This window comes from Lepus europaeus, chromosome X (genome assembly GCF_033115175.1).
Source record: "Lepus europaeus isolate LE1 chromosome X, mLepTim1.pri, whole genome shotgun sequence".
Lineage (NCBI taxonomy): Eukaryota > Metazoa > Chordata > Mammalia > Lagomorpha > Leporidae > Lepus > Lepus europaeus.
Window position 1 is genome coordinate 15,293,232 of NC_084850.1, and position 576,716 is coordinate 15,869,947.

General features: G+C 39.1%; 4 protein-coding genes and 1 pseudogene across 6 annotated transcripts; 4 read left to right on the plus strand and 1 right to left on the minus strand.

Annotated features, from left to right (window-relative positions):
* The first annotated feature begins 2,823 nt into the window (after positions 1-2,823).
* On the plus strand, positions 2,824-3,420 carry LOC133753611 (josephin-1-like; annotated as a pseudogene).
* A 1,939-nt stretch (positions 3,421-5,359) lies between these two features.
* Positions 5,360-8,830, plus strand: CXHXorf66 (chromosome X CXorf66 homolog). Its single transcript, XM_062184336.1, has 3 exons — positions 5,360-5,447; positions 6,117-6,273; positions 7,936-8,830. Exons 1-3 carry the CDS (start codon positions 5,360-5,362, stop codon positions 8,828-8,830), a joined length of 1,140 nt encoding a protein of 379 aa, XP_062040320.1.
* Positions 8,831-34,597: 25,767 nt separating this feature from the next.
* On the plus strand, positions 34,598-259,253 carry ATP11C (ATPase phospholipid transporting 11C). Of its 3 annotated transcripts, XM_062184317.1 has the most exons (31): positions 34,598-34,851; positions 35,345-35,443; positions 142,742-142,861; positions 157,579-157,668; positions 159,651-159,731; positions 164,217-164,324; positions 174,683-174,811; positions 177,215-177,318; positions 179,210-179,260; positions 180,887-180,951; positions 181,275-181,356; positions 183,441-183,591; positions 184,171-184,368; positions 192,494-192,655; positions 193,315-193,466; positions 194,078-194,149; positions 196,556-196,629; positions 199,189-199,292; positions 200,016-200,197; positions 202,283-202,546; positions 210,561-210,735; positions 216,722-216,824; positions 218,000-218,145; positions 227,825-227,884; positions 235,402-235,529; positions 238,305-238,440; positions 240,445-240,510; positions 243,059-243,162; positions 246,924-247,077; positions 253,917-254,021; positions 256,584-259,253. In XM_062184317.1, the coding sequence occupies exons 2-30, from the start codon at positions 35,417-35,419 to the stop codon at positions 254,016-254,018; spliced, it is 3,390 nt and encodes a 1,129-aa protein (XP_062040301.1). In that variant the 5' UTR covers positions 34,598-34,851; positions 35,345-35,416; the 3' UTR covers positions 254,019-254,021; positions 256,584-259,253. The 3 variants fall into 3 exon arrangements, with proteins under 3 accessions (XP_062040301.1, XP_062040300.1, XP_062040299.1); XM_062184316.1 differs by lacking the exons at positions 34,598-34,851; positions 253,917-254,021 and adding an exon at positions 247,197-247,262 and having other exon boundaries at positions 35,266-35,443; XM_062184315.1 differs by lacking the exons at positions 34,598-34,851; positions 253,917-254,021 and having other exon boundaries at positions 35,266-35,443.
* Positions 259,254-265,375: 6,122 nt separating this feature from the next.
* MCF2 (MCF.2 cell line derived transforming sequence) lies at positions 265,376-445,014 on the plus strand. The gene is made up of 29 exons (XM_062182994.1): positions 265,376-265,444; positions 316,218-316,818; positions 349,175-349,243; positions 360,374-360,488; positions 362,067-362,157; positions 383,514-383,633; positions 384,382-384,498; positions 386,343-386,492; positions 388,828-388,955; positions 389,618-389,732; positions 392,796-392,915; positions 394,895-395,086; positions 396,104-396,295; positions 397,852-398,023; positions 402,505-402,542; positions 406,803-406,891; positions 408,355-408,421; positions 409,463-409,578; positions 409,687-409,756; positions 411,604-411,696; positions 417,431-417,523; positions 419,101-419,226; positions 421,031-421,252; positions 425,087-425,179; positions 426,934-427,012; positions 427,882-427,951; positions 440,226-440,335; positions 442,512-442,621; positions 444,957-445,014. Exons 1-29 carry the CDS (start codon positions 265,376-265,378, stop codon positions 444,987-444,989), a joined length of 3,660 nt encoding a protein of 1,219 aa, XP_062038978.1. The 3' UTR covers positions 444,990-445,014.
* Positions 445,015-473,561: 28,547 nt separating this feature from the next.
* On the minus strand, positions 473,562-523,110 carry F9 (coagulation factor IX). The gene is made up of 8 exons (XM_062183933.1): positions 522,965-523,110; positions 515,814-515,977; positions 515,282-515,306; positions 510,080-510,193; positions 499,853-499,981; positions 497,662-497,867; positions 476,153-476,267; positions 473,562-475,462 (listed from the first exon to the last, which is right to left on the minus strand). The coding sequence occupies exons 1-8, from the start codon at positions 523,050-523,052 to the stop codon at positions 474,915-474,917; spliced, it is 1,389 nt and encodes a 462-aa protein (XP_062039917.1). The 5' UTR covers positions 523,053-523,110; the 3' UTR covers positions 473,562-474,914.
* Between the last annotated feature and the right edge of the window lie 53,606 nt (positions 523,111-576,716).

Below are 576,716 nucleotides of genomic sequence, written 5' to 3' on the forward strand. Positions count from 1 at the left end.
GATGCATTTTCAATTATCTTTATATACAGAAGATTGATTTAGTATATATTAAGTAAATATTTCATCAGTTTGCACCCACACAGAAACACAAAGTGTAAAATACTGTTTCAGTACTAGTTATAGCATTACTTCACATTGGACAACACATTAAGGACAGATCCCACATGAGAAGTAAGTACACAGTGACTCCTGTTGTTGACTTAACAATTTGACACTCTTGTTTATGGCGTCAGTAATCTCCCTAGGCTCTAATCATGAGTTGCCAAAACTATGGAAGCCTTTTGAGTTCGCCGACTTCGATGAGAAACAGTGACTTGATCAGCTCTTGTCCTTACTGTTGATGTACAATGTAATACTTTATCCATTTTAGTATTTTTTTTTTGTTCTAGTACTATTGGTTGAACTCTGTAATTAACACACAATTATTCTTAGGTGTTTAAATTTTAACTGGAAAGAACGGGGCCAGATTCCCATCCTTTAATCTCAACTTGTATCCACCATGAGGAATGATATTTTTACAATAGCATTCTTTCCTGTTCCCTAAGAAGCCTGGCTCCATCACTTAATACAGTTCTTTCCCGTGCCTTCAACATTTTCTTGCATAAGCTTTTCCATAAACTTTCTCTTTTTTAAAAGATTTATTTATTTACTTGAAAGAGTTACACAGAGAGAGAAGGAGAGGCAGAGAGAGAGTCTTTCATCTGCTTGTTCACTCCCAGATGGCTGCAATGGCTGGAGCTGCGCCAATCCGAAGCCAGGAGCCAGGAGTTTCTTTTGGATCTCCCAGGTGGGTGCAGGGGCCCAAGGACTTGGGCCATCTTCTACTGCTTTCCCAGACCATAGCAGGGAGCTGGATTGGAAGTGGAGCAGCCAGGACTTGAACCGGCACCAATATGGGGTGCCGGCACTGCAGGCAGCGGTTTTGCCCGCTACAAAACAGTGCTTTGTTTCTCCCACCCCTATAAGCTTTTAATTGAGCTACTCTTTTCCATCTTATAAAAAATTCCCCCAGGGGGGCTGGCACTGTGGCACAGCAGGTTAAATGCCTGGTCTGCAGTGCCAGCATTCCATATGGGCACTGGTTTGAGCCCCAGCTGCTCCACTTCCCATCCAGCTTCTTGCTAATGAGCCTGGGAATGCAGCTAGAGGATGGTCAAAGTCCTTGGGCCCCTATACCCACATGGGAGACCCGGAAGAAACTCCTGGCCCCTGGCTTCAGATCGGCTCAGCTCCAGCCATTGTGGCCATCTAGGAAGTGAACCAGCAGATGGAAGACCTCTTTTTCTACTTCTCTCTGTAACTCTGTCATTCAAATAAATAATCTTTAAAAAATATCAGAAGTACTTGTTATTGTTGCCTATTCCACTTGCCTTGAGAAACTATCTTCCTTCGGTTTCTAGGATATCACACTTTCCTGATTTTGTTTCCCATCTCTCTGACATTTATTTTTAATTGATATGTAATAACTGTGCCTATTTGTGGGGTACAGTGTGATATTTCAACACATATACTGATCAAATCAGTGTGATTGAAAACCAGGTGATTGTTCTACTTTTGAAACTAAGGAGAAAGCATTGATAATCTCTGAATTACCTACTGGGTCGTTCTTCCCTTGCCTTGAAGAAGGCAGCACTTTCACAAATAGCTCTATGATGCTTTTTTTAAAAAAAAAGATTTATTTATTTGAAAGGCAGAATTAGAGAGAGACAGAGAGAGGGAGAGGCAAAGAGAGAGAGGTCTTCCATCCTCTGGGTCACTTCCCAAATGGCCGCAACCGCTTGAGCTGGGCCTATCCGAAGCTGGGAGCCAAGAGTTTCTTCCAGGTCTCCCACATGGGTACAGGGGCCCAAGTACTTAGGCCATCTTCTGCTGCTTTCCCAAGTGCATAACATGGAGCTACATCAGAAGTGTAGCAGCTGGGACTGAACCTGGGTCCAAATGTGATGCTAGCACTACAGGTAGAGGCTTAACCGTCTACACCACAGTGTCACTCCATGATTCTATTTTAAGAAATCCAACAATCTTGCTTTATTTCATCCTGTGTCATTTCCCTTTGACTCATACTGGCAGTTTTCATGCTGAGGTAGCTAGCTAAACCTGTGGTTCACACTCATATTAATCTCTATTAAAAGACCACTTGCTTTGGAGCATGTGCCAAGCAAGGGCCACTGATGCCTAGCTCAGATGCTCAAGCCCTCCCCACCCCCCGTAGAGGGAAGCTCAGGTGGTGGTCTAAGGTGGCCCGCAAGAAGGTGAGAGTCTGCACTCAAGACATGGAGGGCTGTCCCAAGGCCCCAGTGCAGCCTGTGATCCCATACCACCCAGCCCCTACTAGTTCCTCAAATTGAGCATTGTATTCACCACCCATGCCTTGTTTCCTGACTCAGTGGTGTCCTGGTTGGAAAGAAATGGGAGAAAAGGAACGATGTGACTGACTTCTTTCAGCCCTCCTGTGTTAGTGCCTGGTTGGCATTTGTAGAAAGGAAAATACAGTGAGAAAGCCATGTTTTTTTATACAGGGGTGGGAGGGGAGAATGGGGACAGGGAAATAAGATCTTACATTTTTTATATGATTTTTAAAAATTCTGTATTTTAACAGTGATGGTGAAATAAACTAAGTTATTTTTCTGTCAAGAAAAGAAAAGAAGTGGATTTTTTTTTCTTTGGATTCCAACCTTTTCTCCTAGTAACAGAGCATAAATCATGGATACCAGAGAATAATGTGGACCTCAGGAATCCTGGACAGATTGAGACACTTCCATCTTCCTCAGGAGGAAAAAGTGGGGGTATTGCTAGCTTACTCTGAAATCTAAAATGAAGAATATGAGTTGTGTGCCTTGGAAAGGAGAAAAGGCCAAATTGGAATCTTTGGAGCTGCCCCAGGCAGCACCCCTACATAAGAAACAGTGCAGGGAACTCTGTGCCCTCCATGCTCTCAACAATATCTTCCAGGACAGCAATGCCTTCACCTTGGAAACTCTGCAAGAGATTTTCCAGAAGTTGTCCCCAAACACCATGGTGACACCCCACAAGAAGAGCAAGCTGGGAAATGGGAACCAATGTGAATGTCATCATGGCAGCACTTCAAACCAAAGGCTATGAAGCTTTTGGTGGGACAAGTGCAGAGCTGTCAGTGTTATTGCTCTCACTAACATCATGGGCTTTATCATGAATCTACCCTCCAGCCGGTGCTAGGCTCCACCCAAGTTGCCACTCAAAAGGCAGCACTGGATCTGTGTTCATGAGGCGGGAAGGGCCTATTACAACCTCAACTCCAAACTCAAGATGCCCGAGTAATCTGGAGGTGAGAGCGAGCTCAGGAAATTTCTGAAGCATCATTTGTGAGAAAAGAACTCTGAACTTTTGCTGGTGGTACCCCAAGAGGTGGAGGCCCATCCGAGTTGGAGGGCTGATACGTAACAATTCCACCCAGCCTTGCCCTCACTTCTACTTTCCAGTCCTTTGTGATATTCTGTGGCCTCTACAGTGGGGCTGCCCTTGCCAAACATCTCATCAGGGTGTGTCCCCTTAAGATTTGGCAATACAATGGGATAAATGTGTAAAAGTTATAAGAACCACTCAGCATTGTTTGCTCCTGGAAAGGAAGGTAGGAAGGAGCTCTGCACACTTAGGGGAAGCTGGAACAAGGTAGGTGCGTCCAAGATCACAGACTTGACGCAGGTTCTGTTGGAGTTTTCCACTGCTGTGCCAGACTCACTGCAGACATTGCCTTCACCTTCCCTCTCCTGTTGCACCAGCATGTCTGAGGATACAGGAATGCAAAGCCATATGACTGGCTTGAAGGACCCGGAGCATAAAGGTCTCTCAGGAAACCATCTCTAAAACCCCAGGAGAAGCACCCTATGCTGTCTCCCGGCCTTAACACCACCTTTATCCCCATTTTGAAGGGTAGTGTAGTTAGCCTCAGAGTTTTATAATGAGGAGTTCACTAAAATTCCAAGCCAGTGGGTGAACCCTGAAGTCTTCTAGTATGACAGGTGAGGTAGATACCTCAGAGGATGTGGCTGATTTTCTATACTCCAGTTTTGTCCCTGCTATCTCACCATATTGATTTAGGAGGCTCTGGAGCAAAAGACAGCTTTCCCAAATGGCCCACTCTGGAAAAGTCAGAAAAAAAAAGTCTGCTTTTGACATCAAATCCCACTAGTTTGCGATGGAATTGAGTGAAAAAGGAATGCACAGAGTAAGAGCAGCCAGAATTGGTAGAAGTGCTGGCACTGCAGGAGGCGGCTTTACCCACTACACCACAGCATCAGCTCCTAAGTTTCTAACATGACCTTTTGTCTCTCTTTTAAGATTTATTTATGTATGTGAAAGGCAGAACAATGGTGTTGGAGGGGTAGCAGAATAGAGAGATCTTCCATCTGCTGGTTCACTCCCCAAATGGCCACAATGGCCCTACTTGAGCCAGGCCAAAGCCAAGAACCAGGAACTCCATCCCAGTCTCCCACAAGGGTAGCAGATGCCCAAGTATTTGGGCCATCCTCCGCTGCTTTCCCAGATGTATTAGGAGGGAGCTGGATCAGAAAGGGAGCAACCAGGACTCCAATGGGATTTAGAACCATAAGCAGTGGTTTAACCTGCTGCACTACAATACTAGCCCCTTGGCATGCACTTTAAAAGTCTTCTTCATTCTACCAATCAACCAGTTATGAAGCAGCTTCCACATGTTTAGGTATCACAGTAGCACCCTACTTCTCAGTTCCAATGTCTCTCCTAGTTTGGGCTGCTATAACAAATGACCATTGACAGGGTGACTTATAAACAACAAAAATTTATTTTTCACAGTTCTGGGGGCTAGAGGTCCAAGAACAACATGCCAGCATGGTTACATTCTCGTGTGGCCCCCCATGGTAAAAAGAACAAACCAGCACTCTGGCCTCTATTCTGAGGGCCCTGATTCTATTTTGACCTAATTATCTCTCAAAGGCCCTACCTCTTTATAACACCAAAGTGGGAATTAGACGTCAACATACGAGTTTTGAAGGAATACAAACATTCAATCAATAATAGACTTCAAAGTACCTCCTTACCATTTAATAAGGAGAAATACCTCTTCAATGCTATTTTCCCCTACCTTCTCTAAATAACTTCTCTTTACTTAATAATTTCTCAACTCTCTTGTTTTGAATTTGGTAGCATATTTGATGTGAAGGACAAATATTTTAAATCATTTGATAAAACTTGTTCACAAAAGCTTATGGTTCCCCATGGTGAGATTATGTCATCAGAATGTGATGCAAAATGATAGTGATGTCATAAACCTCTAGAACTGTCTGAACCACATAAAACACAGTAGTTGCCTTAGAAGAAGAAACATTTGAACACAGTCCTGGACATGAATCTTTTTATTTATGTCCTACTTTTGTCCATTTGGACAAATAATGGTTTAAACACAAATGAAAGCAATGGATCTTTTACTACAGGTATGTAAATTATGATCTGTTATAGTAAGTGTTCAAGAGTTTCATTAGAAAATATAGCTGTATTTAAGAAATATTTTGCCACTTCAGTGTTACCATTAGTTAAGTTTTCAAGAATTTCTAGCATAATAGTTGATATTTTTACTTTTCTGTGAAAAATTCATGTAAAATATAGGCATAAAAAGTACAAACTTATGGTCTGCCTTTTTCCTCCTTCACTATCCAATCCACCTCTTCCCAATCTAAATATATAATACTATATGAATGAATCTGGTGTGGAACTTAATATATAGTAAGTTTTTGGCAAGAGTTTACTCTTGTCCCATTCACTTTTCCATCACATACATTCACCTGCACATTAACGTCCAAGTATACTCACACAAACATGACAGACATAGACACACTCAAAAGCCCAGATAATATGGTAAGCAAGCCATGGTGTAGGGGTAATATACAGATAATAGTACAAAGTAGCCAAAGATGCATCCCAGATTTGACTTCTAGACTATGGCTAAAGACTTGATAGAGAAAGGAAAGAAAATGGGCATACTCTATAGTTTTAAAAAAAAGTGATAAATTGATTTGATTGTGACATATAGTGGCAACCCACTACCAAAGCAGAAGAAAACTTGGTTACCAAACACATTGTCTGATAATATAATCTCTTTACAGCAGCAAAACGCCTTGAATTAATGGAAACAAAAATGGACAATTTTAGAAAACATCTACTCATTATCATAATTGGTATTATGATCATATCCTTTGTCTTTACTTGCTTTTGTTTTCTCCATTATAATTGTATGAACGATGAGATCTCCAAAGGAGCAATGTAAGTTTTACACCTTTAAATTAAGAATGTAATTGGAATGTGTGTATACATATACTGAAGATTTTATTGTTGTTCAGATTACTTAACATTAACTTTAGATTTTACAAAAATACCGACCTCCTGTGGGTGGGTATTTTTACTTAAATTATGTCAGCTCTTAAATATTCTCAAGTACATTATCTTTTTTTTTTTTTGACAGGCAGAGTGGACAGTGAGAGAGAGAGAGAGAAAGGTCTTCCTTTGCCGTTGGTTCACCCTCCAATGGCCGCCGCGGTTGGCACGCTGCGACCGGCGCACCGTGCTGATCCGATGGCAGGAGCCAGGTGTTTCTCCTGGTCTCCCATGGGGTGCAGGGCCCAAGGACTTGAGCCATCCTCCACTACACTCCCTGGCCACAGCAGAGAGCTGGCCTGGAAGAGGGGCAACCGGGACAGAATCCGGCGCCCCGACCGGGACTAGAACCCGGTGTGCCGGCGCCGCAAGGTGGAGGATTAGCCTAGTGAGCCGCGGCGCCTGCCGGCTACTCAAGTACATTATCAATTTTAGCCTAAATTGTTTCCTATTCAGGGTTCAGCTTAATCCCAGGTTACTAATTCATTATAAATTTAGTCTAGGAAAAGAGGACATGAATATCTGAGTAAGATGAGAGAATGAAGAGAGTGACAGGGGTTGTGCCTGTTTTCCAGTCAATGAAATATTTTAGATAACATGCCAGTTTAATATTTAATAGATGGAAAATCAGTTGCTGTTGTTACATCATATCCATCCCTGCCTGTCATAATTGAGGATACTTTCATAAGTTTATAGAAAATGGAATTAAAAGACAATTTAATAGTTTATTAAATTTAATATTGATTATTTTTAAAAGATAATCAGTTTATTTTGGTGCATTTTTCAATCCCATGCATATGAGGAGTTTTCAAAAAAGTTCACAAAAATGCATACTGTGAAAAAACGTGCATGAATTTCAAATAGTTTGTTCCAAAATAAACTTATCTTTTATTTTAATTTTTCCACAAACTTTCTGAAATTCCCTTGTAGGAAAATCAGGCTGATCTTTATCAGCATGAATTTTTAGTGAAAACTTCCTAATCCAAGGACTGGCTACTAAAATGTGGTAATATTTTTCTATTTCTCTAGCTTCAGAAGAATATTATGAACAAATATTCATGTATAAATAACTTGATATTGTATATATTATAAGAAAACAACGACTTTGGTCTAAAGAAATTTTTTTTCCTCTGACATGTTATCAGTTTCTGGTTGTGCTATAAAAAGTTTAATTTCTGGAATAAGTAAAATTCTCTGTTTCTCACTCTATCTTAAGAGTAGATTAGGGGACTGGCATTGTGGCATAGTGGGTAAATAAATAAATTTTAAAAAAATAGAGTAGATTTGAAATAACTCTGTGTCACTCCATATATAGACTACATGGCTATCAGATGTGGTTAAAACAGTAAAATATTCCAAAAAAGCATGAGTTCATATCTATAACTTGAGTCACAGCTTTCACCATATTCCAATTCTGTGTTCAGTTTTCTTACTATAGCCAAAAAAAAAAAAAATCAAAGGCCTAAACTGACAGAACACCCTTAGTTTTCTTATAATAGTAATAGGACTCTTCTGTTTAAAATTATTATACTCCAAATTTTCTACTTTCAGGGTCAAGAAAGAAGGTATAGCAGCCAAATCTTCCCTGTCATCCAAAATATCATTCAGCGAATTCAGGCCACTTGGTTCATACAGTCCAGAAAAACAATCCATGCTATCTGGTATTGACAAGCTATCTGGTCCCTTAAGTCCAGGAAAGTCATCTATACCATCTAGTGCAGAAAAGTTAATCAGGTATCCAAGTCCAAGAGAGTCATCTATATCATCTAGTGCTGAACCTTTAATCAAGCCATCAAGTAAAAAAAAGTCACGAAGGCCACCAAGACCCTCAAAATTTCTCAGGTCATCGCACATGGAAAAGTCAAATAGAACACATAATCTAGAAAGGCCATATAAGTTAGATCATGCCCATAAGCTAGTCAATCAAGGCAGTCCTTCCTATCCAGTCAAGCCGGTCAGGCAATCCTCACCAGCTTATCTACACTGTCCAACCTGGTCAGCCAAGACAGTATGTCCATATCACCCACAAAATCAAATCTTGCCATTTAATCCATCCATACAGAAATTTTCTAGGCCATCCAGATGTCTTAAACCGAAAAAATCATTGGGCGTAGGCAAGGCAGCCAGGTTATCCAGATCTCTATTAGCCAAGAGTTGCCGATGTTACAAAGAAAGATGCCTTGTTTGCAAAAGTTCTGAGCCTTTAGTCAATGATATTCCTGAGTCAAAGAAGAAAAACACTCAAAAGCTACCTGTTTCAAGTAAAGTAAAGCCTTTTCCCAGATCCTTTCAGAAAGTAGATTCCTGGTACAATGTATACCATGATAATGTGAGTGACAGTGATGTAAGAACATATGACAGTAATGATGACAGTGATAGGGAGATAACCATTATTTGCAACATCAGGTACAATGAAGTCATCCCTGAAGATACCCTAAATAATTAAGAGCTCAAGAAAAATAAAGTCCAACTGTAATGGAGCAAACTTATACCAACTATTTTATGCTCATCCTCCCTTAAGCTACTGATAGAGGGAAAAATCCACTCATGATCACTATCAAGATTAGTCTTATCCATCACGGAGGCGATTTGTTTTTAAAATAACAATTAAATGCATAACACAAACTATTATTGTTATTGTCATTGCATTTTAGAAGTATAAGGTTCTGTTGAAACATCTTAAAAATTTTTAATTTTTAATAAGTTTTTAACAGATTCAATGTGATTTGTAGATACAATTCTAAGAATATAATGCTATTTCTTTTCTCCCTCTCTCTCTTCCTCCCCCTCTCTCCCTCCTATTCTCTTTCTTTCTCCCTTCCTTTTTTTTAGTTTTTTAGATAATATACTTTAAAATTATGTTACAGTAAAAAGCCTTAATACTTTATCTGGTAATGTGGATGGGAAACACAGACATTCATGTTCACAGACATCTAGCAAGGAATTGCAAGGTGGCTAACCTGATCTCCTCCTTCCCTTGGATTAGCCCTCAATTGAAGTGTCAATCTAATAACTTTTTAATCCTTATGTGCAGTAATCACAGTTTAATAATGTATTTTTTCTGTAGTGTCAGTGCTTTTTGGAAATAGCTTTGTGCTGTGGATTGAACGTTTGTGTTCTTCCAAAATGGGTGTGTTGAAACCTGAACCCCTATGTGATCATATTAGGCAGCTGGGCACTTGGGAGTTAATTTGGTCATGAGGGTGGAGCCCTCATGTATGAGACTGATGACTTTGTAAGCGGTTGAAGAGATCAGAGATCTTCCCTTCCATAATGTGAAGGCACAGCAAAAAAAAAAAAAAAAAAAAAAAAAACAAAAACGAGCCAAAACCAAAACCAAAACCAACAACAAAAACTTCATTTGTGATCATAGAGCCAGCACTTTCCAGATATTGAATCTGCTGGTGATTTGATCCTGGACTTGCCAGACTTCAGAACTGTAAGAAATAAATTTCTGTTGCTCAGAAGCTACCAAGTAAATGGTATTTTGTTATAGCATCCTGGACAGACTAGGACACTTTGCCTACTTGGCTCTTGCTGAGTTGGGGCTATACTTAAAGTAAGGGTTCAGCCTGCAGTACCCACACACCTGAAACTCCATGATTATTAATCTCAGTATTCTAATCTTCATAAGTCTCATCAAGGCGTCTCATTCTTTTTGTTACCTTACAGAATAGTAAAATTCTTAATCCTGGTGTGTATTATCTAAAGATTACAGTCGAACTTCTGTTCATCTAAATATTTTTCCTACATGATACTTCCTCACTCTGAATCAGCAGGGGTGGCAAGCCAGGTGAAAACCTTAGAGTTACATGCTCTAACTTCCCCATTGATGAACTGCTATTCTTGCCTTCTTCCAAAGGCATGGTTGAAAAGAGCAGGCAAAATTCTGGATTCCCAGCCTATATTCAAGTAGAGTACAGTTTGTCCTATGTAGAATCTAGCAGATAGCATGTATTGAATATGTACTTTTTTTTCAGAGACTATACTAGTCTCTAAGTCTCACAGGCCCTAACATTGCCCTCTAGTTTGCTGAACTCAATAAAAGAACTCACAAGACTCAATAACAGATCACACTCATGGCTAAACCTTATTCGAACAAAAATATGTAGACCAAAGAAACAGGAAAATATATACATCAGGAGGAATCCAGAGAGGTCAGGCATAGGGTTTTGAGTAGTTCCCTACCTGAGACACTACAGGACATGTTTTATCTCTAGCAGAAAACTACATGGACATGTGCACAATGTCTCTGCCCAGAAAATCTGTTCAAATATATGGTTCTGAAGCTTTTATTAAGAGCCAGTCTCATAGGGACATCATGCTGCATGACCAGCCATGACAACTGAAACTCAGGATCCCAACAATGAAACTAGATACATACCATGTATGTTGATGTTTCTGCAAAGCAGTACTGACAAGCTGATATGGCATAGTCCATTGCTCCAGGTGTACAAAACATAACCATCAGTGGGCTGGTGTTGTGACACAGTAGGTTAAGCCTCTGCTTGTAATGCAGTATCCCACATCAGATGAAGTGTTGGTTAGAGACCCAGATGCTCTGCTTCTGATCCAGCTCCTTACGGATGTACCTGGGAGAGCAGCAGAAGACAGTCCAAATGCTTGGGCCCCCTGCCACCCATGTGGGAGACCTGGATGGAGTTCCGAGCTCGTGGCTTCAGCCTGGCCCAGACCAGGCCATTGCAGTCATTTCAGGAGTGAACCAATGGATAGACCTCTTTCTATGCCTCTCTCTGTGCTCTCTGTCATTCTGCCTTTCAAACAACTAAAATAAAACCTAAAAAAATCCATCAACATAACATTCCAAGGGCCACATTCCCAATGGTTGGTCACAGGTTAAACATGGCTCTAGGTTCACTTGGAGACATGCAAGGATTAAGCAGCCAGGTCTTTTGTGTTAACACTTTCCTCACACTTCACATAATTTATTTAAACCTTCATAGTCCCTCCATTATGTGGGGGATTATAAAGCAAACTAAAGCTCTGTGAAATGTAGTAAGATGCCATATAGTAATTGGTTGAATTAAGATTTTTAACCTACAACTGGTTTATGCTTAACCATTATGTTGCATTGCTTTCTGACTATTAGCCACTAGGGTGCTAATTATTTGAAGATCATTCAAACTACTGGTGGCAACAAAATCCTTCCTTGACTTTTAAGTAACCTGAGCAATTCTCTCAGCCTGCCAGAGGCATATAAAGATGTCTTATGATCATTCACATTGAACTTCCCCATGGCTTCTACCTCTATAAAAATGGTACTCCCTGGTCTGTGCCCATAAGGGTATAATAAAATTCACAGGTGGCACAAAGAAGTTGCTTATGCGTAAGTGTTTTAAGAGATAGTACACACATTAAAAAAGCATTAGAGGAGCTACCAACTTGATTTCCTACTGGTGTTACCTATTTTAAAAAGATAAACCATAATGGAATGAATTACAGATTGTACTAGGTTACAAAATCTTAGTCTTTTTAAAATTCACAAACAGAAGGAAAGGTTCTGATCAAATTATAAACAGTTAACTATGAAAAAAAGTTCAAACATACAATAGTAGAATACATAGTATAATGATATTCTATATAACCATTACTCAGATTCAACAATTATCACTACCTGGCCAAACCTGTTTCAGTTATAATCCTATCCATTCCACCTCTCATTTGTAAATCTAACAATAATTATTTTTGGGGGGCCTGGCACTATGGTGCAGTGGGTTAAAGCCCCAGGCTACCATGCTGGCTTCCCATATGGGCACCCAATCGAGTTCCAGCTGCTCCACTTCCAACCCTGGGAAATCAGTAGAGGATGAACCAAGCCCTTGGGCTCTTGCACTCTTGTGGAAGGCCCAGAAGAAGCTCCTGGCTCGGGATCTGCAAAGCTCCGGCCATTGCGGCCATTTGGGGAATGAATCAGGAGACGGAAGACCTCTCTCTGTGTGTCTCTGCCTTTCTCTGTAACTCTGTCTTTCAAATAAAATAAAATAAATCTTAAAAAACTACTTTTTAAAATATGTAAACATAATATCATTGCCTCATCTAAAGATTAATAATTCATTAATATAAATTGCCCAGTCTGTGTTAAAATTTCCCTGCCTCCTAAATTTATTATTTGCTCTGTCAAAATGTTGACCAATGTTAGAAAACACATAAACTAAGTTTTTAAAACCAAAAATGCAGTTTTACTGGCTATTCTGACTTCATATTTTGGGATGGTTTTGGAACTAATCTGAGCTTTCTCAGAAAATAGCAACAGTCAAAATTATATGGCTTTCCGTTTAAATTCAATTTATGTCTTGCTAGATAAAGCCAAATATTTTAAGCTCTATTGTCTTTTACATTTTGAACCTGGAGACATGTAATATTTTTAAAGCTGTGACTATTAATATCAAATAAAAATGACTAACTGCCAGTGACATCCAAAGATAATTTCATCTTAAGAACAATTTATCTACATGAGTATGTATGTTACTTTTAAAAAGACACATAATTATAGAGTAGGAGTCTACATAATAATTGGAGCTCATTCAATATGCAAAATTCAAAATGCATTAATGGGGGTTTCACACATGAAACCAGTATAGAATATGTAATAAAAATATATGTACTATGAGTCAGAAAGGAAGGAAAGAAGGGAGAAAGAGAGTGTGTGCGCATTTAACCAATGAAAACTTTCCCAAGCTGATAATTAAATAATTAAGCTCTATAATGCTGATAGTCTCTGTACTTCTTAGAAATGTCCTGATTTAGGGAACCCAAAATTCCTATTTTCTGATCTTCCTGCAACATTGTCTTATCTCTTATGTTCTCTTTCTGCCTTCTTTACTACTCTTTATTTTTTCCCTGTTCTGTAAGAGAGTCATACATTGTCTGCCCACTACTTCCTTAAATTTCCCTTCTACAGAGAATACTATGAAACCAATTCCAAGTGCGGTTCTTCCCTCTGAGACCAGTCTCAGACAAGTCCATTGAATCTAACTCCCTTACACTCATCTACAAAACTCATACTCTGCTCCTAACTTTGAGACTGAATCACATTTGGTTCCTTCTATTCACTACAACTTTTTCTTTCTTTTTTAAAAGACGTGTTTATTCATTAGGAAGCAGTGTTACAAAGAGATCTTCCATCCATTGGTTCACTCCCCAAATGACTGCAATATCCAGAAACTCTATCCAGGTCTTCCACATTGGGAAGCAGGGGTCCAAGCACTTTGACAAACTTCTACATCCTTCCAAGGTGCATTAGCAGGGAGCTGTATAAGAAGTGGAGCAGCTGGGACTCAAACTGGTGCCCATATGGGATACCAATGTAGCAGGCACCAGCTGAATCTCCTATGCTATATACTGGCTCCAGTACAACTTTTCAAAAAAAAGTCTCTTATTTTACAAATACTAGGTCAGGTTCAATATTTCTCTCATATTTTCTACATGAAATTATATAAGCATGAAGACAAATACTAGGTCAGGTTCAATATTTCTCTCATATTTTCTACATGAAATTATATAAGCATGAAGCTTAAATAATGCTTAGAGATCTCCAATTCTACCCTCCTGTGGGACGGGAAGGCTGTGATGAGCTGAACAAATGCTTATTCAGCCAGATCACATCTTACCAGTGGTGGGGCAAGAGCTGACTGTGGCATGGTGCTGGAGATCATAGATCTCATTTTTCCACTTTTTTAATTTGAAAGACACAGAGAAAGACAGACATACATAGGAACAGACACAGATCCTCCATCTGCCAATTCACTTCCTATATGCCCACAATAACCAGGCTGGGCCAGGGACATGGGACCCAAGTTCTTGAGCCATCTTCTGCTGTCTCTCAGAGTGAGGATTAGAAGGAAGCCTGATTGGAAGCAGAGAAGCTGGGACTCCAACCAGTCACATGATATGGGATGTAGGCATCCAAAACAACCTCTTAACCACTGTGCCAAACACCCACCCTGAGATCACAGATCTTTAAGTAGTCACAAAAATGTGATGTAGTAGCTGTGGGATGGTTATGGTGGTGTGCAGGGTCTTAGTCCACCCGTATGAGGATGGACTGGGCCTGAGGAAAGGTAAGCGCACCGCTCGCCCATTTCCCAGCCTTGCAATCCTGGAGACAATCAGACGCAGCGGGGAGTCAAGTCAAGCAGCAACTTGTTTTTTGTGCGCGTAGCAAAGCCTTTTAAAGCACAAAACTGCAGAGTCATTGGGGCAGGGCATAAGGACCAATCAATCACTTAAAGGTCATTTTACAGGGTGATTTTTATAGGACTAGCCATATGTCTATGCACTCATCATCAGTTGTCTTCACTTCTCCTGATGCTGTGCAGCCAATCCGCTTTAGTGGCAAACAACTTTGAGTTCTGCCCACCTTACTTCCTTTGGGCGCCATCTTCTTTGCCCCTCTCGCAGAGCCCACTGGAGAAGAGGCCGCCGGCATCATCGTCAGCATCCTGGTCCCTCTCCATCTGGTTCCCAATGGTTCTCTTGCTGGGGGCTGTGGTGGCCACGCGAGCTGCTCCAGGATCCACTCCCCCTCCTTGCGCAACAGTAGTTTGCTCATGGCCGGCCCTGAGCACAGCTGCATCATGGCGGCAGCTGTGCACACGCTCCAGCTCACAGTCCCGCTCCTCCAGTGCCTTCAGGTTGTAGGTGAAGTCCTCCTGCAGGTGCTGCAGCTGGCCCTGCGCCTCCTAGAGCCAGGCGTGCCCCATGGTGACCCCTGTCATCTGCACCACCAGGGCCCTCACCAGCGGCCCCAGGGGGGCTCTGGAAGTAGACGTGGGGCCCTGGGCCACTGCAGCCCAGTCTGGGGGCCAGAGCCGCTACCCCCGTGCCCCCCGCAGGGCCGCTGTCTCTATGGCGGCGGCCTGGGCCACGTGTGCGTGCATCCGACCCCTCCCTGTGCCGCCATCCCCAGGACACCCACTGGCTGGCTCCGGGCCACTGGCTCATGTTATTTCGTGGCTCAGCTCCATGCAGCTCCACGAGGCTCGGGCAGCGGCAGGGGCACCCAGGGGCAGCTGAGCATGCGGAGCCCCCGGGCCTGGCCTGGCCACACCATAGCCGCACTCGTGCCCTGCAGTGATGTCAAACAGGGACTTATTGAAAGTCTTCAGCTTTGTCAGTTTCTACAATTCTATAGTTCCTGTCACACTGTGAGCAGGCCCTAAGAATTAGAAGCAACAAAGGAAGGGAAATAGAAGTAGGAAAAAAAGAGCTGTGCAAACTTTAGCCAAATATTTCTTCAATTACTACCACGTACAACCCACAATTATTCTGTATTGCTTCAACCTTAGAAAACAACAAGGGTTAAACATGATTAATTAATTTTGTAATTATTTACATAATGCATAGAATGAGTCATGTCTGAAACAAATAAGGGATAATTATAACTTAAATCTATGAATTTTCATAGTCTTACTTATTTAGAATTACCCACTCATGTGCCTGAATGAAAATAACATCTAGAAAAGAATGCTGAAGGAGATGAAGAAGTAAATTGCTATCAATCTTTCATATCTAAGCAATTTACTTAGTTTTTCTTACTATACATTCACAATACAGATTACTTCTCAACCCAGGTGTGTGTGTGGGGGGGGGGGGGTTCTCACCTATGCATTACGCAGTCTATTCTGCAGCAGATACCAACTGAATATCCTCTAATTCAACTCAATTCTGACATTATCCACCTGGAAATAGCATCAGATCCCACAGGTTAAGGGCTCAACCCCATCTGTACCCACTTCAGATCCAGCCACAAGTCCAGGTCTCTAGAAATTCTGAGTTCTGCCTATAAATCGGGATTCCCATGGCCCCCTCCCTGGCTTTGATTAATTTATTAGAGTGGCTCCCAGAACTTAGGGAAACAACTATGTTCAATGCTTTATTACAGAGAATATTGCACAGAATACAGATAAAGAAAAGCATAAAGTGAGGCATGTGGGAAGAAGTATGAAGCTTCCTGGCCTCTCTAGGTTTGTCACCTCTTAGGAATTTCCATAGGTTTGGCTATCTGAAAGATTCCCAGATCTTGTCCTTTTGGTTTTTATAGAGACTTCATTGCATATGCATGTTTGAAGTATGGATAGCCATGTAGACATGTGATTGGACAAAAAGAGTATAATCTAATGCTAATGGACTGAATGGAGAAATGCAGCAAGGCCTGTCCTGATTGTTATTGGCCTCTTTGTGTAGCATTCCTCCCTTGAGGTTATGGGGCAGGATCCCTTCTGAACTGGGAGTTTTATGATCTATTATCAGGGAAGCTGAGTCAGAGAATTTCCTTATTGTCAGAGACTCCGAGGCAGAGAAAAAATAGAGTCTATGATATACACTGGGGAAGAGATATTGTAGTTCCCATGGCCTACCTTGGGGACAAAAATGGAGCAAGTAAAAGGAGGGCAGGAGAAGTTCAGAGAGATGTTCTTTTGGAGGCCTGCTTCTGAGGCCTAAAGCAGCCCAACATTAGTCACTTAGGAAATAATAGGGGCTATGGTAATGGGCCAGGAATCCTGGAGGAAAAAAGAAAAGTATATATCACATCACATTCCATATCACCTATCCTCCATTAGTCACATCTATTCCTAGCAAAATAGAATAGATGGAATATCGTATTGAAACAACCAAAAGGCAGGTAAATGGAAAGGGGAAAAAAAGAAATGAGGACCTATGATAATGCATAGCTGATTCCAGCTATATAGCCTCACAAATATTGAGAGATGACCATATCTGTCATAAATAGATTTTCTCTGTCATTTTGCAAAATGAGAAAATCAATGTGAAATTGTTTGGCTACAAATTGGGACATAAGAATGTTATTGAGATTATTAATTTCCACATGCTCATTTAGATAAATATGAAGCTGCTCACAAGAAAGTTAAATAAAAGTATAAAGTACTACAAAATTAACAACAGATATTATCGAGTATTACAATACAGTCAACTTCTAAAAGTGATATTTGTTCAAAAAGGGAATATATCACTATTGCATAAACTAGTCTCTTTCATGAAGTTTAGTTTTATTAAAGGAACAATGATGACAAAGATTGGAATTGTCACAAATAAAGTTTATGTGGATCTCCTGTGTTTACTATACAAAACAATAAGAACATATTATATATATTCTTTAAAAAATTAAGATGTGCATGTGAAAATTTGCTAGCTTCTAAGCTGGTGGATTGCTATGCTGCTATATACTATTGCTGGTGGAGTACTACACACTCTAATTTAGGCTACTTTTCTTTCTTTTTTATCATTGTTACTATGAACTAAACTATAAAGTCTAAAATAAAGATTTATGGTTCTCTGGAGCCTTAAACCACTTTTATCTTACAACCAATCTCCCAACAAGCACCTTTCCTATTCATTAACTAGGTACTGGATCTTGGACTGAAAAGGGAAAAAATGTGTGACTATGACATCTCATGGGTCTTAGATATATGCCAGCTTTCACTGTTTAGTTTCTTTTTCTAATGCTCACATTTTGTTGTACACCTCTGTTGTACTACAGATAGTATGAATCAAGTTTTATTCAATTATGCAAGGCCTTAGGTGGTCCGCAAAATAAATATTCACACTGACAACACTTCTATAAAAAAGCACTGAAACAGAAGAAACAAATTCAGGAGGGGTATATGGTTTAAAAGTGATAAAGTGAGGGGCCGGCACTGTGGCACAGCAGGTAAATCTGCCACTTGTGGCGCCAGCATCCAATATGGGTGCCAGTTTGAGTCCTAACTGCTCCACTGCTTATCCAATTCTCTGCTAATGCGCCTGAGAAAGCAGCAGAAGATGGTCCAAGTACTTGGGCCCCTGCACTCATGTGAGAGAACCGGAAGAAGCTCCTGGCTTTGGATTGGCCCAGCTCCAGCTATTACTGTCACTTAGAGAGTGAACTAGCAGATAGAAGGTCTTCTCTCTGCTTGTTTCTCTCCCTTTCTTTAACTCTGCCTTAAAATAAATAAATAAATCTTTACAAAAAAGAGTGAAGGAGTGAAACAAAGGAAGGAGGGAGGTTGAGGGAGGGGAAGGGGTAGAAGTTTGGTTACTTTCTTAGAATTGTACCTATGAAATATATTAAATCTGTTCTCTTTATAATAATAATTTTTTTTAAAAAAGAGTGAAGGAATGAGGCCAGCAATGTGGTTCAGCAGTTTAATCCACTTGGGATATCAGTATCCCATATCAGTTTCTCTGCTTCTGATCTAGCTCCCTGCTAATGTGCCTTTCAAATAAACAAAATAAATCTTAAAAGAATTGTACACCATCCAGAATATACCACCCTTAAAGGAAAATTATTTCAGGGAAATAACCAAGAATTCTATACTTTAGGGTATACCAAATTGCTCAGGGACAAAAAATTAACTCAATGTTTTAGTCCCTAAAGAGATAATGAACCCAATCATTCAGTGATAGAAGAGAAATAGAATAATGTTGCCTGACAAACATACACACAATTTGTCCATAGTCTCTTACACATTTTTGTGACTTTTCAATTTCTTTAATCTAATTGAATTTGAATAATAATGCTAGGATGTGGAAGAAGGTGGTTCTGCTAGAAATTCACAGTGATTTTGACCTAGCTAAAACTTTCTGTGGATTCCTGGGGGTCATTGGAAGCATCCCTGCCTCATGGTAAAATACAGTAGTCATTAATGATAGGAGATTGCTCAGCAGTCAAAGATGACAGTTACCAGAGAAATAGCCTAATTATTAATTATGACTTATAGCTGAGCAGGAGTCGAGACATTACCAATCACAGTATTAGTAATGTTCTGCTGGAGAGGAGCTAATTAACTTCTTGTGAAAAATGACAAGACTATTGTTGTCTTTGTAGTCTAATATTCTATATGGTTGCTTGGGTGATTCTGAACAATCGATATGTATGTATATATACATATATATATAGAGAGAGAGTAAAGGAAACAGCTTTACTCTGAATTTTAATAAAATGTAGAGTATAATTACTTAATTTATTTTATGGGTTAGGTGTTTCTTTCATTATTGAATGTTTTCTGTTTACCCCAAGATTGATTAGGAGGATTCTCATAAACCAGTGATGTGGCAGTATGGTGTAGGGAGGGTAGCATAGGTGTTGAATATTCAAAGGTAGGCTGATTGATGCAGAGAGGAAACTTGGCCCTTCCCATAATTATGAAAGAGAAGGTAGCCTATGCTTCTGTAGAAGTCAGCTTGTGAAGAACCCTGGCAGCTCTGCCAAGAGTTGGATCACTGGAAATGGACCTGCTCTGGAGTTGAAGGATGCCCAGGTCAGAGCCACAGATCTTATTGGCTCTAAGCTGAAAAGCCCTTCACTCAGCCCAACTTCCAAAGTGACCACTGCAGCTGAGGGGACAGTCAAGTAGGGTCAGCAACATTGCAGGCAGAACTGTAAATTTCTTGTTAGAGATGCCCCCTGCCTTTACCTGGCCAGCTCTCCTCCCAGGCCAGCCAAGTAATGAAAGTCAACAGAGTGCCTTCCCCTAGGAGGTTCACACCTCCCTTAGGATATACCCCATGTGAAGAGATAGGTAGGTCTGGGCCTCTTAACTTACAAGGCCTAAAGCCCACCAGATTATTATCAAGCCCCTTCTGTCAGGTTCTATTTGCCTCTCAATCAGAAAACTTAATTGTAGCTTAGCACCTTTCTTAGCTCCTCTAATAATGACTCTGTCCTTTGTTCTAGACCCTGTCTAGCGTACTTAGGCCTCATTCCTTCGTAATCATAACCTCTACTCTACCACCAATGGCTCTACTCCCAACATGTGTGTACTGATGGTCCTCTTCCCCACTTAATGCTGTATAATTGTTCAAACCTGGTAAATGCCACTCTTAGGATCATTGGTTACTATCCTCACCCTATCTTTTATGACCTTGTCTAAATATGATCAGAGTCGGTAAACTTGGAAGGCTTCCATAGCCTTGGCAACTCATGATGACAGCCTAGGGTGGTTACTGGCGCCATAAACTAGAGTGTCAAATTGTTGGGTCAACAACAGGAGCCACTGTGCACTTGCTCCTCATGTGGGATCTCTGTCCTTAATGTGCTGTACATTGTGATTTAATGCTATAACTAGTACTCAAACAGGATGTTTCACTTTGTGTTTCTATGTGGGTGCAAACTGTTGAAATCCTTATACTAAACTGATCTTCTGTATATAAAGAGAATTGAAAATGAATCTTGATGCAAATGGAAGGGGAGAGGGAGCGGGAGAGGGGAGGGTTGCGGGTGGGAGGGAAGTTATGGGAGGGGGAAGCCATTGTAATCCATAAGCTGTACACTGGAAATTTATATTTATTAAATAAAAGTTAAAAACAAAACAAAATAATTGGCAGCCACTTATAAGGTGTAAACCAAGGGGCAGTAAATAAGTGAAGAGACCCACAACTTCTCTTACTGATACTTGATATCCCATCACCATAGAGTTGTTACTTTGGTTCGACAGTATTCACTCCCTGTGGCTCTTTATACGCATATAAACTTTTATAAGTCTCAGAATTCTTAAATTGCAGAAGCTCATCAGATCTTATTCCTCCACTCATAAGAGGGGATTGCAGAAGGGCCCTCGCTACTTGAAGCAGAGGCTAAAAAAGGCAGTGCTTAAGGAAGGGAAGAAGGAGTTTGAGAAGGTCTTCTTTAATCCCTTTGATTCCCTGTTTTATTAGAAGCTAATCTACAAAAAGAGTTAAAGATTTTAAAAGCTATTATTAAAATTGCTATATTGGTCTATTATGCTATATTATATGTGTGTACATATTGTATGTCCACATGGGGAAATTTTATTAAGAATTTTATTTTAAATGGCTTATAGATAAGATTGTCCATAAATTTAAGCTGCTAAAATCAATCAAAGATACATTTTAATTTGTGGGACCTGAATCTGTGTATCATATGTTTTAGACTTGTTGGTAGAAAGAAACTAAAAACATTCTAGATGGTTGTGCTTAAGTTTACTGGCTAAACAAACTACACCATGTTAGATATTTAAGAGGTGTTTTCAAATACACGATTCTTAAAATTTATAGAAGGCATTGGACCTTCTGGTAAATGTTTTCTTAAGTTGTTATCTAATGGTTGAAACGGTTTGCTAAGTATTCATGTGATATTGCTATTGTCAGCAAGCGATCTAGGACTTGCTCCCTCATTTCTCTATTCTAAGCCCAACTTGTTCTTTCATTTCTCTATTCTCTTCAAGGTAGGAAACTAATTCTATTATGAAGGAATCTGTAGGATGCACAATTTAATCTTTAGACCTTATAAAAGAGATGGCTAACATTTTTCTTCAATAGCATAGCCAAAATAAGAACTCAAATAATAATCTCATAGCTAGATTCACTTCGCCATCAGCGAAGTATACAGTAAGTAGAAAAAACCTCCCTTTCAGACCAAAGGGAAAGAAAGTTTTAAAGTGAGAATATAATTTTCCTCATGGGCATTGTCTACCTTCGAAAAACTACTACAGAACATGCCTGTGACTATAGACTTGTAGTTCAGGCCACCGAAGATTAGAGATGGGAAACGGGCACTCCCTTGACTTGCATCCTCTGCTCTGCTTTAACACAAACCAGGAGGAAAAGAAAGCTCGGCATCAGAAGCAATGGGTGGCAGGCCTATTAATGGCTGATCTGTACAGTGATCTGCCCTCAAGGAGACCCAACAGGCCAGTCCACTGCAGTGGCTTTCAATGTGGTAAGCCTGGGCTTCAGCAGAAGTCAGCTTGTGAAGAGCCCTGGCAGCTCTGCCAAGAGTTGGATCACTGGAAATGGACCTGCCCTGGAGTCGAAGGATGCCCAGGTCAGAGCCACAGATCTTATTGGCTCTAAGCTGAAAAGCCCTTCACTCAGCCCAACTTCCAAAGTGACCACTGCAGCTGAGGGGATGGTCAAGTAGGGTCAGCAACATTGCAGGCAGAACTGTAAATTTCTTGTTAGAGATGCCCCCTGCCTTTACCTGGCCAGCTCTCCTCCCAGGCCAGCCAAGTAATGAAAGTCAACAGAGTGCCTTCCCCTAGGAGGTTCACACCTCCCTTAGGATATACCCCATGTGAAGAGATAGATAGGCCTGGGCCTCTGAATTTACAAGGCCTAAAGCCCACCAGATTATTATCAAGCCCCTTCTATCAGGTTCTATTTGCCTCCCAATCAGAAAACTTAATTGTAGCTTAGACAGCACCTTTCTTAGCTCCTCTAATAATGACTCTGTCCTTTGTTCTAGGCCCTGTCTAGTGCACTTGGGCCTCATTCCTTTGTAATCATAACCTCTACTCTACCACCAATGGCTCTACTCCCAACCTGTGTGTCCTGATGGTCCTCTTCCCCACTTAATGCTGTATAATTGTTCAAACCTGGTAAATGCCACTCTTAGGATCATTTGTTACTATCCTCACTCTGTCTTTTATGACCTTGTCTAAATATGATCAGAGTCGGCAAACTTGGAAGGCTTCCATAGCCTTGAGAACTCATGACGACAGCCTAGGATGGTTACTGGCGCCATAAACTAGAGTGTCAAATTGTTGGGTCAACAACAGGAGCCACTGTGCACTTGCTCCTCATGTGGGATCTCTGTCCTTAATGTGCTGTACATTGTGATTTAATGCTATAACTAGTACTCAAACAGGATGTTTCACTTTGTGTTTCTATGTGGGTGCAAACTGTTGAAATCCTTATACTAAACTGATCTTCTGTATATAAAGAGAATTGAAAATGAATCTTGATGCAAATGGAAGGGGAGAGGGAGCGGGAGAGGGGAGGGTTGCGGGTGGGAGGGAAGTTATGGGAGGGGGAAGCAATTGTAATCAATAAGGTGTACACTGGAAATTTATATTCATTAAATAAAAGTTTAAAAAGAAAAAAGAAGCTCTGCTTTTGAAAAGAATTTCCTGGTTTGCTGATGGGTTCTAGTGGACACTGGATACCTGGCCAGGTGAGAGGAAGATGCAAGCAACCCATTACAAACTGAGTGTTATCTGATATGCCTGGCTATAAAGTCTAGTGTGCCCAGCAGCATTCCACTGTTTTGTGGAAGCTATACATGTGTGATGAGGTCTGAGCAGGATCTGAAGGCATAAATTCATTTCATGAGCAAAAGGTCCAGTCTCTCATGGCACTTCTTCCTGCCACTGCTGACTCTCCCCTACCTGTGGCTTCACAGTGAGCTTTCCATGACCAAATGATTGAAAACACAAAAGAAAGACATGAGTCTGGTTTACATATAACCTTTCATGATTAAGCTGGTATCATCTGAAAGTAGATGATGACTGCAGCACTACACCCCGCAATGGTAGCATATCTGGTTTCTATCATGCCTAGGAGAGATGAGCGCTAAGGTACAGATCTACTCTGATTCAAAGGTAGTAGCCTATGAATTGTCCAGGGATTTGGAACAAGTTTCTAACAGCAATATAAATGTTACCACTTGGAAAGCTGAAATTGTATGTGCTTTAAAATGGCATAAAAAATTCATAGAATTTCAGTTGGAAGAAATTTTTTTTTGACAGGCAGAGTGGACAGTGAGAGAGACAGAGAGAAAGGTCTTCCTTTACCAATGGCCGCTGCGGCCGGCGCGCTGCGCTGATCTGAAGCCAGGAGCCAGGTGCTTCTCCTGGTCTCCCATGCCGGTGCAGGGCCCAAGCACTTGGGCCATCCTCCACTGCACTCCCTGGCCACAGCAGAGAGCTGGACTGGAAGAGGGGCAACCGGGACAGAATCTGGTGCCCCGATCAGGACTAGAACCCGGGGTGCCGGCACCGCAGGTGGAGGATTAGCCTACTGAGCCATGGTGTCGGCCAGTCGGAAGAAATTTAACAAGTCATTCAATTTCATCATTTTTACATGAGGAAAATAAGATTTACGGTATATAAATGATTTGTTCAAGGAGAAACTAATTAACAGATACAATTGACATCTCCCAGATCTCAGTTTAGGGTTCTCTCCTTAGCAACACATAGATAACTGTTTATTCATTTTGTCAGAATTTCCCATACTTCAATAATGGGCCATGCTCTTCTCTGGGAAATAGGGACAAGGATAAATAATACAATAGTCCCTACCATTAAGAATCTTTTGGGGCCAGTGTCATGGCCTAATGGGTTAATCTGCCACCTGTAATTCCCCATATGGGCATTGGTTGAGTCCTGGGTACTCCAGTTATGATCCAACTCCCTGATAATGTGTCTGGTAAAGTAGCAGAAGATGGCCCAAGTCCTTGGTACCCTGCTCTCACGTGGGATGAAGCTCCTGGCTTCAGCCTAGTCCAGCCCCAGCCATTGTGGCCATTTGGGGAACGAACCAGTAGACAGAAGATCTCTCTCTCTCTCTCTCTCTCTCTCTCTCTCTCTGACTTTGCCTCTCAAATAAAATAAAATATCTTAAAAGTTGGTTGGTCTCAATTCTACTTAAAAACAACCTGAATCTCTCATATTTGCTGTGTTATGTGCATGCTGGTGTAATTGCGCATGATTATATCCTCTATCAAGAAATAATTGAAAACAAAATGGCAAATACTTTCTCAAGTAGGGTAGACTAAATACTTGAAGAGTGCCAAATTGAATTACAAATGCTAGAAACTGAGCCAGTAAGAACTATATGACTTAAAAATAAAACAGACACCAACAGAGATATTAATTAATTCAAGGTTGGATTTGATTGTTAAGGGGACTTTGCATCTCTATCACTGCTGGGAAGAAAGCCATTTTTAATGGCTTTTGATGGCATCCTGCCTGAGTCTTAGTACCTAAATGTTGGCTTGGGTGATATAAAATTTGAATTAATTTATCAGGAATACTGGAGGATGGTGTAATCTGTTACTATTTTGAAGCAGTAGAAAGTGTTTGAAATAGGGCTATGGAGTATCCAAATGGTTTGTTAATTTTCAGATCTGAATTTCAACCTCTATTATTTGATTCTTTGTGAAGCTCCTTCCTCCTCCTCAATTGCCCATTGTCATAAAAACTAAGCTTTAAACAATCACTGAATTTCAAAATGCGAATTTCACTCCTATGCATCACATTTTTGGTACTCTAATAGTTACTATAGATCAGGGAAAACATATGGTATTTATCTTTTTTGGGACTGGGACTGACTTATTTTGTTTACAGCCCTTGTCTCTACTGTTGAGGAATGGTGTTTTTTTCTTCCTTTTTAAAGAATTATTTTATTTATTTGAAAGAGGAGTTGCACAGGGAAGTAGATCCAGAGAGAGAGAGAGGTATTCCATTCCGCTGGTTCACTCCCCAGATGACCACAATGGTCAGAGCTGAGCTGATCTTAAGCTAGGAGTCAGGAGCTTTTCCCAGGTCTCCCACAAGAGTGCAGGGGCCCAAGGAGTTTGGCCATTTTCTACTGCTTTCCCAGGCCATAGCTGAGAGCTGGATCGGAATAGGAGCATCCGAGACTCAACCGGCACCCATATGGGATGCTGGCACTATAGGCTGGGGCTTTAACCTGCTACGCTACAGCGCCGGCCCCAATGTTTTTGTTTTTGTTTTTTTTTTTCTTATTATTTGTTGAACTCCTTACTTAGTGTAGAATTAATCTTATGACTATAAAGTAAACTGAAAGTAGATCATTGTAAAAATTAAGAGAAGGAATAAGAGAGGGAGGAGGAGGAAGGGTGGGAGCATGGGCAGGAGGGAGGGTAGGGTGGGAAGTATTACTATGTTCCTAAATCTGTATATATAAAATACATGAAATTTCTATACCTTAAATAAAATTTTAAAAAGAAAAATGCAACAACACACGAAGCTTTGCTTTAAAAATAGAGACCACTCACTCCCATGCATCCTCTGTACCTAAAACCATTGGTTTCACTTTCTCCTTTCTCAATCTTCTTCCTTAAGGAAGAATGGTCCCTCCTCCCCTCCCAAACCTAGCCCTGTTCTCCACTTCATCCCCTTCTACCACATTGTACACCCAACTTCCTCAAGTAACTTCTCTTTCTAAAATTTTCAACTTCTTCTTTATATAAAATTCTTCCCCATTTTTTTGGATAAGATTTATTTATTTATTTGAAAGGCAGAGTTACAGAGAAATGGGGGAGAGAGAGAGAGAGAGAGAGAGAGAGAGAGAGAGAGAGAGAGAGAGAATCTTTCATCTGCTGGTTCATTCCCCAGTGATGGTTGCAATGACCAGGACTAAGCCAGAATGAAACCAGGAGCCAGGAACTTCATCCAGGTCTCCCACATGGGTGGCAGTGGCCCAAGACTTGGGCCATCTTTTGATGATTTCCCAGGCCATTAGCAGGGAGCTGAATCAGAAGTGAGGCAGCTAGGACTCGAACTGGTGCCCATATGGAATTCTGGTGTCACAGGTGGCTGGTTAACCCACTACACTACAACAATGCACTTGACTCTGTTTTTAAACATGTATGTGTATCCTTTAGTCTGGAGAATAAAAGTTGCTTAATCATGATAGCCCTCTTCACTATTGTATCAGCTTTTGTCCTCCTTCTTTCATCATCAAGCTTTGTAAATAAACAGTTTACACCAATAAACTACAATTTGTCTTCTAGTGTAAATACCATTGCAACTACACTCGTGAAGCTCCTGTACTATCTTTGAAACATTACATGAAATAACTTCTCCCAATTCTGATTTCCCTTCACTAGGAATAGATTTTTGAGGTTTGAAGTATCTTATTCCAAGCTCTAATACAACATTATCCATGCATAATGGACATTTCTATTTAAATATCCTATTGTTACTTCAACATAGTTAAAACTGAACTCACAATTTTCTCTATGATGTTTTCTGAATTGTTTTATACATAAGACACACAGTAAGTTGAATGAGAACAAGGATCACATCTCTAATGTTCATTATTGTATCCCAGTCATACTACTTGAGTATAGACAATATTCAATAGATATTTATTTAAAAGAAAAATATCATTCTGTTACAAAGTGAGCCTTAGCTTCTTAGGGTCAGTTTGGATTAACACCACTCTCCTTTGTCATGAAAATTAAATCAATGATCAAATCTTGTCCTATTTGCCTTAAAAATGATGAAGTTAAATGGATAGATTTGAAGTAAGATGAAACTTTTGACTGTTTGGATGAGTTTCATAAACATTCACTTTTTTGTTTATAAAAAGAAGGACAATAGTAGTACTAACCTTATCAGGTTAGTGAGTATGAGATAATGTCTATAAATTGCTTGTTATAATGACTGGCACATAGCAAGTGCTACATAAATGATAGCTATTAAAACTATCTTTCACTACTCCCATGTGGACTCATGCTCCACTAGGGATGTCAATTTACTACTTATTTTTTTAAAGATTTATTTATTTCTTTATTTGAAAAGCATATATATATATATATATATATATATATATATATATATGAGAGAGAGAGAGAGAGAGAGATTTTCCATCTACTAGCTAACTCCCCAAGTACCCCCAATAGCCAGGCCTGGGACAGGCCAAAACCAGGAGCCAGGACCTCCATCATGTTCTCCCACATGGGTGGCAGGGGCCCAAGTACTTAGGCCATCACCTGCTGCCTTCCTTGGCACATCAGTAGAAAGCTGGATCAGAAGTGGAGTAGCTACAAATTGAGTTGGCACTCTGATGTGGGATGCTGGCATCACAAGCACAGCTAAACTTGCTATGCTACCACGCTGGCCTCACAACTTCTTTTTGTAAAAGACTTGTTGATTTTATTATTTGAATTTTATTATTTGACAGAGGGAGGGATAGGAAGGGAAGAAAGAGAGGAAAGGAATTAGGGAGAGATATCTTCTGTCTGCTGGTTCGTCCCCAAATGCCTGCAACAGCCAGGGCTAGGCCAGTCCAAAGCCAGGAGCCAGGAACTCCATCTTGGTTTCACAAGTGCAAGGCAGGAACCCAAGTACTTGGGCCATCATCTGCTGCCTCCCAACATTAATAGGAAACTGGATGGGAAACACGGAGTAGCTGAGACTCAAACTGGCAATCAGATATGCAATGCAGGCACCCCAAGTGGTGGCGTAACCCATTGCACCACAATGCTACCCCAGCCTATTTCATGTCATTGCTATTTCTCTTGGTTTGAATATCCTCCTTCCTGTCTGCCAAATCACAATGCTATTTACTCTTTGTGTTACTTTTATTCTTAAAAAACATATTTCTAGTAAAATGTTAAATAGATTTAAAAAGCTTATAAAGGAAAAGTACATATGCTTTACTCTCTCCTAACTGCTGCTCTGTACAACTGGAAGAATTGCTTTTAATAATTGTAGCTGTTTTTTCTTGTATTTACTTCTGCATTTCTGTGTATGATACTTATGCTGCTATTTCTTGATCTTTTAATTTTTAGATAAGTGGAATTTCCTTCTTTTTCTGGAAGACAAAGATTTAGATTTCTCACAATACAGTCATCTCCAACTCCTGTTCCCTTCATCCTACAAAGGAGTCCTAACTTAGTAAATCAATGACAATGTTTTAGTTGTTAGGTCTATGTAAATGTCTCTCATTGTGGAGCCAATGAATGTTTTATTATGAATCATTTACTTCATGAACAACCTTGTGGTTTCCTAGATTTAAAAACTATCTTATTAGTTTGTTAGCTTCATTTTCTAAGTGTTTATTAATTAATTTCCTCATATAATTGTAAAACCTTTCTGAACACTATTCTTTGCCTGATCAAACACATTGGTAATTTGTTTTCTTTTTTTATTTTTCCTAGAACCATCTCTCCTTGGCCCCTCTATCTTCCTGCTCCTTTATGGCTTCTCTAGTTATGCCACACAATTGTCTACCTTGAACATTCAGTACCATCCAGAGAATCCCCTTCCCTCTCTTTCATGTGCATCACCAGTTTTCTGGATCCCTTGTCGTCTTCTTTCTTGGTGTAGTCTCTTATTTGATGGAATGCAAATTCCAGTAGCTTTCCAAGAATGGAAAACAAAATCTCATGTCATTTACTTTTTTCAACATGAATCCATTGTTCCTCTAGACAGGTCTACTTACTAATTAATGGAATATTTTCACTTCTATAGCTTTATCATTTCCTTGGTTTGAATACTCTCCTACTTCCTGTGTTTCTACATGCTACTTAGTACTTTCAGATTAATTTTTAAAAGATTTATTTTATTTATTTGAAAAGCAGAATGACAGAGACAGAAGAAGAGACAGAGACAGAAAGAGACCTATCTGCTGGTTCAGTCTCCAAATGGCAGCAACAGCCAGGGACGGGCCAGTCAGAAGCCAGAAACTCACCCTTGTTTTCCACATGGGTGGCAGGGGCCTAAATACTTGGACCATCCTCTGCTTTTTTCCCAGGTACATTAGCAGGAAATTGACTTAGAAGCAGAGCAGTCTGATTGGATCAGGCATTCAGCTATGGGGTGCAGTATCACAAGCAGTGGCTTAAGCCATGACAACACATGCCTGCCCCCAAAACTATTTTTTTTAATTTATTTGACAGGTAGAGTTATAGACAGTGAGAGAGAGAGAGAGACAGAGAGAAAGGTTTTCTTTCCGTTGGTTTACTCCCCAAATGGCTGCTACAGCCGGAGCTGCACCGATCTGAAGCCAGGAGCCAGGTGCCTCTTCCTCTCCCTGCGGGTGCAGGGGCCCAAGGACTTGGGCCACCCTCCACTGCCCTCCCGGGCCACAGCAGAGAGCTGGACTTGAAGAGGAGCAACTGGGACTAGAACCAGGTGCCCATATGGGATGCCAGCGCCACAGGCGGAGGATTAACCAAGTGAGCCACGGTGCCGGCTCTATAATTTTTTTTTAAATTAATGCATGTACATAGTTAAAAATTCAAAATTATAAAGCTTATACAGAAAAAGAGTATACATCCCTTATACTTTTCTTTGGCACTCTTTAATCCTGTTTGCAGAGGCAAATACTTAGCTTTATTTTAAATGTTTCTTCTGCTATTTATCTCCTTATGTCTAAATAAAATAATTATACTGATATATATTGACTTATTGTTATTAAAGATAAAGATTTAGGATTTTTATATCATATCCTTTATAACTCTTCTCTACCTTCCCTTCTACTGTGATTTAAAAAACCCATTCTTTTAATGGTCACTTCTAGAATCTTGCCTGCCTTTAATTTCATAATTACTAGAATACATCTTCCCCGTTTTGAGAACCAAAAAAATATTAGATCATCCTCAGTCCCCTTGGAGTTCTGCCATTCTCCATGATTACTAACCTCATCTGTCAGTACCGTGGGATGTAATTAATATGGGCTATTTGGAGCACAATAACAGGGAGCCCTGATCTCATCTGAGGAAGTGACATTTAAGCTGAGACCCGAAGGATGGATGCATAGGAAAGGCAGGTTCAAGCATTCCAGTAGAGATGGTCGCCTGTGTAAAAGCTGTCTAGAGAGAAGGAACTTTGGAAACTCAAGGACTGAAAGGTGGTGAAGCCAGGTGAGTGCCAGAGAGAAGCTAGAGATGAAGGCAGGCATCAGAGAATTGGGGGCCTTCTAAGTGATATTAAGGCAGGAGTTTGGACTTACCCTAAGAACAATGGGAAACTTTTGAAATGTCATAAACAAGGGCATGATTTTATCTGATTTGTCTTCCAAGATTCCCATGGGTGAAGTGAAGATAGTGACTTGAAGAGGGCCAGTGCTTTGGAAGACACTGGTAAAATTGATCTCAAATAAACATCAATCCTAGCCTTGATAGTTTTGGGAAAAGAAATTTCACATGAGCAAAACATCTTGTAGTCTTACAATATATGTGTTTTTTTAAAAAAGATTTATTTATTTATTTTAAAGGCAGAGTTACAGAGAGGCAAAGGCTGAGAGAGAGAGAGAGAGAGGTCTTTCATCCCCTGGTTCACTCTCCAAATGGCCACAACAGCTGAAGCTGGATTGATCCAAAACCAGGAACCAGGAGCTTCTTCTGGGTCTCCCACGTGGGTGCAGGGGCCCAAGGACTTGGGCCATCTTCCACTGCTTTCCCAGGCCATAGCACAGAGCTGGATTTGAAGTGGAGCAACTGGGACATGAAACGGTGCCCATATGGGATGCCGGCACTGCAGGCAGCACCTTTACCTGATACGCCACAGCGCCGGCCCCATAATATATGTTTGAAAGCTCATCATGGAAAGTTGGAGATCAGTTTGAGGAAGACAGGGTGATTTAGATACTGTTGTACAAGATTCAGTTTTTCTTTGCTCCTTTTTTTTTTTCTTTTGGGTATTGGAAGTGATTCCTTTCCCTCAGTGTTCTACTCCCACTAGATGACTAAACTGCTGACCAACCCAGTGACCTCAGAAGCAGTTTGCTTTCCTCCTTCACAATTGTGGCCCACATCTTGTTTCCTAGTGGCTGTTATGCCCATTTGCCACAGTGAGATTTCTTACAAGTTGAGGTAGATGGTAGGTAGGAAGCACAAGGAGCACTAGTGGCAGCAGGGCAATCTGAGCTCCCAAATATATTGTATAGAAATCAGACAACAGAATTGAAAGGGCCAAGGAACTCTCTCCTTTCCCTCCACAAGGCAGCAAGCATTATCTCTGGTTAGGCTGCTAATAAAGACAGAAGATTAAATTCTTACCTTCTGGAGACTGGCTTCTGCTGCAAATCAGCTGATAATTCAGAAGGTTCTGTTGTGCCACAGGTTCTGCCAGTTTCATCAGGAAGAAGTTCATTTTCACAGATCTGTTTATGGAGTTGGCCAAATGAAAATGATGGTCTGATGGTCTGCTTTTCATACTTATCAGCAACAGTTTTGTTTTTTTTTTTTTTTTAACACCACTTGGGTTTTCTTTGGAAACTGAAGAGGCACTGAAAAGAACAAAAATAATTTCTCCTTGTTTTAGGAATACCTCACAAATGGTGACTTTAAAGGATATGTGTGAGAGTAGCTCTAATTTCAGGTTAAATTTGGATGTGGAAAAAAATCAACTTGCATAAATTTCATGTTTTCCTGAGCAAATTTTGATTTGTATGGAATTGCATTTTTTTAAAATTTTTTTTTTTATTTTTGACAGGCAGAGTGGACAGTGAGAGAGAGACAGAGAGAAAGGTCTTCCTTTGCCGTTGGTTCACCCTCCAATGGCCACCGCGGTAGGCGCGCTGCGACCGGCGCACCGTGCTGATCCGATGGCAGGAGCCAGGTGCTTCTCCTGGTCTCCCATGGGGTGCAGGGCCCAAGGACTTGGGCCATCCTCCACTGCACTCCCTGGCCACAGCAGAGAGCTGGCCTGGAAGAGGGGCAACCGGGACAGAATCCGGCGCCCCGACCGGGACTAGAACCCGGTGTGCCGGCGCCGCAAGGTGGAGGATTAGCCTAGTGAGCAGCGGCGCCAGCTGGAATTGCATTTTTATAGTCAAGCAAATTAGTTTGGACACATGAGTATAGGTGCTGTGCTGAAATAAATTAGGACAAAGAGTAGATTTATAACAGCAAATGAAAATAGGGCCAATAATACTACTGTATCTTGGAAGTTCTAAAACCCCTGCGTTTACTCTGCTGCAATGTGAGAATGGACAAGTCTGAAAAAACATTGACAAAAAAAATCAGTGCACTATTTTTTTATGTTAGTTTGCCTTAAACGTTAAGTCTAGAAAGTGTGACAGTAACCTCTTCCTCCCCCCAATTTCAGTATCTAGAATACTGCGTGCCTCTTACTAGTTTTCCAAAAAAAAGTGAATGAAATTACAGTATCTTGCTGTGTTCAATAAAGCCAGAAAAATATTTTAAAAATCAATATTTGTAGGGAAAACTTTAGATCCATTTTGTCAATAAGATATCCTAATATTTGATTGATAAACATTTGGCATAAATCCTAAAATCATTAAATGCAGAAGGAACCATAATAGGGGAAGAATTAGAACCAATTGGTTTTACTTGTTGGCAGTTAGGGTAGTTTGGGAACAAACCTTAGGTCTCCAGCAGTTGCACTTTTTTGGGGATGGGCTCCTCTTGGTTACAGAATCAAGTTTCAACTTCATAACACATTTCTGAAGATCTCTTTGGGTTCCACTTTTATTTGAACCGCTCCCGCGCAGGTATCCCGGGTTTCTGCTAGGGCTGTGAGGTTTCGAACTTTCTCAATGATCTCTCCCTTCACCTCCGACTTTGCCACCTGGGTTCATCAGTGCCACTAAAGTCTTCCCGTATTTCAAGGCCCTGTTTAATCTCCAGAACGTTTGGAAAAGTTTCCCAGACCCCTTTTCAGATGTTATGCTTGCCCCTATTTTCTGCAGTACTTTGAACTTCCACTCTAGCAGTCATTTGATTTTAAGGCTTCGTTTTCCCGTTTGTAGTCTGTAACTAGATTGTTACCGCCTGCTGGGAAGATCTTTTAAGAAATTTCTGCATTCAGCCTCTACACAGTGCCTGGTACAAAAAAAATACGCAGGAAAAGTTTATTGAAACGACTCTAGACCTCTGAGGGAAAAGGAGAAGCGCCTGTGCCCAGCAGTAAAGACACTTCATGCCCTCAGAGGAGGCCTGTGGTGTATCTGGGCCTTGTCCTCAGCTCCAGACTGGCAGTAAAGGTCTTTGAACTCCCTTCACTTTTTTTTCTTCACTTTAACAGAAGAATCTGCAAGTTTTTCTCCAACAGCCTCAGGCCCTGCCTTAGAGGGCGGCGCAAAAAGAGTGGGGCTGGGGTTGGGCATGCCTAGTCTCAGTGCAATTCTAAACCCAACTTTCATTTTTCAAGTTTCTCAAATTTCAGTTCTACGAAGGGGCCGAGGGCTTAGAAGGTTTCCTGGCGTGCAAAATTCACGTTCTAGGGAAGTCTCCCTGCATTCGGGACTTTGTAGAAGTTATCTTTCTCACATTTCCCACTGGTAGGAATCTTCTGAGCGCTTCTGGCCGCCACATCCAGCCAGTGTAGAAAACCGCATTTCGGCGCCACGGTTTCAGCCGCTTCCTCCTTCGACTCTCTGGGCAAATCCCTGACGGGCGTGTGGGGGAGCTCCCAGCCTGCTTTACGAGGAGTAGGGGAATGGTTGGACTACAACTCCCAGGCTGCTTTGGGAGCAGCGCGAAGGAGTGTTGGGGGGGGTGTTGAGGTAGTGGCGGCGGCGGCGGCGGCGGCAGCGGGGTGGGGGGGGAGTGACTGGGAAATCCCGCCCCGCTGCGCAGCAGCAACGACACAAAGCCTGACTTTACAACCTCACAGAGAAGGTGGAAGTAAGAAGGCTTAGGTGGGGATGCAAAACGAGAGAAAGAACTAGAGGAGGGAAAGCTGCGTAGGTGGGAACGGAAAACTCACCTTTCAGGGATGAGAAGGGGGCCGCTTTCGTAACTACTCCCCCCACGCCCGCCCCGCCCCGCCCCACCCCGCCCTCGCTGGGGTCTCCACGGCGTTCTGCCGGTCCCTACTCCATGCTCTGAGCTCGGCTCCTCCTCTCAGCCGGGAAGCTGAGAGCCCGGCCTTTTCGCGGGCTCAGGGCGGGCGGGCTTCCCTGAGGCTCCCCAGCCCGAGTGCCGGACGAGCGCGGGCTGAGGAGCTGCGAGTGAAGCGGCGCAGCGGACGAGTTAGGGGCCGGGTGAGGGAAGCTGTCGCTTCCGACAGGAGATAGGGCAGTAGTGGCGGGCTGAGGCGAGGTGGGGAGGATTGGTCCCTCGTGTCCTGAGTGGGGTGGCTTCGGAGGCCAGCGGGGGAGGCAGCTGTGGTGGCACTGCGCTGGGGGAAGAGTACGGACTGCGAGCGGGGTGCCGAGCCCGCTCTGGCGGAGAGATCGGGGCGCCCCTCTCCCCGCAGGAGGAACCTAGCGCGGCTCCGCCATACCTCCCCCGCGCGCCGAGCTCTTTCGCGCTGCGGGCTGCTGGGGCTAAATAAGGGGGAGCAACGGGGCCGCCGCCCCCGGGACGGGCGGGTTGTGAGTGAGGCGGGGCGGCGGCCGCGGGCGCTAGGGCGCGGGCGGCACGGGGGCGAGGGGGCGGGGAAGCGCGAAGAGCCAAGGAGGGCCGGCGACGGGCGGGCGGGCGGCCGGGCAGCCCTCCTCGCTACCCGCTTTGAGCCGCTGGCCCACGCCGCAGTGTGTTTTGTGGACGGCGCCTTCCCAGATAGCCCAGGAGAGCCCAGCCCAGCGCCGGACAGCTTTCGACGCTATGTTCCGCCGGACCTTCAGTCGTTTTGTAAGTACTCTCGCTGCGGCTCCCCGCGTGCCGCTCGGCGTGCTCGCCGGGTCCCTCAACACAATTTCCTGAGGGGGGAGTAGCGTCTTTGGCAGACACCAACACCCTTTTTCCTTTTGACCTGAACACTTTGCCCAGGCGGCCGGGGCGGGGAAGCTGGTCGGGGTCTCCCACCGCTACCCCCAGGACAATTTCCCTGGCGCCGGGGGCCGCCCTCGAGCTGGGTGCTGGGGGGACCGACCCGGGCGCTTCTCAATTGGCCAATTAGTCGAAGATGGCGTTTTATGATCCGAGGGAAAGCTTTCTTTTGTTTCCTCTGCCAGGAGCACATGGACATAAAACTAGAACTGTCACTGTGGCCCAAAGGAGAAGCTGGGGGCCGAGGGAGCAGGAGGCTAGGACAGGACTCAGCTTTTACCTGGAGCTCGTCCCAGCGGGTAGCTGGTGACCAGAGGCAGGGCAAACTTTCGAGATACAGCCTACGAAGCTACCTTGAGGGCATCGTAAAAGCGGGCTGGGTGCAGGTGGAGAAGCGGGGTGGCTGCACCGCCGCTGCACTGAGCGCCAGTGTGAAACCCCGGGGACAACTGAACACCCACGACATGGAACCCACGGAGGAAATGCAGGCTGCGGCTGCACTGCTCCGTCCACGTTTCCACCCTGCCAAGTCCCCAGGAGAGGGAATTTCATTGCCCTGGGACTTCGGTCCATGGAAACTCGGTTTGAGGCTGCTGACCTTTTTTTTTTTTTTTTTTTTTTTTTGGAGTAGCCTGTTTACTCCTAAGAGGGTATGTTAAGAATGGAGCAGAAAAGGGGCCATTTACTTCCATGCTGGCATTTGTAGCAACTCCCTTAATTTCGAGAGGAGGTGGTGGGAATAGGATTTTATTTTTGCCAACGACGTGAAAGAAAGGGCTCATCTACAAATTTTGATTTTTCTGTAGTTAAAAAAAAAAAAAGATTGAGTGCCAGACTCTTTCTAGCCCCTTTCCCCCTTAGAACACATGTTGGAGAACTTGCTGATTTCATTCTTTTCGTGCAATTATTCCTGAATCAGAGCGTTACTAATGTACTTTTCATATTTCAGATGAATTTGCTCTCAGTTTTTCCCTATATTTGAAACTTTCATAAATATACCCTAGTTGAAAGTAATAACTTGTTTATCCCTTTTGAGGATATCTTTATCAAAATAGTGGTATGTTAGTGTTTTTCTAAATGTGAACCTTACCTAGAAACATGCCATATGAAATTGGAGCAGATCATTAACCTGTACCACCAAGCATTTGAAGGTGTACCTATAAAGCAGCTTGAAATTAATAAAAAATGGCTTGTACTGGATACTTTGCTAAAGCAAGTCACTAAAATATGTTTCTCAAATTCATCCTGAGACTAAAAGAGCATTGTACTTCATAGGTCTGTTCACATAGATTCTTGTCATCTTAGAGTGTTGTTTGGTGGTGACAGGGAAAAATGACAAGGAGAGCTAAATATAGTATTTAGGAAAAAGGTGATCTTTTCATATGGCATACCCATGTTGGAAAACGACTGAGCTCTGGATCACATAAACATGATTAACTTAAAACTGAGCTATTGAAATCCCATTTTTTAAAAAAGGATGTGGATATTTGAAACTCAACATCCCAGGTACTGGTCTAAAAGCCCCCTTTGCTTGCCTTTTGACTAAGACTGAATGATCTGCATTGTATCAGAGTCTAGTAATTAAGCAGTGCTGGCCCAGAAAGGCTGGGCATGCAGTAGAATTTGCAGCAGTTGTTGAAGTGCCAGCCTGCAGGTTTGAGACTAGTACTTTGCATCCCCAACCAAGATCTCTGCAGAGGATCACTTTCGCTTACACTGAAGGGAGCTTTGACCTCATTGTTTAAGCTGGAATGTCCAACTGCTCACGTTTTTCTGCACAACCATGACTATGGTAAGTCCTGGAAATTTGCAGCAGTACAGTAAGCTGGAAGGTTCTTTGGGGTTGTAGCTGAGCCCTGGGCCTAGGGCAAGAAATTAAACTGCAAACCATTGGACTAAATGCAAAACATTATCAAATATTCATTGCTAAACATGACTTTATATTTTTTGTGGTAGGGGCAAAATTTTAGATTCCTTAGATCAATAAAGCACATGCTGTCCTTATCTTCTGCATGGCAGAGATTGTTTCAGGGGCACTGCCTTTTGAATCAATAGAAGGTTACAATTAAAGACTTAGGTGAGACTTGAGACTGGCACAGCAACATGTAATCAAGTTGTGTGCTATCTTATAATTGTTTTAATGTTTTAGAGATAGATAGGGTTTTGGATTCCTTTCAAAATTATTTTTTATTTTGGTGTACTTAGAGGTTTTTGAAATTGGATTTGAATGGGAAATAAATTACATTGATGTTGATTGTACTTGTTGGTCATTGAAAACTAGAGAGCTGCCTTGTTAGAAAAGGACTTTATATTTTAAACCCATTGTGGCAAATAAAAATCTCTTAGGAGTCTTATCTTTCATTGCTCAGTTATTTTTGCTAGGTCATTTTAAAAATGCTAACATATAATTCCCTAGGTTCTCCACTTTCAAGCTAAAAGAAATAGTGATTCATTGTATTTTTTAAAGATATATCCTTGACATCTTTGCCATTAATAATTGCATTCCTTCCTTTTTGATGAGTTAATGACAGTCTTTAGGTAGAAAGAAATGGATGAATTTGGTATATAGCATTTTAGCATTTAGGCATGTAGGAGGTGTATTAAAAGATTTGAGTTGGATATTTCTGAATGCATTAAAACACCTCATGTTCCCAGTCCACATCTCCATAAATTCAATAAATAAATAATAATAGCTTCATCTGTACAATTTGTTTCCTTCAAAGGCATATTTGATCAGAAGTCTTTACTAGTTGAGACTTAAGTGTCACAAACTTTTAAGTTATTCTGTTGTCTTTTACACTTAATAAAATTTCCAGTGATTATATTTTCACATGGGTTAAAAGATTTATTGAAAGTCTAAACAAGAATCCTCCCTTCTTTTGGGCTTATATTATTTCATGCTAAAGATTTAAATAAGACGTTTCTTCATAAAGTAGAAAAGGGACTTGGCCAACTGGATGCTGTCAGTTTAGCTTGTTGGAGAGTAATATTTACCAGTTATATATTTCTACACAATTGATAATGAAAACTTAATTGTAGCTATGAGAAACTGTAGTAAATTAATATCTCTAATTCTTAAACTGCTTTGGTTCCATAAGCATGCAGCACATGGTAATAATATCATACAAAAAAACATCTTAGCAGTCAAAGACATCCAGTATTGGAAAGAAATTAGACTATATAAGCAAGAATGAAAATTCAAAATGAGATGGGAAGTGCAAAATAAGAGTTGATGAAATAGGTAGGTAATTTATTGCTTTGAAACCAGGGTAAGGCCAATCTCATGAAACAATATGTGGAGACAATTAACAAAGAACTTCAGGTTATTGCTTTTTCTTTTTTTTTCCAGAAACAAGAAGGTGTTTGGTTTCCTCCTTAAATTATCAGATTAATTTAACTTTTCTTTTGTTTTCACTTTTCTGATAACCTTGTCATGACACTGCTGAGTCTGGCAAATATCGACTTTATTACTATAGAGATATATTTGCATGTGTATATCACAGTAATTTTGTATTCACAGAAGCTTCATAAATGGTCTGTGTGTCTTGATTCCTATCAGTTCATATACATCTAGGTTTAACAACTGAACTTGCTCCTACCTAAAAGAAACCTTATTATCATATTGCATTATAATTATCTTTTAACTTCTGTGGTTCTCTAGACCAGTCTTTCTCAACCAGGAGATAATTAAGCTGTAATACCCTAGGGCATGCATTGTGGGCAATAAATTAACTTCTACCCAACTGGAGGAGGAACCCAGTTTGAGAAAAAATTGTCCTAGACTTGAAAGCAGCTGAAGGCAGGGACAGTTTACAGTGTATCCTTAACTCCTAGCACAGTCTTGGTGCCCAGAAGGTGTTCAGTGAATATTTGTTGAATGAATACCTTTTATTTGTTTCATATAAATAATAAGCTTTATTTAGAGAAAGGGATTTATAGTAAACATCTCCATATCTGGAATGATTGAAAAATGAGGAGTTCTAGTTAATTGGGATATACTATATACTGATAATTAGTTTTTTTAAAAGATTTATGTACTTATTTGAAACTGAGAGTTACATAGAGAGAGAAGGAGAGGCAGAGAGAGAGAGAGAGAGAGATTGATTTTCTATCCACTGATTGACTCCCCAGCTGGCTGCAATGGCTGGAGCTGCGCTGATCCAAAGCCAGGAGCCAGAAGCTGCTTCTGGGTCTCCTACACCGGTGCAGGGGCCCAAGGACTTGGGCCATCTGCTGCTGCTTTCTCAGGCCATAGCAGAGAACTAGATCAGAAGCAGAGCAGCCAGGACTCGAACTGGCGCCCATATGGGATACCAGCACTGCTGGCGGCGGCTTTACCCACTACGCCACAGTGCTGACTCCCAATAATTGATTTTGTAAAGAGATTTATTTTATTTATTTTAAAGACAGAGTTACAGAGAGGGAGATCGTCCATCTGATGGTTTACTCCCCAAATGGCCACAATGGCTGGGGCTGGGCCAGGCCGAAGCCAGGAGCTTCTTCCAGGTCTCCCAAGTGAGTGCAGGGACCCAAGTACTTGGGCCATTTTGTGCTGCTTTCCCAGGCACGATAGCAGGGAGCTGGACTGGAAGTGGAGCAGGGAGGACTCTAGCCGATGCTCATATTGGATGCCTGTATTGCAGGTGGCAGCTTTACCTGCTACACCACAGCGCTGACCCCTGATTACTAATTTTTAAAGAATTAGAATGAAAGCTAATACTGAAGCTATGCTGACCAAAGTGTTGTCTTTCTTGAATGATTACTGCATTTTATGGTTTTGCAGAACATTATTCTGTTCAACAAATATTCAGTGAGCATGTACCGTGCACTATGGTAGGTCCTGGGGGCACATGAGTGAGCACGACAGACTAGGTTCTTGTCTTTAGGAGCTTTAATTATTGCATGCATGGCTATAGAGGGGGCACGATGTATTGTATCTCATATATTTGTGAATACCACAGAATCTGATCTTTTTGAATAAGTTACTATTATATACTTGTCATTTGTCTTTCTATCAAAAATAGATTATACAATCTCAATTATTTTCTGTTTGTCTGGATGTTAGATGAAAAGGAGTTGTTTGCATTTGGCACTTTCTGTATGACTTATCCATAGCAGATAGGTGTGGTGCTGACACCATGCAAGGTGAGAAACCTATTTGGAAATGAACTACTAAAGGGCCAGCACCGCGGCTCACTAGGCTAATCCTCCGCCTTGTGGCGCCGGCACACCGGATTCTAGTCCCAATTGGGGCGCCGGATTCTGTCCCAATTGCCCCTCTTCCAGGCCAGCTCTCTGCTGTGGCCCGGGAGTGCAGTGGAGGATGGCCCAAGTGCTTGGGCCCTGCACCCCATGGGAGACCAGGATAAGCACCTGGCTCCTGCCATTGGATCAGTGCGGTGCACCAGCTGCAGTGCACCAGTCGCGGTGGCCATTGGAGGGTGAACCAATGGCAAAAGAAGACCTTTCTCTCTGTCTCTCTCATTGTCCACTCTGCCTGTCAAAAAAAAAAAAAAAAAAGGGAAATGAACCACTAAAAAGTTGAAATAAAACTTCACACAAGTATAAACAGGTTTTGTCCCCCCCCCCCAACTTTTTTTTCCCTTATCTGCCTTTTACTAATTAAGCACCATAAAACTGTGAAGGTCTCCTAAATACATTTCATAAGGATGCTCTGTGTGTTCCTTTTGTTTGTGGTTATTACTAATGATTCAGCTCTTTAGTGATTACTGTGGAGTACCTCTATATCAGGTGGTTTCCAATATTCCTAAGGGACTTTAATAACAGGTGAGACTTGGGCAGGTAAAGCCATTCAAATAAACTTGTTTCCTCACGCAAGTTGCTGGTTGACTACCCAATGGACGGTGGGTCCTGAGAGGTAAAGCATGTCCTGTGCCTCCTGGAAGAACCACGATAACCTTTCTGTGTCTGCATTTTGTGTAAACAGCTAGCGCATTGAGTCAATTCAAATACTGCTTTGTTGAGTGATGGAAAAACATCAAGACTGACTACTTGTCTAGCATGATCAGTTAATTCTCTCAAAGAGGGTGGTGAATGCATAGGATACAAAATTAAAATACTGTTTTTTTCTTCAAGGTGGTAGATTTTTGTATATTAGTAGTGATTTCTTTTTTAAGATTCAGTTTGTTTATTTGAAAGGCAGAGTTACAGAGAGGTACAGACAGATCTCCCATCTGCTGGTTCACTCCTCAAATGGCCGCAACAGCTGGGGCTGCATCAGGCTGAAGCTAGGAGCCAGGAACTTCATTTAGGTTTCCCTCAGGTGTGGCATGGGCCCAACCACCCGGGCCATCTTCCACTGCTTTCCCAGGTGCATTAACAGAGAGCTGGATACAAAGTGGAGTAACTGGAACTTGAAGCATCACTCATACGGTATGCTGGCGTTTTAGGCAGCTGCTTAAATCGCTGGACCACAAAGCCAGCATTAGTGCTTTATACAGATTAATTTTGTATATCTGAAATCCTTGAGATTGGAGGAATTTTTCTGGTTGGGTTTAAAGGATCTGGGATTCCACAAAAAATTTAAGTGCTGCTCTTGAATTTATTTGTGTGCACTTAAGGTTTGTCTTCTTGGCCTGTTAAAAGGGTAGATCAGTGGTGATCATAAAACAAGCATATTAGCATAACTGGAGCATATGTTAACACTACTGCAGCTTAATGATAAATGAGAGCTCAGCACTGCAGATATGGGTGCAGGGTGCCCTGTGCCAGCACATTGGCAGACAGCCCTTCAATTATTGCAGTGTATGGATGGACAGCTGGTTTGGCTGACTTCTTGATTATATACAAGATTTGGTTTACTGATGATATTGGGATCGTGGATATACAGATTTAGGTGGTTAATCTGTATTTATGAAATAGACTGTCATTGATTTCCCACCCCATATTCATTTAATAGAATATGAGAGGACTGATGAGGCCTATCTTTTTCAAGCAAATATTATTTGTTTTTAGGCTCCTTAGCTATATGTTGTCTTTTTTTAACAGTTGGGTTACACCATTTTTTTTCTTTTTTTTATTTAATGAATATAAATTTCCAAAGTACAGCTTATGGATTACAAAGGCTCCCCCCCCTACAATTTCCCCCCCACCCACAACCCTCCCCTTTCCCACTCGCTCTCCCCTTCCATTCCCATCAAGATTCATTTTCAATTCTCTTTATATACAGAAAAATCAGTTTAGTATATATAAAGATTTCAACAGTTTGCCCTCACATAGTAACACAAAGTGAAAAAATACTGTTGGAGTACTAGTTATAGCATTAAATAACAGTGTACATCACATTAATGATAGAGATGCTGCATGATATTTTTTTAAAAAAGATTGATTACTTTTCTATGTAATTTCCAATTTAACACCAAGGGTTTTTTTTTTTCATTTTCAATTATCTTTTTTATACAGAAGATCGCTTCAGTATATACTAAGTAAAGATTTCATCAGTTTGCACCCACACATAACCACAAAGGGGTTACACCATTTTTTAAAAAGATTTATTTATTTGTTTGAAAGGCAGAGTTACAGAGGAGGAGAGAGAGAGATCTTCCATCCACTGGCTCACTTCCCAAACTCCAAAGCTAGGACTTAGAAGCTAGGAGCCAGGAGCTTCTTCCAGGTCTCCCATATGGAAGCATGGGCCCAAGCACTTAGGCCATCTTCTGCTGCTTTCCCAGGTGCATTAGCAGGGAGCTGAATCAGAAGTGGGGCAGCTAGGACTCGAACCAGCACCCATATGGTATGCCAGCACTGTAGGCAGTGGCTTTACCCGCTACACCACAGCGCTGGCCCCTATATGTTGTCTTGAAGTATTAAGATGACAATGCTTTCCTAGTCCTACCTCCTCACCAAGATATTCTTAGAAAAATCAGAAGAGCATTTTTGATAATGATTTACAGCTAGTACAACGTCAGATAAATAGCAGATGTTCAATAAATACTTACTGAATTGTTTTGAACTGAATTGACAACATAGTCGGAGTCAGTAGTAACAGGTGAAAAATGATCAGTTGGTTAAGCAGCCACCATTTCAGACTGCACTATAGAAATGTGTGTAGTGCTGAAAATACTTCTTTTTCATTGTACAGGTAAAGGAGAAAAAAAATAATTGCATGTCAATTTAAAGAAAAAATCAGGAGACATTTTCTGTTTGCTTGCTGTTTTCCCTTTTTACCAGAAAGATAGTTTTTAGCCCCTTCCCCTTTCTTGGAGGTTCATAGAACATTATAATCAGTATAGTGTCCTCAGCTTCTAAAATTGTAAGCAAATTCATATTCTTTTTGTCAAATGTGGTTGATAAGCTTATATTTTCTGTTGCCACTAGCATATCAAATATACTTTGAAAATCAGAGCTGCAATGTTAATTCTCTTAAGAGATGTGTATCATTTGACTTAAACCAAATGTAAGTATGAAATATTTACTTTCAGGATACTACTCAATATTCAGTGCTGGGAATGTAAGATACTTTCCTATGTTTTCATCCAATCAACACCAACAGGGTAGATACACCTATAGCAAGAGACAGAGCAAACCAAAGGAACTGCAGAGTTTGAAGGATTTGGAAGCAGTTGTGTTGTGAAATGTGCCTCAACTATGTTGAAAGGGTTAATGCAAGTCCTATTTCTTCCATTTACTGCCTAGCTCAAGAAATTGTGCACTGCTTGCTGTAGTTCATATACATCAAACTGTTTCTCAAAATGTTGCTTTTGGACTATTTACATAAAAATCCCTTTGGATTCATATAATAAATACAGATTTCTGGATATTAAGCTTACAGAATCCAAATCTCAGGTGATAGTTTCCAGTAAAGTGCACTTCTAGCAAACACTCCAGGTCGTTCTTAGGCTCAGTAAAATTTAAGAACAGCTGTATATCATATGGTAAGCACTAAGGTATTTAATTTCTGATCACGTTCTCCATTCACTGCTCTGTACTTCAATTTCTTCATCTAACGAATGGGGATAATAATATGTATCTCACAGTATTGTTAGATAGACTATTCCCTGCTACCTCAGTTGGATCAGAGGTCCCCCAAACATCCCCAAGTTGGACAGTCAGAACTTAGCACATACACACACTCATGGCTTGATTTATTATAGGAGAAGGATACAACGTGAATCAGCAAAGGAAAAAGGTCCATGGGACTGATCTGGGAGAAACCACATGCAAGCTTCCACCAGTCTTCTCAGCAAAGTCACACAAGGCATACATTATTTTTCCATCAAGTTGTGACAGATTGTATGAAGTGTTGTATACTGGGGGAGCTCATTAGTTAGTGTGTCTTGGTTTTTGTTGGGAGTTATTCACATAAGTACACTCTACCTGGTATATATCAAAATTGCAGATGTCTAAAAGGAAAGCAAGCATTCAACATAAACCATATTGTTTGTACATTATGTCCTACAAGCCACTCTTAACAGAGTGATGGGAATCTTTCCAAAATCCAGGTCCCCAAACATGCCAAAGAACCTACTGTGTAAGTAGGCCTTTTTAAGAATAGTAGTCTCAGGTCTGTTATGCTAACTCTTTCTTACATACTAATGTTATGATTACTCATACTTTTTCAGTGAAGTTACTTGCTCAAGAACCTTTAAGCTAATTGGTAGCAGAGCTTAGACTGAGACATCCATCAATCATAGCTTCTGTTCATTGTTACCCAGAGTCATGCTTCTTAATTATGGATTATGGGTCATTTCTGTTCATATTGTTGAAAACATTCACTGTTTGTCACTTGCAGCAGAAGAGCAGCCTGCCGGTGGTAAATTGATGCACCCAGTGGGGGAGCCAGGAAGTATTGATGTTTCTGCCAGTTTAGCGTCAACACTTGCTGGTTTCCTCTTTGGAGCATCACCAAATTCGTGGATTATCTTTTCCCTGACTTTTGGACTTTTATTACTGCTCCACTCTTCTTTTCCCATTCATGTGCCCATATTTATGATACTCATTTTCATGACTATCTCATCTCATTTTATACTAGCTCATAAGTACATGTTAGCTCATTGGTACCTGATAGAAAAATTCTTGGTAACACAATTCCAAATAGAGGGCATACTAAAGAGCATTTTATCAAGGAGTACTACCTAGGGGAAAATGACAAAAATGTATTGAGCTAATAAATGAATTTTAGGACAATATTTACAAATATTTTATACCAAGATAGCTTTTTGAGTTTTTGTAGTCATGGAAAACCCTGGGCACATCTCTAGTTGTTCACAAGTTTCAGCCCCTTTTATTTTTATCAAAAAGGAAATTTAACCATTTTATGATTTGAGCAAGAAATAAACAAGAAGATAATACTGGAAGATGTGGTATCCTACAGATCCACTGGAAGCAGAAGCCAAAAGGGAACTGTCACAAATAAATAATAGCTGTGTAGAGCAGATTATGTAAGCTACACCTGTTGTGTAAGCAGTGGGGATGTTCTTGAAGCTTCACAATGTAGTTTGCAATAATATGGATTAAGGGGTGTATAATATAGTGCACGATTTATTTTGGCTTCTTTTCTGAAAATATTCATATGAATCACAAGCTCGCTTTTAACATTTATTCCCTACTTGGTGCTATAGAGGTGTGTAAGGAACTGCTCTGCTTTCCAGTAGCTTGATGTCTGGCAGAAGAGACAGAAGACAACACATGCAAATAACTTTTTCACAAAACCAGTAGGTTATCAGTCCCATCTTTTTGAGGGACACATATAGTAACTGTAGTAGGCATTCATAATGATGTGCTGGCACTCACTCTGGTTGAAGTGGCTGGGGAACGCTTCATAAAAGGGATTACATGTGTATTTTACCTTTAAGGATACAAAGGACTGAACATCATGGGATTTTAAGGCTAGGCAACCTCATTAAAGGAAGAGGCAGTTCACCTGAGCAATGCTGCAGGGTTATTGTTTAAGACACTTAACAGAGGGGCGGGCACTGTAGCATAGCAGGTAAAGCGGCTGCCTGCAGTGCCAGCATCCCATATGGGTGCCAGTTCAAGTCCCGGCTGCTCCACTTCCGATCCAGCTCTCTACTATGGCCTAGGAAAGCAGTACAAGATGGCCCAAGCCCTTGGACCCTTGCATCCACATGGGAGGCCTGGAGGAAGCTCTTGGTTCCTGGCTTCAGATTGGCTCAGCTCTGGCTGTTGCAGTCATTTGGGGAGTGAACCAGCGGATGGAAGAACTAACTCACTCACTCTCTCTCTCTCTCTCTCTCTCTCTCTTTCTACCTCTCTCTGTAACTTTGTCTTTCAAATAAATGTCTTTTTTTTTAAAGATTAAACAGCAAGGAAGCCACTCAATTTAGAAGGTATAGATTCCAACTCCCCCATCAGTTCAGGATGGTATGATAAAGTGTCATAGACTGAGTGGTTTATAACCAACAGACCTTATTTGGTGAGGGCCTACTTTCAGGTTGCTGACTGCCATCTTTTTAATATATCCTCACATAGTAGAAAGAGGGGAAAGAAATCTGTGGGTAAGGGTACTAGTCTCATTCATGAGGGCACCACCCACATTGCCTATTCTCCCTAGTGCTGTACCTCCTAATACCATCACATTGAGGGTTAGGATTTCTAGATGTGAATTTGGGTGGTGGGGCACAGATATCTAGTCTGTAATGAACCAGACCAAAACTTTCATTTTACGTCGTCTTATGTTTTCTGTAGTAAAATTAGAGTTTAAAAGAGGGAAGTGGGCACAAAAGTGGATGTCTGGTGGATTTAGGTCTCCACAACAATAGCTATAAGAATCTTCTCATAGATGCTGTTTTCTGAAACCCATGAATCCATGTCCTCAATCTTCTAATTTGTTGCAGGAACAATGGGTAGGGACTGGGATGAAATAAGCACTTGTGGTAATATATGGACACTACTTCATATAAGATTATATGTCTTGTTACTTTAATTGCCTTGCTTAAATGATGGGTGTCCAATTCTGGGAACTTTACACAAGGACACAGTGCTGGTTTATTATATTGAATATTGGCAGCAATTTACTTAAAAAGTTGAGGATCGGGGCTTTGCTTATGAGCATATGCTTTACTGTTACACTTCTATTTCACTGCCATTAGATAACATTACTTGTGATAGACATTCAGGCTTGACTACTTCATTTTGGCTTACTGGAACATGAATTGTATTCCATTGCCTTATGACCAGTGTGTCACCATGCCCACTTGATGCCATGTTTTTATCATCTGCTGCTGCTATCAGCAACTCTCCTTTTTCATATTTATTTCTCCTTCTGTCTTCCCCCTTTCAATAAATGGCACTATTGCTGACGTAGTAGCTCAGGCTAGAATCCTAGCAGTCATCCTTAATACTCCTTTATTCTCCACATATAATGTTAGCAAATCCATTCATTTCTCTTCATGCCCAACTCTACTACCATCCAAATCCAAGCTACTACTATTATGTGGCATTTTCTTTCTTTTTCTTTTTTTTTTTTTTACTTTTGACAGGCAGAGTGGACAGTGAGAGAGAGAGATAGAGAGAAAGGTCTTCCTTTGCCGTTGGTTCACCCTCCAATGGCCACCGCGACTGGTGCACTGCAGCTGGTGCACCGCGCCGATCCAATGGCAGGAGCCAGGTGCTTCTCCTGGTCTCCCATGGGGTGCAGGGCCCAAGGACTTGGGCCATCCTCCACTGCACTCCCTGGCCACAGCAGAGAGCTGGCCTGGAAGAGGGGCAACCGGGACAGGATCGGTGCCCCGACCGGGACTAGAACCCGGTGTGCCGGCGCCGCAAGGCGGAGGATTAGCCTAGTGAGCCACGGCAATGTGGCATTTTCAATAGATGGTCTCATTCACTCCTGCCATCTCCAGTTTGTCCTACATTAGTATTAGAAGAATCTTTTACAGATGACTTTCTACTGCTGTCTTGATATTGAGAACTTGCTGATATCACTTCTACTCTTCCTCACTTTTTTGTTTACTTTTTAAAATAGATAATTCCCATAACATAAAATTCACCATTTTTAAGTATACTCTTAAGTGGTTTTAGTTTATTTACTGTATGGTGCAACCATCAAAACCATCTGTTTCCAGCATATTTGTACTACCTCATAAAGAAACTCTATACTGGCTGTTGATCCCAATCCCTCCTTCTGTGACAACTCCTGGCAACCATCAATCTTTCTTCTTATCTCTGGATTTGCCTGTTCAGGACATTTCACATGAATGGAATCATACAATACGTGGTTCTTTGTGACTCCTTTCATTTTCTATAGTATTTCCAAGACCCATCCATGTTGTAGCATATGTCAGCACTTCATTTATTTTTATGGCTGAATGATATTCCATTGTTTGGATGTAGCACATTTTGATCATCTGGTCTTCAGATTATGCATATTTGGGTTGTTTACATTTTTGGCTTATGAATAATGCTGCTCTGAACATTTTGCACATATTTTTGTATATTTTCTGTTTTCTTGAGTGTATAGGAGTGAAGTTGATGGGTCATATGGTAATTCTATGTTGGACTTTTTTGAGGAACTACCAAACTACTTTCTATAGCTTTTCTTATTTTTTTTTTTTTACTTTTAATTGTCATAAAAAGCAGAAATGTTGAGTTAAATATTGCTAAGTATGTTCACATTGTGTACAACAGATCTCCAGAATTTTTTTTTATCTTGCAAAGTTGAAACTATACCTGCTAAACAACTCCCTGTTTGTCCCTCTCGTTCATGGTAACCACCATTCTATTCTCTATGAGCTAACTACTTAAAGTTTTTAAATTTATTTGCGTGTGTATGTGTGTGTGTGTGTGTGTGTGTGTGAGAGAGAGAGAGAGAGAGGGAGAGAGAGAGAGAAAGAGAGAGAGAATTTCTATCTACTGATTCACTCTCCAAATGGCTATAAAAGGAGCCAGCAGCTCTATCTGGCTCTTCATGTGGGTAGCAGGGGCCCAAGCCCTTGAGCTATTGTCTCTTGTCTCCTGGGATGCATTAACAGGAAGCTGGATTCAAAGCAAAACAGCCAGGACTCAAACTGGCACTCTAGTATGAGATGAGGGCATCACAAGTGAAACCTTAACTGGCTGCACCATAATGCCTTCCCCAGGTCTCCATCTTTTGATCGGTCATTTGACTATAATCTGCCCCAGATTTCAATTTCTCCTATAACAATAGTGAGTTTGAACTGAATTGTCTTCACTTTAGATGGGAACAATGGCAAATTTAAGGAACTTGTGTTCTTGGGCAATTAATAGTGGCTGTACTTTTTAGTTTTATACTGACCTGAATGATTGAGGATCCACGTATGTCCATGCCTTTGTTAGCACTATATTCTAGAATTAATTAAACTTAGCTAACTTAGAGGAGATAATTTTTTTAAAGTTTTGTATTCTTTTTTTTTTAAAGATTTATTTATTTATTTGAAAGTCAGAATTACAGAGAGAGGAGAGGCAGAGAGGTCTTCCATCCGATGGTTCACTCCCCAATTGACTGCAATGGCTGGAGCTGCGCCGATCTGAAGCCAGGGGCTTCCTCAGGGTCTCCCACGTGGGTGCAGGCTTGGGCCATCTTCTGCTATCCCAGGCCATAGCAGAGAGCTGGATCGGAAGAGGAGAAGCCGGGACTAGAACCAGCGCCCTTATGGGATGCTGGCACTTCAGGCTGGTGCATTAACCCACTGTGCCACAGTGCTGGCCCCAGGAGACAATCTTTTGATACTAGAATATTAACAATTAATAATATCATGAGCAAGCTTCCAGGGGAGTACCTTTTATTATTTCTCAAAAGGTACTCTTACTCAGCTCTACTCATTAACACAATTAATTGCAGAACAGTAGATAGAGGCAGTTGGTCGATTGGCTGAGCATTGCTAGGAGACAGGAGGGGGCACTAAGTAGACAATTAAATGTATATAGTTGAGAGCCAATAGTAAATTGGTGGAGTAGAATTGGGGGCCATACTTGTTGTAGCCAGTGTTTTAACCAAAGGATGAAAGCCAGGTAAGGGAGCTATTTCATGAAATGAAATCTATAAGTAAAGTATGTTTGAAAAGACATAATCAGTTTTTAGTTTAGGTTAGACCCTAAACATTGACAAAATGTATCAGTAAAATATATATCTGTTTTGAAATGTAAGATGATGCAATTAAAATATTCTTGTACAAATTCAAACTTATTAAATACATTAATGAAGTCCATATAATGAAAATAAAATCAAGTGTAATCAGATCTGGAGATTTATAGTAGATTTATGGAATCCATGTTTGGAACAATGATTTTAAATATTCATGAAATTCATGTTGCATTAGTAACTGTTAGTTCCTAATGTGTATACTTAGCATTCTGGAAGTTTTGAGGGTATAGGGCTGGAAACTTCTTTGTTATGGTGCTTTCACTAACCAGAAGTATAACCTTGAGAAAATCACTACTTCTTTTGAAACACTGTCTTAGAAATACAACATTTAGTGCATATAGGATAGCTGTAAAATATATGCGTAATAGTAAATGTTTATGTGTCTGCCTCCCAAATTGAAAGTTAGAGCATTAGCAATATAATTTTCCTTATGTTCTTCTTTTCTGTCTAATCCATCGGCCTCCCCACCACTTGTAACCATTAGCCTTAGTTTTGTTATAACTATTCTGTTGCTTTAAAAAAATAGATTTAACGCATATATGTATAAACCTAAATAATACATCATTTAACTTTCTTTGAGCCTTACAAAAATGATTTATATACTTTTTAACTTATGACTATGATTCTTTATAGGATTTTTTTCTTAAGATTTTTATTTATTTGAGAGGCAGAGTTACAGAGAGGGAGAGACAGAGAGAAAGGTATTCCGTCTGTTGTTTCACTCCCCAAATAGCTGCAATGACCATAGCTGGGCTGATCCGAAGCCAGGGGCAAGGAGCTTCCTCTGGGTTTCCCATGTGGGTGCAGGGGCCCAAGCACTTGGGCCATCTTCCACTGCTTTCCCAGGCCACAAGCAGAGAGCTGGGTTGAAAGTGGAGCAGTCGGGACATAAATTTGCGCCCATATGAGATGCCGGCACTGCAGACCAAAGCTTAGCATACTAAGCCACAGTGCCGGGCCCTGTAAGGTTTTATACTGCTATAAATTATTAACTGTCCTTGCTGAATAATATTTCTCTTTGGGAATATACTAGGAATTATCCGTTCTTCTGCTGTTGGACTTTTGGTCATTTGCAGTTTTTTTTTGTTTGTTTATTATCAGTGCTGCTATGAACAGAATGTCTTTTAGTATATGTGTATAAAAAGATATTTCTTCTGTGTGGCGTATGTTTGTATACATATGCGTGCATGCTTGTTGGTATGTTGGGTGTGCATAGACACAGATATATGTAAAGGAAATATCACGGAGACACATAGTGATACATCTTAGAATGTGCAACTTGAGAAGAAGAGATGAAATTGTTCTCCAAAGTGATTGTACTACTACATTTCCCCACTAGCAATGTATGAGTTTTCATTGTTTCATATTTTCTCAACACTTGGTATTTTTTGACTTCTTCCTTTCTGCCAATCTAGTATATGTGAAATTTAATTTTATTCTGATACTTGCATTTCTCTGATTACAAATGAAGGTGTTTTTGCATGTATTTATGGGCCGTTTATGTTTCCCATCTAAAATACTTGTTCATGTCTGTTGACTATTATCTATTGAGTTGTTTTTCTTTTTCATACTGACTTATTAGAGTCCTTTGCATACTCAGGACACTAATCATTCATTGGTTATCTTGGAGTATGTTGCAAATATAAATTGATGCCTTGTCCTCTTACTGATTTTTTGAATTTATTTTTCATAAACAAGTTCTTGATTTTAATATTAAATTTATTGGCTCTATGATCTTCTTTAAGCAGTCCTTCCCTATGCCAAAATTGGAATGCTAGTCTCCTGTTGATTTTTTTCTAAAAGTTTTAAAGTTTAGCAAATTATTTTTTGAGGCTAATATTTCAGGTGTTTAAAATGCAGAAATTGAATTAAATGTTTTGGCATATTTAATTCTTTGACATTCTGATCTGAAATAGATTTAGGCTATACAATTATGTTTTCAGTGATCGCTGTGTTCTTTTAATACTCTTTTCCCATGTTAAGTTTATTTTTTTAAAGAGTTATTTTATTTATTTGAAAGAGCTACAGAGAGAGATAGAGCCAGAAAGAGAGGTCTTCCATTCCGCTGGTTCACTCCCCAAATGACCACAATGGCAGGAGCTAGGCCGATCCAAAGTCAGGAGCCAGTAGCTTCTTCCTGGTATCCATTCGGCTGCAGGGGCCCAAGGGTTTTGGCCATCTGCTACTACTTTCCCAGGCCATAGCAGAGCTGGATCGGAAGTGTAGCAGCTGGGACTCGAACAGACTCCCATATAGGATGCTGGTGCTGCAGGCTGGGGCTTTAACTCACTGTACCACAGCACCGGCCCCCCATATTAAGTTTCATATCCACTTCCACCTCTTTTTCTTTCGTTTTCTCAGGATCTTCCTTCCTGTTTCCTTAACATATAACCAGCTGAATTTTGTAGCATACTAGTATGTCTGTGTGGCAGTAGTATTTTAATGTAATTTTAATTGGGATAATTGTAGATACACATGCAACTGTAAGAAAATGCAGAGATCCAGTGAACCTTTTACTTGGTTTCTCCCAATGGTAACATCTTGCAAAATTGTTGTATAATGTCAAAAACAAGATAGTGACATTGATACCATCCACTGATGGGATCACATTTCCCAATTTGCACTTACTCCTGTGTGTGTGTACATGTGCCTGCCTTTATGTATCTTTAGTTCAGAGAACTTTTATCCCATGTGTAGGCTTGTGTATATGAACCACATCAGACAAGATACCAAAGGAAACATTATTTAAAAACAGCATTGTTTCAAGTTTGTTTCACCAAGTACCTCCAGACTATTCCAGAGTGTGCAGTTTGGCTGTTGCCTACATAGTTCTGTACAGGGCCACTTCAGATTACATAATCCAAAATCAAACTGATGACTTGAAACCTTGACCTTAGAAACCAGAGGTACTTTAGTTCTGGGTTTGAGGTACTGGGAGGCCAGTTGGTATGGCCTCAATGTCTAATAATCATTTATTTTGAATTGTATTTTCCCATGTGAACCTGCAATTTAGACCATCTGATAGAAGCTTCTTGTAGTACATCATACCAATAGGAGTAACTAAAATTGTAAGTGTTTTCAGTCAACTAAAAGTTAGTAGTGGAAAGGAGGAATTATAATACTAAGACAGCAATTAAGAACATGCCAAGGTATGTGTTGGTTTGCATTCTCATTAATAGATACTTACATAGTTGTCAGGATTGTAGTCATGGACATTTGAAGGCTGTATTTATGGAAAGCTAAAATGCTATACCAAAATGCTTAAACATTCATTTTTTTATTAAATAACAGTGTATACAGCACATTAAAGACAGAGATCCTACATAATATTTTTTAAAAAAATTAATTTTCTATGCCATTTCCAATTTAACACCAGTTTTTTTTTCATTTCCAATTATCTTTATATACAGAAGATCGATTCCGTATATAATTAGTAAAGATCTCATCAGTTTGTACCCACACAGAAACACAAAGTGTAAAAATACTCTTTCAGTACTAGTTATAGCATCACTGCACATTAGACAACACATTAAGGACAGATCCCACATGGGATGTAAGTACACAGTGACTCCTGTTGCTGACTTAACAATTTGACACTCCTGTTCATGGCGTCAGTAATCTCCCTAGGCTCTAGTCATGAGTTGCCAGGGCTATGGAAGCCTTTAGAGTTCGCTGACTTTGATCTTATTCCGATACGGTCATAGTCAAAGTGGAGGTTCTCTCCTCCCTTCAGAGAAAGGTACCTCCTCCTTTGATGGCCCCGTTCTTTCCACTGGGATCTCACTCACAGAGATCTTTCATTTAGGTCTTCTTCCTTTTTTTTTTTTTTTTTCTTTTCCATGGTATCTTGGCTTTCCATGCCTACAATACTCTCATGGGCTCTTCAGCAGGATCCGAATGCCTTAAGGGCTGATTCTGAGGCCAGAGTGTTGTTTAGAACATCTGCCATTCTATGAGTCTGCTGTGTATCCCGCTTCCCATGTTGGATCCTTCTCTCCCTTTTTGATTCTATCAGTTAGTGTTAGCAGACACTTGTCTTGTTTGTGTGATCGCTTTGACTCTTAGACCTATCAGAGCCATCAATTGTGAACTGAAATTGATCTGAAATTGATCACTTGGACTAGTGAGATGGCATTGGTACATGCCACCTTGATGGGATTGTATTGGAATCCCCTGGCACATTTTTGTAAACATTCAATTTTTTTAAAAAAATTATTTATTTTATTTGAAAGTCAGAGTTAGAGATATAAAGAGAAAGAGAGAGATATGTATAGAGAATCTTCCATCTGCTGGTTCACTCCCCAGATGGCTGCAATTGCTCATGCTGGGCCAGGCTGAAGCTAGTAGCCAGAAGCTTCTTCCAGGTCTCCCACCTGGGTGGCAGTGGCCCAAACACATGGGCTGTCTTCTGCTGCTTTTCCCACGTCATTAGCAGGGAACTGGATTGGAAGTGGAGCAGCTGGGACAGAAAATGGCAGCCATGTGGGCTGCCAGCATTGGCTTTACCCACAACACCACAGTGCTGGTCCAAAACATTCAACATTTTTAGTACAGTTTGTTTATACACACACACACACATTTATATATATATGTGTATATATATATATATATAAAATTTATTTGAAAGGCAGAGGGACAGAGAGAGATTTTCTATCCCCTGGTTCACTCTCCAAATGTTCGCAAGAGTCAGGACTAGACCAGGCTGAAGTCAGGAGCCAGGAATCCATCTGAGTCTCCTATATGAGTGGCAGGAACACAAGTAATTGGGTCATGATCTGTTGCCTGTTGTGTTAGCAGGAAACTGTATCAGAAGTGCAGACTAACTGGGATTAGAATCAAGTATTAAGATATGGGATGTGGGTATCCAAAGCAGTGACTTAACCTATTGTGGGTGCCACAATGCTGACCCCTAAAAATATTTTTAATTGATACATAATTGTACATATTTATGAAGTAAATTGTGATAATTTAGTAATGAATATAATGTATAATGACCAAATCAGGGTAATCAGCACTTCTATCTGCTTAAACAGTAATCATTTATTTGTGTTTGGAATATTTTAATTCCTCTATTCTAGTTACTAATAAATATATTATCTGTTATAAACTGTAGTCACTGTAGGGGAGAGAGATCTCCACCTGCCTTAGTTCTTATGTAGGCTATTTGGCTGGATCTGGGAACCCAGTTAATATGAGTTGATTAACATGAGAAAAGCACACAAATTTTAGTAATTTTTCATGTGTATGAGGTCTTCAAAAAGTTCACAGAAATGCATATTATGATGAAACTCTGCATAAATTTGAAAGGTTTTTTGCACCAAAATAAACTTGTCTTTTAATTCCAGTTTCCCAGGAATTGTTTGAAGTACCGTTGTCCATGGGAACCTTCAAAGACAGTGAAATCCCCAGGAATGACCAAGGCATAATGCTTTTATAATTTAGACAAAGAACAATAAATTTGTAAAAGAATGACAGGACACATGGATCTCTGAATTAAGATAGTAAATTCTAGAGATCCTATTATGTGAGCAATATAGAATTTAGCGGAAGATAAGATTGCTTCACAGAGTTTGCTTATTCAGGTTCATTGCAGCACCCAATTACCAGTCTCTAGGGATCAGGGCCATTTTTAAGCCCTGGTATATGAAGGACAGCACTCTCAAAAGACTTTCTGGCTTGCTGCATGTAGGAAAAAACAAACCAAATGGCCCTTTCTGAAGTTACAGTTACTCAGGTAATTTCATCTTGAAATAATCAGTATACCAATTCACTTTATTTTGGGATGGCATGTCCCTAACTCTTTCATCACCCTACTGTGCTGTGAAACATGAAAACTTATTCTGCTAATCTACCTTTCTTATGATACTTATTATCCAGCTACCCTCTTTCCTTTGCCCCCCTGCCCCATTGGCTTTTCATAACAGGCACTATATTAGGCAGTGGGAAGCAAATGGTAAATAAAAAGCAAAGTGGTGCATTTATTTCTGGCCCTTATCTTTTTTACAATTTAGAAATCCAACAAATACTATAATTGCTCATTTTCATAAATATTATGGATAAAACAAATAGGATACAGAAATAAAAACAGGATATGTCTGAGGAGATGACATTTGAGCACATAAATGAAGGAATGAGGGATAAGTTCTCTAAAGGATGTGGAAAGTAAACTGGCTTGTTCAAAGACCCAGAGTTGGGTAAGAGCCATCCACATTGGAGAAACTGAAGGAAAGCTAGGCAGGCTGCAAGGCACACTCAATGGGGAAAGGGGAAGATGGCAATGAATAAGATATAGAGACTTCTGAGGCACTGTCTTGGGAGTGGTTTGAATCTTGTAATCTCAACTTCCTGAGGCCAAGACAGTGATCTGGAGATGTCTAGGGGGATGTAGTAACATGGTTGTCTATTTAATCACTTCATACATATTTGTTGAATACCCTGCCATGTGCCAGGTATTATCCTATTTTCTAGGGATACACTGGTGAGTTAAACAGGACTTTACATTCTAATGTGGGAAGGTATTGTTAGATTAAAGCATAAATATATATTACAGTGAACTCCAAAATACAGTGGACAAGAAAACATATCCGTTTGTTTCTCTGGTATATAACAGTCCAAGGAAAGTAGTCAGCCTTCATCTTTTTTTTTTCTCTTAAAGATTTATTTATTTATTTGAAAGGCAGAGTTACAGAGAGGCAGAGAGAGAGAGGTGTACCATCTGCTGTGTCCCTCCCGAAATAGCCACAACAGCTGGAGCTGGGCTGATCCAAAGCCAGGAGCCTGGAGCTTCTTCTGAGTCTTCCCACATGGATACAGGGGCCCAAGGATCTGGACCATCCTCTGCTGCTTTCCCAGGCACATTAGCAAGGAGCTGGATTGGAAGTGGAGCAGCCAGGACTTGAATCAGCACCCATATGGGATGCTGGCACTGCAGGTGGCAGCTTTACCCTCTGTGTCACAGTGCCAGCCCCTCAGCCTCTATCTTACGAGTCCATTCAGGGTTCCCAGGTAAATGAGTGAGTTCTCCTGTCTTCATGGTCACATGAACCTCCCTATTATCAGAGGAGACTGGGAAATGTAGTTTATAGCTGAAAATCCCAGGTGTTCAGGAAGAAGGAAGAACAATTGGTAGACATGGAAACAGACAATGTACAAGGTAAATAATTGTGATATGCTAGTGATAGAGGGAAAAGAAAGCAGAGTAGGAGAGTGTCAGGTGGGGTTGCAGTTTTCTCAGAAAATGTTTAATTAGTGAAAAGGCACCATTATGCCACAGTTTCACTTAGAGCAAGCAGTTCAATAAGTTTTAAACAATTAATGCTAAACTAATGAGTTACAATGCTAGCACCTGGACTGAAGCACAGTGTATGGGATTTTGGACTCAAAAGATTTTGACTTGCTTCTTTGGTAGAGGGTAAGCTTAGCTCCTGAAGAAAGGAATCACTCTGAAACCAGACTATTTTACTTACTTGGTTCGTAGGAGTATTGGGGGTAGGGTAGAATTTTTCCTAAGGGTAGAAATTACTTATTATCTGAATCTGCTATACAACTCTATTTCATTTTAGTGAGCCATGTCAATGTAGTTTTGATAATGTAGTGACATAAAAGAATTGAGATTATTTAAAACTTTTTTAAAGATTTATTTATTTGAAAGGCAGAGTTACAGAGAGGGAGAGAGGGAAGGAGGGAGAAAGGGAGAGAGGGAGGAAGGGAGGGAGAGAGGGAGAGAATCTTCCATCTGCTGGTTCACTCCCCAGATGGCCACAACAGCCAGAGCTGGGCCGATCCAGAGCCAGGAACTTCTGGGTATCCCATGTGGGTGCAGGCCCAAGGATTTGAGCCATCTTCTACTGCTTTCCCAGGCCATAGCAGAGAACTGGATTGAAAGTGGAGTAGCCAGGACCTGAACTGGCGGCCATCTGGGATGCAGGCACTGCAGGTGGCAGCTTTAAGCACTATGCCAAAGCGCCGGCCCTGGTCATTCAAATCTTGCTTGGCAGTGCTTTCAGTTACAGAAGGTAATATTTTCCAGCCATTACTATTTTCTTTAGTTACATTTGAGTGCTGTTTTAAATATGTTTTAACATAAAATATGTAACACCTTTTTTTTTTCTTCTGCGTTGCTTTTTTCTTTTAAGGAAAACTTACTTGTCTGGAACTAAAGAAAATAGTTTTCTGCTTTAAAAAGATTTTTTTTCTAATGCTTTTTTAGCCTCCAGTGTCATGTTTGCGGATACAGATTGTCTTGGAGATTTTGATGTAGTATCATTATCTTTCATTAAGGAACTTATAGTTTAGAAAGCTGAGATAAGATGCATAAGTATATAATGAAAGTACAAGACAGAAAGTGATGAATGCCACCAGAAATGTAAAAATAAGATACTGTTAAGGTTCATAGACTGTGGGATGTGATGAGTAACCTGTCAATGCTTGCTTCCACAATTGTGAAAGGAGACAATAAGGTTAACTTTGAGCTTAATATATAATGCTCTCTAAAGGAATTTTCCATTTTTGGAAAAAGGGCATATTTGATCTGTCATCTGCTGTTTAAGTATTTCATATGCCTAGTCTTTTCCTAGGCATAGATAAAATCTTTTTTTCCTTTCAATCTGTGCCATACAGAAAAATAAAAGGCTGGGCAAGCACTGCTGATCATTTCATAGCATTTTTTAAATGCATGGAATTTAGCCTTGGCTGTTTATATTCTTCTCCCTCATTCCATTTTACCCAGACCATCACTATATTCCAAAGACTGTTTCTCTTTTTGAATCTACTCTCCACTCTAAACCATCTTTCCAAGCAATGTGGCTTATTCTTTTAAAAACACACATTTAAGAGGCCAGCATTGTGACATAGCAAGTAAAACTGTCACCTGCAATGCTGGCATCCCATATGGGTGCTGGTTCATATCCCAGCAGCTCTTCTTCCCATCCAGTTCCCTGATGATGGCCTGGGAAAGGCAGCAGAGGATGGCCCAAGTGTTCCACCTACGTGGGGGACTCAGAAAAAGCTCCTGGATCCTGGGTTGGCCCTGGCCCTGGCCACCATTTGGGGAGTTAACCAATGGCTGGAGCTGTCTCTCTCTGACTTTCAAGTAAATAAATAAATCTTTTTAAAAAAACACACACTGTCATGCTACAAATCCCTAGCAGTTCCCTTTACACTTAGAGTAAGATTCAAACTACCTACTTTGCCTGCCATACCCTGCCTGACTGTGCAACAATATCTCAGACCTGTACTGTAGTCAGTCACTCTGGCCTTCCTTCAAGGCTCTACCATTCTACTGCATGCTACTCCCACTGTGTGGAATATTCTTCCTAAGTACCCTTTTTTTATCCTTTCAGAACCAAGAGCAAGCATTATATCCTTAAAGAAGCCTTTCCTAGCCCCAGCTGAGGTCAGATCATCCAGTCTTACAGGGTCTCATAGCACCTTATACTTCTCTTGTATAGCTCTTCCTGCAATTATAATTAATAATGAATTATGGAACCAGTTGTTTCTGCTGCTTCTTCTAGAACAATATCTAAAAGGACATGCATGCTTTTATTTATTTACTACTCTGCCCAGTGACAGTGTCCATATTTGTTGCAAAATAAAAGGAGCAGAAAATTCCCAAATCAAATAAATTTGGTTTTGGATTTTATTTAGGTACGCATATTAGCTGACTTGCCCCAAGTGGTGGAGTTAGAAATGTGCCAGGGGATTCCAGCACAATCCCATCAAGGTTGCATGTACCAATGCCACCTCACTAGTCCAAGTGATCAATTTCAGGTCACAATAGACCATAATGATAGGTCTGAGAGTCAAAGGGATCACATAAACAAGACTGTCTGCTGTTCATAAGTTTCCTAATGTTGGAATGTTTGAAGATGATAAGAAAGGGGGCATCATCATCACTTAGGAGCTGTTAGAAATGCAGCTCTGAGGCCTCTGATTCAGACCTACTACATCAGACACCCAAGGTAGAGCCAGCAATCTGTGTTCTAACAAGCTTTCCAAGCAATGTGGGTGCATAGTATTGTTTGAGGAGCAGCGTTCTGTAAAAATATTGAATAAAGGTTGACTATGATATCTCAGTTCTAGCTGCTATAACAAGATACAGCAGATTGGGTGGTTTAAAACAATATAAATTTATTTCTCACAGTTCTAGAGGCTGGAAAGTCCAGGATCAAGGCTCTGACAGATCTGGTATCTGGTGAGAGAGCTCTTTCTGGAGCACAAGTATTCTACTTGTCTTCTCACATGGCACAGAACAGAAAGGAAGGGATAACAGACTTTTTTATGACTTATTTTATTTATTTTTATTCAGAGCCGGGGCGGGGGGGAGATAGAGGTCTTGCATCTTCAGGTTTTCTCCTGGGATAGCTACAATGGCCAGGGCTGGGCCAGGCCAAAGCTAGGAGCTAGGAGCCTCTTCCGGATCTCCCATGCCAGTGCAGGGACCCAAGTACTTGAGCCATCCTCCACAGCCTTCCCTAGCCAAAAGCAAGGAGCTGGATTGGAAGTGGAGCAGCTGGGACTCAAATTGGCACCCATATTATGGGATGCCTGTGCTGCAAGTGGAGGCTTTATCCACTGCATTACAGTGCTAGCCCCTCTGGGCTATTCTAAGGGCACTAATTCCATTCAGGAGGGCCCTACTTCCATAATCTAATCAATCCAAAAATTCTCCCCAACTCCTGTTATCATATTGGAGGTTAGGATTTCAGCATATGAATTTCAGAAAGTATGCAGTCCTTCAGTCTCAAAGTGGCTAAGTAAAAACTATGAAATGCAATTTATATCAACTTACCTACTTTTAAAGTTAAGTACACTGCTTCTTTTTTTTTGAAGATTTATTTATTTATTTGAAAGGTAAAGTTATAGAGAAAAGGAGAGGCAGAGAGGGAGAGAGAGAGAGGTCTTCCATCCATTGGTTCACTTTCCAAATGGCCAAAATGGCCAGAGCTGTACCCATCCGAAGCCAGGAGCTAGGAGCTTCTTCCAGGTCTCCCATATGGGTGCAGGAGCCCAAAGACTTGGGCCATCTTTTACTGCTTTCCCAGGCCATAGTAGAGAGCTAGATTGGAAGTGGATGCTAGCACTGGAGGCGGCGGCTTTCCCCACTAAGTCACAGCGCTGGTCCCACACTGCTTCTGATCAACAATGGATAATTAACTATTTTTAGCACTTCTTTGGCTCCCATTTCATTAGTTGATGTCCTGAGATATCAGCCGAAATGTAAATAAGGTCTAATTGATTAACCTAAACCTGGACTGTAAACATAAGTATTTTCTTTTTTTTTTTGTTTGTTTGTATTTTTTTATTAAACTTTTATTTAATGAATATAAATTTCCAAAGTACAGCTTATGGGTTACAATGGCTTCCCGCTCCCAAAACTTCCCTCCCACCCACAACCCTCCCCTTTCCCGCTCCCACTCCCCTTCCAATCACATCATGATTCATTTTCAATTCTCTTTATATACAGAAGATCAGTTTAGTATATATTAGGTAACGATTTCATAAGTATTTTCTAACTTCTTACCACTTCTGAATTCACACTTTTATCTAATGGCTTTCAAATCCAGGAAATGGTTGTGAAAAAATAATGCCTATGATTTTATTATACAGTTTTTTTTCTTTTGCTGAAACTTAGGTTGTTTTTGTTTCTGGTTTTATACCTAAAGCATGTGAAGCAGTAGTAAGATTTAGATGTGGGTATTCTTGGCTGTGTTTATACTCCAGAGCTGTGCTACAATCATCAAATTGTCATTGCTGATAGATTGACTGCATTGTTAAAGGTCACTCATCCCAGTTTTGCCATGGACTAAATTTGTTTCATGTTTGACTTAAGAGCACTATTTTGGCAAAATTCATTCCACCTGGTGATGATTACCGACCAACAGGAAATTAATTGCAGGATTTTTTTCCTCATACAGTAGATATCCAAGAGTCATTCTCTTTTTGATACTTGTTTCAAAGCACAAGATTTCAATGGGGGGAGTCAGATAACCCAAAATATTTTTAAATGTTTTTAAGAACTTTATTTTGAATAGATTTAATTTGCAGAACGCTTACAAAGGGACTACAAAGACTTTCTATATACCTCATGGTTTCCCTATTAACATCTTACACTAGTAATGTATATTTCTCACAATTGAAGCAATATTGATATATTACTTTTTTTAAAGATTTTATTTTATTTGGAAGGCAGAGTTGGAGGAGGAAGAGAGAGAGAGCGATCAATTGATCGATCGATCGATCTTACATCTGCCGATTCACTCCCCAAATGACTGCAATGGCTGGAGCTGGGCCAGACCAAAGCCAGGAGCCAGGAGTTTCTTCTGGGTCTTCTACATGGTGCAGGTGCCCAAGCACTTGGGCCGTTTTCCATTGCTTTCCCAGGTTCATTAGCAGGGAACTGGATGAGAAGTGGAGCAGTTAGGAATCAAACTGCCACCCATATGGGATGCTGGTGCTACATGTGGCAGCTTAAACTTGTTATGCCACAGTACCAGCCCTGATACATTACTTTCTCAAAAAGATTTATTTATTCATTTAAAAGGCATTGTGACACAGAGAGGAGGAGAGATGGAGTGAGAGATCTTGCATCCACTGGTTCACTTAGCCAATGGCTGCAACAGCCATGGATGGGCCAGCCTGAAGCCAGGAGCTGGGAATGCCATCTTGATCTCTTACATGCGTGGCAGGGACCCAAGTACTTGCCTGTGTTTTGCTGCCTTTTCAGATGCATTAACAGAGTCTGTGTTTCTGTACCAGCTGCTCTGCTTCTGATCCAGCTTCCTGTTAATGCATCTGTTATTGGATGCCAGCATCACAAGTGGGGGCTTATCTGGCTGTGCCACGACTGTGGCCTCAGATAACTTACTTTTAACTAAATTTTATACTTTGTTTAGATTTCCTCAGTTTCCCTTTAATTTCATTTTGCTATTCCAAGATTGTATCCAGGATATCACAGTATATTTAGTCATCATGTTTCCTTAGTGTCTTCTTGGATATAACAGTTTCTCAGACTTTCATTTTGGTGATTTTGATAGTTTGGAGGAGTAGTGGTCAGGTATTTTGTACAACATCCCTCTGTTAGTGTTTGTCTGATGTTTTTCTCATAATTAGACTGATTATTCTGTTTAGGGGGAGGATTGGAGAGGTGAAGTGCCATTTTCTTCGACATAAACAAGGGTATATATTATCAGCATGATTTTCCACTGTTGCTGTTGGCCTTAATCACATTTATTTCCCAGGTACCTCCACTGTGAAGGTACTGTTTTTCCTCTTTCTATACTGTACTCCCAAATGATTGTTTTATAAGTAGGAGACTCCCTATACATCTTTCTTGCTGAATGAGACCTTTCCCATGATTTTTTGGTATGTTCTTTTAAGTTTTACCTTAACTAGGAGACAGGAATATGCAGTTAACATGTTTCAAATGTTTAATTATCACACGTATATTAAAATGTTATCTTAAAAAAAATAATAGAGGGGCAAGTGTAGTGGCATAGCAGGTAAAGCTGCCCTCTGTGAAGCCAGTGTCTCATATGGGTACTGTTTCATGTCCCTGTTGCTCCACTTCTGATCCCTGCTGATGGCCTGGGAAAAGCAGCGGGAGGTGACCCAAGTATTTGGGCCACTATGGCCCATGTGGGATACCTGGATGAAGCTCCTGGCTCCTGGCTTTGGCCTGGCCACTGTGGACATTTGGAGAGTGAGCCAACTGATAGAAGATTCCCTCTCTCTGTGTCTCTCCCCCTTTCTTTGTAACTTTTTCAAAATAAATAAAATAAAGCTTTGAAAGAAAGAAGAGGAGAGGAGGAAAGAAAGACAGATGGGGAGAGAGGGAGGAAGGGAATATCATTATATTCTTAGAATTGTATCTATGAAAGATATTGAATTTGTTAAAAATTCAAAGTAGATATGGGGGCCGACGCCGTGGCTCACTTGGTTAATCCTCTGCCTGCGGCGCCGGCATCCCATGTGGGCACCGGTTCTAGTTCTGGCTGCTCCTATTCCAGTCCATCTCTCTGCTGTGGCATGGGAGAGAAGTGGGGGATGGCCCAAGTGCTTGGGCCCCTGCACCCGCATGGGAGACCAGGAGGAAGCACCTGGCTCCTGGCTTCGGATCGGCACAGTTCTGGCTGTGGTAGCCATTTGGGGGGGTGAACCAATGGAGGGAAGATCTTTGTCTCTCTCTCTCTCTAACTCTACCTGTCAAATAAAAATAAAAAAGTAGATATAAAAAATAATCAACAGAATAATAGTGACATGTATTCAGCTGTTGAGGAGAATTGACATTAAAGTGTATATTTTGATGAATATTTGTTCAACGTCACTTAGGGAATATCTATTTTTGTGAATGCTCCTATGTCCAGCTATTGCTCACATCTGCTTTATCTCCCAACCTCCAAGCTTTTCCTATTTGCCTGTACCTCCTAGAATTTAATTGCCTGATCATTAAAACCTCTATGAAAACATTTGAGCAGAGAGAGTGGCCCAGTAATTTTTTTTGACTTGGCAAGAATTCACTTTCTAAAATTATTTTTAGTGTGTTTGTGCCTCTACTATGCTTCTTTTGCCAGAATAGATGCAGTCCTGAAGGTTTGCTTTTCTGCATAATTCCTTTCATATTATCTCATTAACAGTGACTGGACTGTTGATTTGAAGGGATAATAACAATCCGAGATGTGTTTTTTTCAGGTTCCCTTTTCTTAAGAACTGAGAGCTTTGCAAAAGAATATTGCTGTACATTGTATAAACTAAAGGCTGCCTCAAACCAAATGCATAAAGAAGATTGATTCCTAGAAATCATCACATTCAGGTCTGGCGCCGTGGCTTAACAGGCTAATCCTCCGCCTAGCGGCGCTGGCACACCAGGTTCTAGTCCCGGTCGGGGCACCGGATTCTGTCCTGGTTACTCCTCTTCCAGGCCAGCTCTCTGCTATGGCCCGGGAATGCAGTGGAGGATGGTCCAAGTGCTTGGGCCCTGTACCCCATGGGAGACCAGGAGAAGCACCTGGCTCCTGCCTTCGGATCAGCGCGGTGCGCTGGCCGCAGCGTCCATTGGAGGGTGAACCAACGGTGAAGGAAGACCTTTCTCTCTGTCTCTCTCTCTCAGTATCCACTCTGCCTGTCAAAAGAAAAAAAAAATAAAAGACATCATCATATTCAAAGGGAGCAAAGGATAAGGGAGAAGGAATTAAAGTAAGTTTCATTCCAGAGTCGGTCAGCACCATCAGAATGTTGTCACCAGCTGCTCTACTCACTCTACCCACTCCATCTCTAACTCATGTCCTTGTCTTCTAAGAAGGGAGCACACAGAATGTAATCAATGAAAAGTTCGGTAAAGTTAACCTTTAGCATATTATTAGTAATTTTTGATTCTAGCTTCATTCATTAGTAGAGACAATAGTGAACAACATAACTCACTGTGTTTTAGATGTATTTTAAATAATTGAAGATAATACATCTACCATAAAGTCAAATACACAAATGTAGGGGCTTTTTGCTATGTAAATTTATTAATCCAAGTTCTAGCTAATGGAGTCTAAGGGATTCCTTGAATTTAAGAGATATGCTAAAAAAGGAGAGCCCAAGAATATTTTCTCAATGACACTGTCTAGTATGTCTTACATATTTTATGTGCTTGTCACATGGAAAAATGTTGTCTTCATTTAAGAAATTTGTATTTAACTTTTATTAGTAAACTTAGAATAGTTTATAGGAATTTTGCAAAGATGATAGAGTGCCTATTATATGGCCGACACCCATTTTTCTTTGAATTAGCATACTACGTGACATGAGCCTCGTGTGTTACTGACGCTTAAATAAGAGTGTCAATTGTTAAATCAACAACAGGAATCGCTGTGCACTTACTCCCCATGTAGGATCTCTGTACTTAATGTGGTGTACTATGAGAATTAACAGTAAAAATAGTCTTCAAACAGCACTTTATACTTTGTGTGTCTGTGTGGATGCAGACTGTTGAAATCTTTACTTAATATATGCTAAGTTAATCTTCTGTATATAAAGATAATTAAAAATGAATCTTAATGAAGAATGGGATGGGAGAGGGAGTAGGAGGTAGGATGGTTTGTGGGTGGGATGGTGGTTATGGGGGGAAAACCGCTATAATCCAAAAGTTGTACTTTTGAAATTTATATTTACTAAATAAAAGTTTTCTAAATAAAAAATTAGCATATTAATATGTTATATTTGTCATGAGTAATGAACCAATTTTAATATACAAGTGTGCTTCTAAAAGTTAATGGAAATAAAATTTAGGGGCAGCCTTTTTTTTTTTAAGATTTATTTATTTATTTGATAGGTAGAGTTACAGAGAGAGAGGAAGTGACAGAGATCTTCCATCCATTGGTTCACTCCCCAAATAGCTGCAACAGCTGGAGCCGGGCTGATCCAAAGCCAGGAGCCAGGAGCTTCTTGGTCTCCTATGTGGGTTCAGGGACCCAAGCTCTTGGGCCATCTTCCACTGCTTTCCCAGGCCATTAGCAGAGAGCTGGATTGGAAGTGGAGCAGCCGGGATATGATCCAGCACCCATATGGTATGCTGGTTTCGCAGGCAGAGGCTTAGCCTCCTATACCACAGGACTGGCCCCAGGAGCAGCCTTTTGGCATAGTGGTTATGACACCATTTGGGTTGTCCACAATTCATATGAGATTGCCTGGCTTGAGTACCCCTTGCATTCTTGCATTCTTTTAGTTTATTTATTTGACAGGTAGAGTTATAGACAGAGAGACAGACAGAAAGGTCTTCCTTCCATTGGTTCACTCCCCAAATGGCCGCTATGACTGGCGCTGCACCCATCCAAAGTCAGGAGCCAGCTGCTTCCTCCTGGTCTCCTATGTGGGTGCAGGGGCTCAAGCACTTGGGCCATCCTCTACTTCCTTCCTGGGCCACAGCAGAGAGCTGGACTGGAAGAGGAGCTACCAGGACTAGAACCCGGCACCCATATGGGATGCCAGCGCCGCAGGCGGAAGATTAACCAAGTGTGCCATGGCACCAAGTCCTTACATTACCTCTCCTTACATTCTTGATTCCACCTTTCTGATAATGAACAGATAATGAACATTAATGATGCCTAGGAGGCATCAGTAATGGCTCAACTGGTTGGGTTCCCTGTCATCAATTTGGGAGATCTGGATTAATTTTGTGGCTCCCAGCTTTGGCCAGGCCCAGCCTTTTCTGTTGTTAGCATTTAGAGAGTGAACAAGCATATGGAAGATCTCTGTCCATCCATCTCTATCTTTTTGTTTTTCACATAAATAATTAAAAATTTAAAATTAAAGATAAGCTTAATATGGGAAAATTTTCAAAAATCCATGCAGTTTTTTATAATATGCAATTTTCATGAACTATTTGAAGACCCTTTGTATGCATGGATTTAAAAAATTGCATCAAAATAAACTTTAAATTCAGCCAGTGCCATGGCTTAACAGGCTAATCCTCCACCTTGCAGCGCCGGCACCCCGGGTTCTAGTCCCGGTCGGGGCGCTGGATTCTATCCCGGTTGCCCCTCTTCCAGGCCAGCTCTGTGCTATGGCCCGGGAAGGCAGTGGAGGATGGCCCAAGTGGTTGGGCCCTGCACCCCATGGGAGACCAGGAGAAGCACCTGGCTCCTGCCTTCGGATCAGTGAGATGTGCTGGCCGCAGCGGCCATTGGAGGGTGAACCAACGGCAAAAAGGAAGACCTTTCTCTCTCTCTCTCTCTCTCTCTCTCTCTCTCTCTCAGTATCCACTCTGCCTGTCAAAAAAAAAAAGAAAAAAATAAACTTTAAATTCCATATTTTTCATGAATTTTTGAAAGATTTATTTATTTGAAAGGCAAAGTAATAGGCAGACAAAGAGAGAGACAGATTTTCCATTTGCTAGTCATTTCCCAAAATGGCCACAACTACTGGGATTGGGCCAGCCAAAGCCAGGAACTCTATTCAGGTCTCCCACATGGGTGGCAGGGGCCCAAGTACTTGGGTCATCATTTGCTGCTTTCCCAGGTGCATTAGTAGGGGCCTGGATCAGAAGTAGAGCAGCCAGGACTCAAACTGGTGCAACAATATGGGATGCAGGTGTTACAAGTGGTGGCTTAACTTGCTGTATCACAGTGTTGGCCCTCTTTCATGATCTTTTTGAAGTACCCTCATACATGAAAGGTAGGAACTGATACCACGAAATTAACAACAGCTACTAATTTTCCATTTTATTTAAACAAGAGAGACAGAGACAGAGAAAGCAACCCTCCATCTGTTGGTCCACTCTCCACATGGCCACAACAGCTAAGGCTGGATCAGGCTGAAGCCAGCAGACAGGAGGTCATCTGAGTCTCCTACATGGGTGCAGGGGCCCAAACCTTTGGGCCTTTCTCTGTTGCTTTCCCAGGCTGGCTAGCTGGGAGCTGCATTAGAAGTGGAACAACTGGGACACGATCTGGCACCCATAGGAACTGGTGCCCATTTGGGTTGCCAAACTCTTGCAGATAAGTGGCCTAACCCACTACACCACAACGCTGGCCCCTTTATTAAATCTTAAAGTGGTAGATTATCTGAAATGTTTCATTATCTTTGGGAAATAGAGATATGACTCCTTGTCTCTCACCCTCTTCATTCTCTCTTTTTTTTAACTTTTTTTTTGACAGGCAGAGTTAGAGAGAGACAGAGAGATAGGTCTTCCTTTTCCATTGGTTCATCCCCCAAATGACCGCTATGGCCAGCAAACTGCAGCCAGCGTGCTGCGCCTATCCAAAGCCAGGAGCCAGGTGCTTCCTCCTGTTCTCCCACAGGGGTGCAGGGGCCCAAGCACTTGGGCCATCCTCCACTGCCTTCCCGGGCCACAGCAGAGAGCTGGACTGGAAGAGGAGCAACGGGGACTAGAACCCGGAGTGCCGGTGCCGCAGGCAGAGGATTAGCCATGGCACCGGCCCATTCTCTCACTCTTAACTCATATACTCATATCCCTTTTTCCTAGACTGAATTTCTGATGAATTAATGGGTTGGAGTTCAGCTAAATACTGAATAGGAGGTGGCTTAAGCTAAAGTTGATAATGTACTTGAGGATATTTATACCAGCCGATGTAATTTATGTAACAATAGCTACCCACAGGAGGTTGGTGTTTTTGTTAAGTCAATAGATAATGTTAAGTAACCTGAACAACAGTTAATACTCTACTATATGTATACATACCCCCCCCCCCCTTACATTCTTAATTTAAAAGTATAAAACTTACATTGCTCCTTTAGAGGCCTCATTATTCATAGTTACAATGGAGAAAACAAAGGCAAGTAAAAACAAAGGCTATGATCATAATACCAGTTATGATTATGAGTAGATGTCTTCTAAAATTGTCCATTTTTGTGTCCACTGATTCCAGGTGCTTGGCTCCTGCAAAGAGATCATCAGAATTTGATTACCAAATTTTCTTCAACTTTGATAGTGGTTTGCCACTATAGATACCAATTAGATATCTTCATCACTGACTTCATCACGGTTTTTTTTGAAATGGATAACTTTTTTTAAGATTTGTTTTATTAATTTGAAAGAGTTACAGAGAGAGGTAGAGAAATAGAGGTCTTCCATCCACTGGTTCACTCCCCAAATGGCTGCAATGGATGGGGCTGAGCTAATCTGAAGCTAGGAGCTTGGAGCTTCTTCCGGGTCTCCCACGTGGGTGCACGGGCCCAAGGACTTGGACCATCCTCTGCTACTTGCCCAGGCACATTAACAGGGAGCAGGACTGAAAGTGGAGTAGCTGGGACTCAAACTGGTACCCATATGGGATGCTGGCGCTACAGGTGGGGGCCTTAAACTGCTGTGTCACAGCGCTGGCCCCCATCACTGATTTTTTAAAAGCCTGATAGAGTATGCCACTGTCATTTTCTTTCCTTCCTCTATCACTTCTCAGTCACAAGCTTGAAGTCAAATCTGGGAGGCATCTCTGGCCTACTTGTACCACTGCATCATGGCTGGTTTGCCACATTATCTAAGTTTTTGATTGTGTATATCAGTGTTTGTGTCTGTTGTAGTTGTATGAGTGCACTTGGGTGTTAGTCTGCATGTGAATATATGTGGTAGGAAAGGGGATGGGACAGTTTTTCAGAATTTCTTTGCTTGAGCGTCAATGACAGTTTTGTAGAACACTACTGAGTATTTCATATGATATCCTTCAATTGAGGTTTGTCTGATTTTATTCCTTGTGAGTAGATGTGCCATATGGTTTTGGGAGAGGATCACAAAGGAGAAGGGCCACTCATCACATATCCATGGTACATAGTATTCACATGACACATTTCTGATGGTGTTAACTTCATCACCTCTCTGATGTAGTGCTTGTCAGGTCTCTCCACTATAAAACTTAGGGTGATCTAAAATAGAGAATTGTATTGATTTTTCTGAATCAATGTTTCTGGTTTCTGGGGGAAATATATTTTTAAAACATTTATTTATTTATTTGAAAATCACAGAGAGGATGAGACAGAGAGATCTCCCATCAGTTGATTTACTCCCCAGGGGCCTTCAGCAGCTAGGGCTAGGCCAGGCCAAGGCTAGGAGCTTCTTAGGTCTCCCATGTGGTTAGCAGGGGCCAAAACATTTTAGCCATCTTCCACTGCTTTTCTCAGGCCATTAGCAGGGAGCTGTATCAGAAGTATAGCAGCCAAGACACAAACTGGTACTCATACAGGATGACAGCATTGCAGGCAGCAGCTTTACCAGCTATACCACAGTGATGATCCTGGGAGGAAGACATTTCATTTTTTTTATTGAACAGCACTTTTTATGAGCTAAAGAATATGTGGTTGTAGAGTTGTAGGTAAATTTTAAGGATTATTTTTTTCCCTTCAGGGTTTAATTCTGCTGATTAGAGAATTTAACCATATTTAAGAAAGAATGTATACTTTATAGGTAAACAGAAGTGTGGGTCAAGGTCAAGATGCTGGTCTGTGGGGCCGGCGCTGTGGTGCAGCGGGTTAACACCCTGTCCTGAAGTGCTGGCATCCCATATGAGCGCCGGTTCTAGTCCTAGCTGCTCCACTTCCGATCCAGCTCTCTACTATGGCCTGGGAAAGCAGCAGAAGATGGCCCAAGTCCTTGGGCCCCTGTACCCACATGAGAGACCCGGAGGAAGCTCCTGGCTTTGGATTGGCGCAGTTCCGGCTGTTGCAGCCAATTGGGGAGTGAACCATTGGATGGAAGACCTCTCTCCCTCTCTCCCTCTCTCCCTCTCTCCCTCTCTCCCTCTCTCCCTCTCTCCCTCTCTCCCTCTCTCCCTCTCTCCCTCTCTCCCTCTCTCCCTCTCTCCCTCTCTCCCTCCTCTGTGTAACTCTGACTCTCAAGTAAAAAATAAATCTTTAAAAAAAAAGATTCTGCTCTACAATGCTTTTTTTTTTGCTTTCCTAAATATACTGTAGTTTGCAACAAAATTCTATTTGGTTACAGATGAATATCATTAAATAATTAAAATCATATCCTTAAACTGTTATCAAACATTCTCACCTCCTATCTTCCCTTAATTTATATTCAGATATAGTAAGGAAGCCTTTCCCTAAATAATATATCTTCACAGCTTTAATGTACTTTTTTTGTAAGTGTAGAAAGATATTTCTTTCTTTTTTTTATTTAATGCATATAAATTTCCAAAGTACAGCTTATGGATTACAAAATCTTCCCCTCCTACAACTTCCCCCAAACCCGCAACCCTCCCCTTTCCCACTCGCTCTCCCTTTCCATTCCCATCAAGATTCATTTTCAATTCTCTTTATATACAGAAAAATCAGTTTAGTATATATAAAGATTTCAACAGTTTGTCCTCACATAGTAACACAAAGTAAAAAAATACTGTTGGAGTACTAGTTATAGCATTAAATAACAGTGTACATCACATTAATGACAGAGATGCTGCATGATATTTTTTTTTAAAAAGATTGATTACTTTTTTCTATGTAATTTCCAATTTAACACCAAGGGTTTTTTTTTTTTCATTTTCTTTTTTTTTAATTATGAAACTTTTATTTAATGAATATAAATTTCCAAAGTACAGCTTATGGGTTACAGTGGCTTCCCCCCTCCCAAAACTTCCCTCCCACCCACAACCCTCCCCTTTCCCGCTCCCTCTCCCCTTCCAATCACATCAAGATTCATTTTCAATTCTCTTTATATACAGAAGATCAGTTTACAGAAGATCGCTTCAGTATATACTAAGTAAAGATTTCATCAGTTTGCACCCACACATAACCAAAAAGTGTAAAAGTACTGTTTCAGTACTAGCTATATCATTACTTCAGCTTGGACAACCTATTAAGGACAGATCCCACATGGGACGTAAGTACACAGTGACTCCTGATGTTGATTTAACAATTTAACACTCTTGTTTATGGCGTCAGTAATCTCCCTAGGCTCTAGCCTTGAGTTGCCTAGGCTATGGAAGCCTTTAGGGTTTGCCGACTTCGATCCTATTCCGACAGTGCCATAGTCAAAGTGGAAGTTCTCTCCTCCCTTCAGAGAAAGGTACCTCCTACTTTGATGGCCCCATTCTTTCCACTGGGATCACACTCGCTGAGATCCTTCATTTAGGTCTTCTTATTTTTCTTCATCTTTTTTTTTTTGTGGCCAGAGTGTCTTGGCTTTCCATGCCTAAAATACTCTCATAGGTTCTTCAGCCAGATCCAAATGCCTTAAGGGCTGATTCTGAGGCCATATTGCTATTTAGGACATCCGTCATTCTATGAGTCTGCTGTGTCTCCCCCTTCCCATGTTGGATCCTTCTCTCCCTTTTTTTGGTTTTATCAGTTTGTATTAGCAGACACTGGTCTTGTTTGTGTGATCCCTTTGACTCTTAGATCTATCAGTGTGATCAGTTGTGAACTGAAATTCATCACCTGGACTGGTGAGATGGCATTGGTGCATGCCACCTTGATGGGATTGTATTGGAATCCCCTGGCACTTTTCTAACTCCATCATTTGGGGCAAGTCCAATTGAGCATGTCCCCAGTTGTACATCTCCTCCCTCTCTTTTTCTCATTTTTATACTTAACTGGGATCACTTTTCAGTTAAGATTTAGACACCTAAGAATAATTGTGTGTTAATTACAGAGTTCACAAAAAAAATACTAAAATGGTTAAAGTATTACATTGTACATCAACAGCACCATAGCTGATCAAGTCACTATTTCTCATAGTGTCCATTACACTTCCACAGGTTTCCCTTTGGTGCTCAGTTAGTTGTCACCGATCAGGGAAAACAAATGATATTTGTCTCTTTGGGACTGGCTTAATTCACTCAGCATGATGCTTTCCAGATTGCTCCATCTTGTTGCAGATGACTGGGTTTCATTGTTTTTGACTGCTGTATAGTATTCCATAGAGTACATGTCCCATAGTTTCTTTATCCAGTCTACTGTTGATGGGCATTTGGGTTGGTTCCAGGTCTTAGCTATTGTGAATTGAGCTTCAGTAAACATTAATGTGCAGACAGCTTTTTTGTTTGCCAATTTAATTTCCTTTGGGTAAATTCCAAGGAGTGGGATGCCTGGGTTGAATGGTAGGGTTATATTCATGTTTCTGAGGAATCTCCAGACTGACTTCTATAGTGGCTTAACCAGTTTGCATTCCCATCAACAGTGGGTTAGTGTCTCTTTTTCCCCACATCCTCTCCAGCATCTATTGTTGGGAGATTTCTGAATGTGGAGTTAGTTCTTCTCTAAATGTCTGGTAGAACTCAGCAGTGAATCCATCTGGTCCTGGGCTTTTCTTTGTTGGGAGGGCCTTTATTACTGTTTCAGTTTCTGTCTCTGTTATGGGTCTGTTTAGGTTTACTGTGTCTTCCTGGTTCAATGTAGGTAGGTTGCATGTGTCCAGGAATCTATCCATTTCTGATAGATATCCCTTTTTGCTGGCATACAGGTCCTTGAAGTAATTTCTGATGATTCTTTTTATTTCTGTGGTGTCTGTTGTTACGTTTCCTTTTTCATCTCTGATTGTATTGATTTTAGTCTTTTCTTTTTTTAGTTGGGCCAATGGGGTGTCAATTTTGTTTATTTTTTCAAAAAACCAGCTCCTCGTGTGGCTGTTTTTTTGTAATTTTTTTTTTTTGTTTCAGTCTTGTTGATTTCTTCTCTGATTTTAATTATTTCTCTTCTCCTACTAGCTTTGGGTCTGGTTTGCTGCTGTTTTCTAGATCCTTGAGATGACTTGAAAGCTCATCTATTTGGTGCCTTTCCAATTTCTTGATGTAGGCACCTATTGATATAAACTTTCCTCTTAACACTGCTTTTGCTGTATCCCATAGGTTTTGGTATGATGTGCTGTTATCCTCATTTACTTCCAGAAAATTTTTGATTTCTCTTTTAATTTCTTCTATGACCCATTGTTCATTCAGGAGCATGTTATTCAGTCTCCATGTGTTTGTACGTGCTCTACAGATTCCTGAGTTGCTAATTTCCAACTTCATACCTTTATGGTCTGAGAAGCTGCAAGGTATGATTCTAATTCTTTTGAATTTGCTGAGACTTGCTTTATGGCCTAGTATGTGGTCAATCCTAGAGAAGGTTCCATGTACCGCTGAGAAGAATGTAAATTCTTTCTGTGTAGGATGAAAAGGTCTGTAGATATCTGTTAGTTCCATTTGAGCTATAGTGTCATTTAAATCTACTGTCTCCTTGTTGGTCTTCTGTCCTGATGATCTGTCTATCTCTGAGAGTGGAGTATTGAAGTCCCCCAGTACTGTTGTATTGTGGTCTAAGTCTCCCTTTAATTCCCTTAACAAGTCTTTTAAATAAACCGGTGTGCTGTAATTAGGTGCATATACATTGATAATCATTATATCTTCCTGTTGAATGGATCCCTTAATCATAATATAGTACCCCTCTTTGTCTCTCCTAATAGTTTTTGTGGTAAAATTTATTTTCTCTGATATTAAGATGGCTTCGCCCACTCTTTTTTGGTTTCTGTTGGCATAGTATATCTTTTTCCAGCCTTTCACTTTCAGTCTGTGTGCATCTTTGTTAGAAAGATGTGTTTCTTGTAAGCAGCAGATAGATGGGTTTTGTTCCTTAACCCAATGAGCCAATCAGTGTCTTTTAACTGGATTTTTCAGGCCTTTAACGTTTAATGTGACTATCGATAAGTAGTAAGTTTTCCCTATCATTTTTTGGTTTCCTGTATATCTTTTACTGTGAGGTTTCCGTCCTTTACCTTCTTTCATATTGGTGACCGTGTTTCTGTGTTTCTACGTGTATCACATCTTTTTTATTTTTTTAATTTTTTTATTTACTTTTTTTTTAAACTTTTATTTAATGAATATAAATTTCCAAAGTACAGCTTATGGGTTACAATGGCTTCCCCCCTCCCATAACTTCCCTCCCACCTGCAACCCTCCCCTTTCCCGCTCCCTTTCCCCTTCCATTCAGCATCTTTTGCATGGCTGGACGAGTGGCGACAAATTCTTTCAATTTCTGTTTGCTGTGAAAGGTCTTTATTTCCCCTTCATTCACAAATGAGAGCTTTGCAGGATATAATATTCTGGGCTGGCAGTTTTTCTCTCTTAGTACCTGGGCTATATCTCGCCATTCCCTCCTCGCTCGTAGGGTTTCTGATGAGAAGTCTGCTGTGAATCTAATTGGAGATCCTCTGAGAGTAATCTGACGTTTCTCTCTTGCACATTTTAAGATCTTTTCTTTATGTTTCACTGTGGTGAGTTTGATTACGACGTGTCATGGTGAGGATCTCTTTTGGTCATGTTTATTGGGGGTTCTATGAGCTTCCTGTACTAGGATGTCTCTGTCCTTCTCCAAACCTGGGAAATTTTCTGCTATTATCTCACTGAAAAGGCCTTCTAATCCTTTCTCCCTCTCCATGCCTTCAGGAACTCCTAGGACCCGAATGTTAGGTTTTTTAATAGTATCCTGTAGATTCCCGACAATATTTTTTAAATTTCTAATTTCCTCTTCTTTTCTTTGGTTTGACTGTTTCCTTTCCTGTTCTCTGTCTTCGTGAGTCCGATATTCTCTCTTCTGCTTTACCCATTCTGTTTTTAAGGCTCTCTAATGTGTTTGTCATTTGATCCATTGAATTCTTCATTTCTTTATGGTTTCTCGTCACTATCACTGTTTCTTGTTCTAGTAGTTGTTTCATTTCATTTTGATTCCTCCTTAATATTTCATTTTCACGAGAGAGATTTTCTATCTTGTCCATTAAGGATTTCTGTAGTTCAAGAATTTGTTTTTGAGAACTTCTTAATGATCTTACCAGTTTTTTGAGATCTGCTTCTTGCATTTCTTCTATCTAATCATCTTCATAATCTTGAATTGGGGTGTCTTTTTCATTTGGCACCATTATAGTGTCTTCCTTGCTCTTGTTACCTTGGTTTCTACGTTTGTTTGGCATCTTGGAGGTGTGGCCAAAGAGCTCTGGTTGGTTCTTCAGGGTTGCCTAGGCTAAGGAGTTTGTTTTACATGTGTAAAGTGGTCCCTGCTCTTTGTCTTGCTGGGCTTTGTAGGTAGAGTGCAGAGAGAGGCTAGTGTCCCTGCTGGTTCCCCCTTTTTTTTTTCTCTCCTCCAGTCAGCCTGGTGTAGTCCCCCCCCCCCCGCCCGCAGCCTGCGCTCAGACCACGCTCTAACCTTCCGGGCCAATGTCTCGGGTTACCTTTCCTTCCAGCTCCTGGGCTCAAATTCTGCGGCTGGGCTTCTGTGGCTGGGTTCGCTGTTTTCCCCACTCTCGCAGCTTCCGCGTCCGGGTCGTGGCTCGGTGCAGGTCGGCGTGGCTCGGTGCGGCTCGGCGCGGCAGTTGGCCACCTTGCTCTCCCCATAGGTCCTCCGTGTCACATCCACTAGATCCGGAAGAGTTTCCTCTGCAGTTTTTTTTTCTGAGTCTCTTCCTGAGGGTACAGTAACTCCACTTTTGTTAAACTTTCTTTTTCCGAACTCTTGATGCACGTCCTCACTCTTCTGCCATCTTGGCTCCGCCTCCTGTTTTTTTTTTTTAATATACTTTTAATTACAAAGGATCTTGAAGACATTAGTGTTTGAGCAACCTCCCATTCATTTACATTGCTTCAAATGCTATCACAGTAGTAGATGAAGACGTAAAGTACTAGGAAAAGAAGTCACTAGCACAACTTGTGTTGAAATTTGTTAGGGAGTTTTGATATTAAGGAGTAAGTGTGGCAGACCGCAGATGAGCCTCTGTGATGAATTTGATTAATTCTACTCAGTAGCAAAATCTGATAATCAGATGGTGTTGCTTGTGGCCTTCTTTTGCTTTGCAGTTGGATAATCTAACTTGTATAATATCTGTTGGATTTCCATTCTATCATGTATCAAGGACTGTCTGTGCAGATGAAAATAGATTTCCTGTTGGGATGTTTATGGTCTCAGTGGGAGGAGTTAAAAAGTATGAATGAATGCATTTAAATAGATTTTGTTTCTAATTACAGGCATCTCTACCAGATTTGGTGACACGGCAAACATGGCAAGAGCAGAGGCATCTGGGTTTCTTTGCCAGCTCTGCCACTAGATTGATGTGTGTGTGTGTGTGTGTTTTATTTGCTCAGTGAGTCTCAGATTTTGGTTTAAAGCTTTATTTTGAAAGTCAGAGTTACAGAGACAGACGGAGATCTTCCATTGCTAATTTACCTCTCAGATGGTTGCAACAACCAGAGCTGGACCAAACCAGAGCCAGGAGGTTTATTGGGTCTCCCACATTGTGGCAGGGGCCCAGAAACTTGGACCATCTTCTGCTGCTTTCCCCAGGCCATTAGTGGGGAGCTGGATCAGTAGAGCAGCCAGGACATGAACCAGTGCCCATATTGGATGCCAGTGTCTTTACCTGCAATGCCATAACACCAGCCCCAATTCTCAGATTTTATCTGTATAGGGAGGGTTAATAGGTTAGAGCATTGCTTAAACTCCTTAAGACCATCTGAGTCTGTGGCTCAGAATGGGAAAGAAGAGTAACAATATGAGCTATCCTCAAAATTGCATGTTGTTCTCATGATAAGATATAAAAATATGAGGGGTATCTGATTTTCCTACAGATACATACATTTTTGAGAGTATGGTCTTGACCAATTACCTGATACCAAATTATTTTTTTCTAAGGATTGCCACAAATACAAAAATCAACAGATTTCTGGGTAATATCCATGGGCTGCAGAGTTTTCTATGTATTCTTGATTTGGAATGGTGGTAGTGCTTAGAGGAAATGAACAGAGATCTCTGTACACTCGATTTCATATTCCTCTTCCCTGTTTCTTCCGATGTGACAGACTCTGTCTCTTTCCTTGGTAGTTTTTCAGCAGTTCTTGCCTGCTGATGGACTTGCTTCATACTATATGATGTTGGAAGGAATGTAAGGACTTCCTGGTTCCTATGCCTGTCCAGCCTTCAGTGAACAGAGCTGGACAAATCAGCCTTGAGTGAGGCTATGAGCCCCACCCTATCCTGAGTTGGAGAGAATTTGGGGAACCTTAGGCTGCTAGCTCATCAATTCAGTGTATATGCTAGTCTCATGACTCTGTGAGCCCAGGATTTTGTAAGGGTATTCTTGTCTAGTTTCTTGTTTTTTAAGACTGGCCTTGTCTTTCTCTGCCAGACTGGGCCTTCTTTTTTCTCCTCTGGGAAGTCCTTGTCTGGAAATAATGGTGGTTATGCAGAGTTCTCCAACAATAAGAATATGCTTTCTTTTAGCTAGTTATCCCTAGAAATTGAGATCTGTCCAGATCCATACCTGCGGTTGGGTCTTTGCTGCTCAGTTCTGATATTGTTGATGCTCACTGAATAATTGATTTTCATCAGACTCCTCTACTATTTTCTGTCTGCCTTCTTTCTGAGTATTCTGATGCTCACTGCTCACCTGTTTGGTCCTCTGTTGCTGGTCTGTCTGCTTTTCTAATTTTGTGGTTTTGCTACTTGGATTCCCTCTTAGGTCTTTCTTCTGGATCCACTTGTAAGTTCCTACTATACCACCCTCCCAAAATGAAGAATATAAGAAAAGAAGAATGTAAGGTCTGGTCTGCCACGCTAGCTGTCTTCAAAGGCTTAATTGTGACAATTGATGGTTTCCTTTCTCTGGGGCTTTTATAATCTATTAGCTTTTTTTCTGTAATAGCTTATTTCATGATATTATAAATTGACTCTTGGACATTTGTTATTGGCACAGAGAACCTGATGGAATATAGTATACAGGATGAATATAGCTCTAGCTTTCTCCTCCATTTCAGTATGCTATTGGCCTACTGACTGCTTCTGCAACTTACACCCCTTCCCCCAGTCCACCAGAAGATTGTAAGCTACTCAAGACTAGGTTATCTCTATGTCTTAAGCTTAACACAGAACCTGGCTCAGAGTGGGAAGTCAGTAAATATTTGTTGGATGAATTGATGAATATGTGATGATGAGTCTTTCATAGTCTGTTCTTCAGTTTAGATTTTCCCCAGAGCATGAGAATGCTAGTTAAGTGACTCTTACCACATTAGTCCCCTGCAAACCAAGGACTGTGCACACTACCTTGCTCACTGCCAGATTCTTGCTTGCAACTGTCACTGAATAGCTTGCCAAACACAGAGAAAGGCCCCTTGGGTATTTTTATACCTTCCTCTTCCACCCTGCAGTCTCTGCTGCCAAGGTAAGCTTCTCTTGTGTCTCTTCAGAAGTCTGATGAAGAGGGAAGAAATTGCAAAAATGCACATGCATTTTGCCTTCTCTTCTAGATCAGAATGCTAGGGGCTAGCATTGTGGTATAATATGTTGGGTCACCACCTGTGATGTCAGCATCCTATATGGGTGCCAGTTCAAGTCTCGGCTGCTTCACTTGAGATCCAGCTCCCTGCAAATTTGCCTGGGAAAGCAGCGGAAGGTGGCCCAAGTGCTCGGGCCCCTTGCACCCATGTGGTAGACCCAGAGGAGGCTCCTGGCTCCTGGCTTTGGCCTGGCACAGTCCTGACTTTGCAGCCGTTTGGGGAGTGAACCAGCAGGTGGAAGATCAATCTCTGTCTCTTTCTGTAACTTTGCCTTTCAAATAAATAAAGTAAAATATTTTTAAAAAATAAATCAGAATGCTGGTAAGGTGAGAAGAATTAATACTTGAACAGGCTCCTGTCTCATTAGGCAGGCCTTTCTTTGAGTGTCTCATCTCCAAACTCAAGCAGTTGGTAATGGCTGTTACTGGCCATTTATTATCTTAAATTAGTCTGTTTAGATTAAATACCAATTAGGGTAATTTGGTTCTAACTTGTATCCTTGTCACTTTCTTCCCAAAGCCCCATTTTACACAATTATATCAATTAGTGAAATACACACACACATAAAACTTGCAGGAACTTTATCAACCCTCCATGTCATCCTGTTCTTTAATCAGAAATATTAAATTTATAATCAGTAGTCAGACTTTTTAGTTCTGATCAGTTGTAGATCTCTGACTAAACCAGAAGGGTATTTCTGAGGTGGTATGTAACTTTTTTCCAGAATTACTAAGATTTAATTTACATATGTTAAAATTCACCCTTTTTAAAGGTTTGTACAAGTCTGAATTTTTACAATGTTATAGTTTGTAAACACAATCGCAAACAAAGTAGTGGTATTTTCTCTAACCCCTCCTTTGTGGTCAATCCCTTACCTATTCTGGCAATCAATAACCTGATTTCTGTCTTTATAGTATGATCATCTCTAGAATTTTGTATAAATAGGGTCAAAATACACAGCCTTTTTAATCTGGCTTATTTTATTTAGCATAATGCTTTTGAGAGTTATCCATGTTGTTGCTTTGATCCACTTTGCTACCTTTTTGTGACTGAGTGGAATTCCATTATATGGATGCACTACAATTTGTTGATCCACCCAACAGTTGATGGGTTTTTTAATTGTTTGACACTTGGGTGGCTATAAATAAAGTTGCTACAGACATTCGTCTTCAGGTTTTTGTGTAAACGTATATTTTTTGGCTGTGTTTTATGATAAGTATGTGTTTATAAGATATTGCCAAACTGTGTAATATTTTAGTTCTTCTTTATCTTCGCCAACTTTATTACTGCATGTCATTTAAATTTTTGGCCAAGAAAAGTCTTGTTGGTAGAAAATAATATCCCTTTGTAATTTTTATTCTGTGTTTTTCCTAATGAATAATGATTTGTTAACTTTTTTGACTGGGCAGGTTTTAAAAGATTTATTTTCATCTACATGAAAGGTAGAACAACAGAGAGATTCAATTTTCCCAGCACCATTTGTTGAAGAGACTGTCCTTTCTCCAGTGATTGATGTTAGTTCCTTTGTCAAAGATTAATTGGTTGTGGATGTATGGATTGATTCCTGGGGATTCTGTGCTGTTCCATTTGTCTACATATGTGTTTTTGTGCCAGTACAAGGTTGTTTTAATTATAACTGCCTTGTTGTATGTCTTGAAACTTATATTTTGATACAGCTGGCTTTATTTTTGTTAAGTTTGCTTTAGCTATTTGGAGTCTCTTGTGTTTCCAAATGCGGTTTAGCATAGTTTTTTTCTAGATCTGAGAAGAATGTTTTTGGTATTCTGATTGGGATCACATTGAATCTGTCATTTGCTTTCTGTAGTGTAGACATTTTGATATTAATTCTTCCAATCCATGAACATGGGAGATTTTTCCAGTTTTTGTGTCTTCTTCTATTTTTTTAATGTTTTATAATTTTCATCATAGAGATCTTTTACTTCTTGGTTAAATTTATCTCAAACTATTTAAACTTTTTATAGAGGTTGTGAATGGGACTGAATTTAAAAGTTCTTTCTCAAACATGATATTGTCTGTGTATACAAAAGCTATTGATTTTTGTGTTCATTTTATATCCTGCAACTTTACCAAATTCTCTTATGAGTTCTATTAGTCTCTCAGTGGAGTCTTGTGATTACCATATATATAGAATCATGTCATCTGCAAACAGGGATAATTTGACTTCTTCCTTTCCAATCTGTATTCCTTTGAGAAAGTTCATGTACTGAAGAAAAGACTATGTATTCTGCAACTTTGGAATGAAATTTTCTGTATGTATCAGTTAGGTCCATTTGGTCTGTAGTGTTGATTAGCTCTGTTGTTTCTTTGTTCATTTTGTCTAGTTGATGTGTCCATGGATGAAAGTGGGCTGTTGAAGCCCCCTATTAGTATTGTATTGGAGTCTATGTTTCCCTTTAGATCCATTAACATTTGTTTTACATTGCCAATCGCCCTGATATTGGATGCATATACATTTATAGTCATGTCTTCCTGTTGAATTGACCCCTTAATCATATCATAATGCCCTTTTTGTCTCTTTTAACAGTTTTTGTGTTAAATTTTATTCTGTCTAATTTTGGGATGGCTACACCTGCTTGTTTTTGCTTTCCAGTAGCATGGAATATCTTTTTTCATTCTTTCATTGTCAGTCTGGGTGTATCTTTGTTGGTGAGGTGTGTTTCTTTTAGGTAAAAAATAGATAGGTCTTGCTATTTAATCCATTCAGCTGGTCTATATCTTTTTTTTAAAAAAAGATTTATTTATTTGAAAGGCAGAGTTTTAGAGAGGCAGAGGTGGAGGTGGGGGGGAGAGACAAAAAGAAGGAGGGAGGAAGCTACCGAGGGAGGGAGGAAGGTTGGTTGGTCTTCCATCTGCTGGTTCACTCCACAGATGGACACAGAGGCCAGAGCTGCACGAGTCCAAAGCCAGGTGCCAAGAGCTTCCTCTGGGTCTCCCACATGGGTGCAGGGGTCTAAGGATTTGGGCCATATTCTACTGCTTTTGCAGGCCATATCAGAGAGCTGGATCAGAAGTAGAGCAGCCGGGACTTGAACAGCCACATATATGGGATGCCGGCACTGCAGGTGGTGGGTTTATCTGCTATGCAACAGCACTGGCCCCTGGTCTTTATCTTTTAATTGAAGAACTTAGGCCATTTATATTCAAGGTTACTATTGATAAGACTTGGCCCTCCCAGTCTTCTTTTTTTATTATTATTTACCAAAAATATTCCTATCATTTGCTTTGGATTTCCTTTGTGCTTTTACTGGGAGATTTTATGCCTTCACATTCTTCCATAATGACAACTATCTTTCCGTGTTTCTTTGGGTGGCAAAATAATAAGGATCATTTGTAATGCTGGGTGAGTGGTGACAAATTCTTTAAATTTTTGTATGTTACGGAAGGTCTTTATTTCACCTTTATTCATAAATGAGAGTTTTGTAGTATACAGGATTGTGGGTTAACAGTTTTTTTAAGATTGGATTTGTCTCTCCATTCTATCTCTGTGTGTATGGTTACTGATGAGAAATCAACTGTTATCTAATTCGAGATCTTCTGAAAATAATCTGGAATTTCTCTTGTGCACATTTTAGAGTTTTTTCTTTATGCTTTATTGTTGAAAGTTTGACTACAATGTGTTGTGGTGAAGATCTCTTTTGATCATGTCTTTAGGAGTTCTGTGTGCTTCTTGTACTTGGATTTCCCTTTGTTTCTTCGAATTAGGGACGTTTTCTTTTGTTATTTCACTAAATATGTCTTCTGATCCATTCTCTCTTTCTACACCTTCAGGAACTCTTAAGACCCACATATTGGATCCTTTGATAGTATCCTATAAATCCCGAACACTTTTTAATTTTTCTAATTTCTTCTTTTTATTAGTTTGACAGATATTTCTAACGATTTTTCTTCTAGCTTAGATATTCTTTCTTCTGCCTCATCAAGTGTGTTGTTAAGGTTTCCACTGTATTTTTTGTTTTACATATTGAATTCTTAATTTCTTATAATTCAATTTGATTCATCATTGAATCTCTATCTCACAGGAAAATGTTTAGCCATGTAATATATGGATTTCTTTAATAAATGAATTTGCTTTTCATTACTTCAGAGTAATCCTGTGATCATTCTTTTCAATTCCTTTTCAGGCATTTCATCAATATCTTCTTTTTTACATTCTAATATTGAAATGTTGTTGTGTTCCTTTGAGGGAGTCATGTGGTGTTCCTGTTCTTGTTTCTTTTATTTCTGAGTTTATTTTTGGGCATTTATGGATACACTTGTTGGTTTTGTCCACTGATGGTTTTTTATCTTTCAACCATGACTCTGTGGCTCTGTTGAGTGTCTGTTTTCTCAGTGAATACCCAGAAGCATGTGCTGGGTGAGGCAAGAATCCAGGGTGACACCCAAGTTGGGTATGGTGGATCTCCTGTATTGTCAGCATGGTGTAATTACAACTTCACCTCCTCTCTTCCAAGGTGCCTGGGGTTAGCCCACAGTGGGTATAACCCTCAACCATGCTGGTGTAAGAATCTCACAAAGAATCTGTGCAGTGTGAGCACAGAGCCATCTAAATGACCCATTGCAGGCAGTTTGTGAGCTCTGAGCCTCTGAGAACAGACACAGTTATTGCCCTGAGACCCAACTATACCCTACGCCCTATCGTGCAGTCACAGGATTTCCACAGTAACAGCTCGCAAGGCTCCCACAATCACAGGATGCAGAGGACCTCCTTTCTGTTACACAAGTCTACTCTGTCCACAAAGAGAGCAGAATGATTTCCCGAACCAGCTGCCTGTGGGTGCTCCACCTTGGCAGTTTGAGCCCTTGAGACTGTAATAGGTTGAGAGGATGGGGCACCTAATAATCCTACATTGGTGCCCAGCCCCTTTTCAATCCTCCCAGCCAGACTCAGTCAATTTGAAACACAAATATTTTCCTCTGGTAAAATGCCCTGGTTGTGTGCTCAGGAGCTACTGAAGTCTCTGTTGGTGTCAAGATGATGCCTTCTCTCCACTGGTTACTGAGTACCTTTGTAGGGTGATGGAGAGAAAGAAATTGGCTTTTCCATCTCTGGATTAGGTGAGTACCCTTGCCCCCCCACTAGTGTTCCAGGCCAGACTCCAAGTCAGTGTGGTCCACCAGGTTCTCCCTCATGCAGTATCTCAAGCTGCCACAGTCTGTCCTCACCTTGCTCTCAGAATCCGGTATCTCCTCTAGCCCCTGGCTCCGGGATTTGTGTGTAATGTCCCTGCTCATTGTTGAGTGTCTGCACTTTCCATGATGCTCCATAGTGTTCCTCTTCTTTCTGTAGAATTTCCCCTGCAAACTTCTTTCCAACTCTCCCTTGGGAATACATTTCCTCAGCTTTTCTTCTGCTGTCTTCTCCTGGTCAGAATCAGCATACCTTTTCCCTATTCAGCCATCTTGGAATCCTCACAAATTTTCTTTCTTAATTAGGCTATTGATTTGTGAATGTTGTACCAAGCTTGCATTCATAGGCATTCATAGGCCAAATACCACCATTATTCTCTTACATTTTATTGATTACAGTCATCAATAGATGCCATGAAATCTATAGCATTTTTTAAAGATTTATTTACTAAATGACAGGAGAGAGGGGGCGGGGGAGAGCTCTTCCATCCACTGGAAATGGATGGAACAGTCAGGACTGTGCCGGATCAAAGTCAAGAGCCATGAGATCACCATGTGGGTGCCAGGGGCGCAAGCAATTGGGCCATTTTTCACTTTCCCCAGGCCATTCATTATCTGGGAGCTGGATTGGAAGTAGAGTAGCTGGAACATGAACCAGCACCCACATGTGATGCTGGTATCATGGACAGTGGCTTTATTCATTATGCTACAAAGCTGGCCCCTATGACAGTGTTTTAGAAATATGTGAGTTTCAAGGGTCATAGAATCTCTTTCATTCTAGTTAAGAGAAGGGGAAGTGCTAATCTTGCCTAGCGTACAAGTAGCCTGCTTTTGCCTCCTTGTAATTTGGTCTTTAGAGTATCAAAAGAGAGCAGTGTGACAGAGTATGTGCTAGGTAGTGTATACATTTATCTCATTTAATGGGAAAGTGAGGTCAACCAAGCAATTTGTAACTCTTGAGTCTTCAGCTAGTAAATGGCAGTCAGAATTTAAGTGCAGGCTTTTTGAGTACATTCTATTAATAGTGCACTACATAATATTGCCTGTCTTTGGAAGTGATTGAATATATGTTCTTGCATTTGTGTGTGTGTGTGTGTGTCTGTGTGGCTATGCATGTGTGAAAGAAAGATGGAGGAAGGAACAAATACTGGGAGGGTGGGAGATTCATTGATTGAGATTAGGAAAATAAGAAATCCTCTCTTACCTTTCATTACCATCTCTGCTTTTAGTTATCTTGATTTGGTTCTCAGCTCTGCTATTTATTTGATTTGCAGCACATCTCTTTTTGCTCCCTATGTAAAAAATTTGAAGTGTAGACTTGGGTTGTATTAGCAATACAGATGATATATATATAAATGCCTTGTAAGTAGAATGTGCTTAATATGACAGTGTCCATTACTTTCATCATTATTTTCTACCATTAAATATATTTTATAACTGGAAATAATTTGATTTTGGGAAATGCCAAATGAATATTAAATGATTTGTGTTGCTATTTAGTTCTTTGGCCAAAAGAGCTAGAGCAATTTCCATCTTCAAAACTGGAATTAGTTTTCACTACTTTTCGCCCCCTTCATTCCCAACTCAAAACAACTCATTGTATTTTTTTTTAAAGTACAGCTGAGTGCTTTGGGCTTTCCTGCTCATCTGGAAATGGTCATCTTAGCCTAGAGGACTGGAGATGCCATTTTAGTTCCTTAACCCATGTAGATCTGACACTTTATGACTCATAAGACTCTCTCCTCTAACAGACAAAAACCACTTAAGGCTATCTGGAGGTAATGATTGCTTTTTCCTGTAAGGTTATTTTAATCATCACAGGAGGGGCCCAGGAGCTTCCGTGTGTTTCATCAGTCAACTCAGGGAGGTAGGAATAAGGAAAAAAAACTGTCTGAGAAAGTGTAATGGGCTAACACTAGGTAAAAGTGTTGATGGGAATTCATGGCTTACTGGTAATTGATTCCCATGACTTCTAGATTTCGTATCAGTACCCATCCAACCCAAATTGCTACTTGGTACACAAAATTAAAAGAAAGTCTATTGTGTTTAGAGAATTTGGGGGTACTATCTCACTGTCTCTTGATGTTATTGAAAATCAGAATTCTTAATTAACAGTCTTTACTTTGAATTTCTTTTTTTCTAGCCCTGAAGTCATTAAGTACATATGTTAAACTCAGAGTTCAAGCTGTGGTTAGTAATGACTTAGCAAGCCAATGTCACAATGAATATACCAAATAAATTATGCTCATCATATTTGTTCAGAAATCCTAGACTTCTTTGTGTTACAATAATATCTTGGTTTTGATCTCTGATTTTCCTATCTTTTCCAGTTGTAGATTCAATTTTTAAAAAGTTTTGTTTCATTTGAGAGGGATAAACAGGGAGAGAGAGAGTACTTCAATCCACTGGCTTACTTCCCAAATTCTGGGAGCTGGGAACTCACTCCAGCTCCCAGGTGAAAGGGACCCAACTTTTTGAGACATCACCTACTGCCTCTCAGGGTTCATGTTAGCAAGAAACTAAATTTTGGAGCAGAGCTGAGTCTCAAACCCAGACACATCAATTCTGCCATGTGGCATCCCAGACATGTCTAAACCACTGTCCCAAATGCCTTCCCCAATTTTTAAATTATAATTCAATTTGTATTTTTTTACTATTTTTCCAGTTTGTTGTGTATATCTTCTTATAATTTGCACCTTATTTTGTACATCAGTAGGATTTCTTTCCATTTCATGGTGAGAAAAAAGACCCTAGACATGTTTTTTCCAAAGATCACTATCAGACCTTGAGTTAATATCCAGAACCCAATTTGATTTTTGTCTAGTGCTCTTTGGATAAGACTTTTGTCCCTTGAGCCTGTTCTGGCTTTCTACATTTCATTGTTCTGGTAAACAGTCAAAATCTAAATATCTAGTTCCTCTTCACAGTTAGGATCAACAGATGTCGGGGTGAATACTTAGACCAATGGTTAAGACACACCACTTAGGATGTTCACGGCTCACATTAGAGTACCTGAGTTTGATGTCTGGTTCTAACTCCTGACCCCACTTTTCTGCTAATGCACCTGTGGGAGGTTGTGATGATGGCTCAAGTAACTGAGTTCCTTACCCACATTGGAGACCAGGATTAATATTTTTGTTCCTGGCTTTGGCCCAGAAAATCCCTGGGTGTTACAAGCCTTTGAGAATGAATAATGAATAGGAGCATGCTGTTTCTCTTTTGCTCTTACTCTCTCTTTTCTGTCTCTCTGCCTTTAAGCTAAAAAAACTTTTAAAAATGTGAGTGGGGGTAGATGTTGTAGTACAGTCAGTTAAGCTTTCTCTTGGGATGCCCACAACCCACATAAGGGTACCAGTTCAAATCTTGGCTCCTTCACTTCCATTCCAGCTTCTTGCTTGTGTATCTGGGAGGAAATGGATGATGGACCAAGTACTTGGCCTCCTTTCACTCATGTGGAAGACTCGAGTTCCTGGCTCCTGGCTTTGTCCTGGCCTGGCTCTGACTGTTATGCAGACATTTAGGGGGAGTGAACCAGCTGATGGAAGGCCTCTGTCTCCCTGCCTTTCTAACAAAAAGGAAAATAAAATTTTAAAATATTGTTAGATGCTATTCTTCGTAGGAGCTCATGAAGTAACTAGTTGGTGAGAATGCAAGTTTTGGGAGCAACTTCTACTCTTCATACTCTTATATGTAACTGCCCCTTTCCAGATTGGTTGGAGAAAAGATTCAAGTGTCTAAGCAATAATATCTATAGGATTATCATTAAACTTTTGGGTAGCTTTAACTAAAATGCTGGGTACTAAAGTCTGGCCCAGCTTTGCACATTAATGGCATATTTAATGGACCTCTTGAGGGAATTATGTTGTGATAAACACTATTTTAAGCATTATAGAGGAATAGAGATTAAAATGAAACAAATTACAAACATGATTTCATTTTTTTTTGACAGAGTTAGAGAGAGAGAGAGAGAGAAAGGTCTTCCTTCCATTTTGTTCACCCCCAAAATGGCTGCTACGGCCGGTGCACTGCGCTGATCCGAAGCCAGGAGCCAGGTGCTTCCTCCTGGTCTCCCATGTGGGTGCAGGGCCCAAGGACTTGGGCCATCCTCCACTGCCTTCCCGGGCCACAGCAGAGAGCTGGACTGGAAGAGGAGCATCCGGGACAGAACCGACACCCCAACCGGGACTAGAACCTGGGGTATTGGCACCGCAGGCGGAGGATTAGCCTAGTGAGCTGTGGCGCCGGCCAACATGATTTCATTTTCCAGAGCCTTACAAGTGAGGAGACAAGATGGAAATATGCCCCGATCATACAGAAGAACAATATTTTGAAAACACATGCCCTTTTGATACTTAAAACTTACTGTCTCCCTATGTCTCATAAGACCAAGTCCAAATTTTTTGTAAGGGCATAGAAGGCCTTTTCTGATTTGGCCTGGCTTCTCCCTACATTCCCATACCTTCATAGAGTACTACAAGCACATATTGCCCCTTGGTATGTTCATAGCCCATCATTATTTTTTAGTGGGTGCTTACTTGTACTGAGCCTTCTGTCTAGAATACTGTAATATTCTGAGTCCTCCAAAAACAAGCAGTCAACCTGGCAGAGATTTATTAGGGCAAAAATACCTGTGAAAGAGACAGTGGTGAGGGAGCTGGGAAGAATGAGTGTACCATCAGTCACCAGTGCAAGTCTAACTCCTCATGAAAGAGAGAGGGAAAGCTGTTCAGGCAGAATCTTAAACTACTGTGCAGTCTAAGGGAAGTTCACAAAGTCTGCTGGGGAGTCCTAAGTTAGCTGCCAGTAGAGTTCTGTATCTTCCGTTAAGAGTTTGCTTTAGTATCCCTATCAAACTTAGTCATTGGATAGAGTTAGATTTGAGTTATGACTTCAGCACAAACACTAGAATGAATTTCAGAGGGAGATGGTGTCCTTATCAATTGTACTTCTTATAGTTTGAGGCCTTTAAGTGGCTTCCCTTGAGCTACCATAAATGTCTTTCCTCTTCTGTTTAATTCCTCATACTCATCCTTAAAAGGCCAGCTTAATGTTTCTTCTTTGGGGCTGGCACTGTCGCGTAGCAGGCAAAGCCACCACCTGCTGTGCTGGCATTCCATATGGGCACCAGTTCGAGTCTCAGCTGCTCCACTTCCCATCCAGCTCTTCTGCTATGGCCTGGGAAAGCAGTAGAAGATGGCTCAAGTCCTTGGGCCCCTGAACCTGCATGAGAGACCCGGAAGAAAGCTCCTGGCTTTGGAGCACAGCTCTGAAGCACAGCTCCGGCAGTTATGGCCAATTGGGGAGTGAACCAGATGAAAGACCCCTCCCTCCCTCCCTCCCTCCTTCCCTCCCCCCCCCCCGCCCCCGCCTCTCCTTCTCTGCCTCTCCTCTCTGTGTTAACTAACTTTCAAATAAATAACTCTTTAAGTGTTTCTTCTTTTAGGAAACTTTTTCTTAAAGGAAAGTCTCAAAATGTCTAAGATGATTGCACTGTCCTTAGTGATCATCCCCTTAATCATTGCCTGGAAATTTTCCAATATATTTATTTTGTTTGTGCCCTACCACCTATTACGTGACCAAACATCTGGTAGGTTGATTGAATGAATTGGTAGGACATGGACAGACAGATCTAGAGTGAAGATAGTTGAAGCAAAGTGAACTGCTTGAGCAAAGCCAAAGAAGGAGGAAAATGGACAGTTTAGTCAGTAGTTAAGAGTAATCTGTAGTCTTTTTTTTTTTTTAAATAAGCATATCTTGCCCAAAATCTGTCATTTTAGGTAAAGTATATTATGATACAAAACAGTAGAGAAAAGAGTGTCTTCCTGGCAGTTGAACATGATTCATGTTTGAGAACTTTGTTGAGAACAATGTTTTGAATATTTCCTGAGAGACTTCTTTCCTGAGAGGAAACAGAGTTGATGGAAATGGAATTTTACTGCTGCCAGGAAAAGTGTGATAAAGATCAAATCTCATACAACTACTACCAGAATAGAAATTTCCATAGAGCAAAAAGATTTCAAAGTCCTAGCTAATGGCTCTTATGTATTTAGTATTCAGTGTAGCTGAGGTATAATTCTGTAATAGAATTTGACCAATTTTGACAATCCATTTTGTGATATATAAATTAGTGGAGGCTCATTCATCTTGACTTTTGCTGACTCAGCCAGATGTTGGTCATATTTTTGGTGGAAAGAAGCAGAGACCTGACCAGCATCCCAAATTACAGCAATAATTACCAGCTGCCTACCATTGCCATATGTTACCAAAGTAGTTAAAACGTTTTGATGGTAAGCCCGCCCCTCAAAATCACTCTTTATCAGAAATTAGATTATTTAGCCTTGAATTCTTATGCAGTGTTCAACTCTGGTGACCTGGGTTGGACCATGTATTAGGCAGTTGTCTTTTTCTGCCTAGGCTTCAGTTTATCCTATGTCAGCTCCCTCAGGTCTTATTTCTCCACAGTTAACCGTTTGAAGTGTTACATGTTTATTTGTAATGTGGTTAGTAATAATGGCACCTATCTCATAAGTTTGCTGTGAGAATTCAATCAGATAACACATGTTCAGGCCTTAGAGAGTTCCTAGCATAGAGTCAGTGCTCAGTAAAATGGTAGCTAGATTTTATTATTCAGTAGGAGGAGGGGACTGAGGGTGAAATTATTTTTTTAAGATTTATTTATTTATTTGAAATGCAGAGTTAGAGTGAGAGACAGAGAGAGATCTTTCATACGCTGGTTTAATCCCCCAAAAGACCACAACAGCTGGGCCTGAACCAGGCCAAAGACAGGAGTCTGGAATTCCACCTGGTACTGCCATGTGGGTGGCTGGGACCTAAGCACTTGGGCCATCTTTTGCTGCCTTCTCAGGCACATTACCAGGGCGGTAGATTGGAAGTGAAGCAGCAAGGACTTGAACCAGCACTCATATGGAATGCTTGTATCACTGACTGTGGCTTAACCTACTGTGCTACAATTCCAGACCCAAAATCTTTATATTTGTAGTTGAGCACTATCAAATTTCATGAATTGGAAAGCATCTATTCTCTGATAGTACAGCATGGGACAGTAAAGACCTGGACTACTATGGCCCATATCACACAACTGCTAATGTTCATCTGTTCTCTCAGTTGGAGATAGCTCATTTTGACTTATACGAGCAAAATGGCATATTCCTACATTGTACTCTAACCTGATGTGGAATGCCTTTTCTTTCTCATTGATCCATGTATGTCACCTTCAAATTAATGTTATAACTCTTCTTTAGATTATATATGTCTATATATGTGAAAGTAAGATGAGTGCCTGATAACACCCCTTTATTCTTAACTTTTCCTCATCAGGTAGGGAAACTGTTATACCAAGAGGCTCTTGCTTTCTATATGCTTGCTTCTCTTTTAGTGAAGAGTTCACTTAAGTTATTATCTCTTTACCTCTGTCATTCATTACAAACAGGGTTAATAATTTCTCCTTTATGTGTGCTAACACACATCTCTTAATCATCTCCCTGTTTTCTAAGGCCTACTCTCTTACATCAAGAACTGTGCCCTCATCTCTCTATAAATTGAGTTATGACTCATAGGAAATAGGCTGTTGCTATTGATAGGAATAGCAAAGGAAAACTATAAATTAAAATAATAAAAAGGAGAAAATATTAATTGAATTGCCAAAGGCATTGCTTGCTAAGTATGTCCAAATCTGAAATCCCTCTGTTTCATGCTGGAGCCACTTCTGGATGTTTCTTTCAGTGAACTCTAAAGATACTTCCCAAATGGATTTATTTCCTCCTTTCCCATTCTCACTCTCACTGTCCTTGTCCTGGGCCTGGCCCTCATCATCTTGCATCTATAAGTAATAACTTAATTTTCCTCATCTTTCTTCTAGTTTTCTCTCTACTCTAGATTACCTATACAGTGTCACACAAGGGAGTGCTTTTTTCTTAGCTTCTTTATTGTTGCATATGGTAATAATTTTTGAAAAAGACAAATATGTACCTAAATACAGTACTAGAAGACAAACACTTGAAATCACCATCCAGTTCAAGAAATAGAACTTCTGTCAGCTACCCCAGAAGCCCCTCTAGATGCCTTATCCCAATCAAAAATTGTTGCCCTATCCAAAATAACCATTATCTTTACTTTTAAAGTAGTTATTTCCTTGTATATTTTAAATCTAGAGGTCGCTTTTTGAAAACATCAGTTTTGCCACGTCCAGCTGCCTTTATGCTAAAGGCTAGGCTAAAGTTCCCTCACAGATTTTATTTATGAAGTTTTTAATTCACAAATATTGTATATATTTAAGCATATGACATGATTTAATATATGTGTATATTGTGTCATTACACAATTTTATTATCAAATTACTTAACTCCTCCATTACTATTCATGCTATACATTAGAGCTCCAGAATTTGTTCATCTTATAACTAGAAGTTTATATCCTTTGATCAGCATTTCCATATCCTGCCTCCTATTCCCTGGCAACCACCATTCTACTCTGTTTTCTGCAGATTCCACTTTTTTAGATTTCACACAGGGGATCATGTAGTATTTGCTTTTCTGTGTCTAGCTTATTTCACTTAGCATAATGACCTTCAGGTTCATCCATGTTGTGACAAATGACAAGATCTCCTTCTTTTTATGACTGAATAATACCCCATTGTGTTATGTATCACATTATCTATTGATCTGTCCATGGATATTCAGGTTGCTTTATCTAGAATGTTTTGAGTAATGACGCATTGAACATGGGTTTGCAGGTATCTGAGATAAAATTAATTTGATTTCCTTTTCTTACCTGTCCTCACAATATTTTTCAGGCATGCCTTTATGACCTCTTTCCCCTTCACCAATACCCTTAGTATCTGAGCATATCACATTTATTCACAGGCTGCTGGATACCTCAGATGCCACTAGGTGTTTGCCTGATATCTTCCCAACATTGGTGTCTGTTATTCCTCTTTATTGACGTTTTTCCTGTGAACATAGCTCAAATGCTTTTATTATTTTTAATTTTTTGTTAAATTTGTTAATCATTAATATAGTCTTATTTTCATAATGTACTCAAATATATTTTACTATAAAATAAATCTAGGCCGGTGCTGCGGCTCAATAGGCTAATCCTCTGGCTTGCGGCACCGGCACACCGGGTTCTAGTCCCTGTTGGGGCACCGGATTTTGTCCCGGTTGCTCCTCTTCCAGGCCAGCTCTCTGCTGTGGCCAGGGAGTGCAGTGGAGGATGGCCCAAGTCCTTGGGCCCTGCACCCCATGGGAGACCAGGAGAAGCACCTGGCTCCTGCCTTCGGATCAGCGCGGTGTGCCGTCTGCAGTGCGCCGGCCGCAGCACACTGGCCGCGGCGGCCATTGGAGGGTGAACCAACGGAAAAGGAAGACCTTTCTTTTTGTTTCTCTCTCTCTCACACTGTCCCCTCTGCCTGTCCAAAAATAAATAAATATCTAAAATAGAAAATAATAGGAATAATAGAATTATAAAAGTAATAGAATAATAAAAAAGAAAATATCTGTTTAGATTATTAGATGAACTTAATCTAGAATGGGCATTTGGTGTGATGATTAGGTCACCACGTGGGATACCCACATGCTATCTATGCCTGATTGGAGTACTGGTTCTTCCATTTTTCATTCAGCTTCCTGCTAAAATGCATCCTGATAGGTACCAGAGGATGGCTCAAGTACTTGGGTCTGCACAACCATGGGGGAGACCTGGTTTAAATGCCTTTTTTTTTTTAAATTATTTTCTTGCAATGTGCTATCCTGGACGTCCCTTTTCTGACATACCTGGTATAGAATGAAGGCCTCCCATCTCTGTGCTTTGTTTCCATTATGGTATTTTACTCATGCTTTTATTATCAGTATTTTTTATAGTCTCTGATGGTACATAACAAATTACTTAATATATTGTAGGTGTTTTTTAAATGTTTACTGAATAAATTAATCTATATAATCCATATTTTTCAAAATATTTTAAAGGCAAAACAATGGAGATACACACACACACACTACCCCCATCCTTTGGTTCAGTCTGCAGATGCTCAAATGTTCACAATAACTGAGACTGGACCAGCCAAAAGCCAGGAGCCAGGATCTCAATCCAGGTCTCTCACATGGGTGTCAGGTACCTAGCTACTCATCACTTAATGCCTTCCAGAATGTATCATCTAATCCATCTTTAACTCTATTTCAAGATATCAAATTTTATTCAGAATTCACAGGGTAGCTTTATATTTTATATTCAAGCTTGCTTTTCCATAAATATTTCAATTTCATGCAAAGTAAAACAAACGTTACTACTTTTTCTTTGTGAAAATTTGCTATTTTTAATTAAAATAAGCTAGCACACATAATTGGTTACAATCTGATGTTTTGAAAAAATATATATATATATACATATATATGTAATGTCTAATCAGAGTAAACCTCTCTCCTCAAACATTTAATATTACTTTATTGTATAAACATTCAAAATCCCATCTTCTAGTTTTTTTAAATATAGAAGTATATAATACATTAGCATTACAGTCACCCTATTGTGCAATAAAACCCAGACTTCTAGCTTCTTTTTTTTAAAGATTTATTTATTTATTTGAAAGTCAGAGTTATACAGAGAGAAGGAGAGGCCTTCCATACAATGGTTCACTACCTAATTAGCCACAACAGCTGGAGCTGCGCAGATCCGAAGAGAGAAGCCAGGAGCCTCTTCTGGGTCTCCCACGTGGCTGCAGGGGCCCAAGGACTTGGGCCATCTTTCCACTGCTTTCCCAGGCCATTGCAGAGAGCTGGATGGGAAGTGGAACAGCCAGGTCTCGAACTGACGCCCGTATGAGATGCTGGCGCTTCAGGCCAGGGTGTTAACCCACTGCGCCACAGCGCCAGCCCTGACTTCTAGCTTCTAACTATAACTTAGTACCTGTTAATTAATCTTTCCCCATCCCCCCTTATTTCCTTCTGTAGCATCTGATAACCATCATTATACTTTTAATTTCTTGGAGTTCATCGTTTTTTAGACTCTACATATTAGATTATCCAATATTTGTCCTGCCGTGGTTGGCTTATTTCACTTAATAAGATTTCATCATTTTTATGGCTGAGTAGCACTCCACTGTGTATATGCGCCATATTATCATTAATTGTGTTTCAGCAGATGGACCCTTAGCTTGTTCCCATTTCTAAGCTATTGTAAATGGTGCTACAATAAACATTGGAGTGCAGATGTCTCTTCAACACACTGAATTCATTCCTTTGGATATATACCCAATGGTGAGATTGCTGGTTCATACGGTACTTCTATTTTTAGTTTTATGAGGAACATTTATACTGTTTTCCCCAATGGCTTTACTAATTTATATTCCCAACAACAGTGTGTAAGTGTTCTCTTTGCCTTACATCATCACGAACCCTTATTATCTTTTGTGTGTTTGACAATAGCCAATCTAACTTAAGTAGGATTATATCACATTGTGGTTTTTAGTTCCAATTTACTTGATTATTAGTGATGTTGAGCCTTTTTTTTTAATGAATCTGTTGGCTATTTGTCTATCTTTGTAAAATAACCACTGGCCATTTTTAATTGGATTATGGGATTGTTTTTGCTATTGAGTTGGGTTCTTTATACATTGCTTATCAACACCTTGTCAGATTTATAACTTGCAGATATTCTCTCCCATTCTGTAGGTTCTCTGTTCACTTTGTTGATTATTTCTTTTGTTGTGCACAAGCCTTTTAGTGTGACGAAATTTCCTTTTCCTGTTTTTATTTTTGTATCCTGTGCTTTTGTCTTTGCCTTTTCCAGTGCCCTGCAGCTTTTTCCCTTTGTTTCCTTCCAGTAGTTTCAAAGTTCCAGGTCTGATATTTATGCCTTTAATCCATTTCAAAAATATTTATTTGTTTCTGAGGCATTTATTCATTAATTTCTTTTTTTTTCAGGAAGCTTTAATTTAATGATTACAGATTTTGTAGGTACAGCTTTAGGAATAATGTGGTTCTTCCCCCCATACCTGCTCTCCTATTCCCTCTCCCATCCTATTCTTCATTAAGATTCGTTATTTATTAAATTTATATACAAAAGACCAACTCTATACTAAGAAAATATTTCCACAATTTATACTTTGTGTGTCTGTGTGGGTGCAAAGTACTATATGAAAACAGGTTTTACAGTTAATTCTCATAGTACAACTCAATAAGGATAGAGGTCCTACATGGGGAGTAACTGCACAGTGACTCCTGTTGTTGATTTAACAATTGACACTCTTATTTATGACATCAGTGATCACTTAAGGCACCATCTATCCATCTATTTTTGTACTAGTACAAGGCTGTTTTGATTATAGCTACCTTGTGGTATGTCTTGAAATCTGGTATTGTGATGTCTCTGGCTTTGTTTTTGTTGTATAAGATCGCCTTAACTGTTCCTCCATATGAATTTTAGCATTATTTTTTCTAGATCTGAGAAGAATGTCTTTGGTATTTTGATTGGTATCACATTGAATCTGTAAATTGATTTTGGAAGAATGGACATTTTGGTGATATTCTTCCAATCCATGAACACGGAAAATTTTTCCATTTTTTTTGTATCTTCTTCTATTTCTTTGTTTAATGTTTTGTAATTTTCATTGTAGAGATCTTACGACATTCTTGGTTAAATTCATTCCAAGGTATTTGATTTTTTTGGTAGCTGTTGCGAATAGGATTGATCTTAGAAGTTCTTTCTCAGCCATAGCATTGTCTGTGTGTCCAAAGGCTGTTGATTTTTGTGTATTGACTTTATATCCTGCTACTTTACCAAACTTGCCTATGAATTCCAATAGTCTCTTAGTGGAATTTTTTTGGATCCCTTCTCCTTCTCCTTTTTTTGGTAAGTTGGGCCAATGGTGTGTCAATTTTGTTCATTTTTTTTCAAAAAACAGCTCTTCATTTTGCTAATCTTTTGTATTGTTCTTTGGATTCAATTTTGTTGATTTCTTCTCTAATTATTTCTTTTTCTCCTACTAGTTTTGGGTTTGGTTTGCTGTTGTTTTTCTAGATCCTTGAGGTTCATTGATAGCTCACTTATTTGGTGCTTTTCCAATTTCTTGATGTAGGCACCAATTGCTATAAACTTTCCTCTTAACACTGCTTTTGCTGTATCCCATAAGTTTTGATATATTGTGTTGTCGTCTTCATTTGTTTCCACAAATTTTTTGATTTCTCCTATGAGCCACTGTTTATTCAAGAGAATGTTGTTCAGTCTGCATGTATTTGCGTATGCTCTAGAGATTCCTTTATTGCTGATTTCCAGATTCATTAAATTGTGGTCCAAGAAGATGCATGGTATGATTTCTATTTTTTTTTTAATTTCCTGAGACCTGAATTATAGTCTGGCATGTGGTCAATGCTAGAGAAAGTTCCATGCATTGCTGCGAAGAGTGTGTATTCTGCAACTGTAGGATGAAAAGTTCTATAGATATCTGTTAGGTCCATTTGGTTTATGGTGTCAATTAAATCTGCTGTTTCCTTGCTGATTTTCTGTCTGGTTGATCTGTCCATTGCTCAAAGTGGACAATTGAAGTACCCCAATACTATTCATTGTATTGGAGTCTAAGTCTCCCTTGAAATCTCTTAACACTTCTTTTAAATAGCCAGATGCTCTGTAATTAGGTGCATATACATTTATAATAGTGACATCTTCCTGTTGAATTGATCCCTTAATCATTATATAGTGCCCTTCTTTTTCTCCTTTAACAGTTTTTGTATTAAAGTCTAATTTGTCTGATATTAGGATGGCTAAACCAGCTCTTTTTTGGTTTCTGTTGGCATGGAATATCTTTTTCAAACCTTTCACTTTCAGTCTGCATGCATCTTTGTTGGTAAGATGTGTTTCTTGGGGGCCGGTGCCATAGCGCAGTAGGTTAATCCTCCACCTGCGGCACCATGTCCCATATGGGTGCCGGTTCTAGTCCCGGTTGCTCTTCTTCTAATCGAGCTCTCTGCTGTGACCTGGGATGGCGGTAGAAGATGGCCCAAGTGCTTGGGCCCTTGCACCCGCATGGGAGACCAGGAAGAAGCACGTGGCTCCTGGATTCAGATTGGCATTGTTTGGGCTGTTGCAGCCATTTCGGGAATGAACCAACGGAAGGAAGACATTTCTCTGTGTCTCTCCCTCTTACTGTCTGTAACTCTACCTCTCAAATAAATAAATAAAAAAAGAGATGTGTTTCTTGTAGGCAGCAAATGAATAGGCTTTGTGTTTTAGTCCATTCCATCAGTCTGTGTCTCTTAACTAGAGAGTTGACGTAATTTACATCCAAGGTGACTATTGATAAGTATCCACTTTGCCGTGCCATTTTTCCAAAAATATTCCTATTTTTTACTTTGAATTTCCTCTGAACTTTTACTGAGAGATTTTCTTGCTTTATCTTCTTGTGTAGTGATGACCACATTTCTGTGTTTCTGTGTGTAGCACATCCTTCATCATCTTTTGTAGGGCTGGGTGGGTAGTGAGAAATTCTTTCAATTTCTGTTTGTTATGGTAGGTCTTTATTTCACCTTCATTCATAAATGAGAGTTTTGCAGCCAGTGCCCACATAAGGTACCAATATTGCATGCGGCATCTTTAACCCACTCTGCCAGACCTTCCATTTTGTTTTGATATTTGTACTGGTGAGAGATAAGGATATAATTGTATTCTCTGTATGTATGTATGTATGTATGTATATGTGTGTATATATATATATATATATATAATTTTCCAAGCACTATTTATTGAAAAGACTATTTTCCAATGTATGATCTTAGCATCTTTGTCAAAAAATCCATTGGCTATAGATGTATGCATGCATTTACTTCAGTGGTCTCTATTCTGTTCCGTTGGTCTGTGTATCTGTTTTTATGCCAAATTCCATCCTGTTTTAATCACTGTAGCTTTTAATATAGTTCGAAGTCAGGTAATCTTCTGCTTTGTTCGTTTTACTGAAGAGTGCTTTGGCTATTCATGATCTTTTGGAGGTTCCATATACATTTTAGTAGTGCTTTTTCCATTTCTGTGAAAAATGTCATGGATATTTTGATAGAAATTTTATTGAATTTCTTAATTGCTTTGAGTAGAGTGGAGTCCTCTTTGGCCTCTTTCATCAGTGTTTCATAGTTTTCTTTGTGAAGATCTTTCACTTCTTTGATTAAATTTATTAGTAGGGTTTTTTCCATAGCTATTGGAAATGAGACTTTTTTATTTTTAGATAATTTGCTCTTGGTATATAGCAGTACCACTGATGTTTACACATTAACTTTATGTCTTGAAATGCTGCTGAATTTGTTTATTAGTTCTAAAGTCTTTTTGTTCGAGTCTTTGGGATTTTCTTTACATAAGATCATGTCATGTTTGCAATTTTGACCACATTATTGGTAAGATAGGCTTTATGGACTTTTTGGCTGCCTACACATCATTTTTTATATGATAAAAACTAATAATTACTGAATGCCAACTACATGCTAGCAATGTGCTAAGCCCTTTCTGTGAGTCATTTACTGACTACTCACTATAATCCCTTATTTTAACAAACCAGAAAGTAAATCTTAGAGAATTTAAATAAAGTCTATAAAGCTATAAAGTAGTAGATCTGCGAATATGGGTGTTCTGACTATAATTCTAAAGCTCATATTTTTAAACCTCTTTGTGTAGTAAATCTGCATGTACTAGGAAACATGCAGATTTAATGGTCTGCAATGTAATAGTTCTCAATAGTCAACAGCGGATTTTTGCAAGGCATCTGTGGAGCACAATCTATCTGTGGTAATCTGCAACCCATTGTCTCCCTGGGTGCTATTCAGTTTTTTAATGCCTTCATTCCTTTTTAAAATTTCTTCTATGCAAGGCCCTGTTCAGCTCTATTGACATTAGGTGTATGTATCTTGAGGTGAATCAGTGACAACTTGGTTGATGACTCTGAATGAGTCCCAAATAAGAAAGTTACTCTTGTATTGACATGTCTCTTCTTAGCTACATACATTACTTAGCTTAGAGTTCTTGCCTTGAGATTTGTTTTCATCATAAATGATGCACCTTTGTGCCTACTAAAGGTACTAAATTGCGTCTTTTAAAATGGTTTGGTTATTAACGTTAATTGCCCTTTTTAACTTCCCTTTGAGATGCTATGAAGAAATTCAAGTATGAACAATTCAGAAAGCAATTATGTGGAAGAATAGTACAGGAGTGATCCAAATAACTGGTACCACACACGGACCATAGGATTTACAGAAACCCAGAACAGGCCCTGGAGGAGTTGGGTTTAAGGCAGCAGCCATAGAGGCTCAGCCATTCAGGGAATCAATAATGGTCATTGCTAGGTAGGTGGAGAGCATCATTATGATAATGATGTCTGGTCTCTGTGTGTGTGTGTGTGTATGGGACTCTGTCCCTCATCTCACCCCCAAGGATTGAGATTCATTAGATTTGACTTAGGGCACAAAGCTCTGTACTTTGAACAAGTTTTCTGGAGATTCTCCTGTAGACCTTCTCTGAAGTACCGTTTGAGAAAGCTTGGATTCAAACTAGATTCCACATATCCCTATAATTGGTCAATTGCAGAGTAAAGTACTTGAAATCAGCATTTGAATATTGGCATATAGTGATACACATCAACTTGTCCTATAATATCTTTGCTGAAATGGTAACAAATGTATCTCTCTTCAGTTTGGGAAAACCAAATGTTATATTTATGTGGTTGGTGATAATAGCCCAGGTTTATTAAGTGCAGTAATATTCTTTTCCACGCAGTGTGCATTATACAGATAATGTGTCATTGAATCGTTAGAGAACCTTGTTAAAAATATTCTGTTATTTTCCTTATGTACAAGTAAGAAGCCAAAGCTCAGAGAGGTTAATTGACATAGCTAATTAGAACAGGAAGTTTATCCAGGCAGTCTACTCCAATCTGTATTTTGTTCCTAATGGATCTCAGGGGCATGGAATTATAATCATAGGTTCAGTCTCATTGGCTGTAGTCTCTTGTACCATACAGTCTTTGAAGACAACTTAATTTACTATTTCAGAAACCAGCCAATTTGCTTTTAAAAGTTATTTTAAAGTAGACATAAACAAACTTACCATCTTTTAAAAATTTTATTTAAGTTATACAAGTTTCATGTATTTCATATATATAGATTTAGGGACCTAGTTATTCTTCCCACCCTAACCTCCCGCGTGCCCATGCTCCAACCTTTCTTCTTCCTCTCTTTCCCATTCCCGTTCTTAATTTTTACAAAGATCAATTTTGTTTGCTTAATGATTGTAAAGTTAACCCTACACTAAGTAAAAGAGTTCAACAAATAGTATAAAAAAAAGCACTGTTTAAGTACATGGTTGTATGACATTAGTGCAATACAAACTCTACACATTAAACAATAATCCCCTAACGCCATCCTCTGAATCTCTGGCAACCACTGTTTTATTTTCTGTATGCTGGAGCCAATCAACTTTTAATAAGAGTATAATGTTAATTTCCACAGTCACTTGCTACCTAATTTTTTAGATTGAAAAATATTATAGGGGCTGGTGCTATGGCATAGAGGATAAAGCTGCTGCCTGCAGTGCCAGCATCCCATATGGGTGCCAGTTTGAGTCCTGGCTGCTCCACTTCCAATCCAGCTCTCTGCTGTGGCATGGGAAAGCAATAGAAGATGACTCAAGTCTTTGGGCCCCTGCACCCATGTGGGAGAACTGGAGGCTCCTGGCTCCTGGCTTCAGATCGGTACAGCTCTGGCCATTGCGGCCAACTGGGGAGTGAACCAGCTAAATGGAAGACCCCTCTCTCTCACTCTCTCTTTTTTTCTTTCTCCTTCTCTGTGTAACTCTTTCAAGTAAATAAATAAATCTTTTAAAAAAATAAAAATATTATAAATCAAAGATCTGCACTCATGTATTCAGTATTGAAACAAGAACCCGTAGACAAGTTAAATAGAATTTAGCATGCTGTAGAAATGCACAATTGTATCTCTTAAAGCCCTTCAAGGTCTACCCCACTATTTAAAACAACTAGATTTATATTTGGAACTTATATATAAGAAAGCTGCACTGAAAGGAAAAAACAATTCCTATTATTGGGTAATTTCTTTACTCAGAGGAAGGATTTTAGGGAGGGGGAATAAACACATTTCTGGTCACATGAGTTAATGCAAATTGCTGCATCAGGCTAAAAATCCATTATGCTTAGTAGCTATAAATAATGAGATTATATATTTTGAATGCTTTGAATAAAGAAAGCATTATATACTGAAAATACTAATTATAAAAGTTGAAAACTCACTTTTTGCTCCCATAAATTTGATTTTTTTTGTTTATTTTAAAAGAAACATCCTCAGGTTACTAATGCTTCAAACACTGACTTATGTGGTTACACAGGTGTAATTTTTTATTTCAAGCTTTTTTTTAAAAATTTTTAACTTTTATTTAATGAATATAAATTTCCAATGTACAGCTTATGGATTACAACTGCTTCCTCCTCCCATAACTTCCCTCCCACCCGCAACCCTCCCCTCTCCTCCACCATCTCCCCTTCCATTCACATCAAGATTAATTTTCAATTCTCTTTATATACAGAAGATCAATTTAGTGTATATTAAGTAAAGATTTCAACAGTTTGCAGCCACATAGAAACACAAAGTGAAACATACTAGTTATAGCATTAAATCAAAATGTACAGCACATTAAGGACAGAGATCCCGCATGAGGAGCAAGTGCACAGTGGCTCCTGTTGTTGACCCAACAAATTGACACTCTAGTTTATGGCGCCAGTAACCACCCTAGGCTGTCGTCATGAGTTGCCAAGGCTATGGAAGCCTTCCAAGTTTGCCGACTCTGCTCATATTTAGACAAGGTCATAAAAGACAGAGTGAGGATAGTAACCAATGATCCTAAGAGTGGCATTAACCAGCATTAAGTGGGGAAGAGGACCATCAGTACACACAGGTTGGGAGTAGAGCCATTGGTGGTAGAGTAGAGGTTATGATTACGAAGGAATGAGGCCCAAGTGCGCTAGACAGGGTCTAGAACAAAGGACAGAGTCATTAGTAGAGGAGCTAATAAAGGTGCTGTCTAAGCTACAATTAAGTTTTCTGATTGAGAGGCAAATAGAACCTGATAGAAGGGGCTTGATAATAATCTGGTGGGCTTTAGGCCTTGTAAGTTGAGAGGCCCAGACCTATCTATCTCTTCACATGAGGTACATCCTAAGGGAGGTGTGAATCTCCTAGGGGAAGGCACTCTGTTGACTTTCATTACTTGGCTGGCCTGGGAGGAGAGCTGGCCAGGAAAAGGCAGGTGGCATCTCTAACAAGAAATTTACAGTTCTGCCTGCAATGTTGCTGACCCTGATTGGCCACTCAGCTGCAGTGGTCACTTTGGAAGTTGGGCTGAGTGAAGGGCTTTTCAGCTTAGAGCCAATAAGATCTGTGGCTCTGACCTGGGCATCCTTCGACTCCAGGGCAGGTCCATTTCCAGTGGTCCAACTCTTGGCAGAGCTGCCAGGGCTCTTCACAAGCTGACTTCTGCTGAAGCCCAGGCTTACCACATTGAAAGCCACTGCAGTGGACTGGCCTGTTGGGTCTCCTTGAGGGCAGATCACTGTACAGATCAGCCATTAATAGGCCTGCTACCCATTGCTTTTGAAGCCTAGCTTTCTTTTCCTCCTGGTTTGTGTTAAAGCAGACCAGAGGATGCAAGTCAAGGGAGTGCCCAAGTCCCATCTCTAATCTTCAGTGGCCTGAACTTCAAGTCTGTAGTCACAGGCATGTTCTGTAGTAGTTTTTCTAAGGTAGACAATGCCCATGAGGAAAATTATATTCTCAATTTAAAACTTTCTTTCCCTTTGGTCTGAAAGGGAGGTTTTTTCTACTTACTGTTTACTTTGCTGATGGCGAAGTAAATCTAGCTATGAGATTATTATTTAAGCTCTTATTTTGGCTATGCTATTACAGAAAAATGTTAGCCATCTCTTTTATAAGGTCTAAAGATTAAATTGTGCGTCCTACAGATTCCTTCATAATAGAATTAGTTTCCTACCTTGAAGAGAATAGAGAAATGAAAGAACAAGTTGGGCTTAGAATAGAGAAATGAGAGAGCAAGTCCTAGATCGCTTGCTGACAATAGCAATATCACATGAATACTTAGCAAACAGTTTCAACCATTAGATAACGACTTAAGAAAACATTTACCAGAAGGTCCAATGCCTTCTATAAATTTTAAGAATCATGTATTTGAAAACACCTCTTAAATATCTAACATGGTGTAGTTTGTTTAACCAGTAAACTTAAGCACAAACATATAAAATGTTTGTCGTTTCTTTCTACCAACAAGTTTAAAACATATGATACACAGATTCAGGTCACATGAATTAAAATGTATCTTTGATTAAATATAGCAGCTTAAATTTATGGACAATCTTATCTATAAGCCATTTAAAATAAAACTCTTAATAAAATTTCCCCATGTGGACATACAATATGTACACACATATAACATAACATGATAGACCAATACAGCAGTTGTAATAATAGCTTTTAAAATCTTTAACTCTTTTTTAGATTGCCAATTGATTTGAATTGCTTTTTGTTTTTAGTAACCTCAGTTAAACATACTTTCTCTCAGTAGGTACTGTTAATACATTATTGGCTTCATCTGTTTACAGAGCCATCCCAAAGTACTGAATGCAATAGAAGTAGCTGGAAAAAGTCCATAGGAACCTATAGGAGGACAGCTAAACACAGAACCAACAATGCTTTAGTTTTATGAGTAGCAAATCATATATAACTGTGGATGATAAAAGACTTTAAGTTGCCATGTTTAAAATTATAAACTCATCAACCAACAAGAGGCACTTGCTTACTTCACAGTATTTTTGAAAGCACCTGTAGGATTTTACAAGTATTTTTTTTTTATTTTTTTATTTTTTTTAACTTTTATTTAATGAATATAAATTTCCAGTGAACAGCTTATGGATTACAATGGCTTCCCCCCCCCCCCCCCATAACTCCCTCCCACCCGCAACCCTCCCCTCTCCCGCTCCCTCTCCCCTTCCATTTGCATCAAGATTCATTTTCAATTCTCTTTATATACAGAAGATCAATTTACTATAAAGATTTCAACAGTTTGCACCCACATGGAAACACAAAGTGAAAAATACTGTTTGAGTACTAGTTATAGCATTAAATCACAATGTACAGCACATTAAGGACAGAGATCCCACATGAGGAGCAAGTGCACAGTGGCTCCTGTTGTTGACCCAACAAATTGACACTCTAGTTTATGGCGCCAGGAACCATCCTAGGCTGTCGTCATGAGTTCTCAAGGCTATGGAAGCCTTCCAAGTTTGCCGACTCTGATCATATTTAGACAAGGTCATAAAAGACAGAGTGAGGATAGTAACCAATGATCCTAAGAGTGGCATTTACCAGGTTTGAACAATTATACAGCATTAAGTGGGGAAGAGGACCATCAGTACACACAGGTTGGGAGTAGAGCCATTGGTGGTAGAGTAGAGGTTATGATTACAAAGGAATGAGGCCCAAGTGCACTAGACAGGGCCTAGAACAAAGGACAGAGTCATTATTAGAGGAGCTAATAAAGGTGCTGTCTAAGCTACAATTAAGTTTTCTGATTGAGAGGCAAATAGAACCTGATAGAAGGGGCTTGATAATAATCTGGTGGGATTTAGGCCTTGTAAGTTAAGAGGCCCAGACCTATCTATCTCTTCACATGGGGTATATCCTAAGGGAGGTGTGAACCTCCTAGGGGAAGGCACTCTGTTGACTTTCATTACTTGGCTGGCCTGGGAGGAGAGCTGGCCAGGTAAAGGCAGGTGGCATCTCTAACAAGAAATTTACAGTTCTGCCTGCAATGTTGCTGACCCTACTTGACCATCCCCTCAGCTGCAGTGGTCACTTTGGAAGTTGGGCTGAGTGAAGGGCTTTTCAGCTTAGAGCCAATAAGATCTGTGGCTCTGACCTGGGCATCCTTCGACTCCAGGGCAGGTCCATTTCCAGTGATCCAACTCTTGGCAGAGCTGCCAGGGCTCTTCACAAGCTGACTTCTGCTGAAGCCCAGGCTTACCACATTGAAAGCCACTGCAGTGGACTGGCCTGTTGGGTCTCCTTGAGGGCAGATCACTGTACAGATCAGCCATTAATAGGCCTGCCACCCATTGCTTCTGATGCCGAGCTTTCTTTTCCTCCTGGTTTGTGTTAAAGCAGACCAGAGGATGCAAGTCAAGGGAGTGTCCGTTTCCCATCTCTAATCTTCGGTGGCCTGAACTACAAGTCTATAGTCACAGGCATGTTCTGTAGTAGTTTTTCTAAGGTAGACAATGCCCATGAGGAAAATTATATTCTCACTTTAAAACTTTCTTTCCCTTTGGCCTGAAAGGGAGGTTTTTTCTACTTACTGTATACTTCGCTGATGGCGAAGTGAATCTAGCTATGAGATTATTATTTAAGTTCTTATTTTGGCTATGCTATTGCAGAAAAATGTTAGCCATCTCTTTTATAAGGTCTAGAGATTAAATTGTGCATCCTACAGATTCCTTCATAATAGAATTAGTTTCCTACCTTGAAGAGAATACAGAAATGAAAGAACAAGTTGGGCTTAGAATAGAGAAATGAGGGAGCAAGTCCTAGATCGCTTGCTGACAATAGCAATATCACATGAATACTTAGCAAACCGTTTCAACCATTAGATAACAACTTAAGAAAACATTTACCAGAAGGTCCAATGCCTTCTATAAATTTTAAGTATCATGTATTTGAAAACACCTCTTAAATATCTAACATGGTGTAGTTTGTTTAGCCAGTAAACTTAAGCACAACCATCTAGAATGTTTTTAGTTTCTTTCTACCAACAAGTCTAAAACATATGATACACAGATTCAGGTCCCACAAATTAAAATGTATCTTTGATTGATTTTAGCAGCTTAAATTTATGGACAATCTTATCTATAAGCCATTTAAAATAAAACTCTTAATAAAATTTCCCCATGTGGACATACAATATGTACACACATATAATATAGCATAATAGACCAATATAGCAATTTTAATAATAGCTTTTAAAATCTTTAACTCTTTTTGTAGATTGCCAATTGATTTGAATTGCTTTTTGTTTTTAGTAACCTCAGTTAACCATACTTTCTCTCAGTTGGTACTGTTAATACATTATTGGCTTCATCTGTTTACAGAGCCATCCCAAAGTACTGAATACAATAAAAGTGGCTGGAAAAAGTCCATAGGAACCTATAGGAGGACAGCTAAACACAGAACCAACAACGCTTTAGTTTTATGAGCAGCAGATCATATATAACTGTGGATGACAAAAGACTTTAAGTCGCCATGTTTAAAATTATAAACTCATCAACCAACAAGAGGCACTTGCTTACTTCACAGTATTTTTGAAAGCACCTGTAGGATTTTACAAGTATTTAACCCTTTAAGCCTCTGGGGCTTTCTCATTAAGATAACTATCATGTCTAGTAACACAAGATCATTAGACTTTTTAATTCTCAAACATTTGTATTAATAGCATTTTCCATTATAGAAACTTAAAGTCTGGTACCACATCACATCTTGACAGTACTTCTAATATACTCCAAATAGACTGATTAGTTGGTGTCTCTATAAGATGAGAGACATAGGTCCTTCGATTTTTTCAGTTGGGCCCAAACTGGAAAAACCAAAGTCCAGGATTTACTGGAAATTTTAGAGACCAGATTGTTTGAAACTTTGATTTTTTGAATGCCTGTCAAGAATGCCAAGAAGGCTCAAAATCCAAAATATCTGGTTGAAATAAGATTTCTTAAAATCATGACATAACATAGACCAAATTTGATCATTGTTACAAGGTGATTATTCAAATTTTTGAAAAAAGCACATATTTAAATAACCCATAGCTCTTAATAAAAATTCAGCTGTTTTTGAACAATTAGAATTTAACAGACATCAAGAGAACATAATAGATTACTTTAACACATTGCTTTAACAGAGCATCAGAGTTTAATTCTATGTCAAAGAGAAATTGAGCTTCCTGTGATCTTTTGCTGTGAGGTTTCCTTCCTTTACCTTCTTTCATATTGGTGACCATGTTTCTGTGTTTCTGTGTGTAACACATCTTTAAGCATCTTTTGCAGGGCAGGATGAGTGGCAACAAATTCTTTCAGTTTCTGTTTGCTATGAAAAGTCTTAATTTCACCTTCATTCACAAATGAGAGCTTTGCAGGATATAGTATTCTGGGCTGGCAGTTTTTCTCTCTTAGTACCTGGGCTATGTCTGGCCATTCCCTTCTAGCTTGTAGGGTTTCTGATGAGAAGTCTGCTGTGAGTCTAATTGGAGATCCTCTAAGAGTGATCTGATGTTTCTCTCTTGCACCTTTTAGGATCTTTTCTTTATGTTTCACTGTGGTGAGTTTGATTACAACATGTCGTGGTGAGGATCTCTTTTGGTCATGTTTATTAGGGGTTCTATAAGCTTCGTGTACTAAGATGCCTCTGTCCTTCTCCAAACCTGGGAAATTTCTGCTAGTATCTCACTGAAAATGCCTTCTAATCCTTTCTCCCTCTCCATGCCTTCAGGAACTCCTAGAACCCGAATGTTGGGTTTTTTAATAGTATCCTGTAGATTCCTGACAATATTTTTTAGATTTCTAATTTCTTCTTCTTTTCTTTGGTTTGCCTGTTTCCTTTCCTGTTCTCTGTCTTCTAAGTCTGATATTCTCTCTTCTGCTTCGCCCATTCTGTTTTTAAGGCTCTCTAATGTGTTTGTCATTTGATCTATTGAACTCTTCATTTCATTATGATTTCTAGTCACTATCAGAGTTTCTTGTTCCACTAGTTGTTTCATTTCATTTTGATTCCTCCTTAATATTTCACTTTCACGAGAGAGATTTTCTATCTTGTCCATGAAGGATTTCTGTAGTTCAAGAATTTGTTTTTGAGAACTTCTTAATGTTCTTATCAATTTTTTGAGATCCGCTTCTTGCATTTCTTCGATCTCATCATCCTCATAATCTTGAATTGGGGTGTCTTTTTCATTTGGGGGCGTCATAGTTTCTTCCTTGTTCTTGTTAGCTTGGTTTTTGCGTTTGTTGTTTGGCATGTTGGAGATATTTGGTTTCTTCACTGTCGTGTTTTTTCTTGTTACACTATGGCTCTATATTAAGTGGACTGTCTGCTTTCAGTGGAGCCTTAGAGGCTTGAGATGAGTGTGGACTGAGAGCTGTGTTTGGTTCCTCAGGGTTGAGGGTGTGTCAAAGATGACACTCCCAGGTTAGGTGTGGTAAATCTCTCTCTCTTTTTTTGATTTAAAAGGGAAGTAATTCCGCACAGCTGAACGTAATTGGAGGTAGTTAGCAGGCAAATGATATACCCACAGGAGCCAGAGATTGGAAGCTCTTTCCCAAGGACCACACAGGGAATCTCTGCTGCCCTCAGTGTGGGCTCCAACTCTCCTGCAGTCTCCCACTGGGTTGCCAAGTTAGATGCTAATCTCCTGTTATTTCACCCCTCCCCCCAGAGTCAGGTTTTTCTGCTAGGCTCAGGGCTGGTGCAGACCTGAGGTCGCCCTGCTTATGACGTATGTCCAAAATGGCGCCTGCTCTGTCTTGCTCGCCTTTGAGAGGTGAGCGGAGAGAGAGAAACTTGTGTCCGAATCAGTCACTTTTTTTATTTCTCTCTCTTCTAGTTAGCCTGGTGAACTTTTCCCCACGGAGTTTCAAGCCTCATTCCCTCTAGCCTCCTCTTTCCGCTTGCCTGCTGGTATCTCGGGCTATGGAGTTTCGGCTCACCTCGCGTTCCAGCGCTGGTGCGTTGAGTCTGCCGCTGGTGTCCCGAACTTGGGCTCCCACGCTCTCCACGCAGGTCCACTGTGAATCACTAGTTCCGGAAGAGTTTCCTCTGCTGTTTCATCCCCTACTCTTCCTTGACCCTGCAGTATCTCCACTTATATTAAACTTTCTCTCTCCCCGGACTAAGTGTGCTCCCTGCCTATTCCGCCATCTTGCCGCCTCCCCAGGATTTTACAAGTATTTAACCCTTTAGGCCTCTGGGGCTTTCTCATTAAATAACTGTCATGTCTAGTAACACAAGATCATTAGACTTTTTAATTCTCAAACATTTGTATTAATAGCATTTTCCATTATAGAAACTTAAAATTTAGTACCACGTCACATCTTGACAGTACTTCTAATATAATCCAAATCGCCTGATTAGTTGGTGTCTCTATAAGTTGAGAGACATAGGTCCTTCGATTTTTTCAGTTGGGCCCAATCTGGGAAAAACCAAAGTCCAAGATTTACTGGAAATTTTAGAGTCCAGATTGTTTGGAACTTTGATTTTTTTGAATGCCTGTCAAGAATGCCAAGAAGGCTCAAAATCCAAAATATCTGGTTGAAATAAGATTCCTTAAAATCATGACATAACATAGACCAAATTTGATCATTGTTATAAGGTGATTATTCAAATCTTTGAAAATAAGCGCATATTTAAATAACCCATAGCTCTTAATGAAAATTCAGCTGTTTTTGAACAATTAGAATTTAACAGACATCAAGAGAACATAATAGATTACTTTAACACATTGCTTTAACAGAGCATCAGAGTTTAATTCTATGTCAAAGAGAAATTGAGCTTCCTGTGATCTTTTGCTGTGAGGTTTCCTTCCTTTACCTTCTTTCATATTGGTGACCATGTTTCTGTGTTTCTGTGTGTAACACATCTTTAAGCATCTTTTGCAGGGCAGGATGAGTGGCAACAAATTCTTTCAGTTTCTGTTTGCTATGAAAAGTCTTAATTTCACCTTCATTCACAAATGAGAGCTTTGCAGGATATAGTATTCTGGGCTGGCAGTTTTTCTCTCTTAGTACCTGGGCTATGTCTTGCCATTCCCTTCTAGCTTGTAGTGTTTCTGATGAGAAGTCTGCTGTGAGTCTAATTGGAGATCCTCTGAGAGTAATCTGACGTTTCTCTCTTGCACATTTTAGGATCTTTTCTTTATGTTTCACTGAGGTGAGTTTGATTACCACATGTTGTGGTGAGGATCTCTTTTGGTCATGTGTATTAGGGGTTCTATGAGCTTCCTGTACTAAGATGTCTCTGTCCTTCTCCAAACCTGGGAAATTTTCTGCTAGTATCTCACTGAAAATGCCTTCTAATCCTTTCTCCCTCTCCATGCCCTCAGAAACTTCTAGAATCCAAATGTTAGGTTTTTTAATAGTATCCTGTAGATTCCCGACAATATTTTTTAAATTTCTAATTTCCTCTTCTTTTCTTTGATTTGACTGTTTCCTTTCCTGTTCTTTCTTCGTAAGTCCGATATTCTCACTTCTGCTTCGCCCATTCTGTTTTTAAGGCTCTCTAGTGTGTTTGTCTTTGATCTATTGAATTCTTCATTTCATTATGATTTCTCGTCACTATCACAGTTTCTCGTTCTACTAGTTGTTTCATTTCATTTTGATTCCTCCTTAATATTTCACTTTCACGAGAGAGATTTTCTATCTTGTCCATGAAGGATTTCTGTAGTTCAAGAATTTGTTTTTGAGAACTTCTTAATGTTCTTATCAATTTTTTGAGATCTGCTTCTTGCATTTCTTCTATCTCATCATCTTCATAATCTTGAATTGGGGTGTCTTTTTTTCATTTGGGGGTGTCATAGTGTCTTCCTTGTTCTTGTTACCTCGGTTTTTGCATTTGTTGTTTGGCATGTTGGAGATACTTGGTTTCTTCACTGTGGTGTTTTTTTTTGTTATACTATGACTGTGTTAAGTATTTCAAGCTTTTGAAGATATAGGTGCTATTACCCACTTCTGCCTTATTCCCCTTTTCTTGTGTTTCTGGGGAAATTCTTTTCCTAAAAGCATCTTTTATATACTTAATTCACAAAATTTAATGGAAGTACATTAATACCATAGGAGACCCATAAGGGTCATAGGAACTTGCATAGTTTGGAATTCTGCCTAGTATCTTCTTGAATTTTATTAAAAGTAAACTTGTTGTAGATGGTTCCAGATATTGTTGTTATTCTGAAACCGTGGTCAAAACCAGTTTTTTACTTTAAACGGATAGCATTTCTTATCTGAAAATTCAGTTCTGTTTAGATCAGTTTTATTTAATAATAAAAGCAACAGCAGTGATTTCATTCAGTCATTTCTTTCATTTGTATTTTATGTAACTAGGATAAATATAATTTAAAAATTTTGATTGACAGCCAATGATCAGGATTTTTTAAGAGTTGTAAATTATTACCTCTGGTTTAACATTTTTAAAATTGCAGAAGGGGGCCTACATTGTGGCACAGTGGGTTAATCTGCCTCCTCTGATGCCAGCATCTCATATCAGAGTTTCGGTTGAGTCCTGGATGCACAGCTTCTGATCCAGCTCCCTGCTGGTGCCCTTGTGAAATCAGCAGCTGATGGCCCAAGTATTTGGACCGTTTGCTCCCATGTGGGATACCCAAATGGAGCTCCTGGCTCCTGGCTTTGTGGTGGCCATTTGGGAGTGAACCAGTGAACAACTTACTGTCTGTCACTCTGTCTCTCTTTCACTCTGTTACTCTACCTTTCAAGTAAATAAAATAAATCTTTTAAAAGAAAATTCCAGGAGGTAGTTACAAAGTTTGCATCCCCACTTCATTTGTAGTTCTCTGTCCCTGTGGTAACCATTGTTCAGGGGTCTAAACTTTCAATGATTTTAATGTCTATGGAAACATATGTCATGCACACAAACAACACAAACACATATACATCTTTTTATACGCAATGGGAACTATACAATACACAATATTCTTCCATTTAATTTTTATTTTATTTATTTGGGAGGTAGGATGATACAGGGAGAAAGAGAGAAATCTCCTATCCCCTGGTTCACTCTCTGGATGCCCCAAAGCAGCTGTGGTTGTGCCAGCCTGAAAACCAGAGCTGGGAAATCATATATGAGTCTTTCATGTGAATGGCAGGCACCCAACCGTTTGAGCCATTGCTTGTTATCTGTCAGGGTGTGTATTAGCAGGAAGCTATAATCAGGAATAGTGCTTGGACTCAAACACAGGCACTCTGGTATGGGTTGTGGGCATCCCAAGCAGCAGTTTAACCCACTGTGCCACAACACCTGGCCCCTCACCCCCTTTTTTTTTAAATTTTAAGTAGCTTCATTGAAATACCACTAATATACGAGAAACTGCACGTTTATTTAATGTAAACAATTTGATAAGTTTGGACATACGCTTATATTGGTGAAACCATCACTACAATTAAGGTAAGACACATCTGTCACCTTTGAAAGTTTTCTTGTGCCTTTTAGGTTTGTTGATATAAGAACATTTATTCTGAGAGCTGCCCTCTTAACAAATATTTTGGTACATATAATAGTGTTATTAACTATAAGTAGTATGTTACACAGCAGAACTCTAGAACTTATTAATCTTATGTCTGAAACTATACTCAATGAAAAAGAGCTTCCAATTTTTTCCTTCCCCTGGCAGTGGTGCCATGCCGCTCTTCTATGAGTTTGACAATTTTAGATATCTTTAACACTGGAGATCATGCAGCATTTATCCTTCTGTGACTGGCTTATTTCATTTAGCATAATGATTTCCAGGTTCAACTTTGTTGTTGGAAATGGGAGGGTTTCCTTCTTTTCAAAGGCTGAGTACTATTCCGTTGTATGAACATATGACATTTTCTTCATTCATTTGTCAAATGACATTTAGGCTGCTTTCATATCGTGACTTGTGAATAATGCTCCAAATGAATACAGGAGTACAGGTATCTCATCATGATCCTGGTCTGTATTCTTTTGGATATTTACAGAGAAGAGGGATTACTGGATGATATGGTAGTTTTTTCTTTAAAGATTTCTATTCATTTATTTTTATTTATTTAAAAGAGAAATCTGCTATCTACTTGTTCATTCCCTAAACACCCACAACAGCCAAAGGGCTGAGGGGCCTGGACCAGGCCAAAGCCAAGAGCCAGAAACTCATTCCAGATATCTAGTGTGGGTGGCAGGACTTAACCACTTGAGCTGGCACCTACTGCTTCCCAGGGTAAGTGCTAGCAAGAAGTTAGAATAAGTAATAGAACCAGGACTTGAACCCAGGTAATCTGATCTGGGACCCAAATGGCATCTAAAACAAATGCTTTCTTCAGTAGTTCCATTTGTAAGTTTTTGAGGAAGTGCCATAGTGTTTGCCATAGCAACTATACCATTTTACATTCCCATAAATAGTATACAAGAGTTCCAATTTCTCCACATTCCTGCCAAAATTTATTTTTTATAATAGCCATTCTAACAGATATGAGATGATATCTCATTGTGATTTTCATTTGAATTTTTCTGATGATTAGTGATGTTGAACACATTGTAACGTACAGTTGAGTGTTGATTTCATGTAGTGCCATGCTGTAAGTTGATAAATTTAGGCTGATGAAGAAAAAAATCTCTTCTTCTATAGAGTCTCCTCCCATGACCTATAGAATTATATTTGGGGGTACCTACTACAGAGATCTACTTGGTTTTCCTACAATCCATTCAGAAACATCTCATTATCACCTATGCTAATAGTTATACATTCACCGTCAATGTAATATAAAGCGCAAATTTATTTTAGTTGTGTGAAAGATCTGTAATGTGGTTACATATATTTCCATTGTTCTAACATCATATTTTTGCTAATATTTTTTTACTTAAATATAATTTAGGAACTTTTCTTGTGATATCAGCATTTTTTGGAAACATCACACTTCCATGAATAAAATTTTCCTAGATCCTTTTCTAACTCTGTGTGCCATCATTCTTTTAAATTTGCATAAAGTGTCTCAGTAATTGTGTACCACTTGTGCTGCTATTTAGCCCTGGTGAATGCTATTTTTTATAATCTCAGGAATTATGAAAACAAATGTGTTTTTCTAAGTGGAAGAAATAATAAAATCTCTTTGAAATTAATCTCCAAAGGTAAAAGAATAATCCTTCTTGATCAAGTCAAAATGTAACAAAAACTGTAATTACAGTAGATCCAACAGTATTACCAGAAAACTGTAATATCAATCTAGTGTTCTTGTTGTGTCCTCTTCTAGCATTTTTCTGTTCTTATCAGAATAAACCAAAGTGCAGTGTGTATTGCTGATCGTCAAGAATTAGTTTCTGTGGTAACTATTTAATGCAGCCACAGATCCTGTAGCATTTACTCCCCAAGGTACCTTGTGCCACTGGCACTTAAAAAAACTCTAGTAATGTTTTCAGTGATACTGGTACTGTGGAAGAACTGTATACATTGGTGTTTGCTTTGCCGGTGTGATTAGAGCTGACATTCCAAATATATAAAGAGATTTCTAGTATGTACAATTTTAGATTTATATTCTTCTGGCTCTGCTAATTAGGTGAAAAAACAGCAATATAGTAATCCTCTCTGTGTCTCACTTTCCTCCTCTCTCAACCCATGATGACAAAACCTACATTGTAGCATTGTTGTGAAGATTATTATGCAGGGTTATATAAAATTGACTTATGCATTTGTTTAAGACTGGGTAATCTTGTAGATAAGTATTCAGGCTCGAGAACCAATCTGTTGTTGAAGTTCAAATCTTGGTTCTGTTTCTTTCTAGCTACCTGACCTAGGATAACTTCTTTGTGCCTCAGTTTTGTTGTCTCTAAAATGGAAAGATCATCTGTGTACTGCATAAAATTGTAATAAGGATTAAATGAATTAATACATATGAAGTGCTTTGAACAGTACCTGGTGGTTGTTCAGTAGATGCTAACTATTATTGTTATGATCATTAATATTCCTGTTTCTACTTGGCAGTGTGCAGTATTAATAGTCATTTACTATGCTCAATAATCTGATCCCTCCTTGAGTGCCTGGTCAGAATCTTAATATTTTTTATATTTTCTGAGCCTGTCCTATTGGTACTTAATTTAAAATATTTGTAGAATGAATGAATTAGTGAAAGAAGAAATACCTTTATGCTTCTCATATCTACCCTTTTTCTCCTTCCCATTTCTTTTGAAATTAATCTGTTTCTCTCGTGACTCATAGCATTTATAGCAGCTGATCTCACTATATTTTCTAGAACAAAAATTTGGGATAGTTGGTCTGCAAACAAAACAGTCTTGTTAAGTCCAGGCTGTACTACTTAACAGAGGTTAATATTTTTCTTCAATAGATGTATGCCTCCTCTCTTACTTTGAAGAAAAGGATTGTATTGTATCTTCTTGTTTTTTATATCCAACAAAGGATCTAGAGCATACTAGTGTTCAATAAATTATTGTTGACTTGAATAAAGCATCTTTTAAGGGAAATCCAGGGGCAAAATTTACCCTCCTCTTACCTTCATTACAGATGTAAATAAAAGGCTACCCATTTACACTAGTGATAGTTACAAGGATATTAGGAGCTGTGGAATCCAAATAGGACTTATTTTTCAGTAATAGATTGTGGACCTCACATAAAGTGCAGGATATATGAGAGGGAAGAGCCAGAAACAGATATTTTAAAAGATTTTCTTGTGAAATTGGTTATTGATGCTTTTCCTCAATGATAGTTTTTCATCCTATTACTTAAAACATATATGCCTTTTTTTTTCTTTCCTGGTCTCTAAGTCCTCAAAGGCTACATTAGATTGACAGTAACTCATTAGTATTTTGTAGTCACTGGTCAAGGAAAGCTGATGGCAATTGTGTGTTTTTGCTCTTGATTCATTTATCTACCTGAAACATCATGGAAATACTTTCTCTAATTATAATCATTAAACATACAGTGAATTTTGTTTTAAAAAGCCTTTTCCATGTTCTTCTTTTGAACATTTTCTTTTCATTTGTGCCATATATGCTGCTTAAATAATTGATTCTATTTTCCATATAACTAGACATATGCATTTTGCAAAATTGTATTTAGAATAAGAGATCATTCATTATTCAGTCTCATAAAGATACTCTTTTTTTTTTTTTTACTGTTCATATGAAGATTGAATGTGTCTGCCTTCTGGTAACACATTACGACTGCAATATTTGTCTAGTTGTAGGAATATATAGCCTTTTCTTGTTTGAATTTGGCATAACAAATGGGTAAATCTAATTCTGGTGAAAAGCTTCCTTTTTAAACAAATATAAATAATCTTTTTATTATAAAACCATATGTGAACATTGTAAGAAAGAGAAAGGATTTGTCTCAATTGGCTTATCATTTTGAGTTTGTTTTTAAAATGTAATTATCTTTAAGTTTGAAATACACTTATATCAGTGATTACCTATGGGTATGAAATTTCTCTTTGGAGTTATGAAAATTAGATTATGATGATTGTACAATGGTGTGACTATATTGAGAACTTTCACATTATTAAATGAGTGAATCTGGTAGTGTGTAAAATATATATTAATAAACCTATTTTTAAAAAGAGCTCATCTCACTATATACCAGCTCTATCATTTACTCGCTGGTTGTGTAAACTTGGATGGGCAAGTTGCTTTCTTCTATGTGCCTTGGTTTCTTCATCTGAATTATGATATGTTCCTTCACTGGCTGGTAGTGAGGTTTAATTGGGTAAATACATGCAAAGAGCTTAGAATGGTGCTTTGGACCAGAAACCCACAAATGTCAGTGGCTGCCATTATTTTTTAAGTTTATTTGTATTTGAAAGGCAGAGAGATAGGATCTTCTAACCTGTCATTTACTCCGCCAAATACCCGCAACAGCCAAGGGTGGGACAGGAAAAAGCCAGAAACCTCAAACTCCATCTGGTTCTTCCATATAGGTGGCAGGGACCCAAGTACATGAGCTATCATCTGCTTCATCCAAGGGTGCACATTAGCAAGAAGTTGAATAAGAAGCAGAGTGGCCAGGGACTGAAACCATGCACTCCAATGTGGAATGTGGGTGTCCTAAGTTATGGCTTAAAGTGCTGTAACACAACACCAGCTTCAATATTTGTGTTGTATATAGAGCCCAGAAGAGAAATCTGGGATTAGAGATAGACATGTTTGGTGTCATCAGCATGTGAATGGTAGTTAAAACAGTACATATGGATTAAGTTACCCAGGGAAACCATGTTAGAGTGGTGAAGCATAAAGAGCTGAGGGAAATATCAACATTTAATATTTAAAATTTCTGGGGGAAATTCTGGAGTTTAATATGGTGGTAGGGCAAGATCTGCAAAAGGAAACTCAAAAGGGTATCCAGAGAGGTAAGAGAGGTGTTTTGTCATAGAAGCAAAGGAGAAGACAGTTTTCCAAGAAGGAGAATATGGCTCATAGTGTCAGTGACAGAGAAAGGTTAAATAAGGTAAAGTCTATGAACTGTGCATTGGATTGAGCAAGTTGGAGTTGAGAGAGTGGGATTCTAAAGACCAGCTTACAGGGAGAGGCCTGAAAGATTGAAGAAGAGGTGAGGAAGCAGTAAGTAAGTATAGTTTTTCTTAAGGATGCTAGTCATTTCTTCAGCAGTTATTTATTGAGCTTCTATTGTGTACTAGGCATTGTTGTAGATGTTAATGGTATACTAGTGAACAAAGCAAAAAAAGCAAATCTCAGCATTAATGGATATCATAGAGAAAAGTGAGAGAAAATGCTAGAAACAGAGTGCATTATCAAAGAAATTGTGTGTGTGTGTATATGTGTGTGTGTGTACTTAAAGAAAAGAAGTACTTAAACATAGTTAAGGAACCATGGGGAGATAGAGAATACAGATGAAGTGGTTAACAATATGAGTATAAGAGAGATAGAGTGATATTGGTGAAAAATGATGGGAAGATGGTGATCAAGAACAAGGTGGAGTCTCTAAGTCTTGAAGAGGAAAAGAGGCCCTGTCTTCTCATATTAGGGGGAGAGAGCTGATGTGCATAAACAGGGAAGTGTGAGGGAGTGCTCACTACATGGCCTTGATTCTAAGGTATTTAAGAGCCTGGTCATCCCTATTAGAGGGGAGTATGGTTGGGGACTTGAGCAAAACCATAAAGCTTTGAAATAGACAAGTAAGGTAAGTGGAAGGTGAGATGAAGAGGACACGTGGGATGACTGTCAAGCAGGCACTGAGGAATTTGTAATGACATCTATCTTCATATTAGTATGACTTTACAAAAAAAGTCCTCCACTTCCTATGTACAAGAATGACAAAAACAGTTTTCAGATTGGTCATGGATTTAGGGCTTTGTAGGTTATTCAGTTATGGGGGAAAATGCTAGGTTGGGAGAGAATAGGTTCCACAAATGAATATAGTATTCAGATGTCAGAGGGAAAGTATGTAAAGACTTTGAGAAGCTGAGGATAGGATCAAAAGACTAGAGATCTTAAAGAGCTATTGAAATGGGAGTTAAAACTGAAAAAATAAGAGAGAGAAGATAAATGTTGAAGTTTTAGGGATGAAACAGTAAGTGATAACAGATGCTAGTCTCTCACCATACTGTCGTAGGCTAAAGTAGAGCAGAGGTGAAGGTCTTTAGAACAAAAGAGTTCCAGTTCTTGACAATTTAGATTTTTTGATAAGGGGAGATTCCTTGTAGATGATGGAATTTTAAAGTACTATAGCAAGAATTGACATAGAAAACAAGACTGAAAGCCAAGTTTCAAAGTCTTCATCCTGTGTCACTAAGTTAGGAGAGATCTGTGTTTAATAGAGACAATGAAGATGGTAAAGGTCACTAGAGATAAGGAAGTCCAAGAACTACAAAATGGATGTGGAGTGGGATGTCCATATGGATATTAAAATCTCATCAGATGATGACTGGAGATGAGATGGAGAGACCTCTAGTAACCCAGATAAATGAAAGGAAATGTGCAAGATATGGATGGATGACCATGATGAGGAGTACTAAAAGTTGTTATCTCTAGATGATGTTAACCTGAAGCAGGGGTGGAGAACGTCCTATATGGCCCACAAAATCATTTGGTCTGGCCCTGCCTAGGCAGCCACAGCAGGACTTGAAATAAATCTATAGCAGGCTAATTTTTAAGTTGATAATTTTATATGGCCTACGAATGATGTTATAAGTAACCAAATGGCCATTGGCAGAAACAAAGGTTCCCCACCGCTGAAAGGGATGAGGTCATGAAGTTGGATTAATGGACCACATGAACAATGCTGAGGCAAGGGGAACCCAGCCCCTAGTCTCTTAGAATGTAAAGACTTCATAGGGTGAAGAATCTTCAGAAGAAGCTAAGACTCTGGAATATTGGATGATTATAAGTAAAGATTGGCTGCTATATAAGATGCAGAAGGCTTAATTAACAAGGATGATGGTTTATACAAGGCATAGTTCAATCAATGGATTGGTTGAGAGGAAAGATTAAAGAAGTATACAAGCAAGATGATGAGGATGGGTGGTTGGATGAGACTCATAGGTAGACATAATTTGTCTTTGTTATTATTATTTTTTTTGTAAAGGCATCCTTAGTAAATGCCAGGTGAACAGTCCAGCATGCCACAAGGGTACCTGGCAGTTGCTGTCAGCAGTCCATTCTCTCTTCAAATATTGTCTAAATCTGAGCCTCACTAGAGTTCTAGATGATGTGCTGTCTACCCCAAATCATGGTGTTATTCTAACTAATGTGAATCTTTTTGTGTAAGACACAAACTGAAATAATGAATGTGCTGTTTTAGAAATGCAACCATAATCTTTAATTATAATATACTTATTTGTGTTACTTTAAAATTTTAAGTGTGTATTCCTAGGGGTGAATGAAGACATTTGTTCATAGTATTTTATGGTCGCCATTAAAGCCCAAATCCTGCTTTCACTGTAACAACTGGGTGGGAATTTATTCATCTATTTATTTATTTAAAAAGACAAGAAAAAAGAAAAAAGCAAGCCAATGTAAATTTCATGCCTATGCTGCAGACAGTTGCTCACCCTAACCTTAAACATTTACAAAGATGGTTTAGATTAGCTCTTTAATCCTGATTATTAAACCAGATCCAAAGGTGATCATTACTCAGATTTATAGTCACTGACACCAGAGTCTTACAATTTAGCTGTTTAGGAATTATTGTAGAGGAAAACTATTTAAGAAGGAAATCTACAACTCACTAGGTTGGAGACAACTGGACATTAATAAAATTGAAAACCCTTAGCAAATCTTATTCTACTTTGTTATATAACTTACTGGTTAACAGCCAAAGGCTACTAGGGTTTATATAAAAAGCACTATTTCTCAAGGTCAAACAAGGCATAGCTCTTTATTAAAACATTTTAAATATAAATGTATAAGACAAACTTAGTTTTGGAGGCTCAGCATAAAACTAGAAGATCCCCTAATGAAATTTATATGCTAGAGATTCCCACACAACAGTCTGAGCAATCCTTGTTGGGCTACAACTTTTTTCTTGTTAATGGCAGTTTCTTACTTATTCCTGAAGCAAATCCATTCAAATGTAAGAAAAGAATGGAACAGTATTTGGCAAGCATAAGCATGCTTTAAAAGTGATTCCAAGGATTTTTAAAGGTTTTAATTGTGATAATGATGAAAATTTACCAGAGAATTGGCCAGAGTTCTCTTGCCAAGAACAGTTATTTGGTAAAGCCTACTTTGAGCCTTATATAGAGGGAATTATGGGATAAAACAAGTCATTCTTAAAGGTGACTACAGTATGATTCTTAAACTTATATAAACTTGAGTACCTCAGTGTTTCTAAGTTCTAATTTAGTTTGTACTTAGTATGAGTTCTCCTTACTCTCTCTGCTTAAATGAATATGTGAAGTATATTCAAGTTCTTATTTTTTTAAAGATTTATTTATTTATTTGAAAGGCAGAGTTACAGAGAGAGGGGAAAGATAGAGACAGAGGTCTTCCATCTGCTGGTTCACTCCCCAGATGGCTGCAATCACTGAGTCTGGGCCAGGCCTAAGCCAAGACTCAGAGCTGCTTTCAGATCTCCCTAGTGAGTGCAGGGGCCCAGGCACTTAGGCCATCTTCCACTGCTTTCCCAGGCATATTAGCAGGGAGCTGCATCAAAAGTAGAAGAGTTGAGTCTCGAGTCAGTGCCCATATGGTATGCTGGAGTCACAGGTGGCGACTTTACCCACTGTGCCACAACACTGGCCCCAGTACATTCAAATTCTTACCATTACTCTACCTCTTACACCGTTTAAAAACATTTATTTATTTATTGTGAATGACAAAATTAGAAGGAAAGATCTTCTACCCACTGGTTCACTCTCCAAATGACAGCATCAGCCTGGCCTACCCAGGCCTAAGTCAAGGGCCAGGAGCTTTGTCTGGGTCTCCCATGTGGGTAACAGGGGCCCAAGCACATGGGCCATACTCTGCTGCCATCCAAGGCACATTAGCATAGAGCTGGGTCAGAAGTGAGACAGCTGGGACATGAACTGGTACCTATATGCGATGCCAGCATATCAAGCAACAGCTTAACATGCCACACCACAATTGTCTCTTACGTTCTTACACTCATAACTTTTCTCCTGAAAACTCTGAACTCTCCAGATACTAAAAATAAATTGCTTTAAACATTTGCTAATAATAAATACATTAATGAAAACGCTGGAACTTTTATGGTAATTTCTCAGTTTTGTCTTCTGATCATCATAATCAAACATGAGATCATTGCTGCTGTGTAAGCTCAGTGGCATTATAGTACACTTTGATCCTGGGGTACCAGCTTATAGCCAGTTTTGAGCTAACTAGAGACTGGACCCCCAGAGCAGAGAGAAAGACGATCTCTTGAGTCTGAGTTTTATAATCCATGGGAAGCGATGATTTCACCCCTGGAGAGGTGAGGGAAACTGGAGAAACTGAGGGAGAGGCAGACAAGTGTGTCCACTAGGACCTCAGGTTGGTCATGAAACATTAACCACTTACTCACCTAACAGTCTTCTGGTAAATACTTGCTTATGGACATTTTAGTATTTTGACTATTCCTTCTTCAGGTTTCTAGGTTGGCAAATTTTTGGTAAGTCTGGAGAAGATCAGATATCCACAGAAATTTTCTTGTTCAGCTCCCTCATTTATGAATAGAAAAAGACTCAAAGGGGAGGTGAAGTTCAGAATAGGCTTTCTGGTAAAATAAGCTTCCCACTTTGGCTTGGGAATGATACTTATCACTGTGCCTAGTTTACTCTATGTTCTTTAAATATTTGTTTCAGTAAAAAGGGATGGGCCTTTGGTTTAAGGGATTTCACAAATATACACACCCCTATGCACACAGATATTTGATTTGATTTGGAAAGAATGATAGGAGAAGGTGATTGTCTAAGGTCAGTTCTAGACCTGTGACCATCTGTTTGTCCAGAAACATTTGCTACTTTGACCACCTCCTCTCTCTTAGGGCAAGATGGAAAGTTTCTTCCAACTGCCTGCCTATCTACCTGCTTTGCTCTTATTCCTGCACCCAGCCTTCCAGTGGTATCGCAGAGGCATGTTGTATGCCTGCCTGTGTACATTTAACTATACATTCTGTTTATTTCTTCTCCCAGCCTGGTGCCTACTAGAGTCCTCCATTCTTTGCAAGGCTACAGATTAAAACCTAAACTGAGTCATGTATCATAACCTTTGAGAAGGGCTTTTTTTTTTTTTAAAAAAAAAAGATTATTTATTTATTTTAGAGGTAGAGTTACAGAGGGAGAAACAGAAAGGTGTTCCATCCATCAGTTCACTCCCCAAATGGGCTGGAGCTGGGCTAATCCGAAATCGGGAGCCAAGAGCTTGTTCCGGGACCCTCACATGGGTGCACGAGCCCAAGTACTTGGGCCATCTTCCACTGCTTTCCCATGTCATTAACAGAGAGCTGGATTGGAAGAGGAGCAGCTGGGACTTACTTGAACTGGCACCCATATGGGGTGCCTGTGCTGCAGATAGAGGCTTAGCCTACTATACCACAGTGTTGGTCCAGAGAATGGCCTTTTTTAAAAATTTTATTTGACAGGTAGAGATAATATGTGAGTGAGAGAGAGAAAGGTCTTCCTTCCCTTGGTTCACTCCCCAAATGGCCGCTATGGCCAGCGCTGCGCCGATCCGGAGCCAGGAGCCAGGTGTTTCCTCCTGGTCTCCCACGCGGGCACAGGGGCCCATGCACTTGGGCCATCCTCCACTGCCCCCCCAGGCCACAGCAGAGAGCTGGACTGGAAGAGGAGCAACCGGGACTAGAACCCGGCACCCATATGGGATGCCGGCGCTGCAGGTGGAGGATTAACCAAGTGAGCCATGGCACTGGCCCCAGAGAATGGCCTTTTAAAATTGGTTTTCCTACAGCATTTGCAAGCATTTTGAATGTTCCACTGAAGTCTTGAATGAAATCATAACATTATATTCTATCTTTTGTTCATATATGATAGTTTCATAATGTATCTGGTCAGTATTTAATGGTTCATTTACAGAAATATTCATGTTTGTTATACTTTTGTAAGCTTGCTCCTTTTTTTCTGTTTTAATTTCACAAAGATTACGTCTGTTTTTATTTTAGTTAGAAAAATATTTTTATTTCATTTGTGCTCAGAGTTTCAAGTATAATAACCCTGCAGATGTGTTTCTGTTATTTAAACTAGGATTACATTTTTCACATGGGCACTGATTTTGTAAAAGTATATATTTGAGGGGAGAGAGAGAGAGAGAGAAAAAAAAAGATGTTCCCTCTCTGCTGCCGCTTTTTGCTGGTTCACCCCCCAAATGCCTGCAATGGCTGGAGCTGGGCTCAGTTGGGTTGGGTTGAAGCCAGAAACTGGAATGCAATACAGGTGGGTGGCAAGAACCTAATTGCTTGAGCCATTACCACTGCCTCCTAGGATCCACATTTGCCAGACACTAGAACTGATAGCCGGATCTGGGAATTGACCCCATACTCCAGTGTGGGATGCAGGTGTCCTAACCAGTGGTTTAACAGGTAGGCCAAATGCCCACACAAAACATTAATTTTTTTATCTGTGTCAGAAGCAACTAGTTATTGGCAGCAAAGATATTTACGATTCCATTGTGTTACATGACATCAATTACCATGTTTTTGAGTATTGACTGTTTCAAGCTGAGTATGTTTGAGTATTTACTCTTTCATAATTGCTTTATAGGTCATCATCCCTATTAAGACTGGTGGAGAAACTTGTCATAGGTCATATAGCTAGTAAGTGACAGAACCAGCATTTGAACCCAAATATCTGGTTCCAGAATTCACACACTACTATGCTTGTCTTCCACATCCTCCATCACATGGCCACTTTGAAACAGTTTGGTTAGTTGTTATGATTCCTGAAAGGTTGTGAGAATTGCAAATGTCAGAATATCTCTTAATTTTTGATCATCAAAATTACATTCATTAGAAGAAATTGATTTGACAGAAATCGATGAGAAGAAAATTGATTTAATCATTGAACTACAGCTTTTGTCAAACTGTGTTCTCATCTCCAGTCACAGCTTGATGATCCTTGGTGATTTCAAATGACTCTAAGTCATACTGTGATTTTGGGCCCAGGCCAGTAGTGAGTCATATTTGTCCATAGTCCTTCCAGTCACTCTTTCATCTATCCATCTATAGAATTCTTTACCCGCTCATAACTCACACTAAGGTGGTGTTTATGCCAGTTGTGTACTGAGAGACTAAGATACAGAGCTCAGAAATACCTGGCTCTTCACCTCCAGGGGAAGCCAATCTGAAAGGGTTTACAATTTTATGGAACAGTAGCCCTCCATATGTTATAGGAGCTCTTAATTAGGCTACTGAATTTGGCACTAGTTGAACCTTCTATTTACTGTTAAGGAGATGTTCATGCAGGCAGTTCCAGTCCAAGAGAACAGCAGTTGGGAATAAACTGAGATACTTGGGGAGAAAAATGAGTCAGGAAACTAGTTTGGTGAGAACAGAGCCTTCTTCCTGGGGACTCATAGTGGAAAATGCAATTAGAATGACTGGGGAATATCAGGTTTGTTTATAGAATAATCTTGAAACCAAGCATAGTATATGACCAAAAATGAAATTCTCTTGTCATTATTTATAAACTTTAGCTTTGGAGCATGGCATATTTGAAGCATAAAGCAGATTGTAAAACTAATTTGATCATATTCTGGATTAAAAGAGGCCAAAATTATCCAAGGCTCCAACACACATTAATCTCCTTGAAAATTTTAGATTTAAATCCCCCTGGCCCTATTCAGCCTCTGCATTTCAGCAGCCCTTATTCCTTTGTTCCTCTGTATTTACTTAGCAGTGTACTGCAATTATATTTATATGCTTCCTTCACATATAACCTACTTTGGTTTTCTATCAACTCTATGAGATTGTAAACCTGTCCATGGCAGGAACTGGTACAGCCCTAACTCAGAGGTCAGTGAGAGAGAGAGTACAGAGCAAAGTGATTGAGTTTCACCCCACTGTACTGCTTGCTGTCTAATGACCTTCCACAATGGCAGAAGGGGAAAGAGTGAAAGAAGAGGAGGGAGTGTTGGATGGCGGTGTGGCAGGAAAAAGATTGATAACCTTGGAGGGTCTGTAGAAGGTATGGAATTTAAAATTTACTCATATATTCTAGGTAGAGCAAGTCAAGTGGGGTCCCAGAGAGGCATGGGCTTATGTTTATGTTCTTGAGTTATAAATCTGTTTCTATCCTAGTTCCACAAAACAGTTAGCTAGGGGAACTAGAAAGAATGTTCTTAGGGAAATCAGTACTTTAAAAATAGTGTCTGGGTCAGACATTTCACACAGCAGTAGAACCACTGCTTGGGACACCAGCATCCCATTTCCAAGTGCTACTTCCTGCACTTCCAATTGCTTCCAATCCAGTGTCCTGGTGAGACTTAAGTACTTGGGTCCCTACCACCAAATGTGGGAAACCTGATGGGGTTCCAGGTCCTAACTTGGACTTGGCCTAGTCATGGCTATTGCAAGCATTTGGGAAGTGAACCAGCAAATGAAAGAGATCTGATCTCTCCTTTCCTCTGTTCACTTCCCCATTCCCCACTTCCCCTTTCTTCCCTTCCCCTGTTCTACCTCCCCGCCCACACTTCTCACTGTCTGCACCTGGCTTTCAAATAGAAATTAAAAAAACAGAAATCTTACTAGATTCCATAATTTTTCAGGTCCAGAAGAAGATAGTTTGTAGGTATGCATGTACCTGTATGTTCACATATATAATGCTTTAAAAAAACTTATTGCTGGGGCTGGTGCTTTAGTGTAGCTGGTAGAGCTGCTGTATGCAATGCTGGCATCCTGTATGGGTGCTGGTTCAAGTCTCAGCTGTTCCTCTTCTGATCTAGCTCACTGCTGTGGCCTGGGAAAGCAGCAGAACATGGCCCAAGTCCTTGGGCCCCTGCACCCACATGGGAGACCCAGAAGAAGCTCTTGGTTCCTGGCTTTGAATTGGCTCAGCTGTAGCCATTGTGGCCAATTGGGGAGTGAACAAGTAGATGGAAGACATCACTCACTCGCTCGCTCGCTCTCTCTGCTTCTGCTTCTCTGTAACACTGCAACAATGCCTTTCAAATAAAGACATAAATCTTTTAACAAAACCTTATTGTTTATTGCCTTTTGTATTAAAACAAAGTGCCAAAAAGTTAGTAAGTGACAATTTATGTGGTTGAACATTTTTTATGTATATATTCTAGTCGATTTTATACACAGATTTACTATAGTCTCAGCATTGGAATGACAAAAGCTGAAGGGACAAAATTCACTTATTTTTTGAATATCAGTTAAAGGAAAGGTTTTCCTTATAACTATGCCACTGTCCAGTGTTGGATTTTAATATTCTCATTTGTGGTTTCATTTGAACAAATAGTTTTCTTTTACAACCCATTGCATGGAAACCATTTCAACCTAGAACCCTCTTTCCCTACACCACTCCATTCTTTAGGTGGTTCTTCCATAGGAGGAATAATTTGCTCTAACCAAGCAGAAAGAATGCTGTGGTCTTAGTAAAGGGTTTCAACACACCTTTTGCACTAGTATCTGTATATATAAAGTTTCATGAGTGTGGCTGCATACAGACTAACAAATTAATCTTGTTTTCTACTTGGAATAGAATATCAAGATTTTGAGTTGATTTCCCAATATTGTTTTGGAAATCAATCCAAGAAATAGTGGTGTTGATAACATGTTATTACTTTCTCATTTATTAGTAAACCGTTTGTGCAAGTTTCTTTACTAATTGTTATATCACATGTTATATCTAAATATCTGTCAATCATTGAGATATTATTCTTTAAAAATGTTATTTTCAGGTTCTAAAATGTACAAAGATAATGTTGTGTTATACAAATGTCCATTTACATAGCTTTGGTGGAGTCTTTGTGTGGGACTTTCTATAGTGATATTTCTCTGTGCTCTGACTGCAGAGAAATCAATGCTGAGAAAAAAACCTTACCTAAATTTTTGATTATTAAATATGGTAGAGTTAAAAAGAGAAAGGCACATGGTTGGCTGTTTTATATTGTGTTTGCCTTGGTCCCAGTCTCTGCTGCTTGTTGCACATTAGGTCCTAGTGATGGACATTCCTGAAAATCTTTTATAACTTGTCCTTGTGCAATATGGTACATTTGTGTTCATGGAAAATTTCCTATAAGTAAAAATAGTATAACTTCTAATCTGATTTTCTTCACTGAAACAATATTACATTAGGGATTATATTTCTGGCCTACTGCCTGACTTTTTAAAATAGAAGTAACCATAGCCACAATTTTTAATCAACTACTTAATCAGCTGGAAATGATGAATGTGAATTCCACTCAGGATAAAATTGTCTGAAGTATGTATAAATCATTTAACAAGGCACCACAATAACCAGTCACATTATATTTAATGAGCTAAAGTGTCATAGTAGAATATACAAATTTCTAGTTGTCATAATCATTGCCTTGTTTTTCTAGGGAAACTAACCAGAAGATTAAAGAACATCTTGCCAAGTCAGGGCATTCACAAAAAATTTCTTTGGGTAAATGTTGACAGTCATGTTTGAGGAGACTTATAGCTTTTTGACAAACAATTGTTAATTTTCTTCTTGCTTTGTATTGTTCATTGTACATTACCTGTAGCAGACATAGATTTGAAGAACAAGTTCTTGGTCTTTCTTCATTGGAATTGTTATCAGAGAGGGGTTAGTGATAAAGTGATGGTTGATACGATCTAAAGGATAAGCAGGTGAAAAGATTAGTGCGGACTCTTAGTCTATGCTAAGAGAAGCAGTGGAATAGAATCCCTGGGGCTTGACATGGTCTGAGGTTCATCCTGTATGGAAAGAAAGGGAAGAGGAGAATTTTAGGGCAAAATGATGTTGTACAATTAGGAGACCATCATTAATAATGCTAAAAAAAAAAAGCAAGTGTACTTTAATTTCCAGCCTTTGAGGACTGCCTGTATTCCATTGAATTCTACCATTTTTCTACCCTGAACTCATGATGTAATTACTTTTTCTTAATTTTCAGAAAGCTTTACATTGTATATGAGTTTACAAGGAGGAAAAGAATGCATTTAGAAGTGTAATAACACATTTTGATATACACATGCCTTTTATAATATGAAATAAAGTGAGAAGAATTGCATTTAGGAGAATTGAATCTTTATGAATATTTAGTTGTTGAGTACTGGTCATGACTAATCTGCTTGCATTCCACTGAGCAACAGTCACTTAATGAAGAGACCTGCAACTACTGTGGTGTTTCATAATTTAGTTGAAAGCATGTTTCTCATTCAAAGATTGCTGAATATTTTTAATGCTCACTTTAAATTGTTATAATTATTCTAGATACTTCTTCTGTATGCTTTAGAAATAACTCTCTGCTATTTTCAGTCATATACTTGAATAGAACTTCAAACTACTGTTTGTCTTATTTGGTTAAAAAAATGTTTGTTTTTGTTAAAAATTTTTTAGTTTGTGGGCGGTTTGGCCCTTAATGCTAGTGGTATTTGAGACGTCATACATTTTTAATGTAAAAATTCTTTCAAGCAGTTTTTTATCTATGTGTGTATGTTCATTTGTTTTATAGCAAAAAAAATCTGTGGACAAGTAAAATTTATAATTCTGAGTGATTCATTATTTTTTAAAATTGCCCTCATGGTAGTTAATCCTAACCTGTTTCAATTTGCAGTTGTTTGTATCTTGGGTACAAGGACCTGGGTTTCATTTTTGTTTTATCAGAGGACTAAACTGATTTCCTAGGGTAACAAGCGTATTTGAAAAAGCATTCATTTTTTTTCCCACATCTAAAGGTTACTTTTAAATAAATTGCCACTGTGGCACTTTAAATGGTCATCCTTAAAGGCTTAAAGAGCCAATGTACCTTTTACTATACTGAAATTAGCTCCCTGAAGGAGTGCTAATCTACTTAGTTTGTACATAAATATTTTTAAAAGGCATTAGCACACTAGGCTTTCCCTGATATTTGATGTTTTTCTTCCATACTTACACAAAATAAAACATTTTTTTACTTCCAGACCTTTTATAGCTTTTACTATGAGTATGCATTGTGAATAGCCAGGAGGAATGGTGACAGTTATAAGCTTCCTAAAGAAATTCATTATTAACTTGTTCCACATAACGCAGGTTCAGAAGCATTGTTTTATTCTGATAATTTTGCTAGCTTATATTATTATATCATTCTCAGTTGCCAGTGCTCAAAGGCATATTAAAATTTTTAAATCCCAACAATTTTAATTTATGTGACAGCATTTACATATTATTTATTTGATGTGTTCTTCTGTCTGTGCTTCCATATATTGAAAGTTATATGTTATACTTCAAACGTCTTACTGATTTCCATAGTCAATTTTAAGCATGTTTAGGAAATAATTATAGACAAATTAGTGATTAAATTTATAGCAGCACTCAGTCTTTACAGTGCATACCTACTTCAAACCCAGATCTTTCGGAGGAGGGAAGAGAAGTTTACAGATAGTGACAATATTTCTGGTATAGTTCCCCCATAACAATTTACTGTGTTACAAAATGACTATGAATTCCTAATTTTACCACCAGGGATTCAAATTAACTTAACTGTGCTCCATGATGGAAATTTACTTTGTACAATCTTTTTTGTTAGAGATGTTAAAAATTAAATATAGCCTGGATGTGCTATTCAAGTTAATTTTATTTGCAACTTGGACTTTTTGTGTAGCTAGGTTGCTTTCTGTGTGATATTTAACAATTTCTCTAGGAAAATGCATTCATTTGTTTTACTGTACATGCTCTGGTATATATTTAACTGGTAGACCTTTCTAGGAAAATTACTATCACTTTTATAATATAATGCTGTCAGTGAAATGGGAAATAAAACCCTGTTCAGATCATGGGACACCTCTTTTAAAGTATATTGCTTTGCTCTAGCCAGTGTTTCTTATCTCTCTTTACACTAATAAAAAATTGTCTGGTAATCTAGAAAATAATTTTTGGATGAGAATTTCTCTCTTCTAAGTAGTGATTGATAAATATCCAAGGCTCTTTTGCTTGTCAATGTTGGAGACTGAGATGTTGCTGCTGAGATAGAACTTTTACCTACAGGGAAATCTTCCAACCCTAACATAGGGCCTGCATAGGCCTTTATAATTCTTGTACACATTTTAAAGCTTTGATGGATAATATTACAGTCACTGTCTTGCAGTATCACAGTGGATACTACATTATATCCCTTCCTCTTAAACTGTTTACCTGTCTACAACCACAAATTCAATTGAATTTTTCTTATAAGTTCAACATTTAGCCTCACTTCTTATCATGATCTAGTTTTTGTAGGCAAAGTTGAGGAAACAAACCTTTTCAGGATGAGGAGAAAATATTCTGTGCTACAAGATACTGATAATTTTAAATGATGAGAGTTTAAAATACACAAGTTACAGACACAAATCAGGTTTTTTGAGAGGAGTAACAGAATGATATGAGATGGGACAATAATGGAAGCCAGGCCACTAAAGTGCTGCTTTGAACTCTGAAGGAATAAACCAAGCCTTTCTAATGCTTGTTTTGCCACCTCCCATGGAAGTATACAAACTCTGCAAGCCACAGTTGGCCCTCTTCCCATGTTCTGGGAAACTTTGCAAGGATCACAGGGCTTGGTACAAGTTGCTTGATAATCTGCAACATTCTCTCTGTGATTTAGCTGCCATTGTGCTAGCAAATTTCCACATGTCAGTATGCAGATGGTCCCATCTTTCCCTCCAGCCTCTGAGGTTTGTAACCTATACTTTTTTCTGTTCTTTTTTAGCTGGATTGTGCTTTGAAGTCCTGGGGCCTTCTTTATTCTTGCTTTTTATTTACATATGTATTTTTGTCCATTTCCTGAGGGTAATCAGAATTGCTTAGCTGGATTGGCAGTCAGCCTCACCATTGCTCCTATCTATAGAAGTACCTCCCTATTTAGAGTTTTGAAAGTTTAACTGTTTTGAAAGGAATGAAAGTTGATGTGTAGATATGGATAGTGAAAGTGAAAAGTAACTTTTGATGCCTTATAGATCAGTGTGCTTAGTTTACCTCTATGTGTATATTGTTAGGCTCTACATGAGGAAAGATAATTGTTAATGAGGAATGTTCCAAAGAGTAACTTAGCGTCTCAGATTTCTTTCTATACTTGGAATAGCCTCTGAATCATTCAGAACACTTTGTTGTCAAATCCCGAATCACAAAATGTTTATACATTCTTAACCCATCAATTCTATTAACAACCCTGTAGGAAAGCCGCATATCATTCTTTAAAGATAGGTTTCTGTAGCCCAGAGATCCTTAGGGTGAGGATATAATTGGGGAGGAAGATCAGATTTAGAACATTTAGAATCAGTTGTTCCTTCCTAGTAAAATAAACTGCTCAGTGGATCATATTGAGATAATGAAAGTATAACTCCGAGCTTCTAAAGAAGGCATTCTTAATACAAGCCCTTGTTAGTGTTTTGTATTCATTGACTTAGGTGTTTGTGCGGGTCTCAATGTCCATTTCTTTATTTTATTTTATTTTTTAATGAATGTTTTTTAATTTAGTAAATATAAATTTCCAAAGTACAGTTTATGGATTACAGTGGCTTCCCCCCCCCCTATAATTTCCCTCGCACCCCCCCATCTCCCGCTCCTTCTCCCATTCCATTCACATCAAGATTCATTTTCAATTATCTTTATATACAGAATATTGATTTAATATATAGTAAGTAAAGATTTCATCAGTTTTCACCCACACAGAAACACAAAGTGTAAAATACTCTTTCAGTACTAGTTATAGCATTACTTTACATTGGACAACACATTAAGGACAGATCCCACATGAGATGAAAGTACACAGTGACTCCTGTTGTTGACTTAACAATTTGACACTCTTGTTTATGGTGTCAATAATCTCCCTAGGCTCTAGTCAGGAATTGCCGAGGCTATGGGAGCCTTTTGAGTTCGCCAACTTCAATCTTATTCAGACAGGGTCATAGTCAAAGTAGAAGTTCTCTCCTCCCTTCAGAGAAAGGTACCTCCTTCTTTGATGGCCTGTTCTTTCCACTAGGATCTCACTGGCAGAGATCTTTCATTTAGGTCCTTTTTTTTTGACCAGTGTCTTTGCTTTCCATACCTAAAATACTCTCATGGGCTCTTGAGCCAGTTCCGAATGCCTTAAGAGCTGATTCTGAGGCCAGAGTGCTATTTAGGACATCTGCCATTCTATGAATCTGCTGTGTATCCCACTTCCCAAGATGGATCATTCTCTCCCTTTTTGATTCTATCAGTTAGTATTAGCAGACACTTGTCTTGTTTGTGTGATCTCTTTGACTCTTAGACCTATCTGAGCCATCAATTGTGAACTGAAATTGATCACTTTTAATGTCCATTTCTCATCACAGTTTTTCTTCAATTAAATGTACTGCCATCAAATAATACCTAATTAGAGACAGTCTTAGGGATAACCTTTGTATATTCATTTGTCTTGGTAAAATGTTTCAGAATTTCAGTTAATAGGACTTTCATTAAGTTTTAGACAAAACAACACAACACATACTACCTTAAGTTTTGTTTCACTCCCTCTGCCAAAGGTGGGAAAGAGAATTTAAACTTAATATGTTGCAGTAAAAGCAAAATCTGAAAAGTGTAATTTTAAGGATCACTTTAGAGTTATGACTGTAAATTGCATATCAGGATTATTCATCTTCCTTTGTTTTAATGAAGTTGGCTAGGAAACCTCAGCGATTTGACCACAGAATGTATTGTAGCAATTTTAACCAAGAAGTTTAATACATTGGATATATTCCCTGGCACTGTAGTGTTCTCCTCTCTGGCCTCCTCTCCCCCCAACTCTATAAGGAAATGCTGACTTTTGGGAGCATTTTATAAAGTTTTGATGACATTTTCTTTCAATTTTGAGCTCATTTGTTTTTTTGAAGACTACTTATGCTATTCAGAAATACTGTTGCTTCAGAGAAAAATATACCAGTATTAAATAATTGCCAGGTCTTCAGCTTTTAGTAAGGATTTTTAAATTCATTTTTGAGCATCTACTTTTATTTCCTATAGGAACTCACAGAAAGTAGTTGTGATCAATAAAAATAATGAAATTGACATGAATCACATCAGATAAGATTATTTACTGATAACCTGAGTAGCTTTGAATTATATCAGGGCCTGCAACCCTCGTTATCAATTATCTGAATAACCAAATAAAGTATTGAAGGACTATCTCATTTTGTGAATAACTTAAACCCTTTCTGAGAGTATAAGTTGAAATTTTGTTCATTAAAAGGAAAATTGTTTAAATTACTTTAATTACTTAAAAAATGCAGTATTGTGGCTGGCATACTAAAATATTGTAGGATATTTGTTAAGGGCAACCACTGATTGAAAGAGAATTATGGCAGTAGTTTTCATCCTGGGATGTAAGTTAGAATTGTCACCTAGAAAAATTCCAGAAAAATATTAAATTTAAAAATTAAAACCCCCAGGTATCAGTATGGTATTTAAAACCAGTGTATGGGGCTGGCACTGTGGCTCACTTGGTTAATCCTCCATCTGTGGCGCCGGCGTCCCATATGGGTGCCGAGTTTTAGTCCCGGTTGCTCCTCTTCCAGTCCAGCCCTCTCCTGTGGCCCGGGAAGGCAGTGGAGGATGGCCCAGGTGCTTGGGCCCCTGTACCCGCATGGGAGACCAGGAGGAAGCACCTGGTTCCTGGCTTCAGATTGGTGTAGCTTCGGCCGCAGTGGCCATTTGGGGGGTGAACCAACTGAAGGAAGACCTTTCTCTCTGACTCTCACTGTTTAACTCTGTCACATAAATAATATATATATAAAAAAAAACAGTGTATGGCCAGGATTAAGAATCACATATCTATGGTTAAGTGGTATATTTAAGTCTGCCAACATATGGAAAGGAGAGAGAGGTAGACTTTGTGTCCGATCCTATGTCAGCTTTTATACTGACAGTCTTGTATTGAGGTTTCTATTTTTTCCTCAGTTCTTATCTAGTCACTGGTTTGGAGAAAATCAAGAAACAAATTTTGCTCCCAGCTACATGACTAACAAAGACATATGAATTAATATGGTACTAGTTAAAGAAGCATCATTTGCTATTTTGAAATTTTTTTATAAGTTATATTTTTTAACAGTACTCACTTCATTGAATGGTGGTGGTAAATCAAGGGTACAAAAGGGTGAATTTTTTTATCTTGCGAAGGTATTTAGGTTCTTTCTCCATTAATTCATGTATTATAAATGTATTTTAAAATATTTTCCATACATTTTATGTAATATTTGATGTGATATTAAACGAGTCAGTACAAACATTTCTAGTTAAAGCAGCACTGTTCCTAAGGACAATTGGAAGGGAAGCACTTCAACACAAGATAGACTCCTAATGAATTAAAAAGTATATGAGGTGGCAGGAATGATACTCACTCTGCAGACTGTGTTATAACATCCAAATGGGATTTTTGAAATGATCCCTATTTGGAGTTTCTCACTCTTGGCAAATGAAACTACATTATTCAGAATCACACTAAGTAACACCACTGTTTTTTTTTTAACTTTTATTTAATGAATATAAATTTCCAATGTACAGCTTATGGATTACAGTGGCTTCCCCCTCCCATAACTTCCCTCTCACCCGCAACCCTCCCCTTTCCCACTCTCTCTCCCCTTCCATTCACATCAAGATTCATTTTCAATTCTCTTTATATACAGAAGATCAGTTTAGTGTATATTAAGTAAAGATTTCAACAGTTTGCCCTCACATAGTAACACAAAGTGAAAAATACTGTTGGAGTACTAGTTATAGCATTAAATCACAATGCACAGCACATTAAAGACAGAGATCTTACATGATATTGTTAAAAAATTGATTAATTTTCTATGTAATTTCCAATTTAACACCAAGGTTTTTTTTTTTCATTTTCAGTTATCTTTATATACAGAAGATCGATTCAGTATATACTGAGTAAAGATTTCATCAGTTTGCACCCACACAGAAACACAAAGTGTAAAAATACTGTTTCAGTACTAGTTATATCATTACTTCACATTGGACAACCCATTAAGGACAGATCCCACATGAGACGAAAGTACACAGTGACTCCTGTTGTTGATTTAACAATTTGACACTCCTGTTCATGGCGTCAGTAATCTCCCTAGGCTCTAGTCATGAGTTGCCGAGGCTATGGAAGCCTTTAGGGTTCGCTGACTTCGATGTTATTCCAACAGGGTCATAGTCAAAGTGGAAGTTCTCTGCTCCCTTCAGAGAAAGGTACCTCCTTCTTTGATGGCCCGTTCTTTCCACTAGGATCTCACTGGCAGAGATCTTTCATTTAGGTCTTCTTTTTTTTTTTTTTTTTTTTTTTTTTTGCCAGAGTGTCTTGGCTTTCCTTCTTTGCCTCTTCTCGCCACTTGGAGAGACACTCTGGATCATTTAGTTTTAATTTAATCAGTGACCCCTATAATTCAGGGGAAAAGTCTATATTGGCAGCATAGGAATCATTCTGCTTCACTGAGCTTCTACCTTCTTTGCCTCTTCTCTCCACTTGGAGACTGACCCAAGAATTTGCATGAAAGGTAGCTCTTCCTTTTCTTTAGCTTTTATTTTTGTGCTTATGTGAAAAACAAAACAGCCATATCAATATTAGATTAAAGGTTGCGCATTGCAGTGTATATATGACTTGCCAAGTTCTGTTTTTTTAAAGATAATTTCTATATTTGAGAGGCAGAGTTACAAACAGAGGGAAAGAGAGAGAGAGGTCTTCCATCTGCTGATTCACTCACCATATGGTCACAATGGCCTGTGCTGGGCCCATCTGAAGTGAGGAGCTGTGAACTAGGAGCTTTTACCTGGGTCTCCAAAGTGGGTGTGGGGTACAAGCACTTGAGCCATCTTCTTACTGCTTTCCCAGGCCATCAGTAGTGAACTGGATCAGAAGTGGAACAACCCAGACTTGATCTTGTGCCCATATGGGATGCCAGCGCTATAGGCAGACTGAACCTACTAAGCCAGAGCACTGGCCCTTGGACTTGACATGTTCTATAATTCAGATTAGTACCTTGTAAAGGTCAGTTCTGTTGTGGAAACTACAGAGAGGCCTTAAGCTGCAACATAATGCAGGAGTAGTGGTGAAGCCAATAAACTATACATTTGGCAGGTATGTTCAGTTTAAGTTTTGCAAAATTAATATTATGGAAAACTTAATGTTCTTGTCAGTAAGCTTGTCAGACTCTGTATATTACAATTCCAACCAGAGAAGTCAGATCCTGAATCAATGCTACCATTCTGGTAAAGGTGTTGTTTACTGGTTTCAAGGAACTGTTTGCAAATTTATTTGCCACTTTTAGCTTGTGAAGAGCCATAGTTAACCAGATGTTCCAAAACCCTGTCTTTGGGCAGACAAGGCAAATAACTAAACTGTCCAGCACAGAAATTTACCCTTTGCAGATCTCCAGGGATCCTTCAAATTTCCATAGTCCATGGCAGGGCAGTTTTCTATAAGTCTCCCTTTATCTACCACCTGAATCTCTCACCTACTTCAGTTTATCCTACTTACTTTTTGAGTGATTCTCTATGAATTTGGGAAGCAATACTTCACTAAATAAGTATTTCTTTTTTTTAAAGATTTATTTATTTGAAAGAGTTACACAGAGAGGGGAGAGAGAGAGAGAGGTCTTCCATCCGCTGGTTCACTCCCCATTTGGCCACAATGGCCGGAGCTGCACCGATCCAAAGCCAGGAGCCAGGAGCTTCTTCCAGGTCTCCCACAGGGGTTCAGGGGCCCAAGGACTTGGGCCATCTTCTACTGCTATCCCAGGCCATAGCAGAGAGCTGGATTGGAAGTGGAGCAGCCGGATCTCGAACCGGCGCCCATGTGGGATGTCAGCGTTTCAGGCCAGGGCATTAGCCCACTGTGCCACAGCGCCGGCCCCTAAATAATTATTTCATAAACTTATATTAAAATGGTGAGACAAAGAGGTTTTTATCTACATTTTAGAGTGGTTTTGAAAGTAAGAAATAATTTACCATATCTACATAAGTTAGTCTTGTTTTGACAGGTTCAGAATGGAATACATCCAAGCACAGTAGACATGTTGAAAACTTTGCAAACTCTAAGTATCTTGCTTGAAATGGTTATATTGAGAATAAGGATTTACATCTTTGACCTATTTTAAAAGATTTATTTATTTGAAAGAGTTACACAGAGAAAGAAGAGGCAGAGAGAGAGATCTTCCATTTGCTGGTTCACTCCCCAATTAGCTGCAAGGGCTGGAGCTGAGCCGATCCGAAGCCAGGCGCCAGGAGCTTCTTTCAGGTCTCCCATGTGGGTGCAGGGGCCCAAGGAGTTGGGCCATCTTCTACTGCTTTCCCAGGCCATAGCAGAGAGCTGGATTGGAAGTGGAGCAGCCGGGACTCCAACTGGTGCCCACATGGGATGCCGGAACTGAAGGTGACAGCTTTGCTTGCTACGCCACAGTGCTGGCCCCCATCTTTGACCTTTAAATAGATCATTGAAAGAAAGGATCTTGTGGCTACATGTTTTAAACATTTTGTGTTGAGGAATTACCTTTAAAAAATTAATGGACAAATATATATATATAAAATAAACAGGTACTGGTTTAAATCATACTTCCATTGACTTAATTATTTAGTAATATCAATCAATAATATAGTGACATCAAAGGAGATTAACACAGATTCATACAATAAAATGTACTGTTCCTGCTTTAAGAAAATAGTAAAACTTGAGCAAATTTAAAATGTAAAGTAAGTTAGAGTCTAACCTTCAAACTTTTGAGTCAATAGATAAACTTTTTGAAAATGTAAAAGGGGCATTAAAATATATTTTGTGAAATGGGACATTAAGACAATAGGCTCTGAGAGATTTCGAAGAAAATTCTTTTCTATAAAGCCAAAGAATGACAGAATTTCTTTGTAAAGATAATCATTCTAGGGCTGATGTTGTGGCATAGCAGGTAAAGCTGCCACCTGTAACGCCAGCATCCCATAAGGGCACTGGTTTGTGTCCCTGCTGCCCCACTTCTAATTCAGCTCTCTGCTAATGGCCTGGGAAAAAGCAGCAGAAGATGGTCCAAGTGTTTGAGCCCCTGCCACCCACATGGAACACCTGGATGAAGCTCCTGGCTTCAGCGAGGCTCAGCCCTGGCCATTGCTGACAACTGGGAATGAAGCAACAGATGGAAGATCTCTGTCTATCTCTTTCTCTGTAACTCTGACTTTCAAATAAAGAAAGTAAGAAATAAAATCCATAGGGGCCAGTGCTGTGATCTAGAAGGTTAAATTCCACCTGCAGTGTCAGCATCCCATATGAGTGCTGGTTCAAGTCCTGTATATACCACTTCTGTTCTAGCTCTCTGCTAATGGGCATGGGAATGCAGCAGAACATGGTCTAAGTACATGGGCCCCTGCACCCAAATGGGAAACCTGGAAGAAGCTCCTGGCTTTGGCCTTGCCCAACCCCAGCCATGGTGGCAATTTGGCAAGTAAACCAGCTGGTTGAATATATCTCTCCATTAATAAATGTAGCCATTCTGTTTCTTACCTGTATACTTATAAGTAATTATGTGTGTTTGGGAGTAATTTTTACTTGATTTTTGCTGTCTAGTAAGATAGTTGATATTGTCATCCTCAGGACTTGTATAATAATGAAATATTCCCAATATGACCTTTTCTAAATAGTGTGTTGCTGTGAAGGCAATGTTTGAAATTCATTTGAACTGTGAATGAAAAAATTGTTTGGCTATAAGGTGGGCATTGGGTATAGCAGGGCATCTCTATCCCCTATCAGACAGCCTGAGTTCTAGTCTCAGCTCCACTTCCAATTCCAGTTTCCTGCTAATGGGCACTCTGAGAAGCAGCAAATGAAAGGTCAGGTACTTGAGTCCCTGATTGAATTCCAGACTCTTGGCTTTGGCCTGACTCCACCCTGGATCTGTTGGACATTTGGGGAGTAAATCATCCAATGGAAGATTTGTCTCCGTCTTCCTGCCTTCCAAGTACATAAATAAAATTTTAAATGGAAAAATAACCTGAAAAAAAATCCAGTCTTGTTTCTGTAGGATATTGTCCAAAAGGTTCACTGGAGTGAGTTGGCAATAGACTGATTAATAGGCCAAAAGGTACATAATTTTGTTAGCATGCACAAAGGGGAATCACAGTGTGATTATTCAAATAATTTGATAAACTTCAGATGCTTATATATCCTTCACAAGGGAGGGGGAGATGGAGAATTTAACAGTTGATGAGTAATAAATGACTTTATGTGAATGAGTGGGTGGACTAAATGCTTAGAAAGTAGTTAGTAAATGATTCTCTTTGGAAATTGAATGGGAGGAGATGGATAGTAGCTCCTGACAAACTCTTGTCCAGATGTGGTTACCTTGTTCAATTTTATTCCTGCAGATATGAGTTTAGTTAATGAATACACCAAGAAGGTTCCAGACGTAATTGTTTTCTTCTTTGGCAGTCTGGTCTTGGGGTAGATAAGGGAATATCAGAGTAAAACTATGTCTGGCATCTGCTTCTCTGCAAAAACCTTTAATTTAAAATAATCAGCATACCAGTGTAACATATTTTGGAGGTGAATTTCTTGAGGCTCCTGTGGATGTAAAATTGCACTATGCCCTTAGAACAGTTGGTTCAAGTGCCATTTTTACTAATCTTCACTAAGTCAGCCACTAAGAGCTTAGTGGATTTTGGATTTCCTATCTGCTCTCTCTCCCGAGATTATAGTCAAATATGCTTAGACAAGAATTTCTTCCTAGCTTGGTAAAAGTGTGGAGAGATGTGGTGAAAGGCTGACTTTCTCTCTTTCTCTTGTTCAGTGTGCTGGAGAAGAGAAACGAGTTGGTACACGCACAGTGTTTGTTGGCAATCATCCAATTTCAGAAACCGAAGCTTACATTGCACAAAGATTTTGCGATAATAGAATAGTCTCATCTAAGGTAAGTTCTTTTTTTAACTCAGTAGATGTTCATTTACTAAGTCAAATAATGCATTTTTTATGCTTCTGAGGAATTGGTATATGTAGAAAAATACATATGTATTTATACAGGTCATATAATAACTATGGCAATTATTCCCCTGAAAAGTAGTTTATTAAAAGCAGCCAATAAAGGGATGGGGTGGGGTGGCATTGTGGCATAATAGGTTAAGCTACCAACCTGCAATGCTAGCATCCCATATGGGTGCCAGTTCATCTCCCAACTGCTGCACTTCTTATTGAGCTCCCTGGTAATGGCCTGGGAAAAACAGTGGAAGATGACCCAAATAGTTGGGCCCCTGCACCCGGTGGGGGACCTAGATGAAGCTCCTGGATCGTGGCTCCAGTGTGGCCCATCGGTGGCTGTTGCAGCCGTCTGGGGAGTGAACTGGCCAGTAGAAGGTCATTCTCTCTTGCTACCTCTTTCTCCCCACTTCCTCTTAACTCTGCCTTTCAAATAAATACATAAATCTTAAAAAAATTAGAAAAACAGCCTAAGATTCTGCTTAAAGACCATTCACTTGCTTTCCATTTTAATTCACAACACCTGCTAATTATAAATATTAATTTTTTAAGCCTGATGTATGCTCAACCTAGGCATTATTTACCTGTGCAGAGCTTCCTAAGTTTCCCTTGGATGGTTGGGCTAGAATGTAAATGATTTGCATTCTCTTGGAGGGAGCTGTCTGGGTATGATTTTCATTTGCATCTTTCAGTTACCTATCTGGCCCTATTTCTCAAGTACATTCCTGGATTCTGAAGGATACATTCTGCTCTGTAAGTTGCTTGGCCTGTGAACTGTTCTTAAGACATCAGTCAATGCAACTGAATAATCAACTTACTTCAGTGTAATATAGTGCTAAGAGCTGTGGCTTGGAAATCTGAACACCTGCCTTTAAATCCTGGCTTGACCATTTACTCACTGCATCACCTTGGGCAAATAAATAATTCTGAGTCTGAATGTTTTCATAGGTGAAATGGGGCTAATACTACATATGTAAAAACACTTTTTATAGCTCGTAGTACCCTGTAGTTACCATTCTTCACAAATTAATTTGCTAATTTTTGTCCTTCACTGACCAGGCTGAGTGCAGCGTGCTAGATGGCTGGCCCAGTGTCATCTCTTGTATCATGGATCTTAATCATTTTCCTTACCTTCTCCTGCAGCCTAATGAGGCAGAGTTAAAATGTTGGTGACATTTCTTTCACTGCATGCTTGCAATTACTTTGGACCTAAAATACAAAATCATATCCTTCCTTAAAAACATACAACATTTTGGTTTTCAAACATGCATTTAATATCTCCTTTGGGTAGTGACACAGTAGAGATTATGTTTAACTAAGACATTAACTTGTAAAGTATGTATGGTATAAGTGAAAGCTATGTTGTCTAAGTAAGCAGGCTTATGGGCTTATAGAACATTGTGAATATATGTGGATAAAATGCCTGTGTCCTGTTAATGATATACCCTGTGGCAGAAATTTTATCTTCAGCTAGAGGTTTACATTCCTTTGTTCAAGACAGTAAGTAATCCTTTCACTGGAAACTTTTACTTACTCATGGGTATCTGATTAAATAATCAATATACTAGATCTTTGACTCAGAGTCATGGATTTGTTGTGTTGAAAGAAACAAAGATACAAAGTATTCAATTTGCTGACTTTACAGATGGACAAACCAAATCTAGAAAAATTAAGTTAGTGACATAGTCACCAAAAAGTGATGAACCCAAGAGAACTATGTGATAAGATATAATGGCTCTGAATAAAGAACCCTTTTTACATCATTGTGCTATTTACACTCCTTTGTTTTTTCTCTCTCCTTTTGCTTCAATGTGAGATATAAATATTTTACAGAGAATTATTTTCTGTAGTATTTTATATGAAAGATGATAAAATGTCATACAGATGGTGAAATAATGATAATCATTTAGTTGCAATATATTGTGTACTTGATTTTATATTCTTCACTTTTGTTGGTAGGTAAAACAACAGAATGAAGGTTTTTTTTTTTTTTTGTATGGAGTAATTTTTAAAAATAGTAACCCATGATACAAATAAAATTCTATTTGTAAACAGATATAGATTATAGATACAGGTACAAATAGCACACCGGGTTCTAGTCCCGGTCGGGGCACCGATCCTGTCCCGGTTGCCCCTCTTCCAGGCCAGCTCTCTGCTGCGGCCAGGGAGTGCAGTGGAGGATGGCCCAAGTCCTTGGGCCCTGCACTCCATGGGAAAACAGGAAAAGCACCTGGCTCCTGCCATCGGATCAGCGCGGTGCGCCAGCCGCAGCGCGCCTACCGCAGCGTCCATTGGAGGGTGAACCAACGGCAAAAAGGAAGACCTTTCTCTCTGTCTCTGTGCCACTCTACCTGTCAAAAAAAAATAAAAGAAGTTTACATTTGTGGATAGCGCTTTGGGCGTAGCAGGTAAAGCTTCCACCTACAGTAACAGCATTCCATATGGGCTCTGGCTCAAGTCCCAGCTGCTGCACTTCTGATCCACCTCCCTGCTAATATGCCTGGGAAAGCAGAGAAAGATCACCCATGTCCTTGAGCCCCTGTACCCACGTGAGAGAACCAGAAGAAACTCCAGGCTCCTGGCTTTGGATCAGCTTAGCTGTGGGTGTTACAGTCACTTGGGGAGTGAACTTAATGGAAGATAACATGTTCGCTCTCGTGCGCTCCCTCTCCCTCTCTCTCTCCCTCTCCCTCTCCCTCTCCCTTTCTCTTTGCTTTTGCTTCTCTGTAACTCTGCCCTTCAAATAAATAAATTTAAAAAAAGAAGTTTACATTGCTTTTTAATGATTCATTTATTTATTTTGGAAGTCAGAGATAGGTCTTCCTTCGTGTGATTCACTCCTCAGATGACCACAACACCCAGTGCTGGGCCAGGTCGAAGCCAGGAGCTTCATCCGGATCTCCCACATGGGTGGCAGGCACCCAAGCACTTTGGCCATCTTTTGCTGCTTTTCCCCATGCCATTCGCAGGCACCCAGATCAGAAGTAAAGCAGCCAGGAGATGAACTAGCACCCATAAACTAATACATTTTTATTTATTTCTCTGTTATGTGTTTACCATTTCTTTTAATTAGGTGCCATTTAGTGGATTTGCTTTTTCATAAACACCATAGAGCTGAAAAAAAGGGGAATTGGCAGTATAATAGCTTAAGAAACAAAATGCTCAAGGGACTGGGACCATGGCTCACTTGATTAATCATTTGCCTGCAGTGCCGGCATCCCATATGGGCACTGGGTTCTAGTCCTCATTGCTCCTCTTCCAGTCCAGCTCTCTGCTGTGGCGTGGGAGGGCAGTGGAGGATGGCCCAAGTGCTTGGGCCCCTGCACTGCATGGGAAACCAGGAAGAAGCACCAGACTTCGGATCAGCGTAGCACTGGCTGTGGCGGCCATTTGGGGAGTGAACCAATGGAAGGAAGACCTTTCTCTCTGTCTCTTTCTCTCTCTCACTGTCTGTAACTCTACCTGTTAAACAAATTAAAAAAAAAATCTCAGTACTGTGGCTAGCGCTGTGGCTCACTTGGTTAATCCTCCGCCTGTGGTGCCGGCATCCCATATGGGCACCAGGTTCTAGTCCGGGAGTAGGAAGTGGAACAGGAGTTGGGGTGGGAGGTCAGGATTGGGGGGAAGAACTGCTATATTCCTAAAGCTGTACCTTTGAAATTCTTAGTCATTAAAATCATTAAATAAGTCTTCTTCTTTTTTTTCTTTTCCATGGTATCTTGGCTTTCCATGCCTAAAATACTCTCATGGGCTCTTCAGCCAGATCCGAATGCCTTAAGGGCTGATTCTGAGGCCAGAGTGCTATTTAGGACATCTGCCATTCTATGAGTCTGCTGTGTATCCTGCTTCCCATGTTGGATGGTTCTCTCCCTTTTTGATTCTGTCAGTTAGTATTAGCAGACACTAGTCTTGTTTGTGTGATCCCTTTGACTCTTAGACCTATCAGAGCCATCAATTGTGAACTGAAATTGATCACTTGGACTAGTGAGATGGCATTGGTACATGCCACCTTGATGGGATTGTATTGGAATTCCCTGGCACATTTCTAACTCCACCATTTGGGGCAAGTCCGATTGAGCATGTCCCCAATTGTACATCTCCTCCCTCTCTTTTTCCACTTTTATATTTAACAGGGATCACTTTTCAGTTAAAATTTAAATACCTAAGAATAATTGTGTGTTAATTACAGAGTTCAACCACTAGTACTAGAACAACAACAACAACAAATACTAAAAAGGATAAAGTATTACATTGTACATCTAGAGTCAGGACAAGAGCTGATCAGGTCATTGTTTCTTATAAAAAAAGAAGAAGACCTAAATGAAAGATCTCTGTGAGTGAGATCCCAGTGGAAAGAATGGGGCCATCAAAGGAGGAGGTACCTTTCTCTGAAGGGAGGAGAGAACTTCCACTTTGACTATGACCCTAGTGGAATAAGATCAACGTCAGCGAACTCTAAAGGCTTCCATAGCCTTGGCAACTCATGACTAGAGCCTAGGGAGATTACTGACGCCATGAACAAGAGTGTCAAATTGTTAAGTCAGCAACAGGAGTCACTGTGTACTTACATCTCATGTGGGATCTGCCCTTAATGTGTTGTCTAATGTGCAGTGATGCTATAACTAGTACTGAAACAGTGTTTTTACACTTTGTGTTTCTGTGTGGGTGCAAACTGATGAAATCTTTACTAATTATATACTGAATCGATCTTCTGTATATAAAGAGAATTGGAAATAAAAAAAAAAAACCCTGGTGTCAAATTAGAAATGGCATAGAAAATTAATTAATTTTTAAAAAAAATATTATGTAGGATTTCTGTCTTTAATGTGCTGTACACTGTTATTTAATGCTATAACTAGTACTCCAACAGTATTTTTTTCACTTTGTGTTGCTATATGGGGGCAAACTGTTGAAATATTTACTTAATATATACTAAACTGATCTTCTGTATATAAAGAGAATTGAAAATGAATCTTGATATGAATGGAAGGGGAGAGGGAACGGGAAAGAGGAGGGTTACGGGTGGGAGGGAAGTTATGGGAGGGGAGAAGCCATTGTAACCCATAAGCTGTACTTTGGAAATTTATATTCATTAAATAAAAGTTTAATAAATGGAAAAAAATCATTAAATAAATGCTTTCTTAAAAAAAAAAAACACACACCATTCAGTACTCCTGTTCTACTCCTACCAGTATCAGAGTCAGTATCACGAAGAGAAGCCATCTTCTTAAAGAGAAATGATAGGAGAATGTAGCAGCCCATGTCACTGGTGATACTACCTGAGGGAGAACCTTGTGTACCACCTGAACTTTGAGTCCAGCCTGGAGTGCCAATAGAGAGCCGCGTGCCCAACTAACCCCATGAAATGAGAGCACACTGCCTGCTTCCCATCCCCTCCCCCCAGTTCCACCAGGGTTCCTGGAGAGTAGCAGGGAGGAAGTGCCATCTTAACAAAGTGAGTACAGGCTGCCTCAGCTCATGTGCATGTACTAGAATAGAAGGGAGGAAGTGCCATCTTAACAAGACGAGTACAGTCAGTATAGTCTGCCATGGCTCATGTGTGTGTGACTAGGGGATTTTATCTGAGGGATAAATCTGCAGTTCCCACTGATTCTGAGCCTGACCAGGAGTTTTGCAGTGGGCAGTGCCCCCACTTAAGCCTGTGAGGCTCTTTCCTCTCCTCTATATTACTGGTGACTGTACTCAAACTGCCAAGGAAGAACACTAACAGGAAGCCGTATTTGGAAACGCCTCAGCTATCTCTGTGGACAGAACAGCCTCACGGGACTGAGAGTGGATCCCCTGCTCCCTGTGATATGGGATTCATATAAACTAGGACTGTGAGAATTTTGTGACTGAATGATAGAGCATGCAGTGTAGCTGGGACTTTGGGCAATGAGAGTGCCTTGCTTCAGAGGCTTCAGAGTGCCTGGGGTGGGTCATTGCACAGTGTTCTGTGCTCACACTGAGGACTGCACAGATCTTTGTGCAGTTCAGGTGAATGCATGTATGGGGTGTGTAGCCAATGTGGGCTCACCCTGGGCATAGATCACCTTGGAATAGAGATGATGCAGTGATCACACCAGCTAATGTCATCATACCCTCCCTCCTGCTGACAGAGGAGATCTACCACACCCAATGTGGGTGTCAACTTGGACTCTTGAACTATCCTGAGCACTGACCAGAGCTCCCTGGTCCCACCCTGCACATGCCTCTGAATATCCATGGAAGGAGCAGACACACCACTAAGCCACAGAGGCATATTTCAAAGATAACAGCCACCAGAAGAGAAAAGCACCAAGTGGTTCCACAAATGCCTAAAAATAAATGTAAAAACATGAGAAATGTGAACAAGGAAGACAGTATGACTCCCTCAAAGGAGCAAAACAACACTTCTGTTTAGAATGTGAAGACAAAGAGTTTGATGAAATGCCTGAAAAGGAATGCCAAGAATCATAATAAGATTATGCAAAAACAAAGAGAAGGAAATTTATAAGTTAAAGAAATCCATAAATAACATGGATGAAAAATTACCCATGAGATAAAGGTATTGAAGAAAAATCAAACTGAAATATTAGAAATGAAGAATTCAGTATGTCAAATATAATAGAAATTCCCAACAACAGACTTTGTGATGCAGAGGTAAGAATATCCAAGATAGAAGACAAATATTTGGAAATAGCTCAGTCATACAAAAAAATTGAATAAGAAAAATGGAAAATTGTGTTCGAGATATATGGGATACTATCAAATGTCCTAACATACATGTCTTAGGAGTTCCTGAAGGCATAGAAAGAGAGAATGGATTAAAAGGCCTATTTAGTACAATGACCTGATCAGCTCTTGTCCTGACTCTTGATGTACAATGTAATACTTTATCCTTTTTAGTATTTTTTTTTGTTGTTGTTGTTCTAGTACTAGTGGTTGAACTCTATAATTAACACACAATTATTCTTAGGTGTTTAAATTTTAACTGAAAAATGGTTCCTGTTAAATATAAGAGTGAGAAAAAGAGAGGGAGGAGATGTACAATTTGGGACATGCTCAATCGAACTTGCCCCAAATGGTGGAGTTAGAAATGTGCCAGGGGATTCCAATAAGTGGTAGGTCTATATTCAGATTTCTGAGGTGTCTCCATACTGTTTTCCACAGTGATTGCACCAGTGTACTTTCCCACCAACATTTTACCTTTTTCCTCACATCCTTGCCACTATTTGTCCTTTGTTGATTTCTGTATGATTGCCATTCTAAACCCTACACCAGAAAAAGATACAACAGAGAAAGAGAACTATAGATTAATATCTCTGATGAACATAGATGCAAAAATCCTTAACAAAATATTAGCTAATCGAATCCAGCAACATTTCAGAAAGATCATTCACCTGGACTAAGTGGGATTTATTCCTGGTATGTGGGATGGTTCAACATTCATAAATCAATCAATGTGATACATCACATTAACAAACTGAAGAACAAAACACATATGATTATCTCAGTAGATGCAGAGAAAGCACTTGATAAAATGCAGCATCCTTTCATAATGAAAACTTTAAGCATTTTGGTTATAGAACATTCCTCAACACAATCTAGGCAATTTGTGATATACCCATGGACAGCACCTTATTGAATGGAAAGAAGTTGGAAACATTTCCCCTAAGATCTGAAAACAGACAAGGATGCCCACTCTCACCATTGCTGTTTAATATAGTCCTGAAAGTTCTAGCCAGAGCTATTAGGCAAGAAAAAGAAATCAAAGGGTTTCAAATTGAGAATGAGGAAGTCAAAGTATCCCTATTTGCAGATGACATGATTCTATATACAGGGGATTGAAAACACTCCACTGAAAGACTATTGGAACTCATAAAAATTTGGTAAAGTGTCAGGATATAAAATTAATGTGGAGTGGCTGGCACCATGGCACAGTAGGTTAATCCTCTGCCTGCAGTGCCAGCATCCCATATGGGCGCCGGGTTCTAGTCCCAGTTGCTCCTCTTCCAGTCTAGCTCCCTGTCTTGGCCTGGGAAGGCAGTGGAGGATGGCCCAGATTCTTGGGCTCCTGCACCTGCATGGGAGACCAGGAGGAAGCACCTGGCTCCTGGCTTCGGATCGGCACAGCGTCAGCTGTAGCGGCCATTTGGGGAGTGAACCAATGGAAGGAAGATCTTTCTCTCTGTCTCTCTCACTGTCTATAACTCTGTCAATAAATAAAAATTTAAAAAAATAAAATCAATGTGGAAACATTAATAGTGTTTGCATAGACAGACAATGTCAAGGCTGAGAAAGAATGATCAGTCATGTTCATAGTAGCTCCCAAAAGAATCCAATACCTTACAACAAATTTAAACAAGGATGTCAAGGATCTGTACAATGAAAATTACAAAATATTGCAGAAAGAAATAGAAGATATTTAAAAATGGAAAAATCATGCACTTTCATGGATTGGAAGAATCAAGATTATCAAAATGTCCATGCTACCAATAGCAATTTACAGATTCAGTGTGATCCTAATCAAAATACCAACAACATTCTTCACAGATCTAGAAACAGTGATGCTAAAATTCATATGGAAACACAAGAGATCCCAAATAGCTAAAGCAATCTTATACAACAAAATCAAAGCCAGAGGTATACCTGATTTCAAGACATACAATGGGAAGTTATAATCAAAACAGCCTGGCAGTGGCACAAAAACAGATGGATAGACCAATAGAACAGAACAGTAACTCCAGAAATCAATTCATGCATCTGCAACCAACTTATCTTTGATAACGTAGCCAAAATCAGTCTCTGGAGCAAGGACAGTCTTTAACAAATGGTGCTGTCTTTAAAGATCTCAAGAAATTGAACAACAAGAAAACAAACAGTGCACTTAAGAAATGGGCAAAGGACTTAAACGGGCATTTTTCCAGAGAGGAAATCCAAATGGCCAACAGACACTTAAGAAAATTCTCAGGATCACTAGCCAACTGGGAAATGTGAATCAGAACCTCAGTGAGGTTTCACATCATTCCAGTTAGATAGTACATTTTAAAAAATATTGAGTTGTGATCTCAATGTGATAACTGTGTTCTTTTATATGAATTATTTGAATGAACAAGAAAAATACTTTAAAAAAGCTCTGGCTGGTGCTGTGGCACAGCGGGTTAAAGCTCTGACTTGCAGTGCCAGCATTGCATGTGGGTGCTGATTCTAGTCCTGGTGCCTCTCTTCCTATCCAGCTCTCTTCTATGGCCTGGGAAAGTAATGGAAGGTGGCCCAAGTTCTTGGGCCTCTGCACCTACATGGGAGACCTGGAAGAAGCTCCCGGCTCCTGGCTTTGGATTGGCTCAGCTCCAGCCGTTGCAGCCATCTGAGGAGTGAACCAGCGGATAAAAGACCTTTCTCTGTCTCTACCTCTCTCTCTCTAATTCTGTCTTTCAGATAAATAAAATAAATCTTTTCAAAAAAAGTTCTAAAGTTTTAAAAGATAATTGGTAATGTGAATAAAAGACTGTTGTGATGCATGGAATTGTATTTAATGCCTACATGAAGGAGAGTTGATAATAAAATGGATTGTGTATTTTATCAAAGTAAATAGTTTCTCTGGGTAGGACTGCTTATTTATAACTGCATGCTTACTTACAACTAACCTTAAAATAGTTATTTTTTGCTTTGTATCCACATACTTCTAATGTTAGAAAATCCAACACTTATCCTTAATTCATTCACAGTTGGCTGCTAATATTATTTTATGTAGCAATTACTTCAGTGATTATCTACTTCCCTTTCTCTTGTGCTGTATCAACACATTAGAACAAGTTTTTTGGCGTGTTAGCTTTCTCATCAACATTTTCTAAGCTAGAATGAAAATTAGAGGGACTTCAGATTCAAAGTCTTAAGCCATTTTTTGCTTAAAGTAAAGCAATAGGCTCAAGGTTAAGATTCACTTTAATTTCCTTCCTTTGAATTAGGAAAGTTGTGAGTGAACATATACGATTTTTCTTTCAAATCAAATGGTAGATGTTTGAGGTGGTTACTATAGCTTTTTAAAATTTATTTGAAAGAGTTACATAGAGAGGTAGAGCGAGAGCGAGCGAGAGAGAGAGAGAGGTCTTCCATCCGCTGTTTCACTCCCCAAATGGCAGCAACCCCCAGAGCTGGGCTGATCTGATGCTGGGAGCCTGGATCTTCTTCCCGGTCTCCCATGTGGGTGCAGGGGCCCAAGCACTTGGGCCATCCTCTACTGCTTTCCCAGGCCATAACAGAGAGCTGGATCGAACTGGCGCCCATATGGGATACTGGTGCTGTGGGCCGGGTCTTTAAACCATTGTGCCACAGCACCAGCTCCACCTATAGCTTTTTAAAAGATGGTTTATTCCTTTGAAAGGCAGAGTTACAGAGGGAGAGGGAGAGAGAGGGAGGGAGGGATGGAGGGAGAGCGAGCGAGCGAGCGAGCAAGCAAGATCCTCCATCCTCTGGTTCACTCCCCAAATGGTTGCAATGGCTGAGGCTGGACCATACTGAAGCCAGGACCCCAGGAGCTTCATCCTGGTCTCATATACCTGCAGGGGCCTTTCTCAGGCACATTAGCAGGGAGCTGGATTGGAAGTGGATCAGTCAAGGCTAGAACTGGTGCACATATGAGATGCCAGCATTGCAGGTGGCAGCTTATCCTGTTAACACCACAACTCTGGCTCCACCTTTATCTTTTCATGTAATTGCATCTTTAGTGCCCACAATTGTATACCAGTTATTTTATTCACTGTAAAACAGATTATAAATGCATTGTATATTCTTGAAGTGCTAGTATTTGTCTGTAGAAGCTATTTTTAATTACATGAATACTAAGATATGTTTTTATTGGTTTCTCTGAGCAAGAATTTACTTGAGAAAATAAGTATGTCAGGGTAGACGTGTGATGCAGTGCTTAGGTTGCCGTTTTGGCCTCTTAGTTCTAATTCCAGGTGCTCTGCTTCCATCCAGTTTCATGTTAAGAATGCACCCTGCGAAGCAGCAGATGACAGCTCTAGTACTTGGTTCCCAGCCACCCATTTTGGAGACCTGAATAGAGTTCTGGTTTCCTGACTTTGGCCTATCCCAGTCCTGGCTATTGCAGGAATTTGGGGAGTAAAGCACTGAATGGAAGGTCTCTCTCCATCTTTTCTCTTTCTCTCTCTGCTTTTTAAATAAAAATGAGAAAAAAATCCCTAGTTCATCTTTACCGTGTGTAAAACAACTGCTGTACACATTTTCTTCCTGTATTTTTGGTTTGTAGCAACTCACCAAGCCTGAGTGTCTATTTTTTAGATAAATAAATAATTTGATATAAATGACTGTAATTCAATTTTACTTTTCATTATAAAACTTTCTACAACATAGAGAATATGTGTTAGAAAAATTGTCTAAATTAAATATTACCATTGTATTATAATAAAAATGTGATGGAAGCTTAATTTACTTTTCAGTTAAACCAGTGAAGTTACTGACCAAGACACGAGTTTTTTTTTTCTTTTTAAGATTTATGTATTTATTTATTTCAAAGGCAGATGGAGAGAAAGAGATCAATCTTTCTTCCACTGATTCACTACAGAAATGGCCACAACAGCCAGGTTTGCTCCAGGCCAAAGCCAGGAGACATTAACTCCATCCTGGTGTCCCACGAAGGTTTCAGAGTCCCAAGTACTTTTACTATCATCTGCTGCCTTCCCAGACACATTAAAAAGAAGCTGGCCAAGACTCCAACCTGCACGTTATAGGATGCTGGTGTTGCAAGCAGTGGCTTAAACCCACTGTGTCACAACACTGTACCTGTTGAAGAACAGCACCCCAAACTAGTTGTAGGTATTACTATAGAACCCAAATCTGTGTCTGCTTACCTGAAGTGCAGAAAGCCAATCACTGAAATCAGGGTGGTAGAAGAAGGTCTTTATTGCAAAGTGTAGAGCAACGTGCCCCACAGCTATTGCTTAATTCCTGGGCTCACTGAGGAGTTAGGGGAGATGGTTCTTCTAGACTGAAATTGGGTCTGAGAGGTGCATGTTCAGCTTATGTCCTTGTTCCTGGTTGGTCATTGCTCATCACCTTCCTTTGATTGGTCAGAGAATCTATGCTCTCTACAGAATTTATGATTTTCAGGTGGGCTTCAGTTGGTCCATTGGGTTACATGTAAGTAGTAGTTACCATCTTCCTTGGACCTGGAATTCTCCTAAACAAACTCCTCTAGATAATACTGGCAACAAGGTTTTTTCTAGGAAAAGCAAATGACTTGTTGAGTCTAGTGACTCAAACTTTGTAGTGCCCACTATACAACACTATCAATTCAGTTAATACCTTTTGATAAAGGACAGGCAAGGACACCTTGTGCTAAGGGAGGCAGATGAGAGGCAGTCTTTACATTATAGGGTTCAGTCTCAGCTCCAAGGCACAAGTATTAATTAGAATTTCTCATATGCTTTCTGTATGCCAAACACTGTTGTTGACATCTGTAGGAAGAGGACTTAAGACATGCTTGCTGGCTTTTTAACAGCATGAAGAAGACAGCATTAGCAGTAGTTTCCTATGAAGGGAATAACCAGAGTTCCTCAATGAAACAGTTCATTTAGTAAATCAAAACAGTGGAAAATTAACATTTGGAGCTTAGCAACAGTTTCAACAATATGTTTCCTATTGATGTGTTAACAATACTCCTTCCATAGGACTTTAACTGTCCTTATGCTTATTTGTTTAATAAAAAAAAGCCTTTTTGGCAACAGAAAGTCAGTGTGCCAAGAAGCTCACCTGTCAGCCTGGTGTTTAAGTTTAGTTTATGGCTTTAGAAAATTGATTTTAAGTAATTGGTGACGATCTAGACAGTGTCAGCTTCTAACTGGTTTTGAGTTGCTTTTTTTTTTTTAATTTTTGATTGCAAACTACCTTGGGAACTTCACAAAAAGTGTGTACTATCTTCTTTCAAGTGCTATATATCCATACACAATTCTACACTTATTTTTGAATGATCCTCCCTTAGGTACTGCTTGGACCCTATGGGAAGAAACTTCTAAATTGGATATTGGTTGTAATGTAGCTACATTAATGAATGTATTTGACTTTGTCTTCATTTTCTCGTGATTGCCTGAAATTTGAGCTTATAGGTCTTTAAAAAGAGAGGTTAGTTGTCAATTCCCATATACTTTGCAACTTAGGCTTTTCAGTTACCTTTTTTTTTTTTTAATTTTATTTATTTGAAACAGCTACAGAGAGAGGCAGACAGAGAGAGTCTTCCATCTGCTGGTTCGTTCCCCAGATGGCCACAACGGCCAGAGCTGTGCCGATCTGAAGCCAGGAGCCAGGAGCTTCCTCCGGGTCTCCCACGCAGGTGCAGGAGCCCAGGCACTTGGGCCATCTTCCTCTGCTTTCCCAGGCCACAGCAGAGAGCTGGATTGGAAGAGGAGCAGCCGGGACTCGAACTGGCGCTTCAGGGCAGGACTTTACCCGCTGCGCCGCATGCGCCAGCCCCTTTAGTTACCTTAATAATGGATGTGTTCTGATATTGTGCAGATAATTTGGATGGAGACTACTGAAGTATAAATTTAGGCTTTTAGGTTAAGAAACATTTACTCTTTCTTGTTTCTGGTTATCTTTGTTAAGTCATCTAGAAAATCTAACTTCTTCTGTTTACTTTTGCATAACCCAGTCATTGAGTTTAAGGTATCAGTGAAAAAAATACATGTGGTATGACAGTTGACCTGAGAATTTTCTCCTTCTGCCTATGTGCAATTGAGTATGGAAACCTTTATCAGTTATCGATTGTCATAGCCTAGGGTGGTATGTTGTTGATTAAAGTGATAACTCTGGGACCTAAGGTTGTATATATACCTTTTCAACTGTCATGGAGCTGTATCTCTGAATGATCAAGAATCCAGAGGTTAGCTGAAGCACAGGAATTCATTTGTTCATTCATTCTTCCAAATAATGGATTCTCTACTTTGTGCCAGTCACTACTAGGTATTGGTAAAAAAGTAGTAACATGATAAATGAATTACCTGTCCTGATAGAATGACAGCAATTATATATCAGATGATAGGAGATCACATATCAAGAGACCTAGTTATATCAGAGAAAGCAGAGGTATGGGAACAGCCATTAAAATGCTTTATTTCTTGGCCAGCGCCATAGCTTACTAGGCTAATCCTCCACCTGTGGCGCCGACACCGCGGGTTCTAGTCCCAGATGGGGCGCCGGTTCTGTCCCAGTTGCTCCTCTTCCAGTCCAGCTCTCTGCCCTGGCCCGAGAAGGCAATGGAGGATGGCCCAGGTCCTTGGGCCCTGCACTGACATGGGAGACCAGGAGGAAGCATCTGGTTCCTGGTTTCGGATCGGTGCAGTGCACCGGCCTTAGCAGCCATTTGGGGTGTGAACCAACAGAAGGAAGATCTTTCTCTCTCTCTCTCTCTCTCTCTCTCTCTCTCACTCACTGTCTAACTCTGCCTGTCAAAAAAAAAGCTTCATTTCTGGGAAAAAAAAGTGTTTACATGCTATATTTAAATGTATACATTTGCATGTGTCTGAGGTTTGGGTTTCAAATTGTTGGATATATTAAATGTTACATTATATAATAATCTGGAATCATATCAGCCAATACAATTAGAATTTTTCTAGTTTCCTTTCTGATAATATTCTTTCTTTTTCTCCTTTACAGTATACACTTTGGAATTTTCTCCCAAAGAATCTATTTGAACAGTTTAGAAGAATTGCAAATTTTTATTTTCTCATCATTTTCCTCGTACAGGTAAGATATCCATAAATAGCTATTCAACTTTGAGAAACTTCATTGTTTCAAACACATTTTCGATGAATTTATAATCTTGAAATGCTCAGTGATTTTTCTTAAATAAAAAGATATTCTAAGGCTTATCATAATGTGACTTTTAAAAGTAGAAGTATTACATTTTAAAGTTTAAAAGATTGTATAGGTCTCTAAAGTTGTGTTTTTACTAGAAAGCATATTTAGATTCTGTTGTCACTTTCTTTAAAACTTTCAGGGATTTCATATTTTTATTCATTTTATAAGGACATGATTCATGTACTATTAAATGAAATAATACATATCAAAATTAAAAATGGTTCATACTAACAGTTTATTAAGCACTAGTTTCAGCCTTAAAAAAATCATCACTCATCTTCGTGACTTCCAGTTTTGCTCTGCCTCATTCACTTACTTTACGGGTGGCTAAAAGTCTAGAAGATTGATCTGCTTTTGTTTGTTTCTTCTACTGTTTTGTGTTTTACATTTTAGACATTTTAAATTGCGTCTTCCATCTTTAAGTCTATACACTATTAAATTTCTCCTTGCCATAATTACCCCATGAAAATTTTACTACATTTAAAGGTACTTTTTTTCTCATTCTGTTTTTTAAACAAAGCAGAAAAATGCCAATGAGATTGCTGAAATACCTTGTTGATGTTTTTTTACCCTTAAGGAATTTATATTATGGCTGAGGAGATAGTCATGTTTTCATTTAATTTAATAAAGTACAAGCTCTTCAAATAGCATGTTCAAAATGCTGTGGGTAGAGCTTCAGAAAGCTTAAAAGAATCAATGATAACTTAAACTGAACATTTGAAGTATTACAAGGTGTTTACCTGTTGGAAATGTTAGGCCTGTGTCTCAGGGGTAGGGAAAAGTTTGCCTAAAAGCACAAAGCCATGTAAAAATCTTATATGTACACAGTATTTGTAACACAGGATGAGGCAAGGCAGGCCTGGCTGGGCATGGGAGATGAGAATATATGAGTTGTGAAGGCAGATTATACTCATGATTTCCATTCACCAAATCAAATTTTCTTTCAGTATTTCTTATTTTGGGAAATTTCAAAAACACTCACCCAGGATTTTAAGTAGACGCTTGGAAGACATCTTTAATTAACAGTTGCATTTGTTTACATACCAGTCCTGAAATTTTTTGCCTCCTTTAGAACTTCTTTTCATGTCTCTTGCTACCATCCTACTGTAGATCATCATGTTTCACCAGGATTACAGCAACAGGATCTCATTTGCACTCTGTCCTCAGCTCCTATTCCTTTCTGATCCATCCTCCATGAAGCAATTAGAACAGTCTTCAAACTGCACTTCTGTTCATGTGTCCTCTCCTGTTATAAAACTTTCAAGGATTTCCCACTGTTTATGGGATAAAGAGTAAATAGCTTTCTCAGAGCTAGAGGGTCCTACTCATATCTGGTCCTTGCTTCCCTCTCCAGCACTGTCTCATACCACACTGTCTCTTGCCACATTGTCTCTTGCCACCGTTTTATTTTTTTACTGTTCCTAGAAAGCCCCCTTTGTCTAGTTAACACCTGTTTTACTATTCAGATCTCAGTGTCTGCACACTTGTTTTAATGTCTGATTTTCCCTGTAAGCTGCTACCTACAAGAAGGCAAGGACTTGTCTCCATCCTATTTAAAGCAACATTCTAGAAACTGGCTGATAGTGGCATAGGGTTGACTGAGTAGTGCTCAAAAAATAGATGGTAAATGAATGGATATATTTCTATAAAGGAATTAATCCAAGTTGGGATAAAATCTAAACCTGAATTTAGGGCCATTTCTTTAATTGTGTTGTAGGTTACTTTTGTTTTAATAAAAATTAGCATTCACTCTGCTATTGTAATATGGTTTATCTGCATTTCTGTCTGAAGGGTTTGTAACATATAAATGCTACTTATAAGTTAATGGCTAATTTTCATTCTGCTTTAAACTTAATTTCTTTACCTAGGTCACAGTAGACACACCAACTAGCCCAGTTACCAGTGGACTTCCACTTTTCTTTGTTATAACTGTTACAGCCATCAAACAGGTAAATTTCTTGTTTGTGTTTATGCCTACATTTCAGTCCAGGTTAGTTTGAATTTCATTGTGAAAGGCTCTTTGTCATATTTATATACAATGTGCAATATCCTTGTTAGATTTAGTTTATATTTACTTCCCATTGAAAACCAGTTAAAATGATTGTAAGGCAAATCCTTAGTTTATTTGCTTCTTTCTCCTCAATCTTTGTGTGGGGAGCATAAGCAAAAAAGAGAATAGGAAGAAAGTATAGTTCAGTCGGAAAATGGGAAGTGTATTTTTTTTTTTCTTTTTTTTTTTTTTCCTTTTTTCTTTTTTTTTTTTTCTTTTTTTTTTTTAAACTTTTATTTAATGAATATAAATTTCCAGTGTACAGCTTATGGATTACAATGGCTTCCCCCTCCCATAACTTCCCTCCCACCCGCAACCCTCCCCTCTCCCGCTCCCTCTCCCCTTCCATTTGCATCAAGATTCATTTTCAATTCTCTTTATATACAGAAGATCAATTTAGTATAAAGATTTCAACAGTTTGCACCCACATAGAAACACAAAGTGAAAAATACTGTTTGAGTACTAGTTATAGCATTAAATCACAATGTACAGCACATTAAGGACAGAGATACCACATGAGGAGCAAGTGCACAGTGGCTCCTGTTGTTGACCCAACAAATTGACACTCTAGTTTATGGCGCCAGTAACCACCCTAGGCTGTCGTCATGAGTTGCCAAGGCTATGGAAGCCTTCCAAGTTTGCCAACTCTGATCATATTTAGACAAGGTCATAAAAGACAGAGTGAGGATAGTAACCAATGATCCTAAGAGTGGCATTTACCAGGTTTGAACAATTATACAGCATTAAGTGGGGAAGAGGACCATCAGGACACACAGGTTGGGAGTAGAGCCATTGGTGGTAGAGTAGAGGTTATGATTACAAAGGAATGAGGCTTAAGTGTGCTAGACAGGGTCTAGAGCAAAGGACAGAGTCATTATTAGAGGAGCTAAGAAAGGTGCTGTCTAAGCTACAATTAAGTTTTCTGATTGAGAGGCAAATAGAACCTGATAGAAGGGGCTTGATAATAATCTGTTGGGCTTTAGGCCTTGTAAGTTAAGAGGCCCAGACCTATCTATCTCTTCACATGGGGTATATCCTAAGGGAGGTGTGAACCTCCTAGGGGAAGGCACTCTGTTGACTTTCATTACTTGGCTGGCCTGGGAGGAGAGCTGGCCAGGTAAAGGCAGGTGGCATCTCTAACAAGAAATTTACAGTTCTGCCTGCAATGTTGCTGACCCTACTTGACCATAACCTCAGCTGCAGTGGTCACTTTGGAAGTTGGGCTGAGTGAAGGGCTTTTCAGCTTAGAGCCAATCAGATCTGTGGCTCTGACCTGGGCATCCTTCGACTCCAGGGCAGGTCCATTTCCAGTGATCCAACTCTTGGCAGAGCTGCCAGGGCTCTTCACAAGCTGACTTCTGCTGAAGCCCAGGCTTACCACATTGAAAGCCACTGCAGTAGACTGGCCTGTTGGGTCTCCTTGAGGGCAGATCACTGTACAGATCAGCCATTAATAGGCCTGCCACCCATTGCCCTTGATGCCTAGCTTTCTTTTCCTCCTGGTTTGTGTTAAAGCAGACCAGAGGATGCAAGTCAAGGGAGTGCCCGTGTCCCATCTCTAATCTTCGGTGGCCTGAACTACAAGTCTATAGTCACAGGCATGTTCTGTAGTAGTTTTTCTAAGGTAGACAATGCCCATGAGGAAAATTATATTCTCACTTTAAAACTTTCTTTCCCTTTGGTCTGAAAGGGAGGTTTTTTCTACTTACTGTATACTTTGCTGATGGCGAAGTGAATCTAGCTAGATTATTATTTAAGTTCTTATTTTGGCTATGCTATTACAGAAAAATGTTAGCCATCTCTTTTATAAAGTCTAGAGATTAAATTGTGCATCCTACAGATTCCTTCATAATAGAATTAGTTTCCTACCTTGAAGAGAATAGAGAAATGAAAGAACAAGTTGGGCTTAGAATAGAGAAATGAGGGAGCAAGTCCTAGATCGCTCGCTGACAATAGCAATATCACATGAATACTTAGCAAACCGTTTCAACCATTAGATAACAACTTAAGAAAACATTTACCAGAAGGTCCAATGCCTTCTATAAATTTTAAGAATCATGTATTTGAAAACACCTCTTAAATATCTAACATGGTGTAGTTTGTTTAACCAGTAAACTTAAGCACAACCATCTAAAATGTTTTTAGTTTCTTTTTACCAACAAGTTTAAAACATGATACACAGATTCAGGTCACACAAATTAAAATGTATCTTTGATTCATTTTAGCAGCTTAAATTTATGGACAATCTTATCTATAAGCCATTTAAAATAAAACTCTTAATAAAATTTCCTATGTGGACATACAATATGTACACACATATAACATAGCATAATAGACCAATATAGCAATTTTAATAATAGCTTTTAAAATCTTTAACTCTTTTTGTAGATTGCCAATTGATTTGAATTGCTTTTTGTTTTTAGATTACTTTAACACATTGCTTTAACAGAGCATCAGAGTTTAATTCTATGTCAAAGAGAAATTGAGCTTCCTGTGATCTTTTGCTGTGAGGTTTCGGGAAGTGTATTTTTAATATGCATTAATTGTTTCAGTGCAGTATATCTGAAAAATTTTCATTCTGGTGGAGGTTTTGTTGTTGCCTATGGCATTGAACACAAGAGCCCAAATATTTTAATTTTATTGGGTTCATTCTGGTGCTAAAGTGGGTGGTGAGTAGAGAGGACATTTATTGCTATTTCTTATATAGCCCTCAAACTACCAAATATTGTGATATATATGTCAGAAATATTTTGAGCATTTTGTTTTTTGTGTTTTTTTGCCGTATAGAGTTAGACAGTGAGAAAGAGAAACAGAGAGAAAGGTCTCCCTTCTGTTGGTTCACCCCACAAATGGCCGCTACGGCCGGCACTGCGCCGTTCTGAAGCCAGGAGCCAGGTGTTTCCTCCTGGTCTCCCATGCGGGTGTAGGGGCCCGAGCACTTAGGCCATCCTCCACTGCCTTCCCAGGCCACAGCACAGAGCTGGACTGGAAGAGGAGCAACCAGGACTAGAACCCGGCTCCCCTATAGGATTCCAGCGCCACAGCAGAGGATTAACTAAGTGAGCCAGGGTCCCGGCCCCTTGAGCATTTTGTATACTAGATCTTTGAAAAATTCCAGATGAAATTGATAAGGGAATAGGGGAACTGGAGGTGAAGGAATGGGTAATGATATTTATTATGTATGGAGCTAGTCCACAGGACTTGTTTACAAATAAGCTTTTAGATAGTACTTAACAGAGGGCTTTTAAAAAGAATCCCAAAGAATCTTGCAAAATGAAGGCCTGTTTAAAGATATTGGGATCAAAGTTAACTTTCCTTTTGGAGTTATCTGGTCTATCTTGCCCACCTGGAACTAATGTTTTATCAAGTGTTTGGTTGCTAAATAAAGGCTTTGGAATGTTCTTTCCCCTAGGCTGTTAGGACTATTTTCTTTAATATAATAAAATTTCAGTTTCCGGGAATAGTACATAGGGCTTTCAAAAGCTTTTATGGATTCATTCTACTCCCAATACTAGTTCATATTAGAGCTTTTCTAAACAAGCATCACAGAATGTAGCCTGTGAAATGATATCCTAGTGTAGTTATGAAGAGGGACAGAAGAATGCATATAGCACCTGAAGGAAAGAAAAACAGATGAAGGTGATCAGGAGATTTTTCAAATAGTTGCATTTGAAAAGGTATAGACATTATTCCTACAAAAAAAAGGAAAAAGGTATAAAAAATTAGTCATGCTCAAACAAGCATCCTCTTTCCTTATCCCAAAGAAAAGTGAGCTATTATATTTTTCCAGGATTACTTTTAACTCAAAAAAGAACAATTTATAGTCTTTTATCAGCAAGTCATTGAAGAAGTTTAGCTTTTTGATCTCCACAATATATCATAGATTCTCTGCCCAAACAACCCTCGTGTGCCTTTTCTCTTCTTTGCAAGTGTTGAGGAATTATTATATTTCCTTGACTTTCCAACAATCTACTTACAGTACATATCGAAGAATATTAGTGATTATCTTAAGAAAATTAAAACCCAAAATATTTTTGTTCTAATTGAATAGATTGAGAGAATTAACGTTAACTTGAACAGGAGTAGAACTAGAAGAATTAATTATAGTCCTTCACAGATGAAGAATGTAAATGCTGTCCTACCTGTGTTTTTACTAATATTTATCTGAAGAATGGAGAAACTTTTTAACTTATTAAAGCTGTTTACCTAAAGGGTATTTTGAAAGACTCTCAGATTTGCTATTAAAGTTTCCAACATTGTCTCTCTAGCATTCTGACTTGAAATTAAAACTGTAATTATAAATCTCTTCTCTTGACTTATATGGGTTATAGTAATAACAGCTTAATTTATTTGAGCTTGATTATAGTTATTTTTATCCTTCTAGGGATATGAGGATTGGTTGAGACACAGAGCTGACAATGAAGTCAACAAAAGCACTGTTTATATTATTGAAAATGCAAAACGAGTGAGAAAAGAAAGTGAAAAAATAAAGGTATCTTTTTAGATTGCTGCTTTTTTTTTATTGTGGTAAAAACACACCATATTAAAGTCTACAATTCAGTGTCATTAGTACATTCACAGTGGTGTACATCTATCAATACCATCTAGTTTCAGAACATTTTCCATCTCTCAAAAAAGAAACCCCATACTCATTAAGCACTCATTCAATATTCATTCCTCTTCTCAGACCCTGACATTAACTATCTTTAGATTTACATGACTTGAAAATTTCATGTAAAATGTATCACACACTGTGTCACCTTTTGCATGTGGCTTTTCTTTCAGAATGATTTGGGGATTTATCTATATGGTGGCGTATATCATCATTTATTCCCTTTGAAGGCTGAATGATAGTTGACTTTGTAGATATACCACTATGTTTATCTGTTTATTATCTTATGTACATTTGGGTTATTTCCACTTTTGGATATTGTAGAAATTTGCTGCTATGAACATTCAAGTACAAGTTTTTGTTTGAACATCTGTTTTTAATTCTTCAGGATATATACATGGGGGGAGTGTTGAGTCATGTTGGCAATTCTGTTTAACTTTTTAAAAAAAGCTTTATTATTTATTTATCTGAGAGGAAGGTCTTCCATCTGCTGGTTCACTCCCCAAATGGCTGCAATAGCTGGCATGAGCCAGGCTGAAGCCAGGAGTCAGGTACTCCATCCCAGTCTCCCATGTGTGTGACAGGGACTTGAACACTTGTGTCATCATCTACTACCTGCTGGGTGAATCAAAAGGAGGTGGATTGGAAACAGTAGCCTGGACTCAAAATGGCTCACTTATATGGGATGTGGGCATCTCAATCAGTAGCTTAACCACTGTGCTACAGTGTCAGCTTGTGTGTTTAACTCTTTGATGGGCTGCCAAGCTATTTTCTACATTGACTATACCATTTCATCTTTCTACCAGCAATATATCAGTGCTTTGAATACTATTTTTTAAGATCTTAAGCAATTTAAATTTTATTTCAAAGTAATCATTGTTACTAATAAGTCCCCTGTCAAATAAAATTTTAGGCTTGTCCATATAAAAAACTTTTTAGTTCCCAGTAAAGGTTTTAAATTAATAAACTGTTGTTAGAGCAGTTTTAGAATCTCATCAAAGTGAGCCAAAAATACACAGTTCCATACTCACATGCACTCATGCTTTTGCCCTCTTTTGCTGTGAGTATCCCACATCAGAGTGTCAAGAATTGGTGTAATCCATAAACCCACTTTGGAACATGGTTATCACCCATAATTTATAGTTTTCATTAAGGTTCACTCTTTTTGTTTTTGCCAGGCAGAGTTAGACAGTGAGAGAGACAGAGAGAGAGTTATAGACAGTGAGAGAGAGAGGCAGAGAGAAAGGTCTTCCTTCTGTTGGTTTACTCCCCAAATGGCTGCTATGGCCGGTGCTGTGCTGATCCGAAGCCAGGAGCCAGGTACTTCCTCCTGGTCTCCCATGAGGGTGCAGGGACCCAAGCACTTAGGCCATCCTCTGCTGCCCTCCTGGGCGACAGCAGAGAGCTGGACTGGAAGAGGAGCAACTGGGAATAGTACCCAGCACCCCAACCAGGACTAGAACCCGGGGTGCCGGCGCTGCATGCCGAGGATTAGCCAAGTGAGCCACGGCGCCGGCCCAGGTTCACTCTTAAAGTTGTACATTCTATGGATTTTGACTAATGTGCAATGTGGGGCCGGCGCCGTGGCTCAACAGGTTAATCCTCCACCTTGCGGCGCCGGCACACCGGGTTCTAGTCCCGGTCGGGGCACCGGATTCTGTCCCGGTTGCCTCTCTTCCAGGCCAGCTCTCTGCTGTGGCCCGGGAGTGCCGTGGAGGATGGCCCAAGTGCTTGGGCCCTGCACCCCATGGGAGACCAGGATAAGCACCTGGCTCCCGCCTTGGGATCAGCGCGGTGCGCCGGCTGCAGCGCACTGGCTGCGGCGTCCATTGGAGGGTGAACCAATGGCAAAGGAAGACCTTTCTCTCTGTCTCTCTCTCACTGTCCACTCTGCCTGTCAAAAAAGAAAAAAAAGAAAAAAAATGTACAATGTGTATTCACCATTGCACTATTAAGAAGGATAGTTTGCTGCCCTAAAATCTTCTGTTCTTTGCTTACTGATTCCTCACTCTATACAACTACTGACAATCACTGATCTTTTTGTTGTGTTCATAATTTTGCCACTTTCAGAATGTCATATAGTTGGAAGCATACATTATATTTTTCACTCAGTAATGTGTATGTAAATTTTGTGTCTTTCCATTGCTTGATAGTTCATTTCTTTCTATTGATGAATAAAATTCTACTTTCTTGTTATATCATAGTGCATTTATCTGTTCACCTGCTGAAAGACATGTTAGTTCCTTCCAGTTTTTACATTTATGAATAATATATAAACATCCCTGTGCAATTTTTGTATGGATAGAATTTTTCAGTTACTTTGAGTAAATATAAGGGTGCAAGGTTGCTGGATTATATGCTAAGAATATCCTTAATTTTGTGAGAAACTGCCAAGCTATCTTCCATAGTGGTCTGTCATTTTACATTCCTACTAGCAATGAATGAATTCTTGTTGCTACATATCTTCACTAGCATTTGATGTTATCAGTATTTTGTATTTGGGCCATTCTAATAGATGTATAGTGGTAATTCATGGTTGTTTTAATTAGCGTTTCCCTGACAATATATAATACATACTATCTTTCCATAGGCTTCTTTGCCATGTGTATATTTTTTTTTTGGTGAGTTGGTTATATGAAATTTTGTCCATTTTTAAATAGAGTTGTTTTCTTACTGAGTTTTTAACAGGTCTTTATATCCTCAACAATAGGTAAATTGTCTTGCATCTTCTTATGTTGATGGGAAGAAAGCTACACAGTGGGAAGTCCACCTGAGTTTGAAATATAATGTCTTTCTCTTATTCCTTTTTCTTTTCTTCATTTTCTAAAACTTGAGGGGGAGACCTTATGCTGAAGTAAGTTAGGTTAAGATTGGAAGTTTTCTAAATAATATAGAGAATCAACATTACTGTTCATTGTTAAAACCAAGAGGCTGCCTAAATGATTCATAATATTAAATTTGTTACTCCCAGGATACTAAGTAAGGTTGCAGTGTAGGCAATGATTTCCCATATCTCCCTCTTTCTTTCATTTCCTCTTTCTGATTTTATTGTCACACTCCACCACAACCTCCATTAGAAAAGGTACCATCTAACCACCTGCCCTCTACCAGGCTTTTTTTCCTTGAGGCTGACCTCAGCCAGGTATAATATTGATTAAATGAGTTGACACTATTGTGTGAAATGCTATTCAATACAACCCTTTCTGAAGTGGTATGTGTGTGGGAAGAAATGCTTTCTAACCATTAGTCCCTAATGTTAGTGTTTGACTGAATCCTAGTGGGAGAGAGCGTGGGTGGAACTATTTTTGAGCAGTAGAGTTTGTCTGAAGCCTCAATGTGATAAGGGAGCTTAAAGCCAGACAGTGACTTGATTTTTTTTTTAAATAAAACTGAGGTGTAGGCAAAGTGGAGCATGGGCTAAAGTATAATCAGGGAAACTATTTGGTCTCCCTGATTAGGTGGCTGCTACCATAGTATTGGATAATGATAAGAGCTTATATAAATTTGATAGAAGCAGTGATAATGATGAAATTATTAGTTTCCATATTATATAGTATATAATATGTGCCAGACATCCTTCTGGGATTTTAGGGGCAATGGATATATTCAGAATACATTTTAGAGGCAGAATCACCATGACTTAATGATTTATTGGATGTGGAGGATGAGGGAAAGAACTAAAAGAATAATGAAGGTCGTCATCTTGATTTTGGCCTGAACAATTGGTTGAATTACATTGTACTATTAAACAAAATACGAGTGCTTATAGATAAAATGGATAAAATAAGGAAAAACAGTTTTAAGGACAGAAGTGGGTAGAAAGCAAAATCAGATACACACTTTTGACCATGTCAAGTTTGATATCCCTATTAGACACAGAGTTGAAGTTGAGAAGCCTGGAGTTCATAGATGTTTTAGTGGAAATAGAAATTTTGGTATTATCAGCATGTAGGTGCCATATAAAGCCATGACATGGGGTATAATCACAAGAACATAGAGAACAGGAACTTGAGGAGTCCAATGTAATTAAATTCTTCATTTAGTGGAGGGTTAAGCTTGTGATTATAAAGTAAATTAAAAGTATATCATTGTAAAAATTAAAAATAAGGAATGTGAGGAAGAGTGGGAACAAGAGAAGGAGGGGATGGGAAGTATCATTATGTTCTTTAAACTATATATATATTGAATTTTTTCCCTTTATATAAATTTAATTTTTTTTAAATAAAGGTTATTTTCAAGGGAAAAAGTATGGTTTTGTTATCATAAATTTTGGCAACTCGATAGAGTAAAATACCACTGAATAATACGAGGATACTTGAAACAGTTAATGGAAATATAATTTTAAAAAATTTATTTTGGTGCAAATAAGTTTGAAATCTACACATAGTTTTTTCATAATGTACATACATTTTTCATGAAATTTTTGAAAACCTGTTGGATGACATACTTTAGTGTCAAGTAGAAATAAAGCCTGTCCTCTAGTACTTTAGTGAACCAACCAAAATGTTTTGCGATAATATGCTGAGTTCTACAAGGGTAAGGAAGAATGAGAAGAAATGTTGCTTGCATTGTAATGTAGCAGGTTAAAGCTGCTGCCTGTGACACCGGTATCCCATATGAGCTCCCATTTGAGTTTTGGCTGTTCCACTTTCAGTCCACCTAATGCTCCTTGGAAGGCAGTAGAAGATGGCTCAAGTACTTGGACCCCTGAACGTGGAAGACCTGGATGGAGTTTCAGGCTCTTGACTTTGGCCTGGCCCAGCCCTTGCTGTTGCAGCCATTTGGGGAATGACCCTGCAGATAAAGGATCTCTGTCTCTCACTTTCTCTAACTCTGCTTTTCAAATAATTAAAATTAGTTTCTTAAGAAAAAAAAGGTAATTTGTCTGATAATATAGTCCATATAGCTTTCATTTAGTTGGTATTTGCATAATCATTTCTATCCTTTTAAACCTATTTACATTTTTATTCCTAATTGGATCTATGCTTTTTAATTGGACTCTTTAGACTGTTTAATGTAATTATTATTATGGTTTGGTTGCCTGTCCCATCTATTATATTTTTCCTCTTTACCTCACCTCTTTGGATTATTTGAATTTTTTTGGGGGGGGGAGGGTGATTGTACTGTGTCTCCTTTGTGGCTTACTAATTATACCTTTTGCAATTTTTTTAAAACAAGATTTAGCTATTTATTTGAAAGGCAGAGTGACAGAGATGGGGAGAAACAGAGAAAGAGATTTCCATCTGCTGAATCACTCCCCAGATAGCCACAATAGTCAGGACTAGTCAAGGCTGAAACCACGAGCTAAGAACTCCCTTGTGGATGGCTGGGGCCAGCTGTTTGGACCATCTTCTACTGCCTTCCCAGGCATATTAGCAGGAAGCTGGAACAGAAGCAGAGCAGCCAGGACTCCATCTGGCATTCTGATGTGAGATAAGAAATAGCTTAACATGCTGTGCCACAACACTGGCCCGACCTTTCTAATTTTTTAAATGATTGTTTTGCATTTTACAATATACATTTTACTGAATTAATCTTAGCTTGTTTGACTACTTTATATAAAATAAAAATCTTACAATAACATAGTTTTATTTCTTCATTCATATTCTCTTTGTTATTTTCATGTTTTAAAAGCCCATAATAGCCGGCGCCGTGGCTCAACAGGCTAATCCTCCGCCTTGCGGCGCCGGCACACCGGGTTCTAGTCCCGGTCGGGGCACCGATCCTGTCCCGGTTGCCCCTCTTCCAGGCCAGCTCTCTGCTGTGGCCAGGGAGTGCAGTGGAGGATGGCCCAAGTGTTTGGGCTCTGCACCCCATGTGTGACCAGGATAAGCACCTGGCTCCTGCCATCGGAACAGCGTGGTGCGCCGGCCGCAGCGCGCTACCGCGGCGGCCATTAGAGGGTGAACCAACAGCAAAGGAAGACCTTTCTCTCTGTCTCTCTCTCTCTCTCACTGTCCACTCTGCCTGTCAAAAATAAAAAAAAAAGCCCATAATACTTTATTTATATACTGTTTGATATTTTTATATAATTCTTAAATGATTTATTTTTTAAAAAATACTCTGTTTTCCCTTTGTATATCATTTTGGATAATTTTAGTTGAACTGTCTTTAGGCTTCCTGATTATTTCCTTTGCTGTATCCACTCTTGCTTGTTGAAGAAAATCTTCATTTCTGATACCATATTTTTCTTTTTTTTAACTTTTATTTAATAAATATAAATTTCCAAAGTACAGCTTTTGGATTACAGTGGCTTTCCCGCCCCCCCATAACTTCCCTCCCACCCGCAACCCTCCCCTCTCCTGCTCCCTCTCCGCTTTCATTCACATCAAGATTCATTTTCAGTTATCTTTATATGCAGAAGATCAATTTAGCATATATTAAGAAAGATTTCAACAGTTTACACCCACACAGAAACACAAAGTGTAAAATACTGTTTGTGTACTAGTTATAGCATTAATTTACATTGTACAACACATTAAGGACAGAGATCCTACGTGGGAAGTAAGTGCACAGTGACTCCTGTTGTTGACTTAACAATTGACACTCTTGTTTATGGCGTGAATAATCACCCTAGGCTCTTGTCATGGGTTGCCAATGATACCATATTTTTCATTTCTTTTTGTTTCAAGGATTTATTTATTTATTTGGAAGTCAACATTACACACAGAGAGAGAGAGACAGAGACAGAAAGAGGGAGCTTCCATCTGCTGGTTCACTCCCAAGATGGCCATAATGACTAGGGGGCCCAAACACTTGGGCCATATTCTGCTGCTTTTCCCACAGCATTAACAGGAGGTTGGAAGTGGAGTAGTAGTGACACGTACTGGTGCCCAAATTGGATGCTGGCATTGTAGGCAGTGGCTTTACCCACTATGCCACAACACCAGCTCCATGTTTTTCATTTCTAACTTTCCATTTTCCCTTTTTATTTTTGTAGTATCCATATCTCTGCAAAAATTCCTCATATGCTTTTATATACTATCTAGCTTTTCCATGAAATGCATTTATATTTTACTTTTTGCTATTTTTAAGTCCCTGTTTCATAATTCTAAAACCTGGAAATTTCTGCTTCTGGTACATTTGATTCCTTTCTCTCTCAGTAATGACTCATATTTGCATGTTTTTGTGCATCTAATTTTTTAAAATTATATTTTAAATATTGTTTGTGATAGAATAGTAGAGACTGAAAGTTGTATGTATATTCTTAAATGGACCTACTTACTTTGTCAGTTATTAGTGTTGGAGTTTTAGTTAATCTAATTAGGGATTGGGCTCGCTTTGATTTTTAAGTTTTGATATTTTCAGTTTGCCACTGGCTTTCAAATTCCTCGAGTGGTAGGTTACCGTTACCTAGAGATTTGTGTGGGACCTGATGTGCCAAAGGATTTTTCTGTGCTCATATCCCACCATTCTCTTTCAGCATATTCTGTAATCCTGAGCTACAGAGGGTACTTCTGTCTAATCCCTTGATTATTCCCCAGTGGTGGACTGCTATTTCTTATTAGCTGGATGAAAGAGTGGTTTGTTAGTTCTCCTGTTCTAATCTCAATATTAGGCTTTCTGTGTCATTCCCTTTCTTTTGGCTTCTCCTTTGTCTTCAGGGAGAGGCCTAAATCCTTTAGAGTGGAACACCAAGCCCTTTGTGACCAGATTTCTGCCAGTCTCACCAGTTTGAACTTGTATTGCAGATGCAATGACCTTTATATATCATATCCGATTGAATTCTAAATATTGAAGAAAAAATGTACTTTGTGAGGGCTGGCATCGTGGTGCAAGGGATTAAACCACTGACTTTGACACTGACCATATCAGAGTGCCAGGTCAAGTCACAGCTGCTCTGCTTCAGATCCAGCTTCCTGTTAATGTGCCTGGGAAAGCAGCAGAAGTTGACCCAGGTACTTGGATCACTGACACCCACATGGGAGACCATGTTGGAGTTCTAGGCTTCTGGCTTTGGCCTGACCCACCCCTAGCTGTTATGGCCATTTGGGGAGTGAGTCAGCAGATGGAAGGTCTCTTTCTCTCTCCCTCCCTCTCCTCGCTTGCGCGTGCTCTCTCTCTCTCTCTGCTTTCCAAATAAATAAATAAAAAATAAATTTTTAAAAGTATGCTTTGTGAATTTTATTTCTCAGTTCCTAAAATTCATCCTATGACCTCTAATGGGTATCTCTTTCTTGTAAGATGTGTTAGGATTTTGTTATGTTTTTTCTGCACATTTAGACATAATTAGTGGATTTATGTAAGCAATCTAGGTGTTTATGTAAGTCGGGAAAGAAAGATCCAATTAAAATATTAGCTTAAATCATTCATTTTGTTGCTCTTAGCTAATACTTAAGATTGGCAAAGACAATAAAATTAACTCCTCATCTTTATCTGCCAAATCTATTGTGAGTAGAAGACAGGTATGTCATGTATTAGTTCAGCGTTTCACTGCCAGTGTGTCTAGGTTGGTGTACCAGATACTAATTCTCTAAAGTGGCTTGTTTTCTGCTACCAATAGCATCCTCCTTTTGCCTGAGTATACTGTCCAAAAGTATTATTTATCATTTTTTACATGGGCCCTGGCATGAGAAATGTTGAAAAGCACCAAACTGAAGAATTTCTAACATCCTTCCAAAAAAATATTGTGAGTATTCACAAGTTGGGAGTAAAGTAGTTGCAGGGTATTCTTAATAATTGTAATTAACAAATGGTTATTATATAACAAACGATCATGACGCACCAAACACTTTGCTTAATGCTGTATTTGTGTTATCATTTCATGCTCATATCAATCTTCTGAGGCCACTGCATTCATCTAAAACACTTACCCATTGTGATATGTATTTTAAGTGCTGGGGTTGGAAAATGAACTCAGGTGAAAAAGGCCAAGCTTTTAACTTATAATTTATTCCCTGAATTATTATTATTATTATTATTTACTTAGAAATGGTTTTATTTCCCTGAAATATTTTTTTCTTACTTTTTGACAGGCAGAGTGGACAGAGAGAGAGAGAAAGGTCTTCCTTTTGCCATTGGTTCACCCTCCAATGGCCGCCGCGGCCGGCACACCGTGCTGTTCCGAAGGCAGGAGCCAGTTGCTTATCCTGGTCTCCCTTGTGGGTGCAGGACCCAAGCACTTGGGCCATCCTCCACTGCACTCCCTGGCCACAGCAGAGAGCTGGCCTGGAAGAGTGGCAACCGGGACTAGAACTTGGTGTGCTGGCGCCGCTAGGCGGAGGATTAGCCTGTTGAGCCATGGCGCCTTCCCTGAAATATTAAACTAATTTCTTCTGTCATATTTTCCCTTTCCTTGAATTTTGATACTTGCTAACAGAAAATTATCTGCCATTGCTGCATTAATGGATTCTTCTGATGACAGATGAATTCTTGGAAAGAAATAACTTTTCTTCAAACATTAATGGGCTCCACGGCTCACTAGGCTAATCCTCCGCCTGTGGCGCCGGCACACTGGGTTGTAGTCCCAGTCAGGGCGGCGGATTCTCTCTCGGTTGCCCCTCTTCCAGGCCAGCTCTCTGCTGTGGCCAGGGAGTGCAGTGGAGGATGGCCCAAGTGCTTGGGCCCTGCACCCCATGGGAGACCAGGAGAAGCACCTGGCTCCTGCCTTCAGATCAGCGCGGTGCGCCGGCAGCAGCGCACCGGCCACGGTGGCCATTGGAGGATGAACCAAAGGCAAAAGGAAGACCTTTCTCTCTGTCTCTCTCTCTCACTTTCCACTCTGCCTGTCAAAAAAAAAAAATTAATGGGGAAAATTGGTGCTTGTGTAATTACCTGAGATTTTCTGAGAACTGAAGAAGGGATTGGAACCAAACAGTCATAGGTATTATCACATGACAGGCAAAGTATGTTGAATTATGCATAGTACACAGTGGGACTATGACTGACATTGAAGTAGTCAGCTTGGATCATGTAGTATTTCTTAATTCATTCATGAAGTGATAATGGCTATTATCAAAAACAGTGCCAGAAATTCCAGGGAACAGATTTTGGAATTGTTTATTCGAGGAAAAAGTCAATGCTAAGGTAATTCCGAAAGCATCCTAAAGTCCTTGTGACCTTAAAGAGGATTCTGAATGTTGAATAATATCCTTTCATCACTTTTCTCATGGTGCAGGATGCTGAGCAACTCTCAAAACCCCAGAGCTGGAGGTGTATCTTGCTAATGATTTGACATCGATATGAGGTGTAATGAATGATTTGCACTTTAGATATTTATATTTTTATTTCTATTCTAGGTTGGTGATGTAGTAGAAGTACAGGCAGATGAAACTTTTCCCTGTGATCTTATTCTTTTATCATCCTGCACCACTGATGGAACCTGTTATGTCACAACAGCCAGCCTTGATGGGGAATCCAATTGCAAGGTAATGGAGACTAAACCTTGCCTAAACATTTTGAGGTGAAGATACTTACAGTCATACAATATTGCTTTACACCATCCTTTAATCTTTAATACACTTTTCCTGTTCATGTAAGGTTTCTATTTGAGGACAGCTGCAACATAATGTTCACTCTCTAAGTAAATACTCATCTTTGGGATGATAAGTATTTTAGGGTAGGGAAAATGTGCTAAATTAAAGCTACCATAGTTCTTCTAACACTGCCTGACCATAATCTATTTAGTCTTTTATTTAGGCTTTTGAAAAATGTGAGTAATTCGGACCAGCATTGTGACTCAGAGGATTAAGTTGCCTCTTTTGACACTGGCATCCCATATCAGTGTGGGTTCAAGTCTCGGCTATTCTACTTCCTATCCAGATCCCTGCTAATTCTCCTGGGAAAACAGCAGATGCTGACCCAAGTAATTAAGCCCCTGCAACCATGAGGGAGACCTGGGTGGAGCTCGCTGCTTCTGGCTTTGGCTGGCCCAGCCCTGGCCATTGCAGACATTTGGGGAGTGAACCAGTAGGTGGAAAGTCGGTCAGTCAGTCAGTCAGTCAATCACTCTCTCTCTTTCTCTCTCTCTGTCTCTCTCTGTCTCTCTTTGTGTGTGTGTGTGTGTGATTCTGCTTTTCAAATGAATAAGTGAATTATTTTTAAATATGGGAGTAGCCATGATTTAAACTATGTAAACTACAGAAATAACTTCATTTACTCTAACCTTAACATTTGATCTATTTTTATGCTAGAAGCAATGTGTATTTTCTTTGAAATTTATTTTTCCTTGCACACAATAAATCTATCAGGGAACAATTTGATTGTGTTTAAAAAGAAATCTTAGGGCCAGTGCCGCGGCTCAATAGGCTAATCCTCTGCCTTGCGGCGCTGGCACCCCGGGTTCTAGTCCCTGTTGGGGCAGCGGATTCTGTCCCGGTTGCCCCTCTTCCAGGCCAGCTCTCTGCTGTGGCCAGGGAGTGCAGTGGAGGATGGCCCAAGTCCTTGGGCCCTGCACCCCATGGGAGACCATGAAGCACCTGGCTCCTGCCTTTGGATCAGCGCAGTGCGCTGGCCGCGGCGGCCATTGGAGGGTGAACCAACGGCAAAGGAAGACCTTTCTGTCTGTCTGTCTCTCTCACTGTCCACTCTACCTGTCAAAAAAAAAAAAAAAAGAAATCTTAGGGTATAGTTTGGCAAATGTTTGCTTTATTACAACTTGGAAGGATTATAAGTGTGTTAAGGTAAATTTGGTCAAAATGGGAAAAAATTACTTTCCTGATTCTTTCTGGCATAATTAGTACTTGGCTATCATCTAGAGCATGAATATGCATACTCTCTGTTTTTCCTTTAAGGAGTAATACCAATGTTCTCAACTTTGAGTTGATCCTTGGAGGGCTCTTCTGCTTATTTATTCCATCTGGTGTTGAGAGATAGGACTTAGTGTATGGAAAAGGAATTTTACCTATTAGATGACTAATTTCTGTCTCTCAGGGACATCATGATGAACTAGTAGCATTTAAACTGATCAAAAACAAAATTATATTTTAGGGAATATCAAGATAAAAATTGTGAAATCCACCTGAAGATTGCTTAATAGTTTAAAGTTTTAGAAGAAGGGAACTCTCTGGTAGTTTCTTTTTTCCATCATGTTGATCTGAGCAAATCAGCTAAAAGTACAAAGGTTTTAAAAATCAGGAGACAGTTTTAAATATAGCTCAGGCAGTTCTGTGATATTCCCCAAAGGACATGGCAACACCTTTGAGTCTGCATTAGCCCTTCTTTGATGATTTATATATGGGTTCACTAGAGCCTTCCTCTAGTTCTTGGTGAAACAAATGTGTAATATACATTAGTAGAATAGTCTAACACAATTGCCATCAGATCCCTGCCCATCACACAAAATGTAGTCATGTTGAAGATTTTCAAGATAATTAAGACATTCATATAATGAAACTGTTAATGATTTTTTGCCATTGTTAAAATGTTATGATCAAAAGGATTATATTTAATGCATAAGTGTCCACCTACCTTGCCATATACTGTAATGAGCAAAATATTGTCTCAATCTATAAATAGGAGAAAAATGTAAAATTGTCATGGGGGTTTTAGTTAACTATGCATGCTGCAAATAAAATCCGCTTAGCTGTCAGTATCAAGAAGAGCTTTCAGTTTTTGCATTATTTTTAAGGTCCACTTGCAACAGGGTTTTCTTTCTAATTATTTGTAATATAGTTGAAGAATACCATACAACTTATTTGTTAAAATGTACGTCATAATTCATATAATTCTGCTAAAGCCTCTTATTAAAATGTACTTCATAATTGGAATCAAGTGAACATATGGTTATTCGATACTTTTTTGTTTTTATTTTATTTTCTGCTTTAATCTAGACACATTATGCAGTACGGGATACCATAACACTGTGTACAGCTGAATCCATTGATACCCTCCGAGCAGCAATTGAATGTGAACAGCCTCAACCTGACCTCTACAAGTAATAATCACTTGATTTCACTTAACTGCAGTCTCTTGGCTCTGCTTCTTTTTTTGCTATCAGTGTTGCAAAGAAACAACTACCACTTACCAACCTATTCTTATGTATGTTTTTATGAGCTATTCCTTCTTTCTGTCAGGGAAAAGAATCAAATCAGCCTTAGATAAATCACTGACTGTGGGACCAAGCATCCTCTATTTTTCTTTTACTTTTGTTGCTTGTAAACTTAACCATCTGACTAATGCAGTAACCAGATTTAATTAAAACAAGAATAAACCCTTTAATGTGCCATACAACATTCAAGAGAAAATAGAATATGGGGGTCTATGCAGTTAATAACCCGTGCTAATGAAGGTAGAGTAGTAGCTTTATCCTCATGTGAGCCAATTGTATTCTGTGTCACTCTTACATATGACACTTATTACCCATGCCAGCCCTCTTATTAATGCATGGATTTGGTCATAGTAGGGGATCAAGTAGTTGGATGTGGTTTATACTAGCACCTAGTAGTGGAAAAATAAAGTATTCATATCACATTGAGAATAATTCTCTCCCTCCTTCCATCATTCCTTCTTTCTTCTGTTGCATCCTTTCTGTGTCCTCACTGATATTAGGAACTAGGACCATAAAGTAAAGCAGCTATTCTTTGCCTACAAGGAGCTGTCAGTGAGCAGAAGAGATAGTTAGCTAAAGAGAAAAAATTTTAACCTAAGATTTTAATACAGTGTGATAATGAAGGTGAGTACAAGGTCCATGGAATCGCAGAAAGGGGAATGATTTATTCCTGATATATATACATATATATATCAGGAATATATGTGTATATTTATATATATTATTATATTATATATATGTATATTTATTATATATATGTATATATATACACACACATGCACGCACACACATATACCTTTGTATGTTTATAGTGAAACACTCAAGTTTTTTAGTACTGTAATTATGAAAGAATTTTAGGGCAGGGAAGATTATTCCTTATTTTCCTAAACTGGATTGAATCCCTTGCTGTATGATTTCAGAATACCTTGTACTTCTACCACCCTGCTGACAATCACTTGGATTGTTTACGTGTCTTTCTTATGACAAGAAACATGTCTGTTTTGCTTGCTATCTATCTTTGCATCTATTGGCATAATTAGTATATAATGAATGAATAAGCACACCTTGTGTATTATAAAATACTTATTTTTCTGAAAAGAAAACACTATTCATGTTACAGAAAACATGACTTTTTTATAAGGAGGAGTAAGGCCTTTTTACCTCATTTTTCACAAATTCAGGCTACCATGTAAATATTAAGTAACTGTCAAGCTCAATGTTGAGATCAGCTCCAAGACAAGCTAGACATTTCCAAAATGGTAATCAATGTTCACTGTCTAAGATTAATGCCATGGTTTAAAAGGTAGTCCCAGGCCCAGTGTCACCAGGGGAACCCGAGTCAGAAGCTCAGAGTTGGGTCTCACCAATCTGGTTTAATAAGCCCTCCAGTGCTTCTGATGCATGCTCAAATATAAGAAATACTGTCCTTAAGATTTTGCAAGTTGTATTTTAGCACCAAAAACTTTTCTTCACATGAATCTAAAGCAGAATAGTGTTGTATGCATGCATAATGCCAAGTAGAGCTTAAAAATAAATTTAGAATCTTTGCATTCTAATAATCCAAATCCATGATATTCTTTTTAAAGCTAGGTAAAAACATCATACACTTTATTTTGTTCAATGTAACTTTTAAAAAATATTTTAGAATTCTGTAGTTTCTTTAGACTCTAATATGTATCTTTTGCATTGTTTATATTTTGATTCATTTCAATATTCATAAGTATATGAGTTTTGCCATGATTTAGCAAATACATTTGATGTTATGTTCTTTTTGCAGATTTGTTGGACGAATCAATATCTATAGTAACAGTCTTGAGGCTGTTGCGAGGTTAGTTTGTTATTTCTTTAATCTGTCCTTTGTGGGGAAGGTATATTTCTCTTTTAAACCCACTAATATAGCCAAATACCTTTTTTTTTTTTTTTTGGACAGGCAGAGTTAGACAGTGAGAGAGAGAGACAGAGAGAAAGGTCTTCCTTCCATTGGTTCACCTCCCCCCCCCCCCCAAATGGCTGTTATGGCCAGCACTGCACCAATCTGAAGCCAGGAGCCAGGTGCTTCCTCCTGGTCTCCCATGCTGGTACAGGGCCCAAGCACTTGGGCCATCCTCCACTGCCTTCCTGGGCCACAGCAGAGAGCTGGACTGGAAGAGGAGCAGCCGGGACAGAATCCGACACCCCAACCAGGACTATAACCCAGGGTGCCGACGCCGCAGGCGGAGGATTAGCCAAGTGAGCCGCGGCGCCGGTTGCCAAATACCTTTCTTATAGAAAGGGATATAGAAGCGAATAGGTAACTAACCTTGTGATTGGTAGGGTCTCTATATTGTGGGGAGGGTTGGAAAGTAATGCTTAGGGTTACAGAGTAGCTGATCTCCAGACAAAATCTGGAGTTTCCAAATCTGGTGTTTCCAAATCTGTTCTCTGACTTTATTTTCTTGGTTGCACAATGGTAGACAATATTGGAAATACATTTGGAGAACAGTGACTTAGGATAAAGTAATCGAGGAACTAAGCGGTAGATAAAATGCTAGAGTTACATGCACTTAAAATAATGAAAGCTAATCATTTATAATAAGGAAATTTATCCAGAAAATGATGCTTTCTTTCATCTTCTGTCATCTAGGTAATTACCTCAACTTTTTTTTTTGGTCTTTATAGCCACACTCAAATAAGATAGAGAAATGCAGGGTTGGGGTAGGTACTGTTTGCATAGAGGATTAAGACACCCCTTGGGCTGCCCGCATCCTGTATCGGAGTGCTAACTCAAGTCCTGGTTCCTCTACTTCTCATCCAGCTTCCTGCTAATGCATCCTTGGAGGCAGCAAATGATGGCTGAAATGTGTGGGCCCCTGCCACCCATATGGTAGATCCAGAAGGAGTTCGGTGCTCCTGGCTTTGGCCTGGCCCAGTCCCGGCTGTTGCAGGCATTTGGGGAGAAACACAGCAAATGAAAAATCATTCAGGACCTCTCTCTCTCTCTCTCTCTCTCTCTCTCTCTCTCTCTCTCTCTCTCTTTCTCTCTTTCTCTCATAGATTAAAATAAAGAAATAAACATTAAAATTCAGGGTTCCTAAAAGGCAGGTTTACTCTATATAAAAATGACTTTTGCCTGCCTGATCTTATATGTGTGATCCTCTGTTTCTGTTTCTTGCTGTATATTGTTCTGTCCTGTTCTTGTCTTCTGTCTATGATGTATAACCGTTTGGTTCCTCTGTGTATTTCTTTAACTCTGTATGTTGTTGGCTATTCCTGTGCTATGCTTCCATCTGTTCAGCATCCTCAAGTCCCTTCAGAGGGAGGGTTCTTTCAGCTTACCCTTGAGAGCAAGTATATGGTAAAAGTAGAAAGATAAATTCTGTACCCCTTGAAGATATATGTGTCAGGGTAAAATCTTTCCCCAGAGTAGGTGATACCATTGATTTCTTTGGATAAGCTACTTTCATTTTTTATTTAGGTCTTTGGGCCCTGAAAATCTGTTGCTGAAAGGAGCTACACTAAAAAATACCAAGAAGATATATGGTGAACACTTCTAAGATATCCTTATCAGAAATACACTTTACAAAGCCTATAAATAACAGTGCATGTAAAAAAATGAATGTGATAGATACTATTTAATCTAAACCTATATTTAAATGTTTAGACTTTATAAGATGGTGAACCTACATGTAATATCACAGGTACTATATAGAATTTAATTTATACAAAAAATGATATATCAACTGGTGGGTAGAAGAGGGCTTAGAATTCTCACTTTTGTAGACTTAAAAAATCAGAGTTAACTGGGGATTTGGTTGACAAGTTCAGTTTTAACCTAGTTTTCATTATATTTTGTTATTCTGTAGGAGTTGCTGTTTACACTGGGATGGAAACGAAAATGGCTTTGAACTACCAAGGGAAATCTCAAAAACGGTCTGCTGTCGAAAAGTTAGTTTGTACCACAATTTCTTTACTTGTTACTGATTGAAATAGTTACTTAGTAATTCCAAACAACCATAACAAAAAATATCAATTATCAATAGCTACCATTTTGAGCACTTGTTTATATTCCAGAAACTGTCCTCTGTAATTTATATGATACAGTTTGACTCTCTGACCAACTTTGTGATGCAATTTTTTTAACTTTTATTTAATGAATATAAATTTCCAGTGTACAGCTTATGGATTACAATGACTTCCCCCTCCCATAACTTCCCTCCCACCCGCAACCCTCCCCTCTCCCGCTCCTTCTCCCCTTCCATTCACATCAAGATTCATTTTCAATTCTCTTCACAAGTTGACTTCTGCTGAAGCCCAGGCTTACCACATTGAAAGCACTGCAGTGGACTGGCCTGTTGGGTCTCCTTGAGGGCAGATCACTGTACAGATCTGCCATTAATAGGCCTGCCACCCATTGCTTCTGATGCCTAGCTTTCTTTTCCTCCTGGTTTGTGTTAAAGCAGACCAGAGGATGCAAGTCAAGGGAGTGCCCGTGTCCCATCTCTAATCTTCGGTGGCCTGAACTACAAGTCTATAGTCACAGGCATGTTCTGTAGTAGTTTTTCTAAGGTAGACAATGCCCATGAGGAAAATTATATTCTCACTTTAAAACTTTCTTTCCCTTTGGTCTGAAAGGGAGGTTTTTTCTACTTACTGCTTACTTTGCTGATGGCGAAGTAAATCTAGCTATGAGATTATTATTTGAGTTCTTATTTTGGCTATGCTATTACAGAAAAATGTTAGCTATCTCTTTTATAAGGTCTAGAGATTAAATTGTGCATCCTACAGATTCCTTCATAATAGAATTAGTTTCCTACCTTGAAGAGAATAGAGAAATGAAAGAACACCTGCTTATGACGTATGTCCAAAATGGCACCTGCTCTTTGTCTTGCCTGCCTTTGAGGGGTGAGCGGAGAGAGAGAAACTCATGTCTGTATCGGTCACTTTTTTTTTTTCCCTCTCTCTCTTCTAGTTAGCCTGGTGAACTTTTCCCCACGGAGTTTCAAGCCTCGTTCCCTCTAGTCTCCTCTTTCCGCTTGCCCACTGGTGTCTTGGGCTATTGAGGTTCGGCTCACCTCGCGTTCCAGCGCTGGTGTGTTGAGTCTGCCGCTGGTGTCCCGAACTTGGGCTCCCACGCTCTCCATGCAGGTCCACTGTGAATCACTAGTTCCAGAAGAGTTTCCTGTGCTGTTTCTTCCCCTACTCTTCCTTGACCCTGCAGTGTCTCCACTTTTATTAACCTGTGTCTTGCCGAACTATCAATGTGCTCCCTTCCTATTCCGCCATCTTGCCGCTCTCCCCGTGTTGCAATTTTTATTAGCCTCTCTACTTTACAAATAAGAAAATTGGCTCTTAGATAACAAGTGAATCACCTAAGTTCACATAACTTAAAAAGCAGAGTTGACTTGAACTACAATTCATTCCCTTTTATTATTGGAATTAATGACTTTGGGTCCTCTTGTTATATGCAAGTTGGTTCTATAACCTAGATAATTGCCTCTTGGCAAATATTAAAGAGGTACCTAGTATCCTCAGGAACCTGTCTTTCACTGTCATAGTTATCCAGAATATCAGTGGCAACCTCTCCATAACTCCACTTTCAAACTATACTGAGAAGGAATCTGTGCTGAGCTTGAGGATTTCATATTTACTTCCCTGCCATCTACCTTAAACATGTAGGATTCAGAATTCACGGAAATGGAAACAAGTTATTAGCTTTTAATAGGTAGTGAATGTGCATGTATGTGTGTCTTGTTACTCTACTGGAACCTTGCTAAAGGTATGTTAAGCTAGAAAACAGTTGTAGCTTTGAGAACATTGGTCCTTAATAAATAGTTCAACGTTTGCCTTTCATTTTCCCTCTTTAGAGTTAATGCTGCAACTTTGATAACTGAGGATGCATATAATGGCTCATATTGTGGTTTCATGTCATATGCATGAGAAGCTTTAGAGAACTGAATAGTTTAATTTATATCTGGTTGATGTCTTAAGTACTCAAGTAGTTTTAAATTCCACATTATCTTCTTTTTTAGGTCCATTAATGCCTTCCTGATTGTGTATTTATTTATCTTACTTACCAAAGCTGCAGTATGCACTACTCTAAAGTATGTTTGGCAAAGTACTCCACACAATGATGAACCATGGTATAACCAAAAAACTCAGAAAGAGCGAGAGACTTTAAAGGTAATTTTTCTGTGGCTGACAATTGTAAAACTCTGGAATTTTGTAATTAGGCAACCCTTTATTGTAATGTTGCTTGGAGAAATAATACTTTTTCTTAGCTTTTGAATTTTCTCTTCATTGTATGGTGGCCCTAAGTCATTAAGTATTTAAGAAGTTTTAGGTTTTTTTTTCTTTTACTTCAGGCATCTGTGCTTGTTTTTAACTTTTTTAGTTAAGAGCTTGAAGCAATTTGGCAAGAAATTCTGACATTTTACTAGAATGTGAGTTTGTGAGATAATCATGATAGGGGAATAATGCATTCCTATATATAATTTTTGATCTGACATTCATATCTAGAGATGCAGGAAACAGAATTTAACCAAGTGAAAAGTGTAACATAGTAAGTATATCCACTGAAGGATGATTAAATTTAAGCAGTTCTTAAATTATACAGTGATAATTTTGGCTATAATGGTATAGTATGACTGGGAAGCAAAAACAGTGTTTTTAGTAATGAAATAAGATGTTAACTGTTTCTTTATATTGTACTCATCCTGTGGAACTGTTCATCTAACTGGTATGAACTTTCTTTTATTTTAGGTTTTGAAAATGTTCACTGACTTCTTATCATTTATGGTTCTGTTCAACTTTATCATTCCTGTCTCCATGTATGTCACGGTAGAAATGCAGAAATTCTTGGGCTCCTTCTTCATCTCATGGGATAAGGACTTTTATGATGAAGAAATTAATGAAGGAGCCCTGGTTAATACATCAGACCTTAATGAAGAACTTGGTCAGGTTAGAACATATTTTTACTTAAAATAAGATAGTGAAAAATACCTTTTTTGTAGTTTAGATATACTAGTATATATGTGACCACTTCATGTTTGGAAATGTAATTCAGAGAGACTTGTTTCATGCAGGCATATAATGAATGTAAGCAGTGTTTACACAGCTACAGCATCAGTTCTTTTCATGGGATTTTTTAAAAGGGTGTGGTTTATGTATTAAATTTGAGTGTTAGAGAAATTCCCTTTGAAATTGACCATATGACATTATTAGATTCTGAGTTACTACTTTGAAGCAGGAAACATGTGATGTTTTTCACTATCCATAACCATTTGTGGATAGAATACAGAGTAGGAAATACAGCAGTTTTATTTATGATTTTGTTCCATAACCGAAATTGACCAGGGTTGTCATATTGACATTTTTCTGGTGCATTTCTCATCACATGGAATAAAGATCTAGCAAGCAGAGTTGCTTATTCCAGTAAAGAATTTAAATGAAGGAAAAATGTGAGGACATGCACTTCTCAAAATGCTTTTTGCTTCATATTCCGATATAACCAAGACTGTGACCTTGTTTCTAATCTAGGTGCATTTATTTTCCAATGGAATGCAGCCTTGCTGTAATTTTCCAAGTGATGACTTTTTTTTTAAGACTTATTTATTTGAAAGTCAGAGTTACACACAGAGAGAAGGAGAAACAGAGAGAGAGAAGTCTTCCATCCACTGTTCACTCCCCAATTGGCTGCAATGGCCGGAGCTGTGCCAATCGGAAGCCAGGAGCCAGGAGCTTACTCCGGGTCTCCCACGTGGGTGCAGGGGCCCAAGGAGTTGGGCCATCTTCTACTGCTTTCCCAGGCCATAGCAGAGAGCTGAATCAGAAGTGGAGCACCCAGGACTCAAACCAGCACCCACATGGGATGCCGGCACTGTGGGTGGTAGCTTTACCCGCTACACCACAGTGCCAGCCCCAAGTGATAATTTTTTAGGTGCTTTCATTGTCAGTACTGAGAAAGTTTTTCCCCTGTCTGAATATACTGTGTGTCATATAATGCTCTAGACAAGCTGAGAAAAGTTTTGGGCTTGCATTTAATTCTCATGGTATTTTGAATTTTAATGCTGTAGAAATGTCATTTGTGTGAATAGGCGATGCAAATTCAGTTAATGGAACTTTGTAGCTAAATCAGGGTCTCACACTTATTTTAACTGTTGCTTATTTGCATCTATACTTAAAAACTCTTTCTTCCTGACTTTAGCCTTCATACCACCCCTTATCTATGTTTCTTTTCTTGACAAAGCCTTTGTGTAAACTAAAGTACCCTCTTGAGAACTGCAGTTAAAAGAGTAAAAGGAGCCAGCGCCGCGGCTCAATAGGCTAATCCTCCACCTTGTGGCGCCGGCACACCGGGTTCTAGTCCCGGTCGGAGCACCGGATTCCATCCCGGTTGCCCCTCTTCCAGGCCAGCTCTCTGCTGTGGCCCGGAAGTGCAGTGGAGGATGGCCCAAGTCCTTGGGCCCTGCACCCACATGGGAGACCAGCAGAAGCACCTGGCTCCCAGCTTCGGATCAGCGCAGTGCGCCGGCTGCAGTGGCCATTAGAGGGTGAACCAACGGTAAAGGAAGACCTTTCGCTCTGTCTCTCTCTCTCTCTCTCTCTCTCTCACTGTCCACTCTGCCTGTCAAAAAAAAAAATTAAAAAAAGTGAAAGGACTTTCCAGATATCACTTTGTTTAAACCTGCCTTAAACACCAGTATCCTACACCAAATAGTCTGTACCCCCATAGATACTGAGGCACAAAGCATCGGACAAGAAATATATAAAATTGTCACTTAGATATTGTTTGCAGATTTGTTTGTTGGTGACTTGAGCTGCCACACCTGACAGCATTCATTTTAAACCTGAAGTTTTTATCCAGGGACAGAACTATCTGAATAGAATTTCTCTGGGACCAATAAAAGGCATCAATCTGCACAGTTTTTACATGAGAAAAAAAATTGAGCATGTGAGTCACGCCTGGTGAACCTTTCCCTGAGAGCTCATTTAGTGACTTACTCTGGATGCTGAATGAATCTACCTGTTTTCAATTCAGTGCCTTGTTGTGTGAATTCACCAGCCTAAGTATATGCCTGAAGTTAGCCTCATGTACTACTACAAATAGAGTAGTCATCCTTTTGTATGTGGCACCTAGTGTTGCTCAGAGACAGACAGGATGCCATATAATGAGACTCTTACCTCTTTCCTTCTGATTTCTACCTCAGCAAATTCCATATTTTATCTATCTATATGGGAATGCTGTCTTGTCATTATTATTTACATGGTTTTGATAATGTGACAAATAAAGCTTTGATTAATGATATAGTAAATTTGATCAGAGAAAAGAAGCTACAATTTTTGTTTCCATTTCCATTCTCTTCTCCCACCAAACCCTGCATTGCTGAGTATAATTTTCATGTACTCAACACATTAATAGCCAGACTGCCACTTTATTTAATACATCCTATAAACAACTTGCTCTCACTATCAACGTATATGTGTAGAAACTACCTGAATGAAAATGCAAAATCTTGGAAATAGTTTATCAGACCATTTACCATTCAGTGGCCTGGTAGATGCAAGATTATCTGTGTAGAGTTTCCTCTTTGATGAGTCATAATTTAAGACCTAAAGGACTTTTTATGTTTCCTAAAGGTGATTCAAATTCATTCCCACCAATACAATTACAAATCTTTGCTTAACCTCTTTAAAAGTGACCCCGTTGTGTTTTTTTAAAGTTATATTCAGAATAGTATTTGACATGAGAAACAAGAAAAAGTAGACTGCTTGCTTATCTCAGTTGTAAAATAATGGGATCTTTTATGATCAAACATTGATCTTTGAGACAACCAAATGATTTCAACCCATCTTTAAAAAACAATACGGGCCTTGCCTCCTCTTTCATATCCCCTCCCTATCTTGTAGCTATGCCTAATGATGTGGCTTTGTAGTCTAAGTATATACTCTGATTCCAGTAATTCAGTCGAAAAATTGTTTATTCTCCTTCTGTGTGCCCGGGATGTGCTCTAGTTACTGAGATTTTTTTTTTTTTTTGACAGGCAGAGTGGACAGTGAGAGAGAGAGAGACAGAGAGAAAGGTCTTCCTTTTGCCGTTGGTTCACCCTCCAATGGCCGCCGCGGTAGCGCGCTGCGGCCGGCGCACTGCGCTGATCCGATGGCCGGAGCCAGGTGTTTATCCTGGTCTCCCATGGGGTGCAGGGCCCAAGGACTTGGGCCATCCTCCACTGCACTCCCTGGCCACAGCAGAGAGCTGGCCTGGAAGAGGGGCAACCGGGACAGGATCGGTGCCCCGACCGGGACTAGAACCCGGTGTGCCGGCGCCGCAAGGCGGAGGATTAGCCTAGTGAGCCGCGGCGCCGGCCTAGTTACTGAGATTTTATTATGAAGTAAGCAAGAAACTCTCAAATTGTTCATCATCTAGTTGGGAAAATATACACATCATACTTAACTATAGTGATATGATCATAATGGATCAGAAAACTTAGGGAATGTAGGCAAAGGAAAGAGTCCAGTGCTTTGTGATTTTGATCAAGTCAACAGTAATAACAGTCAATATATATATAGCATATTTAAGTTTATAAAATATAATTATTGAGCTTTATTTTAAAATCTGTACAGTCTTATGCAGTAGTATTATCATCTAAGGTTAATATTTAAAGTTCAGAGAGATGAAAAGATTTCCTCAAAGTCACAAAGTTAGTAGGTAATGGAGGGAAAACTCCAGTCCAAGTGTTCCATTAGGTTGATCCTTAGAAAAATTGGGGTAAGCATTTGGCCTAGCAGTTAACACACTGGTTAGGATGCCTGCTCCCATTTGGAGTGTCTGGGTTCAATACTGGCTTCATCCCTCCCTCAAACTTTCTTGTAATGCAGACCCATAACTTGATGGCTCAAGTTATTGGGTTTCTGCCACCCATGTGGGAGACCTGGACTGAGTTCTTGCTTCCTGGCTTTGGCCCCAGCCAGGGACCATTGCAGTCATTTGGAGTGTAGACTGGCAGATGAGAGCTCTATTTATCTATATTTCTCTTGGTGTATATCTCTCAGATTTTAAAAATTTTAAAAATTGATCAGTTATGATATAAAATATATGATTTGCCTGTTCAACCTGTAGTTCAGAGCTCTTTCCACCTGTAACAGCATTTTACTAACAGATAAAAGGATAAAACAAAATGTTTAGCCTTCATAATTTCCACATAGCATTCAACACAACACTTCTGAAACAAGATGTGGATTTTTGTTATGTGGATTTTTGCCACACAATAAGCAATCAGTTCTTAAGTGGACATTTGGTGAATTTCCTCTAATTCAATTCAGTTCTGACACTTTCCCTCAGATCCCACAGTAAAAGGTCACTCCCACATGACTGCCTCCACTTTAACTGCCAATCACAAGTACAAGTTGTGACCTCTGGTTCAGACTCACCAAATATAAATCAGATTTCTAGACCCCCCCCCCCCTTGGATTCCATTAATTTGCTAGAATGGTTCACAGTATTCAGGAAAACATGCTTATCTTTACCCCAATTCATTATAAAGGATATGACAAAGGGTACAGATGAATACCCAAATAAAAGACACAGGGTATGTGAGAAGGGATGTGGAAATTGTATGCCACCTTCTAGGAACCTCCATATGATTAGCTATCTAGAAGCTTTCTGAGCTACAGTCCTTTTGGAGTTTTATGGGAGCATCATTACTCAGGAATCATTGTTTATCATTTCCCACTGGGGACTAACATACCTTTAGTTCTTCTGCCCTTGGAGGTTGGGGGTGGGTCAGAAAGTCCCAATTTTTTTTAATATTTCATAACAAGTTGGTTTAAAGTATCTTTTTAAAATTTTTGCTTATTCCTTTTATTTGATAGGCATAGAGAGACAGAGAAAGTTCCTAACTACTGGTTTACACCCCCAAAAGCCCACAACAGCCTGGCCTGAGACAGGCTAAAGCCAAAATCAAGGAACTCCATCCACATCTCCCACTTAGATGGCAGAGACCCAACCACTTGAGCCATCATCTGCTGCCTTGCAGCATGTGAATTACCAGAAAGGTGGAAGCAGAACTCAAACTTGAACCCAAGCACTCCAGTATGGGGTACAGGAGTCCCAAGTACTTTCTTTTTTAAAGATTTATTTATTTATTTGAGAGGCAAAATTACAGACTGAGGGAGAGACAGAAAGAGATGTCTCCATCCATTGGTTCACTCCGCAAATAGCCCCAATGGCTGGAGCTGGGCCCGTTAGGAGCCAGGAGCTTCCTCCACGTCTTCGACGTGGGTGCAGGGTACCAAGGACTTGGGCCATCTTCCGCTGCTTTTCTAGGCTGTTAGCAGGGAGCTGGATTAGAAGTGGAACATCCAGGACTCAAACCGGCACCCATATGGAATGCCAGTACCTCAGGCCAAGGCTTTACCTACTATGCCACAGCACTGCCCCCACCCCCAGGTGCTTTCTTAACTACCGTGCCAGACACCCACCCCTGTCCCAACCTTATAATCATGTTTTGTCTTCTAGTCAACAACCCCCATACAAAAGATATCTAGGGACCCCAGCACTAATCATCTCATTTGCATACAAAATACACTCTTACCATCCCAGAGACCTCAAAGGATTTTAGGAGCTATGTGCCAGGAACCAGGGACACAGACCAAATATATATTTAACAATATCACACTCACTTTAGGCTTTCCATCCATAAAATGATGGATTTGAATTTGTTGATATGAAGGAACCTTTTCAGCAAACTGAATCCTGTAATTAAAGAAGAATCAGAGTTGGAGTTAAGTAGCAAACTCTTGTATCTCCTTTAAATATGAGAATAGCTTCTTTAAAAAAAAAGATTTATTTATTTGAGAGGCAGAGCTACAGAGAGAGGGGTCTTCCATCCGTTGATCCACAACATGTCCACAACAGCCAGAGCTATGCCGATCTGAAGCCAGTAGCTCTTCCAGGTCTTCCATTTGGGTGCAGGAGCCCAAGCACTTGGACCATCTTCTACTGCTTTCCCAGCCAGGACTCAAACCAGTGCCCATATGGGACACTGGCACCACAGGCAGAGGTTCAACCTACTATGCCACAGTGCCAGCCCCAAGAATAGTATTTAATATGACTAACAGCTGATCCCCTGTCTACTTTTTTCAGTATATGATATATTTTAGATAAATGGTTTTGTGGTATGTTTCTGGGATCAGCAGCATTCAACATCACATGAGAACTTAGAAGTGCAAATTATCCAGCCCCACTCTAGACTTGCTGAATCAGAAACATTAAACATTCCAACCCAGGCATCTCAGTTTCAACAAGTTCTCTTAAGTGTGTGAGATGTTTCAGTGTAGTATATTGGTCTGTTTCTGTGAGATTCAGTGTATGCAGACTCATAATGCCCAAAATATTGTATACAGGCAAATAAATTGTACTTCATCTTTTATAGCTACCACTTTTGACATTAATGGAAGAGATTCTGAATGGGATAATGCTAATATAGGTGCAGGATGTGCAACAACCCAGCACAACCTTAAGGTGAAAATGAAGGTTAATCATTTTAATCAGAAAAAAAGCCCCAAAGAATTTTATTTTAACTGGAAATGTTTAAACAATACACAAATAATAGCACTTGGATTAATTTAAGGAGAGATTCAAACTTGGCTGGCTAACAGGAAAAAAGTAAGATTGGAATGCAATATTTGTGCCAGTACTGCTACTGGGAAAAGCTTTGAAAAATAATTAGAAAGCAACTACTGCTAGAGTTCATCTCTTTCTCCCTTACATAATAAAAACCTTAATCTGTGCTTATGCTGTTTCTTGTCAGCCCATAATTTTAACTATTTAAGCATAAAGTGTCAAAGAGGAGGATAAAATTGTGGGTTTCCAAAAGCCAACTGCTATAAATAGAAGAGATAAAAACTGAGATAAAATAGAAATGTTCAAATGCTTTATTTATTTCATAGCTTATTTTTCCATTATTTATGAAAATATTTGACATTTGTATTCTGCATTTATCATTATAAAATCTTTTTTTTAATTTGAATACTTTTTGAGGAGTACCTGAAAGATATGCATAGTATATGAAATGAAATTTCATTTATGGTTTTGATCACTGTTGACCATTGTCTACTAATTAGATATCTGTTAACATTTTAATTTTTGTCCACATATATTCTGTAATTCTTACATACATTATATGTGCAATGCCTTTTACTTCACTATTTTTATTAAAAATTATTTTTCAAGGGAAAAACTATTAGTTGTTTGGCTTTGTTAGGTCTCAGGTAACTTACATTCCTATTTTTAATAGGAAATTCCGTGTGAGTGTGTGTGTGTGTGTGTGTTTGAGAGAGAGAGAAAAATAAGTAAACAGTATATTCTTATTTCCCACTTGTAACATTTACTTTTCTTTTGTAGCTTCTCTACATTAAAGTAGGTTATTCTGGGATTCACATTGTGGTACAGTTGGTTAGACAACTTCCTGTAATCCTCCAATACCTGCATCTCCTGTAGCATTGATTCAACTCCCAGCTGCTCCACTTCCAATTCATCTCCCTGCTAGTGTGACTGGGAAAGCAGTGGAAAATGGCCCTTGCCACCCATGTGGGAGAATAAGACATAGTTTTAGGTTCCTGGCTTCATCCTGGCCCAGCCCTGGCCCGTTGTGGCCGTTTGGGGAGTGAACCAGCAGATGGAAGATATCTCTTTTCTTCTCTCCCTTTCTTCCCTCTCCCTCCCCATCTCTCCTTGAAATTCTGCCTTTCAAATAAATAAATCTTTAAAACAAAATAAAATGAATTAATCTACTTAAAGTGTTAAATCGAAGGTCCCTTAGTTTGATCATAGTCACATTTTTTTTTCATTCTGTTAATCTTCTACATTTGATTAGTTCTACCTTAAACATGTGATGCTATTTTAAAAACACTTATTCATGTATCATTTGTTCAAAAATGTTGTCCCTGTAATGCCTTAACATTTGACAAGAAGTCTTACAAGAGTTGATTTTTCTGTGGATATTGAAATAGCTCTACCACACAGCTAACTGAAAATTATTCTTACTCAAGAATTGAAAATGTATGTTTCTGTCATTGTTTTCAGGTGGATTATGTATTTACAGATAAAACTGGAACACTCACTGAAAACACCATGGAATTCATTGAGTGCTGCATAGATGGACACAAGTATAAAAGTGTAACTCAGGAAGTTGATGGATTGTCTCAAACTGATGGACCTTTAACATATTTTGACAAAGCAGATAAGGTGACATTTTCTGCATTATCATTTTACCAGACAAAACAATCTATAAGTATGTGCTACCCCTACTTTGTGGAAGTAGGAGTTTCCTAGTTGATATGACAGACTTGAATAGCCATTTATTTTTTTTCTTTTGGCTTCACTTTTCACCTTTCTTGTTTTGCTAATATCTCTGGAATTTGTAAACAACTACAAAGAATTGTACAAAGGCATTTGAGTAAAACCTTCATTTGTCTATTTGTATAATCATTAATTTTTCTGCTTTGTCTTTTAAAATAAAAGCTCTTCTAAAAATTATGTCTACTTAAATCATTAAAGTCCCAGGAGTGTGTAGGTATTAAATGAACCAGTCTCCCTGTGCTTGAGCTATTACTGGATTATGAATTAGATACTGAATGGACTTTTTCAGGCCATGAAAAAGTCACTGCTTTGGTTCACTTGCAGAACAGCCACTGGTAATGCAGTTTCTAGTGTATGCTAGCTGAGAACCAGGAACTGGGTTAGATACTAGAAGGATATAGCCCATTTGAATATTAGGATTTTATAAGTTCTTGTTACTCAGTTTGCTGGAAACTATAAAATATCTCACATTAGTAGATTTTTTTTCCACTGCCTAGTTACTGAATCATCAAAGTAAAAATAATACCTCTTCTATTGTTCCACAGAATCGAGAAGAGCTATTTCTGCGTGCCTTGTGTTTGTGTCATACTGTAGAAATTAAAACAAATGATGCTGTTGATGGAGTTACAGAGTCAGCTGAATTAACCTATATTTCCTCTTCACCAGATGAAATAGCTTTAGTGAAAGGAGCTAAAAGGTAAGCATTTTTTGCACTTTTCCTGAAAAAATGAAATCACAGGGGAACAGAAGTTATTTTGGTCTTTCTCTGTGTGCTTCAGTAACCTTATTGTGTACATCTTTTATTATTTAATAAAAAACTGTTTCATCTGAAAGTCTAAAAACATTCCAAAACCTAGAAACCAAGCAGAAAATAACAATGCATATATAGAACTTGTCTTTCTACTTATTCATGCCAGCCAGAAGTCCAGATATTCATATTATATTTTGCAAATCACATTACAGTAGCCACTTTTCATATAATACATATTATTTCTGAAGTATTCTTAGCAATTTTAACTTGAAACTGACAGTCCAGTTTTACCCTGGAGGCCTAAGATGATTAAATGGTTAAAAGGTTACCAAGTGTCTTAGCTGCAAAATTAAAATTACAAATTACTTCTCCCTTGGTTAAAATACTTGTGACTGAGCATTGACTTAACCTGTGTTATCAGTTCATCTAGGAAAGTACAGTTATAGGTTGAGATCATATATTAAAGTAAAGAATAAACAAGCATGAGTAGCCCCAGTGCAAGGGAAAATTAATCATTCTTTAGAGATACACAAAGGTCTTTTTATTGTTTTTGATAGGTACGGGTTCACATATTTAGGAAATCGGAATGGACTTATGAGAGTAGAGAACCAAAGAAAAGAAATAGAAGAGTAAGTACCTCTGTGTTTAATGTTTGTCACTTTCTAACATCTTAGTCAACCTGAAATGGATACAAGAAGGGCAATAAAAGAAAATGAGGTACCTATAAATACAGGACTCTATTCTCTCAGTTTAGAGTTTTATATTAAAGTAGTTGGAGTAGGGAAAGCTATCTTTTTTTCCTGTAGCATGGTAGAAACGGGTTTGTGGTAGAAATTCCAATTTGGTTCACATATGGATCCAGTAGCCAGAATGAGTCTACATGTACTATTTCTGAAATTTAGATATCATTTCAGGTCTTACAACATGATTTCAAGAAAAGGAAGGGTACATGCATGAAACTTCGGCTTTCCAGAGCCCAAGCAATTACTCAAGAATGCCAATAATGATAGCTTTTGTGTAAACCAGAATGTTTGTCTTACTCTAGATGTTCAGTTGTGAGCCTTAGGGCACACACTGTGATGTAGCAGTGTTTTTGAATTTCCTCAAAAGATCCCAAGAAACAAAGCTACTTTGTCTGAATGGCAGATGTAAAAATAGACTGCGTGATTAAATTTAATTCCTTCATCTGAGCATGAAGTGTAATTATCTTTCCTGACTTCCATTCTAGCCCCTAGGCCTAGGATATTAAATGACAGGTCACAGTATCCTATAACATACATACCTGTAGAGCTGATTTGATAATATGTCTCCTTTGGGAGAGATGTTCAAAAACCTAGAGGAAGGCTCTTTGATGTGACTGCCAAGGATCCAGAGTCAATGTCAGAGTCCAGATTCCAGCCCCACCTGCCCAACACCAAACAGTATGCCACATGTAGATGTCTTACATATACAACACCTCTCAAAATCAATGACCTACTCACTCTCACCAAAAAGAAGCTAAATAGTAAATATTTCTATGTTCAATACATGTATCCAAATTGTTTATTTTCAAGTAAATATTCATATTCCCTCATACTTTTTAAAAATTTTATTTGTTATACAAGTTTTATATATTTCATATATACAGATTGAGGAGAAAAGTGGTACTTCCCTCCCTACTCCCCAACTCCCCGCCCACTCCAACCCTTCCTCCCTCTCCCTTTCATGTTCACATTCTTAATTTTTACCATGATCTATTTTCAGTATACTTAATGATTGTATAGTTAACCTACTCTAAGTAAAAGAGTTCAACAAATAGTATGAAGAGAAAAACAGAAAACAAAAAACAAAACACTGTTTCTCACTGGAAGAAACAAGGGCTATAAACAATCATCATTTCTCAAAATATCTATTTTACTCCAGTACATTACATTTCAGGTACTCTCTTACTTCAGATCAGGGAAAACATATGATATCTATCTTTTTGGGACTGGCTTATTTCACTAAGTATAATGGTTTCCAGTTGTGACCATCTTGTTGCAAAAGACAGGTTTTCATTTTTTTTACAACTGAGTAGTATTCCATAGTGTGTATATACAATAATTTCTTTATCCAGTCAACAGTTGATAGACAAAAAGTATGAGGAGCATATTCCCTCATACTTTTTAAATAACTCTAATTTTAAGTCTTCTGTATCTTTTTATCTGCTTAATGATCAATTTCATCATGTCATTCCACTGTTTAAATCCATCTTTGGCTTCCTATTAATTTTAAGATAAAACCCCAGTTTCTGAAAAGACACATGAAGTTCTTGGTTTCCAGCCTCTGCATATCTTTCTTGATTTGTCTCTTGCTGTTCCCCTTTCAATGAGTTTTTCAAGCACTGGTAAACTGCTGAAAGTCCCCCATGGGCTATGTGTTGTCATGCTGTTGTCCATTTGCAAGTGCTCTTCCTTCTACTCAGAATGCTCTAACCACCTTTCTTCATCATATCACCTGTCCAAAACCAATCTCAAACACAACTTCTTCCAGGAAGCCTTTCTTCATTTGGCTTCCTTCTGTGTGCTCACCTATCGCTTGTGACTGCCTTTTTAAAATTATTTGATAGACTAGAATCATGGGGTGAGTTCTTTGACAAAAGAGATTCAGACACATTCACTTCTATTTCCCAGCATGTAGCAGTGTACCTGGCAAATAGTAGGCATTTAGTAGATGATGCTAAAATAATTGGAAGAATGTAACTGTTTCTAGACCCTTCCAGATATGACCTGATGGAGCAGTTCTTTGTCCTCCATTTCTATGTATTTTCTTTACTGTTTTTCAGTAATATAATAAGAGAATATGAATACCCCTTTACCAGCATTTGTATTCTTTGACAACATATTCACATGCAGAGTAATTCCAAAACAAGGAAAAGTACCAATTGTACACACGAACATGACCATCCCCCAAAGAAGGGAGCTATCTGTACATTTAAGATGTTAAAATACTTTAAGATGTATCTTGTGTTTTCTTCATTAAGTCAAGGTATTTTACTTTTCTTATTTCTCTAAAAGGTATGAACTTCTTCACACCTTAAACTTTGATTCTGTTCGCCGACGAATGAGTGTAATTGTAAAGACTCAACGAGGTATACATCTTCGAAACTTGACTTTTTCTCTTTTTCCATTTGTAGGTTTAGATGTTGATCAACTATGGCAGGAAAGAGAAACATTTCATTTAATAGTAATAGAATTAACTAAAGGCATGCAAAGCAATAGCATTTATTATGATTTTACATAATTATTTACACACATATGTTGAATTTGTCAAATTGTCAGCAACAGAAGCCCTGGTAATGGTAGCATATACATTTTCTTGAAAATACATTCCTCTGCTCAAGATGGCCAAACAGGAACCAAAAGGGTGACTTTCGTGTGGTACAGGATATTCAGTTGTGAATATATTCAGAGGTCTTGGCTTTACAGGGCTTAACTCTGAATATTTTCTTAGTACATGAACTGAGCCGTTGGTGAATACCAATACTGTTTCAGACAGCAGGCCAGTATACTTGGATATATGATAACATCACCCTTCACTGTAGAGTTGCTGATTATTGCTCCCTTACCTCCTAATTCACCTATTGCTTTTTTATGAATTTAACTTAATTTTTAAAGGTTTATTTCTTTGAAAGACAGAGTTACAGAGAGGCAGAAAGAGAGAAAGAGATCTTCCATCTTCTGGTTCACTCCCCAAATGGCCACAACGGCTGGAGCTGGGCCATTCTGAAGCCAGAAGCTAGGAGCTTCTTCTAGGTCTCCCACGTGGGTACAGGGGCCCAAGCACTTAGGCCGTCTTCCACTGCTTTCCCAAGCTATAGCAGAGACCTGGATTGGAAGAGGAGCAGCTAGGTCTTGAATTGGCACCCATATGGGATGCTGGCACTGCAGGCGGTGGCTTTACCTGCTATATACCACAGCGCTGGTCCCTAATTTTTGAACTTTAAATATTTTGTCACATGTACTTCATATGCAGGTATTATTATATACATACAGATATATTCTGTTTATTTTCTTGAAAACAGGGATATTAATATCCCCAAATGTGGGATTCATGACAATGATCATAATGTGGGGAAAGAAAGCTATATTGTCATGTACACCCCTACTGCTTTGCATTCTCTGGAAGCTGGTGAGGTAGAGATGATTCTGCTAGGCTTCTGGTAAGAGCATTCCAGTTTCACTGCAGAGTGTGGGGCTCTTTGTTTCACATGGTAAAGCTTATGCTTTGTAGGGGAGCTTGCACCATTATCCTGGGCTACCCATGTCTTTGGGAAGCACCATGGTAGTTTGCCTTCTGCTTAGATCCCACAAAACCCATGAGGGTGGGACCACTTCTGCTTCATTAACAGGCTCTCAGATACGAGTGTATGCCCTGGAGATTTGTTTTCAAGATATCTTTGATTTATTTCTCAGTAATTTGCTTTTTAGTATTTAATGAGTTCATATTCCTTAATGTAAGAATGAGAGAATTCAGATAGACCCTTTGTGGAACATACCCCAGCTTATTCATACTTTGTGGTATGAATACAAAGTAATGCAATTAATTTTAGTGTGGCCATGGAATTTGTTTTGTGACTTTTAAACACACTTTGGATGTTTGAGAGCAATTTTGAAGCATTCTAACAATTGAAATACTCACTGCTGTTAGGTATTCACAGTCTATATTATGTTATGTGAATGATAAAGTGTCTGAGGAAATGGTCTGCAAAAGTCATTGACTTCAGAGTTACATTCTTTAATTTCTTGAATTCAGCTTTTTACCATGTAAGAAGGTCTTTTTCTCAGTGCTCAACTGTGAATATTTCCTGGGTGTAGTAACTGATCTAAAGCTGCACTTGTTCTAGCATTCTATGAAGTTTTCATTAAAATGAAAGTTTCCATTAAAAAAAGCTCTCAAGCCAGTATTTAAGAGCCAACTTGGAGGCAGGTGCTGTGATCCAGCAGGTTAAGCCATAGCTTGGGATGCTCATGTTGCCTGTTGGAGTGCCTGAGATTGACTTCCTATCCAGCTTTTTGATAATGTATACCCTGTGAAGCAGTAGATGAAGCCCAAGTAATTGGGAGAGTCAGATTGAGGTCCTGGCCCAACTCCAGCCATTGTAGCTATGTGGGGAGTGAACCAGTGGATGGAAGATTCCCTCTCCCTCTCCCCCTCCCTCTCACTCACTCTGTCTCTCTCCCTCAACCTGTCACTCTACCTTTCGAATAAATTAATAAATCTTTCAGAAAGCTAACTTGTCTAGTTTATTCAAAGCAAGTTTAGTGAGTTTGAGTTGAATTTGAATTTGCTTCTTGACGTCTATAGATTTCTTATCTGCAGTCTAGGCCAATGCTGACATTTTCAGAGAGAATTCAGGTGATGCTCCTTGACACAAGGTCAATCCTCCATGATTCACTGGGAGGAAGTATACTTTAACACAGCTGCAGGTTGTAAACTGGCTTCTTCTTCACATCCATATGGTCTGAAGAGATGGTGAATATTCTAATAGACTAAAGATCAATATTTTATTCCATTTGGGTGAGCATGTCAAGGAAGGCTCAGAATACATGACAGCTGGATGGGAGAAGCATCTTAATAGTTATGTGTTATCAAAATCTCAATAATAGTCTTAAAATGCTAAGTGAACTACCTTGGTTCTTTATTTTAGGAGATATACTTCTTTTTTGCAAAGGAGCAGATTCAGCTATTTTTCCCAGGGTGCAAAATCATGAAATTGAGTTAACCAAAGCTCATGTGGAACGTAATGCAATGGTGAGACTATACTCCTCCCTTAAAATATATTTTTTTTATTTTTTTATTTTTATTTTTTTGACAGGCAGAGTGGACAGTGAGAGAGACAGACAGGGAGAAAGGTCTTCCTTTGCCGTTGGTTCACCCTCCAATGGCTGCCGTGGCCGGCGTGCTGTGGCCGGCGCACCGCGCTGATCCGATGGCAGGAGCCAGGTGCTTCTCTTGGTCTCCCATGGGGTGCAGGGCCCAAGCACTTGGGCCATCCTCCACTGCACTCCCTGGCCACAGCAGAGAGCTGGCCTGGAAGAGAGGCAACCAGGACAGAATCTGCTGCCCCAACCGGGACTAGAACCTGGTGTGCCGGCACCACAAGGCGGAGGATTAGCCTATTGAGCCACGGTGCCGGCTTCTCCCTTCAAATTTAAATAAATGCTTAAATAACTTCACTGATTTATATGGTCTTTTATATTTGGAGTTTTAAAATTATTATTTTCCTTACTTTACTGTAAGATATTATCCTGGAACAATTTTCTGGTCAGAATTTACCACCATGAAAGACTTTTCAAGGTTCTTTATGAAAAGAGCTATTATTTTGTTATTCTGAACCTGATTGTTACCTTTTTAGTTGTTGTCTGTTCATTTTTTTAAAGTAAAATATGTCAAAATTTATCTTTTGTCCATTTAAAGAGAGTATAGTGTTTTCCAACTGGTATTATAACTACAGATCTCCTACTTTGCTTCTAGGATGGATATCGGACACTCTGTGTAGCCTTCAAAGAAATTGCTCCAGATGATTATGAAAGGATTAACAGACAGCTCTTAGAGGCAAAAATGGCCTTACAAGACAGAGAAGAAAAAATGGAAAAGGTTTTTGATGATATTGAGACGAACATGAATTTAATTGGAGCCACTGCAGTGGAAGACAAGTAATGAGAAAATAATACTCTTGTTATTTTAATGATCATTTAGAGCAGAATCTGTTCCAAATTTGTAATTTATTCTCACATTTTGAAATCATTGGTTTATCTTTGTTGTTGAATGGGCTTAAAGATTGATTTATTGTAGTATGTATGAAAACTTGTAGTTAAATGAATATAGCTTATAAAATGAATTGAGTCGGAGCAGGTATGTAGCCTAGTATTTAAAATGCAACTTAAGATGCCCACATCCCATAGTGGAATGCCTTGGTTTGAGTACCAACTCCATTACTGATTCCAGCATCCTGCTAATGCACACGCTGGGAGGCAGCAGTGATGGCTTAAGGGGTGAGACTCTGCCACCAACATGGGAGACCTGGATTGAGTTCTTAGCTCCTAGCTTTGCCGTTGCCCATTCCTGGCTATTGCAGGCATTTGGAGAGTGAACCAGCAGATGGGAAGTCTCTTTCTGTCTCTCCGTTTCCCTGTCTTCCAATATATGAATATGAGTTAGTTATTTCTAAGCCTTTTGAATGTTTATTATGCCATCCATTTATGTGAACAAATAAGGTAAGATTTTGACAAAGATGAGCAGAAAGGAAATTTAAGTAGAACAAACACAGGAGAGCTTAATCTAACTGGCTTAACAGATTAAATTTTTGCATAGTTCAGAGTTATGTGCTTTGAAAATATAGACTGATCTCTGCTAAGCATGATTGTAGGTCTCTTTTATTGATCTATTTGAAACTATTTTTAAGTACTTAATGTTTTAGAATTTTTCAAGAATTATAAATGTAAATTTATAAGACTTAACCAAATAAAGTTACAAACAACTACATTGGAAGGGATTGAAAATCTAATGATATTCATTTGGTCTTAATTTTATTGTTATTCTCTGAGCAAAAAGAACCAAAAGAAAGTATCATTCTTCTATTTTTTTCTTTCAGAGTTATACTTAAATTCTCATTCAGGCTGTATAGCCTTTCTAATTCTTTTTTGTAAAAGTTTTTTTTGAAAGGCAGAATGCCAGAGAGGAGAAAGATTGAGGTGTTCCATCAACTGATTTATTCCCCAAATGGCTACAACAACCAGGGCTGGGCCAGGCCAAAATCAGAAGCCAGGAACTCTGCCTGGGTCTCCCATGGGGGTGGCAGGAACCCAAGCACTTGGGCCAATATCCACTGCTTTCCCAGGTGCATTAGCAGGAAGTTAAATCACAAGCAGAGGAACCAAGACTCGAATCAGCACTCTGATATGATTTACTGGGATCACAAGCAGTGACTTAGCCACTGATCCACAACCCAAGTCCCAGTCTTTCTATTCTTAAAGCTCCCCAGGGAAGGGGATTTTCTGACTTACCCTAAAATATATCTGGTTAAAACGTGTTTGACCATTTCTATTTAGAACCATGTTAACATTTTTATAGTATGATACAACATAGAAGGAAATATGCTAAAGAGATGAAATACAAAAGTTTGGTGGGTTTCTGGCCATTTTAGCTGCAATTCTGCCCTTGGCTATCACTTACCTTAAGAAATACCAGAGAGGCTGGCAATATGGGGTAGTGGGTAAAGTAGCTGCCTGCAGTGCCAGCATCCCGTACAGGCATCTGTTTGAGTCCCAGCTGCTCCGTTTCGGATCCAACTCTCTGCTATGGCCTGAGAAAGATGTGCCAAGTCCTCGGGGCTCTGCACCCACGTGGGAGACATGGAAGAAGCTCCTGGTTCCTGGCTTCGCGATTGGCACAGCTCTTGCCCTTGCAGCCAGTTGGAGAGTGGACCAGTAGATGGAAGACCTCTCTCTTTCTGCCTCTCTTCTGTGTAACTCTGACTTTCAAATAAATAAATAAATAAATAGTTAAAAAAAAGAAATATCAGAAACTTCTCTGAACTTTGTTTGAAATTCACTTTAATGAGTGAAACTGTGCTAGAGACAACTCTCTCAGAAGGAGTAAGAGATACATAAGAAAACCAACCAAAGATGTTAGCACTGTATAATTAGTGGGAATTGTAAAACCACTCTCTTTGACAAAACTTCTTTCAGAATCTCTGTTGAGAATTTTCGAGAATATTGAGGTTTCCTTTGTGTTCCCAGGCTTCAAGATCAAGCTGCCGAGACCATTGAAGCTCTGCATGCAGCAGGCCTGAAAGTCTGGGTGCTCACTGGAGACAAGATGGAGACAGCAAAATCCACATGCTATGCCTGCCGCCTTTTTCAAACCAGTACTGAGCTCTTGGAACTAACCACAAAAACCATTGAAGAAAGTGAAAGGAAGGAAGATCGATTACATGAATTGTTGATAGAATATCGTAAGAAGTTGCTACATGAATTTCCTAAAAGTACTAGAAGCCTTAAAAAGTAAGAAAGTACATTGTTTTTTATTTATTTGAAAGTCAGAGTTACACAGAGAGAGAAGGAAAGGAAAAGAGAGAGAAAGAGAGAGAGAGAGAGAAAGGGAGAGAGAGCACATTGTTTCTTATGTTTAGACATGGGTATAGATTTAAATAATGACTGCATATGTAGGAAGGCACCATTTTCTGTAATTTATCATTCTTTGTTTGCAGGTATTCTTTCCTTGTAACTGAAAGCCTTCCATGAGGACTTGGCTAATGGCCCATTTGAGATTATTTGGTACTTTTCACCTCTCTTTTAACATAAAAGACAAATTCTACACTTCTTAAGGTTTAGAAAAATGCCTCAATTTCCAAATGTTTAGAAATTAGTCTGGGTATTCAGTATTGATATTCTGGTCTGATCCATGTTAAGAAAAAATATAGTCGTTTATAGTCTTTTAAATCAAATCAAATAATAATAATAATAATAATAATAATAATAAATGATAATAAAGTTAATCTCTTTAACAGCTTCCAAGCTTATTGAGGTGCTAGAGCCCTTTCTGTCTGTATTTTCATCCCCCATAACCCCAAAGGATCCACTTACTATCTAACCTGGCCACTTTGACTGCTTTCAACTAGCTACTTAGGAAGAACTTTTGGAACAAGTGTCTGAAGGAAAGCTACTGATCAATAATAATTCGATTCCTAGAGGTATATTTTCTTTTCTTTTTTTGAAGATTTATTTATTTATTTGAAAGTCAGAGTTACATAGAGAGATGAGAGGGAGAGATAAAGAGAGGTCTTCCATCTGCTGGTTCGCTCCCCAATTGGCCACAACGGCCAGAGCTGTACGGATTCAAAGCCAGGAGCCAGGAGCTTCTTCTGGGTCTCCCACGTGGGTGCAGGAGCCCAAAGACCTGGGCCATTTTCTACTGCTTTCCCAGGCCAGCAGAGAGGTGGATCAGAAGTGGAGCAACCAGGTCTCGAACTGGCACCCGTATGGGATGCCAGCACTGCAGGCAGCGGCTTTACCCACTGTACCACAATGCCGGCATCCCATACGGGTGCCGTCCCCCTAGAGGTATATTTCCCAAACTTCTCATTGTCCAGGACTCAGCTTGATCTAAACCAGTTACTTGGATTTATCTTGGTCATAAACAAATTTTATTTTCTAGAAGGCCACCAGATGTACCTACAGCAAATCCAGAGACCTCTAACTAAAATGTTTTCCATTTTTTGAGAACACTTTATGTTCCAGGAACAATGTTAAGTGCTTTGTATGATTAATATCATTTAATCTTCATTAGGCAATCTTATTGTCTTCATCTTACAGACAGGGAAGCTGAGACTCAAAGGAACAAAGTAACCTGCTTAAGATCATATAGCTCATGAGGGGTTGATCAAGTCTCTCCAATACCAGATCCCTTGCTTTTAACATCTGTATCTTCATCTCTGGTGTATAGACAAGATTTTAAATGTAGTAGCCCCCAGATGTATGTTTATGACCAGTTCTAAAATAGCTGTTGTTCTTCTGGTACTTGGATATCAGTGGGAATAAACAGACTTTTATTAATTGCCTATGACAAATTTCACATTATCTTAGTCAAATAGTACTTACAAAGACATCCAAGTTAAATGCATTTTACGTGCCCTCTTGTCTTAGTCTACTTGGGTTCCCATAGAAAATTATAAATGGGTGTCTTAAAATAAATTTATTTTTCATAGTAATAATGTTGAACTTTGTGATCTGTGTGAGGATTTAAAGCTGGCTGTCTTCTCCCTTTGTTCTTATATGGCAGAGAGCTCTGGAATCTCTTTTTTTTTTAAACTTTTATTTAATGAATATAAATTTCCAGAGTACAGCTTATGGATTACAATGGCTTTCCCGTCCCCATGACTTCCCTCCCACCCGCAACCCTCCCCTTTCCCACTCCCTCTCCCCTTCCATTCACATCAAGATTCATTTTCAATTCTCTTTATATACAGAAGATCAGTTTAGTATATATTAAGTAAAGATTTCAACAGTTTGCACCCATATAGCAACACAAAGTGAAAAATACTGTTGGGAGTACTAGTTATAGCATTAAATCACAATGTACAGCACATTAAGGACAGAGATCCTACATGATATTTTTTAAAAATTGATTAATTTTCTATGCAATGCCCAATTTAAAACCAAGTTTTTTTTTTCATTTTCAATTATCTTTAAATACCGAATATCGATTCAGTGTATACTAAGTAAAGATTTCATCAGTTTGCACCCACACAGAAACACAAAGTGTAAAAATACTGTTTCAGTACTAGTTGTAGCATTACTTCACATTGGACAACACATTAAGGACAAATCCCACATGAGACATAAGTACACAGTGACTGCTGTTGTTGACTTAACAATTTGACACTCTTGTTTATAGCATCAGTAATCTCCCTAGGCTCTAGTCATGTGCTGCCAAGGCTATGGAAGCCTTTAGGTTTCGCGGACTTCGATCTTATTCCGACAGGGTCATAGTCAAAGTGGAAGTTCTCTCCTCCCTTCAGAGAAAGGTACCTCCTTCTTTGATGGCCTCATTCTTTCCACTGGGATCTCACTCACAGAGATCTTTCGTTTAGGTCTTATTTTTCTTTTCTATGGTGTCTTGGCTTTCCATGCCTAAAATACTCTCATGTGCTCTTCAGCCAGATCCGAATGCCTTAAGGGCTGATTCTGAGGCCAGAGTGCTATTTAGGACATCTGCCATTCTATGAGTCTGCTGTGTATCCTGCTTCCCATGTTGGATGGTTCTCTCCCTTTTTGATTCTATCAGTTAGTATTAGCAGACACTAGTCTTGTTTGTGTGATCCCTTTAACTCTTAGACCTATCAGAGTCATCAATTGTGAATTGAAATTGATCACTTGGACTAGTGAGATGGCATTGGTACATGCCACCTTGATGGGATTGTATTGGAATCCCCTGGCACGTTTCTAACTCCATCATTTGGGGCAAGTCCAATTGAGCATGTCCCCAATTATACATCTCCTTCCTCTCTTTTTCCACTCTTATATTTAACAGGGATCACTTTTTGGTTAAAATTTAAACACCTAAGAATAATTACAGAGTTCAAACAATAGTATTAGAACAAAAAAAATACTATAATGGATAAAGTATTGCATTGTACATCAACAGTCAGGACAAGAGCTGATCAAGTCACTGTTTCTCATAGTGTCCAATTCACTTCAACAGGTTTGCCCTTTGGTGCTCTGTTAGTTGTCACCAATCAGGGAGAACATATGAAGTTTGTCCCTTTGGGACTGGCTGAATTCACTCAGCATGATGTTTTCCAGATTCCTCCATCTTGTTGCAAATGACCGGGTTTCATTGTTTTTGACTGCTGTATAGTATTCTATAGAGTACATGTCCCATAATTTCTTTATCCAGTCTACTGTTGATGGGCATTTGGGTTGGTTCCAGGTCTTAGCTATTGTGAATTCAGCTGCAATAAACATTAATGTGCAGACAGCTTGTTTGTTTGCCAATGTAATTTTTTTTGGGTAAATTCCAAGGAGTGGGATGGCTGGGTTGTATGGTAGAGTTATATTCAGGTTTCTGAGGAATCTCCAGACTGACTTCCATAGTGGCTTAACCAGTTTGCATTCCCACCAACAGTGGGTTAGTGTCTCTTTTTCCCCACATCCTCTCCAGCATCTGTTGTTGGTAGATTTCTGAATGTGAGCCATTCTCACTGGGGTGAGGTGAAACCTCATTGTGGTTTTGATTTGCATTTCCCTGATTGCTAGTGATCTTGAACATTTTTTCATGTGTCTGTTGGCCATTTGGATTTCCTCTTTTCAAAAATGTCCATTGAGGTCCTTGGCCCATCTCTTAAGTGGGTTGTTTGTTTTGGTGTTGTGGAGTTTCTTTATTTCTTTGTAGATTCTGGTTATCAACCCTTTATCTGTTACATAGTTTGCAGATATTTTTTCCCATTCTGTCGGTTGGCTCTTCACTCTCCTGACTGTTTCTTTTGAAGAACAGAAACTTCTCAATTTGATGCAATCCCAAATGTTAATTTTGGTTTTGACTGCCTGTGCTTCTGGGGTCTTTTCCAAGAAGTCTTTGCCATTACCTATATCTTGCAGGGTTTCTCCAATGCTCTCTAATAATTTGATGGTGTCAGGTCATAGATTTAAGTTTTTAATCCATGTTGAGTAAATTTTTGTGTAAGGTGAAAGGTAGGGGTCTTGCTTCATGCTTCTGCACGTGGAAATCCAGTTTTCCCAGCACCATTTATTGAATAGACTGTCCTGACTCCAGGGATTGGTTTTGGACCCTTGATCAAATATAAGTTGGCTGTAGATGTTTGGATTGATTTCTGGGGTTTCTATTCTGTTCCATTGGTCTATCCATCTGTTTCTGTACCAGTACCACGCTGTTTTGATTACTACTGCCTTGTAGTATGTCCTGAAATCTGGTATTGTGATGCCTCTGGCTTTGTTTTTGTTGTACAAGATTGCTTTAGCTATTCGAGGTCTCCTGTGTCTCCATATGAATTTCAGCATCATTTTTTCCAGATCTGAGAATAAGGACTTCGGTATCTTGATTGGTAATGCATTGAATGTAAAAATTGCTTTTGGGAGAATGGACATTTTGATGATATTGATTCTTCCAATCCATGCGCATGGAAGACTTTTCCATTTTTTGGTATCCTCTGCTATTTCTTTCTTTAAGGTTTTGCAATTTTCATCGTAGAGATCTTTAATGTCCTTGGTTAAGTTTATTCCAAGGTATATGATTGTTTTTGTAGCTATTGTGAATGGGATTGATCTTAGTAGTTCTTCCTCAGCCGTGACATTGCCTGCGTGTACAAAGGCTGTTGATTTTTGTGCATTGATTTTATATCCTGCTACTTTGCCAAACTCTTCTATGAGTCTTCTCTTCGAAGCCAATGATCCCCATCATGTGGGCCTTACCTTCATGAACTCATTTAGCCCTGTTTCCAAGTGCTGTCATATTGTGGTTAGTCCTTTAACATAATTGTAAGAAGATATAATTCAGTTCATGGTGGCATTCATCAGCTCTGAGGTATACACCATTACTGTCTCTAATCATCCCTTCCTTCTAGTTATCTGTTTGGAGTCAGGCAGTCTTTCCTTTAGTATTACCGCCTTCAGATCCATAATCACCTTTGCCAGCTGCTGCTTCTCTTTTGCTCCTTCACTTCCAGTCAGCCTTCTGGCTTTATCCATGCTCCCATCTGAGCACTAGTGCCCCGCATCAGAGACCTAATACCTCATGTCTTGAATCTCTTAAGCCCCACGGCCAGAGGAATGATATTTAACTAATATATAGAGTATAAATATGTAATGTATATGAGTGAAATTGACACTTTAAGATTTGATTTATAGCCCTTGTCTATACTCCTGACGCACACTGGTCTTTCTACTTAATATTTGTTGAAGTCTTTATTTAGTAGAAGATTAAGATTGTGATTATAAAGTAAATTGAAAGTATGTTATTGCAGAAATTAAGAGGAAGGAGGGAGGGTGGAAATATTATTATGTTCTTAAAACTATATATGAAATACATGAAATCTTTTCTTTTTTTATAAATAAATAAAAACAAATAAATAAAAGTTGGGGGTGGGGAGTAAAGCATGTCTACATCACAGCCCTACTCAGATACCTTTAGTGGTGCTCCATTACCAATAGACTCAGATCTTAGCAAAGGCCTCAAAATTTTCCTGTTTTAAAAAAAGGTGTATTTATTTATTTGATAGTCAGAGACACAGAGAGATATCTTTCATCCGCTGATTTACTCCCCAAATAGCTGCAATGGCCAGAGGTGGGGTGATCCAAAGCCGGGAGTCAAGAGCTTCTTCTAGGTCTCCCACGTGGGTGCCAGGGGCCCAAGTGCTTAGACCATCCTCCACTGCTTTCCCAGGCTTATTATTTGGGAGCTGAATCAGAGATGGAGCAGCTGGGACACAAACCAGTGCTCATATGAGATGCCAGCATTGCAGACAGTGTCTTAAAGAGCTGTACCACAATGCCAGGACCTCAAGTGATATTTTAAACTTGCCAGCTTACCACAGTATAATTTTCTCCCTTTACCTCTTTCTTCCATTTCAAGTCTCACTGTAGAAACCTCATATCACAGGGAAACCACTATTCTCTTGTGTGTGGATTTTTCAACTCAGTAACTGGGCATTAACCATTTATTATTATATTATTTGCTTGAATACATACCCTCTTGTATGCTTCTATCACCTAAGAAGGTTTTTTGTTTTCCAAAGAAAGATTAGTCAATAAATCTTTGTACTGTATGTGGCCTGCTTAGAATTAGTGTTTACAAATATTGCTTGATTGATTATTGAGCTGCTGTTTTCTGCCTATTGTGTCAGTTCTATGAGTAGGGGAGAAGAAAAGACATGATTGATGTTCCTTTAATTAGTGAATAAGACTTGCTCATAAAATGATGAAGCAAAATATTAATAAGTACAAATATTATATTAGCAATACATACCAAAAAGTACAGAATAAAGGAACAACAAGTTATATTAGGTCCTCACTATTCTACATTTGATCCATGAAACAATAGCTCCATTGTCACCAGGAAACTGGTGAAATGAAAAATCTTGTGTCCTACCCCAGAACTACAGAATCCAAATCAGTATTTGGATCAGCATTGAAGCAATATCCCCAAGTGATGCCTTTGCATATTAAACTTTCAATAGCATTATGTTAGACAGTCTATCTATAACTGTAAGATCTTGTTGTGTCTAAAGCTTCCATTGCAGTGGTTCTCAAATGGCACATGAGATTCCCTGAACAAAAATTGAATAATCACTGACTTTTTTTATGATGGCAAAAATAAAATGTTAATTTTGGTAGAATTTTTTCAGTTGTATGTTTTCTTCTATGTATTTTCCTTAAATACTTGGTCTCTATTACATTCATGTTTCCTGGCGTGTAATATGTCTTAGTCCTAGCTATGTATTAGAACTACCTATACCTATATATGACCATGCTCTTCCCAGGATACTTTGATTTAATTGGTCCGGGGATAGATCTAGGGCATGGGCAACTTCTTTATATCTACCCATATGTGTGTAATGGAAAGGGTAGTGTTGAAAACCACTAAGCTATTATAAAATGGTAATTATTTAAGGAATATATATCATTGTTTCATGACATTCTTTAATGAATACTATATCTTTTATATATTCTGTCATATTTGAGAAGCTATATTCTATATAATTTATATATATATAGTATATATTATATATATTCTATATAATTTTGGTCACTCAGGCAAAGAGACTAGGTTTCCTATGACTTTTTTTTTTATCCAAGAGCCATTTTGTCTTTTCTCTGTTGTTGTTAGGGGAGTTTCAGATAACTGATGACTTTTCTTTATATCAGAGTTTGACTGATCCCAAAATTTGCCTTCTATTTCTTCTACGAAGTTAGGCTGCTCAACCTTTATTTTTTAAAAGGTTTTATTTGAGAGGTGGTGTTACAGAGAGAGAGAGAGAGAGGAAGACAGAGAAAGGTCTTCCATCTGCTGGTTCACTCCCCAAATGGCCGCAATAGTGGGAGCTAGGCCAATTCAAAACCAGGAACCAGGAGCTTGCCCCAGGTCTGCCACACAGGTACAGGGGTCCAAGGACTTGGGCCATCCTCCACTACTTTCCCAGGCCATAAGCAGAGAGCTGGATCAGAAGAGGAGCAGCCGGGACACGAACTGGTGCCCATATGGGATGCCAGTGCCACAGGTAGAGTCTCAGCCTACTGTGCCCACAGCGCTGGCCCCAGTCTCCTTAATTCTTATATCTTTTAGAACTTATATCACCCATATGGGCAGCTTAACTCTCACAGATGTGTTTAAAAGTCATTATTAGGCCATAATTAGAAATAGTTGATTATGTAGAATAAACATGTCAGTATACCAGATGGATGATTTGTCTTTACTGGGACACTCCCTTTTATGTTTAAAAAATGAGGCTCCTAAATAGAAATGTGTAATAAATTGAGACACAGCATTGTTTTTCTTTTCCAGAGCATGGACAGAACATCAGGAATATGGATTAATTATTGATGGCTCCACATTGTCACTTATCCTAAATTCTAGTCAAGATTCTGGCTCAAACAATTATAAAAGCATTTTTCTACAAATTTGCATGAAGTGCACCGCGGTGCTATGCTGCCGGATGGCACCATTACAAAAAGCCCAGGTAACTGAATTTTAGGTAACATTCTATTATAGGTCCTTCTGTACTTATATATATACATATGTTTCAATTAGTTTCTTCTTCAAAGAGCCATTATTACCATCTAATTTCTTTTGCCCTGGCTTTTTCCTTTTTATGATAAAACCCAGTAGTCTTCCCCTGAGTTGAATTAAGCCTGTGCTGAGCCTTGTTTTCCCCTCAGGTTAGTTGTCCAGTTCCTCATTTTCCAGGCTTCTCTGCTGACTGATTGGTGCCTGCTGCCTCCCTCCATTCCAGTGCTCCTGGCTCCTCTATGATATTAGCACCATGCATTCTTTCTGTTCTCAATCTGTTGTCTTACCTACAGGCAAGGTTGGCCCAGTCCTTGGTGCTATTTTCCATTTCCTTCCTGAGTTCTCCTCTTTTAGTTGACACTATCAATTATGTCTCCTTAAAATTCTCTTTCCTTGGTTTCTGTGATGTTCCACAGTCCTGATATTCTTCCCTCTTTGGCAACCTAGTGTCTTCATATTACCTTCTATATTCTCCCTAATTATCAGTTTTCTTTAGGGTGAAGTCTTCTCTCTCCTTTTTACTTTACAGACTGTGTCTCTGGATAAGCACATCCATTTCTCTGGCTTCCATTGAGTTAACTCTGGCTCTGACCTGTTCTTAATGTTATGTCTCCCATTTCTAACTGTCTGCTAGACATCTCCATATAGATTCCACACTGTCACATTAAATTCTAGTATTTAAGCATAATTTTCCTACCGAGTTTGCTTTCCTTTGTCTTACATTATTCCTATTACTACTACTATTTTTCTTTTGTTTCCCAAGTCTCATTTTACCTTTTATTCTTCTTTCCCTCTATGTCCTGTTGATTTTATCTACCATTGTCATGGCTGTCATTTTAGTTCTATCTTTTGAAACTTTTTACCACCACCCTAGTCCAAACCCTAGTGTCATTATACACAGACTATTTGGTTGAATCTCACTGATGTCTTTACTATCATCCTTTTCCTTTAATCTGTTTCTCCATACTCCCAAATTAATCTGGTTAAAACACTACTCTTTCCATCATAAATTCTTTGTCAAACACTTTCAGTGATTTCATAATTGCTTAGGATAAAGGGCAGTTGGCATCTGGGGCTCACCTTTATTGTCTTCTCATATATCTTTACATACCGCATACTTTGTATCCATTATCACTCCCTTATCCAACACACATTCTCCAGTTACATTGATTAAATCTTCAATGTCTTACTTCCATATACTGTACTAAGGACAACTTTAAATTTTTTTCTCATTTTGTTTGCCCTCTGAAACTCTCCCTGAATTCTTCTGCCCTAACATGGATTTTACTCATAATAAAATACAACTCAAGCACCACCTCTTCTAAGCTGCCTTTCCAGCTCCTCAGTCCAGGTTCATCTGCTTTGCCTTGTTGCTTTTAACTCACAGTTCCAGCTACATACTTTTTCATTTCCATATATACTTTGTTGGATATTCTTTTATGTGGGTTAGTCTTGCTTCTTTAGATTCTTCAGCTACTTGCCCCAGACTAGGGGATGGCTGCCACACACACAAAGCTTAGATTAGTTAGGGCATTGCCTCTGTCTCCCTTCCAGCTCACGGTTCCTACTTTAATTAGAGGCTATTCTTTCTTTTTATCAACCTGCAAAACCTCGGTTATCTCCAACTGGGAAATCAGATCCAATCAGAATAGTATCCATATAAATCAGTCCGCTTGGACTGGTGTTGTGGCGTAGCAGGTTTAATTGCCACTTGCAATGCCAGCATCCCATATTGGAGGGCCAGTTCTAGTGTCATCTGCTCCTTTTCCAATCCAATTTCCTGCAGTTGCACTTGGGAAGGCAGTGGAAGATATCTCAAGTGCTTGACCCCTGCCTTCTATGTAGAAGACACAGGTGGAGTTCCTGGCTCCTGGCTTCACCATGACCCAGCTCTGATTGTTGTGTCCATCTGGGGAGTGAACAAGTGGATGGAAAATATCTCTCTTTCCCTCTCGCTCACATTCACTCTCACACTCACTCTCATGCTCATGCTTACTCTCTCACTGTGTCACTTTGCCATTCAGATAAATAAATCTTTAAGGGAAACGAAATGAGATGTATCTTTTTAGTCAGAGGCTTGCCTCCAGATCTCTCTTTTTTCCCCCTTATATTCATTTTCTGCTGCTTACATTGTTCACCAGGGTTCTTTTATTTTTGTTATTTTATTTTTAAACTTTTTAAAAAAGATTTATTTTTTGACAGCCAGAGTTACAGAGAGAGAGAGAGAATATCTTCTATCCACTGATTCACTCCCCAAATGGCCACAACAGCCAGGGCTTGGCCAGACTGAAGCCAGGAACCAGGAGCTTTTTCTAGATCTCCCACCTGGGTGTAGGGAATCAAACACTTGGGCCTTCCTCTGCCACTTTCCCAGGCCATAGCAGGGAGCTGGATTGGAAATGGAGCAGCTGGGACTCGAACAGCGCCCATATGGGATGGTAGTGCCACAGTACAGACCCCCACCAGGATTCTAACTACTCCACTGTCCAGGCAGATTCCTGGTTTACATGCTACTTCTCCGTGTAGAATATAGCACCCCTGTGTTCAATACACTATTTTATTTCTCTCACTGTAGTCATTTCTCCCAGTATGTCACCTACTCATCTGTCCATTTAGGTGATGTGCAAGTCACTATCTCCAATCCAGATATTTTGGGTTCTACTTAAGCTGCTTCCAACCCGTCATCTTGGCTATGTCATTATCACCCCAACTTTATCTTCTATATAGTCCATCCATCATTTTCCTTGGTGTCTTATTTATGTTACTGCCTCCAGGTTTCTAGGTTCAAAACCTTGAAATCTGTATTGATTTCCCCCTCGCTTTTATCTTCCATATAGTATTAGTCACCAAATTCTGTTTTCTAGTATGTTGTCTTTTCCTTTCTTTTCATAATCTTCCAGGGCTAGGAATTTACTAGCTTGTTGAATTACACCCTGTAACTAGCCACCAAACCTCCCTCTCTGTCCATAGTACTAGCTTTCCTCCAGTTATTCCTGTTCTCTGCTGCCACTTGCATAATGTCACTCCTTGTTGATTTCAAGAGAGTTTATTTTGGTGCAAGACAAACTGAATTCCATGAATATGAGGGATCTTCAGAAGTTCACGAAAAAGCATATTTTGAAAAAACTATGCCTGAGTTTCAAAAAAATTTATACCAAAATAAGCTTATCTTTTAATTTTTATAAAAACTTTTGAAGTACCCTCAGATATGAAAAATCATTAATCTGCTCAAATCAGATCTACTTTATTAGTAGACAGTACATTCCCGGCTGTTTTCCTTTTAATGTCATTCCCTTCATCTGGAATATTCCTTTCTTCCCCATCCATGGAAACCTTACTACTATTTCATCATTTATACCCATCATCCTTCTACATAATCATTCCTTATCAGTCTGGCATATAGTAGCCTCTCCTCTGACATGATAGGCTTTCCTAAGTGGATGATTTAGATGACAATGTTATGCACTCCTGCCCAATAATACATTTTGTTTTCTGTATTGTTCTAATTGTCTAATATTCTTTTATTGATGATTTGTCTCTATTTTTTCATTATGTTTCTTAAGGTGTATGACCCAAGCCTTTTTTGGATCTTAGCACACTGCATTCCACAGTGTATTGCATGCATTTATAGTTTGTGAATGAACACTTCTTTGACAAAATCTTCCTTTTTCGTGAAAACTGAGCTAGTGATTGGAGAGAAGCTTTTAGTTTCAGTGACTTGGGACTCAGTGAAAAACTCCATATTTATCTAAATTTTCCATGGTTTTACAGGATGAGTTTTAAACCTTTTTTTTTTGGACAAGGCAGAGTGGACAGTGAGAGAGAGAGAGAGAGAGAGAGAGAGAGAGAGAGAGAAAGGTCTTCCTTTGCCATTGGTTCACCATCCAATGGCCGCTGCGGCCGGCTCGTCTCACTGATCCAAAGCCAGAAGCCAGGTGCTTCTCCTGGTCTCCCATGGGGTGCAGGGCCCAAGCACTTGGGCCATCGTCCACCGCACTCCCGGGCCACAGCAGGGAGCTGGCCTGGAAGAGAGGCAACCGGGACAGAATCTGCCGCCCCGACCGGGACTAGAACCTGGTGTGCCTGCGCCGCAAGGCGGAGGATTAGCCTATTGAGCCGCAGCGCTGGCCGAGTTTTAAATCTTTTAAAATCTATATTTTCCTGTGGAAGCTGTATCCTTGATAATTTTTTCCTCCCTGGGTCTTCTCTGGCTGCAGTTCTTTTTCCTGGAGGTTCAGATCATTACTGCACACACTGCAACAGGTGCTATTTAGTTAACCAGTGTTGTAGCCCATAAAAAAACATTTAGTTTGAGTTCTTTAATTTTTTTCTACTCTTTTCCCCTTACAGGTTATTTCTCACAGTCTCATACATTTCTTTTAAGAAGAACTGAATTAAAGAGAAATATTGGGGGGAAAACTGACATTTCATGGTCATATCAATTTTGTTTTAAATGGAATTGGATGTGGATTTTTTGTGTCACTTAATACAACTAAAACCTGCCTGAGTTTTGTTTAAAGGACAGACTGCATGGTGCCTTGTCCTTGTATAAATTACTTTTAATCACTTCAGTGATGTTGAAATGGATTTCATTTATGTTAACTATTCAGAGCAATTGTGAGAACAGAATTTGTGCAAAAATATTTATCTACTGAATTATTTAAGCTTTTTCAAGGCTGCTAGAATCCAATGGGTTTTGAGGTATGGCACATAAAGCATTGATTATCTGAAACATAAGGTGAGAATGCAGCTGCTTACCCAATACAATTTCTATGAGTACCTTTCTCAGGAGCAGGAAAAGCAGAAGTGTCTTCACACTAAGGCTGAACATTTTATTCATTACCTGCCGTGAACTCTGTGTACATAGCTACACAGTATCACTTACTTGTCTTGAAGAGACACTTGGAATAGTAGCAGGTTTTGAACACATATCTTGGGCATCTTTCTTCAAATCTTACTCCCCTTTAATTGGCTTCTTTTAAAATGTAGCTACATGTAAAAGATGCCAAACCACATCAGGCAATGGGAGACTGAATAAAATTTAGATGGCAGCCAAGTAGGTATAAGAATTTAACATTAGGTCGGCGCCTTGGCTCACTTGGCTAATCCTCCACCTGCTGCGCCAGCACCCTGGGTTCTAGTCCTGGTTAGGGCGCCGGATTCTGTCCCGGTTGCTCCTCTTCCAGTCTAGCTCTCTACTGTGACCCGGGAAGGCAGTGGAGGATGGCCCAAGTGCTTGGGCCCTGTACCAGCATGGGAGACCAGGAGGAAGCACCTGGCTCCTGGCTTCAGATTGGCGCAGTGTGCCAGCCGTGGCAGCCACTTGGAGGGTGAACCAACAGAAAAGGAAGACCTTTCTCTCTGTCTCTCTCTCTCTCTCACTGTCTAACTCTGCCTGTCCAAATAAATAAATAAATAAATAATTTTTAAAAAAGAATTTAACATTATATAAATTCCTAGGGATAAGGGTTGTCTGGATGGTTTTCGGGGAGATAGCATTGTCAGCAGGGAAGAGAAAATAAAAGAATAAAAAACATTTTCCTCTGACATCCCACTTTTATTCTAGTATACCTATTAATGTTACTCTAAATCTGTTTTCTAGCCTGCACTGTTGGACATTAAACATATAATCTGAAGGGACACATGAAGCAGTGACAAAAGTGGGAAACATGTTGATCTTTACTATGTGTGGGAGGCAAGCTTTTTGATAGTTCATAAGTGTATAGAATAGAAACAAGTGGGTGCTGATATTACGTTTTGAATGGCTGTGTTCTTCTGCATCAAAGAATTCAAGTCTCTCGTACATATATGAGCAAACTACCTTTCTGTTTGGAAGGCCACCATTTACAAGTGTGAATGATGCATAAATCCCTAATATAGTCCAATCTCATATTCTGCTTTGACCTTTTCTAACCTCTTATATATTTGTTGTTTAGATTGTCAGAATGGTGAAGAATTTAAAAGGCAGTCCAATAACACTGTCAATAGGTGATGGTGCCAATGATGTTAGTATGATCTTGGAATCCCATGTGGGAATAGGTAAGAACGATCTAATGAGATGACAGCTGTAAACTATCACTAGTGTGCTCTTATGTATCTAGATAGATTATTTTGATTGCTCATCTTGAATTTGAATTTGGGCATGTTAACTGTTAACCAATGAAAGGCCTCATCTGATAATGGAACACGTTGATCCCATGGTCCTACCCCTGGTGGGACTATGCCAATACAAAGCTAAAGGATTTTTTTTATTATTCTAGTAAAGTGAATTTCCTAAACCCACTGCAGCACAATTGATTGTTCAGCTCTGACTTCGACAAGCCTGCATGAAATCTTAACGGATGTTCTCACTCTTGGCCAGACTGCCTTCTTATGTTGTTGCACTGTATCTTTTGAGATTCCTAACTGTTTGGGCTAAGAAAGTATAATTGATAGGATGGTTTCCCACTAGTTATGGGTGGTTTGGGCTATAGTATTGCATTTGTATGTTGACATACAACACCAGCTTTTCTACCACCTGTATCAATTTTTCCCCTGCCAAGCTACAATTAAGCAACAACCATAATGGCTCAACAAGTTGCTTTTTCATTTTTCTTTGTTTTGTTTGGGAGGTGGGTATGGTTATGGAATTGGTATTACAGAGTAGGTTCCCAAATGCTGTTTTTTATTTGTAAGTAGTCCTAAATAGCATGGCACTCTTAAATTGTCTCATTGGTTATCCTGTGTGGAAATGGTCTAAAGCTGCTTGAACTCATGGGATTCTTGAGCTTCTATTCAAGAGTTTCACTCAGAAAAAGGAGTTTACCATTGTCTCATTGAGCTCATAGACCACAAAACCAGTTGAGTGACCTTAATGCAGCACCTGGTCTAGCATTATGTACAAGTAAGCACTTATTGAGTACCTTGAAAACAATTTTTCATGTAGAATTTTTCCCCCCAGATAATTTGTCTTGTAGTGATTGAAATAGTCATCCCATTTAATTGTTTCATATTTTGTTAACAAATAAGGACTTACCAATTAAACTTAGTTTTTACTTTTATTTGTTAAATTTCAGTGTCACTGTTTAAAAGAAAGCATTTTTTTTTGTTTAAAAATGAAATGCTGAACTGTACAAATGAGCTGTAACATTTAAGCAAGTAGACAGTATGACAATAATGCAGGGAGTTGGTTATTCTAAAAAGTATTCACCCTATAGAACTATTCTCTTTTTTAGGTATTAAAGGTAAAGAAGGTCGCCAAGCAGCCAGGAATAGTGATTATTCTGTTCCAAAGTTTAAACATTTAAAGAAACTGCTGTTGGCTCATGGACATCTATATTATGTGAGAATAGCACACCTTGTACAGTATTTCTTCTATAAGGTATGTTATAAAATATTTGAATTTCAATTGTAATTTTTTAGTCCAGCATTGGCTCAATGTGGTCATAATTTTGTTCCCCTTTTTTCATATTTATTTTGTGTCCTGATACTGCAATTTGCAATCAACAAAGCGGGGAATGATCTGTTTCATGAATCAGAAAGCAGAAATATGAAAGATATTTAAGATTAATTTTTATTTTTTAAAAGATGTATTTATTTGAAATGTAGAATTACAGGGGGAGGGGGCAAGGGAGAAAGAGATCTTCCATTTGCTGGTTTACTACACAAATAGCTTTAACAGCCAGTTCTGGGTCAGACCAAAGCTCAGAAGCTAGGAACTCCATCCTGGTCTCCCACATGGGTGGCAGGAACCCAAACACTTGGGCCATCTTCTGCCATCCCAGACACATTTAGCATGAAGCTAGATCAGAAGCAGAACAGCCAGGACTGGAAATGAGACTATAATATGGGATGTCAGTGACCCAAGTGGTGTCTTAACTCACTGTGTCACATTGCCAAACCCAGGATGAATTTTTAAAGACAACTTTTTTGAACTATAAATTAAGTGCTGTAAATTGTATCAGCTAGAAGTATACTTCTGTGAGTGGTAACAAATTTGTATATTCATGTAATCACCACCCCTATCAAAAAGATAGTATTTGGATCATTCTACATAGTTTTCATATATTCCAAGTCTCCTTTACCTTACCCCAGATAAAAATTAATCTATTTATATCACTGTACAATGCATAGTCATTTAAACAATATAGAATATATATAGTTATAATGTGTCATGTAATCTTAAGTTTGCACCTATTCTAGAACTTCATATAAATGTAATCATGTGTATTCTTTGTATCTAGCCTATTTTACTAGTTTTAGAGTTTCATGCTTGTTGTGTCATGTATCAATAGTGGACTTTCTTTTTAATACTCAGTAGTATTTCAAACTACTTTTTATAGTAGTAGAGTCATTGATCAAATGAAATTACAAAAATTAAGCAGATAGAAGCATGATTGCATTTACTGACAAGTGATGGGGACAAGGCAATTTACTTGATCAGCTTTCCTTTTCTAGCCCCAGAAGATCCTCAATATTTATGGAACCCATAAATATTGCTTCAGCCATTTATTCTGTGCTTAATGAACTTGTCTTATGTGGAGGTGAAGTAACTGTTCTGAAGTATGCAAATCATTTTAGACTGATATGAGCAGAATTTGAGCTCCTCTCTTGTGTTCTGCTCAATAGGGTTTTAAATTTTTTTTTCTTTTCATTTTGAAATAATTTCAAACTTTGAAAAAATTGTAAAATCAAAAAAAGATCCCTGTATACTCTTTGCCTAGCTTCCTCAACTGTTATCTCCTTAAATTATCTACATTATAGTTGTCAAAATCAATGACTTTTTAAAAAGCGTTTATTTATTTTATTTGAGAGGAAGACTTACAGAGAAAAAGGGAGAGACAGAGACTGTGAGAGATATCTTCCATCTGCTGGTTCAGTCCCCAAATGGCTGCAGAAGCCAGGGCTGGGTCAGACAGGAGCCAGGAGCATTATCTGGGTCTCTGACATGGGTGGCAGGGGCCCAGGGACTTGGGCCATCCTCTGTTGCTTTCCCAAGCACATTAGCAGGTAGCTGGGATTGGAAGTGGAGCAGCCAGGACTCAAACCAGTGCCTATATAGGATGTTGGCACTGCAGGCCATGGTTTAACCTGCTGTGCCACAACACTGGCCCCGATGAATTATTTTAACTAGTGTACATACTGTATTCAAATTTATCAGTGGTCTCACTGTTGTGCTTTTTGTGTTCTGTTTCTTCCCAGGATCATCCTTGTATTTAAACTTTTATGTTTCCTTAGTCTTCTTTTTGTCGTCTTGGTCTTAACATTTCTGAAGAATACTGACTAGTTTGTAGAATGCCCCTCCACTTGGATTTGTCTAATGTTTGCTTATCCTTAGAGTCAGGTTGTGCAAATCTGTCACTAACAACACATAAATAAGGTTGTAACTTTTATAGTGCACTATATTAGGAGGCACATGTTATCAATATGTCTCATTAATGATAATGTTAACTTTGATAACTTGATTCAAATGGTGTTTGGAAAGTGTCAAGGCCCTTAGTTCTGCCCTAAATAATTTTGTTTGAAAAGAGGACTCTGCTACTGAAGCAAATCATTTTTTGACGAGATAAAGTCTATTGCTATCATTATTTATTTTGATACTCATATTGTCCCATATTTTGGCAGTTGGGTACTACTATGTCCTTCCAACATATTCTGATAGTTTTTTGAAGACAGCTTTTATTTTATGGGACCACCTGATGTCCCAGACTCCTTTTGTATTTTTCCTGCCTTAGCCGTGAATTCAGACATTTCTCCAGGTAGCTGTGGTTTCTTTTATTTGGAAATAGTATTTAGAAATAAAAATGTGGGTGCTAGTTGTACTCATTGCTGCTGAGCTGAAGTTGATTCTAGGCCTTCTAAGTGCACAGAACTAGAATATATTATATATAAATTATCATATATAATATACATACACACACACACACATATATATGTACACATGCATACACACAAAATTCCAGATTCACAGATTCCCTATGACTCTTCCTTCCAGCCAGTATCAACTTGTAGCTAAGCCAAACCTTGATGATAAGAAAGAGGAGAATAATTATGATATTGATAACCCAATATTTGTAAGGTACTTTGCTTGTTGATAAAAGCACTTTTTTTTTATTTCTCACAAACTTTTAAACCTCACAAAGTACATAGAATTACCTCAATTTAGATATATATGGAAAGTAAGACTCAAAGATATAGTATAACTTGCTTTTGTCTCCCCAGTTAAGAAATAACAGAATATGAATATTTCCAGGTAGGATTCTTTCTATTTCATAGAGTCTATTGAGTCTTGCACTCAGTAACTAACATCCCTAGATGGGAATGAAGGTTGCTCTCTCTTAACCTGAACCTGGTAGGAGATCCCATGAAGATTTGCCATTCCCATCAGCCTGTTAATCTGACCATATTCCAGAGGCTTGGTTTGCCTGTGGGATTTTGGCCTGCAATTCAAGCAGCTGCCACCAGATGGAAGGAATGCTCTCTTAAGGTAAACAAAACAAACAAAAGCATTAAAATGGCAAATGTTGACCAGTAGTCAGAAATTGAGATACCGCTGTTCCCAGTATACAGGGTTATTTATGTAGGTGATGCTCTGTCTTTATTGGTATCTCCGTGCTCCTTATCATCTTTGTTACTGATTTAGCAGTAATGTTCTTTTTGTTGTTGTTGCTATTTTTTGTCCCAAGATGATTTATGATATTTTCAACCCTTCTTGGCTAAATTAAAAAGTCATTTCTGGGGCCGGCGCTGTGGCATAGTGGGTAAAACCACCGCCTGCAGTGCCGGCATCTCATATGGGTGTCAGTTTGAGTCCCAGCTGCTCCACTTCTGATCCAACTCTCTGCTATCGTCTGGGAAAGCAGTAGAAGATAGCCCAAGTCCTTGGGCCCCTGCACCTGCGTGGGAGACCTGGAGAAAGCTCCTGGCTCCTGGCTTTGGATTGGCATAGCTCTGGCTTTTGTGTTCATCCGGGGAGTGAACCAGAGGATGGAAGATCTCCTTCTCTCTCTGCCTCTGATTCTCTGTAACTCTGACTTTCAAATAAATAAATAAATCTTTTTTTAAAAAAGTAATTTTTTTATTGTGTCTTTAAATTTTTATTGCCCTACTCTTTTAGTACTTCGTGTCAGATCTTCATGCCCTGTACTCCATTCAATGCTCCTTGCATAATTTAACCAGGTTAATGTTTAGAAAATTATGCTTTTCAATTTATTCCTTAAAAACTATGCATTCCATTGCTTAATAAGCATTAGTCTAGCTTTAAGTCACTCCTCTCTGGCCTTGTCTTACTGTATATAAGAGCACTTCAAATAGTTTGTGGAGAAAAAGAATTAAAATATATTTTATCTAGATGTAAAATATTTGAAATCTTTACATAGTTTTTCATAATACATACTGCCTTGCCTTGGTTCCAGCTATCTTATTCACCTTTAAGGCCTAGTTTAAGTTCTAACTTCTTTAGTCAGTCAGCTAATTTTACCTACTATGTTGCAAGCATTCTTTTGGACACTAATGATTTACTGTAGAAAAAGACAGGATGTGTCCCTGTTCTCATGAAACTTACATTCTAGTGAGGGAGGCAGACAACCATAATACACACGTCTCAGGAAGTACCCCCATGGTCCATACTGAATTCTGCCTCTAATCCTAGAATACTTGGTTGTTTTTTTTTTTTTTTTTTTGACAGGCAGAGTGGACAGTGACAGAGAGAGAGAAAGGTCTTCCTTTTGCCGTTGGTTCACCCTCCAATGGCCGCCGCGGTAGGCACACTGCGGCCGGCGCACCGCGCTGATCCGATGGCAGGAGCCAGGTGCTTCTCCTGGTCTCCCATGGGGTGCATGGCTCAAGGACTTGGGCCATCCTCCACTGCACTCCCTGGCCACAGCAGAGAGCTGGCCTGGAAGAGGGGCAACCGGGACAGGATCGGTGCCCCGACCGGGACTAGAACCCGGTGTGCCGGTGCCGCAAGGCGGAGGATTAGCCTAGTGAGCTGCGGCGCCAGCCTAGAATACTTGTTTTTAATAAATATGATTATGAAACTCTGCTGATAATATCTTGTCTTGTACCGTAATTGATAAAAACATATACAAATAAGTGTTACTCTTCCAGGTGGTTACCTTGGGGGCTCTGTCATTTATTTTTATGCTTTATTGTGACTCAAAACATATACTGTACATTTCTTTGGAGTGCTATCCAAAGACTGGTATATTCTTCCAAATAACATGAGTTGTGGAAGATATTTATCCTTTGAGGATATGTTTGATTTTCTTTTTAAATTTTTTATTAACATAAAGAGAACAAATTTCATGTGTTTATATATAAAATTCTAAGAAAATAACCATACTTCTCATCCTCCTTCAAACCCCACCTTCCTTTCTTTTTTCCCTTCAGTCTTTACAATAACATACTTTCAATTCCCTTTATAATCACAAGTTTAATACACCACTAACCATTGTAGTCAACAAGTAAAAAGTAAACCACTCCACAGAAAGGGTTTTTCATAAATTGCCATGGGTTTTTCATAAATTGCCTTGATCATGTTCAGGAATGTTCCTTCTATACCCAATTTGCTTAGAGTTTTCATCATGAAAGGGTGTTGTATTTTATCAAATGCTTTCTCTGCATCTATTGAGATAATCATATGCTTTTTCTTCTGCAGTTTGTTAATGTGGTGTATCACATTGGTTGATTTGCGAACGTTGAACCATCCTTGCGTACCAGGGATAAATCCCACTTGGTCTGGGTGGATGATCTTTCTGATGTGTTGTTGCATTCTATTGGCCAGAATTTTATTGAGGATTTTTGCGTCTGTGTTCATCAGGGAAATTGGTCTGTAATTCTCTTTCAATGCTGCATCTTTTTCAGGTTTAGGAATTAAGGTGATGCTGGCTTCATAGAAAGAATTTGGGAGGATTCCCTGTTTGTGAATTGTTCTGGATACTTTGAGAAGAATTGGAGTTAGTTCTTCTTTAAATGTCTGGTAGAATTCAGCAGTGAATCCATCTTGTCCTGGGCTTTTCTTTGTTGGGAGGGCCTTTATTACTGATTGAATTTCTGTCTCTGTTATGGGTCTGTTTAGGTTTTCTGTGACTTCATGGTTCAATTTAGGTAGGTTGCATGTGTCTAGGAATCTCTCCATTTATGACAGATTTCCCTGTTTGCTGGCATACAAGTCCTTGTGGTAAATTCTGATGACTCTTTATTTCTGTGGTGTCTACTGTTACATTCCCTTTTTCATCTCTGATTTTATTGATTTGGGTCTTTTCTCTTCTTCTTTAGTTAGTTGGGCCAATGGGGTGTCAATTTTGTTTATTTTTTCAAAAAGACAGCTCCTCTCGCTGATTTTTTGTAATGTTTTTTTGGATTCAATTCTGTTGATTTCTAATTTTAATTATTTCTCTTCTCCTACTGCTTTTGGGTCTGGTTTGCTGCAGTGTTTCTAGATCCTTGAGCTGCATTGAAAGCTCATTTATTTGGTGCCTTTCCAAGTGTAGCATGAAAGTTCTATAGATATCTGTTAGATCTATTTGGGCTATATTGTTGATTAAATCTGTTTCCTTGATGATCTTCTGTCTAGTTAAACTGTCTATTTCTGAAAGTGAAGTATTGAAGTCCCCAATACTATTGTATTGGAGTCTAAGTCTCCCTTTAAGTTCCTTAACATATCTTTTAAATAGTCTTGTGCCCTGTAATTAGGTGCATATACGTTTATAATAGTTACATCTTCCTGTTGAATTGATCCCTTAATCATTATGTAGTGCCCCTCTTTGTCTCTCTTAACAGTTTTTGTGTTAAAGTTTATTTTGTCTGATACTAAGATGGCTACTCCAGCTCTTTTTTGGTTTCTGTTGGCATGGAATATCTTTTTCCTACCTTTTGCTTTCAGTGTGCATGCATCTTTGTTGGAAAGATGCATTTCTTGTAAGCAGCAAATAGATGTGTTTTGTTTTTTAATCCATTCAGCCAGTCTGTGGTTTTTAACTTGAGAGTTGAGGCCATTTACGTTCAATTGTGACTATTGTTAAGTAGGGACTTTGTCCTGCCATTTTCCCAAAGATATTTCTAATATATGCTTTGAACTTCCTGTGATCTTTTACTGGGAGATTTTCTTCCTTTTCCTTCTTTCGTATGATGGCCATGTTTCTATGTTTCTGTGTGTAAACATCTTTTTTTTTTTTTTTAAGGGCGGAGTTAGACAGTAAGAGAGAGAGAGACAGAGAAAGGTCTTCCTTCCGTTGGTTTACCCCCGAATGGCTGCTACAGCCGGCGCACTGCACAGATCCGAAGCCAGGAGCGAGGTTCTTCCTCCTGGTCTCCCATGGGTGTGCAGGGCCCAAGCACTTTGGCTATCCTCCACTGCCTTCCCGTGCCACATAGAGAGCTGAACTGGAAGAGGAGCTACCGGGTCAGAATCCGGCAACCCAACCAGGACTAGAACCTGGGGTGCAGGTGCCGCAGGCAGAGGATTAGCCTAGTGATCTGCAGCACCAGCCAACATATCTTTAAGCGTGTTTTGCAGGCCTGGATGAGTGGTGACAAATTCTTTCAATTTCTGTTTGCTATGAAAGGTCTTTATTTCACCTTCATTCACAAATGAGAGCTTTGCTGGATATAATATTCTGGGCTGGCAGTTTTTCTCTCTTAGTACCTGGGCTATATCGCCTTCCCTTCTAGCCTGTAGGGTTTCTGAAGAGAAGTCTGCTGTGAGTCTAATTTTTATTCAGAAGGGAGGTAATTTCACTCAGCTGAGCTCTTCTTGTTGATATCAATCAATGCCTGAGCACTAGCCCCAGTGGGTATATTTGTCTGCTCTGTCCCAAGGACCACACAAAGGATCTGTGCAGTCCTCAGTGTAAGCTCAGATTCCCCTGCAATGTCTCTCACCGCGTAGCCAAAGCCGACCAAATTGGTGGCGTCTCCCACCAAGACTACTCACATCTTAGCCACACCGTGAGTTCTCCCACACACCCTCAGTTTTTTTTTTTTTTTTCCCACAGTTCTGGTTCATAAGCTCCACAGACTAGGTCTGAATCTCCAGTTATTTCTCCCCATCAGAGTCAGGTTTTTCTGCTTGGCTGAGGGCAGATGCAGCCCTGAACTGGGGCAGCTGTTATGTATGTCCAAAATGGCACTTGCTCTATTTTCTTCCCCGCCTTTGTAAGGTCCGTGGAGAGAGAATCATGTCTGTACCGGTCCCTTTTATTTTTTTTCTCTCTCCTCTAGTTATGCTGGTGTACTTTCCCCCACTGGGCTTCAAGCCTTGTTCCCTCTAGTCTCTTCCTGCCACTTTTCTGCCAGTGTCTCGGGCTACTGCCATTTCACCTCACCTCCGTTTCCAGTGCTGGTGCGTAGACTCCACGTTTTGGGGTCCCGAGCCATGGGCGCCCATGCCCTCCACATAGGTCCATCGTGTCCCACTAATTCTGGAAGAGTTTCCTCTGCAGTTTTTTTTTTCCTAACTCTTCCCTGAGACTACAGTATCTCCACTTTTATTAAACTATCTTTTCCTGGACTATCAGTGAGCTCCATCCCTATTCCCCCATCGTGGAGCCCTTCCTAGGATTGTTTTTTCTAAATCTGAGAAGAATGTCCTTGGTATTTTGATTGGGATTGCATGGAATCTGTAAATTGTTGTCAGTAGTATGGATTTGTTGATGGTATTATTTCTTCCAGTCCATAAATATGAAGATTCTTCCATTTTTCTATGTCTTCTGTTTTTTCCTTAATGTTTTATAATTTTTAGTATAAAAATTTGTCATATCCTTAGTAAAATTTATTTCTAGGTTGATCTTTTTTTGTACCTGTTGTGAATAAGACTGATCTTATAAGTTCTTTCTCAGCCATGGCATTCCTTTGGGTATACAATTGCTGTTGATTTTTGTGTATTGATTTTATTATAACCTGCAAACTTTGCCAAATTCTTATAAGTTCCCCATAGTCACTTGTGAAGTCTTTTGGCTTCCCTATTTATAGGATCATATCATCTGGAAACAGGGATAGTTTGACTTCCTCCTTTCCTGTTTGTATTCCTTTGATTTCTTTTTCTTGCCTAATTGGCTCTGATAAAACTTTCAGAACTATGTTGAACAGTAATGTTGAAAGTAAGTATCATTGTTTGGTTCCGCATCTTAGTGGCAGTGCTCCCAGCTTTTCCCCATTCAGTGTAATACTGGCTTTGGTTTTTCATATACTGCCTTGTGTTGAGATATGCTCCTTCTATACCCAAAACAACCTGAAGTCTCCTAGAACTAATTCTGGTGATTTAACTAAGAGGCAGTGTGAGACCAGTTGAGCACCGTGGCTAAAAAGTAGGCTCTTAAATGTGCTTCCCAATGAGACATCCAGAGATATTGTGCAAAATTGACAGCAGCACGCAAATAAGTTCACGGACTACTTTAAAAGATAGTACTCATTTAAAAATCCTCATTCTGGTAATTCTGCATTAAGAAATTTAGTTTTTATAGTCACATTTAGTGACTCTTAAGTGATGAATTCCCAGCTTGTATTTTTTTCTCTACTAGTTTTTAATATTCCCCAGTTATATGCTAAATCCCTAAGATTGACTTTTTTGGTATTGCAAACAATGCCATCTTTACATATTAATGATATGTTGATTATTTGATGAAGCAATAATAAAGTTCAAATAACATTATTACTACTGATATCAACATAATCTAATAATTTCCTGACTATTCACATTAATTGACTCTAAAGCATATACTTAACAGCATTATGTCAGTCTGTTTTATGATTTTGGAAATTTGTGTTTAAGTTACCATATCATTAGGTGTTCATATTGGCTAGATCATTTCTTCTTGGAATAGAAAGAAGTCTCATTAAAGTAACTGAGATCCTCTTCTACACTGGTAGGGCAAAAGTTAGTTTTAATATGAATTAATCATTTGGTTTTGAATTGTTTCCTTATACCTGTTATTTTATACTATTTTTACATTAGAAGGATTCAGGAATGACTAAAGATTACTTGGAATATAGTTTGTTGTTTTAGTTTAAAAGGTTTATCAAGTGAGAGTACTAACTCTTGTGTTAATTTTTTTTTCCAGAACCTTTGTTTCATTTTACCACAGTTTTTATACCAGTTCTTCTGTGGATTCTCACAACAGGTTTGTGTATTTTGTTTTTTTGTTATAGTATAGTTTACATTTGCTGCTAATATATTTCCTTTTAGGGATTAGAGATGTATGTCCAAAGCTAAAGGATTTCTTTTTTGCTTCAAACGGTTGATCTTCTTGGCCTTGTTTTTCACAAAAGCAAACGTTTGTATCTTTACATTTTCTACTTATTTTTTTTTTTTTACTTTTGGAGTTGAGACAACATTAAAATGCTTTTTCATTTTTTTTTCTTTAAGATTATTTTTATTTATTTGAATGACAGAGGTAGGGACAGAGAGAAAGGTATTCCATCTGCTGGTTCACTCCCCAGACGACCACAATGGCTGGAGCTGCGCCGATCCAGAGCCAGGAGCTGCTTCCGGGTCTTCCACGTGGTTGCAGGGGCCCAAGGACTTGGGCCGTCTTCTACTGCTTTCCCAGGCCATAGCAGAGAGCTGGATCAGAAGAGGAGCAGCCAGTACTAGAACTGGCACCCATATGGGATGATAGCACTTCAGGCCAGGGCTTTAACCCGCTGCGCCACAGCGCCAGCCCGATTTTTTTTTCTTTTTTTTTAAAGATATATTTATTTATTTGAAAGGGTTAGTGACAGAGGGAGAAAGAGAGAGACAGAGATCTTCTGTCTGCTGATTAACTTCCCAAATGGCCACAGCATCCGGGGCTGAGTCAGTTGGAAACCAGGAGCCAAGAACTCCATCTGGATCTCCCTCTTGGGTGGCAGGGACCAAGTTCTTGGGTCATCCTTGGCTGCTTTCCCAGACACCTTAGCAGGGAGCTAGATCAGAGCTGAAGCAGAGCAGCTGGGACTTGAACCAGCACTGTAATATTGAATGCCAGCATTGCAAGCTGCTGCCTCACCTGCTGCACCACTACACTTTTTTTCTTTTTATTAATGTGTGAATTATGTCTCATCAATGCTATAATGTTATATTTTAATGATTTATCAAAAAATATCATATCTTTTCAGTTTCTAACATTGATTATATAGAAAAGTGTTGATCTTGGAGTTGGCCAAGAAACTGTGATTGCTAGATAAACACTTCCTTCTGTCTAATTGACTACTCAAATGTCTGCAACAGCCAAGGTTGGACCAGATCAAAGCCAGGAGCCTGGAACACATAATCTGGGTTTCTGACGTGTGTAGCACAGCTCCAAGCACTTACACCCTCTTCAGCTGCTTTCCCAGGCAGATGAGCAGGTAGCTGGATTGGAATCAGAGCAGCCAGGACTCAACCCAGTACTCTGATATGGGATATTGGTGATGCAGGCATTGGCTTGAACTGCTACACCATAACACCAGCTCCACCATCAGGTTTCTTGTAGTCAAAATAAATAATATTAGTTACAGAGAGTTTGATGAATTCTGATCAAAGAGGTTTTTTTTTAAGAATTAATTTTTTTTATTTGAAAGAGTTACAGAGAGATGTAGAGCCAGAGAGAGAGAGAGAGAGAGAGAGAAGACTTCCATTCCGCTGGTTCACTCCCCAAATGACCACAATGTCCAGAGCTGAGGTGATCTGAAGCCAGGAGCTTCTTCTAGGTCTCCCAGTGGGTGCAGGGGCCCAAGCACTTGGGCGACCTTCTACTGCTTTCCCAGGCCATAGCAGAGAGCTGGATTGGAAGAGGAGCAGCGGGACTAGAACCGGTATCCATATGGGATGCCGGCAGTGCAGGCTGGGGCTTTATCCCACTGTGCCAGAGCGCTGGCCCTGATCAATAAGTTTTTATTGAGCATTCAAATTATTATTTTGGGGGGGAGAAAAAGTTTCCTTTATTCTTTTAGAATTTTTTAATTTCTAATTAGTTTTTAGCAGATACAGTATAGTTCGTAGATAAAATTCTAAGAATATAATGATATTCCTATTGCTCAAAATATCTAATTATTCACTTCTTAGATGAATGAAGGTATTAAAAAGATATTTCAGAGTTTGTTAAGAAATTTGTAGCACAGTGTTAAAGGGAAATTGGTGTGATATGGTTGAAACACTGTTTTTATTTTGGAAGGAATCTGTTGCTTTGTTGTCCTTTTAAAACATGTTTACCAAGCATAAATTGTGTGGTGGAAAGAAAAGGCATTCCTTATAAAGCCAGCTGTGATTGAGACCCTAAATTCTCTTCAGGCTGCTTTGGTTATCTACCTGCTTAGGTTTCAATAGGAGTTGATGTTTGGCTCATTCAGTTACTCAGCTGGTAGGTTTATTCATTTGACACATATTTCTTGAGTGCCTACTTTATGCATGTCATCTATGGTGTTATTTAGTTCTTGGATTTGCTTCTGAATACTTTCGAGTAATCCTAAGATTAAGTTTTTTAATTCCATTTCTAGCATTTCCTCAATCTCTTCATCTTCATATTCTGATATTGAAATGTTGTTGTGTTCCTTTTGGGGGCTCATGGTGTCTTCCTTATTCTTATTGCTTGAATTTCTGCATTTGCTTTTAGTCATTTGTGAGTTGATTTTTTTTTCTTCTGATGGCTTTTATCTTTGAGCTATGCCTCTGTGGCTTAATGGAATGTATGCACTTTCATTGAATCCTAAGAGGTGAGTGGTGGGTGTGGCCAGGGGGCTCTGGTCAGTGCTTGGGCATGGGGTGAGTGTCCAGGGTAACAACCAAGTTGGGTGTGGTAGATCTCAATGCCTGGGTGTTTGCTCCCAGTGTGTTCCAAGCCACCATATGAACCACATGAGTCATGTGTGCAGTCTTCACTCTGACCACAGTTCCTACTGCAGTGAAATGCTGTAGGCAACCAAAGAGCTCCAAGCTTGTGGAGCTGCACGCAGTGATTGCCCAGAGACCCCACTACACCCTGCAACTTCTCATGTAACCACCAAGTCCCCAATGTATCAGCACACAAAGCTCCCACAGTCACTGGTTGCCCAGATTTTTTCTGCCCTGTCAGCCTGTCCAGTCAGTAGAGAGGCAGATGTTCCCCAAGACAGCTCTGCTTAGGATGTTGGTGCCTCGCTGTCCCACGTGGTTGCCTAGCCATCTCCCAGCCAAACTCAAAAGACAGTGGGAACTGCAGATTATTCCCTACACTAGAATCTCTTGATCACCTGCATACATAAGAGCCACTGGCTGATTGTTGCTTTGTGCCTGCCACTACGGCCAGTACTGCCAAGGACATGGGGTCCTGTCTCAGCCAGTTGCTGTTCGAACACACAAAGTCTTCCGTAGCTCCCGCCCACACCCAAAATGTTGCCCGCACTTTCTCAGCCAGGCAGCCAGCGCTACTGTGTGAAAATTGGGGCTAGATAAATGTGCCCCCTCTACTTCCACCGGGTCTGTGAGCAATTACTAGCAACTGCTAGCCATCATGGCTCCGGACCAAAACAGTCACACCACACTCTCCCTCCGGCTGTATCACCATGGCTTTCTGCAGTCCTGTCTTACCTCCACCCCCTAGCTGCCTCCTGCTCTAGCTTCCGGCTGGTACAGTTGTGCGCCATGTTCTTGTTCATGCTGCACGTCTGCACCTTCCACACAGGTCCACGGCATTCCTCTTCCTCTTGTAGGATTTCCAGTGCAGTTTTCTCTACAGTTCTCCCCTGAGAGTGCACTTCCTACACTTTTACACCTTTTTTTTACTGTTCATCCCTCACTTATTGCAGTAGGTCATTCCCTAATCCTCCACAGATATCTTAGAGGGAGAGTATACCAGGTAAAAGGAAGGTCACTATGGAAGAAGATGACATGATATGCAAAAATCTGATTTTTACTTGGGCTTGGTTCTATTGCTGACCATAGCAACCTTTTTTTAACTTTTCTTTAATAAATATAAATTTCCAAAGTACAACTTTTGGATTACAGTGGCTTCCCCCCTCCCATAACTTCCCTCGCACTCGCAACCCTCCCATCTCCCGCTCCCTCTCCCATTCCATTCACATAATGATTCATTTTTCAATTATCTGTATACACAGAAGATCAATTTAGTATATATTAAGTAAATATTTCAACAGTTTGCACCCACACAGAAACACAAAGTATAAAGTACTGTTTGAGTACTAGTTATAGCATTAGTTCACGTTGTACAACACATTAAGGATGGAGATCCTACATGGGGAGCAAGTGCACAGTGACTCCTGTTGTTGACTTAACAATTGACACTCTTGTTTTTGGCGTCAGTAATCACCCTAGGCTCTTGTCATGAGCAGCCAAGGCTATGGAAGCCTTTTGTGTTTGCCAACTCCGATCTCATTTAGACAAGGCCATAGTCAAAGTGGAAGTTCTCTCCTCCCTTCAGAGAAAGGTGCCTCCTTCTTTGATGGCCCGTTCTTTCCACAGGGATCTCACTCACAGAGATCTTTCATTTAGGGTTCTGTGTTGTTTTTGTTTGTTTGTTTGTTTTTTTGCCAGAGTGTCTTGGCTTTCCAGGCCTGTGAAACTGTCATGGGCTTTGGGCTTTTTAGCCAGATCCGAATGCCTTGAGGGCTGATTCTGAGGCCAGGGTGCTGTTTAGCGAACTATGGAAATGATCCCTGAAAGTATCGTCTTCAGAGTGCTCTTTAGGACATCTGCCATTCTATGAGTCTGCTGTGTATCCCCCTTCCCATGTTGGATCATTCTCTCCTTTTTAATTCTATCAGTTAGTATTAGCAGCCACTAGTCTTGTTTATGTGATCCCTTTGACTCTTAGACCTATCAGTGTGATCAATTGTGAACTGAAACTGATCCCTTTGACTAGTGAGATGGCATTGGTACATGCCACCTTGATGGGATTGAATTGGAATCCCCTGGCACGTTTCTCACTCTACCATTTGGGGCAAGTCTAATTGAGCATGTCTCCAATTGTACATCTCCTCCATCTTATTCCCACTCTTATATTTAACAGGGGTCAGTTTTCAGTTAAATTTAAACACCTAAGAATAATTGTGTGTTAATTAAAGAGTTCAACCAATAGTATTAAGTAGAACAAAAAAATACTAAAAGGGATAAAGTTTTAAGTTGTTCATCAACAGTCAGGCAAGGGCTGATCAAGTCACTGTTTCTCATATTGTCCATTTCACTTCAACAGGTTTCCTTTTTGGTGCTCGGTTAGCATAGCAAGCTTTATTGCAAGTATCTTTGGAGTATGTGTGGTTAGTCATCCTTCATTAATCCAGAACCACACTAGATGTTCTCTGGGCTTTGAATAATATAGAACCAAGACTCACACATTTTATTTAAGAATTAGAGAGGGAGGGATGGAAGGAAGGAGATGTTTTCCATCTACTGGTTTGATTCCCAAATGCCCACAACACTCAGCCTTGGGCCAAGCCAACTCAATCCAGGTCTCCATGTGAGTGGAAGAGACCCAAGTACTTGAGCCATTGTCTGTCCCCCAGGGTGTGCATTTGCACAAAGTTAGAATCAAGAGCAAAACTGAGAGTCATATCCAGGCAATCCAATATGGAATGTGGGGGTCCTAAGTGGCGTTTTAATCACCAGGCCAAGTGACCACACCCCAGGAGTCAGATTCATTAAACAAAAATCAAATCTTTCTTTAGCTTAAGCTGAGCTAATACTCTTTTGCTTCATGAAAATATTTGTAATAGGTTTACAAAGAAACAGTTTTATCAGCTAAACCTGTTTGAGGACATTCTTTGTCCTATTTATGTATCTAAGAATTACAGTTGTCTCCCATGTAGCCTTAAAGTACCATAGTAAGACAAAAGTAGATTGATAATGTTTTCATTTGAATGAAATTCAAGACTCAATTACACTACAGTAAATCTGAGTTGTTGTGTTTTGTTTTTTTTTTAATTTACTCGTTATTGAGTATGGATAATTTCCCAAGAAAATGTAGTGTTATTTGCAATGGACTAGTCCTCTCCCTTGTGAATTAAAAAGAATATAACACGTGTTTTATTGTCCTTTTTAATTCAGTAAAACATTTTTACTGTGCTTTAATATTTACTTATAGAGAGTGTGTGGGAAATATTTATATCTCCATTTTCTACAGAGAGCCATCCATTTTGCGACATTGTCTGCATTCTCTTTGTCACTACTTTAGAACAGAGTTGTTGTCCTTTCTGTGTGTCCCCAGCTCCATGTGCATACCCTGTTCTGCCTATCTGTCTAAAATTTAAACTCCTTAGTAGAAATGGGGTAAATCATCTCTGTCACCATTTTGGTTCATAATAGGCACTCAGGGAATTTTCTAAAGTCAACTATTGAGTAAATTAATGTTCCATTTAAGTTGTTCCCAAGCTTTTGAATCAGTCTTCATTATGACAATGATTATATCCTTTGTAGCCACTAATTAAAAATGCATAATTGTGTTCATTTGTGTCATATTTAAATATAATTTTATTAAGAACATTTCTGAAATGCAAAAATTACATATGGGATGTTATTTATTCAGATGATGGAAAGTTGTATGAGAGTATCTAACACTGTATAGATAAATACTAAACTCAGTAAGTATGTTTATCAGAGGTTCATAGACTATCTTAAATTTTTTTTCAATAAAAGGTATTTGTATTATCAAAGTAATCCTTTACAAATGTGTTATAGTTTCCAATTTATACTCATTCATTTTTCCAATATTTCTGAATGCTTTCTGTATGTCCAGTTCTATTCTAGGGTCAACGCCTCCAGCCATAAACTACCAGGAATATACTTGTAGTTGATCAAATCAGGTTTATTAGTACAGTAAGGAAGAATGTCAGGAAGCCGGCATTAGAAAAGATTTGCTATAGGATTTGAACCTGTAAAATATTGACCAAAAATATGTAAAGAATTAACGAAAGTGCTGTGGCATAAACTGGCTAGTGCCTGTATTTAGTTTCTTTATGGATTCCTATCTTGTTATTTGTATTTAAACTTTTCTGAGGTAGCTGCTAGATAGCTAAGTTTTTAGCTACTCAAAAATCTTTTGAAAATTTATTAAACATCTGTTAGAAATTCGGCCTATATTATTATTTTTTTTTTATTAAACTTTTATTTAATGAATATAAATTTCCAAAGTATAGCTTGTGGGTTACAATGGCTTCCCCCCTCCCACAACTTCCCTCCCGCCCGCAACCCTCCCCCCTCCCGCTACCCCTCCCCTTCCATTCATGTAAAGATTCATTTTCAATTCTCTTTGTATACAGAAGATCAATTTAGTATATATTAGGTAAAGGTTTCAACATTTTGCCCCCATAGCAACATCGAGTGAAAAAACTACCATTGGATTACTAATTATAACATTAAATAGCAATGTACAGCACATTAAAGACAGAGATCCCACATAATTTTTTTTTCAAAATAATTAATTTTCTATGCCATTTCCATTTTATTATTTAAACATTGAATAAGATCCAATTAAAGGTGAGGGTATATTAATATGGTGTATCACAATATGATCATTTCTTTTTTATGGCTCCAAGTAGATGACCTTATTTTAAAAATTTTCTTTACCTTTACTATCACTAAAAGCATGAAAGGAAACTGTCTTGTCTTAGCTAGTGATTTTTCCCAATGTATAAATACCATCTGGTAGATGAATGTTTCAATATATCTATTTATTCTCTGTTATTTCAGCCCCTGTATGATGCTGCTTATCTTACAATGTACAATATCTGCTTCACTTCCCTGCCCATTCTGGCTTACAGTTTACTGGAACAGCACATCAACATTGACACACTGACCTCAGACCCCCGGTTGTATATGTAAGTTGAACATATGGTTAAAACCCCCTCAGACATTCAAAGTTAGGAGTGTCATTTCGTCTGTAGGTAAAGAAGTGACAGGTCTGCCCATCTTGTTTTATTATATATTTCTGCTCTGAATTTTTTGCTACTGAAACCAGACCATTCAAGAGTAAAATAACGTATTTCCTAGTTGTGGGCAATGTACTTGAATTATATGTGAAGCACTTAGTTCAGAGTCATCGAATTCTTTTTTTAAAATCTATTTATATATTTGAGAGAGAGAGATGACGGGAGGGAGGGAGGGAGACGTCTTCCTTCTGCTGCTTTACTCCCCAAAATGCCATGGCTGGCAATGGGCCAGGCTGAAGCCAGGAGCTTCATCTGGGTCTACCATTTGTGTGGTAGGGGCCTAAGCACTTGGGGTATCTTCTTTTGCCTTCCCAGGCATACTATCAGGGAGCTGGATCAGAAGTGGAGCAGTCAAGATTTGAACTGGTGCCCATATTGGATGTCACTGTTGCAAGTGGTGTACCACTGTACCACAATGTCATGCCTGAGTCATCGATTTCTTAAAAGAAAAAAAGAAGATTCATTTATTTATTTGAAAGTCAGAGTGAAAGAGAGAGAGAGAGAGAGAGAGAGAGAGAGAGAGAATATGAGAGAGAATATCTTCCATCCACTGGTTTCACTCCCCAGATGGCTGCAACAGCCAGGGCTGGGCCAGGCCAAAGCCAGGAGCCAGGACTTCTGCTACTTTCCCAGGCCATTAGCAAGGAGCTAAATCAGAAGTGGAGCAACAGGGAATCGAACTGGTTGCCCATATGAGATGCTGGCACCACAGGCAGCAACTTTACTCACTATGCCACAGTGCCAGCCCTCCAAGTCACCAGTTTCTAAAACTTGAGCCTACAGCATCAAAGTGTTCTGGTGTTTCACAGGAAGATGTGATATTTAACCATACAAAAGAAGCACACAAAAATATCCTTTCTAATTTAGAATGTTAATTCCTACTTGTAATGGATTGAACTGATGGGGTTATGTTACCCTTTCTCTTGTTAACTGCTCTTGAAGCATTAGCTGTCCCCCATGGTTAGCCCCATTCTAAAACCGTTTTGTTGGGGAAAAAAATAGCTCATGGAGTCATTGTACGCATTTTGTGTTAGTGGGAAATGGATGTTATTCTCTGTTGATGGGAAACTTGGCTCTAACTCTAGTGGCTTAACCTATGATTTAATTGGATTTTTATAGATTAAACCTAAAGCTAAGGATAAAAATATTAGTTTATAGAAGATGTATGTATTGCTAAATAAAGGATACCTGAGGCTGGCATTGTGGTGCAGCAGATTAAGTCACAGACAGCATCCCGTATGAGTGCCAATTCAAGTCCCGGCTGTTCCACATCCAATCCAATTCCTGCTAATGTGCCTGGGAAGTCCGTGAAGGATAGCCCAAGTAGTTGGATCCCAGCCATGCATGAATCAGACCTGTATTGAGTTTCAGACCCCTAGCTTTGGCCTGGCCTAGCCCCAACCATTGCAGCCATTGCAGCCATTTGGAGAGTGAACTAGCAGTGCAAGAGTTAGTTTCTCTGTCTCTCACTGTCTCTCTCTCTCTCTCTCTCTCTCTCTCTCTATCTTGTAAATAAATAAAAATGTTTTTAAAAAATAATAAATGATACCAAAGGATACTAAATGCAGTAGGCTTAGCTTATGTAGTTGTTTGAAATGAAGATGCACAAATTTAAAGAATTTCAATAACCAACATGACTCATAAAATTTACATTTAGTAAGTGTTACAATTATACAGAGTCAAATTCATAAAACACTATGTTGAAGGTATTTAAAAGCGCAGCGCTATATAATGAACTTCCCTGTCTTTATTACTGAGCTTCAATAACTATCAGTTCATTAATAATAATTTTCATCAACAACTGTCAGTTGCATTAATGACCCTGTAGGGGGTGAGTGTTGTGGCACAGCAGGTTAAGACACTGCTTGGGAGAACCACATACCATATTGGAATGCCAGGGATTGAGTCCCACCTCCACTTCTGATCCAGTTTTCTGCTAGTGCATCTGGGAGGCTGCAGATGATAACCCAAGTACCTGGGTTTCTGCCACCCATGTGGGAGATCTACATGGATATACTGGCATAGAGAACCAGCAGACAGAAGATCTCTCTCTCTCTCTCTCTCTCAATGTAGTCTTTATGTGGATGAAAATAATGTATATAAAACTTTTCATCCATATTCTGGCATGTAAATAGGAGCTAGTTATTATTGATGATGTTATTATCAGTGGCCAGAATTTTACAAGCATTTTTATTAACTCTTAATAACTGTGATATTTATGAGGTATAGTGTGATATTTCAATAAATGTTTATGATATATACTGAACAAATTAGGTTAATTAACATTCCCCTCTCCTTGTCATTGCTTTATGAAGAGGACATAGAGGAAGGTTGGACAGTGAGTACAAAACACAGGTAGAAGGAATACATCCCTGGTATTACACAGCACAGTAGTGTGACTACAGTTCACAATAATGTATATCTTCTGAAAATTTTTAATTGTAAAAGCATTTTACAGTTTACTTTAAGCTAGGAGGTGCTTGTGTGAATATGAACCTTTGGCTATGTCTGGTCCTTTACCAAAAGTTTTCAGTCCATCAGGGTAGCCCCCTTTATTGTAATGGGGTCAGACCCCATGCCCACCTTGGTATTTCTCTGTATCTTTAAATGAACACCCTACAGAGGTTCATTGCCCTGTTTTTTATTTCTTCCATTTCTCAATAGGAAAATTACTGGTAATGCCATGCTACAGTTGGGCCCCTTCTTATATTGGACATTTCTGGCTGCCTTTGAAGGGACAGTGTTCTTCTTTGGGACTTACTTTCTTTTTCAGACTGCGTCCCTGGAAGAAAATGGAAAGGTAAAAAAAAATGTCAGTACATCTTTTGGTGTTATAAGCATGGGTTATTTTTTTCCCATAGGCATTGGATCTGTCTTACATATAGTCTTGCTGTAAGCAAGGTACAGTATTATTTATTTCTCATAGCTTCTTTAAAGGTGTTGAAATAAGAAATCCCTATGTGAGTGACTGTAGAGCTGATGTGCAAACCCCCTGGAAGTTTAACTTGACTGTAATTTTTAGTAGAGGTCTTAGGATTTCAGACTTTGGACCACTACATTTTGATATGAGAAAAGCTTCTGTTTTAAAGCAAAGTTTGGCCCAACTCAATTCTTATTCCTAGTGGCCTGACATGCTTGGAGTTGAAGAGGGTAGCTGCGTTATCTTTGAAGTATTTGACCAATGGATGAAGAGAGGGAATTCTTTTCCCTCCCTCCTTCTCTTCCACATAGAAACATAGCATTCTTCAGAAAAGGTATACTGGGCCTGCCAGTCTTCCTAGCAAGGACTCTATCAGTCAATAGTTGCATTAGGATGCTCTGGCCTTGGCTATACTCTAGGAGAGAATTATTGATGGGAGACAGGTGAGGTCTTTTTCCTGCAGCCACACAATGGGAAGCTGAATACACGCCTTGCATGCTGCTTTCGCTGTTTGCTTTGCCATTTCTGGAATTCCTCTTTTATGGTCATTCATTCTTTTTGAAGTAAAGCTAAGGTTTAAAAAGAATTTGCTAAGTATAACGCCTACATCTGAAATCTAGACAGCCAACATGTTACAGAATTGATAGAAGCAGTGAATTTCAATGATACTTTCAAATTAATTACTACAGTAAAAACCTCTCTAATTTGGACTAAGAGAAATCAACTTAAGATGAATTCATAAAAATTATTAATTACAAAATAATTTGTAGGAAAATTCAGGTCTTCTTTAGAGTTTACACATATAGCACTTGTCAGAGAGTATCCTGCTAAATCCTTCGAGTTCTTGGGAAAGTCCCATTATCGTAAGAAGGAGTTCAGTTTTATGATTTCTCAAGTCCCTTCAGTTTTATGACCCATTTTATGATTTTCACTTTCTATTTTGTTTTTATTTGACACATAAATCATATATATTTGGGTACTGCTTTTAAAGACTTTGCTCTAGTATAGGTGGATACTTTACTGGAGTCCTATTGATGTGATTCATTTGTTCAGCAAACTTTCCAGGTGGCACATGAGAGACACCAACCTAACCTCTGTCCAGTTCATTATCTGTTTTGAGTTCATAAAGTCCAAATTAATAAGGTTTTACTGTACATGTCACCATCCTTCTAAATGTTTGCTAAAATTACTCTAAATGTAGGCACTGCTAGCAGCAACTAGTCACTCATGTATGATTTAATTAATTTTTTTTTTTGCTTCTAGTAATCTTAATTTTTTTGTTTTTATTTTTTGAAAACCATTTACATCTCATTTTCTGTTTTAATGCTGTGCATTCAGATCTTGACAGCGTTTGGTAAGCATATGTGCCATTCATTGCCACCCTTTGGATTTATACATGCTATCTGCTTTTCTTTGAACTGCACATGCTGACAGTTGTGGTATTTACAACCAAGAAGTTGGACTTGTTTAAAAAAAATGAGTCTTTTTGCTTGAAAATAATTACTTATCTGAGAATTCTAGTTAAAGTCCATACCCTACTCTTAGAGACATGAGTCATCACTACATGCTTGTGTTAATGAATATTATTATCAGTAGAATAGGATTTTTCCCCCTGCCTTTATCATACCAGTGAGTTCCCAGTTCAATGCTAAATAAAGTAATGGAAATAAACCCTACCAACCGTAGGTATGGTGTACCTGATTATGAAAATTTAGGGTTACAGGAAAATCCATCATCATGACCTGGTTTATTCACCAGCTTTTACCCTAAACAATTCATACAAAAATCTTTGGCAATTACATGCAGGATTAAACTCAGTTTGTTATGTTTTTTTTAAGCAGGTTCATGTTTTCATGATACATGTAATTGTTAAATGTTTTTCAGGTGTATGGAAACTGGACTTTTGGAACCATTGTTTTTACAGTCTTAGTATTCACTGTAACCCTGAAGGTTAGATTTTTATTTATTTAAATGTACTTAACACCATTTTGGTAACACTTTCTGCTCTTATCCTAATGTATCATTTTTGTCTCCTAATCTTTATTTTTGTTACTGTTTGTTATTCAAGCCTTTGTCTGAATGCTTACTAAAATATATGCGATGCTAGGGATTTTGGCATTTGTAAACTATTTGTTAGCCATTATTTTAGTGTCTATTCTTTCTAATTTATTTTTAAATTCAAACACCATATTCTGTAAATCTGGTCTTTTTAATCTTTATGATAAATGACATATAAATAGGCTTTGAATGAGTATGTGTGTATGTGTGTTTCCATCTTAAGTACTTGCATCTTTTTAAAAATTATATATCTTTTAAGAACTCGAGGCTCAAAAGTAATTTGAGTGCTTGACATAGCTAAATAAGTATCCATGAGCCACATTCATGTGTAAAAGAACTTGGTAGTAATGAAACTTCATAAAATGCATTTATCACTGAAATTTACCCATCTTCCTGATGAAGTGCCTAAGAATATACAATATGCAACACACAAGAGGGATAATTTTGAGAAAATCATTGTCATTGACGTGTAACCATTAAATAATTCTTTGAAGCCTCATGAAATGTTACCCTTGAGTCCCATAATATGGGTCTCTCTTGTAGTTGAAAGCATAATCAAATTATTTTTATCATTATAAAAAAAAAGCACCACACATGAGGTTCAAGTATGAGTATCTTTACATGAACTCCAACATATACAATGGCAAGAACCAGAACCAGGAAGCATAATTGTCAAAGAACTTCTCTAATCATTTTTCCTTTTAAATATTTGTTCCTAGATCATTTTTCATATCAAATAGAGCTTACATGTGTTTCCATTACTCATCTACTGTTTCAACAATATTTAGGACTTTAAAGGGACATGTTACAATTCATCTTAGTTTATCCGCTTAATAGCACAATGTCCTTTGGCAAGTGACTTCACTTCTCTGTGCCTCAGTTTGCTTTTCTATAAAATATGTAAAAGTGGCACTTTCATGTCCTAGAGTTTTTGTGGAAAGTCATTTAATAAATACATGTAAAACATTTTGAATGGTGTCTGGCACATAGAGTATGCTCATTAGAATAAATGCTAGTTGTTACTATTTATTTTTTTTACAAACTCATGATTTGGAATGGAAACCCCCTTTGCCTCTTTTCCCCCTTCAGCTTTGCATATGACTCCTTAATAATAAGAATCAGCCTCATTTTAACATATTTCATGTGTATCCTCCTCTTTGAATTAGTTTTATTGTGACATTTTCCATAGCCACCTAGAAGGTTCAAATTGAAGATGAATCTGCATTAACAATGTTATCAACATCCTGTTTATGAATGAAAAACTGTAACAGAAAACTGCGGGCTATGATGTCACTGCAATTAACAAAACCAAGACACCAGTAAATGCTCTGGATATTAGCCCAAGTGACCTAGCAGTTTTAAGCAAGCAGAGCAGACTATAATTTATTATTATATCACTTTTGAAACCCCCGGTCCTACAATCTGAAAACATGATAAATTCTGGAGGAAACATGAAGAGATCAAAATCTAAGGCAACAAGGACTGGCATTGCAGTAAAGTAGGTTAAACCACTCCTGTGACACCTACATCCCATATGAGCACGAGTTAGAGTCCTGGATGCTCCACTTCTGATACAGCTAATGTGTATCAGCTAATACTAATGTGCCTGGGAAGGCAGGAGAAAATTGCCCAAGTACTTGGGCCCCTGCTTCCCAATGTGGGAGACCTGGCTTCATCTAGATCCAGCCCCAACTGTCTTGGCCATTTGGGGAGTGAATCAATGGATGGAAGATCTCTTTCTCTCTGTCTGTCTGCCTCTGTATCTCTCTTTATGTGTAACTGTCCATTTCAAGTAAATGATATTTTTTTAAAAAATTTAAGGCGACTGAACATTTTCTTAAGTTAATGGAATAAAGACAAGTTCTGTGATTGGAAAGGCACATTGCATATTCAGACCTGTGACCATTACTACATGATGTTAGATGTATAAAACTAGTTGCCTTTGCATTTAATGACTCCTGTCTTGTGTTTGGGCCTTCATGACTCCTTTGTATAGTTTTTCTACCCTTGCTAACTACCACTTCCTTCTCTTACTTCTTTTCAGCATACCTGCCTACACCAACTTGGCCATCATTTTCCTGGGTGCCACTACCTGAGGACTTGGGGCCCCAGACTCCTGGATGTTACCATTACTTTATGCCTTACCTATCTCTCAGTATTAAAGCATCTGCAGCCTCCATAACTCCTAACTACTTGGTTTGACAATATCTGCATGCTTGTACTCTAGAGTTTAGAGACCATAGGGCAGAGCTCAGCATTCTTACCCTAGCTCTTTGAAAAGTCTGAATTCTGTTTCTATTTTAGTTCTACTTCTAGATTCCTGAGCCAAGTTAGTTCCTGCCATAGCTACCATATTGTATGCAAGTTATCAGAGACTATAGCATTTTACTTGGTGTAATTTTTAATCCATCATGAAATCTCTTGTGTTGTGTGTTTTCAGCTTGCCTTGGATACTCGATTCTGGACATGGATAAATCACTTTGTGATTTGGGGTTCTTTAGCCTTTTATGTATTTTTCTCATTCTTCTGGGGAGGAATTATTTGGTAAGCAGCTATACTTGTGTGAGAAATATGTAAATAACAAATGGATGTATATATATGTACATTGTATATGTAAACACTCCTCATACTTTTAAAGTTTTGGTTATGTAAGAAGGTAGGTCTTTCATATTAATGGACCAAATGTTGTTGCCAGTAACACTGATAATTTCAGGTAAGATTTCAAATTTTATAACCACAATAGTTATTCAAAAGACTTCCCTTTGGTAGTCTGTTAAATCTTTCAATTTGAAGGTATGTAAATATGTCTCCATGAAGTGAAGCTAATTTCTATCATTACCTTCCAATGTAATTTCCAGTGGAAATATTCTTTCTCTGAAATTTCTTATACTTATATTCTGGCCAATAGTTTCATTTTATCCATTTGGACTTAATTTTCTCTGTATACTTGCAGTTGTCCTTTGGTATCCACAAGGGTTGGTTCCAGGACCCCTAAGGATACCAATATCTGAGGATGCTCAAGTCCCTTTTGTAAAGTGACATACTATTTGCATATAACCCTCACACATCTTCCTGTATGCTTTAAATCATCTCTAGATTTCATATAGTATCTAATACAATATAAATGTTGTCTGAATAGTTTTCATACTGTATTAAGGAATATTGACAAGAACTCTTAGATGTTCTATACAGATGCATTTTTTTCAAATGTTTTCTATTTGTAATTGGTTGAATCCATGGATACAGAACTTGAGGATACTAAAGGCTGACTCTATTACTTGTCATTTGGCTCACTGTAGGTATGCTCAGGTACAAGATATACACCACTCAATTTTCAAAGGAGTTTATCTTGAAATCACCTTCTCGCTGTTTTTGGGGGAGGCTCCATATAATAACCTTAAAATTTGTTTGGTACACCTTTATGCAGTAGGCATTTATTCAGAATTGATTTTATGCTTGGTACTCTATGGTATACAGAAATGAATGACTGTACACTGCTTCAAGAAGATTATAGTCCAGTGAAGAACACATAAGCTGTGATTGGGGGAATTGTAAGCAATGAAAACAAGTTAGATATACATCTTCTTTCCTTACTCCCCAGGTCCTATGTTTTGCTTTTTAAATTTCTAAGAAATTTTCATTTATCAGTGGCTTCCCCTGACAAGGATGCCAGCAGCAGAGATCATGTAGAAGTAATCCATGGGGTAACATTCCAGAAGTACATATGTTCATTGCTTTGAATAAAATCTTACATACAAAACATTTTACCACAGAGATATTGAGACCATCCTTATTTTCCCTTGGGACTTAATTAGAAGAAACTTTTACTGTTTTGTAAAGCTTTTTAGTAATACCCTTAATTTTTTCATAAATCCAATCACTTAAGGACATACCACCTCCAAAAATTATAATTACAGCATATATTTGGTACTTCTATAGGTAATGATTGAAAGCAATGAAGCTGAAGGAAGTTTCTGTTTTCTTTAATAATGTACAAATAAGTCAAAGTTGATTAACCAAATGCAACACAGAATTATATTTTCACTCAGAATACTGTAATTCTGTCTGTGAATCTGTGTAATGAACATCTTAACTAATGCTAAATTCCCACAAGAATAAAATGTTTCTAATAAACTAGTTTCTAACCCTTTCCACAGACTTATTCCTTATTAATTAAGACCAAGTCTTTAAATGATTAGAACATTGTCACACCTGTTTCTATTCATTAGTGATACTTACTGAAAAATATGGTAGTTTCCTCTCTTACCCACAGTTTCACTTTCCATGGTTTCAATTAATTCCAGTCAGCCGTGGTCCAAAAATGTTACATGGAAAATTTCAGAAATAAAAGAATTCAGAAGTTTTAAATTGAGTAATGTTCTGAGTAATGTGATGAAATCCTACTCTAATCTGTCCTGGATGTTGATTCATCCCTTTGTCCAGCATAGCTATGCTGTATATGATACCTGCCTACTAGGTACTTCATAGCTGTCTCTGTTACCAGATCAAGTGTTGCAACATCACTGGGCTTTCTGTTAAAATAACCCTTTTTTACTTAATAATGGCCCCAAACCACAAGAATAGTGATGCTTGAAACTTTATACATTACATTATTATCATTGTTCTATTTTATTATCAGTTAATGTTCATCTCTTACACTGCCCAATTTATAAATTAAACTCTGTGTCTGTATACAAAAAAGCTACAGTCATCTGTTTAGGGCTTAGTACACTATACAGTTTTTGGGGCACCTATTTGGAGTCTTTCAACAGTCTGAGGGGACTACTTTGTTAATAAATCTTTTTTCTACTTTGTTGCCTGATGTACTGTCCTTATGTAAAGCTATATGAAGTGAGCTACTACATGAATATAAACTTATCAAGTATCCAGCAAAATGTGACTAGAAATTATGTGAAACTTCAGCTTAATGCTAGTTGCAAATAATGTCTCTGAGCATGTTTTACCATGAGGCATTGAGACACACCCCCTCTTTTGGGGTGGGCAGTGAGAATGATTTCTGAGCCCAAACCCAATTAAGGAATAACAGCTTTTGTTTTTCACTGCCTTCCTACAAAATTTCACAGATGCCATCAAGGTAAAAATAAATTCTAGAAGTATTAATCACATGATATTTTATGTATGGTGCACAGGAACACTCTTTAATCACCTGCCAGTTTTCTGTTGGATCCTTGTTATATAGCTCAGTTAACTACCTGTGAAATTATTCAAGATACTTTAAAGAGTTATAAAGAGGAAGAGCTCTACAAAAGTCTTTTATGTATGGCATGCTTTTCCTAGAAATTCTGTTTATTGTAGGCCTCATGAGCTTTTACACTTCAATGTTTTTCTCACTTTTATTCCACAATCTAGTCCTCATATCTAGGCCTCACAAATTTGAATGTTACATTAGGATGCACAAACACTGATTTTCAAATGAAAGACCAGTCTGTCTTCATTATGCATGATCTAATAAATGGGACTGGCTAGTTACCTATCTTGAATCTTAATCCTAGAATAGTCTTATGTGAAACCAGAGTGGCCACTTCCTGTCAGTTTAGAACAGCAGTAAATTAGCTTAGCTAATAAGGCTTTCTGAGGTTCAGCTCAGATGGGAAGGGAAACTGGCTGTGTGCTTCTAAATGGTGACTGACTACAGTGGACAACTTATATTGAAGTCTAGCTTGAGAATGAGTGGGTCTTACTGGACTTCTGGATTCCAAGGATTAATGTTCTATTAGCAACATTCTGCAGTCTATCAACCTTTTTGACACACACACACACTTACCCAGTATATACTTGTGAATTACAATAGTAATTGTAATGAAATGAAAAGCTCTACAATCCATTTTTGCAGTATTTCTATAGAGTTTAAGAGGGGAATATTATAAAAATGTCTTTTAGCTTTTTGAATGTGAAATAAAAATCCATCCCTATATTAATAAAACAGCTGAGGGAATTAAATGCTTAGTAGGATAAAAATTAGTCATCGTTTCTCTTGAATACCTTTGAAACTCTGGCATTTTCTAATGCATACAAATATTCACAGTTGGCAGCTTTAGAGTTGATTGCCTGATTGTTTTCAAGTCAGATGCATTTTATTTTCTCCCCTTTGATTATCATTTCATTTCTTTCCAAACATTTGTTAAATGAAATTTGTTTACTACTTTTGGCACATTCTAGACAGGATTATTTTTATTACTCTAAGGAAGATTTTTTTAACTACAGAAGATAGTTTCAATTAAATTCCTGTTTCACACAACTCAAACTGATTTGTTTTTCCATTGTGTATTTTCTTTCCACTCCAGGCCTTTTCTCAAACAACAGAGAATGTATTTCGTATTTGCTCAAATGCTGTCTTCTGTATCCACATGGTTGGCCATAATTCTTCTAATATTTATCAGCCTTTTCCCTGAGATTCTCCTGATAGTATTAAAGAATGTAAAAAGAAGAACTGCTAGGGTAAGAACTAACTTTATATTGTAATCTAATTTTTGGAAGGGGCTTCAGTATCTGCCGTGAACTAAAAACTATATTTAGAGAATTGCATTAGTTACAGCATGTTAAACCCCTCCTTACAGGTTCATCACTTAATTTCCTCTTCTGCATAAAAAGTATAGTAAAAACTTCGTTATCCAATGCAGGTGGTAAGTAGATTCCTTAAAAGTGTTCTATGTGATCTTTAGCAATCCATATGGAGTATCACATGTGCTCCATATGGAATTATAAAAGGAAAAAATGAATTTATTTTTGTATTTAGCCTAGAGTTTTTACACCAGGAATTTCCACACCAACATTTCAGCTTTAACCTTAGAAATTTCCCTGGGGGCTGTCTGCAGATTTTTTTTTTCTGTTGATAATCTCAATTTGCCTTTTTCAAACCATTCCCCTTTCTTTAATTATAGTGCTGCTTAATCTCTGTGTTGCTTCTAGCCCTGTCTGTCCAGCAGTATATTTGAACCAAAGAGAATTCCCTGGATGTAGTTTCTACATCCTAACCCTCTGAACACACATACAAAAAATCTAGATTGCTTTATTTTTACCAAATCATGAATTTCCTCTGGAAATCAAATGTTTCCCTCTGTTGCATTCTCTGATATCTTTTGAATGCGTCTGAAAATCCCTTAAAAAGTGAAAGGGGTAGATTAGCCTGGAAAGTGAAACTTCTGGAAGATTTTGACCAGTGGTTTAATTAAATATGTCATTTTACTGCTAACACTACCTCATTTGGCTAACCAGAACGCTTTCTGTTATATTGATGCCAACTAGATCTTTGTAGCCCCTGCAAGGCTGAATTTTCAAGAAATTGCCTAATCTATGACTACCTGACTTATTTTATCAAATTTGCCAACAACTTTAGCCATCAAATTTGCCATCAACTTTAGTTGATGGAAGTTTTACGTATTGAATTGATAGAATCCAGTGATTGATGTTATGCAGATATGGGGGCCTGACATGATTAGATCAATAAAATATTCAGTGATTGTAACTATAAAATAGAAGCTTCATGTCATAAGTCACTCCCAAAAGCAACACAACTGCCAGCGGCATAAGCTACTTTGGTTCTTTTTTTTTTTTTTTCCTTCCTTTGACAGGCAGAGTTAGACAGTAAGAGAGAGACAGAAGCTCTTCCTTCCATTGGTTCACCCCCCAAATGGCCACTACGGCTGGCACGCCGCGCCGATCCAAAGCCAGGAGCCAGGTGCTTCCTCCTGGTCTCCCATGTGGGTGCAGGGCCCAAGCACTTGGGCCATTCTCCACTCCCTTCCTGGGCCGCAGCAGAGAGCTGGGCTGGAAGAGGAGCAACCGGTACAGAATCTGGCGCCCCAACTTGGACTAGAACCTGGGGTACCAGCGCCACGAGCAGAGGATTAGCCAAGTGAGCCACGGCACCTGCCGTAAGCTACTTTGGTTCTTGAAATATAAGACCAGTCAGCGTATACTTATGTAGTCAGAATTCTCCTGAATTCCAGTACTTCCACATGCCTTAAGGGCTGGAACTGGACCCAATAATGTTAGGCTTGCTAAGACTGTGTTATTTCACCATTTAATCCTTCTAGCCTTTGACTAACTCCTCCCAGCTGGATTTTCTTAGTTTTAGGATAGAAAAGCAGCATTTAATTACCTGATTATACTTTAGTACCTGTTGTACAGGAGTAAAACATATTGATACAAAAGGTTCCTCCAGGAGTAGCTCAAAAGGCAATTTATATGAAGCCAAATAGAAAATGCTATAGTACGAAATGGCTTGATGCCTTTTCGTAATATAGAATTTGTCTGGGGAGGATCTCTGAGTTGCTCTTCCATTCTCCTCTTTGGTAGTATACTGTGGGGTACTCCCAAATGTTTTTTCTTAATTTTGATAATGGGGCTCATAGTAAATAATGGCCTATACCTAGCTTCATGCTCTAAAGATGACACCAACATTTCAGAAACCAAAATCTTTAAATATGTCATCTTCTTCCTTAATCCGTCTTTATTTAAAAAATTAGACATTGGCTGAAAATGATTTTTGCATAGGCCATTGAGTGGAGGAACGCTACTAGGCAGTCACAGAAAAAGACTTAGAACATTTTCTTTCCTTGAAAACAACGGATTCCAAACTTCTGTGGAACGTATGAATATGGAGTTTTGGGGTTGCAACCCTTTTTTCTTAGCATCATTGAATGTTGTCAGTGGTTCAGCATGAAATTTGTCTTGAGATATATCTATGGTAGGAGGTATTTACTGTCTGTACTATAGTTTGGCAGGCTGATATCCTAGAACAACTGGGAAAATTTACATGTCATTTTCATTCATTCATTCATTCATTCATTTATTCCTACCGTCATTGAATCAGTAAACATTTATTGAACCACCTACTGATGAACATCTCTCTTTACATCCAATGTCTGAAAGGCTAAATGGTTTTTCAGACTAAAGGATTTTGAGAGTTGCAAATGAGGCAAACTATTGTGGGCACTCTGCGGGGCTTCCTCTTAATTTATACAAAGTAGTGTATATGAATGCATAAAGGGCAACTGAACCAAGGCAGCCACAGATACTCTTATAAGTTATATCCTCTTACATAGGGCCCCATTTGGACATATCACGGAGGCAGAGGTCAACTTCTAGTAAAGAACAATGAATGCCTGACTTCCCCCAAATACATTAGTCTTTTTTAAGATTTACTTATTTTATTGGAAAGACAGAACTACAGAATGGGACACACACACAGGAAGCGTGCAAGAGTGAGCTTCCATCTGCTGGTTCATGCCCCCAAATGGCCACAGCCGCCAAGGCTAATTGAGACCAAAACCAGGAATCTGGAACTCCCTCCGAGTCCATCCCCTACATGTATGGCAAGGGTCCAAGCACTTGGATCATCCTACACTGGTTTCCCAGGTGCATTAGCAGGGGACTGGATCAGAAGTGGAACAGCTAAGACTTGAACCAGTACTCATATGGGATGCTGCCATTGCAAGTGGCAGCTTAACCCTCTGCACCACAACACTGGCCCCAATATGTTAATCTTTATGCTTAGTGACCAGTAGTCTAACATTCTGGGTGACTTCCTGCTTTGTTCAATATTCCTTGCTATGATATTGGCCTCACTTTAAAGGGAAACAATGTTTTTTACACTGGGTCTGCCTCATATCCTGACAGGCTCCATAATGGGGTAATGTGTGGGGCCTTATCTAGAGTAGAAGATCTCAATGACTTCAACCAGTAGGCATCTTGGAGCCCTGTACACACCCACAATGCCTGTGGCAGGTAGGCACATAGGTCTTAGCAACTGTTTTGAGAAAGAGAGTTAACACTGGGCATTGAAAATTTCTCTGTAGCATTTGAGAAAAAAGCTAAGCCATTTGTATTTAACAATTATGGAAGCAGCCTTATGCTGAATTCCATCTAATTCAGTGTGCATTGCTTGAGGGCCCACTATGAGCCAGCTTGTATCATAGGTATTAGTAATTCGGGGAAGAATCAGATTTGGCTCCAGCTCACAAGGAGGCCTCACTCTAGTTAGGTTCCAAAGGATATTCATACAGAATACTACTATAAGCATGTATGAAATAGAAAATAGAATTTATGATATGGCTTGACGTCCACAACTAAGCTATTTGAAGATCCAAGTCATTACCTCCTGAAACCTCTAGTAAAGAGGCTAGTTTGGTGGCCTCTACCACATATGAATTTTGGTATAATTATTATAAAGAATACTGCTATCTTAAAAAAATAGATTCCCTTGGTTAGTCAAGGTTGTAGTTAAGCCCCTTTTCCCTCAGCTAAATTTTCAGCAATCAGATTAATTTATTAACCTTTATTAAAGACCGTAGTGCTTTTCTTTATTTTATAAAGTGATGAAGCTGTGCATTGACATGCTGCTGACAATGTATGAGACTGTCTTGGTAGACTGAACAGTGGTACAGCAGGATAACATTTCAAAGAAGGAGGTTTCAAGTTTAGAATTTGGAGTATTTAAAAAAGTTGTGTTCCTTCTCAGCCCAGCATTGGTGCTCTGTAGATCAATGAGATATACTTGGCCGTTCCAGTCAAGTAATAAATACCTCTCTACATTTTAAATGGAGGACTTTTCCAAATATCCTTATGTAAAGTTTTCTCATGTAAACCACTATGATTGAAAGGGTGCCTTACCTTTGTCTGCTAGTCATGGGAAGACTAATGAGAATGGACCCAGTAAATTGGCCATGCCTAGCCTGAGATGTCTGCAGAAATAGGAAGAAATATCCCATTGTTTTGAGAGATCTTTCAGAAGGGAAGACAAGGAAAGTAAGACTGTCAGCTGTCAGAGAAAAATTCTCAGGGGAAACACTTTGGAAATTTTGAAGGATACAATTTAACATTGTAATAATAATGGTAATAATAATTACCATTGTGGTACTTAACAGTGTCATATACAACCATGAGTTGAGAGGGCAATTGCCCTGTGAATTGGATTAGACAAAAGTAAAGTCAAATCCTAATGTCGTGGCCATTGGGATGGGCCTTTATCCATTGGCCTCTTTAACATACTACTAACTGAGCTGATGTCAAAACTATCTGGATGACTGCAAAAAATGTAAAAGTTTCATACTGTTTTAGCTCATTATCTCCAATCCTCTTCACCAGTCTCCCACCAATAGCTAATTCTGTCAATTTTTATTGCTTTATATACTCTTTTTGTGCATTCTACTGCTTTCTGTACTTTCATTTTCCCTTTGTTTTCCTTTATAAAGTAGTTTTAACACCTAATCTATTAACCCTGAAGATTTCTGCTTTATGTAAACACTTTTATCTCTGATGGTTAGGTAGAAGTTTTTTATCACACCAAAATTTGCTTACAAGTTGCAGTCTTACATAGATAGACTTGTACATTTTGAAACTGACACACTGCCTACTATGCTGAGAAGGAAGGTGACTTATACATTAAACATATGGGTGGGGGACTTGATGTCATGTTAACCTTATTGCCACAAAATAGAGATAACAGCAATTAAAATTTTTTCTCAGAAGCTAAGTATTTGTTTCTCTAGCTTTTATCAACTTGGTAATTTGCATGTTACCAATATGTCACCAGTTTTCTTCATTTAAGGTCTGATATGAATAAGAAAATATAGTTATATCAAAATATATGAATAAATTGAAATATTTATCTTTAAAAGTTGTTTATTACCCTCTTTTGGATACATATATGTTTTTAGTTGGTTTCTTTCTCTAAGCATAATTTTATTAGGCACTGAGTATATAATATGGGTAATTTTGATTAGCAGAGTTGTTCAACTTATCTCCAAAATTGACAATTCAACTTCTGTTTTGATTGGACAATGCCAAAACCAAATCTGTAAACTTATAATTTCAGGCACAGAATAAGGGCAGGGGGTGGGGAGTGGGATATAGCCTCTTAGATGTTCTAGTTAAACTTTATCAATTTTGATGTCTTATGGATATTTTAAAGAAAAAAATTTGCCTACCTTTCGATAGAGGTCTTTGTAGGGAAGAGGAAAACTAATCAGATTCTGTTAGAACAAAGGAAGGTAAGCATTGGTCCAGAGACAAATGAGACTGTGGTGTCTCCAAATGTTTCCCCATTATGTTAGTTTTGATTAGACTTTTTACCTGCAACTGCCAAAGAGCAGTCGATCCCTTTATAGTGTATCTGTGCAATTAGATAGACTGATGATTATTAATGGACCCTCGACATAGCTCTATGACCAGTGAGTTTTGAAGAACTGTAGATTAGTGAATTGATGGTTAGAGATAATCCTTACTTTAATAAGAAGCATATTTTAAAATTGTTATTAAAATATTTTATTAAAAAGTATTTACATTCCCATTTTCAAAATCATTTTAAATTTTTACAGAGAAATAGTAGTTGGCACATATGATAGACTATTCTGAACTCTAGGAAGTAATGTCTTCAAAACTAACATGTCGTTTCTACTGCAAATTCTCAAGGTTTCTTTTTAAATGTCTTAGATTTGAGAGAATATTTACTCTCTTTTTTGGTTTCTGCATTTCTCTCTTTTCAACTGCAATTTTCCACCTTTTGTGCAATTGTGAACAAGGTAACGAAACGCCTCCCTTCCTCAGGAACATCTACTATCTTCATGCTTTCTCAAACTTCCAGCAATCACAGTTTCTCTTGGAGTGAATAAGGTGATTTCCTTTCTTAATGTACCAACATGCTTGCATTCTCATTTGCCTGACACCATTTTCTGATTCTTTATGAAAAATACTTCTCATCACTCATCTTTATATCTTTTATTAATTCTTAAAGTATTTTGTCATTTTATTTGAATCATTTGTTCACCTTCCAAATTGTCATACTGGAGAGGAAGTAATCTTCAAAAGCTTGAACTATAAGTCTGTGGTCTCATTGATTCAAGGTATGCAGTAGTAGCCATGGCATGTTAGAACTAGTCTGTTTTCCAGGTCAGGAATGTTTTACACATATTTACCTTTATTTGATACACTCGCAGCACCAGCACAACTCTCAGAGGTGTTCACCAAAAGGATGGTAAGGTTCACTAATCAAACCATACTGACTCATTTTACCATATAACCTACCAGTGCCATTTCAAAAACTCAAGTTTGCTACTACTGTTAGTTTACTTCTGTGAAAACAATTGGAATTGCAGACTTTCTTAGGCCTTTAAATGTATTCATTTGAATGTTATGCATTTGCTATGTAGTGTAACCGCTTGTACTTTTGGCCAGAAGAGAAGTCTATAGGAAATGATTTTTCTTCTACATTTTTTATCACCAGGTAGGTTAACCAGTCTTCAAACGCTTTAAGTATCTTTGCCTCACTATTACAGAGAAATCTGAGCTGTAGAAGGGCATCTGACTCATTATCCGCCAGACCTTCAGTCAGACCTCTTCTTTTACGAACATTCTCAGACGAATCTAATATATTGTAACAGGTACCTAGTGTTAAACAAGTGGGCTGGCTTTAAGGAAACAGATTAACAGCATTATAAAGAAAATGAAAATATCACTCTCTAAATTTTCTCTGCTGTTGGTGTGGTGAACTTTATACTATTCTTGCAAAAATATAAAGATGCATTACTTGGAATATGGGGAAATATACCTTTAAAATTTGCTAAGCCCCCAAATAAAAGTTTAGATATTTTTCAGAGTTGAATGATAATTTAAATCTGTAAGGGGCAAGTTGTCATGGTAGTGCCATCATGTGAAAATACTTATTGATACTGATCAGGAAGTATAACCTTAATTTATAAAGATCCTTTGGAAAATTGAAAATAAATATTCCAAAATTGCATCTGTATAATATCAAGTCAGTTTAGCGTTGCATGTTCTTCTGGGAATTTTGTGAAAGTAATTAAATGTGTCTGTACCTTCATGTGCTGTGTCTGTGTGTTTGCAGGTATACACTTAATGTCCTTGTAAATGTGTGGTCCCCAAATACATATTAATAAACCAGTCTAATCATAACTTTTTAATGTCAAGTTTTATTCAAGCTAAATGGCTCAACTTCAGAGGTAAAATCTTTCCTAGCCATTCAGGGGGATGCATGCCTAATGATTTTTTAAAAAGCTTTATAATCCCAATTTGCGTACATTTATCTTACAATGTACTGTTTCATTTACCCCAAAAATATTTGGACCGAATTGATATGCCATAAGATGAATGCTTGGACTCAGAATGACCCTTTTCTGTGCATTCTGTATTTTCCACTACAGTAGCCTTTGACACCCCAGACCTCTAAAGATCATTTATCCATCCATGAGAATTCAGAGTAATCCATGAACAAGGATTACAAGATTGTCAGCTTGAAAACCACTCTCTGTAGCTTTTGGAAGGGCTGTCTTTCATGAACACATAAATTAACCATCATCATTAATAAAATTTTGGGTCAGTTCACTTTGAAGCTAACAATTTGACTCTACCTTATAGGCCCATTTTATCATCAGCTATCAATTCACTCTCCTTCCAGCAAGGAATTAAAATTAAACTAATGGATTGAGTCCTTTAGTTCTATCTCCCGTGGCTCCTCATGCCTGCAACTTCAGTGTTATTTTGGAAGCAGACTCTTTTTGATGCAGTTGGGTTCTTTTCAACTGCTTTTGAACAACTTACCTGACTATATTTTCCATTGGTAATATCCATCTACTTCACAGTAACCTTCAAAGTTTTTGACCCTTTTATCACAGATTGCCTGTCCTAAGCTATGTGTTGCATTTTAGCTGTTTTTGGTTAATTTTGTATCCCCCTGGATTGCTTTCTTTAGCTTGGTCTGTAGTTTGGGAGTCGGTACTGTGTAACAGACTGCTAATGCTTTTGGCCTCTCCAGGACCTTAACTCTTACAATGTCTGACATGGAACTAAGGAAGATTTTTTAAATCAATTACTTTATTTTTAGTGTAGTTACTTCTTCCAGGAGTTAGTTTAGCCACTGAGATTGTTCCTTGGTTGCTATAGGGCCCACCTGAATCCTTCCATGCATTGTGTGTGACTGGCAAATTTATTTTGTCTCAGGTCATCATGACCCTGCAGAGCTATCTAAAGACCTAGATAGTGGTTGTTGAGAATTTGGCACATAAATAGAAATAGAACGTATTTTAATGGGCTTATGGTCCAACCTTGACAATGAAGGTATTTGAGAATGGGAAGAAAATAGCAGTCTTTAAGGCCTTCCACTGTTCAGGTTCAAAAAGTTGAGTTTGAGAGTGGAGAGTCAGAGTTAGACTCCCTCACTTGATATATAACTTCCATTTCTCAACATATCTAAATCATTTGATGATTTGTCTTTCATATCCTATCCTGATCATAATATTTGAGATGTTGAGAGGACAGACAAGAATCTGCAAAAATTTTTAGGGAAATTTCTACGGTTCTTCCTCCAAAAGATGATTCAAAAGAAAAACAAGAGTCAATTGATTTATCAAAAAGAAAAACAACTTAAATAGTACAGGAGTACAGGAAAAAAAGTGCTTCTTTTAATAAAAGAAGAATATTTTCAAAATAATCTTCCAAAATTGAATATATCATCAGACTCTCTGTCAGAATTAATGCACACCCCAAAAAAGTAACCCATTCATTTTCATTCAACATTTCCTGAACATCTGCTGCTGATCTAGACACAGTACTAGGTGCTCTAGATAGAAAGATGAATAAAACATCCCTGTTCTCATGGAGCTTCAAAGGGATTATAGAGGACTAAAAATCTCTGTGGTGGTAGATAATCTCAGTGGTAAAAAGTATTAGGAGAACCCTGGAGTAGTCCAAAAGCAAAAAAGCAAGCCTGAATCTATTCAGCTGACAAATGAGGAAAGAATTAAAATCTGGTTATTGTGTCACTTTTTATCCCCCTTGCATGTGAATAAAACTTGGCATTTTGTTAAGACAGTTGCTTTACTCTCAACAAAATTTACTACTTGATTTATTTTTAAACATGTTAAACAGATGGTTTCACACATTTATTAAAATAAACCTTTTAACTCTGTATATTTTAAATTTTTCAGAATCCGAATCTTGAGCTGCCTATGTTATTGTCCTACAAGCATATTGACAGTGGTTACAGCTAAAAGAGAAAGCGTGAAGAAACAACTACAAAAAGTTATCATCTCAGGATACTCCATATGCAACAAACTAAACCACTCTCTTATGTCTAGGGTTAAGATTAAATATCCATTAAAATACCAAATGACTCTCTTAAGCATTTACCGTTATTGTAAGTATCCCTTATGACCAGAGCTATAAGTTAAGAATTACATGAAAGTTGAAAGCAAGACTACTTAGATTTCTGCCTTTAGATAGAATAATATAACTACCAAATGGGTGCTCTTTTAACCCATTGACTTTGTGAATGGATTTAAGTACAATAGTATAAAGTAGAAGTCATGTAACGGGAATGAATAGATTTTGCTAATACAGTATTACTTTTTTTGCCTGGCAGAAAACATAGTCTGTTTGGATCACATTTCTTGTTCCTGCTGAATGATCATCTTAAATTATTGTTTTTTCAAACATACAAAGGAATACTTGAAAATAAAGAACTAAATGGTATTGATGCATCAGATAGAATAGTTAGTTCATCTTTTCTGTTAACCCACATGCTAATTGTATCTTGGCATAACATGCTTGCCAAAAAATACCTTGAACACGTTTGTGAAAGTGTTAACTCTGGATATTATTGTGGGAACAGAAAAAATGGTTTATTTTGTTTTTTCCCTCTGAATTAAACTCCACTTATGGATGTAAGGCCTCTAGACTTGAAAATAAAGCATACGACATTTCAATTACTTAATAGCCCCTGAAAATAAGATATAAGCAGATTTTTCCAATGTCAGTTTTACAGGAATCTGAAGTAAGGTGGGCAAAACCATAGTTATGCAAAAATAAAGGTCATTCTGAACATTAGCCTTTTATAATTTTATATGGAGAAGAAAGAAATATAGCTGATTTAAACTATTAACAGTTTTTATTTTAAAGAGGTTGCATTGATGCATATATAAAGCACTTTTTTTGGTCAATTTGGGAAGGGTAGAGATCCATCCCATGACAGTGGTTCAGCCTGTATAGGAGCCATGACTCTGTGAATATGAATGTTGTTTCTAGTAGCTAACTTGACCAGGGTCCTGGTCTAACTATAAACCATGAGATTGACCTTGGTATAGTCCTCAACCTGCTGGACTAAAAGGAGATTTTAGCCTCCTAACGAGTTCACTTAAAATATAAAAATAAATGTGAAATGTCTTTTCAATGTTAAAATTAAACACACACTTTTTTGGATACAAATGATCATATTTGACTGCTACATTTTAAAAGTCTTTAAAACATATTCATATCATTTTCCATTTTTTTGTTTGTCTTTCTGGTACGCCTATACTGTTACCAGTATTTATATTATATTTGGTTTTGGAAAAGTATTGGATTCAGTCTGTACCAATATATTTATATAGTCCATATGGCACATTTGATTGTTCTGTATATGTTTTGTGTTAATGTTTAGGTGTAATTTTTCTTATATTATAGAAAGTACATAATTTCAGTTATCAGAAACCATTCCATCATTATTCTCCCTTCATTATTTCATTTGTTCTCATCCATCAGTGTTATTTTTTTGAGTATTTTGTTATGATATCATTCACAGCTTACTTAAGTATGCTGTGTTCTGGTAACCTGTATTTAAGGTGATCTACGGAAAACAGTCTTTATATTCTTTGCCTATTCCAAAGAGCTAAAAAAGTCTAACCCAGGAAAGCTTGTGAGTTTGGTTCTTGTTCTCGTTCTTGTTCTTAAAGGTGTTGTTCCTGTATTGTTATTATTGTTTTACTTAAGAACCATAGGGACTGTGAATACAGACAAGAGAGCCACAGTAAAAGTTTATTTAATGCAGAACCATTGGAAAGTTGACATATTCAGAGTATCCAGGGTAGTAGAAATATAACTGGTTGCGTATAAAATTCCTTGCAGCCAGGAATAAAGTTGGATGAGAGGAGTAAGGGGAATTTCAAGTCATGTCTCACCTCTATGTGATACTGTACACTCAGCTCAAATAAAATAAGGCCATGATGTATAATATCATGGCCTAGATTCTTGAAGGGGACCTGGCTTTTGTTTTTGAAAGATATTTTATTAATGAGCTAAAAAATGGCCAGCATGGAATTAGTATGTGGACTAACTTGATATAAGCTGTCCAGTATTCCTAACACTACAATCCAACCACGCTATTTTGTGACAAAGGAGAAAAATGTTAGAGTAGGATCAAATACCCATAATTTGAGTAATTTTGAGCTATCAAAATGTCCTTGTAATTTTCACAACTGTTGTCCATTGTTTGATGATGTTACCTATTAAAATGAAAATATTCATTTCTTATCTATAATATATACACCAGCAACAATATAAATGTAACCCTAAATTTGCAAAATCCCTAATAATTTAGTGATGGAATTTTTTAATAACATACAGTGTATAAATGTGCAGATTTTATGCAAATATTAACAGTCATTTTTCAGCTTGCAAAATGGACCTGCAATATTACATTTTCCACTTACACAATTTTTTACATCTATGTTTTTGCTTTCTAAAATGAATGTGAATGCCATCTTTTATGAATGCAACTTGCCTTTTTCATTACAGAAATTTTTGTTTGATGTAATCAATAAACTTTGGTATGATATGATGGATATTTTAGCCTCTTTTTTGCAAAGGTCCCAGCTTGACATCACAATTATAATACAGAAATAATTTGGTCATGGTAAATAAGCTTCTAATTTCCTTTGTGCTTTTCCAATTCACAAATGGTTGACCATTTCTACAGAAGTTAAACTAGCATTTTATGGCAGTCACTAATTTGGGAAGGAAGGCTACAATATTTGCTATTTGTGGGAAATTTTTTTAAACTAAAATGTCCTTTTTTTAAAGTCTTCAAAAAGCAAACCCTTTTCTTTTTCCAAAATAATCACAATTAACTTAACAAAAATTGGCACACATCTTCAAAGCATTTCCCTTTAATGGGAGACTTAGCTTAATAGAATCTAAATATTAAAAAAATTTTGAAAATGTTGTTGCCATTAAAAGACAAAACAGAATCTAGCATAAGTTAAGAAAATCCACTCATGCTTCAGGCCCTTCTCTGGGTACCAACGTTGTTATATTATTTCCACTTAGCAAAAATCTGTTTAGCAACCCTTCCTCATTTGGGTGTGATTTCAAATTCAGTGACATCTTCCAGTATCATAATGACAAATTCATCAAATCCTAGAATCATACCAACAGTTTCCTTACTCACTGTTCATCACAACTTGAATTCTGGATCCTGTACATGTATCCAGTGATCTCTAGTAGCAGCAACTGTGACAGGTTGATTTTTAGCCACCATGACTGTGCCATAAGTGGTCTACCTGTGGGAGTTTTTAAAAAGACTGTATTGTGTTAGTACATAGAGTAAACATCAGATGTACCTAAATTGAAGGATATTCACAATAAGTGACTGACAGTCTCCAAAATTTTGTAAAGATCGTGTAAAACCAAGACTGAGGAACTGCCCCAGTTGAAGGAAACCAAGATGATATGACAACTAAGTGCAGCCTGTGATCTTCAATTGGATAGTGGGTGACAAAGTGAACATTAGTGGATAATTAGAAAGTTTGGCTACAGTATGTAGTTGTATAACACTGTATAGATAATATATCAATGTTAGCTTTTTAATATTTAAAATTAGACCGTGATTACATATGGCATATTTTGGGGAATCTGAATAGAGGATATATTGGAATTTTGGATTTTTGCAATGTAAGTCTTAAATTATTTCACAATTGTAAGTTAAAACAGTAAAGCATAAAATATCAATAGAGAGCACTGAATTAATCTGAATATAAAAGACTACAATATAATTTATTAGCTAGTATCTGCATAGCATTTTACAGAATGCTTTTATATACCTCATTAAATCTTCATAACGGCCTTATACAGTGATCTTAGCTCCAGATTCTTAACACTGAGGTTTGGATAACTTAATCATCTTGTTCTGGCCCCTCAGGACTGAACTTAGATATGACTTGTATGTTTCCTACTACATTACACTTTGTAGTTTGGGACCCAAAAAACATTTCCTCCTGGATTCTCAAACGATTAAAAAGTAAACCTGATGTAGGTGTCTGGTGCAACAGTTTGGCCTGGGACACCTGCATCCCATATTGGAGTTCCTAGGTTCGAGTCCCAGCTCAGCTTTTGAATCCAACTTCATACTATTGTGTACCCAGGAAGGAAACAGTAATGACTCAAGTGATTGGGTATGTGTCACCCACTTCTGAGACCAGGACTGAGTTCCTGGCTCCTGACTTCACCCTGGACTAGCCTCAGCTTTTGTGAACATTTGAGGAGTGAACCAGCTGATAGAAGATCTCTGTCTCTCTGTTTCAAGTAAATAAGTGCAAATAAAAAGGAAACCTTACTGCAGTAATTTTCATGTAAGCCATTCAGTAAACAGTGAGTGGCCTCAGAATGTCCTAGGAACAGGTCTTCCTTTTCATCCCTTTAACATGAAGGTGTTGGACTTATTCAGGTGTTTCCAAGACGAGGGTTAGCATCCTAGCCCTGTTTCATGCACACTTTGAGTTAGAATACATACTTCCTTAATTTTACTAACAAGGCACCAATTAGCTACCTATCCCTGGAATCTAAACTATGTTGTTGACTTAAAGTCAGTGCATAGGGGATATTGCCAGTGCTTTCCATCTCAAATGATTCTACTCTACTCCTGTGAAAAGCTTGATTTTATAGGTCTTGCATTGTTTTACAGCAGGTTAAGCCACTGCTTGCAACGCCAGCATCTGACATCAGAGTGCCAAATCAAGTCCTGGCTATTCTGCTTTTCATCCAGCTCCCTGCTATTGTACCTGGGAAGGAAGTGAATGATGACCGAAATGCTTGGGCCCCTGCTACCCATATGGGAGACCCAGATGGAGTTCCTGGCTCTTGGTTTTGGCCTGACCCAGGCCTGACTATTGCATCCATTTGGGGAGTGAACCAATGAATGGAAGATCTGTCTCCCCCCCCCCCTCTGCTTTTCAAATCAATAAGTTTTTTAAAAAGACTTAGCTTTTTTAGAAGTTTGGCTTAGATAGTTGTTAATCAGCATTTCCAAAACTGAGTTGTATGAAACAGAGACCTGGGAAATGTTAGATGTTCCTTGAAAAAGTAGATTACCTGGTTAAATACAATTGTGTATAATGTTACCATATTTGATAAGTTACAATACACAGTAGAACATTAAAATCTCCAGGAGCTCTAAAGAAGTCCATTGACTTCTTTAAAGTCCATGAAAGACCCCATTTTTGTTTAATCCAATATATTCAGAACATTGGATCATCTAATACTGCACAGACCATCTACTAAATCATGGGACATGAGTTTTCTGTGGAACACAGTATAAGAGCAACAGCTAGTTTCTCTAAATTGGTAATTGAATCACATACTGTCAAGTCACATGAAGGGGTTCATTTTCACAATCTGAGAAAGATGTAAATGATGACGGGTCTCAAGGCAAGATCATCAGTCAAGGTCCAAACGAGAAAACAGACCATTTCATGTTTTTTAAATGGAGGGAACCTAATACAGTGAATTGATCATTCAGATGATGCCACTGAAAAGCAAATTGGGGACTCGGAAATACCCCAGAGATTAAAAAGATGAGGAGTGCAGAACCACCTGAAGGCTCTGGGAATAAAGGAAGGGATGGATTCTGGAGCCTATGATCTGATCACTTGGCAAAAGTGAGAATGATGGGCTGGCGCCGTGGCTCACTAGGCTAATCCTCCGCCTGTGGCGCCAGTACTCCAGGTTCTAGTCCCAGTCGGGGCGCCGGTTCTGTCCTGGTTGCTCCTTTTCCAGTCCAGCTCTCTGCTGTGACCCGGGAAGGCAGTGGAGGATGGCCCAAGTGCTTGGGCCCTGCACCCGCATGGGAGACCAGGAGGAAGCACCTGGCTCCTGGCTTCGGATCAGTGCAGCACACCGGCTGTAGCGACCATTTGGAGGGCGAACCAACGGAAGGAACACCTTTTTGTCTCTCACTAACTCTGCCTGTCAAGAAAAAAAAAGTGAGGATGGTGGAACTGAACAGAGCAGCTGGGGCCAGAGCAGTGTCTCAGCAACTGTTGAATATGAAGTAGAAATACCCTGATTTTTTTTTCCTGCCTCTAAGCCTCTCCAGTCTCTCTTCTACTGGCTGGCCCCAGTTGGAAGCCAGCTGATGTAGTATTTCTCAAGTGACTCAAGTGACAAATACTACAGAGCAGAGGGGTCGGCCCTTTGGCATAGCAGGGAAAGTTGCCACTTGCGTGCCAGCATCCCATATGTGCACCGGTTCGAGACCCAGCTGCTCCACTTCCAATCCAGCTCTTTTCTATGGCCTAGGAAAGCAGTGGAAGATGGCTCAAGTGCTCAGAACCCTGGACCCACGTGGAGACTTGGAAGAACCTCTTGGCTCCTGGCTCCTGGCTCCTGGCTCCTGGCTCTTGGCTCCTGGCTTTGGATAGGTCCAGCTCCAGCCATTGTGGCCATTTGGGGAGTGAACCAGTGGATGCAGTGCATGCATGACTTTCTCTCTCTGCCTCTGTAACTCCACCTTTCAAACAATTTTTTTTTAAGAGCAGAGCAGGGAAGCACAATGAATGCATCTGAGAGTAGACAGGCCCAGGATTGGTACAAAGGATTTTAAAGAATCAAATTCAGATTTATTATTATAGTCAAATGTATATAAACTAAAAATTAAACTTTAAGGACCTGGATTACAGTTCATTTTAAAAATGTCTTTCTTGGGGCCGGTGCTGTGGCACAGTAAGTTAATCCTCCGCCTGTAAGTGCCGGCATCCCATATGGGTGCCGGTTCTAGTCTTGGCTGCTCCTCTTCCCATCCAGCTCTCTGCTATGGCCTGGGAAAGCAGTAGAAGATGGCCCAATTCCTTGGGCCCCTGCATCCCTGTGGGAGACCGGAAGAACCTCCTGGATCCTGGCTTTAGATCGGCACAGCTCTGGCCATTGAGGCCATTTGGGGAGTGAACCAGTGGACGGAAGACCTTTTTCTCTGTCTCTCCCTCTCACTGTCTGTAACTCTTACCTCTCAAATAAATAAGTAAAATGTCTTTCTTCATATTTCCCATATGAAGAAAATAAATGTGGAGAAATGAATCTGAAGGCACTCCTGTGATAGATTTTTTTAAATTAAACTTTTATTTAATGAATATAAATTTCCAAAGTACAGCTTATGGGTTACAATGGCTTCCCCCTCCCAAAACTTCCCTCCCACCCACAACCCTCCCCTTTCCCACTCCCTCTCCCCTTCCAATCACATCATGATTCATTTTCAATTCTCTTTATATACAAAAGATCAGTTTAGTATATATTAGGTAACGATTTCAACAGTTTGCCCCCATATAGCAACACAAAGTGAAAAAAAAATACTGTTGGAGTTATAGCATTAAATAAGAGTGAACAGCACATTAAAGGCAGGGATCCTACATAATATTTTTTAAAAAATTAATTAATTTTCTATGCCATTTCCAATTTAACACCAGGGGTTTTTTTTCATTTCCAATTATCTTTATATACAGAAGATCAATTCAGTATATAATTAGTAAAGATCTCATCGTTGTTGTTGTTCTAGTACTAGTGGTTGAACTCTGTAATTAACACACAATTATTCTTAGATGTTTAAATTTTAACTGAAAAGTGATCCCTGTTAAATTTCAGAGTGGAAAAAGAGAGGGAGGAGATGTACAATTTGGGACATGCACAATCAGACTTGCCCCAAATGATGGAGTTAGAAATGTGCCAGGGGATTCCAATACAATCCCATCAAGGTGGCATGTACCAATGCCATCTCACTAGTCCAAGTGATCAATTTCAGTTCACATTCGTTGGCTCGGATAGGTCTAAGAATCAAAGGGATCCTGTGATAGATTTAGTGCGATGCAGATGATAATTTTTATGGATGCATAGATTAATGGAAGTAGATGGCCCTTGTTTAATACTGCCTTCTCACTTACAATAAAGTCAACCAGCATTAAACAAAATTCCTCTAGTGAAATGAAGTAGTGTATCTAGTAAGTGAAATTCACCCCCAATATCTTACTCAAAACTAAAGAATAAGTCATCAGGGTCTGGATAAAAAGCTACAATATTCAATGCAGAGGGAAGAAATTCTGTCTCTGTGCTTTTGCCTATGTTCATAAAAGAGAAACTACCACCCTCCATGAAGCATTTGGAAGGCTTCCATTCCTCGTCACTCCCTCAAATAGCTGACTGTTGAGATGATAAGGAGTTACTTCACATGTGTGGCTCAGCCCCACTTCAGCCCTTCATAGTTTAGAGCTATCAGCTGCTCTTGTTCTTTTCCCCACTCCCCTGCCCTCCAAGCAGTAAAGTTAGTGGTGGTAGGAAACCAGACTGACAGGGAGACTGGAGATGACTAGTTTTCTAGCCACTCAGTCTGTAACTGAAATGGGAAGGTCATTTTGGTCTGGTATTAGGCCAAGTTTTAAAATGTATCTTTGCAAAACAGATGACTATGTTATAAGCTTTAGATGCTACTGTATTTGTGGTGCCTACAGGAGGGAACATGCATGTTTAAGAAATACTTGATGACACAGAGCCAAGATGGTGGAATAGGGAGGGAGCTCACTGATAGTCCAGGAAAAGATAGTTTAATAAAAGTGGAGATAGTGTAGTCTCAGGGAAGAGTTAGGGAAAAAACTGCAGAGGAAACTCTTCCAGAATTAGAGGGACACAGTAGATCTACGTGGAGGACATGGAAGCCCATGGCTCGGGAGCCCAGCTGCTGAGAGCCTTTTCCTCAACACCAGCACTGGAAAGAGAGGTGAGACGAAACTTCAGTAGCCCGAGCCACTGGCAGAAAAGCAGCAGGAAGAGCCTAGAAGGAACGAGGCTTGAAGCCCCATGGGAGAAAGTACACCAGCCCAACTAAAGGAGAGAAAAAATAAGAGACAGTACAGACACGATTGTCTCTCTCCAATCACCTTATAAAAGCCTATGAGCTGATAGAGTGGGCGCCATTTTGGACATAAATAACAGTTGCACCAGCTCAGGGCTGTGCCTGGCAATCAGCCAAACAGAAAAACCTGACGCTGGTAGGGAGTAATAACAAGATACTAAGACCTAGTGAATGTGTGGAGCTTATGAACTGGGACTGTGAAAAAAAAAAAAGAGTGTGTGGGAGAACTCAACATGTGGCTGAGACTTGAATAGACTTGTTGGGAGATGCCACAAGCTAGGATGGCCCTGGCTACCTGGTGAGAGACACTGCAGGGGAATCTAGCCCGGGCAGCTCTGTTGAGAAACATAGCAGGGGAATCTGAGATTACACTGAGGACTGCACAGATCCTTTGTGTGGTCCTTGGGACAGAGCAGATGAATATTATACCCAATGGGGCTAGTGCTTAGGCACTGATCACCATCAAGGAGAGGAGCTCAGCTGAGCAGAATTACTTCCATTCTGATAAGAGAGAGAGAGAGAGAGAGAGAGAGAGAGAGAGAGAGAGAAAGAGATTTACAATGCCAAACCTGGGTGTGTCACCTTAGGCACACCCTTAACACTGAAGAACTGAACAGAGCTCTCTGGTGACACACACCACAAGCCTCTAGAGAGTCACTGAAAGCAAACAGTCCAATTACATGTGCCAAACAACAAATGCAACAACTGAGGAAACAAGAACAAGGAAGACAACATGAAACATGAAAATGAGAACATGAAACTGAGATGTTGAAGAGAAATCAAAATGAAATGAAGAACTCAACAGAACAAAGGAAAAACACAGTTGAGAGCCTTAAAAACAGAATCAGTGAGATAGAAGAGAGGATATCGCATTTAGAAGACAGAGCACAGGAAAGTATACAGTCAAACCAGACAAGAAGAGGAAATTAGAAATCTAAAAAATATTGTTGGGAATCTACAGGATACTACTAAAACAACCAACATTTGGGTTCTAGGAGTTCCTGAAGGCATGGAGAGAGAGAAAGGATTAGAAGGCCTTTTTAGTGAGATACTAGCAGAGAACTTCCTGGGATTGGAGAAAGAAAGAGACATCCAAGTACAGCAAGCACAGAGAACTCCCAATAAACATGACCAGAAGAGATTCTTGCCACAACACATTGTAATCAAACTCATCACAGTGAAACAGAAAGAAAAGATTCTAAAATGTGCAAGAGAGAAATGTCAAATTACTCCCAGAGGATCTCCAATTAGACTCACAGCAAACATCTCATCAGAACCCTACAGGCTAGGAGGGAATGGCAAGATATAGCCCAAGTACTAAGAGAAAAAAACTGCCATCCCAGAGTATTATATCCTGCAAAGCTCTCATTTGTGAATGAAGGTGAAATAAAGACCTTTCATAGCAAACAGAAATTGAAAGAATTTGTCACCACTCGTCCAGCCCTGCAAAAGATGCTTAAAGATGTGTTACATGTTACACACAGAAACACAGTCATCAGTGTGAAAGAAGGTAAAGAAAGAAAATCTCTGAGTAAAAGATCACATTAAGTTCAAAGTATATATTAGAAATATCTTTGGGGGGATGGCAGAGCAAAGTCACTACTTATCAATAATCACATTGAATGTAAGTGGCCTCAACTCTCCAGTTAAAAGGCACAGACTGGCTGATTTGATTTAAAAAAAAAACAGTCTATTTGCTGCTTACAAGAAACACATCTCTCCAACAAAGATGCATGTAGACTGGAAGTGAAAGGTTGGAAAAAGATATTCCATATGAACAGAAACAAAAAAAGAGCTGCTGTAGCCATCTTAGTATCAAACAAAATAAACTTTAACACAAAAGCTGTTAAAAGAGACAAAGAGGGGCACTATATAATAATTGAGGGATCAATTCAGCAGGAAGATGTAACTATTATAAATGTATATGCACCTAATTACAGGGGACCGTTTATTTAAAAGATATGTTAAGGACCTTAAAGGGAGACTTAGACTCCAATACAATAGTATTGGGGGACTTCAATACTCCACTTTCAGAAATAGACAGATCAACCGGACAGAAGATCAACAACAAAACAGCAGATTTATTTGACACTATAGCCCAGATGGATCTAAGATATCTACAGAAATTCTCATCCTACACTTAAAGAATTTACATTCTTCTCAGCAGTACATGGAACCTACTCTAGGATTGACCACATACTAGGCCATAAAGCAAGTCTCAGCAAATTAAAAAGAATTAGAATCGTACGATGCAGGTTCTCAAACCACAATAAAATGAAGCTGGGAATTAACAAATCAAGAATCCCTAGAACATATGCAAACATATGGAGACTTAAACAACATGCTCCTGAATGAACACTGGGTCATAGAAGAAATCAAAAGAGAAATAAACTTTCTGGAAGCAAATGAAAATAACAACACAACATATCAAAACATATGGGATACAGCAAAAGCAGTGTTAAGAGGAAAGTTTATAGCAATAGGTGCCTACATCAAGATATTGGAAAGGCACCAAATAAATGAGCTTTCAATGCATCTCAAGAATCTAGAGACACTGCAGCAAACCAGACCCAAAACTAGTAGGAGAAGAGAAATAATTAAAATCAGAAAAGAAATCAACAGAATTGAATCAAAAAAACATTACAAAAGAATCAGCAAAATGAAGAGCTTTTTTTTGAAAAAATAAACAAAATTGACACCCCATTGGACCAACTAACTAAAAAAGGAGAGAGAAGACCCAAATCAATACAATCAGAGAAGAAAAAGGGAATGTAACAACAGAAATAAAAAGAGTCATCAGAAATTACTACAAAGAGTTGTATGCCAGCAAACAGGGAAATCTATCAGAAATGGATAGATTCCTGATTACAGACAACCTACCTAAATTGAACCATGAACTCACAGGAAATCTAAACAGACCCATAACCGAGGCAGAAATGGAATCAGTAATAAAAGCCTCCCCAACAAAAAAAATCCCAGGTCCAGATGGATTCACTGCTGAATTCTACCAGACATTTAAAGAAGAACTAACTCCAGTTCTTCTCAAAGTATTCAGAACAATTCACAAACAGGGAATCCTCCCAAATTCTTTCTATGAAGCCAGCATCACCTTAATCCCTAAACCTGAAAAAGATGCAGCATTGAAAGAGAATTACAGACCAATTTCCCTGATGAACACAGACGCAAAAATCCTCAATAAAATTCTGGCCAATAGAATGCAACAACACATCAGAAAGATCATCCACCCAGACCAAGTGGGATTTATCCCTGGTATGCAGGGATGGTTCAACGTTCGCAAATCAACCAATGTGATACACCACATTAACAAACTGCAGAAGAAAAAGCATATGATTATCTCAATAGATGCAGAGAAAGCATTTGATAAAATACAACACCCTTTCATGATGAAAACTCTAAGCAAATTGGGTATAGAAGGAACATTCCTGAACACGATCAAGGCAATTTATGAAAAACCCACAGCCAGTATCATATTGAATGGGGAAAAGTTGGAAGCATTTCCACTGAGATCTGGTACCAGACAGGGATGCCCACTCTCACCACTGCTCTTCAATATAGTTCTGGAATTTTTAGCCAGAGCCATTAGGCAAGAAAAACAAATTAAAGGGATACAAATTGGGAAGGAAGAACTCAAACTATCCCTCTTTGCAGATGATATGATTATTTAGGGAATCCAAAGAACTCTACTAAGAGACTATTGGAACTCATAGAAGAGTTTGGCAACGTAGCAGGATATAAAATCAATGCACAAAAATCTACAGCCTTTGTATACACAGGGAAGGCCACGGCTGAGAAAGATCAATCCCATTCAAAATAGCTACAAAAACAATCAAATACCTTGGAATAAACTTAACCAAGGACGTCAAAGATCTCTACGATGATAATTACAAATCTTAAAGAAAGAAATAGCAGAGGATACCAAAAAATGGAAAAATCTTCCATGTGCATGGATTGGAAGAATCAATATCATCAAAATATCCATTCTTCCAAAAGCAATTTATAGATTCAATGTGATACCATTCAGAATACTGAAGACCTTCTTCTCAGATCTGGAAAAAATGATGCTGAAATTCATATGGAGACACAGGAGACCTCGAATAGCTAAAGCAATCTTGTACAACAAAAACAAAGCCTGAGGCATCAGTATACCAGATTTCAAGACTTACTACAGGGCAGTTATAAACAAAACAGCATGGTACTGGCACAGAAACAGATGGATAGACCAATGGAACAGAATAGAAACACCAGAAATCAATCCGAACATCTACAGCCAATGTATATTTGATCAAGGGTCCAAAACCAATCCCTGGAGCAAGAACAGTCTATTCAACAAATGGTGCTGGGAAAACTGGATTTCCACATGCAGAAGTATGAAGCAAGACCCCTATCTTACATGTTACACAAAAATGCACTCAACATGGATTAAAGATCTAAGCCTAGGACCTGACACCATCAAATCATTAGAGAACATTGGAGAAACCATGCAAGATATAGGCACAGGCAAAGACTTCTTGGAAAAGACTCCAGAGGCACAGGCAGTCAAAGCCAAAATTAACAATTGGAATTACATCAAATTGAGAAGTTTCTGTACTGCAAAAGAAACAGGAAAGTGAAGAGGCAACCGACAGAATGGGAAAAAATATTTGCAAATTATGCAACCAATAGAGGATTAATAACCAGAATCTACAAAGAGATCAACAAACTCCACAACAAAACAAACAACCCACTTAAGAGATGGGCCAAGAACCTCAATAGACATTTTTCAAAAGAGGAAATCCTGGCCTGCGCTGCGGCTCACTAGGCTAATCCTCCACCTGCGGCGCTGGCGCTCCGGGTTCTAGTCCCTGTTGGGGTGCCGGTTCTGTCCCAGTTGCTCCTCTTCCAGTCTAGCTCTCTGCTGTGGCCCGGGAAGGTAGTGGAGGATGGCCCAAGTGCTTGGGCCCTGCACCTGCATGGGAGACCAGGAGAAGCACCTGGCTGCTGGCTTCGGATCAGTGCAGCACGCCGGCCACAATGCTCCAGCCATAGGGGCCACTTAGGGGGTGAACCAATGGAAAAGGAAGTCCTTTCTTTCCGTCTCTCTCTCTCTCACTGTCCACTCTGCCTGTCAAAAAAAAAAAAGGGAATTTGAAAGGAGCAAACAATCCGACATGGGAAGTGGGATACACAGCAGACTCATAGAATGGCAGATGTCCTAAACAGCACTCTGGCCTCAGAATCAGCCCTTAAGGCATTCAGAACCAGCTAAAAAGCCCATGAGAGTTTCACAGGCATGGAAAGCCAAGACACTGTGGCAAAAAAACAAATTACCTGAATGAAAGATCTCTGTGAGTGATATCCCAGTGGAAAGGATGGGGCCATCACAGAAGGAGGCACCTTTCTCTGAAGGGAGGACTTCCAATTTGATTATGGCCTTGTCTAAATAAGATGGAGTTTGTGAACTCAAGAGGCTCCCATAGCCTTGGCAGCTCATGTCAAGAGCCTCGGGTGATTACTGATGTCATAAATAAGATTGTCAATTGTTAAATCAACAACAGGATTTACTGTGCACTTGCTTTCCATGTAGGATTTCTGTCCTTAATGTATTGTACTATGCAGATTAACAGATTAACTACTCAAACAGTATTTTATACTTTGTGTATCTGTATGGGTGCAAACTGTTGAAATCTTTCCTTAGTATATACCAAGTTTATCTTCTGTATTTAAAGATAATTGAAAATGAATTTTAATGAAGAATAGGATGGGAGAGGGAGTGGGAGATGGGGTGGTTGCGGGTGGGAGGGAGCTTATGGGGGAAAAAGCCGCTATAATCCAAAAGTTGCACTTTTGAAATTTATGTTTATTAAATAAGAGTTTTTAAAAAGAAATACTTGATGAATGAGTAATTGAATTTTTTCTCTAATGTCTGGACCTATTTCTCAAGTGGCTTTGAACCCAGAGAGGTGAGGGATAGGGCAATTAATATTTGGGACATTTCCCCCTTAACTATCTCCATAGACAAAAGTAGACCAGAAAATCTTAAAATTACCTGCATGTCTTCTTGGCTTTTGTGTTTCAAAGCCACATAAGAAAGATGTGTAAGGTTTCTATAGAAGAAGGGAATGGGAGCCATGGACATAAAATGACTTAGAACTTTGTGGTGGCAGAGCCTTCTCACAGACTAGAAGAAAATGCTCCAGGCTGCGGGGAGGGATAATAAAAAGGGATGCTTAAGTGCAAAGAGCAGGCAAGACCTTCTGAATAGCACTTTCTGAGAAACAGCAAGAACTAGAGAAAACAACAGACAGGATGATTGCCAGCCTTGACGTAAACCTCCATGCCCCAACTTGGCAAAAAGGCAGTAATGCTTCTGAACCCAGAAAACACCATGCAGATTGTTGTGGCAGAGGTATGGATGATGAGTAAAGACCATGTAAGTGTCCTCATCCATCCCCAACAACTTGACACTGCATTTGCTCCAAAAACCATATAACAGCACTGGGTAAAGGGGGTAGCTAGTAAAGATGATACCCATTTATTAATTCATTCAGTTTACCACAGCGGGATAGGGGCTAGGTAGGGTCAGACATTGGGTTAATTTTTTTAAAAAAATCTATTCTGGAGCACCTTTCCTCACATTTTCTATGTTCCTTAAGAAGTGTCTTCCATACTGTTTGTTTATTTATTTATTTGAAAGGCAGAGTTACAGAGAGGCAGAGGGAGAGAGAGAGAGAGAGATAGAGAGAGAGAGGTCTTCCATCTGCTGGTTCACTATCCAAATGGCTGCAATGGTGGGAGCTGGGCCAATCTGAAGCCAGGAGCTAGGAGTTTCTTCTGGATCTCCCACGCAGGTGCAGGGGCCCAAGGAGTTGAACCATCTTCTACTGCTTTCCCAGGCCATAGCAGAGAGGAAGTGAAGCAGCCAGGACCCAATCCTACGCCCATATGGGATGCTGGCACTGCAGGTGGAAGCTTTACCTGCTATACCACAGTGCCAGCCCTGTCCATACTGTTTTTCAAAGCATTATCTCTTTCATTCTGCACTATTTATATTTATATTTATATTTATATACATATATAGCTAAATGTGCTAGACAACTGCAATATATTCATTTGGATATCAACATTTCCTTTAAATCTTTTTGGGTAGAAATCTTTTTATAATGTGCTACATTACTCTGTGCCTTTATCTGAGAAGGCAGAAAATACACCTCACCTTTTGATGGCACTGGGTCATCATCATGAACATCCATTATAATACCAGACAATAAGTACAGTGGTACCCACTGCTTGGCTTTAGGAGAATATTATATTTCTATAGTTTTCTTATCACCTCCCATGCTGTCATTGTCACTGATTACTTTTTGCTACGTGTATTTGATCTATAGCTACATTGTTCCTCTTGACTTCCTCCACTGATTTATTTTTGGGCTACAGCATGTGACTGACTAAAAAAATCCAGGTGAATAAGTATGTCAAGCCTGAGTGCACACCTTTGGGCTGTACTGTGATCTCAGAGGGTAATCTCTCCATCCCACCCTAAAACCTCAAGAACTATGTAAAAACTGCAGCAGCCAGCTTGTTTCTCCTGATCCAAGACGTTCCTCAAGACCTCCGTGAACTGTTTCTGTTGTGAACCTCATGCGTAGAATTCTGTGGAGTATGGTGCTTGCCTTCCCATTTACTTCTCCTTTTGTGGAAACTCCATAGGATACTCTACCTTTTTTTTCCATCACTCTCATGCTCCTCAGCCCAACAACCTAGACTGCTAACCCATCTTCCAACTTGCTGTTCTCTTCAGGGAATAAGATCAGACACTGTATAAAAAATGATGAAAGAAAGGCTCTCAGTGAGGAGGCTGTGAGAATTTTTCTGAATAAAGTTTGTGGGCTTTAATGCATACACTGGCACAACCATTTTGATTATTCACAAACCTTCTGAATCTTCAGTGTGCTTGAAATTCTTAATATTGCCTCTGGTAAGTGATTTCTAAGGTGTACTTTGGCACTGAGTTTTATGATTTTACTAATTAAAGTATGGCAAAGCGTCAATATGGTATAGGGGAGACAACATGATGTAAGGAGTTCCCAAAGCAGGGGCATCTAAGCTCAAGTTTTAGCTCAGTAGTATACAGATTTTACAACTTTCAGTAAGTCACAATGTCCCTGAATCTCAATGACCTAATATGCAAAATGGAGAAACATACCTACCCAGCAGTAAGACAATATTTACATGAAATCAACCATGTTGAAACACCAGCTTTAGAACATACTAGACACTCAGAACTTGTAAAATCAGAGCCAGCATCGTGGTGCAGTGGGTGAAGTTACTACCTGTGATGTCAGCATCCCATATGAATGCCGTTGAGTCTTGGCAGCTCCACTTTCCAGCTCCCTGCTAATGTGTCTGTTAAGGCAGTGGAGGATGGCCCAAGTGTTTGGGCTCCTGGCACCCACATAGGAGGCCTGGAAGGAATTCCTGGCTTCTGGCTTCAGCTTGGCACAGCCCTGGCCATTAAGCCATTTGGGGGGTGAACCAGCAGTTATAAGATATCTCTCACTTTGGCTCTCTCTCTCTCTCTCTCTCTCTCTCTCTCTCTTTCTCTTTATAACTATCTTCCAAATGAATGAAAAATTTTAAAACAGGAAGTTGTAAAACATCTTGACAGTTTTATTAAACTATAGAATGGGAATCAACCAATAGCAAAGAGATGATTTTTCTGAAGGCCTCCAATTCAACCCCTTATTTTGCATAGCGAAAATTAATCCAAAGAGGAAATGGTATGTCCAGAGTTGCATAGCCAGTTAACCATAGAGGCAGGACAAGATGCTGGCTCTAGAATTAGGAAGCAAAACCATGTAATTCTTCAAATATTTCCATTTTTTAAATATGTAGAGGGAGATATTTTCCACACTCTCCAAATGCCTACAGGAGTCTGAAACTCAATTTGGATCTCCCACGAAAGTGGCAAGCCATCATCTGCTGCTCCCTGGGGTGTGCATTATCAGGAAGCTGGTTTATCAGTACTTGAACTAGGTACTCTGATATGGGATGTAGATATCCCAAGTGGTGTCCTACATCACTACACCAAACACCTGTTCCACTTACAGTGTTTCGAGTTCCTATAATGGAGAGTTGTTACACGATTTTTCTTTTATTATTTTTTACTGGTTGGACCCAATTTTGCCTCCTGGAGCAGCACAGAACCAGTTGAATTCCTCATTAACAAGGCAGCTTTCACACATTCTGGGGTTGTAATCATGTTCATACATTCCTTTTCTAGGATCCCAGTTTCCAATGCTGTCAACTCATCATTTGTATAGGAAGCTTTCCAAAACCATTACAGTTTTGGTTGGCCATCTGTCTCTGGCTAGGCTCCTGCCCATCAATATCCTTCCTAAAGGTGGCACTAAAAGAGCAGAGAGCAATCTTGTAATTATGTGATAAGATAGATTACTTTCCTCAATCTATTAACTATTTCCGTTGCTGTGACTGAAAACCGCATTTACTTTCTTTAAAAAAAAAACTTTTATTTACTAAATATAAATTTCCAAAGTACAGTTTATGGATTACAGTGGCTTTTTCCCCCCATAACTTCCCTCCCACCCTCGACCCTCCCATCTCCTGCTCCCTCTCCCATTCCATTTACATCAAGATTCATTTTCAATTATCTTTATATACAGAAGATCGATTTAGTATATATTAAGTAAAGATTTCATCAGTTTGCACCAACACAGAACATAAAGTGTAAAATATTGTTTGAGTACTAGTTATAGCATTAATTCACATTGGACAACACATTAAGGACAGAGATCCCACATAAGGAGTAAGTACACAGTGACTCCTGTTGTTGACTTAACAATTTGACACTCTTGTTTATGGTGTCAGAAATCTCCCTAGGTTCTAGTCATGAGTTTCCAAGGCTGTGGAAGCCTCTTGAGTTTGCTGACTTCGATCTTATTTAGACAAGGTCATAGTCAAAATGGAAGTTCTCTCCTCCCTTCAAAGAAAGGTAACTCCTTCTTTGATGGCCCACTCTTTCTACTGGGATCTCACTCACAGAGACCTTTCATTTAGGTTTTTTTTTCCAGAGTGTCTTGGCTTTCCATGCCTAAAATACTCTCATGGGCTTTTCAGCCAGATCTGAGTGCCTTAAGGGCTGATTCTGAGGCCAGAGTGCTATTTAGGACATCTGCCATTCTATGAGTCTGCTGTGTATCCCACTTCCCATGTTGGATCATTCTCTCCCTTTTTTATTCTATCAGTTAGTATTCGCAGACACTAGTCTTGTTTGTGTGATCCCTTTGACTCTTAGACCTATCAATGTGATCAATTGTGACCTGAAATTGATCACTTGTACTAGTGAGATGGCATTGGTACATGCAATCTTGATGGGATTGTATTGGAGCACATTTAGTTTCTTTATAAATCACTTGAAAATGTTCACCCAGATATTGTTCACATTGACTGTTGCCAAGCCATGAGTCTCCGTATTAATTTCCAAGGGCTGGTATAATAAATTACTACAGACTTTGTGGCTTAATAAATAGAATTATATTCTCTTTCAGTTCTGGAGGCCAGAATTCTGAAATCAAGATGTCAGCAAGACCAAGCTCCCTGAAGGTTTTACAAGAACCTTTCCTTGCCTCTTCCAGCTTCTGGTGATTCTAGGCATTACTTGGCTTGAGGTAGCATCACTATAATCTCTGCCTGCATCTTCACATGGTCTTCCCCTCTTCTTCCTGTGGGTCTTCTTTATGTATATCTTGTAAGGATGCTTGTCAGTGGATTTAGGATTCACCTGGATAATCCAGGAGTTTTCGTTTTGGGATCCTAAATTTATTTACATTTGCAAAGAATCTTTTGCCTAATAAAGTCCCATTTATAGATTCCAAGGATTAAGGTAGACATGTATACCAACTTAAAAAAGTTCATGGAAAGTGGAATTGAGAAAGATTTTTTGGGAGGCTGGTGTTGTATCGTAGCAGGTAATGCCACTGCTTGCAATGCCAGCATTCCATATTAGTGCCAATTTGTGTCTCGGCTGCTCCACTTCAGTTCCAGCTCCCTGATAATGTACCTGGGAAAAGCAGCAGAATGTGGCCCAACTGTTTTGACCCCTGCCACCCATGTGGGAGAACCAGAAGGAGCTCCAGGCTCTGGTTTCAGCCTGGCCCAGCCCTGGCCCTTGTGGCAACCTGGAGAGTGAACCAGCAGATGGAAGATTCATTCTCTCCCTCTCTCTCACTCCCCCATCTCTCTCTGTAACTGTGACTTTCAAATGAAAAAATAAATCTTTAAAATGTTTCTTATTAAACTACTAAATGTTTATTGTTAAAAGTCTTTGAAATTCATACACAATTTGTACATTATACACATTTTTAAAAAAGATTTATTTATTTACTTGAAAGTCAGAATTACATGGAGAGAGAAGGAGAGGTAGAGAGATATAGAGAGGTCTTCCATCCACTGGTTCACTCCCCAGATGGTTGTAATGGCCAGAGCAGTGCTGATTCAGAGCCAGGAGCCAGGAGCTTACTCCGGGTCTTCCACGTGGGTTCAGGGGCCCAAGGAGTTGGGCCATCTCCTACTGTTTTCCCAGGCTATAACAGAGAGTTGGATCAGAAGTGAAGCAGCCGGGACTCGAACTGGAGCCCACATGGGATGCTGGCACTGTAGGCGGTGGCTTAACCCACTATGCCACAGCGCCAGCCCCTATACACATTTTCTATGAATTTTTTGAAGACCCCACCTCTGCATGGATATTTGGAGAGCAACCATGCTACCCACTACAGCCTCCCATTTTATAAATGAACAAGAATTTTTTGGAACAGGAAGGTAGTACTTTTCATTTACCTACATTGCTTTTACTGTTATTCTAACTTTCACTTCTGAGGCCACACCAGGTGGTTTGAAAATTGTGCCAAAATAATAAGAGTTTAGTGCTTTGCTAGGTTTGTGCTTACCTGCTATTGTAGAACCTCTAGTCTCTATCAAAAATCATCTCTCCTGCAGGCTGCCTTAAGAGCTCCTGGCATTTAAAGGTCTCTTCAGCTTCTGCTCTGCTGCACTACAGCAAGGTGTCCATGCCTAGAAAGCTATTGTATAAGGGTGTCCCATGGTTGCCTGACCAGCCTCATGATACCTCCTCCCATAGATACAACCATTTGGTTGGTGCTATCTCCTCAGATGTAGGTGTCATTGGGGAAAATCCTATCCAGCTCTTCTGTGGTCCCTAGACAATTTTCCTTGATTTGTTTACTTGAAAGGCAGAGTTAGAGAAAGAGAGAGAGAGAGAGAGAGAGAGAGAGAGAGAGAGAGAGAGAAATCTTCCATCTCCTGGTTCATTCCCCAGGTGGCCACAACAGCCAGAGATAAGCTGGTCTGAAGCCTGGAGCTTCTTCTGGGTATCCCATATGAGTGCAGAGGCCCAAGGACTTGGACCATCCTCCACTGCTTCCCCAGACACATTAGTGGGAAGCTGGATTGGAAGTTGAGCACCTGGGACTTTAATCGGCACCCATATGGGATGCTGGTATCATATCCAATGCTTGCAGGCAATTTCCCTTTAGTTCCCTACATCTCACACAGATTACACAGAGGACTGTATTTCTCTAGTGGGAGACAGTCTGCTGGGCCTGAGGACAACCTGTGTGATAGAGAATTTTGCTTCCTGACTTAGCCCAAGGCTCCAGGCTGTCTGCTCCCATCATTCTCTGTGCTTCCCTTTTCATGTCACTGGTCCAGTCTCTTCCTTCCCTGCTGTTCTACAGGCTCCATTAAGGGAAGTGACTAAGTGAGCCTTGTCTATCATCGTGTTCTCATTTCCTAGTGCAGAGCCAGCCACAGAGTAGGACTGTCAGTAAATGCTTATTAAGTGAACAGGTGCTGAATGACTAGTGGCACTACCTGAAAGTCATGAGACATAGAGTCTCTCACTCTGTACCCATACCACCTGTATTACAAGGCAGCATGTGTAGGAGTTAAGCACGTAGACTCTAACACTCACAAGTGGGGATAACCTTGAGTAAGTCACTTAACATGTCTGTGTAGTAGGCTCCTCATTTACAGTTTGGAGATAATAACAGGGCCTATGTCATATGATGGATGTGTGGGAAAACTACATGGAAAAATGCTTAGAATAGTACCTGGCACAAAGTAGACCCTGTATGACTTTTATCAAGTAATAATGTCATACTTTATCAGTTTGTATTTTACCCCAGTTATACTTGTGAGCTCCTTGAGGACAGGGCCCCTGTCTGGTTTTGCTCCTCACAGATCCCTCAGCAGCTAACATAGTATCTGGAAAATAGTAAGGAATTAATGTTCACTGCACAAGTGAATTAATGAACCAACACTACTCAAAAATCTTTCTGTATTTGAATATAGTAATTCAAAAATTATGTATGGTACAAATCTATGTATTTAATAATTACAATAATAGGTCAATAATCATGAACCAGGAAGTTATAGAAGTAATTATTTTTATGAATTTGTTAGATGATAGATAATGTAAAGACTTGAAGACATTAGTGACTTATGAAAAAGTGAACATAATTTTAAATTTAATAATGAAGTCATAAACAGAATCCACTTTAGAGTGTAATTTCCTTGTAAGATCAGAGTCAAATATTATGTTTTCAGTACATTAAGAAGGATGCATATTTGTGGGAGGAATTCTACTTATACTTCTCCAATAATTAAACTCCTGTGAGCCATCACAGGACATAACCTTTAAGGATGAATATGTGCTATTGAAATCAGTATATGGGGCCGACGCTGTGGTGCAGCGGGTTAAAGCCCCGGCCTGAAGTGCAGGCATCCCATCTGGGAAACAATTCTAGTCCCTGCTGCTCCACTTGCAATCCAGCTCTCTGCTATGGCCTGGGAAAGCAGTGGAGGATGGCCCAATCCTTGGGCCCCTGCATCCATGTGGGAGACCTGGAAGAGGCTCCTGGCTCCTGGCTTTGGATCAGCTCAGCTCCAACCATTGCAGCCATTTCGGGAGTGAACCAGCAGATGGAAGACCTCTCTTTCTATCTCTACCTCTCTCTGTAAGTCTTTCAAATAAATAAAAATAAACCTTAAAAAAGAAATCTAAATATAAATTTGCTTTGCATTTTAATCAAACAGTACCATTGTTTAACAGGTAAAGCTAGTGTGAACACTTTGGAGGTTTAAAAACATAAACTGAGAATACATATGTTTAAAGGATTTATTTGAAAAGCAGTTTATTTATTTGAAATGCAGATTTAGAGAGAGGCAGAGAGGCAGAGGCAGAGAGAGAGGGGTCTTTCATCTGCTGGTTCAATCCCTAGATGGCCACAATAGCCGGAGCTGCACCAATCTGAAGCCAGCATCCAGGAGCTTCTTCCAGGTCTCCCATGTGAGTGCAGAGGCCCAAAGAATTGGGCCATCTTCTACTGCTTTCCCATGCCATAGCAGAGAGCTGGATTGGAAGTGGAGCAGCTGGGTCTCGATCCGGGGCCCATATGGGATGCCGGCACTGCAGGCAGTGGCTTTATCTGCTATGCCATAGTGCCAGCCCTGAATACATATTAAATAACAAAAAATAGGCAGGAAAAATTACTTCTACCATTTGTCAATATTTCTGGAATCTTTGGAAATGTCTTTTCTCGACATTTAATTTATCTGCTCTATTAGATAACGTTGTAAGTCTAAAAGGATGACAGATTTTAATCTTGTTTTCTTTCCATGCCTTAAAGTTGGCTTATATATAAAGTTTGAATAGATACTTAACTTTCTTGTCAATCACTGATGTATCATCAAAGAATATGTATAACTTTAGGGCTGGCGCCGTGGCTCACTTGGTTAATCCTCCGCCTGCGGTGCCGGCATCCCATATGGACACCAGGTTTTAGTCCTGGTTGCTCCTCTTCCAGTCCAGCTCTCTGCTGTGGCCCTGGAAGGCAGTGGAGGATGGCCCAAGTGCTTGGGCCCCTGCACCCACATGGGAGACCAGGAGGAAGCACCTGGCTACTGGCTTCGGATATGTGTAGTTCCGGCCATAGCGGCCATTTGGGGGGGTGAACCAACGGAAGGAAGACCTTTCTCTCTGTCTCTCTCTCTCTCACTGTCTAACTCTGTCAAATAAAAAAAAAGAATATGTATAACTTTATGTTCACTGATGGCATATTTAACATTTTCCCCCAAAGGCCCTACTTTGGATTATGAGAAATCTTCTGACTACTTAATTGAAAAAATCATCTAGTCCAATATTTAGATTTCAGTGTTGTAGTTTTTATTTTTTTCCTTGATTACCCTTGTTGTATTTAGAATGCAATTTTTTTCTATTTGGGGTTTTTGACAATAGAGGTATGAAAGAACAAATTGTGTAATTTAGTCTGTTAACCTTATTTCAATGTAGTCTGTTTACCTTATTTCAACATTAGTTTAATACCAAAAGCTTAGACATGTCTTGCTTCACACTTATTAAAAAAGATATTTTCAGTGGGAAATGAGTATGCTTTAACACTTAGTAAAAGTAAAATTTCAAAATTATGAACTGTGATAAAATGTCTAGAAAATGGCTTAATATTACCCATGGTTGCCACTGAATAATCCAATTAAGGCTGGGTTTTGTTTTTGTTTTTGTTTTTGCTTCCCCATTGTTTGCAAAGCTTTCACAATAAGCATATGTTAATCTTTTTTTAAAGATGTATTTATTTGTTTGAAAGGCAGTTACAGAGATGCTGAGATGGGGAGGGGGGGAGGGAGAGAGGGAGAGAGAAAGAATCGTTCCTCTGCTGGTTCACTCCCCAGATGGCCTCATCGACTGGGGTTGGGTCAGGCCAAAGCCAGGAGCCAGGAGTTACTTACAGGTCTTCCAAGGGGGTGCAGGGGTGCTTGGACCATTTTCCCCTGCTTTTCCATGTGCATTAGCAGGGGGCTGGATTGGAAGCAGAGCAGCTGGGACTCAAACCAGCGCCCAGGAGGGATGCCAGCACAGCAGGAAGTGGCTTTAGCCACTATGCCGCAGTGCTGGCACCAAGCATATGTTACTTTTAAAGTAAAAATAACACATAAATCAAACAGTTATTCTAAAGAATAAAAGTATAATGAACAGTTTATTGCTCCCATGTCCTAGTTGGAGCTTTAATCTGAAGTCCTGTTGGAGCTGTGTCAGTGAACGCTTTTTAGTTGAATACTGAAATGTACATTTTTGGTCCATCAAAGCATCTCTTTTGTGTGAATCATGATGCAAGTGAAATGTGGTGCAGAATACCAGGGCTCTGATACTTCTGCTCATTTACAATTTCATTTTCAGATGTGGCAAGCTGGTGTGATGGAGTAACTGAGGGCTGCATGACTGCACATTAAAGTAACACTAATTCCCAGGGTGCTTTCCGAGTGAGAGCTCTCTCAAATGTCTTTTAGCATCCATCTTCTCTCTTCTCTTCTACCTACTAACTTCTCCTGCATGGTGATCAGTGGGGCCATACTCTGTGCCTAGTGTGGAGAATATGATGGCAGTGAATTATCACAGACAGTTGGAGAAAATAACAGAAATTAAAATGCACAATCTTAGATACACCTGAAGAATATTCATCAGATGACAAATGAATGAACAACTTTGCTCTCCTAGCACAAGAAACAAACGAAAAAGCAAACAAAACACATAAAAATAAATTATTCATACTGAAAATTTCTGACATCATATTGTAAGAATAGTTCAAAAATGATAATTTTAGAAATAAGTTGCATTTCAGAAAAAAATCCACTTTAGTAAGTCTGAGGCTTTGCTAAATTCAATAAAATTTTTTATTTGCTTCTTACTAGAAAGATGATGCCAAATCAAGCAACACCAAAAAAATATGAACAAGAAAATAACTTAACATCCCAGCCCCTCTCCCAAGGTGGCCATATTCTTTGTAATATTTTTCCGTGTTTATGTGTGTATATATTCTTTCCTCTGTGTCAATTTACCATAAGGTATATAATATTTTTGTGTTGTGCAAGAACTTTTATTATGTTTTCAGTCAATGCAAGTATTCAGAGAGCAACAGATTGTGCAGTTTTAGATATGGTAGTGATAGAAGTTCTCTCTGACCAGGGGACATTTGAGCACAGAACTGTGAGAGGGAGCCATTCAAATATATGGATAAAGTGGCATCCAGGCCATGTGAACAGCAAATGTACAGACCCTGAGATAGAAGCTTACATGGCATGTTGGAGGAGAATTGAATAACCAGAATGGAGGGAAAGTGATAGCAGTTAAAAATTGTGAAGTAGGGAAGGATGAAATCATGCAGTATCTTGTAGGCCATGGAAAGGGTGTTGGATTTGATTCTGAATGCCAATGGAACTCGGAGTACTACCAACAGAGGAATGACATGACCTGACTTAAGCTTGAAAAGGATGACTTCAGTCTATTTTAAAATGTATAATTTCTTATTATCAATTGTATATTTCCATTTTCAAATATAAAGATAGTATAGAAAAATACAAAGAACCAAAAAGGGGTAATAGTATTTTAATAAGGTTTTAGGGATATACATATGAGAGAACTTTAACAAAAAGTTTATGGAAAATAGAATTAAAGGCAAGCTTGGTCCGGTACTGTGGCGTAGCAGGTTAAGCATCTGCCTGCGGCGCCGGCATCCCATATGGGCACCATATCAAGTCCCAGCTGCTCCACTTCTGATCCAGCTCTCTGCTGTGGCCATTCTATGGGAAAGCAGTGGTAGATTGTCCAAGTCCTTGGGCCCCTGCTCCCACATGGGAGACCTGGAAGAAGCTCCTGGCTCCTGGCTTCAGATTGGCCTCACTCTGGCCATTGCATCCATTTGGGGAGTGAACCAGTGGATGGGAGACTTCTCTCTCTGTCTCTCTGTCTGTAACTCTGCCTCTCAAGTCAATAAATAGGATCCTCAAAAAAAGGGCAAGTTTATTTTGGTGCAAATTTTTTAAATCCATTCATAGTATTTTCATAATTAGCATTTTCACAAACTTTTAAGAAGTCACTCATATGCAGGGATTTGAAGAATTTTTTGCACTAAAATGACACTTTTCAAAAGTTAGTTATTTATTTGAAAGGCAGAGTGACACAGAGATCTATTTGTTGGTTCACTCTCAAAATGCCCACAATAGCGAAGTATGGGATAGGCCAAAGCCAGAAGCCAGGAATGCAAATACATGGGCTATTATATGCTGCCCTCCAGGTGCTCTATTGGGAAGCCAGATTGGAAGGAGAGGCGGGACTTCATTCTAGGAGTCCCAAGCAATGGCTTCACCCACTGTGCCACAATGCCCACCCCCAAAATATACTTTAAAAATTTATTTATTTGTTTGAAAGGTAGAAACTAGTACAACCATTATGTATGACAGTGTGGAGATTCCTCAGAAATCTGAAAATAGATCTACCATATGACCCAGCCATCCCACTCCTGGGAATTTACTCAAATTTACCAAATGAAATGAAATCAGCAAATGAAGGAGTTATCTGTATCCCCATGTTTACAGCAACACAATTCACAATAGCTAACATATGAAATCAACCCAGATGTCCATCAGTTGATGACTAGATAAAGGAACTGTGGTGTATATACAAATTGGAATACTACTCAGCCATAAAAAGAGTGAAATCCTGTCTTTTGCAGCGAAATGGATGCAATTGGAGACTATTATGCTTAGTGAAATAAGCCAGTCTCAAAAAGACAAATATATGTTTTCTCTGATTTTTGGTAACTAATATATAGAGAACCAAAATAGTAATGTGTATGAGTGAAATTGACATCTTGAGATATGATTATTGTTTACAGCCCTTGTCTATACTTCTGAGGAACAGTGGTCTTTCTACTTACTACTTGCTGAATTCTTTTTTTAGTAGAGTATCAAGCTTGGAATTATAAAGTAAATTGAAAGTACGTCATATGCACAATTTAATCTTTAGACCTTATAAAAGAGATGGCTAACATTTTTCTGTAATAGCATAGCCAAAATAAGAACTTAAATAATAATCTCATAGCTAGATTCACTTCGCCATCAGCAAAGTATACAGTAAGTAGAAAAAACCTCCCTTTCAGACCAAAGGGAAAGAAAGTTTTAAAGTGAGAATATAATTTTCCTCATGGGCATTGTCTACCTTAGAAAAACTACTACAGAACATGCCTGTGACTATAGACTTGTAGTTCAGGCCACCGAAGATTAGAGATGGGACACGGGCACTCCCTTGACTTGCATCCGCTGGCCTGCTTTAACACAAACCAGGAGGAAAAGAAAGCTAGGCATCAGAAGCAATGGGTGGCAGGCCTATTAATGGCTGATCTGTACAGTGGTCTGCCCACAAGGAGACCCAACAGGCCAGTCCACTGCAGTGGCTTTCAATGTGGTAAGCCTGGGCTTCAGCAGAAGTCAGCTTGTGAAGAGCCCTGGCAGCTCTGCCAAGAGTTGGATCACTGGAAATGGACCTGGCCTGGAGTCGAAGGATGCCCAGGTCAGAGCCACAGATCTTATTGGCTCTAAGCTGAAAAGCTCTTCACTCAGCCCAACTTCCAAAGTGACCACTGCAGCTGAGGGGATGGTCAAGTAGGGTCAGCAACATTGCAGGCACAACTGTAAATTTCTTGTTAGAGATGCCCCCTGCCTTTACCTGGCCAGCTCTCCTCCTAGGCCAGCCAAGTAATGAAAGTCAACAGAGTGCCTTCCCCTAGGAGGTTCACACCTCCCTTAGGATATACCCCATGTGAACAGATAGATAGGTCTGGGCCTCTTAACTTACAAGGCCTAAAGCCCACCAGATTATTATCAAGCCCCTTCTGTGAGGTTCTATTTGCCTCTCAATCAGAAAACTTAATTGTAGCTTAGACAGCACCTTTCTTAGCTCCTCTAATAATGACTCTGTCCTTTGTTCTAAGCCCTGTCTAGCGTACTTGGGCCTCATTCCTTTGTAATCATAACCTTTACTCTACCACCAATGGCTCTACTCCCAACCTGTGTGTACTGATGGTCCTCTTCCCCACTTAATGCTGTATAATTGTTCAAACCTGGTAAATGCCACTCTTAGGATCATTGGTTACTATCCTCACTCTGTCTTTTATGACCTTGTCTAAATATGATCAGAGTCGGAAAACTTGGAAGGCTTCCATAGCCTTGGCAACTCATGATGACAGCCTAGGGTGGTTACTGGCACCATAAACTAGAGTGTCAATTTGTTGGGTCAACAACAGGAGCCACTGTGCACTTGCTCCTCATGTGGGATCTCTGTCCTTAATGTGCTGTACATTTTGATGTAATGCTATAAGTAGTACTCAAACAGTATGTTTCACTTTGTGTGTCTATGTGGGTGCAAACTGTTGAAATCTTTATACTAAATTGATCTTCTGTATATAAAGAGAATTGAAAATGAATCTTGATGCAAATGGAAGGGGAAAGGGAGCGGGAGAGGGGAGGGTTGCGGGTGGGAGGGAAGTTATGGGAGGGGGAAGCCATTGTAATCCATAAGCTGTACACTGGAAATTTATATTCATTAAATAAAAATTAAAAAAAAAGAAAGTACGTCATAATAAAAATTAAAAGAAAACTAAGAAAGGAAGGAGGGGGGAGAAACGATTGGGAAGTATCACTATATTTTTAAAACTATATATATGAAATACATGAAATCTGTTCCCTTTATATAAATAAATGCATTTAAAAAAATGTTTTGAAAAGCAAAGGAAGCAATCAACAAAGTGAAAAGATAACCTATGGAATGGGAGAGAATATTTACAAACAATACATTCAAAATATGTAAGGAACTCAAACAATTCAAGGGAAAAAATTTAAATGACACAATTTTAAAATAGGCAAAAGACCTGAATAAACATTTATCAAAATCATTCATACAAACTGTTAGCAAGTTTATGAAAAAAATATTTGGCAGGCGCCGCGGCTCACTTGGCTAATCCTCTGCCTTGCAGCGCCGGTACCCCAGATTCTAGTCCCGGTCGGGGCACCGGATTCTGTCCCGGTTGCACCTCTTCCAGGCCAGCTCTCTGCTGTGGCCAGGGAGTGCAGTGGAGGATGGCCCAAGTGCTTGGGCCCTGCACCCGCATGGGAGACCAGGAGAAGCACCTGGCTCCTGCCTTCAGATCAGCACAATGGGCCGGCTGCAGCGCTGGCTGCGGCGGCCATTGGAGGGTGAACCAACGGCAAAGGAAGACCTTTCTCTCTCTCTCTCTCTCTCTCACTGTCCACTCTGCCTGTTAAAAAAAAAAAGAAAAAGAAAAAATATTCAGGGCCGACGCTGTGGCACAGTGGGTTAAAGCCCTGGCCTGAAGCGCTGACATGCCACATGGGTGCCAGTTTTAATCCAGGCTGCTCCTCTTCCGATCCAGCTCTCTGCTATGGCCTGGGGAAGCAGTAGAAGATGACCCAAGTCCTTGGGCCCCTGCACACACATGGGAGACCTGGAGGAAGCTCCTGGCTCCTGGCTTCAGATTGGCGCAGCTCCGGCTATTGCGGCCATCTGGGGAGAGAACCACCGGATAGAAGACCTCTCTCTCTTTCTCTCTCTCTCTCTCTCTTTTTTTTTTTTGTTTGACAGCCTGAGTGGACAGTGAGAGAGAGAGAGACAGAAAGAGACAGAGACAAAGGTCTTCCTTTGCCGTTGGTTCACCCTCCAATGGCCGCCGCGGTCAGCGCGCTGTGGCCGGTGCACCACACTGATCCAAATGCAGGAGCCAGGTTCTTCTCCTGGTCTCCCATGTGGGTGCAGGGCCCAAGGACTTGGGCCATTCTCCACTGCACTCCCGAGCCACAGCAGAGAGCTGGCCTGGAAGAGGGGCAACTGGGACAGAATCCGGCACCCTGACCGTGACTAGAACCTGGGGTACCGGCGCCGCAAGGCGGAGGATTAGCCTAATGAGCCGTGGCGCCGGCCCATCTCTCTCTCTTTCTCTACCTCACTCTGTAACTCTGTCTTTCAAATAAATAAAAATAAATCCTTTTTAAAAAAGAAAGAAATATTCAGAATCAGTAAACATTAGGGAAATGAGAATAAAAATCACACTTGTTAGAATGGCTATTATCAAAAAAAGACAAAAGTTAACAAGTGTTGGTGACAGTTTGGAGAAAAGGGAAAAACCTTACATACTATTAGGGAAGTAAATTAGTGCAGCCATTATTAAAAACAGCATGGAGATTCTTCAAAAATTAAAAATAGGATAACAATATGATCCAGCAATTCCACTACTGGATATATAGCCAAGAGAAATGAAATCAATATATCAAATAAACTTCTGGAGGCAGGCATTTGACACAGTAGCTGAGATGCCACTTTGGGACCTCTGCATTCCACATTGGAGTGCCAGGTTCAAGTCTCAGCTCCACTTTGGATTCCAGCTTCCTGCTGATGTGTATCCTAGTATGCGGTAGATGAAGGTTGGCTTGGGTCCCTGCAACCCACATGGGAGGACTACATTGGGTTCTGGGTTCCTGGTTTCAGCCTGGACTGGCCCCAACTGTTGTGAGCATTTAGGGGAGTGAACCATTAGATGGAAGATGTTCTCTCCTCTCTCTCTCTCTCTCTCTCTCTCTGCCTTTCACATAAATAAAATTTTTAAAAATCTTTAAAATAGAGGCAAAAATTCTTTTAAAATATTTATTTATTTGAAAGACAGAATGACAAGGATAGAGATCTTCCATCCACTGGTTCACTCCCCAAATGGAAAATGGATGCAATTGTCAGGGTTTGTCAAGGCTGAAGCCAGGAGCCAGAAACTCCATCCAGGTATCCCATACAGGTAACAGGGGCCCAAGCAATTGGGTCATCTTCCACTTTCAGGCACATTAGCAGGAAGTGGTGTAGGAAGCAGAGCAGCCAGGACTTGAACCAGCACTCCGATATGGGATGCCAGTTTATCACTCAACAGCTTAACAGGCTGTGCCAAAAATGCTAGACTCAGCACAAAATTTCAATTAGAGAGGAGGATAAGTTCAGGAGATCTGTTGTACATCATGGTGACTATAATTAATAACACTGTATTGTAAACTTGAAAATTGCTGACAGTAAATTTTATGTTTGCACCCCATGCAGAAAAAAATACACATGTGAGAAAGGATATGTCAATTAGCTTTATTTAGCAATTGCATGTATATAGATAGATACATACATACACACATATAAACAGCACCTTGTATATCATAAATATATACAATTGTTATTTGTCAATTTTAATTTTTAAGTTATCCTTTTCATCTATTTGAAAGATACAAAGAGAGAGCAAGTGAGTGCACCCAGAACACCATCTGTCTCTCCCATAAAGATGGTAGGGGACCAAGCACTTGATCCATCATCTGCTGCTTCCCATGGTGTATTAATAGGAATCTGGATTGGAATTGGCACTCCAGCATGGTATATGAGAATCCCAAGCAGTGGCTTAACTTGCTGTACCATGATCCCCACCCATATTTCTTGTTAAGAATGATCTGCTCCAGTCCCTTATGCATTTTGTGCAAAAATATTTCACTTTCAATCTGGTGAGCAAACTCTTTGTAGTGTAAGTATAATTTCAACAGATTTGTCCTTGTAAATAAAATAATTTCAGATCTCTTCCTCTACTATGATACAGTGTATGATTTATAACATTTGTTTCTGAGTTCTACTTTAAGTCAAGGCTTCTCTACATTGTTAGTTGCTGACACCAGGATGCTTTTGAAACTTTTTTTCATGTTTGATTTAAAGTGAAGAGCAAGAATGCATCTGCTGTCAGTTGGAGCACACAGAGAGAGAAGATGTGGCTTCTTTTGGCTGAAGAAACAGAATGAGCTGCGACTATCTTTTAAGGACACATTTGTGGTAAGGATATCTTTACTTTAGACTAATACAAAAATAGATTAATATATGAGTGGGCCCATTCTAGAATATTCCTATAGTTGGATATTTCCATTTCTTGCAGTAGAAGCCTCATTTCCCCCCAGAAGCTCCCAGTTGCAAGACTAGTGATTTGCAAGTGTGATGTTTAGAAACATGGATCCATACACACAGACTGCAATAATCTGCTTCATATTTCTCTTGACAATTCTTTGTCTATTGTTCGAGTGTCTCCTAAAATAATTAGGAACTACAAGGGAAGACAGGTATGAATTCTCCAATTCTGGATTAGTACCTCACTACTAGTAAACTTAGATTCTTAGTGTAACAAATCTGGTCATTTTCACTTGGGAAAAAGACCTTCCCACTATTTGTGGCCAGTTCTTTTTACGCACCATTTTTCCAAACCTAAAGAAACTATCTTGGTCCCCAGTACTTGGTAGACTTGGAGAGAAAAGCAAAATGGGAGGTCTTGAGAGCAATCTTCTAACAGAGTGGGTGATATTTCTCGCACTTTTTTTTTTGAACAATGTGTTTAGCGAGGTAAAACATCACATCTTATTCTTGACTATAATACTGATTTATAGAGATAGAATGTTTCTGGAGGAAGCACTGAGACATTTATATTAGAAGACCAGAAATTTTCTAAGAATGAAGAGATTGGAAACTCCAATCCTTCCTTTTTCTGATTTGCAAGGTTTTTGAAGCTGGTGTGGTGAGACCAAAAGGGCTCCAATGAAAGGGTTAGAAACTGGATTAGAAAGAGAAAGGATAGGAGCAGGTCCCTTTCAGAGTTCTCTGTCCTTCCCCTTCTCAGCCACTTCTCCAGGCTAGCCATACATCCCTTTGAGGATTTTCTTTGCCTTTGCTCCTGTATTAAATCATTATTTCCTAGACTCCTTGTCTTCTTGTTTTCATATACGTCATTTGGTGGGAACACATTCTCTACTGACTTTTAAAATTTATGAGTGGTAAACTTTGATGATGATGATGATGTCCCAGAATGTCTTTAGTGTACCTTTTTTCCTAAAGAGTTTGGCTCAGTATAGAGTTCTAAGCTGAAAAACCTTTTCATTCATGATTTTGAATTTACTTTTTCTTTACTTTCTAGAATCCAGGATCTATTGTGAAGTTCAATACCATTTTGATTCTTTTTTTTCATTTATTAAACTTTTATTTAATGAATACAAATTTCCAAAGTACAGCTTATGAGTTACAATGGCTTCCCGCCTCCCATAACTTCACTCCCACCCACAACCCTCCCCTTTCCCGTCCCCTCTCCCCTTCCATTCACATCAAGATTCATTTTCAATTCTCTTTATATACAGAAGATCAGTTTAGTATATATTAGGTAAAGATTTCAACAGTTTTCCCCCATATAGCAACACAAAATGAAAAAAATACTGTTGGAGTACTAGTTATAGCATTAAATAACAGTGTACAGCACATTAAAGACAGAGATCCTACATAATATTTTTAAAAAATTAATTAATTTTCTATGCCATTTCCAATTTAACACCAGGTTTTTTTTTTTTCATTTCCAATTCTCTTTATATACAGAAGATCGATTCAGTATATAATTGGTAAAGATCTCATCAGTTTGTACCCACACAGAAACACAAAGTGTAAAAATACTGTTTCAGTACTAGTTATAGCATCACTGCACATTAGACAACACATTAAGGACAGATCCCACATGGGATGTTTGTACACAGTGACTCCTGTGGCTGACTTAACAATTTGACACTCCTGTTCATTTCCAAAGCATTTAACTCTTTCCCTTGGTAAACATTAAGGTTCTTTTTGATGGCCCTGATGTCTTTAAAAATTCAGAAGGATATGCATCAGTGTGGTGTTAAAAATCATCTAACTTGGAATTTGATAGGCCCTTTAATATTAATATCCATTTTGTTCAAGCCTGGAAATTTTTCTTATACTCTTTCTTTGAAATGCCCTTTCCCATTTTCTCTTCTTCTTCTCTTAGATTATTGTAGGATATTGGACTTCCTAAATTGATTCCTTTTGCAACTGGAAGACATCACGTTGAGTGAAATAAGCTGGACACAGAAAGACAAATACTACATGTCCTCTCTTATATGTGGGAGCTAAAATTAAAAAAGAAAAACAAAAAGCAAAAACAAAAAAGAAAGAAATGCCTTTCTGTATCAGACTTGTTACAAATAGTTTTGTCAAACTTTATCTTATATCTTTGTCAAACCAGTGGTTAAGAATGATATACTACTATAGTTTTCATAATCTGATTATTTTAAAATTTACTGTGTATGAGTGAAATGGACATATTTCACTTGATTATTGTTTATAAGTTCTTGCCTATATTACTGTTGAACTACAGCCTCTTGTTGAACTTTTCATTTAGTGTAACATTATCTTTGAAGTATAATGTAAATAAAAATATATTATCTTGGGACCGGTGCTGTGGCACAGGAGGTCAAAGCCCTGGCCTGAAGCGCCGATATCCCGTATGGGCGCTGGTTCTAGTCGCGGCTACTGCTCTTCCAATCCAGCTCTCTGCTATGACCTGGGATAGCAGTAGAAGATGGTCCAAGTCCTTGGGCCCCTGCACACACATGGGAGACCTGGAGGAAGCTCCTGGCTCCTGACTGCGGATCAGCGCAGCTCTGGCTATTGCGGTCATCTGAGGAGTGAACCATCGGATGGAAGACCTCTCTCTCTGTCTCTACCTCTCTGTAACTGCTTTCAAATAAATAAAATAAATCATAGAAAAAAAAAAAACACCAGCCAGCAGTGCCAAAGCACATTTTGAAAAAAAATATATCTTATCTCAAAAATTTGAAAAGAGGGGGCCGGCACTGTAGTGCAGCAGGTTAACGCGCTGGCCTGAAGTGCTGGCATCCCATATGGGTGCTGGTTCGAGACCCGGCTGCTCCACTTCCAATCCAGCTCTCTGCTATTGCCTGGGAAAGCAGTAGAAGATGGCCCAAATCCTTGGGACCCTGCACCCACGTGGGAAACCTGGAGGAAGCTCCTGGCTCCTGGCTTCAGACCAGCACATCTTTAGCCGTTGCGGCCAACTGGGGAGTGAGCCATCGGATGGAAGACCTCTCTCTCTCTCTCTCTCTCTCTCTCTCTCTCTCTCTGCCTCTCCTCTCTCTGCAACTCTGACTTGCAAATAAATAAATAAATCTTTTAAAAATTCTAAAAAGAAAAATTAAAAGTAAGGAAGGCAGGGAGGGATTGAGGGAGGGACGAGTAAGGAGGGAGGAATGGAAGTATCCTTACATTCTTAGAATTTTATCTATGAACTGCAGTGAATCTGTTCTCTTTGTATTAACATCACATTAACATAAGAATTGATGAGAATCATATTGTGGTAAATATGCATTTGCTGTGACCCTGAGAATCTGATATATTAATAAATTCTTTTGCAAATAAAACATTTAAAAAAGATTTATCTACTTGTTTGAGAGACAGAGTGACAGAGAGAGAGGAATAGACAGAGTGAGAGAGAGATCTATCCACTGATTCACTCCCCCAAATGCCTGTAATAGCCATGTCTGGGCCAAGCTGAATCTAGGAGTCAGGAATTCCATTTGGGTCTTCCATGTGAGTGGCAAGAGCTGGATAACTGGGGCTATCATCTTCTGCCTCCCAGACCCATTAGCAGGAAGCTCTATTGAAAGGGTGGAGTGGCCAGGACTTGAACCACTCTGATATGATATGGACACCTATGTGGCACCTAAACCCACTGTGCTGCAACATCCACCCAGATTCTGTTTTTTAAATATTTATTTATTTAGGAGACAGAAACAGCAGGCAGAGATCCCATCCACTGATTTACTACCTAAATGCCAAAAATAGCCAGGGCTGGTCCAGGCCACAGCTGAGAGCTGTGAGAACACTCTAGATCTCCCACATGGATGTCAGGAACCCAACTACCTGAGCTATCACCTGCTGCCTCCCAGAGTTCTCATTACCAGGAAACTGAAATCAGGAGAGGAGCCAAGATTCAAATGAAAGCACCTTGATATGGGATGCAGGCATCTCACTTGGCATCTTAACCACTAGGCCAAATATCTGCACCAAATTGATTCTGTATGTCTCTTATCTTTTCTATCATTCATCACTGTCAGATAATCCCACTATACCTTCCTAGAAACTCAATTTCCCACTCTAAAATGACTATTTCACTTCTTTCTTTGGACTAACGTTCTTCACTACTTCCTCCTACTGTTTCTCCTCCTCTTCCTCTTTCCCATCCTCTTTTTCCTCCTCTTCTTCTTCCTCTTCTTCCTCCTCTACTTTTCACCTCTTCCTTGTCAAATGACTTAAATTTGGGTCTGGTATTGTGGTGCAGCAAGGTAAGCTGTCATTTGCAACGCTGGCATCCCACATTGGAGTGCCGGTTCAAGTCCTGGCTTCTCTGACTTCCAATCCAGCTTCCTGCTAATGCACCTGGAAAAGCACCAGTATTTGGGCCTGTGCCACCTACATGGGAGATCTGGATGAAATTTATGGCTTCTGGCTTTAGCCTGGCACAGACCTGGTTGTTGTAGCCATTTGGTGAGTGAACCAGCAGAAGAAAGATCTCTCTCTGCCCCTTTCTCCCCACATATATCTCTCCCTCCCTCTCTGTCGCTCTTTCAAATTAATAAATCTTTTTATAATGACTTTGATTCATGATTCTGGAGACAAAATAAATATAGGATTTTTATTAAGGCATGTTATTGTGACCAACATATGCTGAAGAACAGGGTAGTGAATAAAGAGGGATCAGAAAGAGCAAGAAGTTAACCTGTACAGTAATCTTAACAAAAATTACCTTCAGTCCTACAGGAAGTTCTAAAGATTGTATAATTTGTCACCATGGCTCCCTATTTGAGGCAAGAGACCTGGACTCTGGTAGCCTATGTTGTTCAGTCATTGTCTATGGAATGCCTTTGAAAGGAGCTGTTACCAGGGCCAGCGCTGTGCTGCAGTGGGTTAACGCCATGGCCTGAAGCACCGGCATCCCATATGGGCGCCGGTTCTAGTCCCGGCCTCTCCACTTCGGATCCAGCTCCCTGCTATGGTCTGGGAAAGCAGTAGAGGATGGCCCAAGTCCTTGGGCCCCTGCACCCACGTGGGAGACCTGGAGGAGGCTCCTGGCTCCTGGCTCCTGGTTCCTGGCTCCTGGCTTTGGATCGGCACAGCTCCAGCCATTGCGGCCATCTGGGGAGTGGACCAGCGGATGGAAGCCCTCTCTCCGTCTCTACCTCTCTGTAACTCTGTCTTTCGAATAAATAAAATAAATCTTTAAAAAAGAAAAAGAAAGGAGCTGTTACCTTGGGCTGGGCAACACTTTCCAGTTAAGACAATCTCTAAAGACAGCCAAAGACTTATCTGTCAGCATTCTCCACAGAGAGAAGAATAAGTATTCCATTTCTGAAGGAGAATCTGAATGACACATCACAGCTTCTACCATATCAGCCTACCTGCCCCTGTCAGTGGTGTGCTGCAACTGGCTCAAACCAGCTAGTGAGAGCCAATTCTGTATCTCCCTTTCCAAGTTAACATTCAATGACATAGAGTTGGTAGCTTGAAATTGATCTTGTTGTGGAATTTTTAATATTCTGTCCATAATTTCTAGTTCTAATAGGTCTTCTTTATTCTTCAACTATTTGTTTTTCATAGCATTCCATTGTTGTTTATGGATTATAATAATGACATTTCTTTTAGTGTATAAACAGTTAACATTGCTTTTTAAAAGTTCTCTTCCTCCTAAATTATGTCTGTTTCTTCCAGAGATTTTTTTTTTTACTCACCAACTCACCCTTATATCAACTACAACTCTTAAAGGACCAGGTACTATTTTAGATAATGGTGATACAACAGGGAACAAAACCCAAACCATCCTTCTTGTGGAGCTTTGGTGCTAGTGGAAGCAGTTACACAGTAAACTAGTAAATGTACAAATAAATTATGTAGTCTAGGAAGTTGTCATTGCTATGAGTGAAAACAATTCAGGGATGGGCAGTTGGTGTAACAGTTAAGTCATCACTTGAGAGGCCTGAATCCTGTATCAGAGAGGCTTGATTGGAGTACTGGTTCTGCTTCTAATTCAGCTTCCTGCCAATGGGAACCCTGGGAGGCATTGGGTGATAACTCAGGTACTTCAGACTATGGCCCTCACGTGCCTTACCAAACTCATCTCCTATCCTAAGCCTTCTTGTACACTTTGCTCTAGTCATACTATTTTTGTTAGTGTTCATGCAACTGTTGGTGAACAGCAGCCCAAACTAGTTGGAGGACCCCAAACGGTCCTCTTGCCCAACGTGCAGAAAGCCAATCACTGACATTAGGGTGGTGGGAAAAAGTAGGTATTTATTGCAAAGCTCAGAGCAAGGAGCCAAGTAGTTATTGCTTAATTCCCAGGCTCCCTGAAGAGTTAGGAGTGAAGGTTCTTATAAATTGAAACTGGGACTGAGAGGTGCATGATCAGCTCATGTCAAAGTTCCTCATTGTTCAGTGGTGCTTGTGACTTTCCTTTGGTGAGTGATTCTGTGCTCTTTAGGGAATTTATGATGACCAGATAGGCTCCAGTTGATCTGCGGGTTAAGGGAAGATGGCAGTTACATTCTATCCAGACCTGGAATTCCCCTACACAAACTACCTCAGGACAACACTGGTCATCAAGGTTCTTATCTGTTGGAAAAAGAAATGACTTCTTGTGTCCTGTGATTAGAACCTTGTAGGGCCAGCTGGATTACTCCCTCAAGTCAGTGAATTCCTTTTGATAAAAGGCAAGCAAGGACACCTTGGGCTAAGAGAGACAGATAAGAGGTTGGGTCCTACTTTCACATTATAGGGGTTTAGTTTCAGGACCTAGCATGCTGTTTTTCTTCTCAGAGTCCACAACCCCCCACACCCTGAGACTGTTCCTCATTATACCTGGACTGCAATCCCACTGTCTCCAGATTTCTGCTCAGATGTCACCTCTGCAGAGACATAGTACCTGGTCACTCCATGTGAAACAGCCACTTCCGCACTTCCACATGCTCCATTCCAATGCACTGATTTTTTTCTTTTCTAAAAACTTTATTTACTTTCATTTATTTGAAAGGCAGTGACATAAAGATAGAAAGAGATCGTCCATCCACTGATTCACACCCCAAATGCCCACAGCAGAGGGGCTGAGCAAGCTGAAGCTAGGAAGACAGGAACTCATTCCAGCAAAAAATATTTAAATTCATGTATCTATTTTTCACAGTACACATTTTCCATGAATTTTTGAAGACTCCCATATGTGCTTGTGTAATGGGTGTGTGTTTATATAGGTAAGCATGTCAAGATGTATGTGGAAAATGAAATTTAAAAAATCTTATTTTGGTGCAAAAAGACAAATCCATGCATATATATGGTCTTCGAAAAGTTTATGGAAGCTGCATAATAGGTAGAAATTGTAAATTGATTTAAAAAACTTTTTGTACCAAAATAAACTTCATTTTTATTCCATTTTTCCATGAAAATTTTGAAGTGCCTTTGTATGTGTATATCTATCTATCTATCTATCTATATATTACAAAAATATATTGACAGAAAGATAGTGCAATAAAGACACCAGAAAAAGAAACAGAGATTAAAGACAGAGACAGAGAGAGCCAGTGTGTAAGAGAGAGAGGAATGGACAGAGAGCGAGCGAACAAGGTTGTGCTTGTGAGCACTGGAACTGATGCTATAGATTTTTTTCAAATGTTTATTTTCTTCTACTTGAAAGGAAGAGTGATGGGGGAGGCAGGGTGGAGATCTTCCATCTGCTGATTCTCTTCCCCAAAAGCCAGCAATTGAACAACCAGGGCTCTCCCAGGCTGAAGCCAGGGGCCTAGATCTTCATATCAGTCTCCCATTTGAATGGCAGAGGCCCAAGCAGTTGAACTATTATCACTGCCTCCCTGAATGCATAGCAGGAAACTGGATCAGAAACAGTGTATCCAGGACTCAAACTGGCACTCTGATATGGGACGAAGTCTTCCCTAATCCCAGTGATTTAGCCTGCTGCACCACAATGCTTGCTCCTGCCACGACGCTATAGATTTGAGGCAAAATAAGACCTTTGAACTGGTAGGTTGAAGCCATCCAGGTTTTCTATGATAATCTCCCTTGCTTAAAGGCAATGGATTGTAGATGTTAACTACAATTTCAAAAACCTCACAGTAACATGTGGATTAGTGTTTGATTAAGTATCTGTGGCCTAGCCAAGTTTGATACATAAAACAAACAAACAAACAAACAAAAAAAAAAAACGAAACAGTGACTTACCCCAAACATTTGGTGATCTTTGCCTGCATGTTCTTATTTAAAAGTGGAGCCCAGTAAAGCTGTTTGTGGAGCTCATAGGAGAGGATAGCCAGCTGGAAGCCTTTGCTTTTGGTAGGAAAGATGAGGAGTAAAACTTCATGATATGAGATGCCTAAATACCAAAATTTGAAAGGGTCCCCCACCTCAGAGACCCTTCAGTTTCACCAGGAAATTCTCTGCTGCCTTGCAAGGAGGGAAGGAGGTTCTATGATCTATTTTCCATTTCAAACCAGTCTGGCTAATTTTTACATGGAATAGCTTTGGTAGGACACTGGGAAGAAGGTGGAAAGGGAGTAACTCTCTTTGCATCTTGGAGAAACACAGTGGCCTGAAAGTGGTCTATAACAGCTGCAGAGCTAATGGGTGAGAATCAACTCAATGCTGCAGGACGCTTAGGTTTGAACTGATGCCTTAGGCCTCTAGCTCCATGGGTTGGCCTCAGTAATGGCAGTGTTTCCAAACAGATTTGGTAGGTCTTTTGCCTGTTAAGCCCACACAGGCTCTGCAATGCTTGTCTTAAGAGGAGAGAGAGAATATTACTGGCCAGGAGGGGGCAGGAAAACATGACTCAAACCTGCCGAGACATTTCCTGTGGAAATCTTCCAGGCAAGTTCTGATTAGAAGGACTTGGAACCAGACCAGCATAGTAAATTGACTTTTTCAATTCTGGACTTCTGTGTTCAATGGGCCTCTTGATTTTGAAAAGGCTTATGTATATTTAACTTTAGGTGGTGCCCTAATTTCTTTGTTTCTGCCAGCTGGACTTTCCTTCTGCACATACCCAGGTTGCATAACATGCAATTCTCTGCTCATGTGCAACCATGTCCTAAAAACCAGGGACTTAAAAATATGATCAGCCCCATTGTGAAAACATCAGATGGAGGAACTTTCAGTGGAAGGATGGGGAAACATAACAAGTGTTTTTTTGTTTGGGGAATCAGGGGGAAACCCAGTATAGGGACAGTCCACACCTGTAGTGGTAGTGCAATTCTTCTCTAGCTGCAGGGATCATCCCAGTCACACCAAAATATCAGTATCCTATTAGAATTCATACATGTTATCACCTTCTTTGCAATACTACAACATGCTGTTCTTCCTAGTGGAGGCTCAACTGACATTGTTCTGTCCTGCTTTGAGTGCTTCTAGATGGGATGACTGAGAAATAAGGTCCCGGGTAGAATAAATTATAGAGGAAGGGAGATAGGATCCTATAGAAGAAATCTAACTTGGTAGAAAAAGGGAGAATGAAGCAGAAGGAACCTAAACTAGACAAAAGGAAGCAGTTAGGTTCAAGGGCAAGTGCTGAGAATTGATCCCTAGAATCTCTCAGTCCCCACCCCTCTGCTCTCAACATCCCCCTATCACAACATCACTCTCACTCCCTTTTTATTTAACACCTGTACCCCACTCTAAGTTTACTGCATTGAAAACCTCTAGAAGCATATGAACAAAGATACAAATACACTCCACCAGAACAGACAGATGACTAGGAAACAAACAAACAAACAAAAAAAGATATTTGGCCACACAAGTAGCCCAGAAATAGCCATTTCAAAACAGTAGGAGAGGGGCCAGTGTTGTGGCACACTGACTTAAGCCACTGTCACTTGTGCTTGTGATGCTTGCATCCCCTGTAAGAGTGATGGTTCAAGTCCTGTCTACACCTCGGAAGACAAAAAAGATAGCTTAAGTACTTTGGTTCCTGCCACCCAAGTGGGAGACCAGGATGGAGTTCCTGGCTCCTGGCTTCTACCTGGCCCAGCTCTGGCTGTTGAGGCCATTTGGGGAGTGAATCAGTGGATGAAAGATCTCTTTCTCCATCACTTTCTGTTACTCTGCCTTTTAAATAAATAAATCAATAAATCTTTAAAAAACAACAGTAAGGGACTTTGGAAGGGTTGTCTCAGAACACTTCCAAAATGAGTCTATCTCTGGATTGAAAGTTAATTTTTAAAAGATCCTTTTCTTGTTGTTTGAAAGGGAGAGTGAGTGAGTGAGTGAGAATTTTCCATCTGCTGGTTCATGCTCCAAATGGCCACAACAGCTAGGACTGAGCCAGGCCAAAGCCAGGCGCTAGGAACTCCATGAAGGTCTCCTATGTGGGTGACAGGAGCCCAAGTTTTTGAGCCAACTTCCACTACTTTCCCAGGTGCATTAGCAGGCAACTGAATCAGACACTGAACAGGTAGAACTCGAACTACAACACTGGCCCCTCTGGTTTTAAATGTTAATGCAGGATGTTCTCTGTGTGCATCTCCAGAGTTCAGGTAAAAATGACAACATTCTTAGGAGAAAAATTGTTTAAAAATACCAAATTTTCAATATTTATATATTTTAAAGGCATGCTATCCATTAGCTGATGAGTGATTAAACAAAATTTGGTGTATCCATACAACAAAATATCATTCAGCCAAAAAAAAAAAAAAAGAAATGAAATGGACGAATCTTGAAAACTTGATGTTATGTGAAATAAACTGGATACAAAGGCCATATATTGTATGATTCCATTTATGTAAAATATCCATACCAGTCAAAATCTAGAAAGACAGAAAGTAGATTAGTGGTTGCTTAGGGCTAACGGTGATTGAAATCAGGGTTATAAGGTGATGGCTAAAGGGTACGGGTTTCTTTGGGAGTGATTAAATGTTCTAAAATTAGATTGAAATGGCAGTATATCTCTATAAATAGACTAAAACAATTGAATTATACCCTTTAAATGGGAGAATTGTATGGTATGGGAATTAAATCTTACATTATTGTTACCAAAGGAAGCATTGCATTCTGGAGCACCAGAATCCTTAAAGCTTATGTTGCAATTGCTAAGAGGTAAATTTCTTCATGAGTTGGGAGACTAGACTGTAAACACTAAGATTCCTTTAAGTCAGGAAGCCTAAGAATTATAGAATTTTGCTGTAGCATAATATTTTCATACTCCAGGTCTACAAAACCTACAATTTATTGGAGTGATTGTTTTCAGTTCATAAATGCTAGGATTAGGAGTGGGCATCAAGATATAGCAGTTAAGCTACCTCTTGGCACACTGGCACCCCGTTTCAGAGTGCCTGGGTTGAGCAGCTTCCCGTGCAGCTTCCTGCTAATGTGTATCTTAGGAAGCAGCACATGATGGCCCAAGTACTTTAGTCCCTGCCACCCATGTGGAAGACCCAGAGGGAGATCCATGCTCTTTGCTTCCCAGCAGCCCTGACTGTTGCCAGCATTTGGGGAGTGAATCAGTAGATGAAAGCTCTCTCTCCCTCCCTCCATTTCATACAAATAAATAAACATGTTAAAATGCTAAGATTATAGTCAGCAGATTTACAGTCTAGTTCTAGTTATGCTATATACTATCAGCATAAATTTGGGCAAATGTGTCAACTTCTCAAAACCTCAGTTTTCTCACTGGGAAAGTGGGGACAAATAAGTTGGTCCATCCTTGTTGGGAGGATCAAATGAGATGACAGTTGGAAGATTATTTGCAAGTGTTATAAAATGGAGATGGTACATTTATTACTTATTTATTACTAATTTTCTTATTATTAGTAAAAACAGCAGAGCCCTGGCAGCTCTGCCAAGAGTTGGATCACTGGAAATGGACCTGCCCTGGAGTCGAAGGATGCCCAGGTCAGAGCCACAGATCTTATTGGCTCTAAGCTGAAAAGCCCTTCACTCAGCCCAACTTCCAAAGTGACCACTGCAGCTGAGGGGATGGTCAAGTAGGGTCAGCAACATTGCAGGCACAACTGTAAATTTCTTGTTAGAGATGCCATCTGCCTTTACCTGGCCAGCTCTCCTCCCAGGCCAGCCAAGTAATGAAAGTCAACAGAGTGCCTTCCCCTAGGAGGTTCACACCTCCCTTAGGATATACCCCATGTGAAGAGATAGATAGGTCTGGGCCTCTGAATTTACAAGGCCTAAAGCCCAACAGATTATTATCAAGCCCCTTCTGTGAGGTTCTATTTGCCTCTCAATCAGAAAACTTAATTGTAGCTTAGACAGCACCTTTCTTAGCTCCTCTAATAATGACTCTGTCCTTTGTTCTAGGCCCTGTCTAGTGCACTTGGGCCTCATTCCTTTGTAATCATAACCTCTACTCTACCACCAATGGCTCTACTCCCAACCTGTGTGTACTGATGGTCCTCTTCCCCACTTAATGCTGTATAATTGTTCAAACCTGGTAAATGCCACTCTTAGGATCATAAGTTACTATCCTCACTCTGTCTTTTATGACCTTGTCTAAATATGATCAGAGTCGGAAAACTTGGAAGGCTTCCATAGCCTTGGCAACTCATGACGATAGCCTAGGATGGTTACTGGCGCCATAAACTAGAGTGTCAATTTGTTGGGTCAACAACAGGAGCCACTGTGCACTTGCTCCTCATGTGGGATCTCTGTCCCTTAATGTGCTGTACATTGTGATGTAATGCTATAACTAGTACTCAAACAGTATGTTTCACTTTGTGTTTCTATGTGGGTGCAAACAGTTGAAATCTTTATACTAAATTGATCTTCTGTATATAAAGAGAATTGAAAATGAATCTTGATGCAAATGAAAGGGGAGAGGGAGCGGGAGAGGGGAGGGTTGCGGGTGGGAGGGAAGTTATGGGAGGGGGAAGCCATTGTAATCCATAAGCTGTACACTGGAAATTTATATTCATTAAATAAAAGTTAAAAAAAAACAGCAACTCTATATCAAGTTAAAATGGTGAGCTGCATCTTATAAAGATTTGATCTTTAAAATTTGGCCTTATATGAACTAATTAATTAATATGTATTAGATACTAAGTCCACATTATATATTTTGTTTTGTTTTGTTTTAATTTTATTTAATGAATATAAATTTCCAGTGTGCAGCTTATAGATTACAATGGCTTCCCTCTCCCATAACTTCCCTCCCACCCGCAACCCTCCCCTCTCCCGCCCCCCTCTCCCCTTCCATTTGCATCAAGATTCATTTTCAATTCTCTTTATATACAGAAGATCAATTTAGTATAAAGATTTCAACAGTTTGCACCCACATAGAAACACAAAGTGAAACATACTGTTTGAGTACTAGTTATAGCATTACATCAAAATGTACAGCACATTAAGGACAGAGATCCCACATGAGGAGCAAGTGCACAGTGGCTCCTGTTGTTGACCCAACAAATTGACACTCTAGTTTATGGCGCCAGTAACGACCCTAGGCTATCGTCATGAGTTGCCAAGGCTATGGAAGCCTTCCAAGTTTTCCGACTCTGATCATATTTAGACAAGGTCATAAAAGACAGAGTGAGGATAGTAACCAATGATCCTAAGAGTGGCATCTACCAGGTTTGAACAATTATACAGCATTAAGTGGGGAAGAGGACCATCAGTACACACAGGTTGGGAGTAGAGCCATTGGTGGTAGAGTAGAGGTTATGATTACAAAGGAATGAGGCCCAAGTACGCTAGACAGGGTCTAGAACAAAGGACAGAGTCATTATTAGAGGAGCTAAGAAAGGTGCTGTCTAAGCTACAATTAAGTTTTCTGATTGAGAGGCAAATAGAACCTCACAGAAGGGGCTTGATAATAATCTGTTGGGCTTTAGGCCTTGTAAATTCAGAGGCCCAGACCTATCTATCTCTTCACATGGGGTATATCCTAAGGGAGGTGTGAACCTCCTAGGGGAAGGCACTCTGTTGACTTTCATTACTTGGCTGGCCTGGGAGGAGAGCTGGCCAGGTAAAGGCAGGGGGCATCTCTAAGAAGAAATTTACAGTTGTGCCTGCAATGTTGCTGACCCTACTTGACCATCCCGTCAGCTGCAGTGGTCACTTTGGAAGTTGGGCTGAGTGAAGAGCTTTTCAGCTTAGAGCCAATAAGATCTGTGGCTCTGACCTGGGCATCCTTCGACCCCAGGGCAGGTCCATTTCCAGTGATCCAACTCTTGGCAGAGCTGCCAGGGCTCTTCACAAGCTGACTTCTGCTGAAGCCCAGGCTTACCACATTGAAAGCCACTGCAGTGGACTGGCCTGTTGGGTCTCCTTGAGGGCAGATCACTGTACAGATCAGCCATTAATAGGCCTGCCACTCATTGCTTCTGATGCCTAGCTTTCTTTTCCTCCTGGTTTGTGTTAAAGCAGACCAGAGGATGCAAGTCAAGGGAGTGCCCGTGTCCCATCTCTAATCTTCGGTGGCCTGAACTACAAGTCTATAGTCACAGGCATGTTCTGTAGTAGTTTTTCTAAGGTAGACAATGCCCATGAGGAAAATTATATTCTCACTTTAAAACTTTCTTTCCCTTTGGTCTGAAAGGGAGGTTTTTTCTACTTACTGTATACTTTGCTGATGGCGAAGTGAATCTAGCTATGAGATTATTATTTAAGCTCTATTTTGGCTATGCTATTGCAGAAAAATGTTAGCCATCTCTTTTATAAGGTCTAAAGATTAAATTGTGCATCCTACAGATTCCTTTGTAATATAATAAGTTTACTACCTTGAAGAGAATAGAGAAATAAAAGAACAAGTTGGGCTTAGAATAGAGAAATGAGGGAGCAAGTCCTAGATCGCTTGCTGACAATAGCAATATCACATGAATACTTAGCAAACTGTTTCAACCATTAGATAACAACTTAAGAAAACATTTACCAGAAGGTCCAATGCCTTCTATAAATTTTAAGAATCATGTATTTGAAAACACCTCTTAAATATCCAACATGGTGTAGTTTGTTTAGCCAGTAAACTTAAGCACAACCATATAAAATGTTTTTATTTTCTTTCTACCAACAAGTTTAAAACATATGATACACAGATTCAGGTCACACAAATTAAAATGTATCTTTGATTTATTTTAGCAGCTTAAATTTATGGACAATCTTATCCATAAGCCATTGAAAATAAAACTCTTAATAAAATTTCCCCATGTGGACATATAATATGTACACACATATAACATAGCATAGTAGACCAATATAGCAATTTTAATAATAGCTTTTAAAATCTTTAACTCTTTTTGTAGATTGCCAATTGATTTGAATTGCTTTTTGTTTTTAGTAACCTCAGTTAACCATACTTTCTCTCAGTTGGTACTGTTAATACATTATTGGCTGCATCTGTTTACAGAGCCATCCCAAAGTACTGAATACAATAGAAGTGGCTGGAAAAAGTCCATAGGAACCTATAGGAGAACAGCTAAACACAGAACCAACAACGCTTTAGTTTTATGAGCAGCAAATCATATATAACTGTGGGTGACAAAAGACTTTAAGTCGCCATGTTTAAAATTATAAACTCATCAACCAACAAGAGGCACTTGCTTACTTCACAGTATTTTTGAAAGCACCTGTAGGATTTTACAAGTATTTAACCCTTTAGGCCTCTGGGGCTTTCTCATTAAGATAACTAACATGTCTAGTAACACAAGATCATTAGACTTTTTAATTCTCAAACATTTGTATTAATAGCATTTTCCATTATACAAACTTAAAGTTTGGTACCACATCACATCTTGACAGTCCTTCTAATATAATCCAAATAGCCTGATTAGTTGGTGTCTCTATAAGATGAGAGACATAGGTCCTTCGATTTTTTCAGTTGGGCCCAAACTGGAAAACCCAAAGTCAAGGATTTACTGGAAATTTTAGAGACCAGATTGTTTGAAACTTTGATTTTTTGAATGCCTGTCAAGAATGCCAAGAAGGCTCAAAATCCAAAATATCTGGTTGAAATAAGATTCCTTAAAATCATGACATAACATAGACCAAATTTGATCATTGTTACAAGGTGATTATTCAAATCTTTGAAAATAAGCACATATTTAAATAACCCATAGCTCTTAATAAAAATTCAGCTGTTTTTGAACAATTAGAATTTAATAGACATCAAGAGAACATAATAGATTACTTTAACACATTGATTTAACAGAGCATCAGAGTTTAATTCTATGTCAAAGAGAAATTGAGCTTCCTGTGATCTTTTGCTGTGAGGTATCCTTCCTTTACCTTCTTTCATATTGGTGACCATGTTTCTGTGTTTCTGTGTGTAACACATCTTTAAGCATCTTTTGCAGGGCAGGATGAGTGGCAACAAATTCTTTCAGTTTCTGTTTGCTATGAAAAGTCTTAATTTCACCTTCATTCACAAATGAGAGCTTTGCAGGATTTAATATTCTGGGCTGGCAGTTTTTCTCTCTTAGTACCTGGGCTATGTCTCGCCATTCCCTTCTAGCTTGTAGGGTTTCTGATGAGAAGTCTGCTGTGAGTCTAATTGGAGATCCTCTGAGAGTAATCTGACATTTCTCTCTTGCACATTTTAGGATCTTTTCTTTATGTTTCACTGTGGTGAGTTTGATTACAACATATCGTGGTGAGGATCTCTTTTGGTCATGTTTACTAGGGGTTCTATAAGCTTCCTGTACTAAGATGCCTCTATCCTTCTCCAAACCTGGGAAATTTTCTGCTAGTATCTGACTGAAAATGCCTTCTAATCCTTTCTCCCTCTCCATGCCTTCAGGAACTCCTAGAACCTGAATGTTGTGTTTTTTAATAGTATGCTGTAGATTCCCGACAATATGTTTTAGATTTCTAATTTCTTCTTCTTTTCTTTGGTTTGCCTGTTTCCTTTCCTGTTCTCTGTCTTCTAAGTCTGATATTCTCTCTTCTGCTTCGCCCATTCTGTTTTTAAGGCTCTCTAATGTGTTTGTCATTTGATCTATTGAATTCTTCATTTCATTGTGATTTCTCGTCACTATCACAGTTTCTCGTTCTACTAGTTGTTTCATTTCATTTTGATTCCTCCTTAATATTTCATTTTCATGAGAGAGATTTTCTATCTTGTCCATTAAGGATTTCTGTAGTTCAAGAATTTGTTTTTGAGAACTTCTTAATGTTCTTATCAATTTTTTGAGATTCACTTCTTGCATTGCTTCTATCTCATCATCTTCATAATCTTGAATTGGGGTGTCTTTTTCATTTGCGGGCGTCATAGTGTCTTCCTTGTTCTTGTTACCTCGGTTTTTGTGTTTGTTGTTTGGCATGTTGGAGATATTTGGTTTCTTCACTGTGGTGTTTTTTCTTGTTATACTATGGCTCTATATTAAGTGGACTGTCTGCTTTCGGTGGAGCCTTAGAGGCTTGAGATGAGTATGGACTGAGAGCTGTGTTTGGTTCCTCAGGGTTGAGGGTGTGTCAAAGATGACACTCCCAGGTTAGGCGTGGTAAATCTCTTTCTTTCTTTCTTTTTTTGATTCAAAAGGGAAGTAATTCCGCACAGCTGAACGTAATTGGAGGTAGTTAGCAGGCAAATGATATACCCACAGGAGCCAGAGATTGGAAGCTCTTTCCCAAGGACCACACAGGGAATCTCTGCTGCCCTCAGTGTGGGCTCCAATTCTCCTGCAGTCTCCCACTGGGTTGCCAAGTTAGATGCTAATCTCCTGTTATTTCACCCCTCCCCCCCGAGTCAGGTTTTTCTGCTAGGCTCAGGGCCAGTGCAGACCTGAGGTCGCCCTGCTTATGACGTATGTCCAAAATGGCGCCTGCTCTTTGTCTTGCTCGCCTTTGAGGGGTGACTGGAGGGAGAGAAACTCGTGTCTGTATCGGTCACTTTTTGTTTTTTCCTCTCTCTCTTCTAGTTAGCCTGTTGAACTTTTCCCCACGGAGTTTCAAGCCTCGTTCCCTCTAGTCTCCTCTTTCCGCCTCCCTGCTGGTTTCTCGGGCTACTGAGGTTTGGCTCACCTTCGTTCCAGCGCTGGTGTGTTGAGTCCGCCGCTGGTGTCCCGAACTTGGGCTCCCACGCTCTCCAGGCAGGTCCACTGTGAATCACTAGTTCCTGAAGAGTTTCCTCTGTTGTTTCTTCCCCTACTCTTCCTTGACCCTGCGGTATCTCCACTTTTATTAACCTGTCTCGACCCCCGGACTAATAGTGTCCACATTATATATTTTTTATTGATCACTGTTGCCAAAGAATATATACATGTGTGTGTGTGTGTGTGTGTACTTTTTTTTTATTTGAAAAGCACAGCAATGGGGATGTTGAGAATCTTGGAGAAAGAGATATTTCATCTGCTGCTACACTTTCCAAATGCCCACAACAGCCAAAGTTATGCCGGGGTAAAGCCAGGAGCCCAGACCTGTATTCGGTTCTCCCAGGAGGATGGCAGGGAGTCACATGCTTGAATCATCACTTGCTCTCTCCCATAGTGTGCATCAGCAAAGCTGGATTGGGACTGGAATAGCTGGTACTCTGATGTGGTATGTGGGCTTCCAAAGTAGAAGCTTAAGCTGCTGTGCCATAACACCTGCCCCCAAAGTATATATTTTTGAAAAATAACCAGGTGATTTGTACAATTATTCGATCTTGAGTCTTATTACCTGTACTTCTATCCACGTGTAAATCAAACAAAGAGTTGGTAAGATTGATTCCAAATTTCTACTCCTGTCTCTAATTTGGCCTCAAGTAGGTAACCTTTACATTCCCAATATATTTTCATAGTTAGAGCATGTACTTAAAGCCTGTACTTCATAAAAGCACTGCCAACATTTATGAAATGCAGTTGTCTGCTCCACTACCAGTGTAGTTGCTTTGGACATATTCTTTAAGCTTTTGGCGGACAGAACAGCAAGTTTTGAAAGGGATTCTTCTTTTAACAAATAACAAAAAACATTTACTTCTGAAACAATGTTTCCCTCGGAAAGCAAAATTGGGCCTCTAAAATGGCAACAGATGGAAAATTTTACAAATGAAAACAAATGAGAGTAAGATTTCTGAGGAGTTTTCTGAGAAAGGGTAAACAATAAGTCAATGTTAAAGCCCTGAATAAGATCAATTCGTTCATTGATCTCTTTAGACTTACTTAGCTCAGAGTGTCAAAGTGGCCTCCCCTGTATTTAACATGCTTTTCATGATTTATACAGACATGTAGTTGGTTACATGATGCCAATCTAGAATTAAATGAGATTTTATGTTGCATTAATTATAATGTATTTGCTGGTGCTCTTTTTGTTGCAAATGATAGATCTCCAACTGCAAACCAAATAAAACATACTGATGTATGTAGCTGAATAACGCAGGGGGTGTGTATTTATTCAGGCATGGCTGGATCGAGATGTTCAACTAATGTCATCAGAAATCTTTTTGTATCTGTTAGCTCTGCTTTCATCATTTTGGTTTCATTCACAAGCAAGCTATATTTGTATATTTAGGCTTACCTCAACCTTATAACTAACAATCCAGCAAAGACAGTTTCTACTTTTTTATTGGTTCCAGAAAGTCCTGGGATTGTTTCTTATTGGTTTAAACCTAGAACAGTGCCCAAGGGCATAGACAGAAGACACTGATTTACTAGGCCTGAACAACCCTCCCACCCTAAAGTAGAGGTTTGCTAGCAGTCTTGTCTACATCTTGTGGATTTACTAGGGAATGGGACAGAGGAGATTCTCCACAGGAAGACTGAAATATGTAGATGCCAATTAGGCAGTCAAAAATAACAAATGCCCTTATATACATGGCAAAGAAACTACTACAATATGAGACTCAATACAGCCCTTTATATAATCATACTTAATCCGTGCACATTGTGAGGTTGCTATTATTCCTATTCTATAAATGATAAATTGTTGCTTGGTTGTTTGGTAGCCCTCTCACACATCACTAACTTCCTGAGTTCTGCAGAACCAACCAAATCAAAGTAAAGTTGCCTTTGAAATCATTTGCTTATCTCCACTTTCAGCATTTCAGATACTAGTTTTTCAAAACTTGCACTTAATTTACTATAATAATATTCTCTGTTACTCAAATTCCCTCTGTTATACCTAGAGGAAATGAGATACACAAATGTAGATGAATGACATGAAATCTTACCAAATAAATCACAGACTGGAGAGAAGAATTTGATACAAGTTTAGTTCATTCTTAGACTTCATTCTTGAACATTAATGGAATACCCAAGGGCCTTATTTCCAAAGATTTTAGTTATATTGTAAGCTCAGTGTGGGAGAACGCAAAAGACTACACTATAGTGTGGGAATCTGAAAGTGCTGTAGAAATTAGGATTGAGTCACAGCTATGTATTTTTTTCTTCAGATCTAAGAAACCCTAAGTTTAGTGGGTTTTTTTTTGAATAAGGATCTACATTAAAATTTAGACTTTTTTTACACATTGTTCCTTTTTTTAAAAAAAATTATTTATTGGAGTAGCCATGGTGTAGACACAGCCTGCGGTGCTAGCATCTCATATGGGCACCGGTTTGAGTCCTGGCTGCTCCACTTCTGATCCAGCTCCCTGCTGAATGGCCTGGGAAAGCAGTAAAAGATAACCGAAATAATTGGGCCCCTGCACCTATGTGGGAAACCCAGAAGAAGCTTCTGGCTGCTGGCTTCAGATCAGTACAGCTCTGGCTGTTGTGGCCATTTAGGGAGTGCACCAGCAGATGGAAGACCTTTCTCTTGTCCCTCTCCCTCTCACTGTTTGTAACTTTGCCTCTCAAATAAGTAAAAAATAAATATTTAAAAAATATTTATGTAGTTTGTTGGTTGAAAGGCATTACATCAAACAGAGAGGGAGAGATACTACCCTAGATGGCTGCAATAGTGAGGGCTGGGCCATGCTGAAGCCTGGAGCCAAGAACTTTGTTAGGGTTTCCCATGTAGATGGCCGGGATTCAAGTACTTGAACTGTAATCTGCTGCTTTTCAGGTGCATTAACCAGGAGCTGGATCTGAAGCTGAAAGAGACTGTTGCTGAAAAGACTGTTGCTGAAAGAGAGTGTTGCTCTGATATAGGATGCTGGCCTGTGTCACAATGCTGGTCCCATTCATTATTACTTTATTCACCAATTTGATTAACCCACATTGTGAATTCCTACTACATGTCAGGCCCTGGAAAAGAGTGCTTAGTAAGATCTTCATTCTGCAAGCAGTTGCAATGCATGCTGAGAATCCATTTGAGGAAGGTAGAGCAAATGGGCATGAGAGAAAGCATCAGGCTTGTGGGGGTTAACAAACCTTCAGAGAGAAAGTGGTTATTTTCAATGATAACAATTAGCCATCCTGAAGGACCCCACCTAAATTCAGTCTCTCCTGTGTCCTTTCTCTCTGCCTTCTCATCTATCTATCTATCTATCTAATCTATCATCTATAATCTATGATTTCACTCAATGTTTCATTCAGCATTCTTTTTTAAAATTTATTTAAGTTATACAAGTTTAATGTATTTCATATATACAGATTTAGGAACACAGTGGTATCTTCTATCCTACCCTCCCTCCCACCCAAGCTCCAACCCTTCTTCCTCCTCTCTCTCTGTCATTCCCACTCTTAATTTTTACAAAGACCTATTTTCAGTTTACTTTATGATCATATAGTTAACCCTACACTAAGTGAAAGAGTTCAACAAATAGTATGTAGAAAAGAAAAACAAAACAAAACAAAACACTGTTCCTCAACAGAAGAGACAAGGGCTGTAAACAATCCTCAAATCTCCAAATGTCCATTTCACTCCTAAACGTTACATTTTAGGTACTCTATTAGTTAACTCAGATCAGGGAAAACATATGGTATCTGTCTTTATGGGGCTGCCTTATTTCACTAGGTATAATGGTTTCCAGTTGCATCCTTCTTGTTTTAAAAGACAGGATTTCTTTTTTTTTTTTTTACAGTTGAATAGTACTCCATAGTGTATAAACACAATCATTTCTCTATCCAGTCAACAACTGATAGACATCTAGGTTGATACCATATCTTAGCTATTGTGAATTGAGCTGTAATGAATATGGGGGTGCAGATAACTCTTTCAGATGCTGATTTCATTTCCCTTGGGTAAATTCCCAGGAGTGGGATGGTTAGATCATAGGGTAGGTCTATATTCAGATTTCTGAGGTATCTCCATACTGTCTTCCACAGTGGCTGCACCAGTAGACCAGGGTATATTTTCCCCATATCCCACCTGCATTTATTCTTTGTTGATTTCTGTATGAGAGATGTTCTAACTGGAATGATGTGAAATTTTATTGTGGTTTTGATTTTGATTTCCCTGATTTCTAGTGATCCAGACCTGGCAATCGTGGCTAACTTGGAAGTGAACCAGTAGATGGACGATTTCTCTCTCTCTCTCTCTCTCTCTCTCTATAAATCTGCCTTTTAAATAAATAAGTAAATCTTTTTAAAAAGCGATTTACCAATTTTATGAGTGAAAAATGGTGTCATGGGGTTCTTTTGTTTTTTAAAATATTGAAGATAAATCCCAAATGGGCACCAGTTCAATCCTGGCTGCTCTACTTTTTCAAGTGTCTGCAGGCCATTTGAATTTCCTCTCTTGAAAAATCCCTTTTTAAGCCCCTTGCCCATTTTTTAATTCGATTGTTTGTTTTATTGTTGAATTTCTTGAGCTCTTTGTAGATTCTGGATGTTAATTTTTTTAAAAAAATTATTTGACAGGTAGAGTTACAGACAGTGAGAGAGAGAGAGAGAAAGGTCTTCATTCTGTTGGTTCACTCCCCAAATGGCAGCCACGGCTGGAGCTACGCCCATCCGAAGCCAGGAGCCAAGAGTCTCCTCCTGGTCTCCCATGTGAGTGCAGGGGCCCAAGCACTTGGGCCATCCTCCCCTGCTATCCCAGGCCACATCAGAGAGCTGGACTGGAAGAGGAGCAACCAGGACTAGAACCCGGCGCCCATAGGGGATGCTGGCGCCTCAGGCAGAAGATTAACCAAGTGAGCCAAGGCACCAGCTCCTGGATGTTAACTTTTTATCAGTTGCATAATTTACAAATATTTTATTCCATTCTTTTGGTTGCCTCTTCACTTTGCTAAGTCTTTCTTTTGCAGTGCAGAAAGCTTCTCAGCTTGATGTAATCACATTTGTCCATTTTGACTTTGATTGCTTGTGCTTCTGAGGTCTTTTCCAAGAAGTCTTTGCATATGCCAATGTCTTGCAGAGGTTCCCCAATGTTCTCTAATAATTTGATTGTATTGGGTTGTATATTTAGGTCTTTGATCCATTTTGAATGGATTTTGTGTAAGGTGTAAGGTAGTGGTCTAGTTTCATACTTTTGTATGCAGAGATCCAGTTTTCCCAGCACCATTTGTTGAAGAGACTGTCCTTGCTCCAGGGATTGATTTTAGCTCCTTTGTCAAAGATAAGTTGTTTGTAGATACGTTGATTGATTTCTGGAGTTTCTATTTGGTTCCATTGGTCTACAAGTCTATTTTTTTTGCCAGTACCAGGCTGTTTTGATTATAACTTCCCTGTAGTATGTCTTGAAATCTGGTATTGTGATGCCTCTGCCTTTGCTGTTATTCAGCATTCTTCTAATGCTTGTATATGATATGTAGTTTAGATTACAATGCACATCAATCTTCCATGCACAGATAATCCAATCATACAAAGTTGTGGATATTTTATTTTCTTTTTTTTTAAAGAATTATTTATTCATTTGAAAGCAAAGTTACAGAGAGTCAGAGGCAGAGAGAAAGAGAAGAGAGAGAGAAAGAGAGAGAGAGAGAGAGAGAGAGAGAGAGAGAGAGAGGTGTTCCATCCACTGGTTCACTCTCCAACTGTTCACAAGGGCCAGAGCTGGGCCAGGAGCCTGGAGCTTCTTCTGGGTCTCCCACATGGGTGCAGAGGCCCAAGCACTTGGGCCATCTTCCACTGCTTTCTCAGGCCATAGCAGAGAGCTGGATTGGACTTGGAGCAGCCGAAACTAAAACCAGTGCCCATATGAGATGCCGGCACTGCAGGTGGTGGCCTTACCTGCTGCACCACAGCGCTGGCCCCTAACCTTTGTCTTTTTCGAGATTGTTCTGGCTATTCTTTATTCCTTGAATTATACTATTCTTTTGATCACTATATTTTTTTGTACATTTGTGATCTGACTTTTGCTTATGAATTTTAATTACACAGAAGTTTAAATATTTGTCAATTTTATTGGTCTCTCTTGATTTTTATATTGTTTTCATATTTAGTAAATATTACTTTATATTGTTAATTTCTTTATAGCTTTCTAAACCTAAACTTACTTTTCTACTTATCTCCTTTGTTTTAAAACAATGAATTACAAGGGCCAGCATTGTAGTTCAGCAGGTTAAGCTCCTGTGATAACTGGCATCCCACATCAGAGCACCTTTTAGAGTCCCAGCTATTCTACTTTCTATCCAGTCCCTGCTAATGCACCTGGGGAAGTAGCTGTTGATGGCCTAAATACTTGGGCCCTTGCCACCCATGTGGGAGACCAGTATGGAGTTCCTGGTTCCTGGCTTCAGCCTGGCTCAGCACTGGCTTGGAGAATGAACCAGCAGATGGAAGATCTCTCTCAGTGTGTGTCTCCTCTCTCTGTCCTCTGCTTTTCAAGTAAATAAATAAATCTTAAAAAAAAACCCAGTGAGTTACAATAACAAGTGCTCACCAAAAAAAATGTAATTACTTATTAAGCAAATATCACCAGCATTGTCCTACAACTGTGAGCTCTCCAATTTCACTCTTCAGAGATCACCACAGTTAGCAGTTTGTATATTTTTCAACCATTTTCTATGCAGATAAATTTGTATAGTTGTTAAAAAGGGGGATTAAATTATCAATACTTTTTTTCGCCTTTTTTGCACTTGACAGTATAGCAGAATGTCTTTTCAAAAGTAGGTTGCTCTCATACATTTTTCTTCTTTTTTTTTTCTTTTTTCTTTTCTTTTTTTTTGACAGGCAGAGTGGACAGTGAGAGAGAGAGACAGAGAGAAAGGTCTTTTTTACCGTCGGTTCACTCTCCAATGGCTGCTGCTGCTGGTGCTCTTCGACCTGCGCACCGCGCTGATCCGAAGCCAGGAGCCAGGTGCTTATCCTGGTCTCCCATGGGGGTGCAGGGCCCAAGCACTTGGGCCATCCTCCTCTGCACTCCCAGGCCACAGCAGAAAGCTGGACTGGAAGAGGAGCATCTGGGACAGAATCCGGCGCCCCGACCGGGACTAGAACCCGGTGTGCCAGCGCCGCAAGGTGGAGGATTAGCCTATTGAACCGCGGTGCCGGCCTCTCATGCTTTTTTTTAAAAAAGATTTTTTTATTTATTTGAGAGGCAGTTACAGAGAGAGGCAGAGACGGGGGGTGGGGGGGGGAGGTTTCTATCCACTGGTTCATTCCCCAGATGGCTGCAATTGCCAGAGCTGAGGTGATCCGAAGCCAGGAGCCAGAAGCCAGGAGCCAGGAGCCAGGAGCTTCTTCCAGGTCTCCCACATTGGTGCAGGGGCCCAATGACCTGGGCCATCTTCTACTGCTTTCCCAGGCCATAGCAGAGAATTGGATCAGAAGTGGAGTAAGTGGGATGCCGGCGCTTCAGGCCAGGGTTTTAACCTGTTGTGCCACAGCACTGGCCCCATCTCATGCTTTTTTATAATGGTAAGGGGAGCGTTTCCTACCCCAAGATTATAAAAAACTCTCTGTATTGTCAGCTAGCATGTTTGTAGATTGTCACTCATTTGTGTCTTATTTATTTTAACTTATTTTACAACTGTAGTATTAGTGGGATTCTTAATGTCTTAATTCTTAATGTCTTAATTTCCTCACAGCAGTGAGGAAATCATAAGTGGTTGCTTCTCTTCACTCTGCATGTGCTTAAGAACAGGGATGGGAAGCATTCTTACTGATTGAAGCCATTCAGATGGCTTCAGTTGCATAGAGGAAGGTGTGTGTGTGTGTGTGTGTGTGTCCCTCTCTACTCACTCTGCTCTTGCTTTTTGTAATTGCCTGCATGCACCCTCCTCTGTTATAAATCAGTGTTTCCCCATAGAAAGTTCAGAAGAGTCATTTGGAATGATTGTCCTATGGAACATGAATATGCTCTGCTCTCAGAAATGGTTGACAACAGTAGGATCAAAGAAGAGAATGGCCCTTGCAGTTCCTATAAGGATTTTTTCCACCTTCAGAATAAAACTGGGGTGCATTCCTATAGCATTGACTGGACTTCAGACCTACAGACTTTTTAGGCTGCCTTCCCCTCTCACACCGACTTTCCTGGGTTGGCTTCAAGCTTCTGGGCAGGGCTCCAGCGGGTCCTGCACTCTCCTTTCCCTCCAGGCACTGCAGAGCTCCCTCTTCACTGAGCTAGTATGTGGAGGCTTTGGCCTCATGGCAGGGAAAGAGCTCTGCCTCTTTAAGGGGTTTCCTCTTCTTACCTGTTCCTCATTTTAGGTCCAGTCTCCTAATGTCCAAGAGAGACAGCAGCCCAGGTGTCTAGACACACGACTTCCTAAGATCCAAATGGTTGGAAATCAGAGGTCTTGGAAAACCTTGTTATCCTCGAGGCCTGAGATCAGATTGTGTGTGCTTGCTTTTGCGGGGGAGGGAGAAGGGAGGGAGTATTCCAGCTTCAGCACAGGCTCATCTCTCCTTGGCGCCAGCAGGGACAGTAGCTCTGCTGGGGTTACTTGCATGTACTCACACTGTGCAACTCCCCAGCGCCACGAATCTTTGCCCTGGCCAATACTTACTGGGATGCCAAGAAACTGGCAAGACTGGGCCATCTCCTCCCACCAAGTGTGCTTGCTTAGTCCTGCCTTCTTTCTGCTGACAACAGGCGTCTCTGCAGGGGTCTTCCCTTTTGGCTTCTAGCATCTCAGTTCCTCAACCTCCTTCAGCCCTGCCTCCCCTCACCACTGGGAAGCTACGTAGGGGCGTGGATGCGCACCCTGGGAGAATTGTCCAGGCTGCCTCTGCAGCCAGAAGTGCTCCAACGGAGCTCCAAATTCCGAGCAAATTCCCGGTTCCGGGAGCCCCGAGCTCTGTGGTCTCTGATCAGCGCTGCCTGTCCTACAGGGCTCTGTCGAGTTGGCCTTGTCAGCGGCGGGACCCTCTGGCGGTATCAGAGCGCTCAGAGGTGGCGGCGCGAAGGGCACAGCTAGGTAGCGGCAGCTGGGACCCCAGCATGGGGATGACAACAGCAAGGTCCTGGCCCCACCTAAGTGTGCCCACGCGAGCAGCCAGGCAGTTTCTCCAAGCTGCTCCCTCAGCGCCACAGATCCGAGGTCTGCTGCTAAAACCCGACGGAGGCACTTTAGTGCCAGTAGTCCAGGCGATTTCACTGCAGATAGACACGGCCATGGCCCTGCAGCGCGTGAGGGTTGCTGAAAAGTACGGAAAGAGCTGTCTCTGCTTCCTGCATGATGTCTTCGTGGAAGGTAAGTCCCCTTCACCCCCCGGACTCCCTGTCCTGCAGCCATCGACTTCTGCCCAGCTCCCCTGGCTCTCCTGCATCTTCCTCTCCCTGCCCCCGCCTCCGCTCCCGCTCCCTCCTTAACCATGTCTTCTGCACACCCCGCACGCGCACACTTCCCGCTGCAGTGGCGCACCGGACAGTGAGCGGCTGGCCAACTGCCGCGCCGCAGGCTTGCAGCTCTTGTGCCCACCCCGACGCGGCGGCTCCCCGTGAGAAAGTTCGGGGAGCCATGCGTGAATGTCTGCGCCACGGCTGCTCCAGGTCGCCTATCCGCTTCTCTCAAGAGATCTGGGAATAGATGGTGGCCTCTTCTAACTCCGCCTCCCGCACACCAGAACTCTGCCTTCCCGAGCGTGCAGCTCCTGAAGCTGGAAAAGCGAGAGCTTTCTTGGATAAGGAAGTGTGAGGGAAACCAAGTCAAACTGGCACTGAAATTCTGAGACCAGGGACACTGCGGTTGGAAGAGTTGTAGGGAAAGAGCTGCCGCCAGCGATTTGGGCTTTTCACCCAAAGGAGAGGCAGCTTTCTAAGGCAGAAGTTCTTATTTGTCTGGAAGGACAGGCAGAAGAAAGCTAACAAGCTCACAAAACCTTTACCGCCGCTACGCGGTCTGGTTAAGCGGTGTAACATGGACTTGGTGCATACACGTGTACCCCGCGGGAGTTGCCGCGTTTGAGGGGATAGTGTAGCAGGGAAGGTGTTTCAGGCTCAAGGGCTCCAAGGAGGTAGTAACTTTCTATGGGACCTTGCAGAACGGGCCCTGGGAACAGGACTTTAAATTCGGCCAAGACTTCTCTGACAAGTCTTGCCAAGATGCTGTAACTGATGAAACGTCTTCTCCTCCTCATCCTCCTTCTTTCTTCTTCCTTCCTTTCCATGTCTCCTCCTCCTCCTTCCTCCCTCCCTCCCTCCCTCCCTTCCTCCCTCCCTCCCTCCCTTCCTCCTCCTTCCTCCCTCCTCCTTCCTCCCTCCTCCCTCCCTCCTTCCTCCCTCCTCCTTCCTCCTTCCTTCCTTCTTTGCCTCCCTTCCTTCCTTCCTCCCTCCCTTCCTTCCTCCCTCCCTCCCTTCCTCCCTTCCTCCCTCCCTCCCTCCCTCCCTTCCTCCCTTCCTCCCTCCCTCCCTCCCTTCCTCCCTCCCTTCCTCCCTTCCTTCTTTCCTCCCTCCCTCCTCCCTCCCTCCCTTCCTTCTTTCCTCCTTTCCTTCTTTCCTCCCTCCCTCCCTCCCTTCCTCCCTCCCTTCCTCCTTCCTCCCTCCCTTCCTCCCTCCCTCCCTTCCTTCTTCCTCCCTCCCTTCCTTCCTCCTTCCTCCCTCCCTTCCTCCTCCCTTCCTCCCTTCCTTCCTTCCTTCCTCCCTTCCTCCCTCCCTTCCTTCCTTCCTCCCTCCCTCCCTTCCTCCCTCCTTCTTTCCTCCCTCCCTTCCTCCTCCCTCCCTCCCTCCCTTCCTCCCTTCCTCCCTCCCTTCCTCCCTCCCTTCCTTCCTTCCTCCCTCCCTCCCTTCCTCCCTCCCTTCCTTCCTTCCTCCCTCCCTCCCTTCCTCCCTCCCTCCCTTCCTTCCTCCCTCCCTCCCTTCCTCCCTCCCTCCCTTCCTTCCTCCCTCCCTCCTTCTCCCTCCCTCCCTCCCTTCCTCCCTTCCTCCCTTCCTCCCTCCCTTCCTCCCTCCCTTCCTTCCTTCCTCCCTCCCTCCCTTCCTCCTCCCTTCCTTCCTTCCTCCCTCCCTCCCTTCCTCCTCCCTTCCTTCCTTCCTCCTCCCTCCCTTCCTCCCTTCCTTCTTTCCTCCCTCCCTCCCTCCCTCCCTTCCTCCCTCCCTCCCTTCCTCCCTCCCTCCCTTCCTCCTTCCTCCCTCCCTTCCTTCCTTCTCCTCCCTCCCTTCCTCCCTTCCTCCCTTCCTCCCTTCCTCCCTCCCTTCCTTCCTTCCTCCCTCCCTCCCTTCCTTCCTCCCTCCCTCCCTTCCTCCCTTCCTTCCTTCCTTCCTCCCTCCTTCCTTCCTTCCTCCCTCCCTTCCTCCCTTCCTCCCTTCTTCCTTCCTTCCTTCCTCCCTCCCTTCCTCCCTTCCTCCCTTCCTCCCTTCCTCCCTTCCTTCTTTCCTCCCTCCCTCCCTCCCTCCCTTCCTTCCTCCCTCCCTCCCTCCCTTCCTCCCTTCCTTCCTTCCTTCCTCCCTCCCTTCTTCCTTCCTCCCTCCCTTCCTCCCTTCCTCCCTTCCTTCCTTCCTTCCTTCCTCCCTCCCTTCCTCCCTTCCTCCCTTCCTTCCTCCCTTCCTCCCTTCCTTCCTTCCTCCCTTCCTCCCTCCCTCCCTCCTCCCTCCCTTCCTTCCTTCCTTCCTTCCTTCCTTCCTTCCTTCCTCTTTCTTCTCCTCCTTTTTCTTCTTTAATTTTGATTGTCTTTATTTTGCAGATTGGTCATTTCCAAGTTGCTCTTTTTTTAAAATTTTATTTAAGGTATGCAAATTTCATGTATTTCCTGTATACAGATTCAGGAACATAGTGCCTTTGTATGCTTCCAAAGTAGTCTGGGCTGCTTCTGCTACACCTTGCTATCAGAATTTTAATATTCAACAGATAGATTTGGCAGCAAGTTTCTAGGGATCAGATAGCTGCACCATGGGTCCCAAATATCCCTTCTTATTCAGTCAGGGCTGCCTGCAATTTCCAAGTAGGCCATGCAAACCTCTTTAGTTACACCAGAGTCACAATCCAAGGCTGTGTACTATGGGTCTCCATTAGGCAGAACTCTTTGGTCTTGTTTTGTCAGGAAGTAGTCAGTATTATTTTTTACACATATCAATCATAAAGTGGGGGTGTAGTGATGGAGCACAAACCCTTCCTGTCTTAAAAATGTTTTTGGAGGCTACAAAAGAAGCTTGTTGAAACTTTTTGTGCAGTGAAAAGTAATGTCTGGTTCTCACCTCCTGCATCTTTCCCAGCACTCAAAAATTTCCTCATTGGGGCTGGTGCTGTGGTGTAGTGGTAGGACCGCCACCTGCAGTGCTAGCATCCCATATGGGCACCGGTTTGGGTCCCGGCTGCTCCACTTCCAATCCAGCTCTCTGCTACGGCCTGAGAAAGAAGTGAAGGATGGCCCAGGTCCTTGGGTCCCTGTATCCACATGGGAGACTTGGAGGAAGCTCCTGGCTCCTGGCTCCTGGCTTTGGATCAGCACAGCTCTGGCTGTTGTGGCGAAAGGGGAGTGAACCATCGGATGGAGGACCTCTCCTCTCTCTCTGCCTTTCCTTCTCTTTTTGTGTAACTCTGACTTCCAAATAAATAAATAAATTTTAAAAAATTCCTCATAGGAGAAATGTATGCTTATTCACAAAAGGGAAGTTAGCTATGCTGTGAAATCTAAGTTGGCATTTCTACTGCCATTGATTTCTCTTATTTTTAGAGCTGTGTGCTGTTTCATGCCCACCCAACCCCATACCTTTTCATGCCCACCCAACCCCCACCCAGCCCCATACCTTTGAAGGTTTGTGCCTGTTGGCACCACAAGGCATCACACAGCAAAAATGGCACCAGTTTCTGTGCTGAGTTTTCTTGTGTGCTTGCACTACTTTAGTGCCTTTCAGTATTTTCAGCTGTGTTTGGACCAATGATGTGCCCTGGAGGGGGTCAAACCCCTGTGGCTAGAGCCTACAGCTTAGTACTGTTACATTATATGTGAAAATACTTTAAAATATTCATGTATTTAAGAAAATATGTTTACAAAGATTTTCATGGTGGCAAAAAACTTTCTGAATAATAGCCATTTATAGTCTGCTAGTCCAAGGAATTAGACTATAATGTAATAGGCTAATTGCATATACCTGTGCTCAATCTGCTCTGGGGCAGCCAGAAAAGGGAATGATTGACTTCACTCAGGGAGTTAAAGGAAGACTTCATGGAGGGAACTACTTGAGTTAAATCTTTAGGGATGCATACAAAGTTCTAGGTGGGCAGGAGTGGGTAGGGTGGGCAGGAGGTGTGGTATGCACAAATGTTGAGAAGGGTATTCCAGGCAAAGGAATTAAGATGGGCAAAGATAAGGAGAAAGGGAAGAGCATAGTAGGTTTAGGGAATTGTAGGTGCTTTTTAAATGATTGAAATGAAAGAAGGTAGAGAAGATGAATTTGGAGGGGTATCTGGCAGAGTCTTGTGAGGCATACTAAAAGGTTTTTACTTTATTTCCAGGGCATCAGAGAACCATTGGAGTGTTGTGAGCAGAAGAATAGAGCAAAGTCACATCATGTGGTTGCAGTGAAGAGAAAGAACAGAGATAGGGTGGCTAGTTAGAAAGCAGTTGGAGTAAGCTGAATATGTGTGGATGAAGGCATGAGTTAAGCTATTTCTGGCAATGAGGAGAAGGGGAGAGGTCTGAGAAGAATGGAGAGGGTAGAATTGATCTGACTGGTGACTAGTTGTGGTGTTTAGGGACAGGAACTAAGTTAATTCCAGGTTTCTGATTCAGGTGACTGGGTTGGGAGAGATACTATTAAAATAGGGAATGGAAGGGAAAGAGATGTTTGTGGTTCAATTCTGGGTTTGTGCTTTCTGGAGAGTATTCATGTAGAGCTGACCAGTAGGTCAGCAGCTGAAAAGTAATTTTATTTCCTAGTCTCACATATAAGGCCCATGAAACAACACATGGCACTGCAGTTCTTTCCTTAAATCTACTTATCTCTGGGTTATCTTGATAACTCAGCAAGACTGGTCCAGAAGTAGTAACACATTTATTATAAAACTATATTTGGAACTTGGCCCTTACATAAACAGTTTTTCTTCCTCACATATTTCCTTACCTGATGAAAAAGAAACGAAGAAACAAAGAAAGAAAAATAAAGCAAGCAAGCAACAAGAAAAATAAAGAAAGAAAAGAGAATGCTGACAAGTTCAAGGAAGAAAAAGGGAACTAGTGTGGTTTAAACATAGTGAATGTATTCATGTGTGGGGGTGGGCAAGAGAGAGAGAGAGGGAGAGAGAGAGAGGGAGAGAGCGAGTGAGCACTTGGTAGAGACTTAGGCTTTTGCCCTGAATCACATAAGAAGCTATAAGAAGATTGTGAGCAAAAGGAGTGACTTCTGTTTTAACAGTTTACCCCTGGATGCTGTGTAGAGAACAGATTTAAGGTAGACAATAAGAGACCAATAAGGAGGCTAATAGGATCGGTGATGGCAGCTGGAAACCAAGAGGTAGTCATAGAGGTGATGTTTAGGGATCAGATGCTGGATACACAAGTGTCTTGAAGATAAAGCCAAAACCTTAGTGGTTTAACCCACCCCTTCTTCTTTTTAAATGTTTATTTATATATTTTCATCTATGAGAGAGAGAGAAAGAGAGAGAGAGAGAAAGCTAGACCTATTTTTAAAACAGGTACAGCTTTTATTGAGATACAGTTCATATACCATGCAATTAACTAATTTAAAGTATACAGTTCACTGACTTTTAGCATTATCACTAGAGTTGGGCAGCTATTACCATATATCAGGTTTAGAAGATACCCATCACCAAAAAAGCAAACGTGATACCCGTTAACAGTCACTTTTCATTTTTTTTCAACATCCCTTTCCACCTCCTCTCCCTCCCCACCCAACCAGTGTCACCTTCTGGCAGCCACTAATATAACTTTCTGTGTGTATAGAGGTGCCTATTCTGGACATTTCACATATATAGAATCATATAATATATGATCTCTCTTGACTGGCTTCTTTTACTAAGCATCATAGCATTTACAGAGTTTATCCATGCTGTACCATGTGTCAGTACATCATTTTTTAAAATATTTATTTATTTATTTGAAAGTTACAGAGAGGCAGAGAGAGAGAGAGAGAGAGAGAGAGAGAGAGAGAGGTCTTCCATCTGCTGGTTCACTCCCCAAATGGCTGCAACGGCTGGAGCTGAGCCTATCTGAAGCCAAGAACCTGGAGCTTCTTCTGGGTCTCCTACATGGTTGCAGGGACCCAAGGACTTGGGCCATCGCCTACTGCTTTCCCAAGCCATAGCAGAGATCTGGATCAGAAGTGGAGCAGCCAGGACTTGAACCAGTGCCCATATGGGATACCGTAGGCAGCAGCTTTACCTGCTATGCCACAGTGCTAGCCCCAGTACATCATTCTTTTTTATGCTGAATGTTATTGTGTTATATAAATATACCATATTTTAATGATCAATTTTTAAGTTGATGGACATTTGACTGTTATGTGGCCAGTTTTTTTTAAGTGATTTATTTATTTATTTGAAAGAAAGAGTGACATAGAGAGAGGAAGAGAGAGAGAGATTATGCACCTGCTGGTTCACTCCCCAGATGCCTACAATGGTCAGGGCTGGGTCAGGCTGAAGCCAGGAGCCAGGCACTCCATTCTGGTCTTCCTACTCTTCCAGGCACATTAACAGGGAGCTGGATCTGAAGAAGAGCATTCAGGACTTAAACCATTGGCATTCTGATATGGGATCCCTTTTCTTCAAGCAACAGTTTAACCACTGTGCCACAGAACTGGCCCTGCTGTGAATATTTTTATACAAGGTTTTGTGTGGACGTATGTTTTTATGTTCTTTGATGCCTATCTAGGAGTGGAAATGGCTGGGTCATAGAGTAATTGTATATTTAATCTTTGAGGAACTCCCACACTCTTTTTCAAAGCATTTCCACCATTTTACATTCCCATCGCCGATGTATGAGAGTTCTGATTTCTCCACATCCTTCCCAGTATTTGTTAATCTTTGTCTTTTTTATTCCAGCCACCCGAGTGAGTATGAAATGGTTTCTCATTGTGATTTTAATTTCCATCTTCCCAATAACTAGTGATGTTGAGCACCTTTTCATGTGCTTATTGGCCATTTCTGTAATTTCTTCAGATAATTTTCTATGTAGATTCATTGCCAATTTAAAGTTGGGCTAGCTTTGTTTTTTCTGTTGAGTTTTTAAGAGTTCTTTAAATATTCAGGATTTTAGAGAGATCCTTCTCATATATTTGATATGTAAATATGTTTTCCCATTCTTTCCATTGTCTTTATGTACTTGATATTCAAATGTTCTTAACTTTGATGTAGATCTCTGGTAAATTTTGAGTTATCATTGTGTATGGTGTGTGTTAGTGGTTCAACTTCATTCTTTTGCATATGTACATGCATGTATCCATGCACCATATGTTAAAAAGAATATTCTTTCCTCATTGAAATATCTTGGCACCCTGGCTAAAAAGCAATTGGCCCTAGATATAAAGATTTATTTATAGACTTTTTTTTTATTTTTGACAGGCAGAGTGGACAGTGAGAGAGAGAGATAGAGAGAAAGGTCTTCCTTTTTGCCGTTGGTTCACCCTCCAATGGCCACTGTGGTAGGCACACTGCAGCCGGCGCACCGCACTGATCCGATGGCAGGAGCCAGGTGCTTCTCCTGGTCTCCCATGGGGTGCAGGGCCCAAGCACTTGGGCCATCCTCCACTGCACTCCCTGGCCACAGCAGAGAGCTGGCCTGGAAGAGGGGCAACCGAGAGAGAATCCGTCGCCCCGACCGGGACTAGAACCCAGTGTGCCGGCGCCGCAAGGCGGAGGATTAGCCTATTGAGCTGCGGCGCCGGCTATAGACTTTCAATTCTATTCTACTGACCTATGTATGAGTCTATCATTGTACCTGTCTTGATTACTGTAGCTTTGTACTAAATTTTAAAATCAGGTAATGTAAATTTTCTAAATTTGTTCTTGTTTTTCAGGATTGCTTTGGCTATTATGAGTCCTTGGCATATCCCTATGAATTTTATGATTAGCTTGTCAATTTCCGTGTAACAAGCCATCTGGGATTTTGCTAGGGATTGCATTGAATATGTAGACCAATTTAGGGAGTATCTGAAACTCATTTGTATAGTTGTGTGAATTGAGGTTTTCTCAACTATGGAGTATTCACGTTTAGGATAGTTGGGAATTATTTACTATAATGAATATTTGCATTTTCCTATTAATGTTCATACCATATGGTTATTCATCTTTAGTTTGTCCTGATTTAGAAGAAGAATTGCAATTTATTAATTCATTCCTTTTGGGAGAATTATTCCAGAGATGATGCTAAAGACTTAAGAGGCAAGGAAGTATCAATCAGAGCTCTCCAGGGAAAAAACGTGAATGAGAACAAAGACAACAAAATGTCATTCCTAACTCAATTCAGCATTTGGCAAGCAAGACTGGAGGACTAGGGTGGGGGTAACTCAGAGGGATAAAAGGCACATATTTCCAAATGATTCCGACCATGAATCTGCAAAGAACTTGCCAGGCTGGACAGGACTTTTAGTCAATCTAGTGTGTGATCCTCCTCCCTGTGGCATGAGATGTCTTTCAGGAAAATAGCTTGCAGTAGAGTGGCTGATGCTTTAAGCAGAAAATCATTTGCTTACCATTATTTTTACATAAGTATGCCACTGCATATTAATTTTTTCTTTATAGAATTATTCAGCCCCTCTCAAAATTTACCTACCTGTTTTGTGTTTTTGAGTAACAAATTCATTAGGCTGTGAGTATTAGGTAAGTTCCCTAAACAATGGCAGCGCCTGCTGCTGTATAGGAGAAATCTGCTATCTTTACTGGGTTGGCTTTTACTTTGAAGATGGGTTGAAGACACAGGCTTCTGCAGACAAAGCCTTCACTAAATACCTACAAGAGATAGCATCAAAGGCAGCAACATAGGAGACCAAGCTCATGCTTTACCTCATTTTTCATTATATACTTGTCATTGCTATCTTCCTTCCATCCCTCTCCCTCTTGGCATCTCTTTTTCTTTATTTCTCCTTTCTTACCCTATTTTTTGCCCAATAACTTCAGTACTCTTTTCCCCTATTCTTGGTCTTGGTTTTTGGTAGTTAAGTATCTTTTTTTTACTATTTATTTGACAGATAGAATTAGACAGTGAGAGAGAGAGACAGAGAGAGAGAGAGAGTAAGGTCTTCCTTCCATTGGTTCACCCCCCAAATGGCCGCTACAGCCGGAGCTACACCTATCTGAAGCCAGAAGCCAGGTGCTTCCTCCTGGTCTCCCATGTGGGTGCAGGGCCCAAGCACTTGGGCCATTCTCCACTGCCTTCCTGGGCCACAGCAGAGAGCTGGACTGGAAGGGGAGCAACCAGGACAGAATCTGGCGCCCATATGGAGTGCCGGCGCCGCAGGCAGAGGATTAACCAAGAGAGCCATGGCGCCGGCCCCAGTTAAGTATCTTTTATACCTTCATTTTCTTAGGTTTGTTGTTATTTGATATATATATATATATATATATATATATACATACATACATATGGCTTACATAATACATGGTTATATCTTTGCTTCATTTTTAATAATAGTATTCCTTGTAAAGATTCTAGATGGCATAGAAAGCTGGTAGATGCTACTGGAATATGCACATTGAGTAACTTTGTGGTTAAGGGGTCTGGTTGAGACTGAACTTCCCTGTGAAGACTGGCTTGGTCAGGGCAGCAGCAGTTGCTATCAGTCAAGAGCTGCCCTTTACTGTTGTCATAGAGTCTTTATGTGCACTTTTATGCCACTGTTAGTTTACTTGAAACATTAGCTGTTAAATACCCAATCCAATGACAAGAAAACCTTAAACATTATTTTAAATCATATTTCCTCTGTTTAAACTGAAATGCTGTGATTAGATATGGTGTATGTATTCTTAGACTCTGATGACACTTATAAGGAATATGTGTATTTGGGGAATTTTTTTGAATTTGCAGTTGCAAATCACATCATGGGATTAGTCAGAAAGCAAAAAGCAGCAGCTTTGTTTTTATTTTTCATATGCTGCAATTGTCAGTTTACAAAAGAGGGTCAGTTTTGCTTCCTTTGTTAACACATTGGAAGGACCATTAAGAGATGCTGTGTGTCCTTCTGCATGCATTGTAAGCTAAAGGAAATCGTTTTAATTGGATTTACCATTGCAGATGCTGTGTATTTCAAAATTAGATTTTCTGAACAGAAGAAGAGATGAATAGCCATGGAGTAAGAGATCTGGCATTTAGTCATGTGTCTACATGGATATAGTGAGCTCTGACATTAGTGGATCATCTTGTCTATAGCTTTAGCTTTTAATAGCTGCTCTAAAAAGGTCTGATGTTATAAGACAGAGTTTAGAACCATGTAGCAGTGGTCAGCTGTGGCTATAGTCATTGTAAACTATCATGGTGTCTTTTAAAAAAGACTTATTTATTGTTTAAAAGGCAGAGTTACAGAAAGTAAGAGGGAGAGACGGGAGAGAGAGAAGGAGAGAGGGAGGGAGAGAGAGAGATTTTCCATCTACTGGTTCCCTCCTCAAATGGCTGCAATGGCCAGGATTGGTCCAGGCTGGAGCCAGGAACCTGGAACTCCAACCAGGTCTCCCACATGGGTAGCAGAGGCACATGCACTTGAGTTATCTTCTGCTGCTTTCCCAGGCTTATTAGCAGGGAGCTGTATCAGAAGTGGAGCAGCTGGTTCTCGAATCTGTGTTCATATGGGATGCCTGCATTACAGGTGGCAGCTAAACACATTGTACCACAATACTGACCCCTCATTGTGTCTTTAAGCTCAACTTCAAATATGTCCCTATTTATTTTCACTGTGGGTACTAAATGATGATGATTTGGATGAATAAAATAATGCCCTTCTAGATATCTTTTTCCCAGTTTCTATTGTTAAGGAATAATCTGGAACATTCAGAATTGTGTGGTGAAGAGGTTTCTTTTTAATGTGGTTTCAGAATTATCCAAGGAAGCTAATTCTCAAAGGCAGTTATTTTAATGACAATGCATGGTTTTATAAAAAGATTTATTTATGTGGAAGACTGACAGAGAGGGACACATCCACACACACAAAATTTTCCATCATCCATTCCTCAAATGCCCAGAACAACTAGGGCTGGGCAAGTCCAAAGCCAGGAGTCAGGAAATACAGCTGGGTTTTCCATATGCATGCCAGGGGGCCCAAGCACTTGAGCCATCACCCCCTGCTTTCCAGGCACACCAGTAGGGCAAGTCAGCTTAAGCATGTCCCAAATTGTACATCCCCTCCCTCTTTTATTCCCACTCTTATATTTCACAGGGGTCACTTTTCAGTTAACTTTAAACACCTAAGAATAATTGTGTGTTAATTACATGGCTCAACCAATGGTATTAAGTAGAACAAACAAAAATACTAAAAGGGATATAGTATTAAATTGTACATCAACAGTGATGATAAGGGATGATCAAGTCATTGTTTCTCATAGTGTCAATTTCACTTCAACAGGTTTCCTTTTTGATGCTCAGTTAGTTGTCATCAATCAGGGAGAACATATGATATTTGTCCCTCTGGGACTGGCTTATTTCACTCAGCATGATGTTTTCCAGGTTCCTCCATTTTGTTGCAAATGACTGGATATCATTGTTTTTGACTGCTGTATAGTATTCTGTAGAGTACATGTCCCATAATTTCTTTATCCAGTCTACTGTTGATGGGCATTTGGGTTGATTCCAGGTCTTAGCTATTGTGAATTGAGCTGCAATAAACATTAAGGTGCGGATAGCTTTTGTGTTTGCCAATGTAATTTCCTTTGGGTAAATTCCAAGGAGTGGGATGGCTGGGTTGTATGGTAGGGTTATGTTCAGGTTTCTGAGGAATCTCCAGACTGACTTCCATAGTGGCTTAACCAGTTTGCATTCCCACCAAAAGTGGGTCAGTGTCCATTTTTCCCCACATCCTCTCCAGCATCTATTGTTGGCAGATTTCTGAATGTAAGCCATTCTAACCGGGGTGAGGTGAAACCTCATTGTGGTTTTGATTTGCATTTCCCTGATTCCTAGTGATCCTGAACTTTTTTCATGTGTCTGTTGGCCATTTGGATTTCCTCTTTTGAAAAATGTCTATTGAGGTCCTTGACCCATCTCTTAAGTGGGTTGTTTGTTTTGATGTTGTGGAGTTTCTTGATTTCTTTGTAGATTCTGGTTGTCAGCCTTTTATCTGTTGCATAGTTTGCAATTATTTTTTCCCATTCTGTCGGTTGCCTCTTCACTTTCCTGACAATTTCTTTTGCAGTACAGAAACTTCTCAATTTGATGCAATCCCAAATGTTAATTTTGGCCTTGGCTGCCTGAGCCTCCGGGGTCTTTTCCAAGAAGTCTTTGCCTGTGCCTGTATATTGCAGGGTTTCCCCAATGCTCTCTAATAATTTGATGGTGTCGGGTAGTAGATTTAGGTCTTTAATCCACGATGAGTGGATTTTTGTGTAAGGTGAAAGGTAGGGGTCTTGCTTCATGCTTTTGCACGTGGAAATCCAGTTTTCCCAGCACCATTTATTGAATAGACTGTCCTTACTCCAGGGATTGGTTTTGGACCCTTGATCAAATATAAGTTGGCGGTAGATGTTTGGATTGATTTCTGGTGTTTCTATTCTGTTCCATTGGTCTATCCATCTGTTTCTGTACCAGTACCATGCTGTTTTGATTACAACTACCCTGTAGTATGCCCTGAAATCTGGTATTGTGATGCCTCTGGCTTTGTTTTTGTTGTACAAGATTGCTTTAGCTATTTGAGGTCTCCTGTGCCTCCATATGAATTTCAGCATCAATTTTTCCAGATCTGAGAAGAATGCCTTTGGTATTTTGATTGGTATTGCATTGAATCTGTAAATTGCTTTTGGGAGAATAGACATTTTGATGATATTGATTCTTCCAATCCATGCGCATGGCAGATTTTTCCATTTTTTGGTATCCTCTGCTATTTCTTTCTTTAAGGTTTGTAATTATCATTGTAGAAATATTTGACGTCCTTGGTTAAGTTTATTCCAAGGTATTTGATTGTTTTTGTAGCTATTGTGAATGGAATTATCTTAGAAGTTCTTTCTCAGCCATGGCCTTGCCTGTAAAGGCTGTTGATTTTCGTGCATTGATTTTATATCCTGCTACTTTGCCAAATTCCTCTACGAGTTCCAATAGTCTCTTAGTAGAGTTCTTTGGATCCCCTAAATAAAGAATCATATCATCTGCAAAGAGGGATAGTTTGACTTCTTCCTTCCCAATTTGTATCCCTTTAATTTGTTTTTCTTGCCTGGTGGCTCTGGCTAAAACTTCCAGAACTGTACTGAAGAGCAGTGGTAAGAGTGGGCATCCCTGTCTGGTACCAGATCTCAGTGGAAATGCTTCCAAGTTTTCTCCATTCAATTGGATGCTAGCCGTGAGTTTTTCATAAATTGCTCTGATTGTATTGAGGAATGTTCCTTCTATACCCAGTTTGCTTAGGGTTTTCATCATGAAAGGGTGTTGTATTTTATCAAATGCTTTCTCTGCGTCTATTGAGATAATCATATGGTTTTTCTTCTGCAGTCTGTTAATATGGTGTATCACATTGATTGTTTTGCGAACATTGAACCATCCCTGCATACCAGGGATAAATCCCACTTGGTCTGGTTGGGAGATCTTTTTGATGTGTTGTTGCATTCTATTGGCCAGAATTTTATTGAGGATTTTTGCATCTGTGTTCATCAGGGAAATTGGTCTGTAATTCTCTTTCAATGCTGCATCTTTTTCCTGCTTAGGAATTAAGGTGATGCTGGCTTCATAGAAAGAATTTGGGAGGAGTCTCTCTTTTTCGATTGTTCTGAAGAGTTTGAGAAGAACTGGAGTTAGTTCTTCTTTAAATGTCTGGTAGAATTCAGCAGTGAATCCATCCGATCCTGGGCTTTTCTTTGTTGGGAGGGCCTTTATTACTGTTTCAATTTCTGTCTCAGTTATGGGTTTGTTTAGGTTTTGTATGTCTTCCTGGTTCAATTTAGGGAGGTTGTATGTGTCCAGGAATCTATCCATTTCTGATAGATTTCCCTGTTTGCTGGCATACAAGTCCTTGTAGTAATTTCTGATGATTCTTTTTATTTCTGTGGTGTCTGTTGTTACATTTCCTTTTTCATCTCTGATTTTATTGATTTGAGTCTTTTCTCTCTTTTTTTTTAGTTAGTTGAGGCATGAGAGTGTCAATTTTGTTTATTTTTTCAAAACACCAGCTCCTCTTTCGTTGACTTTTTGTAATTTTTTTTTGGATTCAATCCTATTGATTTCTTCTCTGATTTTTTTTTGACAGGCAGAGTGGACAGTGAGAGAGAGAGAGAGAGACAGAGAGAAAGGTCTTCCTTTGCCGTTGGTTCACCCTCCAATGGCCACCGCGGTAGGCGCACTGCAGCCGGCCCACCACACTGATCCGAAGGCAGAAGCCAGGTGCTTCTCCTGGTCTCCCATGGGGTGCAGGGCCCAAGCACTTGGGCCATCCTCCTCTGCACACCCAGGCCACAGCAGAGAGCTGGCCTGGAAGAGGAGCAACCGGGACAGAATCCGGTGCCCCGACCGGGACTAGAACCCGGTATGCCGGTGCCGCTAGGTGGAGGATTAGCCTATTGAGCCACGGTGCCGACCCTTCTTCTCTGATTTTACTTCTGCTAGATTTGGGTCTGGTTTGCTGCAGTTTTTCTAGATCCTTGAGATGCACTGAAAGCTCCTTTATTTGGTGCCTTTCCAATTTCTTGATGCAGGCACCTATTGCTATAAATTTTCCTCTTAGTACTGCTTTTTCTGTATCCTGTAAGTTTTGATATGTTGTGCTGTTATCCTCATTTACTTCCAGAAAGTTTTTGATTTCTCTTTTGATTTCTTCTATGACCCATTGTTCATTCAGGGGCATGTTGTTCAATCTCCATGTGTTTGCATATGCTCTAGGGATTCCTGAGTTGCTCATTTCCAACTTCATTCCTCTATGGCCTGAGAAGCTGCATCGTATGATTCTAATTCTTTTGAATTTGCTGAGACTTGCATTTGCATAGTATGTGGTCAATCCTAGAGAAGGTTCCATGTACTGCTGAGAAGAATGTAAATTCCTTTTTTTTTTTTTTTTGACAGGCAGAGTGGACAGTGAGAGAGAGAGACAGAGAGAAAGGTCTTCCTTTGCCATTGGTTCACCCTCTAATGGCTGCTGCGGCCGGCGTACCGCACTGATCCTAAGGCAGAAGCCAGGTGTTTATCCTGGTCTCCCATGGGGTGCAGGGCCCAAGCACTTGGGCCATCCTCCTCTGCACTCCCGGACCATGGCAGAGGGCTGGCCTGGAAGAGGGGCAACTGGAACAGAATCTGGCGCCCCAACGGGGACTAGAACCCCGGTATGCCGGCGCCGCAAGGTGGAGGATTAGCCTATTGAGCCGCGGTGCCGGCCAAATGTACATTCTTTATGTGTAGGATGAAAAGTTCTGTAGATATCTATTAGATCCATTTGGGCAATGTTGTCGCTTAAATCTACTGTTTCCTTGTTGATCTTCTGTCTGGATGATCTGTCTTTTTCTGAGAGTGGAGTGTTGAAGTCCCCTAGTACTATTGTATTGGAATCTAAGTCTCCCTTTAAGTCCATTAACATATCTTTTAAATAAACCAGTGCCCTGTAATTAGGTGCATATACATTGATAATCATTTTATCTTCCTGTTGAATTGATCCCTTAATCATTATATAGTGCCCCCTTTTGTCTCTCTTTACAGTTTTTGTGTTAAAGTTTATTTTGTCTGATACTTAGATGGCTACTCCAGCTCTTTTTCGGTTTCTGTTGGCATGGAATATCTTTTTCAAGCCTTTCACTTTCATTCTGCATGTATCTTTGTTGCAAAGATGTGTTTCTTGCCGGCGCCGCAGCTCACTAGGCTAATCCTCCACCTTGTGGCGCCCGCACACTGGGTTCTAGTCCTGGTGGGGGCGCCGGATTCTGTCCCGGTTGCTCCTCTTCCAGGCCAGCTCTCTGCTGTGGCCAGGGAGTGCAGTGGAGGATGGCCCAAGTGCTTGGGCCCTGCACCCCATGGGAGACCAGGAGAAGCACCTGGCTCCTGCCTTCGGATCAACACGGTGCGCTGGCCGCCACGCGCCAGCCGCGGTGGCCATTGGAGGGTAAACCAACGGCAAAAGGAAGACCTTTCTCTCTGTCTCTCTCTCTCACTGTCCACTCTGCCTGTAAAAAAAAAAAAAAAAAAAAAAAAAAAAAAAAAAAAAAAAAAAGCAAAGATGTGTTTCTTGTAAGCAGCAAATAAGATGGGTTTTGTACCTTAAACCATTCAGCCAATCTGTGTCTTTTAACTGGACAGTTCAGGCCATTAATGTTCAATGTGACTATTGATAAGTAGTAACTTTGTCCTGCCATTTTCCGAAAGATATTTTCTAATATATGCTTTGACCTTCCTGTGATCTTTTGCTGTGAGGTTTCCTTCCTTTACCTTCTTTCATATCGATGACCGTGTTTCTGTGTTTCTGTGTGTAACACATCTTTAAGAATCTTTTGCAGGGCTGGACGAGTGGCGACAAATTCTTTCAATTTCTGTTTGCTATGAAGGGTCTTTATTTCATCTTCATTCACAAATGAGAGCTTTGCAGGATATAATATTCTGGGCTGGCAGTTTTCTCTCTTAGTACCTGGGCTATGTCTCACCATTCTCTTCTAGCTTGTAGGGTTTCTGATGAGAAGTCTGCTGTGAGTCTAATTGGGGATCCTCTGAGAGTAATCTGGCGTTTCTCTCTTGCACATTTTAGGATCTTTTCTTTATGTTTCACTGTGGTGAGATTAATTACCAGATGTCGTGGTGAAGATCTCTTTTGGTCATGTTTACTAGGGGTTCTATGAGCTTCCTGTATTAGGATGTCTCTGTCCTTCTCCAAACCTGGGAAATTTTCTGCTAGTATCTCACTAAAAAGGCCTTCTAATCCTTTCTCTCTCTCCATGCCTTCAGGAACTCCTAGAACTCGAATATTGGTTTTTTTAATAGTATCCTGTAGATTCCCGACAATATGTTTTAGATTTCTAATTTCCTCTTCTTTTCTTTGGTTTTACTCTATACTTTCCTGTTCTCTGTCTTCTAAGTCCGATATTCTCTGTTCTGTCTCACTGACTCTGTTTTTAAGGTTCTCTAATGTGTTTGTCATTTGATCTATTGAGTTCTTCATTTTATTTGGATTTTCTTCACTAAAACACTTTCCTGTTCTACTAGTTTCTGTGTTTCATTTTGATTCCTCCTTAAGATTTCATTTTCTCTAAGGAGATTTTCTATCCTGTCCAGTAAGGATTTCTGTAGTTAAAGAATTTGTTTTTGAGAACTTCTAAATGTTCTTATCATAAATTTTTTGAAATCCATATATTGCATTTCTTCTATTTCATCATCCTCATAATCTTGGCTTGGGGTGTCTTGTTCATCTGGGGGTGTCATAATATCTTCCTTGTTCTTGTTTCCTCGGTTTCTGTGTTTATTACTTGGCATTGTGGAGATAATCTTTGAATTTTTCTTCCCTCGCTGTTGTGTTTTTTTCTTATTATACTATGACTGTGTTAAGTGGACTTTCTGCTTTTGGAGGAGCCTTAGAGGCTTGAGATGGGTGTGGCCAGAGAGCTTTGCTTGGTTCTTCATGGTTAAAGGTGTGCCAAAAGTGACACACTCAGGTTAGGCGTGGTAAATCTCTCTATTTATTTATTTATTTGTATATATTTTTTTGATTCAGGAGGGAAGTATTACCACACAGCTGAGAGGAATTGGAGGTAGTCAGTTTCCAATGTCTGCCTTATGTGGGTATATCATTCGTTTGCTTTTTCCCCAGGACCACACAAAGAATCTGTGCTGCCCTCAGTATGGCCTCAAATTCTCCTGCAGTCTCCCACCGGGTTGCCAAGTTTACTGAATTGTAGTGTCTCTGGGGAGTACTCACATGAACTCTGTGAGTTCTCTCACCCACCGTCTCTTTTTTCACTGCCTCAGTTCATTAGCTCCACCCATTCACTAAGTCCTAACCTCCTGTTATTTCACCCCCCCCCCCAGAGTCAGGTTTTTCTGTTTGACTGGGGGTGGGCACAGCTCTCAGGTCGTGCACAGCCCTGAGGTTGCTCGCTCACCTTCTACGTATGTCCAAAATGGCTCCTGCTCTTTGTCTGCTGCTCGCCTTTGCGAGGTGGGCTGAGAGAGACTGTACTGGTCCCCCCTTTTTTTTCCTCTCTCCTGTAGTTAGTGTGGTGAACTTTCCCCAGCGGGGCTTCAAGCCAGTTTCCCCACCGATGTCTCAGGTTACAGAGCTCACCTCCTCTTCCAGCGCAGATGCGTAGACTCTGCTGTTTGGCTTCCGTGGTCGTCCTTGCTCTCCCCGCAGGTTGTCCATGTCACATCCACTAGATCTGGAAGTTTCCTCTGCAATTTTTTCCCCTGAGGCTTTCCTGAGATTACCATTATTCCACTTTTATTAACCTATCTTTTCCCAGACTATCAGTGCGCGTCCTCTCTATTCCGCCATCTTGGCTCCCAATTTTGTCAGTTTTTATGAACTGTGAATTTAGGAGATGCATGATCAAATCACAAAATAGCTTTAGCAGTGGAGAAGAGTCACAAAAGGCTCCATTCACCCTGCAATTTTTAGGGTTTTAGGCACAAAAATGGAAAACTGAATCACATATGGTGATGATACTCAGATCTAAGATACATTCAGATTTCAGAATGTTAATATTTGAAAAAAAGAGGGCATCTTAGAATAGTACTCAACAACAAGTTTTTTAAAATGATTTTTTAAATTTTCAAGGCAGAGAGACAAAGAGAAAGACACTAATAAATACATCCACACACACACACACACACAGAGAGAGAGAGAGAGAGAGAGAGAGAGAGAGAGAGAAGCTCTTTATCCATTGGCTCACTCCCTAAATGTAAATGCTTATGGCTGCTGGGGCTTGGCCAGGCTGGAGCTATAATTAGAGAACTAAATCCAGGTCTCTCATATAGGTGCCAGGAACCAAATTACTTGAGCCATCATTGCTGTCTCTCAGGAGCTGCATGATTAAGAAGTTTGAATTAGGAGCTGGACACTTGTATGGAACAAAGGCATTGCAATATGAAGTGCAGAGTCTTAACTGCTACATGAAACACCTGCCCCTCATGTCAAGGTTTATTTGGAGTTTTACAACTCAGGAGTGATATTTTTCTTTTTCCCATTCTCATCTTTTCTCACACATTCTGTATATATACTTGTACACAACCTGATTTGTAAGGAATTTCAGTGAATTGCCTGAGGTTGTGCCTAAAGTGGCAGCTTATTGATTGTAGAATACACCAGTTTCTATTTCCCTGCCTTTCTGTTGCTGGAGTTATCTGGCCTGGTCAACACTTTTGTGCTAAGTCAATGGATTCTGGATCAGAGGCCTTCCAGAAATCTGCTCTCCTCCTCTGGAGGCATGTAAGATTCCCCACTTTTTCTTTCTTGTTTTTAAGATTTGTTAATTGTTTTCTGAAAAGAAGAGTTATATAGAGGCAGAGAGAGAGAGAGAGAGAGAGAGAGAGAGAGAGAGAGAGATCTTCATCCATCCACTGGTTCACTTCCCAAATGACCGCAATGGTATGAAGCCAGAAGCTAGGACCTTGGGGTGTCTTCTGTGTCTCTCACATGAGTACAAGGGCCCATTGGGCCATCATCTGCTGCTTTCCCAGGCCCATTTGCTGGGAGTTGGATGGGAAGTGGAGCAACTAGGACTCAAACCAGTGCCCATATGGGATGCTGGCACTGAAGGTGGTGGCTTTACCTGCTAAGCCTCAGCACCAGCCCAAACTTTTTCCTTCTTAGTGCTTTCTAGCTTTACTTTGACTGCCTCATGCTCCATCTCAAACAATATCAAGTCATCTGCTCTCCCTTATTCCTCCACCTACTCTGTATTAATGCCTTGTTTCTTCCACTTGGGATGTTCTTCTCTGTTCCTCATCCATGTATTTGAATCTTAATCAATATTTGAAGCCCAGCTCACATATCACATCATCAAGAAACCTTCCTTTTTCTCCTTCTCTCAATTTAAATGTAATAATATCTCCCTTCTTCATGCCCTGTGTTGTGCATTTCCATTATACCATGTACTGTGCACAGCGTTGTATTATGGCCAGTACTTTGCATGTCATATATTTATATAATTTTTAAGTTTTTGGAGATGAGGTACTCTGTTCCTATCCCCATGTATCACAGCACCTAGTAGAGCAGAGAAAATGGGAACTCAAAAGGTGTTCAATGAATTGAATTACAATGCACTTGAAAGAGGCTTCAGGAGGTGTTAGCAAAATAATTTAGTGTAAGCCTTTATGTTGTTAATACAGAATTATGCAAGTCTTTCATACTGTAACTTTATTGGAGAATGAAGTACTGCACAGTTTGCTCTACTGTAGTCTAAAAGGAATTCATTTTGTGACGGTTTCAAAATTGCCTTTTTATTTGTTCCACCTTCTAAGGCATAACATTTGTCAAGACAGTACTTCAATTTGTTGAATGTGCTGTCATTACTGTTTACAGACGGCATAGAATATATGATGTTCAGATTTAAAGGGGAAAATTACACTGAGAATCCCATCTGTCTTGCAACAGGATTTAAGACTCAGAACAGAGCCCAATTTCATCTGTACTACACATCAGCAATAGGGAACTTTGAAAGAGATGATTGCTAAAAGTAAGCACCATTGTAAAGAATTTTGGCTTTAAAAACAATGAAATTTTTTTGCAAAAGATTATTTATAAACATTCTTGATACAGTTTGATATGAAACAAATCTGGAAGTAAATGGGAAGTTATAGAACCATATTTAGTTAATAATTAGCTTTTTTAAAACTTTTATTTAATGAATATAAATATCCAATGTACTGCTTATGGATTACAATGGCTTCCCCCTCCCATAACTTCCCTCCCACCTGCAACCCTCCCCTCTCCTGCTCCCTCTCCCCTTCCATTCACATTAAGATTCATATTCAATTCTCTTTATATACAGAAGATCAATTTAGTATATATTAAGTAAAGATTTCAACAGTTTGCAGCCACATGGAAACACAAAGTGAAACATACTGTTGGAGTACTAGTTATAGCATTAAATCACAATGTACAGCACATTAAAGACAGAGATCCCACATGAGGAGCAAGTGCACAGTGACTCCTGTTGTTGACCCAACAAATTGACACTCTAGTTTATGGTGCCAGTAACCACCCTAGACTCTCGTCATGAGTTGCCAAGGCTATGGAAGCCTTCCAAGTTCGCCGACTCTGATCATATTTAGACAAGGTCATAAAAGACAGGGTGAGGGTAGTAACCAATGATCCTAAGAGTGGCATTAACCAGGTCTGAACAATTATACAGCATTAAGTGGGGAAGAGGACCATCAGTACATACAGGTTGGGAGTAGAGCCATTGGTGGTAGAGTAGAGGTTATGATTACAAAGGAATGAGGCCCAAGTACGCTAGACAGGGTCTAGAACAAAGGACTGAGTCATTATTAGAGGAGCTAAGAAAGGTGCTGTCTAAGCTACAATTAAGTTTTCTGATTGAGAAGCAAATAGAACCTGACAGAAGGGGTCTGGTAATAATCTGGTGGGCTTTAGGCCTTGTAAGTTAAGAGGCCCAGACCTATCTATCTCTTCACATGGGGTACATCCTAAGGGAGGTATGAACCTCCTGGGGGAAGGCACCCTGTTGACTTTCACTACTTAACTGGCCTGGGAGGAGAGCTGGCCAGGTAAAGGCAGGGGGCATCTCTAACAAGAAATGTACAGTTCTTCCTGCAATGTTGCTGACCCTGCTTGGCCGTCCCCTCAGCTGCAGTGGTCACTTTGGAAGTTGGGCTGAGTGAAGGGCTTTTCAGCTTAGAGCCAATAAGATCTGTGGCTCTGACCTGGGCATCCTTCGACTCCAGGGCAGGTCCATTTCCAGTGATCCAACTCTTGGCAGAGCTGCCAGGGCCCTTCACAAGCTGACTTCTGCTGAAGCCCAGGCTTACCACATTGAAAGCCACTGCAGTGGACTGGCCTGTTGGGTCTCCTTGAGGGCAGATCACTGTACAGATCAGCCATTAATAGGCCTGCCACCCATTGCTTCTGATGCCTAGCTTTCTTTTCCTCCTGGTTTGTGTTAAAGCAGACCAGAGTATGGAACTCAAGGGAGTGCCCAAGTCCCATCTCTAAACTTCGGTGGCCTGAACTACAAGTCTATAGTCATAGGCATGTTCTGTAGTAGTTTTTCTAAGGTAGACAATGCCCATGAGGAAAATTATATTCTCACTTTAAAACTTTCTTTCCCTTTGGTCTGAAAGGGAGGTTTTTTCTACTTACTGTTTACTTTGCTGATGGCAAAGTAAATCTAGCTATGAGATTATAAGTTAAGCTCTTATTTTGGCTATGCTATTACAGAAAAATGTTAGCCATCTCTTTTATAAGGTCTAAAGATTAAATTGTGCGTTCTACAGATTCCTTCATAATAGAATTAGTTTCCTACCTTGAAGAGAATAGGGAAATGAAAGAACAAGTTGGGCTTAGAATAGAGAAATGAGGGAGCAAGTCCTTGATCGCTTGCTGACAATAGCAATATCACATGAATACTTAGCAAACAGTTTCATCCATTAGATACTTAAGAAAACATTTACCAGAAGGTCCAATGCCTTCTATACATTTTAAGAATCATGTATTTGGAAACACCTCTTAAATATCTAACATGGTGTAGTTTGTTTAACCAGTAAACTTAAGCACAACCATCTAAAATGTTTTTAGTTTCTTTCTACCAACAAGTTTAAAACATATGATACACAGATTCAGGTCACAGGAATTAAAATGTATCTTTGATTGATTTTAGCAGCTTAAATTTATGGACAATCTTATCTATAAGCCATTTAAAATAAAACTCTTAATAAAATTTCCCGATGTGGACATACAATATGTACACACATATAACATAATAGACCAATATAGAAATTTTAATAATAGCTTTTAAAATCTTTAACTCTTTTTGTAGATTGCCAATTGATTTGAATTGCTTTTTGTTTTTAGTAACCTCAGTTAACCATACTTTCTCTCAGTTGGTACTGTTAATACATTATTGGCTTCATCTGTTTACAGAGCCATCCCAAAATACTGAATACAACAGAAGTGGTTGGAAAAAGTCCATAGGAACCTATAGGAGGACAGCTAAACACAGAACCAACAACACTTTAGTTTTATGAGCAGCACATCATTTATAACTGTGGATGACAAAAGACTTTAAGTTGCCATGTTTAAAATTATAAACTCATCAGCCAACAAGAGGTACTTGCTTACTTCACAGTATTTTTGAAAGCACCTGTAGGATTTTACAAGTATTTAACCCTTTAGGCCTCTGGGGCTTTCTCATTAAGATAACTAACATGTCTAGTAACACAAGATCATTAGACTTTTTAATTCTCAAACATTTGTATTAATAGCATTTTCCATTATAGAAACTTAAAATTTAGTACCATATCACATCTTGACAGTACTTCTAATATAATCCAAATAGCCTGATTAGTTGGTGTCTCTATAAGATGAGAGACATAGGTCCTTCGATTTTTTCAGTTGGGCCCAAACTGGAAAACCCAAAGTCCAAGATTTACTGGAAATTTTAGAGTCCAGCTTGTTTGAAACTTTGATTTTTTGAATGCCTGTCAAGAATGCCAAGAAGGCTCAGAATCCAAAATATCTGGTTGAAATAAGATTCCTTAAAATCATGACATAACATAGACCAAATTTGATCATTGTTACAAGGTGATTATTCAGATCTTTGAAAATAAGCACATATTTAAATAACCCATAGCTCTTAATAAAAATTCAGCTGTTTTTGAACAATTAGTGGCAACAAATTCTTTCAGTTTCTTCAATTCATTATGATTTCTTGTCACTATCACAATTTCTTGTTCTGCTAGTTGTTTCTTTTCATTTTGATTCCTCCTTAATATTTCATTTTCACAAGAGAGATTTTCTATCTTGTCCATTAAGGATTTCTGTAGTTCAAGAATTTGTTTTTGAGAACTTCTTAATGTTCTTATTAATTTTTTGAGATCTGCTTCTTGCATTGCTTCTATCTCATCATCTTCATAATCTTGAATTGGGGTGTCTTTTTCATTTGGGGGCGTCATAGTGTCTTCCTTGTTCTTGTTACCTCTGTTATTGCGTTTGTTGTTTCCCATGTTTTAGATATTCTTTGGTTTCTTCACTGTGGTGTTTTTTCTTGTTACACTATGGCTCTATATTAAGTGGACTCTCTGCTTTCGATGGAGCCTTAGAGGCTTGTGATGGGTGTGGCCTGAGAGCTGTGTTTGGTTCCTCAGGGTTGAGGGTGTGCCAAAGGTGACACTCCCAGGTTAGGCGTGGTAAATCTCTCTCTCTCTCTCTCTCTCTCTCTCTCTCTTTCTTTCTTTTATTCAAAAGGGAAGTAATTCTGCACAGCTGAACGGAATTGGAGGTAGTTAGCAGGTAAATGATATACCCACAGGAGCTGGAGATCGGAAGCTCTTTCCCAAGGACCACACAGGGAATGTGTGCTGCCTTCAGTGTGGGTTCAAATTCTCCTGCAGTCTCCCACTGGGTTGCCAAGGTTACTGAATTGTAGCGTCTCTGGAGAGTACTCATGTGAATTCCGTGAGTTCTCTCCCCCACTGTCTGTTTTTTCACAGTCTCAGTTCTTTAGCAACACACATTCACTATCTCCCAATCTCCTGTTATTTTACTACCCCCCCACCCAGGTTTTTCTGCTAGGCTCAGGGCCGGTGCAGACCTGAGGTCACCCTGCTTATGAGGTATGTCCAAAATGGCGCCTGCTCTTTGTCTTGCTCGCCTTTGAGGGGTGAGCGGAGAGAGAGAAACTCGTGTCGGTATCAGTCACTTCTTTTTTTCTCTCTCTCTCTTTTAGTTAGCCAGGTGAACTTTTCCCCACAGGGTTTCTAGCCTCGTTCCCTCTAGTCTCCTCTTTCTGCTTTCCCGCTGGTGTCTCAGGCTATTGGGGTTCGGCTCACCTCGCGTTCCAGCGCTGGTGTGTTGAGTCTGCCACTGGTGTCCCAAACTTGGGCTCCCACGCTCTCCACGCAGGTCCACTGTGAATCACTAGTTCCTGAAGAGTTTCCTCTGCTGTTTCTTCCCCTACTCTTCCTTGAACCTGCAGTATCTCCACTTTTATTAAACTGTCTCTCCCAGACTATCAGTGTGCTCCCTTCCTATTCCACCATCTTGCCTGGTTACTCCCAATAATTAGCTTTAAAGTTAATTCAGGGTGTTCTTTTGAGTATAGAATTTAGATGGCCTGTCTGAGGGTTAGGGAGACCAGATAGATGACACTAGGAATGTTTTTCTAAATCTCCTACTTGATTCTGTTTTGAGTCTGAATGGTGCCTGGAACCTGGCAATTGTTCAATATCAGTCTCTTGAGTGAGTTAGTACACGTATGGAAACCTCTGAGTCTGTTTTTTTTTTTAATTGTAAAATGATGGTTTTAATATGTATCTTGAGGATTGGTTTTCCTTTCCTTTCCTTTTTTAAAAATATTTTATTTATTTATTTGAGAGGTAGACTTATAGACAGTGAGAGGGAGAGACAGAGAGAAAGGTCTTCTGTTCACTGGTTCATCTCCCCAAATGGTTGTAATGGCCGAAGTTGCACCAATCCGAAGCCAGGAGCCAGGTGCCTCCTCCAGGTCTCCCACGTGGATGCAGGGGCCCAAGGACTTGGGCCATCTTACACTGCTTTCCCAGGCCATAGCAGAGAGCTGGATGGGAAGAGGAGCAGCTGGGACTAGAACCAGCTCCCATATGGGATGCCAGTGCCTCAGGCAGAAGATTAACCTACTGCACCACAGAGCTGGCTCCTGGTTTTCCTTTTCTAATCTCTCTCTCTCTCTCTCTCTCTCTCTCTCTCTCTCACACACACACACACACACACACCCCTTCTGTTAACTGGTTCACACCCCAAATACTCACAATGGCCAGGGCTTGGCTGATCCTAAGAACTGGTATCTCAATACAATTTTCCCACGTGGGTGGCAGGAATTCTACTACTTGAGCCATCACTGTCAACTCCCAGTGCCTGCAGTGTTGCAAAGTTGGAGTCAGAAGCCAGAGTTGGGTATTGTACCTAGGCACTCCACTATGGGATGAGGGTTTCTCAAACAGCATTTCAACTGGAAATCTAACTACTATGCAAAAATCCATCTCAGGACTACGTTTTAAAAAGATTTATTTATTTGTTTGAAAGGTAGGGTGACAGAGAGACAGGGAGACACAGAATGAAAAATCTTCCATGTACTGGTTTACTCCCAAATGCCTGCAACAGCCAAGACTAAAATCACACTAAAACCTGGAATCAGTAACTCCATCTTGGTCTCCTAAATGGGTGGCAGGGGCCCAAGCATCTGAGCTATCATCCTTTGCCTCCCAGACACAATAGCAGGAAGCTTAATTGGAAGCTTGAATTACCCAGAACTTGACCCAGGTGTCCCAAATGGCAGCTTGACCCTCTGTGCCGCAGTGCTGCATACCACCCGCTGCAAGTATTACTTTTAGTTTAACAAAACTGCATATAGTGTGCTTTGTGCAGTGCCTGGAAATTACTACATGCACAGTTAATACCTTTTATTAATAATTTACTACATTTCCTCTTCCTTTAAAAAAAGTCTACTTAGTGGTGGGCATTGTTTACAATGCATTAACTTGCCACTTGAGATGCTCTCATCCCATATCACAGTGCTGGTTTGAGTTCTGGCTACTGTGCTTCTGATCCAGCTTTCTGCTAATGCCCCTGGGAAGGCAGCAGATGCTGGCCCATATACCTGGGTCCCTGCCACCCATATAGGAGAACTGGATGGGGTTATGGGCTCCTGACTTTCATCTGGCTCAGGCCTTGCTCTTGTGGGCATTTGGGAAATGGACCAGTGGATGGGAGCATGTTATCTCTGTCTCTGTCTCTGTCTCTGTCTCTGTCTCTGTCTGTCTCTCTCTCCTTGACTTTCACATAAAATGAAATCAAATCTATAAAAATAGCAGAAGGAAACACCAGAGACGGGATTAATGAGCATGAGAGAGTGTCACTATGAATTAAAACTGAAGGGTTGAAATTATTATTGTTATGTTCTGGGATGCAAAGTAAATATACTTTCCATAACATGGGAATGCTTGCAGATACTAATTTGCTTAACTTTTAAAAATATTATTTTCCCCACAAAAGTAGGATATTTTTTCTAACCCAACTACATACATTTAAAAATTGTTTGAAAAGTAGAGACAGAGAGAGATTGCCTATCTACTAGTTCACACTTGAAATGCCCACAAAACCCAGGGCTGTGCCATGCTGAAGCTAGGAGCCCAAAACTTCATCTAAGCCTCTCTGTCTGTCTCTGTCTCTCTGTCTCTGTCTCTCTGTCTCTCTCTCTCTCAGATGGCAGGGGCCTAAGTGCTTGAGCCTGCCTCTGTTGCTTCCCAGGGTGCACATTAGCAGGAATCTAGATTTGGCCATGGAGCCAAGACTCAAACTCAGGCACTTTGATGTGGGACAGTTGCAGTTGAATCACTGAACCAAATGCCATTGTCCTCTCTGGCAGCATAAGCACAGAGTGGCACTGTGTTTGAATGCTATGAGTGATAGGAAAGGGCTTCATACCTTCCATGGCTGACATTTCATCCTTAGATATTTCTGATATTTATAAAAAAGTGCTTATTCATATAGAGTTTTTATAGCTTTCTCTGTTGTTTTCTGTTTGTCTCTCTCATTGAAGGGAAAAATCAATCAACTAACCAACCAACCAAAGGACTATCTGATTTGGAAAACATTGCATATACCCATGCTCAAGGAGTATACATGTGTATTCAGTAGGAAATGTTGCAATATGTTTAACTTCCAATATTTCACAAACTTATTTGTTTGTGAACCTTCACTTTTCCCCAGAACATCTTTCTAAAAGCAGTTTAGTTCAGAACAGTATCTGGTATATATTAGGTGCTCAATAAATATTTGTTTAAAAAGCAGGGTAATGCAAAAATAATTCTTTAAAACTTAAAAGTGCACTTGTATCAAGGTGGCATGTGTTCTGCATTTCTGCATGTGACACAGTTAACAGGGAGCAATGGATTTGATGCATATGTTTTCTATCTATGAATCATTCTAAATATATTATGTATTTTCACAACTTTAAGGGCTTATCCAATGTCTAAATTCAGAGCTTGCATCCTAATTTGTAGAAATACCTTCTTGATTTGTTTAGTTTTGTAGACAGTCATGTTTTTACTAATTTTTGACCATTTTATTTTATTTTTTAAAACAACCTTTTATATTATAAAATAAATATCAGTGATACATTTGTGATTGTACTCAAGTCAATAAGATATTGACTCGTTTGCTTTCTGATCATATGTATGGAATGCATTTGGCAAGCACCTTTCTTGTCTTTTATTTTTAGATTGTGCCTGTTTGTGTTTGATTGTATAAGCTCATGATTTCTTAGCCCAGTTCCTCAATTACCATTTGTTCTACTAGGATGTTTTTAATGATGTTTATCAAATTGTCTATTATGTTTGAGCTCTTCATTTGGCTTCTCAACAAGTCCTGTTTGGACTTGGCAACTAGTTCAAAGTAAAGTGATTATACTCCTTTTTTAAAGACTGATCAATTTGTTTGAAAAAGAGAGTGAAAGAGAGAAAGAGAGGGAGATATCTCACCTCTGCTGGTTTACTCCCAAATTCCCCCTAACAGCCAGGTCTGGACCAGGCACAAGACAGGAACCAGAAACTCCATCCCAGTTTCCCACATAGGGGACAGGGACCCATGTACTTGAGCCATCTTCTTCTGCCTTCCTAGGTGCATGAACAGAGTGCTGTATTGGAAGTGGTACTCTTGAGACATGGCAACCAAACCAAGGCTTTGATCTGTTGTTCCACAACATACGTCTATTCTGGGAATGTCCTCTATTTTATTTGTGAATAATTGAACTTTGTACATGAAATAGCATGACCAGCTTCCTGTCAAATGTGAATCTGGACAACAAAACATGCTGTAATGTGAACTTGAACCAACTTTGGTGATCCAGGTTTTTTATTTTTCATGCTCTGGAGTAAAAGAATTTAAAGGATCAACAAGAAGAATGTTATAAATCCTATTTGTCTTACTGTTGTATTTCAGGGGAAAATCTATGTGGAAATTCAATAGAGTCAGATACAAAGTTAGGTGTAAGTCAGTGTCACAATTTTCTCCAAAATCAGTAGTCTTTGTTCTCAATAATCTTAACTTGTTCTTTGTGGCTGTTCACTGATAACTCCATAAGAATCTTCTGTTGCGATTCCTGTGTTATCTCTTCCTCCTCTGTTCTTTTTCCCAAAACCTGATTATTTCTTAAAGTTGCAAGATCTGCTCTTAACTGTCATTTGATCCTTTTTCATTAGTATGGAAATGTCATTTTATTGGCACATTTGTGGAAGACATTTTAGGATAAAAACCAGTATGGCTGTCTTTATCTATGAATTTTCCATATTGCTGAATCCTGTAGGATCTAAGGGATCTTAGAAACCATTGGTATATTGCCCTCACTTCTAAAATGTGAGTAATGAGGCCAGGGATAGGGACTGACTTGCTCAACTTTTCACAGCAGCTTAGAGACTGAGTTAACACTAAATCCTGGTCCTCCCACTCACAACCCACAGTCTTTTATTTTATTCCCCAAAGCTCTCTTACTATATGAATGTCTAAATTGTAGAGTGATGGACATAATTTCTATAGCTATGCAAGAGTCTGGATGGTATTGGGAAGAATCTAGTTGCCCACATTACTATCTGCAGATCTGCCCTCTGCCATAAAATTAGTCAATTTGTTTTGATAGTATTCCCACTGATCAAAGCGGCAGACAAAATTGGGCTTGTTAACATACAAGGATATTTGTATGTCAGATGCTCTGTCATTGAAAAGCTTGAACATGTTTTAACAATTGCTACTAAGGTAGGCTCTAGAGAGCAGAGAGAGTTCTAGTTCTTTTTACATTATCCTTCCTCCATATCTCCATGCCTAAAAAAATCATTCTGTGACACATACTTGTGACTGTTAAAAATACATTTCCTTATCTGAGGAAACGTGTTGCATTGAAAGAATAATTGCAATGAAAATGTGCATGGGTTGGCCTGGTATGCATCTGGAGTATGTATGTGTGCGTGTGCGTGTGTGTGTGTATTTAATTATAAGACATTTTTAAGAATTTGTTTTGGGGCCAGCGCTGTGGCATAGCAGGTAAAGCCACCGCCTGCTGTGCCGGCATCCCATATGGGTGCTGGTTTGAGACCCGGCTGCTCCACTTCCGATCCAGCTCTCTGCTATGGCCTGGGAAAGCAGTAGATGATGGCCCAAGTCCTTGGGCACCTGAACCCGTGTGCGAGACCCGGAGGAAGCTCCCGGCTCCTGGCTTTGGATCTGCACAGCTCTGGCTGTTGCAACCAACTGGACAGTGAACCAGCAGATGGAAGGACCCCCCCCCCCCCCCCCCGCCTCTCCTTCTTTCTCTGTGTAACTCTGACTTTCAAGTAAATAAATAAATATTTTTAAAAAAAGAATTTGTTTTTATATCCTGACAAACTGCAAGTTTGTAGCGACATGCATCTTATGAACACTGATGTGTTAATTGCTTTATGTTTCAAAGGTTAGGGGGGCATTTTGTGGCAGATACCATCTTCCATAGTGTGACCCATTGAAAACTTATTTCTCTAAATCCCTTGAAAAAGATTGACCTTGATAAATCACATCCACATGGTATGATTTGAGAAGTACTAAGAAGGATAATGGTTGTCAGCTTGACACCACCAGAGACCAGGACTTTGAAGGTACTTTGCATCTGATAGCAGGTGGAAAATATGGTTTCAGTAAGAGATGTGGAACTACAGGCATCAAAACAATCCAAAATAGCCTAGTTTGATGACCTATTTTCTTCTGTTTTCTAAAAAGAAAATTATCCTTGTTCCTGGACCACAGGCAGGTATTGGACTTTGATTTTTGGCTCCTGTAGAGTTCACTAGAATTGAACATTTACAAGTTAACACTTAAGATTGGGACAACTAAAACTACTGAACAATGCATGAACGTTGCTCCATTTGTAATGATAAAAATGAATTAATATACTACTGGTTTATTTTAAGGATTTATTTATTTATCTGCAAGTCAGAGTTACAGAGAGAGAGCGAGTGAGAGCGAGAGCAAGAGTGAGAGAGAGAGAGAGGTCTTCCATCCGCTGGTTCACTCCCCAATTGGCCGCAATGGCCGGAGCTGCGCCGATCCAAAGCCAGGAGCCAGGATCCTCCTCCGGGTCTCCCACATAGGTGCAGGGGCCCAAGGACTTGGGTCATCTTCTACTGTTTTCCCAGGCCATAGCAGAGAGCTGGATTGGAAGTAGAGCAGCCGGGTCTGGAACCAGTGCCCATATGGGATGCCGGCACTGCAGACCAGGGCATTAAACCTGCTGTGCCACAGCGCCAGCCCCAATATACTACTGTTTTATGAGCACTTACTGTTATGCTGGATATTTCACAGTTATTTGGCATAACACCTTGTGAGGTAGATATTACTATGCCCAGCTTCTGGATGAAGAAACTGAGATTCAGGTTAAGTAACTGCCCATATTTGTACAGCCAGTAAATGCAAAAAGCTGGTATTGGAACTCAGGTCTATCTGACTCAGAAGCCCACATGTTTAACCACTATACTGTACTTTCTCAGGGTCTTTTCCTAAGACTCTTTTATCTAAGATGGGATAATCATATGTACCTCAGGGTTATTTTAAGGATCCCCCAAAATTAGATCTTAGAAGCACTTTGTACTGGTAATAAAGATTTGTAGAATGAAAGACATTATCGAAAGTAGAAGATAGTTGGCTACAGTGTTTCCATATGACTATCTACCCTTCAAATAAATCCAGAAGTCTTACAGTCAGCACCTTTGCTCCTTGGATTTCTGGTGAGTAAGAGTAGTTTATGGGCCCAGCATAGATTTTTTTTAAAATTTTTTAATTTTTTGACAGGCAGAGTGGACAGTGAGAGAGACAGAGAGAAAGGTCTTCCTTTTGCCGTTGGTTCACCCTCCAATGGCCGCTGCGGCCAGCGCATCTCGCTGATCCGAAGGCAGGAGCCAGGTGTTTCTCCTGGTCTCCCATGCGGGTGCAGGGCCCAAGCACTTGGGCCATCCTCCACTTCACTCCCTGGCCACAGCAGAGAGCTGGCCTAGAAGAGGGGCAACTGGGATAGAATCCGGTGCCCCGACCGGGACTAGAACCCAGTGTGCTGGTACTGCAGGCGGAGGATTAGCCTAATGAGCTGCAGCGCCGGCCCCAGCGTAGATTTTTGAGGAGTAGGTCACTGGTCTTATGTACCTAGGGATATGTCCACAAGTGTGATTTCCTTGCCATGTCACTGAGAGATGGAAAGGAGATCAGCAGTCATCTGTGGACACAGCTCTGTGGGAACCTCAGAGTTCTTTCCACCACAACGAGAGAGCATGTGTATTTCTAACTGTACTTTAACATGGATGTTGTTTTCTTCCCTTTCTCGTTTGTTGCAGAAACTGAGCTGTTCCTCCGTGTAAAGGATATCAGTCATTTCTTAATGCAAGATATTGCCTTCTTGTCTGGTAAGGAAACTGAATTGGTTAGCAGAGCTAGCTTGTTACTTATTATATAAATATCATATATACATATTATATAGTATATGTTAGTATGCATATGCTGCTTATATAATATGTAAATGTATATATTAGTTTGAGAAGCACTATTTTAGTATACATTTATACATTGTGCTCATCTTTGCTAAACAAATGGACATTTAGAGGATAGAGGTTTTCAGCAATTAGAAGTTCTATACATGTTTAGACATGTGACTAAATCCAGCCTAGCCCCTCTCGTACATTTAATGTTCAGAGGAGTCTCCAGAAACCCATGCTAGTTGAATTAGGATCTATCTGCTTGCATATGTGCAAGCAAGGTGAGAGGGTAGCTGCTGAGGTAGCTTTTTCGAGATTTTCTCCTTTACCATAGCTCTGATTACTCAGACATATATTACAAATGCTGGGGAATCACCCTAATTAAGCAGTATACACTGGGCTTTTTAAAAAATCTTCAATTTACATCTGTTAAAGAAAGTTTACTTTGCTAAAATATTTATTTGTATATAATTTTTAAAAAATTGTGGTAAAATAGATGTAACATACAATTTACCATATTAACCATTTTAAGAGTACAGTTCATAGGGTGGGTGTTTGGTGTAGCAGTAAAGTCACTGCTTGGGATGCTCACATTTCATATTGGAGAGCATGGGGTAAAGTCCTGTGTAGGCTTCTCATGCAACTTCCTGCTTATGTGTACTTTGGGAGGCAGCAGATGAAGACTGAAGTACTTGGATCCCTGCCACCCATACGGGAGGCTTGTTGCAGGCATTAGGGGAGTGAAAAAGCAGACAGGATAGCTCTGTCTCTATCTTTAAAATAAAATGAAAATGCATAAATTAAAATGTCAAACAAGAATACAGTTCAGTGACATTAAATATATTCACATTTTTTCTGCCACCCTCCAATATATTCACATTTTTGTGTAGCCATCGTTACCATCCATCTCCAGCATATTTCTTCTTGAAAAATTGAAGCTCCTTCCATTTCCTCCTCCTCTTAGTCTTTGGAGACCACAGTTTTCATTTCTGTCTCTAAGACTGACTATTGTAGGTAGATGATATAGCTGGAATCATATATGTATCCTTCTGTGCCTGGCTTATTTCTCTTAGTATAATGTTCACAAGGTTCATCTCTGTTGTTTCTGTTGTCACATGTGTCAGAACTTCTTTTTCAAGGCCAAATAACATCCCATTTTACATGGAATATTTGATATTCAGCAATGCTTCTTAAATTACATATTATTAGAGTGTATAAGTATGGTAAATCATCCCTCTCTTTTTCTGGTCAGATTCTGGGGAAAGTTTTGCCTTAAAACAAGCATATTACATTCAGAAGTGAGAGTAATCTAAACTGTATAATTAAACATCACATTAAATTAAACAACATCAAATTAAATAAAGAAAATTTTACCAGTATATGCATCGTTTTATGAAAATGACTTTCTTAAATGTTGAGTGCAGGAATCTATTTTACTCTTTTAAATATTTGCCTTTCCCAAAATGACATCTTCATGCTCAGTGTTGTTTTTTTGTTTTTGTTTGTTTGTTTGTTTGTTTTTTTGCATTTTAGGCTTTTATTCAGTGAGAGAAATCATAGGAGAGTGAGAGCTTTATCTAAGAGAGAGAGGTAAATCTGGATTCATACCGAGCACCAGGAACCTGACACGTGGAGGAGCATCCAGGCCAGGAAACCTAGGGCAGGTGGCCCAAAGGCCATGCACCCTGGAGACACAGGGCTACAGCCAGCCCCCTCCTGGCAAGAGGCCAGGGAAGAAAGGGGCATTTAACCCACTTCCAAAGGGGAGTGGTTAATTAACCTGATTGGCCGGTGGGCACTCAGGTGTGGCTAGGTAGGGGCATGAGGTCACATAGGGGCGTGGTGAAGGTATCAGGTAGGGTGTGAGGTTACACAGGGGCGTGGCGAAGGCATGGGCTTCCAGCTCACAAACCTAATTGATTTTAACCTGTATGCCTGCCTACTTCATTCCCCCATCAGAGACTCCATCCCCTTAATCCTAAGGGAAGTTGATGGGCGTCAAATCATCTCTTCTGTAACTGCTTCCTGCTTATGAGGGGCATAGTGCAGGCCCTGCCTATCCAGGGCCTGGAAGTCTCTGTCTATCCTGTCTAACAAATTTGTTTTGTGAGCTGGAGCAGTCTCGGTCATTGCCAACATCTGTGTTCCTGCATGGTCAGTTCGTGTTCTGAAACATGTAAGTTGCTAGTTAGCAAAGGCAAAACTGGAGCAAAACCAATTGTAGGTGGGGTGCCCCTTTAGATGAAAACAATGTATCTTACAGTGATAGGCTACCCTTATGTAGATTATAAATCCATTAAGCTTGAGTACATAGAATAATAACAGAAGAAATCATTAGGTAGCTTTATCCTCAATAACAGTTCCCATAGACAATCAAGAAAGGCAGGTACAGCATGTTTGCCTTAAGGAGACAAAGGCAAAAGTTTTACTTATCCTTTTTGCTTTGAAGTACTGAAGGTTTCTGATTAGCTTATAGGAACAGTCAGGCATGTCTTTCACATTCACCTGTGAAGACTTAAGAGGTAGAAGTTTAGTCCTAATTTCACGGAGGTAGTCGTGTTCAGTAGGACCTGGTAAGGTCCCTTTCAATTTCACTGAAACTGATCTGAAGAGGATCTTCTTATGAATGGCTTGCTCAGGAATTTCTAATATTGGAGTTTTTGTTAAAACTCCTTGATTCCTTGGAACACCTTTGCAGCTCCCCTGTCCAGCACAGTGTCTGTTTCAGAGGCTTTTAAGCAAACACAAGGCTTAGAATCCAAATCCTGGAATCCATGACAACTTTTGTAGCTACCTTTTTCAGTACAAAGTCTGCATCAGGGCCTCTTTAAAGCTATATACAAAAGCTTGGAATCCCAATTTTGGAATTCAAATTCCATAGAATCCTGTCATCAGCAATTCCCAACACTGGAGCTTTTATTTAGAAGCTCCTTAGTTCTCTGGAACAACTTTTGCAGCTACCCTTTTCAGTACGGAGACTGTATCAGGGTGTCTTTAAAGCTATACACAAAAGCTTGGAATCCAAACCGTGGAATCCAAAGTCCACAGAATTTTGCCATTCTCAGAAATCTCCTTGGCTGCCTTTAAATATCTGACTCTATGTTAAAACATACGAGATAGGAATTTTACAGAGAGACATGTATCCAAGATTTTACATTTGAGGCACTTAATAAACTTTAAAGAAATACCTAGGAATACAGGCAATGGAGCTTGACACTTAGACATAACCAGAACTTATGATGCATTATATCACACAATAGAACAAAGCAAATATTTGGGATCAAGTTTTACCATTAATGTTAATATTGTAGCTCTTTTGAGAATAGAGGTCCTACATGGGAAGTTAGTACACAGTGACTCCTGTTGTTAATTTAACAATTAACACTCTTACGTGTGACGTCAGTGATCACCCGAGGCCTTTGACATGGGCTGCCTAGGCTATGGAAGCCTTCTGAGTTCCGAAAACTCCATCAGTATTCAGACAGGGCCATACACAAAGTGGAAGTTCCTCCTCCCTCCGGAGAAAAGTACATCATTGTTTGATGGCCACTCTTTTCCACTGGGGTCTCACCCAGGGAGGTTCATCTTTCTCCACAAGTGTCCTGGCTTTCCACACTTGAAATGCTCTTGTGGGCTTTCCAGCCAGACCAGAACGCCTTTAGGGCTGATTTTGAGGTCATTGAGTGCTACTTAAAGTGATTGCCACTCTATGAGTCTGTTGTACAGATTCCTTCCCATGTTGGAGCATTTACTTCTCTTTAATTTGATTTACTATTAGTAGTTAACACTTGATCCTATAGACATGATTACTTTAACTTAATCCCACCTATATGATCACTTTAAAACTTAAGATGTTATCATTACCATCTAGCCCAAGGGGATTTGCGATCCCATAGCAAATTTTAAACTGTACCCTTAGAAGTAAGTCCGCAAAAATGCATGTAGAGCTATACAGCTTTACAGTCTCTCTATAGGACCTGAGAAAATAAAAACAGACACAGCTCTTCATGAGCTTAATTATTTTTAAGCATTTTACATGGATACATTGTATTAACTATAATTCCTTAATCCCATCCAGTCGAAGGGTCTCCCAATTATTAAGTGTAGATTTTTCAGGGAGTCTCCAAAGAGCAGATGTAGAACTACCCATAGTTAAATCACCTTGTAACCTGGGGAGACAGAAGGTAAATAGGGCTAAGCTTTGGCCCAGTTATATCTCTGATCATCTACCTTGACCAGTAATCTGACATCTCAGTGTTACTATGCCTATTATAGAGCTTAATGCATAGATAACATACCAAGGAAATATAAACCACCCAGTCTGAGAGACACCATTCCAAACTTAAAATCCGATGCAGATGTGAAAATAAACCACCCAGTCTGAGAAACACCATTCCAGACTGTTAAAATTTCGCACAGAGGCGAAAATAAACCAATTAAAATAATAAAAACATGATTTAATATACATTGTTCTATTAATCAGGCATGTAGCATGTGGTGGGCCACGGGGGCCATCATCTTGGGATGGCGTCTGTTGCCCATCTTTCTGTGAGGGCGGAAGTTCCACCCTCCACGACAGAAGCAGAGTGTCCTCCATGTTTAAAGCTCCTCCTCCCTGATGCTAACACGTTTCTAAGCAACCAGACCAGTTCTCCAACTCGAAATCAGCATTGAAAGCTTGTATGATAAGGCCCAGGGACAAGGAGAAATGTTTTAGAACATTTTATTTATTTATTTATTTATTTATTTTGACAGGCAGAGTGGACAGTGAGAGAGAGAGGCAGAGAGAAAGGTCTTCCTTTGCCGTTGGTTCACCCTCTAATGGCCGCCGCGGTAGCATTTTTAAGCTGCTGATACTAGTTAACAACTTAAACTTAGAAAAGCACGTAAATTGTCTTTGAAACACACTGCAACCAATCTAGAATCTTTAGATTTTCCTCTGTGTAAATCTGTTTTATCTTCTTATTACATTGCACTAGCAACAACACCGAAGTCCTTAAAGCCAGAAACCACGAAAAAAAACAAAAAACAAAAAACAAAAAAACAACCCATGCCTTCCTTTTTGAAAGCTACCAGAAAAACAAAAGAGAAAGAAAGAAAAAAATCTTGCTTGTCTTTTGCATGAGCGAGCTGCTCTTCTCCCCCAGGGTGGGGTGGCTCTAGCCTCAGTCCACATGGTCGACTACCACACTAGGCTCTTCTCCCTGCACCCATCTCAGCTTGCTTAGAGTTTGTTATGGCTGCTGCCTTTACATTCCAGTAGGGAGGGGGCTAGCTTGAGACAAGGGTGGAAATGCAGCTCCTTGTGGGTCACCCTCCAGTGGACCTGAAACTGGGAGGCCAGATCCAGGGTGCCGTGGCACCTAGATCTGGAGCCACTTCATACCGCAAGTCTGGCCATCCTATCCCTGCCTTGCAGCCAGCACCAGGGCAGAAGAAAAAGACATGCCCTTCCCCCAGCACAGTCCATGAGTGCAACCCAGCAGGGAGGGCACTTTGGAGCCCTGCGTTCCCATGGCTGGGTGCGCAGGGAAAGCACCAACCCAGATGGAGGAGGGAAAGGGTACAGGCAGAGAGACAGGGTCAGAAGCCACAGGAAGTCCGCTCTCACCATGCTGCCTAGTTTTAAAATTTCTTAAAAGCCAGTCCTTTCTTAAAAATTACAAGTCCCTCTGTGGTCCCCATATAATATCAGAAAACGAGCCCCTAAAATATATATCAGAATATGGCCCCTAAAGTTCCCCAGAAGTGCCATCTGGGATGCCACATGTTACTGGAATTTGAGGTGTCATATGATATCACCATATGCTTATTAATAAATCCCCAATTTTAATAAGCCCGAGAGGGTTCTTGCCTAATATTTAGAGAAGAATTCTAAATACCAGCATCAATAAATGAGGCAGCATGGTACATTTTAGGCTTTTATTCAGTGAGAGAAATCATAGGAGAGAGAGCTTTATTTAAGAGAAAGGTAAATCTGGGTTCATACTGAGCACCAGGAACCAGCCACATGGAGGAGCATCCAGGCCAGGAAGCCTAGGGCGGGTGGTCTGAAGGCCATGTGCCCTGGAGATGCAGGGCTATAGCAAGCCCCCTCTTGGCAAGAAGCCAGGGAAGAAGAGAAGGCCATGCTCAGTTTAATAAAGAAACATTTATTTTATACTTAATCCTAATTGGACACTGAAATCTGGTCTCTGTATTTATGATTATATTTAGCTGTAATTTTGAATTATTGGTAATTTAATTAATGTAGGTTTATGTTTTATTTTATAAGTGAGTAAATGTGTGGCATTTGCAGTCCCATACCCAATCTACAGCTTTGCTTTCCATGGTGTGAATTTTCCACAGTCTACTGAGGTATAAAAATATTAATTGAAGAATTTCAAAAATAAACAATTCCTGAGTTTTAAATTACACACTGTTCTCAGTGGCTTCATCAAACCTCAGGTTCTCCTATTCCATCTAGCCTGGGTTGTGAATCGTCTCTTTGTCCATCCCAGTGTCTCCACACTGAATGTGCTATCCACCTGTTAGCCACTTGGTAGGTTTCTTGATTATCAATTGGCTCTCACATTATCACAGTGCTGGTGTTCAAGTAACTCTTATTTTATTCAGTAATGTCCCACAAGTTTAAGAGTAGTGTTGCAAAGGAGACAACAGGGCATCTAACATGGAAGAACAAATTAACTGTGGTACTATGTAGCAATACAGCAGGGCCTGTAGGAAAACAGAGTATGTTACATACAGGTTTGGCCCTATCCACAGATTCGGGTATCCACTACAAGTTTTGAACTATATCCCCTGTGGATAAAGGGGCACTACAGGACTGTCCTAGTAAATTTGATGGGTATGTTAGGTTCACTTTTAAGATTTGGAGATTTTACTTAAAATCATCAGTAGTTCCCAAGCTGTGTTACAAATAGAATAATCTTCAGGGCTTCTTCTCTGATCTGTGCTTATCCTTCTTGTCTGCTTTGCAATTATGTTTTTTAAAAGATTTTATTTATTTATTTGAGAGAGAGAGTTGCAGACAGTGAGAGGGAGAGACAGAGAGAAAGGTCTTCCGTCCGCTGGTTCACTCCCCAAATGGCCGCAATGGCCGGAGCTGCACTGATCCAAAGCTAGGAGCCAGGATCCAGGAGCCTCTTCTGCTCTCCACGTGGGTGCAGGGGCCCAAGCACTTGGGCCATCTTCTACTGCTTTCCCAGGCCATAGCAGAGAGCTGGATTGGAAGAGGAGCAACTGGGACTAGAATGGATGCCATATGGGATGCCAGCGCTCCAGGCAGAGGATTAACCTACTGCACCACAGTGCTGGCCCCTGCAATTGTTTTAAAAGTGCTTCTGCCTTTTTCTTTTTAAGAAAGGGTTTCCAAAGGGAAAATACAATTAAAACCTCCCAATTTAGAATATAAACAGCTCTTTGGTTCTTTAGTCACAAATTTACTACCTTGTACAGTACTTGTAAGTGCTCAGTGGTAATAGCAGTTTATAGATTAGTCAGGGATAATTTGCGCTTATAGGAGCCATGTATCATTTCCTTTGATATGTGCAGTTTGCCTAAATGCTAGGTGGTTCCAATCTTAACAAGAGTGCTCACCATTTTTCTTGGCAACTGAATGGTTATATCACATGCAAGAGATGCATTAAATTTATATTATTTATATAACTAGTTCTACATTATGACCTACTAATAGAGGCCCTGTGTTTGATTAATCTCTTGTCTCAGAGTCATATACTTCCTCTATTGGGTTCCTTGAAAACTTGTGGATGGAAGCCTTCATTCTCAAGGTTATCTTCACCCTGCTCTTTCATTCTAGAATATCACACAGTAAAGATTCATCATCACTTAATTTAATACTTTGGTCTGGTTTGCTTTGAAAGGTAATTTATAAATGAGGATTCTCTCTCAAATATCTTTGATAAAAATTAAAGCAGTTAAATTTATGTTTCTTTATGTACATTAGAAAAGAATATGTATTCTGCTTTTGTTGGATGGGGTGTTGTGTAGCTGTCAATTGGGTCACGCTGTTTGAGAGTTTTGTTCAGATATAAAATATCCTTGTCTACTTATTTGATCAATTATTGAGAGACAGATGGTGAAATATCTGACAAAAACTAGACTTTACTATTTCTCCTTGTAATTATATTGTTTTTTGCTTTGTGTATTTTGAACACTTATTATGTGCATAAGCATTTATGATTATGTCCCCTTTAGGAGTTGACTAGTTTATCATTATCTTCTTAATACTCATTTTTTCATTTTTACCAAAGATGTATTCATTTATTTTGAGAGTCAGAGTTACAGAGACAGGGACACACACACACACACACACAGATCTTCCATGCACTAGTTCACTCTCCAGATGGCTACAATAGCCAGAGCTGGGCCAGCCTGAAGCCAGGAGCCAGGAGCCAGGAGCCAGGAGCATCATCCCAGTCTCCCATGTGTGTACAAGCTGCCAAAGGACTTGGGTCATCTTCCCAAGCCATTGACAGGGAGCTGGATCAGAAATGGAGCAGCCAGGACAAGAATCAGTGCCCATTTGGGCTGCTGGTATCCCAGACAGCAGCTTTACCTACTATGCCACAATACTGGCCCCTCTTTTTAATCTTCTTTCCTCTGAGATTTAGTTTGTCCAATATTAGACTAATTCCTTTTAATATTAGTATGATATATGTTTTTCATTATCTTTGTTTTTGATATATTTATACTTTTATGCTTAGAGTGTTTCTTGGAGGGAAAATATTGTAGGGTCTCTTTTTTTAATATAATTTGGTGAACTTTGACTTGAATCGCAGGGTCTAGTCACTTATAATTAATGTAATTATTCATATAGTTGGGTTTAAATTTACTATCATACTATTTGTCCTATTTATTATTTATCTTTTAAAAGATTTAAATTTATATTTAAAGTATATATTATATTTCTATATATATATGGAGAGAGAGAGAGAGAGGAAGAGAGAGAGAGAGAGAGAACTCCCATTTGTTGATTCACTCCCAAATTACCCAGAATATCTGGGGCTGGGGTGGGCTGAAGTGGGGAGAAGGTGCGGACAATCCAGAGACCCAATTATGTGAGCTGTTCTTGGAGTTTGCAGCGGTGGGAAGATGGAGTCAGGAGCTGGAGGCCAGAATTGAACCCAGGTATACTGATATGAGATGTGTCTTGACTGCTAGGATAAATGTCTGCCTCTGTTCTTTAACATTTTCTCCTTTCATTTCTGCTTTCTTTTGGATTGAGGTTTTTTTTTTTTATTACATTTTATCTCCTGCTATTGTCACTTTTTATTGCTTATTTACTTAAAAAATTGCATATCTTTATTTACTTAAATTTAGTCAAATAATAATTATGACTAAAACTCTCAAATCATTCTGTTAGTGAGCCAAATTCAAAGGCCACCCTGCATCTTTCCTCTTGAAATAATTTTTCAAATTCTATTTAGCACTTAATATTTACTGAGCACGCATTCCATGTGCAGGCATTGGGCTGGCTGCAGATTGGGATATTAAACACATCTCGTCTCTGCACTTAGGTAGTCTTCATTCTCAATTTTCCTCATCCTCCAGGCTGCATAGAGGACTACATGGCAGGATGCACAGATAGGTAGTGAGATGGGAGTTGGTCCCAGAATGAATGGCCAAGGTTCATTCAATTATTCCCTGCCATGAACTCTGATGATAAGTATCCCTGTTCCCAGTTCCTGTGAAATATGCTCAGGACAGCCTCAACTATGGAGTCCTGGAACCCATGCTTCCCCAGAGCTGAGACTTCCTATGTAGTCAAGGTAATGCTGCACACAACTGATCAAGTTCATGTCTTGACCCAGACCTCAGGCATCCACTTGGGCTGCACTTTGAATTTGATTCCACAGAGAATTTGTGGTCTTTCATTGCATTAATAAATTCCTATACTGTTTTTGTTGTTTCTCCCACAAATGCATTAGACCATCACTTATTTTGTATAATCTGTACTATGTATCCTTTCATGCTCACCATGATTCATTCTGAGTGTTCAATTGTATAAAATTTTCTACTTTGTCATCAGTCGCTCATTTGAAATTTAGCCTTAAAGCATTTATATACAAATGGTTATTTTCTAATCTTGATTGTCCAACTTCATGATCAGGTATTTTTGAATCACTTATATTATATGCATTCCATGGAAGTTTCTTCTGACTTTATTAGTTCATTTTACCCTCTTTTTATTTTATCATTTAAAGAATTTAAGAAGTTTATTTTTATCTCTTTGAAAGACAGAATGATAGAGAGAGAGAGAGAGAGAGAGAAAGTGTCAGGGTGTCAGGGCTGGGATAGGCCAAAGCCAGGAAGCCGGCAATTCCATCTAGGTCTCCCATGTGACTGGTTAGAGCCCAAGCACTTGAGTCATCATCTGCTGCCTCATAGGGTGTACATTAGCAGGAAGCTGAATCAGAAGCTGAGATAGGACTTGATCTCAAGCACTGTATCCCAAGCAGTGGCTTAACCTGTTGTGTCACAATGCTTGCCCCGCTTCGAGCAATTTTTTAAAAATTATTTAGGAACTGCTCTGTTGCTTTTTTTTTAAAGATTTATTCTATTTATTTGAAAGTCAGAGCTGCATAGAGAGAGAAGGAGAGGCAGAGAGAGAGAGAGAGAGAGAGAGAGAGAGGTCTTCCATCTGCTGCTTCACTCCCCAGATGGCTGCAACAGGAGCTTCTTCCGGGTCTTCCCATGCGGGTGCAAGGGCCCAAGGACTTGGGCCATCTTCTACTGCTTTCCCAGGCCATAGCAGAGAGCTGGATCAGAAGTGGAGCAGCTGGGTCTCAAACTGGTGCCCATATGGGATGCCGGTACTGCAGGCAGCGGCTTGACCTGCTATACCATAGCACCAGCCCCTCTGTTGCCTTTTATACTTAAGCTTGGTGCCATTTTGGTTTGTGTGGAGATAGTCTTCCTTGTAAAAGTTTTATTGATCTGAAATGGTTTTCTAACTAGTTCCCCTAAATTTAAAATCTTCTTTCTTGTGTTATCGTCACATAGATTGCTAATTTGGTTTATTTTTTTCTATTATTTTAGGTGGCCGGGGGAAGGATAATGCTTGGATCATTACATTTCCAGAAAACTGTAATTTCAGATGTATACCAGAACATGTAATAGCAAAAGTACTCACTTACCTGATATCCATTGCAAGGTATAACATTTCATTAAATTTTTTTCAATTTGTTTTATATCAAATACTCATTTATTATCAAAGAAGAAAAATGCTCATTAGTATATCTATTATTATTATTGTGAATAATTGAAAGATTTAGCTTCAGAATAGATAAGAAAACGTAACATAGAAGGACAAGCTAAAGCTACCTAAATTGCTGTAAAATATATGCTGAGGATCTATGGAAACAAAATTGGGAATTTAGCACTGTTTGTCCCCATTAAGAACATAATGACTTTAATTTGTTTAAAAAGAAATCTCCCAGCCAAGAGTTTGGGCAGCCGATTTTTATTCCTTCCTAGGATAACAAAAGAAGACTAAATCATAAATAGACTCAATAGTGATATTAGGCAATACTAGGAGGAATGTCTCGATATTAGAAATCATTTGGAATTAAAGAACTTTAAAACTTTAAAACAAAATTTCAAAAATTCCTAAGAGATTTCATTTACTCTCAATACAAATTTTTTATTAAAATATTTTTTGGCAGGTAGAGTTATAGATAGTGAGAGAGAGACAGAGAGAAAGGTCTTCCTTCTGTAGGTTCACTCCTCTAATGGCTGCCACAGCCGGCGCTGCGCTGATCCAAAGCCAAGAGCCAGGAGTCAGGAGCCAGGAGCTTCTTCCTGGTCTCCCATGAGGGTGCAGGGACCCAAGCACTTGGGCCATCTTCCACTGCCTATCGGCTATTAAAATATTTTTATTTATTTATTTGAAAGTCGGAATTACAATGACCCAGGCTGGACCAGGCCAAAGCCAAGATCCAGGTGCTTCATTCGGGTCTTCCACATAGGTACAGGGGCCCAAGCACTTGGGTCATCTTCTGCTGCTTTTGCAGACACATTAGCAGGGAGCTGAATCAGAAGTAGAGCAACTGGGACACAAACCAGCACCCATATGGGATGCCAGCACTGCAGATGGCACTTAACACACTACGCCACAGTGCCATCTGGAAGACAAACTTTTTAAATGAAGCATTTTCCAGAACATTTTGACATTACAAACCTATAATGCTAAAATCGAACAAAAATCAAATCCTAGAAGATTAAATTTACAGTATACCTGTTGAAGTTTGAAAGCAGTCTTTTTTGGGGGGCAGATAAAAGTTATGTTATCCATTAAATTACCTTCCCTCAAACATTATAAAAGAGAGATATCAATATATATATATAACAGCTTTTCTCAATGGATGAATGGATGGTTGGCTCATGGTATGTTACTATGAAAGTTAAATCTGATGTTGTGTAGGACAGCTGTCTTCTGGGTTTTCCACACTCAACATTGCAGTATCCCAAATATATTTTCATGACTTATCTTTATTACAATTATACTTTCCTATTTAAAAGATTGACATTAGTACTAAAAAAATTTTTAAATAGTGAGCAGGGGAATATAGAATCAAATTGTTCTCTAAGATAACACTTTGTGAGCTTTTTAAATCCAAATCAGCCTTTAGTTCAAACTTCTAATGTAAATGAAATAATCAGAGAGTAATTACATTTATAGTAAATTTGGTTTATTATCAAGAAAAATTTAATATATTATTTCTTCTTATAGACAAAATGGATCTGACTCCCGGTTTACCATTATTCTAGATCGAAGATTGGATACATGGTCTTCTCTCAAAATTTCTCTCCAAAAAATTGCTGTGAGTACCTATACGTAACTTCTTATTTTTATTTTATATTTTACTTTCTGTTTTTGTGATATCAATTATTTTTATAATGATGAAGACAACAAAAAATAGATTGGATAGTGAGTAGGGAAAGCATGAAGAAACATTGTAGAGGAGACTGAGGTGAAAAGAACTCCACCCAAAATGAAACCTAATTGGAAAGAATGAGTAGTTATTTGTTCAAGTTATGAGTGGGAGAAGACTAATGGCACTATATGCTTTTCAGAGCAAGGGAAGTTTTCATGGGATTTTTCTAAGTGGAAATAACTGTTGTATGCTCAAGTATATAGAAGAAATTTGGAAATAATAGCAACAAAACCACACAGGATTAAACACTTTTTAAGTTTTTTTAAAAGATTTATTTATTTATTGAAAGGCAGCATTCTTGAGATAAAGGGAGTGACTCAGAGAGAGAGAGAGAGAGAGAGAGAGAGAGAGAGAGATTGATTTTCCATTGGTTGGTTCGCTCCCCAAATGGCCACAATTGCTGGGTTTAGGCAGGTTGAAGCCAGATGTCTGGAGTCTAGAAATTCATCTGGATCTCCCATGTGGGTGGCAGGGATCTATGCACACGGGCCATCCTCTGCTGCCTTCCCAGGTGCATTAGCAGGGAGCTGGATCTGAAGTGGAGCAGCTGGGACTCAAATCACTGCTCAATGGGATGCCAGTGTCACATGTGGCAGTTTAACCTACTATGCTACATTGCCGTCCCCCACTTTTTTTGAAAGATATCTTTTATTTAATGAGTATAAATTTCATAAGTATAATTTTAGGAATATAGTTATTCTTCCCACCATACCTGCCCTCCCACCCCTACTCCCACTGTATCTCCTCCCTCTCCTATTCCCACTCCCATTCTCCATTAAGATTCATTTTAATTATCTTTATGTACAGAAGACCAACTCTATACTAAATAAAATTTCAACAGTTTACATCCACACAGACACACAAAGCATAAATTACTGTTTGAAAACAGGTTTTACAGTTAATTTTCATAGTATAACTCATTAAAGACACAGGTCCTACATGTGTAGCAAGTGCAGAGTGACTCCTGTTGTTAATTTAAACAATTAGCACTCTTGTGTATAAGATCACTGATCATCCGAGTCTCTTGCCATGACCTGCCAAGGCTATGGAAGCCTTTTAAATCCACAATATCCATTAGTATTTAGCCAAGGCCATAAGTAAAGTGGAAGTTCTCTCCTCCCTTCAGAGAAAAGCACATCCTTCTTTGATCAGCCCCCACTTTTTAAAATTTTGTTGTGCACCTTTCTAGAACTTTTTACGCTAAGATAGAGTAGAGAGGTGCTTCACCTACAAAACAACATAGCTTCTATACTACAATCCAGTACCCTGCCTTTTAAGACTTAGAGAAAATACTTTCCCTAATGGAAGAAATATGAGAGATACGATCTTTCCCGAAGATGCTGTTTTGCTTTTCTAGGCTCATGTCCTAGTCCATTTTCTATTGCTCTAACAAAATACCAAAAACTGGGTACTTAATATGGACAAGAGATTTATACAGCTCATAATTTTGGAGGCCAAAAATTAAGATTCGGAGGCTTTTTCAGTTTGGCCTCTGGTCAGGACCTCCTTGGCTGTGTTATAACATGGAAGATGGCATCATATTGGGGACAACTATGAGAGGGAGAGATCAGATGGCATGACAGGAAGCTAAAGATATTTGGGGTCCACGTTTGTTCTTTTTGTACCAAATTGCCTCTGTGGGAACCATTAATCTCTTCTGAGGGTGACACCTCCACTGACCTCTCATTAGACCCTGCCTCTTAAAGGTTCTGCCACCTGGCACATTGCCACACTGAGGACAATCCTCCAGCCCATGAAAGTAGGATACACTCTAACCAGGTCCAAACCATAGCAGCTCACTAGGAGACAGTGACATTGTCTTAAACTTCTTTTTCTTGTAAGACAAAGGAGATGAGAAACTTTCAGACTCCTGAGCGGTCAAGACTGGGTCTGTCCATGGAGGCAGCATGTGAGCAACTTCCTCTAACATATTAGAGTAGCTTTGATGCAATATTTTTCTTTGAAATTCCAACATTGTGAGCCATCTAAAGTGTTCACTTTGTCTCATGACTGACTCAGGAGGTGATTCCTACTTGAGGAAGTTGATTTAGTTCCAAATGCAAAGCGAAAATCTAGATTGTTGTACTTCCAAGACAATATTCTTGCTATACTATCTCATCAGCCAATGTAAAAATATACTAGCACCAACATGATAAAATGAATAAGATCATTATTCTTTTCATACACCACATGCATTATTCCTTATCTTGGCAAAAAGTCAGCAAAATGGTTTTTTATTTGTTTAACAGAGGCGTTAAATCATAAACATGGAGAGAAGAGCTAATGAATGTCTATGAAATAATCATACAATTAAATTGGAAAACCTTCATCTGTAGATTCCAAAATAAATTAAGTCAGATTATCTTTCATAATTAATGAGAAGAGTTTTTTTTTTTTAATTTATTTTTGGGGCCAGCGCTATGGCATATTAGGTTAAGCATACACCTCCCGCGCCAGCATCCCATATGGATGGCGGTTTGCACCCTGGCTGCTTCACTTCCAATTCGGCTCACTGCTAATGGCCTGGGAAAGCAGTGGAAGATAGCCCAAGTACTTGGGCCCCGTACCCATGGGGGAGACCTGGATGAGGTGCCTCTCAGCTTCGGATCAGCCCCTCCCTGGCCATTGCAGCCATTTGCGGAGTGAATAAGTGGTTGGAAGATCTCTCTCTCTCTCTCTTTCTCTCTCTCTCTCTCTCTCTGACTGAACTCTGCCTCTCAAATAAATAAATGTTTAAAAATTATTTTTGATTGGCACATAATTATATATATTAGCAGGGTACAATGGTGTTGTGATTCATGTATACATTGTGTAATGATCAAGTCAAATCAGGGTGATTAGGACATCTCTCACCTTAAAAATTATCATTATTTTGCCTTGAAAACCCTCATAATCTTCCCTTCTAGCTATTTCGGGGAAAGGTTAATTTGGGGGAGAATACTATCCACTTTAGAAAGTTTGTTATTTCTAAATTATTATCAAAGCAAAATTTTGTAAGACTTAAACTTGGAATAGAATGTAAGGAAAAATAATGCAAAAACAGCATTGGAATTTAAGTCACAGAGAAGGCTAGAACGAGAGTAAAATATCATTTAATACTACCTTCACAAAGATTCTTAGCATTCCACCTTAAAAATCCAACTGCGCAGAGCAGAAAGCCCGTCCCAGCAAGACTGCTCCTAGGAGGAGATTCATTTTTTCCTTCCTCCACTCTGAGGACATGCCTGATCTTCTTGAGCTGTCCAGCACAAGCTAATCCACAAAGGTTCAATCGGGCTAAGTAACTAGGGGAATATGTCAACTCTGAATTACAATGAGAAGCCCGGAAGGATCTGTCAGCTGACTAATCAGGGATAGTGGTTTTTTGCAGCACTGCCACTGTTGTAATGGAAGCAGCCACAGCAGCTTTGTTTGATGGAGATTTTTGGCTGCCGTTTTTAAATACTACCCAAGAAGCAGCTCATATTTCATCAATGTTGCATTGACAATTGGAAAAGAAGCGTGTAATTGTGCATAGGCGAGATGGCAGAAGCAAATCCCCCGAGAGGCAAGATGAGGTTCAGAAGGAATGCGGTAAGGGCTCTGCCTGCAGTCCTGGAAAGCCTATATTCCCAAGTTCAAATGCAGGAATGCTGCAGCACGGTGCTATAGCACAAACTGCTGAATAGGGCTTCTATGGCTAGATGGAGAGAATGGGGACTTGTATTTGCATGGGTTGCATTGATGTGATTACTGTGATATTGACATAGGGTAATTTAAGAGAATTGAAGAGGTAGAATATAATTTCAAAATCTGAACGTTTTCAAGTTTATGATGGACCGCCCTTAGTCATATTATTTGTTTTAAGACTGTATGAACAATTTTGAATAGCTTGGCAATGTAGCTTTAAATCATGGATTAAAATAATATCTAACAAATGGTTCCACCATGGTTGAATAGAGTATGATATCATTGACAGGTCTGGAGGTGATTTCATCAGCACTTAAAAAGGCAGTGTTTCTTGGGTGTACTACCTTAGTGCACAAGTGAAAAAATTTTAAAGTCAAAAATGATTTGAAATTTGTATCGTTTCAGTTTTCCTCCAAACTTAAACTTCAAGGAAGCAAATTTCTAGCCTGTTGACAACTTTTTTTCTTTTAAGGCAAAAGAAAGTGAATCACATTTCAACATAGGGCTAGAATTTGGAAATCTCTCCTCTCAGGTACATTTCTGACACTCTTCTACTTAAACTTTCCCTTCACTTATTCATTCATAACCAAATTTCAGAAAAAATTCAGCATAATCTTTAGGTGTATTTTGGAGAAATATTGAAATAACATTAGCTAATTTAATGAAAAACTGGTAATCAACTAGCTTTAAATGCCATTATTTTTCTTTCAAAATTTGAGGTTATGTTTTTGATATTATGGTTTAAAATATAAATTTGCTTACTAAAATCTTGAGACAACACACACAAAGAAGAAGGTAAAAGCTGGTCATAGGAAAAAAATGACATTTTGAAAAATAAGAATTTTATTGTTGAATGACAGTGAACATCAATGGGTGAGTATATGACTTATTTTCTAATAAAACTTGTAGTACAGAATGCTAATTAAAATTACACTTAGTATATGACTAATGGGATAAAATTGCATCTTAAGCTCTCCACATGATTTTGTATTATGAGATTAATAGCTCCCAACTTTCAATAGACAATTTATGGTTCATAAGAAATACCTGTGTATGTGCTTTGCAGTATTGTGTGCAGCCAACACTAGCACTTCTGCTCTCAAAGATAACTGACTTTAGCTTTCAGAAAGTTCCTATTTTCTTTATAACTTACATGTTTTCTCAATGCTAAACTTAGTCTCATGTTTATAAACACACACATTAATAGACACACAAATACAACATATAGGTAGTCATTGAAAAGATATTTGGCACTGTACTGCATATAATACAGGTTGCAAAGGTAAATGCGGAAAGGCTCTTGGGATGAAGGAGCTCTCATTCTAGTGAAGATAGGTAGGATATGTTCATCAATAAGTATTTCAGAAGAACTTCCAGCTGGTGGGGAAGGACATGACATTTGTTTGGACCTAAAGCAAGAGCATGTTTCTGTTTCTTTAATTCTTTCCTATGTTTTCTTCTCATAAAATGAGTTACTTTAAGTGGACACTAGCAACAGATATCTTGAAATGAAATTGATTACGTGAATTCCAAAGCCCTAGACTATGGTGGAAGACAAATTTGTTTTGCTTATATGAATAGGACTTGAACAGAATGGAAAAATTGACCTTGAAGGGTCTCTGGAGTTGGGCTGATCCTGGAGGCCACGTGGTAGGTAGCACCAAGATGGACAGTCCAATGGACTTTAGAGTCCAAAGGAGAACTGAACTGTGTACTTGGTGAAAATTGTAATGAATGGATCTCAGTGAGAGAGACTAGATAAGAATAGATACATTTGTGACAAGAAGACCAAGCCACAAGAAAGGAATATCACTTGGGACTTTCCTACCCCAGAGTTCATTTGGCAAACTGGTTGAATATTTGTGCAATAACTCATCCTTTCTGTACTCTTTAAGGGAGGGAATATGAGGGAAGAGTATGGAAGTGGCTCATGCCTTTGAAAACTATATTTGAGGGTATGAGATTTTCCCCAGCATATTCTGCAGAGGTGGATCAGACCTTATCAAGGTCAATCGTATGACAGCATCTCAACATTATAATCTGTCATGATATTAGATTATAACAATTTCTGTTCTGTGGTTTCCATGATGCTAAATTGTTTGCAACTTGTTTTGTAAGTTATTGTTCCCCATTTTTCAGATGCCAAGATCAAGGTATTCCTAAGTAGTAAATAGTAAATCTGGGTGTGCATTCAGTCTATTGAAGTGTTAAGTGTCCATAAAGAGCTTGCCTTTTGGATACAGATTGGCTTTACTGCCACTGTTTGCTATCTTTGGTTCAGTTTACTCATATGTAAAAGAGAACAGTACCTATTTCCCTGCAATATTATGAAAGCTAAATAAGCTGATATATAAAACAAACCTGATGCATGTGTAATGACTTCAAGTCAAGGATCCCTCTAACTAATACTTCCTTTCTTTGCCATAATGATAAAAAGAAAATCCATAGGAATATAAGTTGTTTTTATAATATATAACCAAACTGTATTGTACAAGGCATTTTAGACATTTTTAAAGAAATAACTAGAATCTGAAAAGCATGCATACAGTGTTTAGATTGCCTCCATTGAGGACCAACCAAAACAGTATTAAACTAGGGCAGTTTCTACACTTTAGGAGGGAAATGATATACCAGATTTATGCCTGCTGCTATTGCTGTTGGTGTTGTTATTGCTGTAACATCATATAGATGGGTGATGTGGGGATAGGTGTAAAGACAAGGGAGTGTGGCCGGCGCCGTGGCTTAACAGGCTAATCCTCCACCTTGCGGCGCCAGCACACCGGGTTCTAGTCCCGGTTTGGGCGCCGGATGCTATCCCGGTTGCCCCTCTTCCAGGCCAGCTCTCTGCTATGGCCCGGGAGGGCAGTGGAGGATGGCCCAAGTGCTTGGGCCCTGCATCCGCATGGGAGACCAGGAGAAGCACCTGGCTCCTGGCTTTGGATCAGCGAGATGCGCCGGCCACAGCGTCCATTGGAGGGTGAACCAACGGCAAAAAGGAAGACCTTTCTCTCTGTCTCTCTCTCTCTCACTATCCACTCTGCCTGTCCAAAAAAAAAAAAAAAAAGACAAGGGAGTGAAATATGTTTTCTAGGAGAGAATGGTGAGAGGAAGCTTGTTGTGTGCCCCTTACCTTGGTGGGCTAGTAAGAGTTGCTGCAGAGGGCTGGCACGGGGCCATCCATGTACAGTTATTAGACATATGGCTCTGAGCTCTATAAAAATGAACAACATATTTATCTTTACTAAGATGCATTTAAGCAGTCACATGTTAGAACACCAAAAAAAAAAATGCCTGAAAGCAGCTAAAACCACTGTTGTATGCTCTTTTATGCTTTTTATCAACAAACTGAAATAAAAATGACTCTTGGTCACATGCCTTTGCTTTTGTTGACAAGTTCTCAGAAAGGATTTATAGTTTTAAAATCTAGGGCTTGAATTTTGGGAAAACAGAAGTTGTGCTTTTTCATGTTTATATAACCATATAAATTAGAGATTCTTAAAGCAGCATATCCAAGAATCTAGAAATGTAGCATTTCCAAACTGATTTGGGAAACCTCAATGGTTTTCAGTTATACTTATATATTTTGTGATATGTGCACACAATACCATACAGTGTTTGTTCCTTCAAATACTAGATTCTAGGAGTATCTTAAAACATTTACTTACACAAATATCTGTGTTCAGAGAAAAGAAAGCAGTCTCTCTATACCTATGTGCATGCCCACAAAGATATATGCAACTAATTTTTTTTAAAGATTTATTTTATTTATTTGAAAGACAGAGTTAGAGAGAGAGGTAGAGACACAGAGAGAGGTTTTCCGTCTACTGGGTCACTCCCCAGATGGCCACAATGGCTGGAGCTGTGCCAATACGAAGCTAGGAGCTTCTTCCAGGTCTCCTATATGGGTACAGGGGTCTAAGGACTTGGGCCATCTTTTACTACTATCTCAGGCCATAGCAGAGAGCTGGATCAGAAGAGGAGCAGCTGGGACTAGAACCAGTGCCCATATGGAATGCCAGAGCTTCAGGCCAGGGCTTTAACACACTGTGCCACAAGGCTGGCCCCTATGCAACTAATTTTAAATCCGTAGGATCAGTCAGGTTAAAATTTTTTCCCAAAGAAACTGTTTATTTAATGAGTAAAAATTTCATAAGTACAACTTTAGGAAAATAGTGATTCTTCCCATTGTACCCCACTCGCACCCCCACACTCACCCCACTTCCTCCTCCCTCTCCCATTCCCAGTCCCATTCTCCATTAAGAAAAAAGAAAAGAAAAACTTTTCCTCAACAGTCAAGACAAGGACTATTCAACTCATTGTTTCTCAAAGTGTCAATTTCACTTCTACAGATCTCATTTCAGGTGCTCTATTATCAGATCAGGGAGAACATATGGCATTTGGCCCTTTGGAACAAGCTTATTTTACTAAGTATGATGTTTTCCAAATTCATCCACTTTGTTGCAAATGACTGGATTTCACTTTTTGTTTTACTGCTTTGTAGTATTCCACAGAGTACATATTTCATAATTTCTTTATCCAGTCTTCAGTTAATGGGCATTTAGGTTGGTTCCATGTCTTAGCTATAGTAAATTGAGCTGCAATAAACATGAGAGTGCAAATAACTCTTTTATTTGCTGATTTCATTTCCCTTGGGTAAATTCCCAGGAGTGGGATGGCTGGGTCATATGGTAGGACTATATTCAGATTTCTAAGGTATCTCTGAACTAATTTCCATAGTGGTTTTATCAATTTACATTCCCATGAACAGTTGATTAAGGTGCCTTTTCCCCCACATCCTCTAGAGCATTTGTTGTTTGTTGATTTCTTTATGAAAGCCATCCTAACTGGGGTGAGGTGAAACCTCATTGTGGTTTTGATTTGCATTTCCCTGATGGCTAGTGATCCTGAGCATTTTTTCATGTGTCTGTTGGCCATTTGGATTTTCTCTTTTGAAAAACATTTGTTTAAGTCCTTTGCCCATTTCTTAACTGGGTTGTTTGTTTTGTTATTGTGGAGTTTCTTGATTTCTTTATATATTCTGGTTATTAATCCTTTACTAGTTGCATTGTTTGCAAACAATTTCTTCCATTCTATTGGATGACTCTTCACTTTCCTGAGTGTTTCTTTTGCAGTACAGAAGCTTCTCAATTTGAAGTAATCCCATGTGTTGATTTTGGCTTTGATTGCCTGTGCCTCTGGGGTCTTTTCCAAGAACTTTGCCTATACCAATGTCTTGCAGGGCTTCCCCAAGGTTCTCTAGTAATTTGATGTTATCTGGTCATAGATTTAGATCTTTAATCCATTTTGAATGGGCTTTCAAGTAAGGTGTAAGGTATGGATCCTGCTTCATACTCCTGTATGTAGAAAGCCAGTTTTCCAAGAAACATTTGTTGAAGAGACTCCTTGCTCCAGGGATTGGTTTTAGCTGTTTTGTCAAATATAAGTTGGTTGTAGATGCTTGGATTGATTTCTGGCATTTCTATTCTATTGTTCTTTCCATCTGTTTTTGTACTGGTACCAGGCTGTTTTGATTATAACTGCCTTGTAGTATGTCATTAAATCTGGTTTTTTGATGCCTTCAGCTTTTTTTGTTGTATAGATTGCTTTACCTATTCGAGGTCTCCTGTGTTTCCATATGAATTTCATTATCAATTTTTTTTGGATCTGAGAAGGATGTCTTTGGTATTTTGATTGGTATCACATTTGCTTTCAGAAGAATTGATATTTTGATAATATTAATTCTCCCAATCCATGAACATGGAAGTTTTTCCTTTTTCTTGTATCTTCTATTTCTTTTGTTAATGTTTTGTAATTCTCATCATAAAGATCTTTAACATCTTTGGTTAAATTTATTCCAAGGTATTTGATTTTTTGGTAGCTATTGTGAATGGGATCGATTGTAGAAGTTCTTTTTCCACCTTAGCATTGTCTGTGTACTAAGGCTGTTGATTTTTGTGTATTGATTTTATATCTTGCTAATTTAACAAACTCTTCTATGAGTTCCAATAGTCTCTTGGTGGAGTCTTTTGGATACCCTATATTTAGAATCATGTCATCTGCAATAGGGATAGTTTGACGTTTGACTTGCTCATTCCCAATTTGAATCCTTTTGATTACTTTTTCTTTTCTAATGGCTCTGGCTAAAACTTCCAAGACTATATTGAATATCAGTGGTGAGAGTGGGCATCCTTGTATGGTTCTGGATCTCAGTGGGAATGCTTCCAACTTTTCCCCATTGATTAGAATGCTGGCTGTGGGGTTGTCATACATTGCTTTGATTGTGTTCCTTCTATACCCAGTTTGCTTATAGTTTTCACCATGAAAGGGTATTATATTTTATCAAATGTTTTCTCTGCATCTATTCAGATAATCACATGGTTTTTGTACTTCAGTTTGTTAATGTGATGTATCACATTGATTGATTTGCAAATGTTGAACCATCCTTGTGTACCAGGGATAAATTCCACTTGGTCTGGGTGAATGATCTTTCTGATGTGTTGTTGGATTTGACTGGCCAGAATTTTATTGAGGATTTTTGTGTCTATGTTCATCAGAGATATTGGTCTGTAGTTCTCTTTCTCTGCTGCATCTTTTTTAGGTTTAAGAATTAAGGTGGTGTTGGCTTTGTAGAAAGAATTTGGGAGGATTCCCTCCCTTTCAATTGTTTTGAACAATTTGAGAAGAAGTGGAGTTAGTTCTCTTTAAATATCTTGTAGACTCCAGCAGTGAAGCCTTCTGGTCCTGGGCTTTTTTTTTTTTGTTGGGAGGGTCTTTATTACTGATCCAATTTCTGTCTTGGTCATGGGTCTGTATAGGTTTTCTATGTCTTTATGGCTCAATTTATGTAGGTTGTATGTGTCCAGAAATGCATCCATTTATTCTCGGTTTCTCAGTTTGTTGGCATACAGCTCTGAGGATTCTTTTTTATTTCTGTGGTATCTGTTGTTACGTTTCCTTTTTCTTCTCTAATTTTATTGATTTGTTTCTTCTCTCTCCTATTTTTGGTTGGTTGGGCCAATGGTATGTCAATTTTGTTGATTTTTTTTAAAAAATACAGCTCTTCATTTTGCTGATCTTTTGTATATTTTGTTTCATTTTTGTTGATTTCTTCCCTAATTTTAGTTATTCCTTTTCTCCTACTAGTTTTGGATTTGGTTTGCTGTTTATTTTCTAGATCCTTGAGATGCATTGAAAGCTTATTTTTTTGGTGCCTTTCCATTGTCTTGATGTAGGCATCAATTGCTACAAACTTTCCTTTTTACACTGCTTTTGCTGTATCCCATATATTTTGATATGCTGTGTTGTCATCTTCATTTGTTTCCAGAAATTTTTTGATTTCTTTTTTGATTTCTTCTATGAGCCACTGTTCATTCAGGCGCATGTTGTTCAGTCTCCATGTGTTTGCATATGTTCTAGAGATTCCTGAGTTGCTGATTTCAAGCTTCATTGCATTGTGGTCAGAGAAGATGCATGGTATGATTTCTATTTTCTTGAATTTGCTGAGACTTCTTTTATGGCCTAGTATGTGGTCAATCCTAGATAAGATTCCATGCACTGCTGAGAAGAATGTGTATTCTGCAACTGTAGGATGAGAAGTTCTGTAGATATCTGTTAGGTCCGTTTGCTATAGTGTTGATTAACTGCTGTTTCCTTGCTGATTTTCTGTCTGGTTGATCTTTCCATTGCTGAAATTGGGGTATCGAAATCACCCATTACTATTGTACTTGAGTCAATGCCTCCCTTTAGATCCCTTAACATATCTTTTAAATGGCCAGGTGCTCTGTAATTAGGTGCTTATGTGTTCATAATAATCATCTCTTCCTGTTGAACTGATCCCTTAATGATTACATAGTGTCCTTCTTTGTCTCTTTTAACAGTTTTTATGTTAAAGTCTATTTTGTCTCATATTAGAGAGTTAGACACCATCGCTTTTTTTGTTTCTTTAGCATGTAATATCTTTTTCCATCCTTTCACTTTCAGTTTGCATACATCTTTGTTGGTGATATGTGTTTCTTGTAGGTAGCAAATAAATGGTTTTTTTGTTTTTAATCCATTTAACTAGTCTGTGTGTTTTAACTGGAGAATTAAGATCATTTACATCCAGGGTGAGTATTGATAAGTAACTACTTTGCCTTGCCATTTTCCCATAAATTTTCCTATTTTTTCCTTTGGATTCCCCATGTACTTTTACTGGGAGCTTTCCTTCCTTTACCTTCTTCCATAGTGATGACCATGTTTCTGTGTGCATCACATCCTTCAGCATCTTCTGGAGGGCTGGACAGGTGGTGACAAATTCTTCCAGAGTCTGTTTGCCATGGAAGGTCTTTATTTTACTTTCATTCATAAATGAGAGCTTTACAGGGTATAGTATTCTGGGTTGAGTTTTTTTTCTCTTAATACTTGGACCATATCTTGCCATTTTCTCATAGCCTGTAGGCTTTCTGATAAGAAGTCTGCTTTCTTTGAAAGTAATCTGGTGTTTCTCTTGTGCGTATTTTAGAATCTTTTCTTTATGTTTTACTGTGGAGAGTTTGACTACAATGTGTCATGGTGAAGATATTTTCTGGTCATGTTTATTAGATCAATGTGTTTCCTGTACTTGGATGTCCTTTTTTTTCTTCAAATTGGGGAAGTATTCTGTTATTATTTCACTAAAAAGGCTTTCTAATCCTATCTCTCCACACCTTCAGGAACTCCTAGAACCTGTATGTTAGGTCAATTGATAGTATCCTGTAGATTCCCTATAGTGTTTTTCAGCTTTCTAATTCATTCTTCTGCTGTTTGGTCTGGGTTATAATTTCCTGGACTTTGCCTTCTAAGCTGAATATTCTTTCTTATGCTTCACTGATTCTGTTGTTAATGCTCTCCACTGTATTTTTTATTTGTTTTATGAATGTTTCATTTGCAAGATTTCATTTTGATTTCTCTTTAAGATCCTAATTTTGTGGGAGAAATTTTCTTTCATGCCATTTATGGATTTCATTAGTTTGTGTATTTGCATTTTGATTACTTTTAAGTAACCCTATGATCAGTATTTTGAATTCCATTTCATCTTCACAATCTAGTATTGAGGTGTTGTGTTCTTTTGAGGGTGTAATGTTGTCTTGCTTGTTCTTGTTTCTAGGATTGGTGAGTTTGTTATTTGCCATTTGTGAGGATACTCGTTGCTTTCATCTTTGATTTTTTTTTCATGTGGTGGCTTTTTATCTTTAGGCTATGTCTGTTTGGATTAGTGCAGTTTCTGCTTATTTTTGTGATCCCTTTACTCTTTTTATTCAACTTTTATTTAATGAATATAAATTTGCAGTGTACAGCTTATGGATTACAATGGCTTCCCCCTCCCATAACTTCCCTCCCACCCGCAACCCTCCCCTCTCCCGCTCCCTCTCCCCTTCCATTCACATCAAGATTCCTTTTCAATTCTCTTTATATACAGAAGATCAATTTAGTATAAAGATTTCAACAGTTTGCACCCACATAGCAACACAAAGTGAAACATACTGTTTGAGTACTAGTTATAGCATTAAATCACAATGTACAGCACATTAAGGACAGAGATCCCACATGAGGAGCAAGTGCACAGTGGCTCCTGTTGTTGACCCAACAAATTGACACTCTAGTTTATGGCGCCAGTAACCACACTAGGCTGTCATCATGAGTTGCCAAGGCAGTGGAAGCCTTCCAAGTTTGCCAACTCTGATCATATTTAGACAAGGTCATAAAAGACAGAGTGAGGATAGTAACCAATGATCCTAAGAGTGGCATTTACCAGGTTTGAACAATTATACAGCATTAAGTGGGGAAGAGGACCATCAGGACACACAGGTTGGGAGTAGAGCCATTGGTGGTAGAGTAGAGGTTATGATTACAAAGGAATGAGGCCCAAGTATGCTAGACAGGGTCTAGAACAAAGGACAGAGTCATTACTAGAGGAGCTAAGAAAGGTGCTGTCTAAGCTACAATTAAGTTTTCTGATTGAGAGGCAAATAGAACCTGATAGAAGGGGCTTGATAATAATCTGTTGGGCTTTAGGCTTTGTAAGTTAAGAGGCCCAGACCTATCTATCTCTTCACATGGGGTATATCCTAAGGGAGGTGTGAACCTCCTGGGGGAAGGCACTCTGTTGACTTTCACTACTTGGCTGGCCTAGGAGGAGAGCTGGCCAGGTAAAGGCAGGGGGCATCTCTAACAAGAAATTTACAGTTGTGCCTGCAATGTTGCTGACCCTGCTTGACCATACCCTCAGTTGCAGTGGTCACTATGGAAGCTGGGCTGAGTGAAGGGCTTTTCAGCTTAGAGCCAATAAGATCTGTGGCTCTGACCTGGGCATCCTTCGACTCCAGGGCAGGTCCATTTCCAGTGATCCAACTCTTGACAGAGCTGCCAGGGCTCTTCACAAGCTGACTTCTGCTGAAGCCCAGGCTTACCACATTGAAAGCCACTGCGGTGGACTGGCCTGTTGGGTCTCCTTGAGGGCAGATCACTGTACAGATCAGCCATTAATAGGCCTGCCACCCATTGCTTCTGATGCCGAGCTTTCTTTTCCTCCTGGTTTGTGTTAAAGCAGACCAGAGTATGGAACACAAGGGAGTGCCCAAGTCCCATCTCTAATCTTCTGTGGCCTAAACTACAAGTCTATAGTCACAGGCACGTTCTGTAGTAGTTTTTCTAAGGTAGACAATGCCCATGAGGAAAATTATATTCTCACTTTAAAACTTTCTTTCCCTTTGGTCTGAAAGCGAGGTTTGTTCTACTTACTGTATACTTCGCTGATGGCGAAGTGAATCTAGCTATGAGATTATTATTTAAGTTCTTATTTTGGCTATGCTATTACAGAAAAATGTTAGCCATCTCTTTTATAAGGTCTAAAGATTAAATTGTGCGTTCTACAGATTCCTTTATAATAGAATTAGTTTCCTACCTTGAGGGGAACTGAGAAATGAAAGAACAAGTTGGGCTTAGAATAGAGAAATGAGGGAGCAAGTCCTAGATCACTTGCTGACAATAGCAATATTACATGAATACTTAGCAAACAGTTTCATCCATTAGATACTTAAGAAAACATTTACCAGAAGGTCCAATACCTTCTATAAATTTTAAGAATCATGTATTTGGAAACACCTCTTAAATATCTAACATGGTGTACTTTGTTTAACCAGTAAACTTAAGCACAACCATATAAAATGTTTTTAGTTTCTTTCTACCAACAAGTTTAAAACATATGATACACAGATTCAGGTCACACGAATTAAAATGTATCTTTGATTGATTTTAGCAGCTTAAATTTATGGACAATCTTATCTATAAGCCATTTAAAATAAAACTCTTAATAAAATTTCCCGATGTGGACATACAATATGTACACACATATAACATAGCATAGTAGACCAATATAGCAATTTTAATAATAGCTTTTAAAATCTTTAACTCTTTTTGTAGATTACCAATTGATTCGAATTGGTTTTTGTTTTTAGTAACCTCAGTTAACCATACTTTTTCTCAGTTGGTACTGTTAATACATTATTGGCTTCATCTGTTTACAGAGCCGTCCCAAAGCAGTGAATACAATAGAAGTGGCTGGAAAAAGTCCATAGGAACCTATAGGAGGACAGCTAAACACAGAACCAACAACGCTTTAGTTTTATGAGCAGCATATCATATATAACTGTGGATGACAAAAGACTTTAAGTTGCCATGTTTAAAATTATAAACTCATCAGCCAACAAGAGGCACTTGCTTACTTCACAGTATTTTTGAAAGCACCTGCAGGATTTTGCAAGTATTTGGCCCTTAGGCCTCTGGGGGCTTTCTCATTAAGATAACTATCATGTCTAGTAACACAAGATCATTAGACTTTTTAATTCTCAAACATTTGTATTAATAGCATTTTCCATTATAGAAACTTAAAGTTTGGTACCACATCACATCTTGACAGTACTTCTAATATAATCCAAATAGCCTGATTAGTTGGTGTCTCTATAAGATGAGAGACATAGGTCCTTCGATTTTTTTCAGTTGGGCCCAAACTGGAAAAACCAAAGTCCAGGATTTACTGGAAATTTTAGAGTCCAGATTGTTTGATACTTTGATTTTTTTGAATGCCTGTCAAGAATGCCAAGAAGGCTCAAAATCCAAAATATCTGGTTGAAATAAGATTCCTTAAAATCATGACATAACATAGACCACATTTGATCATTGTTACAAGGTGATTATTCAGATCTTTGAAAATAAGCACATATTTAAATAACCCATAGCTCTTAATAAAAATTCAGCTGTTTTTGAACAATTAGAAAGGAACAGACATCAAGAGAACATAATAGATTAGTTTAACACATTGATTTAACAGAGCATCAGAGTTTAATTCTATGTCAAAGAGAAATTGAGCTTCCTGTGATCTTTTGCTGTGACGTTTCCTTCCTTTACCTTCTTTCATATTGGTGACCATGTTTCTGTGTTTCTGTGTGGAACACATCTTTAAGCATCTTTTGCAGGGCAGGACGAGTGGCAACAAATTCTTTCAGTTTCTGTTTGCTATGAAAAGTCTTAATTTCACCTTCATCCACAAATGAGAGCATTGCAGGATATAATATTCTGGGCTGGCAGTTTTTCTCTCTTAGTACCTGGGCTATGTCTCGCCATTCCCTTCTAGCTTGTAGGGTTTCTGATGAGAAGTGTGCTGTGAGTCTAATTGGAGATCCTCTAAGAGTAATCTGACATTTCTCTCTTGCACATTTTAGGATCTTTTCTTTATGTTTCACTGTGATGAGTTTGATTACAACATGTCGTGGTGAGGATCTTTTTGGTCATGTTTACTAGGGGTTCTATAAGCTTCCTGTATTAGGTTGTCTCTGTCCTTCTCCAAACCTGGGAAATTTTCTGCTAGTATCTCACTGAAAATGCCTTCTAATCCTTTCTCCCTCTCCATGCTTTCAGGAACTCCTAGAACCCGAATGTTGGGTTTTTTAATAGTATCCTGTAGATTCCCGACAATATGTTTTAGATTTCTAATTTCTTCTTCTTTTCTTTGGTTTGCCCGTTTCCTTTCCTGTTCTCTGTCTTCTAAGTCTGATATTCTCTCTTCTGCTTCACCCATTCTGTTTTTAAGGCTCTCTAATGTGTTTGTCATTTTTTTTATTAAACTTTTATTTAATGAATATAAATTTCCAAAGTATAACTTATGGGTTACAATGGCTTCCCCCCTCCCATAACTTCCCTGCTGCCCGCAACCCTCCCCTTTCCCGCTCCCTTTCCCCTTCCATTCATGTAAAGATTCATTTTCAATTTTCTTTGTATACAGAAGATCAGTTTGGTATATATTAGGTAATGATTTCAACATTTTGCCCATATAGCAACATAAAGTGAAAAAACTACCATTGGATTACTAATTATAGCATTAAATAGCAATGTACAGCACATTAAAGACAGAGATCCTACATAATTTTTTTTCAAATTAATTAATTTTCTATGCCATTTCCATTTTAACACCAGGTTGTTTTTTTTTTTTTTCATTTCCAATTCTCTTTATATACAGAAGATCACTTCAGTATATAATTAGTAAAGACCTCATCAGTTTGTGCCCACACAGAAACGCAAAGTATAAAAATACTGTTTCAGTACTAGTTATAGCATCACTTGGCTTTAGACGACACATTAGGGACAGATCCCACATGGGGTGTAAGTACACAGTGACTCCTGTTGCTGATTTAACAATTTGACACTCCTGTTCATGGCGTCAGCAATCTCCCTGTGTTTGTCATTTGATCTATTGAATTCTTCATTTCATTGTGATTTCTCGTCACTATCACAGTTTCTCGTTCTACTAGTTGTTTCATTTCATTTTGATTCCTCCTTAATATTTCATTTTCACGAGAGAGATTTTCTATCTTGTCCATTAAGGATTTCTGTAGTTCAAGAATTTGTTTTTGAGAACTTCTTAATGTTCTTATCAATTTTTTTGAGATCCGCTTCTTGCATTGCTTCTATGTCATCATCTTCATAATCTTGAATTGGGGTGTCTTTTTCATTTGGGGGCATCATAGTGTCTTCCTTGTTCTTGTTACCTCGGTTTTTGCGTTTGTTGTTTGGCATGTTGGAGATATTTGGTTTCTTCACTGTTTTTTCTTGTTACACTATGGCTCTATATTAAGTGGACTGTCTGCTTTCAGTGGAGCCTTAGAGGCTTGAGATGAGTGTGGACTGAGAGCTGTGTTTGGTTCCTCAGGGTTGAGGGTGTGTCAAAGATGACACTCCCAGGTTAGGTGTGGTAAATCTCTCTCTCTCTCTTTCTTTTTTTGATTCAAAAGGGAAGTACTTCCGCACAGCTGAACCTAATTGGAGGTAGTTAGCAGGCAAATGATATACCCACATGAGCCAGAGTTTGGAAGCTCTTTCCCAAGGACCACACAGGGAATCTGTGCTGCCCTCAGTGTGGACTCCAATTCTCCTGCAGTCTCCCACTGGTTTGCCAAGTTAGATGCTAATCTCCTGTTATTTCACCCCTCCCCCCAGAGTCAGGTTTTTCTGCTAGGCCAGGGCCGGTGCAGACCTGAGGTCGCCCTGCTTATGATGTATGTCCAAAATGGCGCCTGCTCTTTGTCTTGCTCGCCTTTGAGGGGTGAGCAGAGAGAGAGAAACTCGTGTCCGTATCGGTCACTTTTTTTTTCCTCTCTCTCTTCTAGTTAGCCTGGTGAACTTTTCCCCACGGAGTTTCAAGCCTCGTTCCCTGTAGCCTCCTCTTTCCGCTTGCCCGCTGGTGTCTCGGGCTATTGAGGTTCGGCTCACCTCGCGTTCCAGCGCTGGTGTGTTGAGTCTGCCGCTGGTGTCCCGAACTTGGGCTCCCACGCTCTCCACGCAGGTCCACAGTGAATCACTAGTTCCGGAAGAGTTTCCTCTGCTGCTTCTTCCCCTACTCTTCCTTGACCCTGCAGTACCTCCACTTTTATTAACCTGTCTCTCGCCCGGACTAATAGTGTTCTCCCTTCCTATTCCACCATCTTTCAAGTTTCTTCTTTTAGGGAATAACTAGAGGCAGGTGGTAGGAGTGGCCAGGGAGCTCTGTTCAGTGCTCCAGTGTGAAAGGTATGTCTGAGGTGACATACTCTGGTTTGGTGTGGTAATTTTTTTTTTTATCAGAGAGGAGTTTTCTTCTTGTCTGTTGGCGTAGACTCACCTGAGCTCTTCTCCTTGAAGGAGACCAGTGCCTGGGCACTAGCCCCTGTGAATATATTATTTGTCCTCTCTGCCACAAGGACCACACAAAGGATCTGTGCAGACCTCAGTATAAGCTCGGATTCCCCAACAATGTTTCTTGTCAGGTAACCAGGGAGCCTCCCACAGTGACTGCCTAATGTCCCAGCCACACCCTGAGTCCTCCCATGCATCCTCAGTGTTTTCACAGTCCTGGCACACAAGCCTCCCAGAGTCATGAGCACCCAGCCCCTATCTATACTCCCCACCATACTCATGAGTCTCTGCTTGGCTGCTTGCTTGGGGCAGACATGAGCTGGAACAGCTGTTATGTATGTCCAAAATGGCACCTGCTCTCTGTCAGCTTGTTACAGGATGCCTTTGCAGCATGACTGGAGAAAGAAAAAAACATGTTCCCCCCCCCCTTTTTTTTTTTTTTGACAGAGTGGACAGTGAGAGAGAGAGACAGTGAGAAAGGTCTTCCTTTTGCCGTTGGTTTACCCTCCAATGGCCGCCGCAGTTGGCGCGTGGCGGCTGGCTCACCGCGCTGATCCAATGGCAGGAGCCAGGTGCTTCTCCTGGTCTCCCATGGGGTGCAGGGCCCAAGCACTTGGGCCATCCTCCACTGCACTCCCTGGCCACAGCAGAGAGCTGGCCTGGAAGAGGGGCAACCGGGACAGGATCGGTGCCCCGACCGGGACTAGAACCCGGTGTGCCGGTGCCGCAAGGCGGAGGATTAGCCTAGTGAGCTGCGGCGCCGGCCTGTTCCCCCCTTTTTTTTCTCCTCTGGTTTGGTGGGTACACTATCTCCCACTGGGATCCAAATTGGATTCCCTCTAGACTCTTCCTGCAGCTTTTCTACCAGTGGCTTAAGCTGCTGCAGTCTAGTCTCACCTCACTCTACAATGCTGGTGCAGAGGCTCTCGGCTGGTGGGGTCCTAAGTTGTGTGCATCTTTGCCTTCCGTGTAGGTTCACTGTGTTCCTCCAATTTATGTAGAGCTTCTTCTCCTGTTTTCTTCCCAACTTTTCCATGAGACTGCACTCTTTCCACTTTTTAAAAACTATATTCTCTTAGACTCGAGCAGCAAGCTCCCTCCCTACTCTGCCATCTTAATCCTCTAAAATTTGCAATAGTGCTTTCTCCAGATTTGCGCAGCCAAAAATCAGAGAAAAGAGTGTGTATATGTTACTGATAGTGGTCCATGTTCAGATACAACTTTTCATTTGGAATTTGCAAAGTAACAGCCCACAGATGTGTTTTGTTTAGATTATACAATATTTTACAAATTTCCAACTTGTTTCCCATCTTTAAAAATCTGGTTTTTGGCTTCTCTTGAGAAATCAAAGATTGGGCAATGCTGGATTCACCTTCCCACATGACAGCACTGGAGCTGCATATTGAGTGACCTCCATCTCTGCCTTGGCTGCCATTCCATTCAATACAGCCCCTACCACTTCCTACTGGGCCTCCTCATCTAGGAAGAGTATGCCTTGGTCTTTTCCAACCTGTGCTTGACTTAAACCCTGCATAATTCACATTCACTTGATCTCTCTTATATATGGTGAGCAATCAAATTTGACATCATGAATTCAGGTTGAAATTCTGAAACACTACTTATTATATTTATTTTATGGGAAATAAATGAAATTTGAATTCAAATGACTAAATTTATAAATTCTTCATAACTTGGAATCTACTTGTAGAGTATGAGAAAATTCCATGCAGGATCTGACCTGATAGCCTTGCAATATTTTTATTTCTATTTCCATGTTTCTAGATTTTTTTATAGAGGTCATTTTCTTTTTGTCTTTTATTTATTTTTTTAAGATTTATTTATTCATTTGAAAGAGCTACAGAGAGAGGAGAGGCAGAGAGAGAGGTCTTCCATCCACTGGTTCACCCCCCAAAATGGCCACAATAGCTGGAGTTGTGCCGATCCGAAGCCAGGAACTAGGCACTTCCTCTGGGTCTCCTTGGGCCATCTTTCACTGCTTTCCTAGATCTTAGCAGAGAGATGGATTGGAAGAGGAGCAGCTGGGACCAGAACCAGCGCCCACATGGGATGCCAGTGCTTCAGGCCAGGGTATTAACCCGCTGTGCCACATTGCCGGCCCCTGTTTCTAGATTTTTATCAATATCCATTGTTAAAGTGTTAGCCTTTTACTGGCTTTTATGACTTTAAAGTTTATTTCCTTGGACCACATATTTTTTGATACATGTCCAATTGAGTGTGCTTTTTTTTTTTACTTTTTCTTTCCCTCCCCTCCCCTCCCCTCCCCTCCCCTCCCCTCCCCTCCCCTCCCCTCCCCTCCCCTCTCCTCTCCTCTCCTCTCCTCTCCTCTCCTCTCCTCTCCTCTCCTCTCCTCTCTTTTCCTCTTTCTGTAGGCTTCCTTCCCTGGGAACTTGCACTTGGTTTTGGTTTTACGTCCTACTAGTTTTCTTCAACGAACTTTCACAGACATTGGATTTCGATTTAGTCAGGAGGATTTCATGCTCAAATTACCGGTAAGAGTATACTATTTAAATTTTTTCCTTTAATTTTTGTGAGGGTTTTGTCCTGTGCTGTTTGTTTCACATGTTACCAGTTAACATTTAAAAAAAATAAAATTTAAGTTCTAACATGTAAATTCTGCTTTTAATGTTAAAAATGGTATAGAGTCATCGATTTAAAACAAAGCAATTCCTTCTGAAATATATGCCATATATGTTATATATATGTGTGTGTGTATATATATATAAAAATATATGTGTGTATGTGTATATAATCAGGGATTTTTATTTTTAGTAAAAATTATTTGACCTTCCATGAACTTATGACCTGAACTAGCTTAGAGTTTCATTTTTAAAAGATATTTTTATTTGTTTTAGTATTAGGAATAGAGGTCTCTTAAATTTTGATCTTTTTGAAAAATCAGACCATGTTGATAAATAATTAATTACCACAGAATGTGGTAATTATTAATTACTATTATTAATTACTTTGTTCTGGGCATAGCATTCTTTAAAAAGCTTGACCATGAACAATGCAAACTTTCACATGACTAGAATAAAATGTTTTGGTTTCTATGGAGAACAGTTTAGCTTTGTGGAGAAATGTTTTATAATAAAAATAGTTATTACCTGAAGAAGGTCCTGCCTACATGTCTGGGGGCATGTACAGGAAAGAACTGCTAGAACTATTTATAAAAGCTAATTTTCTGCTAAATGTCTGCTAAAGTTCATTTTACAGTATCTTTCTTGCTTATTTATATAGGTTGTTATGCTGAGCTCAGTTAGTGATTTGCTGGCATACATTGATGACAAGCAGTTAACCCCTGAGTTAGGCGGCACCTTGCAGTACTGCCACAGTGAATGGATCATCTTCAGAAATGTATGTTGTTTTTGCCCTTCCTGTAGAGCCTGTAGTTCATATTAGCTTTTAAACTAGCTCTAGAAATTTTTCCTATTTGGTAAAAACAGGATTTTGGGTCTCCTATTTTTCAAATACATATATAATTCAACATCTTGACTTTTTTTCCATAGGAAATTATCTAGAAACGATGAAGAGTTAACTGAGGATGGCAATTGAAGGAGAGGCCTAGGGAATAAGGAGATCATAATCTGCCCACGCTTTTCCTGTGGCCATGTAGTGACTCGAAGAAATAAAGGATTTGGGTTCAAATCCTGGCATTGCTGATTTTTACATCTTTGAATCTCAGTTTTCCCAACTATAAAATGGGAATAATACCTTGCCTTATAGTGATCCTGGAACTATTAAATCAGATAACAAATGCAGAATGTTTGGCACAGTGCTCAGCCTATGGCAAACACTCAATAAATAAAAGTGATTTTGTTAATCTCTTCATCCTAGTAATGCTCCTGAGGCAATTATATTTGTAGCAAAGAGTCCTTTAGTTTTAGAAATTTGCAAATACATCTGTGCACTGTCCAGGTGTGAATCTGTGATTGAAGTATCATGTGGTCTTTGCAGTTTGCCCTACTTTCTGTCAGTGATTGATCAAATCCCCTAAATAAGGGAATCATTCCAAAGGAAATACTGTTTCATGATATCAGAGTTCCATTTTCCTCTCTACTTACTTTCTTCACACGACAGTTGCTTCAAAAATTCAGTCACATTGCATTCGTTCAAAAATTCATCTACCCATATGAAAGTTTATTGTCAAAATTAGCCATCTCTTGCTTTTATAACCTATAAAGGTTTAAATAAAAAAGCAGATACCTTGAGCTGCCTGCTAAACAGATGGTCATTTGGTCTCTACATTTTGCCCCTCTTTGTGTGAGTAACTGATTTTGGAAACAAAATAAACAACAAACCCTTACTTGCTATTTTAGGGCAACAGAAATTTCGAGATGATAATTTCTTTTTTTAAAGATTTATTTATTTGAAAGTCAGAGTTACACAGAGAGAGGAGAGACAGAGAGAGAGAAGTCTTCCATCCGATGGTTCACTCCACCAGATGGCCGAAATGGCTGAAGCTACACCGATCCGAAGCCAGGAGCCAGGAGCTTCTTCTGGGTCTCCCACATGGGTGCAGGGGCCCCAGGACTTGGGCCATCTTGTATTGCTTTCCCAGGTCATAGCAGAGAGTTGGATTGAAAGAGGAGCAGCCGGGACTAGAACCGGTGCCCATATGGGATGCCAGCGTTTCAGGCCAGGGCGTTAACCTACTGTGCCCTTGAGATGATAATTTCAAATCTGCTATAGTACTTATTTCAAAGTTGTTTTCCAATTTCCTTAGACCATCATCTTATTTTGAATGCTAATGCTTGTGCATAAATGATAGTAAACAAAAAGCTGTTCTCATCTTTCTTTCAAAAGTAAAGTTGTTATAAAGCAGATTTTCAATGGCAGAAGTTAATAAAGAAACCACTGATTTTCAAGGGCATAAAACAAATTACTCAGTACATGACATCTTTAAGAAGCAGTTTCCCTAAAAAAGAAGAAACAGTTTTCATCAGCGTCCAATAAATAAACATCAAAATTTGGATAAAAGCAAGAAGAAGACTATAAGCCTGGCTTTTAGTTTCTTAGAAGCTTAGAGGCAAAGTTAAGAGTTGATTGCCAAGGCCAGTGCCAAATTTCCTTCAGATGAGAGTTCATAGTATAAGTGTTTATTTGTTATTCCAAAATAAAAATAAATATGATTACTGATCCACATTTTGATGTGCTGGCAGAGTTTCCTTAAAATGAAAAGAATCATTGGTTCTTTACAGGCTATAGAAAATTTTGCTCTCACAGTGAAAGAAATGGCTCAGATATTACAGTCCTTTGGAACTGAACTGGCTGAGACTGAACTACCAGGTGATATTCCTTCAATAGAAGAAATTCTGGCAATTCGTGCTGAAAGGTATCATCTGTTGAAGGTATGTCTGAGATTGGACAGAGAAAAGTTTTGAATGGTCTTTTTCTAGAAGTGTTTATGGTATCCATTTTACGCCATTGTTGTGTAAAAGGAGACAAAAAACACTTAAATTGCATGTAAAAAGCTTTAAAAATAAAATTTTACAAGACAAGAATGTCCAGGATATGGTATATCTAGGCATTTCCTTTGTGAATGATGCAGGATCCTGAGAAGTTGTGTATTTGGAAATAAAGTGCTTTTTAAATGCTCCAGTATAAAAAAAGCTATAATCACTTTCTTTGGGCCATGTATTCTTTATGGAAAGGCCCCCTCATTTGGAAAGTGAGGTAAAAATCTAGAGTCAGATAGGTGTTGTGTTTTAACCTCCAAAGGTAAAGTGTGAGATGGGAGAATATCCTGAGAGACTCGATTTCTTACGCCATTTCTGCCATGAACTTGTATTGTCACCAAGGCTACATTTCTCAGTTGATTTCTTGTTTCCACTAGTTCTTTTTAAATTTTCATTTTATTAGAGAGAGGGAGAGAGAGAGAGAGAGAGAGAGAGAGAGAGAAAGAGAGAGAATGAGAATCTTCCATTTGCTGATTCACCTCCCAAATGCCTCCAATAACCAGAGCTGAGCAAGGCTGAAGCCGGGAACCCTGAACTCAGTTGGGTCTCCCATGTACGTGGTAGGGATCCAAGTACTTGTGGCATCATCTGCTGCTTCCCAGGACACATTATCAGGAATCTGGAAGGGAAGCAGAGAAGCTGGTAGTCAAACCCAGACAGTCTGATATGGGATGTGGGTACCCCAAGCAGCAGCTTAACTACTGTACCAAATGCCTGCCCATTGTCTACCAACTCTTGATTTTTTTCTATGGTAGACCAGGGGTGGCAAATTGATTTTCTCTTAACTTAGTTCTGTCTGGAGTGTTGGATTGTGAAGGATTCTGAGTTCTACTTCAGACAATCAGCAAATATTTTTGTAGCCACCTTTCTTAAAAAGCTTAAGTGCTGCATGCATTGGCAGTTTCAAGCTTAGTGTAGAGGTGATATGTTTAGTTAAGAAGAAGGAAACTGAATTTTCAAATTACATATCTAAAAGCAAAACTTTGTCTAAAGAAAGAACGCTCTGCTCCTCACAAACACTGATGTTGTGTAATTTTATTAGTCTGTGAGTTCCAATTTCCTTATCAATACTGTGAGCTGGAGGTTGATGATGGTGTCTGGTGATTATGAGGATGAAATGAAATAAAATAGCTTTGCAAACCTGTGACATACAGTTGGCCCTTTATAAACATTAGTTCTTAATATTTATATCCTTATTCATACTGGTGGTGTTGTCATTGAACTTGTTCCCCCAAAATATGTGTACACTCAAATTTTTGCTTAAAATTTTGGGGAGTCCTTGGACATCCTGAAGGAGATCCTAGATGACTCTCAGATTTGTAAAGAAGGTCTATGTTTTTTACTCACTCTAAGGACAAGACATTCTAAATGGAAGCATATGATTCATGATGAATGAATTAAACCCAAATGTAAAATGATAAGACTTAAGGCAGGGAGTAGGTGGTAACAATTAAGAATTAATAGGAAAGGCATCCCACTATATCTGAATGTGCTTTAAAATGTGTTTGGAACTTATGCTTTCTATTGTGGTGGTCTTTATTGAGCTGCTACTGCTTTATTTGAAAAGATAAAAATATTAACAGGGATTGGGCAGTTAGCCTAGCAGTTAAGATGCCCATGTCTCATACCAGTGTACCTGGGTTTAATTCTTAGCTCTGTTTCCTGACTACAGCTTCCAGCCAGTGTAGACTTTGGGAGGCAGTAGTGAGGGCTCAAGAAGTTGGGTCCCTGCCACCCACATGGGAGACCTGAATATCATTGCCAGCAGCTTCAGCTCCAATGGGGAGCTATTGTGGTTATTTGGCAGAGTGAAGCAGCTGATGAAATCTCTCTCTCTCTCTCCCTCCACTTCCTCCCTTCTTCTCCCTCTTCATGTCAAATAAGTAAATAATAATTTTTTGACATGTTAACTGAATAAAGTAGAATTGACTATAACTTCTACCAGCAAGAAAAGGTGCACACAGAGAAAGTGGCACTTCTGCCCACAACTGTCTTGCAAAATAGTGGTTGCAATATCCATCTCAAAAGCAAGGGATTCTTGGATCCTGACAACTCTTGTTTCTATGGTACTCAAGTATTCCTTTATTTTTCAGATAGTTATTAAAGCAATGGCCATTCTAAACCTGCTGTTTTTATTCTGTATGCCATAGGTGTACATTCCCTTCTATTTAGATATTTCAGGTAAGGTGATTAATTGGCTGATGCAACCTGTTGTGCCTTTATACAGAATAATCTTACAGCTGTGACCAAAGAAGGAAAAATTCTGCTAACAAATCTGGAAGTGCCTAGAGAAGCCGTCAGTTCAAGTCTTGAACGTCATCAGCAAATAAATGGTGACTGGCAAACTGTTAATAAGTGAGTACTCCCTTTTTGGATTAGAGTTACTTATTTTATATTTTTGGAAGAGAACTGGGCATTTTTGCTGCATTCTATTATGTATTAAAGTATTCCCAGACCTTTGAGAATCTGAGAACTCCTTCCAGGGGTGTCTCAAATATGAGTTGGCTTACAGAATAAATTCTGTGGGCATTGATTGCCATTGTTTAAATCAAGTAGACTGAGTCATATACTATGACATTGCCTATAATTCTTTTTAAAAAAGATTTATTTATTTGAGAGACAGGAGTTATAGACAGAGTGGGAGAGACAGAGAGGGAGGCCTTCCAGCCACTTGTTCACTCCCCCCAGTTGGCCACAGCAGCCAGAACTGGGCCAATCTGAAGCCGGGAGCCAGGAGCTTCTTTTGGGTCTCTGACATGGGTGGCATGGGTCCAAGCACTTGGGCCATTTTCCACGGCTTTCCCAGGCCATTAGCAGGGAGCTAGATTGGAATTGAAGCAGCCGGGACTTGAACCCGTGCCCATATGGGATGCTGGCGCTGCAGGTAGAGGCTTAATCTACTATGCCATGGTGCTTGCCCCTTTGCCTATAATTTTTAATGTCCCAGCCAGATCTAGGTGCATGCCTCCAAGACAGATGGTTGGTTTTAAGGAATTCTTTGACTTTTATTTGTTAAGACTGTTGGCTCAAGTACATGACATGGAAATAGCTTTTGATGGATTTTGGGAAAAACATCAATTAAAGATGGAGCAGTATCTGCAACTATGGAAATTTGAGCAAGATTTTCAAGAGGTCAGTGAAAACATTTCTTTATACGTTTTTTTCATTGTGTCAGAGGTTGTTAAGCCCTAACGATCAGAAATCCAATATTGCAAGATGCTTACAGCTATAAAGTGGTTAAGAAAAAAGGAGGAAAGTAAGGGTGAATCTTGACTTAGAATGAAGAAAACCTATAATCAAGTGCCCAAATTTCTTCTCCTTTGGCTTATTCATTTCCTGTGAGAAAGTGCTTAAGCATGAACATGTATGACAGGGACAAAGTTGCCTTCTTCCTTGAGGTTTGTTATTCAAATTTATTTTAGGTATAAAGTGCTTCCAGGCTGTGAGATAGCTTCCCAAGGAAATAATATTAACTTCTTTCTTGATTTTTAAATATAATGTACCTATGATGACCATGTGATCTAAGAGACATTTTTTTTTATCCAGTAAGTTTATTTCTATGTAAAAGCCTGATGTATGAAATCAAATCCTGTTTAGTTCTGCATTATTTAAAAGGTTAAAGCATATTCCAATTGGACCCTCATGGATAATCCATCATATATGGAAAGATACACAAATTTTGTTTCTTCCTTTTTTTTTTTTTTTTTGGAGTCTTCACCAATCTCTTCACAATCTCTTTCATAGTATTAGAACAGGCAATCCAGGGAAAACTCTTTTCATCTCTCTGTATGTGTCCAGTTTGTTTTCAGCCTCTGAATGGCTCACTTGCTTTGTATTCTATTTGTTCTAGCAAAATTAGATTGGATAAGAGCATTGCATTCTGGACACAGGACTCATTTGCTAGCAGCCTTTTTCCTTCTTTTGAAATGCCATGTTCTCTGTGAAACTCCCTGAAGCAAGAATAGGTTACATTTCTCTTGGTCCTTGCAGATGTATGTGCCTCTCCCTACTCCCCAACCAAATAAATGCAAAATAGCACTTAAAAAAACATTATACATCTGCATATGTGTTCATTTGTATCCATACTAAGTTCTTCTCCTCTGGTTATATTCTATTATGCCAATTCATAGTTATCTCTGATCAGTATTGTAATCTCACTGACATGCTCTGTATCTCAGTGATGGGCAGATAGGAGTTTAGGAGTTTAGCCTTAAAACAAATGTGGGAGTTCAAACTGACAGAAAACTTGCAAACATGAGAAAAGTGGAAACACTCTCCTTACATTAACTTGCTGATACTATTTTGCCACATTTGCTGTATCATTTCTGTTCCTTCCCTCAGATATAGGTATGTATATATTTATAAAGATATATATATATATATACATATAAATTGCTCTGACAAATAATATTTTTCTGACTCATTTGAAAGTGAGTTACAAAAATGATGGTTCCTGTCCCCTAAATACAAGAATATTCCCCTATATAAAATATTTTCAAAATTTTCATGGAAACTGTATACTATAAAAAGATTATCTATGTACTTCAAATATGTTTGCCCCAAGACAAATTTTTAATACTATTTTTATGAACTTTTTGAAATACCCTTGTATAAACATAGGGTAGTTATCGAATTCACTACATTTAACAACAATGTGATACTTTTATATTATTTGTTATTGATGTTTCACTTCTGTCAGTTGAGTCAGTAATGTCCTTTATGAAATTTCTTTTTCCTCCAGGATCCAATCTGGAGGCAGGTATTGCATTAGGTTGTCATGTTCCTTTAGTGTCTTTGAACCCAGAACATTTGTCTTTATATCACTGACGTTTTGAATAATACAGTCTTTTTTTTTTTTTGACAGGCAGAGTGGATAGTGAGAGAGAGAGAGACAGAGAAAGGTCTTCCTTTTTGCCGTTGGTTTACCCTCCAATGGCCGCTGCGGCCTGCGCATCTCGCTGATCCGAAGGCAGGAGCCAGGTGCTTCTCCTGGTCTCCCATGCGGGTGCAGGGCCCAAGGAATTGGGCCATCCTCCACTGCCTTCCTGGGCCATCGCAGAGAGCTGACCTGGAAGAGGGGCAACCGGGATAGAATCCGGCGCCCCAACCGGGACTAGAACCCTGTGCCGGCGCCGCGAGGCGGAGAATTAGCCTGTTAAGCCACGGCACTGGCCAATAATACAGTCTTTTTAAATTAAAATAATCTTCATTTTGGACTTCATTTCATTGTTTCATGATTAGATTTAGTGTGTGTATGACCAGCTAAAATACAACATAAGTGATGGACTTTTCTCAGGATATCACATCTGAAAGTGAATGGTGCTCACCTTCTACTCATTGTGGATGTGGATTTTGATTACCCTGTCAGGGTGTTGTTGAATTTCTCCAGTGTATGGTACAGTTTTCCTCCTTGTATCTAGTAGAAAATGATTGTGGAGAAAATTTCAGCACAAATACGTTGTTCCTCATTAACATTTCCCCAGATTTAACGTCTATTTATGTTTCTTGCCTAAGCCAAATTTATTGCTATGTCAGTTACTAAACAATGATTTTCCAATCCTAGTAACCCTTCATGTTTATCAGTCCCCTCTAGGCATTCTACCAAAGCAAGAGCTTTTTCTTCTCCTTGCTTATTGAATGTTTTGATTCATAGATTCCTACTTTTTTCAGAGTCTAATTCATGACTGCTTGACTACTCTATCCTTGTGACATATTCCAACATTGACTTTCTGCCATGAATAGATATTCCAAGCTCATCTTGTAGCTATTCTGCCTCAGATCTTTTAGGATCTCTTTTTTCTTTCCTCTTGAGAAATGATAGCAAAGATCTGCATATGGGTGCCAGGAGTGCTCATTGCTCCTAGGACCATTTACTATTGAACTGGGGAATACACCCACCCATTCACACATACATATACATGTGCATACTTTTATGTCTACATATGTGGAAATACATGCCCACATATATATGCCTGCCCATGAACATAGTGGTATTTTATGTTATGGGTTTGCACTGATATTTAAGAGGTTAAATTTTAACATATTCTTTCTGTGCTCAAATAAAATATTTCACAACATTTGTGATTTTTCCATATTGATACTTTTCTTTAATAGGATTTCCTACAAACCTTCATCACATAAAGGGGAAGTGCTTGATAATTTGTTTGCTTTTAAAACTTCATTTTATATTTTTAGCTTGTGACTAAAGTTGAATTTCTACTCAACCAACAAGCAGAGCTGGCTGATGTAACAGGGAATATAGCTCAAATAAAACAAAAAATAAAAATATTGGAAAATTTAGATGAAAATTCTCAGGTAAGATTACATTTCAGATGTTTTCTCTCTACATAGAGCATAGTAGTTATGTTTTGGGAAGACTAAATAATATAAACCCATACTGTGATTAATCTCATAGCAATATTCTGGATAATTGGCACAATTATATTGATTTAAATTTTGTCTTATTCTGTGTGTACTGGGGATTACACTACAGATGTGTCATGTTGTTGTAAAGGGAAACCACTGAAATAATGGTGCAAGCTGTTTTAAGCCCCAAAATAGAAAAGGGTGTAAGTTATTTTAGAGAAGTGAGAAAAATGTCTATCAGAAATGACATTTGGTGCTTGGTGATGATGGAAATATATAAGAATTTAATCAGTTAAGTGCCCACTATATGGTGTATGTAGTTGAACCAAACCCAGATTCACATAACATATCTATTTAAGTCTTTCTAGTTGTGTGACTTGGGGTAAATTTATTTCTGAGCTTCAATGTCCTCCTTTGTAAACTGATCATAAAGTACCCTACCTTTTAAAAAAATATTTGAAAGGGGAGAGAGAGAGAGAGAGGGAGAGAGAGAGAGAGAGGGAGAGAGAGAGAAAGAATCTTCTATCCATTGGTTTAGTCCTGAAATGGCTACAAATGCCGACCTAGGACAGGATGATACTGGGAGCTAGGAGCTCTATTCTGGTATCCGACATGGGTGGCATGGATCTAAGCACTTGGGACATCTTCCACTGCTTTCCCAGGCTCATTAGCAGGAAGATGGGTAAGAAGCAGAGCACCAACTCTGATATGGGATACTGGCATTGTAGGTGGCAGTTTTGCTTACTGTACCACAATGCCCAGCCCCAAGTGACCTACTTTGTAGAGGGATGGTGAGGATTCATTTAGATGTACATAAAGCACTTAGCACAACACCCATAAGTACTCAAAGGGGACAGTGTCACCATTGCTGCTGGTCTTAAAGCTTTGACTAAAGACTTTAGTTCTTAAAAAACTCTGACTTAATTCTCTTGTTTTGTATGTGAAAGGTAAGCGATGCTTTTGAAGATATATTATCAGCAAGTAAGTAGATTTAGGGGTAAACCATAAGTATGTAAAAACAAAAACTTGGAGGCAGCAATTACAATACCCAGTTCTAGAATTATGCTGGTAGATCTCTGTGATGGTATAGTAGAAAGAGAAGGCAAACTGGCTTACAAACTAGAAGGCTTTGTTTCAGTTTTTGCTTGCTTTTAATAGCTTTTCTCATTTTTAGTTGTGTTAAAAATACATAACATAAAATTTGCCGTCTGAAACATTTTGTTTTGTTCATTAGTGTGATGCATATTTACAGTGTTGGTCAACTCTCCAGAATGTTTGCCTGCTGTAAAAACGAAACTGTGTACCCATTCAACAGTAGCTCCTCATTTTAATCCTGTTTAGATACTTCCTTGTTCTGGGCTTCAATTTTCTTTATTTAAAATTTCCTGAACTCCTGCTAGGTGTCCATCACTATACTGGGGGAGTCAGTAGTTGACAGGGTGAAAGCAAGGTTGCTCAGATCCCTTTGACCTGGAAATCCTGTGAGACTTAGCTCAGTAATGTTATGTACTCAACTGAGGGGCAATTATAGTGAGATTTGCAAGCGCATAATGATATAAAATATATTACTTTTTGTTTGGCTGTTATGTTCATCCATACACACACACACACACACACACACACATATATATATATATATATATATATATATATGATTCTGATTGAAATCTGCACATACCAGGAGGGGCAAATCTCATTTACATTCACATTCTGGGCAGGGTGGTTATTTTCAGTTTGTGTAACCAGTGTGAGTTACTGATGACCTCACTGCTGTAACTGTAAGTGTTTTTGCAGCCTAGAGAAGTATGGCATCAGATCATGTTTTCAGCAGTCTCTCTTGCTCAATTTGTTTCTTCATTATTTTATTTTTTTTCCTCTATATGCACAGAGATTGTGTAGTCATTATTTTCTTTCTTTCTTAAAATCAGGATCTATTAGCAAAGTCCCGGTTTCTGATACTGCATGGACACAGGCTTGCATCAAATCACCATTATGCACTTGATTTAATCTGCCAGAGGTGCAATGAGTTACGTTACCTTTCTGATATTTTGATTAATGAGATCAAAGCCAAACGAATACAGCTCAGCAGGACCTTCAAAATGCATAAACTACTACAGCAGGTAGTATGATACAAAATGATTCATTTTTGAGCAATTTTATAATTTTATTTCCTAGGTCCTCCTGGCCTGGCATACTTTGCCCCTCTCCCTCATGGTAATCATTTTATCTTCTCACAGGTTGTAGGGTCAGGGTCTAGTGTAGCTTTGGAATTAAACTTGTAAGATATCTGAAGGACTCAGTTTGATTATGCTTCTTAATCCATCTACATATGCAATATTCATGGCAGATTCAGTATAGTACAGATTTTACCCTCTGTTCTGAACATTGAGGTTGTGGTAGTGATGGCTTCCTTTCTATTTTGAGCACATCTCTGAAGCTTCTACTGGTAACAGTTTGCACTGAGAACACTTTTTGAAGACTAAGTTGTATTTTTTTGAAGCCTGAGGCTCCTTCCACATTTCATATTACAGTATGAAATAAAATAAAGTCAACAGTGACTAGAAAATATTCCTCCATGTCTTGTGAGTCTAACCCATTTCATGATTACACAGGGAATCAAAAGGTCATCCTACAAATGGAATATAAAATAGGGTTATCACTTCGAGATATTATATCTGAACATAAACATTTGAATCTATACATCTTCTCCAGGAAGGAATCTTTTATTCTTATCCTCAGCAACCATTAAGCATTTATATACTTTATATCTTGCTAGGAGTTTCATATTTCAGTTATTGATTTTGAGAAAATAACATACGACTAAGGTGTTAGTGTTGAGAAAGTGGTCCAACTCCTGCTACAGAATAAATTACCTGTTATGAAATAAATGCATGCTTCCCAATGTTGGCTGTGTATCAGCAATACCTGTAGAGCTCTGGAGAAGTGTAGATGTCTGGCTTAGGGCCCAGAACTATTGAATCAGAATTTCTGGGGACAGAACCTAGAGAATTTTATTTTTAAATAGCTCTGAAAGCAAATCAGATTCACAGAAGCCAGGACATGGTAACTATTCTCTTAATGGCAAATCTATTTCCTATCTATTCATTCACATTTCTTTTCTTGATTTTTCTCACCAGGCTCGTCAGTGCTGTGATGAAGGAGAATGTCTTCTAGCAAATCAGGAAATTGATAAATTTCAGTCTAAAGAGGATGTTCAGAAAGCCATTCAAGACATTGAAAATTTTCTTGAGATGGCTCTGCCCTTTATAAATTATAATCCTGATTCCCTACAGTATGAGTTTGATGTAATTTTATCTCCTGAACTCAAGGTAGGTGACTTTTTCTCAAACAAAACAATTTTTAAAAAGTGATAATATAGTAAGGTGGGTGAGAATCACAGCTAATGTCAGCATGCACTTAGGCAGTCCTTTTAAAGATTGGGGTGATAGTGTCACTGTTAAGCATCAAAGAATCCTAAGGCATATGCTTGTTTTATAATGAAAGTAATTTTTCTTTTGAGCTCTGAATCCTTTCTTAAAAACTCTTTCCCTATATTAAGAGCTCTTGTGTACATTTTCTTGTACATCCTTGGAGAAAGGTCCAAATAATGTTCTAGAACATTGGGCTCATGTCAGGAGCATTGTACCCTAAATCATTTTGTGCTGCAGTCACCAGCTGTTGCTCTGTGGACAGAGATCTGGCTTTACTATCAGTTTTTTAAATTTATTTTTTATTTTTTTTTAATTTTTGCCAGGCAGAGTTATACAGTGTGAGAGAGAGACAGAGAGAGAGAGAGAGTTATAGACAGTGAGAGAGAGACAGAGAGAAAGGTCTTCCTTCCATTGGTTCACTCCCCTAATGGCTGCCATGGCCGGTGCTGCGCCGATCCGAAGCCAGGAGCTGGGTGATTCCTCCTGGTCTCCCATGCTGGTGCAGGGACCCAAGCACTTGGGCCATCCTCCACTGCCTTCCTGGGCCACAGCAGAGAGCTGGACTGGAAGAGGAGCAACCGAGACTAGAACCCGGGATGCTGGCGCCACAGGCAGAGGATTAGCCAAGTAAGCCAGGGCTCCAGCCTCCTATCAGTTTTTGAATGAAGGGATAAAGAAAAAATCTTGGTCTTCTTGGGGAAGTAGGAGTAGGTGGAAGAAACTGGTGATAGCAGGGTGGAGAGCTCTAGTTTCATTGAATCCTGCCCCCTTGGAGATGACTTGAAGGACTCTTTTTACATTGCAGATAAGGGCATGTGTGATGCTATTTGCTGCTAATATGTATAGCTGACTCTAAGATTGGAGCAGCATCTAAATTCATGCCTCACTGAATCCTAGGAGGTGACCCAGAAAATCAGAAATACAGCCTTGGCAATAATTGCATGATTTTCTGGAAGCGACCAAGATTGTCTCTAGCTGCCTTAAAGTATCTGTAACGCATTATCCGTCATTGGCTCTGAGGAGCCTGTTACAATGTGGAGAACCATAAAGAGAGGGTCCCACAGGCTAAAAATGTAACGGAGTACAATGACACTGTTACTCATTTAACTACTTTTATAATTTAGTGGCTTTCTCATGCTAAACAGGAAAGAGAAACATTTCTCCTTTCCCAGCAATTATGCCTCCCAGCCAAAGAGGGAAAATCATTCTACCCAGTGACCAATTTTATGGATTCTTGATAAATTTCTTTTCCAGGTCATTTTGGTTGAGACCTTGGTTTTATATCCACATGAAGAGAACACATTAATCTGTTTTCTGTCACTTTCCTAAATTTCTTCCTGCTATCTTTTAAACTATAAATTCATATTTTGACTGTCTAAATCTGAGAAATATAACAGTATTTGTACTGAATCCACTTCTGAAAATATTTTATAGAATTCTTATGCAACCTACAGGTTCAAATGCAGACTGTACAACTGAAGCTTGAAAACATTCGGAGCATATTTGAAAACCAACAGGCTGGTTTTAGGAACTTGACAGATAAACATGTGAGGCCAATCCAATTCATGGTACCTGCATCTGAAAATTTGATCAGATCTAGAGCTCCATTTTTTCCACCTAAACATGGTAAAAATACCTTACATTCACTTTATCTATCCTTTTTTTGCTTTGATACTGTTTACCTTATTGTTCTTTATGTAAATAGCAAATTCTTTATTTAACTCTGATAAGTTGCAATTTTATGTCAGCATCTTGGGTCATATTTAAGTTACATTGCACAAGACAGGGGTCATGTTGAGATTATTATACAGTAGTAAAATACAGTAGTAATATAATATAGTACAGAGTCATAAACATCTTAAGACTTAGTCCTCCAGCTTTACAAATGAGTATGAAAATGTTATCAGCATTAAAGTCACATATTTCTTCAGTAAATGGAGGATAGCTTCTGTACTTCTATACACATATGTGTACATGCATACACACATATTTGCTGCTATTCTAGTGTATGTGCTGCCGAAGCGAGCACATATTTGCTGCTATTCTAGAATGATAAAGTATTACTTGGTTCTAATAAGCTTCTGGTAAGTGCATGGCTTAGATAATAGGACAGATTGCCTTTTTAAAATAAGTGCTAGTAAACCAAATACTTTTATTGATAATTTGTTGTTACATAGTTCATTGTCTAGTTTTAATGTTTGTAGACGACTTTGAACCATGTAATATTGGCTTCATTTCTAAGTTCTATGGAAAAATAATTATCCTCATAATATTGTTGAACCACTCTGAAATAAGATGGTCCTATTGCCCCAATAGCTCCCTTGAGTTGCCTTTTTGGAATCTATTAGAGTAATTTGGTCTTTGGACTCTAACTTAGTGCAATGGGTAAACCTGGAACTAAATTTAGTTTCTCTGATCTAAATAGAATTAGAGGGCTCATTAGTACAGAAGAAATGCTTTGAAGTACAGAAAAGGCTTATGGCAGTGGAAATGATCATAAAAATACAGCTTATTCCCCACACAGATCAAATTAAAAATAGGTGATGAAATCAGGTAAATCAGTTAATGCAATGAAAGTTAGATAGTTAATAATTATGAAATACAAATATACTCACAAATAAAACTATAAGAAACACTTTAAATGAAGTGTTGCCTATATTAAAGATATTTCAAAGATACTGGAAATATCAGCAATAATGAAGAGTAAAAAGTACAAGAAAATCTTTAAACGGTACAAACATCAGCAGCTACGGGAATAAAAATAAGATAGGTTGATATCCTTAAGCAAAAGAGAGACCTAACTTAGATTTCTGGCTCTATTTATTGGTTGTGTGACTTTGGATAGTTCGCATAACCTCTCTCAGCCTCAGTTTCTTTGTCTATAAAATAGGGACAATAATACCTATTGACTTTGAAGGGTCATTGTAAAGACCAAGTGTAAAAAATTGTAAACTATGAGTAGTGCTCAATGAACTGGACCACATCTTTTCTCTGGGTAAGGCTTCTTGCTTAGTAGTTCTCTAAAGGCTCAACTCCTTTCAAGGGTTCTTACAGCAGTGAACCTTATGTTGAGAAACAGAGGCTCTGCATAGCCTGTCCAAGACACACTCAAATCAGTAGTCACTCAAAAGTATGTTTTGTTTTGGGTGGTTTCATTTTTTTTCTTTCTGATATTCCTATTTAATGGCTTTGCACTTTCTTTCTGCAGTGGGAATTGGATACTCTTTCTTTCAAGCATGTAAACTTTTTTCAAAAGGTACCCATCTTTATTATATTCTTTATCACCAATACATTTTCTGAGTTTGTGTACATGTGAAAAACCAGTTTGGCATCTAAAACCAGCAACAACTCATTCTTGAATTCTGCCTGCAAGTAACTCTTTTCCTTTTGTGGTAACAGTCATTCACTATCTTCTCTTAGCATTAAACTGACCTTGGAAAATTACTATGTTAAAAGTAGATTATGCTACTAAACTGAGTATCTTTTATAAAAGGACCCATTGAAAAGGAAAAACAAGTAATGATGTCAAAGTGAATCAGGCTTTCTTTCCTTTGAGGTGCTTGTGTCTTCCACAATCCAACTATTTGTTGGGAAGGGCTTGAATTTGCTTCAGTTTAAGACTACCTAATGTATTTATGAGGAAGACAGCAGCTTAATGAATAAATGGCATGGGTGGATAAAGATTTTATTCATTATCAATCATCATTTGTGAATTAAATCAAATCATTATTTATGCTATAAATCTTAGTCATTTTACCCCATTGATCTGTGAATACTGAGGATTAGCAATCTATTCCACACAGCTCTGTAAGATTTTTGATTGCTAAGCCAAACATATAAGATTTGATCAAATCAAAACATGTTATTTTTTCATATAAAAGAGTCAAACTGTTTTTTTTTTGTTGTTGTTCTTTGATTTGTTCATTTTTTTCTTTGTATCAAAGAGAATCTTGCACCTAGGACAGTGCCTGACAACTACCAGGATGTAATAAATACTGGTTGAATTGGCTTTGAGTCCAGAGGGGATTTATGGAAGGATATTGCTAGTGAGGGACAAAATGTAAAATGGGATTTGAGCTCCTAAATCTCTGTCTCTAGTCTAGATCTTTCTCCTAAGATTCATACTTGTGTTTACAATCTGCCTCCCCTGACTTTGAATTCTCTATAGGCAACTCAGACTCAACATAACCCAAATTAACTCATCTCTGCTGTAGACCTTCTCTTCCTCATTTTGGTTAATAAAACAGTTATTCCAATAGTTACCCAAGCCAGGGACTTTGGGTTCTTACTCTCCATCTCTAATAGGTCAAAAACTCCTGTGGCTGTTTATCCCCTAAGTATCTCAAACCCATCTACTTCTTTCCAGCCCTATTGCCATCTTTACTGCCACTTTCCTAGTCCAAGCTAACATCATCTGTGGTCTTAACAACTGCAATAGCCTAATATTCCTGTCTCCCCTCTTTTCCTGTGTCTTACCTTGTGGATGTTATACATACTGTTTTCTCTCTGCAACACTCTTCCCTTCCTCCTCTCTTTCTGCTTTACTGGCTCCTACTCCTCAATAAAATAGCCTATCTTTAGGCCTCTTCCTTCAGGTAAGCTATTCTTCCCCATCTTCCTTCTCCCCACACCTCAGTTCAGGTAAGTGTTCATGCTATGTGATAACAAGCCATCCTGCATGTCTTCTCAGTCTAAGTGTAATTGCCCACTTTCTGTCTTTCTTGCTAGACTGTAAGCTCTCTAAGGGCAGGGACCATGTGCAGTTCATCTTTGTATCCTCCATACCAGAGCTGCACACATACTATAGGTTCTGAGATATGTTATTTATACTTACATTTTTGAAATAATTAGTACATCTTCCTTGCTTTTAAGAAAAATGATGTGTTTCTCTGAAGTTGCATGTACATTCCTTTTTGCACCTATCTCTTATTAAATGTGCAACAAATTAATTAGTAAAGCAAATAATTGTTCCCTAAGTTGCCTTTAGAAATAAGTTCAGATCTGTATATATCAGGTTATTTAAAGTGGGGGAAATATTGATATTTATTGAGAAATTGATTATGTATTATACTTCCCACCAAGTCATATATATATATGTGTATGTATACATATATATGTGTATATATATACACACAGACATATATAGATATATGATCATATCAGCACAAAGTTTACATATGAAAGTGAAATATAGAGCCAAGCCTCTCTCTGAGTATGCCTGACATTGGCCACTTACAGTATGGAGGAAAGGACAAAAAGTATGTTCCTTCCATGGACAGAAAGGACCCATGCAGCCTGTATGGGTGACAGCCTTTTCAGCAGCCCTGAAATTTGGTACTTAAACAATATAGTCTTTGGTTGCACCATGCCTTTAGCTTTGTAGAAACATCTTGACTTCTTCCTTAATAATACAGGGGCTCACCATTTATAAACTGAACACTTAAAAAAATAAAGATTAAAGCCTTGAATTTTGATGGCATTTTAACATGTATTGGAAACGTTTTATGTAGTGGTTAGAAACATGTATTCTGAAAGTAGTCTGTATGTATTTAAATACCACCTTGGCTTTTTGGACAAGATATTGACCTTAGTTTTTTACAAAATGGAGATAGATGGCATTACCTACCTCTTAGGGCATCTTTGAGGATTAGAAATGAAAATGCACTGCTAGGGCTTTAAACAGTGCCTGGTATGTAGTAAGTGCTAAATAATTGTCAGATTCTTTGATTACTAGGTTAAATTTAGATGTTTTTGGAAAGTCTTTTTGATCCAGTTAATCCTTCAGCTACAATCTGATTAAATGCTTACGTGTCAGAATGAACACTAGGTCTGCAAATAATAATGGTCACTCCTAGCCCTGTGCTCTGCAAGTAAGTGAATGTTTGATGCATGAGAGAATGACTGAATATTGTAGCAAGATTGTGCTCAGTAAGCTGAAATCATATAGATAAATCTAACTAATCACCATCTTCTATGTTGTAATTTTACTAATATAACCATGTTGGAAATTAATTCTCTAATTATTTAATAAATATGCATATGCTTTCTAATTCAAAGTGCTGGCTTTAATTCTGGTTTGAAATTCTTCTTTCGCATTTCTCTACCAGGGAAGAAGACATGGAGACAAAATCAGAGTGACTTAAAAGTAAATATCATTAATTAATTCAACATTGACTTTATTGCTATAGTTGCAGAACTGATGTGAAGGCTTACCCCATATTTTTCATTCACTAGACTAATACTCTGCATTTGAAAGCCTGTTTAATCTAAAAGAAAAAAAAAACTAGTGCTACATTGTGCCTAATTGCAGTGCTGGCATAGGAGCAGTTTCTCAAATCCTGGCTCAAATTCAGAATCATTTCTGTAGAACATCTGATATGAGTTCTAGCTTCTCTTCACCACCATCTACTCTCATTTTAATAAACCTAAATAAGTGTTGTACCTTATGATGGGAGAAGCTTTCTTTCATTCCTGCAGTATGAAGCATGGACAGAAGACAGGTCGTAATGAACCGGGCAGAGGCTAAGACATCCATTTGTTTCTTGAGATGCAAAGTAGTCCCCATCAACCTTAGTTTGACTTTCTGTGGCTTTACACAGCCATGTTCAATTGTAGTATAAAAATACTGAATGGACAATTCCAAAAACAGCCAACTGATAAATTTAAATAATTTTATGTCAATATACTATAATAATTATTCCATTTAGTTATTAACTGTTGTTAATATCTTCCTGGGTCTAGTATATAAATTAAACTTTGACATAGGTATGCATATGAGAATGTTTTCAATAATTTCATGGAAAATGGATAGTATAAAAATCTAAGCATGATTTCAAAATATTTTGCACCAAAACAAACTTGATTTTAATGCTATTTTTCATAAACCATTTAAAGTTCCCTCCTATGTATAAATAGAAAAAAACATAGTATATATAGGGTTTGATACTCTCCATGGTCTCATATATCCACTGGAGGTCTTGGAAGGTATCCTCCACAGATAAGGAGGGACTATTACACAGGATTCCTTCCTTCTCAGTTATCTATGATAGTCTGATATCAGCAGTGGAGAGCATCACAATAGCTGCAAAGCCTTACATTTTCTTTGTGTGTTCTTGATGGTAAATGAAAACACAAAGATATTTCCAAGAGGCAGTAGATTATAGTGAGACAAATTGTAGAGCTAGACTGCCTGGCTTTGAATGCCAGTTCCATCACTTACTGGTTGTATAACCTTGTATATGTTCTCTGGAAATTTGTTTCCTTATTAATAAAATAGTGATAATAAGGCCGGTGCCATGGCTCAACAGGCTAATCCTCCGCCTAGCGGCACTGGCACACCGGGTTCTAGTCCCGGTCGGGGTGCCGGATTCTGTCCCGGTTGCCCCTCTTCCAGGCCAGCTCTCTGCTATGGCCCGGGAGTGCAGTGGAGGATGGCCCAAGTGCTTGGGCCCTGCACCCGCATGGGAGACCAGGAGAAGCACCTGGCTCCTGCCTTCGGATCAGCGCGGTGCGCTGGCCACAGCACGCCAGCAGTGGCGGCCATTGGAGGGTGAACCAACGGCAAAGGAAGAACTTTCTCTCTGTCTCTCTCACTGTCCATTCTGCCTGTCAAAAAATAAATAAATAAATAAATAAATAAATAAATTTAAAAAATAGTGATAATAATAGAACACCCTCATCGTGAAATTCGTGGAAAGATAAAACTATCTGGCTAGTGCCGCAGCTCACTTGGCTAATCCTCCTCCTGCAGCACCGGCACCCCTGGTTCTAGTCCGAGTTGGGGTGCTGGATTCTGTCCCGGTTGCCCCTCTTCCAGTCCAGCTCTCTGCTATGGCCCGGGAGTGCAGTGGAGGATGGTCCAGGTCCTTGGGTCCTGCACCTGCATGGGAGACCAGGAGGAAGCACCTGGCTCCTGGCTTCGAATCAGTGCAGCGCGCCGGCTGTAATGCGCTGGCCGTAGCGGCCATTTTGGGGGTGAACCAACGGAAAAAAAAAAAGACCTTTCTCTCTCTCTCTCACTGTCTAACTCTGCCTGTCAAAAAAAAAAAAAACCTATCTAACATTTCTGAAATACTTCTAACAATGCATTGTGCCTGGTAGTGTTCTAAGGTTTTTAAATAACTGTTAGTAGGCTAGTGACTTTCCTACACTGATATACCAGGCCTGGTTATCATATTGTATAGCCAGAACTCTGATTTTCAAGAAAGAAGTAGGATAAATGCCAAATTTCATAGTCTTATCATGTTTTGGTTTTAGTTCCAACTCCTGATACTTTAGCATTCTTCTGTATGGGTTTTTTCTCTTGCATAAGCCCAGGGACAATATATGAGGCTATAGTTATATACATTTTCTTGGTGTGTTTCTAGCTAATAAACACAGTTCCAAAGTGCAGTCTTCCAATTCAGGTCAATTTGTGTAACCCTTGGTTATCTAAAAATATAAATTTGTGTTTCAAATCTTTCCACACCTGTGTCTCAGAAATCTTTAGAAACAGATGGTGCATACCTATCTTTTAGGTAGAGTATGATGTGTTTTTAGTCTTAATTATTGTGTTGTATGAGAATGAGAATGATTGGCGTATTCAACAGCCATAACCAATCAAAAAACGTCTTAGAAGAGGAAGTATGATAAAGTTGGCAGAGAGTGGACTTTGACACTTGGACTACACTATATTTCTTTTTTTTTATTTATTTGACAGATAGAGTATAGACAGTGAGACAGAGACAGAGAGAAAGGTCTTCCTTCCCTTGGTTCACTCCCCAAATGGCTGCTAAGGCTGGTGCTGCGCCAATCCAAAGTCAGGAGCCAGGTGCTTCTTTCTGGTCTGCCATGCGGGTGCAGAGCCCAAGCACCTGGGCCATCCTCCACTGCCTTCCCGGGCCGCAGCAGAGAGCTGGACTGGAAGAGGAACAGCCGGGACTAGAACTTGGCATCCATATGGGATGCCGGTGCCACAGGTGGAGGATTAACCAAGTGAGACATGGCGCTGGCCCAGACTACACTATATTTCATCACATATTCAGTATGAGACCTTGCCCATGTCACTAAACCTCTCTGAGCCTCGGTTTTCCTATATTTAATATGGGGAAAAGAATTCTGTATCTTGCTCAACTGCTGTGAGGATTAGATATAATGATGTGGGCTGGCGCTGTGGCTCACTTGGTTAATCCTCCGCCTATGACACTGGAATCCCATATGGGCGCTGGGTTCTAGTCCTGGTTGCTCCTCTTCCAGTCCAGCTCTCTGCTGTGGCCCGGGAAGGCAGTGGAGGATGGCTCAAGTGCTTGGGCCCCTGCACCTGCATGGGAGACCAGGAGGAAGCACCTGGCTCCTGGCTTTGGATCGGCACAGCGCTGGCCGTGGTGGCCACTTGGGGGGTGAACCAACGGACGGAAGACCTTTCTCTCTGTCTGAAACTCTGTCAAATAAATTAAAAAAAAGCATCAAATTAAAAAAAAAGAGACATAATGATGTGTGTTAAATACCTAGGATTGTGCCTGCATAATATATAGAAAGTTATAATAAATGTTTTTTCCATATATATTTTTAGTAAGTGGGTCACATTTTGGGAAAATATTATTTAACTGCTAGATCATGTACTTCATCTACTTCATCTTAGGTTCCAGGTATCACAAAGTAATGCTGCATTTACTTGGAGGTCATATTTTTGTTTAGCAAAACTGTTCACTAAACCTGTGATCCCAGGCAGGAACTTCAAATCTTTCTGAAGAACAAATGCCATCACAAATCTCATGCTGTGGACTCAGTAGACTAGTCCAGGTCCTTTAGAGTCTGCAAAACTAAGCCACAGTTTTGGACCAGGGAGGCCACTCATAGCAACAACTGGCCTGGAGGCAGAGACTAGACATGTACAGGTTACAGTTATTTTGAGAAGGAATGGATACTTCTCAGGTCTTAGCAGACCCTTAGCACACCATTAGATCTTATTATGTTCCAGTTTTGAAATGGCAGTGAGTCATTAGGAAGAGGATCAATTATGTTTTGTGTCCTTGATTAAAAACTTCATGAATACATGTAATATTTTCTAGACAGTTTTCCATGAAAAGTCATTAAGGCTAAAATGCTTATTTGGTTATTTAATAAATAAATTTTAGATGTCTGGAAAATCAACTTTTTGTGAATTGACCTCACTTCCCTATAGTGCAAAGTAAATTCAAATTGACATATGAAATAAATTCTAATTAGTATCTTAAATCTGTCCTCTTAGGCAAGTAAATTTTTTTGCTAATACATATCAAAGTTATTTTTGAAAACAATAATAATGTTGTTTCTCCATTTATCTACTGAATTAGACCCCAGAATAAACTTAATTTGAGCTAGATAGCCCCGAGGAAGAACCATGTCTACAGAAATGGTAATTTAATGCTTATTTTCATTGTTTCAGATTGAAGTGGTGCATGATTGTCTGGAGAAGAGAAGTTCTGATCAGTCCTCCAGTTTGGACAATGACAATGGCTTGGATATTTTAAAGAAGTATCCTTTATTCATTATCATACACTTATATATGTAATTCACCTGTAGGAGTCTCTAGTTCCTTGTTAAGTGCAATGTGATTAAAAATTTGAATTTATAACATGAAGTTCTACTTGGTGTAATAAAAGAGCACTGGTTGAGGTGTCAGAAGTCCTGGACTTAGGTTTGGCCAAGCTATGGTCTGCTTTTGTGACTTAAGGAAAATTAGTCTTTTTCAGAATTTCCATCTCCTCTATTTGTCTTCCCCCAGGTTGGAAAGGAAGTTGAAGGTTTATTGATTATTTAAAAGCTTTTTTAGTTTGATTTATGTATGAGTAAAAAAACATATTTAAGATATACCATGTGATGCTTTGGTATATGTATATATTAATTAAGTAATTACTGTAAGCAAGTTAGTATATCCACCACTTCACAGTGACTTTTTTGTGGTCAGAATCTACATTCTTTGTAAATTTCCAGTATATGGTATCATTAGCCATAGTCCCATGCAGTACATTACATTCCCAAAACTGATTCATCTTAGAACTCAAGGTTTGTACCCCTTCACAAACATCATCTTTAAAAAGAAAAAAAAAGAGGTGAAAATGAATGGGACAATGTGTCAAATACTTGAAAGGATTATATAGACATATTTAATGTTATTTTATAGATGTTAAAAATAATATTTTTGCTCATTTTAAATTTTTGTTAACATTCTAGACATAACAATATTCATCTTTTTAATCTTATATCACAGAGTTAAAGTAAGCCGTACTTTGTAGCAAGTTCACACATACACAGTATGCATTCAGACTTTAAAATGCTAAATGCTTTAAAATATAAGAAAAAAGAATAAAAGGCCAAAAGTGGAAGTCAAATTAAAAAAGGTTACATATATTGAAAGAAAGGAAATTAATTTTATTTATCTGACAGTTGGAAATCACGTTGAAAGAAAAAGTTTTTTTTTTTATTTTACAGAGATGGCAAACAACATTACTATACAAATTCAAGTTTGATCTACACTTGGAAAGAACAGTACAATGAATCTACTACATGCTTTAGAAAGTTTCAAAACATTGTAGGACGAAGGAAAAGTGATGCCTCAAATGTAAATATTATTGGTTTGAGAGAAAGAGGATACTAAAGCTCTGAAATTGTGCTTTAGGGACAGATTTTATAAATTTCTAGCAATTGATTCTGAATCTTAGTGAGTAGAAAAAAAAATTCTAAATTCTAAGTTGTTAGTAACTCTAGAGCACTCCTCTCCCTTTCTTTAAAATGTTAATTTAAAGAATTTAGAAGGTGGTAAGTATCCTAGGAGCCATAAAAAGGGTTTCATATTTTGATGATAAAATCCAAACCATTGAAAACTCCTGTGCATTAATTATGTTTGCCATACACAATTTATAATGATGAAAATTGAAACATTATTAGATACTTCTCAAGTAATAAAATAACTGATAAATATGGTATTTTCATTGTAGGCACGTCCTAAATGAGTTGATACAGACTGAAAGGGTATATGTTCGAGAGCTGTTTACTGTTTTGTTGGTAAGTGACTCAATAGCTCTCCCACCTTTTTTTCAATGAACCCTTGCTACATTCACTAGAAAATGTTTGGGGCAGTCTTCTGTTTCTGTGTCCTTCCTTGGTTGTCACTCAGCAGCAGCGGGCATTTCTCCTACTGTTAGAGGCTGGATGTTGTTAAAACATGTGTGTTTTTGTTCTCTCTCCATAGTCGGAATGGTTGATTCAGAATTTATTACAGAATAGAAAAGTTGCTCTCTTAGGGATACAGAAGATTGTTATAATTATTCCTAGGGTGCTAATTTAGAGATGGTGATATAAAGAACTGAGATTAGAAGAGAAACAATTATTTGATATAAATACCATGGTATTAATTTGGTCTGAAAAAATCAAAGTTATTGCCAGTTTAAGATGTTGATAATATACAATATAAATTTTCATACTTAGTTTGTACTTTGTTTTCTTCTTTTTTCTAAAAAATAACATTTATTTATTTATTTGAAAGGCAGGGTTACACACACACACACACACACAGAGAGAGAGAGAGAGAGAGAGAGAGAGAGAGAGATTTTCCATATGCTGGTTCACTCCCCAAGCGGGTTTAATGACTGGGGCCAGGAGTCCAGAATTCTATACAAGTCTCCCACATGATTAGCAAGGGCCCAAGCACATCCTCTGTTTTCCCAGGCACATTACCAGAGAGCTGGTTTAGAAGTGGAGCAGCCAGGACTTGAACAGGTGCTCCTATGGGATGCAGGCAGGGCAGGCGGGGCTTAACCCATTGCACCACAATACTAACCCCTCTACTTTGTTTTCTATGCCACAAACTACCCTGCAGGTTACAGAGCTGTCATTTTATTCTGCCCATTGAGTAAAATACTTTGAATTCCTTTTCTTGAACTTCTAAAAAAAGAGGCATGTGTAACTTTGGGAACTAGGAGATTTAAATATTAAAATTGAAACTGTTTTACCCATATACATTTTGTTGTGCTGACACCTTTTATGGCCTAATCAGATGTTAATGTAGATATATCTTAAATGGATAAGTGTATTTATTTTGTATAGGGCTACAGAGCAGAGATGGATAATCCAGAGATGTTTGATCTTATGCCACCTCTCCTGAGAAATAAAAAGGACATTCTCTTTGGAAATATGGCAGAGATCTATGAATTCCATAACAAGTATGTACTTGCCAAACTGAATGTTCATTTTGCATGAAATTATTTAAAGGGCTATTGATCACTTTATTATATATCACACAGATTTTTTTTTGTCTGATATGTTTGCAGTGTTTTCATGAGCAGCCTGGAAAACTGCGCTGATGCTCCACAAAGAGTGGCATATTGTTTCCTGGAAAGGGTTAGTTACATTATGCTTTTTAAATATAAATATTTGGGCTACCAGAATAGTAGGATGAATTTGGAGATAAGGCAGATATTTTTTAATGTCTCTGTTTTTTAAGAGGACACATCACTACAGCAGATATTTAATGCCAAAGTAGGCTTTGTTGCAGAAACCAAGGCTTTTGTGGTATTGCAGTGCATACATGTGTATATAGCACTCATTGTATTCCATGGTAGCAAAATACTTCCGTGGCTCAGCTCATGACCACTAAGCCCTAGGTGGTCCTAGGAATTTAGGGACTGTTCTGGCAGGAACCCAGTTGGGAATATCTTTGTAAAATCATTCTGGACTTGATACATTTTTAGCCTGAAAGATGCCTTGGTGTACCCATTATAATACATATAAGTCAGTGTCCAGTCTAGCTTGGCTTTCAGCCAGCAAAGCATCTATGACAGGAAGTCCACAAAACAGAGAGCTGTCTGTTCTTATTCAACAAAATCTTTCAGGTAGGCTCATTAATCCATGTCCCCAGAGTTTGCTTAGTATAACTAACTTCCTCAGTAGTTATCATACTTTTTCCCACTAGAGATTTCTCTCAGAATGTTTTTTGCTTGTCTTTTTCTGCTTATCTAGTTCCTCCTCTTCCAGAAAGGTCAGTTCTGTCTTGATATGGGAATCAATTTGATAGAGGAATTGCTGAAAGTTTCAGAAGAATTATCTTACCCCAGAAAAGGCTTATGAAATGAGAAGTGAATTAGGCTAAGAAAGAACTGTGTGTCATTACCTTTCTCAAGATGTTCTATTGTTAAACACTTTTGAACTTTGGCCAACTTCTTTCCCAACTTCCTCAGTTAACAGCAGCCTATCTTCTGTTTAGAGTCTGCAGTATATAAAGACCTTGCTAATCACTGAGGATATTAAGTTTACTCTGAATCTTTGCATATATATGTGAATTCGCTTTACAACTTGATGAAAAAGTTCCATGGAACCGGGTTCATATCCTATATATTGTATTCCTCATTAAATTTGTACTAGTAGTACTAGTAGTGGTTTAATTCTTGGAACTAGTAGTGGTTTAATAAATGCTAATGATGACATATTCATTCATTCAATACACATTTATTGAACACCTATGCACCAAGCACTGTGCTAGGCAATATGAATACCACATCTAAGATCATTCAGGTAGTAAAATGGGGAAGCCATTAATTGTGTACAGAATGAATTGCACTATATTAGAGGTAAACAAAGAGAGCTGTGAGAGTCCAGAAGAGGAGCATCTTATATAGACCAAGGGTATTAACAATCGTTTTATAAAAATGATGACTCATGAAATGAATTTAAAGGATGAGTAGGAAGTAGCCCATTACAGGAGATTTAGAGATAGATGATTTCAGGGAAAGAAAATAGCATGAGCAGATGTCTAGATTATGCTACAATGATGATGTCCCAGAGTAACCAAGGACTACAAGCTCTAACTTTGAAATTAGCTATAATTTCATTCATTGGGGGAACCAGGAGACTAATAGCATAGAAAGGGCATGTTAGTACTACATTAGTTTATGGTTATAAAAAAATAATAGCCATTTTTATAGTTCACTCAGAAAAGGCTTTTCTCCCTCAAACTCTCAAGCTTGGTTGTTCTGAAATTGTGTAGATGATTAAGCGTCCAGGCACCATGTCCAATGAATGTGCTGTACTTGGAATATAAAGAGGGCTCCTGACAAGCTGCCAGTAGAGAAGGCCCTTTAGGTCACATTTTCTATATTGCTTGGCCACACTCATTCTTCCTCAACCTTTCTTTATAATAAAAATTTGTATTTGAAAATTGGTAATATGTCTGAATTTGTTCTTTATCACAGAAGGATGATTTTCAGATATATGCAAAATACTGTCAAAACAAGCCCAGATCAGAGACAATTTGGAAGAAGTATTCAGAATGTGCCTTTTTCCAGGTATGGTAGTTATTCAAGTATTGCATATACTTTTTTGGGATGTATTGGGATATTTATTCATAAATTCATTTTTTATTTTAAGTTATCTGAACATATAGGTTAATGAGCAATTCTACCCTTCACAAGACATATACCCGTGCGTATTTTCATATATTTATTACTCCCCAGAGGCAATCCTTTTCATTGCCATTAGTTACTTCTGGTACTTACCTCAATATCTCTAAAAAACATGTTTATCTTATTTGCTACCATGGAAGATGAGGATTTAGTTCTCCTTTATTACCCCTCCATCCCCAATACACATACATACTTCTTTTACTCCAAAGCTTCCAATAGTTATATTGTAATTTTTGTTAGATTGCTATAATATGTTAAATTTTAAGACTATGTAATTATCTTTCAGATGAATCATATGATGTAATATGGTTGCTTTCTTTACCTTTTGTTGTTCTGGCAATTATTTTTTATGCACTTAGTTTTCTATATACTCACCCATATTAGGCCTCAACCTCTCCCCGCTGAGGTAGTCATAAAAATGTCTTCCTGTACATTTAAATATATTTAATTTTCTCTGAATTTGATTTTCTTGAAGAAATCCCTTCTGGAGATTTCTGATCTGCTTGTCCAGGCTCACTATGCTTTCTGAGGAGCTATCAGCTTGGGAACTTGGTGAATCTCATTTTTAAAAAAATTATTAATATAAAGAGAATAAATTTCAGGTATTTCATAAGTATAATTACTATCTTTTTGTATTCTCTATTAATTTCCACATATTAGAGAAAACATCTGATATTTGTCATTTTGGGACTGGTATATTTCACTAAGCATTGTAGTTCCCAGTTGCATTCATTTTGTTGCAAAAGACAGGATTTCATTTTTTATGGCTGAGTAATATTCCATAGTGTATATATACCACTTTTTTGTTCAGTCATTGATTGATGGATATCTGGGTGATTCCATATTTTTGCTATTGTGAATTGAGCTTCAATAAACATGGGGTTAACAAATACTCTTTCACGTGCTTATTTAATATCTTTTGGGTAAGTTCCCAGGAGTAGGATATGGTATATCTATTTTCAGATTTCTGAGGAATCTCCATACTGTCTTCCATAATGGTTGTACTAGTTTACATTCTCACCAACAGTGTATTAAGGTACCTTTTCCCCCACATCCTTTCCATATTTATTATTTTTTTTTGAAAGATAGCCATTCTAACTGGGATGAGATGGAACCTCATTGTTGTTTTTATTTGCATTTCCATGATGGATAGTGAGCCTGAGCATTTTCTTGTGTGTCTGTTGGCCATTTGAATTTCATCCATTAAAAAAAATGCCTGTTCATGTCCTTTGTCCATTTCTTAACTGGATTGTTTGTTTTGTTGTAGTTGAGTTTCTCGAGCTCTTTGTAGATCCTGGATATTATTCCTTTATCAATTTTACAGTTTACAAATATTTTCTCCCATTCTGTTGGTTACCTCCTCACTTTGCTGAGTGTTTCCTTGCAGTGCAGAAGCTTCTCAGCATGATGTAATCCCATTTGTCTATTTTTGATGTGAATGTCTGTGCCTTTAGGGTATTTTCCAAGAAGTCTTTGCCTATGCCAATGTCTTGCAGAATTTCCCCAGTGTTCTCTAGACATTTGATGGTATTGGGTCATCGATTTAGGATTTGCAGAGATTCCCCAATGTTTTCCTCTAGTAATTTGATGATATCATATATCATTTATATGCTTGACCCATTTAAGTTGATTTTTTGAATAAGGTATAAGGAAGGGTGTCTTCTTTCAGACTTCTGCATGCAGAGATCTAATTTTCCCAACATCATTTGTTAAAGAACTGTCTTTTCTTCAGGGATAGATTTTAGCTCATTTATCAAATGTTAGTTTGTTGTGGCTGTGTGGATTGATTTCTGGGGTTTCTATTCTGCTCCATCTACATGTCTATTTTTGTGCCAGTACCAGGCTGTTTTGATTATAACTGCCCTGAGTATGTCTTGAAATCTGGTATTGTGATGCTTCTGGCTTTGTTTTGGCTATTTGAGATTGCTTTAGCTATCGAGGGTCTCTTGTGTTGCCATATGAATTTCAGAATTTTTTTTAGATTTCAGAATGTACTTGGTATTTTGATTGGAATCACATTGAACTTGTAAATTGCTTTGGGTAGTATGGACATTTTGATGATATTAACTCTTCTAATCCATGGACATGAAAGATTTTTCCATGTTTTTGTGTCCTTTTGTGGCTTCTCCTATTTCTTTCTTTAAGGTTTTATAGTTTTCATCATAGAGCTCTTTCACCTCCTTGTTTAAATTTATTCCAAGGTATTTAAATTTTTGTTCCTATTGTGAATGGGTACTGATCTTAACATTTTTTTTCTCAGCCATGGAATTGTCTGTGTATGCAAAAGCTATTAATTTTTGTGTGTTATTTTTATATCCTGCAGCTTTAGTAAGCTCTCTCTTAAGAGCTCCAATAGTCTCTTAGTGGAGACCTTTGGTTCCCCTATATATAGGATCATAAAATCTGGAAACAGGGATAATTTGAATTCTTCCTTTACAATTTGTATGCATTTGATTTTCTTTCTTACTTAATGGGTGTGGTTAAAACTTCTAAAACTATATTGAATAGCAATGATGAAAGTGGGCATCCTTATCTGGTTCTGGATCTTAGTGGAACTTTTTCCAAATTTCCCCCTTTCAATATGATGCTGGCTGTCTGTCATATATTGCCTTGATCATGTTGAGGACTGTTTCTTCTAGATCTTATTGGCTTAAAGTTTTTTTCATTTAAGGATATGCTTCATCATGACTGCTGTTAAGGCTTTCCAATGTCTTTTTTATTTTATGTTTTAAAATCTTCATTTCTAATATTTTAGTTTGGTTTCTCTTCAATATCTCTCTCTGCAAAATTTTTTATCCATGTCTTGTTTGGATTTGTTTAACTCATGTATTTACTTCTTTGTGTTTTTGAGGAATCTTATGATCATTCTTTTGAATTCCTTTTCAGGCATTTCATCAATATCTTTGTCCTCATATTCTAATATTGAAGTGTTATATTCCTTTTGGGGAGTCACATTGTTTTCCTTGTTTATGTTTCTTGTATTTATTCATTTATTTTTAAGCATTTGTAGAAACACTTTTTGGTTTTATTTCCTCTGATGACTTTTACCTTTGAAATGTGCCTCTGTGGCTTAGTGGAGTGTCTGCTCCTTCAGTGGATATATAGAAGTGTATATTGGGTTGGGCTAGTGAGTTATTTCTAGTTCTGGAAAGTGTGATAAGACTCCAGGGTGGCACCAAGCTGGGTGTGGTAGATCTCTATTGTCAGCAGTGGGGAGGGTATAATAGCATTGATTCCAATGATCACAGTGTCACTCCCTCTCTGTGAACGTGTGAACGTGAACCAACCACCCAGGGTCAGTCCATAATGCTGACTCCCATAGGCACTTGAACCATATAAAGGATGTGTGCACTCCTCAGTGTGGGTATGGAATTCTGAGCCTCTGAAGGCAGACACAGTGATTACCCAAAGACCCACCTACACCCTATTGCACCCCCTATCACATGGTGACAGAATTCTCACAGTCACAGGGAGCAAGGGATCCATTCTCAGCCCCACAAGAGTCCCCTGACCATGGAAAGAGCCATTTCATTTCCAGAGCCAACTGCCTAATCAATGGAGGTTGATTGATGTCCCACTTTAGCAAGTCAAGTCTGGGTACCTTGATAGAATGAGGGAAGGGGAGTACTTCATGGGCCTAAGTGGATTCCCTGCCCCCTGCCAACCCTGCAGGCCAGAATCAAAGTCAGTGGGGGCCATGGGTTTATCATTCTGATAAAATTTTCTAGTTTCATTTGAGCCACAGCAGCCTGTATTCATCTTACTGAGATGGTGTTTCCTCCCTTCTGGTTGCCAAGTGTCTTGCTGCAAAATGATCTTGTTTCCCCCAACCACTGGCTATGGGAATCACTGGTGATGTCCTTCTCACCGCTGCATGATTGTACTGTTCCTTCAGCTCCATAGCTTCTCTTTTTTTTGTAGAATTTCTACTGCAAACTTCTCTCCAACTGTCTCTTGGGAATGTACATTCTCCCCTTTTGTTCTGTTATCTTCCTGTGGTCAGAATCAGCTTGTCTTTTCTTATTCAGCCATCTTGGATTTGGTGAATCTCATTTTCGGGATTCTCTTCACAAGTCTTTTGTATAGGTTCTCTTGTTTGCTAAGTGCCATGTCTTTATCTTTTTTGTTTTACTCCCTTCTTTGGTGAAACACAAAATCCTCCAATAGTTTTAGTGAGAAAATGTGCATGGTAGCCAAAGGTTTTGAGAGCTTGCATGTCAGCAAATGTCTTTCTTCTACCCTAACCTTGATTGCTAGCTTGGGAAGGTATAGAATTCTAGCTAAACAATAGTTATCCTCAGAATTCTGAATGTTTCCATCATTTGATTATTGGAAATAATGCTAGTATGAAAAGCTTTGTATGGTTTCTTTTGCAGGCCTGCGTTATTGTTTCTCTTGGCCATATACCCGGGAACAAAATTGTCAGGTCATATGAACTCTATGTTTAACTTTTGTGAGGAACAGCTGGACTCATTTCCAAAGTTATTATACCATATGCATTCCCACCAGCAGTATGAAGGTACTGGTTGCTCCACATCCTCATCAACACTTGTTACTTCCTGAATAGACTTTCTACAACCATCCTTTTTGAAACCCCACCTTCATCTGCCAGTTTCAACAATTTCGGAGGTGCTTAGTGTCTTTAGTCCCTCAGTTTTTGTGGAGGTGTGGGAAGAGATGTTCTAGGACAAAAATTGAGTTGTTTCTTGGCATCTGAGATTCACTTTCCTCCAATGTGTTCAGTTGTTCGTCACTTGTCAGTTTGATTTTCAGTTACAAATTTGCCAGTACTTTCTCCTTTCTCATCTTTCTTTTTTTGCTCCCCTCCCTGTGAAAACAACTTTCCCATCATCTTAGTTGAATTTCATGAATGAGAAGATCTAAATGTGTGCATCAGATTACTTTCTTTCTTCATTATTTGACAGTTCTTGTTTGAATTATATTATACATTGGATTATATATATATTTATATCCAGTGTAAGGACCTGGATGTTATTCAGGTATCTTCTTCTGAATCCCTTTATGTTCTTCTGAACTACCTATATGCACATTTCATTGTAACCAGTCTCATCTTACCCTAATTTGGAGCCCTACAATATTCCTTGGACTCAACTTTATGACCTTTATATTTATAGTGGCAATGATGAAATAAACTACCAATTGATAAGAACTGTGTTTGCTTGTGAACCTAAAAAAATCTTTTCATATGCAGTCCGATTTATATTCAGCATTAGCCATTTCTTTTCTAGGCCCTGCACCATTGTGCTGTCTTTTAATTTTCTTGGATATATAGAACAACTTTTAAATCATGTTAAGCTACAGTCATTCTTTCCTTTTTCACCTTTTCAGCATTCCATGTCAATGTGAAATTGTATGTAAAAACTCTTTATTCTTTCAAGTTCTGGGATTTCTTGTTTTCTAATTTCTTGAAATACTGTTTACTGTAGTTTTTCAGGTGTACTTTGTCTTAAATTTCTACACCATATGTAGAAATATTTCTGATAAATTTTCTTTGAGATATAAAAACATTCAAGCATTGATTTTAACCAGTGAACAGTTGACATTTTCACAGGTACATGTCTCATTTAAATTTTTGATAATTATTTTTTAATGACAGGAATGTCAAAGAAAATTAAAACACAGACTTGGTCTGGATTCCTATTTACTCAAACCGGTGCAACGAATCACAAAATATCAGTTGCTGTTAAAGGTAATTATGAGAAGTATTCATTTCTTTCTCTACTTACATTTACATCTAAAAGACAACAGCCAATTAGAAACTACTAGAAATGGGTAGACTCAATGACTGGGAAGGCTGGAGTTAACAGTAGAATTAGTACAGTGTGCTCCTTTGTTTCACTGTGGCTGTGCAAATACCATAGGCATAGATGTCAGGCTCAGAATATCTGATGTTATATCTATGTAATTGTCCATGTGAGTTACATTGATTTATGCATAATATTTTATCCAAAACTTCTAATATTATTAAAAAGAAATGAGCAAACATGTATCTCTCATACTTTTGAGACTGTTCCATAGGGACCTTCTTAGTGAAAAATGAAAATGATACTTCTCCAAGCATAATCTGAAAATATTACTGAAATCTTAAGTATAAATATTGTATTAAGTATAAATATAAAACTTAAACAATACTCATTTAAAATATATTTTCACTGTGTTCTCTGCTCTATTAAACATGAATAAATCATGAATAATACAAATTTTTATATGTAGAGCACAAAAATCAGATATAATTGCTTTAAAACTAATCTCTAAATGTCTAATAGCTATTGTTCTTCAGTTCTAAAAGCATTGGCGTTGATTACCCTTTGTTTTCTATGTTCTGTCACTATTCTTTTCCATTTTTGACGTTATTATTTAATGTTGTAGCTATGCGACAAAAAGCATATGAATGAAGTTACTGCAAAAAAGACAATAAAAACAATATCTTTGGATTCCTGTTTAAGCTGTTAGCCAAAAATTTATTCACTTTTAAAAAATTTATTTATTTATTTGAAAGGAAGATTTACAGAGGGGGAGAGAGAGAGAGAGAGAGAGTCTTCTATCCACTGGTTTACTCCCCAAATGTCCACAACGGTGGGAGATAGAACAATCCGAAGCCAGGGACCAGGAACTTTGTCCAGGTTTTCCACACAGGTACAGGGGCCCAAGCACTTGGGCCATCTTCTACTGCTTTCCCAGGCTATAGCAGAGAGCTGGAGCTGAAGAGGAGCAGCTGGAATATGAACTGGCACCCATATGGGATATCGGCATTGCTGATGGCAGCTTCACCCATTATGCCACAGTGCCAGCTCCTAAAATTTATTCATTCTATCATTCTTTTTTTTTAACTTTTATTTAATGAATATAAATTTCCAGTGTACAGCTTATGGATTACAATGGCTTCCCCCTCCCATAACTTCCCTCCCACCCACAACCCTCCCCTCTCCCGCTCCCTCTCCCATTCACATCAAGATTCATTTTCAATTCTCTTTATGTACAGAAGATCAATTTAGTATAAAGATTTCAACAGTTTGCACCCACATAGAAACACAAAGTGAAACATACTGTTTGAGTACTAGTTATAGCATTAAATCACAATGTACAGCACATTAAGGACAGAGATCCCACATGAGGAGCAAGTGCACAGTGGCTCCTGTTGTTGACCCAACAAATTGACACTCTAGTTTATGGTGCCAGTAACCACCCTAGGCTGTCGTCATGAGTTGCCAAGGCTATGGATGATATCTGCCTATATTATGTTTAATTCTTGACTTCTAATTACAGGAGCTATTAAAATTCAGCAAGGACTCTGAAGGAACTACTCAGTTAAAGGAGGCACTTGACACAATGTTGGATTTACTGAAGTCAGTTAATGATTCTATGCATCAGATTTCCATAAATGGCTATGTTGTAAGTAGATTTTTAATAATTGCTGGAATTTCAGAGGATAAGCTTGTCAACATCACTTTATTCTCCTGCCTGAAATCAATTGAGAAATAATATACAAGAGGCAGATAAATGGAGATCAAAATATCTGCATTATTTCTGATAATGCTAAATGGAGAATTGGCTTCAGATCAGCTGCCAAGGAATTTGTGACATTCTCCTTTTCCCTGACAGCCTCCTCACCAAATCAAAAGCTAGGGAGATTTTACATGAAGGAATGTCTCATTCAGCTAAGGAGATGTATTGTCCTACAATTGCTGCTTTAGAAGAATAGATAAGGAAGAAAACTATGAGATCTTTGGACTTTGCAGCCTCTAACAGATTAACCATCTAGTAGGGATAAGTACCAATCAGGATTGAGGAAAAGATAGGGCAAGTTATCCTAGGCAAAAAATCTCCACAAAAATAGAATATGAAGTAAGGAAAGAGAAAGGTTCTATTATCCCTAACTCTCACAATACTTTTGTACCTATGCATTTATGTTTTAATGTAAAAGATGTAGTTAATTTTTTATAAATCTTTTATTTAATGGATACAAATTTCATAAGTACAGCTTTAGGAATATAGTGGTTCTTCCTTGCATCCCCATTCCTGTCCCATCTCTTACTCCTCCTCCCATCCCATTCTTCATAAGATTCATTTTTAATTATCTTTATATATGGAAGATCAACTCTATACTAAGTAAAGATTTCAACAGTTTGCATCTATACAAACACACAAAGTATAAAGTACTGTTTGAAGACAAGTTTTACTGTTAATTCTCATAGTACAGCACATTACGGAAAGAGGTCCTGCATGGGAAATTAGTGCTCAGTGACTCCTGTTGTTGATTTAACAATTGACACTCTCATTCAGGACATCAGTGATCACCCGAGGCTCTTGTCATGAGCTGCCAAGGCTATGGAAGTCTTTTGAATCCACAAACTCCATCAGTATTTAGACAAGGATTTAGGGTAAATTGGAAATTCTCTCCTCCCTTCAGAGAAAAATACATCCTTCTTTGATGACCCGTTCTTTCCACTAGGATCTCACTCACAGAGATCCTTCATGTGTATCATTTTTTGCCACAGTGTCTTGACTTTCCATGCCTGAAATGATCTCGTGGGCTTTTCAGCCAGATCCAAATGCCTTATGGGCTGATTCTGAGGTCAGAGTGCTGTTTAGGTCATTTATCTTTCTATGAGTCTGTGGTGTGGCCTGCTTCTCATGTTGGATCATTCTCTCCTTTTTAATTCTATCTATTGTTATTATCAGACATTGGCCTTACTTATGTGATCCTTTTGACAGTAAATCCTATCTATATGATCAGTTACACACTCATATGATCACTTTAACATGTAAGATGGCATAAGTACCACCCAGCTTAATGGGATTTGGAGTCCCATGACAAATTTTTAGCTCTACCCTTAGGGGTAAGTCCATGGGGATGTTCAAGTCATTGCTTCTCATAGTGTCAATTTCACTTCTACAGGTTTCCTTTTAGGTGTTCTCTAAGTTGTCACACATCAGGGAGAACATATGTTATTTGTCCCTTTGGGACTGGCTTATTTCACTAAGTATAATGTTTTCCAGATTCCTCCATTTTGTTGCAAATTACCAGATTTTGTTTTTTTTAACCACTATGCAGTATTCCAAGATGTAATTATGTTTTTTAAAAAATCATAAATTATGCTTCAGTGTTTTAGTAGCTCAACCTGAACACTAAAATGGTGACATCAGTGATCTGAATATAACATTTTACTAATGTGTTTTGATTTTTGCATTCTAGGGAAACTTAAATGAGCTGGGCAAGATGATAATGCAAGGTGGATTCAGTGTTTGGATAGGACACAAGAAAGGTCCTACAAAAATGAAGGATTTTGCTAGATTCAAACCAATGCAACGACATATTTTCTTGTATGAAAAAGCGGTTGTTTTTTGTAAAAGGCGTGTTGAAACTGGAGAAGGGTCTGATAGATATCCATCCTACAGTTTTAAGCACTGTTTGAAAGTAAGGTGATTTCAATTATGTAATGTAATAGTGTTTAATATGCATGCATGCATATATATGTGAACACATGTATATATATTCCAGGTGGTATGCTCTTTTGGTTCAAATTAGTAGTTTTTATACTTCATCTTCACATTTCTTTGTTTTGAAAACACTTAAGTGGAAGTCTTATGTGTAAGTCGGATAAAGCTTGAAAACAGCAGTGAGGCAATGCAGAGCTTTCATTCCTTTCCTTTCCTCCATCACTGGAATCCTGTGCATTCCTCAAGGGGACTCCATAGCATTCTTTTTTTCTTTTTCTTTTTCTTTTTTTTTGACAGGCAGAGTTAGACAGTGTGAGAGAGAGAGACAGAGATAAAGGTCTACCTTTTTCTGTTGGTTCACTTCCCAAGTGGCCGCTATGGCTGGCGTGTTACGGCGGGTGCACTGCGCTGATCCAAAGCCAGGAGCCAGGTGCTTCCTCCTGGTCTCCCATGCAGGTGCAGGGCCCAAGGACCTGGGCCATCCTCCACTGCACACCCAGGCCACAGCAGAGAGCTGGACTGGAAGAGGAGCAACCGGGACAGAATCTGGCGCCCCAACCGGGACTAGAACCTGGGGTGCCAGCGCCGCAGGCAGAGGATAAGCCTAGTGAGCCACGGTGCCGGCCTCCATGGCATTCTGTTTGAAATTATGGAGAGTATTCCATTTACTGTTTCACTCCCCAAAATACTGGGCCTATGGTTGGAGCCAGGAGCCAGAATTCAACCCGGAGTCTTTTATGTGGGAGGCAGGACCTAACTGCATGAATTACCACCTGCCTCCCCCCAGTTCTGCAGTGGAAGGAATCTGGAATCAGGAACGGTAGCCAGTAATAAAATTGAGGCACTCCAAACTTGTGTGTTAACTACTAGGCAGAATTCTTGTCTTAACTGCTTCACTGATGAACCCACAGAAGCGTTATAGCTTCTTTAAAATTCTGTTTTCATCACAAATACTCAGTTGCCCTTGATACTAGCAGTCCACCTCTAAGCCCCCAAGTCACTAAGGATCTTTTATGTCTCTAATGCACTTTGATTGAGAACCAAAGGTTCAGATCTCTTGCTGTCTATATACCTATTCCTTGGGAAGGTACTTTACTTTCATAGACAAGCTTGACCCAAATTTTTTTGATTCATATTTTACTTATAGGGTGACCCAATTACTAATTAGAGTAGGATTTCTGACTTGTACTGATTTTCTGTTTCACCTTTAATTGGTCACAGAAATAGGCATGCCAACAGAATGTTTCTTGAGTACATTAAAGTAAGAAAAGACTGATATGAGAATGAAGTCATGAGAACAAAGTCATGAGAATGGGAGCTACAATGATTACCATGGAAACGGAGGGTGGGATGGATGTAAGAAACATTTCAATGGAAGGTAGACATATGGGCTTGATGACTTAGTACAGGAAGTAAATAACACCTGACATTTGAAGGAAGAAAATCTGTCCAGTTCTTTGGTTCCTCCAGGAATGCCTAATATCCTTGCTAAAAAAGATTTGTTAATGACAATGATGCCTACAAAGTTTCAGACTAGAATTCCTGGGAAAATGATGGTGCCCCCAACTCATTTGAAAATTAAGGGTATTTCTTAGGCCTCACTGTGCTTACTTCCTTTTCTTTAACTATCATGAGATTCCAGCATTTAGCAATTGCTAGCATCTCCAGTTACTCTGTTAACCAACAACAAATAGGATTGTTGGTTTCAGAGCCTATCTTTGATAGAGGAAAGATCAATGCAAATAGTTTACTGCTAAGCAACTTCTCTCTGACTTTACATGGATTCTTACCTCGCCTACATCATACTGTGATGAAATCTTTTTTTTTTTTTTTTTTTTTTTAATTTTTGACAGGCAGAGTGGACAGTGAGAGAGAGAGATAGAGAGAAAGGTCTTCCTTTTGCCGTTGGTTCACCCTCCAATGGCCGCCGCGGTAGCGCGCTGCGGCCGGCGCACCGCGCTGTTCCGATGGCAGGAGCCAGGTGCTTTTCCTGGTCTCCCATGCGGGTGCAGGGCCCAAGCACTTGGGCCATCCTCCACTGCACTCCCGGGCCACAGCAGAGAGCTGGCCTGGAAGAGGGGCAACCGGGACAGGATCCGGCACCCTGACCGGGACTAGAACCCGGTGTGCTGGCGCCGCAAGGCGGAGGATTAGCCTAGTGAGCCGCGGCGCCAGCGTGATGAAATCTTTAGGCCTCGCTATGTACTTTCTAATAACCTGGTGCTGCATTTTAACTGGGCTGCTAATGCTCAAAGAAAAGCCCTAAGGCCACAGTTAATTAGATAGAGAAATCTGATATCTCTAGATTTCTCGGTTCATACATTTATCATTATCATATATTTTTTAGTTGTCTAACATGTGCATAGTGCTTAAGATGTGTCAAATATAATGACTAGATTTCAAGTGCAACTCAAAAAAGTCGATTTAGTCAATAATCTTATACTACATGTTTATAATGAAAAGCAATAAACTATTGCAATTCAAATAAGGGAAATGGTAGAAAGCAAATTCATATTTTAAAAACTCATATGCATTTAGTGTATGCTATTTAATCCTTATTTCAACTCTATGAAGTAGGTATTCTTCCCATTTTGTAGTCAAAGAAACTGTGGTTCAGAAAAGGTAAACAATTTGCATCATGACATATAGCTAGTGAGTGGTAAAGTTGGAATTCCAACATAGGCCTCTTTGACTCCAAAGCCTATGAATTTTCTAGCTCACCATGCAGTTAAGGTAAGAGCATGCCATGGGAAAAAACACTTAATTTTTAAAGATTGAATGAAATATTATTATTAATTTTAAATCTTGGTGTTTGAGCAGCAGTAGATAAGTTAGAGTTGTAGTGTAAGAATATAAAGATATTTGAGACATCTGAATTTAACTCTTGACTACATCTAGGGTGTATGTCTCTGTGTAGACTCTGTGATTCCTATATTGCTTACCTTTTCCTTGACAAGGGCATCTCCCTTCCACTACCTTTAATGCATATCAGCTCTCACCAAGGTCTTTTAGGGGGCTCATAAATTGAACAGACTGAAATATTCCTCTGTATAATTTGGTAGGAATTGAAAGAAAAGAGAAAAGGCAGAAAAGAACCAAAAAAAGAATGATTGAAGTTGTTCAGAAAGGATTTAACCAGGTCATTAGCAGCAAATGAAAGAACATGGAAGTGTTTATGCTTTGCACAATCATATGGAAGAGAATAAGAGCTGTGGTTATGGAAGAAAAAGTGCATTAAAAGTTTCACTGGCTACAAGAAGATACCACTGTCCCATGACAGATGATTTGATTTCTTAGAAAGCAGAGGGATTGGTGGAAATAAAGGTTTCTTCTTTACCTGGCAGGTTCTCCTCTGCCCCATAAACTGGGTGTTTGTAACTTCCAGGGCTTATGTAGACATAAGTAACATTTTGTAACTTTAACTGATCTAGCAAATAATTATTTAAAATAACCATTTAATGTTGGGTGGCATTTCTTACTGATGTTTAATTAATTCTGTGTTTGACAAAATACTTTGTTTTAATAATGTACAGTTAATTTATAAAGAAATTCAATCTAAGATAGGCTACTTGGGTTTTTATATGTAATACATTTGTGTCAAACACTGGATTGCAATGAGAACTCAAAGTGAATAGTTCAATATAAACACTTTTGTTCATGGTTGTACTTATCATGTCATGTTTATTGAATATAAATTACGTATTTTTCCCAAATTAAAAATTCTGTTTCATTTAGAATATTATAGGATAGATTTAATGAAATTTCATATTCAAATAAAATGCTTATAAGAATGTTGACTTATTTATTGTAGATGGATGAAGTCGGAATCACTGAGTATGTAAAAGGTGATAATCGCAAGTTTGAAATCTGGTATGGTGAGAAGGAAGAAATTTATATTGTTCAGGTTGGTTATTTGAAAGTTATTCTAGAAACACTAACCTGCAGAAAGCTAAAAAATTCTGAATTTGCAAACATGAATAATTTAGGTGACATTTGAAAAGTTCTTATGCTTTTTATGTAGGTAATTTGAAAATCATGTTTTTCTTAGTTGAGTTATGCCTATGGTATTCTCTAGGACTTTAAGTTTTCAACTGTTAATATACCTGGAGAGTTATCAACAATATCTTACAGCATGGCAGGTGCTTCTCTGTCACCATCAAGTTTCTCAAGTTCCAGGAAGGAGTTGCTCTTGTGCTCAGTATTAAAAGGATACCTGATTATAAGACATGGAAATGTGACAATTCAGAACAGCTCCCTGCTTCTAATGAATATGCATGATTAAAGTCCTGGCCAGTTGTGTTGGAAGGTCCAACCTGTTTTAATGAAGGGGAAACAAATCAGAACATTTCAAGAAGATGTTGTCATCACATATTCAATTAGTAATTGTAGTGACTTGTGATTGGTCAATGTGCTGTAATGTGCTGAAAATGCTCAATGTTTTTGTTGGTTTTAATTCTGTACTAGGTGACTAGAAACCACACAAATACATTTTCTTGTGTCGCTTAGGGTAATGAGCTTTATATCATCTAAAAAAGTTATCTTGTAAGGAATAAGATATTTAAGACTCTTTCATTAGTCATTAAGATTATTGTATAATGGATTTTATTTTCAGGAATACCTGCAAGATCTTATTTTTATCTCATGAAAATTAAACATAAAATATGTTTTATTTAACTTAAAAAGATTTATTTGATAACCCAATGTTGTGGCACAACAGGTTAAGCTGCTACCTGTGATACCAGCATCTCATGTGGGCGCTAGTTCAAGTCCTGGTTACTCCACTTCCGATTCAGTTCCCTGCTAATGGGCCTGGGAAAGTAGCAGGTGGCCAAGGACTTGGGCCCATGCCACCCACGTGGAAGACCCAAATGGAGTTCCATTCCGAGCTTTGGCTTGGCCCAGCCCCAGCAGTAGTGACCACTTTGAGGAGTGAACCAGTGGATGGAGGTTCTCTCTCTCTCTCTCTCTCTCTCTCTCTCTCTCTGTAACTCTGCCTTCAAATAAATAAATCTTTTAAAAAAGGGTTATTTGTTTATTATTCAAAAGGCAGAGTGACACACACACTCACACAGAGACAGATCTTACGTCTACTGGTTTACTTTCCAAATGCCTGCAACAGCCAGGACTGGGCCAGGCCAAAGCCAGGAGCCAAAAACTCCATCTGGGTCTCCCATGTCAGTGGCAGGAACCTAAATACTTGGGGCATCTATCATCTGCTGCATTCTCAGGTGCATTAGCAGGAAACCGGACTAAAAGCGGAGCTGCTGAGATTCAAACCAGCACTAAGATATGGACTGTTGGTGTCATAAATGGTGGCTTAACCCTCTGCACCACAAGGCTGACAATGTTAAATTTTTAAGAGTCCTCTTGCAAAAAAAAAAAAATAAGTGACATTATATTTTGCATTTTATCAGAGCATTAGTATTCCATTACTTAATAGCAACTTCAAAGCAGTAGTGACTGTATTATTTCCTCTAATCAGATAGTTAAGTGATTTGCTTCTTGCTTCTTAGAAGTTTTAAGACTCAAAAGGTTAGAATTTGAATACGGTGTTTTAGGGGGTAGATAATGCTTGATACACCTAATTAAATGTATAATTGCAAAGTGCCATTTTTAAAAAGAAACATGCCCCTCATTTTTTTTTTTTTCAAACTTTAGGCTCCAAATCTAGATGTGAAGATGTCATGGTTAAAAGAAATAAGAAATATTTTGTTGAAACAACAGGAACTTGTGACAGGTAAATTGAGATATCTATGCTTCATAAGATGTACAATAATAGCTTATTTTTTTTTGACAGATAGTGTTAGACAGTGAAAGAGAGAGAGACAGAGAGAAAGGTCTTCCTTCCGTTGGTTCACATCCCAAATGGCCACTACAGCTGGTGCTGCACCTATCCGAAGCCAGGAGCCAGGTGCTACTTCCTGGTCTCCCATGCGGGTGCAGGTGCCCAAGCACTTGGGCCATTCTCCACTGCCCTTCTGGGCCACAGCAGACAGCTGGACTGGAAGAGGAGCAGCCGAGACTAGAACCCAGCGCCCGTATGGGATGCCGGTGCCACAGGCGGAGGAATAGCCAAGTGTGCCACAGTGCCGGCTCCCAATAATAGCTTATTAATTTAGATTTGGTGAAAGATTTTATAGGAAATGGAGCTGATATTAACTTTATACTATTTATAATGAAAGACTTTGTTAAATTAATTCATAGGAAATTGAGATTCAGAGGGTTGTTTAAATTATTTTGGAGATGAACTTTTCATTGGAAAATGAAATCTAGTGCTTGACTAGTGAATTGGCTATTAATTCCCAAGTCTTCCCCAAGATGTGACTCTGCCCAGGACCTCCAATAACCTGTGTCTGGTAATGTTGTGATAGGGGCTAGCTCTAGTTCTAAACTTGAACTTCTTGTATAAAATATTTCATGATTCAAAACTTTTCAAATTCCACCTCGGAACTGACTTTCCTTCTGATTATTCCAAGTTCCTGAACATTAACTCTAATGGGTATGGTGTATGTGTGTGTGTGTGTGTGTGTGAAAGTCTCTGGTCTTTGAGCAAGTTGGAAGTGTAACTCCTGAATGATGCTCATATAAACTTTATTTATCTCACAGTTGAAAAACAAAAGCAGCAGAATCAATTGATAGAACAGCATCAGTTTTCTCCACAGCAGAATGAAGAAGAGTAAGTGATAATTTCAGAAATGTCACTCCTGCCTTCTTTTTTTCCATGTGTAACATGAAACAATATAATTAAAATGTCTCAGACAATAACCACCCACCATTTTAACAGTTATTCATCTAATTCTATAAATACATCATTTTCTCAATTCTAGCCTGATTGAAACACGATTGCCCTAACAGTTTTCCCTTGGGATTATTTTTAAACATGATTATGAATGCTTTTTTGTTTGTTTGTTTGTTTGTTTTGGACGGGCAGAGTGGACAGTGAGAGAGAGAGAGAGAGAGAGAGACAGAGAGAAAGGTCTTCTTTTGCCATTGGTTCACCCTCCAATGGCCGCTGCGGCCGGCGTGCTGCAGCCAGCGCACCGCGCTGATCCGAAGGCAGGAGCCAGGTGCTTCTCCTGGTCTCCCATGGGGTGCAGGGCCCAAGCACTTGGGCCATCCTCCACTGCACTCCCGGGCCACAGCAGAGAGCTGGCCTGGAAGAGGGGCAACTGGGACAGAATCTGGCGCCGCAACCGGGACTAGAACCTGGTGTGATGGTGCCGCAGGTGGAGGATTAGCCTATCGAGCTGCGGCACCGGCAATAAATGCTTTGTTTTTAGTACATCATGGGACATATTGCATGTAGGCTAACGTTAGGTGTTTGCACTCACATCTTTTTTTTTTTTAATATATGTCTATTTTTTTTAACTTTTATTTAATGAATATAAATTTCCAGTGTACAGCTTATGGATTACAATGGCTTCCCCCCCCCCCCATAACTTCCCTCCCACCCGCAACCCTCCCCTCTCCCGCTCCCTCTCCCCTTCCATTTGCATCAAGATTCATTTTCAATTCTCTTTATATACAGAAGATCAATTGAGTATAAAGATTTCAAAGGTTTGCACCCACATAGAAACACAAAGTGAAACATACTGTTTGAGTACTAGTTACAGCATTAAATCACAATGTACAGCACATTAAGGACAGAGATCCCACCTGAGGAGCAAGTGCACAGTGGCTCCTGTTGTTGACCCAACAAATTGACACTCTAGTTTATGGTGCCAGTAACCATCCTAGGCTGTCGTCATGAGTTGCCAAGGCTATGGAAGCCTTCCAAGTTTGCCGACTCTGCTCATATTTAGACAAGGTCATAAAAGACAGAGTGAGGATAGTAACCAATGATCCTAAGAGTGGCATTTACCAGGTTTGAACAATTATACAGCATTAAGTGGGGAAGAGGACCATAAGTACACACAGGTTGGGAGTAGAGCCATTGGTGGTAGAGTAGAGGTTATGATTACAAAGGAATGAGGCCCAAGTACGCTAGACAGGGTCTAGAACAAAGGACAGAGTCATTACTAGAGGAGCTAAGAAAGGTGCTGTCTAAGCTACAATTAAGTTTTCTGATTGAGAGGCAAATAGAACCTGATAGAAGGGGCTTGATAATAATCTGGTGGGCTTTAGGCCTTGTAAATTCAGAGGCCCAGACCTATCTATCTCTTCACATGGGGTATATCCTAAGGGAGGTGTGAACCTCCTAGAGGAAGGCACTCTGTTGACTTTCATTACTTGGCTGGCCTGGGAGGAGAGCTGGCCAGGTAAAGGCAGGTGGCATCTCTAACAAGAAATTTACAGTTCTGCCTGTAATGTTGCTGACCCTACTTGACCATGCCCTCAGCTGCAGTGGTCACTTTGGAAGTTGGGCTGAGTGAAGGGCTTTTCAGCTTAGAGCCAATAAGATCTGTGGCTCTGACCTGGGCATCCTTCGACTCCAGGGCAGGTCCATTTCCAGTGATCCAACTCTTGGCAGAGCTGCCAGGGCTCTTCACAAGCTGACTTCTGCTGAAGCCCAGGCTTACCACATTGAAAGCCACTGCAGTGGACTGGCCTGTTGGGTCTCCTTGAGGGCAGATCACTGTACAGATCAGCCATTAATAGGCCTGCCACCCATTGCTTCTGATGCCTAGCTTTCTTTTCCTCCTGGTTTGTGTTAAAGCAGACCAGAGGATGCAAGTCAAGGGAGTGCCCATTTCCCATCTCTAATCTTCAGTGGCCTGAACTACAAGTCTATAGTCACAGGCATGTTCTGTAGTAGTTTTTCTAAGGTAGACAATGCCCATGAGGAAAATTATATTCTCACTTTAAAACTTTCTTTCCCTTTGGTCTGAAAAGGAGGTTTTTTCTACTTACTGTATACTTCGCTGATGGCGAAGTGAATCTAGCTATGAGATTATTATTTGAGTTCTTATTTTGGCTATGCTATTGCAGAAAAATGTTAGCCATCTCTTTTATAAGGTCTAAAGATTAAATTGTGCATCCTACAGATTCCTTCATAATAGAATTAGTTTCCTACCTTGAAGAGAATAGAGAAATGAAAGAACAAGTTGGGCTTAGAATAGAGAAATGAGGGAGCAAGTCCTAGATCGCTTGCTGACAATAGCAATATCACATGAATACTTAGCAAACCGTTTCAACCATTAGATGACAACTTAAGAAAACATTTACCAGAAGGTCCAATGCCTTCTATAAATTTTAAGAATCATGTATTTGAAAACACCTCTTAAATATCTAACATGGTGTAGTTTGTTTAGCCAGTAAACTTAAGCACAACCATATAAAATGTTTTGTTTCTTTCTACCAACAAGTCTAAAACATATGATACACAGATTCAGGTCCCACAAATTAAAATGTATCTTTGATTGATTTTAGCAGCTTCAATTTATGGACAATCTTATCTATAAGTCATTTAAAATAAAACTCTTAATAAAATTTCCCCATGTGGACATACAATATGTACACACATATAATATGGCATAATAGACCAATATAGCAATTTTAATAATAGCTTTTAAAATCTTTAACTCTTTTTGTAGATTGCCAATTGATTTGAATTGCTTTTTCTTTTTAGTAACCTCAGTTAACCATACTTTCTCTCAGTTGGTACTGTTAATACATTATTGGCTTCATCTGTTTACAGAGCCATACCAAAGTACTGAATACAATAACAGTGGCTGGAAAAAGTCCATAGGAACCTATAGGAGGACAGCTGAACACAGAACCAACAACGCTTTAGTTTTATGAGCAGCACATCATATATAACTGTGGATGACAAAAGACTTTAAGTCGCCATGTTTAAAATTATAAACTCATCAACCAACAAGAGGCACTTGCTTACTTCACAGTATTTTTGAAAGTACCTGTAGGATTTTACAAGTATTTAACCCTTTAAGCCTCTGGGGCTTTCTCATTAAGATAACTATCATGTCTAGTAACACAAGATCATTAGACTTTTTAATTCTCAAACATTTGTATTAATAGCATTTTCCATTATAAAACTTAAAGTCTGGTACCACATCACATCTTGACAGTACTTCTAATATACTCCAAATAGCCTGATTAGTTGGTGTCTCTATAAGATGAGAGACATAGGTCCTTCGATTTTTTCAGTTGGGCCCAAACTGGAAAAACCAAAGTCCAGGATTTACTGGAAATTTTAGAGACCAGATTGTTTGAAACTTTGATTTTTTGAATGCCTGTCAAGAATGCAAAGAAGGCTCAAAATCCAAAATATCTGTTTGAAATAAGATTCCTTAAAATCATGACATAACATAGACCAAATTTGATCATTGTTACAAGGTGATTATTCAAATTTTTGAAAAAAGCACATATTTAAATAACCCATAGCTCTTAATAAAAATTCAGCTGTTTTTGAACAATTAGAATTTAACAGACATCAAGAGAACATAATAGATTACTTTAACACATTGCTTTAACAGAGCATCAGAGTTTAATTCTATGTCAAAGAGAAATTGAGCTTTCTGTGATCTTTTGCTGTGAGGTTTCCTTCCTTTACCTTCTTTCATATTGGTGACCATGTTTCTGTGTTTCTGTGTGTAAGAAATCTTTAAGCATCTTTTGCAGGGCAGGATGAGTGGCAACAAATTCTTTCAGTTTCTGCTTGCTATGAAAAGTCTTAATTTCACCTTCATTCACAAATGAGAGCTTTGCAGGATATAGTATTCTGGGCTGGCAGTTTTTCTCTCTTAGTACCTGGGCTATGTCTCGCCATTCCCTTCTAGCTTGTAGGGTTTCTGATGAGAAGTCTGCTGTGAGTCTAATTGGAGATCCTCTAAGAGTGATCTGACGTTTCTCTCTTGCACCTTTTAGGATCTTTTCTTTATGTTTCACTGTGGTGAGTTTGATTACAACATGTCGTGGTGAGGATCTCTTTTGGTCATGTTTATTAGGGGTTATAAGCTTCCTGTACTAAGATGCCTCTGTCCTTCTCCAAACCTGGGAAATTTTCTGCTAGTATCTCACTGAAAATGCCTTCTAATCCTTTCTCCCTCTCCATGCCTTCAGGAACTCCTAGAACCCGAATGTTGGGTTTTTTAATAGTATCCTGTAGATTCCCGACAATATTTTTTAGATTTCTAATTTCTTCTTCTTTTCTTTGGTTTGCCTGTTTCCTTTCCTGTTCTCTGTCTTCTAAGTCTGATATTCTCTCTTCTGCTTCGCCCATTCTGTTTTTAAGGCTCTCTAATGTGTTTGTCATTTGCTCTATTGAACTCTTCATTTCATTATGATTTCTAGTCACTATCAGAGTTTCTTGTTCCACTAGTTGTTTCATTTCATTTTGATTCCTCCTTAATATTTCACTTTCACGAGAGAGATTTTCTATCTTGTCCATGAAGGATTTCTGTAGTTCAAGAATTTGTTTTTGAGAACTTCTTAATGTTCTTATCAATTTTTTGAGATCCGCTTCTTGCATTTCTTCGATCTCATCATCTTCATAATCTTGAATTGGGGTGTCTTTTTCATTTGGGGGCGTCATAGTGTCTTCCTTGTTCTTGTTAGCTTGGTTTTTGCGTTTGTTGTTTGGCATGTTGGAGATATTTGGTTTCTTCACTGTGGTGTTTTTTCTTGTTACACTATGGCTCTATATTATGTGGACTGTCTGCTTTCAGTGGAGCCTTAGAGGCTTGAGATGAGTGTGGACTGAGAGCTGTGTTTGGTTCCTCAGGGTTGAGGGTGTGTCAAAGATGACACTCCCAGGTTAGGTGTGGTAAATCTCTCTTCCTTTTTTTGATTCAAAAGGGAAGTAATTCCGCACAGCTGAACGTAATTGGAGGTAGTTAGCAGGCAAATGATATACCCACAGGAGCCAGAGATCAGAAGCTCTTTCCCAAGGACCACACAGGGAATCTCTGCTGCCCTCAGTGTGGGCTCCAATTCTCCTGCAGTCTCCCACTGGGTTGCCAAGTTAGATGCTAATCTCCTGTTATTTCACCCCTCCCCACAGAGTCAGGTTTTTCTGCTAGGCTCAGGGCTGGTGCAGACCTGAGGTCGCCCTGCTTATGACGTATGTCCAAAATGGCGCCTGCTCTGTCTTGCTCGCCTTTGAGAGGTGAGCGGAGAGAGAGAAACTTGTGTCCGTATCAGTCACTTTTTTAATTTTTTTTCTCTCTCTTCTAGTTAGCCTGGTGAACTTTTCCCCACGGAGTTTCAAGCCTCGTTCCCTCTAGCCTCCTCTTTCCGCTTGCCTGCTGGTATCTCGGGCTATGGAGGTTCGGCTCACCTCGCGTTCCAGCGCTGGTGCGTTGAGTCTGCCGCTGGTGTCCCGAACTTGGGCTCCCACGCTCTCCACGCAGGTCCACTGTGAATCACTAGTTCCGGAAGAGTTTCCTCTGCTGTTTCATCCCCTACTCTTCCTTGACCCTGCAGTATCTCCACTTATATTAAACTTTCTCTCCCCCCGGACTAAGTGTGCTTCCTGCCTATTCCGCCATCTTGCCGCCTCTCCCACTCACATCTTTTTCTTCAAATTATTTTTGTTCATCTATGATCTGATTGGCATAAGAGAATTGGGAGAATATGTGAACACAGCAGATGAAGGAATCGCTCACAGCTTTGCAATCCCTTGATAGACTTACATGCTATGGATTTGACTTCTCTTTCTACATAAAGAGAAGATATGGCTCCTGAGAGGGAACTGAGACAGAAACCAGGATGGCCTTAAGGACTGTGGCAATCTTATCTGCCGATTTAGTGATGTTGTCTCTGTTTTCCAGCTCTAGGAATTCTAAAATTTAGATTTACCATAGAACATTTGCAAATATGCAGAAAGAATTACCACACTGATTCCAAATCCCTGAAACAGAGATTCACCATGCACTATGATTCAGTGATCATAGAATGACTTATTAGAAACACTGTTTTTTCTTAATATTTCAGTAGAGTAAATTTTTATTTTGTAAAGCAACCTAGAATGTACTTTCCCTACATAAAAAGAGACCCTGGGGCATCTCAAATATAACTTTTTTTTAAAGTTTGTATTTAATGGATATAATTTTAATAGGTACAACTTTCAGCATATAGTGATTTTTCTCCCCATACCCACTCTCCCACCCCCACTCCCACACCACCACCCTCTCCCATTGCGTTCTTCATTAAGATTCATTTTTAATTAACTTTATATACAGAAGACCAACTCCATACTAGATAAAGATTTCAACAGTTTGCACACACACAACATAAAAAGCACTGTTTGAAAACAAGTTTTGCAGTTAATTCTCATAGTACAACTCATTAAGGACAGAAGTCCTACATGGGGAGTAAGTGCACAGTGACTTCTGTTGTTCATTTAACAATTAACACTCTTATTTATGACGTCAGTGATCACAGAAGGTTCTTTCCATGAGCTTCCGAAGCTATGAAAGCCTTTTATGACCACAAACTCTGTCAGTATTCAGACAAGGCCATAAGCAAAGTGGAAGTTCTCTCCTCCTTTCAGAGAAAAGTACATCCTTCTTTAATGGCCCCTTCTTACCACTGGGATCCCATTCACAGAGATCCTTCATGTAGGATATTTTTTGCCATAGCGTCTTGGCTTTCCATGCCTGAATTGTTCTCATGGGCTTTTTAGCCAGATTCAAATGCCTTAAAGACTGATTCTGAGGTCAGAATGTTACTTAAAGTGATTATCATTCTATGAGTCTGCTGTATGGACTGCTTCCCATGTTGGACATTCCAACCTTTTTGATTCTATTATTATTACCAGGTACTTGATGTTATTTATATGGTCTCTTGAACATTTAATCTTATCTATATGTTCACTTTAACACTTAATATGATCACTTTAACGATTAAGATGGCAATTTACAGCTTTACAGATACAAACTTCCTCCTCCCTGTGTTATTCCTCCTCTTTATTTTTTATTTATTTCATAGATAGAGTTAGACAGTGTGAGAGAGAGAGACAAAGAGAAAGGTCTTCCTTCCATTGGTTCATCCCCCAAACAGCTGCTACAGCTGGTGCTGTGCCGATCTGAAGCCAGGAGCCAGGTGCTTCCTCCTGGTCTCCCATGCAGGTACAGGCTCCCAAGCACTTGGGTCATCCTCCACTGCCTCCCTGGGCCACAGCAGAGAGCTGGAGTGGAAGAGGAGCAACTGGGACTAGATCCCAGTGCTCATATGGGATACCAGCACCGCAGGTGTAGGATTAACCAAGTGAGCTACGGCGCTGGTGCCTCTCCTCTTATTTTTTAATGAGATCTATTTTCAATTGACTTATATATATGATCTATCCATGTGTTTCTCATAAATTGCCTTGATTGTGTTGAGCAATGTTCCTTCTATTTTCAATTGACATATATATATATATATATGATTAACTGTTAAGTAACGAGTTCAACATATAGATGTGAAGAAGAGAAAAGAAAAAATTAAAAAATAAATATATAAAAATAAAAATAAAAAAACTGTTCCTTGACAGTCAATATGAGGGCTGTTCAAGTCATTATTTCTCAAAGTGTTAATTTCACTTCTACAGCTTTCGTTTTGGGTGCTCTATTAGTTCTCACAGATCAGGGAGAACATATATTATTTGTCCCTTTGGGACTGGCTTATTTCACTCAGTATGATGTTTTCCAGATTCCTCCATTTTGTTGCAAATGACCGGGTTTCATTTTTTTAAACTGCTGTATAGTATTCCATAGGGTAAAAATCCCATAATTTCTTTATCCAGTCTTTGGTTGATGGGCATTTAGGTTGATTCCATGTCTTAGCTATCGTGAATTGAGCTGCAATAAACATGGAGGTGCAGATAGCTCTTTTGTTCACTGATTGCATTTCCCTTGGTTAAATTCCCGGTAGTGGGATGGCTGGGTCATATGGTAGTTCTATATTCAGGTTTCTGAGGAATCTCCAAACTGACTTCCATAGTGGCTTTACCAGTTTGCATTCCCACCAACAATAGATTAGTATGCATTTTTCCCAACATCCTTGTCAGCATCTGTTGTTAGTTGATTTCTGTACGTAAGCCATTCTAACTGGGGTGAGGTGAAACCTCATTGTAGTTTTGATTTGCATTTCCCTGATGGCTAGTGATCCTGAACACTTTCTCATGTGTCTGTTGGCCGTTTGGATTTCCTCTTTTGAAAAATGTCTGTTTAGATTCTTGGCCCATCTCTTAATTGGGTTTTTTGTTTTGTTGTTGTGGAGATTCTTAATCTCTGTAGATTCTGGTTATTAATCCTGTATCAGTTGTATAGTTTGCAAATAATTTCTCCCATTCTGTCAGCTGTCTCCTCACTTTCTTGACTGTTTCTTTTGAAATACAGAAGCTTCTCAATTTGAGGTAATCCAATTTGTTAATTTTGGCTTTGACTACCTGTTCCTCTGCGGTATTTTCCAGTAATTCTTTGCCTGTGCTAATGTCTTGCAGGGTTTCCCCAATATTCTCAATTAATTTGATGGTGTCAGGTCATAGATTTAGATCTTTAATCCATTTTGAGTAGATTTTTATGTAATGGGTAAGTTAGGGGTCTTGCTTCATACTTCTGCATGTGGAAATCCAGTTTTCCCATCACCATATGTTGAAGAGACTGTCCTTGCTCCAGGGAGTGGTTTTAGCTCTTTGGTCAAATACAACTTGGTTGTAGATGTTTGGATTGATTTCTGGTGTTTCTATTTTGGTCCATATGTCTATCTATCTGTCTTTGTACCAGTACAATGCTGTTTTGTTTATAACTGCCTTGTAGTATGTCTTAAGATCTGGCTTCATTTTTGTTGTATAATATTTCTTTAGCTATTCTTGGTCTCCTGTGGCTACATATGAATTTCAGCACCATTTTTTCTAGATCTGGGAAGGGTGTCTTTGGTATTTTGATTGGTAGCACATATCTGTAAATTGCTTTTGGAAGAATGTGCACTTTGACAATATTGATTCTTCCAATCCATGAACATGGAAGATTTTTCCATTTTTTATATCCTCTTCTATTTCTTTCTTTAATGTCTTATAATTCTCATTATAGAGATCTTTGACTTCCTTGGTTAAATTTATTCCAATGAATTTAATTTTTTGGTAACTATTGTGAATGGGATTGATCTTAGAAGTTCTTTCTCAGCTGTAGCATTGTCTGTGTATAAAAAGTCTGTTGATTTTTGTGTACTGACTTTATATCCTGCTAGTTTGCTAAACTCTTCTATGAGTTCCAATAGTCTCTTAATGGAGTCTTTTGGATCCCCTTTATATAGACTCATATAATCTGCAAATAGGGATAATTTGACTTCCTCCTTCCCAGTTTCTATCCCTTCGATTCCTTTTTTTCTTGCTTAATGGCTCTAGCTAAAACTTCCAGGACTATATTTTATAGCAATGGTGAGAGTGGGCATCCTAGTCTTGTACTAGACCTCAGTGAGAATGCTTCCAACTTTTCCCCATTCAATATAATGCTGCCCATGTGTTTCTCATAAATTGCCTTGATTGTGTTTGAGCAATGTTCCTTCTAAACCCAATTTGCTTAAAGTTTTCATCATGAAAGGGTGTTGTATTTTGTCAAATGCTTTCTCTGCATCTATTTAGATAATCATATGGTTTTTGTCCTTCAATTTGTTAATGTGATGTATCACATTGATTGATTTGCAAATGTTGAACCATCTCTGCATACCATGGATAAATCCTACATGGTCCAGCTGGGATGATATTTCTGATGTGTTGTTGGATTGGATTGGCCACAATTTTATTGAGGATTTTTGCATCTATGTTCATCAAGAAAATTGGTCTGTCGTTCAGTTTCTCTATTGCGTCTTTTTCAGGTTTAGGAATTAAGGTGATGCTGGCTTAATAGAGAGGATTTGGGAGGATTCCCACTCTTTCAATTGTTTCGAATAATTTGAGAAGAAGTGGAGTTTGTTCTTCTTTAAATGTCTGATAGAATTCAGCAGTAAAGTCATTCAGTCCTGGGCTTTTCTTTGTTGGGAAGGCCTTTTAAAATGGCTCAATTTCTGTCTTGGGTATGGGTCTGTTTAGGTTTTCTATGTCTTCATGGTTCAATTTAGGTAGGCTGTATGTGTTCAGGAATCTATCCATTTTTTCTAGGTTACCCAGATTGTTGGCGTACAGCTCTTTGTAGTAATTTCTGATAATTCTTTTTATTTCTGTGGTATCTGTTGTTACATTTTCTTTTTCATCTCTAATTTCATTGATTTGGGTCTTCTCCTTTTTTTGGTTAGTTGAGTCAATGATGTGTTAATTTTGTTTATTTTTTTAAAAAACCCTCTTCATTTTGCTAATCTTTTGTATTATTTTTTGTTTCAATTTTGTTGACTAGTTCTCTAATTTTCATTATTTCTTTTCTTCTACTAGTTTGGGTTTGGTTTGATGTTATTTTTCAAGATCCTTGAGGTGCATAGATAGTTCATTTATTTGATGCCTTTGCAGTTTCTTGATGGAGTTACCAATTGATATAGACTTTCCTCTTAACACTGTTTTTGCTGTATCTCACAAATTTTGGTATGTTGTATTGCCATCTTCATTTGTTTCCAGATATTTTCTGATTTCTCTTTTGAGTTCTTCTATGACCAATTGTTCATTCAGAAACATGTTGTTTATTCTCCATATGTTTGAATAATGTAGATATTCTTGAGTTGGTGACTTTTAGCTTCATCGCATTGTGGTCTGAGAAGATGCATGATATGATTTTGATTTTTTTGAGTGTGCTGAGACTCACTTTATGACATAGCATATGGTCAATCCTAGCGGAAGTTCCATGCACTGGAGAAAAAAATGTGTACTCTGGGGCTTTAGGATGGAAGGCTCTGTAGATATCTGCTAGGTCTATTTGGTCTATGGCATCAATTAGCTCTGTTGTTCCTTGTTGATTTTCTGTCTGGTTGATCTCTCCATTGCTGAAAGTGGTGTATTGAAGACCCCATTACTATTGTATTTGATTCCATATCTCACTTTAACTCTCTTAACAATTCTTTTAAATAGCTAGGTGCCCTGTAGTTAGGTGCATATTCATTTATAATAGTCACATCTTTCTGTTGAATTGATCCTTTAATCATTATATAATGTCCTTCTTTGTCTGTTTTAATAGTTTTTGTGTTAAAGTCTATTTTGTCTGATATTAGGATGGCTACACCAGCTCCTTTTTTGGTTTCTCTTAGCATGGATTATCTTTTTCCATCCTTTCACTTTCAGTCCATGTGCGTCTTTGTTGGTAAGATGTGTTTTTTGTAGGAAGCAAATAGATGGGTTTACTTTTTTAATACATTCAACCAATCTGTGTCTTTTAACTGGGGGGTTGAGACTATTTACATTCAGTGTGACTATTGTTAAATACTGTCTTTGCCCTGCCATGGTTCCTTAAATAGTCCTATTTATGTATTTTGGATTTCATTTGCACTTTTGCTGGGTCATTTTCTGTGTATAAACACTGTTTTACCCTTTGTTGTACATCATCTTTCAGAGGGAGCTAAAAGCAGGCATAATGTGTAGTAGTTCATCTGAAGTTTTTGGAAAATCCAAATTACAATTAAATTGTTATCTTCCAGGGTCTAGGATACTCAATATTTTAGCCTAGTATATAGTAGTAAAGTCTTTAGGTTTCTTGTAGGTAACTAACTTAATAGTAACTGTTACAAACTAAACATCAATCAGGTTTCATCTTATATGAACCTTATCTGGTTCATTAAGGTTAAAATATGCAGAGCAACAGGGACTGGCCATGGGCACAATATACATTCCTTGGGTCTAGAAGGGAGTATTTTTTTCCTTGCACAATGAAGATAGAATCTGCTGGCTTGAATCCAAGTATTTAAGGTTTTGTATATTATGAACTTAATATGCTTATGCTTACACTTAAATAGTGGAATATTAAGTGTTTGAATGGATTCTCCTAGCTTGTTCTTAGCACATGGTTTGGGTGGAGGAAATATCATTTTAAATTTCTTGCTACTCTTAGGCTGTAGAAAAGCTCACTTATTTTTATACATCACTATTTCAGAAAGCAACAAGGAGCATTTGCAAATGCTAAGGAAACTGAATTGGAACACCCCAGTGCTATAGTGGAGGTCAGTGAAGCAATCGTGTCAGTTCAGGCACAACCAAACAAAGGTATGTGTCATGGTCATCCCGAGGTACAATTCATGTCTGTGCAAGATTATATCTCCCATTTTCCTATTGTTAACTTGGAAAATCTACTTGTCTGTTATTTTTGTATAGAGAAAATGAAACTAACACATTTTAGTAAGGCACTCATGTCTTGCATATGCAAGACCCTCTGGGCACTACAGAGCAGTGGTTGTTAAAGTGTGGCCTCTGCACCAGTAGCATCAGAATCACCTCCAAATTTGTATGAAAGGTAGATTCTCTGACTCAACCTTCTGAATAAGAACCTGGGAGAGAAGCCCAGCCACATGAACTTCAACATGTTTTCTATGTGATTCTGATGCCTGCTCAACTTTGGTAACCCCTGTTACAGAGATGAAGAAAGGCACACGTGCTGGATTCGAGGAATGCACACTTAACTTACTCTTGGCTTAATGAAATCAGATTAATTTACAGCTCTAATAATTATTGTTCTTATGATAATTGTGTTATTTGAAGTGTTTTTAAACAATTTATTTAATTCAACAAATGTTAACATGATCTTGGTTGCCAGGAATTATGCAAAGTGTTGTGTATATGGTCTAATTAAAATACATTCAGCTTCCATCCCCACGAAACTATTAGGGTGGAAAGATGATCCAAAAAGCAATTAAAATTACATTGTCGTAAGAGTTAAAACAGGAAAGTACTAGGTGCTGGAATCCCACAGCAGATCACCTAAACAATTCTCATTTCAACAGCATAGTTTTCACTGAAGAAATGTCTAACAGAGTGTTTGATATTCAGTACTGAAATATGATGGTCCTTAATCTAGAAGAGTTCTCCACTGGTTGAGGAGACAAAAGTAATGATGATATTACTCAGGTTTTATCTATCCATTTAAATTTCATTTCCCTCAGTTCATCTATGCTGTAATCCCTAGAGCAATAAAGAGAGGCTAGTTTCAACGCCTTCATTTCTTTCTTTTTTTTATTTTTGACAGGCAGAGTGGACAGTGAGAGAGAGAGACAAAGAGAAAGGTCTTCCTTTGCCATTGGTTCACCCTCCAATGGCCACTGCGGCCGGCGCACCACGCTGACCCGAAGCTGGGAGCCAGGTGCTTCTCCTGGTCTTCCATGCAAGTGCAGGGTCCAAGGACTTCGGCCATCCTCCACTGCACTCCCCAGCCACAGCATAGAGCTGGCCTGGAAGTGGGGCAACCGGGACAGAATCCGATGCCCCGACCGGGACTAGAACCCGGTGTGCCGGCGCCGCAAGGCGGAGGATTAGCCTATTGAGCTGAGGCGCCAGCCTCAATGCCTTCATTTCACAGGCAAGGAAACCAAGTCAGAGAAAGTCAGCTGATTTTTCCAAGTTTATATTAGTAGCTTAATGTAGCTGAGTTTCTGTTAATTTGCAGCATCTGTTAGAGGTGCTATTTAATTTTTCAAAAATAAAGCATATCTCACATAAGGCTCTTAAGAGATAATATAGTGTACTATACAGGGTCTCTGCCTACTAAGAGAGACAAGTCAAAATATTAATACCAGGCAGACTATAAGTACTGTTTGAATTGAATCAATATAAACCCACGGAAGTTTCATAACAGATGATTTTCTGCAAGATAGGGTAAATATTCTCCACAATATTGTTTGACTTTTTATTACTTTTTGTTTATTTTAGGGAGAGAGAGAGAAAGAGAGCTCTCGTTTGCTAGTTCACTCCCCAAATGCCCACCATGGCTGGGGCAGGGCCAGAGCTGAAGTTGGTAGCCTAGAACTCCATTTAGGGCCTCCTCTGGATGGAAGGAACTGAATTACTTGAGCCATTGTCAGTTTCTCCCAGGATATGCTTAATAATAGGAAGCTGGATTCAGGAGCCAGAGCAGGGTATTAAATCCAAGGCACTCTGATACAAAGAGTGTATGTGTGTCTTAACCACTAGGCCCGCCCCTTCTTACTACTTTTAACAGATCTCCCATAAACCCTAACTTCTTACCATTCTAAACAAAATAAAAGAAGTAAATGTGAGTTCAGGCCCTTTTTGGAATATCAGGACTTCTAAAATAGCTCAATCAAATTGGAGATTTTATCATAGAAAGTTACTATTATTGGTCCACTGAATATTGCTAGTTGACTTATCATCTTGTGGTGAATTAGTACCTTCAATTAACTACCACACTGCCTGTTTTTTTTTCTTATAGTTTGGACTGAGACATCAGAATCTGCAGAAATCTCTGAAGAGCCTGTGGAATGGTCAAGCAACTTTTTCTACTCTACATGTGATGGCAATGGAGAAGAAAGGCCCCTTATGGTTAGTAATGACATATTCAATTAAAACTCTTGAAGCATTTTTACTGATGAAATAGGTGAGGCACAGAGGAACAATCTTTTGCCAGCATCCTTAAGGCCATTAGGCATAGTCCATGTCAAACAATGTGAAGCAAATCTTACGAACATTCAGTAAGCACTTCTTTCTTTAAGTAGAGCTTGTTCTTAAGCTGTACATGGAGTTCTTACTGAAGTTGATGAAACAGTCATTATTCCCATGTCTCTAGATTTACTTTAAGTTTTTATTTTTAAACAATTGTATATACATGGGAAGTTATACAAATAGTACAAAGTGATCTTTTGTATGTTACACCCAGTTTCCTCCAATGATCACAAACTTCAGCATAGCATCAGAATCTGGAAATTGACAATGGTACTCATTTCCCTCAGATCATCTATGCTGTTATCCCTAGACCAATAAAGAGAGGCTAGTTTCCACGCCTTCATTTCACAGGCAAGGAAACCAAGTCAGAGAAAGTCAGCTGATTTTTCCAAGTTTATATTAGTAGGTTAGTGTAGCTAAGATGAGTTTCTGTTAATTTGCAGCATCTGTTAGAGGTGCTATTTAATTTTTCAAAAATAAAGCATATCTTACATACAATGGTATCCACAGACCTTATTCAGATTCCCTCCATTTCCTATGTGCTCATTTGTATATGTGTATATAAACTTCTGTAATTTTATCCACCACTGTGCTCTCCATTTAGGCATGTGTCATCGAATAAGAGAACAAAGAATCTTCAAATACATTTTCAAATCAGTCTAGATTCCAGATTGGAAAACATAGAAAATAAAGGTTATACATTAAAAATTATTTAATACTCTCTGGGGAATGTATTTTAATGAGTTATCAAAAATGTGCTAATGATACCAAGCCTCAGCATATTTGAACAAAAGGACATACATAAATTTAAGGAGGTTACTTTAGGGTAAAAGTAAACATTTCACAGAAGAAATGATTCACAAGTTGTTAGGATCCTGGTGAATTATTAGAAAGGAATTTGGACTTTTTAGGGTAAATTCCTACTTTGTCCAAGTCACCAGATTGGAGGGTGGGCATGATGCCTTGTGGATGACTGTTCCTTGGTGTCCTTCAGAGGAAACAACTCAACTTGGCAGGTGTAATGTTGGTGTGAAAGAGTAATGGCATGGATAATCACAGAGTTGCACAGCATTAATTCAGGAATGCTTTCTTTAAAAAATAACTGATACTCTTTCTTCTAATAATAAGATGACCATAATACATATTTGTATGGTAGCTTATATTTTACCAAATGATGCCTAAATGAATATTCCCAATATTAGTGTGAAAAAGGCCAGGCATTATACCTCCAAATCGTAAGAAGGAAACTGAGGTTCAGACCTGGTGAGAGTTAATTGTCTAGATCAGCAACAGATCTCAAACCTTTAAATGAAAGAACCCTTTATAACAATTTTAGTTCCCCAAAGAACTCTTGTTTATATAGGTTATATCTACCAGGATTAACTATATTCTAAGCTAAAACTGGGAAATAAATGTTTTAGAATGTCTCCATTATTCTAAATTATTAATTAACCAATTGTAAATTTGTATGAATAAAGTTTTCACTAAAGCAATACATTTTCAAAACAAAAAGTAGTAAGAATAACATTTAAAATAAATCTGTAAATCTCTTTAAGATTTAGCTCAGTAAAAGACAGCTGGGTTCTCACATCTGCTTTTGCATTCTCTATGTCGTGCTGTTACACATCAAGTGCCCTCTGGAAAACTCCACTGTATTTGTGAGAGGATGAGTGTAAAAAAGGCAAAAAGGCAAATAATGTCTTAAAAATAAATTAATATGTAGGTTTGACCTTTCAGACCCTTTGAAAAGTTCTCAGAAACCCACAATGATCTGCCTGCCACACTTTGGGAACTGGTATAGCATGAGAATAATAATAAATTTGATTTCCTTTATTAATCTAATCTGAAGATGGAATGAATGGAGTAGTCTTCAAATGTGATGAGAAAGTCAAGGAAGCCAGTTTAAGCATTTGCTTTCAGTGTTCTATGAAGTGATGGTAAAAAATTAAGTAAGCTTTTATGATGTCTGAAAATAAAGCAAATATGCAGAATTGACTGATGCTTTAATCACAGAGGAGGAGAATGCAGAAAGATTGAATAGTTTTATTCTCTTTTCCCAATAATTTCCCGAGTTGCACTACTAAAGAATACATACAAAAGACCAATGCAATGCATTCCATAATACCCTTCTCCCCAAGTGAAGTTGGAATGAGCTACTGTTTGGCTTCACTTTTCGATTTAGAAACTGAAATAATGAGTGCTGCTTCCCTTGTAGAGACGCATGTCAGAGATGGCTCTCCTATTTTGATGAAGCTACTATGTCAAATGGCAAGTAGCTCTTTCCTGCCTGCTCCTCAACCCATGTGGAAAAAATACTGCTCAAAAGATGTTCAGCCCAAATGTTGCTGATGTTGTTTCCAGGTTAAATCTTTGGACATGCAAACAATCAACAGCCCATAATTATTTCTTTTCTTTCATTTCTAAATCATTTTACTTATGGTATTCTTTATTTTTAAAATGCTGTATTCAATGTGTAAGATATTGTGCTGGAAAAGTTCTCATCTCAGAACAATTTTGAACTTGAAAATTATTTCTTTTCCATCTACTGTGCAACCACATGTAATCAGTGTGCCTTTGATTATTTACCTTATTATTAATTAAATTAACATGGCTGCAAAATGATTAAGGTTGAGTAAAGCACAAAATTATCATTTAATATGCTTTGATCGGGCCCAGAGCTTTTGTACCCATTATTTTAACCTGTGCAAAGTGATCCAAAACCCAGAAATCCTTTTGGGAGCATCAGTAATTTTGTTCAGGGCTATTGCTTTTGTGTGTGCCAAGGTAAAATTTTCATGAGAGTAGTTTACAAATAATAGTATTTAAAAATTAATATTTTCCTCCTGTTTTTCCTAATTTTAGGCTTATAATTCATGTAACTTAAATTAGTTGTGCTGTTATATTCTGTACATTTCATGCTGTAATTATCTTTTTTTAAAATAAAAATTAATTCTTCAGGTTATATAAACACATGTTCTGCTTTTTCTTTTCCATCACAAACTGCTCCAGGTTTGTTCCTGGAAAGCAGCTGCCTCACTCACATTTCTCATTGAAATAGTTAATTCTTTATGTAACAGACAGTTATGCAAGGAGTTTTGCAATCACATTTGTAATATAATTTTTCAAAACAACTTTACAGTCTCCAGGCAAATATAAAGCCCTAATAGCGTGCAGGAGGAGAGGCTCAGAAGACCTCCTGATTAGAAATGGAGATGCCATTCAGCTTCCACTTGAGGATGCTGAGGGTCAATGGTAGGTGCGTTTGCAATGCCGGTATTGGCCTCTGCTGGGGCACGTGGGTAGCTATTGAAACGTTTGGCTTTATCTCTATCTTTGTTATATGGTCTCCAGCAAGCAGAGAGATCACAGTGATGGCTTTCATTTTCAGTGCTTCAGCTGTGCCTGTGTAGCTCACTGAAAGGAATGTTAGCCTTTCTTGAGTGAAAGATGCTTTGAGAGAATGAAATGCTATGAGTCTGCATGTTCTTTTGTGGTTTACTATTGCCTCAGATGTTTTAGCTGGCACATCTGGGCTTCACAATGGCTATACATCACATTTCATTTGGTCATTTACATTACTCATTAATCAAATATTTAAGGAATGCCTACTATGTGTCAGAGACTATGCTTTGCCACTTTACAACACGGTATAATTCTCTTTATCAGTTTCAATATTGACTTTTCAATTTTGTCATTCTATACTTAGGCATTTTACTTAGCATAACACTGATTGCAAACATAGTTGTGTCAAGTGTACTGTCTAATCAGCGAAAAACCCAAAGCAGGTAGGGAATACTGTTTGGAAGGGGACTGATTTCCATCATTCTATTGGAAATTTAAAATGAAACAATTCTGTTTTTATTTTTATTTTTTTATCTTTTATTTAATGAATATAAATTTCCAAAGTACAGCTTATATTTTACAATGGCTTCCCCCCCCATAACTTCCCTCCCACCAACAACCCTCCCCTTTCCCACTTGCTCTCCCCTTCCATTCACATCAAGATTCATTTTTCAATTCTCTTTATATACAGAAGGTCAGTTTAGTATATATAAAGATTTCAACAGTTTGCCCTCACATAGCAACACAAAGTGAAAAAATACTGTTGGAGTACTAGTTATAGCATTAAATAACAGTGTACAGCACATTAATGACAGAGATCGTACATGATATTGTTAAAAAATTGATTAATTTTCTATGTAATTTCCAATTTAACACCAAGGTTTTTCATTTTCAATTATCTTTATATACAGAAGATCGATTCAATATATACTAAGTAAAGATTTCATCAGTTGGCACCCACACAGAAACACAAAGTGTAAAAATACTGTTTCAGTACTAGCTATATCATTACTTCACATTGGACAACCCATTAAGGACAGATCCCACATGGGACGTAAGTACACAGTGACTCCTGATGTTGATTTAACAATTTAACACTCTTGTTTATGGCGTCACTAATCTCCCTAGGCTCTATTCATGAGTTGCCGAGGCTATGGAAGCCTTTAGGGTTTGCTGACTTCCATCTTATTCCGACAGGGTCATAATCAAAGTGGAAGTTCTCTCCTCCCTTCAGAGAAAGGTACATCCTACCTTGATGGCCCCGTTCTTTCCACTGGGATCACACTTGCTGAGTCCTTCATTTAGGTCTTCTTCTTCTTCTTCTTTTTTTCCAGAGTGCCTTGGCTTTCCATGCCTAAAATACTCTCATAGGCTCTTCAGCCAGATCCAAATGCCTTAAGGGCTGATTCTGAGGCCATAGTGCTATTTAGGACATCCGTCATTCTATGAGTCTGCTGTGTCTCCCACTTCCCATGTTGGATCATTCTCTCCCTTTTTGATTTTATCAGTTAGTATTAGCAGACATTAGTCTTGTTTGTGTGATCCCTTTGAATCTTAGATCTATCAGTGTGATCAATTGTGAACTGAAATTGATCACCTGGACTAGTGAGATGTCAGTGGTACATGCCACCTTGATGGGATTGTATTGGAATCCCCTGGCACATTTCTAACTCCATCATTTGGGGCAAGTCTGATTGAGCATGTTCCCAATTGTACATCTCCTCCCTCTCTTTTTTTCATTCTTGTATTTAACCGGGTTTACTTTTCAGTTAAGATTGAAACACCTAAGAATAATTGTGTGTTAATTACAGAGTTCAACCACTAGTACTAGAACAAAAAAATACTAAAATGGATAAAGTATTACATTGTACATCAACAGTCAGCACAAGAGCTGATCAAGTCACTGTTTCTCATAGTGTCCGTTTCACTTCAACAGGTTTCCCTTTGGTGCTCAGTTAGTTGTCACCAATCAGGGAAAACAAATGATATTTGTCTCTTTGGGAATGGCTTAATTCACTCAGCATGATGTTTTCCAGATTGCTCCATCTTGTTGCAGATGACCGGGTTTCATTGTTTTTGACTGCCGTATAGTATTCTTTTTTTTTCTTTTTTTTAAACTTTATTTAATGAATATAAATTTCCAGTGTACAGTTCATGGATTACAATGGCTTCCCCCTCCCATAACTTCCCTCCCACCCGCAACCCTCCCCTCTCCCGCTCCCTCTCCCCCTCCAATCGCATCAAGATTCATTTTCAATTCTCTTTACATACAGAAAATCAATTTAGTATATAGATTTCAACAGTTTGCACCCACATAGCAACACAAAGTGAAACATACTGTTTGAGTACTAGTTATAGCATTACATCAAAATGTACAGCACATTAAGGACAGAGATCCCACATGAGGAGCAAGTGCACAGTGGCTACTGTTGTTGACTCAACAAATTGACACTCTAGTTTATGGCTCCAGTAACCACCCTAGGCTGTCGTCATGAGTTGCCAAGGCTTCCAAGTTTGCCGACTCTGATCATATTTAGACAAGGTCATAAAAGACAGAGTGAGGACAGTAACCAATGATCCTAAGAGTGGCATTAACCAGGTCTGAACGATTATACAGCATTAAGTGGGGAAGAGGACCATCAGTACACACAGGTTGGGAGTAGAGCCATTGGTGGTAGAGTAGAGGTTATGATTACAAAGGAATGAGGCCCAAGTATGCTAGACAGGGTCTAGAACAAAGGACAGAGTCATTATTAGAGGAGCTAAGAAAGGTGCTGTCTAAGCTACAATTAAGTTTTCTGATTGAGAGGCAAATAGAACCTCACAGAAGGGGCTTGATAATAATCTGGTGGGATTTAGGCCTTGTAAGTTAAGAGGCCCAGACCTATCTATCTCTTCACATGGGGTATATCCTAAGGGAGGTGTGAACCTCCTAGAGGAAGGCACTCTGTTGACTTTCATTACTTGGCTGGCCTGGGAGGAGAGCTGGCCAGGTAAAGGCAGGGGGCATCTCTAACAAGAAATTTACAGTTCTGCCTGCAAAGTTGCTGACCCTACTTGACCATCCCCTCAGCTGCAGTGGTCACTTTGGAAGTTGGGCTGAGTGAAGGGCTTTTCAGCTTAGAGCCAATAAGATCTGTGGCTCTGACCTGGGCATCCTTCGACTCCAGGGCAGGTCCATTTCCAGTGATCCAACTCTTGGCAGAGCTGCCAGGGCTCTTCACAAGCTGACTTCTGCTGAAGCCCAGGCTTACCACATTGAAAGCCACTGCAGTGGACTGGCCTGTTGGGTCTCCTTGAGGGCAGATCACTGTACAGATCAGCCATTCATAGGCCTGCCACCCATTGCTTCTGATGCCTAGCTTTCTTTTCCTCCTGGATTGTGGTAAAGCAGACCAGAGGATGCAAGTCAAGGGAGTGCCCGAGTCCCATCCCTAATCTTCGGTAGCCTGAACTACAAGTCTATAGTCACAGGCATGTTCTGTAGTAGTTTTTCTAAGGTAGACAATGCCCATGCGGAAAATTATATTCTCACTTTAAAACTTTCTTTCCCTTTTGTCTGAAAGGGAGGTTTTTTCTACTTACTGTATACTTCCCTGATGGCGAAGTGAATCTAGCTATGAGATTATTATTTAAGTTCTTATTTTTGCTATGCTATTACAGAAAAATGTTAGCCATCTCTTTTATAAGGTCTAAAGATTAAATTGTGTGTCCTACAGATTCCTTCATAATAGAATTAGTTTCCTACCTTGAAGAGAATACAGAAATGAAAGAACAAGTTGGGCTTAGAATAGAGAAATGAGGGAGCAAGTCCTAGATCGCTTACTGACATTAGCAATGTCACATGAATACTTAGCAAACAGTTTCAACCATTTGATAACAACTTAAGAAAACATTTACCAGAAGGTCCAATGCCTTCTATAAATTTTAAGAGTCATGTATTTGGAATCACCTCTTAAATATCTAACATGGTGTACTTTGTTTAGCCAGTAAACTTAAGCACAACCATATAAAATGTTTTTAGTTTCTTTCTACCAACAAGTTTAAAACATATGATACACAGATTCAGGTCACACAAATTAAAATGTATCTTTGATTAATTTTAGCAGCTTAAATTTATGGACAATCTTATCTATAAGCCATTTAAAATAAAACTCTTAATAAAATTTCCCCATGTGAACATACAATATGTACACACATATAGCATAGTAGACCAATATAGCAATTTTAATAATAGCTTTTAAAATCTTTAACTCTTTTTGTAGATTGCCAAATGATTTGAATTGCTTTTTGTTTTTAGTAACCTCAGTTAACCATACTTTCTCTCAGTTGGTACTGTTAATACATTATTGGCTTCATCTGTTTACAGAGCCATCCCAAAGTACTGAATACAATAGAAGTGGCTGGAAAAAGTCCATAGGAACCTATAGGAGGACAGCTAAACACAGAACCAACAATGCTTTAGTTTTATGAGCAGCAAATCATATATAACTGTGGATGACAAAAGACTTTAAGTTGCCATGTTTAAAATTATAAACTCATCAACCAACAAGAGGCACTTGCTTACTTCACAGTAGTTTTGAAAGCACCTGTAGGATTTTAGAAGTATTTAACCCTTTAGGCCTTTGGGACTTTCTCATTAAATAACTATCATGTCTAGTAACACAAGATCATTAGACTTTTTAATTCTCAAACATTTGTATTAATAGCATTTTCCATTATAGAAACTTAAAGTTTGGTACCACATCACATATTGACAGTACTTCTAATATAATCCAAATAGCCTGATGAGTTGGTGTCTCTATAAGATGAGAGACATAGGTCCTTCGATTTTTTCAGTTGGGCCCAAACTGGAAAAACCAAAGTCCAGGATTTACTGGAAATTTTAGAGATCAGATTGTTTGAAACTTTGATTTTTTGAGCGCCTGTCAAGAATGCCAAGAAGGCTCAAAATCCAAAATATCTGGTTGAAATAAGATTCCTTAAAATCATGACATAATATAGAAAAAATTTGATCATTGTTACAGGTGATTATTCAAATCTTTGAAAATAAGCACATATTTAAATAACCCATAGCTCTTAATAAATATTCAGCTGTTTTTGAACAATTAGAATGGAACAGACATCAAGAGAACATAATAGATTACTTTAACACATTGCTTTAACAGAGCATCAGAGTTTAATTCTATGTCAAAGAGAAATTGAGCTTCCTGTGATCTTTTGCTGTGACGTTTCCTTCCTTTACCTTCTTTCATATTGGTGACCATGTTTCTGTGTTTCTGTGTGGAACACATCTTTAAGCATCTTTTGCAGGGCAGGACGAGTGGCAACAAATTCTTTCAGTTTCTGTTTGCTATGAAAAGTCTTAATTTCACCTTCATCCACAAATGAGAGCATTGCAGGATATAATATTCTGGGCTGGCAGTTTTTCTCTCTTAGTACCTGGGCTATGTCTCGCCATTCCCTTCTAGCTTGTAGGGTTTCTGATGAGAAGTCTGCTGTGAGTCTAATTGGAGATCCTCTAAGAGTAATCTGACATTTCTCTCTTGCACATTTTAGGATCTTTTCTTTATGTTTCACTGTGATGAGTTTGATTACAACATGTCGTGGTGAGGATCTTTTTGGTCATGTTTACTAGGGGTTCTATAAGCTTCCTGTACTAAGATGCCTCTCTGCTTCTCCAAACCTGGGAAATTTTCTGCTAGTATGTCACTGAAAATGCCTTCTAATCCTTTGTCCCTCTCCATGCCTTCAGGAACTCCTAGAACCCGAATGTTGGGTTTTTTAATAGTATCCTGTAGATTCCCAACAATATATTTTACATTTCTAATTTCCTCTTCTTTTCTTTGGTTTGCCTATTTCCTTTCCTGTTCTCTGTCTTCTAAGTCTGATATTCTCTCTTCTGCTTCACCCATTCTGTTTTTAAGGCTCTCCAATGTGTTTGTCATTTGATCTATTGAATTCTTCATTTCATTATGATTTCTCGTCACTATCACGGTTTCTTGTTCTACTAGTTGTTTCATTTCATTTTGATTCCTCCGTAATATTTCATTTTCACGAGAGAGATATTCCATCTTGTCCATTAAGGATTTCTGTAGTTCAAGAATTTGTTTTTGAGAGTTTCTTAATGATCTTATCAATTTTTTGAGATCCGCTTCTTGCATTTCTTCTATCTCATCATCTTCATAATCTTGAATTGGGGTGTGTTTTTCATTTGGGGGCATCCTAGTGTCTTCCTTGCTCTTGTTACCTCGGTTTTTGCGTTTGTTGTTTGGCCTGTTGGAGATATTTGGTTTCTTCACTGTGGTGCTTTTTCTTGTTACGCTATGGCTCTATATTAAGTGGACTGTCTGCTTTCGGTGGAGCCTTAGAGGCTTGAGATGAGTTTGGACTGAGAGCTGTGTTTGGTTCCTCAGGGTTGAGGGTGTGTCAAAGATGACACTCCCAGGTTAGGTGTGGTAAATCTCTCTTTCTTTCTTTCTTTTTTTGATTCAAAAGGGAAGTAATTCCGCACAGCTGAACGTAATTGGAGGTAGTTAGCAGGCGATTGTTATACCCACAGGAGCCAGAGATTGGAAGCTCTTTCCCAAGGACCACACAGGCAATCTGTGCTGCCCTCAGTGTGGGCTCCAATTCTCCTGCAGTCTCCCACTGGGTTGTCAAGTTAGATGCTAATCACCTGTTATTTCACCCCTCCCCCCAGAGTCAGGTTTTTCTGCTAGGCTCAGGGCTGGTGCAGACCTGAGGTCGCCCTGCTTATGACGTATGTCCAAAATGACGCCTGCTCTTTGTCTTTCTTGCCTTTGAGGGGTGAGCGGAGAGAGAGAAACTCGTGTCCGTATTGGTCACTTTTTTTTTCCTCTCTCTCTTCTAGTTAGCCTGGTGAACTTTTCCCCACGGAGTTTCAAGCCTCGTTCCCTGTAGCATCCTCTTTCCGCTTGCCCGCTGGTGTCTCGGGCTATTGAGGTTCGGCTCACCTCGCGTTCCAGCGATGGTGTGTTGATTCAGCCGCTGGTGTCTCGAACTTGGGCTCCCACGCTCTCAATGTAGGTCCATAGTGAATCACTAGTTCCAGAAGAGTTTCCTCTGCTGTTTTTTCCCCTACTCTTCCTTGACCCTGCAGTATCTCCACTTTTATTAACCTGTCTCTCGCCCGGACTAATAGTGTTCTCCCTTCCTATTCCGCCATCTTGCCGCTCTCTGCTGTATAGTATTCTATAGAGTGCATGTCCCATAGTTCTTTATCCAGTTTACTGTTGATGGGCATTTGGGTTGGTTCCAGGTCTTAGCTATTGTGAATTGAGCTGCAATAAACATTAATGTGCAGACAGCATTTTGTTTGGCAATTTAATTTCCTTTGGGTAAATTCCAAGGAGTGGGATGGCTGGGTTGAATGGTAGGGTTATATTCATGTTTCTGAGGAATCTCCAGACTGACTTCCATAGTGGCTTAACCAGATTGCATTCCCACCAACAGTGGGTTAGTGTCCCTTTTTCCCCACATCCTCTCCAGCATCTATTGTTGGTAGATTTCTGAATGTGAGCCATTCTCACTGGGGTGAGGTGAAACCTCATTTTTGTTTTGATTTGCATTTCTCTGATTGCTAGTGATCTTGAACATTTTTTCATGTGTCTGTTGGCCATTTGGATTTCATCTTTGGAAAGGTGTCTGTTGAGGTCTTTGGCCCATCTCTTAAGTGGATTGTTTGTTTTGATGTTGTGGATTTTCTTGATTTCTTTGTAGATTCTGGTTATCAACCCTTTATCTGTTGCGTAGTTTGCAGATATTTTTTCCCATTCTATCGGTTTCCTATTCACTTTCCTGACTGTTTCTTTGCAGTACAGAAACTTCTCAGTTTGATGCAATCCCAATAGTTAATTTTGATTTGACTGCCTGTGCTCCTGGGGTATTTTCCAAGAAGTATTTGCCAGTATCTATATCTTGCAGGGTTTCTCCAATGCTCTCTAATAATTTGATGGTTTCTGGTCGTAGATTTAAGTCTTTAATCCCTGTTGAGTGAATTTTTGTGTAAGGTGTAAGGTAGGAATTTGCTTTATGATTCTGCACATGGAAATCCAGTTTTCCCGTCACCATTTATTGAATAGACTGTCCTTACTCCAGGGATTGGTTTTGGATCCTTGATCAAGTATGAGTTGGCTGTAGATGTTTGGATTGATTTCTGGTGTTTCTATTCTGTTCCATTGGTCTATCCATCTGTTTCTGTACCAGTACCATGCTGTTTTGATAACTACTGCCCTGTAGTATGTCCTGAAAGCTGGTATTGTGATGCTCCAGCTTTGTTTTGTTGTACAAGATTGCTTTAGCTATTCGAGGTCTCCTGTGTCTCCATATGAATTTCAGCATCATTTTTTCCAGATCTGAGAAGAATGCCTTTGGTATTTTGATTGATATTGCATTGAATCTGTAAATTGCTTTTGGGAGAATGGACATTTTGATGATGTTGATTCTTCCAATCTATGAGCATGGAAGATTTTTCCATTTCATGGTATCCTCTTCTATTTCTTTCTTTAAGGTTTTGTAATTTTCATCGTAGAGATCTTTAACGTCCTTGGTTAAGTTTATTCCAAGGTATTTGTTTTTGTATCTATTGAGAATGGGATTGAACTTAGAAGTTCTTCCTCAGTCGCGGCATTGCCTGTGTATGTAAAGGCTGTTGATTTTTGTGCATTGATTTTATATCCTGCTACTTTTCCAAAGTCTTCGATGAGTTCCAATAGTCTCTTAGTAGAGTTCCTTGGATCCCCTAAGAAAGAATCATATCCTCTGCAAAGAGTGATAGTTTGAGTTCTTCCTTCCCAATTTGTATCCCTTTAATTTCTTTTTCTTGCCTAATAGCTCTGGCTAAGACTTCCAGAACTATACTGAATAGCAGTGGTGAGAATGGGCATCCCTGTCTGGTACCAGATCTCAATGGAAATGCTTCCAACTTTTCCCCATTCAATAGGATACTGGCTGTGGGTTTTTGATAAATTGCTCTGATTGTATTGAGGAATGTTCCTTCCATACCCAGTTTGCTTAGAGTTTTCATCATGAAAGGGTGTTGTATTTTATCAAATGCTTTCTCTGCGTCTATTGAGAGAATCATATGGTTTTTCTTCTGCAGTCTCTTAATGTAGTGTATCACGTTGATTGTTTTGCAAACATTGAACCATCCCTGCATACCAGGGATAAATCCCACTTGGTCTGGGTGGATGATCTTTCTAATGTGATGTTGCATTCTATTGGCCAGAATTTTATTGAGGAATTTTGCATCTGTGTTCATCAAGGATATTGGTCTGTAATTCTCTTTCAATGCTTCATCTTTTTCTGGCTTAGGGATTAAGCTGATGCTGGCTTTATAGAAAGAATTTGGGAGGATTCCCTCTTTTTCGATTGCTCTGAATAGTTTGAGGAGAATTGGAGTTAGTTCTTCTTTAAATGTCTGGTAGAATTCAGCAATGACTCCATCTGGTCCTGGGCTTTTCTTTGTCGGGAGGGCCTTTATTACTATTTCAATTTTTGTCTCTGTTATGGGTCTGTTTAGGTTTGTATGTCTTCCTGGTTCAATTTAGGTAGGTTGCATGTGTCCAGGAATCTATCCATTTCTGATAGATTTCCCTGTTTGCTGGCAATCAACTCTTTGTAGTAATTTCTGATGATTCTTTTTATTTCTGTGGTGTCTGTTGTTACGTTTCCTTTTTCATCTTTGATTGTATTGATTTGAGTCTTTTCTCTTCTTTTTTTAGTTAGTTGGGCCAATGGGGTGTCAATTTTGTTTATTTTTTCAAAAAACCAGCTCTTCGCTTGGCTGATTTTTTGTAACTTTTTTGGATTCAATCCTGTTGATTTCTTCTCTGATTTTAATTATTTCTCTTCCTCTGATAGCCTTGGGTCTGGTTTGCTGCAGATTTTCTAGATCCTTGAGATGAACTGAAAGTTCATTTATTTGGTGCCTTTCCAGTTTCTTGATGTAGGCACCTATTGATATCATCTTTCCTCTTAACACCACTTTTGCTGTATCCCATAGGTTTTGGTATGATGTGCTGTTATCCTCATTTACTTCCAGAAAATTTTTGATTTCTCTTTTAATTTCTTCTATGACCCATTGTTCATTCAGGAGCATGTTGTTCAATCTCCATGTGTTTGCACATGCTCTAGGGATTCCCGAGTTGCTAATTTCCAATTTCATTCCTTTGTGGTCTGAGAAGCTGCATGGTATGATTCTAATTCTTTTGAATTTGCTGAGACTTGCTTTATGGCCTAGTATGTGGTCAATCCTAGAGAAGGTTCCATGTACTGCTGAGAAGAATGTAAATTCTTTCTGTGTAGGATGAAAAGGTCTGTAGATATCTGTTAGATCCATTTGGGCTATAGTGTCATTTAAATCTACTGTCTCCTTGTTGATCTTCTGTCCTGTTGATCTGTCTATCTCTGAGAGTGGAGTATTGAAGTCCCCCAGTACTATTGTATTGGGGTCTAAGTCTCCCTTTAATTCCCTTAACAAGTCTTTTAAATAAACCGGTGCCTTTTACTTAGGTGCATATACTTTGATTATCATTATATCTTCTGTTGAATGGATCCCTTAATCATTATATAGTGCCCCTCTATGTCTCTCCTAATAGTGTTTGTGGTAAAATTTATGTTGTCCAATATTAAGATGGCTACGCCTACACTTTTTTTTCATTTCTGTTGGCCTGGTATATCTTTTTCCATCCTTTCACTTTCAGTCTGTGTGCATCTTTGTTAGAAAGATGTGTTTCTTGTAAGCAGTAAAAAGATGGGTTTTGTTCCTTAACCCAATCAGCCAATCGGTGTCTTTTAACTGGATTGTTCAGGCCTTTAACTTTTAATGTGACTATCGATAAGTAATAACTTTGCCCTACCATTTTTGGGTTTCCTGTGATCTTTTGCTGTGAGATTTCCTTCCTTTACCTTCTTTCATATTGGTGACCTTGTTTCTGTGTTTCTGCGTGTATCACATCTTTAAGCATCTTTTGCAGGGCTGGATGATTGGCGACGGATTCTTTCAATTTCTGTTTGCTGTGAAAGAACTTTCTTTCATCTTCATTCACAAATGAGAGCTTTGCAGGATATAATATTCTGGGCTGGCAGTTTTTCTCTCTTAGTACCTGGTCTATATCTCACCATTCCCATCTAGCTTGTAGGGTTTCTGATGAGAAGTCTGCTGTGAGTCTAATTGGGGATCCTCTGAGAGTAATCTGACATTTCTCTCCTGCACATTTTAGAATCTTTTCTTTCTGTTTCACTGTGGTGAGTTTAATTACAACATGTCGTGGTGAGGATCTCTTTTGGTCATGTTTATTAGGGTTTCTATAAGCTTCCTGTACTAAGATGCCTCTCTGCTTCTCCAAACCTGGGAAATTTTCTGCTAGCATGTTACTGAAAATGCCTTCTAATCCTTTCTCCCTTTCCATGCCTTCCGGAAATCCTAGAACCCGAATGTTGGGTTTTTTAATAGTATCCTGTAGATTCCCAACAATATATTTTAGATTTCTAATTTCCTCTTCTTTTCTTTGGTTTGCCTGTTTCCTTTCCTGTTCTCTGTCTTCTAAGTCCAATATTCTCTCTTCTGCTTCACCCATTCTGTTTTTAAGGCTCTCTAATGTGTTTGTCATTTGATCTATTGAATTCTTCATTTCATTATGGTTTCTTATCACTATCACTGTTTCTTGTTCTACTAGTTGTTTCATTTCATTTTGATTCCTCCTTAATATTTCATTTTCTCTAAGGAGATTTTCTATCTTGTCCATTAAGGATTTCTGTAGTTCAAGAATTTGTTTTTGAGAGTTTCTTAATGATCTTACCAATTTTTTGAGATCCACTATTTGCATTTCTTCTATCTCATCATCTTCATAATCTTGAATTGGGGTGTGTTTTTCATTTGGGGGCATCCTAGTGTCTTCCTTGCTCTTGTTACCTTGGTTTCTATGTTTTTTTGGCATCTTGGAGGTGCTCTTTGTTTCCTTCGCTCTTGTGTTTTATCTCATTATACTATGACTCTATACTATGTGGACTGCCTGCTTTTGATGGATCCTTAGAGGCTATGCTGTGTGTGGACAAGGAGCTCTGGTTCTTCAGGGTTAACGGTGTGCCCAAGGTGAGTCACCCAGATTGTTCTCTGGCTTGCTCTCTCTCTCTCTCTTTTTTTTTTTTAGACTCAGTTGGGAATTAATTCCACAGAGCTCACAGGGTTGCCTAGGTTAAGGAGTTTGTTTTACATATGTAAAATGGTGCCTGCTCTTTGTCTTGCTAGTCTTGTAAGGTGAGTGTAGAGAGAGGCTAGTGACCCTGCTGATTCCCCTTATTTATTCGCTTTTTTTTCCTCTCCTCTAGTCAGCCTGGTGCACTTTCCCACCATGGGCCCTCAGACCACACTCTATCCTTCCCGGCCAATGTCTCGGGTTACCTTTCCTTCCATCGCTGAGGCTCAAATTCTGTGGCTTGGTTTCTGTGGCTGGGCTCGCTGGGTTCCCCTCTCTTGCAGCTCCGTTCTCGCAGCTCTGCTCCCATGGTGCGGCGCGGCGCAGCAGTGGGCCACCTTGCTCTCCCCATAGGTCTTCTGTGTCACATCCACTAGATCTGGAAGAGTTTCCTCTGCAGTTTTTTTTCTGGGTCTCTTCCTGATGGTACAGTTACTTCACTTTTGTTAAACTATCTTTTCCTGGACTGTTGGTGCGTGCCCTCACTCTTCCACCATCTTCCAATTCTGTTTTTATTTTGTCAATAACTGGGACTTAAATTCTAAAATGACAATGTACCACCACCCTAAAAGTTGAAGCATGTACATGGGGGCCTAAGTTAGTGATGAATTATTAAAACAATAGCCATTTATTTCCAGTCATGTAAGTCCTTTGTTGGTTACTCAAAGGACTCAGGAACTGCATCATGAAGATCTTTGAGCACATGCAATAACTTGGTGAAAATTTGAGCTGCAATATATCCTATTTGCTTTTATTACCTTAATATTACATTTTTGCTACTAATTCATTTATTATTTAGGTTGATGAAAAACTAAACAGAAGAAAAGAAGGGCTGATTTCAGGGGACAAGTACAGAGTGTAATTGGTGACTCTGGGTTTCAGAATGTTAAAATTATAAGTATAATATGAACAAACTGTACCAGGAAGGCTAAAAATTTTTTTAACATTCCACAAATATGACATAGGCATAGCGTAAGAACCTGTCTGTACTTAGAAATAAGGCTGAAAGCATGTTAGTTAGGATTTATTTTTCCTTTAATTGTTTGAAATCCATGAAGAGTTTTAAAACACATTAAACTTCCCTAGAGGATTGATAGCCTTGAAATAGAATTCAGATATTGTAGTGTCCTGTAAGATCCTTCAGAATTAAGTATTGAGGTGATGCTTTTAATGTATCAGCCTTACTGTCTAAGAACTATTTACCAGTGTACTTTTTATCTGTCCTATAGGGCCATTTTATTTACTTGTGGTAGGTTTCTACTACATATATGCATACACATACCTGTGTCTTGGACAAGACTTATGTGTGAAGGCAGTATAAAGAAATGAGAAGTAACCCATGTTCATTTCTATTAACCTAAACTTTACTTTCTATGTATAAAAACAGTGTTTTTATAGATTTTTCCCTTAAGTGACACTTAGCTGCCTATAAAAGGGCAGCACAGAAAAGGAAAACACACTTGTTGGTGAATAAGATTATTACTGTTATTGTCCTCATAATTCCTCTGAAATGTTTTGGCTTTTTGTTTGAATTTGGGAACTTCTCAAATGGAGTCAGCTTTATGTTTATCAGTTTGGTTATCTTAATCTGGGTCACCTCTCAAATATTTTCTGCTCCAATTATTGAATTATTTAGATAATTAGTAATCTGAACAGTCCATTATACAATTAGAACTGGCACTTGTTTAAATGCTACACTGAGGCCGGCGCCATGGCTTAACAGGCTAATCCTCCTCCTTGCGGCGCTGGCACACCGGGTTCTAGTCCTGGTTGGGGTGCTGGATTCTATCCCGGTTGCCCCTCTTCCAGGCCAGCTCTCGGCTATGGCCCGGGAAGGCAGTGGAGGATGGCCCAAGTCCTTGGGCCCTGCACCCGCATGGGAGACCAGGAGAAGCACCTGGCTCCTGGCTTCGGATCAACGAGATGCACCAGCCGCAGCGGCCATTGGAGGGTGAACCAGCGGCAAAAAGGAAGACCTTTCTCTCTGTCTCTCTCTCTCTCACTATCCACTCTGCCTGTCAAAAAATAAAATAAAATAAAATAAAAGCTACACTGAACAACTGTTGGATACACCATTATTTTTAAGTATACATGGAACATTCATCAAGATCTACCATTTACTGTGTCATGAAATGTATATTAATAAATTTCAAAATATTTGAGTCATATAAAGTCTTTGTACTATCCGATAGGTTTCTTGAAATTATTCCTTGTATTTATATTCTTAGATCAATGTCTCCCCAACCCTTCTTCCCTAACTGCTCCACTCCCTGGTAACCAGGCACAGAATTACAAACTAGTGCAGGATATCACTCATATACAGAATCTAAAAACGTTTTTCATCAAAGTTTCAGGTCACTTGAATGGGGAATGGAAGGTTGTTTGAAAAAATGGTTCCCGGCAACTGGTTATTCCTATGGAAAGAGAAATGAACTTCCATCTTTATACTTCACTCCATAGGGAAAAAAAATAATTTGAGTTGGATCACAGATCTAAGCACAAACACTGCAATCATAAAATTTGTAAAAGCAAACATGTGCTAACATCTTCATGATTTTGGATGGCTATTAGTTTCTTCCACAAGATACCAAAAAAAAAAAAAACTCCACTAACAATAAATAGTATTAGAAAAACGCAATTAAATATTACACATGCTGAACATAGTAATTTATAACTTTAAAAATACATACCTATTGGAATAAGATGAAATCTAAGACTGTAACATTTTAAACACTTACAAAAGCCCAATGATCCTTACTAGTCACTTTTCCCCCCAAAATGTACTGATTTCATATCGCACATTGAAGAGTTAAGTTTGAGAGACAGGTATTGTGAGACAGAAGATTAATCTTCCACTTGGGACACCTGCATCCCATGTCAGAGTGCCAGTTCGAGTTGTGGCTACTCCACTTCTGATGCAGCTCTTTGTGATGTACCTGGGAAGCAGCAGAAGGTGGCCCAAGTCCTTGAGTCCCTGCCAGTCAACTGTGAGACCTGGATGGAGCTCCTGGTTGCTGGCTGTGGCCTGGCCTAGCCTCAGCTGTTGCCTGTTGTGGCCATTTGGGACGTGAATCAGTGAATAGAAGATGTCTTCACCCCATCATGATGCTTTTCAAATGAATAAAATATTTTTTTTAAAGTTTGAGGGGTCGGCGGTGTGGTGTAGTGGGTAAAGCCACTGCCTGAAGTGCTGGCATTCCCATACGGGTGCCGGTTCGAGTCCAGGCTGCTCCACTTCCGATCCAGCTCTCTGCTATGGTCTGGGAAAGCAGTAGAAGATGGTGGGCCCCTGCACCTATGTGGGAGAGCAAAAGAAGCTCCTGGTTCCTTGTTTCAGATCAGCTTAGCTCCGGCCCTTACGGCCAGTTGGGGAGTGAACCAGCAGCTGAGAGATTCTCTCTCTCGCTCTCTCACTCTCTTGCTGCCTCTCTGCCTCTCTGTGTGTAACTCTGACTTTCATATAAATGAATCAATATTTTAAAAAAAGTTTGAAAATTAATATGGCCAGCTTTCTATCAACTGCTTTGTGTTTATTTAAATTGTTAATAAAATAAACAGGAGTCACTTAAACTATGTCCTCACAAAGCTGTTTAAATTAATGCATAAATCAGATTTGAATAAATCAGGTTTTTATAAAGCAATTAAAAATTCAATAAAGACATGAAATAAGAGCACAGTGTATTTACTAGAAAATAGTGACCTTTCTTGTGCTCATGTCTCCAAGATTCAAAGGTGAAAATACCCAAGTATGTTCATCTAACTTTCATTTAATGTTGACATTTGTATTCAAGATGAAGAATACTCAGAGTAAGTTTTCTGTAACTTTTTTCATCATTATTTTAAACAGAGAGCAGAATCTCCTCACACTTAATTCAGGACAAAGTTAATTATATTAATTTTTAGCTAACAGTAATGGAGGACATGTAAAATTACGTATTTGATTAGTTTTAATTTGAAATGGTTCCATTACTGTAACCCCAATAGATTTAGGTCATATTAATACCCTTTAAGAAGTGCATGACAAAATAATAGTTTCAATATACTTTTAGCTTGTGCTTATTTTTTTATAGAGTATAGAGCTTACTATGTATTTATTAACATGCATGCAGTTCATTTCGGGGAAAAATCATATTGGTCTTTTCTAGTCACTTATTTTCTACTGTAAGTGAACTTTTTCATTATCTTTGTTTCTGTAGTCCTTTTGAAGAGTTGAAGTATAATGTATTGATATACCATCAGTTTTCCTAGCATTAATTAGTCTCTTCCCAGTGTGGCATGCTATTATGTAATAGGACAGGATTTCACTGGTCCTTGTTCTCTTGAAGCTTCTTAAGGTATTAAAACACACATTCTTTCAAATAGCATGCATTTATGATATTTTGAAATGTCAAATTAATACTTTACTGTAGTTTTGGTTGATGTTATAATGTCATGTTATCTTGACTGAGGTCTACCCTCATGTTACATTGCATAGAAAAAAATAATATATTGTGGCTCATTCATAAAATATATTGTAATATGTATCAGTAAACTAATTACAGAATTATAATTGACTACACATGCAGCTATCTACAGTATTTAGGTTTTAACAACCATACTAAGGTATCTCATTTGTTTTCTATCAAATAGAATATAAAGATTTCTTTGATACTTATACACTTAACATGTTTCATTTTATCTCCATGCACAAACATAAGTCACGTAATATTTGTGAAATCTAGTTATAGAAAATGTGAATTCTGCTTCTTTTATTTTTTATCCAGTAAAGCATATTTTCATAAATAGATTCCTGTAGTAAATAAATGTGAAACCAAATAACAACTTTTATATTAAAATAAACAAGAAGAAGACATCATCTTGATTTTATAATGGACCTTTTGAACCCTTATATTTAGCATTAGAAGTTACAGCACAGGCCGGCGCCGTGGCTTAACAGGCTAATCCTCCGCCTTGCGGCGCTGGCACACTGGGTTCTCGTCCCGGTTGGGGTGCCGGATTCTATCCTGCTTGCCACTCTTCCAGGCCAGGTCTCTGCTGTGGCCCGGGAGTGCAGTGGAGGATGGCCCAAGTCTTTGGGCCCTGCACCCGCCTGGGAGACCGGGAGAAGCACCTGGCTCCTGGCTTCGCATCAGCACGAATCGCCGGCCGCAGTGGCCATTGGAGGGTGAACCAATGGCAAAAGGAAGACCTTTCTTTCTGTCTCTCTCTCACTATCCACTCTGCCTGTTAAAAAAAAAAAAGTTACAGCACAAACAACAAAGTCACTTGAAGTCATTCTTAATTATTTTGTAGATACCACTCAAGTAACTATAGGAAATTTTTTCCCTTTAATAAAAGGAAAATGAATAGACCTTTTTTTTAAAAATAATTCCTTTGGAGATGTGATCCAGATTATATTTCTTAAGTGTTACAGATGAGCAGCACTATAGTCAGGTGTATCTTACATTGCCATTGCCCGGGGCATTTACAGAATTTCCTCAGCACTGAAGTGGACTTCATCAATCGCAGTTTGTCTCAGTCTTCCAAGAAACCATCTTCACACTTTCCATTCCCCCTAGGTGAAGGCACAGAGCTATTTTGTGTCCAATTAAAGTTGCTCATGGAATTCACTCAAGTTCCATCTGAAAACTTGAAATCAGTTATTTTGAACTTTTATAATTAACTTTTAACTTTTCAGTAATGTTCAGTAACAAAAATTTAAAGAGAGAGGCAAGATAATCAGATTTTAAGCTCCTTAATTAATAGTTTATTAATTCTGTGCTGTGTATGTGACTATAGTGTACCAAAGAAACATATTCTGAAGGCCTTCTTTTGCAGTTTGGTATTTAGCATTGTTGGAGCAGTGTTAGGGTTCTAAAGACCCAAAGTTTAAAAGTCTTACTATTTTGATGTGTTGACGCTTATGTTTTTTGTGCTGAAATTTAGATGTATATGTCATAGCTTTAAGTTAAATATTCATATTTATACTAGAGATGTTCATGTACCAAAAGTCTACAGTTAGTGTCTTCACTTATTTTTGAATTTTCTAGGACTATCAATCCTAGTAAATGTTTTTTAATGATATTGCATTTTTGTCTATACATGTACAAATGTGTTTATTTTAAATATGTAAAAACTGTGATCACTTGTTTTGAAGTACATGGCCAGATGTTGCATGCAGAATTGAATTTATGCTTGAAGTATTTTATATTATAAACCACTGAAGACAATAATTAAAATTTCAGCCTTTTAAATGATGAATTATGAGTTGGGGGTATAAGTTGCCCTATTAGCTACATGTTTTTCTGATTGCTTTTATAGCAGGCAATAAACATGATAACTATATGATATATAATTCAAATAGGGTTGCGTATTGTATCAAAGTTATAGATTATGCTAGTGGCATCACTTGATGTAACAATTTGTATGAGAAGCCAACTGTATTTTATTCAAAGACATCTGCAAATTAAACATCTAAGTTCAAATTGCTGGAATTCATTATGATTGATTTATAAGTTACTCATGAAAATATCCATATATTTGATATTTTGCTTAATTAATACATCAACAAAAATGAAATTACAATACATTTCTTTTGTGTACTGATATTGTGCTTAGGAAATAGAATTAGGAGAGAAAACTTTGAATAGTAATATGCTTTCACAAAATGTTTTAATTTCATGATATTAAATCATGGATATTTAAATCTTTTAAAATGATACTTAGTTCTGTAGATTCAAATGTATAGCTACAGTCTTTTCATGTTTTAATCACAGCACAATGAATGCTATATTTGTATATGTTTACAAATGTAACTGTGCTTTATTAGGCTGTAAATGTGTGATGCTATAAAACACAGCAGCAATTTCCCTTTACATCTTTAAAATTTAATTAAATTGTAAATGTACTTACAATGTACATGCACTTGCCTTAATTTCACAGCAAAAATATCTGACTGTAAATTCATTCATATATTTTTCAGTTTACTACGGTATTAATTATACATTAAAAATCCCTTTCCTCTAATTTATTAAGTATACTCTTAAAGGCATAGTAAGTATTTTAGTGAAATGTTTACCTTTGGTCTTGCTTCATGATTCTGAGAGAGAGACAGAGATGCAGAGAGAGAGAGAGAGAGAGAGAGAGAGAGATCACTAGAGTCAGAAGAAAAATTTTGCTCAAAAAGTTTGGCAATAGCAGATCTTTCAGGGGTCAGATAGCCATGTTTATGAGTAGATGCATCCATTGTGAAAGTCTGCTTCATTATAATGGAGCTCAAGGAACTCTGGAAAGCATTGAGACAACATGCAGTTGCTTTCTAAACCTCACTTGGTGTTGCAAAGGGCTCTTTAGCTGGGACTGCTGGACCTAATGGTCTATTTCATATCCCATTCAGAAGCTAGAATTTGTGTCTTAATTTGGAGGGGGGACAGATCCTATAAAATTGATTTGACTGAATCTTCCACTTCTGAAAAACTGAAATGATTTTAGATGCCTTCATGAGCATTCCATCATAGCATAGTGATCTCTTTTGACTTTAAACTTATTCTGAGATTTTGGAGGAAGTGTCATCAGTGAATTAGCTAATTAATAAGTTAATTTTTTTCTCCATAAAGCTCCCTGCAAATTAAAATATCTATTCAAATTTCCATTTCCATGTTGGGGGAAGAGTAAATGTTATTGCTAATATTTGCAAAACTGCATACTAGTATGAGTTTCATAATATAGAATACATAGTTGTAAAAGCCACCTTCATAGCAGGGCTATATAATATTCTCTTTTTTAAAGATTTATTTATGGAGCTGGCACTGTGACATAGCAGGTAAAGCCACCACTTGCAGTGCCAGCATCCCATGTGGGAACTGGTTCAAGTGTCAGCTGCTCCACTTCTAATCCAGCTCTCCACTGTGGCCAGGGAAAGCAGTAGAAGATGGCCCAAGTCCTTGGGTCCCTGAACCTGCATGGGAGACCCAGAAGAAGCTCCTAGCTCCTGGCTCTTGGCTTCAGATCTGCCTAGTTCTCTCTCTCTGCCTCTGTAACTCTGCCTTTCAAATAAACAAATAAAAAAGTAAAAAGGGAGATATTTATTTATTTACTTGAAAGCCAGAATTTCGGGGGATGGTGTGGACACACACACACACACACACACAGCGAGAGCTTTATCTGCTTTGGTTCTCTCTCCAAATTGGCTGCAACACCCAGGACTAGGCTGGCCCAGGCTGAAGCCAGAAGCCAGAAGATAGACTTGAGCCATCTTCCACTGCCTTCCTAGGCATATTAGCAGGGAGTTGGATCAGAAATGGAGCATCTGGACTTGAATGGGTGCACATATGGGATGCCAGCATTGCAGATGGCTGCTTAACCTGCTGTACCACAATGCCAGTTCCTATAATAGTCTCTTAATAGAGAAAATTTCAGAATATATTTTGGAAAGCGTAAGGGAACAGAAGAAATACTCCAGTTGAAGGAAAATTAGGTCAGTGATTCTGTTCAGAGTTTAGTCAGAAATCAATCTGGTTTCACTCAACGGACTTTTTCTGAGAAAAAAAATGCTTATTCTTAATAGGAACTAGAGCACAGAATCTTCTTCCCCACAGGGGCAGAAGACTCTAAAGTGCTTTACAGGTCAAGTCCCAAGCAATTAAATATCAAAATAAGTCATTTTGATTACATTCCACTACACTTCTGCAAATTGATTTACAGTGGTCAATTTGCAAGGAGTCTTAAGGAACAAAATGCTTATGAAGAAGCCAATGTCAAAGGTAAAACTAGAGACAGGTTAAGCCATACTTGGGATCCCCATATCCCACCCATATTGGAGTTCTTGTTCGAATCTCTGCCATTCCACTTCCAACCCAGATCTCTGCTAATGCATCTTAAGAGGCTGCCAATGAAGTTGGACTTTGTGAGGATAAATTCCTTAAGCTCGATGAAACTTTCCTTAATCCTGCACCAAAGCAGAAATTTCAAAGATAGGTTTCACCTAAATATTTGTGAAATAGATGCACTGACTTGATTAGTTCCATAATAACAAACACAATAAGTCTGCAGAATAAAGTTAAAAATTACAGTGGAGGGGCAGGCATTGTGGCATAACAGGTAATGCTATGTGCAACACCAGCATACCATATGGGCACCAGTTTGTGTCCTAATTGCTCCATTTCTTATCCAGCTCCCTGCTAATGGCCTGAGGAAAGCAGCAGAGGATGGCCCAAAAGTTTGGGCCTCTGCCACCCACATGGGAGACCTGGAGGAGGCTCCTGGCTCTTGGCTTTGGCCTGGCCCAATCCTGGTGGTTGTAACCCTCTGGGGAGTGAACCAGTGAATTGGAGATTCTCTCTCTCTCTCTCTCTCTCTCTCTCTCTCTCTCTCTTCCTCCCTCCTTCCCTCCCTCCCTCCCTCCCTCTCTGTAACTTCACTTTCAAATAAATAAATAAATCTTTTTTTTTAAATCACAATTGATCAGAAGAGGAAATAAAGAAAAGTTTGGTAATATTTGATGCATTAGAATAACTCAGTAGACTGAATTATCTTGTTTAATAGTTTGTGGCAAATTTTGATAGTGAATGCACTTGTTTATATGATCAGTTATAAGATATCAAGTTATATAAAATAAATCTTCATGTGTGAAATGTATTGCATTGGAGAAATATTTGTGCATAAGAATTGTTTTATTCTACAATGAAAAAGAACTGCCTGTTCCCATTTGAAAACATAGGTAAAGGCCTGATTTCTCAATATTTATACTTCAACAAACATTTGCCTCCTTAACATTTACTTTTTAATTCACAGTGTGTATTTAGTGATCAATCATAGCAATAATTGAGTAGTTGGATTGCTAAAAGGAGAAGCTTTTAGACAAATAATTACATCATGTCCAATGGAGTGTTGTTAAATGTTAAACTGAGTCTTTTAAAAACTAACACCTCAAAGCCTTAATTGTAGTGTTTGCTGATTTCTATGGTGTAAATACTACTAACATGGAAGATTTCAAGCTACCAACATGAAGTTAATGAACTTGGAATTGGGAAGAAATATACAATATTGGTGTTTAAAACAATGAAATTGACATGCCACTAGCGTATCTTCATAAGCAAACTAAAGCCCAATGTGAACTGTAAGGTGAAACTAGAGACTTTACCAATCAGAAACTACCAACTAACATTTAGGATCTTTCCACTCTAACCAATCAAATGTATTTTCATTGTCTTGCATTTGTGTCCTCCTACAAAGGCTCACTGCCCGTGTTGCTGCAGTGGAGTTCTCTGAACCTCTTCTGGTTCTGACCATTGCCCGATTAGGGAATCATTCTTTGTTGGATTTCTTTGCCTAAAGTTTTTCTTTTTAAATTGGCTTTTATGAGTTAGTACATGCCAGTTCCAGCACACCACTGACTGTATCTTGTGAAACAGTACAGTACAATATTAAGTGTTCGCTGGCGCCACTGCTCAATAGGCTAATCCTCCGCCTGCGGCGCCGGCACTCTGGGTTCTAGTCCCGGTCGGGGCGCCAGATTCTGTCCCCGTTACTCCTCTTCCAGTCCAGCTCTCCGCTGTGGCCCGGGAGTGCAGTGGAGGATGGCCCAAGTGCTTGGGTCCTGCACCTGCATGGGAGACCAGGAGAAGCACCTGGCTCCTGGCTTCAGATCAGCGTGGTGCACCAGCCGCAGCAGCCATTGGTGGGTGAACCAACGGAAAAAAGGAAGACCTTTCTCTCTCTCTCTCTCTCTCTCTCTCTCACTGTCCACTCTGCCTGTCAAAAAAAGTATTAAGTGTTCAGTAAAATTTCTCATTTGCTAAAATTTCTGAATTATAGCAGTCCCAGCATTAGGTAATGTGTAACTATCTTTTTAGCGTATCTATTGCCTGAATTTACATTTTATAAGCTAAGAAAGTAGGAACACTAATCTTTTTGGGGAGATGCTAATCCTTTAAATAATTATTTGAGAAGCAGAGAAAGAGAATGATACAGGAGGGAGGGAATATATATATATATATATATGTTTATATATAAAATCTGTATCTATCTATCTATCTATCTTCTGTCTATCTATCTATCAAAAGAGGAGAGAGAAAGAGAAAGCTTCCATCCACTGGCTCACTCTGTAAAAGCACACGATAGCTGAGCTTGGGCTGGGGCTAAAGCCAGGAATTGGGAACATAGTCCAGGTCTCCTATGAGGGCAGCAGTAATCGAGCCACTTGATCCATCACAACTGTCACCCAGAGTCTGCATTGGCAGGAACCTGAAGTCAAGGGTAGAGCCAGAAATCCAACCCAGGCACTCTGATGTGGAACACAAGTGTCCTAACTGCTAGGCTAAATGCCTACTCACAGAGATTCTACTGTTAAGCATGCTAATCTAGGAATAGAATATATGAACAACAAAAAACGAGAGATGTACTGGGAGAAATTAAATTCATGTTGCCAAGAACAACAGTTTGATTCAAATACTAAACTTCATTACTGGGTCATTTGATTGGATAATAACTCTCGAGGGAATGAAATCAAGATGAAAACTAACAGATGACCATGAGGCACAATAACAAAATAGCTGTCTAAATGAGTGTAGAAATCACAGATAAGCAAGATAAAAACAACTTCTGTGGATCACAAACAAAAAGCAATAACTGCAATGAAAAGGCCAAAGCTATAACCAAAGTCTTCTATCTAATTATTTTACATTTCCTGGAAATGTGATGACTCTTGCTTATATCCTACGATGATTGAAAGTGAATGTAGAAGCCTGTCTTTTTGCACTTGTTTCCCTTGGCATATTCCTTGATGTGTTCAAGATAAACATCTTATTCCTACCATAGATGATTGGGAATTTTACGATGTTGTTGTTAGCAAAAGCTTTCTCTTCCTTCCATTTCATTCATAAATAGCACATTTATCTAACAAGAATAAACTGAATTTCTCAGAGACTGGTTGCATTCTTAATTTGGCTTCTAAATTTTAGAGCTGGGTTTTAATCTCATGAAAATGTGTGGTTACTTTTGTAGTATAGGCCAAGAGGAAGATATGCAAACTAGGCTCCAATAGATAGATCTTCTTGCAAGCATGTAACATGTGTGAATCATGGGATCTCTTTATGAGATCAGCACATAAGCCAATTCATGGTTACTGATCTAGAGAAGCTATATACTACAGTATTTCATTTTTTTTTGACAGGCAGAGTGGACAGTGAGAGAGAGAGAGAGAGAGAGAGAGAGGTCTTCCTTTTTTCTGTTGGTTCACCCACCAATGGCTGCTGCGGCTGGTGCACCACGCTGATCTGAAGCCAGGAGCCAGGTGCTTCTCCTGGTCTCCCATGCAGGTGCAGGACTTGGGCCATCCTCCACTGCACTCCCGGGCCACAGCGGAGAGCTGGACTGGAAGAGGAGCAACGGGGACAGAATCTGGCGCCCCGACCAGGACTAGAACCCAGAGTGCCGGCGCCGCAGGTGGAGGATTAGCCTATTGAGCCGCAGCACAGGCTTACTACAGTATTTCTTAAAAGTATAGGAGTGAGAATAAATATCAGGGACAGTTACTATGTTTTTATTGATGAGGAGCTCATATTTAACATTGCAATGAAGCAATCTTTTGGGGGAATTATTTTATTTTATAATTTATGAAATTATTATTTATTTTAATTTATTTGAAAGAGGAGGGGAGAGAGAGAGAGAGAGAGAGAGAGAGAGAGAGAGAGAGAGATCCTCTATCTACTGATCTACTCCTCAAATGGCCACAAGAGCCTGGGCTGGGCCAGGCTGAGGTCAAGAGCTCAGCAATCCATTTGGGTCTTCCCACATGAGTGACAGGGACCCAAGTACTTGGACTGTCTTCTACTGCCTTCCCAGGTACAGGGAAGCTGAATCAGAAGCTGAGCAGCTGGGATGTGAACCAGTACTCCAAAAGGGGTTCTGGCATTGTATGAGGGGCTTAACTCACTGCTGCACAACAGCAACCCCTCTAGCCTTCTCTTAACAAAAAGGTAACTCTCCTACTGGAATGAATTGATCTGGCCAGCAGTTTGAAGTAGGTCTGTCATATTCTGTGAGGGAATGGAGCAAACTTCTTCATCTTGGTGCAGAAGTTTTTGTCTCTATAAATACAGGGATACTTCAATAAATTCATGGAAAATGGAATTAAAAGCTAAGGTTATTTGGGTGCAAAGTTTTTTTTTTTAAATAAATCCATGCATAGCTTTTTTCATAATAGGCATTTCCATGAATTTTTGAAGCCCCTTCATATGAGAGAGGATCTTCCCACTGTTTGTCCCTTTGGATTAGAAGTTGAGATTACCTCAGAATCCTCATAGCCCTAACGAGGGAATGAAAAAATATATGCCTTGAAAGTATTTATAGGAGAAAATGAGTAATGGGAGCTCTGGACCTGGATTGGTTGAAAACAATAGGGTTCACACAGGCCTTTTCCTGCTGTGACTCTTTCAGCTGCCTCCTCAGTCTGCAGAGCATGCTGAAGCTTGTGACTAGGTAGCGTAAGCCTGGTATTCAAAATGAAATCTGATTCCCAATTGCTCTACTCAGATGGGCCTGTCAGCAACTGTGCTTGGGTTCCCAGTCACCCACAGCTGTACTGCATTGTTAGGCTCCTGGCCTCAGTGGCCCTTTGACGCTGCCTTCAATCCTCAGACAACAGCTTCTGGAGTAGCCTGCTGTGCTGGTGTATGGCACGTGTCTTCCCCAGCACAGCTGCAAAGAATAAACTTGCAATGTGCAAGATGACGCTGATGAACCTGCACTAGGAGTCAAATGTCACATCTGGAAGACCCAGTGCTCACAGTTGGGCTAAACATCACATACCAATCCCATATGTTTGTTCTACATGTATTTGCTGAATACCTGCTATGAGCCAGGGGCTGTAGCTCCTATTTTGTTAGTTGACTGACACCCTGCCTTCCAGGCCACATGTTGGTGTTGATTTTGTCACCTGCTTGTCAATTAAACCATCAGTGGTAAGAATTCCACGTAGTTTTTGAACTTGTCTGCCCTGGTTAGAATTGGGGACAAAGCCATTTTTTTTTTTCATTTGACAGAGAACATTGGACTGTACTTTGTTCCTGTCACCATAAAGGAACTAATATTCAGAAGAACCAAAAAATCATATTTAAACAGCAAGTTAAAATGACTATACTATATTAACACACTTTTCTGAACTCAGCAAGATTTCCATTTTAATCTGTCACTTCCAATATTATAGCAGCATGTTTCAGCCCATTTAGGTTAAGTAGCTACAGCAATTTTGAAAGCACTAATGATTCATATATGACAACTGCAAATGCCCTAGGCAGAATCCAACCAGGGCCTGGCTCTGAATCCACCAGCTCTCAGGTGGGTTTAAAGGCTCCACTTGTTTAGTGTTGACAACATGCTGCAAGTGGCTCATGATAAATTCAGTCATTTTGTAGCTCATGGAAAAAATGATAACTTTGGCTCAGAGGTTTACAGGCCCAGGAGCTCCTCCCTCTGCCATAGGGAAGACCAGACACAGGATGTATGAGGCCAGTTCCCCACTGCTGCCTTGGCAAGGGATGGTCTCCATGGCAACATGGCCAGAACATCTCACTTTTACCAGTTGCAGAGTTCTGAGGCAACAGAATTTGAACAGTCATTCAAATTTGAAGTAACATGTTTCATGCATGAATTACAATCTCCTTAAAGCCAAGGCAAACAATTATAGTGTATCCTCTTTTTGTCTTCCTGGGCAACAGTAGCAGAAGTGATCTCTTTCATTTGTTCATGAAACCTAAATATCAGAAATTATTTTGATTTATTTGTTGTCTCTTTTCATGATACTCAATATAAGACTAATTTCTACTGTGGGATAAACATGGATTCAGAGTAAGCTAAGGTTTATTGAGCAGATACTATGCAGCAGTGTAGTGGGCACTGAGAGAGTAACTTACATGTTACAATATTTGTTGTAAAACGAACAAAAAACATGAAATTATAGATTATCAAGGTCAGAAGGGCCTTGGGGGAATATCCTATGGAAGTCTCTCAATACATAAATGGAGAAATCAAGTCCCCAAAGTGGGAGTGATGTACCTTTGTGACAGGTTCACAGCTGCTTAGATCTAGTTCTCTCTGGATACAGACCTCAGTCCACTCCACGACACAGCACACACTTACTCGTGAACCCTGGGTGGTTACGGAGCATTGCTTCTCTGCTGTGTTGCATTGCATTTGGACATATTTTTCCTAGTGTTTGGCTGAATATAGTGCTTGGAATACTTCTCTGTGAGCTATTTAACAAGAAACAGTACAAGGCATTTAAGAATATATTTATTGATACTTATGCTTGAAAGACTTAAGTGAAAATGTTTTAACCAGCAGAACTTCAAAGAAATAAGCAAGATTGAGGACTGTTTGAGGATGTCAGGAGAGTAGCAGGAGAATTCAATACAGAAGGATTAATTGTGATCAAAATGTTCTTTGATGAGCGTGAAACCAGAAAGGAGGGAGTTAGTTGGCTGATTAGAACGATTCATGACTTGGATCCTGCTGCATACTTCTCCACTGAAGGGATATACTAGTCCAGGAGACATGGTTTTCCCATCCTCTGGTCTAGGCAACTTCTCACTTGGCCCTGGGCAATGCTGGAGGCACACTGTTGGATTCTTCTTTGAACACTCTACAAGTTCTAAATTGCACATTGACTGTTCTCTTCTTTGTGTTAGCATTCTTTTCTTTTTTCACACAGAGATCAATATATCTGGGTTAATGTCAGTTTTTTGAGTTATAATGAAATGCCAGTCTTGTTTTCATGGAACCACCCCAATCAAACTTCCATAACTGTCCAATTACAAGCTCTCAGGGAACTAATTTTGATTATTTATTGCTTCCAACATTTACTTACATCAATAAGTTTGTGAAAGAAACTTTTCCCCATGTTCTTCAGGCACCTTACTTCATCCCTACATTTGGAAAAGCAAGTCTGCGACCAAACTGAAAGCAAGCCTGGGTCTGATAGACTCATATATTTGTGTACAGCAGTTAAAAAAAAAGCCCCCTTTTCTGCTTTAATGGCTGTAAGGAGAAAAATGGAGAAAGAGAGTGAGAAATAGAAAAATTGATTTGGGGACTGAGAGTTGTAAAAGATAAAGGGTTCAGGAATAATGTTAAAGGAAAATAAGTGGTGTCTCTGATGAGTTAATCTGTCTGTCAGTTTCTCCTATGCTCTTTCATTATGAATGTGGTGCTAGCGTTATGATGGACTGGAACAAGATTCTGGATCCACACCTAATAAATATTGATTATTTTGCTGGGTGGGGCAAGAAAGGTTTGGAACATGAACTGCTGCCAAGGGAGAATCAGGTGAGTTGCCACAGTGGAGAATTATAGCATTTGACAAGCAGGGTGGAGAATGTCATAATTTTGTCAAGAGCCGGGTTTGTAGGAATGGTCATGATTTCCTACCACATTACATTTATCCAGTGATTATATTTTCTAATTCACTTACTCTTGTAAAATCTGAATCGCAGACAAAATTCTCCCCAATAAAGAGAAAAATGCAGTATCTGTGGAATGTATATAACAAGAGATGGGATGGGAAAGTGATTAGTTATTAAGAGGCCCTGTCCATTTTTAATTCTAATGAATCAATCTTGGAAATACATTTTTCTTTAAGTGAGCTTTGTTTTTTCCTTAATCCAGTTGACATACCAGGATACCCTGGTATATATTCCATATTTCCCTTTAATTGCACATTCTTCACCCCAGCTAATAATTCCAGTTAAGAAACTGGTTCCTTCCACTTCTGTCACATGGGGCCCTCCACTATCTCCTTCACATGAATCTTTACCTCCCACATCGAATCCAGCACAGAACATGTTATTATAGATGGTGAATTTTGTGGACCGAAGGCATGTGGCTCGGTCCACAAATGGAACTTTAAGGTACTGAAGAATTGAAGCTTGTCTCCCTCTGTTGAAGACTCTGCCCCAGCCACTCACATAGCCAGATCCAAAGTTGAGGAAGATGTTTGTGTATTCTCTGTTGGCAATGCAAATAGGTGTTACATAGCTGTTTAGTGTTAAGGGTTTATCCAGTTCCAGAAGAGCAATGTCATGGTTGTACTTATTAATAGTTGCATTGTATTTGTGGTAAGGAATAATTCGAATCACATTTCGCTTTTGCTCTGTATTCTCAGTCTCCTGAATGTTATATTCACCTATCAAAGATAAATTTCATTTTCAGTAACAATCTTTCACATAATGAAACAGATTTTCCAAGTGTCCACTTGGCATCCCCAACCTAACAGCTTTCAAGTGTTAAAGGTCTCAATGTTACATTATGTTGATTTGGTTAAATGCAATGAGAGTCAGTGAGTATTTTTCGCACCAAAGAACAATTTAGGGCCATCATGAAGACAGTTTCCTTCAAGTATACCATTACAAGTCTTACAATGGGGATAACGATTCCACTTGTCATGATATATCCTAGGCTTTCCCAATTTTAAGCATTGGTTTGGTCATTAACTCAAATTTTGGATGAGGACTTACATAGGTCATGCCAGGCATCAGAGATACAAAGATCAGTGACATGACACTGGCTTTTGAGAAGGCTCAGCATGGTTGGGGAAACAGCTTCTGCTTTTTGCCTGGCCCAGCCCTGGCTGCTATGGGCATCTGGGGAGTGAACCAAAATAATTGTACCCTACTGAGATAAGTGCTAATATGAGTACTCTAAAAGAACAATGGGAGCTTGGAGGAAGGAGCAAGTTAAGTTTTGAAATTCTGGCCCTTCTATCATTGCCCAACTTATTGAGCAATGATCTTACAAAATCTTAGTAAAATATGATGCATCAATTATGTGGAGGATCTGGTGATGCTTCAGATGATTACCATTTTTGTTTCTTTACCTGCAACAACTGTAATATTATCATCCGGTTTGATACAGTGGGCTGCAGTTACGACCCATTTTTCATTAATGATAGAACCTCCACAGAATGCCTCAACTTTGCCATTCAGAAGGACCTGTGGGAACAAAATTAATAAATTAGGAATCTTGACTTAATATAGAGCCATAGTACAACAACAACAACAAAAAACAAACACCACAGTGAAGAAACCAAATATTTCCAACATGCCAAAAAACAAACGCAAAAACCGAGGTAACAAGAACAAGGAAGACACTATGACGCCTCCAAATGAAAAAGACACCCCAATTCAAGATTATGAAGATGATGAGATAGAAGAAATGCAAGAAGCAGATCTCAAAAAATTGGTAAGATCATTAAGAAACTCTCAAAAACAAATTCTTGAACTACAGAAATCCTTAATGGACAAGATAGAAAATCTCTCTCATGAAAACGAAATATTACGGAGGAATCAAAATGAAATGAAACAACTAGTAGAACAAGAAACAGTGACAGTGATGAGAAAAAATAATGAAATGAAGAATTCAATAGATCAAATGACAAACACATTGGAGAGCCTTAAAAACAGAATGGGTGAAGCAAAAGAGAGAATATTGGACTTAGAAGACAGAGAACAGGAAAGGAAACAGGCAAACCAAAGAAAAGAAGAGGAAATTAGAAATGTAAAATATATTGTCAGAAATCTACAGGATACTATTAAAAAACCCAACATTCGGGTTCTAGGAGTTCCTGAAGGCATGGAGAGGGAGAAAGGATTAGAAGGCCTTTTCAGTGAGATACTAGCAGAAAATTTCCCAGGTTTGGAGAAGCACAGAGGCATTAGTACAGGAAGCTTATAGAAACCCTAATAAACATGACCAAAAGAGATCCTCACCACGACATGTTGTAATCAAACTCACCACAGTGAAACAGAAAGAAAAAAATCTAAAATGTGCAAGAGAGAAACGTCAAATTACTCTCAGAGGATTTCCAATTAGACTCACAGCAGACTTCTCATCAGAAACCCTACAGGCTAGAAGGGAATGGCCAGACATAGCCCAGGTACTAAGAGAGAAAAACTGCCAGCCCAGAATATTATATCCTGCAAAGCTCTCATTTGTGAATGAAGGTGAAATTAAGACTTTTCATAGCAAACAGAAACTGAAAGAATTTGTTGCCACTCATCCTGCCCTGCAAAAGATGCTTAAAGATGTCTTACACACAGAAACACAGAAACATGGTCACCAATATGAAAGAAGGTAAAGGAAGGAAACCTCACAGCAAAAGATCACAGGAAGCTCAAATTCTCTTTGACATAGAATTAAACTCTGATGCTCTGTTAAAGCAATGTGTTAAGGTAATCTATTACGTTCTCTTGATGTCTGTTAAATTCTAATTGTTCAAAAGCAGCTGAATATTTATTAAGAGCTATGGGTTATTTAAATATGTGCTTATTTTCAAGGATCTGAATAATCACCTTGTAACAACGATCAAATTTGGTCTATGTTATGTCATGATTTTAAGGAATCTTATTTCAACCAGATATTTTGGATTTTGAACCTTCTTGGCATTCTTGACAGGCATTCAAAAAATCAAAGTTTCAAACAATCTGGACTCTAAAATTTCCAGTAAATCTTGGACTTTGGTTTTTCCAGTTTGGGCCCAACTGAAAAAATCGAAGGACCTATGTCTCTCATCTTATAGAGACACCAACTAATCAGGCTATTTGGATTATATTAGAAGTACTGTCAAGATGTGACTTGGTACTAAATTTTAAGTTTCTATAATGGAAAATGCTATTAATACAAATGTTTGAGAATTAAAAAGTCTAATGATCTTGTGTTACTAGACATGATAGTTATTTAATGAGAAAGCCCCAGAGGCCTAAAGGGTTAAATACTTGTAAAATCCTACAGGTGCTTTCAAAAATACTGTGAAGTAAGCAAGTGCCTCTTGTTGGTTGATGAGTTTATAATTTTAAACATGGCAACTTAAAGTCTTTTGTCATCCACAGTTATATATGATTTGCTGCTCATAAAACTAAATTTGTTGTTGGTTCTGTGTTTAGCTGTCCTCCTATAGGTTCCTATGGACTTTTTCCAGCCACTTCTATTGTATTCAGTACTTTGGGATGGCTCTGTAAACACATGAAGCCAATAATGTATTAACAGTACCAACTGAGAGAAACTATGGTTAACTGAGGTTACTAAAAACAAAAAGTAACTCAAATTAATTGGCAATCTACAAAAAGAGTTAAAGATTTTTAAAGCTATTGTTAAAATTGCTATATTGGTCTATCATGTTATGTTATATGTGTGTACATATTGTATGTCCACATGGGAAAATTTTATGAAGAGTTTTATTTTAAATGCTTATAGATAAGATTGTCCATAAATTTAAGCTGCTAAAATTAATCAAAGATACATTTTAATTCGTGTGACCTGAATCTCTGCATCATATGTTTTATACTTGTTGGTAGAAAGAAACGAAAAACATTTTATATGTGTGTGCTTAAGTTCACTGGTTAAACAAATTGCACCATGTTAGATATTTAAGAGGTGTTTCCAAATACATGATTCTTAAAATTTATAGAAGGCACTGGACCTTCTGGTAAATGTTTTCTTAAGTTGTTATCTAATGGTTGAAACTATTTTCTAACTATCCACGTAATATTGCTATTGTCAGCAAGCGATCTAGGACTTGCTCCCTCATTTCTCTATTCTAAGCCCAACTTGTTCTTTCATTTCTCTATTCTCTTCAAGGTAGGAAACTAATTCCATTATGAAGGAATCTGTAGGATGCATAATTTAATCTTTAGACCTTATAAAAGAGATGGCTAACATTTTTCTGTAATAGCATAGCCAAAATAAGAGCTTAATTTATAATCTCATAGCTAGATTCACTTCGCCATCAGCGAAGTAAACAGTAAGTAGAAAAAAACCTCCCTTTCAGACCAAAGGGAAAGAAAGTTTTAAAGTGAGAATATAATTTTCCTCATGGGCATTGTCTACCTTAGAAAAACTACTACAGAACATGCCTGTGACTATAGACTTGTAGTTCAGGCCACCGAAGTTTAGAGATGGGACTTGGGCACTCCCTTGACTTGCATCCTCTGGTCTGCTTTAACACAAACCAGGAGGAAAAGAAAGCTAGGCATCAGAAGCAATGGGTGGCAGGCCTATTAATGGCTGATCTGTACAGTGATCTGCCCTCAAGGAGAGCCAACAGGCTAGTCCACTGCAGTGGCTTTCAAAGTGGTAAGCCTGGGCTTCAGCAGAAGTCAGCTTGTGAAGAGACCTGGCAGCTATGCCAAGAGTTGGATCACTGGAAATGGACCTGGCCTGGAGTCGAAGGATGCCCAGGTCAGAGCAACAGATCTTATTGGCTCTAAGCTGAAAAGCCCTTCACTCAGCCCAACTTCCAAAGTGACCACTGCAGCTGAGGGGACGGCCAAGTAGGGTCAGCAACATTGCAGGCAGAACTGTAAATTTCTTGTTAGAGATGCCCCCTGCCTTTACCTGGCCAGCTCTCCTCCCAGGCCAGCTAAGTAATGAAAGTCAACGGAGTGCCTTCCCCCAGGAGGTTTACACCTCCCTTAGGATGTACCCCATGTGAAGAGATAGATAGGTCTGGGCCTCTTAACTTACAAGGCCTAAAGCCCAACAGATTATTATCAAGCCCCTTCTATCAGGTTCTATTTGCCTCTCAATCAGAAAACTTAATTGTAGCTTAGACAGCACCTTTCTTAGCTCCTCTAATAATGACTCTGTCCTTTGTTCTAGACCCTATCTAGAGCACTTGGGCCTCATTCCTTTGTAATCATAACCTCTACTCTACCACCAATGGCTCTACTCCCAACCTGTGTGTACTGATGATCCTCTTCCCCACTTAATGCTGTATAATTGTTCAGACCTGGCTAATGCCACTCTTAGGATCATTGGTTACTATCCTCACTCTGTCTTTTATGACCTTGTCTAAATATGATCAGAGTTGGCAAACTTGGAAGGCTTCCATAGCCTTGGCGACTCATGACGAGAGCCTAGGGTGGTTACTGGTGCAATAAACTAGAGTGTCAATTTGTTGAGTCAACAACAGTAGCCACTGTGCACTTGCTCCTCATGTGGGATCTCTGTCCTTAATGTGCTGTACATTGTGCTTTAATGCTATAACTAGTACTCAAACAGTATGTTTCACTTTGTGTTTCTATGTGGGTGCAAACTGTTGAAATCTTTACTTAATATATACTAAATTGATCTCCTGTATATAAAGAGACTTGAAAATGAATCTTGATGTGAATGGAAGGTGAGAGGAAGCAGGAGAAGGGAGGATTGCGGGTGGGAGGGAAGTTTGGGGTGGGGAGGCCATTGTAATCCATAAGCTGTACATTGGAAATTTATATTCATTAAATAAAAGTTAAAAGAAAATAAAAAAAGAAATTAGGAATCTTACTGCATAATATATTTGATACAGAGCAAAATAAATATGTGTGCTCTATAAAGGAGGGGCTACAAGTTGGTGTCTAGGTTCTGGCAGAAGTGGAGTTTCTCTGGAAAGTGTCTGCTTTGCAGGTGAATTAGCACTTCTGAGGCACACTCCACAAGCATTTTTTCTGTGACTGTCTTTGGGAGAACTGACAACGATAACCACAAAGGAGAGCCTTTGTGGAGTCAAATCTGAGGAATGGCTTCTTTTGGTGATGTGTGGTTCTTAGAGTCAGATTTTCTGATGGCACAAATTGCCATCTCGACTCCTCGAGATGAATGGTTATCATTGAGTCTCTTGTCCCTGTAAGAAGATAGCTCTTTGCTGTAGGTCCTTAGAGAAAGAGTAAAACTATTGATTTTTCCAGGAGTCTTTTCAAGCCCTTTCCCAACTGGAATTTGATGAAATGTGACCTGAGGCCTCCCTAAAGGCGTGTTTATAACCAGCCAGACAGTGAGGAACAAGTAGGACTCATGAACTCTTCCCATTTTCCCCTTAGTCATATTCCACTCCTCCCTGGTTGGATACATAACCTGCCTTAATCTAAAAAGGTCTACTTAGCTATACTTGATGTGGGGGCAAAGTGTACAAAGGTGTTTGGGTGCTGCGTTCAGCCTGGGGATGATTACATAAGCGGCCAATCCATTTTTTTCTCTTCTCCTTGTATAATTACAGAAGACAATGACTATCTCAATATCTAGATCAATTTTTGAGAATTTCAATTCCAACATAAGCAGGGGGCTTGATCTCTTTTCATGAAGAACGCTGAGATGTGTGAACACTAGAGGGCGCACTCAACATTTGGTTAACCCTGTTCCTGCGCAGACTGGCTCTGTGTGAACTCATGGTCCTTTACTAAAACACATGTAGTCCTAGGCAGAAACCTGTTCATAAACAGAGAGGGAGTAGGGCTGTGTCCCAGATAATTTCTGGGGCATGTCTTTTTGTAGGTTCCTTTTGTCAGGAATTCATCTTACTGAACATCTATTTTGTCCTAGACACCAAAGCACTAGCTTCTTATCTGGAGACTGGAAACCTATGGGGCTGAATACTCTGACTTCCTTTTCTATACTCTGGCCCTCGCTGTTTGTCTGGCTGTTACTTTTTATTTAGAAAAGGTTTTTAAAACATAGAAACATCCCTACATAATATAATAAACACACCCACATACTATAATAACCACCTAGACTTGAAAATCTTCCTAGTTTTAAACATTTATTGGATGCTTATAATCTTTGTGCTTTATATATTTAATACTTAACATGATAATTTATAAAGTGATATTAATATACCCTTTTCTATAGAAATTCACATGAACTCTCCCAATGTTAGATAGTGGTGAAACTAGGAAGCAAATCCAAGTCTGTCTGACTCTTACGTTTGTGCTATTAAGTACCCAGTATTTCTTCAAGTGTTGTCTATGGGCCAATTGCAGTACAATCATTCAGGCTGTTTATAGAATGCAGACTTTGGGGCTTATTCAGACTTAATTAATCAAAACATCTGGTTGGTACAACTGGAAAAAATGAAGCTGTCCAGAATATTCTGACACATAATTAAGTTTGATACATAATGAATCCGAATTTCCAAGACTAGGCATTCTTTATGTTTTAAAAGTGCTCACTTCAGGGGCCAGTACTGTGGTGTAGTGCTTTAAGCTGCCGTATGGGCAGAGTCCTGGATGCTGCATTTCTGATCCAGCTCCCCACTAATGCAACTGAGAAAGCAGCAGAAGATGGCTCAAGTCCTTTGGCCTTGGACCGACAAGGGAGACCTTGGTGGAGTTTCAGGCTCCTAGTTTTGGCCTGGCACAGTCCAGAATGTTGTGACCATTTGGAGAGTAAACCAAATCAATCTCTCTCTCTCTCTCTCCCCACCCCATAATTCTACCCTTTAGATAACTAAATAAATCTTATAAAAAAGCCCCAGACAGGGCTGTTAAACACTTTTGGGGACTCAGTGAAAAATGAAAATGCAGGAATCTATGTTCAAATGCCAGGAAAATAGTGTCACCTATGATAGATACCAAAACTCAGAACTTATCCACTTATTCCATGGTCTCCTCTCACAACGTATCATTTTAAAATATTTGGTACTTAATGCTGTGTTCCTTAGAGGATGGAGATTTTGTTGGGAGAGTGCAGACCTTCAGAGGTGCTCAAAGGTTACACCATATATTCAGCAAACTCTGTGGACTCTCTGCCTGCCAGCCACAGGATGCTGGGTCCCAACAGTGGAGGCTGACTCAGTCATCCCTTATCATGGCCTACTGCAGCAATCAAGGCAGACCTGGTTCCCAATGGATGAGCTCATTTCCTAGAATGCAGGTGGGCAAGAGGCTCGTCCCCCACCATTCACTCTCTAAATGTGCTGTGCCACATTGCTGGTTGGACATGCCTGTGGCCATACCCCCTCCTGAGACAGCACAGCACTTGTGCATCTTACTTTAACCCTTACTGCACTTGTGCCCAGGCCCCTGCTTGGAGAGGAGTGTGGCAATGGTAGTTGGGTGTGAATCAGGAAGCAGCATGTGCCTATGCACTAGGGGTTTGTGATGGCTGTAGTTAGTAGGCAGATGTAGGGAGGAAGAGTCCGGGTTGGTTAAGTCACAAGATAGTAGGGGAGAAAGAGGTTGAGAAAGCACCCAGGGAGGTGATGAATTGTGGCTCTGCAGGTATCAAAGCTTCCAAGTCCCCAGGCCAGGCTCAGGTTTCTTATTGTACTTCAGGTCCAGAATACACATGCAAAATATTAGTGCAGGACACTTTTCAGTGCAGAGTCCTGTGCAAGTGTATGGGTCACAAGACCACATGCCTGACCCTGAGCCCAAGTGACTTTCATAACCAAGGCAATTTGGGCAACACAGTTCTGCACAAGTCCTGATGGTTACAACAGAACACATCTGTTTAAGTAACTAGTATTAATAATTCGGATGCAATGGCAGAATGTTGCTTCTCCTATGCCTGCTGTTTTTTTTTTTTTTTTTTTTTTTTTTTTTTTTTTTTTTTGGCTGGGGGTGGTAACTGGACATTTCCCAGATTAGTGGGCTAGTTAGGACAAAGCAATGGTACCCTTGGCCTCTAAGCTCAGAGACTATGATGAGGCTTGTCTGACTTCTGCCAAAGAATTGTTGCTTGGAGCTTCTACTGCTTTCTGGTGGATGGCAGAGAAATATGGTTGTATTTTTTTTTAGGCCTGAAGAGGCTTATTGCCAATCCCTGATTGGTATTAGAAATTTTAGTAAGCATCTTGCCAAAAAAGGCCTAAAATATATTTGTATTTAAAGATATTACAAATGAGTTGCTTTTGGAGTATTTGCTTGGCTAACTCTGGATTACAGTTATTTGAATATTAGCTATTTAGGGGATGAGCTATCTGCTTGGCCAAGGACAAGTTCTTGCAAGATATGACTTCAAAGAATGATGGCGAAAATGGAAAATCAAATGTTCTGAGCAAGGCAGCTGAGTTTTAAACCACCAAATCCTTTCATGTTTGTCACAGCCTAACAGGAACATGTTTTCCCTCTTTCAAACATACACACATACACACCAAACATATCTACATGCATCTGCAAAATACACATTCACATATCTGTATTTATGTTCTTCATTGACAATGCAAACACATAGCAATAGCTGTTGATAGGTTGTTCTTTTCCCAACCTTTAAAATCCAATCTGGCCTTTCCCTGTGATTTCAATAAAACCGTTACTCTATTTATGCACTGCAGCTTTACAATAACCAGTTTTCTATCTTTGCATGTTTACATTCTCATATACAAAGCAAAAACCATTTCTACGTGATGTACAACTTATTCTGCTCTTAGCTGTTCTTTATGCAACCCTTAGTCTTAGGTTATTTTTCTGGGCACAGAGGGGGCATTCATTGGGTTTTCAGTGGTTAGCTAGTCATTGAAATATATAATGAGCAAACAATTTTAGAGGATAATAATCCAAATGTTCTGGCCAAATTAGGCTTGTGGAGCCAAGTGAGATTGTATATGTCATGTTCTTATTGCTCCTAATTGGAATTTTATCATCTCAGCTAGGAATAATACAGGGTTACTTTGGCAAGTTTATGGTATTTCTGTAGCCTTAAGACCTTCATGTAACATTTCCAGTCTTATAAAAAATAAAGTTTTGGTTTATACATGGGGAATTTAAAAAGTTCTTTGAAAGTGTAACTGAAAGATAAATTTGTTTTGGGCAAAATTTTTGAAATCCACACATATGAAGTGTATCCAGAAAGTTCATGGAAAACTGTGCTATGAGAAAACTATGAGCGTTAAATTGTTCTTTGCAGCAAAGGAAACCACTTATTTTTCAATTCCATTTTACTTTTGTCCATATGGTAATTTGGCATGCTGTCTGCCACTGAGTTGTATCTTAATTGGACAGAAAAGATTTGATCTGTGTAATAAGCAGTACAGGTCAAGAGCTCAGGTACATTTCAGGATAGTTTCAGGCCAAAGCTGACAGAAGCTATTACTAGGGAAAAAGTTCATATCTTTTAAAGATTATTTTGACCAAAAATTAAATAAGTAATTGACAGACTGCCTCTCTGGCCTTTTTTTTGTAGGTTAAATTGGTTAAATATTGGCAAATGCAAATGAAACAAACATAAGGATAAGGAAAGCTTCACTGCTTGGGTTCCGTTGTATTTCCTTTTATCAATGTAGCAGAATGATCTTAAAATTATTAAATGTTGCATAAATAAACCTCATATAGAACTGAGGTCCATGATTAGAGAGAAAATAGGAAGGCCAAATTCTTCCTATAGGGGGCCAGACAGATTTTAACCTGAAGCACAAAAGGTGAGAAGTCATGGGGCCAGGTTGCAGATGCTCGGAATTCTCAAAAGCCAGGGTCACAGTTTTGGAGCAAAAACCAAATTAAACATTTAGAAAGTCAATATATTGTGATGTTCCCTCAGATTTCACCCTTTGAGCTGTTGATAAAAACGACCTAGTAATACAGGTGTTGCCAATTCCCATTTTTAGCTTTTTTCTTTTTTTTTTTTATTAAACTTTTATTTAATGAATATAAATTTCCAAAGTATAGCTTATGGGTTACAATGGCTTCCCCCCTCCCATAGCTTCCCTCCCGCCCGCAACACTCCCCTTTCCCGCTCCCTTTCCCCTTCCATTCATGTAAAGATTCATTTTCAATTCTCTTTGTATACAGAAGATCAGTTTAGTATATATTAGGAAAAGATTTCAACATTTTGCCCATATAGCAACATCAAGTGAAAAAACTACCATTGGATTACTAATTATAGCATTAAATAGCAATGTACAGCACATTAAAGACAGAGATCCTACATAATTTTTTTTTTCAAATTAATTAATTTTCTATGCCATTTCCATTTTAACACCAGGTTGTTTTTTTTTTTTCATTTCCAATTCTCTTTATATACAGAAGATCACTTCAGTATATAATTAGAAAAGACCTCATCAGTCTGTGCCCACACAGAAACGCAAAGTATAAAAATACTGTTTCAGTACCAGTCATAGCATCACTTGGCTTTAGATGACACATTAGGGACAGATCCCACATGGGGTGTAAGTACACAGTGACTCCTGTTGCTGACTTAACAATTTGACACTCCTGTTCATGGCGTCAGTAATCTCCCTAGGCTCTAGTCATGGAGAAACCCTGCAAGATATAGGCACAGGCAAAGACTTCCTGGAAAATACTCCAACAGCACAGGCAGTCAAAACCAAAATTAACATTTGGGATTGCATCAAATTGAGAAGTTTCTGTACTTCAAAAGAAACAGTCAGGAAAGTGAAGAGGCAACCGACAGAATGGGAAAAAATATTCGCAAACTATACTACAGATAAAGGATTGATAACCAGAATCTACAAAGAAATCAAGAAAATCCACAACAACAAAACAAACAACCCACTTAAGAGATGGGCCAAGGACCTCAATAGACATTTTTCCAAAGAGGAAATCCAAATGGCCAACAGACACATGAAAAAATGTTCAAGATCACTAGCAATCAGAGAAATGCAAATCAAAACCACAATGAGGTTCCATCTCACCCCGGTGAGAATGGCTCACATTCAGAAATCTACCAACAACACATGCTGGAGAGGATGTGGGGAAAAAGGGACACTAACCCACTGTTGGTGGGAATGCAAACTGGTTAAGCCACTATGGAAGTCTGTCTGGAGATTCCTCAGCAACCTGAACATAACCCTACCATACAACCCAGCCATCCCACTCCTTGGAATTTACCCAAAGGAAATTAATTTGGCAAATAAAAAAGCCATCTGCACATTAATGTTTATTGCAGCTCAATTCACAATAGCTAAGACCTGGAACCAACCCAAATGCCCTTCAACAGTAGACTGGATAAAGAAATTATGGGACATGTACTCCATAGAATACTATACAGCAGTAAGAAACAACGAAACCCAGTCATTTGCAACAAGATGGAGCAATCTGGAAAACATCATGCTGAGTGAATTAAGCCAGTCCCAAAGAGAAAAATATCATTTGTTTTCCCTGATCGGTGACAACTGAGCGCCAAAGGGGAAACCTGTTAAGTGAAATGGACACTATAAGCAACAATGAACTGATCAGCTCCTGTCCTGACTTTAGATGTACAATGTAATACTTTATCCTTTTTAGTATTTGTTGTTGTTGTTGTTGTTCTAGTACTATTGGTTGAACTCAGTAATTAACACACAATTATTCTTAGGTGTTTAAATTTTAACTGAAAAGTGATCCCTGTTAAATCTAAGAGTGGAAAAAGAGAGGGAGGAGATGAACAATTTGGAACATGCTCAATCGGACTGGCCGCAAATGGTGGAGTTAGAAATGTGCCAGGGGATTCCAACACAATTCCATCAAGGTGGCATGTACCAATGCCATCGCACTAGTCCAAGTGATCAATTTCAGCTCACAATTGATAGCTCTGATAGGTCTAAGAGTCAAAGAGATCACACAAACAAGACAAGTATCTGCTAATACTAACTGATAGAATCAAAAAGGGAGAGAAAGATCCAACATGGGAAGTGGGATACACAGCAGACTCATAGGATGGCAGATGTCCTAAACAACACTCTGGCCTCAGAATCAGCCCTCAAGGCATTCGGATCTGGCGGAAGAGCCCATGAGAGTATAGCAGGCATGGAAAGCCAAGATATCATGGAAAAAAAAAAAAGACCTAAATGAATGATCTCTGTGAGTGAGATCCCAGTGGAAAGAACGGGGCCATCAAAGAAGGAGGTACCCTTCTCCGAAGGGAGGAGAGAACCTCCACTTTGACTATGACCCTATCGGAATAAGATCAAAGTCAGCGAACTCTAAAGGCTTCCATTTTTAGCTTTTTTCAAAAGTTTTCAAGTCTTCCCTATGTAGCCGTCTGAAATTCAAATCTTTTTTTAGTTTCTGACAAACAAGCTCTAAAACTGAACAAGACAAAAACAAAACAAAACAAAAAAACTCCGTTCTGCTCCCCTGGAGGGCACTAACTCCCTAGGCCACGCCCCGCCTGGCGCTCTCTCCTTCCTTGCTTCTTTCCCTGAGTTCTCAAAGCGGTTTGAGCCTGCCCTGGGAATCTGGAGGAAATTATAGGAAATATATCCTGTGACTGGCCTCAAGCCCCGCCTTTCCCGCCCCTCCCCGCCTACAGCTCTGGTCTCAGGTTTTCTAAGGCTGAGATGTTAAAGGCGAGGCAGGCTCCCATGAGACTTTGGTCTTGTTGGGGTCAGGGCCAGAGTGAGGCGAGTTACGCCCTTTGCCCTTTGCCTCCAGCACGGCAAGCTGGAGTGGAAACCCTAGAATAAGGTAAGGAAATAGCGCCACCGTGGGCCAACAACGTGGAAGGTGAACATCGTTCCCCATGGTCTCAAACACTGGGCCGGATCCCACCGGACACCCTCAACACACTTCCTGGATGGAGCTATGCAGCCACTACTGTTAACAGCTCTTCCCAGTTAACAATTCACCAAACATTTTTTTTCAAGCAGCGTTTCCTCTCCAAACCGCCCGACTTAATAGCCAGCCCAGTGATTGGAAAGGCTTCTTAACCAGGGCCTGAAACAGCCTTCCTGCACCTTTCACCCCTCAGTTCACAAAGAAAAAGTAAACTTTGGAAAATAAAACTTTGTGCTTTGGACCTCTAGAGTCAATAATCGTAGTTCATATGGATGAATAGGGAGTGAATGTGTGGGTGCTTACATGCATTCACATGTATGAGATATTGTGAACATTCCAAATGATCTTAGCTAAGCTTGCCAGGAAAAAGAACACAAGTACAATAATTGTAAGTGTGCAGTGAGAGTGACACAGAGAGACTGGAAATGATGTGTATCATTTGTGTCTTCTTATTGAGCATCTGCAATCACCTAAGTTTCCTCTGTCTGCTAGGGTTACAAACTTTCTTTTAGGAATGACATGCATTGTTAAAGCACTGCCAAATATTTGGTTTAAAGAGGGTGGGAGGCAAAGAGATCATGTACATAAATTGAGACCTCTCTCCTACCTTTTCTTGTCCCTCATTTAAGTGTATTTGCCATTTGATTTCTGGGATAACAAGGGGGCAAGTTCTAAGCTCACAATTCATGTATCCTTGAGTTAAAAAAAATCCTGTTTTTTTTTTAAAGGGAAGTCATCTTCATAGCTATTAATACATCCCTGAGCTTCTGGATCTTTTGCTCTAAGCACTGCTTTGTGTTCCACAAGCCAAAGAAAGGTAATTGTCATAAAGTAGGATCTTTTGTTGTAACCAGCTTATAAGTGAAAATGCAGAACACAAATAACAAGATTAAACAGAATGAGATACGTGATTGTTAAAGAGAAGTGAAAGCATAATTAGGGTGGCTGTACCCAAGAAAAATTGCTCAAGGAAACATTGATGGAAAATGTCAGTCTTACAAAGGGTTGTGATGAGTAAATATAGATAAGTGAAAGAAATAGTTAATGGTGGATGAAGGAAGAAGTGCTGGTGGGATATGCTCAAGTAGGGATTGAAGGGATGTAAAGTGACATACAGTATATTGTGTTGGCTGTAAGAACCAACCAACATTGTTTTTTAAAGAAGGCAAAGGTAAAGGAAAGGAAAATACAAAATTTGGTTGTGATGTTTGGCTACTCTTCCATACCATTATCTACAATGTCTATTTGAGTCCTCCATGGCACCCCCAGCCCCAGATATATGTTCCATAACTTATATCCATCATAATGGAAAATGATAGGAATTATGAAGAAACCTGGATAGATACATAACTAATCTCAGAAAATTCCAGTGTGACCTCAGGACATTCACCTGATCTTGTTACCTATTTGATGATTGCAGAGTCTGTAAAGTTACTGAGTCTCTTATGATGAAATTCAAACCCCAGTAGAGAGAATACTTTGGAGTGAAGCATCCTTGAAATGACTACCAAATTGGGGGGGCGGAGCCAAGATGGCGGATAGTGAGGACGTGCGCCGATAGTCTGGAAAATAAAGTTTCATAAAAGTGGAATTACTGTAGCCTCAGGAAAAGATTCAAGAAAAAAACTGCAGAGGAAACGCTTCCGGATCTAGTGGATGTGACACAGAAGACCTACAAGGAGCCCACCGCGTGGAAATCCAACCGCGGGACCCGAGCCGCAGAATCTCCCCAGCGCGGGAACGAACGGGAGGTAAGACAAAAGCCTCAGAAATGCGAGACATTAGTGGGGAAAGGCAGAGGCCCCTCACTTCACTTGAGCAAAACAAAGAGCAGGCACCATTTTACATATGTAAAGTGGCAATGAGTACACAAACACAGTAACTTTGGGTCTAAGGTGAAACTTGAGAACACATTGAGGGCTGCATAAACACTGTGTGTGGTCCCAGGGGTAGTTCAAACGAATACTCACAGAGGCCAGATTTCAACTACCCTCAATTCCACTCAGCCATTTGGAATTACTTCCCAACTGAGTCAAAAAAAAAAAAAAGAGAGAGAGAGAGAGAGAGAGAGAGATCCAGCAAGGAGCAAGGTGAGTCACTTTTTGCATAGCCTTAAACCTGAAGAATCAAGCAGAGCTCTCTGGCCACACCCATCACAGCCTCTAAGGATCCATCAAAGCAGACAGCCCACTTAGAGGAATAGTATAAGGAGAAAAAATCACCACAGCAAAAAAAAAAAAAAAAAAAACCATAAATTATCTCCAACATGCCAAACAAAAAACGTAGAAGCCGAGGTAACAAGAGCAAGGAAGACACTATGATGCCCCCAAATGAACAAGACACCCCAATCCAAGATTATGAAGATGAAGAGATAGAGGAAATGCAAGAAGCGGATCTCAAAAAACTGATAAAAACATTAAGAAGTTCTCAAAAACAAATTCTTGAACTACAGAAATCCTTAATGGACAAGATAGAAAATCTCTCTCGTGAAAATGAAATATTAAGGAGGAATCAAAATGAAATGAAACAACTAGTAGAACATGAAACTGTGATAGTGACAAGAAACCATAATGAAATGAAGAACTCAATAGATCAAATGACAAACACATTAGAGAGCCTTAAAAACAGAATGGGCGAAGCAGAAGAGAGAATATCGGAATTAGAAGACAGAGAACAGGAAAGGAAACAGGCAAATCAAAGAAAAGAAGAAGAAATCAGAAATCTAAAAAATACTGTCAGGAATCTAGAGGATACTATTAAAAAACCCAACATTCGGGTTCTAGGAGTTCCTGAAGGCATGGAGAGGGAAAAAGGATTAGAAGGCCTTTTCAGTGAGATACTAGCAGAAAATTTCCCAGGTTTGGAGAAGGACAGAGACATCCTAGTACAGGAAGCTCATAGAACCCCTAATAAACATGACCAAAAGAGATCCTCACCACGACACGTCGTAATCAAACTCACCACAGTGAAACATAAAGAAAAGATCCTAAAATGTGCAAGAGAGAAACGCCAGATTACTCTCAGAGGATCTCCAATTAGACTCACAGCTGACTTCTCATCAGAAACCCTACAAGCTAGATGGGAATGGCGAGATATAGCCCAGGTACTAAGAGAGAAAAACTGCCAGCCCAGAATATTATATCCTGCAAAGCTCTCATTTGTGAATGAAGGTGAATTAAAGACCTTTCACAGCAAACAGAAACTGAAAGAATTTGTCACCACTCGTCCAGCCCTGCAAAAGATGCTTAAAGATGTGTTACATACAGAAACACAGAAACACGGTCACCAATATGAAAGAAGGTAAAGGAAGGAAACCTCACAGCAAAAGATCACAGGAATCTCAAACCATATATTAGAAAAAATCTTTGGCCAATGGCAGGGCAAAGTTACTCCTTCTCAATAGTCACATTGAATGTTAATGGTTTGAACTCTCCAGTTAAAAGACACTGATTGGCTGTTTGGGTTAAGGAACAAAACCCATCTTTTTGCTGCTTACAAGAAACTCATCTTTCCAACAATGATCCATACAGACTGAAAGTGAAAGGCTGGAAAAATATATACCATGCCAACAGAAATGAAAAATGAGCGGGCGTAGCCATCTTAATATCGGACAACATAAACTTTACCACAAAAACTGTTAGGAGAGACAAACAGGGGCACTATATAATGATTAAGGGATCCATTCAACAGGAAGATATAACGATTATCAATGTATATGCACCTAATTACAGGGCACCAGCTTATTTAAAAGACTTGTTAAGGGACTTAAAGGGAGACTTAGACTCCAATACAATAGTACTGGGGGACTTCAATACTCCACTCTCAGAGATAGACAAATCAACAGGACAGAAGATCAACAAGGAGACAGTAGATTTAAATGACACTATAGCCCAAATGGATCTAACAGATAGCTACAGAACATTTCATCCTACATCTAAAGACTTTACATTCTTCTCAGCAGTACATGGAACCTTCTCTAGGATTGACCACATACTAGGCCATAAAGCAAGTCTCAGTAAATTCAAAAGAATTAGAATCATACCATGCAGCTTCTCAGACCACAAAGGAATGAATTTGGAAATTAGCAACTCGGGAATCCCTAGAGCACGTGCAAACACATGGAGATTGAACAACACGCTCCTGAATGAACAATGGGTCATAGAAGAAATTAAAAGAGAAATCAAAAAATTTCTGGAAGTAAATGAGGATAAAAGCACAACATACCAAAACCTATGGGATACAACAAAAGCAGTGTTAAGAGGAAAGTTTATATCAATAGGTGCCTACATCAAGAAATTGGAAAGGCACCAAATAGATGAGCTTTCACTTCATCTCAAGGATCTAGAAAATCTACAGCACCCAGACCCAAACCCAGTAGGAGAAGAGAAATAATTAAAATCAAAGAAGAAATCAACAGGATTGAATCCAAAAAAACATTACAAAAAATCAGCCAAACGAGGAGCTGGTTTTTTGAAAAAATAAACAAAATTGACACCCCATTGGCCCAACTAACTAAAAAAAAGAAGAAAAAAGACCCAATTCAATAGGATCAGAGATGAAAAGGGAAACATAACAACAGACACCACAGAAATAAAAAGAATCATCAGAAATTACTACAAGGACTTGTATGCCAGCAAACAGGGAAATCTATCAGAAATGGACAGATTCTTGGACACATACAACCTACATAAATTGAGCCAGGAAGACATAGAAAACATAAACAGACCAATAACTGACACAGAAATTGAAACAGTAATAAAGGCCCTCCCAACAAAGAAAAGCCCAGGGCCAGATGGATTCACTGCTGAGTTCTACCAGACATTTAGAGAAGAACTAACTCCAATTCTTCTCAAACTATTCAGAGCAATCGAAAAAGAGGGAATCCTCCCAAATTCTTTCTATAAAGCCAGCATCACCTTAATTCCTAAGCCAGAAAAAGATGAAGCATTGAAAGAGAATTACAGACCAATATCTCTGATGAACATAGATGCAAAAATACTCAATAAAATTCTGGCCAATAGAATGCAACAACACATCAGAAAGATCATCCACCCAGACTAAGTGGGATTTATCCCTGGTATGCAGGGATGGTTCAACATTCGCAAAACAATCAACGTGATACACTACATTAACAGACTGCAGAAGAAAAACCATATGATTCTCTCAATAGACGCAGAGAAAGCATTTGATAAAATACAACACCCTTTCATGATGAAAACTCTAAGCAAACTGGGTATGGAAGGAACATTCCTCAATACAATCAGAGCAATTTATCAAAAACCCACAGCCAGTATCCTATTGAATGGGTAAAGTTGGAAGCATTTCCGCTGAGATGTGGTACCAGACAGGGATGCCCACTCTCACCACTGCTATTCTATATAGTTCTGGAAGTTTTGGCCAGAGCTATTAGGCAAGAAAAAGAAATTAAAGGGATACAAATTGGGAAGGAAGAACTCAAACTATCACTCTTTGCAGATGATATGATTCTTTACTTAGGGGACCCAAAGAAATCTACTAAGAGACTATTGGAACTCATCGAAGAGTTTGGCAAAGTAGCAGGATATAAAATCAATGCACAAAAATCAACAGCCTTTACATACACAGGTAATGCCACAGCTGAGGAAGAACTTCTATGTTCAATCACATTCACAATAGCTACAAAAACAATCAAATACCTTGGAATAAACTTAACCAAGGATGTTAAAGATCTCTACCATGAAAACTACAAAACCTTAGAGAAAGAAACAGAAGAGGATACCAAAAAATGGAGAAATCTTCCATGCTCATGGATTGGAAGAATCAATATCATCAAAATGTCTATTCTCCCAAAAGCAATTTATACATTCAATGCAATACCAATCAAGATACCAAAGACCATCTTCTCAGATCTGGAAAAAATGATGCTGAAATTCATATGGAGACACAGAAGACCTCGAATAGCCAAAGCAATCTTGTACAACAAAAACAAAGCCAGAGGCATCACAATACCAGATTTCAGGACATACTACAGGGCAGTTGTTATCAAAACAGCATGGTACTGGTACAGAAACAGATGGATAGACCAATGGAACAGAATAGAAACACCAGAAATCAATCCAAACATCTACAGCCAACTTATATTTTACCAAAGATCCAAATCTAATCCCTGGAATAAGGACAGTCTATTCAATAAATGGTGCTGAGAAAATTGGATTTCCACGTGCAGAAGCTTGAAGCAAGACCCATACCTATCACCTTACACAAAAATTCACTCAACATGGATTAAAGACTTAAATCCATGACCTGACACCATCAAATTATTTGAGAGCATTGGAGAAACCCTGCAAGATATAGGCACAGGCAAAGACTTCTTGGAAAATATTCCAGCAGCACAGGCAGTCAAAACCAAAATTAACATTTGGGATTGCATCAAATTGAGAAGTTTCTGTACTTCAAAAGAAACAGTCAGGAAAGTGAAGAGGCAACCGACAGAATGGAAAAAATATTTGCAAACTATACTACACATAAAGGGTTGATAACCAGAATCTACAAAGAAATCAAGAAAATCCACAACAACAAACAAACAACCCACTTAAGAGATGGGCCAAGGACCTCAATAGACATTTTTCGAAAGAGGAAATCCAAATGGCCAACAGACACATGAAAAAATGTTCAAGATCACTAGCAATCAGAGAAATGCAAATCAAAACCACAATGAGGTTCCATCTCACCCCGGTGAGAATGGCTCACATTCAGAAATCTACCAACAGCAGATGCTGGAGAGGATGTGGGGAAAAAGGGACACTAACCCACTGTTGGTGGGAATGCAAACTGGTTAAGCCACTATGGAAGTCTGTCTGGAGATTCCTCAGCAACCTGAACATAACCCTACCATACAACCCAGCCATCCCACTCCCTGGAATTTACCCAAAGGAAATTAATTTGGCAAATAAAAAAGCCATCTGCACATTAATGTTTATTGCAGCTCAATTCACAATAGCTAAGACCTGGAACCAACCCAAATGCCCATCAACAGTAGACTGGATAAAGAAATTATGGGACATGTACTCCATTTCATACTATACAGCAGTAAGAAACAATGAAACCGAGTCATTTGCAACAAGATGGAGCAATCTGGAAAACATCATGCTGAGTGAATTAGGACAGTCCCAAAGAGACAAATATCATTTGTTTTCCCTGATCGGCGACAACTGAGCACCAAAGGGGAAACCTGTTGAAGTGAAATGGACACTATAATAAACAATGACCTGATCAGCTCTTGTCCTGACTCTAGATGTACAATGTAATACTTTATCCTTTTTAGTATTTGTTGTTGTTGTTGTTCTAGTACTAGTGGTTGAACTCTGTAATTAACACACGATTATTCTTAGGTGTTTAAATTTTAACTGAAAAGTGATCCCTGTTAAATTTAAGAGTGGAAAAAGAGAGGGAGGAGATCTACAATTTGGGACATGCTCAATCGGACTTGCCCCAAATGGTGGATTTAGAAACATGCCAGGGGATTCCAATACAATCCCATCAAGGTGGCATGTACCAATGCCATCTCACTAGTCCAAGTGATCAATTTCAGTTCACAATTGATGGCCTGGATAGGTCTAAGAGTCAAAGGTATCACACAAACAAAACAAGTGTCTGCTAATACTAACTGATAGAATAAAAAAGGGAGAGAAAGATCCAACATGGGAAGCGGGATACACAGCAGACTCATAGAATGGCAGATGTCCTAAATAGCACTCTGGCCTCAGAATCAGCCCTTAAGGCATTCAGATCCTGCTGAAGAGCCCATGAGAGTATTGTAGGCATGGAAAGCCAAGATACCATGGAAAAAAAAGACCTAAATGAAAGATCTCTGTGAGTGAGATCCCAGTGGAAAGGACAGGGCCATCAAAGAAGGAGGTACCTTTCTCTGAAGGGAGGAGAGAACTTCCACTTTGACTATGACCCTATCGTAATAAGATCAAAGTCAGAGAACTCTAAAGGCTTCCGTAGCCCTGACAACTCACGAATAGAGCCTAGGGAGATTACTGACGCCATGAACAGGAGTGTCAAATTGTTAAGTCAGCAACAGGAGTCACTGTGTACTTACACCCCATGTGGGATCTGTCCTTAATGTGTTGTCCAATGTGAAGTGATGCTATAACTAGTACTAAAACAGTATTTTTATACTTTGTGTTTCTGTGTGGGTACAAACTGATGAGGTCTTTACTAATTATATACTGAATTGATCATCTGTATATAAAGATAATTGGAAATGAAAAAAGTAAAAACCTGGTGTTAATTGGAAATGGCATAGAAAATTAATTAATTTTAAGAAAATATTATGTAGGATCTCTGTCTTTAATGTGCTGTACACTGTTATTTAATGCTATAACTAGTACTCCAATGGTAGTTTTTTCACTTTGTGTTGCTATATGGTGCAAACCGTTGAAATCTTTACCCTAATATATACTAAACTGATCTTTTGTATATAAAGAGAATTGAAAATGAATCTTGATGTGAATGGAAGGGGGGAGGGAGTGGGAAAGGGGAGGGTTGCGGGCGGGAGGGAAGTTATGGGAGGGGGGAAGCCATTGTAACCCATAAGCTGTACTTTGGAAATTTATATTCATTAAATAAAAGTTTAATAAATGAAAAAAAATTCCAGAAAAAGAAAATAAAATAAATAAAACCTTAGCTGTAGAACAAGCCCCTATCCAACATCCTGGTTCTGTGTACCTAGTTCTTGCCTTACTGCTACCTACTCAAGTCTTTATCTCCTTTCAAAATACTTCAGCATCTCTGGGGCTATAGACTTTCTAACTTTTACCATTTTTTCCAGGGACTGAAGCTGAAGCAGTACCCAGAACCCTAGCTCCTGTGACCTCATTTCCAACTCTCCCAATTGCTGACCAGCTGCTTGTCTGCAATCCTATGTTATTTTCTTTATGTCCAGTTCTTCTTAATTTCATATAAGATCAGTCCCTGAATTTCTCTTTCACCAGCTGCACACTTGTGGAGGTGTTCTCATATTGCTTAGTGATGAACCTTGCCTAAATACTTCTCTCACCTCATAGGGTTGTCTAGTGTCCTAGCCTCAGTCGCCCACCAGGCCTGTCCCTTGCCAGCTGAGCTCCAGTTTTGAGATACCATCAGCAGAGAGTACCTGCCATGGAAATTGACCCGGTTTTGCATTTTCTCCACCAACAATCCGAGTGAAGTCATCAGATGATTGGGCATCTTGAGTGACATTATCCCAAATGGTTTCAGCTTCAGTAAAATTTTCATAGTCCATATTGGAAAAAATTGTCGTAGCACGGGTGATTTTCTTAGAAGCATGTGAAACAGAAACTCTTCCACATGGAAATGGCACTGGAAAAGTAGAAAAATAATTAGTATTCTGAGATTTCTCATTGGCAAGTAGAAGATGAGTTACAAAAATTGAGAATGAGACCCATCCTTATCACTTCTGAGAAGCAGACCCATAGATATATTTTTAAAATCTAATCAATAAATATTGTCTCAAATTAGAAGGTTGCTTGCATTTTTTTCATGGAAAGTTTTCAAACCCTGCATAAAAAGAACATTTGGCTCAGGGATCCATCATCTTTATGGAAATAGAGTAGGTGTTCCAGAATTAAATTGGGTAAGACTTTTATAGAGTATACTGACTTTCTGTTTAGTTTCTTTACTAAAACGTCTTATTCTTAAGTGCCATTCCTGAATGGAAATCTAACTTTGCAATTATGTAATTGGGAATTCTGCTCTTTATCATTAATAAGGTTTCTTTTGTAGATTAGAATGCCTTCTAGATCCCAAGGTGGATTTTAGGAATTTGTTTGAAAGACATCATTATAATTCAATTACCTGGCTGTCAAATATTAACCAAATAGATTACTAAAGATTATCATGGCCACATATACCTGGTGTCTGGCCACCTTTTTCCACTGGGTTAATTTATTTCCTTAAAAAAAATCGTGTACTGATATGCTAGGGAAAACCAGAATGGAAATTTGTAGTCAAACAAAGTCACCTAACATTTCATTTTCATTTCTCACGTTCCTCGTAACAGGCATTTCTATAGCAACCAGCTGCGGCAAAGTATCATGAAGACAGCATGTGGTTGGGAAAACAGGAAATTAGTTCAAAATACTTATGTATAAATGTACATGATCAACAATGGGCTAGAGAAAAGGGACCATTATTGAAAAGGCAGAAAAGCTTATTTTATGTTTGGCCTACTTATTCTGTTAAAGCTAAGGCTGTATTCAAATATTACACATAATAGTAGGAGATGGTTTTCAATTCTTTTTTTCTCACTTACAACATAGAAGGGCTTGTAAGGGTTTAGTTTCTATACCATCTGTCTGGACTAGAAGTTGGACTTTCATGTTGATGACACACACACTCCTTCTAAGAGAGGCTAGCTTTAAGGCATGTGGAAATGAATCAGGAAGAGAGGCAAGCAGGTTCTGAAACATTGGAGACTCTTCATTTTAGTTGCAGCATGTATGTGCCGGGCTTCTGGTCTTTTCTTTAATATCCTCTACCTGGTGCATTGTCAAGATATGCATTGAACCCAGTTTCAGAGGAATTGTGCATGATTTAATGTGGCAATTTAATAAGATATCAGGCTTTGCTAATGCAAAAATTTATATCTAGTTTGCTTCAAAAACTATATTTATCAAATATAATTGATCCTGCAGAGTCCACTTTTTAAAAAATCAGTTTCTATTGCTTTTGTCTTCAGAAAAGAATAGTATGAGTGTGGGGTTCCGAATATATAAATCTGCTGTAAACATGGTGGCATGGTTGACATGACTGGAAAACATTACTTTTTCTCCCTGCTGTATGGATTATGTTGATCAGCCTAGAAAACTTGAAGGAGTTAGTTGCTAGAACCACTGAGACTAAGTGTGTAAACTTAGCTTGAGACCTAGGCATAGGAAAAAACTTCCTAAAAATAAACTAGTTTGGCCCTGTTAGAACCATGCTTAAAATTCACCATCCTTGTACTAGAAATCTATCACTATTTGTGTATCTTTGATGGTGTAGTAGTACATTTTTACATTATTTTGACTTAATGTATCATAAATACATGTACAAAAATCAAACCAATTGCTTTGTGAAAGAAAAAAAAATGGATGAAAATAAGAGACTACACTAGAGATAATTACAGGATTTAAATTTAAAACATTATGCAATTTGGAAAACTCATTTGTACAATTCAGGCTACTGATCTTTTCATTGATATCAAGTGTAAGTAGACACAAGTAGGGATTAAAATTATGTAGGACACTTAAATTGTCAAAGGTCCAAATATAGGTTTTCTTTAAAATACTTATTTGGATTTTGACCTGCTGGTTCACAAGACTTCTGGTTTTCTGCAAGTCGGTATCCCTCAGTACAGGAGCAGATAATCTTGTTATTACGACTCTTTCTACAAAACTGCTCACATCTGCCATTCTTAATGCTGCAAGTTGAATCTAAAAGAAAGTAACACAAAAAGTAATAACATCATATAACATGCATTTCTAGTATGTACATGAAACTACTTACTCATGAATGGGTCAAGTGTACCCTGGGGGCATTTGTGGTGAAAAACTTGGAAGCCTTGAGCTAAGAGTGAAAATAAATGTAAAATCCTTTCACTTTACTTTCACTGAATCATGACCTGCAATTAAACAACCTTATTGAAGTATAATACACATTCAGAAAAGTACATACTAAAGTTCCCATAAAGTAAATGTACCCATCTAGAAACTAAACAATTATCTGAGACATTATTAACATTCCAGAAGCTCTCCTAATGCCCCCTCCCAATCGCTCTTCCCTTCTTCCTTTTCAAAGGTTACCATCAACTGGACTTCTGACACAGTGAACTGTTTTGCCATTCATGAACGCACAATAGGTACTCCTCTGTCTTTCATTTCTCTTTTTGTCTGTAAGATTCAGCCATGTTTTTTAAAACTTTTATTTAGTAAATATAAATTTCCAAAGTACAACTTATGGATTACAATGGCTTTTTCCCCCCATAACTTCCCTCCCACTCGCACCCCCCCATCTCCCGCTCCCTCTCCCATTCCATTCACATCAAGATTCATTTTCAATTCTCTTTATATACAGAAGATCGATTCAGTATATAATTAGTAAAGATCTCATCAGTTTGCACCCACACAGAAACACAAAGTGAAAAATACTGTTTCAGTACTAGTTATAGCATTACTTCACATTGGACAACACATTAAGGACAGATCCTACATGAAGAGTAAGTGCACAGTGACTCCTGTTGTTGACTTAACAATTTGACACTCTTGTTTATGGTGTCAGTAATCTCCCTAGGCTCTAGTCATGAGTTGTCAGGGCTACGGAAGCCTTTAGGGTTCGCCAACTTTGATCTTATTCCGATAGGGTCATAGTCAAAGTGGAAGTTCTCTCCTCCCTTCAGAGAAAGGTACCTCCTTCTTTGATGGCCTCGTTCTTTCCTCTGGGATCTCACTCACAGAGATCTTTCATTTAGGTCTTCTTCTTCTTCTTTTTTTTTTTTTGCAGAGTGTCTTGGCTTTCCATGCCTACAATACTCTCATGGGCTCTTGAGCCAGATCCAAATGCCTTAAGGGCTGATTCTGAGGCCAGAGTGCTATTTAGGACATCTGCCGTTCTATCAGTCTGCTGTGTATCTGCTTCCCATGTCGGGTCATTCTCTCCGTTTTTATTCTATCAGTTAGTATTTGCAGACACTAGTCTTGTTTATGTGATGCCTTTGACTCTTAGACCTATCATTATGAGCAATTGTGAACTGAAATTGATCACTTGGACTAGTGAGATGGCATTGGTACATGCCACCTTGATGGGATTGTATTGGAATCCCCTGGCATGTTTCTAAATCCACCATTTGGGGCAAGTCCAATTGAGCATGGCCCAAATTGTACATCTCCTCCCTCTCTTTTTCCCACTCTTAAATTTAACAGGGATCACTTTTCAGTTAAAATTTAAACACTTAAGAATAATTGTGTGTTAATTACAGAGTTCAGTCAATAGTACTAGAACAAAATAAATACTAAAAGGGATAAAGTATTACATTGTCAGCCATGTTTTTGTATAACAGTAGTCCATTTACATTGCTTGTAGTATTCCATTGTCTTAATATTAAAACATCAATCTATTGTTGATGGCTATTTGGGACGTTTCCATTTTTTGGAGCTCATGTATACTGTAATGAACATTCTTGTACATTATTTTTGGCAACATAAGCATGCAGTTTTACTGGAATTACAAGCAAAATTATTCAATTTATGTTCAGGTCTAGTAGATACTGCCAAGCAATTTCTAAAATGATTGTATAAATTAAAATTCCCACCATTAATGTATGAGAGTTTCAGTCATTAGTTATATGTATTGCAAATAACTTCTCATATTTTGTGACTTGCCTTTTCTCTTTAAATAGTGTCTTTTACTGAAGAAAGTTTCTTGATTTAAATATAGTCCAGTTTATTAATCTTTTTGTGGCAATTGCCTTTTGTATTGTTTAAGAGAATTTTGCTTCCCTCAAAGTAAAAATATAAGGCTTTATTGTTTTATATATTTAAATCTTTAGTCCACTTGGGATTAATTTATGGTTTATAATATGAAGTAGTTGGGCCAGATTCAGTGTTCTCATATGAATATCTTATTGATACATCACTATATATTGAAAAAAACAACCATTCCCTACTCTGCAGCAGTGGCACTTCTATCAGAAATCAATCCTCCATACACATGCAGGTATGTTTCTAAACTCTCTATTGTGTTCCATTGCTCAAATTGTCTACCTTTGTGCCAATACCATACTCTCTTAATTAATATTTGTCTATAATAAGTCTTGACATTTGGTAATGTAAATACCCCAATTTTATTGATTTTTTTCTCAAAAATATCTTAGCTATCTTTGGCCTTTTGCATTTCACTATACATACATTTAAGAGTTAGCTTATCAATCCTTCCCCATCACTAAAAATAAAATAATCTATCAGAGCTTTTGATTGATGTTGCACTGAATTTATTGAGAGAGTTGTTTTTATTATATTGTATCTATTACTCCATGAACATGGCCTATCCATTTATTTGTCTTCCTTAATTCTTCCCCATCATAGTTCATAAATTTTTTTAGAGTTCTTGCACATATTGTTTCCTTTTATTTCCAAGCACTTTAAAAATTTCTATGGTTGGCAGAGGGAAAGCACTCCCATTCACTGGTTCACTTCCCAAATGTCCATAGTTCTTGGGCAGGGCTTGAGAGCCAGGCTGAGCCAAAGCCAGGAGCAAGGAACTCAATCAAGGCAGGGACTCAAATATTGAGGCATCAATGCTGCCTCCCAAGGTCCATGTTGGCAAAAAGCTGGAGTCAGAACTGAGTATCAGTGTGGGATATGGCTATTGTAATTGGTGTCTGACTGCTAGACTGTGTGCTCCCCCACTTTTAATTTTTATGCTATTATAAAAAAGACTTTCTAATTGTTGATAATACATAGACATGTAATTGATGTTTGTATATTGACTTTGTACTTGTTTACTGTAATTGTTCAGGTGCTTTGGGTTTTCTATCTGTATAATCATTTTTCTGAAAGTTATAGTTTCACTTATATCTTTAAATGAATAAGAAAAATAACAAGAATTACATAATCTCATGTAGATATTGCCTCTCTGCACTGAAGTATGGTCTCTATACTTAGTATACTAGAAGTTACTTGAGTTCCAGAGGTAGACAGTTTAACAAGTTACCTCCAGAAGTAAAATCTGGAGATCCCTAGAAGTTTCAGTTTTGGGGAGGTCTACTGGGGCCAAAAATCAAATCGGAGTTAGCAAAAGTGGATATCAAACATGAGAGAATAAAACAGCATCATTTAAGTTGACTAGAGTGCAAAGACAGTATTTGTTGATGGTGCTGAGCATTCCAGTGGCCCACATTTTCTTTACTATGCAGTCTCTGTTATTAATATAAAATACATGTCTTTGTATCTTACAAAATTTTTCCTTTTTCAAAAAGATTTATTTGAAAGGCAGAGAGAGCGAGAAAGAGAGAGAGACACAGAGAGAGAGAATGAATGAATGAATGAATGAATCTTCCATCAGCTAACTCACTCCTTTACTCCCGAAATGGCTGCAACAGCTAGGACTGGGGCGCGCTGATGCCAAGAGCTACTTACCCCATCCTGGTCTTCCATATGGGTAGCAGAGAACCCAGTACTTGGATCATTATCCATTGCTTTCCTAGGCTCAATAGCAGGGATTTGGATCAGAAGTAGAGCAGCCAGGACTCAAACAAGCACTCTGCTGTGGGATGCTGGCATTGCAACCAACAGCTTAACCTGCTGCGCTACAAGCTGGCCCCTCTTGTAAAAATTTTCATTTTGGGACCTGCCCTAGAGTTGAAGGATACCCAGGTCAGAGCCACAGATCTTATTGGCTCTAAGCTGAAAAGCCCTTCACTCAGCCCAACTTCCAAAGCGACCACTGCAGCTGAGGGGATGGTCAAGTAGGGTCAGCAACTTTGCAGGCAGAACTGTAAATTTCTTGTTAGAGATGCCCCCTGCCTTTACCTGGCCAGCTCTCCTCCCAGGCCAGCTAAGTAATGAAAGTCAACGGAGTGCCTTCCCCCAGGAGGTTCACACCTCCCTTAGGATGTACCCCATGTGAAGAGATAGATAGGTCTGGGCCTCTTAACTTACAAGGCCTAAAGCCCACCAGATTATTATCAAGCCCCTTCTATCAGGTTCTATTTGCCTCTCAATCAGAAAACTTAATTGTAGCTTAGACAGCACCTTTCTTAGCTCCTCTAATAATGACTCTGTCCTTTGTTCTAGACCCTGTCTAGCGTACTTGGGCTTCATTCCTTTGTAATCATAACCTCTACTCTACCACCAATGGCTCTACTCCCAACCTGTGTGTACTTATGGTCCTCTTCCCCACTTAATGCTGTATAATTGTTCAGACCTGGTTAATGCCACTCTTAGGATCATTGGTTACTATCCTCACCCTGTCTTTTATGACCTTGTCTAAATATGATCAGAGTCGGCGAACTTGGAAGGCTTCTATAGCCTTGGCGACTCATGATGAGAGTCTAGGGTGGTTACTGGCACCATAAACTAGAGTGTCAATTTGTTGGGTCAACAACAGGAGTCACTGTGCCCTTGCTCCTCATGTGGGATCTCTGTCCTTAATGTGCTGTACATTGTGATTTAATGCTATAACCAGTACTCAAACAGTATTTTTCACTTTGTGTTTCTATGTGGATACAAACTGTAGAAATCTTTATACTAAATTGATCTTCTGTATATAAAGAGAATTGAAAATGAATCTTGATGTGAATGGAAGGGGAGAGGGAGTGGGAGAGGGAGGGTTGTAGGTGGGAGGGAAGTTATGGGAGGGGTAAGCCATTGTAATCCATAAGCTGTACTTTGGAAATTTATATTCATTAAATAAAAGTTAAAAAAATTTTTTTTTGATTTTGGATTCCAGTTTTTCTGATATTAAGATTGCTTTGCCCATGTCTTTTTGTTAGTATTTACCTGATAGTTCTTTTTATATTCATTTATTTTAGCCTCCTTGTGTGATTTTATTTTAGGTATCTCTTTTGTCCACATACACAATTAGAATTTTAACTCCAAAATGAAAATATTATTAATATATTAGTTTAATACAAATTTACAGTAATTCTGATTCATGACATACTTGGCTTATTCCTGCCATTTTATTTTGTGTTTTCTAATTACTGTGCTTTCCTTTTGTTTCTCCTTTGCAGTCTCAATAATAGGAAGTAGCATAGTTCTGGGTGTGCTATCTGAGACCTACTGAGTTAAGAGAAATAGGCTCAGTCGTTGGGCCTATTTCTGTCCCTAGGACAGCACAGGAATACCATGAATTTTAGATGCCTTCCCTTCTAACTGCATGTTCAACCAGAGTACCCCTTTCAATAGAAATGCTCGATTGTGAGTACAATTATAACATGGAAAGTGTGAAAATGAATGACAGTGTATTAGGTATTTCCTATGCACCACTTTTGTTCCTCTTAGCCTCACTTGTGTCTTTTTTTTAGACTATAGTAATTAGCTCTAGGTGGACTTCAATGAACTGCATAGAAGTGTAACCTTGAATTGTTTTGGCTTGTATCTGCGCTGGGCATCTCTCACCTCTTGCCTCAGGGCTTCCTTGTTGATGCTTAGACACAAGATGCCATATGACTCTCTGGGTGCTAGTGTGCCCAGTTGGGAAATTTGGGAGAGTTAATGTCACATTGGCTAAAACTTTGACTAATGGGAGACAGATTTCAGTGGACACATTTTTAAATCATCTTTTTTGGTAGACTATCTCGAGGCCAGTTCATATGGAATATTGGAGACAGTTCCAAGAGATCTAGCAATTAGTTACAGTTATGAGCAAGTGGTTTTATAACTCTTTATTTTTTTTGGACAGGCAGAGTGGATAGTGAGAGAGAGAGAGAGAGAGAGAGAGGTCTTCCTTTTTGCCATTGGTTCAGCCTCCAATGGCCGCTGCGGCCTGCGCATCGCGCTGATCTGAAGGCAGGAGCCAGGTGCTTCTCCTGGTCTCCCATGCGGGTGCAGGGCCCAAGGACTTGGACCATCCTCCACTGCCTTCCCGGGCCATAGCAGAGAGTTGGCCTGGAAGAGGGGCAACCGAGATAGAATCTGGCGCCCCAACCAGGACTAGTACCCCGTGTGCTGGGGCCACAAGGTGGAGGATTAGCCTGTTAAGCCATGGCACTGGCCATAACTCTTCTTATTGGTTCTCTTTTCCCCACTGTTTCAGCCTCCTGTCCATTACCCTTCTCCCCAAGGACTGCACACCATAATAAATAAGCTGTGCCACATGCTGTTTTTGTTTTACTAGGAGGAACACGGGATAGCAGAGTGACCATGTAGTTTTGGAGTATCATGATTTTTTGAGAGACAAATCTAAAATTTTAAACTCTATATATGCTCACATAGGTTAATGTAATAATTAGCTCATAGTCCTTATTGCTACTTCAGTAGATAAGGTAAGATAAATCAATTGTTGCCAGCCTGACCTGTAAACTTTGTTGCCTGTAATCCACTAAGTGCCTGGTCTCAGAAGATGACACTTGGTCCATATTTTTAAAAGCTTTTTCTTTTTCTTTCTTTCTTTCTTATTTTATTTTATTTATTTTTTTTGACAGGCAGAGTGCACAGTGAGAGAGAGAGAGAGAGAGAGAGAGAGAGAAAGATCTTCCTTTTTTCCGTTGGTTCACCCACCAATGGCTGCTGCGGCTGGTGCACTGCGCTGATCTGAAGCCAGGAGCCAGGTGCTTCTCCTGGTCTCCCATGCGGGTGCAGGGCCCAAGCACTTGGGCCATCCTCCACGGCACTCCCGGGCCACAGCAGAGAGCTGGACTGGAAGAGGAGCAACGGGGACAGAATCTGGTGCCCCGACCGGGACTAGAACCCGGTGTACCGGCGCCGCATGCGGATTAGCCTATTGAGCCAAGGCGCCGGCTAAAAACTTTTTCCCTTTGATAAAATTCCTGGTTATTTTCATGTTACTACCTATCTTTCTGTTACTACCAAGAAATACTTAAGTGTTCAGCCAAATGACATATCACCTGTAGACATTGTTCAGTCAATATGAGACTGCTAAATTAACACAGGGAGGAGATTGGTAACAGTTTGGTTTTGTCCAGGACACTCACAAGGGAGCAATTAAACTCAATGTGGTTTTTCCAGTTCTGATTCCATGTCCTTGGTTTAGAAACCAGTCCTCTATATCATTTCCCTCATTAGTCATTGCCCCTTTTAGCCCAGTGCTGGTACTGTTTCTCTTTGATTTTTTTGTGCATGTGGTGGGAAGTATTTCTTCCTAAACAGCAGTCTTTTGCCCTCAGGAAAAAAGACTCAAAATTCTAGAAATAGAAACAGTACAAGGAATTCCAGGGAAGAGTTCAGTAGAGTAGGACCTAAGGATCAATTATTAAACACTTAGATACCAGGCAGTGTGTTTGGTATGGGTTATTTCTGGTGCTGAGTTTTGTCTCAGCACCTGGAATATCTGTTGAAGATCATCTGGAAGCATCTGCTCTTCCATGTTAGCATACACTATTTCTAATTCCCTTCATACAGCCTTAAAAAAGTTACATGTTCTGTTTTATTTTACTCTGCCTTCATCTTCCCAGATATATCCACTGATGTGCCAACCTATATCTATTTAACAAAAGATACTCAAGCTTATCACACAGTAGTTTGTTTTATAGCTAAGCTCAACATTTTATTCCCTCCCCCACAGAAATACACAAATTAAGATAGTAATGTCTGTGACATGCTACAAAAATGAAAAAAAAATGTTTACTTGCTTGTGATTTACTTTTTCTTTCCATCCTATTCTATAATGGGAAAATGCCTCTGGTACTCTTAAGAAGGAATGGGAATGATTACATTTTTATAGATCTGGATTTATATGTGATCTCCATTTGCTATGCCACTGGGGACATATGGAGTTCTTTATTCTAGGAAAAGTGACCAATAGCCAGTTAATTGCTATTCTTCTAGCAAGAAATCATGCCTTGTTTGCAGCTCTCTCTCTTGATGAAGAGCCTGATAAACAAGAGAAAAAGAAAACAACTAAGTCTTAATGGAAATCTCCTTTCCTTTTTAAGCTACGGTAAGGCAAGAAAGTTGGCGCCCAGATACTCCATAAATTGTACTATCTAGTAACTTTTGAGATTAGCCTTTAATTCAGTTTGAAGCAACAAGCTTAAATGCGAGTTCATATATGCTCTTATTGTTGCTTTCTTCTAGAATCTTCTAGAACTTTTTGAATTTCCATTTTGTTTATCAAGCAAATAAACTGAACAGATTTGTCTAAACCTTGATCAGATTGGCCAGGTGAGATCAATATACCCCAGAGGGCCGATGTGTGGTGACTGCAGTTCAATTGCAGAGGCCTAATCAAACTGAGATGTGGAGACCTGATATGATTGAGATGGTACCAGTTGTAGATTTAGCATTTTTGCTCTATTGACCATCATCTCACAAGTGGAGTAACTTGGTTAGAGAAACTTTGTACTTATATATACATTTCTCAGGGCTATTCTCCTCCTTTCAAATTTCCTTTTAAGCTAGACAAAGACATTTATTCAATTATATAATGTACCCTTCAGTCTTAACAGAGACTAATTGTGTTACTCATGCCCTCAATTCTACTAGCTATATTATTTAAGCTGATAATGAGTAACCACTCCCAGGATTTCTGTAGGTTTCCATAATAGCTGGATCAAATTTATCTAGGTAAATCTGAATTCAAAATTATAGCCTTTCAGATGAAAGTAGCACTTCAGAGATGTTGAACTAATTAACACACCCACAGGAAAGGTAACCCAGGCACTGGTTTGTCCCCACACTGGGAAGCATAAGGGAATAGGAGTGCAAGCAAGGCATATTATTTCATCTACCAGCGTACACTCTTTTCTTTCTTTTTAAAATGTTTTTATCCTGTCTCCTTTTCCTTTTTTTTATCTTCTAAGGTGGTTTAGATCTCAAATGAAGATCAATGCATTTCTTTTCAGTACTGAAAGGATTTCTGAACAATATTATAGGTGACTTTCTTTCCCTTTCTCAATATGACAAGTACAGCAGCTACATTTATTTCATTTTATGCCTTTTTCTTCTGTCAGATGGATAGCTTCAGTGCTTTAATAGTGTCCTGCTAATTTTCCACTCTTTGTCCTTATTCATGTAGTCTGTGGTGTTAAATTCTTTCCCTAGGATTACATCTCTATTTTTCTAAAATTTCAGAATAGAAAGAGAACCTCTCAGTAATTTTGTGTGTTGCTTAGAGTCAAAACACCAGCAATATTGCACCCAGAGGTAACAATCAAGTAGGCAAGTAGGTAAAGGATTTTAGGTTTACTGCTCTAATTAGCAAAACCTCAGAAAAAGTATTCTAGGGTATGAGATGGTACACCGTGATACTAGAGTTGCTATGTAGACCCTATGATGTAACCAATATAGTCACGTTGAGGAAAGAGCTCTGATTTTTGTCCATAAATTTAATGTGAAGTAGTTTTCATGTGTGGAGAAGTTCCTATTATATGGGATAATTGGCCTGTCATAGCCCAGTTCTATACTTAATTGACTTCCACTGCCTATATTGACAGCAAATGAGCCATTAGTTCAAACAATTTTATGGGCTTAGGTTTCTCTGACTTTTGAATATTGTAGTTACAAGCATGGGTCTTTATCAAATTGAAATTTGAGTCTTGATTAAACTATTTATGTGCCTTTGATTTTAAGCTGTTGTAGGTTCAGGTTTCTCATCTGCATAGAGTGGGGATAATAAATAAAGTAAGTGGAACATCATTACCACGTTATAATAGTTGCCAGATATTGTTTTAGCTCTGAATATGATTTCTTGAACTGATAAGATGAAAGCTGTGACTACAGATGAAGTGAATATTTATAAGCTTTGAAAGTATGTTTTTAAGAGAAACTTATGATACATAAATATTGCATTTTCCAGTTTTATCTGGCTTCAAAGGGAAACTTTGAACCACAAGTAATTAAAAAATAATCACTTACCTAATTCACAGTTCTTTCCTTCAAATCCATATTGACACCAACATTCATATGCATTAATGTCATCCTTGCAACTGCCACCATTTAAACATGGATTGGACTCGCACTGATCTCCATCTTTGAGATAAGTTAAGAAATTAAGTTAACAGATAAGTTGCTCAGAATGCCCATCATCCGTTGCATAGCCTTACTGAGATACGAGTCTGACTCTTGAGTCAGATTAGAACTGTTAGCTTGGAAGCCAGCTGCCTATAGGCAAATCATGCTCCTTTGTTCCTGAGTTTCTAAAAGTCACCCAAGCAAAGGATCTCAAAACAAAGGATCTCTTTAACACTGTTCTAGAAAATTGTGCAGAGGGAGACATGTACATGGCTTATGCATCCAAGGGAAGAGAAAGAATATCTTGTGTAGAAATGTGCTGTATTGGTACAAGAAGGATCTTCTTTTTTTTAAACTTTTATTTAATAAATATAAATTTCCAAAGTACAACTTATGGATTACAATGGCTTTTTCCCCCCATAACTTCCCTCCCACCCACAGCCCTCCCATCTCCCACTCCCTCTCCCATTCCATTCACATCAAGATTCATTTTCAATTCTCTTAATATATAGAAGATCAATTTAGAATATATTAAGTAAAGATTTCAACAGTTTGCCCCCACATAGCAACACAAAGTGAAAAATACTGTTTCAGGACTAGTTATAGCATTAAATCACAATGTACAGCACATTAAGGACAGAGATCCCACATGAGGAGGAAGTGCACAGTGACTCCTATTGTTGACTTAACAAATTGACACTCTTGTTTATGGCATCAGTAATCACCCTAGGCTCTTGTCACGAGTTGCCAAGGCTATGGAAGCCTTTTGAGTTCGCCGACTCTGATCTTATTCCGATAGGGTCATAATCAAAGTGGAAGTTCTCTCCTCCCTTCAGAGAAAGGTACCTCCTTCTTTGATGGCCCGTTCTTTCCACTAGGATCTCACTCACAGAGATCTTTCATTTAGGTCTTTTTTTTTTTTTTGCCAGAGTGTCTTGGCTTTCCATGCCTGTGAAACTCTCATTGGCTTTTTAGCCTGTTCCAAATGCCTAAAGGGCTGAAACTGAGGCCAGAGTGCTATTTAGGACATCTGCCATTCTATGAGTCTGCTGTGTATCCCGCTTCCCATGTCGGGTCATTCTCTCCGTTTTTATTCTATCAGTTAGTATTTGCAGACACTAGTCTTGTTTATGTGATGCCTTTGACTCTTAGACCTATCATTATGAGCAATTGTGAACTGAAATTGATCACTTGGACTAGTGAGATGGCATTGGTACATGCCACCTTGATGGGATTGTATTGGAATCCCCTGGCACGTTTCTAACTCTACCATTTGGGGCAAGTCCAATTGAGCATGTCCCAAATTGTACATCTCTTTCCTCTCTTCAATCCTTCCTTATAGATTGATGACAGAGTTAATTCTAAATCAAATCAAGTCACTTCAACAAGTGTTACCTCTATGTTGTACAAGACGTACTTCATCACAAGTTTGCAGAGCAAAATGGACTAGATGATAATATGTTGCCTCGTCTCAAGGAACTGATGGCATAGGCATGGAGTAAATGCATATACTCCTTTGTATTGTCATTTAACTTTTAAGTATCCCATGTAGTGACAGTCCAAGGCAGTAGATAATGTGCCAGAAGTATCTTTTACTGCTTCAAAGTAATGTGTCTACCAGCTAGATTCCAAATAGTCTAAGTAAAGTAAGAAATTTTTAATATATAATAAATAATTTGTGCAGTATGTTTTATTTATATATGGTTAGGCCATATTTCCATTTTCTTCTTCTGAATTTCTACATTTACAAAGTTGCTGAAATCATTTTAAGACATTAGTGGTATGAAAATGGGGAAGGACTAGCCAAGAGCGGATGGGTCAGTATGAGAAGGGAACCGTTAAGTCTAGTTTCTTAGCACTCTGCTTCAATTCATACTTCTCAGGAGGCTCCAAAAGAAAAGAATGAATAGAATCAACATGGAGAATGGTTCAGATTTTGAGATAAGGAAAATAGCCCTGCGTGAAAAATGGGAGCTAGATTAGTAAGAATATATAAATACAAAATGTAAAATATAAAGATAACCATAAGAATCCAAGAATGAGAAAAATGGGGAGAGAAATCAGTGAGAAATATCAAGTTATCAATCATACTTTAGAGGAAAGTCCCCTGACATCTAGTGTGCGGATTCTTGTTTGTTTCTCCCTTGTCTGTCAGAAGCATGTATCCAGATTCCATTGACTAAGGGACTAATATCCCTTTCGCTGGAAAAATCTGCCTGCTGCAAAAATTAGACCTTGTATCTTCTGCCCCTTGATCCAATGTGCTTTTACACAGGTCCTTCAATTTGTTTCAATTCTATGAAAACAAAATACAATATCTTTGGAATGCTATTATCAATGTTCAGAACTAGTCTAAAAAATAAGCTACATTTGTACTTTATATTATAGACCAACAAATCTGAGTTATTTAGGATGTTTAACTGAAAAGGTCTGGGCTTCCAGCCAGCTACACAGGACCTCATTTGCTCTGACATATCTTTAAAATGAGTGTCATTTTATCCTGCATTTAGTCCTTTGGGTTCTTGTCTGTGTGTACTTTGGGTTGAGGCAAAGCCGTAGACATTAGCAGTCAAAGACAACAAGAGACAAGACTTTGCCAAGTGAGATTCCTGTTAAATGAATAACTGCTTTTGGATTTGAAGACCATGGGGGTAAATAATGAAAGCAAGGAGTTGTGCATTAGAGAGTTGAGGTTCGCTTCTGGGCTTCAGAACTCCCAAACTAGTTGACCTTTGGCAAGTTTCCTCCCATGTAAAATGGAATTAATAATACTTTGCTCACAGGGGTAGTGTAGGGTTATATGTAATAGGTATTCTATAAACTGTAAAGTGCTTGACAGATGCTAGTTAATATGTTTGGTGATAGTTCTTCAGCTAAGCTTACATGGTAAGTTGATGGTAGAGAAGGGGACAGCAATGAGGAGCCTGGGCCTGGGTTCCTATTTGTTAGAAACAGCTACTTTTGTGGTAGTTAGGAATCGCCACTGCAAGTGAAAAGAGCCATGGAATTTATTTCTGTTTCAGTTATTGTTTTTGTTGCTTTATTTTTTGTTGGACAAAGCAGTAGTGACATAATCATGGTCCTGATGCTTTCTAAGTATCTATACTCAAGGTATAGAAAATAATGTATTGTGTGACCTAGAAGGCAAGAACCCAACTAAAAATATGCTGCTGGGGCTGTAGTTTAGGGAGTGGACAATAAAGGGAAGGAACATGGAAGTTTAAATATAACCATGACTATTGTTTTTTTTTTAATTACATACTGATTTTCTTTTCAAAAGAAGTCATGAGATTCAAAGTGTTAAATTCAAGAAGAATAGAGAATAAAAATATTTGGAGTATAGGAGGGTAGCTCAGTAGAAATAGGCATGGTAGCACTCATCACTATGGGTAAGGAAAGGTAGATAAAGCAATGTAACAGAGAAAACTTTTTTCTCTTGACTTAGAAACAAAAGTGGAAGAATTATGAGTTCTGAGAATATCTAGTAGTATATACAGAACAGGAAATAAGGAAATAGAATTGGGTCTCAAATTGATGGGACTCCAAGGATTTGTTGTCCAGGTTAATTTGTTCCCAGTCATACAGATGGTTTGGGTAAGTCAGCCTGTAAAATTTACCCTCCCTCAAATCCTACTTCTGGATTTTAAGTAAGATTTAAAATTAGTTGTCACTAAAGCTTTGACTTTTTCTTCTTTACATCATTTTATGGAACAAATATTGACTGAGTGACTCTGTTCCACATATTGTTCTAGGTGCTAAAAATAAATCATTAAACAAAATGAATACTCCTGTCAACATGAAGCTTGGATTCTAGTGAGTTGGGAAAATAAATACCAAGTAGTATAAGAAAATGGTAGAATATATTATATGGTGGAAAGCCCTCTAACCTGAAAATCTAACAAAATCTGAAACTTTTAGGATGTTGACATAGTGCAATAAATGGAAAGCTTCCTATCATGTTGATAAATTACCTTCAGGTTATGTATATACGAAACATAAAAGAATTTTATATTCAGACGTGGGTCCTATCCCTGAGATATCCCATTAAGTCTATGCAGATATTCCAAAATATGAAAAAAGTCTCAAACACTTCTGATCCCAAGCATTCTGAGTAAGGGATACATAACCTGCATTTGTAAAGAGTAAAATACTTCAGAGTTTGGAGTAGTGGGGCCTAGGGGACAGGTTGAAATATTAATAGATGTGTCTGTGTGGGTGCAAACTGTTGAAATCTTAGTATATACTAAGTTGATCTTCTGTATATAAAGATAATTGAAAATGAATCTTGATGAAGAATGGGATGGGAGAGGGAGAGGGAGATGGATGGTTGCGGGTGGGAGGGTAGTTATGGGGGGAAAGCAGCTATAATCTAAAAGTTGTACTTTCAAAATTTATATTTATTAAAAGTTAAAAAAGAAATAAAAGCACAAAAAAGAACATGGGTATACTCATTTAAAAAAAGAAATATTAATAGATGATCAATGTAGGCCTCACTGAGATTGGTGTCATTTGGGCAAAGAAGAACTGAAGGAGGTGAGGGAGTGAGCCAACAGAAGCTGGAAATAGCCAGTTAATAGGAACATTTAGATAGTCTCTAAAATGGAAGTATTCCTGGTGTTGGCAAGGAACAGAAGGAAAGCTGGGATGGCTAGAGCCAAGTGTGTAAGGAGAGCAAAAGAAGAAGAGATCAGAAAGACAACAGGAAGGAGGGGGGACAGGTGATCATGGCCTTGAAGGACATCATTAAGCAGGAGGACTTTTAAACAAGAAACATTTAAGGCAATCAGCATTTCCTGATTGTTTATAGAGGATTGCAAATTGTCATTCAGTCCAAAGATGCAATCATTTCACTTTCTTCCTTCCAGCTTTCTAGGCAGGAACAATGTTCTATGTGAAGTCCTAGGGAGGAGTGAACTTATCTGCCAGCTGATACTTATCAAGCTGGCATAAACTTGTACTCTATTACCACTTAATCTTGAGTTAAAGGGTTGGACTGAATATCCTGAGTCCTTTTGACAGTTTAATATATTATTTATTTGTACAAAGAAAAGAAAAGAGTTCTTGAATATTTTGTATATCAGCCAGAGAATAAAATGAATTGCTTACCAACATACTGCTTCCAAAATTCAGTCTATAAAGGGAAAAAAAAGAAGATAAGTCAATGGTAGTATTTAAAGTGTTTTGTCATTGATTCCTTCTCCTTTGTAACATCTATATGTAAGGCTATTTTAAAAACCCAAAGAGAAGTATCTTTTTCTTTCAAGTATTTTTTTTTGAAAGTTATTATGTGGAGGGGTCGGCGCCATGGCTCACTTGGTTAATCCTCCGCCTGTGGCGCCGGCATCCCATATGGGCACCGGGTTCTAGTCCCGGTAGCTCCTCTTCCGGTTCAGCTCTCTGCTGTGGCCCAGAAGGGCAGTGGATGATGGCCCAAGTGCTTGGGCCCCTGCACCTGCATGGGAGACCAGGAGGAAACACCTGGCTCCTGGCTTTGGATCGGCGTAGCTCTGGCCGTAGAGGTCATTTGGGGAGTGAACCAATGGAAGGAAGACCTTTCTCTCTGTGCTCTCTGTCTCACTCTCTGTCTGTAACTCTACCTGTCAAAATAAAAAACAAGTTATTATGTGGAAATACTCACGGTTTTTTCAGTGTTTTCAAAAACTTCTCGAGCTTCTTCAAAACTACACCTTTCTTCTATACATTCTCTCTCAAGGTTCCCTGAAACAAACTCTTCCAGTTTACCTGAGTTGTACCTCTTTGCCCGATTCAGAATTTTGGTGGCATTTTCATGATCAAGAAAAACTGAAATTTAAAAGAAGTATTCTTTAGCTTTAGAAAAAAGAAAACATCATGAAAATTGAATACATCTCTTAAGAAAGGCTTTGTTTTTAATCCAACTAATCCCAAAGCCAATTTCTCTTGGGGCATGGAGCCAAAAATCAGTAATGTTCCCACAGCATTGTATACACATTCAGATTTAGGAATCAAAATTCAATTTTACTTTTTTAGTCAAAGAGCTCCATTAATAAAGGGTCACGTTTTCCATCATATTTGAATTTACTTTGGATGAAAAAGAATGTTCTTAAATAAGCAGTTAACTTCACACTCTGTCATCACTTGAAAATAGCTCATCGCAGATCCTTGCAAGGTGATCCATTACCCTCACTGGGCTGTATTTCAGGATGCAATTGCCTAAATGACTTTGCAATGAATGTGTCCTGAAGAACAGAAGCCTAACCGTGGTCCAGCTATAAGTTTGGCCCTGGTGTCTCTCATTAGGTTTTAAAGAAAAACCACTGCATTATTATTAGTTCATTTTCAGATACACACCACCTTCATTTGGCATGTGTTACAGGAATTTCTGTGATATAAGCACTTCTCTGGAATTCAGGACATGGTTTATTTTTACCAAGACTGTCTAATCTGTAGGGATATTATTGAACTTTGATAGACTGAGAATCAAATATTCTCCCTCTTTCTTCCTTGCCTGTTTCTCTGCTTCTGTCTGCACACACATATGTGAATGTATAAAGGAATATATGTTTGTATATACAGGCAACTCTTGGTAACCATGGGCAATTCCAGAACTCCTCTAAGGATCCAAAACCCATGGATTCTCAAGTCCCTTACATAAAATGATATAGTACTATATTTTCATATTACTTACACATACTCTCCAATCTACTTTAAATGATCTCTAGAATACTTTTAACATCTACTACAATGTAAATGTTATATAAATTAGTTTTTATGTTCTATTATTCAGGAAATAATGACAAGAAAAATGATTGGTGCATGTCAAGTAATGAGACAGATTTTTTTTTGAAATTTTTGATCCACAGCAGATCAAATACATATAATTAATAAGAGATAATCAAGAAGTTGACTGGAGTTGGTCTTTTCAAGAGACCAGCAATGTATCTGATACTATCTCAATAGGACCAAGTGCTTATAAGATAAACTTTCCAAGGCATTGGGACTATTTTCTCTTTAGCTCAAAAAAATTCTGGAAATAAACTAAATTTTATTCCCTTATTTTCATTGTAGCTGTTCACTTTATTGATAATTCTAGTCCCTTGACATCCTTGCTTATCTTTTGCTCTGCACAGCTCCTTTGGGTTTGCCTTTACTTTCTGCATTTAGCTTAGAAATTTTCTTTTCTATGTTCATTTGCCAATTTCTCAGTTTCCATTGCTTCTTGTCAATAGTAGTCCTTCCCTACAAACCCAACTCTACATCAGGGTAGCCATCTGCCTGTTACTTTTCTGTGGTAAATGATTACCATAGGGGAAAATCACATGTTGTTCCCTCCCACTCTACTAGGCATACCTCTCTTCTTGTTAATTTATTTACTTGGCCTTAGGTACCCCTATGTAGCAGTTATGTCTGCATCCATTTACAATGTGGTTGAGTGGGAAAAAAAAAGGGTTTTAAATCTGATCAGATAGATTTGGGGTTGAATGACATTTGACCTACTAGTGACTGTGTGACCTTTGATACATCACATTGTCTCTGAACCTTAACTTTGTCCAATGTAAAATGGATTTTACAGTAATAAGAATACCTACCTCATAATGTTGTCAACACGATCAGTGAGATAATCTGTACACTGGTGTATACTGGTTATCTCATTGAGAGAGAGAGAGAGAGAGAGAGAGAGAGATCCTCCATCTGCTGTTTCACTCCCCAAACAGCCACATATCTCAGGTGGCTGGGCTATGCTGAAGCTCCATCCTGGTTACCCATATGGGTGGTGGGAGCCCAAGCACTTGGGATATCTTTTGCTGCCTTCCTAGGTGCATTGACAGAAAGCTAATGGAGTAGCCAGGACTTGAACTGGCGTTCCAGTATGGGATGGGATGCTGGTATAGCAGGTGGTGGCTTAACCTGCTGCATCACAATGTTGGCTCCTCTAAAGCACTTCTAATTGTCAATCTCATACATTTTGGAAAGTCTTTCCATGAAATCACTCCACTCTTTGCTCTAGCTGTTGTTATTCATCTATTTCTTGAATACATTAACTTGCCTTTCTCTGGCTAACCCTTATATGTCATGGTTCTCCCAGGATCTAGCCCAAGTCTTTTTCCTTTGCACTCTATATATCTTTGCTAGCACCAGGATTAAGGTGGGGCAAACAAGGCATCTAGGGCACAACATTAAGGAGCCCTCACTCTCATGGTGTGTAAATACAGGCCTTGCTTGCTGTACCTAAGTCTGGCCCAGACCTTTTTCATCACATTTACTTAGCACTCAGCCCTGACTTCCAAGCACTGTACTAGGTGCCACAATATCCATGCTCACTCCTTTGGTGCTCACACATACATAGATGCAACTACTATTTATATTACACTGGTTTCCAAGTACCAATCTCTAACCAGATGTAGCTTCTGAATTGGAGATCATCTTTCCAGTTCCCTAACTGCACAACATAATATGGCCAATGATAGTTGATGTTTATGTAGTATTTCTGCTATGAATTATAGTTAGTACTTTGTTTCTATTATTTCATTTCATCATTGCAGTATTTCCATAAGATAGATACTGTCATCCTGGTTGGTAAACGAGGAAAACTGAGGTTCATGCAGGTTAAATATATTGCCCAATGTAACATGCTAGAGCACCAGATCCAGGATTTATTTTTTAAATTAATTAATTTATTTGAAAGTCATAGTAAAAGAAAGTTAGGGAGATCATCCAAATACTGGTTCACTCCTCAAATCCCTGTAGCAGCCAGGGCTGGGCCATGGCAAAGCCAGGAGCCAGTAACAATATATAAGTCTCCTATGTGAGGGCAGGAACTCATGTACTTGGGCCATCTGCTGCTGCTTCCCAGAGGCATTAGCAGGAAGCTGGATTGGTAGTGAAATAGCTGGGACTAGTACTGGCACTCTGACATGGGATGTAGGTATTCCAAGAAGTGACTTAACCTACTGTGCCACAACACCTGCTCCTAGAGCCAAGATTGACTCTGGTATTGAGATACAGTACCCATGCTCTTAGGTACCATGCTGTGTCCTGTTAATCATATCAGATTTGAATGTCTAAGACATATTCTATGTATTTGCCCTAAATCTGTTTCTCTTCCACATTCAGATGATTATTAAATTGTATAATTCTACTTCTTTTTAAAAATATTTATTTATTGATTTGAAAGTCACAGGTACAGAGAGAGAGGAAAAGGCAGAGAAATATCTTCCATATACTGGTTCACCCCCGAAGATGGCTGTAATGAGCAGTGCTGGGCCAGGCTGAAGCCAGGAACTTCATCCAGGACTCCCACAGGGGTACAGGGGCCCCAACATTTGGACAATCTTCTGTTTTTCTCAGGCTGTTAGCAGGGATCTGGATCAGAAGTGGAGCAGCTGGGACATGAACCGGCATCTATATGGGATGCTGGATTCCCAGGCATCAGCTTAACCCATTATGCTACAATGTCAGCTGCAATTTCTACTTCTTTAATATCATTGGAATTTCCCTTTTCTCTGTATAGCTACTGTCCAGGTTCTGGCTCCTGTGTCACCCTGGATGATGTTATAAGATAAAAGGACAGCAGTTATACAAATGCAAAATCATTTTTTAGAAGCCAATGACAGCTTAGCAGCAGAAGAGTAATGTCCATCCTGAGGGAAAGTCCCCCAGCCCTCTCCTTAAAGGTCTATTATCTCTGACTCCAGTGGCTCCAGAATCAAACTGTCTTTCTCCTCAGTATTGTCTGGGAGTTATATGTTTAACCTTCCTTCATGTTTAAATCTAGTTCATATTTCCCCAGCTCTGAAATCCTAGTCCCTCTTCCTTTGTCCCCATCTTTTTGCCAACATCTCAGCTCTTCATGGGGACAATCACTGTGTAACAACCTCCATTATCCCACTACTTATCTTAAAGAAGGCTTTAGAGCCTTTGTCTTCCCAGATATGTGCAATGACTTGTGTTTATGTCTTTTGTGAGTTTTTCAACAAATTTTCTTTATCCTTTAACTCTACCTACTTTGCTGGTTCAACTTAACCTTTGCATTATTGCATCATTATTTCAGTGTTTCGGTCTGATTTCCTAGCTGACATAATGTCTGGAGTGGGAACCACAAAGACAGTCTGCATTCTGGGGATTCTTAGGGTTGGCACCCCTGATCCCAGCATAGTCACCCACTAGATTTGATTCTAGTAGGTTGACAAGTAAGTGTGATAAATGCTTCCTGTGAGCACATGCTGTTTGTTCAAATGGGATAAATTCGTTTCTGTCTGCTCTCCTCTGGGGAGAATATAAATTCACTTTAGTTGTGAAAAAAAAAAAAACAAAGTAATATATGTTGCATTAACTTCGTTTCTATTCTTTTTTTTTAACTTTTATTTAGTAAATGTAAATTTCCAAAGTACAGTTTATGGATTACAATGGCTTTTTTTAAACTTTTATTTAATGAATATAAATTTCCAGTGTACAGCTTATGGATTACAATGGCTTCCCCCTCCCATAACTTCCCTCCCACCCACAACCCTCCCCTCTCCCACTCCCTCTCCCCTTCCATTTGCATCAAGATTCATTTTCAATTCTCTTTATATACAGAAGATCAATTTAGTATAAAGGTTTCAACAGTTTGCACCCACATAGACACACAAAGTGAAACATACTGTTTGAGCACTAGTTATAGAATCAAATCAAAATATACAGCACATTAAGGACAGAGATCCCACATGAGGAGCAAGTGCACAGTGGCTCCTGTTGTTGACCCAACAAATTGACACTCTAGTTTATGGTGCCAGTAACCACCCTAGGCTGTCGTCATGAGTTGCCAAGGCTATGGAAGCCTTCCAAGTTTGCCGACTCTGATCATATTTAGACAAGGTCATAAAAGACAGGGTGAGGATAGTAACCAATGATCCTAAGAGTGGCATTAACCAGGTCTGAACAATTATACAGCATTAAGTGGGGAAGAGGACCATCAGTACACACAGGTTGGGAGTAGAGCCATTAGTGGTAGAGTAGAGGTTATGATTACAAAGGAATGAGGCCCAAGTACGCTAGACAGGGTCTAGAACAAAGGACAGAGTCATTATTAGAGGAGCTAAGAAAGGTGCTGTCTATGCTACAATTAGGTTTTCTGATTGAGAGGCAAATGGAACCTGATAGAAGGGGCTTGATAATAATCTGGTGGGCTTTAGGCCTTGTAAGTTAAGAGGCCCAGACCTATCTATCTCTTCACATGGGGTATATCCTAAGGGAGGTGTGAACCTCCTAGGGGAAGGCACTCTGTTGACTTTCATTACTTGGCTGGCCTGGGAGGAGAGCTGGCCAGGTAAAGGCAGGTGGCATCTCTAACAAGAAATTTACAGTTCTGCCTGCAATGTTGCTGACCCTACTTGACCATCCCCTCAGCTGCAGTGGTCACTTTGGAAGTTGGGCTGAGTGAAGGGCTTTTCAGCTTAGAGCCAATAAGATCTGTGGCTCTGACCTGGGCATCCTTCGACTCCAGGCCAGGTCCATTTCCAGTGATCCAACTCTTGGCATAGCTGCTAGGGCTCTTCACAAGCTGACTTCTGCTGAAGCCCAGGCTTACCACATTGAAAGCCACTACAGCGGACTGGCCTGTTGGGTCTCCTTGAGGGCAGATCACTGTACAGATCAGCCATTAATAGGCCTGCCACGCATTGCTTCTGATGCCTAGCTTTCTTTTCCTCCTGGTTTGTGTTAAAGCAGACCAGAGGATGCAAGTCAAGGGAGTGCCCGTGTCCCATCTCTAATCTTCGGTGGCCTGAACTACAAGTCTATAGTCACAGGCATGTTCTGTAGTAGTTTTTCTAAGGTAGACAATGCCCATGCGGAAAATTATATTCTCACTTTAAAACTTTCTTTCCCTTTGGTCTGAAAGGGAGGTTTTTTCTACTTACTGTATACTTTGCTGATGGCGAAGTGAATCTAGCTATGAGATTATTATTTAAGTTCTTATTTTGGCTATGCTATTACAGAAAAATGTTAGCCATCTCTTTTATAAGGTCTAAAGATTAAATTGTGCGTCCTGCAGATTCCTTCATAATAGAATTAGTTTCCTACCTTGAAGAGAATAGAGAAATGAAAGAACAAGTTGGGCTTATCTTTATGTTAGTTTTGAACTTTCTTCTCTTCTCTAGGGAACTCAACTGAGTATTGAGTTTCCCCAAATATGAACTCTGACAAATTTGAAATTAGAGACCAAAGGATTTCTTCCCAAAACACAAAATACTTTGGTGAACAATAACAACTTACTAATGGAAGATTAACCTTTACGTTTCAACTAAAATTTAGTGGTAATTTTCAAAATTAGATATGTATATCATTATATGTTGTTAAATTTTTTAACACATCATCTACCTGAAAACCAGATTTTTGGGTAAATAAAACCAGTTGTGGTTTTAATGTTTACCATTTTTAATTCAAAGTAGTGAGTCCAAAAAATGAAAATGTAACATATTTTTCTCTGTACTCTGCTGTTTCCTTGTTAACCTGTTACCCGACTTGTAACTATTTGTTAAATCAAGGAGATGAATGTTTTCTAAGAGCAATTGCATTGTCAAATCATAAATTTCACAGAGTCCATTAAATAAAAATGAATTAGAAGCATTCTAATTCTATTTAGTTTTAATAATGAGGAAGAAACCCCAGCTACTGGAGAGTCAGTACTTACCAATGCACATGCTGTTTGCTAGGATCTCAAATATTGCTATCAAATCATGTAATCATTATTTAGAGAAAAAGATAACATCATCCATATCTATATCTAAAACACAAGCATACTCAATGTATTTTAAAAAGGAAACAAACCTGTGCATTCAGCACTGAGTAGATATCCAAAAAGGCAAATGGTGATGAGGCCCGGTGATTCTGCCATGATTGTGTTCAGGAACTGCATAACCTTTGATAGTAGGTTGTGCAAGTGGCAAGGTTGGTCAATTGTTCCAAAGTACAAGCTGAGCTGTATTTACTTCTGGGAAATAATGTCCATCTCCATCAGTGGGTCCTTGGGCTGTTTACAATGGCCTTTAGGGTCAGGTGATGAAAATGGCCAGTGGTCATCATTAACCTTCACCTCTGAATGCTGGGTCTCTGACACTGTGGATTATTTGAGAAGGAAGCAGCAAGTAACTTACATTCAGACTGAGGATAAGTTTGGTGGCTACAGTTGCTGGGGCAGCAAAATTAATCAGTGGGACCTACCTTATGCCTGTCAGGGCTCACTTATGTGATATAGTTTAAGTGTAAAGAGCTGGAAAGAACAAAATTATTTGATCACTGACCTTAAAACAACTTAAAATATATATGCCCTTGGGGTCAGTGTTATATTGTAGTGGGTTAAGCTGGAATCCTATAGGAACATGTATTGAAGTCTCTGGTCCTCAGCTTCTGATCCAGCTCCCTGCTAATGTGCCTGGGAAAGCAGCAGAAGATGGCCCAAGTCCTTGGGCCCCTGCAACCACATGGGACACCTAGATGGAATTTTAAATAGTTTTAGCCTGGCTCATCCCGGCCATTGCAGCCAACTGGTGAGTGAACCAGCACATAGATGATTTTTTCTTTTTGTCTCTCCCTTTCTCCTGTAGCCCTGCCTTTCAAATCAATCAATCAAAAAATGTTTAAAAAATACATGCCCTGAGTCACCCGATGGAACATTTCAAGCTCACTCTCTCTCTTAATTTTCAAATTTTTTAATTTTTTTAAAACTTTTATTTAATGAATATAAATCTCCAAAGTACAGCTTATGGATTACAATGGCTCCCCCCTCCCTATAATTTCTCTCCCACGCTCAACTCTCCCCTTTCCCGGTCCCTCTCCCCTACCATTCACATCAAGATTCATTTTCAATTCTCTTTATTCACAGAAGATGAGTTTAGTATATATTGAGTAAGGATTTCAACAGTTTGCACCCACATAGCAACACAAAGTAAAAAATACTCTTTGAGTACTAGTTATAGCATTAAATCACAATGTACAGCACATTAAGGACAGAGATCCTACATGATATTTTTAAAAAGTTGATTAATTTTCTATGCAACGTCCAATTTAACACCAAGTTTTTTTCAATTATCTTTATATACAGAAGATCGATTCAGTATATATTAAGTAAAGATTGCAACAGTTTGCATCCACACAGAAACACATAGTATAAAAATAGAGTTTCAGTACTAGTTATAGCATTACTTCACATTGGACAACACATTAAGGACAGATCCCACATGAGACGTAAGTACACAGTGACTCCTGTTGTTGACTTAACAAATTGACACTCTTGTTTATGGAGTCAGTAATCTCCCTAGGCTCTAGTCACGAGTTGCCAAGGCTATGGAAGCCTTTAGGGTTCGCCGACTTCGAACTTATTCCAACAGGGTCATAGTCAAAGTGGAAGTTCTCTCCTCCCTTCAGAGAAAGGTACCTTCTTCTTTGATGGCCTCGTTCTTTCCACTGGGATCTCACTCACAGAGATCTTTCATTTAGGTCTTCTTTTTTTTTTTTCCAGGGTGTCTTGGCTTTCCATGCCTACAATACTCTCATGGGCTCTTGAGCCAGATCCAAATGCCTTAAGGGCTGAATCTAAGGCCAGAGTGCTATTTAGGACATCTGCCATTCTATGAGTCTGCTGTGTATCCCGCTTCCCATGTTGGATCGTTCTCTCCCTTTTTGATTATATCAGTTAGTCTTCACAGACACTAGTCTTGTTTATGTGATCCCTTTGACACTTAGACCTATCATTGTGACCAACTGTGAACTGAAATTGATCACTTGGACTAGTGAGATGGCATTGGTACATGCCACCTTGATGGGATTGTATTGGAATCCCCTGGCACGATTCTAACTCCATCATTTGGGGCAAGTCCGATTGAGCATGTCCCCAATTATACATCTCCTCCCTCCCTTTTTCCCACTCTTATATTTAACAGGGATCATTTTTCAGTTAAAATTTAAACACCTAAGAATAATTGTGTGTTAATTACAGAGTTCAAATAATAGTACTAGAGCAAAAATATACTATAATGGATAAAGTATTGCATTATACATCAATAGTCAGGACAAGAGCTGATCAAGTCACTGTTTCTCATAGTGTCCAATTCACTTCAACAAATTTCCCCTTCGGCGCTCAGTTCATTGTCACCAATCAGGGAGAACATATGATATTTGTCCCTTTGGGACTGGCTTATTTCACTCAGCATAATGTTTTCCAGATTGCTCCATCTTGTTGCAAATGACCGAGTTTCATTGTTTTTGACTGCTGTATAGTATTTTATAGAGTACATGTCCCATAAATTCTTTATCCAGTCTACTGTTGATGGGCATTTGGGTTGCTTCCAGCTCTTAGCTATTGTGAATTGAGCTGCAATAAACATTAAGGTGCAGACAGCTTTTTTGTTTGCCAAATTAATTTCCTTTGGGTAAATTCCAAGGAGTGGGATGGCTGGGTTGTATGATAGGGTTATATTCAGGTTTCTGATCCCTGTTAAATTTCAGAGTGGGAAAAGAGAGGGAGGAGATGCACAGTTTGGGACATGCACAATCAGTCTTGCCCCAAATGATGGAGTTAGTAATGTGCCAGGGGATTCCAATACAATCCCATCAAGGTGGCATGTACCAATGCCATCTCACTAGTCCAAGTGATCAATTTCAGTTCACATTAGATGGCTTGGATAGGTCTAAGAAACAAAGGTATCACACAAACAAGACAAGCGTCTGCTAATACTAACTGATAGAATCAAAAAGGGAGAGAATAATCCAACATGGGAAGTGGGATACACAGCAGACTCATAGAATGGCAGATGTCCTAAACAACACTCTGGCCTCAGAATTAGCCCTTAAGGCTTTTGGATCTGGCTGAAGAGCCCATGAGAGTATTGTAGGCATGGAAAGCCAAGCTATCATGGAAAAGAAAAAAAGAAGAAGACCTAAATGAAAGATCTCTGTGAGTGAGATCCCAGTGGAAAGAACGGGGCCATCAAAGAAGGAGGTACCTTTCTCTGAACGGAGGAGAGAACTTCCTCTTTGAATATGACCCTATCGGAATAAGATCAAAGTCAGCGAACCCTAAAGGCTTCCATAGCCCTGGCAACTCATGACTAGAGCCTAGGGAGATTACTGACGCCATGAACAGGAGTGTCAAATTGTTAAGTCAGCAACAGGAGTCACTGTGTACTTACATCCCATGTGGGATCTGTCCTTAATGTGTTGTCTAATGTGCAGTGATGCTATAACTAGTACTGAAACAGTATTTTTACACTTTGTGTTTCTGCGTGGGTACAAACTGATGAGATCTTTACTAATTATATACTGAATCGATCTCCTGTATATAAAGATAATTGGAAATGAAAAAAAAAAAACCCTGGTGTTAAATTAGAAATGGCATAGAAAATTAATTAATTTTTTTAAAAAAATAATATGTAGGATCTCTGCCTTTAATGTGCTGTACACTCTTATTTAATGCTATAACTAGTACTCCAACAGTATTTTTTTTTTCACTTTGTGTTGCTATATGGGGCAAACTGTTGAAATCGTTACCTAATTTATACTAAACTGATCTTTTGTATATAAAGAGAATTGAAAATGAATCATGATGTGATTGGAAGGGGAGAGGGAGCGGGAAAGGGGAGGGTTGTGGGTGGGAGGGAAGTTTTGGGAGGGGGAAGCCATTGTAACCCATGAGCTGTACTTTGTAAATTTATATTCATTAAATAAAAGTTAAAAAAAACAAAACAAACAAGCAAACAAACAAAAAACAGTCAGCACAAGAGGTGATCAAGTCACTATTTCTCATAGTGTCCGTTTCTCTTCAACAGGTTTCCCTTTGGTGCTCAGTTAGTTGTCACCTATCAGGGAAAACAAATGATATTTGTCTCTTTGGGACTGGCTTAATTCACCCAGCATGATGTTTTCCAGATTCCTCCATCTTGTTGCAAATGACTGGGTTTCGTTGTTTTTGACTGTTGTATAGTATTCTATAGAGTACATGTCCCATAGTTTCTTTATCCAGTCTACTGTTGATGGGCATTAGCTATTGTGAATTGAGCTGCAATAAACATTAATTTAAAGATGGCTTTTTTATTAGCCAATTTAATTTCCTTTGGGTAAATTCCAAGGAGTGGGATGGCTGGGTTGAATGGTAGGGTTATGTTCAGGTTTCTGAGGAATCTCCAGAGTGACTTCCATAGTGGCTTAACCGGTTTGCATTCCCACCAACAGTGGGTTAGTGTCCCTTTTTCCCCACATCCTCTCCAGCATGTGTTGTTGGTAGATTTCTGAATGTGAGCCATTCTCACCGGAGTGAGGTGAAACCTCATTGTGGTTTTGATTTGCATTTCTCTGATTGCTAGTGATCTTGAATATTTTTTCATGTGTCTGTTGGCCATTTGGATTTCCTCTTTGGAAAGATGTCTATTGATGTCCTTGGCCCATCTCTTAAGTGGGTTGTTTGTTTTGATGTTGTGGAGTTTCTTGATTTCTTTGTAGATTCTGGTTATCAACCCTTTATCGGTTGCATAGTTTGCAAATGTTTTTCTTATTCTGTCGGTTTCCTATTCGCTTTCCTGACTGTTTCTTTTGCAGTACAGAAACTTCTCAGTTTGATGCAATCCCAATAGTTAATTTTGGCTTTGACTGCCTGTGTTCCTGGGGTATTTTCCAATAGTCTTTACCTGTATCTGTATCTTGCAGGGTTTCTCCAATGCTCTCTAATAATTTGATGGTGTCTGGTCATAGATTTAAGTCTTTAATCCATGTTGAATGAATTTTTGTGTAAGGTGAAATGTAGGGATCTTGCTTCATGATTTTGCACGTGGAAATCCAATTTTCCCAGCACCATTTATTGAATAGACTGTCCTTACTCCAGGGATTGGTTTTGGATCCTTGATGAAATATAAGTTGGCTGTAGATGTTTGGATTGATTTCTGGTGTTTTGATTCTGTTCCATTGGTCTATCCATCTGTTTCTGTACCAGTACCATGCTGTTTTGATAACAACTGCCCTGTAGTATGTCCTGAAATCTGGTATTGTGATGCCTCCGGCTTTGTTTTTGTTGTACAAGATTGCTTTAGCTATTCGAGGTCTCCTGTGTCTCCATATGAATTTCAGCATCATTTTTTCCAGATCTGAGAAGAATGCCTTTGGTATTTTGATTGGTATTGCATTGAATCTGTAAATTGCTTTTGGGAGAATGGACATATTGATGATGTTGATTCTTCCAATCCATGTTTATTTCATTTTCTTAACTAATTACTCTGGCTAGAATCTCCAGTTCAGTGTTGAATGGAAGTGATAAGAATGCACATCTTAATCTTTCTCCTGATTTTGGGGAGAAAATATTTTTTTCACATGTGAGTATCATGTTAGTTGTATGTTTTTCATAGATAGCAGTTTTCAGTTTGAAAAAATTCCCTATTTAGTCTATTTTCTGAGTAAGGTATGAAGGCCTGAAGTTTATTTTGGCTCATGATTTTAGATGTGGAGAAGTCCAACCGCATGATACCAGAATCTACTTGGCTTCTAGCATGGACTTTGCGCTGTTTCCACTTATGACAGAAAGCAGAAGGCAACTGAACATGTGTGGAGTTTGTTGAAGAGGCAATTCATGGGAAAGCCTTACTTTATAGCAGTCCATTCTTGTAGTAACTAATCTAGGTCAGCAAGAGCTTACAAGAACCCATTTGAGATTTCATGATTGTTTACAGCCCTTGTCTCTTCTGTTGAGGAACAGTGTTTTTTTCTTCATGGTATTTGTTGAACTCTTTTACTTAGTGTAGGGTTAACTTTATGATCATTCAGTAAACTGAAAGTAGATCTTGGTAAAAGTTGAGAGTGTGAATGTGAGAGGGAGGAGGAAGAAGGTTTGGAGTGTGGATGGGAGGGAGGGTTTGGTGGGAAGTATCACTGTGTTCCTAAATCTGTATATATGAAATATATGAAGCTTGTATAACTTAAATAAAATTTAAAAAAAGAACCCATTAGAGGGAAAGGCATTAATTCATTCCTGAGAATTCTGCCCCCTTATCACAAATACCTCTTTTTAGGCCCCAAGTCTTATACTTCCTCCCTGGGGTCCACACCTCAACATGAGTTTTAGTGGGGACAAACCATACTCAAACCATAGCACCCGCTAATCCTACTGTGATATGTATTTCTATCATGAATGAATGTTGAATTCTGTGAAATGCTTTTTCTATATGTATATGGAGATAATTATGTGATTTTTCATCTATAATTATAATACTATATCATATTGAATGATAGATTTTCAAATGATAAATCACTAAAAGTCTTAAGGTAGATTTCCTATAGTTATGGAATGTAATTGTTTTTGTGTGTGACAAATTTTGTTTTAGTAGTATTTCACTGAGAATTTTGGTATTCATATAACACTTTTATCCGTCATTTTTGTAATATTTTGTTTTATTATTATAGTATATGATTCTGTTTTGGTAGTTTTGTCTAATTTTATAACATGACTTTTATTTGGAGTGATTAATCACATTAGATGTATTATAATTACTAATAATGAATGAATTTATATATATATACATATATATATTAAAATGTCATGTTTTCATTCATTTCCTTCTTGGCCCATCTATTTTAAATTTCTTTTAATGCTTAAAGAGGAGGGCAGTCTCCAAGATGGCAGAATAGGGAGGGAGCTCACTGATAGAACAGGAAAATATAGTTTAATAAAAGTAGAGATACTGTAGTCTCAGGGAAGAGTTAGGGAAAAAGCGCAGAGGGAACTCTTCCAGAATTAGAGGGACACAGTAGATCCACGTGGAGGACACGGGCTTGGGTGCCCAGCTACTGAGATCCTTATTCTCCACACCAGCGCTGGAAACGGAAGTGAGGCGAAACCACAGTAACTTGAGATACTGGTGGAAAGGTGGCAGGAAGAGCCTAGAGGGAATGAGGCTTGAAGCCCCATGGGGGAAAGTACACCAGCCTAAATAGAGGAGAGAAAAAAAAGGATGGTATGGACACAATTCTCTCTCTCCACACACCTTACAAAGGTGTGCGAGACAATAGAGCAGGCACAATTTTGGACATACATAACAGCTGTGTCAGCTCAGGCTGCACCTGCCCTCAGCCAAGCAGAAAAACCTGATGCTGGTGGGGAGTAATAACAGGAGACTAAGACCTAGTGAATGTGTGGAGCTTATGAACTGGGACTGTGAAAAAAAAAAGCCTGAGGATCTTTGGGAGAACTCACGATGTGGCTAAGATGTGAGTAGTCTCAGTGGGAGATGCCACAAACTCAGGTGGCTTTGGGTACCTGGTGAGAGACATTGCAGGGGAATCTGAGTTTACACTGAGGACTGCGCAGATACTTTGTGTGGTTCTTGGGATAGAGCAGACAAAATATCTTAATATCAGACAAAATAAACTTTAACACAAAAACTGTAAAGAGAGACAAAGAGGGGCACTATATAATGATTAAGCATTCAATTCAACAGGAAGAAGTAACTATTATAAACATATATGCACCTAATTACAGGGCACCAGCTTATTTAAAAGATATGTCAAGGGTCTTAAAGGGAGACTTAGTCTCGAAAACAATATACTGGGGGACTTCAATACTCCACTCTCAGAAACAGACAGATCAACCGGACAGAAGATCAACAAGGAAACAGTAGATTTAAACGACACCATTGCCCAGATGGATCTAACAGATATCTACAGAATTTTTCACCCTATACATAAAGAATTTACATTCTTCTCAGCAGTACATGGAACATTCTCTAGGATTGACCACATACTAGGCCATAAAGCAAGTCTCAGTAAATTCAAAAGAATTAGAATCATACCATGCAGCTTCTCAGACCACAGTGGAATGAAGTTGGAATTTAAACTCGGGAATACCTAGATCATATGCAAACACATGGAGACTGAACAACATGCTCTTGAATGAACACGGGGTCATAGAAGAAATCAAAAGAGAAATCAAAAACTTTCTGGAAGTCAATGAGGATAACAGCACAACATACCAAAACTAATGGGATTCGGGGCGGAGCCAAGATGGCGGATAGTTCAGACGTGCGCCGATAGTCTGGAAAATAAAGTTTCATAAAAGTGGAATTACTGTAGCCTCAGGAAAAGATTCAAGAAAAAAACTGCAGAGGAAACGATTCCGGATCTAGTGGATGTGACACAGAGGACCTACAAGGAGCCCACCGCGTGGAAATCCAACCGCGGGACCCAAGCCGCAGAATCTCCCCAGCGCGGGAACGAACGGGAGGTAAGACAAAAGCCTCAGAAACGCGGGACATTAGTGGGGAAAGGCAGAGGCCCCTCCCTCCACTTGAGCAAAACAAAGAGCAGGCACCATTTTACATATGTAAAGCGGCAATGAGTACACAAACTCAGTAACTTTGGGTCTAAGGTGAAACTTGAGAACACATTGAGGGCTGCATAAACTCTTTGTGTGGTCCCAGGGGTAGATCAAAGGAATACTCACAGAGGCCATATTTCAACTACCCTCAATTCCACTCAGCCATTTGGAATTACTTCCCAACTGAGTCAAAAAAAAAAAGAGAGAGAGAGAGAGAGAGATCCAGCAAGGAGCAAGGTGAGTCACTTTTTGCACAGCCTTAAACCTGAAGAATCAAGCAGAGCTCTCTGGCCACACCCATCACAGCCTCTAAGGATCCATCAAAGCAGACAGCCCACTTAGAGGAATAGTATAAGGAGAAAAAATCACCACAGCAAAAAAAAAAAAAAAAAAAACCATAAATTATCTCCAACATGCCAAACAACAAACGTAGAAGCCGAGGTAACAAGAGCAAGGAAGACACAATGATGCCCCCAAATGAACAAGACACCCCAATCCAAGATTATGAAGATGAAGAGATAGAGGAAATGCAAGAAGCGGATCTCAAAAAATTGATAAGAACATTAAGAAGTTCTCAAAAACAAATTCTTGAACTACAGAAATCCTTAATGGACAAGATAGAAAATCTCTCTCGTGAAAATGAAATATTAAGGAGGAATCAAAATGAAATGAAACAACTAGTAGAACATGAAACTGTGATAGTGACAAAAAACCACAATGAAATGAAGAACTCAATAGATCAAATGACAAACACATTAGAAAGCCTTAAAAACAGAATGGGTGAAGCAGAAGAGAGAATATCAGACTTAGAAGACAGAGAACAGGAAAGGAAACAGTCAAATCAAAGAAAAGAAGAAGAAATCAGAAATCTAAAAAATACTGTCAGGAATCTACAGCATACTATTAAAAAAACCAACATTCGGGTTCTAGGAGTTCCTGAAGGCATGGAGAGGGAGAAAGGATTAGAAGGCATTTTCAGTGACATACTAGCAGAAAATTTCCCAGGTTTGGAGAAGGACAGAGACATCCTAGTACAGGAAGCTCATAGAACCCCTAATAAACATGACCAAAAGAGATCCTCACCACGACATGTCGTAATCAAACTCACCACAGTGAAACACAAAGAAAAGATCCTAAAATGTGCAAGAGAGAAACGCCAGATTACTCTCAGAGGATCTCTAATTAGACTCACAGCAGACTTCTCTTCAGAAACCCTACAAGTGAGGAGAGAATGGCGAGATATAGCCCAGGTACTAAGAGAGAAAAACTGCCAGCCCAGAATATTATATCCTGCAAAGCTCTCATTTGTGAATGAAGGTGAAATAAAGACCTTTCTCAGCAAACAGAAATTGAAAGAATTTGTCGCCACTCGTCCAGCCCTGCAAAAGATGCTTAAAGAGGTGTTACATACAGAAACACAGAAACACGGTCACCAATATGAAAGAAGGTAAAGGAAGGAAACCTCACAGCAAAAGATCACAGGAATCTCAAACCATATATTAGAAAATATCTTTGGCAAATGGCTGGGCAAAGTTACTCCTTCTCAATAGTCACATTGAATGTTAATGGCTTGAACTGTCCAGTTAAAAGACACCGATTGGCGGACTCGGTTAAAGAACAAAACCCATCTTTTTGCTGCTTACAAGAAACTCATCTTTCCAACAATGATCCATACAGGCTGAAAGTGAAAGGCTGGAAAAAGTTATACCATGCCAACATAAATGAAAAATGAGCGGGCGTAGCCATCTTAATATCGGACAACATAAACTAACCACAAAAACTGTCAGGAGTGACAAAGAGGGGCACTATTTAATGATTAAGGGATCCATTCAACAGGAAGATATAACGATTATCAATGTATATGCACCTAATTACAGGGCACCAGCTTATTTAAAAGACTTGTTAAGGGACTTAAAGGGAGACTTAGACCCCAATACAATAGTACTGGGGGACTTCAATACTCCACTCTCAGAAACAGACAGATCAACAGGACAGAAGATCAACAAGGAGACAGTAGATTTAAATGACACTATAGCCCAAATGGATCTAATAGATATCTACAGAACATTTCATCCTACATCTAAACACTTTACATTCTTCTCAGCAGTACATGGAACCTTCTCTAGGATTGACCACATACTAAGCCATAAAGCAAGTCTCAGCAAATTCAAAAGAATTAGAATCATACCATGCAGCTTCTCAGACCACAAAGGAATGAAATTGGAAATTAGCAACTCAGGAATCCCTAGAGCACGTGCAAACACATGGAGATTGAACAACACGCTCCTGAATGAACAATGGGTCACAGAAGAAATTAAAAGAGAAATCAAATATTTTCTGGAAGTAAATGAGGATAACAGCACAACATACCAAAACCTATGGGATACAACAAAAGCAGTGTTAAGAGGAAAGTTTATATTAATAGGTGCCTACATCAAGAAATTGGAAAGGCACCAAATAGATGAGCTTTCACTTCATCTCAAGGATCTAGAAAATCTGCAGCAAACCAAACCCAAACCCAGTAGGAGAAGAGAAATAATTAAAATCAGAGAAGAAATCAACAGGATTGAATCCAAAAAAACATTACAAAAAATCAGCCAAACAAGGAGCTGGTTTTTTGAAAAAATAAACAAAATTGACACCCCATTGGCCCAACTAACTAAAAAAAGAAGAAAAAAGACCCAAATCAATAGGATCAGAGATGAAAAGGGAAACATAACAACAGACACCACAGAAATAAAAAGAATCATCAGAAATTACTAGAAGGACATGTATGCCAGCAAACAGGGAAATCTATCAGAAATGGACAGATTCTTAGACACCTACAACCTACCTAAATTGAGCCAGGAAGACATAGAAAACCTAAACAGACCCATAACTGAGACAGAAATTGAAACAGTAATAAAGGCCCTCCCAACAAAGAAAAGCCCAGGGCCAGATGGATTCACTGCTGAGTTCTACCAGACATTTAGAGAAGAACTAACTCCAATTCTTCTCAAACTATTCAGAGCAATCGAAAAAGAGGGAATCCTCCCAAATTCTTTCTATGAAGCCAGCATCACCTTAATTTCTAAGCCAGAAAAAGATGCAGCATTGAAAGAGAATTACAGACCAATATCTCTGATGAACATAGATGCAAAAATACTCAATAAATTCTGGCCAATAGAATGCAACAACACATCAGAAAGATCATCCACCCTGACCAGGTGTGTTTTATCCCTGGTACGCAGGGATAGTTCAACATTCGCAAAACAATCAACGTGATACACTACATTAAGAGACTGCAGAAGAAAAACCATATGATTCTCTCAATAGATGCAGAGAAAGCATTTGATAAAATACAACACCCTTCCATGATGAAAACTCTAAGCAAGCTGGGTATGGAAGGAACATTCCTCAATATAATAAAAGCAATTTATGAAAAACCCACGGCCAGCATCCTATTAAATGGGGAAAAGTTGGAAGCATTTCCGCTGAGATCTGGTACCAGACAGGGATGCCCACTCTCACCACTGCTATTCAATATAGTTCTGGAAGTTTTGGCCAGAGCTATTAGGCAAGAAAAAGAAATTAAAGGGATACAAATCGGGAAGGAAGAACACAAACTATCCCTCTTTGCAGATGATATGATTCTTTATTGAGCAGACAAAAAGAACTCTAATAAGAGACTGCTGGAACTCATCAAAGAGTTTGGCAAAGTAGCAGGGTATAAAATCAATGCACAAACATCAACAGCCTTTGTATACACAGGCAATGCCATGGCTGAGGAAGAACTTCTAAGATCAATCCCATTCACAATAGCCACAAAACAATCAAATACCTGGAATAAACTTAACCAAAGACGTTAAAGATCTCTATGATAAAACTACAAAACCTTACAGAAAGAAATAGAAGAGGATACCAAATGGAGAAATCTTCCATGCTCATGGATTGGAAGAATCAATATCATCAGAATGTCTATTCTCCCAAAAGCAATTTATACATTCAATGCAATACCAATCAAGATACCGAAGACCTTCTTCTCAGATCTGGAAAAAATGATGCTGAAATTCATATGATGACACAGAAGAACTCGAATAGCCAAAGCAATGTTGCACAACAAAAACAAAGCTGGAGGCATCACAATACCAGATTTCAGGACATACTACAGAGCGGTTGTTATCAAAACAGCATGGTACTGGTACAGAAACAGAAGGATAGACCAATGGAACAGAATAGAAACACCAGAAATCAATCCAAACATCTACAGCCAACTTATATTTTACCAAAGATCCAAATCTAATCCCTGGAATAAGGACAGTCTATTCAATAAATGGTGCTGGGAAAATTGGATTTCCACGTGCAGAAGCTTGAGGAAGACCCATACCTTTCACCTTACACAAAAATTCACTCAACGTGGATTAAAGACTTAAATCTACGACCTGAAACCATCAAATTATTAGAGAGCATTGGAGAAACCCTGCAAGATATAGGCACAGGCAAAGACTTCTGGGAAAATACTCCAGCAGCACAGGCAGTCAAAACCAAAATTAACATTTGGGATTGCATCAAATTGAGAAGTTTCTGTACTTCAAAAGAAACAGTCAGGAAAGTGAAGAGGCAACCGACAGAATGGGAAAAAATATTTGCAAACTATATTACACATAAAGGGCTGATAACCAGAATCTACAAAGAAATCAAGAAAATCCACAACAACAAAACAAACAACCCACTTAAGAGATGGGCCAAGGACCTCAATAGACATTTTTCCAAAGAGGAAATCCAAATGGCCAACAGACACATGAAAAAATGTTCAAGATCACTAGCAATCAGAGAAATGCAAATCAAAACCACAATGAGGTTCCATCTCACCCCGGTGAGAATGGCTCACATTCAGAAATCTACCAACAATAGATGCTGGAGAGGATGTGGGGAAAAAGGGACACTAACCCACTGTTGGTGGGAATGCAAACTGGTTAAGCCACTATGGAAGTCTGTCTGGAGATTCCTCAGAAACCTGAACATAACCCTACCATACAACCCAGCCATCCCACTCCCTGGAATTTACCCAAAGGAAATTAATTTGGCAAATAAAAAAGCCATCTGCACATTAATGTTTATTGCAGCTCCATTCACAATAGCTAAGACCTGGAACCAACCCAAATGCCCTTCAACAGTAGACTGGATAAAGAAATTATGGGACATGTACTCCATAGAATACTATACAGCAGTAAGAAACAATGAAACCCGGTCATTTGCAACAAGATGGAGGAATCTGGAAAACATCATGCTGACTGAATTCAGCCAGTCCCAAAGATACAAATATCATTTGTTTTCCCTGATTGGTGACAACTGAGCACCAAAGGGGAAACCTGTTGAAATGAAATGGACACTATAAGAAACAATGACCTGATCAGCTCTTGTCCTGACTCTAGATGTACAATGTAATACTTTATCCTTTTTAGTATTTGTTGCTTTTGTTGTTGTTGTTCTAGTACTAGTGGTTGAACTCTGTAATTAACACACAATTATTCTTAGGTGTTTAAATTTTAACTGAAAAGTGATTCCTGTTAAATTTAGGAGTGGCAAAACAGAGGGAGGAGATGTACAATTTGTGACATGCTCAATCTGACTTGCCCCAAATGGTGGAGTTAGAAATGTGCCAGGGGATTCCAATACAATCCCATCAAGGTGGCATGTACCAATGCCATCTCACTAGTCTAAGTGATCAATTTCAGCTCACAATTAATGGCTCTGATAGGTGTAAGAGTCAAAGGGATCACACAAACAAGACAAGTGTCTGCTAATACTAACTGATAGAATCAAAAAGGGAGAGAATAATCCAACATGGGAAGTGGGATACACAGCAGACTCATAGAATGGCAGATGTCGTAAACAATACTCTGGCCTCAGAATTAGCCCTTAAGGCATTCGGATCTGGCTGAAGAGCCCATGAGAGTATTGTAGGCATGGAAAGCCAAGATACCATGGAAAAAAAGACCTAAATGAAAGATCTCTGTGAGTGAGATCCCAGTGGAAAGAACGGGGCCATCAAAGAAGGAGGTACCTTTCTCCGAAGGGAGGAGAGAACTTCCACTTTGACTATGACCCTATCGGAATAAGATCAAAGTCAGCGAACTCTAAAGGCTTCCATAGCCTTGGCAACTCATGACTAGAGCCTAGGGAGATTACTGACGCCATGAACAGGAGTGTCAAATTGTTAAGTCAGCAACAGGAGTCACTGTGTACTTACATCCCATGTGGGATCTGTCCTTAATGTGTTGTCTAATGTGCAGTGATGCTATAACTAGTACTGAAACAGTATTTTTACACTTTGTGTTTCTTTGTGGGTACAAACTGATGAGGTCTTTACTAATTATATACTGAATTGATCTTCTGTATATAAAGGTAATTGGAAATGAAAAAAAAAACCTGGTGTTAAATTGGAAATGGCATAGAAAATTAATTAATTTTAAAAAATATTATGTAGGATCTCTGTCTTTAATTTGCTGTACACTGTTATTTAATGCTATAGCTAGTACTCCAACAGTATTTTTTTTTTCACTTTGTGTTGCTATATGGGGCAAACTGTTGAAATCTTTACCTAATATATACTTAACTGATCTTCTGTATATAAACAGAATTGAAAATGAATCTTGATGTGAATGGAAGGAGAGAGGGAGAGGGAAAGGGGAGGGTTGCGGGCGGGAGGGAAGTTATGGGAGGGGGGAAGCCATTGTAACCCATAAGCTGTACTTTGGAAATTTATATTCATTAAATAAAAGTTTAATAAATGAAAAAAAAACTTATGGGATTCAGCAAAAGCAGTGTTAGAGGGAAAGTTTGTAGCAATAGGTGCCTACATCAAGAAATTCAAAAGGCACCAAATCAATGAGCTTTCAATGCAGCTCAAGGATCTAGAAAAACTGCAGCAAACCAGAGCCAAAACTAGTAGGAGAAGAGAAATAATTAAAATCAGAGAAGAAATCAACCGAATTGAATCCAAAAACACATTCCAACAATAAACAAAAAATAAACAAAATTGACAAACCATTGGCCCAACTAATGAAAAACAGATCCAAATCAATAAAATCAGAGATGAAAAAGGAAATATAACAACAGACACAATAGAAATAAAAAATAATCATCAGAAATTACTACAAGGACATGTATGCCAGCAAACAGGGAAATCTTTCAGAAATTGATAGATTCCTGGACACATGTAACCTACCTAAATTGAACCATGAAGTCATAGAAAACCTAAACAGACCCATAACTGAGACAGAAATTAAAACAGTATTAAATGACCTCCCAACAAAGAAAAGCCCAGGGCCAGATGGATTCACTGCTGAATTCTACCAGACATTTAAAGAAGAACTAACTCCAATTCTTCTCAAACTATTCAGAGCAATCGAAAAAGAGGGAATCCTCCCAAATTCTTTCTATGAAGCCAGCATCAGCTTAATTCCTAAGCTGGAAAAAGATGCAGCAGAGAAAGAGAATTATAGACCAATTTCCCTGATGAACATAGGTGCAAAATCCTCAATAAAATTCAGGCCAATAGAATGCAACAACACATCAGAAAGATCATCCACCCTGACCAGGTGTGTTTTATCCCTGGTACGCAGGGATAGTTCAACATTCGCAAAACAATCAATGTAATACACTACATTAACAAACTGCAGATAAAAAACCATATGATTATCTCAATAGATGCAGAGAAAGCATTTGATAAAATACAACACCCTTTCATGATGAAAACTCTAAGCAAATTGGGTATGGATGGAACATTCCTCAATATAATAAAAGCAATTTATGAAAAACCCACGGCCAGCATCCTATTAAATGGGGAAAAGTTGGAAGCATTTCCGCTGAGATCTGGTACCAGACAGGGATGCCCACTATCACCATTGGATTGAATATAGCACTGGAAGTTTTAGTCAGAGCCATTAGGCTAGAAAAAGAAATTAAAGAGATACAAATTGGGAAGGAAGAAGTCAAACTATCCCTCATTGCAGATGATAGGATTCTTTATTTAAGGGATCCAAAGAACACTACTAAGAGACTGTTGGAACTCATTGAAGAGTTTGGCAATGTAGCAGGATATAAAATCCACAAAAATCAACAGCCTTTGTATACACAGGCAATGCCATGGCTGAGGAAGAACTTCTAAGATCAATCTCATTCACAATAGCCACAAAAACAATGAAATACCTTGGAATAAGCTTAACCAAGGACGTCAAAGATCTCTACGCTGAGAACTACAAAATCTTAAAGCAAGAAATTGCAGAGGATATCATAAAACGGAAAAATCTTCCATGCTCATGGATTGGAAGAACCAATATCATCAAAATGTTTATTCTCTAAAAAGCAATTTATAGATTCAATGCCATACCAATGAAAATACCAAAGATATTCTTCTCAGATCTGGAAAAAATGATGCTGAAATTCATATCAGACACAGGAGACCACAAATAGCTAAAGCAATCTTGTGCAAGAAAGTCAAATCCAGAGGCATCACAATGCCAGATTTCAGGACAATACTACAGGGTGGTTATAATCAATACAGCATGGTACTGGTACAGAAACAGATGGATAGACCAATGGAACAGAATAGAAACACCAGAAATCAATCCAAACATCTACAGCCAACTTATATTTGATCAAAGATCCAAAACTAATCCCTGGAATAAGGACAGCCTATTCAATAAATCGTGCTGGGAAAATTGGATTTCCACATGCAGAAGCATGAAGCAAGACCCCTACCTTTCACCTTACACAAAAATTCACTCAACGTGGATTAAAGACCTAAATCTATGACCCGACACTCTCAAATTATTAGAGAGCATTGGAGAAACCCTGCAAGATATAGGCACAGGCAAAGACTTCTTGGAAAAGACCCCAGAAGCACAGGCATCAAAACCAAAATTAACATTTGGGATTGCATCAAATTGAGAAGTTTCTGTACTGCAAAAGAAACAGTCAGGAAAGTGAAGAGGCCACCGACAGAATGGGAAAAATATTTGCAAACTATATTACACATAAAGGGCTGATAACCAGAATCTACACAGAAATCAAGAAACTCCACCACATGAAAACAAACAACGCACTTAAGAGATGGGCCAAGGACCTCAATAGACATTTTTCAAAAAGAGAATATCCAAATGGCCAACAGACACATGAAAAAATGTTCAAGATCACTAGCCATTAGGGAAATACAAATCAAAATCACAATGAGGCTTCACCTCACCCTGGTTAGAATGGCTCACATTCAGAAATCTACCATAAACAGATGCTGGCGAAGATGTGTGGAAAAAGGGACACTAATCCACGGTTTTTGGGAATGCAAACTGGTTAAGCCACTATAGAAGATTTGGAGATTCCTCAAAAACCTGAATATAACCCTACCATACAACCCAGCCAACCCACTCCTTGGAATTTACCCTAAGGAAATAAATTGTCAAATAAAGGAGCTACCTGCACTTATTGTTTATTGCAACTCAATTCACAATAGCTAAGACATGGAATCAACCTAAATGCCCATCAACAGAAGACTGGATAAAGAAATTATGGGATATGTACTCTATAGAATACTATACAACAGTCAAAAACAATGAAATCCGGTCATTTGCAATAAAATGGAGGAATCTGGAAAACATCATGCTGAGTGAAATAAGCCAGTCCCAAAGGGACAAATATCATATGTTCTTCCTGACTGGTGCAACTATCTGAGTATCTAAAAGGAAACCTTTTAAGGTGAAATGGACACTATGAGAAACAATAACTTGATCAGCCCTTGTTCTGACTATCAGGGAACAACTTATTATTTTATTCCTTTTAGTATTTTTTTCTACTTAATATGATTGGTTGAACTCTTTAATTCACACACAATTATTCTTAGGTGTTTAAATTAAACTGAAAATTTATCCCTGTTAACTATAAGAGTGGGAATAAGAGAGGGAAGAGATGTACAGTTTGGCACATGCTCAATCGGACTTACCCCTAATGGCAGAATGGTCCATCAACGAAGGAGGTACCTTTCTCTGAAAGGAGGAGAGAACTTCCACTTTGAATATGGCCTTGTGTAAACAAGATCAGAGTTGGGAAACTCAAAAGGCTTCCATAGCCTTGGCAGCTCATGACTAGAGCCTCAAGGTGATTACTGATGTCATAAATAAGAGTGTCAATTGTTAAATCAACAACAGGAGTCACTGTGCCCCTACTCCCCATGTAGGACCTCTGTCCTTAATGTGTTGTACTATGTGAATTAACGGTAAAACTAGTATTCAAACAGTACTCTATACTTTGTGTGTAGTCTGTTGAAATCATTATTTAGTATATACTAAGTTGATCTTCTGTATATAAAGATAATTGAAAATGAATCATGATGAAGAATGGGATGGGAGAGGGAATGGGAAATGGGATGGTTGTGGATGTGAGGGAGGTTATGGGGGAAAAGCCACTATAACTCAAAAATTGTATTTTGGAAATTTATATTTATTAAATAAAACTTGAAAAAATTATCACATTTTCTTTCTTCTGAATTAATTAAAATACAATATTCTGTTCTGCTTTTAATCTGATAATTTGCTATACATTATTTTGCTATACACTTTAAGTTTGTTCTAAATAGAGTGTTTTGTTAAACTGTTTTAAATGTCAAAAAATTGTCAAGAGGATAGTTTTAATGAATTTGTAAATATTTTGAAATTTACTTCATATGAGCAAAGTTAAGCATCTTTTTATTTGAGTATTATTTATAGCCCTTACTTATATTTCCTGATTACCTATGCACTTTTTAAATTTTTCTGTGTTGAGCTCTTTATTTAGTGCAGTATTATGCCTTTGGCTATAATGTAATTGGAAAATTAATATCAAAAATAAAAATTAAAAATTATAAAATTAAGTATATGCATTTTTAGTTATTTCTTTGTTGCAAGTTAAATTTTAGTCATATCCTTACAATCAGTAAGATCTTAGAACTTTAAATTCTACTTCTCTCCTGCCTTTCTGTAATTTTTTTCATTTAATATGAATTCTACAATACACACTTGTTATTACTTTGTGAAGTTTATATTTACTTATATTAACCAACATGTTAGTCCAGTCTTTATTTCTTCATTTCTTCCTGCATGTCCATGTTTCTGTTTGGGATCATTTTTGTCTGAAGTATTCCATTTGTTCTTTCTTATAGTTTAGTATTTGGAATGCTTGTTTGCTGGAGCTTTAGCTAATTTACTGTACTTGTTACTAAAGCTCTCTCAGGCACTTAAAATACGATTTTTATAATTTATTGATATTTAGATAATTAGCACAGTAGGATTTTTTATCTGCTGTGACTTTTAACATTCCACATGGAGGCCAAAGTATTATACTCATTTTTAAGTGCTTATTTCACTCAATTGTAAGATACATGAAGTAAGACCATTGTCTACTTTGCTCATTTTAGATCATCTACCATTGAATAGGTTATTTGTAAATAGTGAGTAAATGAATTATTAAGTGAGTTCATATTTATTACGTCTTTGTCAGTTGGTAGGCACTCAATAAAAGTTCATTTCTTTCCTAAACCTTTGGTCTCTGTTAATTGCCCATCACTCTAGGATGGGTGCCAAAATTTGTACTGGTTGTCAGTAACTTTTTGCCAGCCTGTGAATAGAGGAATTGAGAGAAAGCATCAAGGAGCGCTACAGAATTTGGAGGTTGAGGTACAACTGATTGGCCTACTTATGCAAGTTTACTTAAGCTCAGTCTTGTAACTGACAGCACAAAGATTATATTCTATAACTTTGTGATTTAGTTTTTATCAGTAGACAATTTGTGAAGTAATGGTGCTCATGTTTCAGCTGTAGAAATGCATTAAGTTGTAGTTTATTTATTAATTAAAATGGAAAGATGCAATAATAATCATTAAATACCCTTTCTGTATTAGAATGTTCAAAGAGCACAGGAGCCCACGGAAAATGAGTTACAATTTCCTAGCATAATGTGACTACTTGGATAAAAGAGAACATAGGGGACACTGTAATACCCACATTAAATCATGTATTTGACATACATAAAAATAGTGCTGTATAAGTAAATACTTTTCAATATTTATTGCAAGCTTTGGTAAAGGTAGTTGTTGTATCCTTTTATTCTAAAATCCAGAGCTAGACTGATAGGATATAGTCAGTTTCAAGTCAGCCAGTCACCCTGGTTATTGATTGTTATAAATTGAGTGTAAAGGATTTATACTTGGTCAGTTTTCAAAAAGGACCTTCTAAGAGAAATTCATTGATTTGTCTGAAATTCTTAAATTATTATCCTCAAAGCTGTAACATTTTTAAAAGAGAAGTATCATATTGTCTCCAAAGATAATACATAATAGCAGATGAAACATAAAATGAATTTTGAGTGATTCAGTGCAACAATACTCTTTTGCCTTTGAAAACATTCCATTTTTTCCAGGGGCCAAAAGCTTCTGTATTTTAACAGTTCTGTTTTCTCACTCAGCTTGGGAAATATGTAGAAGTACTTCCCCCTACTTTCCTCAGTACTTTGGCTTATAATTGGACAGAATTTTATAATTGATGGAGCCCAATCCCATTCAGTTTCACATTTGAGTCTTGTAGAAAGCCTTTGAGAGAAGCAGAGTTGCTATCTATTTTACAGGTATGGAGACTAAGACTCTGAGTTCTAACCAGTGGTCTTGCAATTATCTAACTCTGCTATCCAAGGAGCTTGGTTAATGTTTGGACTAGCCTAGTTATAATTTGTTCAGACATAGTAAATCTTCATGTTTCAATTTTTAGTATACTAGAAAGGAGATGAATAAATTAATTTTTGAATTCTTGCTCCAGATCAAAAGACCACTTTTCTCAAATATTTAATTAGACTTGTGTGTAGTAACTTATCTTGAACTCTGCTTTCATCTGAGAAATTCTGTCACAGTACAATACATCTTGGAAGAAAAATATCAAAAGGTTAAAAAAATTGCAGGTTGAGATGAAATTCTTGACTTAAAAAATCCCTGTAAAGATAGCTTTCCCGCTCAAGTGACAGAAGTGAGTAGTGAGAAAGACAAGGCTTTATAGTAGAAAGGAAAAACATGATTATTAATTCATTAGTAAACTGTATTTTCCTCGTATAGAGCTATCATTTGGCTTCTATTAAACCTAGTATTTTTATTAATGGTGAACTATAAGATAAAAAATAATAAAACTGGGTTATATTTTTATTTATAACTGATTACAGCCATTTTATGCAATAAAATGAAAAGTTTTAAGCCAGGGGTTAGATGAAGCTGCCATTTTGTATGATTAGTTGAATTATCAATAATACTTCATTTTAAGCATTGGAATTTTTTTTAAGTATCAGGCCTAGAAAATTAGCCTTGGCTGCCTTGGTCGTACCCCGGGGCTGGGAGCACATCTGCTTAGCCATTGCACCCTCATTCCTGACGTTATTGCTTCATTGCTAACTGGTTTAGGTTTCTTCCCTCTCTCCCTACACATACATACACACATGAGGGAATGTTTTTTGGAAAATGGAATTAAAATACAAATTTATTGTAATTGAAAATGAAACTCCATGAAGGGCAGGATGGGAGAGGGAATGGGAGAGGGGAGGGCCACGGGAGGGAGGAAGGTTGGGGGAAAGAAAAGCCACAACAATACAAAAGTTGCACTTTGTAAATTCACATTTATTAAATAATAATAAAAATACATAAAAATTTATTTTGGTGCAAAAGTCTGAAATTTATGCAGGATTTTTCCCTGCACATTTTCCATGACCTTTTTGAAGATCAACTAATTTTCCAACTAATTGAATAATTGCCTGAAGTGGACATTTTATGCAATGTATAGCTACTTTAATATATCTGCCTTATTTTTTTTCTGAATTGGCTAATTTCCTTGGGATTCCAATTCATTTATTCAAATGATGTTTATTGAGCACTTACCATGTAAAGAGTTCAACTAACCTTGGTATGGGCGATGGAGCAGGCTTTAGGGGGAAAATCAGGGATTGGTTTTGGATATATTAAACTTGGAATGACTATTAATATTCAAATAGAGATGTTGAGGCTGTTTCATACACACACCTCAGAAGATGTTTTTGCATTTGACATTGTCTATATAAACATGGAATTGAAAGCCATGAGACTGGTAAGATCACCAAGGGGGTAAGCATAGAAAAGAGGAGATGTACAAAGGGTCCTGTGATACAGGGAAGAGCTAGCAAAGGTCAATGTTAAAGGCCATTTAGATGATCAGAGAGGCTCCAAGGGTGTGCCTAACAATGAGAGTAATTGCTGCTCATGTAGGACCTCTGTCCTTAATGTGTTGTACTATGAGAATTAACGGTAAAACTAGTCTTCAAACAGTACTGTATACTTTGTGTGTCTGTGTGGTGCAAACTGTTGAAATCTTTACTCAGTATAGAGTTGATCTTCTGTATATAAAGATAATTAAAATGAATTTTAATGAAGTATGAGATGGGAGAGGGAGTAGGAGATGGGATGGTTTGTGGGTGGGAGGGTGGTTATGGGGGGAAAAACCGCTATAATCCGAAAGTTGTACTTTCAAAACTTATATTTATTAAAGTTTTTCTATTAAAAAAGAGTAAATGTACAACAAAGCTTGTTTCTTTGAGTCCCATCACTCTATAATGCCCCAGCCTCTACCTAGGTTGGAGGGACTTTAGAGTCAACTATATTTTAGGGGATTCTGTATTTATTTTTAAATTTTGATGGGAGATAATCCCTTCATAATTCCCAGACTACACAATTGGACAGTGATGGTGCCTCAAAGCATTGTTATGGAAACACTTTTTGTTCTAGCCAATACAATGTCAGTTCAGTATTTTGCCAGTTCTTTGGAAGTGAGGAAAAGGGTATGGAAGGATAGATATGGAAAGATAGCATGAGGCAAGAAAGACTAATCATTTGAACACACACCATCACTTATTCTGAAATTCAATAAAAGGTTACACAAAAGAGGACTCAAGGGCTCTTTTTTTCCCTTTGTCACCATTAAATGTCCTGGCACCAGTGTCAACTTGGAGGCTGATTCTATATCCCAGCTTTTGTGAAGAGCAATCCTTGATATACAAATCTCTTCTGTAGTAGAATGTTAAAGCCATGTGTACTGGGAATTGAAGGTATAGTCCAATTTGGGGTTCTTTGGTCTTTAAGTTTTATCATGCCTGAACTGACCTGCCAGTATCTGTCATTTGTAAGAATCAATTTAGAAAATAGGTGAGGGAGTGCAAACTCTGAGTGTAGCTTCAAGTCCCAGGTGAGCCTCCCTGAAGCACAGTGGCACTGTAACATCCTTGCTGGTACCTAGGAATAGTACTAATTAATTTTTAGTGCCTTTCCCCATCTGAGAATTTTGGTCACAAAGGCTCATTTCTAAAAGATGGCCTGGAGCAGATTTAAGTACAGAATCCTTTAATTGGTGTGAATGAGCAACAGTTGGGCTTTCTGAATTGAGTTCTTCCTTGGTTAACCAGAGTGCATAAGAGACAGCACTAATGGCCTGTTAGCTCCCACATGGAGCTGAAGGGGGGAGGGAAAGAAAGCAAGGAAATGAATGGTCTGACTGAATCCATCCATGGCCATTGTTTCTGGGGCTTGTTTCTTTGCATGAACGCTACTTTGAAAACAAAATATTTGCATTCTAAACAGACATTGTAGCAGTTGGACTACATAATCACTTTTATAATTTGGCATAAAATTTCAAAAACCAGTTTCTATGAATGTTTTAATGGGAGAGGGCTTAATAGTTGAACCTGCCAGGTTTTATCAAGGCTTCACTTATTGGGGGGACAGACTCATCAAATTTATGCCTTTATTATACTTTACATACTGAAATATTCTCTTGGTCATTTTATGTACCTACATACACACACACGCACACACTCACACACACAATGTGCTGGTTTATGAGAGCTTTTATTTCAAAAGATAACTGTCAGTGAAAGAATAAAATATGTACAGTAGGTGCTCAATTATGAGATGTCACATTTTACATAGAATGAATCATGCTCTTAGGCAGGTAGGCTATATATATATATATATATATATATATATATATATATATATATATAAAACCTCTTTTCATCAAGATAGACTATGTATGAGTCCAAGAGAAATCGTAACGGGAGACAGAACTATGGATCATGCTCTCAGACTTGCCATCTGTGCCACGGTATATTCTTGAGCTCATTGTCGTTCATGTTTAGGAAACAAACTGAGCACTCAGGTGGCTTCAAGATCACAGTGTGTACCGTTGTGCTGACTTGATAAAAGGTTTTAGGGAAAGCATTTCAACTTTCCTTAATGAGCTCTCTTAATTTGCCAAAGTGAACATGATGTACTACTGGCAAATGCTACTCTCTCAAATGCTCAGAAAAGCAGCACCAGGGACAACTGCACACAGCACTGCCAGAATTACTGGGGCCCCAGTAGCTGGTAAGTTTACCCTATCCCAATGCCCCTTGCCAGCAATGCCTATTTTGTACCCATCTGTAGGACTTGCCTCTTGTCTAGCAGTTTTGAATTTTTTTTTGACAGGCAGAGTGGACAGTGAGAGAGAGAGATACAAAAAGAAAGGTCTTCCTTTTTTCCGTTGGTTCACCCCTCAATGGCCGCCGCGGCCGGTGCGCTGCAGTCAGCTCACTGCGCTGATCCGAAGCCAGGAGCCAGGTGTCTCTCCCAGTCTCCCACGCAGGTGCAGGGCCCAAACACTTGAGCCATCCTCCACTGCACTCCCGGGCCACAGCAGAGACCTGGGTTGGAAGAGGAGCAACCGGGACAGAATCCGGCACCCCGACCAGGACTAGTACCTGGGGTGCCAGTGTTACAGGCGGAGGATTAGCCTATTGAGCCGCAGCTCCGGCCCGCAGTTTTGAATTTTTGACAACTGGGTTGAGATACTAAAATTCTAGGTGGTGAGACACCCTTTTCATTGAAACCAATCATTGTAGGATAACATTTTCAGATCTCTTATTAACTGCTGCTTGCCCTAACAGGAGATGAGAAAGAAGGATTCTTTTAGTTGTTCTCGCTGAATGTCCTGTTGGTGGAATGTATACAGGTGCAAATGTGGGATCCTCTGTGTTGTGTGTTCTGGCCCAGGAGTATGCTTTGTTGATGCCCTTGCTCAGTGATTTCTCCCTTATGGTCTGTACCCACAGATTTGCCTTAGGCTTGTTTGCCATCAGCCTGCACAAAACCATGTGCTGCACTCAGATTGAACTAGAGAAAATACTTGGTTATTTCATGTGACTCTGTCTCCTCTTTATACCTGTACATTCATTTATTCAATCACTGCAACTATTTTTTTTTCTGAAAATAACTCTGGGAGGAGATCTGTGACACTTTTATCAAATGATAAGCAGTATCTGAAAATTATAAAGCTGCCCAAGAAGCTGTAATAAAATTGTGATACTACAGTTGAAAGTTATGAAAGAAATGAGTAAGGCCTCTGGAGAATATGGGATGAGATTTGGGTGAGGTGATGAAGAAGGTATCTCCAGTAACACACACAAACATCAGTTTGTTGATGTTTCTCCCCCCTTCTTTCAAAAGAAGTGGCATCCTCCTTTCTTTCTGACAAGTCACACCTCTTCCCCTTCCCTTCAGGACTCTGGTCCTTCAATTATCCTCTGTCCTTGGATCTTGATGCTTTCCTTTCTCCTGTTCCTTTCTTTTGCCTGACCAAATTCTTTAACCTTTCTCTAGCCATGCTGCCAGCCAATTCCCAGAGCCTCATAACATGTCAGCCCTTATCCCTTTTACCTGCCTTCTGGTTTACTACTGAGCTGAAAGTGCTCATTCAGTGGGTATTATTGGATGAATTGTGTTGCCTCAAAATAGATATGTTGAAATCCTAACTTGAGTAACCCAGTATGTAACCTTATTAAAAATAGGGTCTTCACAATAGTATCCAAGTTAAATTGACATCATTAAATGTGGGTCTTCATCCAGATTGATTGGTATCCTGATAAAGAAGGGATATTTTTGTGTGGGTGTTTGGTACAGTGGATTAAGCCACTGCTGGGGATGTCCACACCTATATTAGCCTAATGTGATTCCTGACTCCACTACTTTCTATATAGCATCGTGCTAATGTGTTTGGGAGGCAGCAGATGATAGCTCAAGTGCTTGTGTTTCTGGCATCCATGTGAAAAGCCCAGATGGAGTTCCCTTGTCCTGGTTCCTCTTGGTCTAATCCTGAATGTTATGGGCATTTGGGGAGTGAACACAGTGGATGGACACACACACTCTCTCTCTCTTTTCGTATCTCTCTCTCTCTCTAATAAAAATGAAAATAATAAAAAATTTAAAAAGGGATATTTGGACACACATGTACAGAAGGAAGATTATGTGAAGACATGGGCCATGTACAAGCCAAAAATCAACCCTAGTCTAGTGAAGCTAGGAAAGAGGGCTGGAACAGATTCTCCTTCACAGCCACCAGAAGGAATAAATCTTGCTGATACTCTAATCTCTCATATGAAGCCTACAGGAATGTGATTCAAAAAATGTCCGCTTGTTAAGCCACCCAGGTTGTGCTACTTTGTTATGGCCACCATTACAAACTAGTATACTATACACAAATCTGATTTCCTGATGATCAAATCCAAAGACCCTTTCTTACTCTCTCTTGCCCACTCATCTGCACTCTAACACTATAGATGACTTTCCTTTTCAAATTTGAGAGTCAGCATGATGAGGTGGAATGAACTAGAGCTCTGGGATTAGGTCAAGCTGGATTCACATTCTTGGGCAATTTTAGTCATCTTTTCTAAGCCCATTGAATAGAATTTATATCTAACAGAATTTGTATTTCTTGTGATAACTGTGAGGATTACATGAGATTATATATATATATATATATATATATATATATATAATATGTGGCATATAGTAAACACAAAATTAAAAAAAAATGCTAACTCTGCAGTCAGTTTAGGAAGAACCTAGGACACTGAGTGGTCAGTTGTGAAACCCAGTCAAATGGGAAGACTCTAGATGTGAGACTCTGATTGGGGGGTATAGCTATGGGGCTTGCTTCTCTTCCATGGCCTTATCTTTCTCATGGTACATGGCAGGCTATTTAGTCTTATTTGTATGTTTTCTCACATATGAGATTTTAAGATCATTGATAGTGGACATAGTGAATATTTGATGAATGAGTTAAGATAGACTGGGACTTTCTGGAGCATTCCTGGCCAATCCAAGGGCTAAATGTTCATGCTGTGTATCAAGGCTTAGTGTGGAAGGGTGCAAGCTGTATGAATCTGAAAGATGACTGAATCTGCTATTAATCAATTATTTGGGCTGAAATGTGTTTTTCTGAATTTCTCAATAATCCCCATATGCTAACATTGGGTTAAAAACATGTGTCTGGTTAATTACTACCAGAGTAAACCTGAATGAATGATGAAAATGGCATTTCCAACATATTTTTTGCGATTTTATATACTAGTGTTGTATGCTATTGTTCACTTCCATAATTTCAACATCAAAAGTGTCTTCTTATGGTATTTGGGTGCAGATATAACCTCAAGATTGACCTTTTGTCACCAGGGGATCTCTTTACAATCAGGGTGCCAAAACAGAAAGAGCATCATTTATGGGCCAATATTCTATGGCAGTCATCCTGGAAATCACAAATGTAAGTAGATGAACTTTCTAATTCCTATGTCATTTCAAAAATTAAGTTGGTGTGTACAAGAACAGGCTTTCTTTGCAAGAACTAATTTTCTTTAATTGACAGACTGGAAGCTCTTTGTATTCCTTATGATACTTCTAGATGGATTTGCAGATTTGCAGTGACTTTGTTATAGTTTAATCATAAGCTTTGCTACTGCATCATTCGTTTTTTAAACTTATTTATTTTTAAAAATTATTTATTTATTTATTTTGACAGACAGAGTTAGCCAGTGAGAGACAGAGAGTTATAGACAGTGAGAGAGAGACAAAGGTCTTCCTTCCGTTGGTTCACTCCCACAATGGCCGCCACGGCCGGCACGCTGTGCCGATCCAAAACTTAGGATCTGGGTGCTTCCTCCTGGTCTCCCATGTGGGTGCAGGGACCCAAGCACTTGGGCCATCCTCTGCTGCCCTCCAGGGCCACAGCAGAGAGCTGGATTGGAAGAGGAGCAACCGGGACTAGAACCCGGTGCCCCGACTGGGTCTAGGACCCAGGGTGCTGGCGCTGCAGGCGGAGGATTAGCCTAGTGAGCCACAGCGCCGGCCACCACATCATTCTAATTAGTATATTTCTTATATACTCAGAGTACAACTAGCTGCTTCAAACAACTTCTTGTTTACTCCATGGCCCCCTCCTGCCATCCATTTATTCTAGTCTAGATAGAAATATTTCTCTGTGCATGTATAAGAAGAAAAAAATCACAGTAGTGTTTTTTTTCTAGTAATATTTATTTCAAACTATATCATGGAACTTAAAAATCTGTATTTTACTAAGTAAGTAGGCATGATTGGCTAGATAAGATCATACGCATTAATAACATTAAAAATATCTAAAAAGAGGCAACAGGCATATTACCCTTACCCTTACAAATAATAAGACAGTGAGTGGCAGGAGATGAAGCTGAATAAATGAGGCATATTTTCTGAGAAAGAGAAGGAGTAATAAGGTGATTCTCAGCTCCAGGCCAAATCCTTTGCCTAACTCTGGCTTGAAACAGTTCAGCTCAGTGCATGTCTTACAGTAACACTCAGATAATTTAGAATATACACAGGAAATGCCCTGTTGTATCAGACAACTCCAGTCTTTTTGTAAATATCCTGAGCTGCATGTTCTCATCTCAGTGTTACTTACAACGTTGAATAATTGAGGACATCCTAAATGTCAAACAGCAGAGAATCGGTTCATTAATCCACGATGGCAAATTATAGTATATTAATGTTTTTGTTGTAGAAAGAGATTTAATGGCATGATAGAATGTTCACAACATGTCTATAATTAAGGAAAATAGAAGCCTAATAATTAGTAGAAGCCTAAGAAATTAAGCACATATATTCATAGAAGTCTAGAATATTACTTCTCAAATTGACAGCAGTGACTGACTGGGTTGCAGAATTAACCAGGTTTGAGATTGGCACTGTGTCACAGTGGGTTAAGCTGCTGCTCATAGTGCTGGTATCCCATATCAGAGTGCAGGTTTGACCCCAGCTGCTCCACTTCGGGTGTAACTCCATGTTAATGTGCCTGGAAGGCAGCAGGTGATGGCCCAAGTGCATGGGCTTCTGCTACTCATGTGGGAGACCAGGATGGAATTATCGGATTCTGGCTTTGGCTTGGCCCAGACTTGGCTGTTGTGGCTATTTGGGGAGTGAACCAGCAGATGGAAGATTCTCTCTCTTTCTCTCTTTTTTTTTACTCTTTCTATTTCTCTCCCTCTACCCACCCCCAATGCTTTGCCTTTCAAATAAATAAATAAATGAATCTTAAATAAATATGGGTTTTATTTTCCTTTGAGCTTTTCTATATTCTATATACATTTTAAATATGTGTTAAAATATCAGTTAGAAAAAAAGAAATGATTCATCTCCATGTAAATATTATGTATTATGTTGAATGGCAACCCCTAAAACACATGTCCACATTGTAAACACTGGAACTTGTGAATGTAAGGTTATTTGGAAAAAGGACCTATGCAGATATTAAAGATCTCATGATAAGATCGTTATGGATTATCTGGATGAGTCCTAAATTCAATGACAAATATCTTGTTTAAAAACAAAGAGAGAGAGAGAGAGAGAGAGAGAGAGAGAGAGAGAGAAAATCTTCCATGCCCTGGTTCACTCTCCAAATGTCTGCAACAGTTTTTTTCTGGGCCAGGAGCCTGGAATTCAATCAGGGTCTCCCACATGTCTCCTACTTCAGCCATCGTGTGCTTCCTCCTAGGGTACACATTAGCACGAAGGTGGAATGAAGATTGAAGGCTGAACACAAATGCAGACACTCTGATGTGGGCTGGGGTACACATTTTAATCCACACTTTAACCATCGCACTAAACACCTACTCCGGCAAGTGTCTTCATAAGAAACAAGAGAAGATACAGATGTAGAGGAGAAAGTCCTGTGAAGACAGAGGCAGAAATTGGAGTGATGTGATCACTAACAGAATACTGCCAACCTTCAGAAGCCAGAAAGGGGTAAAGATGTATCTGTCGGGGCCAACTTTAAGGTACAGCTGGTTAAGCAGCAGATTGTGATGACAGCATCCCACATTGAAGCATCGGTTCAAGTCCTGGCTGCTCTGCCTCTGATCCAGCTCCCTGCCAATGCACCTGGGAAGGCAGCATAAGATGACCTAAGTACCTGGGGCCCTGCCACCCATGTGGGAGACATGGAGTTGCTGGCTTATTCTTCAACCTGGCACATCCCTGGCTATTGTAGTCATTTGAGGAGCAAACCAGAGGATTTATATCTGTACCTCCCTCTCTCCCTCCTCATCTCTCCCTCTCTGTCTTTCAAAGAAGCAAACTGAAAAACAAACTTAAAATATAAATTTTACCCCTAGAGCCTACAGAAGGAATGTGGCCTTGCTGATGCCTTGCTTTTGAACTTTGGCTGTTAGAACTGTGAGAAAATATATTTCTGTCATTTTAAGTTTGTGGTAATTTCTTAGAATAGCCAAAAGAAACTACTACATATTGCAGTGGATCATGCTGTCCATTGGTTATTAATTCTATGTAGGAAATCTGCCTGGCATTTCCTCCTTGGTACTGCTTAGCTCTAGATCACTATGTTTTCCATCTTCAGAGAGCCATGCTGAGCTCTGTCATCAGCTTCCTGTCCATTTCAAATTGCTATGCCTCCTTCTTCTTGCCCATTTTCTCCTGGTTCTCACTTGTGATACTATCTGTTTGAGCTACAGGCTGTACCTGTCATTTTGTCCAGACTGAGAGCTTGTCCTACAGTTTTCTTTGGTAACTGAATATTTATTACTTGGCACATTCACAAAAGGCCTTAATAGCTACCTTGGGCTCTCTACATTTTTAAAGGAGACCATGCAACTTTTACTACCCTTTAAAATATCTGCACTGATTTAAAGAAGCTTCCAAATGAGATTAGCTATTTGGGATATGCTATCCAATTAGGTGAGAAAAGGAAATTATTTAAAATAACATAGGGAAAAATCTTTCCCCAAGTCACTAAAGGGGTAGACATTTTGCAGCTATTTGGTTGTTTCTGTTTGCCAAGGAGGTGAAAAAGGCTCCTTGATGACCTGTCACTGTCTTCCATGCCAACTTTGTCGTCCACCTCTTGCTGATAGTCCAGTGGTGTCTAGGTGCTGTATATTATTGCCATTCCTCACCCTAAAGACATTGATCCCACTGTCTGCTCTGGTTGGAATGAAATGCCCCTTCACTATCTCCTCATTCTTTTCACTCTCTCTCTTCTTGCTCCCCTAATTATTCACATTTGGCTGAAGTATCACCTCAATGAAGATATTCCTGATTGCTACTTCCCAGCCTGGGCTATGTACCAGGCCTGGTTCTTGTTTGTATGGCGGCAAGGCCTCACCTCTACCTCTGCTCTACTCATAATGGGTGGACAGAATTTCTTTGTTGAGATGTGACATTTTCAATTCATGCTACATCACAGTAGCATTTCTACAATATAAAAGAATGATAAAATGAGGCAAAGTTTGCTGTGAGTGGAATATTTTCTATAGCTGACTAATGACTGCAAAGAAAAGGCTCTAAACAAGCCCCTGTCATGGAAATCCTTTATCTTCTTCTCACTGTATTTATAAGGCAAAATTCCCTAAGCAAAGGTTTCATTTCCTTTTGCAAGAAAAAAAAAAGGCAGAAGCTGATGAGAAAAATGTTTAGGAAGTCACTTCCCAAGTGTGAGAAAATGCTAGTGTTGAGTGATCATAATAAAAAAGGAAATGATCTATTTGTCTCTTCCGTACTACACTGTGAGTTACTTGAGTTAGGAAAGACCTGGACTCCCTATACTGGGTGCAGAATTGGTGCTCTGTAGGTGTTCATAGGATAAATTAGTAAATATTTTCAGCTATGCCGTTTTTCTGGATTAGTGTCCTGAAGCCCTTTAGAAAAGACCTCCCTGTTGTCCATCTCAGAAGTATAAAAGTGAGATTTTTAGAAGCTGAGAATGGGAAAAAGCAGATAATGTTTTCTATTTTTTTCTGTCTAGAAAAAGTACCAAGAAGGAGCTGTGTGCTGAGAGGTGATAAGGATGCCACACACAATGGAGGAAATCAATACACAGTTCTTTTATGGTCAATAAGTACAGTGGCACCACTAAGAGAATAATCATAGTTGATCCTGCCATCTCTTCATTGACAGGACCAGGATTTCAGGGATAACTGATAGAAGATGATATATCCAGACATTTGCAAGTAATACTATTTATGCTAAATAAGCAGGAGGTAGTTTTTAGTTATTGCAACCAGACTAGAGCACAGCATTTGAAAGCAACTCCCTATTTGTGTGGTCCCTCCTGGAATGGAGTAGACCTATGCTGTTACTATTTATGAGGTCCTGTGGCCAAGCCACATGGCATCTTGGAATGAGTCTGAAAAAATTTCTCAATCTAGATAAAGAATGTGATTCATAGCTGGGAAAGAAAGCAGGAGGGTCAAGAGCCTGAAGACTGATCAGGTCAGGAAACTGGAAGGCAGTATTGGCTAGAAGCCAGATATGCATAAAGCAATAAGCAGAGATGAGAACAATATGCAAGGGGTTGAAACTAGTGAACAAAGTAATTTCATGAACACAGCCTTCCTCTGCATTGCTTGGCATGCTTTACTGGGCAAGGGGCATGCACTTAGTGATCCAGAATGGCTGCCTTGTCTCATTTTTTTGGCTCACTTAGGTTAGCTAAGGGCTAATAATCATGAAGAATTGTGTGGTTTAGGGCAGAAGTGGTATTAGTAGACCTGTGCCAAATGTAGTATCTGTGTTAATGAGTATGTCTGAAGATGAACGACATGATTGTGAACCATACAACACCACACATTTAACTCAATGAGTGTGTGCTGAATGGTATTTCCTAAGTGTAAGCCACCTTACTTAGAGCAAAGAGGATACAAAGATGATACTTACACCCCATGTTCTCAGTAAATATAGAGTATATCATCTTAGATAATAAAGACTTGGAGAAGGTGATGTTTCAGGTACAGTGCCAGGCAAAGTAGAGGAGTAATAGAAAACATGGTGTATTGGGGTACACTCAAATGGCAAGTCAGAGCTGTTCTGAGGTGGGATATGCATTGAATACTATTGTGTAGAATATCTTGGCTGTGTGTGTATTATTCTGGATTGTTCAGAAAAACAAAACCATTAAAATATGTGAATATGAGAGTACATTTATTAGGGGAATCAGCTACCACCATCATAGAGGCTGAGAGATCTCAAGAAAAGTCATTGTGATCTGGAAAGCCAGAGAAGCTGGTAGCATGGCTTAGTACTAGTGAAAGAGGCCTCAGAATCAAGGAAGGTGACAATGTACCCCCTAGTCCAGGACTAAGGGCTTGAAAGTCATTTGGAGGGTTATCCTGGTGCAAGTCCCAGACTCCAACACATGAAAAACCTGGAGTTATGATGTCTAAGAGCAAGAGAAAGAGCAAATTTAAGTTTCCTTACTTACACATTTTTGGTTTTCCATCTGGGCCCTAAGCCAATTGAATGGTGCTTGCCCACAATAAGGATAGGTCTATCCCAATCATCTTCCAAGCCATATTCCAATTCTATCCAAAAGCATCCTCACAAATACACCCAGAAATCATGCACATTAGACATCCCTGAATCCAAAACCAATGACACCAAAACTAATCATCACAGTCTAGAAGGTAGGATACTGCAGTGGTCTAGATAGAGATGACATGTCTGACTTAGGGTGGTAGTAGTGTGAAGAGAACAGAGAGACAGGACTGACAAACATATTGGGGAACTCTGAAATGGTAACTGATTGAATCTTGGGAATAAGGTGGAGAGGCAACAGAGACAGCAAATTTACAAGCCTGGGTGGCTAGATGAATAGAATTAACTTAAATAGAGAAGTCAGTTGGCATCATTGATTTGAAAATGCAGACGATTTGCTTGGTTTTGAACATGTTGGGTTTCCAGTGTTTGTTTAATATGTTAATGGAGGTATCCAAAAAGCAGTTGAAAGTATGGAACAAAACTGGGATAGATCCTACTGCAGTAGTTTCCTATAGGTCCCTACGTTCTCCCTACCCCAATTCTCATCATCTTTTATTCAGTAATTTGTGTAATGAATTTATTTGAACTTCGTGTGGAATGGGACTCTGCTTGTTCAATGTGTAGCTGGAAAATCACAGGTTCACAATACTATTTTTTTTAAAAAAAGATTTATTTATTTACTTGAAAGGTAGAGCAACAGAGAGGTTCATTCCCCAAATGCCTACAATGGCTGGAGCTGAACCAGGGGCCAAGAACTCCATCCAGGTTCCCCACACGGGTGGCAGTGCAAGCACTTGGGTCATCTTCTGTTGCCTTCCCAGGTACATTAGCAGGAAACTGAATCAGGAGCAGAGTAGCAGGAACTCAACCCGGCACTCCAATATAGGATGTGGGAGTCATATGCACTGGCTTAGCCCACTGTGCCACCCGGCATCCCCCACAAGACTGTTTTTATTTTTTTTTCATTTTAATCTTTAATTAGTTTTTAATACATTCAATGTGATCTGTAGATAAGATCCCTATCTCCCCCTCCCACTATGTCCTATATACCCTCTTTCTTTCTCCCTTTCTTTTTTTTCTGTTTTTAGTTTCCAAGATAACTTATTTTAAAATTACATTAGAGGAAAATGGCTTACTACCTCACCAAATAAGAATTTTAACAAGTAAAAAGCAAAAACACTCTAGTGGGAACATAGAAAAGAGCTATAAATAATAATTGAATGAAAAAAATGACCATTTCACTCATATATAGCAAATTTTAAAGTAATCACAGATCATTACAACTATAATAGTATAACATTCTTAATCATTGTTTTGACAAAGTTATAAAACAAAGGTTTTTTTTAACTTTTATTTAATGAATATAAATTTCCAAAGTATAGCTTATGGATTACAATGGCTTCCATCCCCCATAACTTCCCTCCAACCCACAACCCTCCCCTTTCCCGCTCCCTCTCCCCTTTCATTCACATCAAGATTCATTTTCAATTCTCTTTATATACAGAAGATCAATTTAGTATATATTAAGTAAAGATTTCAACAGTTTGCACCCACACATAAACACAAAATGAAACATACTGTTTGATTACTAGTTATAGCATTCAATCACAATGTATAGCACATTAAGGACAGAGATACCATATGAGGAGCAAGTGCACAGTGACTCCTGTTGTTGACCCAACAAATTGACACTCTGGTTTATGGTGCCAGTAACCACCCTAGGCTCCCGTCCTGAGTTGCCAAGACTATGGAAGCCCTCCGAGTTCGCCGACTCTGATCATATTTAGACAAGGTCATAGTCAAAGTGGAAGTTCTCTTCTCCCTTCAGAGAAAGGCACCTCCCTCTTTTTTTTTTTTTTTAAAAAAAAAAAAGGAAACGGTTTATTGGGGAATACCCAACAGACCGGAAAGCTGATTCCAGTCAAGACTGGGAGAATAGTCACTCATATTTGTAGGTAGAGGGGTTTGTCTGTAGAGAAATTTTGAAAAATTATACAGCATTAAGTGTGGAAGAGGACCATAAGTACACACAGGTTGGGAGTAGAGCCATTGGTGGTAGAGTAGAGGTTATGATTACAAAGGAATGAGGCCCAAGTGTGCTAGACAGGGTCTAGAACAAAGGACAGAGTCATTATTAGAGGAGCTAAGAAAGGTGTTGTCTAAGCTACAATTAAGTTTTCTGATTGCGAGGCAAATAGAACCTGATAGAAGGGGCTTGATAATAATCTGTTGGGCTTTAGGCCTTGTAAGTTAAGAGGCCCAGACCTATCTATCTCTTCACATGGGGTACATCCTAAGGGAGGTGTGAAACTCCTGGGGGAAGGCACTCTGATGACTTCCATTACCTAGCTGGCATGGGAGGAGAGCTGGCCAGGTAAAGGCAGGGGGCATCTCTAACAAGAAATTTACAGTTCTGCCTCCAATGTTGCTGACCCTGCTTGGCCATCCCCTCAGCTGCAGTGGTCACTTTGGAAGTTGGGCTGAGTGAAGGGCTTTTCAGCTTAGAGCCAGTAGGATCTGTGGCTCTGACCTGGGCATCCTTCGACTCCAGGGCAGGTCCATTTCCAGTGATCCAACTCTTGGCATAGCTGCCAGGGCTCTTCACAAGTTGACTTCTGCTGAAGCCCAGGCTTACCACATTGAAAGCCACTGCAGTGGACTGGCCTGTTGGGTCTCCTTGAGGGCAGATCACTGTACAGATCAGCCATTAATAGGCCTGCCACCCATCACTTCTGATGCCTAGCTTTCTTTTCCTCCTGGTATCTTTTAAAGCAGCCCAGAGGATGCAAGTCAAGGGGGTGCTCAAGTCCCATCTCTAATATTCGGTGGCCTGAACTACAAGTCTATAGTCACAGGCATGTTCTGTAGTAGTTTTTCTAAGGTAGACAATGCCCATGAGGAAAATTATATTCTCACTTTAAAACTTTCTTTCCCTTTGGTCTGAAAGCGAGGTTTGTTCTACTTACTGTATACTTCGCTGATGGCGAAGTGAATCTAGCTATGAGATTATTATTTAAGTTCTTATTTTGGCTATGCTATTACAGATAAATGTTAGCCATCTTTTTTATAAGGTCTAAAGATTAAATTGTGCATCCTACAGATTCCTTCATAATAGAATTAGCTTCCTACCTTGAAGAGAATAGAGAAATGAAAGAACAGGTTGGGCTTAGAATAGAGAAATGAGGGAGCAAGTCCTAGATCGCTTGCTGACAATAGCAATATAACATGAATACTTAGCAAACAGTTTCAACCATTAGGTAACAAGTTAAGAAAACATTTACCAGAAGGTCCAGTGCCTTCTATAAATTTTAAGAGTCATGTATTTGGAAACACCTCTTAAATATCTAACATGGTGTAGTTTGTTTAACCAGTAAACTTAACCACAAACATAAAATGTTTTTAATTTCTTTCTACTAACAAGTGTAAAACATATGATACATAGATTAAGGTCACATGAATTAAAACGTATTTCTTTTTTGCTTTTTTAAACTTTTATTGTAAACATACAAATGTAGACATTTTAGAAGAATTAATTTTCAGTGTGTGTGTGCGTGTGTGTGTTTTATGTGATATATATTGACTATAATCACATGATGAAAAGACATTGAAGTATAACCTTCCAGGCCTTTATTTCTTCCATATTAAAAATATAAACAGGAGTTGGCACTGTGGTGTACGTGTAAATTTATGGACAATCTTATCAATAAGCCAATTAAAATAAAACTCTTAATAAAATTTTCCCATGTGGACCTACAATATGTACACACATATAGCATAACATAATAGACCAATATAGCAATTTTAATAATAGCTTTTAAAGTCTTTAAACTCTTTTTGTAAATTGCCAATTGATTTGAATTGCTTTTTGTTTTTAGTAACCTCAGTTAACCATACTTTCTTGGCCATTAACGTTCAATGTGACTATTGATAAGTAGTAACTTTGTCCTGCCATTTGCCAAAGATATTTTCTAATATATGCTTTGAATTCCCGGTGATCTTTTGCTGTGAGGTTTCCTTCTTTTACCTTCTTTCATATTAATGACCATGTTTCTGTGTTTCTGTGTGTAACGCATCTTTAAGCATCTTTTGCAGGGCAGGACGAGTGGCAACAAATTCTTTCAATTTCTGTTTGCTATGAAAGGTCTTTATTTCACCTTCATTCACAAACGAGAGCTTTGCAGGATATAATATTCTGGGCTGGCAGTTTTTCTCTCTTAGTACCTGGGCTATGTCTCGCCATTCCCTTCTAGCTTGTAGGGTTTCTGATGAGAAGTCTGCTGTGAGTCTAATTAGAGATCCTCTGAGAGTAATCTGACGTTTCTCTCTTGCACATTTTAGAATCTTTTCTTTCTGTTTCACTGTAGTGAGTTTAATTACAACGTGTCAGGGGAGGATCTCTTTTGGTCATGTTTACTAGGGGTTCTATGAGCTTCCAATACTAGGATGTCTCTGTATTTCTCCAAACCCGGGAAGTTTTCTGCAAGTATCTCACTGAAAAGGCCTTCTAATCCTTTCTCCCTTGCCATGCCTTCAGGAACTCCTAGAACCCGAATGTTGGTTTTTTTAATAGTATCCTGTAGATTCCCAACAATATTTTTTAGATTTCTAATTTCCTCTTCTTTTCTTTGGTTTGACTGTATACTTTCCTGTGCTCTGTCTTCTAACTCCGGTATTCTCTCTTCTGTTTCACTGACTCTGTTTTTAAGGCTCTCTAATGTGTTTGTCATTTGATCTATTGAGTTCTTCATTTCATTTTGATTTCTCTTCACTATCACACTTTCCTGTTCTACTAGTTTCTGTGTTTCATTTTGATTCCTCCTTAAGATTTCATTTTCTCTAAGGAGATTTTCTATCCTGTCCAGTAAGGAATTCCATACCTCAAGCATTTGTTTTTGAAAACTTCTAATTATTCTTATCATAAATTTTTTGAAATCCATATCTTGCATTTCTTCCATCTCATCATTTTCATAATCTTGGCTTGGGGTGTCTTGTTCATTTGGGTGTGTCATAATGTCTTCCTTGTTCTTGTTTCCTCAATTTTTGCATTTGTTGCTTGGCATTGTGGAGATATCTGGATTTTTCTGCCCTCACTGTGGTGTTTTTTCTTGTTATATTATGACTATTAAGTGGACTGTCTGCTTTTGATGGAGCCTTAGAGGCTTGAGAAGTGTGTGGCCTGAGAGCTCTGTTTGGTTCCTCAGGGTTAAGTGTGTGCCAAAAGTGACACTCCCAGGTTAGGTGTGTTAAATCTCTCTTTCTTTTTTTGATTCAAAAAGGGAAGTAATTCCGCACAGCTGGATGGAATTGGAGGTAGTTAGCAGGCTAATGATATACCCACAGGAGCCAGAGATCCGAAGCTCTTTCCCAAGGACCACACAGGGAATCTCTGCTGCCCTCAGTGTGGGCTCCAATTCTCCTGAAGTCTCCCACTGGGTTGCCAAAGTTACTGAATTGTAGTGTCTCTGGAGAGTACTCACGTGAATTCCATGAGTTCTCTCCCCCACTGTCTCTTTTTTCACAGTCTCAGTGCATTAGCACCACACATTCACTAGGTTCTAATCTCCTGTTATTTCACCCCTCCCCCCAGAGTCAGGTTTTTCTGCTAGGCTCAGGGCTGGTGCAGACCTGAGGTCGCCCTGCTTATGACGTATGTCCAAAATGGCGCCTGCTCTTTGTCTTGCTCACCTTTGAGAAGTGAGTGGAGAGAGAGAAACTCGTGTCCATATCAGTCACTTTTTTTTTCCTCTCTCTTCTAGTTAGCCTGGTGAACTTTTCCCCACGGGGTTTCAAGCCTCATTCCTTCTAGTCTCCTCTTTCTGCTTGCCCGCCGGTGTCTCGGGCTATTGAGGTTCGGCTCACCTCGTGTTCCAGTGCTGGTGTGTTGATTCTGCCGCTGGTGTCCCAAACTTGGGCTCCCATGCTCTCCACGCAGGTCCACTGTGAATCACTAGTTCCTGAAGAGTTTCCTCTGCTGTTTCTTCTCCTACTCTTCCTTGAACGTGCAATATCTCCACTTTTATTAAACTGTCTCTTCCCGGACTATCGTTGTGCTCTCTTCCTATTTCGCCATCTTGCCCCTCTTCAAAGTTATAAAACAAAGTTTCACAAAACTATATTTTCAGCAATATTGATCCACACAGACATTTCTTTCTTTCTTTCTTTTTTTTAAATTTAGCTCCCACATATAAGGGAGAACATGTGGTATTTGTCTTTCTGGGTCAAGCTTATTTCACTCAACATGATGTCCTCCAGTTCATCATTTTACTGCAAATGGTAGAATTTCATTATTTTTTATAGCTAAATAGCATTCCATTGAATATGTATACCATTTTTTTCGTTATCTATTCTTCACATGATAGACACCTTGGTTGTTTCCAAATTTTGTCTATTGTTAACAGCGCTGCTGTAAACATAGTGGTGCAGGAATCTCTTTGATGGATCATATTCAAGTTTTTTGGGCATATACCCAGTAGTGGGATTGCTGGATAATACAGAAAGTCTTTCTGTATTAACAGTGGCCACACTGTTTTTTACAGTGGCCACTCTAAATCACATTCTCACCAACAGTGTGTAAGGGATCCCCTTTTTCCATATCTTCACAAGCATTTATTACTCTCCATGTTGTGGATTTTAGTCATTCTGACAGGAGTGAGGTGATATCTCACTGTGGTTTTGATTTACACTTCCCTGATGACTAGTGATGTTGAGCATTTTTTTTCATATATTTGTTGGCCATTCGTATTTCTCCTTTTTAGAACTATCTATTGAAGTCATTTGCCCATTTCTCAAGTGGATTTTTTGGTTGAATTTTTTAAGTAGCTGATATATTTGGGATATTAATTCTTTGATAGGTGGCTTGCAAATATTTTTCACATTCTGTTGGATATCTCTTCACTATGTTGATCATTTTCTCTGCTGTGCCAAAGCTTTTTGGTTTGATATAGTCCTATTTGTTCAATTTTGCTTTTGTTACCTGAGCTCTGGGGGTCTTGTCCAAGAAGTCATCCCCTACACCAATTTCGTAGAGTGTTTCCCCTTCATTTTCTTCTAGCAATTTCATAGTTTCAGGTCTTAAATTTAGGTCCTTGATCCATCTCAAATTGATTTTTGTATATGGTAAGAGATATGGATCTAATTTCATTCTTTTATATGTGTATTTCCAGTTTTGCTAACATTATGTGTTGAAGATATTATCCTTATTCCACTGTATGGTCTAAGCACCTTCGTCCAAAATCAGTTGGCCGTATTACATGGATTAATTTTTTAATCTTTTATTTAATAAATATAAGTTTCCAAAGTACAGCTTTTTGGATTACAGTGGCTTCCCCCGCCCATAACTTCCCTCCCACCTGCAACCCTCCCATCTCCTGCTCCCTCTCCCATCCCATTCACATCAAGATTCATTTTCAATTATCTTTATATATAGAAGATGAATTTAGTATATATTAAGTAAAGATTTCAACAGTTTGTACCCACACAGAAACACAAAATGTAAAGTACTGTTTCAGTACTAGTTATACCATTAATTCACATAGTACAACACATTAAGGACAGAGATCCTACATGGTGAGTAAGTGCACAGTGACTCCTGTTGTTGATTTAACAATTGACACTCTTGTTTATGGCATCAGTAATCACCCTAGGCTCTTGTCAAGAGTTACCAAGGCTATGGAAGCCTTTTTTTTTTTACAGGTGAGTGGACAGTGAGAGAGAGAGGTCTTCCTTTTGTCGTTGGTTCACCCTCCAATGGCCGCCACGGCCAGCATGCTGTAGCCAGCACACCATGCTGATCTGAAACCAGGAGCCAGGTGCCTTTTGAGTTCACCAACTCTGATCTTATTTAGACAAAATTATAGTCAAAGTGGAAGTTCTCTCCTCCCTTCAGAGAAAGGTACATCCTTTGATTTCCCGTTCTTTCCTCTTTCCACTGGGATCTCACTCACAGAGATCTTTCATTTAGTTTTTTTGTTTGTTTGTTTGTTTTGCTTTTTTTTGCCAGAGTGTCTTGGCTTTCCATGCCTGAAATACTCTCATGGGCTTTTAGCTGGATCCGAATGCCTTAAGGCCTGATTCTGTGGCCAGAGTGCTGTTTAGGACATCTGCCATTCTATGAGTCTGCTGTATATCCCACTTCCTATATGGATTAATTTTTGAGCTCTCTGTTCTGTTTCATTGATCTATCTATATTTTATGCCAGTTCCAAACTTTTTAAATTACTATAGCTTTGTACTGTGCTTTGAAATCAGGTCTTGTGATGTTGTGATGCCTCCGTTTTTTTTTTTTTTTTGCTCAGGATTCTTTTGGCTATTTGGGATCTTTTGTGATTCCATGTGAATTTTAGGATTTTTTTCTAACTCTGTAAAGAATACCATTGGTATTTTGATAGGTATTGCATTGAATCTGTAATTTGCTTTAGGTAGTATAGGCATTAGGATGATGTTGGTTCTTCTGATCCATGAACAAGCTATATCTTTCCATCTTTTTGGTGTCCTTGATTATTTCTTTCATATATGTTCCATAATTTTCATTGTAGAGATTTTCCCTTCTGTGGTTAAATTTATTTCTAAATCTTTGATATTTTTGGTGGCTATTGTAAATCAAGTTTCTACTTCTGCAAGTTCATCATTAGCATACAAAAACTACTGTTGTTACATGTTTATTTTATAACCCAAATTTTACTGAATTGCTTATTAATTCTATAAGCTTTTTGGTAGAGTGTTGAGGCTTTTCCATGTACAATACCATGTCATCTGCAAATGTGGGTAATTTGACTTCTTTTTAAATTTTCATGCTCTTTATTTATTTCTCATTCCTCCCTAAAATCCCCATTACTGTTTTGAATAAGAGTTTTGAAAGTATACATCCCTGTCTTATTCCATGACCTGAGGTGAAATGCTTTCAACTTTTCCTCATTCAGTATGATATTGGCTGTTGGTTTGTGATAGACAGCCTTTAAAATTTTGAGGAATATTCCTTCTGTACAAGATTTGTGGAGGGTTTTTCTAATGAAGAGGTGTTGAATCTCATCAAATGCTTTCTCTGCATTTATTGGAATAACCATATGGTTTTTGCTCTTCATTCCATTGATGTGATTTATGATGTTTATTGATATAGGAATATTGGACCACCCTTGAATTTCTGGGATAACTCCCACTAGATCATGAAGATGATGTATGATCTTTTTGATGTGGTTTTGGATTCAGTTTGTTACTATTTTGTTGACAATCTTTGCATCTATGTTCATTAAGGATATAGGTATATAGATTTATTTTTGTGTCATGTCTTTGGTTTTGGTACCAAAGTAATGCTGGCTTTTTAAAAAGAGTTTGGCAGAATTCCATCCTGTTTAAATTTTGGAATAGTTCGAAGAGTATTGGAGTTACTTCCTTTTTGAATGTTTTGTAGAATTAAATAATAAAGCCATCAGGCCATGGACTTTTCCTCGTTGGAAGGCTTTGGTTTACTGCTTTATTCTCATTTCTTGTTATGAGTCTGTTTAGATCACCTATATATTCTTGATTTTATCTTGTTAGGTTATATGAATCCAGGAGTTTAACCATTTCTTAGAGGTTTTCCAGTTTATTAGTATATAGTTCTTCATATTAGTTTTTATGCTTCTTTGTATTTCAGTGGTGTCAGATGTAATGCCTCTTTTTTCATCTCTAATTTTATTTAATTTATTTGCTTTTTTTTTCTTTTGTCAGTTTGACTAGAGGTTTATCTGTTTTGTTTATCTCTTCAAAAAATCAACTTTTTGTTTTGCTGATCTTTTATGTTTGTTGTTTCAATTTCATTTATTTTTGCTTCGATATTTATTATTTCTTGTCTCCTGCTGATTTTAATTTTGGTTTATTCTTGTTTTTCTAAATCTTCAAGATGCATCACTAGATCTTTAATTTGAGACATTTCTCTTTTTTGAAGATTTATTTATTTATCTTAAATACAGAGTTGGAGAGAGAGAGAGACAGAGACAGAGATAGAGACAGAGACATAGATCTTCCATTTGCTGGCTTACTCCCTAAACAGCTGCAATGGCTGGAGCTGGGCAGATCTGAAGCCAGGAGCCAGAAACTTTCTCTGGGTCTCCCACATGGGTGCAGGGGTCCAAGAACTTGGACCATTCTCTGCTGCTGTCCCAGGGCATCAGCAGGGAGCTTGGTGTGAAGTGGAGCAGCTAGGTATCGACCTGGTGCCCAAATGGGATGTTGACACTGCATGTGGCAGCTTTACCCACTATACCACAGTAGCAGCCTCAGATATTTCTCTTTTTTCAATGTAAACTTCCCTCTTAATATGGCATTTGCTGTATCCTACTGGTTTTGATATGCTATGTTTACATTTTCATTTATTTTATGAAAGTTTTTGATTTCCTTTTTAATTTATTTGATGTCCTATTGATCAATCAGTATAAAGTTGTTTAATTTCCAAATATCTACTAGTGTTCTATTGTTCTTCTTGTTATTGATTTCTAGTTTTATTACTTTATGGTCTGAGAAGATATATGGTGTGGTTTCAACATTTTTACATTTGCTGAGACTTGATTTGTGGTCTAATGTGTGGTCTATCCTAGAATATGTTCATGTGCTGATGAGAAGAATGTGTATTCTATAGCTCTTGGGTGTGATGTCCTGTAAATAGCTGTTAGGTCCATTGTTTGATAGTATGTTTGAACTCCAATGTATCTTTATTGATTTTTTTGTCTGGATGATCTGTCCTCACAATACTGTTTTTTAAATCAGTTGAATTCAGTGATTGGGAAAGAGGTCAAGGAAAAGACTTATAGGTCACATTCACAGAAGTGATTATTCAGACCACTGAGTGGAGGAAATCATTGATAGTGTGGTATGAACTGAATTGTGTATCCACAAAATTCATATGTTGGCTCCCCAGGACCCAGTTCCTTGGAATGTGATTGTATTTGGAAATAGATTGCTTAAAGAGGTGATCAAGTTCAAATGAGGTCTTATAATGGTAGATCCCAATTCAATTTGACTGTTGTCTACAAAAGGGCACATTTAGACACAGAAAGACATGGATAGAGAGAAGATCATGTGAAGAGGAAGAAAGGAATATGGCCACCTACAAACCAAGGAAAGTTGTCTGGAACAGATGGTTCCCTCACAGCCCTCAGAAGGAACCAATGTTGTTGGCAATTTAATTTCAGACTTCTTGCCTCCAGGCTTCTGAGACAATAATTTCCTTTTTTTAAAATAAATTAGTTTGCAGTATTTAATGGCAACTCAAGAAAACAAATGGAGGGTAATGGATTAAAGGAAGAAAGAGAACAGGAAAGGAGAAAAAGCAAAAACACATTGGTTGGGCTTGGCATTTTGGCATAGCAAGTTAAGCCTCCACCTGTGATGCCAGCATCCTATATGGGCGCCAGTTCAAGAACTGGCTACTCCACTTCTGATCCAGCTCCCTGCTAATGTGCCTGGGAAGGCAGTGGAAGATGACCCCTGAGCCCATGTAGTAGACCCAGAAGAAACTCCAGGCTCAGGACATTTGGAGAGTGAACCAGGAGATAGAATCAATAAATCAATCAATCTCTCGTTCTCTCTCTCTCTCTCTCTCTCCTGCTCTCCTGTAACTCTGCCTTTCAAACAAATAAAAAATAAATCTTAAAAAACATGTAGTCATAGAGGTAAAAAGGAAACAATAGCAGTGTGGAGTCATGAATACTAAGGGAGGAGATAATTTCAAGATATGGAAAGACAGATAGTGTCATATTCTACCAGGAAACTGAGTTAGGCAGAGACTAAATGATGTGGGAATTAGGACATCCTAGAAGTCTTCCATAGCCTGTGAGAAAGCACTTTCATTAGTGGTGAGGGGTAGATGACGGAGAAGCCAGGTTGCAGCATGTTGATGCATAAACAGGAAGTAACAAAGTAGAGACTATGGCTGTCACTCGTACCCCAGCATTTCCGAGGATATTTGTCATTTGGCTGCTTCAGAGTCACCTGGGAAGTATGCGAAAATATGGATTTCAAGACCCCAGATATGTATTCAGATTCATCAGGTCTGGTATGGTGCCTAGAAATCTTGCTTTTTAAAAACAAATATTTATTTTGAAAGGCAGCATGACAGGGCAAGAGAGAAACAGAGACAGGAGAGACAGAGACAAAGTAAGAGATTTTCCATGTGCTCCCCAAATCAAGAGTGGAGCAGCTGGGACTCAAACTGGCACTTCCATAGGGAATACCAGTGTTGCATAGGTGACTTAAACTGCTGTGCCACAATGTCAGTGCAGAAATCTGGTTTCTTAAATAGCAATCCTATTTATGTAGTAGGCTAGGCCTCCACCTACAGTGCTAGCATCCAGTATGGGCGCTGGTTTGTGTCCCAGTTGCCCCTCTTCTGATCCAGCTCTCTGCTAATGGCCTGGGAAAGCAGTGGAAGATGGCCCAAGTGCTTGGGCCCCTTTACCTGCATGGAAGTCTATGTTGATCAGGATTGGGCAGACAATAATGTACTTACAATCTCCAAATCCCAATGCTTCAGCATAGCAAAGCTTGATGTTTTCACTCATCCAGTATAATTATAATAATTCAGGAGTGGGAACTCTGGCCTAGGTTGACAGAGACTTGAATTATCTGTTGCAGAACCTTCTGGAACATGAGTTCCCTTCAAGGTAAAAGAGTACAGGGACATTTCAAACCTTCTCTTCCTAGCTTCTGCTTCAAAGAGATTTTCTATCTCTACTCACAATTCCTCAGCCCCTACTAGTAACACGAGCCCAGCTCCATGCAAGAAGAGTGGGAAGTGCATATTTTATATGCCTGAGAGGAAATGGCAACTGATATTGGTGAAGACTAGTCATGATTGCTTGGAAGAGGATGGAAAGCAGGAAAGTGTGTGTGTTTTATTTTTAATTGGAAAAGCAGAGAGATACACATTTATGTGTGCACACAAACACATAGAGTGTGTTCCCATCTGCTGATTTATTCTTTAAATGCCCACAATGGCTGGAGCTGGGCAAAGCCAGGAGCCAGAAACTAAATCCATGACTACCACATGAGTGGCTCAAACTCATATACTGGAATCACTGGCACTCCTCCCAGGGTCTGCATTAGCAGAAAGCTGGAGTCAAGAGCTGTAGGCAGATATCAAACTCAGGCAATCTGATGTATGACATGGGTGTCTTAAACACTAGGCCAAACACCTGCCGCAGAAAAGTGTGTTTAGAGGCAGGCATTTGGTGTAGCTGTTAAGACGCAGTTTGGGATGCTCACATCCCATATCAGCATGCCAGGGTTTCGGTCCCAGCTTCACTCCCAATTCTAGCTTCTGACTAATTCATACTGTGGTAGGCAGCAGGTGGTCTCTCAAGTATTTTGGTCCCTGCCACATGGAAGGCCTTGATTGAATTCCTGGCTCTAGGATTCAACTTTGGACTGACCCAAGCCCAGATCTTGTGGATATTTGGGGAATGAACCTGCAGAATGGTGATCTCTGATTCTTTCTGTGTCTCTCTTTCCAATATTTTTGTTTTAAAAAGTGTTTCTAGTCTGGGAAAAAACCTGAGCATATGTATAGACTGATATAAAATTGGCAGAGGAAGAAGAATTTGAAAGGGGAAAGGAGGAGAGTGAGGAAAAAATGAGAATTAATAGCGTGAGCTCATAGAAGAAGGATGGACACAAACACACCAAGTGAAGTGGACTTAACCTTGGAAAGCATGGATACATTTCCTCCTTAGAGTCTAATGTGAATGGAAGAAGGAGAAAGAAGTTCCCATGAGATTTTGTAGGGAAGAATAACTTTTGTCATCATTATTAGCAATATTATTCTTAGACTTGACCTGTCCTTCCTTTCTCCTTTCCAGATTTCTATTTACAATTCTTTCATATGAGAGTTCAGACAGTTCCAGCACTTCCAAAATTAACCCAAGACGATTAGTCAACAGCACTGAATTAGCAGGGCTTTCAAGAGTCAACAGCATCTCTCTCTCCTTCATGATAAAATCAAAGTAGATACTTCAGGGTCTCCTATGGATTTATCAGTTTTTTTTTTCCTTCTCAGACTATGTTTTATTGGGAATATTCTCAAGGCATCAGCTCTCCTGGCAATTAACATTGCAATTTGAGTAGTGATGGGGTGGAATGCTGTGTTTCTGCTGTATTTACATTTCAGTCATGAGAAACAGGAGTTCAGATCAGCAAGGGACCTTGACATAGGAACAAACTAAACTGTCTAGAATTTATGAAAAATGACTTTTTCTAATTTTAAAGGTCTGTGCCAGGGACTGATTACCCAGTTGCTGAAATTACTCCTCTGTTGTTCTTTATGGCTAGCCTAGTTCCCTCATTGTGCATTTGAGATATCTATCCTCCTGCTTTGCCCGTGGGCATGGAGTACAGCCATGCCAGGTATCGTTACATAAAAATCATTGTTATATTGTTCCATAATCTTATTTTCAAACTCAAAATATATTTTTCCTTTTTTAAATTTTTTTTATTTATTTGAAAGGCAGAGTTACAGAGAGAGGTAGAGACAGAGAAAGAGGTCTTCCATCTATATTGTTTCACTCCCCAAATGGCAGCAATGACAGGGGCTGGGCCAGGCCAAAGCCAGGAGCTTTTTCCAGGTCTCACATGAGGGGATCACTAGGTTCAAGAAATAAAAATATAGAACACCAGATAAAAATATAATTTCCAATAAACATATTTTAGTATGTCTGAAGCAACTTTTAGAATCTAGTATGCTAAAAATTGTTCCGTGGTAGAATGCAAGCTGTCCAATTAAGTTTTATCTGGCAACCCTAGTATCCTGGAGATATTCCCCAGAGCTCTGTTATGCTTGTATGCCATTCTCCAGTGTGCTGTTTGGCCTCTTGTGCCTGCCTCCCACTTGTTCTCTTTCCATCCTCAGCTCTATTTCCTTCCAATCAACGAAAGTCTTTCATTTTTTTATGGAGAGCAGTTTAGCTGTTATGTTGGCCTGGTGCAGACCATACACACTCTGCCCAGGGCACTCACCTTCATAACCAAACATGGTCTTTGTCCTAAATAAAATAAATTCTCTCCCAGACACAAAGTGTTCTTGTTCCTCAAAACAATTATGTATCCAGAAATTGAACAAAGTTTACAAGGGAGGATTGATCTGTTGTAACCACAATAATTGGTCCATCCTTTTTCTAGGAATAAACAAATATACCTGATATCCTTTACTTGGGAAGATAATACTACTCACAGTCTTTGAATCTGGAAATTGAATCACAAAGCTCAGAGTATAGGACTGAGTGAGATGATTTTTGAGATAGATTTTTTAGTCTCTTCTTATTCTTTACTTTGCAGATGGAGAATTGAAGCAAAGACAGGGGCTGTGATTTGTTCAAGGTCACGGAAAAATTCCATTTGGGCTTCCTCTGGATTCGCTATACCTGACCTTGTCTCTCAGGAGATACAAATTATTCATCAACATTTGAATTTTTCAATGCATAGTCCTTTTCTACTTCACTGTGGTTTTGTCTAGTTCTTAATCTATACTGTGTTTCCCAATTTGTTACTTATTCAACATCCTTAAGAGAATCCTAAGTGGTATGTCCATCCTCATGCCCATGTCTGCTGGACCTTAGTAGCAGCAGCAACAGAGAGCTGACCTCCCTCCCTCCCTCTCTCCATCTCCCTCTCTCTCCCTTTCTCCCTCTCTCTCCCTCTCGCTCAAATCCACCTTTCAAATAATTAAATAAATTAAATAAATCTTTTTGAAGAAAGCATTTCTTGTCACTGTGAAATGGTGCAGATATGGCTGTGCTTCTCCATCATCTTTTCTTCTTGGTACTGTTGCACAGGGCCAGTCTTTTCATTTTTGCCACTTTTATTTTTCCCAAACTTGTTGCCTCAGTAGATAGTAGACTATTTCCTGACCCTTCTAAGTTAGATTATGATGCTAAAAATAGCCAACCAGGTTTATTGCAAAAAGCCTCTGTGGATAAGATTTGTAAATTTTCAGAACTTCCTTGTTTTCAATCTCCCCCTGCTGGTGAAAAATAGTATGCAGCTATTCTGTTCAGAAGCTGAGCAAGTTAAGGGGAAGGACTTTGACTTTGAGTCTCACAGTAAAAAATGTCTTCACTTACACATAGTTAATATTTTTGCCTATTGAATATGGGAGGAGAAAAAATATTTCTTCTGTTGGTCATTACAGTATGATCATCACTTGACTGCTACCAGGAAGGAACTCGAGTTTACTTGAACAGTTTGATATTTATATATATAACATATTTCACATAAGTGCAATAAAACAGTCCATAACATGGGGCTGTGTTGTTCTTTCTTTTGGGATCAAAATGAACCAGGAATATGAATAGTTGGCTTTTGTACGACTTTTTCTCCCTTCCTTTTACTGCTTTTCATTGGCAGTAGGACTTAACAATTTGTTTTATATGCATGTTAGAATTGTGCCCAAAATAAAAGATCAGGGTCCCAGATTAAGTTCCCCTGGCACAAAGAAGGCATGAGCACTTACTAATGGTGAGGTGAATACATGGTATGAATCAGTGCAGTATATTTACTGCCCATACTTTGTGAAATGTATTTTGACTACTCATAGGAATTATTTGTTTCTTTTTGTATTTTAGATGACTGCTGTTTGAAATTGATACATATGTAGTCTCCAGGTATGTTAGATGCTAATATCCTAATTGTAATCCCTGAGACTTGAATTCAGAGGAAAATAGAAATTAAAGGTTATTGCCACAGGAAACAACATTTTCTATTTTTAAAATATGTGATCCTTTCCACAAGTTCAACTCTACAGTGTATATCCATAATTTATTAAATTTCCTTTTCTGAAGAATGATGTGAGGGAATACTTTGAAAATGTACCATACTTTTTAAATGTCAAATATTTTGCTCATTTGCCCATTTGGAATCTAAGAATGTAGATAGGCCATTTTTCCTGTTTTCCACTATTATCACACATTCTATCGATTTTCAAATGTATTTGTTAATGCTAAGGTGTGTTAAGACATAGTTCCAGCCCTCAATTGCTGATGGCCTAGTAAAGAAAAGAAGCTATCAATATAAGCAATATTGATGAGAAGCATCAGAGGTGTTAGACATGTTTAAGTGCTTTTGTAAATAGAGGAAGTTCAATATTCGTTTATTCTAATTCAAATTACTTTAACAGATAAAAGGACAATGCCTGGTAGGTATCCAAATATAGGGGTTCTTTTTGATCTGGGTCAGTTCTTATAATCTGAAACTGTCTCTGGGATCCAGGAGTCTGAGGGTAGTTCTCTCAGCAGAACATCTCTCTCTTCAGAGACCACCATTCCTGGGAACCACATGGCTTATCTTAGAATCAGGACAGTTCTCCAGAAATGCCCATGTCCAAATAAATAGTTGATTAATGGTGATGCACAGACTCAGAAATTCTGTTGTTTTTAGACAGCTGAATTGCCATTATGAAGGACAGCAGAAAAATGCCTTCAAGAACAGCAGAACAGGCTAGAAAGCAAGACTAGTGCATTGTTGTTCTTTGTTTTTAACCTTTCATTTGTACTTTATCACAAAAAATATTTGAGGTGACTTTCAATGAAACACAGTACAGGTTATAAAACAATTGGAGGCATTGCGGGTAGGTATGGAGTATCTTTGGATGTGTCTTATATGCCTGGGTATGCGTGTTCAACCTGGCCCCTTCCTGGATTTCGTGGCTAATTTCAGTGAGCACATGTTCTCCATATTCTGTCTTATCCTGTCACTTGGCATTTCTGGCAAAATCTCTACTCTAGTAACATCATTTCAGAGACCTGATTCTTTCTTAGGTTATTGGATACTCACAGTACTAGTTCTCTGGGTCTCTCTCCAGGAAACTTGAAGCCTTGGTTAATAACTCAGCAAATGGGAGCACAGGATTTTCCTTTATTCTACCATAGAACAGTGGCCTGAGTGTCTTTTGAAGACTTACCATGGCTTATATTATCCACCCTATGCCATCAGAGTTAATAGGGAGACAATGGTGGAAAACATTCGCTCTGGGCCTCTCATTGAAAGGGATTTATTTCTCTCCATTTGGAATTAGTTTTAGATAAGGCCTTCAATATAGTTTGTTACTGCTACTACTATTCATGTAGTCAATAACATTGAACTGTACTGAAAATATCATCATTAGTTGTCACTAATGAAAGCTCAGTGCTATCATGAAAGTAATTATGATTATTTCCTAGTGAATGTACTTGTGGGAGGTATAACTTAGCATCACTGCCCAGAGGATATCTGCAGGACATCAGCTACCATGTCATTGGTAATTTGGTTTATGTTGCAGCTGCCAGGGAGAATTCCAAGTTAATACCAGGAATTTATTTAGGTGACTTCTGGGTTAGAGCCCAATACTTCTTTCTTTTGTCATCAGGCATCTCAATTTTTAATCACATTTTATCTGATGTTATTCATGAATGAAAATGAAAAACCATCTCTATATTTCATATGCTAGACTTCTAAGTGGAATATGATACAAAGATTACTTTTATACCTACAACTATCACTATGGCATACAGTATATACAGTATGGGAATACAAATGATTAAATATTTTGTTCTGGGCAGTCTGTAATATTGTCAGAAGTTGAATGGTTCATATTCTGGTGTTTCAGAAGTTACTACAACGAAGTTTCTTTTACTAACTCTTCATTTTCCTTGCTGAAAAGTATCTGAATAACCTTATCTGAAGTTCCCTTATGAGCAGATGGATTCATTCATTTTCAGCTGGTTTCTTTGCCTTTCTGTATGTGTACACAGAACTTTAAAAGAGAAAATTCTAAAATTGACTAACTTCTTTTATTTCCATTCATTCATTTTAATTACATAATCTATATCAACATAACTGTAGACTCACCTGCACTTGTAATAATACAGACTGTATCTACTTTCCCCAGTAGTGGTATCTTGCAGAAACTATAGTACAATATCATAACTAGGATATTGACATTGATACAATCAACATATAGAACAATTATACCATTACCAGAATCCCTCATGTTTCTGGCTTATAACCATGTCAGTCTCCCTCCCTGATTCATTTAATCTATAATTATTCACAAGTGTAAATATATGTTAACTTTTGGGGCCGGCGCTGTGGTATAGTGGGTAAAGCCACCGCCTGCAGTGCCAGCATCCCATATGGGCAACGGTTCGTATCCTGGCTGTTCCACTTTTGATACAGCTCTCTGCTATGGCCTGAGAAAGCAGTAGAAGGTGGCCCAAGCCCTTGGGCCCCTGCACCCGTGTGGGAGACTCGGAAGAATCTCCTGGCTCCTGGCTTCGGATCGATGCAGCTCCGGCCATTGTGGCCAATTGGGGAGTGAGCCAGCAGATGGAAGATCTCTCCCCTTCTCCTCCTCTCCCCCTCTTCCCCTACCCTCCCTACCTCTCCCTCTCCTTCTCTACGTAACTCTTTCAAGTAAAATAAATAAATCTTTAAAAAATGTGTTAACTGTTGTAAGCAGGTGGAGTTCTTCCACCTTCACTAAATTCTGGGTGAAATGAGCTATCAGTAGAAAACAACCATATTCTATGGGTTTCTAATTATTTGCGTTGTTAT

What these genes read in the sequence shown, in the direction of transcription:
- CXHXorf66 (XM_062184336.1), top strand. Translation starts at nt 5,360, where the DNA reads ATGAATCTTTTTATTTATGTCCTACTTTTGTCCATTTGGACAAATAAT. An exon ending in CAATGGATCTTTTACTACAG is followed by an intron (nt 5,448 to 6,116) that starts GTATGTAAATTA and finishes ATCTCTTTACAG; the next exon opens with CAGCAAAACGCCTTGAATTA. An exon ending in GAGATCTCCAAAGGAGCAAT is followed by an intron (nt 6,274 to 7,935) that starts GTAAGTTTTACA and finishes TTCTACTTTCAG; the next exon opens with GGTCAAGAAAGAAGGTATAG.
- ATP11C (XM_062184317.1), top strand. Translation starts at nt 35,417, where the DNA reads ATGTTCCGCCGGACCTTCAGTCGTTTT. An exon ending in AAACGGTCTGCTGTCGAAAA is followed by an intron (nt 181,357 to 183,440) that starts GTTAGTTTGTAC and finishes CTTCTTTTTTAG; the next exon opens with GTCCATTAATGCCTTCCTGA. An exon ending in AGTACTAGAAGCCTTAAAAA is followed by an intron (nt 202,547 to 210,560) that starts GTAAGAAAGTAC and finishes TTTCTTTTCCAG; the next exon opens with AGCATGGACAGAACATCAGG.
- MCF2 (XM_062182994.1), top strand. Translation starts at nt 265,376, where the DNA reads ATGGAAGCCCATGGCTCGGGAGCCCAGCTGCTGAGAGCCTTTTCCTCA. An exon ending in CACCAGCACTGGAAAGAGAG is followed by an intron (nt 265,445 to 316,217) that starts GTGAGACGAAAC and finishes TGCTGACAACAG; the next exon opens with GCGTCTCTGCAGGGGTCTTC. An exon ending in ATCTATGAATTCCATAACAA is followed by an intron (nt 409,579 to 409,686) that starts GTATGTACTTGC and finishes ATATGTTTGCAG; the next exon opens with TGTTTTCATGAGCAGCCTGG.
- F9 (XM_062183933.1), bottom strand. Translation starts at nt 523,052, where the DNA reads ATGCAGTTCCTGAACACAATCATGGCAGAATCACCGGGCCTCATCACC. An exon ending in ACTCAGTGCTGAATGCACAG is followed by an intron (nt 515,978 to 522,964) that starts GTTTGTTTCCTT and finishes TTTAAATTTCAG; the next exon opens with TTTTTCTTGATCATGAAAAT. An exon ending in AGGAAAGAACTGTGAATTAG is followed by an intron (nt 499,982 to 510,079) that starts GTAAGTGATTAT and finishes ACTTTCTTTTAG; the next exon opens with ATTCAACTTGCAGCATTAAG.